At 42.4% G+C, this 433,443-nt stretch overlaps 1 protein-coding gene and 1 pseudogene across 3 annotated transcripts; one reads left to right on the top strand and one right to left on the bottom strand.

The window, feature by feature from the left end:
* Positions 1–149,603: 149,603 nt before the first annotated feature.
* On the bottom strand, positions 149,604–427,272 carry CHCHD3 (coiled-coil-helix-coiled-coil-helix domain containing 3). 3 transcript variants are annotated; one of them, XM_032304109.1, is made up of 10 exons: positions 427,003–427,272; positions 414,821–414,890; positions 369,330–369,411; positions 326,284–326,401; positions 246,353–246,367; positions 245,239–245,322; positions 203,238–203,308; positions 161,119–161,254; positions 152,825–152,891; positions 150,248–150,351 (listed from the first exon to the last, which is right to left on the bottom strand). In XM_032304109.1, the coding sequence occupies exons 1-9, from the start codon at positions 427,081–427,083 to the stop codon at positions 152,868–152,870; spliced, it is 681 nt and encodes a 226-aa protein (XP_032160000.1). In that variant the 5' UTR covers positions 427,084–427,272; the 3' UTR covers positions 150,248–150,351; positions 152,825–152,867. The 3 variants fall into 3 exon arrangements, with proteins under 3 accessions (XP_032159999.1, XP_032160001.1, XP_032160000.1); XM_032304108.1 differs by lacking the exon at positions 152,825–152,891 and having other exon boundaries at positions 149,604–150,351; positions 427,003–427,271; XM_032304110.1 differs by lacking the exons at positions 152,825–152,891; positions 246,353–246,367 and having other exon boundaries at positions 149,604–150,351; positions 427,003–427,269.
* On the top strand, positions 286,984–297,987 carry LOC116569490 (annotated as a pseudogene).
* Positions 427,273–433,443: the final 6,171 nt, after the last annotated feature.

The following is a 433,443-nucleotide window of genomic DNA, read 5'->3' as shown; positions in this document are numbered from 1 at the left end:
GGAGTTAGCGATCGGGCTGGGCGCAGTTTAGGTCTCCAGCTCCTTCTTCACAGGGACATCACGGGGACACATGTCACTTCTAAACTGAGAAAAGATCGGGAGGAGGGAACGTCTGAGAGGTGGTAAAACTTTCATTAAGCAGAAAGCAAACCTGAACCCTCATATATTTGGAATCATCTGTCTTCAACGTTTAGAAGAAGCCCATCACAAGAAACAAGCTGATATGTGGAAGTTAGCCAAATAAAATCAAGAACGTGTCCTGGAAAGAGATTCACCCAGTCCCCTGAGCCTTCCTCCACACCTGCGGTTATGTGTAATAAAAATTGGCATTTCGGAGTGGGGATTCTGAATCATGATCCTAAGTGCTTTCTGAATCACAAAATCAAGAATAAATGCTGTTCAGTGTTCAAACAGCTTAAGGAAGGAAAACGGACCAAAGCCTTTGAACAAGGAGTTTAACAAGGCTAACCAAAACAAGAATGTTGTTGAAGATTGACTTATTCATTTGAGAGAGAGAGACAGCATATGTGGGAGGGGCAGAGGGAGAAGAAGAGGGAATCTCAAGCAGACTCTGTGTTCAGCACCAAGCCCAAGGCGGGGCTCAGTGTTACAATCCTGAGATCACGACCTGAGCCGAAACCGAGCCAGTCACTCAACTGACTGTGCCATCCAGCTGTCCCTAAAACAAGAATTTTTGATAATTTTCAGTTAACCAAAACAACCAGTGCCCCAAGCTTTCCAGTTCCCAGAGGTTGGCTTGCACAAGTCCGCAGGAGATGAGCCCTCAGAGCAGGTAAGATACTTCACAGCTTAAAATTCTGGAGAAGTTGCCCCAACGGTTTCAAAGCATCTCGGATGAAGCTGCCTCTCTGCCCCCTCCACCAATTCTTGATCTAGTCCTGCTTCCTCCGGGGACTCCCCTCCCCTCACCAGCAGCAGCACCAACCACAGCAGAACAGCAGCTGGAAATCTGCCCTGAGCAGATGAAGAATCAAGGGAAATTTTTATAGATGGAGAGATGGAGAGCTGTGAAGTACAGAAGCCGGGCTAAGGGGATTGCAGTCTTATCTTTTTGACAAAAGAGCCTCAACGGGCCCCCTCACACACAGGGAGAGCAACAATCACTGTAATGGAAAAGTTCCCTGAGCCTCTGACTTCTTCCAGCCAAGAAGTTCCAATCAGGACCCTTTGCTGCCGTTAACGATGGTGTTTCCTGCATTTGCCCAAAGAGGCTCGGGAGCGCTGTGCTCCGGAAAGAGGAAGGTGAGCAGCATTGCATTATCACCATCATCACTATCCATCGCATCATCATCATCCTCTTCCTCCACCTCCTCCTATGCGGTTTGACAGGCGGCTTAGGAGAGACCCCTTGCTAGGAGCTGCAACAAGTTGCACAGATGCAAGCCCCCCACCCCCACCCCAGAGGCGTGCAGTACAAGGCAGAATGAATATTCATCCGTTCACATTTATCAAAATGTTAATTCGAAGGTTATTTGGTCCCTATTCTGTATCAGGGTACAGGTGGAATGAGTGAGTCAGCCTCCCGGCGCTCAAGGAACACTCATCCTAATGGCAAAGGAGAAACCAACTGCAAGCATTAGAACATAAAGTGCCATAAGACAATGTTGGCCCAGGATCCTCATTACCCCAGAAAGTAATAAGGTAATCATCCTCCGCCTTCTGTCGTCCAGCCCCGGTGCCGATTCACCACCAGGACTGCCCTGGCACCCTGCTCACTGGCATGGAAATCTGTCCCTCTGCAGCTGCCCTCCCCGGGGGTGGGGGGGCTGTGATAGCCTGAACACAGGTCTCCCGGCTCCCACCCTTGGCTCTCATGATCCATTCTGATCCTCCCAGAAGTGCAAACCTAGAGGGACCACCCACCGCCCTGACTAAAGACCCTCCTGTCCACACGCCCACGGTCAGGGGTGGACCCCGCCTGGCTCAGCAGCCCGCATCCGACACTCTTGACATCCGACACACTTGTCACCCTGTGGCGCTCAGTGCTCCCTGGGAGACCCAGGCACCCCACACCTTGAGGCCTTGTTCCCACGTTGTCCCTTCTGCTCCCTTGGCGATCTGCCAGAATCCCTGTCCTCCCCGAAGGCCCAGCTCAGAGCCCACGTGAGGAATCTCCTAACACCTTCCTCCTCGTGCCAGGTAGGATTCAGCACACTGATTACGGGGCTTTGAAAGTTTGTCATAATTATTTATTCGAATGACTATCTTCCTTCCCAGACTCTGAATTCCTTGAGGGCAGAGCCAGTCTCCCCAGGGTCTGGTCAGGGCCTGACATGGGGTGGAGAGTCTCAGTACTGGTCAGCAGAAGAAAGGGCGGATGGCAAATTGCCTGTTTCGAAACTGAGCCAGGGACTCCACTCAAAGTAAAGGACACTCTGTAGTGTGATTGTAAGCCTTACCATAGACAACCCCCATCCTTCTTTATAGGTGCCTACAAACACGTGGCTCATGGGGGATGTCCTGGAGTGAGCAGGAACTTGTCCTTCTTGTGGCCGTTGGCACACACAGGTGAAGGCTAGATGGGGTCGGAGTGTGGTTGGCAGCCATCCCTAATGAGCTCTGACTACGGGGCACCTACTGCCTTCTGCCCATTTTGCTTGTATTGACTTCATTAGATGAATAGACATTACCCTTGTTGGATGGGTGAGCAAACAGCCTCTCTGGGGTTAAGTTGCCCATGGCCACACCAGCTATGCTAATCACGAGAGCCGGGATTCGAACCTATGACTCTCTGAGTCCATGCTGAGTTCTTCCCAGCACTCTGTGCTGCCTCCCATGAGCAGCCAACAGAGGGGCAGCTTGGCGAACGCTGCCTCTGCATCCCGTAGGGTCAACCCTCCAGGAGCACTGGTTGTTATTCACCTTATATGGTGAGAAGAGAGATGCCCATTCCCTCCCCCCCCCATTTCTGCAGACTAACAGACGGGCGCTAATTCGGTAAGTGCAAATTGTCTGGCTTCGGTTCTATCCACCATCTGTCTGCTTGAACTAGTGGAACCAGGGTGAGTTGTAATCATGCCCGGCTCTCTTCACAAGGTCCTTCCAGCCTTTCCAATGAGTTTATCCTTTTCCTATTTTAAGAAAGAGCTTCACATAGCAGGGCACTTATGGAACACGTCCAAGTACCAGAGTAGAAAGTGATATTATGAAGCCAAAGCAATCACACAGACAAAACCCTTAAACTAGGAGCCAGAGGCCCCAGGCCGGCTCCACTCCTCCCCGGGAATTGCGGGGCATCGAGACACAAGTCACTTCCACCCTTGGGGACTCCATGTCTCCACCAGGACACTGGTGTTTGGAGTTTTCAAGAAGAGGAAGTGGGGCTTTGGTATTTGGGGGGCAGGCCTGCCCCTGCTGCTCGTGGTACTAGTGGTACTTTGGAGGGACTGTCCGTAACCTTCCCAACCTCACCCTCCAGAAGCAGCTCTCCAAACCCCACATCGAATATTCTCCCTGCTTCCCCACCCCTGCTAAAAATAAAAGGCTGCATTTCATCGTATTCATCCCACAGCTAGGATACAGCTGCTTGAAGCTCCACGTCCCTGCTCTCTGCAACAAGCTCCCCCAACCTCCGGCCCCCAGCATGTTTTAAAAACGAAAGCATGCACACACACGATAATAGGGTCATGAGGCTAAGAGAAGCAATTTATGCAACCCACAGCACACCATTTATACCCTGGGCATCATTCATTCTAATGCAAAGAAATACTTTCCACCCATTTACGGAAGGCTGTCCTCTCCAGCCAGCTCCGCCCCTCCTGGAGGGTGTGTCCCTGGGCACATAAGTGCCCTTATGGCAAGGGGTAGGTTTTCCCTTCAGCGTGGTGACACTAGCTCCTAGAGGGCAGAGGTTTGCCTTTGCTGCCTTTGCTGCCTTGGGAAGCAGGAAGGCAGGAGGATGCTGGGCCCACAGGAGGGTCCCTGCCTGTCCCGGCGGAGGGAGGCTTCTCTGTGTGCCCAGGCACCAGGACCGCCTCTTCCTTCCTCCCATCCGCCACTCCTCTTCCGGACCCCAGTCACACATCCACCATTCCCCCATCCCCGAGACTGGCAAATGAGCCAATCCCACTGCCAGCAGCCAAGTTAATTTTAAAAAGTCTCTCTGACAAAACTAAGAGGGAAAGTTGGCTGTTTAATTTGGTGGTTTTCTTTAGCAACACCGAAATGTCTAACATCTAAATGTGTGGTGTTTGCGAACTTAAATATGTCGCCTCTGGACCAGCCATTCCTCAAGGAACATCTGCTCTCCAGAAGATCAGAAGTGAGAAACCACAAAGTTGCATTACTTATCTTTCCCTAAAGAAACGAAAGGTGTTTTTCTCCCCCACAAACTCACAGCTATTTCTCCACTCCACATCAAAACTCCAGCCTTTGGCAAACATGCCTTCGTGCTTCCAAATCCGAGCTCGGGCACAGAACTTTGGCTTCAAAAGTGACAGAACAGTGCGGACCCCGTGCCCATTCCTGAGCTCCCCCTGCCCTTGCTTGCAGCTTCTGAACGTCGCCTATGAGCGACCCCAGGGCGGGAAGGCTACTGTACTGAGCCCACACAGGAACAGACACCTGAAAGTGGGGCCCGATCCCAGAAGATGAGCTCCACGCACGTCTCCCCATATGGAGAGCCTGGCCCAGAATTTGGAAAATTGTGAAAATTGCATCTGAGTCTGGCTGACACTTTGGCATGGAAGGAGACCGGTACCAAGAGAGGAGAGCAGAATACCTGTGGTGGGAAAGAGGTCCCGAGACCCAGGGGGAAACAGCCATGGGCCTCAGGCTCCTCAGTGATCCTCTGTCAGCTGGAAGGAAAGGCAGCTGTATGTTACAGGTAACCCAAACTCACAGAGAGTCTCGCGCACGGGTTTGTTTGTTCACGTAAAAGATGCCTGGGGGGGAAGAGTCAGAGGCTCCAGGAAGCCAAGACTAAGGCTTCTGTCTTTGTGCTCTACCATCTTCAAGATCACCTCAAGGTCACTTCATGACATCTGTCTTCGGGATCACGGGTATGCGAAATGGCTGGGCTCCTGCCATCCCACTGCATGCTAGGTAGCAGGGAGGAAGAAAAACAGGAGCAAAATGCCCCCATGTTAGCACTGCAAGCCAAGGCAGCTCCATCTCAGCAACCTTCCCCAAGGTCATTTCTGCTGACATCTTACCGCCAGGATTCAGGCATGTGGCTACACTTAACTGCATGGGACACTGGGAAATGGCACGCTTTAGTTGAGTGCTCTGTGATCTTGGAAAATCCTGGGCCTCTTCCACTGAGGACAGAGGGGACACTGGATATGAAGGGACAACTGGCAGTCTCTGTCACAGGGACACAGCTTTCCATCCATCCAAAGCATGCCTACCCTGACTACACATCAAGGCAGCTCAACCTTGGCACTGCCGACATTTTGAACCAGATGATTCTTTTCTGTGGGGGGCTGTCTTTTGCATTAGAAGGTATTTGGCAGCATGTCTTGACCCCTCCCCACTAGATGCCTACAGCAGCACCACCAGCTCCCTGCTGTTGTGACAACCCAAACTGTCTCTACACACTGCCAAATGTCCCCTGGGGGACAAAACCACCCCTGCGTGAGAACCACTGGTGTATATCAAAAGGGCATTACGATGAGATTATACCCATGATTTTCACACAGAAAGGCAATGAATTTTACACTTGTTCACTTAAGGGTAACACTAAAAGAAGAAATGTAATTAATATGTATGCTTTATTGAATAGCACCTGGAGAGATTTTAAGAGTCAAGTGTACCCTCTGATGCTCTAGAAGTTCCAAAGAGTAAACTCGTAGCACGGAGAGGAAACTGACCTACTAGCGCTTCCTCTCGCCCATCCAGAGTTGGGAATCGCAGAGATGATGTCCTCTGGCATCAGGTAACACCCCACTTCCCTCCCAGGGTCTTCCAAGAGGCCCTCTGCCTGGGCCCCCCTCCTTCTGCTTAACCCACAGCTGACTCCTCAGCCTACCAGGTTCTGCTTACACAGCATTGGCTCAACTCGACCAGGACTCTACGTCAGCCTGCCCTCCCACTGACTGGTTCCCCTTCTGGATCCTTCCTACCACAATTCCATAAGCATACACTAATCTATTCGCTCTTATTATCACTCTCCCCATTAGACTGTAAATGCCACTGAGACAGGGACCACATCGCTTCATTCACCTGTGTTCATCTGTACTTGGCATGGTAAAGTGCCATTAAATACTAGAACGAAAGAATGAATGAATGAACAAATGAACAAATATGGTAATGGAGGTAAGAGAGCGTGCATGTGCAGGGGAGGAGTGCGTGAGGGGGTGGGTAAGGGAGTGATGGAGGCATCTGGAATACAGAGCAGGACAAAGGCTTCCCTGGAGCACAGAACAACCAATGAGTAGCAAAAGGGAGTTTCTTTCACAAACTTAGTATTTCCAGTCTGTAATTGGCACTTATTGGGTATCTATACCTGGAATAGACAAACCAGTGAAGCATGGCCACAGGACCTACAATATAATATAGAAGATAACACATACATACTATACTTACTTATAGAAAAGGTAAAATATGCCAAACATGTATTTTAAAGTAAAAAAAAAAAGAAAGAAAGAAAAGAAAAAGAAAAAGAGGGGTCAGGTTATCTTCTATCTATAGGGAAGAAGCTTCAAAGGGCAGCTTTGGAAGGAGGTTTTGCAGGATGGATAGGAGTTGGATAGCTGGGAGCTAGGTAGACCTTCCCGGAGGGAGAAATTGCTTGAAAACAGGCTGTGAATAAGAATGCCTAGGCTTTTCCTGAGAAGGTAGTTCAGTCCAGCACTGCCCAGCAGAAATGTGAATCACACAGGTAATGTTAAATTCTCTAATAACCATATTCAAAAGTAAGAAGAAACAGGTGAAATTAACTTTAATAGATACTTTATCTAATCTAGCATATCCAAATATTACCATTACAACATATGATCGATCTGAACAATTATTAATGAGATCTTTTATATTCTGTCTTCCTAGGTATTAAGAACCAGGTGTGTATTTGACACAGCTCATCTCAGTTCAAACTGGTCCCATTTCAAGTGCTCCTAGTCGCATGTGGCCACAGGTCTGGTTCACGTAGGCAGGTGGACTGGGTAGGCTCACCCTGGAGAGATAATGCAATGTGGCAGACAGTGGGTCAAGTTCCCAGAGGCATACTTAGTACTGTTTTCCTACCGTAAGTCACCGAAAGAAAGCTCCAAGGTGGGTGGTTCAAAAGACTGTAGGAGACAGGGAAAGGCACAGGTTATACATGTGAGGCACACAGAGACAGCACCAAAGCAAGGCTGGAGGGCACAGCTATGTGTCCCCAGCAGCCACAACTGCATGCAAGGACCTGCATGCCTGGTCACACCAACTTGGCCAAGAAGAAATTTCCGAGGGACGTGAGACTAGCCAGTCTGTTCGGCTCTCCTCCATGGAGGAGATGCCAATACCAGGGAGATGCTGTGCCAAGGTACTAGAGAGACTCCCACCTACCCACTGAGCAGCAGAGAAAAGCAACCTGCAGAGAAAGGAAGCCAGTGTGCAGGGAGAGACTGAGTAAGGGGTTGGGAGGCAGCGCCTGTGTCCCACCACTTCCAAGTTTCAGCTCTCCAGACTCTTCTGAGCCTCCCCTGAAATACTGCCCTTGGGATGTCCTTTACTTTTAATCTAAAATCAATCTGTCTCTCTCTCCACTCCCCCTTTCTCTTCCCTCTCTGTTTCTTCTCTTAGAATGCTGATTGCTGTTCACTGCAACTCAAGATTGAGAAGTCCTATGAAATACTATTAGTACAGGGCTTTATAACATGCAATGTTTGTTTGTTTCTTTGTGTTTCTTCCCGACCTGCAGAGAGGCATCAGGAGGAAGAGAAGAGGATCCACGTGAGAGGTGAGCTTGCCGGGGTCTGACAACTGATTGAAAGGGAAGTGGCTGTTGGAAATGGCTGAGGCTTTGAGCCTGGATGACTGGAAAACTGATAGTGTCCTTCACACAGATGGGAGGGGAGTGCAAGAGGGAGCAGGTCTCTAAGGGAAAATGATGTCGCCTTATGCACAGACATGAGTTCTCGGCCTCTCTGCCCTGGCGGGGACTGTGGGCACATGGGGCAGCCTGAGTCCCTGGCTGAGTGTGGGACACAGCAACCGGGCTTCTCCTGCCATCCACAGACTGCCAAGAGTACTTTGGTCTGGACGGTCCCACAAAGACCCTGGATTATAGGGTTTCAGCTCCTGATGTGCTACTAGTTTTGGATAAAACAGTCATTTCCAGTGGTTGCTTTCATATCTGTCTTCTGACACTTTCTTCTCCACACCTCTCCCACTGGTGCCTGCCCCTTATTCCCTGTGCCAATCTGCCCCTCCCTAGTCTTTCTCCCCTTCTTTTCATGTCCCCAGTTGGGAGACTCTATTTTAGCTAGAGGGAGAAAAACTAATATACTCTGCCCATATCAGCTTCTAGCAACGTGTGCACAAATGCTCAGGCAGGCACACACACGTACATATGCACACACATTGATTTTCTCTCTCTCTCATTCTCTCTATAGCAGCCCGATTTCGTAACACTGTTCCCCCAGAGTGAAACTTTCAAAGCTTTTCAGCCACTCCCCCGAAAGTAATGGCAAATAACAAGGAGGTGCAAGTGACTCAGTCATGATCTGCTTTTGGTTCAGGTCATGATCCTGGGGTCCTGGGGTGGAGCGCCACATTGGGTTCTTTGCTCAGTGGGAAGCCTGCTTCTCCCTCTGCCTGCCACTCCCCCTGCTTGGGCTCTCTCTTTCTAGCAAATAAATGAATAAATAAAAATCTTAAATATACATATACAGGGAGATTCCCTTGGCTCTCCAGACTGAGGCAGCATTCTCGACCTGACAATGACAGCCACTGCACACCCAGTGTGTCCACACCATGCACCAGGCACCATATTCAGGAATGCACATGGCCTCTTCACTGCCCTGCAAAGCGCTGCTGCTGCTTTTGCACTTGCTGGCTATCAGAAAGAGGGGAGAAAAGGTACTCCTCCAAAGCCTACCCTGTCTTGGCCTCTGCTCTTTACGGATCTTTGTGGGATCAATCTTAGAAGCTTCTGGAAAGGAAATTTCACAATGAAGGAAACTGAGTCACCTTGGGGTGAAGGGCTCGAGGCCCTATTTTCCAAGAGCCTTCAACCCCCACAGCGTAAGGAGCTCTGGGTCCTCTTCTCCGGCCCCGTGGTCCTCAAGCATTTCTGCTCGCTTGTCCCATTTATAAAACTTCTTTGAGCATCCGCCCCCGGCATATGCATATTTATTTACTTATAAATTATAATCATGTAAAACTACATATACATTCTGCACCTTATAAATAGACACACTCATTATAATAGATAGAATAGACACACTCAAGAAATAGAAATTTACAAGGAAGATAAAGCATAAATAGAGCTGGCCGTTCCACCACGTTCTTTCCACACCCAGTGGCTCGTCCTGTGCTGTTCCTGGGCGCACGCCCGCTTGAAGACTCACTGCGCGGCCCCATCAGCCTTCTCGCGGTGTCATCCCTGAGGTCAGCAGCGCTGCTGCTCACCAGTATTCTCAGCCCCTTTCCCCTCCAGATACATGGGAAGACGGCACTCCCAGCCCTTAAAGGCAGGAGTGACAGCGTGAGCCACATGACCGATAAATGGCTCACTTCCCCTTGGGAGCATGAAGAACCGTGATTCTCCACGTCCTCTCCTCTCCTGCCACAACAGAGCCTGAAGCCGCCTGTTAAAATGGGGTGGCACAAGATGGACATCCAGGGTCCCTTGAGGGGCTCCCATGGGGAGATGCTGTGGAGCCATGTTGGATTTGAGGCTCAGCAGTTGGCTCGTTACTACAGCACAAACTAACTCATCCTGACTAATACCTTGAACCAATTGCCTTCACGATCGTGGGTTTGTCTCTGAGGAGGGGTGTCTCCCAACTCACATGGCCGAAAGGGTGCTCCTTGGCCGCGACAGCCAGCCAGGGTGCCGTGGAAGGGGACTAGCAGGGCATGGGGTGCAGGATGGGGTCAGGGTACAAGAGTCTGATACGCAAACCTGGAGACCGGGTAGGCAGCACGTGGGTAGCCTTGCCCAGGAATCGACGGGCAGTTTCCACTCTGATCCAAAAGGTATCCCTGAACTCTGAGCAGGAGACCTCCAAGCCGCAGAATGAAAAATGACTCTGTATGCCTGGTTTCTGTATGTCCTGTGCCTTCCTAACAGGGAGGAGTTCGATTTCAGGCCAGATACGTAAATCCTCCTCTAGGCTACTCTTCCAGCTCCTAAGGCAGTGGATCTCTCTCTTTAAGAAATTTTCAGGGGAACTGAGCTGGGAGAGTACCTATTTTACTGAAGCGACCCCTCCATGGAATCTAAAACATTAATAGCCCATTTCCCACCTGCCTCCCACGTTGGCTGATGCAAGGACCGCTACTGAATTATAGCATGGGATCCCAAGTGCTTAAGGAGAGGAGACTACAAATTTGGAATTCTCTTTTAAACTTGACATATGGCTTAATATATCGCTCCAGCAACCCTAACAGAGATGAAGTAACGGTAATGTATACCGGATAGAATTTGTGTTTTTCTGCAAGTCTTGGGCTGGCTGGGCAACTCTGCCGCACAGTATTGTTTCCAGTTCATTCTATCCTCCCCCGCCACCTTTACCACTGAGCTTCCATTTCATGGTCTAAGGTACGACCCCCAGGTCCACTCTCCGGACCACAGGAATCAGGGAAGCAAGGCGCACCCTTCCTCTCAGGGGCATTACCGGAAGTTGCACACTTCACTTCTGCTCAGATACGACCAGGATTTAGTCGCATGGCTGAACTTAGCGGCCAGAAAGGGTGGGAAAAAATGTTGTCTCTAGGGACGTGCTATTATGAAAGGAAGAAGAGGAGGAAAGGGGTTAGCAGACAGCCAGCGGCTCTGGCGGGCAGGTGCGCTCAGTGGCCGTCTTTGGGAAGCCTCGCCTCCCACTTGCACCCTGGGTGCCCTGCACGGCTGGTCACAGAGCTCACCCAGGGCACCGGAAACACCCGCTTACTCTGCCCCGTGTCCCACCAGGTGAAGCCCAACAAACACAGATGCGGAGTTCACCCCGTTTACACTCGTATCCCGTGCTGGCACTTAGTAGGTGTTAAAGAAATACCTATGGACCAAGCGAATGAACCAGTGATTATGTGAAAAAACCATAATGACTAACCCATGGCTCTCCTCTGCCTGTCCCTCCCTACAGCCTTCTGGTTTTTGCCAAACTTTCTGCCTTCTGCTCTGGGCCATTTACCCTCTGGCCAGACCTCGGGTTTGCTGTTTTGGGCTTTTGTGACGCAATATTGTGAGGGAAGGAGATGGGGAAGAGAAAGAAGCAGCCGAAGGCTCAAGGGGCGGGGCCCGTTGTTGAGGGACTGTATGTGTGAGAGAAAAAGCTAGGAAAGAAAAGGAGATGGAAGAAGCATTACTTGAAGACAGGATGGCAAAATCAGAAATGCAGGAAGAGGCCACAAATAATTTGGGGAGTAAAATTTGTTAGACTCTGTTTCTGTGACCCAGACTCTGCCTGGTAACCAGGCAAGCTGTGGCTCAGCGCGAGGATGACTCAGAACACCAGGAAAATGTCAGAGATGCGTGCATCCCAGAAAACCTTCACGAAGATTCTGCCCGCTTTGAATCCTCGCAAAAATCAACAACCTGACAAAGGGTTGGAGTAAATGGCAGTGGCCTTCAAATACGCTCAGGTAAGTTTCCTGGCCTAGAAATCATGGTGTCCTCCGTAGAGCCCCCTGAGATATTTACGCTTTTAATTCCTTTTTTTATAAAACAACAATTTTGGTAGAAGACAGCGTGATTATACCCGATGTATGAAATATAATATTGCAACCAAGCAAACACGTCCAAAAAGATTAGTTGTCAAACAGAAGAACACTATTTCTAAATTTTTCTGTTAAAGCTCGTTTGCCAAGGGCTCGTCTTTACTGCTGTCGTCTGTGCTTGCGGCTTCAGAAGCCATAGCAAAAACTGAAGGAAAAGTACATAGGAGAAAACTGAAAATAGAGAAAATTCTACGCGTGAACGAAATGTTTTCTCTAAGTTTGGAGAGTGTCTCTGGACTGTAAGCGCCACGTGGGAAGTGGCCACAACTGTGTTATTCATTGCTCTGTTTCAGTTCCTAAGCCAGGGGCTGAAGCTGACGCATTCTAGAAGGACACGTGAGCAGCTCTTTCCTTTTAGCTATGGAACCTCTCGCCCCAACAGGAACGTAATTTGAAAACAACTGGACAACAGGCGCACCCCTGGTGCCGGTTTCTCTTGAGAAGTTCTTTTTCTTGATAAACACTCTCCAGACTACAGGACCCCATTAGCTCCTGTAGGTTCTAAAGATTGGATTCACTCAGTGTGAATGAGATGTCCCTGAATACGTGGCCGGCTTCTAAGGAGAAGTTGAGTTGGGGGAAGTCTTTGTCCAAGATCTTAAAACACTGAGGTAACAACAAAACATAAGAAATAATATTGTTTATTTGCGAAGTCCAGCAAACTTGGGTTTTTAATTTTCCTTATTTTATTTTACTCATTTTCTTCCTTTATGCTTAGTAATTTATGTTTTTTTTTAAAGATTTTATTTATTTATTTATTTATTTGACAGAGATCACAAGTAGGCAGAGAGGCAGGCAGACAGAGAGGAAGAGAAGCAGGCTCCCCACTGAGCAGAGAGCCCGATGTGGGGCTGGATCCCAGGACCCTGGGATCACGACCTGAGCCGAAGGCAGAGGCTTTAACCCACCGAGCCACCCAGTCACCCCAGTAATTTATGTTTTTATTTAAGATTTATTTATTTATTTATTTATTTATTTATTTATTTGAGAGAGACAGAGATAGAGAACATGGTGGGGGTGGGGGCACTGGTGAGGAGGGGCAGAGGGAGAGGGAGAAAGAGAAGCAGGTTCCCCACGGAGCACAGAGCCCAATGCAGGGCTTGATCCCACAACCCATGAGATCATGAACTGAGCTGAAATCAATTGCCAGACGCCCAACTGACTGAACCACCCCGGGGGGTTCCATTAGTAATTTATTTTTAATTACATAAGTAGTCCATTAATGATGCTTTACGATGATTAAAATCCAAACAATAAAAACTAAAGTCCCCTTGATTACCACCTCACACACAGCCCCCTCCTGCAAGGTAACGTCTCTCTGGTTTGTACCCTCCCTGACTTTCCTTTGTACTTTTACCTATAAAGGCACATGTACACAGAGGCATTTATGGTTTTATCTTGTTCTTGTTTCTCTTTCTATAGCTGGTATACTATGGGACCTCTCGCTCTGTGACTTGTTTTTTTCTTTTGGAATAGGCCATAATGTCCTTACCACATTTGTCCACATAAATCTACCTTATGCTTTTCACCATTCACAGTATATTCTGTAATACAAGCATATTATACAAGATAGCTTACTTACCTGGTTCCCTACTCCTGGTCTGTAACCTGTCAATCCACCTACATTGCTGGAAATTGGCATCTTATTTATGCTTCACTGTATACATATGAGAGGGGTTACTCCAAGAAAGACAGCGAGAAATGGAATTGCTGGGCCACAGGGCATACACACTGACAAATAACTCTCCGAAGTGGCTGCACAAGCTTACTTTGCCACATCCACCATAGAACACAGCCCATCTCCCTAAACACCTGCCACCATCCTCAAACTGTAAGAGGATGGCTTACCCAACTGACAAAAACAGTCTCCCACTGTTGCCTCATTTTGCCCCACCATGTTCTGAAGGCAGGAAGTCAGCTCCATGGCTGTTATTTAAGACAGCCCTCCTCTGTCTGCTTTATTCCTTGCCCCTGCTACACAGAGAGACACAACTTAGGCAGGTGGCAGGGGCAGACACTGCTGGCCGTCCACCAGATCTCTTCTTCCAGGCACATGGTTAGACCACAGTGTGTCCTAGACATGAACTCCTAAGTGGGATGATGTGTACCACTACTTCCCATGAGGCTTGTACAACTTTTCCATGTGCTACATTCCATCTCCACTGGCTTGATCCAAAAAAGCATGGTGAGCCTAGTTCACCGTTTCAGATGGCGGAACTGCACAAGAAAAGACGGCCGGGTCCTTCAATAACTATTTGGAAAAGGGATATCCACCAATCCCAAGACTTGTTTTGGATTTAGTGTGAATAAGAAACAAACTTCTAGTATGTTTGAGCATTTGGGGGTTTGTTACAACAGCCATCAGTATAGTACACTAATACAATGTCGTAAGGATTAACCCATTAAAATGATCACACATGCTAAAAAAAAAAAAATGGGGAACAGATATTTAGTAATATCTCCTGGGGCACACCATTCCATCCTGGAAAATCTCTAAATAATTAGGAGCTAGTTGAAGACAATAAACGCTGGACGTTTCACAGTCTGGCTAGCAAAGGGATTTCATCCATTTTCTGGTTCCTGCTGCAGCCTGAGAAGGACCACTTCCTGGGGAGACTCTGGCTGGTGGTCAGCACTGGCCTAAATTTTCACTTGGAAGTTCTCGGTCAGCTATCAGGGTCAATTACTACAGAGAGTCTGGACACTGCGGAATTGCTTCATCAGAGGTCAAAGACTACCCAGAATGCCACTTGTTATTAGAATGATAACCTAGGGGGAACCTGGGTGGCTCAATGGGTTAAGTCTCTGCTTTTAGCTCAGGTCATGATCCCAGTGTCCTGGGATGGAGTCCCGCATCCGGCTCTCTGCTCAGCAGGGAGCCTGCTTCCTCCTCTCTCTCTCTCTCTACCTGTCTCTCTGCCTACTTATGATCTCTGTCTGTCAAATAAATAAATAAAATCTTTAAAAAAAAAAAAAAAGAATGATAACCTAGGAGCTTGGGGCCAGGGGTGAAGCTCCCACATGGTTTACCAAGTTACCTGTTGAGGTTGACTGTCTATGGAGAAGACAAATTGCCTTACGTAACATCCTCCCTACCCAACAACTCCTGGGAAGCAAAGCCGGCCCAACAGGTGGCTGCCAATACTATTTGTGCGGCTATGAGAGGAAACCAGTCCATCCCTCCTGGAGACTTGTCTCCCACCCAGCCCCTTCCCCATTCTATGTCAGAACAGAGATGAAAGAATTCATATCCTGGTTTCATTCCAATAACAGCAATACTGGGAGAAACGAAAGAGACTTTGAAGGAGGCTCACTTATGAGTCAGTTGTAAAAGTTAGAAAGGGTCAAGAAACTGGACTGCCCAGCTCCTTCTACCAAAGCAGCCGTGTTCAAACAATCGAATCAAGCAGGAAAAGAGAAGCAAACCTGGCTGAAGGCAGGGAGGGAGCCCTAGAGCCCCCTCATCCATTGAATTTCTCCCTGGGATCCTTGGAATCACAGAGCTCAGTTTGAAAAGCCCTTCTCTGTAGTTCCTTCCAGATGGCCTATCAAAGGCTCTAGTGGGAAGCAACCCCAGAGCATGCAGCAGTGCCCCAAAGATGGTGGCATTTCTGGATATGGGAATTTTAACGGTCCATAAAGACATGAGGGAAGAAACTTTATTGCATTTTGCCTACTGTATTCCAAGTACCTGGCTCATCGTGGAGCACAGAATAGGCATTTACTATCCAGGGAATGAGAGAACAAAGGAAGTTTGAGCTTCACATTGCAATCAGCAACACTCCTAGCATATAGGCCACATAGAATTTTACAGTTTGCAAAGCACTTTCAGAACCCGCTGTGACATAGTCAAGACAGTGATGATCATCCTGTCTGAAACAGTTTCAGAGAGGTTAGGTAACATGCTTAATGTCACACAGATAGTCAAGGGCAGTTGCAGGAGTGGAACCACATCCTTGACTCCACGTACCAGTGCCATTTCTAGTACCCTCACCACTGAGATTCTCAGATGCTCCTGCCTTAATGGCTGTAACCATTTGTGGGGTTGGCAGTGTAATCTTTATTGGGATGACAGCAATATGCAAAGCCTATGAAGACCCCAGTTCATGACCATAAGCACAAGCGTTTTGATTAGCTGTCATCGTGGTAAGTTTTGTCTGTACACTGAGGAGGGCAGTCCTTGCTCTAGCAGTGCAGATTAGAGACCCCACACCAAAAAAATTGTACCATATTTTATTGTATTCCCCATTTCTCTGGGTGACATCTTTTCACACTATTTTCAAGGATCTTACAGAGCATCTGTTCCATCCAACCACCAGAAAGAACACCACGGAAGGTGGAAACAGGTTGGAGGCAGAAATGGGGTGTGTGAAGTCTAATCAGTTAGAGACCTGAGATCCCCTGTCTGCTCATCCTAAAGTTTCATGCCAAGGATCTCCAGAAACATGAAGAGTATGGGATGAAAAGTTGATTTCATGACCTGGAAACCAACTCAAACTCCAAGTCCTCCTTCCCATGGGAAGTTGCATCTGGGAGTTAAACAGTCTTGGTAAGGAAGCATGAGTCTGGAAACTGTAATTCCTTGGTCTGGTCTAAGTCATGAATTTGGTCCACAACTTACAGGTTGCTGGTTTGGTGTTAAGTCACTTAAAAGCTAAACCTCAGTCCCCACCTGTAAATTGTCAAGGGATACCCTATTTAGGTTCACCATAACCTGCCAACTTGTCTTAGAATCACCTTCACCACAAACCCTCAGAAATTCACCTACCTCTGTATCAGTCCCTAAATAAGCATGAGCAATAAGTATGTACAGAGATGCCAGTGTAAAAGAGAACAAACAGCCCAAGTCAGGGGACTTTATTCTATTTCTACGTTGCCCAATTTATTCTCCTTGTATAACATAGATAAAATAACTCCTTCCCATGAATAGCCAAGGCTATGAATGCATTTTCACATGCAGAAAACTGAACCCTAACAAGAAAGCAGTATATTTGGTCTTTCCTTCTTTTGTTCTTCAAATTCCTCCTCTACTTAATTTTTCCACCTCGAACATGAAGGCTAGGCAATTTACAAGATAGACCAACGATGGGCTGTAGACCCATTATTTAAGCCCAAGAGAGATGGGGGTTTGCTGAATCAAGCCTCCCTGGATTGAAGATTAAATGGCTACATAATAAAAGACACCCTCCCCCCATCGCAGCACAATACTAAAATCTGAAGGAGCAGAGTTACGATGATTGGGAGGACCCCTAACTTTGCTTTTTGACTTCTTCACAACCACCTCCCTGCCAATGTACATAATCTGAGCATATCTCCAATAAAACTGGCTAATTGTACCATATTTTATTGTATTCCCCATTTCTCTGGGTGACATCTTTTCACACTATTTTCAAGGATCTTACAGAGCATCTGTTCCATCCAACCACCAGAAAGAACACCACGGAAGGTGGAAACAGGTTGGAGGCAGAAATGGGGTGTGTGAAGTCTAATCAGTTAGAGACCTGAGATCCCCTGTCTGCTCATTAATAAGTCGCAACTGGCATGTGTGTGCCTTATGCCCAGCAGTATGCTAGGTGCTGTGGAATATATAGAAGCAAAGTACTTTGTCATACCAGATAGCAAAAGGCTCACATCTCATTGAGGAGGCCAGACAAAAACAGAAAATAATAGAAACAGCACACTGGATCAATAGCAGATATCTACATGTGTTATATACTCAATACCAGCGTCTCTTCTAGGTAATGGGATAGAGACAAAAATCCCTGCTCTCGTGGGGTTTACCCTAAAGCAGAAAATATAATTCAGGGTTTGATTATGGAGGTCAGAAAATGAAAGTCATCTGTCATTAAGAGAAGAGATCTGAGCGGGCTGAGGTAGAAGCTTCAGGTAGGCCTCCTTCCCCCACAGGCCTCTCTCTTCAGCTTACCCAAACTGAATCCACCACCTCTTCTATTAGAGACCCCTATTCTGTGAAACCAGTCACCGTCTCTAACCACCCAACCTTAATATCAAGCAACCTGGAGGTATACCAGATGGTCCTAGTGCCCTCCTCCTTCCTTTCACTCCCCGGAAGCAATCGATCAGTATGTCATGTAGATTTTTATCTCCTAATTGCCTCCAAAATCGGTTCCCTCCTTCATATTCCCACTGCTGCAAACTAAATTGAGCCTTCATCATTTCTTACCCTTCATAAGAAGGTAAGTAGTGGACACTTTCATAGACAGTCCAGAGTCCCCTTCCAGGAAGGCCTTGTTGCCTCTGCTCTGGCAATGCTCTGGGTGCCCTGTCCGCCTGGAGTTAACCCCCTCAGGAGTTGCTTCCGCTGCAGAGGAGGCTGTCTTATCTACGCCTCATCTATCCCAGCCCCATCCAAGACCACTCTGAAGGGCTGTCTGAGCTCCAGAGCTCCCCATGGGATCCGCAGACATTTTTCTCTGCCCACTCCCACTTCTGTCCCTCCTCTTCCACGGGTGTCCGTACTAAGGACCCTCCTCAATAAAGAGCCTGCTTGCCGGAATCCACCCTGTGATACCCAGATAATTGCAGTGGCTTCGACTACCTTCTCTGCTTCCACTTAACGCTTCACCAATCCCATCTCTGAGTATCTACAGAAAGTGATATTTATGATTTCTTAAAATTTAACTTTTCCCTTTATCAAAGCGCTACAAAGTTTCTGACATCAAATGTTACTCAAGACTTAGAATGAAAAATGGCATCTCCTTTCCCACCCATCATCATCATCTTCTGGTATTCACTTTTATATTCCTGAATAATCTGTTCGCGTTTCTATTTTGGATGTTTTTGATTTTTAGATATTTATTGATGTTCTACCATGGAAGATGAGAGTTTAGGTCTTTTACACACACACACACACACACACACACACACACACACACACTTTCCCCCTCTTCATTTTCCCAAGATTGTTATGTCACTATTTTCATTGTTTTTGTCCTTTTCATTCTGTAGAATCATTCACAGCTGATCCTTGTGGTGTACTGATTATGTTTTTTTTTTTTTTCCCGTATGGGTTTTTTTTTGTTTTCCCTGGAATAAATAATTGCTGTGTTTTCTTATTTGCTTGGTTTTTATGTACCGCTCACTAATACCCCTCCAAACTTTCTACCAGAATGTCTCTTTTCAATATATTTAAACACATCTGGAAATCAATCCACTCAATACTTTTCTTCTTGGAGACTTCCTTCCTGAAACTCTCCCTTCTTTTTCCAAAATAGATTGAAGTGCTCTAATCCTGCTCAGTTACCCTCGTCCTTGTGGAATGTATTTTATAGTAGCTTTCCAATAAAGGGAATACAGGAGATGATTTGTTAAGACTCGCACTTCTGAAAATTTATTCTTAGTTCAGAGCTCTGCAGAGAAATAGAACTAATAGGAGTTTGTTAATTATGAGATATAAGCTCACAAAATAATAGTGGCTGAGAAATCCCATGATCTGTCATCAGCAAGCAGAAGCCCCAGGGAAGTTGGTAGCATAATTCCAGTCCAAATTTGAAGATCCAAGAACGAAGAATGCAGATGTCCAAGGGCAGAAGATGGACGTCCCAGCTCAAGAAAGAGAGCAAATTCAGCCACCTTCTACCATTTTTTTTTCTGTTCAAGCCCTCAAGAGACTGAATGATGCCCACCAGTATTAGTGAGGAAGATCATCTATGCTCAGTTTGTAGATTCAAATGTGAATTTCATCTGAGACACCTTTAAAGACACACCCAGAAACAACACTTTGCTAGCTATCTGGGTGTCCCTTATCCCACTCAAACTGACACATAAAACTAACCATTACGTATCCTTATCCTCATACCTCATACACAGAGGTAGTTTGGCTGGGTATGGAATTCTAGGTTCAAAAACAATTTCCTTCAGAATTCCGAAGTCATGGCTCCAGAGTCTAACATTGATGAGAAGACCCATACCATCCTGACTCCTGCTCTTTAATATTCTCTCCTCACTCCCTCCCCTCTTCTCTCCCTCTGTCTCTCTCAGCTTTTGGGCTCTTTGTCTATAGCATTTTGAAAATTCATTATATTCTATCATAGGATATCTTAGTTCGGGCTGCCATAAATAATACTTTAGACTTGGTGACGCAAACAATAAAAATGTATTTTCTCACAGTTCTTAAGCCTGGAAGTCCAAGATCAAGATTTCTGGTGAGACTTCTCTTCCTGGCTTACAGATGGCCACCTTCTCACTGTGTCCTCACATGGCCTTCTTTCTGTGTGCATGTGGTGGGGAGAGCCTGAACTCTCTGGTGTTTCTTCTCATAAGGATCTAATCTTATCAGAATAGAGCCCCATCCTTACCACATCACTTAACTTCAATTACCTGCTAAAAGCTTGTATTTGAATACATTCACAATGGGGTTTAGGGCTTCAACCTATGAATGGTGGGGAGGACACAATTCAGTCCACAGCACACAACTGATACCAGAGGACCTCAAAGGAAACCATTACCTCTTATTTCTGGTTCTTTCTACAACCCAGTTTTCTTCCCAATAGCACTTCAGCTTTCTCTGTACTGGTAAGTCATTTGTCACAGCCCACTGCTTTCCAGCTTCCACAGATTTGTAGACGTCTTCTGCCTTTTGTCATCTCCTCTCCTGTACTTTAATTTGTCCTTTTTTTTTTCTTCTAATTCTTCATAGCCATTGCAGTGGGGTTTCATCCAGGGATTAGAGTGTTTATTCTGTAAGCATACCTGGTATTTCTTGAGAGTGACATATCTGAACTGCAACTTTTATTATGACTCTTCCCTGACTAAATTCCTTCAGTTTCTCCCCCACAACACTCAGTAAGGATTTTTAACTGATGTGCTCATAGTGGCAGAAGAGAATTAATGTGTGCACCACCAAGTTTCAGGGATACAGAATAAAGAAGTCAACCACTTATATGCAATTTCTTTGAAATCTCACACTTTGTTTTTTAAATGTATTTGAATTCTATCTCTTCCATAATAGATCTATTTATTTTAATATATGAGTATTATTTTAAACTATTGGCATTTAAATTGTTTCATTTTACTTTACTTCTCCAATCTTCAAGTAAAATTGATGCTTTTGGGAAGACATCATGTTTATCTCACTGTTTTGAGTATCCCAATTTAAGAGGTTCAGCCATATTCTTATTGTGTCCTCAACATTGAGCACAGTATTTGGCTCTTAGAAGATACTTAACAAGTGTTTGATGAATGAACTGAACTGGAAGGTCTTGAACGGAGGGTATTGTTTAGATGGGGAGTGGGGAGAGAGGCATATGGCAGGTCAGGTAGACCATTTGCCTAGGCCAAGTTCTAGAAGAAGGAATGAACATAGTGAGTATGTTCTGGATGGTACCATAGGCTGGGAGGTTTTCCAATGTCTTATGTCTGATATTTGCCCTGAGATCCAAGTATAGCTCTGTCCCTAGATAAGCCATGGTTTGACTCTAACATTTGACCACTGACCCTCCCCTAGCCATGTTGTCACCTTCTCCTCGCTCACTCTTCATTATAGCTCCTGGCAAGATCAAATCCATGCTACATGTCCAAGCCAATCTCAGAAACTCCATCTTGGAAACAGGGCTGGTCTCATACTGAGGAGCACAGGCAGATGCTTCAACTTTGAGTGCTGCAGGGACAGTCCCCTAACCTCAATGAATGTCCCAATGTATTCAGAAATTCTTCCCTGTAATCACTATCCTCTCACTGTACAAAGGGCCCTGAGAGGCCTGCCCCTGGAAGTCTTTAATATCCCAGAGTGAACAGATAGAAAAGCAGCCCCCTATCTCCTTGGAGTAAGAGAATATATTAGAGACCACAGGAGGAAAGAAATTCCTACTGGAGTTAATACAGAGGTTTTTCAAATTTCCAGTATAGCCAGGAGCCAGATCTAGTGGTATTGGGGGGAGGGAGGGAGTGCTAACCATCTTCTAGGATGATAAGGCAGTTATTTACAGTCCTTTTGGTTCTCTTCTCTGAGCCTTGTATTTTGGCCTCATAATTTTATGTGCAAAGAACTCCAGAGCATCTTCTCACCTTTTTCTCCTTTCTGCCACTTTTTCCTTTCTTCATGCCTTCCCTAGCTGGCAATGGAATTAGTGGACTAATCTACTGGGGGAAAACATCCCAGGTTTCTTGGGTAAAATTTCTGGAATTAAAACTCTTGGTTGACAAGGAAGTCATATTTTAATGGAAATATTTAGAAGTAATAATAATAGAGAATGCACATTAGCTCATTCAATCCTTATAATCCTGGAAGGTTGGATCTCTATTGTTCCCATGTCACAAATCAGGAACCAGAAGCCCAGAAGTCACGCAGCTAGTAAATACTGGAGCTAAGTGTGAACCTAGACTGTCTGGTTCCACAATTAGGCTGGTGGGTGAGAAAAGTATCTTTTTTTTTTCTTTTTTTTTCTTTTTTTTTTTTTTTTTTTGCCTCTACCCATATTTGGACCTCAGCTATCTCTATAACAAGACATATTAACAAGAGAAAGGTATATGAGTTGACTTAATATAAATTTTATGTGACACAGCAGCATTCATAAGGAAATTGGATACCCAAAGAAGCAGTTATCCCTGAGTACTTTTATGCAAGGTTCCATAAAGCATGTAAAATCATAGGAAAACATGATAGGACAAAAAGGGTAAGAGCCAAGGGTAGTCAACTTCCCCCCAGTTGACTTGACATCCCTTGGTCTTCAGAGATAAGGATGCTCCTTTTCCTCTGGATGTAAGGAGGGCACCTCTCACATGAAGCCTATGTTTCAGGGAAGGTCAGAGCCCTTCCCGCACCTGCCATTTCTCAAATTTCTTCAGCTTGAAATATTGGCTATGACAACACACCACATTTGGGGGTGGTGTGCCTGAACCCCATAAAGCTCTTACCCATTATACTACCCCCTAAAGTGGAAAAGCACATCTAGCTCAACAGCTCCCAGACTCTAACTTTTCACATGCCAAGAAAATTTCAAAATAATATGGGGGAGGGTAGATCAACACAGGATTGCCAACTTCATGTTTTGCCAAATAAGCACATTAAAAATAAATCTTATGATCACTATCAGTTCATTTTTAAAATGACTTGTGAACACCACAAAATGGGAAGAGATGATCTCAGAATAAAAGCAGACTTCTAAACCAAATAAATTTAGACTTGTGCAAAATGGTACATCTGCCCTGTTTTCTCCATTTTGCTGAAGACCAGCGAAAACTATTACAGCATTTGGAGCCAGGGATCAGTTCACCTGGTGCATTTTCTCAGGACCCAGAGCTGAATCTCTGGTCTTCTTGGTACGGGGGCGTTGAGGAGGGACCCAGACTCTCGGCTTCAATCCTGGGAACATTACAAGGTAGGCAGGTCTGTGTCTGGTCCCATTCAAGGGTCCCTCCATCCTAACCAGACCTTCCCCACTCCCTTCCACGCAGAGGACAGCCAGTGTGTGGAGCAGGTGGGTGAGGAGATGGAGAGAAAGCAAACCAATGGAGCTGGTGTTCTGAGGGGGCTGTGGAGATGAGAGGTCTGAAAAATGAAACAGGCAGTTAATTGCCCGAGACAGAGGAGAACAAACACGATTTGCTCAAGGTGACTGGGAAAGGGTGGAGCTCGGTGTTCTCACTCATGTGCTTATTATTCCTTCCACCGTTTGAGGCGGCCATCCACGAGTGTTTGCTCAGCAACCGAATTGCTGAGGTAAAGGTGAGGTTTGGGTCCTGACGATTTTACCTGCTAGGTATTTTTCATGGTCTTCCAGCTGCTTCCCTGGCTCAAGCCTCATCATCTCTTTAGTCAACCATGGCAACAGACACACAGACAGCAGCAGCACGGATACACACACACACACACACACACACACACACACACACATACTCACTCACCCATGCCATCCCATACCACAAGTGACCTTGTACTCAATACTCCAGAAATATAGACTTCCCTTTCAGTAATCCCAGGACAAATAACTCTCGGTCTTTCTTCAGGCTGTTCTATCTGCGTTGTCCTCCCCTGTTCCATATAAACCTCTTCACCCTGTGAGGCCTCATCGAGGTCTCAGTGTCTCGGGGAGCCCCCGCCCTCACACCCAGGCTGGGTCGCATGGGTGTGCACGCTTACCTCAATCATGGCGGTCATCGGGCTACACTGAAATCATGTTTCCCCTCACTTCCCCCTCAGGGGCTAAGGTCACGTCATACTCACTTTTGCATTCTCAATGACAAACAGGGCAGGCTGTGGAGCAGGAATTTAAAACAGCCTTTTTGAACCACAGATTTGTATATCTAGAACCAGATGATCCCTGTCCCAAGAGCTGGCAGGTTAGCTGAGAACTGATATGCCCTCCAGTATGAGGACAAGACAGAGTGTTGGACTTAAGATAACCAAGAGTTAGAACACATGGTACAGCGTGTTACCAGCAGCAGAAAAAGAAGAAAACAGTGGGAGCTGTCATTGTTAAGAAAGTTTCCACAGATGACTGCGGAAGAAGGAATGCCCAGAAAACTCTGCAGCACCAGGGCTGGCTCTTTCTGCCCACTGTGCTGCCCCTTGCCCCAGGCCTCCACCAGCCACCCGCCAACTCCCATATCCTCCCCCAGCTCAGGAGAATGCCAAACTGACCCACTGCAACAGTATCAGAAGCCTCCAGCATGTCCATCTGACAGCGTGAGAATGTTCTGAGTGCCAGGTGATTGAGCTTGAAATAGAGAAACGAAAGTCTTTGATCGACTGTTGCTGGCAACTTTTAAAGAGAAGAACGGCATGCATTTATCTGCAGGCATCAAGGATGGGATGCAACTCTGCCAGGAGGCTCAGGGATGAAGGAGAGGGCTCCATGGTTCTGTTAGGAGCAGTCTGTCCCCGGAACCAAGGGTGCAGAGCTTGGCGAGTGGGCGTCCCCTCTGAGGTGCCCTGATGTGCACTGTGGGGCACGAGGAGGAGCAGCCACCATCTCTTGCAATAAGGACAGAGAATGAGAACAGCAAATCTCCACTGTGCAAAGCCTCACATCTAAGACCCGGGTTGGCTCAGCTTTGCACAATAACTCCAAGCAAACTGCGGCTTCACAGCCGGAAAGCTGGGGTAGCCCTTCAGAATCAGAGCTGCGAGCCAAAAGGTTTCTGTGAGTGCAGGACTCCCAGCTCCATGGGGTGGAAGAGATCCCCCTTGCAGTCTGATGGTCCAGGCTTCTGGGGAACGGGTTGTCATGGAATGTGTGCCTTTTAGAGACCCTCCCAACGGGTCACACCCAGGGAGATAGAAATGTGCAGCCAGAGGCTATGGTCCCACGCCCTCAACTCCATCCCAGTGTCCTTGTGCAAAGACCCAAGTCCCTGGTGCACCTGGGCATTCCTGGGTTCATTTCAAGCCTGAGCGGGTCCGGCCTTGCATGAAGGCCACCACATCGCTCCTCCCCCGCGCCCCAGTCAGGTGGCCCTCTCTGAGCAGAGCACAGACTTCTCCGCCGAGCAACGGCCCGGGACTCATCCCCTTCCCATGTGCAACTGACCTCCAGCACCTGACCATTCCCCTCTCTGTCAGGGCCACCCAGGCCGGTGCTCACCTGTGGGATTTGAATAAGGCTGCCAGAAGAAAGGAGGCAGGGGACAGTGAGGTGGGAAGAATTCTGCCCCGTCCTGCTGTCCAGTGACCCCAACACACACCTCCTCCCTCCCAGGCAGCCACTGCCTCAAGCCCTCTTGGTATCGTTTGCTGCAGAATTAAACAGTCCTTTGTGGAAATGCCCCGAATGACAGGGATGAGTGAGAGAGAATGCCGAGATCGAAGGTTCTACAAGTCCATTCCCAGAGAGCCTTTTGATCATGCTTTATTTTCTCAGCCCTTAGCTCCCCCGCCGTCCTCTCCCTCTCCCTCCCTCCCTCGCTCGCCCGCTCCCTCCTTTTCTCCCCCTCCCCTGCTCCACTCTCTCCTCCCCTGCTCTCAGGCCAAGGCTACATCTGTATGCACCGTCCTTCCTCGGTCCCTCAGTCCCTCGGGTGTAAAAAGGATGAATTACCTCCTTGATCTCAACGTGATGGCCCCTGTCCAAGCACCCCTCACCTGCTGGGTACATAATTGAAGTGTGGTGTCTGAGTCCGCAGCTGTCACGGAGGAATTGACCAAGAGACAAGAACAGGGCCCCCGCATGCAAACCGGGCTCTCCTTGGCTGCCCTGAGCACACATGAAGGCAATTTTCCACACGCTGCACAAGGGGAAGGCCACACGAAGTTCTGAGACACAGGAAGGGCCCTTTGGCTGGGAGTAAAAAATTAGTACAGATGCCCCCAGACTTGCTTTCAGCTGCCCCTCATGCTCTGCCCCTGCTCCTGCCCAAGAAGATTCTAGAAGGCTGACAGAGGCCAGGCTTGGCAGAACAACCACTGGTCTGTCCTGTACCTCATTTCCTCACCCCTACTATGTTGTCATGGCTTGGGCAGCAAATACATAAAAAAAGCAAATAAGAAGAAATAATGAAAGGACTCCCCAAAACCAAGAGTGTCAGACCTTCCCACATATCCCCTGCCTCTGCCTTCCCCCCTGCTATGAACTGAGCACTGGGGCTCTCCTTCCGCCCACCCACTCTAGCCTCTGCTCAGATCCTGAACCAAGCCCAGTGGAGATGGGAAGCTAATGGGTAGCTCAGTCTCTTTGCTTCCCCTTTCAAGTTTCCCACTTCGGTCCCTACTCCTAAATCCAGAAATGGATACCAGGCAGGGGTTCACTTGGCCTCCTTCAGTCCTGATAAAAGATGAAGTCTGCCCGGAGCTCCACGGCCCACTGGACACTGCTTGAGTGGCCAGGGCCCAACCCTGACCAAGACTGCATCTGGGGTCTCTGCGCCCCACCCCCACCCCCCAATTTGGATCCTCCATCCAGCCAGGCACGGCCAGATCCACTGCCCTGCTGCTCCGTGGTGTCATAAGCAGATCACACTTGTCATGGCGAGCCTAGGTCTAGGACTAAACAAGACTATCAGCATAAAACTCAAAGGTGAAACTGGGCATTAGTACCCATGGTTACGGAGCTATCACAGCTCCTCTCTCTTTTACCCCGAGAATGTGGAAGGAAAATAAAGGAAGGAATGGTGTTAGGAAAGCATCTTGAGCTAAAAGGGAGCATGAGATGCTCTGGTGTGTATGTTCCTGGAATGTCTCAGCCCCTGGGAACAAATGCTCATTGACATCCAGTCCATAAATAGAAATGGCTCTAGATCTGCCTATCTGACCAGCAAGACATCTCATCTTTACTAAGCCTCCAAGGATTCCTGAGGTGTCAGGAACTGAGTCTACGCATCTCATACTCACCAGTTCTGACAGGCACCCTTTTCCTAGGTTTTATGGAGGTGGCATCCCCAGGCAGCAGCTTTGTTGCACCCTGGTCCTCATCAAAGTTCGCCTCTGGGGATGACGAGGTTAGAACTGAGTACGGCACATGACCCAGCCCTGGGGACCCTGGACATCACCCAGGAATGGTGAAACCAACAGAGGGCCTCTGTGGGGAGATCCAACCTCCAATCCAGGTCTTGCTCAGAGTAAGACCTTTTGTCCTTGCTTTCTATAGCATGGTACCCTTGCCTCAGTTTCCATTTTCACCCAAAGATGAAGATCAAACCTCATGCTCTTGGGTCTTTTCCTCTCTAGTCCCATTTTCCTGAAGACAACTCCCAACCCGCAACCTCCCCCACCACTCACCGTCATGACCACATGCACAGCAACCTCATTTTCTTATACAAGAAAAAGCGAGAACTTAGGTAAAGCAAAGTAAAAGGTTTGCCCTTCAGCCTCTTCCTCCATCTCTACTACTCCCCAAAGGCCCTACCCCAATCACCCACAGGAAAATGTCCCTTAAATGATTGTTTATCTTTTCAGGCTTTACATCTACCCCGAGTCAACAACATCTCCTGGTTTTCCAGCTGCTTCACACAACTGAAGGAATCATTCAGGGAGTCTTGCAGAATAAGGGACCAACCTTCTCAAAAATGATATTAAAGTTTTCATCTTTAGCTAGGAAAAAAAATGCATGCAATTTTCAAATGACAAATCCGCTTGCTTCTACACACTGAATTGCAAAAGTCTCAGGGCCAGGGCACCCAGTTTTGTATGACATTTGTGAATTTCCAGACCAATGACCAGAGTTATGGGGTAGAAAGGGCACCACAGAGGAGATGTGATCTTCAGCCCCCGCTCCGCCTCTAATTAGCTTTGGGAAGGATTTGGCTTAGTTTTTTCATCTGTGATTTGAAAGGATTTGGCTGAATTTCTAACGACTGCCAAGCTCTGATGTTCCAGCCCTGCACTGTCTTTCATGATTAGTAATTATGACCTACAAGGGCCTTGACACCGTATCTGAAGCATATATGGGAGACCTCTGGCATTGTTTCCCAAACCAGCAACATACTCAGTTTTTAAAGAGGATCACAGAAAGTTGTCAGTGAGATAACAAATATTCATGGAGCATCTACCGAATGCCAGACCATATGCTAGGTGCTGGGGGAACAATGGTGAGCAAAGAAGACACGGTCCTAATGGAACTAACAAGTCAAAGAAGTTATGGGCCTCAGAGATCTTTCAATTGGTAGAAGAGACTTACACACACAAAAAAATACATCTCACCATAGGTTATAGACCGAATTATGTCTCCCTCTCCACAAGTGCATATATTGAAGTCCTAACGCCCAGTGTAATGATATTTGAGATAGGGCCTTGAAGAGGTAACTGGGATTAAATGAGGTGGTAAGGGTAAAGCCCTAATTTCTGTCCTTATAAGACAAGGAAGAGAGATAGAGCTTTCCTTCTGTGCTCACACACAGAGGGAAGGTCACGCAAAGACACAGCAAGAAGGTAGCCATCTGCAAGCCCAAAAAGGAGGCCTCACCAGAAAATGAATTTTCTGGCACCTTGACCATGGGTTTCTAGCCTCCAGAACTGTGAAAACACAAATCTCTGTTGTTTAAGCCACCCAGTCTATGGCATTTTGTTATGGCAAAACAGATACGTTACGGCAAAACCTATACCATATAACATCAAATCCAGGATATCAGTGACTTTGTGACACACCATTATTCTACGCGCCACTAAAAGAAAGAAAGAAAGACTGCCATTTAAAAATAATGCTTTATTATCACTGGAAGCATTTAGACTTACTGGAAGACTCTCTCAGAATCATTTAGACAGATTTTTTTGTTGTTGTTGCTTTAGTGCAGTCAAAAAGGGAAATAAATACAAGCAAAATAAATCGGTTACAGAATTTCTAAATCTCATTATTCAGAGCCCGACTCCTCTGAAATCCCTTTTCAAGTCAGAGTAGAAAACGGCACCATGGATGGATGATGGATGAGAGAGCATTTCCTAACAGTATGCTCCACTAATGTCCCCAAGACCCTTTGAAGCCATTGACACCCATTATGCAAGATGGATGTTGAGCTTTCCTGCTTGCCCTGGGATACCCAGTTCTTCAACACTGATGTCAGCAACAGTGTCACACAGCTTCACCTACTAGTGGGAGTCTTTCTTTCTTAGGTCCCCGTATGGGTTTGCGGCAGCTGCCGTAACAAAATACCACGGACCAAATTGCTTAAACCACAGGCATTTATTTTCTCACAGTTCTGGAAACTAAAGATCCAAGCTCAAGGCACAGCAAAGTTGGTTTCTACTGAGGCCCCCTCCCCTTGGCTTGCAGATCACCCTCTTCTCACTGTGGTCTCATATGCCCTTTCCCGCATGCTAGCACTCTCCTGGGATCTTCTCCTTTTCTCCCAAGGACAGAAGTCCTATTGGACTAAAGTTTCAACAAACGGATATTGGAGGGACACGGTTCAGTCCTTAACCATCGTGTAAAGCATTTGCTTGTTACACTGCAAGAATATATTAAATTAATACTATATTTCCAGGATAAAAATTTGCTTTGCTAATATCAAATTGACAACCTGCTGTTCTGCTCTCCTTGCCTTTCTGCATAAACCTTTTGTTTCAGTGCCAAATCAGAGTGTGATCTTTCTGAAGATATCTTAAGTACAAATTAAACTCAGAACAAGGAATGTCAATAATGCTCCTCGCTCCTTTGGACTGATGACAGTATAAACAACCATGACCAAGTCCGTGTTTGCTCAGACAATGTTAACAGCATCAAGACTGCAGCCTGACCCACAAAACTGCAAGACAGTGTTCAGAGTAAGACACATCCAATTTCAGAAATGTTAAATGTGAACAAAAGTGTATGTGCACGCGTTAGATGAAATACGGTAAAACTAATTTAATTAGGATATCCATAAAGTTCTTGTGCAGCTTGGGTTTTTAATAAATTCACTTCCATATCATATATAAACAATTTGCAAAATGCAACAGAGAAGGAATTTACTTGAGATTTCAATGAACTTTTTAATGATTCATTTGTTCTAATTTCTTTCTTTAATTTTCTAGGTAATAAACCCTACGCTATATGGAATGGATATATCCAAATGTATCTAAAACCATGTTAGATATGTTGAAAGGCAACATTTCTGTAATTAAATATAGTAAATTATGATGAAATTCCCTCCCTGTTTCAAATTGCAGATTGTTTATATTGTGTACAGAAGTAAATTTATTATAATTCCAAACTGTGTAAAGACTTTGGGGCTACCTTATATAGTACCAGGCGATGGATTACAGGGTGTTCTGAGGAGAAACAGAGTTGTCCTGAGAAAGTACTTCTTAAGTTGAGCCCAGGCAGTTGAGCTGGGTGTCAGCAGGGGAGAAAGGAGTAGTCCTAGGAAAAGGAGCAGCATGCCAAGAAGTTTAGGGGCTGGAGAGAGTGACTGAGAAGGCAGCTGACAGACTTGGAGTCAAGAGCCCAGGGGAGGAAGGCCATCCTGGACCACAGGATGGGGAAGCTGGCCGGTGTCCACTGGGTCCTGCTTTGTTGATGCCATGTCTAGACACATCACAGAGTATCAACGGGTCATTTGTTGCTTTACTTTTTTATCATGGTGACAGTTAGAAATAAACTCAGTGGGGATGCCTGGGTAGCTCAGTGGGTTAAGTGTCTGCCTTTGGATCAAGCTCTCTGTGGGCTCCCTGCTCAGCTGGGAAGCCTGCTTCTCCCTCTCCCTCCGCCCTTGTCCCTCTGCTCCTGCGCGCACGCGCTCTCTCTCTCTCTGTCCATCAAATAAAAAAATAAAATCTTTTTTTAAAAAAGGGAATAATCTCAATGTTTCATCAATAAGGGATTCGTTAAATAAATCACGGTCCACCCAAACAAAAATCTTTAGAGTCTTACAAAAAAAGAAGGTAGAACTCTTTATCTATTGATACACAGTGATCTCCAAGGTATATTAAGTGCCACATGCAACACAGTGAGTATAATCTGTGTTTTTAAAAAGAGAAGAAAAAAATGGTTTATACTTGTTTATAGGGGCAAGACTATTTGGGGGAAGATACATAAGAAGCTTGAAACGTTAGTTACCTCCAGAGAAGCATGTTGGGCCTCAGATGCTGAGTCATGGGAGGAAGAATTATCACAGTCTACTTTTTGGGATCACTTAAGCCTTAATCTTGCAAATGTAGTGTCCATTAAGAGAACGAGGAGAAGAGAAAAAGATCAAGAAGACGAGGAAGGAGAAACACGATGTTTCAAGTGCATTAGGGGCTGCGGCTCTGTTTTGGCAAGGCATACGTGCGAACAAATAATGATGAAAGTCCTGCACGTCCCTTCAGGTTTCTCCAGGAATCTATCAATCTGGCATTATTTCCTAGCCATTTCACCTGGGGGTGTCCTTTGAGAAAGAGTATAAACTCTTCAAGGTCAAGAACTCAAATGTGCAGATGCAGAATCCCCACAATGCCTAACAGTGTGCCAGACACAGCAAAGGCTTTTGGACTTCCAGCAGCCAGACTCACTACTTGATCTCCCAACACACAAAATGGCATCAGGAGTCGGCCCCAACCCAAACGCAGCATACACAAGCTCAGAAGCTTCTCTCCTACTTACACCAGTCTTGTCTCAGGGTCAGAAAAACACACCCTTATGCTGTTGTGGTTAAAAATACTCTCACAGGCGCCAAGAGGAAGGGTCTATAAACTAAGGATTCAGTCTATTAGCGAGTTGTGGCATCAATTTCGTGGGACCAACTAGCCTTTAAAAAACAAAAAGAATGGGGAAAAAAAAAAAAAAAGCCACAGTGTATCACGGACTAGTAAATACCGATTTGTGAAACTTTTTCATTTCAAATACATATGTGGATAATAGGTCATGAGAGGTAAAGTATATTTCTTACTGGGGCACGCTTCCAGAAGTGTTTGAAAACCAGTGGTCTAGGCGAGGAAGTAAGAACAAGTATGCCAAAGTCAAACGAAGTTCATGATCCGAACGCCACCTCTTCAACATCTGGTCCCCTAGAAGGCCGCTCAACCTCCTCTCGTGGGTGAAATGTAGGTAGTAACAGTGCATCATGAGATTACTGTAAGGTACTTAGCACAATGATAAATATCCAGAAATTATCATCACTTGACAATATTATTATTGCTACCAAGAAATACTCCTTTCATCTTGTCAAGCCTTCCCGGCCAACCAGCAGACCACAGACTCCGGCTGGGATTGGAGTGTGAGATGACCTAGGCTCTGAGGAAGCACCACCTTCCCGGTGGCCTGAGAAAGTTCTAGCACCAAGCAGCTCCTCCTCAGCTTCGGCCCCTCAGCCACCCAGGCGACAGTTGGCTCCACAGCTTCTTGCCTGTGGACCATCAGAGGGGCTGGGTCACTGGAAAGGCATATCTCAATTCAGCAGAGAACACGACTTTGCTCTGATAGGACATTTGTTATCCTGGCCCCTTTTCAGCCTCAGGACCAGGGAAACAGATGGTCCCTGGCCACTGTAATTCCTTCATGGTAGATTTAAAGAGGAAGATGATGAAGAAAAAGACAGCAGTTGATTTGTGGTTTGCAAGAATATATGATTCACATGTCCCTGTCCAACATTAACTGTCAATGAATCAATGTCCAAGAATCAAAGGAAGTGCTTTATACTGGGGCTTTGGATGATAAGGCTCCCTTTCTTGTGGCTCCCAGTGTCAGCCTTTGAGCAATGGGGAGGGTTTGTTCCAAATCACCGCCTCTGGTAAAATCCCAGAGCCCGCTTCCCTAATGCTCTCTTACTTCCCAAACCATCTGTCAGCCTTGTGTGCCCATGGGGGGCCCAGGTAAGAACACATGGGCATAGAAGCCCAGAGCCTGAGGATGCCAGGGAAACCAGTAGATGCTTCTATGGAGTTAGGACCACACCTGCTGCCGATGGGAGGAGTGGTGTTATGTGTGGTGTGGCTTGCAGAGCTGAGTGTGGGCCCCAGTGGTGACCCACCTGTTGCTAAGGATGCCATTAAGGGCCCACACCATGACTAGGTACCAGATCTTCGGTATTTGCTTCCTCTGCTCTCACTTCATGGTCCCAGCTCTGCGAGAAGACTAGCAGAGGGGAGGGGAACATAGAAAAGGGATTTCCCTTGTGCCCTAGTCTCATGAGTGAAACAGACTCGTCGAAGGAGGGGTTTGGTCGGTCCGGTCCATTAGTGGTATCTTCCCATGCCCTGGCCCTCGGGAGTCCGTAGCTCTTCCTGGGAGAAAAGCACAGAGGGGCCTGACAGAGGGGAGATTACTGTGTTCTGTGAAGCTTGTCACCTTAATGGCCTGATGAAAGGAGGGTGACAGAGATAGATCAGGGTAATACCAGAGCTTACTTACTGGATTGCCATTATTATTAACAGCCTTAATTAGTCTATCATATACTGTACCTCCGCAGCAAGTGCCCGTTAGAAATGGAAATCAGGCAACTGGGAAGACAGGGAGCAGGAACACAAGGGTCCATGGCTCCTCGGGTCTGTCTACCAGGAATGCTTCTCTGACCTTGGAATTCGCCGCACTGACTGAAGTGCGACGCCTAGACTTGAGCTGCTAACCACGCCTGAGCTTCTAGAGCCCACTCTCTTCTCATTCCGGTTCTCACCTCTCTGACCAATAACGGCAGGTCCTACTCCTTTATTCCCTTGTTGATCATTCCATCCTACAGGCGCGCAGTATGCTACATGTTCCCCAGGCGCTTATATTCCCGAGGTTTGCACTGACTCCCTCGTCGCGGTAACCCTGTGGGGTTGGTGGGACAGGTATGTCTACCCTCATCTGACGGCCAGGGGAACACTGAGACACAGTGACTGAATAAAATAAAAGTAAGGTGAGGATCCAATTCTCAAAGCTAATCGCCAGCCCTACAATCACATACACACATTTATACTCACGTACACACGCACACACATACGCACACTCACATACCCTCAGACATGCACCCACATACCAAGACTGTCCTTCTGATCAGACGTGCTTTCCTTTTCCAACAATATCAAATAATTCCTAATTATTGAGATGAGTGACTCAGAGATCCTTCCCCTTATTCAACTGTCACCCAGGCTCCAGGGACATAAAATATAGAATTCGGCAGTTTCCCATGAGGCCTGGGCCAAGGTCTGAGCGACACTACCGAGAACTGTTCCTCAAACTTGCTTCTGCCTTCCCTCTCTCAACCGTGACACTGCAGGACGCTCTCACTGATTCCTAAGGAGGACCCTCCTCCACACAATCCTTTTCCTATCTTTTGGGGAATTAAAGCAAAATCACTCACGCTCTCAGCCTCCATGTCCATCCCTCCTCAACCCTGCTCAAGAAGAGGAAATACTCCTCTGTCTTCTAGTGGATAAGACCCCTGTGCATGGAAATGGTTTTGCTTCCCAAATCCTCAGTCTAATCATGAGAAAACATCAGCCATACCCAAACTGAGGAAGATTCTTAAAAAAAAAAAAAAAAAAAAAAAAAAAGTGACTTATACTACTCTCTGAAGTGACAAGAGCATGAAAAATAAGACTGAAAATTGGCCACAGATTGGAGGAGACGAGGGAGACATGACAACCAAAATGTCATACGGGATCCTAGACCAGAAAAGTCCTGTAGCAGAAAAACTAGTACAATCTGAATAAAGGTTAATTTGGTTAACAGTCTTGTACCTATGTTCATTTCCCCAAGGTGGCAACGCACTGTGGGGATGTAGGAGGCCGACAGGACAGGAAGCTGGATAAAAGGTACATGGGGACTCGCCGTGCTATCTTGTAAATCTGAGATTATTCTACACCAAAATGTTTAGTAAAGAAAAGACGGTCCCAGGGGTGCCTGGGTGGCTCAGTTGGTTAAGTGTGTGCCTTCAGCTCGGGTCATGATCCCGGAGTCCTAAGATCAAGCCTCGCATCGGGCTCTCTGCTTATCGGGGAGTCGCTTCTCCCTTTCCCTCTCCCTCTGTGCTCCTCCTCCTCTCTCTCTCTCTCTCTCTCTCTCTCTCTCAAATAAATAAATAAATAAAATCTTTAAATCTTTATATCTTTAAAAGGAAAAAGAAAAAAGAAAAGACAGTCCCAGACTCTATTACCACTAAGCAACATGTTACATGTTCACTCAGCCCCGTGTCACTAACAAGGTCACGTACGCTAAGAGCATTCTAGAACACAGGCATCTGAGCCTTACCTGGTGAGTTGCTCATGGAGGGATGGAGGGTATGTGCTCCAGGAATGCGTGCGCTGGTATGGCTTACTGGGAGCAGCCATGCCAAGGCCTGAATTTTCAACTAATCTGTGAGACTTACAACCTTCCAAATCAATGACATGTTAATAAATAGTTCATACACACACACACACACACACACACACACACGCAGATACAGCAGAAAAAGCTTTATTCTAAGATCTGTGCACAAATGAGTTCACATGTTCCTTTTTAGTGTGTTATATTTGGCACACAATGCATTTTGGAGTTGTGTTTTTCTATTACAGCTACGAAGATCATTTTTTAATAAAATTCAAATTGCTTCTACAGAGAGGGGCCTGGGGTCCCAAAGAGCTGTTTGAGAATCGGCGGGGGCCATCCTTTGGTCTTATGGACGTATGTCCTGACAGGTTTACCCAAGGTCGTACAGCAAGTTGGAATGAGAACCCAAGTCTCCTGGCTCCCTGTCCTGGGCTCTCCTGTACCACACACAGGTTAAGGGCAGGCCCCATGACAGAGTTCTGAATCCACAGCCTGGCACATGACAGCAAAAGGGAGAAAGCCAAGCTGAGTGAGGTGGCCAAGAGCATATGGTTCCACGGCTCATACAGATGGGGCTGTGTCCGGAAGAGCAGAGTGGACAGCTCTGAAGAGGCGGTGTTGGGCAGATGGCTTCCTGAAGAGGTCCGCACAGTCAGCAGGTATCTGTCCATGGGGGCAGGCTGTGAGGCCCCTGGTGAGCGAAGGCCCACCTGGGAGAGCACAGCAGACAATGCCAGGAGCCCCCCCCCCAAGCAGCATGAGGGATGGGGATGGGCTTTTGTTATGTGACCAAGTTATGGGCTGCGGTATTATCTCAGCAAAGAGAAAAGGGGAAAGCGTCCATGGCCGGATTTGCAGGGAAAATCAGAGGCCGTGGGAGGGTGACCTTGAGGCTGTAACAGGATAATGAGAGACAGGCAGCCATGGGGGAACTACTGAACTTCTATAGAAGACTGAGACATTCCTCGATAAATATTTCAATGAATCCAAACAAATCCTCAAAGACAGACAGGCCTGATAGAATAGACGAAGCCATTCAAAACCCACAGCCACCAAAGCTTGAATGACTCTGTTCCTGGGGCCTCAAGCCCCTCCTGGCAGGCAAGTCAGCAAGGCCTCAGGGCTTCCTGCTCTGAGTGGCCAGCCTAACGGAGAGACAGACCTACAGACAGGGAATGAAGCTGGAGGCAACACGTGGTGCTTAAAGACTGCTGGGCCTCAGAGCCCCGATCTGGAGTTTCTGCCGCTTTTTAGCTGAGTGGTCTCAGTTCAGTCTCCTGCAGTCCCCAAAATCTGTTTCCTCCTCTTTTGAGAAAAGTAATCACTTTCCAATTCTAACCTATAACACTCCCTGTTTAAAACCCTCCAGTGGCTCCCCATTCAATTAAAATAAAATCCAAACTCCTGAGCTCGGAGGGCAAGTGCCCGTAGAATCTGCCCGCTCTCTGTCTTCCTGCATCTTCTACCACTGCCTCCTTCTACTCACTCTCCAGCCTGTCCACATCCCCCAAACAGCACCTCACCACCGGCTGGGCCAGGAGCAGAGCAGGAGCTCCCCGACCTTCCCATGGCCACCCCTTCTTGCCATGCATACTTTCTCCGAGAAAAATGCCCTGAGCATCATGCAATTTCATTTCTAGATAAACGTTCTCCACATCTATCTTGGTTGTTTTTTCCTTTTACTGCCTGCCTCCCCCTACCTTGTCTGTCTTGCTCAGGGCCCTATTTGCAGCACCTAGAACAGTGCCTGGAATACAGTAGGTGCTCAGTACATTGTTACTGCATGGATGAGTGAGTGGATTCTTCCCTCCCCTCATGTGTCTCTGACCTCAGATTTTTCTACATCAAGGACATTCCCAAGATACATCTTAGCATCTGTTTGTCAAGGAGAGTCTTTGAGGAAAAAAGCACTTTGCTCAGAGAATCTCAGGCAAGGTATTTCTGCTCATGTGCTCTTCCTAACCCAAGACAGCTCAGCACCACGGTCTATAAGCTGTCCTGAGCCCATGCTTCTTCCCTCTTGAGACACTCCCATTTGGTGCATCTGGTTTCCAAGCCCAAGGATGATATCTTTCCTGTCCTTCAGTAAACTCTAACACTCAGATGGCTCTTCTGCCTTAGGAATTCAGGACTTAGAAGGATATCGAAAGTACTACCCAAGGCAAAAGGACTTTCAGAATTTCCCACCTTGAAGAGAGGACCTCAGCATCACAGACACATTTTTGCTTTCATCTACTTGGTGCAGCCACCATGAGCAAGTTTCACATGCAAATTGCCCAAGTTCCAAGCCCCTGGGATTTATGATCTAGGGCACACGGCACCACCATCTTTCCTCAGATCATTGAGAATGAGCGAAAGACACTCCCTGGGAAGAATAACAAAGTAGGGGGACCCGCCTCACCAGATTTCAAGATTCATTATACAGAGCCATACCCTTGACACAGAAGTGGCATTTCTGGTCCCTGGGGAAAGCAGGGAGGTACAATAAAAGGCACCAAGACAAGTGAAAATCCAACGCCAGGAAGCAGAAAAGAAGGTAAATATATAAATCCTACTCTCTACCCACATGAAAATCAAGTCCAAGTGGATTGAGGACTTACATATAAAGGGCAAACATTAAAACATTTAGAAAATAATATAGGTGAGTTTTTCTTTAAACCCGAGGTATAAAAATGTTTCTTTAGAAACAGAAGGTTGATAAACATTGACTGCTCTAAAATCAAGGACTTCTGTTCAATAAAGAAGTTTTTAGTTATCAAAAGAGAGCATTAAATAAGTGACATGACAAGTGGGAGAAAACATCTGAAATGTATTTAATCAGTGAAGAACACCAAGGTAATTCTTACAAGTCAATTTAGGAAAAGATAATAATCCAACAGAGAAGGAGATGAACAGAAATGTCACCAAAGAGGAAACATGAAAACAGAAGCCCCTATGAAAAGATGATCAACCTCGTTAGTGATCAGGAGACTATAAATTAGAAGCACAATAAATACCATATAATACCCACCAGATTGGCAAAGAAATTAAAAACCTGAGAGTAACAGGTGGTAGTGAGGATGTGAGGCAACGGAAACTATTTCGGAGGAGGAAGAGTTAATGCATTCATTCTGAAAAACAATATGAAAATATCTTGAAAGTTAAAAATGCACCCACCATCAGCCAGGGATAACGTATACATCCCAGAGAAATTCCTTCACATGTGTGCCGGAAAAGTGTAAGGCATTTACAAGCACAATATCAAAACCAAAAGCCTGAAACAACCCAAATGTCCATTAGCAAGAGAACGAATATGTAAATGTTGGCGTAGAGACACAAATGGAATATTAAGTAGCCATGAAAAATGAGAGTCCACCATCTGCGCATAGCCATAAGGCTAATCCTAAGAACAAAATGTTGGGCACCTGAGTGGCTCAGTCAGCTAAGCATCTGCCTTCAGCTCTGGTTATGATCGCAGAGTCCTGGGATCGAGTCCCACATCGGGGTCCCTGCTAGGCAGGAAGCCTGCTTCTCCCTCTGCCCTTCCTCCTCCTAATGTGCTCGTGCTCTCTCAAATAAATAATAAATCTTTTTAAATTGTTGTATAAAAAGCAAGTCTCCAAGGATATAATCAATATATCTTTTTTTAAACTCCAAAGCAAGCAGACTGAAACATATTGTTTAATGATTCACACAGATAAAGAGAGACTATGTTTGAAAAGTCCAGGGAATGGTAAACATAAAATTGAAAATAGTGCTTATCTTTGCAGGAACCCAGGGCTGAGCAGTCTAGGGGAAGAAGGCAGGTAACATCCCGGGAAGCAGTAAAACTCTGCTTCTTAATTTGGGCAATAACTACCAGTATGCTTGTATGTATTACTTTATTATGTGGACACCAATTTCTGTATGTATTAAATACTATATAACAAAAAAAAAAATACCAGTATTAGGAAAGAATACGAGGAAAAACCATGCGTAGCCCAAAATCTCTTAATCTCCCTTAAAATACATTCATTTGTCCTTTTGGGAACATGTCAAAACCGATCAAGAGCTGATGAATTTGAGCTGTACAATCACGGTGGTTCAGTCCTTCAACAAACATTAGGGATCCCCTGCATTGTGCCTGACCCAGGGACTCATCCCTGAGCAAGACAAGCTTGGTCACTGCCCTTGCTCTTCTGGAACTAAGGGTCCAGTGGCCAGTCTGAGGGGTGAGCACTCACGATGCCCCCATTTCTCTTCCCCACAGAGCTGACCGTCTTCTGAGAAGAGGCAGCTCATAAGCAAGGAAGACCTGACTTGGGAGGGGGTCTTTAAACACCATCTCCTGCGGGGTCTAGAATCTGCCTCCCAAATACTGTGTGTGACCAGATTTTCTTTGGCCACCAGCCTGTCTCCAAAGTAATTAAATCCTGGAGGCCTTTCCATAAAGCTTATGGATGCCATTTGCTGGGAAGGCAGCAGTTTGATTTGGAGGCTGGCACACAGTTGAAATGTGAATGTGAATGGCTTGGAGCTATGGGTTTGTTTTGTTTTGTTTTTTTCCAAGTGTTGGTGTGTGTCTTGTGTCTCTGCCCCATCCCACTCAATTACCTGGTGTGTTTCAGCTGCTCACCCCTAAACACCTGCTTGCCCTGGATGCCTCAGCCTCCCGGTCCCTGCTTTGCCACTGCTGGAGTCTCAGGGTGACTGTTTTCCTAGTGCTGTCTTAAGGAACTTTCCACGTTCAATATGGTGGCCACACATGCCATGTGTCTCTTGTGCACTTGAAATGGAGCAAGAAACAGAATTTATAATTTTATTTGATTTTAATTAATTCAAATTTGAAGAGCCACATATAGCCAATGGCTATGTATTAATACATTAGATAGCAAAGTTCTAGAAAAACACTTAACTAAAACAAAACATTTTTTTAATTTAAAAGGATGAGGATTGTTGGAAGAAGACCAGCACCACGGGAGGCACCCAGAAGGTTCAGAGCCCAGTTGAGGGGCTTTGTACCAGCAGAGCATCACTGGGTTGAGAATGGGGGTTTCCTACCCGAAACCAGGGGAAAAACTCAGACCCATCTACCAAAAAGTCATCTTCCTTTCTAGGTACGAAGAGACAGGAGGTTAAAAACATATGTAAAGAAAGCCATCACTCTGTTCATGATAACCCAAATGTTGGAAATAATAGCAGAGCTGTTGACTAAAGACTGGTATACCCATACAATGGAATATTACATAAACATTAAAAAATCACGATGTAAAAATTTTTAATAAAATATTTGAAAAAGCTTGGGGCAGCTGGGTGGCTCAGTCAGTTAAGCATCTGTCTTCAGCTCAGGTCATGATCTCAGGGTCCCGGGATCAAGCCCCAAATTGGGCTCCCTGCTCAGGGGCGAGCCTGCTTCTCCCTCTCCCGCTGCCCCTCCCCCTCCCCCTGCCTGTGCCTGTTCTCTCTCTCTCTCTCTCAAATGAATAAGTAAAATCTTTAAAAAAAAAAAATAAGTGAAAAAGCAGAACATAACTACACATACTCAATGATCAAAATTTAATGGAGGAAAATATACTTTATATGCATAGAAAAAAGCTTATAATAAAATATAATAAAATATCAAGAGGACTCATTTCTGAGTGGCAAAATTATGAATGTTTTTACTTCCTTTTTATATTTTTCCAAATTTCTGCAATGGCCATTTATTATTTCATGCTAAAAAAAAAATCTTTCTCAAAGCGTGCTTTAAAGAGCTCTTAATAATGTGGAAAATGCACTTTACAGATAAGTCAAAAAAAAAAAAAAGATACGATGTAGATACAACATAGCGCACATAGTCCTACCCCAACTATATAAACCATGTAGAGTGACAAGGCTGAAAGAGCTTCAACATTCTGGTGAACTTGGACATTTTTTCTACCACATTACTCTTTCCTGTAGCCATTTTTATGTGTGTCATTTTCTGCAATAGGAGGTAAAAGTCTAATCCATCTGGGTGAGCCTCTGACCCCAAACATTAAAACAAGCATCTTGGGGTCTTTCCACCTAACCCTGGACAGACTTGAGTGACGTCCCCTCTGCATACCTCTGGGAAACACTGCGGGCAGTTTGCGGTCCCTGGACCTTCCCTCATGGCCCCGTGGCCCTCTCCCCGCCACAGTGGATGGCTCCCCACTCACCCTTCGAGGCTGACCTTTCCTCCTCCATCCCCTCCCACTACATTACCACGGAGATTCATTGAAGGCAATCGATACATATGAAAAACAATTGATTTTCTTCCCCCGTCCCCACCTCCTCTCTCTGAATGATTTTGTCTGCGACACATACCGGGAATCACACCAGAAGGAAAGTGCTGCGGCTCCCCTATTGGGACATAGTCCTCCTCCTCTCCCCTCCCCGCCCCCCCTTCCTCCTTCCGCACTTGATTTCAAGATCGGTGGCAGTGCTCTTTATCAACTTGGCAGATGCTACTGCCTTTTCCGGGCTCCCGCAGTCTGCTGCTGCCCCCCTGCTAAGGTCCCCATGCCAGCCTGCCTCCCTGAGCCACGGAGACTCGGGCTGCAGCTGCACTCCGCTGTCCCGGAAGGACTGGGAACTCCAGCAGCTGGCTCACCAGCCTGGATCGTGCACCCAGAGCCTAAAGAAGGGAGAATTCTCAGATAGATTCACGACTCAATGAAGAACCTCCTTCGTCTCAAAACAGAGCAGCTCAGAGCTTTAAATGGATCCAAGTCTAGTGGGAACCCCACCAAAGCGCTTCACGAGGGAGCCTACTTCCCTCCTGCAGACAGAACCTTGGCATTTACAGGCTTACCCTTCGCTGTGTGGACCCAGGAAGTCCAGTCCGTCATCCAATGGGATTTGCAATTTTATTGCGGCGGGAGTTTGAAGGGTTTGTGCTATTTAGCTGATAGGGCTAAGCAAAACTGACGGTGCACCTGGGAAGAAACACTCATCTGGGAAGACAAACTGAGGCACTACGAGATCAAAGTACGGGTCTGACATGCCCTGAAAGGGGCTGGTTTCAATGTCACATGGGAGCACTCAGCCTGGTTAGAACAGAAGTTGATGTGGATTTATTAAAACATGACAGTTCCTTGGTCTAGTGGGCTGGTTAACCAAGTCTCAGTGGCTAGCCTCCCATCAATTTGCAAAACACAGACACACAGTTCATTCACACCCTTACACTGCACTGCCTGCTCTCATCCATCATGGTATGCGGTGGGCTTCAAATTTCTCCCACTGGGTCCTAATTGCCTGCTCCCCAAACACCAAAATCGGAATCTTCTAGGTGATCCTGCTCCTGGCGGACACCGGCAAGTGTCTATTGACTGACACGTAACCGCTGTGGCCAAATGGGCCCATCCTCATCCCATTAACTTTCCTCTCTTCCTTCGAATTCTATCCACCTCAATCCATGCCCACGCTGCTCCTCTTAACTCTTTTTCCCTAAAATGTTCTGTGGTGCCATGGGTCTGCCTATGACACAGATGAGCGCTAGTTACATCTCGAGAAAGGAGGCCACGCCACGCTGGGCCCAAGGCACAATTCCCTGCTGCCAGAAGCAGACCCAGATGACTCTGCAAAGAGCCCCTTATGACCTGCAGGAACAGTACACACCCCCTTTGAATGGTGCAAACACTTCCTTCTGTGCATATACACTTGCTTCTAAAACTCCGTCAAGCTTGGCTCAGCCATCAGGTGGTAAGCAGCAGAAAACTGGACAGATGGATGAGGCGGCAGGCCCAGGTGTCTGGAGGAGGGTTGAGTCAAGAAGTAGGAAGAAGACGCATGGCTTGGGGAAAAGCAGGAAGAAGCCAGTGAGAGTCATTCTGTGAGACTCCTTTCAGGGCACCAGGCAAAACCTTGCCAGGCCTCTGGCGGATGATCTGAATTCCACCTACAAAGTCAGTCCTGTAGGCCAAGGTTTAAACCTGTTAAGAAAAGGGCTTGGTAACCCTTTTAAAAGGGATCAGTGTCTTCTTCAGTTATGGAAGTGTCTCTGTGTCCAGGAGGCTGGTTTTGTTCTAGAACGGGAAGGTAGTGGGCACCCAGGACAAGGACAGCGGCTGAAAGACAAGGCGGGTGGGAGGAGCCCAGTCGCACCGAGAACATAGCCCAGGCCACACTCCAGGCCACTATTTCTCCTGAGTCCAGGTCAACCTCTTCCCCTCTGTTTGGTTTCCGTCTGATCTCTTTTTCCCTCCTTGCCTGGTCACGGTGGCTACAGGTTTCTCAGTGTGTCCTCATCAGCTAACCTGGGCCCATGCCCCAAGGACTTCTCAGGACAGTTTTCAAGCGGGCCCTCCTTTCGTGGCCCCGGATGCAGCAGGCAGGCCTTCCTCCCTCCTCCACCCTCCCCCACTCCCTCGGTCCCCCCCTTCTCCCCGCCCCCCTTCTTCTTTCCGTTGATACTTATTAGGCACCTGTTTACGTGCTAGGCCCTGGGAGAATACAGATAACTGATACACAACTAAACATCCTTTTTCCTCTCGTTCAAAATACATTTCTCAAGCGAAGCCCAAGCTTTGAGACCAGCAAACACGTGACTTTTCATTCGGCTGCATCCCTTGACCCTGCTCTGCCTCTCCTCAGTGGATCTTGAGCAATTAAATGAGCTCAATGCTTTGGTTTCTCTATTGATAGAACAGGGGACAGTAGTAAAATAGAAAATTTGTTTTTTTCCCACACAACCTTGAAGAGAAGCATCTTCATTCGTCTACAGCGCGGTGATTTGTATCCCTTCAAGAACGCACAGAAAACGAAGTGGTATTATTAAATACCAGTGAAAGATAGTTCAAAATTCGGAGAATGTCCTTCTATTTTGTATATAAATGCTTTGGCAAATTTACCCTAGAGACTGTGTTATAATAATATTTCCTTTTAAAGTAAACAGAATCCGTGATTCTAGTTTAAAGCAATACACATTTTAGGTCTCTGTGTGATTTTTGTTTCCTCTAAATCATAATTTTCAAAGGAGCTTTCAATAAGGATTCCCAGAAAAATGTCTCCTGTGTTCCTAGTACATCCACTGTCCGATAATTATGGTATCATCCAAAGCACGGGCTATGCCGAGGAGGTATAGATTATTTTCTTTGAGTGGCAGCATGTTGTACAAAAAAGAGGGTTAGAATAAAAGCCCTGAGACCCAGGGTCTGATACCAATATTGCTATTTACTAATCCCATGTCTCTTTTAGTTAACATTCTTTTGGTCACCAGCAACAGAAGTCAACTATAAATGATCTTTATATCTTTTAAGAAGAACTCACAGCAAGGACATTGGAGTATCTTGTGAAACTGAACAGAGAGCTGAACAAGACACATAAAGAGAAGACACGAGTGGCTGCAGTCACGTCGCATCAGGAGAATATGGAATTCCTTCCCCCTGTGCTGTAGCCCTCATGGACTTGACCTCAAGAACCCTTCAGGCCCTGTTTTCAAAGCCATCCTCTTAAGAAAGAGACTAATAAGTCCAGTGTTAGACCAGGACTGAGGCTACCTGTCTCTGAGGTCTAACCCTGGAGGGATCCACCAGAGAAGGACAACAGCCCAGACATGGCTCTGGGGACCTCCCCCTGGACTGCAGCCATTCCTAGGAAAGAGGGGCTGGGAGTCACTCCCAGAGGCCTCTGCAGGGTCTTTAGGCATGTGACCAATTTCCCGGGCCTCAGTTCCTTTTGTAAAGTTAGAAGTTGGACTCTATTATTCCTAAAATCCCTTCTATTTTTTTATCCTATAGTGTGGTGGTGGCCCTAGTGTTTCTTGAAAATAGTACTGGGCTTCTTTAGACTACTTTCAGCGTTTCCAAAAATGCAACAGAAAAAAAATATTTTGTAAGATAAGCCTGCCCAGACACACTGAAAAACTTACGTTTCAATTTATGGCCCAGAAGTACTTTAACACAGTAAGAGAACAATGGTCTTATACAATTCACAAGCTCTGATTGACAGTTAATATAAATTACTGTAAGATAGGTAAATAATCATTCTATAATTAATGTAACTTGATTGAAAAAAAAATGTATGGTTCCTTAAAAGCAAAAAGCATTGGCACTCTTAAGCTATGTTGTCAGAGTAAGCCTAATTTCTTTTGGGGGGAAGTTGGAATAAATTTTCTCATCCACAGCTAAAAGAGAACTTTGTAAAATAAGGAACTTGTAGCTACCCCTAGCCAGCCCGAAGAAGAAAAGCCCATATACACTTTGGGGTCAATGCCAATATCCAAAGTGAGCAAGAAGACAAACTCACCAGGAGGTCTCTGAAGGAAAAACATCACGTTTTATCTCAGAGAACCTGTCATAAAAGCACTTACCCTCTTTTAAGGAACTCCAAAGGAGAACTTGAAACCAAATTGACTCATGATTGCTTTTTCTTAGTGTGTGTACATTCACAATTACAACGCATTAAAACAACACGTAACCCTAATGGATTCCCACATCCTAAATATTCTGGTTCTCTTTTTCTAGAAAATCACATCTTCACTTGAGAAACTAAACAACAGAAAATCAGTTGATCTCCGCAGAGCACCAAGTTGGATGTCAGGAAACCTGGCTCCTGACTAGATTCTTGCCCTTTCCCTCTGAGCCCCAGCTTCCACCTCTGTGGACTGAGATGCTCAGTATGAGGCTCCCTAAGATTCTTGCCCAAATTTTCTGTTATTAAAATGGCACATACTGCCATCAAATGCACTAGGTGATTAATAGGCTCTATGCCTCTTAGTCCCCAACAAGAACATACATTTTCATTTGAGCTTTATAAAAAGAGGAGACTGGTGCACAGGGAGTCCAGGCTAGGGAGGAACAGGGCCAGACAGAGGTCTATGTCTAGAAAGACATGCTCAGCCTTGCTCAGTGGGGCACTGGGTGTTTCCTCTCACATCACTCCTCTCTGATTCCTTCAGCACAATCTGAGAAGAAGCTTGCATGTGCACTTCTTTTCATCTTCTCCCTGACATCACCCCTAATCACCTCAGTTACTTGTCTCTAAATTGCCGGCAATTTGTCTTCATCTTTCTGGAACTGAAGAACAGAAGAGATGATGGCAATATGTCTTCCAGGTGCAGTTTCCTTGGAGCCCCCTGAACAAGGAAGCACGCTTTCTTCAGGAAGTCTGCAGGGAGTTCCCTAGAGCAGAGGATCGGGTCTGTCTGGACAGTGGTAGGTAGGAAGGTAGGAAACCACAGGACTCAAAACTAGTAAGAGCCCAAGGAGGAGTAAGTGGCTAACAAAGGAAGGAGTAGGGGAGACAGAACTCAAGCCAAAGGTTAAAGAAACTGGAATTTGCTCACCTAAACATAATAAAACTGATTAAGTTTTGTAGATAATTCTCCATAGGATTCTCACATTTTTCATGTCTTATAAGTAGGGTGCAGACTGTCCTTTGTTCCAGACTACCTTTTCAAAAATGTTTATATAGCCAACATCCCTGGAAAACAGAGATGGGGGTCTCACTCCAGAGCAAAGGGCAGGCATATTTACTGTCTGTTATAAAAGATTTGGGTTCCCTAAGTTCCAGGTTCTTCATCTACCATGAAACTTGCTGTGTGTACAGGTGTCATCTGGCCACTTTTATTCCCACCTTGTGGGAAACGGGGCTCAGGAAGCCAACACAGATATGTTGACAACGTGGCTACTGCTTTAGCTGTAGTAATGCCTTACATCTTTCATCCAGGAATCTCATGTCTTCTGCCAACTTGAAACAATAACAGGCTAACTTAGTAGGTTGCAGATAGAGTACAATATTAGGCTCTCTGCAATTCTTCACATTAATAGGCTTGAGAACAAGTTTCAATAAAAAGAATAGTGTATCTTCAAAGAGGGGTCAGCGAATTATTTTCCCCTGCCTGAGAACCTAAGAATATTTCTCAAGCATAGGAAAGAATCCAGGCTTTTAAATTGTGAAATTTGCTAATACTTGTATGTCTTGCCTGGGGCAATTTTGGGCTCCCCTCTTCTAGAATATTTTAGAGGATACCCTAGATATCCATCCATGTGACATACAGCAGGCCTAGACACACCTGAATACAGAGGCACAGGCAGGCACTGACATGCTCTTCATGATGCTAGTAATGGCCTAAAAAGCAACTCTGCCCATGCACAGGTCCTCAGCCTGGTCTTTCTCCACATGAAATATCTACAACATGTGACTCTTTCTTCAGTGAATAAGCTCAAAGTTGGTCAACCATAGTGTAAAGTCTCCATGATTCTAATGACTCGGGACCCATAAGCCAGTGTTCAGGACCTAGTCCTAAAACAAGCCTTTTACAGAGGGTGTCCGCCCACTGAAGACTTTTGGCATGCTTGGGGAAGCTCCTAGTGCATTCAGAAGGTCACCGGTGGAGGGAGATATATCCAGAAGCTTAGAGGGCTCTTATCCTCCTCACTTTATTCTCCTTTTTTCTGTCCTGCACCAAAGGTCCTCCATGGCGATGGCTTGGTGAGTGACTAGTAAGAATCTGGACAGCCCTAATAATGCATTGATTCCCAGATGCCAGCAGACAATGAAGGGGATGATAAGGATAGCACAGAGCCCTGAGCACCATGGAAGGTCTAATATGTTCACTTCCTTGCTAAACACAGAACTTCCAATGACCACAACCTTATACACATCCTTTCTGATAAAGAACTCAAAGCTTTCACATGAACTTTCCTAGACACATCTATGCCATTGGCAATACCTTACCTTTGCATGGGATGTTTCTTCTTTTAAAGCATGGTTATCTCATTTGATTCAAATGAAACCCTACTGTCACAGCAAATATTATTAAACCCATCTTACAGATGAATTCATTGAAGCTTATAGAGGTTAAAAGTGATACCTGGGGTCACAGGGTGGCTGTATGGCAGAGCTGAAACTGGAACCCACCTACCTGATTCTAGGTCCGTGACCCTTTCTGCTATGCCATGCAGGAAGGAGATGCATGCTACAGCCAGAGAAGAGATGCTATTCCTATTCTATAAAAAGGAAAGAATCAACTGACTTGCCAAAGGTCACACATTGTTTGAGGTGCAGTGAAACCAGAACTAGATACAAGGTCTCTGGAGTCTATGGTCCCAGCTCTTTCCCAGTGGCCACTTGTCTTGCCAGGAAGGATGAAGATAAATCTTTAAAAGGAAACCATCTGTGACAGGCTGAGCATGTGGCTGAGCTGAGCACTAAGGACCCCGCATCTGGACATCAGGGACCCATAGAGGGTTATTTGTCCTTGGTCTCTTGCAATGTGTTTCCCATCTTTGCTAAACGGTGGAGGCAAAGGCATGGAGGCAAAGGCATGGCTTTGGCATCAGACCAACTGCAATCTAAGTCTTCTCCCTGCTATTTGCTCTCTTTGAGACCTGGACCCAACGACTTAACATTTTCTGTCCTCAGGATCCTCTTCTGTTAGATGGGATAGTAATAATGATCATCTCATAGAGAGACTGTAAAGAAAAGGCAACTGGGTACATAGAGCAATCAGGAAGTTGGCGCTAATCATATCAACCATGAGGTGGGGAGCTGGCAGACGGCAAGAGGTTCCAAGAGGAAAGGAGAGGGAAGGCAAATAGAATTGGTGACCCAGACAAAAAAGCTTGCCCTGAGTCCTGAACTATAATGTCCAGAATAGTCTGTTGGAGTGGGGCACAGCAACGTCACACTCAGCCCTCTGGCCAGTCCTTTCTCCTGACTTGCCAGACATATCTGGCTCAGCTACTAGGAAATCTGTAGCTCTGGGAGGTACCCACAAGTCAACCTGTTCTCTCCTCTGCCTTTGCCCCTCGGGTAGGTTTCAGATTTGTGGCACTGCCATAGGGCTCCAAGCCTGTGCCAGCCCCTATCACTAGGAAGAAGCTGCATTATCTTTGTGAGTTGAAGGCTGTGGGCTGAGTGCAGGAGAGTCAGGAGGCAGCGAGATGAGCCTTGTGCACTGCAAACCCTGCTCATCAAGGTCCAAGACATTAAAGCATCCAACCATGTCAAAAAGGCGAGGGGGGAGTGTTTTTACAGACATAAAAATAGGGTCTTGATCTTTTCTCAGATCACTCCAGCTCCTTCCTCTAATGCACCATCTCCATAATATTAGGAGACAAAAAGGCGATAGAAAATATTGGTTGTTGGATCTTTTTGCTAGAAAAGCCTGCCTTGGAGCTGACTAGTTTTTATTATTTGCAAGATGAGCCCAGTCCTTAGACAGAGATATAAGACTTAGAGGGTGGAGTGACTTGTCCATGGTTACCTAGCAAGACTTAAAAGAACTAGACTTAGAACCCAAGCATCCGGATACAAACCCGGTATTCTTTCTACCACAGCCCCATCTCCTCTGGGAAGCCCTCCTTCATAAAACTAAGATGTGAAAACTGGCTTCTGAAGACATATACTGCCACCTCTGCCCTGCCCTTATGAAAAAGCAAAATGAGCCATAATGAATGTTTGCCCATCCTCCAACCTTAGAAGGAAAGCTTGAGAGAACAAGAACCACTCTTTAACTATTCAGCCCAGCCCCCACAACTGCGTGAGCCATTATAAATAGAAGCTTGACCACCCACATTTTTAAGGTCTTACACAGAAATTGGACCGCATCTAAAGGAAGTCACTCATATGCATAAGTAAAGGGCAGTAAAGTCAAGTTGAGGAGACCTGAGTAAAGGAAATCTGTCTGGCTCTTAAGTTACATGACTCTATAATCCTTGGGATCAAGACAAGTTGGCCTGGAGAACAGAAGACCAAAGGAGGTATAAGACTTTTAACTGCCTTCAAGTTTAAAGAATTACGGACAGAGATGACCAGGCAAAGACGAACCTAAAGGAAATAGGTTTCTCTATGTAAGGACAGTTCCGAACAGACATCACTGAGAACTTCCAGACTATAAAAACAGGAAGTCAAGAAAGAACACAGGGCAGGGAAATCCGTTGCTTTGACCTCAAAGACTTTCTTTCTTTCAACCCAAGGGTTCCAAGAAGCGTTGGTCCCATGAGGACAGCGTTGATGTTAGGAGGGGAATAAATGATTACTGCTTAGGCTCCCCATGCAGCTGACTCTGCAGTCCTGCTCAAATGACCACATTGGGACCATGTCACCCCTGACCAAGCTCCTCTATATCCTCCTCGGGTGACGTAAAAACACGGTCAGAGAGAGCGTCTCCTCCTTTGAGCACAATGTTGCTGGAGGAGAACACAAGCTCGGATCTCCTTCCCATCATGACTTGTGAGTGGGAGTGGGTGGTCTATACCAATAAGAGGCAGGGTCTCGGCAGAAGGTGGGGCACCCCACGGTGGTCTGTTTCCAACATGGAAAGGAGGACTTGTATGCAGAGGAGCTGGTGGGGGGGTGGGGGGAGGGTGGAAAAAACTCTGGCAACAGAGTCTCGTCTTCTTTTTCCCTCTTCTCTCCCTCTCTCCCTGCTCCGTGTCCACACTAATGAAAATCAGCCTGCACAGCTTCTTCTGCAGCCCAAGAATTCGTTCAGAGCAATTTGGAGCCAATTGAATGAACAGGAATAAACGAGCAGATATTGCAGTTTATGGCTGGCTGCTCTAAGGCCCCAGGCAGTGATTAGAGGCCCCTGGTCCTTTTTATGCCCACAGCAAGAAGACGGGTGAAATCTGGTCCAGTTAAGAGTTCTAAACAGGAGGGGCAGTGATGAGGAATAGGATGGGTAATTATACTCTGGGTTAATACTGGGGTGGTGGCCATGCCACCCAGACCCGAGAAATAATTAAGTGATTGAGTAAAAGATTGAAACAGTGGGAGGCAGTGATTGCTTTGTTAGGCCCATGGATATACAGAGATGAAGTATCCTTGTGGGAGGGAAAGCCAGTTGCCACTCCTGGTGGACCCTGCCTGCTGTTGGACTCTGTCCCAACACTGATTCACTCTTCCTAAGCAGAAGGGAAAACAAGTGTGTCACACACACACACACACACACACACACACAAACACACACTTCCCTGGAATGTCACCTACCCTCTATCTCCCCTCCTCCACCCCCATTGCTGGGAAGCAAGCAGTGACACTGAGTTTTTTGTGTGTCCTCCCCTGCAGAAAGGATGGGTCTGATCTCTCCATGACCTTTCTTGTGGTCAAGGACACAGATTTCTAAGATGGCTCTCCGGTGGCATGGGAACATTTGTGGCTTTGGGAAAGACATTTTCTCTAGGCAAAGGAAATAGCTCCTTTGGGGACTGAAATCTACAACCTTGAACTCAGGAACCAGAGAAACAGTTGAGAAGACCACCATGACCTTGACTGAGCACCTGCACTTTAGTAGAGCATCTAGGAGAAGACCCCGGGATCAGCACAAAGAAGCAATCCATCTTCATTAGGATACCCTACGTCCTTGGGCATTTTGCTTCCCATCACTATTCTGAGAATAAAACCAAAAACCATGTTTTCTCTAAAACCCCCACCACACACAGACTTTTTTCTGCTTTGTAGTACTAGCACTGAACCTATAAAAATGAAGAAGATGTGGTTCCTGCCCTCAAGAAATTAAAGTCTTCTAAGGGAGATAGGAATGCAAACATCCTGTTGGAGGAAGGTGGGGGATATTATGTGAATAAAGAAGAGAGGCACCTAATCCAACTATGGGCCACGTAAAGGTCTCATCGTGTCATGTCAGCTAAGTCTTGAAAGACAAGGGGCAGGAATTAGCCAAAAAAAGAATAACCACTGCATTGCTCTAGGCAGAGAAAATAACACAAGCAAAATCAGAGAAGCAAGAAATTGTGTGACTCAACTGGAGAATTACCATTGGCCGAGTATTATTAAAATCTAAGGTAAGATGCTGATAAATAAGCAAGGTGAAGCCAGAAGTTCCCAAACACTATGCTAGAAAGCAGAGACTTTATCTAACAAGTAATCGGTGCCATCAAAGGGTTTCAAAGTCTGTATGGGGGTGGGGAGGTGGATAAACCCAGGTTTAAATGTTTGCAGGATGAGCCTGAGGGAGGAAGACCAGGGGGCAAAGAGACCAGTCAGGAGGCTACAGGAAAAATGCAGTCTGGAGGAGACATGGTGTTCTGACCCAGGACAGCTTGCCTTTAGGGGGAAGAGGGGGGAAGGATTTGGGAGATCCTCAGAGGAGGAAGCTGGTGTTCACTTGGATGCAGGTCATGAAGTAGGCACAAAAACAACGGCTGCCCCATTTATGGCCTGGATGAGGCTGGAGTCAGGGAGAGGACCAGAAGGAGACAAAGACAAGGGAGAGACCAGGATGTGTTCCATTTGACCATGAGAAGCCCAAGGGCTTGGGACACATCCTAGTGGAGAAATTCCCAGGAAACATAAGGTCTAAATCCCCACTCGCTGTCACTATGCAGCTTGGTCCCTTCGAGGGAAACACTGAGCCTCTCTGTGCTTCAGTTTCCCTATCTGTAAACCGCAATACCTTCTTTCTACAGCTCACCTTCTGGAACACACTGGGAAGACCAAACGTGGAAAGGTCACAAACGAAGCTGTTAAATAAATATGAGGAATTTATTTCAGTCTCTGCGTTAGACGCCCTTGGGTTTCCTGTTACAGCAAAATGATTTCAAACAATGAACTTATTTTGTAATAGGTCTGCTCTTCGTGACTTTTGAAATGTGTCTGAAAGCTATGCAGGTTTGACAAGGGTGTCTGCTTGCCTTTAACTCTTTTCCCCTTTTGATGCCGCGGAGGAACATGGAGGCATGTCCCAGCAACTGTGCCCTCGGAGGGACCCCAGAGACCCTCAGTCCAACGCCCTCCCCTCACTTCACAGATGAGGACGCCATGGCCGGAGAGAGGAAGGGACTCGCTGGAAGAACACGGGTGGTTAGCAGCAAAGCTAGGATCCCCAGACAGATCATCCAAACTTCGCTGACATCTTCTGAAACCCTACTTGGCAGGGACGGTAGCTGTGGTCATGCCGTGGCCAAGGCCACCCCAGCTCAGCCCACTGGGCCTTCTGTGGGCCTCTGCTCCCCCAAAGGAAGAAGGAGCCATGGGGTAATACTTGCAAAGCTCTCAGAAGTCCCAGAGAGTTAAAAAAATATATATATATAGAAGACCCATATGAATGAGTCTCTCCCACTTCATTCCAAGCTTAGAACATTCTCTGGGGTTAAATAATACAAGACTAACAGGGATAGAACCAGTGACTGAGAGGAACTCGAAGATACGAACTTTGAGTCGGTTAACAGCCCCCGGGGGCAGGGTGGAGGCAAAAGGAAGCCGGAGGAGCCCAGAGACCTGATAAGGAGCTTCCAGGTGGGCAGGGCTGCAGGCTGGGGGTGGGGCAGGAAACCAAGGCAGAGACCCTCCCCCGCCCCAGTGTGAGCCAGGGCAGGACGGCCAGAGGCGACCTAGTAAGGCAGGTGGAGGACAGGGTATACCCAAGACCCTCACCTTAATGTGAGAATCTGGATCCTTCCATCCCCTCCATGTAGGAGGTTCCCCAGGACCGAGCCAGCTCCCGGGAGATGGTCCCCCTGGAGGGGACTGCAGGGCGACATCAGAAGGGGAAGTGGCATGTACCCCTCGGCCCCTCACAGATCCACATACACACGCTCATATTTTTAAGGATCTGAGAAACGAAACAGCTTTGTGTATCATGGGACTTTCTCAGATCCCATTTTGCTTGGCTTACATCATTCTCCCAAGCTATCTGACCACAGAACCCTGTCCTCACAGGCATCACCCTGGCGGACCCAACTGGAAACCACACCCTGACACTCTTCTCCTTTGTCTTCCTGTGGTCTCCCCCAGCCCCTGAAATGACGCCACATGTGCCTCTGTTACAGTGGGGTCTTAAGAAGAACTTAAAGTCACTTCAACCTGTTTTCTTAAACACACAGGCCACCCCAATGACTCAACGTGAAAAGCTTAGTTTTCTGGGGAAGATTCAGACCAAAATTCAGTTTAATTCAACATAGCAGCTACTTCCGGAAGACCACGTCCTTAACACGGTCGCAGCTGCAAGACGATGAGGAAAGCAGAGCAAGACGATGAGGAAAGCAGAGCCCCGGGCTAGACTGGAACCCGGGGGCAGACAAGGCTCCAAACCCAAACTGCTGGCTCCGGTGTCAAGGTCGGTGCTACAGCTGGGACACCAGGGCCCAGAAGAAGGGGTCTCAGAGAAGAAAGAGTGGTCAAGAAGCCTTCTTGCGGGGCGGGGTCGGGGGAAGGCGTAAAGGGGCAGAGGAGAGAGGGTGACCGTCCAGGTGCGGACAGTACCGGTGAGGGTGGAGAAGCCGGGTGGCTCAGTGGGGGTTCCGTGTTGGGGTGCACGGAGGTGACCTGGTCAAGGAGGCCGCTCGCGCACAGAGATCCTGGACCCACTGGTGACTGAGGGGTAGTCGAGTCCCCTGACCTCAGGCACGGTAGCGTGGCAAGGACAACCATTTCTGTGAATTACGCCAAAACGGAAGACCCAGCTGCTTATGGACAGAGGAACAAACCTTCTTCCTGCTCTTGGGAGTGTGTGGTTCTAAGGCAGTTTCAGGAAGGAGAATTACTCAGTTGAAAGCAATTAGGACACATTCACAAGAGAAGACAGGGACCAGGCAGCCAGGACAATCCCCTACAAACCAAATGGCTTCTCAGAATCTGTTCCCTGAAGGAAATCATCCCTGCTGATTTACCCCTCAAGGCCCAGTTTCGCTCCCCTGAGCATTCTCCCTCCCAAGTTTGTCACCTCAAGGTGGGGCGGGGAGAGGGCATGGCGGGAACCAGCCACTCCCTCTAACAAGCCACTTCTCACGCAGCTTAGCCACAAGCACTCTGCTGACCACTTCCCAGCAGCCCAGGCCAGGTGGCATGAGGGGCTCTCTCCTGGCCTCACACTATCCCTCATGTCCCATTTCTCCTCTTCATGGGACAATGGCTCCCTTATTAGTCGGCCTCCTCCCTGTCCACCAGCCTTTATTACAGTAACTATGGAGTCAGCCTCTGACAAGAAGGAAAAGAGCAATTAGAGGCTTTTGTCTCTGCTGGGCAGCCTGGCTGACATCACTCTCCCTTCCCCCGTGTCTCAGTCCCACGGTTAACCCCCTTCTCTCCCTGCTGCCTGCTGGTCAGAAAGTCAAGCCAGGGACACACAGAGAAATGAGCGGCAGCCCCCATGTCCAGAGGGGCAGGGCCCTTGGGGACCCTGTGAGAGAAGGGAAATGTGCTGGGCAGCCCAGAACCTACAAAGGGGCCCAGATACTCACTGCGCTCCCTGGGTAGCTCACCACCTCTCCCAGGCCAGGCCCAGTTTCATGGCCATCCCCTCGTCCTGGGAGAGACTGTGGGGCTGGGGTCAGGGGCCATAGCTTCTCCTGGCTGCCTGGTTCCCACAGCGCAGCCTTTACTGGATGAACCCAGCCCAGGCCAGGCCCGGCTGCATGCTGAGACAGAGGTAAAGTGGAAAACCCAAGAGTCGGCTCTTCCCCTGGCTTCAAAATAACCACCAGATCTTAGAAGAAGTCATCAATCTGCAAGCTATTACAGGGTAGCTACCGTGTGTTAGGGAGTGAGGAGAGAGAGCATAACACAAGACACACTTGGCCCTTGTCCCTGTCCTCATAGAGGAGATGGACATCAAGTCAGTCACTGCTCCCAAGGAGAGGCCAGGAGAGCCTCCAGTAGGCATGAGGTATGAAAAGGCCCCAGGCTGGGAAAGCAGGTAGCCTGATTGCGGAAATCTCAGAGCCCATCGTGGCTAGAACGTAGCAGATGAGGCCAGAGATGAAGGCACAGTGGCTGAGCCGCCCAAGCCTGTCTGCCCCAGCAACCCCCCACTTCCCACAGGCTGCTGGAGAAGCCCCCTGTGGGCTATTCCAGGAAGCTGTCAGCTAGCTTCTGCTAAAACACCATGAACGAAGCTCACTGTGGCCCACTTGTGAACAGCTGCCCTTGGCGGAAACTTCTTTCTTAAAAATGCAGTGAAATCTGCATCAGGTGCTGACCAGGAAAGACATAAGGTTTTAGATTCAGACAGATGAGGTTTAGATCCTAGCTTAGCCCCTGGCCTGCATTAGGAGGACAGCCAAGTCACAGTAACCTCTCTGAACCTTTGTTTCCTCATCCGTGGAATGGGGGGATACTGTTTCCCTTACCGAGGTATGGTGTGAAATGAGGAGTGTACAGGGACTTGCCCAGAGCTCAACAAGCATCAAACATCTTTTCTTAGCCACGGGTCCTTTCTTCCTCTGAAATGCGCAGCATTCATTCACATGGATGAGGCTTCAGAGTGCTTAAGCTTCCCTAAATCTCATCATGCCTATTTCCTTGGACCATTCCTCACAACCCGTGGTTTCTAAGCCCTTTACCATCTGTTTGCAAGGAGGAAGTGAAGAAAGCTGTCAATGCCCATGAGCAGAGAGCTTGGGCTAACTCCATCCCTAAATGTCAGCTGCATGGGGGCGGGGACTGTCCGTCTCATTCACCACTCTGTCCCCAGCACCGAGAAAAAATGCCCAGTACACAGTAAGCGCTCGATATATGCTGACGAGTGAATGACTAAAGTCTGGGCCTGACACTGCCAGTAGAGCAGTCTAACTTGTTCTCCATTTTTCAAGAGTCGGTGTCATTCCCTTGACTCATCCCAGGCTAAGAGACAACACGAACCCCAAGACTTTCACATGCGAGCCGCCGCTTTGTCAAGCCGCCTTCATCCTATCTTCCTCTAGTTCGTTTCTGAAAGAAAGGCAGGCCTTTGATTTATCCCTCCTACCTTTTTTATCTTGTTAGATTCAGTCCATTGTGCCGGCCTGCCCAGACTTTTTTTCTGAAATTTCACTCTGTCATCCAACATATTAGCTCTCCCATCTAGCTTTACTCCATCAATCAATGTGTTAAGCCTGCCTACTATGTCTTCATGTATCTCAGGATAAAATGTCAGAGAAGGCAGATGCATCCTACGGTTCTTTAGGGAAGTGGACAAGCCTACCATGACTCAGCGCTCGGGACTTCCCCGTTGGCATCAGTTCGTCAGTAGACATATCTTGCAGACAATTGTTCAAACGGTAAGGAAACCACTATTTACCACGTTACCCCATTTTGTTCGCAATGATACTGCAAGAGGCACTGTCGAGTCCCCGGCTCAAATAAAACTCCCTGTTCTATTTACAGCTACTGTATGCTAGTTGAGCTGACTGGGTGCCATCTTGTTTGGCCCTTACAACAAGGTCACAGGTACCTTCTGTGCAGGACAAGGCAGTGGCTAAGCAAGCCAGACTGCCCGGGTATGAGTCCTAACTTGGCTGCTGCTGGCCAGGTGACACTGGACAGTGGATCTGTTAGAATAGACCATCTACTATGCTAGATGCCTCCAAAATGTCAGTGGTTTGATTCTAGAAAAATGTGCTTCTTGTCCCTGTCACAGCCAATCCCATGAGTGGCCTTCCACAGGATGGCGTGGGAACCCAGGCTCCTGACATATAGTGGTTCTTCTTCAGACGTGCCCCCCCACTCCCCACCAGCCCCGGGGTCTTCTCCAATCGGCCCAAGTGCAAAGACAGGTGCGGAATTCCAAAGCAGTCACAGTTCTCCTGTACAATCCTCTGCCCACACTCTATTGGCCAGAATGAGTCACATGACCCATCTCAATGTACAAGAATCTGGGAAATGTCCCAGGTACACATTACAGGTGGCAAATAGTCTGACCTACTTCCTCATTGATGTCATTGACCTGACAATGTTTCCTGCCTCGTCGTGTCATATTAGTCAAGGTTCTCAGATACAGAGAGAGAGACAGAGATACATGCATAAATCTAAAGACAGAGATACTTTAAGGAATTGCTTGTGTGAGTATGGGGACTGGTAGGTCCGAAATCTGCTGCACAGACTGGCAGACTGGAAATTCTGGCAGAAGTTGGTGTCATAGACTTGAGTCCAAGGGCAGTATAGAGGCAGAAGACCTTCCTCCATGGAGATCTCAGTCTTTCTTCTATGGTTACACCTTCAACTGATTGGAAGGGGCCCACCTATATTATGGAGAGTAATCTGCTTTTCTCAAAGTCTACTGATTGAAATGTTAATCTCATCTAAAAAATACCTTCGCAGCAACAACTAGACAGGTGTTCGACCAAACAAGGCACCATAGCCTAGCCAAGTTGACACATAAAATTGGAGGTCACAATTGGCAGTCACAAGGACACCATGAGAACTAAATGAAGCACACCCGAAAGCTACATACAACTTCTTAAACCAGTTCGTGATATATAATAGGTGCTCAGTAAAGAGTTGCAATTATTATTGCCTCATTTTACAGATAAAAGAATTAGAACTTAAACACGTAAAGTAACTTGACCAAGACCAGTGCAGTCAGACTCCAAAGCCAACTTCCTTCCCACTCCTCCCCACAGCTCCTTGGGGCCACTTAGTATGAGCAGCTGTAGCTTCTGGATAGAAGTGAGGACAACGTGTCTTTGAAAGCATTCTGAAAAGCCCCATCGTAAGTCTGGGGGACACGATGACTAGAGGGCAGGACAGAGGCAGGCAGAGTGCCTGACGTGCGACCAAGTCACGTGTGCTCATAAACACTTGCAAACTGAAATACAAGCACACCTGTGAAAAGATCATGCAGCTGTGAGACCAGAAGTGGAGCTAGTTCCTAGCTGGAGATGCCCAGAGTAATGCTTTTCTTACCTGTGCTCACAGACACCTCCATGATTACCAGTGTCCATCCAGGTCAGTGTGACCTGAGCATGAATGCTCTAACTGGCACGGCCGGGCCTGCTCACACTCTGCCATGGGCAGGAGGCTATCCTTTGAGCATTGGTCAAGAGTCACCTGTTCAGGGGATGGTGAACCTGAGCCTGAGACTCCAGATTCAGCTCCCAGGCCAGTCACAACACAAGCTCTCAGAAACTCAGCTACCCAGTGGTCTATAAGTACATGTGGGTAATTTCAGTGTGCAACACCCAGCAAAAGAGTGTGACTGGGGCACATCCATGTTCTCTAGAAGGGAGAAACCCGTGTTGGCGCAGCAGGGCAGATGCACAGATAGCAGAGAAGTACAATGGGAGTTTGATGCCGATGCTGTTCCCGGGTTCCTGCTCTTCCACGCAGTCCTTGGCTGCCCTACTGAGTTTGTGTCTAAGCTGAGTCATCAGCACCACTTCTCAGTGCTCCCTCCAACTAAACAGAGCCCTGGACCACAAATGGTAAGTCCTGGATCCTGGTCATCAAGTCATCAATGGTGCTGGGGACATAAAACACTGACTCATCTTGAGTCTCAGTTTTTCACTCTGCAACATGGGTCTAATTTCCAGGAGCCCAACCAGCCACACACGACGCAGTTTCAACGTGTCTTTGAAAGCCTTCTGAAAAGCACTGAGTGCTGCACAAATGTGAGGCGTTATCACTGGCTTACTGTGTTGAGGACGGAGACTCAAGGCAGTTCCCACAGAGCAGGCCTCTCTCCCACCATCCCTCCTGGTACAGACCTTGGAGTGATGCTTGCGGACAGGGGTCCTACAGTGCTGTCTGCTCACGGCCATGGCGCCCAAGGCTGTCAATGCAGATTGCATCTGCCTCCATCCTGGTCACCAGGGAGTTCAGGTACCTGAAAGGAAATTGAGGAACAAGGCTCCAATCTATGCATGCCGGGCTAGGCAAAGTGATGCCGTTCCCCCAGTGATGCCCGCGTGCTAACCACAGAACCTATGAATAGGTCAGCTTACAAGGCAAAAAGACTTTGCAAATGTGATTCAGGTTAGGGCCCTTGAGCTGGGGAGAGTAGCCTAGATCACCCAGGTGGATTCGGTCTAACCATCAAGTCCTTAAAGGTGGAGAACCTTTCCAGGCTGTGGTCCAAGAGATGCGACAACATTGACTTTGTTGGGATGGAGGAAGAGCCGAGAGCAAGCGATGCAGGAAGGCTGCCTCTAGGAGCAGAAGGCAAGGAAGCAGATCTTCCCCTAGAGGCGCTGGTTAGGAACGCAGCCCTGCCTGCACCAGGATCTCAGCCGGGCCCTGGCAAGTCCCAAGTCAGGCTAGTCACTTGAAAAACATAAACAACACATTGGTGTCCTCGTAAGCAGCTAAGTGTGCTCTGATCTGTTAGAGCAGCACTAGGGAGCTAGTGCTCACGCCTAGAAGAAGATGGAAGCAGCAGCCCATGGGACCTGCAGTGAAGGTGGGAATAGAAAGCCACAGGCCCCGACTCCCTGGACCCGCTCTTCGCCCCTCCTCTCTTCTTTAAGTAATCACCACCAGGCTTGAGCTCAGGGAACCACAGGAAAGTCGTTTCCAGACCAGAATTCAGAATTTAAGTCCGTTTCTGTACTGGACCTACCTTCATGATCTCAGTGTGTTTCTGGGTTTTTTGTGTGTACAATAGATAGGAGACTACGAATGCCTTCCCTCTCTCCGTCCCCATCCTAGGAAGGGAGAACCTGGCTTCCCGCCCGCTCCCTCCAGCCAGCACCCACCCAGGGGCAGTCCCACACCACGGCCTCTCCCCTATGCCCCCTTCCCGCCCCAGCCAGGGCCGCAGCCATCCTGTCCAGCTTAGTCATCTCCTTACGGCGATGAGCGCCATCATTAGGAGCCGTTCATTAGCAGCGGCTTGCACGCAGCTGAAGTTGATTGCTGGAATCCAATTTAGCAGCCCACTCTGGGCTCTGCTCCATAAGCATTTGGGTTTAGCATGTACAGGCAGTTTGACGCTGTCTTGATGGCCTTTTAAGCGGCTGAGAAAATTGCTGGCATGGCAGTTCGGTAGCAGGCAGGCTCCTGGCGGGGGTGGGGGGCTGCGGGGACGGGGGAGGGACCAAGGGGGCATTTCAGCCTGTGTCTGTAAAAGGCAGCTAAGTGTTTGGGAATCGTCCATTTAAAGGGCAGACAGAACAGACAGAACCGCCAGAGTGCCTGAGGGTCTCCACCCAGGGAGATCTCGCCGCCGAGCCTCCTTCCCACGGAGACAGCCCTGCCCTCAGCCAAAATACTCAGCACCCCACGCCCGCGAACGCACCTCACTGTCCACAACGTGCTCTCCCACGTTATCGCGTTTTCATGGTGAGCCCCAACCAACCGTCAGGCTAACACCTGAGGACGTCATAACCCCGTCCTGCAGACCCAAAGCCAAGGCTCAGGGGTGGCTGCCTGAGATGGGCGCAGAGACGCTGGCGCCTGCGAGGGCGCGGGGCTCGACACGCAGCAATCACCGCAGTCCCCGTGTGGGGGTGGCCACCGGCTTCCCGACTCCATTTCCTGATGCCCCCAATGACTCAGCGAGCCTCACCTCGTGGCCTTCAACACAGAGGGCAACCCTTGACCCCATCTCCTTCTCTGGGGGCTGCTGGACGGTGAGTGGGAAGGTCAAGGGCTGCCAGCTCCTTGAGGGACGGAGAGAGTTCCCAGAGCACAGTGAGGGATCTGCCGGGGATCCCTGAACCTCTGGCTCTCCAACCAGAACAGGCCTGGTTCGCAGCATTTGCCCATTTACCGGGTTAGAATACTCGAACTATGCGGATTTCAAGATGTCACCGAAGGCACACGTGGAAGGGGCGTTCGCCCTGGGCTCCGAGGGCATGAGCAGCTCAACCACACCAGTGCGGGCAGGCTGTGACGTTGTTCTGAGTTTGTGCCCCTTCTGCAAGTGAACAAACCGAGGTCCGGGGTAGTTCTGAGACGGATAATGCCTTTGCCTCCAGCAATGAGCCACGGAACGCCCAGGGGGCCATGCCTCTCTTCTGAGGAAAGACACGCTGCTGAGATCTGAAGGAGACAAGCACAGGCCAGAGCCCGGGGCCTCTTCTCCGCCTGCGGCCCACACGCCGGGTCCCATGCGAGCACTGAGGAGAGGCTGAGGAGAGGAGCGGCAGGTGAGGGCAGGCCAGCTGCTTCCGGAAGCAGCAGGGGAGGAAAGAGGAGAGCTCTTCTTTCTGGCCCAGTCTCATTGTAGTTCAGGAGGCTGAATGGCCTGGGAAGACTCTCCTTTTCCTCCCCACCTGGCTCTTTTCTCTCCTCTCCTTGTCAGAGACCTCAGAAAATCACTGCCTTGAAAGCTTTCTCCTGAGGCTTCGTGGGCATCTGAGCTGCTTCTCTTCTCTCCTCCCCTCGTGCTGGGCTTCTCACCTCTCACCAGAGGCCAGGGCAGCTGTAGACGGATGAACGGGAGCCCAGCGCCCTGGGTCACACGCTCGGCCCACCTCCGCGCTCAACCACATTTGCAGTGGAGCGTTCTTCGAGTGAGCTCAGACCCACGCCCCACAGTGTCCCGTCAGCGTCTAGTCTCACCGGGCTGGGTCTGCAAGCAAGCGGCAGCCCCCTGGGGCAACTCTCAAACACATGGGACAGGAGCAGTCTCCCAATTCTGGGTATTCAGATCTGCCTGGGAGGCCCTGACAGCCTAGAACCAACCCTGTGGCCTTCCTTCTCTCTGCTGCCTCCTCCTGATTCTGGGATCACCTCCCAGAGAAACTACAGGTCCCCCACTCCGTGTCTCGGACACTGTTTTCTGATATAAACACAAACCCTCTGCAGTGGGTACAATTAATACCCCCATTTTACCGAGGAGAAATGAGTGGACTGAGGCTATGCCTGCCTGACTCCGGCTAGACAGGTCACCCAACCTGCCTGTCCATAAGGACAGTGGCCCTCGGGGATGCAACCGCAGCCCGCCTTCCCTGAGCTGGCAGGGGCCAGAGCTCAGGCCTGGCTGCAGAAGAGGTGCCCCGACCACAGAGAACGCCCAGCGCGCAGTGCCTGTCTCCGTTCAACCTTGAACGCTTCTCTGGGAAAGGAGAACCCCTCAATGTTGGACCTCACTTTTGTTTTGTTTTTGTTAATATGCATGACATATACACAAACGCATACACAGAGGTAAGTGTCTAAATATACATCAACAAATGTGTGTGTGTGAAGGTTGGAAAGAAATTCGCCAGAGGTTAACAGCGTTCTTAGATAACATCTCTGTTGAGTGTGCGCTTCACTGTGTTTTCTCCTTTTTTCCATAATGAAATGTTATTGTGGAAAGAGGCAAAAACGTGATTCCTTTTAAAAGGAAGAAAGACTAAAATAAGTGAAAGAAAGAAAGACAAATGGAGGGTGGGGGAGGGAAGAAGGAAAGAAAGAAGAGGAAGGATCGATCAGGCCTCTTCGGAGGAATTCATCCTTACCAAAACCCAGACAGAAAACAGCAGGAGCCCTAGGAGGTGGGAAAAACCCCATTCCTGCCCGCAAGCTTGTCTCTTCCCAAAACCCAGCAGCGCAGGGGAGCCAGGGACAGGAGACAGGAGAGGTGAGTACAAGGCAGGGAAGCTTGAAAGGTGGGACCAAAGCCCCTGACACAGGATGCTCTGGGGTGGAGGAGGGGCTGGAGAAGGCGGGGGGGGGGGGGGGGGGGGGGCGCGGGGGAGGGCACTCCCTGTGGTGACAGAAGGGCGACAGGTTTGAATGAGACGCCGCTAAAGGGCTCTGGAGCTAATGGGCAAGATCTCAGCCTTCATTTCACGCACAGCAGTAGACAACAGCACAGCCGCAGACAACGTCCCTTGTCATCCTATCTGGGGTTTTCCGTTCTCTTTTTTTTTTTTTTTTTAAAGGTTTTATTTATTTATTCGACAGAGAGAGATCACAAGTAGGCAGAGAGGCAGGCAGAGAGAGAGAGAGAGAGGTAAGCAGGCTCCCTGCTGAGCAGAGAGCCCGATGCGGGACTCGATCCCAGGACCCTGAGATCATGACCTGAGCCGAAGGCAGCGGTTTAACCCACTGAGCCACCCAGGCGCCCCGGTTTTCCGTTCTCTTGATGTGTTGAGAAGAGAACCATTTGTTCAAGGCGGTCAATCGCCCTTTGTTTTCTAATTCCACACGTTTGAATTGAGCACCTTTGTCCCAGTCATCAGGCTGCCAACCCCTGAGTTTAGGGACTGTGATGGCCTTACATACACTTGTCCTCCCACGAGCTGTTACCACAGGGACTGGCAGACACCCAGTAAACGGAACGAATGAGCAAATTCTAACCCCCGTCCCACCCCATGCCAGAAAATGTTACTGGGCTGGATGGAAAAAAAAACTTAGAAGATCTGAGGTTTTGTCCCTGACCTCCCAGCCACCCATCTCATGACCTTTGGGAGGTCAGCGAGGTACCTTGTGATTCAATTTCCCCCAAATCAGAAGAGCTTACCCTTAAAGAAAATAGAGCCATGAAATAACGCATCATCTATTACAAACTTTCTGCTCCTTGGGGTAAAGAATGGGCATCAACGGAGGGCATAAATCAGTCTTATCCTCAAATCCTAGAGCCCCAGGAAGCCCGAGAGGGTCAGCCATGGAGTCCACAGGGCTCTCTTCAGACTACTGAGGCTATGGTGGGGGGGTGGGGGGGCGGGGAGGATCGCCCGGCTGGGTGTGGCTCCGTCTGCCTTCTCTTCAATGGCCTCTCCTCTGGGATCTTGCTGCCTTAATGGAGGCTGCATTAGCTAATCTAGTGATTCAATTAGTTCTAAATGCTCCTGGCCTGAGAAGGAGGGAAGGCAAGGTGGGGATTTGCTGGCTCCTATTTGCCGGAAAGGGTTTCCCAAGACAATGGAGCTGCAATTTGAATTCCCAAGTCTCCCACTTCCCTCTCCATTCAAGAGCCCAGGGTCATCAACCCAAATGAGATCATGCATGTGAAAGCATTTTGTAAACTATTTTTATTACTCATTCCCTCTTGGGGTAGGCACCCTCCCACCACCATGCCTTCTCCAACCAACCTCTCTCCCAGAGGTAAGGGGGCTGCCCAGTGACAGAGGGACCAGCGAGGCCACAGGCCTAACCTTGAGGAATCCCAGGCCAGTGGTTTTTCTGACTCGGCAGAATGGAAAAGACATTTAGATACTCTGCAGAGAAGATCCAGTCTTTCTCCAGTGACCGCTCTGCTCAGTCCTGGGCCACTCTGCTCTTCTCATGTGGGGACACACGCAGACTGCCTCTACCATATCCTACTTGTTCTAGGGGCCTTGTGGCCTCAGAGAGACCTAACTCAGAACCATCCTAGGTGTCAGCTCCTAAGGGGCACATCTCAGTCCCTGGAAGGAAGGGACAGAAACAGGGAAATGGGAGAGGAGGGAGGACAGCAGAAGAGAAGGCAGATGACACAGAGGTGAGTCTCTACCGCCTGGAGGTCCTTCCTCTCGCCACAGGAAGAGTGGCTTTTTCTAAAGCCGTGGAATTGCTGCTGACTCCTGGAAGCTGCTGGGATTGAATGGGGACTTGCTACCTCTTTGATCCCAAGGCCTGTGTAAAATAGGACTCTGAGATTGGAATAGTGGTTCCGACTTCGGCTGCACATTGGAGTCACCTGGGAAGCCTTAGAAAGTTCCATGTCTCAGCGCCTTGCACATAGACTATAGGTGAATCGGTCTGGCTGTGCAGTCTGAACATGCAATTATTTTCCTTTCTCTATGCAGTGGCGTGCCGGGAAACCAGCTCTCAAAACAAAGAAGTTCTCATTTGTAGCATCTGCCAATGTCCACAGTGTCAAAACCCTCACTATGGCGTATTTCCAGCAACCAGTAGTGTAGTGATGGGCTCCCGCACACCACAGTCTCCCCGGAATTCCAAGTTGCTAAGAAAGTGGAGAACCACTAGAGCGGGCACAGGAACCCTCTGGGACTGGGAAGTCCCCCATCCCCAGAGCAGGGGTGAGAAGGTGGGGTCTGGTTGTAACTCACACACAGACACCCCTGGCCACCCCACCTTTCTCCACCTGCCCTGGTGGCCATCTGCTCATCCCCTTCTCCCCACAAAAGGCACTCTGCAGTGGTTCGTAGAGATAAAGGACAAAGAAGGAAAGAAAGTCCCAGTGGTTTCCAAGCACTGTCAGAGCCACTTTCAGGAAGAAACCTCCCCATTGTTCACCTCCCATCTTTTCTGTCAGGAAAATGTCTTCAATACTGAAAGCAGTCAGCCAGACATTGGAGAGGTCAATTTTAGCATACTGTCCACTTTCCCTGACTGTAAGACCAAGGACTTTGCCCAGAAGACATTCGGAACCTTTGCTGGAGCCAGGGTGGGAGAAGGGGGCAGAGACAAAGGGGCTAAGAGACAGAAGGAAGACATCTATCTGCTTCTCCTGGCAAGGGCAGGGCCTGGGTTGTTTCAGTTCAGCCCACCTACATCTAGGCCCTCCTTTCTCCTTTCCTCTGAGGATGATCATCTTGAATTCAGCCAAACTCAACAATATTTGTTAAATATAGTAAGAATTTGAGTTCTGGGCCATTTTGAGAATTTCTTTTTTTTTTTTTTTAAGTGGCTATACTGTCCTTTCAGGTTAATAGACGAGTCAAGACTCAAGGAAGAAACAAGCCTGCAAACTCCAAGTCCTGAGCCAACTCACTAAGGGCTGGAATGGGTTCTGCATGTGAGCACTGGTGGAACCAAGAGTATGTTTTACAAAGGGATGTGTTTCTACCTCATCAATTTCCGGGAAGGAATCTAGAAGACTGAGGTCCAGAAAAGGGCAACTGGAGGTCTTCATGGAGGGGAGACTTTCCAAGATCCCTAAAGCCATCTGTGTCATGGGTAACCACTAGCCCAGGTCTACTGGGCCCTTGGGAATGAAGAGAACTCCACCGTCTCAGGCAGTGACAAAATGGCAGATGGGCTTGGGTCTGGGCAGACATCCTAGACAGGCCATCATGTAGACTTGCCAAGCCATGAACAATCACTAGGGCAACATCCACTCAAAGGGCACATCTTTTTCTCATTTGCTCAGAATCATCAAACTGGCCAGCAAGAACCCCAGAATGAGTCCAGCCTGCCAATACCACAGGGTCAAGCTTTGCCTCACCTGCCTTCTCTCAGATCTGAGGCCTGAGTTCCAGTGCCCACTCCGTACAGAATAAGCTCCATCAGCTTGGGCAAGTTGGTCTACTTCTGAGATTCAAGGGGGCCCTAAAGGGGAGGGGAGCACACTTCTGGTCATAAATCAAAGAATCATTTAGTGCCCTTAGCATTGGGGTCTTTGGTCATTGCTGTCTGGGCCTTCTCTTAGGTTTAGACCAACATTTTACATTTCCGAAGCCCACATTAACCTGGTAGCAGTTAAATGCCTGGGGGAGTCACCATGACATACGAAATGAGACATAGAGGCTCTCTGTGTAGGTAGTTATGAGTTGGTTATATTCCTAGCGGTTAAAATAGGCTATCAGCCTGGCCCCCGAGCCACAGAATTGACCAATATCAAAGCATCATGGGAGCTTAGAGACGATCAGGTCACCTAGTTCTACATATGATGGGCCCAAGACTAAAGACACGAAGGATCCAGGCCAGGCCACATAGCTCCTTCGAGGCGGACCTCCATCTCGATGTGTCAACGCAAGAGAGAGCACAGCATGGGCAACCCCCACCATTCCTGAGCCCACGCTCTGGGCCTGAGAGGCTATAAGAGGAAGAAACGGCTGAATTGCAGAAGCAATATAGAAAGTGACAGTAACAATGATCCCGTTTGGTGGCAGATGGGGGGGTGGGGAGAGGAAAAACAGATTTTAGAATTAGGAGAGAGGGCCCAATCAGTCAGGGGTGAGGAGAGAATCATGAATGACGAATGGGACACAGAACCACAGAGGAAGACGAAATGAACAAAGTATGAAAACAACCCTGCTCTGGCCACACTTGGCAGGGCAGCCTTGAACTGGCCTGTGGCATGCAGGTGGAGGGGAGGGAAGCTTGGCGAGGGCTGGGTGGCGGTGGGCATGGCGCCCCGTGTGAGGCCGGCATGCAGCAGAGACACTGCCAGGTGCCGCGCTTTCCAGAAGGCGTAGGGCAACTGGACACTATGGCTTGCTCTGCCTGGTGGGGTGGTGGGGGGAGCTTTCCAGAAGGCGTAGGGTGACTGGACACTAAGCTGGGTGGAGGAGCCAGTCTCTTCCCCAGTAGCCAGGATGGGGCAGTGTCTACGCTTCCTCACCCTCTGCCAGGCCTCTGATGGCCACAGTGACATCGTTCTTGCCTCCTTGGGTTCCAGTGCTAGATCAGGAACCCAGTGCAAAACCTGGGGCTTCCCTGTGCTCCATTCCCACGCAGAAGCATACACACACACATAGACACGCCGTGCGCCGGAAGGTCCAGACTGCCTGGGAATGAGGTCCTCGTGATTCTTTAGTAATGTGGACCTCCACCCTTCCTGCCCTGCCCATCCCTGCGTCCTCACTACCCCGACCTGAGGAGAGGCCTTCCCTTAGTGGAATCCTACTTCAGGGAAGCGGGAGGTCGCAAACAGGGAAGGCAGGTGTCCATGTTGGGGCTGACACTACTCAGAACGTGGCAAGTCTCCTCAATCCCTGCGTTCTGGGAGAGGGCCTCTGACCCAAGACGGGGTTCCTTCGAGCTCCACAGCTTTTAGGACAAAGGTAAAATGTGATAAAAACTGGTATTCCAGGGGCGCCTGGGAGGTTCAGTAGGTTAAGCCTCTGCCTTTGGCTCAGGTCATGATCTCAGGGTCCTGGGATTGAGCCCGGCATCAGGCTCTCTGCTCAGCAGAGAACCTGCTTTCTTTTCTCTCTCTGCCTGCCTCTCTGCCTACTTGTGATCTCTGTCTATCAAATAAATAAGTAAAATCTTTAAAACAAAACAAAACAAAACAAAAACCTGGTGTTCCAGCCCGGGAGGCCTGACAGACAAAACCAGCTGGGCCTCCCTCCTCTGCTCAACGACAGATCCTGTTCCCTCTCCCGACGAGGGGGGGTGGGGGCAGGTGTGGCCATAAGACACAGAGAGCTCAAAGGACTGGGTGACATCACACAGCCAGCCTTGAGACCACGCTGGCTGCCATTAGCGTTACCCAAATCAGCACTCCATCTCCCAGAAAGAGACTTAGCAGAATTTAAAAAGGGAGATCCAAGCTAGGGCTGATCTTTCTGACTTGTCACACTGAGGGGCAAGCCAGAGGTCAGAGGACTGTCACCTCCCTCGAAGGAGGAGCCAGACCTGACCAAAGGCTTCCACACTGGCTGACCATCAGCATAACAGGTGGACAGGTGAACCCAAACACCCACACACTCTCTCCTGCTTGGCCTCTCCAAGTCCTGATGAAGAGAAACGAGGATTTACAAGGGAATCTGAAGGACTATAGAAGCCCAAGCAAGAGGATTACCCCATCCGGGGACATGCTGCAGACACAGATGCCCGGGCTCTGGGCTGCCCAGATTCCGGCTCAGCAGGTGTGGGGGCGGGCCCAGCAATGTGCATTTCTGGCAAACTCTCCCTGTGGTCTCTGACAGGGCTCGTCTCTGGGCCGCCCTTTGGAAAACCCCAGCGAGAGTATTATTTACAGAAATTGCAGAAGGCGAGCTTGTCAGGAAGGAAAAGGAAGCGTGAGACAGCATTTAATCATTTGTCCCAGCACCCGCGTGATTTGATTGTAATAATAATGATGCTTCTGTTTCCAAGTCACTTTGCAGCTCATCTGACTTGATCTTCCCAGCCACCTGGAGACAAGATCCCAAACACGTTCATCATCTGGGGCCTTCCAAGAGGAAGCAGGCCCTGAAGGTTCAGTAGTTGCCTGGGGCCACATAGCTAGCAAAATAGCAACGGGGACTTGAGACCCAGGACCAGTCCATCTCTCCCCTGACTTCTCCAGGATCCTCCCCGGACAGCTGAGTGGGCACCCAGACACAAAGGGAAGCGATTTTATAAAAAGAATATCCCGCTTGTCCTCAGAGGCCACAACCAGTATTGTCCCTGACACCCCGTGGGCCTGACCCCTGAGTGCTGGCGGGGTGCAGCTGCCCCCCACCGGGGCACCCTGAGTTGCCTCTGCCCTGTGATTTCTGTTGTGACCCTGAGGTATCCAGCCACCCCCCACCACCCCAGAGAGCCCAAGCAGCATCAGAGTCAGCAGGATGTGGGGTAAGGGAAGAGCGCCCCAGGAATACAGCATCTGAGTGTAAGTCCACCACTGCAGCCTAATCCTGAGGTGACCTTGACCAAGGACTGAACTTCTTCCAGCATCACCTTCTCCTTTGGTTGGATGGGTATTAGAACACAAACCTCTTGGATGTATCGGAAAGAGTGAATGTGATCGTGATTGAAAACCCCCAACAGACACAAGCGGCATGACCTCCCTCCCCCCGCCCCCCTGCCGACTCTTCTGGAGATACACAGTGGGGGATGTCTTGGCGTTTCCCTAAAAGAGGGGCTGGTGTTGCCCTAAAGGAAAGAGGCAGGGGGCCTCTATGCTGGACCAGCTGATCTGCACGGGGACCTCTGTCTCAGAAAAAAGTTTTCTCCCCATTTACCCCATGACTCCTGACCCCATGACCACCACCACCAAACAGGATAATGGGGGATGCATACAGCAAGATGCTGGCTCAGCAGAGGCCCCATATATAAAAATTATTCTTGAAAGCTACAATGGAGTTTGCACTGTCCAGGCCAAAATGAAATATGAAGATGGGGCAGCAGAGGGTGACGGGGTAACACCGGGGAGCGGTGATTGAATACAGCCCATGAGTTACATTCAATACTTATTGAAGTATAAAGATGAGGTTATGCACCGGCAGGTTATTTCTCCTCCGGTCTTCCAGATATTGTCTCCAGAACCATTCTTATGCGATGCCCTTTTATGGGATGCCCACTCCCTCCCTCTCGGGGGCTGAAATAAGTTTGATGCTTCCCCACGAATCAGAAGCTCCTTATATCTCTTGGTCCAGTTCTGATGGATCTGCCCAAGTGGGGACACACAGCAGGAAAAGGGTAGAGACCGGGGTAGGGCTTAGGTGAGGCGGGAACCCCTGACGCCCCTGCCTATCCCCTCCTTGGCTCTGGGACCCCAGGCAAGCCAGCCACCACCCCTCGTTCTCAGTTTCCTCATCTACAAATCAAGATACGACTGCTTGCTCCATTTAAGTGACGGGGAATCAGCAGGCGAAAGTTTCTCAGTTGAGCTGATAGAGCTAATGTTAATTGAGGCTCCTGGAAAAAAACAAATTGGTCCCATGATGGTTAATTCGGTGGCTCTAAAAAGAGGCAACCATAAAGGCAGGGGCAGGGCCTAGAAGGGTTTTCCAAGAGGAAACTTCTTTTTGACTGAGGGCGCTAGGCAGGGGGCAGCGGGGGTTGGTGGGGGGTGGGGGGGGGTTGTCCCTGCCCAGTGACAGATCAGAGGTGAAGATCATTAATTTTGGAGGATTTGTTTGTTCAAAAATGAGAAGTCTTTTGCCTACTGAAGAACTCTTAATAGGTGTTGTCTTTCCTAAATTATCATATTAACCACAGGTAATTAACAAGCGTATCCTTTATGCCACAGGATACTGACAAAACCACTGAACGCATCTCGCTGCCTATAAATCACCCAGCCGTCCTTCAAGGCAGCTGTTTAATTACTCCCACATTTGAGAGGAGCAATATTGAGGCTCTCTCTAAATTTGGTTGCCAGTGAAAATGAAGTCAGCAACATTTCAGTTCTTTATCATCATTGTTCCGACCTAAGATGTTGCTGCCTTGCTACTTACAAAGGGGGAAAACTGGAAAGAAACCAAACGTCCAGCACCAGGGGAATTGCTCGGCTAAACGAACGGAGGGGTCCGGGCAGAACGGGGTGTCATGCAGCCACTAACCAGCAGTACTGACGTCAGGTCGATACATGGAAAACACGCATTCTAAATCACGTTAAGTGGAAAATCATCACAAAATACTGTGTACACAGTGTCTACACCTACAAGAAAAAGCATACAATTATTGACCAATCACGGACAAGAATTTAGAGGGATGTCAAGTGTTGTGTTTAATGCTTGTTTTCTACTCTAAGCGGATGGAGTTCGCTGTTTAAGACGAGACACGGTTGGTGGTGGTGACTGGCCAGGCAGCTCCACCCCAGCCAGCAGCTCTGGTGTTCCTGTCGCCGGGGACAAAAGTGGCTCGTCCCCATTCTCCAGTCTCAGGCCCCTGCCCCTCTCCCTCAGAAATGCGCTGGATCTTGGCAGCGCTCGTGATGTCTGAGGGGCATTCTGGGGGTAGAAGTCAGTTGAAAGTGTTTCTTATGCCTCGTGGCTCATGAAATTGGTAGGAGAGGAGTCTGACACCCAGCAGTAGTGTCTGTCCATGCATAGTCTCTTTGATTCTCTGGGTCAGGCCACTGGAATATGTGAGGGGAAGAGAAAGAGATATAGAACCCAAGGCCTCAGCCAGCCCTGGGGCCCTGGGACCCAAGCTGCGATGCTCGGGGATCTTTCCACAATATTTAATTTTTAAAGGAGGAAACAGCTCAATCCCCAGCCCAGCAAGGTTGGGAATTCATGACTTCAGCTGGACTGGTGCGTGGTGTGGTGCTGGACAGGTGGTCCTCAGCAGGGCACACAGAGAATTGGAGGGTGGTGCCTTCTCCGTGCCCCCCAACCCCGGGGCTCAGGAGAGGTCGCTTTCTCCTCTCCCACGCACACCCTAGCTCACTGGCCCTAACTATTGCTTGCTATCCCCTACTTCCAGTTTTGAAATTTTATTTCTGGTTCCCACTAACATATTTAAGCAGAGCTGGGGATGGAGTCCTGAAGGGACCCAAATCCCTGCATTGTGCTCTCTTCTTTCTCTTATGGTGCCTGTAAGAAGCATTTAAACCAGAGCGCTGTGCTGAGCTCTTGAAACCAGAAGCACCAGACACACAGTTATACAGAGGAAGGCCCAGTAATGATCTGCACATTGCCTGAATCTGGAAAGTGATGCCTGTGGAGAGGTTGGTGGAAAACCACGCTGATATACATTCCCTGTGTATGAACGGGAGCCAGGAAAGTAAAAGCGTGCTGAAAGCAACCTGTGGGATACAGTAACAGCGATATCGAAAGCAACCTGTGGGATACAGTAACAGCGATATCCTACTTTTACAGATAAAGGAGTGCATGCTCAGAGAAGCCAAATAACTTCTCCAAGGTCACACAGCTGGTAGGTAATGAAGCCAGGATGTAAAGCCAGGCATACTCCAGACTCCATGCTTTCCAACAAAGTACATTCTGCCTTTTCGATGACCATTGCAGGAGGGAGTAAAGGGTGAATGAAGGACAAGTAAGAAAGAACAATTAAAACAAATTCAAAGACTAGTCAGGTGGAATATTGAAGTGTCAAATCAGCACAAAATTTAGAAATTATTTTGTAATACCTTTTACTCTGGTTCTGTGTCCATAAAACCAGCATCTAAACGACCATTTGGTTTTCCAAAAGGACCTATTTACTTGGGGAGGAATGCTGGAGAAATCACCCGCAGGTTCTCCAGCCAGAATCAATCATCCACTTTATTTCCTGGTTGGCAATGCGGCCTCCTGGGGCTTTTAGGAGAGTGATGCATGTGCCCCACCTCTGACCAGGTAGAACCTCAGGTATAAACCAGGTAAGTAACCATCAGGGCACCTGCCCGCAGAATAGGAACCAGAGACTGTCCCAAGGTACAGGTGGGCAAACAGCTAGCCAATGAGTCCCTTAAATGGCTCATGGAGGAAAGAGATGACATGGGCTTTCTGTGCTTGGGAAGGAGGGTAAGGGGGAGGGCATTATTCAGTTCTTCCCAGACCACCTTTTTATTCCCCGCCTCTTTGTCTCCAACTTTACCTCCATCTTCACTTGAAACCCCACTGAGAATTCATTCTACATCATCTTGATGCTGCAATTCCAGCCATAGATCTTCCAGATCACTCCTTCCCGCCATGCAAATAGTTCCCTCAACTCCACCCCCAAGGGAGTCATGCAAAGAAATATGATGTGGACAATACAAAGGAGGATACATGTCTACAGTCACCGACAAGAAAAATACAACAAATAAAAAATAGAATGCAAAAGAGAGAGTGGGGAGGGAGGGGGAGAGAGGAGAAAACACAAAGAAAGCATGTTCAGCATAATGGAACCTCATTTGTGTAACACTTCTAATTACACATGTATATATGCCCAGAGGGAGGCATGGAAGCTGTGGTTGCCTGGGATGGCCGGGGGATTTCAGAGTGATTTTTCCCTTCTTTTTATACTTCTCTGTATCATTTGAATGTTCTATAATGAACGTGCATTACCTCTCCAAACAGAAAATAGATAAAAACCCATAAATTTAAACTAAAACTCGCCCTCCTTGGCAAAGCCTTCCCAGATTGGCCCAGCGAGAACCAACAACTTGCAAAATTGCTGGGAAATGGTTATTTCCCATTCCATCAAAGCCGTTTCTTTTTCACTCTCTTCCCACAAACCACTTACACTCTTAGAAATCTAAGGGGCTCAAGGCCAGCTCAGAGAGGAAATAGCCCTTCATGCACCAGCCTATACCTCTTTTCTAGGTGCCTCTGGGAGCTGTCCTCATCTTGAGTTGCTTAGATCCAAAGCACAGACTTTCTTCGGAGTGCTAACTTACTCTAAGGAGGAATGTAACATATGTATGTTTTCTAGAAGTTTATAAATTTTAATTAAATGAATAGTATATATTTTAATTAGTTTCCTTGTCCTCTTAGCAGTTTCAGGAGTGACCACAGACCCTGTCCTTCCCTATTAACTTGACCAAGGAAAAGCAACAATCTTCTCAATCTGGATCTGCTATCTCTAGACAATGACATCTCTTTTCATCAAAGCTGAGCTTGACTAGAGCTCTGAACTCCTATCTCTCTCCTCTGGGCCTTTTGTCTCTGAACCAGACTTCTCAAAATGTCCATACTTATATCCCTATATCTACTTGTTACTTCAGATTTTCTTTCTCAAAAGTCCTCCTCCTGACCCATGGTTTCTCTGCATTCCACTCAACTTACAAAAGGATATAACAATTAGAAATGTCTTCCATTATGTGTAGGAAAAACAAACAAACAAACAAACAAACAAACCTGACTTACAATGGTTTAAACAAATAGGGTTTTATATTTCTCAAACAACAAAAAGTTGAAGGTAGGTAGTTGACATTGACTCAGCAACTTAATGATTCCAGGGCAAGTGGTCTCTGTAATTGTATTGACCATTGCTTTCATGGGCCCAAAATGGCTGCCCCAGCTCCAGACATCACATCTATAGTCAAGGCCAGAAGATAGAGAGAGACATGGCAGTGTTCAACCATGCCATCCCTTCTATGAGGAAAGCAAAAGCTTTCCCAGAGCTCTCAGAACAAACTCCATTTATGCCTTTTTGGTCAGATTGTATCATATGGCCATTCATGGATGGAAGAAGACTGAGAAAGCAAATATTTAGCTTCTCTAGCCTTGAAAAGTAGCATATCGGGAGGATGCACAGGGATGGCAAACCACCAATCTCCCTCATGGGGGCCAAACCCTTTTCCTTGAGAAGGTAGCAAACAGAGTAATAACAGGAAACCTTAATTAAGGTTTAATTAAGCATTAATTCTGCACCAGGCCTTTGGCTACGTACTTTCTTTACATTTGTCATCTTGGGAAATCCTCCCAACAATCTCAAGATGCAGGTATCACTTGTATCTCCATAGTATAGATGAGAAACTGGAGGCTTACAAAGGGTAGAGGACTGGCCCAAGGTCACACAATCTGTAAGTGTTATAGCTGGGATTTAGACCCTGCTTAGCCAGGAGCGAACAAAATCTTTCCAGGAAGGGCCTAATAATGAATATTTAGAGTCTGTGGGTCCTACCGTCTGTTGCCACTACTCAACTTTGCTCCCACAGTGCAAAAGCCACCATAGCCCGTAGGTAGACAAACCAGCTGTATTCCGACGAAACTTTATGTACAGACACTAAAATTAGAATTTCATATCATTTTCACCTGTCACAAAATATTATTTCTCTTTGCTTTCTTTTCCCCAACTATTTAAAAATGTAAAAACCCATGCTTAGCCCACAGGACCATAATTTGCCAATCCCTGCTGTTCACCAGGGTTGTAAACATTTTGGTTGCTAAGTATCTGGAGGTTTTAAGGTATGTGCTCACCCCTGCCCCCTGCTTGACCCTGCTGCTTTGGCTTAGAGCTTTCCATTCTGTGCTTTGGCTCCTGCACCTGTGTCCCTGGATCCAGTAGGACCACCAAACAGGGGTCACCTCGGCCACATTTCACTAGAGCCTCAGTTCACACCCTTAACTACTGGTGTTGCCACTGAGGTGGCTGATCACAGGAGATCCTGGCCCATCAGACTTAGAGCAAGTACCGGGGCAATCATAGGGTGGTTGGCTTTGTCTAGTTCTAGAGCTTTGGGGCAATCTTTTTCAATCATTAACAGTAGCCACTCCACAAACTCTTGGGAAAGGAGAAAAATAGGAATGAAAGTCCAGACTGCTTTTCTTTGCTTGTCTAAATAATAGTAGATGTCTCTTTGTAACTGGGTACTTAAGAATGTGTAGAAGGAGAGAGAGGAGCAGTGTGACATCTAATGGCTCTGCTTCCTCCTTCCTCTCTATGGGGCCCTTGATGGCCCTCACAGAAAACACCCAGGAATTTCCATGAAGCTTTACAATTACCCTTCATGGAAGGGGCATTTGTCCACAAAAGCTACTGCTAATTTGAATTGCTTAGCAAAGGGTTCTCTTCTCTTTGTGGCCCAAATGGCAGTGATAGGCCTGCTTGCTGAAGATTTCCAGAAGGTTCCACCATCCAAGAAGATCCCTGGCTGTAAGTGCCTCCCTCTTTCTATCCCTAAAAGCACTGATGCATAATTCCCTTACAGTTATTAAAGAAAGAATTATTTATGACACTTGTTAAAGAATGGTAAGGTGAGGGGTGCCTGAGTGGCTCAGTCAGTTAAGCATCAGTCGTTGGCTTAGGTCATGATCTCAGGATTCTGGGACTGAGCCCTAGGTCAGGCTCCCTGCTTAGTGCAGAACCTGCTTCTCCCTCTATCTCTGCCCCCTACATCCCCCACACTCATTTCCACTCTCTCTCTCACAAGTAAATAAATAAAATCTTGGGGAAGAAGCAAGATGGCAGATGAGTAGATCTAAATATCACCAGGTCCCAGGAGTTCAGCTTGATAGCTACCAAACCATTCCAAACACCTACAAACTCAATAGGAGATCAAAGAGGAGAAGAGCAGCAATTCTAGGAACAGAAAATTGACCACTTTCTGGAAGGTAGGACGTGTGGAGAAGTGAATTCGAGGCAACATTTGACAGACCATGGGGGGAGGGGCCAGCTCCTGGCAAGCGGTAGAGCCCTGGAGCACAAAATCGGAACTTTTGGAAGTCTGCTCCACTGAGGAACATCGCTCCAGAGGCTAGGCAGGGGGTGGAACACTTGTGGGGACAGTGTGGTCTCAGGTCCCTCGGGGTCACAAAAAGACCAGGGGTGCCTGAGTGTGGCAGAGCCCCCAGGTATCAGAGTGAAGAAGTCAACTGCAGAGACGAGGCAAGGAGTGAGCTCTCAGCTTGGGGTTATCTTAAACCATGATCTAAGGCACAGTCGGGCCACTGCTCTTCAAGCAGGGACCCCACAAGCAGATCTGAGGAGACTCACCTTCCTCCCCCGAGGGGAGTGGCATGGGATTGTGCAGCAGGAATCTACTAGGTTTGGAGACTCCATCCGTGCACCAGAGACAAACACTTGGTCACAGACCGGGTGAGCACAGAGCATGGCTGGAGACCAGGGAGATGTGAGGGATTGAGTGCTTTTCTCTGAGGGTGCAGTGAGGAGGAGGGCCATGGGCTCTCGGCTCCTCTGGGCTGGATATTGGGAGGCTACCATCTTCATTTCTGTCCTCCAGAGCTCTGCAGATTCAGCGAACAAAAGCTTCCAAGAGCAAACTGGAGCAGATGAATTAGCCCGACCCCTGGCAAGGGTGGTGCAATTCTGCCTCAGGCAAAGACATTTGAGAATCAATGCAACAGGCTCCTTCCCCAGAAGATCAAGGAGAACATCCAGCCAAGACATAATTCACCAATCAATGAGAACAGCAGAACTCAGCAACACATAGAATTCATAGCTTTTTTGCCATGATCCTTTAGTCTTGCAAAGTTAAATTATTTTTAATTTTATTTTTTTCTTATTCTATTTTTAAAAAAATATTCTTCTTTCCTATTTTAATGTTTTTTAACTATTTTATCTTATCAATACCTTTCTAAAAATCTTTTTTAATTTTCACTTTTATAGTCATATTTTATCCCTTCATTGTATTTAACCTTATTTTTTGTTTACATATAGGTTCTTTTCTTTAAAATTTTGGGATACAATTTCTTCTAATAGATCAAAATATACCCTAAATCTAACACATGACTTTGTTCTAGTCTCCAACCTGATCACAATCTTTCCTCTATTTTCTTTTTTCTATTTTCAACCAACTTCTTATCAATTCCTTTTTTTAGAATATTTTTGAATTTTCATCTTTACAGTCATAGTCCATCACTTCATCGTATTTACTCTTATTTTTGTATATATATAAGTTTTTCTTTCTTTAAAATTTTAGGAAGTAGTTTCTTCTAACAGACCAAAATGTACCCAGAATCAAGTGTGTGTGTCTGTTTTATTCACCAGTCTAATGTGTGTGTGTGTGTGTGTGTGTGTGTGTGTGTGTTTCTTTTTGTCCCTCTTTATTCTCCTCCCAGTTTCAGGTCTCTTCTGATTTAGTTCGTGTATATTTTTCTGGGGACATTGCTACCCTTTTAGTATTTTATTCTCTCATTCATCTATTCTTATCTGAATAAAATGACAAGGTGGAAAAACTCACCACACACACACACACACACACACACACACACACACAAAAGAGCAAGAGCCAGTACCATAGGCTAGAGACCTAATCAATATGGACATTGGTAATATATCAGAACTAGAGTTCAGAATGACAATTGTCAAGGTGCTAGCATGCTTTAAAAAAGCATGGATGATATTAGCAAATCCCTTTCTAGAGAAATAATAATCTCCTCTTGGAGAAATAAAAGAACTAAAATCTAATCAAGCTGACATCAGAAAAGCTATTAATGAGGTGCAATAAAAAATGGAGGCTCTTACTGCTAGGATAAATGAGGCAGAAGGAGAATGAGTGATATAGAAGACCAAACAATGGAGAATAAAGAAGTGAGCAAAAGAAAGACAAACGACTACTGGACCACGAGGAGAAAATTCATGAGATAAGTGATACCATAAGATGAAACAATATTAAAATAATTGGGATCCCAGAAGAAGAAGAAAGAGAGAGGGGCAGAAGGCATATTGGAGCAAGTAATAGCAGAGAATTTCCCTAATTTGGCAAAGATAACAAACATCAAAACCCAGGAGGCACAGAAAACCCCCCTCAAAATCAATAAAAATAGGTCCACACCTCGTCATCTAATAGCAAAACTTACAAGTCTCTGTGACAGAAAATCCTGAAAGCAGCTTGGGACAAGAGGTCTATAATATACAATGGTAGAAATACTAGACTGACAGAAGACCTAACCACAGGGACCTGGCATGATATATTTAGAGCACTAAATGAGAAAAACATGCAACCAAGAATACTATATCCAGCTAGACTATCATTGAAAATAGAAGCAGAGTAAAAAGCTTCCAGGACAAACAAAACTAAAAGATTTTGCAAACACCAAACCAGGCCTACAGGAAATATTGAAAGGGGTCCTCTAAGCAAAGAGAGAGCCTAAAAGTAACATCCAGAAAGGAAGAGAGACAATATACAGTAACAGTCACCTTACAGGCAATACAATGGCACTAAATTCATATCTTTTAATATTACCCTGAATGTAAATAGGCTAAATATCCCAATCAAAAGACATAGGGTATCAGAATGGATTTAAAAAAAAAAAAAAAAGGACCCATTGATATGCTTTCTACAAGACACTTGTTTTAGACCCAAAGACACCTTGAGATTTAAAGTGAGGGGGTGGAGGGGTGCCTGGGTGGCTCAGTGGGTTGGGCCTCTGCCTTTGGCTCAGGTCATGATCTCAGGGTCCTAGGATTGAGCCCTGCATCGGGCTCTATGCTCAGTAGAGAGACTGCTTCCTCCTCTATCTTTCTGCCTGCCTCTCTGCCTACTTGTGATCTCTGTCTGTCAAATAAATAAATAAAATCTTTTAAAAAAATAAAATAAAGTGAGGGGATGGAAAACAATCTACCATGCTGATGGACATCAAAAGAAAGCTGGGTTGGCAATCTTTATATCAGATAAATTAGATTTTAAGCCAAAGACTATAGTAAGAGATGAGTAAGGACAATATATCACACTTAAAGGGTCTGTCCAACAAGAAGATCTAACAATTTTAAATATCTACACCTTTAACATGGGAGCAGGTAATTATATAAACCAGTTAATAACAAAATCAAAGAAACACATTGACAATTATAGATACAATAATAGTAGTAGTAGTAGTAGTAGTAGTAGTAGTAGTAGTAGGGGATTTTAACAACCCCCTCACCGAAATGGACAGATCATCTAAGCAAAAGATCAACAAGGAAATAAAGGCTTTGAATGACATACTGGACCAGATGGACATCACAGATATAATTAGAACATTCCATCCCAAAACAACAAAATACACATTCTCTAGTGCACATGGAACATTCTCCAGAATAGATCACATCCCAGGTCACAAATCAGACCTCAACTGGTACCAAAAGATTGGGATCATTCCCTGCATATATTCAGACCACAGTGTTTTGAAACTAGAACTCAACCACAAGAGGAAAGCTGGAAAGAACTCCAATACATGGAGGCTAAAGAGCATCCTACTAAAGCATGAATGGGTCGGGGCACCTGGGTGGCTCGGTAAGTTAAAGCCTCTGCCTTTGGCTCATGTCATGATCCCAGGGTCCTGAAATCGAGCCTCACATCGGGCTCTCTGCTCAGTGGGGAGCCTGCTTCCCCCTCTCTCTCTGCCTGCCTCTCTGCTTCCTTGTGATCTGTCTGTCAAATAAATAAATAAATAATCTTTTAAAAAAATGAGTGGGTCAACCAGGAAATTAAAGAAGAATTGAAAAAATTCATGGTAACAAACGAAAATAAAAATGTAACTGTTCAAAATCTGCGGGACACAGCAAAGGCAGTCCTGAGAGGAAAATATATAGCAATACAAGCCTTTCTCAAGAAACAAGAAAGGTCTCAGGTCCACAACATAACCCTATGCCTAAAGGATCTGGAGAAAGAACAGCAAAGAAAGCCTAAACCCAGCAGGAGAAGAGAAATAACAAAGACCAGAGCAGAAATCAATGAAATAGAAACCAAGAAAGCAACTAATTTCTGTACATTGATTTTGTATCTTGCCACATTACTGAATTGCTGTATGAGTTCTAGTACTTTGGGGGTGGAGTCTTTTGGGTTTTCCATATAAAGTATAATGTCATCTGCAAAGAGAGAGAGTTTGGCTTCTTCTTTGCTAATTTGAATAACTTTTATTTCTCTTTGTTGTCTGATTGCTGTTGCTAGGACTTCTAATACTATGTTGAACAAGTATGATGAGAGTGGGCATCCTTGTCGTGTTCCTGATCTCAAAGGGAAGGCTGTCAGCTTCTTCCCATTGAGGATAATATTCACTGTGGGTTTTTCATAGATAGATTTTATGAAGTTGAGGAATGTTCCTTCTATCCCTATACTTTGAAGCACTTTATACAGGAATGGATGCTGAATCTTGTCAAATGCTTTTTCTGCATCAATTGAGAAGACCATGTGGTTCTTCTCTCTTCTCTTATTGATTTGTTCTATCACATTGATTGATTTGTGAATGTTGAACTACCCTTGCAACCCAGGGATAAGTCCCATCTGGTAATGGTGGATAATCTTTTTAAAGTACTGTTGGATCCTATTAGTTAGGATCTTGTTGAGAATCTTAGCATCCATATTAGTCAGGGATATTGGTCTGAAATTCTCCTTTTTGTTGGGGTCTTTGCCTGGTTTGGGGATCAGGGTAATGCTGGCTTCATAAAAAGAGTCTGGAAGTTTTTCTTCTGCTGCAATTTTTTGAAACATCTTCAGGAGAATAGGTATTATTTCTTCTTTGAAAGTTTGGTAGAATTCCCCAGGGAATCCATCAGGTCCTGGACTCTTGTTTTTTGGGAAGTTTTTGATCACTGTTTCAATCTTGTTACTAGATATTGGTCTATTCAGGTTGTCAATTTCTTCCTGATTCAGTTTTGGAAATATATAGTTTTCCAGGAATGCATCCATTTCATCTATGTTGCTTAACTTTGGGCATATAACTGTTGATAATAATTTATATAAACCAAAAGAACAGAAAAACAAATCAACAAATCTAGGAGCTGGTTCTTTGAAATAATTAATAAGATTGATAAACCCCTGGCCAGACTTATCAAAAAGAAAAGAGAAAGGACCCAAATTAATAAAATCATGAGCAAAAGAGGAGAGATCACAACCAACACCAAAAAAAAAAAAAAAATTATAAGAACATATTATGAGCAACTATACGCCAGAAAATTTGACAATTTGGAAGAAATGGATGCATTCCTAGAGATGTATAAATTACCAAAACTAAATCAGGAAGAAATAGAAAACCTGAAAAGATCCATAACCAATAAGGAGATTGAAGCAGTCATCAAAAATCTCCCAATAAACAAGAGCCCAGGGCTAGACAGCTTCCCAGGGGAATTCTACCAAACATTTAAGGAAGAATTAATACCTATTTTTCTGAAACTGTTCCAAAAAATAGAAATGGAAGGAAAATTTCCAAACTCATTTTATGAGGCCAGCATTACCTTGATCCCAAAACCAGACAAAGACCCCATCAAAAAGGAAAATACATACCAATATTCCTGATGAACATGGATGCAAAAATTCTAACCAAAATACTAGCCAGTAAGATCCAACAGCACATTAAAAGGATTATTCACCACGACCAAGTGGGATTTATTGCTGGGCTGCAAGGTTGGTTCAACATCCGCAAATCAATCAATGCGATACCATACCTTAATAAAAGAAAGAACAAGAACCATATGATACTCTCAATAGATGCTGAAAAAGTATTTGACAAAGTATAGCATCCTTTCTTGATCAAAAGTCTTCAAAATGTAGGGATACAGGGTACATAATACCTCAATATCATCAAAGCCATCTATGAAAAACCCACAGCAAATATCATCCTCAATGGGGAAAAACTGAGAGCTTTTCCACTAAGGTCAGGAACACGGCAGGCATGTCCGCTATCACCACTGTTATTCGGCATAGTATATAAGTCTTAGCCTCAGCAATCAGACAACAAAAAGCCATAAAAGGCACCAGAATTGGCAAAGAAGACGTCAAACTCTCACTCCTTGCAGATGATATGATATTGTATGTGGAAAACCCGAAAGATTCCACTCCAAAACTGCTAGAACCCATACAGGAATTCAGTAAAGTGTCAGGATATAAAATCAATGCACAGAAATCAGTCGCATTTCTATACACTAACAGCAAGACAGAAGAAAGAGAAATTAAGGAGTTGATCCCATTTACAATTGCACCCACAACTGTAAAATACCTAGGAATAAACCTAACCAAAGAGGCAAAGAATCTGTACTCAGAAAACTATAAAGTACTCATGAAAGAAATGAGGAAGACACAAAGAAATGGAAAAGTATTCCATGCTCATGGATTGGAAGGACAAATATTGTGAAAATGTCTATGCTACCTAAAGCAATTAACATATTTAATGCAATCCTTATCAAAATACTATCAATGTTTTTCAAAGAAATGGAACAAATAATCCTAAAATTTATATGAAACCAGAAAAGACCCTGAATAGGCAGAGGAATATTGAAAAAGAAAACCAAAATTGGTGGCATCACAATTCCAGATTTCAAGCTCTATTACAAAGCTGTAATCATCAAGACAATATGGTACTGGCACAAAAACAGACACATAGATCAATGGAACAAAATAGTTCAGAAACGGACCCTCAACTCTACGGTCAACTAGTGTTCAACAAAGCAGGAAAGGATGTCCAATGGAAAAAAGACAGTCTCTTCAACAAATGGTGTTGGGAAAATCGGGCAGCCACATGCAGAAGAATGAAACTGGACCATTTCCTTACACCACACACACAAATAGACTCCAATGGATGAAAGACCTCAATGTGAGACAGGAATCCATCAAAATCCTTGAGAAGAACACAGGCAGCAACCTCTTCGACCTCAGTAACAGCAACTTCTTCCTAGAAATATCACCAAAGGCAAGGAAAGAAAGGGCAAACATGAACTATTGGGACTTCATCAAGATCAAAAACTTTTGCACACAGCAAAGGAAAGTCAACAAAACCAAAAGACAACCTACAGAATGGGAGAAGACATTCGCAAATGACATATCAGATAAAGGGCTAGTATCCAAAATCTATAAAGAACTTATCAAACTCAACACCCAAAGAACAAATAATCCAATCAAGAAATGGGCAGAGGACATGAATAGACATTTTGGCAAGAAGACATCCAAATGACCAACAGACACATGAAAAAGTGCTCAACATCACTCGGCATCAGGGAAGTACAAATCAAACTCACAGTGAGTTACCACCTCACACCAGTCAGAATGGCTAAAATTAACAAGTCAGGAAATGACAGATGTTGGCAAGGACGCCCACCATTGGTGGGAATGCAAGCTGGCACAGCCACTCTGGAAAACCAGAATGGAGGTTCCTCAAAAAGTTGAAAATAGAGCTACCCTATGACCCAGAAATTGCACTACTGAGTATTTACCCTAAAGATACAAATGTAGTGATCCAAAGGGGCACATGCACCCGAATGTTTATAGCAGCAGTGTCCACAATAGCCAAACTATGGAAAGAACCTAGATGTCCATCAACAGATGAATGGATAAAGAAGATGTGGTATACATACACCATGGAATACTATGCAGCCATCAAAAGAAATAAAATCTTGCCATTTGCAAGATTTGCAATGATGTGGATGGAACTAGAGGCTATTATGCTAAGCAAAATAAGTCAATCAGAGAAAGACAATTACCATATGATCTCTTTGGTATGAGGAATTTGCGAGTCAGGGCAGGGGTCGTGGGGAGTAGGGAGGGAAAGTGGGATCGGAAGGGACACAAAGCATAAGAGAGTCTTAATCTCACAAAACATACCAAGGGTTGCTGGGGGGTGAAGGCGGGAAGGATAGGGTGGCTGGGTTATGGACATTGGGGTGGATACGTGCTACGGTGAGTGCTATGAAATATGTAAGCTTAATGTTTCACAGACCTGTACCCCTGGAGCAAATAATACATTATATGTTAATTAAATGAATGAATGAATAAAATCTTTTTTTAAAAAAGGAATAGATGGGGCGCCTGGGTGGTTCAACGGGTTAAAGCCTCTGCCTTCGGCTCAGGTCATGATCCCAGGGTCCTGGGATCAAGCCCTGCATCAGGCTCTCTTCTCAGCAGGGAGCCTGCTTCCCTTCCTATCTCTCTGTCTGCCTCTCTGCCTACCTGTAATCTCTGTCTGCCAAATAAATAAATAAAATCTTAAAAAAAAAAAAAAAGGAATAGTAATGTCAACTATCACAGTGTAATATGCACGGGGACTAGTGCAAGGGGGTTTCACATTGAGGAGAGAGATTGGGCTCATCTCCAAACACAATAAGGAAAATTGAAAATTTATAGCCAAAGAGCAGAGCGTGGGGTCAGTGGATGGAAATGACTGAGAGGAAACAGCATCACTAAGGGGGAATTCTGGCTAAAGTGACCAACAGGATTCTTGCTGAAGGCACTGGACATCTTCTGCGGGGCTGTGGGGGACAGTGGAGAATGAGGAATCCATTCAGATTTTAGGATGATCGGATATGGTGGGGAGTAGTTCTAGCTAAACCAATTTAGCCAGATTCTTTCTAAAATTGGACAATAAAATTAGAGAAGCCTGATTAGAGTTTGTTTGAGGAGAAAATCTTTCTCAGGGCGGTTCCTAGAATAGTGTTGTTGTTGTTTTAATTTAACACTCTCCTGCGCGGTCAGTGAACATTTTAAGGCTCCCCTGAGTGATTCTAGTGCCTTGTTTCCCTCCTCTGTAAAAACAATGGCACCCAGGTGGGCTGCACAGGATTGCTTAGAGGAGTAAACCAGACCATGTCCATGACACCTACTGTCACCATGCACATAGGGGTGCACCATCAGTGCGGCCCTCCTTCCTGCTCTGAAGTCTACCACCGTGTCATCAAGGCAGGGCTGACACTCCTTGAGCACTTCAGATTGGCTTCTGTCCATGGCTCCTGGCCCTGCAGCCAGGAGGGGATGGGCAAGCATGCAGACCCACCATGTGGCCAGACTCTCTACCAGGTAAATATTTATCGAGAACCGCTGGCCCTTGGACAATCATGTGAGGGAATGGCTGCTTCAGTCAAAGTCTTTGGGGAGTACCAGGGAACGGGCCCTGAGCTCCTGACGGGCTCTAGCTTGGCTCACACCACTCCTGGAGGGAAAGGGCTCCTCTCAACGAGACAGACTTCAGTGACCCTGACTCCCTTTGAAGAAGGTGCTGGTCTCAGGCTTGAGGGCTGTTTTGGTCCTGAGCTCATTGGTAGCAGATTTGTGAGGAGGAGGATAGAAACGAAAGCAAAAGAATTCAGAGAGACAGACCAAGGAGTCTACCCCTTCCTCTGGGCAGATGGAGTCTTGACGCTGAGGAAGAACATGAACCACCAAGTAGAGGTTTAGACTTTGTCAGCTCCCAGCCGTCTCTCCCCTGCCTCCTCGGGACCCAGAGTTGTCGCGACGGCATCAGTGCCTTGAAGGGGCACTTGAAGGGGGGCGCCAGCTCTGAGGCTCAAGATGGGACGGCCTGAGAAGGATTTCTATCCTCTCGGCCTCAGAGACAGACTTATCTAGAAGCCTCGACAGCTTCGACAGCTTCGGTTCTGGGGCTCACGCCCCCGCCAGGGCCCCGGGGGCTGTGGGGCTGTCTGCAGACAGCACTGAGGAGGCTGCGGTCTGTGGCACTCAGGTCATTCTTTAAGGTCGTCAGCTTCCTTCTCTCAAAGGACACAGCCTCACCACAAGCCCCCTGCAGAGGTAAACAGGGCAGAAGTCCTTGTCTCCATTCTCCCCCAAGGCCTCAGGCTATGAATACTGGTCCTTGAAGGGAGTTTCCAGCCTCTGCACTTAACCCCTCAGTGCCCAGCTTGGGCTCCCACATGCTTTCCAACACAGCTTTCTGCCACCCTGGTGTGTGTGTGTTTGGTGCTAAGGCTTCTTTTGTGTGTATGTGTGTGTGTATGTGTGTGTGTGTGTGTGTGTGAGTGTGTTTGTGTGTGGGGGGGTATGGGTTTGCATGTGTTTGATGAGATGGGTAAGAAGTTAGAATAGGTTTTTATCACTCTTTTGAGCATTAAAAAGACGAGGCCTGGTCACTCTCTGAAAGTGGCCCACTGACAAGCATCAGCAAGAGTCTACGAGAAGTTTCTGAGGTTGCTATGGATTGAAACATGTCCCCCCCTCCCCCCAAATTCACATGTTCACGTCTTCACCGCCAGCACCTCCAAACCTGACCTTATTCAGAAGTAGGGTCATTGCAGACGTTATGAGTTAAGGTGAGGTCCTACTGGACTGCGCTCAGCCCTCATGTGATATGGCGAATGTCATCATAAAAAAAGAACACCATGTGAAGAGACGGAGACATGTAGAGAGACGAGAGGTAAAGAGACAGAGGGAAAACACAACCATCTACATGCCAGGAGACCTCGGAAGGTACCGGAAAACAGGAGAGGCCTGGATCAGAGGGACTTTCCTAGCACCTTGAGAGAGCACATCCCTACTGAAAGCTTGATCTCTTGGGGATCTCCAGCACCATGAGACAAGGTATTTTAGCTGTTCTAAGCTTCCCAGGTGGTGGTACTTTGTTAGGACAGCCCCAAGAAGTTAACACGCAGGTCAGTGGACAAGGGGAGTGTGGCCAATACAACAGGTCAGAGGCCCTTCCCTTGGGCAGCCCTAGGACAGGGCACTGTGTTTCTCAGGCTGTACCTCAAGTGTCAAAGTCATCTCCATGATAGCAACCCAAGAGGCCCTTGGCATTCAAGGACTCAGCATTCATGGTTTTAACTATTCCTGAAGGATCCCATAATTTATGACACATGACGGGCTGGCATTAGTCATTTTGCCAAGGCACAAAGTTGAATCACACACTCTGAGCCCACTGCATGGACAGGGCACTTGGCAGTGGCTTTGTTCTCTTCCATTTGTCACCCGTAGGCAGGAACACAGGGGAGGTGACAAAGCCTGTGCTGCTTTGTGGGAAAAATGTATCTGAGGAGGAAGGCGGCAGCTAGCATGGGGGGGAAAGAGGAGAAGTCTAATCATGTGACAGTCTGAGCCAGAAAGGAGCTTTTATAAATTACCTGAGGTCCATTTTTATAGAATCCTCATGGATCTAAAAGAGGCAGGAGATTTTTCAATTATATTTTATTGCCTTGCGGGGGTAGCAGTCTTAGGACTTAGTATCACTCTCAAACTTGGTAGTTCACGGAGGTGTGAGGCCATATCCTTGAAGAGTCAGGGGTCGGCCATATAGCAACAAGATTCCACTGTATTTCCCAAACCTCCTTTTTCCTTTAGGTACCAGGCTTTCTAGAGACCATATGGCTGCTATCTCCTTAAACCGCTGGCAAAGTAAAGGTCACTCGTGTGGTATAATTTGGAGGGAATTTTGGAGGGAGTATAATTTGGAAGGAAGAAGAGCCCTGCACTAAAATCACCCATTCCACAGTGCCTTTCCCAACCACAACACACACCTGAGGCCTGAAATTCTGCCATTATAGACTCATTCCTTCCAGTGAAGGCATTGCCTCAACTTTTAGGAACACCCATGGTTGGAAAAGGACAATCTTAAATTACTGATAATCACGTACTCCGCGGTATCAATGGGCTTATCAGACTCTAAAACCAGCCTGGCCACAGCTCTTAGTAGGGGAAGTGGGAAGAACCCCATGGGCCCCGGCATCCTGGCAGGTGGGTGCTAGAGTCTTCTAGACTTGCCGAGATCAGCTCTAATGCTACCCTCACATGTGAGGACAGGGTCAGACGAAGGCCCATCTTGTCTGATCTGGAAGGGTCTGATCTGCTTTCTGTAACTGAGGTGATACAGATACATCAGAAGAGGGAATTCCTCCAGTGACATCCAATCTTTAGAGCAGTGACTTTGTTTTCCATTTTTTCTTCTTTCTTTCAAATAAGGTCTGAAAACCACACAAATCAGCTATAAAGTAATCATGCATTGTAGAGGGAAACAACTTATCATCAGATCTCTAAGTCGTGACTTCCAAGATCATACTCATGGATAATGGGTCTCTAGAGCTCTCCCTTTGATGCCCCTCAGTTCTCCCTTGGTTTCCCTTCTTCTTTTAGAGTCCCATCCTTCCCAAGCATCTCTGGAAAGCTTTTAAGATAACTCAAAAAAAAAAAAAAAAAAAAAAAAAAAGCAATGTCAGTAAAGGCCACTGCACTGTTCAGCTAACAGATAACCACAACACTGTTTCTCAAGATAGCTACAAAGAACATTTTTGAAACATGCTTGGGTTTGTGAAAATAAGATGGATTAAGTTCAACACGAAATAGACAGCCAGGGTGTAGAGTGTGAGCAAAGTTACAGAGCCTGTTGATACAGCACAACAGCAAAGGCAGCATACCCTCACATTTCAGGTGATTTTGTCTGCCTGTATATTCAAGGAGGTTTTCTTTCATTAGACATTTGTGATGGACTCCAGAGCCTGCATGCTTTTCCAGAATCACAGTCAAAACTCATTAGATTCATCCTGCAACATGGGACTCGTCAACCAAGGGACATTTGTTACAAAATGTGTATTATAGCAGTGGGCACTGGCCAAGAACTTAAATGAAGTTTAAGAACTTAAATGAAAGCTAAAGAAGGGGGTTCCCTTATTATGTCCACTTTATAGGAAGGAAAGCTGGAACTAAAAGAGGACTGGTCATAAGTTAAGGAGCTGCTGTAAGACACAGATTTAACTGAGTCCAACATATGTAGAAACCCTAAGGAGACTAAAGGAATGGAACTGGCCTTTGAGGGGGGTTGGGAAACCAACATTATTGTGTAAGTAGGATGTGTTGAGAAGGTAGAAGACCTTGGAAGCTGAGTTCCCATGTCTGTCCCCCAAAATAGGGTGTTCAGAAATAAGTTTTCTGAAACAAAAGTGAAGGACAACTCTGTTCTTGAGGAGGATAGGCTTGCTAGTAATCTATGGACAGAGGTCTAGAGGCATTCTCGCTGGTTTGGAAAGTTGATACTCCCTGGGACAAACCCTCCACCATCCCATCTTTATACAGGGTCTCCTAGCAGGGTGTGCTGGTCCTCAGTCCTCTTAGAGAAACACACAGCAACATCCTTGAAGGTCAGTGGTTCCTGGCTTGTGCATGCCTGTTGGCTCCTTGCTAAGGGGCAGGCAGGGTGCTGAGGGGGCTGAAGCCTTCAAGGTGCTGAAGGCCTTGTGGACTTGGTGACAGTGTGAGCATTACAAAGTTGAACTGACCCAGAGAGGGAGTAGTGGGAGCTTACCTATCTAAGCTTGTGTTGTCATGTCTTTCTCTACTAAGCTGTATTCCAAAAGGATAAACTTGAGTATGTGGCTAATGAGAATTTAGGAGACAAGTGACCCCAAAAGTCTCCATAAGGTCTAAGACTCCTCAAGATGCACTCAGGTCCACCGGGTCCAAGGTGCCCTAAGAGGACATCCCAGTTCTCACAACTCCTCCCTCTCAGGCCAAATTGGCCAGGACTCCAAGCACTAAAAACACCCCCTTGTATATAATTCAAAATTAAAATAGCACTATACCATAGGGAAAGAAAGACCAACCTGGCTGAGATATTTTTCCAGGATAACTCCTTTGTACAATCAAATATCTCTATCTTTTGGAAGTCTGTGTGTGTGTGTATGTGTATGTGTGTCCGCACCACATGTGTACATATCTGTGCACATTCTCAGTCCATCTCATGGATTACCCGGGACTAAAAGCTGTCCTCCCAGCAAGTGAGGCTTGGCTGTCTGGTTGTGTTCTCTCTCCTGGAGCTCCCAGGTAGGCTCAAGAGTCACGCAAACTGCTGTGATGCTTTGGCACCCAGTCCATTTACTCAAGCGAGAAAAATTCCCCAGGTCTAGCTGTTCCCTCAGACCCAAAGAAGTTAGAGAAATCCTGTTGTTGTCCTTAGCTTGCTAAGACCAGAGACGTAACTGAGGGCTCAGAGACAGCCACCTTCAGGGGTCATGTGGTTAAAGCCAGTCCTGCTTTGGGGTCCCACTCACAACTCCAGCACTCTGGCCCATCCCAGCCTTCTATCAACATAGAGGGGTCTACTTCCCCATGGCCAACTTGACTCAAGGTCATTAACCCACCAATAACTTGCCTCAGGAGAAGACAGTTTCCCATGATCTATGGAGCTACCTTAGTTCTTAAGTGAAGGAGGCTCTCCCCCAAGATGGCCATAAAGCATGCATTAAGAGTCTGAGAACCTTCACTAAGCTACCCCTTACCCTGCATGGCATATGCAGATGTATGAAACTCGACTTTGTGGATTCTCCCTCCCTTCCTCCCTACTTTAAGGAAGACATATGGAGTCTGGCAAGAACCCTTTAGTCCCACTCCTTTAGCCCTGAAGGCCCTGGTCTTTGACATACTGTCCACACGTCTCCCTAACAGCATCTAATTTCTCCTGTAACCCCCTGAGGAGGGCCCTGGGAGAGATGCTTGGTTTGGCACGTGAGTGCTGGAACATCCTCAACTAATATTAATGAAACTCTCTATCTTCCTCTGTCAGAAATCTTTACACACACATGCACACTCACATTCTTTTCTCTTTCACACACACACACATCTCTATACCCCATTCCAGTGGGAGCATTCATTTTCCCTATAATGCTCTCCCATTGTGAGTGGTGATGGGCAATAGAGATGATGTAATAATAATTTTATCGGATCAATATATCATTTAGAAAATAAAAGCTCTCCCCTTCATCGGGTGATGACCAAGAGGGGAAATGCCTGCGTCTGGTCAGTAATTTATGTCTGTCAAGCAGAATGGATGAGATCTCCCACTCAATGCTCTTGTGTCTTTGTGTTTTACTGTATCCCCTATGTTTTCAGCAATGCCCATAAAATATCTCTCTGAAGGGCTCTCCTTTGAGCAGGAAGCAGCACCCTCCCGGGGCAGGGGTGGAGGGGTCTCAGATCTCAGGCAGTAGGGAAGCCAGCTTTGCCCATGGCTTTCAGTTTCTCTGCATAGTGGATGATAAGGTCAGTTTCATTTAGGCTAGTGTTTGCCAGGACATCTCCTTGCCTTGCTCAGCAAGCACATATTAGGAGCTCCATTTTACAGATGGGAAAACAAAAGACCAAGAGGGTAAATATTTCCCTCCAGTCTGTGGGGGCAAAAAAAAGTCTTCATCTTCAACTGTAAAAAAGCATTGCCCATGTGTCTCTATGGCTTGGTGGGTGGGATCAGAGCAGGAGAACATGAGCAGGGAACTGTGTCTCTTCATGGTGATGGCTGGTTCAAGGCAGGACGATAACAGCTGGGGTCTTTCTCCCTTCCCAAAGCCCTTTCTGATCCTGCAGTCTCCTCCTGACCCATGGGCTACCTGCCTCTTCTCTCTGACAGCTCAGGACTAGGTTCTATCAGTGGCAGATACCTTGGAGCTGGCCATAAGTGACCCTTACACACCCAGTGTCCTAAGCCCGAGTCTGCAAGGATGTGTTCTTCACTTTAGTTCATGCCAGCTCCCTGCATAACAGAATTAAAATGGGGGGAGAGGAGGCATGGGGGAGAAATACAGGACAGTATGCTGTAAAACATTTGCTCAGTGGCTTATTGAAAAGAACAGAGAGAGAAAAAAAAAAGAGAGAAGGATGAAAACCACAATTTAGTGTCTACCAGGCACTACATCCGACCATAAAAATATGGGGGAAAAGCCCAAAAGAATTGTACTGAAACATTACTGATACTAAGAAGCTGCCTTTCTCATATGTATACAGGATCCCTACTCCTCTGCCGTTTTAACTTCAGCAGAGGTTTGAACCCAAAGTGCACTCTTGTGGCAAACTTTCACATGGGAGCAAGGGTATCCATTCTTCTACCCACTCATTCACTCAGCTTTTTGGGGTGGAGACCGGATGGACCACATGTTTCACGTACTCAGGACCAAATCTTACAACTGAACAACACATTTATTAGTGAATCGCTTGTTGGCTCCTTTTATTTTAGTATTTAGTGCAAACTACTTTTTGTTCAACAATTTTTTGAGCACTTCCTAGGTGCCAGGCACTATCCCCAGTACAAGGGGTTCAAGAACAAATAAAATCAAGTCCTTGCCCTCCAGGGAACTAACGCCCAGACACAGAGCACAGGGGGCAAATTTACCATCAGCTCCATGGACCCCAATCAACTCAACTATTTGAGAATGAAAATTTTTTTTTAAAAAAAGGGTTGGGATTGTATTTGTTGGTTTTGGTTTTATTTTGAAAAGGGTATTCAAGCTTAGAAGGACAAGTCACTCAGATTTTAAAAAAAAAAAAAAAGACAAACTCAAATCCTATATCAGCTTGCATATACCTTCTTCAACATAAACACCCATGATCAGCTCTAACCTCTTATTACTACACATCTATGGCCATTTTCAGGACCTCCTCAAGGCTGGTCAGAGCCGTGTAAGAACAAAATGTCTGGTCCCTTTAGAAGCCTTCACTCTGGAAGGCCAAGGGTACAAGCTGGGAGAACAGGCAGCCATTGGAGTTGGATTCACAGATTCCATGTTAGCCAAGGCTCCCTTTAGTCATTCAAAACATATTTTAGCTCCAATTGTTTGTTTACCTGCCTGTTCTCAGGACTCAGTATCGTTACCTGTAGACTCTCAATGTCACCCAGTAGACTCAATGGTTTTTACAGTTCTCACTTTTCTTACAATAACATGCATACAGTAACACATCAAATCTTGCAAGAGTGCCCTTTTGTGCAAAGGGGAGGTGAAGACAATGCATGGCTTATGCCAAGTGGCGTAGATGTCACATCGGTGGATTGAGGGAACATTCACAAATCTGAGCAATAGGAGGAGGAGGGTGCCCGGTCCCCCAGGCTCCCATCATTCCCAAAGAGGTGGCCAAAGCCAGGCCTGGCCAGACCAGACACTCGGCGAGCAGGAATGAGCTCCAGGGACACTCACATTTGTCGTTCTCCAGCTTTAGATGACCTGACCCCTCCATTCACCCTCATCTCCTCTCCCAGATACAATGTCTAAAACCGATCCATTTCCAGCTCTTTGGGTGACCATTACCTTTTTTTTTTTTTTTTTTGTAATGCTATCAAACTTTAATAAGAGCAACTATAGCATCGATTAAATAACAGCAGTTAAACTAAAAGGAGATAAATCAAAATTATTTCTACAAAGAGGAAACACAGGGAATGGTCTGGCTGTGGTCAGTGGAATTAAATCTGCCTCAGGCCCCAGATCCCCTAGCTCCCACAACTTAAGTCTCCTCTCCCCTGGGGGGGGGCGGGTGCAGGCGAGTGGGGGGTGATACTCCCAGCCCCGTGGGCTGCGCAAGGAACAGCAGCAGCAAAGGCCCACGTGAGACAGGCTAGAACTGAAACTCAACTTTAGCCAATATTGGCTGCAAGCCAGTATTCTTCTCCCAGCTCACTGAGCTTTCTCTCTGCTGACAGAGCTGCTGTCCAACTTCCCCCAACATTTTCTCATAGAAGAGAATCTGATTTTGATACAAGGAAGTGGTTCTTTCCGATTCTCTGTCCGAGTCTTCAGCCATCTTCCCGCAGAGGTGGCCCTTCTGCTTTGTGTGGTTCATGTTTCCATGCACTTTGAGACCATTCTTCTCGATTTCCAAGCACGAGAGTTCCTTTTCAATGTGTTTTCCCTGAGTTGGCATTACATGTTCGTGTTATACTTCAGGATTCGGCTGGAACTTCCAAATCTCACTTTCAAACTCACGTTCAAGCTAGAGTTCTCGGACTGCAGAGATGCTGGGGCTGTCTGGAGGCCTTTTATTTGTCCTGGAAATTCTTCATTCAATTGTCTTCACCTACTTTGGGGGAAATATTTTGTTTTTTGTTTTCCTTCGTGTCGTTTAAAGGATGTGTCTAAATTATTAGGTCCCTGAGTCTCTTCAAATCAACCAGCACTGGAGCACCTGAGTGGCTCAGTGGGTTAAAGCCTCTGCCTTCGGCTCAGGTCATGGTCCCGGGGTCCTGGGATCGAGTCCTACATCGGGCTCTCTGCTCAGCAGGGAGCCTGCTTCCTCCTCTCTCTCTACCTGCCTCTCTGCCTACTTGTGATCTCTGTCTGTCAAATAAATAGATAAAATCTTTAAAAAAAAAGAAAAAAGATCAACCAGCACTAAGGCACCCGGTGAATTCCACTGTCCGCTGCCCTCTTCCCTCTCATTCCAAGTGGCCACCATCCATGTAGAGATCTGCTCTAGACAGAGCAAGCAAACCTATGACGTCCAGCATGGGTTCGGCTCTCTTTCTCATCTGTGACTTGTTTCAACCATGCATTTGTGTTTTCGTGCCTTTTTTCTGCTCCTTTGGTGCACGGACCCTTGGGTTCCATCCCTCAGTTTCTCGGGCACCGAGTTCTAGACTCCCCTGAAGATTAGTGTTTCCATTTAATTCCTCTGTCATCTTCTGAAGCTGTTCTCCACTGTTGGGAGATGCTTTTATGGTGTGTTTCCATTTTTGTTTTTGCCTCTGTCTCTTGGGATTGGAGGGACGTGGACACATCTTCAAGTGATGGTATCCGTCTTTGAAGGTGAACTTGGTCCGTGAAGTCAAATTTAGAGGGCTTGCTTTTTTTTTTTCTTTTTAAAATCAAAAAGCCATTTTAAAAAATTTTTTTTGACATTCAATTTAATGAACATCTCATGTGTTATTAGTTTCAGTAGTAGATTTTAGTGATTCATCAGTTGCATAGAACACCCAGTACTCATTACAAGGGCCCTCCTTACGGCCCATTGCCCAGTTACCCCACCCCCTCAGCTCCCCCCCAAGTCTCCCTCAGTTGGTTTCCTAGAGTTAAGAGCCTCTTGTGGTTTGTCTCCCTCTCTATTTTCATCTTATTTTATTTTTCCTTCCCCCTCCCTTATGTTCATCTGTTTTGTTTCTTAAATTCCATGTATGAGTGAAATCATATAATATTTGTCTTTCTCTGACTTATTTCACTCAACATAATACTCTCTAGCTCCATCCATGTCCTTGCAAATATCAAGATTCCATTTTTTTTAAAGATTTTATTTATTTATTTGACAGAGAGAGATCACAAGTAGACAGAGAGGCAGAGAGAGAGAGGAGGAAGTAGGCTCCCTGCTGAGCAGAGAGCCTGATGTGGGACTCGATCCCAGGACCCTGAGATCATGACCTGAGCCGAAGGCAGCGGCTTAACCCACTGAGCCACCCAGGTGCCCTCCATTTTTTTTTTTTTTTTTTGATGGCTGAGTAGCACAACAGGACCGTCCCCCAGAAGACCAGCAAATTTAATTTTTGAATGATTAGCACTGTGGAGAAAGTGGACAGGTCGGCTGGGGTAGGAGCACGTTTCCCAGCTCGAACTCCAGGCAGGCAGAAGCTAGGTGAGCACAGAAGAGAATCTCGCACTGGCTGGGAGGCTGGTGTGGCTCCTTGGGTCTCTTGTAGCCATCAATTTTGAGTTTAGCTCTCAGGAAAGTGACCCCATGCTGCGGGCTCTGTTATGTGTCCACCCTTTCTTCTGGCAGCATGCTGGGCCCCTCTGAACCCGGTGAGTCCACCAGCCTGGGCCAGTCACACTACATCATTGAGAGACCTCGCTTTCTGTCCTTTTCCAAGCAAGTCAGCCCCATTCTCAAGTGCAGACCAGTTCTGAGTCTTAGTAAGTGCTGCTGAACACAGCATCTGTAGCTGCAGAGGACTGACCCCACCACAGGAGCCTAGGGGGCTTCACAGGTTGTCATTAGCCCAGTCTACTCTGTGGCTCTTCAATACACGCTCATGGGTGCCGAAGTAGACCAGCTCCTTGCTATAAAAACCACCATTGCGGGACACACTGGGATTTCACAGGGAAACCCACCAGAGACCTGGGCCTGTCTCCAGCACACAGACATCATCAGCACACTGCACAACAACTCCAGGTCTGGCCAGGAGGACATTTCTGGGGCACCCAGCGGGTCCTTCCCGGCTCCAAAGAGCACGGCAGCTCAGCCTCGGACTGCCAGTATCCTGTAGGCCACAACTGACCCCATCCTACCCCATACCGAGATGGAGTGCTCCATCTCAGATGCAAACAGGTGCCCAGCAGCCAGGAGAGATCACAGGTGGAGATGGGGAAGAGCCAGGCCTGCCAGGTTCTGTAAAAGAAGCCTCCCTGACTTTGCTCTCTTGAGTGCACAAACAGAAAGTGATGTTACCCACTCAGTGCATCTAGGGAAGCAGAAAGAGCCCACAATGGCCAGGGGCCGGCCTAGGGCTCAGCCACTCTAGGCCCCACGGGGCTCTACACCAAACCCAAACGATCAAGGTCGTGTCCTACTGGCAGTCACCGTCTTATCCCAAACGGTGTGGATGATTCCACTTCTTGGTTTGTCAATTTTAAACAATATCTGTTGTTTTCCTTCTGCAAAAATAGAAGGATTTAAACCCGTTTCAACTGCCTGCCTCTAAGACCGAGCTTCATGCTTGTGGTTTCCTATTTTTTTTTAAGAATACATTTGGTAACTCTCATAACATTAAATAACATATACACTGTGCTTCCTTTATTGTTCCATCAACTTGAGTCAGTATTTTGATTCTCTTTCATGTAAAGATGGTAATATTTATGCCCCTACACTTCTTTCTCCCTTCCGTCTTCAACCTACTCCCAGACATATTTTTATATTGAATTGAAAAGGTTAGCATTTACATTCTGCAACCACAAGCCCGTCTTCTAAGCTTCCACAGGGTGACTCCAAATGTTTTCTTTTAATGGTGTTTACATTACTATCACTATAGACATATTGCTCACGGCCCAAATCCAGTAAGGCTCCTGAACCCGTTTCTCTTCTACAACCCTGAGATTATGATCCCCAGGCCACTGAAGGAAGAATGGTCACAGCATAAAACGCAATGAATTTTTTTTTTTTTTCTGGTATTCCAGCAATTGCTTAAAACTGTGATGCAAATTTTCTTGTTATTTGGATAATGACTTTCTGGTATAGCTTCTTGTTTTTCCAGAAGTTTCTAAATACATTCTTTTTTTCCATGAACAAAGGGCATTTTTCAGGTCCTCACCATTTTCCATCTTCCCAAGGATATCATCTACCACAAGGAGATGCCTTTTTGCTCAGACACTCTTCCTGACAGAGCACACTGTTCTTCTGTTCCAGTCTGGACTGGTGACCCTCAAGATCAGTTGTCCCAAAGACGTGCTGCCTTCGTTGGTAGTTTGGGGTCCACTTGACAATTCTTCTTTACTTGGCGGCTCTCTCGTCCCCTGGATCCCATGTCTTTCTCTTCCTTTGTTTACCTCCCCATGCTGCTGGGATACACACTCAAATAATTTCCTAAGAAGGGTATATGAAAACTAAATGTCCTTATTTTGCCCTTATACTTGGTAATTTGGGCTGGATTTAAAAAAAATTAAGTTAGGCCTTATTCTTTCCAAATCTTAGAGACATTATTGTCTTCCAACACTGAGAGTTACAGATGAGAAGTCTGTTGCCAGTTCAAATTTCGTTCCATGGAAGGGACTCATTTGATCTCTCTGGGAGATTTTAGGATCTACCGATTATCCTTGGTGATTTAAGATTTTGCAAAGTGTTGCAAAATGAGTGTTGAGTTGTTTTGCTGTTGTGGCTTTCATTTATTTTGCTGGATACTCAGAGCTCCTTAGAATTAAGGTCCTCTTCAGCCCAGAGAAATTTTCTTTTGCTGTTTCTTTACTAATTTCTCTTTTCTCCATTCTCTTTTTTGTTTTTTAAGATTTTATTTATTTATTTGACAGACAGAGATCACAAATAGGCAGAGAGGCAGGCAGAAAGAGAGGAGGAAGCCGGCTCCCTGCTGAGCAGAGAGCCCAATGTGGGGCTCTCAGGACCCTGAGACCATGACCCAAGCTGAAGGCAGAGGCTTTACCCCACTGAGCCACCCAGGCGTCTGAATCTTTTTCCTTTTATGTTTGACCTCAGGATGAGCTCTCATGTTTCTTGCCTTTTCTGCAGTATTTCTCTTCTCTTAAAATTTCTGTTCTCCATTTTGAGAGGTCCCCTTGACTTTTTATCCCAAGCTTGTTTTGAATTTATTTTGATAAGTGAGATTTTATAATCTCTAAGAACCATCTCGTATTGGCTTTCTCTTCCTTTTTTTTTATATTACATCTTGTCATGTTTTATGGATATAATATACTCTTGAATGTGAGTGTATAAATACGATTTTTTTCTGAATTAACTCAATTGCCACTGGGGTCAGTCTATTTATCTCTGTCTGTCTCTTTCAGATTCTTGTCTAATTCTTGACTAATTCTTTTGCTCTCTGGTTGTCACTCCATAGTTTAAAAGAACCAGGCAGCTAATGTGGTTTTCTTCTGTTTTGTGCTACAACACAAGAGATCCATTTTATTACCAGGTCTCTATCCTAGAAGTTTGATTAACTCTCTCTGTGGCATGAAAGGTTGCCTGGTTGCATGCTGGCTGTCAGGTTTGGTGTTAGGGTGAATGGATGCAGAGCTGACTTGAAAGTCAAGCTACAGACTCTGGAAAAATCTGCATTAGATGTTTCAGTCTTCTCCAGAGGGCTGGCTTAAAATTACAGATATACCTCTTGTATGTGGTCTTGGAGAAGACACACCAGGTGACCTGTGCAAACATATACTAACTTAACCATCCCTCCTCCATAAGCCTCATTTCTTACTCCAGGTTTTCACTGCACCTGCTAAGTCTGAGCCTAGAACCTTTCTTGGTTTCTAACAGGTTTTTAGGCTCCCACATCCTACTGCAGCCTCCTTCTACTGTAGGTTGGTCCTTCTTTGACTGTTGCATGCATCACAAATCCGATTCATTCCATCTTCCAGAAGAGTGTTGAGCTTTCTTGCTCTGTGGTGATCTTCCTCTCCACTCTTTTGCCATAATAAACATTATTTCTACCTTGATTCCAGTGAAATCTAAGTGACAAAGATGAAAGCATGAGCTCAAGCTACCATCTTGAACCAGAAGTTCTCATTAAAAATTTGTTGGAATTCTACTGTGAATTTGAACCATGAATGCTATTCTACTCTGTGCCAAACATTGTGTTTGACCTTACCAGGCTGCCAGGATAAGAAGTGTTTGAGGCGTGCCCAGCTGGCTCAGTCAGTAGAGCAAGTAACTCTTGACCTCAGGGTCATGGGTTCAAGCCCCGCTTTGGAGGTGGAGCCTACTTAAAAAAAGTATTTGACTAAAAATTACACTTGAGTCCATTTTTTAAAGTTACAGAGGAAATTCAAGGCAGACTTGAGAGAACTGTTTCAAAGGTTCAAGGGCAGAAAGGCCAGGGTTGGCAGCTTCTGGTCTTTCCCCTGATGGCAGCTGCTGGAGCACACAAGGCTTGGAGGTCACTCCAGCTCCTGCCAGCTGGACACGGTGGTTGTCAGTCAAGAGCAAGAGGCCACTCATGGGGGCTCTGATCCTGGGCTCCACACCAGCAACTTTTTCTCTGTGTCAGCTCAGCTGCCAACATTTGCACACACCTGCTTCCCCTGGCAGGGCCCGGAGAGGTTCACAAGCTCAGAAGATAAGACAGAGGGAAGGCCAGATCTCTGGACTTAGCTCTGGTGCGCTGGTCCACCACTGATCTGTGAGCAGCAGGAGGCACAGAGCTTCTCCAGATTATTTGTCAGGGGTCTAGTTGCCAAAACCAGAAATAGACTTGCGCTAACTTAAGCAAAAAAAAAAAAAAAAAAAAAAAAAAAGTCATCATAAGGGTCTGGGAGTAACTATAGAAACCCAGTAGCCTTAAAAAAGGTATAGAACAAAGGCTTCAGAGACTATCTTGAAAAGGATTTGCTCTCCTTGTCTCCCTCTAGGTCTGTTTCTTGTTTCTATCTTTCTGCAGACTGGCCTTCTCCTCAGTCTACATGGCAGAAGTTTTGGCTATCTACAGATTGGAGGTTCACAGACCCTGGGCCAGCCATTCAGAGAGACTAACTGACTTTCCCTTAGACTGACAGTTGGCAAACTTCTTCTGTAAAGGCCAGATAAAAAGTATTTTTAGCTTTGTGGGCCACAGAGTTTCTGTACAGCTACCTGACTCTATCATTGTTATGCAAAAAAACAGTCCTAGTTAATATTTAATAAATGGGCATATGACTGTGTTCTAATAAATCTTTATTTACAAAAACAGGCAGACTGGAGGCAAGATTTGGTCAGTTTGCTGACCCCTGCCTTAGGCACAACCCCAAATTTTCAGAAGAATCTGAATGGTTCAGCATAGGTTAGTCGTCAGTCCCTTAGTCGGGAACCAGATACTCGGGAAACACACCAGAAGCATGACATCAGGAAGCCAAAGCCTGGAGGTGAGGCACGCTGTTCTCAGAGAAGAGAGTCTGAGGAGACACCCCAATAAGTGTCCACTATATCACTTCTCATCGTAGCAGCCATAAATTGGGCGCCTTAGCTCTTGCATCCTCTGACTTCAAGATAATCTCATGGAATTGAGTAGCAAGAAACTTCTTGCGGTCACTTGAGATCCTCAGAAACAAAGTCCCAGCTAGAATGCGACACTTTGAAATTTCCCACCTTCAAAAAAAGAATAAAGGGTGGGAGGCAATTAGCTCCCTAAACAACCTCTAGTTCATAACTCAGGAAGCTTGTTCAAAACTTATATTGTTTCTTAAGTAGACTTGTAGGGGAAATCTTTACATTCAAACCCAAGCCTCTGAAATTGAACCAGAGTCATATTGAGCTGCGGTGGCTTAGAGATCCCACTGCTCCTTGCCCCTCACCTCCAGGGCTTGCGAGTATGTCATGGTGTGATTAAGGGTTGAATGATATGCCCAGCGTGGCCATCACAGTCTGCGTCCTCGACTCCCATGGCAGCCCTGTAGCTTATGGGCATGTCATAAAAATTCTATGGTGGCTATTGGTAGACATAGAAAATGGTACAGCCGCTGTGGAAAGCTAGATGGTAGTTCCTCAAAAATGTAAAAGAAGAATTCCCATGTGATGTAGCAATTTCACTTCTGGGTATAGACCCCAAAGAACTAAAAGCAGGTCTTGTACACCCATGTTTATGGCACATTATTCACAGTGCCCAGAGTGGGGAAGTAACTCAAGGGCTCATGAACCAACAAAGAGATGAACAAGATGTGGTATAAACTAAATAGAGTATTATTCGCCCTTAAAAAGTTGGGCAATGCTGATGCACACTACAACGAGCTTGACCCCGGAGGACATTACACTGAGTGAAATAAGCCAGTTACCAAAAAACAAACACTGTATGAGTCTACTTATAAAAGGCGCCTGGGGTCGTCACGTTGGTAGAGATGGAAAGTAAGATGGGGCTACCAGGAGCAGTGGGGAGTTGTCTCACGGGCACGCTTTCTGCCAGATAGAGAGTTCCCAAGACTAGCGTACAACAACGTGAATGTACCTATCACTAATGTACACTTAGAAATTGTTAAGATAGTAAATTTTATCTCATGCATATTTTACTACGATTTAAAAAAAAGTCTGTGGTAGAATAAGCCTGGGTCTTCATGGGCCCCAAAATGTAAAGACAGTGTATAGACAAGATCCACTGCCCCAAAGGCTTTCCTGGAATGAGTTTCAACCTCTCCTAATCATGTGTCTTTGAAAATAAGAGTTTTGGTTTTTTTCTCTTCTTGTCAACAGAAACCGGGGAGCAAAAAACACCCTGCTCCTCCTCTGGGAACTTGTCCAGCTGGCCTTCCCAGAATCTTCTGGGGCCCAAGAAGTGGGATGTGGGCTCTCACATGGTTGCTGTTCACAGGACAGCAGCTCAACTGACAACCAGCCCCCATGTGATCCCCTGCAGAAGCATGGTACCCTCTGTGGGCAACCGCCAGGGCCTCTGAGGGAGAGGGGCAGCCCATATAACCCCCAGAGCCTCTCATGACCCCAAAGGAAGAGTCAGAAGTTTCTTCTTTAGGTGCTGACACTCTGCCATTCTCCTATGGCCCTCCTTGCCTCTAGTCTTGGCCCCTCTGAGAACTCCTCCAGATAGTGTCCTAGTGACTTTTGAACACACATCTAAGTAGGTGACTGCCATGCACTGGCCTTCACCGGCTGCCTACCACTCTCAGAACCAAATTCTCTATCATGATACTCAGCATCCATGCCCTGATCCCGCCCATCTCTGTAGCCACATTCCCCACAGCTCCCTATCTTCATGCTTCTGATCCCAGGGCATCCCTGCATTTCCCCTACTGTGCTCCTTTGAAATCCCAGCCAGTAAGTAGAATCCATTTTTTTTCCCCCCACAGAATTCAGACTCTTTGCCTATGCTCAATGTGGCAGAGTGGCCTGTCCACTCTATGTCCTATTCACTCTCCTCTGGAAGCCTCCAGTTTGTCCACAGCCTTTATACAGGACACCCACAACTGACCAGACATTCCAGGGGTGAACCAAACGGCACTGAGACTAGCCCAGAGGATCCGGGAATGACTTTGCAGTTTTGAGACATCATAACAGGACACAATCCAATCAAAGATCATGGGTCAAAATTACAGAAGAGAAATTTTAGGATGAACTGCCAAGCAAGGGCTTTGCACAGCACTAGGCTAAGCTTCAGGAGAAGGTCATTTCCTTTCCTTCCCTCTGATGGGAGGTCAGAAGCATACCTGGCTGGGATGGGGTGGATGTAACCCGGAAGTAGATGAGCGAGGAACGCCCAGGGGCTCCTTTCCCCCTGCAATTTATATGGCCCCTTTGCTGGAGACTCTCCAAAGCTTTCTCTTAATGTTTATTGCTGAAAATGGGATTGTTCTTTCAGTTTTGGGTGATGGGATAAAATCAGTAAAAATTAACCATCTTTCATTCTGGTCAAATTCCTAGGCTAGTAAGGCCTTGTTGCCACGAGATGAGATCAGAAACTCTAACAACCCAAGGGAAGGATGAAGTAGCTAGTCCTTCCCCAGAACCTTTGTGGAAGCTGGAATAAAAGAGTCCTTGCCAGAGACCAACTTCAGTGGTCAATGATTTGAGAAATAAAACAAGCTACAACTCCCTAGTCCTACAAGGCTTTTCCTTCTGGCAGACTGCTCACAGCACTAAACTTCTCTGAGCTTCGATCTCTTCTGTTAAGTGGAACTAACACTGTCAGCTGTAAACAGGAAAAGACTGCAACGTGCAAAGCAGGCTGCACATAGTGACGTGTGCTCACCTCCTACTCTATGAAGCTGTATCTAGAACAAATAAGGCTGATACAAAATTCTAAGAGCTTAATGTCAATGAAAGAAACAGTCCAGGGTAGACAGTGTGATTATTCAGAGAATGAAGAAAGAAGTGAGCCACCCCCGATGGGCAGAGAGTAAGGAGAATGGGGCTGGAGTGGCCGCTGAAACCCAGTCATCCGTGTTTTCTGCCACGTTACTTCCAACCGCTGAGGTCTGGAAACAATGTAAGGGTCTGTCGATGGATGAAGACCAAAGAAACTTGGGGTGTGTGTGTGTCTGTATAGACACACAATGGAGTATTATTCTGCCTTACAGAGTAGGGAGTCCCACTACTTGAAACATATAGGAACCTGGAGGACATTCTACTTAGTGAAATAAGCCACTTACAGAAAGAAAAATATTGCACCATCTCCCTTGTTCGTGGAATCCGAAAATACACGGAAGCAGAGAGTAGAATGGCAGATACTGGGGCAGGGAAGTGGGAGAGAGGGAGACGTTAGCCAAGGGCGCAAAGGTGCAGGTCTATAGGATGACTGAGTCTTGAGATCTAATGTGCAAGCATGAGGACTACTGCTCATAATTCTGTAATGAGCACTGAACGTCCCATAAGATAATATGTCTTGGGGGCTCTCACCGGCACACATGACGTCTACATGAAACAGCCAGACCGAAGTCAGCATTTCACTTAGTATGTGTACCAAAACACCATGTTTTATACCTTCAAAACAATTTTTTAATATTTCATTAAAAATAAAAATACATACCCATCTATATTTAAAAAACACACAAGAACTGAACCATGTTAGTGATCACAGGCCCCCGTGCTGCTGGGCTTTCAGTCACCAACTCTCGGAGATTGCCACCATCTCAGACCCCCCGATACAATGGCCACCCCCAGACTGTGGGCCCCTCCATCCATAGTCACTGGGGGGAATGAAAGACGCAAGGGCCACAACTCTTCCTATGAAGCACGGGCGCATGGCTGAGGTTGGAATTCGTTCCCTTTTACCCAGATCGGGCCGTACTGGGGTCCATGCTCAGCAGGGAGATGCTGAATCAAGCTGTCAGTTCCCAGAGATAGAGTTTCCTTCCCCAGGGCCTTGGGGACTCAGGCAATTGCCAAACTCCATGGCCCCCTCTTCCCCTTAAGTGTGATAGATGGGCCCAGTTTTCCTGGCGGTTTAAACACTTTGCATTGATTTGTGTATTAGTTTGTATATTGTTTTGAGAGGCCAATTTCAAGACAAGCTTTGCCCATCGTCCATCAAAGCTCACTGGTGCTTTATCTTCATTCTGAATTGGCTGCTCATCAGAGGCCGGGCAGGCCGCTGCCAAAAGATCCTTCTGTCCTGCACCTCCATCCATCACAGCACTGGGAACACTCTGCCTCGGGTCCTCCAAGACTCAGGGAGACCCATGGTCGCTGGGGTCAGCGGTCCACACTCAGTCACTCTGCTTCTTGGAGAAGATCTGAGCAACCGGTCTTTGGAACTCTTAACATTTCCAGACATGAGAATGTTCTAGGAACACTCGCAAGCATTTCACACAATGGAAACTGAGTCAAGCATCACGGACTAGAAACCAGCTTAAACTCCCACTGCATTTTACCAGTGTTTTGGAAGGGACAGAGTGGAAACAATCACCCAGTGCAGGGTACTTCTCCTTTTATTTGCCAAGCATCTCTCCCTAGGGCTGCTTTGGGGGTACAGCTTTGGTGGAGGGACATGAGAATTACACACAAGACCAGTCACCCTGCTGGCAGCATCTTAATGCCTCAAGGAGACTGGCCCCTCCCCTTCATCCATGCTGCAGCAGAGGCCAGTCCCTTGTCCTCCAGGAATAGATGGGTGACCCCCTGGGTGGGTAGGTGGGGTCCCCTCCCACGGACAGTTCAGTCTCCCAGCCCTGGCTGCCGTAGAGAGACAAAACCTGCAAGTTGCCCCCCTCCGCAGCCCCCAGCACAGGCACACTACTTCCCCTGATGGCTGTCGGCAGTTCCACATCCTGGAATGAGGGGCCTTGCACATGAATGCATCTGTGCCAGCCAGAGCAGGCAGTGAATATCAGTGGCTTGAATAGCATTACCTTCTCCCTCTCTGTCTCTCTTTTTCCTACTGTCCTTTTATTCTCAAGGTCCGAGCTCCCCACAACAGCTCCACCCTCCAGCATCAAAGGTGACCCAAGCTGGGTCTCCTCACCCGGCAATTTTGATTCTCCAGAGGGCATCGGAACACAGTGATCAGCAAAACAGAGCAACCGGCTCTCACAGCTGGGCCTTGGCTGGGTGACTTCAGCTCACCCAGGAAACCTCGTCCTGGAGTCGCTGCCAGGGAGCCTGAGATGTCCTAACAGCAGGGACATGGCTGATCCACTCAAAGGGTCACTGTGAAGCCCAGGGGTGTGCTGCAGAGGAGGAAAAGGGGCCGACTCTAATACAAATGGTAAGAAAAAAAACGAGTGACCTTCAGTCCATTTCTGACCCTTCATGCCCCCATCTGCAGGACCCCTCCGCCCCGCCTCTCCCCTTTGCTAAGGAGAACCAAGTTCTGGACTTTTCCTTTCTCTTCCCCTCCAAACTTAATCTAGTCAAAATAGACATGGCTCTCCCATACATGAAAAGATGCTCAGCTTCATTCAGAATACAAGAAATACAAATTAAAACTACCATGAAGGTCGACTTATCACCACTAAGGTGGCAAAAAGCCAAAAGCTCAGTGACCCACGGTGCAGGCCAAGCCGTGGGGACACAGGCAATCTCATTCACTAATGGCAGGAATGGGTTATAAATTGATATATTAGGATATTTTTACTGTATCTTTCTGTAATAGAATTAAAAAATACATGTTCGGTCTTTGTTCCTGGTTTCTGGCACAGAGCTCCTAGAATGCTTGGAATTTCCTACATGCTAAGAGTGTTTTTTCCTACTCATAGGGAGACCCTGTAAACCATACCTGAGTTTATGCTAATAGGGTGACTCGGGAATGGGCCTGGTCATCAAAATCACCAAGCTTGTTGGAAGCTCCCACTCCCCACCATATACCTGGCGCTTCCACTGGATGGTCCCTGACTTGCCTCCTTTGTAATAAGCCAGTCATAGTAGTAGAGCACTTTCCTAAGTTCTAGGAGTTATTCTAGAGAACCACTGAACGGGGAGGGGGGAGGGGGGAGGGTTGCCACGAGAGTCCTTGAATGTACAGTCAGCAGGCATCTAAAGTGAGATCAGTCTGGTGGAACTGAGCACTTAAGCCTGTGGAGTCTGCTGCCAACTCCAGGTAAATAGTGTCAGACTTGAACTGAATTGTTGGATACCCGGTTGGTGTCAGGGAATCAGGGAACTGGTGTTGGAAAAGATATCACACATTCAGCATCAGAAGGAAGACATCAGTCTTTCAAAATTACCCATGCGTGTATCTTTGACCTATCCAGAAACTATTTCTAGAAATTACCTTACTGGTCCCCTAGCCAGCATGCACAATGCTGTAAGCACCACCTTGTACATTTGGGCATAGCTTAGAATAGCAAGAGAATGGAAGCAACCAGGGGTGCCTGGGTGGCTCAGTGGGGCAAGCCTCTGCCTTTGGTTCAGGTCATGATCTCAGGGTCCTAGGATCAAGTCCTGCAGTGGGCTCTCTGTTCAGCAGGGAGTCTGCTTCCCCCTCCCTCTCCCTCTCTCTCTCCCTCTCTCTCTCTGCCTGCCTCTCTGACTACTTGTGATCTCTTTCTGTCAAATAAATAAATAAATAAAATCTTAAAAAGAAGAAGAAGAGGAAGAAGAAGAAAAAGAACAGAAAGAGCTGAACTACCATCTATATGGGAACGTGCTAAGCTGCTGAAATGCATAAGGGAATTCTATATAGTGATAAGAACAAAACCAAAAGAGATTGAAAAACTTGATTAACACAAAAAAATCTTCAGGGTATCTTTTAACTGGAGGAAAAAAGGCAATGGTAGGACAGCGTTGGTAGCATGTTATGTCTTGAGTTAATGAAAAAGGGATAAAGAATAGAGGTTTCAGTTGGCTAGTACGTACTTTTTTCCCAATCTCTGAAAAGATAAGCATGCATTAACACCAACGGTGATCTGCTTGAGTAGGAAGATCGAACTGGGCAGATGACACACAAGGAAGGGGAGGGGAGATTTCTGCTGAGGGGGAGCAAGGCGACAGTGATTCCTGTTCTGCTCATCACAGGCCAGGCCAACAAGGAACTTCAGGGAGCCTCTCCCACCCTCTCTTCACTTTAAAATTTAAAATGTGGAAATCATGACCCAAAGACATTCCCTCGCCCACCCAGCTCTCAGATCTGGTAGAGGACTGGGACAAGAATCCCAGGCACTCACACCAGTTCAATGCTCTTTCAGGGACCAGGCTAGACCGCGTGCTCCCCTGGAGGAGGGGAGGCGCACAGCAGGACGCGGGCCACATCTTCGCAGACACCAGAAACTCACAGAGCTTTGGCACACGCTCACTGTTTATTAAGAGTATTCCGAATGAATGAATGTTGCATTATACTTCTTATGAGCCCTGACTCTCGAGCTAAGCTTATTAAGTCATCCTAGCCTGAGAGTGACGATTTTTATGCCCCAATGACGACAGAGTCACGTTTTCCCAAGCACTTCGGTGGAGGAAACATGTCTGGTGAGGGGGACCTTTTAACACCCCTTAAGTGAAATGCCACACACAGCTGCCCACATTGTAACTTCTTACAGAATCAGCCTATATACAAAATAAGAAAAGAATGATGAGGTTAATATACTTAACACAGCACTTGGGAGAAGAGAAGTTATTAATCTGCATATAGATTGTTCAACCAAACAAATGCCCCTGGGGCGTGTCCTCTGAACCGGGCAGGCTGGAGTGCTGACTCTGTGTGTTGCATCATGAAGACCCGTCTTCTGGGCCAAACTTACTAAACTCCAAATACCGTCGCAAGGTAGGTGGCAGGTGCGCCTCTCTTCAAAACCTGTGATACAGGTCTCATTAGCATCATCCTCGAACTGACTACTACCCCACCCAGAAAAGATGGGGCACCCACTGCAGCCAGAGGCAAAAACTCAGAACCCTCCCAGACAACACTGCGCACCTGCCGTGATGTGTGACGGACTCAGATTGTGACTGAACAGGCTGGGAGCATTCAGAGGGAGATAAGCTAAGTAAGACCATAAACACCTTGGGAAGGCAGATTGAGTAAAGCTACCCATGATGGATGAACATTTGCTAAATCAAAGAGATCTGGGGCTTGGGAAGAGAGCCCCACTGGAGAGCTTTTGGCCACAAATTAGAGGTACGTTTGGCTCCTTAGACCCAGCTGGGCTGGCTGCTGCAAAGGCAGCAAGGTTATCCCAGCCCCCAGAGGGAGAAGGGGTAAGTGAGATGGATGGAGATCAAATCCTATTATAACCAACTCCATTACAAAGAAAATTTCACCTTAACAAAAATATATCCAAGCCGGAGGCATCAGCCCATAATAATCGTATATTGTTCAAATAACCCATGGTGAAGCATGCCGTTCTTCAGTCCTTCTGGGTAATAGTCTCTAGTTACAACAACACCCCAGCACATCCCCACTTACCACATGATGAATTATTTGTGGTACATGACAATACCTGCCTTCCCTGCCAACCCTCTGACTGTGGGAGGTGACTTTTGAGATGCTCTATTGGAGGCTGACGTTTTGAAAAACTGCAAGGAATTTGTCTTTATAAGAATCTTTGCCTCATCCCAGTTTCCCATCAAACCAGTCACCTGCATCTAATACCATTAGCAAGATTCTTTAAAATGTTAGGTGATCACCTCTACATAAGCAGAAAAAAAAATATTTGATAAAACTCAATATCCATTTGTGGTTTAAAAAAAAAAATCATAGAAAAATAAGACCAGTCACTTCCTTAATCTAATAAACAACATCTGTCAGGAACCTATAGTAAACATCCTACTTAACGCTGAAATGTTAAAATCATTCCCTTAAAAGTCTGGAACGAGATTAAATGCCTTTTATATCAGAGATTGGCAGAACCTAAAAGGCCGGGAAAACGCTTGTGGAGACAAGGATTTGGAATAATAGGAACTCTCCTGTAGTGCTGGTGGGAGTATAAATTCATATGACCCCTTGAAGAGCATTCTGGCAATAACAAATTGAAGATATACATATTCTTTGATCCAGCAACGCCATGTGCTCAAGAAGGTATGACTAAGAATGTGTATTGTAGCTTTACTTTTAATAGAAAAGGGGTTCGACACAACATATATGTCCTTCAAAAAAAAAATATATATATATACACACACACACACAGTGATATTCTTACAATGGAAAAGTACATAGTTAAAATGAACCAGCTAGAGGCTCCAGGTATCATCATGGGTACATCACACACACACACACACAGGCACAAAAAGCAAGCTTCAGAAAGCTAGACCAAATTGTACCTTTATATAAAGTTTTCATTTTAAAAGTATGTGAGGACAAGGGCTCAGTACGGGGGACCAAGGGCAGTAGACTCAGCCTCTCCAACAGACATTTGTCCTTGAAACAGAGTGATCTGGGGGACACTCCAGTCCTGGAGTTAAGAAATAGGTTCCTACCCTGTGTCAGGGATGTCACCAGTGTCTCAGTTCAGACTGCTACAGCACATATCACTGAATGGCGGCTTAAACAACAAACCTTTATTTCCTATAGTCCTGGAGGCTGGCTGGGGGCCAGCCGATGGTTGGGTTCTTAGTGAAGGCCCTGCTTCCCATTTTATATGCATCCTCTTCTCATTGTGTCCTCACGTGGCAGAGAGAGAAGGCTAGCTCTCCTTCTTCACTTATAAGGACATTAATCCATCATGGCTGCTTTCCTCTCATGATCCGATCACCTCCCAGAGTCCCCACCTCCCAACAGCATCACTGTAGGGCTTCACCATAAGAATTTGCCGAGAGCACGGGCATTCAGTCCATAGCAATGAGTGAGCACCCTTGACCACTTGGGAATGACCAGAAATCTACTATTCACCAGAAAAATAGCAGTATGGAGGGAAACTCAAAAACATCCTCTTTTCTACTTTTCTTTCCCTCTTTCCCCATTTCCACTTTCTGGTTTCTGATCCCCTTACACTAACTGTTTGATATGTATCTGTGAGACATCCAGAAGGCTACCCCAGAATAGTTCCCCTCCCGTCTCTCTAATCAATAGAAACATTATGAGTTTCTTCAAAATTGTGAAGTCCTGGTTGATTGGGTCACATTATCTCATAGCACTCATTAGCAATTTAGGGCTTTAAGGAAATTAAGATGATCCAGTTCCACTTGCTTTCTCTCTGCATTTCACGGGGGTGACAAGGTACACCCAAGGTCACACAAGGACTTAATGAAAGAGCAAGACCCCAGCTTGGGTCTCCTGTCTTCTAGGATGATGTTTCCACTACACCACAGAAGCCTCTGAAACGTGTTTATTATGTAAAATCCACAAAACATCAGCTGGAGTCCTCTCGTCCCCGTGGGGGTTCCAAAAATATCAGATCATGGTCTTTGCCACTTTCAAGTTCACATAGGATCATTTTCAGAATGCCCTCCTCTGTGAGGTCGGAGTCATGTTCTCCATCACAGACTGAGATGGCACCCAAGCACACACAGTTGTGCATGCAAAATGATGGTCTCCACATTTAGACAATGCCTCATCATTTTGAATGTCACTGGGCTTGGAACAACTTGAAAGACAAGAAAGGAAGGAGACTGATGTTGAAATCTCAGTGAAGTATGCTGATAAAAGACATTCTCCTGCTAAACAAAGTGAAAGTAAATGTTTCCATCCCCTCCCTCGCTGGCTGATACCCAATTATCACTAAGACTCTGGTAGCAAAAATTGTTTTAACAAGGGAAGGAATGAGATCTAGATGGAGGAAAATGTCTACAAACATTCTAAACTCAATTGCTTTCAGGGTGATCTTGATTTCTGAAGAACAGTGAGAAATATAATGCTGATGTAGGAAGTTAGTAGTCCACCTGGACGGACAGAACTTTCATATTGATCAATGCTACAAAGCTGGGAGAAATCTCCAACTTCTAACCCCCTAAAACTTACAATCTAATGAGATACAGAATGAACACTTGGGACAAATTTAGGACATCTATAGAGAAACATATAGATAAATAGTACTTAATTTAAAGACAATACCATCTTCTTCTGGCATTAGAGAAAAACAAAAAGGATGATCCAGGTGAGATGGGGTAAATCAAGGACTTCCAGAAGAAATGTGAGGTTTGTGCCATGAGATTTGGAAGGAAAGCAAGACTTGATGGGGAGAAGACAAGGAAAGCAGACATCCAAGGCAGGTGAATGGCTTCTGAATATTCCCAGAAGAGAGGTTATGGTGATAGTGGTAAGTCTTTACAGCAGCAAGATAAAGCTATTTTATACTCACTCATTTTTCTATAGACAGTAACCTCAGGAAAGAGATAAGGCAGGGATCCTCTCCACTGGAGAGGAAGGAGATGGATCTTCTCCATCCTCTCCCTCATTCTCCATAGGGGAAGAAGGACCTAGTATACACAGATGGAAAAATACCTCCAAACATCTACTTAACAATAGATCACCCCCTAGTTTTTCTGCATGCAAAGATCAGCAGGTTATAATTGTTCATTTGAAGTTAAACTGGGCTGGACACTTATTCCTTTCCCCTGCAGTCTGATTTCAGAAGCTTCCAGCTGGAATCACGCTACATCTCCGCACAAAATCACCCACCCTTTAAAGAGTGTTAGGTTCAGATTTGCTTAACTTTTATCCCTAATTAAGAAGGCCAGAGGAATACTTGGTAAATACTTTGGATTTAATTAAGTCTGATTGCATTACAAAATGGAATCAATGTATTCAACTTTTAACATTTTGAAATTCCAGAGTGATCCCATGCTCTCCATTGGCCACAAATGATAGCCCTTTGCACGTGAAGTACACAAACTGTTCTTACCAGCTGATTAGTGGCTCAATGGCACACAAACCACAAAATCAACCAGTTCTCAGGCACTGCAAAATGAGTTCTGCTTTATGCCATAGCTTCCTTTCACTGGAGCACTGTGTCATCCTTTACCCCTACACACATGCAAGGGTCCTGGGCTCTCTTCTTTTCTTCACTGGCATTTCTCCCTTGTCAAGGGTTCTCAACCATGGCTGAACTTTGGAATCATTTGGGAGCTTTAAAAAACCCAATGGCTGGGTGACATGCCCAGATATAGTTGATTTGGAGAATGGCCTGGTGTCACATTTTTTAAAGCTTCCCAGATAATTCTGACCCACTAAGGTCAAGAATGACCGCAACTAAGTGATCTTATCCAGTGCCTAGACTTTAAATCCTAGTGATAGGCTATAGCTGCAAATTTAATCTCCTGTCTTTGGCTCTCCCCTGAGTTCCAAGAATCATTCATTCAAACTGATTACAGGACATGCCCACTTGGGTATCTAAAAGGTGTTGCAAACTTCACAAGTTGCAAGAACTCTCAATCTCTCCCCACCTCCATTGTTTCTCTTCCAATAGTTCTCATTGTAGTAAGTAGCTCAAGCCTGAAGCCTAGAAGCCTTTCTAATTTTCTCCCTTTTCCTCATATGCTGCATCAAATTCGCCAGCAAAATCCTATTTTTTCTACAACCAAAGTGTATCTCATAACTGTCATGGTAGGTAGCTTCCAAGATGCTCCCCAGTGATTCTCATTTCCTGGTATTCATACCCTTGTACAGTCCCTTCCCACATTGTAGTTGGGTCGGTCTCTATGGCTCATAGCATATGGCAGAATTGATGGTATTTTACTTTAGAGATTAGGTTATGAAGAGACTATGACTTCCATCTTGTTCTCCCCACCATCACCCCCACTCTGAGGGAATTAAGCTTCAAGCTGCCATGTTATGAATAGCCCTTGCAGAGGACCATGTGATAGGGAAGAGAAACTTCTGACCAATAGTCAGAAAAGGAATGGAATCTTCCAACAACCATACACGTGAGCTTGAAAAGTGGATTCTCCAGCCCAGTCAAGATTTGAGACGACTGTAGACCCAGACAACAGCTTGAACTTCATAAGAGACCCTAAGCCAGAAATACCCAGGTAAATTGATCCTAGATCCCTAACCATCAAAAACTCTATAATATAATAGGTGTGTTAATTGTTTTAAGTTGCTAAATTTGAGGGTAGTTACTCAATAAGTGACTCTATACTCATCCATATTTTTGCTTCTCATGGCTATCATGCTCTTCCAACCTACCTCCATTTCTTCTTTGCTATGAAGTACTTCCATAGTGTCCTAGCAGGTCTCTATTTCCCATTTCTGCTCTCCAACAATTTGTACCCTCATTTATATTCTTTCAATAAAATTAGCTTACATCTCTCCCCTGTTCAACACCCTTCAATGACTTCCCATTCTACTTAGAATAAGACCCAGTTCCCCACAATAGTCCTTCCCAATCTGATTCCAATCTCTATCTCCAACTTATTCTTGTGCCTCTCTTCCCATCTCTTATCATGTCCCAGTCACATTATTCCTTCATTTTATAGGAAGACCCTTGCTTTTCTTTTAAGGTTAGAGAAGCTGAAGGAAAGAGGGACATTTTTAATATCAGGGGAATAAGATCCTGGTAACATTGCTCCAAACAGAAATTACTTTTTTGCTACATCTCTGACAAGTATTTGTCAAGCTTGAAGGCTATGCAATACAGTGTGGGAAAAGATGAGATGCTTTTGCTTCTGGCAATATGTTGGACTAAATGAGGAGAGAATATCCTCCCAGTATAGAACATCTAAAAATGCTGAATAAAATGAAAAACATATTTCAAAGTATGGCTGAGCTAGCAAGAAAAGAAGGAAACCAATCAGAGGAATTAAAAATAAGGAAGTTCAACTCAGTGGGGGTAAGTAATCTACAGAGGCATTTTTCTTGTGGATTTCTGTGTATTTCCTAGTGATCTGGAGTCACACACACATGAGAATGGAGAAAACATCCTGGGTCCCAAGCTGAATGAGACTTTATCAGTTGAGACTCCTAGAGAGTAACACCTCAATGGTCACATAGAGATTTGTCTGGTTTAGCCTTGACCCTTAAGCCAGGAAAGTGGCAGGTGGAAAAAAGTCTCCCCTAATATTTCCTACCACAAACTAATATTTATTAGGGTTAGGAGCTATAATTCATGCCACCTGTGAAGCCAGAAGGAAGAAAAAGTGCCAAACTTAAAAGTAGTCCCAGATTGACAGTGTTCCAAACACTCAACAAAAGAAAAACAAATTCTTTCTGAAGGAAGGGACCCTCAACTCGGGCATCTTGATGTGCTCATGAATGAAGAGCAAAATCACAAGACACATGGGAGTACAAACAAGTATGACTAAGAGTCAATAGAAATAATAAATTACAGAATCAGACCTGTTGAACCTGCAGGTATTGGGTTATCTGAGATTTTTAACATAAAGAAATAAGAGGGAATTCACAGCAATACAAAGGAGCAAAAGATTATCAAAGTTGAACAAACCTATTTTAAGGAACCAAATACAACTTCATGAAATAAAAATTATAATATATGAAATTTAAAATTCATGGTTAAACAGCAGATTAGACTCAGGAAAAATATACCTAGTAGATTGGAGGAAATAGCTGAAAAATTATCTAGAAGGCATCAGCAAAAAAGAAAAAGAAAAAATTAAGACATCTGAATGAAAGAACGAAAAGATACAACCAAAGTATAATTGGGATTACAGAAGATGTAACTAGAAAGAAAAAGAAAAAAAATTTGAAAAGTTAATGGTTTAGAATTTTCCAAAGTTGATGCCACTTCTCAGCTTCAGGGAACCCAATAAATTCCAAGCAGGACACATCATAATAAAACTATAGAAATCAATCTGAAAACTGAACAAAATAGAAAAAAATCTTGTACTTATAGAGCTTACATTTAGTGAGGGGAAGCTGACAACTGGCAATTAGCAAAACAGACAAACAAACAAACAAAAAAACCCAAACCAAACCAAACAACCCAGATCATTTGGACAGTGACATGTGTGATACAAAGAATTTATATAGGATTATGTGAGAGCCTAGGACTTGGGAGCTACATCAGACCTGGTGAACATGAAAGGGAATATGTAAACTGAGATCTGAATGACAGAAGGGAGTAAATCCCATAAGGCCATGGGATTACAGCACTCCAGCCAGAGGGAAGAGTTAATGTGTAAGTTCCACATTTGTCTGACCCAACTTCTCTGAGCCTCAGTTTACTCACCTCTAAGTTGGGGACAATATTTTCCTCATATCTGTTGTGAGGCTTGAATGAAATTTTGTATGTAAAGTACTTGAAAATCTTAGAATCATAATATACATGATAATTTTATGAAGGCAGCCTAGCTTCCCATGCAGAACACAGACTTTCAACCACCCAGAGCAGCATTCTTGGCCTGACGATTCATCTGTGAACATTCTGAGATCCAGCGTCCTCATTTGTTAAATGAGAATGATGCAGTTGCCCAAAAGATTACAGGGTAAAACATTCTCACAGAGCCTAGTGCTGACCCTACAAAAAGGACTCTATAATTATTAGCATACTTCCTGTCCCTCTACTAAAATGTTACCTTTCCTGTAAAAGCTCAAGAGGCCTCCTCTAACCTCCACACTCGGACTCTAGTCAGAAGTTCTTTCTCTACTCTTCTCTTCCACTGCACTTTATCTGTAAGTCTCTCCCAAGTCTCTCCTTTTTTGTTTTGTTTTTTGTTTTGTTTTGCATTTCTCCCAGTGGTCTGTGAGTCACTCCACACACTCTCTTCTATCCATCTTTTCTCCCTCATACTACCTAACCTATGGTCTTACACATCATAGGTATTTAATAAAATGTAATGAGTACAAGAATAAACATACAAGTTATAATTGGAATATCTCCCCCACCACCAAAGCAACTATTTCACAAGGCAGCCAACTGCATGACTAAAGTTGTTTAAAGCTTCTCTCCCATATCAAGTAAAAATCCGCTGGTGGAGATTTTACGTTAATGGTCACCAGTGAATCACATCTCTGGGATCCATATACTGATACTGTCTCCCCCTACCTTGACCTTGGGCTTGTCCCTACAACTCACTGTGGCCAATGGGACAGATATAATGCACGTCTTTGCCTGATAAGTCTTTGTACCTTGGGCTCACCCTCTTGGATCACTGCTATTACCATTTGAGGAAATCCAATTTTGCCTCCTTGAAGATGCAAGACCATGTGGTCTGAGGGACTCAGCTGAACCCAGAGCCTAGTCAATGCACAATCAGACTATAGTTGTATCAGCCTGGCAAAACCAGCAGAAGAGTCACCCAAACAACTCACAACACTGAGAGAAATAATAAATCAGTGTATTAAACTAATACATTTTAGGGTGGTTTGTTACACAGAAACAGAAATCTCAAATATGTCCCCTTTGAGTTCTACCCTCCATCTATAAAAGCAAGAATGGTTCTTCTTCTACAGGTCAGTCCTTCAAATAGCTGAATACCCTTCTGAACACTTCTATACTGTAGGCTATTAAATCAGTTATAACAGTTTTGACCTTTTGGAGGCTTTCTAAATTCAAATTCTATATATCAATTTATCTGGATCTCTACATCATTCATACTCTACATACATGTATATGGATCTCTACATCATTAAATTCAATGGTCCAGTTTCTGTCTTTGGCAAATCTAACCTACTTGATCACTCTTTCCTCCTGGGGATACTTTCTTTTCTTGGCCTCACAAAAATCCCTCTCTCTTGGTTTCCATCCTATCCCATTGGTTGCTGCTTCTCTGTCCTTGCTGGGTTTGTGGAGTTCTTCCCTTCATCTATCTTGGCTCCCTAAAGCCATCTATAGGCTGAACAACTGCCAACACTATTTCTCCCCTGAATCCCAGACTCACATAACCCATTGCCTGCTGAAGATTTCTAACTACAGACTGGGCATCTTAAAATGTAATCTATCCAAAAGAGATCATCTGGCTTTCTGCCCCTACTGGTCCCCAAATTTCTCCCCATCTCCATAAATAGTGACTCTATTCTCAATTTTCCTGACTGGTTAGTCCAAAACCCTTGGAATCATGGGCTCTCCTCTCACATTCCACATGCAATTTATCAGAAAATCCTTACAACCCTGTCTTTAAAGTTTCTACAATGTCTAACCATTTTCACCACTGCCCCTACCCACACCCTAGTCCAAACCATCTCGTCCCTAACCCAGACTGTTTGAATACTCTCCTAATTGGTCTTCCAGCTTCCACCCCTAAAGTCCACAGCAGACTGTTCTGCATACGGCAACCAAAGGAGTCACTTAAGATGTAAGTACATAAGACGTTCATACCTCTCTCTGCTCAGAATCTTCCCAGGTCACCCAGAGCAAAATCCTAAGTCATTACCATGACCAGAATGCTCTATATAATCTGGCCTTAGCTACCTCTTGACCTTACTTCTTACCCTTTTCATCTTCACTCATTCCACTACAGCTACAACTGGCCTTCCTGCTCTTGAACAAACCCTCCAAGCATACCCCTGCCTCAGAGTGGGCCTGTGCTCTTCCCACTGCCTGAAAACACCATTCTCCTGAATCTTAATTGGTGCTCTCCTTCATTTTACACAAGTTCTGCTCAAAGTTCACCTTATCTGAGAAGATGCCTCTCTGAGGCCAGCAATAACCCTCTAACACAAGCTTCTTGATACCTATCCTTACCCCATCTGACATGTCAGCCTTCCTACCCCCCTCTTGTATGCAAGCTCCATGAGAGCAGAGGCTTTGTTCTTTTTCCCTGCTATATCCCCAGTGCTGGAACCAAGCCCAGCCCAGCTGAGGTGTCAATATTAGTTGATAAATGAATTCACTACCCCTTCCAGCATTGGTCCATCTGCAAAATGAATGTGTGTGTCAATTATATATTTGTCCAAGAAACAGACTTCTTTATGTGGTCAAAAGGGTACAACCAAAAATAATGTCTGGGATGAGCAACGGAGGTCGTATCTTAAAGAGAAATGAGGCTAGCTCGAGATTGTGGATGACCAGCTAGAATCCGGTTTGTTCACTAAAGGCAATGACACATCATTGGAATTTCTTGAGTGTAAAATGACAGAAATTGTCTCATAAATAACTTCCACCGGGTATATTTTTTAAAAGAATCCTCCTTAGATCAATGTGGAAGCAACTTGACATTTTCCTTTTTTATTAACTGGCTTTTAGAACGTGCTGACAAGTATGGTTCATTTTGAATGGTCCTAAGTAATTCTCTGGACCAGGGCAGAGACTGCTGGGTCCTTTGTAAACAGGTGCACGTGGCTGGAAATAAAGAGATTTACGCATCTGAGGCTTAAGACCACATTTTGTACGCACAACACATGCATTTCTTATCTAACACCTGTGCACAACTATATATAGCATACACAGAATCTTGTTTTCATATCATACAGATATGAAAGCCAGAGCTCTCTTCTGAGCCAGGGAGTCTGAGAAAAAAGCTGAGGGAACAGACTGGAAGCTCTGCCACGCACACCAGACTCTAATGAACTCACGTGTGCAATAAATACACGGCTCAACAGCTGCCTGCCTCGATAGCTCGGTGGCCCAGGAGCAGCCCAGATGATGCAAGTCCTTTGGGCAGGAGAAGGACAGGGGTGTACAGGCCATTCTGAGGACTGCTCCCCAGCTTCTTCAGAAGGGAAACAGCGGTGGCTGGAGCAGAGGCTCAGAAGCCTGTCCTAAGTCCCTCCAGCCCCTCCAGACACCTACAATTGGCAGCCACTCCAGAGCCAGAAGGGGCCTCTAGAGGGAAAAGCAGAAGGAGAGCTTCCTGTGCTGCGGCCCGCCCCGCAGGCCCTCAGTGGCCACTCCACCTGAACGCGCTCTGAAACGGAAACCAAAGTTGGTTCCTTAATGCAACTGGGCATGTTGTTTACATTTAGTTGTTCCCTGTCTCTATTCTTGCCTCTGATTTTCCATACCTCCCTTCCAGAATCACTGAATGCCTCATCCCTTGACACTACCATGAGATCCAGACATTTAAAAACATATACATTTTATATATATGTGTATGTGTGTGTTATACATGTGAAATATATACACAAATACATAATGCATAATATATTATATACATATATACTATATGGTAATACACACACACACATATGTATATATATATAACAACTTAGGCTTCTGCAGGCCCATTTGGGTTCTTTCTCTACTCCTAGTCACTTTTCATTTCAGGGCCCACATGGGTTGATAAAACTGATTTTGTTCTCTCCATCAGTGTATCTTCAAAATCACTCATGAAGGAACAGCACGACTCTTCATGGGCAAAATATATACTTTACTCATTCATACTTTTCAGGGTAAAAATATCATCCCAGTTACAACCCTTGAGGCCAAAAGTAGCACTCTTAAGAAAGTGACTCATCCCTGACAGTACAGGTGAATAAATGACAAGTGTGCCTCTCTGGTCATGAGACAACTTACCTAGTTAACTCATCATCTTTAGAATGGGGCATTTTCCCAAATGGAATATGAGTCACTTGGGCAAGAGAAGAGTTTTTAAGTTCACAGACGTAACATTTCCTCTGCTGTGTTTGTCTCCATTAGTGAAGTTTGTTTATTAACATCCAGCGACTTAAGAGATTAGTCCCTACATAATGGCACTCCTCATTTCTATTCACTCTCTCCTCTCTTTGGTGAAGTTCCTAGTTGAGTTTTAGCTCAGATCTTTCTTTAGCATGTCTTCTGGGAATCTGGAGATTTTATAGGTGGTTAAGCAACTGATATACTTAAACTTTGAGGCAAATAAATGCTCAGGATGGATGCAATGTTTAGTCACCACCACACTGATAATTAAGTCAATTACATCATTTCACAGGATCATGGAAGCTTGTACACTCAGGGGCTACAGTGAGCATGGAGAAATTTAGAGTCAGCATTTCATAATAGCAAAAGCACTTTCCAAACATTTGTTCATCTTATCATAATCTTCTCAAGACCGGCTAGACTGAGCCATATGTCTTAGCCATATTCCATCCCCAAGCCTTATCATAATGCCTAGAACATCATAAATATTTAATAGACTTTGTTGAACGAACGAATGCATTCCCTGAGCCATTCAGTGGAGATTCAAACTTAGAGATGAAGAAGAAGCTGGTAAGTATCAGAGTGGACACAAGGGCAAGTCCTTGGCTAGTAAAAAGCTTTCCAGGCTCCTAGGAAATCATTACCTTTTGGTTGGGGGGAGGGTGGTAATACTAAGCAATTCTTTTGGGGGGATTGCTAAGGAACAAGAAAAATGACCTATTGTTTGGTTTACAAAGAGTTAAATGACCCAGTTGGAAGACCTTAGGGATTATCAATAAGACACAGCATAGTGTGTGAAAATGGAGCCAGACCCAGCCTCACTGCTGTTCTTTACCGCCCTGCCTAGCAATGCCCAGCATTGCTGCTGTGAGCTACATTCAATCAGGAAAGTGTGATGGTTATTTCTATGTGTTGACTTGACTAGGCTATGGCACCCATTGTTTAGTCAAACATCAGTCTAGGTATTGCTGTGAAGCTATTTTTAAATATGGTTAATATTTAATTCAGTTGACTCTGAGCAAAGCAAGTAGACCTCAACCAATCAGTTGAGATTCCCACTTTTTTTTTTTTTTTCTTTAAGTAGGCTCCACGCCCAGCATGGAGCTCAATGTGGGGGGCTTGAAATCACAACCCTGAGATGAAGAGTCAGACCTTAACCAACTGAGCCCGGGAGGTGCCCCTAAGATTCCCTTTCTAAAGAAGGGATTCTCCCCCACACGACAACATAGAAAATGAGCCTGCTGAGAAATTCAGATTCAAGACTACAGCCTCGATCTTCCCTGAGTTTCCAGCTTGCTGGCCTGTCTACAGTTTTCAGACTTGCCAGACCCCACAACCCCACAAGCCAGTTCCTTAAATAAACCTCACAATCTCTCACTCCATGCATGTGTATGTGTGTTTGTATGACTGGTTCTATTTCTGTGAACCTGGATTAGTCTAGGAAGTCAAGCGCCCACATGGTCCCTGACAGAGACCCTTATCCGCCCTGAATCCATCTCCATCCGCCTATAAACTACGTGAATACCTGCTTGCAAGATGCCAAATGGGCCAAGATCCAGCAATAGCAATGACATGCTCAAGGTCATGACCCGTTCATAACAATCTTTCATTTGTTTGTCTGTTTCAGGTTTTTATTTAAATTCTAGTTAGTTAACATAGAGTGTAATACTGGTTTCAGAATAAGAATTCAGTGATTCATCACTTAACAGTCCATAGCCATCTTAGGATCCTGTTCTTCTTCTGACTCATCACCTAAAGTTTGTTCTTCTCCTTCCTGTTACCAACCCACCTTTCCACCCCAATCCACCCAGATGCTATGCCCACTGAACCTTAGGAATCAGAGTCCCCCTCCAGCAAGGATGCACGATAGTAGTCTGGGCCATGATTACACTGTAACCTTGTATATTTACGTGGGATTTCTCTCCATCCTGGCAGTGGGAAGTGTTTCAGTGACAGCTAGCTAGCTCAGTTTGTGTCTGCACTTGAAGCTCACATGGCCCAACATGCAGTGAGCTTGGCCCATAGCCCAGTGTCACTGCTGTGACATCTGTGCCTCTAAGAGCCAGTGTCTCTAGCACTTTTTTTCTTGAAATTTTCTTAGGTTCAACCTGTCTGACTTCCTGCAGTCAGTAAGCTTAGTCACATAGCCACCATTAAAAACATTTAGATGATAAAGGATTCTACTCTCCTGCATAATGACCAACTATAAGGTTTGGGGGTCTGGGGGTGTTCTTGAGATTACCCTGAGGTTCTATAATGTACTAGGGACTTCCAAAACTCATTGCAAGCTGTTACATTCCATTACAGTTTATTATAGCTAAAGGATGCAGCTGCAAATCAGCCAAGGGAAAAGACGCCTAGGGCAGAGTCCAGGAAAGTTCCACACGTAGAGCTCCCGTGGAGTTGCAGACCATGCTAACTCATCCCAGACATGATACAGGACATATGCACAGGGCATTTTCAACCAAGGGAGCTAATTTGAGCTTTGGTGTGTAGAATCTGCATGGGGGTTCCATGGTTGACTGCCCACATGGCTCTCTTTGGGAGGCAGGGTGGGTACTGCATGGCCCAAAGTCCCTATCATAAATCACATCATCCGTGGGGCTCATGGTCCCCAGGCAAAGAAAGCCAATCTTATCAAGTGGGATATTCCAAGGGCCTAAAGATCACTACCAGGAGCTGAGAACCAAAGCTAAATCTTTCTATTAGTTAACTTAATTTCTTCACTATAGACCCATCCCATGGTGTGTCAGGGCGAGCAACTTGACCCTGCAGTATTCTATAGACATCTACCATATTCTTAATGCTGACTAGTACTTCCAAAAACAAAAGCTTCTTGCCTCAGGGGTCCAGGAGGACTGGGGATGACCTCTCACTCATCACACCCACCGTGGCCATTAAACGAGACGGCAGGTCAGCGTGAGGCCCACCAGGGGGTGCTTTGGTTTGTCCCTCAGCCCCTCTTCTTGGCACCCTCATACAGGGGTCAGCCCTGGCTCTGGGGACACCCCGAACCCTTCCTGCCCCAGGGAACTATCCAACTCCCTCTTTCCCGCTTACTGCAACCCCAGCTCAACCAACAGTGGCATATTCGTTTACTTTGAAAATGCTTCTTCTTTCAACTGCCTAGTTGACCACAACCGTCAAATAATTCACCAGATCTGCAAAATCTAGATTACTGACATCAAGTGGTGAGACTGCTTAAGCTTTACAAATGAAGATCCTGGAACTCCCTGGGAGGCTCAAGCCATGCACCCGTTTTCCCATGTTGCAAGGCGGAGGATGCAGACTAAGGGAACCCAGCTGTGGGCAGAGGACCTGACCGACGTGAGAAAAGCCAAAACTGATGACTGGCAGGGCTGATGAGGGAGGATGTGAGGAGGCAGGTGGGTGAGCTGCGGCGAGGGAAAGGGGGCGCTCGACTAGACCGATCACAGGTGCAGGGCTGAACCAACAGGTACAAACACGACAGCCTGACCCATCCCGAGGACAGATGCTGGGCATCCCTGACAAGGAGGGAAGGCTTGCTCCTCCGGCCCCAACTAGGCATCAGCCCAGCATCCTCCAGCAAACTTCTTTCTGCCTCAGGAATGAGGCCTTTGGGTCAGGTCACCTTCCTGGGTCCCTCGATCCATCTCACAACTAACTAAATAGGACATGTCCCTTGATCTGCCTCCCAGGGCCCTGGTAGGGATGTAGAAAAATCTGCCTTGCTAAATGGAACTAAGGTGTTACAACTAATAATGCGGTCAGGTAATGCTTTCTCTTTAACACGGGCTCCAATGCCACCACTCAAGAGAAACCAGTGGCAGAAAAGAGGTTTTCACTTTCATAGGTAATTGGTTTAGCCTGACACCAACCCTATCCACAAAGGCAAAGAGACTCAAAGAAAACTGGCAGGCTCAGTATCTCGATGCCATCTAACAGCACTCTAAGATTATATGATGTAAAATAAAGAGATTCTGTAAGTAATCTGGATTTGCTATGGTTAAGGATCTGATTCTAGAAGCCTGGACAAGGCAGCTCACCCCTCCCTACCCCAGCTGCAGCCCTCCGCGGCAAGTTCCTTCCTCCCTCTGCGGACCCACTGAACCCTCCTTGAGCAGACCCGGCACTGTGGCCCCCGTCTGGCATTATCCTGTGAAGTCTGGGTAGGGCTGAGCAAGGATCTCACTTTCTATATCTCTGAGTCCCCTGGTGCTTAGAAGGTCAAAAGGGAATTGCTGGCACCCACCTAGCTACACTAGCCCTGATTCTGATTCCTGAGCTACAGGAAAAGAGGAAAGTGGGGAGTCTTGTTCTCACTTTCTGACTACGTCAGACCCAGTTCTACTCTCTTCAAGGAGAGTGGGACGTAGGGAAAGGCCAGGTGCAGAGCCCCAGAGACAGAATGTAAACCATCACAGTCTGCCCAGACCACATCTTGAGGATTAAGATCTCATCCTCCCCCGTAGTGACGGGGCCAGTGGATCAGAGCCACCTCTCCCCGGAGGGACCGTGGCAGCTGAGCTCAACAATGACTCCTCTCCCTCTCCTCTCCCACCAGCTATCGTGAAGGCAGAAACAACGAGCCAGGGGCCAGGAGGATGTTCCCCAGGGTTGCAAGGTACTCTCCCCAGATGACGACTTTTCAAATGCTCCTTCTTCTTAATCATCAAAGCAAAAATGAGCCCAGTTAACTGAGGTCTGTTCCTGGTTCCTTTAATCCAGGGGTCATGAACGCAACGTTCTTTCTCAGTCCCACATCGGGGGGCCAGAAACCAAGGCCAGACCTGGTTTTGGTGAAGACTTGCCATCCACATGTTCATTTCAAGTCCATCACCAATTTTGGGGGGACCTGAAGCCATCTAACCTCTTCCCCTCCCATTATTTCTCCCTCAAATGGGAGTGCACTAACTCTGCGGAGATGTTCCACAGAGGAATGAGGTGACACATACCAGAAGGAGACAGGAACACCTGCCGACGCGGCAAGCACTATTTTTATGTCCTACCTGAGAGCAACAGTCTTTCCACTGAGTCTGCTGTGCTGGCTTTTCTGCCCATAATATTTGTGGTCGAATCATGCCTGTATTTAAACCAAACACAGTATTTAAGCCACCAGAAATAAGAAAACAAAGAGGAAAATTCCATCACATATTTTTGGGGGATTTTTTTTTAGTCTATTCATCCAGATGGCGATAATTAGTGGGATCGCTTGTCTGCACCTGTTATTCCACCTATAGGAATGTGTTGGGAACTTTCTGGTTGAGTCTACCAAGTGACGCTGTGGACCAGCTCTAGGAATCACCCTTCAGGTCTGCAGTGGAATCGAGAATAGAGCTGTTAGTGCCATGGGGACATAAAAAGCCAACGACAACTTGGCCTGAAAGCCTCAGAGACTCATACTTCTGGCTTCAATCAAGCTGCTTGCACAGCCTGAACACAAGCACCCGGTCCTAGCCAGAGCAGCCGAGTCCGGCATGTGGGCTTTCTTAAATATCTCCATACCAGGGACTTCGTCTGGACCGCCTGAACTGAATTCTTTGAAGTCATGCCTGAAAAGACACCTATATTAAACACGCATGTGATTCTGACACTTGCTTGAGTTTGGAGTCTTCTGGACTGGAACACCTCAAGACTTTGAATGGAGACCTTGGCTCTGTTCCAGGTGTGGAGCGAACTTTCTGTCCTTGCTCTGCAACTCTAGGCAGCTCACTTTCCTCTGGGCCTTTCTCTCAAATAAGGATGTTGGACTTGACTAAGTGAATTCCTGCTTATATTCTAGAAGCCCTAGGATTTCCTTGGAGGTTCCAGAAGCTTCTAAGGTAAAGGGGTTAGGAAGAGAATAGTTTGGGCTTGGGGTTCCCTGCCTTGAGATTTCATCATGGAGGCTGCTAAAAGTCAATTTACAATGGCCTGACATTAAGCAAGATCAAATGTGAACACCTGCCTGGGATACAGGAAACACACAGCCCTGGAAGTAGTTCAATGTGGCTTAAATGGGCACGGCTTTTTAGAAATCACATTCTTAAAATGATAATCCCAGAGGGAGTAAATGATTTGTACTATGGGACCTTAAGAGTATCACTTCATTTCTGGGAGTCCCGATCTCCTCATCCTTCAAAGTAAGGGGGACGCTAGTGGTTTCAAAGGATTAGGGGGTCTAAAATTTTCCCACTGCAATGCTTAGGATGGTCTGCATCAAATCCACACCACCGCCCGCCCCCCCTCCCCATGCCATGAGCTACCTGTGCTAGAAGCGAGGGGAGTCGGCTGATCCCCTGGGAACAGGTGCACAGCCTCGACCTCGTTGCCATCTGCTACAACTGAGTTGTGCCCCCCTCATTCATATGTTGAACTCCTAACCCCAATGTGACTGTATTTGGAAGGAATTAAGGTTGGATGAGCTCATCAGCGTAGGGTTCTAGTCTGACAGGGCTGGCGGCCTTACAGGAAGAGGCACCAGAGAGTCTCTGTCTCCACATGGGTACTGAGCAAAGGCTCTGTGAGGACTTGGTGAGCAGGTGGCTGTCTGCAAGCCAGAAAGGGAGCCCTCACCAGACCCCAATGCTGCGGGCACCCTGATCTCAGACTTCCAGCCTCCAGAACTGTGAGAGAATAACTGTGTTTATGCCACCCAGTCCATGGTATTTTGTCACAGCATCCTGAGCTGGGACACCACCACACCACAATGTTGGCTTCCTTGGCCACGGCCCACTGAGGTAGCCATGCAGCTATGTGCAGGTGTCACCGTCTGCCTTATGGCAGCTCCTTCATCATAAAAAAGTCACTTGCTCTTATTCAGAGGGTGACTCTTTCCTCCCACACTAAAATGAAGCCCTTGCAGGGCAGAAGTTTGACACTTTCTCTTTTGTCTGCAGAACTGTTCATGAGGTCAGCATTATCGGACATTTTAGCAGATGGAGAAATGGAGACTCTGAAGTTGGCAGCTCATGCCCAGCCCTACCAGATAGAGAGAGAACCACTGGCAGGAGCTGCACTTCCAATTTCTACCACTGAGTGTTTGCTAGTGTGCTATTTCCCTTTGGGGTCCCAGCTTCATGAGGACCTGCTGACAGAGTGAGAGTGGGGAGGGAAGGGGTGGCCTCTTGGTGCTCTGGCTACTTCTTACCCCCAGGACAGGTGCAGCAGCAGTTCTTGCGGCCCAGCAGCTAGGTATCCTTGAACAGGGGGACTTCCAACACAAATGGGTTCCCATGGTGGGCCAGGGTGGGCTTGGCACAGCAGAACAGGTGCTTCTGTGTCTCTTTCCAGGAAGTCCTAGAGAGTGAGGATGCTGTTTTTCAGGTTTGAAAGGCCTGTGGGTTCTGGAGCACTAGGCACAAGCCAAGTTGATAAAACACAACACTAACAAGGTTACAATTTTGGGGTTTGTTCCTATACTAATAAACACCTTCAAACTACTTGTCTAGAGCATTGAGATTTAACTAAGCACTTTCATAAACAATGTCATTTATTCTTTACAGCAACCCTGGGAGGCAGATCTTATCCCCAGTTTGCAGGCAAGGAAATAGCCCCAGCTGTGATTAACCAAAGTCATGTAGTTTTTGAGTAGCAATGCCTAGACATGAAGCCCTGTGTTCTACTGCACACTCACTATTGTTCTATTCTATTCTCACTATGTTCTGTTTCACCCCAGGTTTGCTCTACCCAGAAATGGGTAACAGCTCTAGGCTGCTCCTCAACTCAACCACAGGTACTCTTGTGCTATTTGCTCTGGGGTATGATGTGAATAGGTGAAAAATTGGATGGACTTAATATAAAGTGGTGTTTCTCACATGGAGTTGCAGGGAATCCTAACTCCCAGCAAGAAGTTAAAATGTACATTTAAAAAACAAGTGTGGGACTGTTACATAGTCAAGTTTCAGCAATACTTGGTAGAGCCTGTCATTCCTGGGAAATTATGTAAACCATTAAAGGCTCTGAGAAGTCCTTCAATGAGGAAGATGGTATCAATTTAATTCAGCATCTGACAACACAACAAATTTTTCCATCAACATCCTGGTTCAGAGAAAAAGTGATGCAGGACATAGAACTATCAGTAGCTAAGAGTACAGTGGGCATTTGTTCACTATGACAGAAATAAAGGATTATTGAATTAAAAGGAATTAAAACTAGTATCATCATCAAATAAGTATGTTTAGCTCCTCTTTTAAAACTTGTCACTAGAAATATGTGTGCTAAATCTCTTTAAAGGATTAAATCATGTCATTGTTCATGTCCAAGTGTATTTTCACTTAAAGGATTAATAAACAAAACATCAACAACTTTTGTTCTTATTTTATCTCACTTTCCTGCATTTTCCAAGTTTACAAATAGGTATCATTTATAAACTAGCCAAAACAAATGATTTAAAATAATCTGCTACCCAGCAGTTAAAGACTTAGAATCAAGAGTGGACCATGGAGGACCAAGGGAACAGAAGAGGAAATCTCAATGTGTAGTCTACCAGATAGAGATATAACATACCGGAAGGTATTGAAAACTGTGGGTTCAAGAATGATTCTGTAGGTATGGAAATGTAGGTTTGAGATATGTAGATTTCCCAACCCAAGACATGCAGATTTCCCAAGTCTGACTTACGTGCATCCCCGTGTGGCCAGAAGGAAGGAAGGCCAAGGTTGGGGAGCTTGAAGGACATGTGACACAGAGCAAGACTCAGCTCACAATGTGAGAAATGGGGAGCAAGACAGCAGCATGGTCTGACACTCAGCAGCCCTTCCAGGGTAGACAGGGCAAGGCTGTGTGCAGGATCAGCTGGAAACAGGCAAAACAGCAGTGGTTGTGATAATGGGAGCTCATAGTTAACCCTTCCCCTGTGCTGGGCACTGTTCAGAGAGCTTTATGACTGACTCACTTAATCCTCACGACAACCATCCCCATTACACAGTTAGAGAAACAGAGGCAAAACCAGCTAGAGAGCTTGCTCACATTCACAGAGTTAGTCAGTGTCTGCCCCAGCAGCTCCCTCTCCTGAGAGATGGTCAAGGTATATCTGACCCATGTGCTCTGAAAATGGAGAAAGAGAAAGGTGCAGACCTCTATTTCTGATGGAGGAGACTGGCTATGGAAGCTCAATGCAGGACCCAGAGTGACCTGCCCTGCCTGGGAGGACAATAGGGAAAACCAAAGTTGGCGGGGGGAGGGGGCAAGTGGTAAGGACCCAGCCAGAGCTGGGTCAAGTCATTCAAGTTTCCCAGGCAGATGAGGCCAGGCAAGGACTTAACTCCCAGGGGCACAAAGGTAGTTTGCAACTCAGCAGGGCTTTAGTTCCTTGTAGCCTGGCCCTTGTTCAGTGTTCCTTCCACTTCTTATCTCGTGTCAACTGTAGTTGGGGCAGGTCCATGACAGGCAGCAACCACGGTCTGGGGGCACATCAGCTAGATTGATTGCTCTGGGTTTGGGAGTCAGGCTTTAAAATGCTTTAGCTTTGAAGGGGCCCTTCTCCCTCCCCAACACAAGGAGGTACCAGCCCTAACACTGGCCCCTTCAAGCTAAAGCACTTTAAAGACTGATAAGCCAAAATGCAAATAAACCATCTGGTTTGGTTAACCCAGAGCTGAGGTTTAGATGAGCTCATTAGATCATTAGTGACTTAGCTGAGAGGGAGGAGAACTCCTTGAAGAACTAGGGCAGAGCAGGGTGGGTACCCACAGTACGAGGCCTACCCTGGGTGGCCGCAGCATAGAGCAGCAGAGACACGGGGCACTGGGAGGAAGGGGAGGTGCAGAGATGAGAAAGACACCAAGATGCACCCCCATACACACTTGCATGCACACAGCCTTTCAGCAGCCCTGGTAGGCTTGCTCTAAGATTCTCCTTTATCCCAACATTCTCTTCCATACCTTCTTCCCCAATTGGATTCCCTTCCCTAATACCACTCCCCTCCACTCTCCTTCTTCCCCCATTACTGCTTCCACCATCCTCCCTGAAGGATAGATATATGGGCCTGAAAAGCAGGGCTCACGGTTACCTTGATCCATGAGAAGATGCGGGTAAAATACTTAGAACGGGGTCTGGGACTATGCCTTAGTGGTTTCCCCAAGCAGGATTCTGCCAAGGACACAAACTTTGAGGCACAACTTAACATTTCATATTTTTAAAGAATCCCAAGTGACTCCCAGTGTAATGCTGCTCCCAAATTAACCACCAGGAGAGGAGTGGGTGGTGCAAAAGAGATGCTGTCAGTTAAAATCCAAAGCTGGTCCCTCAGTCTGTTGGCTCTTTAGCTGCATACTCTCCATGCTCATCTTTCCCCAGATGGCATCTCAGCACCACTTTGCTTGCTGCTAGATGCCCTGAGAGGTGTTATGGGCCAGGGCATGATCCAGCACAGGCTAAAGGTGGCAGAGTTATTCTCATCTTTCAAAACAACTATATCTATAAAAGAATGAAATTGGACCCCTTCCTCACTCCATATACAAAAATCAATGCAAAATTTTTCCCAGACCTAAATGTAAAAACTAAAACTATAAAACTCTTAGAAGAAAACACAGGTGGGATGCTTGAGTGGCTCAGTAGTTTAAGTGCCCAACTCCTGATTTCAGCTCAGGTCATGATCGTAGAGTCGTGAGATGGAGCCCTGCACTGGACTCCATGCTCAGCAGGGTATCTGCTTCTCTCCCTCTCCCCAGACCCCTCCCACTGCTCATGCATGCCCTCTTTCTCGCTCTCTAAAATAAATCAATAAATATTTTTTAAAAAGAAAACATAGGAGTAAATTTTTGTAACTTCATTTAGGCAACAGTTTCTTAGATATGATGCCAAAACCACAAGAAACAAAAAGAAACAAACACATTGGACTTCATAAAGATTAACAGTTTTGTGCTGCAAATGATACCATCAAGTAAGTGAAAATACAACCCACAGAATGGGAGCAAATATGGGCAAACCATTTATCTGATAAGGAATTTGTTTCCAAAACACATAAAGAAATCATACAACAGTGAAAAGTAACCCAAGTTTAAAACTGGGCAAATAGGGGCACCTGGGTGGCTCAGTGGGTTAAGCCGCTGCCTTCGGCTCAGGTCATGATCTCAGGGTCCTAGGATTGAGTCCCGCATCGGGCTCTCTGCTCAGCAAGGAGCCTGCTTCCCTCTCTCTCTGCCTGCCTGTCTACTGTGATCTCTCTCTGTCAAATAAATAAATAAAATCTTAAAAAAAAAAATGGGCAAATAACCGGAACAGACATTTCTCCAAAGAAGATAAACAAGTGGTTAGTAAACACACAAAAAGATGTTCAACATCATTTGCCATCAGGGAAATGTATATCAAAAACATAATGTAACACCACTTCACAACTAGGATGGCTATGACCAAAAAGATAGACAAGGCAATAAGTAATGATGAGGCTATGGAGAAATTAGAAACCTCAGATGCTTCTGGTGGGAATGTAAAATGGTGGGGCCACTTTGGAAAGTTTGGCAGTCCCTCAAAATATTAAGCATAGGTAGGTACCATAGGACCCTACAATTCCACTCCTAAGTGTACACTCAAGAGAAATGAAAACAAAAGTCCATACAAAAACTTGTACACCAATGCTCACAGCAGTATTACTCCTAATAGTCAAAAAGTGGAAACACTAATCTCCATCACCAAAATGTGGTCTATTCATACAACGGAATATTATTTGAACATAAGAAGAAATGAAGTTGTGGCCCATGCTACAGCAGGGGTGAAACTTGCAAACTCAGCAAATTGTGCTGAAAGAAGCCACACACTGGAGGATTCCATTTTTACAAAATGTCTAGAACAAGGCACGAGAGAGAGAGAGAGAGAGAGAGAGAGGAAGTAGATTCATGATTGCCAGAGACTGAGGATTGGTGTGTGAAATGGGGAATGATTGCTAAAGCCCTTAAGTTTTCTTTCCAGTGTGATGAAAATGCTTCAAAATTAGACTGTGGGGATGGTTGCACAACCTTGCGATTATGCTAAAAGATGCTGAAATGTATACTTGAAAAGGGGGAGCTGTATGGCATATAGATGATATTGTAATAAGCTGTTCCTATTTTTTTAAAGATTAAAAAAATGGTGTGTCCCCATTATGAAACCAAACAGGCCGACTTAAATGTCCAATTTTGCTTTTGACTGGAATTCCCCCAGTTTGGCAATACTGATGTCATATTTTGACGATAAGTTGATTCATAGACCTAGATAACTTCACTCAAACATCTGGGTGTTTACAGTCTGCAAGGTCTTGTGCTAACATAGTGAAAACAATGCCTGGGATCAGGATGAAGATACAGTGGGTAGCAAAGGCTGTCTGCTGGGTAGGAGCCTCTGGGCCAAGAAGAAAGCCAGGACATGTGGCCTCTCACTTCACTGACAGGAGCAGGGGATACTATGTTGCCTCTGAGCCCCCCAGTTCAGACGTGGGGAGAGCTGCTCAAGTCGAGAGAAAAGCCAGACCACTTGAGCGGGCAGAGGGCCTCTCTCATCTATCCAATGTTGACTCTCTGAGCTCCCAACTGGCTTCTAGAATGCTCCAACTTTCCCTCTTCCTAGACAGGAGTCACCTCCATCTCAACAGAGGCCCACCTCCCCACCTCCCCACCTTCCCCAGAGCTCATGGCAGCTTGGTGGTCTCTCCTGCCATGACGGAGGTCTTACATGTCAACATCTGTTAATGAGCTGGGAGAAGCAGGGAAAACAGTGTGTGATGAAATTCACAGATGCTACTAATTTGGGAGGTGCAGGAAACACCAGTCCTCAGAGAGAAAGCAAACAATCTGTGGAGGGAGAGGTTAGAAACCCAAGGCAAATGATCACCAAGTGAGGCACGTTGGAAACCAGTGTCTGTTAACCAACACTGCTGGCAGAGAGAAGGAACAGAAGCTGTTCCTTGAGGCTCAGGAGGCACAACTGTTGACTTCAGCTCCTGATGATAATCTACAGCAAACGAAACAAGCATGTGCCAATGGGAAAGGCTGTGCAATGTGGAGCCATTAGCTCAGCCAGTCCAAGCAGAGCATGCCAACTCTTCTAGCAAAGACTTTGCTCTATAGAATGATATTTTTTCAAAGATATTTCCATGTCCGCTGGCATTCTCTTGGGTGGCATTAGCAGAAACATTGGAGAGCAAAGATTTATCAGGACCGACACAAAGCTCTACAAATGTTGCCTAGTGTGAGTTTATAGATTAGATCTGGTCAGCTGAGCAGGGCAGCACACAGGTGCCGTAATATGAAGAAAAGCTGGCCAGGGCTGAGGGTGAGGAGTGGGCAGAAGCAAGAAAGGCAGATCTCCGGCAGGTCTAGCTGGGGCCCGGCAGGGAGGCGGTGTGGGAAGAAGCACAGATATTTGCTGATGAGTTGGGGGTGGAGGAAGAACCAGGTGTTATGGACTGAACTGGGTCCCCCAAATTCATACGCTGAAGCCCTCCCCACAACGTGATGGTAACTGAAGACGGGGCCTTTGGGAAGTAATGAGGGTTAGATGAGGTCATGAGGGTGGGATCCTCATGATGGGATTAGTGGCCAGAGAGAAGAAAGCAGGCATCTTCAAGCCAGAAAGAATTTCTTCACTGGGCAACAAATCAGTCGGAGCCAGGATCTTGAACTTCCTAGTCTCCAGAACTGTGAGCAGTAAATGTCTCTTGTTTAAGCCACCCAGGCAAAGGTATTTGGTTATGGTAGCTCAAGCCAACTAAGACACCATGTGTCCAGTCAGGCAAATGGAGCTTCTCACATTATGGCAAGGGACTCAGGAAACATTAACTTACAACAACTGCCGAAAAAACCCTGTATCCCTCATGCACTCACCAAATATTTAAGAATCAACTGCTCTCCAGACACCGATAACACAGCATGGTGTCAAAAACAGGGCCTTGCTCTCATAGGGTTTCTATTCTACAGACTTCACCATATGGCTAATAGTTCATGAAAGACATTTCTGTGTGCCCTTGAGCTAAAGCCCTTCAAACAGTGTTTTCCTAAGACTTACACTGATGCAAGGACATACTTTAGAATATACCAACTCTTTTATACCTCTCGATAAACACTTATTGGAAGCCAGACACCGTATGAAGAACCTCAGATGTTTAACTGTGACTACATCAGCCCCCTTGGGGGCAATATTCTTACCCCTATTTTACAGACTACGAAACAGACTCAAAGAGGTTTAAGTTGAGCTCCCAGAGTTCGCCCAGCCTTCTGGTTAACAGAGCCAAAACTCAAGATAAGTTCTGTGACTCTGTAATCTCTGTCATAACTGTGTCGTCATGATACATGGTGCTATGGTTAGGTATGTAGCACTCAGCACGCTTTCTGTATATAAGCACCTTCCGCTAGGCAGGAACTATTACTCTGAAGGCCAGAAATTTCCTCTCATCTCTCAGTTGGCAAACTTGAGCATGAGGAGGGTCTCTGGGGAACTGTGCATTCCCTGACCCCACTGTCAGAGGATCTGATCTGTAGGGCTCAGGAGATGCCCAGGAAATCCATAACCTAAACTCCCCAAGAGTGTGTGTGTGTGTGTGTGTGTGTGCGTGTCTTAGATGCGTAAAAGTCACACTCTATATTATCCTATAGAGCAAATGTTTTTGCCTACATTATTTAACAAACGAATGGGAGCAATTCCAATTCTTATAAATTTCAGAAAGCAAAAACGGTTTAATTGGAATTCTTTCTTAAACATCTTTAAGACATAATTCACCCATCATAAAACTTGCCCATTTAATGGACACAATTCAATGGTTTTTAGTATATTCAGAGTTGTACATCTGTTACCACCAAAAAGAAACCCTGTACCTTGTAGCAGTCATTCCCCATCCCCCCTAACACTTACCCTGGCACCCACTATTTACTCTTTCGTGTCTGTGGATTTGCTTCTTCTGGACATTTCATATAAATGGATTCACACAACACATGTTGCTTTGTGACTGGCTTCTTTTGCTTAGGGTGCTTTCAGGCAGGGCTCATCTGTACCAACGCAGGCATCAGAACTTCATTTCCTTTCCTACCAAAGAATAATTCCCTCTTCGGATATGCCGCATTTCGTTTCTTCATTCATCAGGTGGGTGGAGAGCTGGGTTGTTTACACTTTTTGACTTTTATAAATAAAGCTGCTATGAGCATTCATGTACAAGTTTTTGTGGGGGCCTAGGTCTTCAGTTCTCTTGGGTCTATGCTTAGGGGCGGAATTGCTGGCTCATACAGAAACTATGTTTAACCCTCTGAAGAATGTCCAGACTCTCCCAGAGCAGCTGCACCATTTCACATTCCCAGTAGCATATGAGAGTTCTCATTTCTCCACATCCTCACCAACACTTGCTAGTGTCCTTTTTGATCACAGCCATCCTAGGGGATGGGAAGTGGTATCTCACCGTGGTTTTGATTTGCGTTTCCCTAATGATTCGTGAGACTGAAGGTCTTTTCATGCAGTTATTGCCCATTTGTAAATCTTCTCCGGATCTTCTGCCCATTTCCCATGTGATTCTGATGTAACTGGGGAATTCATTTCACGCTGTTCCATTCTAGAGATTACAAGTCTAACCTTGAGCAAGCATTTGGTAAGAAAGAGGCTGAGGTGACTGAATGTGAGGATATCATTAGAATACCAACCCCTGCTTTAAAAAACAAAAACAAAAACAACAACAACAACAACAACAAAAAACCAAGGCTAGCCTGAAGTTGGTGTTCTCATGAGTGAAGCACAGGAAATGGGAGAGGAAGGCTGCATCTGTGTTAAATGCAGATGGAGCAGGTTTTCGGCCCAAGTAACAGCAAAACCAGTTCAACCACATGAATGACTAGGACAAATGTATCACTTCTCCTAATGAGAAGTCTAATGGTAGGCCCGTCTTAGGTGACGCATAGACTCTTCCCACATTTTATCTCTGCTATCCGCCGAGTCTCAGTCTTTGTCCTCAGGCCTGTTGCTCCGTGATCACAGGTGGGCACCCAAGCTCCAGTCTTGTGCACTCACAAAGCAACATCCAAAGCCAACAGCGGACATAAAACCCAGCATCACTATTGTCCCTGTTAGCCTTCCGGAAGCACCCAGAAAACTCCCACACCTCATTGGCCAGAATTAGATCACATGTCCACTCCTAAGCCAATCACTGGCAAGGAAAATGGAATTGCTATAATTGGCTTAGGTTATTCAAGATTCTTCCTTGCAGCTGGGAAGGCAAGGCAAGTTTCCCCTGAAAACACCTGGCCACTTGAAACTGAACAAACTCAAAATACTTTCAGGTAGGTCACAGTGAACATCATTAAGTCTGCGTGAGATTATGGGAAAAAAGCACGGAAGAGACCTTGCTCTTCTTATACTACCCTCTACAGATTTATAGAGATTTTCCCAAAGGATGTTAGAAACCAGCCATAATCTTTTTAGTACCTAGAATGCTCACTCTAAGGACATTATTTATATGACTTCAAGCTGCCTATAAACCAGGCAGTGGCCCAAGTTCTCCTGACTCTGAAGGACTGTGAGGGCTAAATGGATAGTGCTTGAAGGCAGGCAAGAGTTGGTGGATGGGAGGGTGGCGGGAAGTGAGTCTATGGACCTCTAGACTTCAGACCCATGAGGTAGGTGGTGCAGGTATCAAAATAAACCCTGAGGAAGAGCCAGTTCAGGAGAGGTGAAGAACTGTAAAAAATTAGCTATTTTGGACAACTTGAGATGGTGGTAAAAATTGTCCAGGAAATGATGTGTAGTGTTCTCAGAATTTGATTTCTTCTCTTGATGTTGTTTATTTTTAATCTTCTAGCAATAGGAAAAGGGCAGAGTGAGGGCAAGTGCAAAGCTCGAGTTGGTGATATTTCACAAAGCCCTATGCACCTGCTCTGTGCCTGCATTATTGAGTAGCTCTGGCTTTCAAGTCAGTGACCAGTCACCACTAAACATGGCTTGAGACTTCCAAACCAAGTCACTGTTCTTTGGAAGTCTTCTTGCCTCAGGAAACCTTGGGAAACCAGTAGCAATGTGGCAGTAGGAGTTTTATTTAGAATGGCTGGGCTCTGTGCCCTGCACCCTCCTGGCCCAGCCAGGCCCTGCAGAGCGGATGCACCTGGGACACCCTCCGGAGGCAGAAGCAGCAGGCAGGCACGTAGCCTGGCTTTTTCTCCATCAATCGCTTCCTGGGTGGCAGGCCAAGGGAGGGAAAACGATGAAGTTAAGCAGATGTCTTGGAGCTCAGGGAGGGTAAAAAAGGAAGTTGGGAATTTGTCTCACAAACCCCGGCAAGCAAAACTAGCATCAGCCACAGGCAGGAGGTTTTCTGTGATTTTTCCTCTGCTTCAAACCTCGGTAACTTTGCACAGGCTGGAAAATCCTGCACTAGGGCAACCAGTACATAAGAGGAAGTGGATGTAAAGAGTGGAGCTATGTTTATCGAAGGCTTATATTGTACAAGGCACTGGACTAGAGGCCGTGTGTTGGGGGTCCATTATGGCAGTCTACACTAACCAGGGGTGCCCTGAAGGTCTTGGTAGCAGGAAGAGGCATGTGCATAAAAGGGACCATGTAGCAATTAAGAGCAACTTCTGGGGAGAACGGGACTGGGTTGAGTTTACTAGCTGTGACCTTTGGCAAGTCACTTAACCCCTCCAAGCCTCAGTTTCTTTATCTGTAAAATGGGAATAATAAAAATACCTACTTTATAGGATTACTGCAGTAAGAGAGGATGCATATAAAATGATCAATACCGTGCTTGGCTCAAAATACCCCACAACAAGCATCAGTTACTAACTGGTAGGTATTGTCAAGGGAGCAGAAATGGCTTTGTTGTTGGGATAGTCTTAAACCTGTTTAAATTTATTTCTGAAACCCTTTTTATTGTGAAGTATAAGACACAGAAGTACATAAATGTGTAGCCCAATGAATTATCATAAATTAAATAGATCCATTCACCACCCAGGCAAATACAGAGTATTACCAGGGCCCTCAAAGACCCATTTGTGTCCCTTCTCATCAGTACCCCCTCCAATCCCGAGTGGTAACTACTATTCATTTATGCTAACACTTCATTTTTCTTTATAGTTTTACCACATAAGCGTCCATCCCAAAACGCTATCCTGTATTTTGCCTTTTTAAGAAGTTTATATGAATGGAACCATACAGTATGTATTAATACTTTTCTTCCTCAAGTTTGTGAGAATCTCCCATTTTTATATGTAGCCATAATTCATTCATCTGTATTAATGTTTAATATTCCATATGCCTCCCTATATATTTTTAATACAAGGCACATTTGGTTGTTTCCACATTTGGCTAGTATGAATACCCCTGGATGTTCTCTGGGATGTACTTAGGCATGGTAATTGCTGGGTATGTGTATGGGTATTGCATGGGTATGTGCTACAGAATGGATATGTGTCCTCCAAAAATCAAATGTTGAGACCTAATCCCCAGTGTGACAATATTTGGAAGTGGGACCTTGGGGAAGGTGACTGGGCTACGGGGCTGGGTCACCCATGAATGAGATTAGTACCCTTATAAAAGAAACTTCATGGAGCTCCCTTGACTCTTTCACCACATCAGGATCCCGGGAGAAAATGGCCATCTAAGAACCTGGGTTGGCCTGCACCAGACGCCAAATCTGCCAGTACTTTGATCTGGGATTCTCAGCCTCCAGAACACTGAGAAATAAATTTGTGTTGTTATAAGCCACCCAGTTGTCTATGCTAGTTTTGTTGTAACTAAGGCAGTATGTTCAGCTTTAACCGATAATGCCAAATCATGTCTCAACGTGGTTTACCAATTTACAGTCTTACCAGCAACGTATTAGAAGCTGGTTGTTTCACATCCTTGTCAACACTCCATATTTTCCATCTTTTTAATTTTTGCCATTCTGGTGGTAAATGGCGGCATCTCATTGTGAATTTAATTTGCATTCCCCTAATTAGTAATGTTGTTGAGTACATTTCATATGCTTATTGGCCATTTAGATATTTACTTCCTGTGAAGTGCTTATTTCAGTCTCTTGCTCATTTTTCTGTTCAGTTGCCTTTTTCTTACTGATTTGTAGTTCTTTATATAGTCTGGATATGAGCCTTTTGTTGGCTCATGCTTCACAAGTATCTTGTCTTTTAAGGCCTGCCTTTTCACTCTCTTCATGGTGTCTTGATGAACAGAAATTCTTAAAGCGATCCAATTTATCAACCTTTTCCCTTATGGTGTTTTTTTTTTTTTTATGGTATCCTATTTTAGAAATTTTTCCTTAGCTGAGGTCACAAAGCTATTCTTCTATATTGTATGCTAGAAGTGTATTTTGCTTATTGACTTAAATGACACTCCAACTAAAATGGACTTGAGCATGGAACAAAGTAGGGTCCAGTCTCCTTGCTCCGTGTGGATATTAAACTGACGCAGCACTGTATACTTTTTCTTGAGATCTGACATAGAACATTATCATAGTTTCAGGTATATAACATGATTCAACATTTGCATATATTGTGAAAAGATCACCACACACATTTTTTTCTTGTGATGCTAACTTTTAAAATCTACTCTTTCTACTCTTGGTAATGTTCAAATATACAGTACAGTATTATTAACTATAGCCCCCACACCACACCTTACATTCCCAAGATTTATTTCAGAGCTGGGAATTTGTACCTTCACCACCTTCACCCATCCCTTCCCCTTTAGCTCTTGGAACCGCCAATCTCTCTGTTGCCATGAGCCTGGGTTTAAGATTCCATATATACGAGAGTTCATACTGCATTTGTCTTTCTCTGATTAGTATAATGCCCTCAAGGGCCATCGATGTTGTTGCAAATAGCAGGATGTCCTTTCTTATGGTTGAGTAATAACCCATTGTGTGTATCTACATAGATCTCTTCTTATCCATTCATCTGTTGATGGACACAGGTTGCTTCCCTATCCTGGCTGTGATGTGAAAAACTGCAGTAAATGCTGCTGCAATGAACATGGGTGCATATATCTTTTTGAGTTAGTTCTGTAAGTGGAATTTCTAGATCATATGGCCGTTCTATTTTTAGTGTTTTGAGGACCTCCGTACTATTCTCAATAGTGGCTGCATTGACTTATATCCCCACCAACAGTTCGCAAGGGGGGCTCCCTTTTCCCCACATCTTTGCCAACGCTTGTCTTTTTGATAATAATCATTCTAAGAGGTCAGTGGTGACACATGCTTTTAAGGACCAGTCTGTCCCCTCCGGCCTGCAGTATTACCATGGTTATACAGCAGCCATTTGTCTATGCATTGTTCTGTTTGTGGATGCCCTATGCTGTTCCACTAGTCTGTCCAAGGTCATTCTCTCTTCATTAGCGTAACTTGATAATGACTCTAGTGCAGCATGTCCTCTCATCTAGGTCTTCAAGAAGTCTTTAGCTATTCCATTTTTATTTTTTCAGTAAATCTCTTTACCTTTGGCTACTTTAGAATTCTTTTTGATTTCAGAATATTTTCAAACCTATAGAAAAGTTTCAAGAAGAGGACAAATAACTTTTTATCCTGAACCTTTGAGAGGGAGTTGCTGAGTTGTGTTCCATCATCCCAATAATCCAACCAAGAACAGTCCCTTACATAACCACAGGATCATCCAAAAAATAAAAAAGTCACCATATTACTATCATCTAACCCATAGTCTAGTCCAGATCTGCTAGGGATCCCAACAATGTCTTTTACGGGGAGCTCTGATGGCTCAGTCAGCTAAAAGCATCTGCCTTTGGCTCAAGTCACAACCCTGGGGTCCTGAGATCCAGTCTTGCACCAGGTTCCCCCAATCGGCGGGGAGTCTACTTCTCCTTGGACCCCTTCTCATGCTCTCTCCCTCAAATAAATAAAATCTTGGAATAAACCAACAATATCTTTTATAGCAAAACGATACTGCCTAGGATCACATACTGGATTTAGTTACTGTTGTCTCTTTTGTCTCCTTCAATTTGGAATAGTTCTTCAGTTTTTTCCTTGGTTCAGAGTTCTGATGCTTTGGAAGGTTACAAGTCTTTCATACATTGTCCCCCACTTTGGGTTTGTCTGATATTTCCTTATGATTAGATTAGGTTCTGCATTTTTGGTAGGAATATCAGAGGTGATGCCGTTGTGTTTTCACTGCATCCCATCAGATCTTGATTTGCCTCATTCCTGGAATTGGAATGTTGGTGTTGGTTATGTTTGTTTTTGTTTTTGTTTTTTTTTACTATAAGGTTACTCTTTTTGTAATTCATAAATTGGGCACCAATCTGAGACCATGTTTCTTAAAAAACTTCCACCCTGTTAATGTCCATTGATGTTTCTTGGGTGAATTATTACTGTGATTGTTGTCTAGTGATGATTTTGTAATTCTGTCATTCCTTTTCCATTTATTAGTTTGGATTCTATCCTAAGAAAGAAGCATTTCCTTTTCCTTATCTACTCATCCAACATTTATGTTGTCAGTATGAACCCTACATATCTATGTTATTCCGTGGATTACTATCAGTATTTACTTTGATGCTTAAACAGTCCCAGATGTGAACAATGATATCCCTTTCAATGTGGCTCTGTCCTTTTGATATGTAACTGTCTTGTATTTTCTCTGTCCCAGCTCTGGAGTTAGTCATTTCTTCAGCAAGTTATGGTTCCTTTTAGCCCACTGAACGGTATTTAGAAAACAAGATCTGGGCACCTGTAATGCCCATTGCCATTAGGATGCTGTTGCTTCTTGGTCCTCCCAGAGACAGCGCTAAGGGATATATATGTATGTATGTATGTATGTGTGTATATATATGAATATACATATATACACATATATATATGTGCTTAGTTTATAAAATGGTATGAATATATACATGTAAACAGGCACACACATTTATATCTGCACTTATTTTGGTATTTATATTTAAAACCACAATCGCAACAGTATCTCCAATTCTAAAACAACACCACAGAGTTCATCTTACTTTTCTTCTCTTCTATATTTGTTTTTAATTCCTTCCTTTGACAGTTAAGAAGCTGGCTCCCATCATCTTCACTGTAATTTAGTTCCTTGCTCAGTGTCCTCTAGATGTATCCACTTTCCCATTGCTATGGCCACCATCCTTCTCCTACCAACACAGCCACCCTCCTCCAAGCACTCAGGCTCTGACAACACGCTATAAAGTTCCTCTTCCAGGAATGCACACCCTTTCCCACTGTGTTCAGGCATCCCCATCGGGGCCACCATCACCCCAACCTCCAGCATGGAGGCCTACCTTGTGAGATCCCACCTAATGGCTTTTGGGTTGAATTATTCAGGAAGAAAGAGAAGGCAGAGAGAAAGGAAGGCACTCAGCTACTTTAATTATCACTAGTGAACATGAACTTGGGATACTCCTTGTGGCTCATCAGAAAATAGAAGCCATCAGGAAAGAAATGACCTAACCATCTCATGACCAAACCCATAGCCTGCCTGCATCTATATTGATGAACTTGACCTTCCCGCCTATCACAAAGGACAAACTGTGCCTAAGACCTCTTGGCCTGCTTGCTCGGAAACTTTTCACTGAATTTCTCCTCCCCTGGTTATTTCCATTGACATACAAAACAGGCTAAAATAGCCCCAGTCTTAAAAAGAAGCCTCCCTAGAACCTCACAGCTCTTCCACCTACCTCTCCGCCTTTTAGTAAAACTTCTCAGAAGTACTGCCTCTCCTGTCTCCACTTCTCAAACCCAGTCTGGACTCAACCGCACTGTGACCAGGCTTTCATTATCAGAGTCACCAAAACTGCTTGTCAAGTAGCCTTCATGTCGCTGAATCCATTGACTAAATCTGTCTTCCTTTTGTTCGATCTATCAGAAGCATTTAACACAGCTGGGCATTCCCTTCTTCTTGAAACACTTTCTTCTCTTGGCCTCCAAGTCAGCCTTGATCTGTCCCCCACCCCAATGGCCATTGTCCCATTCCTCTCCGCTCACCTCTCTCCTGAGAGCCATAGGGCTAAGTTGTCCGTTCACTCCCTGGGTAAGCACAGTCAGTGCCAAGGCCACATTGTTTGCCTCAGTCATGGCCACATTGATGACTCAATCTTCTATCTACCCCCAGCGTTTACCTAATAGCCTACTCAGCATTTCTACTAGGAACTGTAATTTATATATTAAACAAGATCAAAACTGAACCCCTGATTCCTGCTCCCACCTCACCCCGATCTTCCTAGTGTTATATCTCAGCCCCAATAAATGGTACCACTACTGAGTTAGCTGCTTAGGGAAATCTTGGGCTTTTTATACTTTTCCTCTCTTTCTCTCTCCCCACCTGCCTCCATCTAATACAATAGTCAGTCTTACTGGGTCTACTTTTATCTATAGATGTCCTAAATCTGATGACTGATCACCTTTTCCATGGCTAGCACCCTAGTCAGCAGCTCTGGCTTACAACGTTAATGTGATAGCTTCCTACTGTTCTCTTTCCCACCTTACCCAAACTTCAGATAATTCTTCACACAGCAGTCATGGTCATCTTTTAGAAATGTAAATTAGATAAAGCGATGAACCATTCTGCCCACCCCCGCCCCCCAAGCACCAAATCTTTCAATGGCTTTTTTTTTTTTTAAAGACTTATTTGACAAGAGAAAGATCACAAGTAGGCAGAGAGGCAGGCAGAGAGAGAGAGAGAGAGAGAGAGAGAAGCAGACTCCCCGTTGAGCAAAGAGCCCAATGCAGGGCTCGATTCCAGGACCTGAGATCATGACCTGAGCCGAAGGCAGCGGTTTAACCCACTGAGCCACCCAGGCGCCCCTCTTTCAATAGTTTTTAATCACACTCCGAATAAAGCTTAATTCTTACCATGGAGAAAGAGGTCCCTCCTCCTTGGACCCTGCCTGCCTCTCTGAACTCCTCTCCCAATACTGTAATCTGCCTTTTTTTTACTCCACTCAAGCCACAAGGACCTCTTTGCTGTTCCTTAACGCACCAAACTTACTCTTACCTCAGGACCTCTGTGCTTACTAGATTCTCCCCATCCTGGAATGCATTTCTCATTTACCTCCACCCTGGACAAGCCCCACTGCTTCTCCCTGGACTCTCCAGTCCTCGCCCTGCTTTACTATTTGCATACTCATTGACTATTCCCTGACATCATGTTTATATTTGCATACTCATTGACTATTCCCTGACATCATGTTTATATTTGCATACTTATTGACTATTCCCTGACATCATGTTTATATTTGCATACTCATTGACTATTCCCTGACATCATGCTTACTGTTCACTCCACTCCCACCCCACTCAGTGTAAACTCTGAGAGGCTGGGGCTGGTCTATTGTGTTGACCAGTGTATCCCTGACCCCTGGGACAGTGCCTGGGGCACAAGGTAAACTCTGCTGCATCAAGGTGTGGGTGATTCAGGCAATGTGGCCTGGTCTGTGGCTGAAAGCCACCCCTCCCGGGTACTGGCGCAAAGGAGCGGAAGTTGTAAGTGGTTATACAAACTTGGGACAGTAACTTCTGCTGTTCTGAAAAAGCATCTCCACAGGGATCCATAACTCATTTTCTGCTTCTGTACAATAACGCCTTTCTAACTTTACAGATAAATTCATTTCCAGTGGAGGAAAATCACCTTCTGCCTTCGTTACTGAGATTGCCAAGTTCTGTGTTAGGCACCCGAGAGTGAGGAGTGGGAGCTCTTTTATTTTGGGTTCACATTTAACATGTGGCTCCTGCAGAGGCATTTTAAGAACACCGAGGTTGCTCAAAATTAACTCCCGCCAGCAGGTGAGCCGACACTGTCTTCACCCTTGGCTAAGGCCGAGTTGCCGGTGCCGGCTCTGCAGCGTCTTCTAAGCCTGAAATACAGTCGTTACCACTTCAGCTCTGTGCTGAATAGTATTTTCAACGACTTTGAAGACAAATATGAGGCGAGGGTGCACACTACCTCAGGGAGACGCAAAGCAAAACTAAAATTTGCAGACTGAACCGGTCGCTGGTTTGATGCTGATGGAGGAGAGAAACCTGTGGCTATGAGATGGAAGAAAATGTCTTTCTCTTGTCTCTCAGACTGCACGGGCAGCTAACAAGCAGGTGGTCCCAGGCGCTTGGCCCTCAACCCCTATTTTACATATTTGCCAAGGATGGGGACACAGAGTGAGCACAGGTTGTGCTGAGGCTACTGCCAAGACCTAGCAGCAAGCCTGGCCCGGGAACACACCTGGCAGAGAAGGGCACTGTGGAAGGCTCCCCAGCCCGGGCAGGGGGTTACCCTGGGGTGGGGAGGTTACCTGCGCCAGGACCATGTCTGGGAAGGAGAGCTGAGGCCAGAGCGGAGGGGTACCCTGCCACTTGGCCAGGGACCTCTGGCTGCCACATTTGCATTTAAAAGCTATTACAGAAATGTAGTTTACTTTGAAGACAAGGTTATATCCCAGGCACACTGCTCTCTGAGCAAAGCGACAGTGACCAGGAGAGGAAGAGGGGAGACTATGTAGGGAACAAACAGGTGAGGGAAGTCGAAGTTTTCTGCACAGGAAACTCTTTGATGTGTATGGAGGCCACGCCTCGTCGCACTCACCTCAAGAGGTTGAAGCATTTCATTAAATTGAGGTATAGCTATTTCCCACTTAGGGTTGACTTGGTTTGAGGGAATTTCGGGGACTGAAAACAGTTTCAGTTTTCAGTTTCTAACTTCCTTAATTGAAAGGCCATAAATATGGTGACCATATGTTTTGAATCTAAACTGGGTTTAATACTGGACTGTTCCACAAATACAGGGCATATTATCATGGTCTAAAGAAGGCTGTGGGTCTGGGGTGTCTGGCTGGCTCAGCTGCTAGAGCGTGTGACTCTTGATCTTTGGGGTCATGAGTTCGAGAGCCACACTGGGCGTCGGGCTAACTTCAAACAGTACGGCGGCTGCGGGTGTATCTGGAAGGTTCAAGTCAACTGACAGGAAAAGTGGAAGATTCTTTGATTTGGATGATGACTTTACTAAAGCTAAGGGAGAAGGAGCATTGTCCTGCCAGTGATACTGAAGCTGAAAAAACCTGGACAGAGAGAGAGAGAGAGAGCATACAACATGAAATATAAAACACATACATACACTAGAGAAGGTACAATGAAAAACCTAAGAAGGGACTCGCCCTGATCAGCAAGTGCAGGGAAACCAGAAGAAGAGTCAAAGATTCTGTATAGGAGATAATGTCCTCAGCACCCCTGCAGGAATCCCTCCCAGGAGCCGGCCCTGAAAGGCCAAGTGTGGGATGAGAGAAGTTTAAACAGAAAGCAGCAGCTAGAAGCGGAGAAACAGATGGGAAAGCCAAAGAGGGGGAAAGCAAAGAAATGGACGAAGACCTGGGGGAGAAGGGGAACAGAGCAGTGACAGAAAACAAAAACAAACTCACTCATTCAACGTACTCGCTTTTCAAGAATATTAACTCAGAACAGACTCCTGGTTTTCAGTTCACTTGGTCTGAATCACAATAAGATTCTTCTTAATCGGCTCTAATTCTTACATCTTAAAAGGGTCAGATCCTACTGCTCACTGAAATGGGGGAAGAGAATTATCCTGTGGGTTTCTGGCAAAAGCAATTATACATGTGGGCTGAAAGATATCAAGCTAAGAACCACAGGTTCCTAGCTTGTAAGCCAGAGAAGCTAAGGCCATCTGGCTGCTTGTTCAGTTCTAAGCAGAATACAACTAAGAGCTACTACAGAGTCTCATTGGTTGACCAGCAGGCCACAAGCAGCTGGCTTTGAGCCGTCCACATTTGCTATTAATTATGATTAGCCAATAATTTTTTAAACCACCCCATGTGAGCGAGTCTTCTGTAATAAATTACTGATTTTTCAAAGAGAGGACTTTGTACTGGTCTGATCCAGCTGTCTTCTAGAAGTTCCCCAGACATTTGCTTAGGGCGACCAGCTTTCACAATACTGGATTCTTCTGGGTTTCAAGAGCTAACCTATTGTGGTTCAAGGTCTGCTCGACTTCATGGAGAAACCAATTGGAGCACGTCACTCTCATGAGACTCCTAAATCACAAGTCTTCCCCGGCACTTGTCCTAAAGTCATCGGTGACCTGAACAGAGCTGGGATGTGGTCAACAGGGAGGTCTCCAAAGGTGGAGAAAAGGCACCACCTCATCCTTTTATTTCCCCAAGTGCCGTCTTTCCCCGTACCCATCACGTTGATCAGAATGATAGATTAGTAACCTGACAAACCACCCCCGCCCCGTCTCATGTATCTAACCAGCTTGAAATGCCTGATGCTACAGTGCTGCATTTCTCTGCCAGCGACAAGACTGGCAGCCTGGGATGTGCCAAGTTCTTGGCTCTCAATTGCAAAACAAAACAGTCTAGGAGGGAATTTGCGAGTTAGATGATTTGCAAACACTACCGCAAGTCACCGCGTAAACACTTGTTTTTGTGTACCTATTATTTCTGCCAGGCAGTTACCTGGATGCATTCCTGACAGTGGCCAAATGTGCAGCTCAAGTTACCTTCCTCCTTCATTCCCACTTCAGTGAGCTCAGCTTATTTTGCACCATTAAAAAACAAAGATAAAAACAAAAAAAAAAACCTTCATGAAACAGTAATCACAGAGCCTCTTGGTTAATTACAGAAGGAGAGTTACCAAGGTCACTCAGAATCAACATCAGGTCTACAGGTGTGTCCAGAATGGTCCAGGAAGATGCCATTTGAATGGAGCCAACTTGGGAATTAGGAGGAATTAAGAAGCCACACTTACATATACAGGGGTTGGTTGAAATTTCCAAGCACAAATTCATCCTGATTCCTCTAAAGTAAAGGGGGAAGTGTGGGCAAGGTGGATAGTTTTTCCATGACCCCAACTCCAAATTCCATTCTATGGGATGATCACACGAACCGACGACAACATATACTGGGCCTGACTGAATGGATGTGGAAAGCATTTTGACTCTTCGCCAGAAACCTACGGCAGCTTCTTCAATTTTTCATCAACTGACAGTTGAAGAATCAGTATAGATCAGTATAGTGACTTCCTAGTCCCAAAGTTGGTAAGAAGCAGAACACAAACTGAATACAGATACTCCTTATTCCAGAGGTTGTATTCTTAATCATTTTACTAAATTCTCTTTCTCTCTGTCAAGATAAAAGTGGCATAAAACTTCTACATAACGAAAGATATTTAAAGGACATCACAGAGCACTGGCATTTTCTTCTCCATGTATATCTCAGAAAGAACTTTCCATTCATCTTCAGTGTGAATGCTAACTTCCAACTTACCAAACCCAGGGTTGAAGCACCAATCCTCTGGTAGAAAAACAAGTTATAATCAAGAAAATTCAGTAAAACTGGAAAGAGGAAAATCTGCAAGAGTTGATTTTTTTTTTTTTTTTTTTAACATTTTCATAGTTTTGCAGGGTCACACATTCCTAACCAAGCTTATCTAATCTAGTTCTTGCCCCAGGCAGGGTGACTTAAGTCATCCCAAAGACAGGAAGGTTCATGCAATTTGTAAAGATCTTTCTGAATCCTACCTAGCTGGGAGGCAAGTTGTAAGCATCTCATGCCTGTCTGAGGCTCTGCGAAGTGCTTTGGAGCTTTTTAGTGGAAAGGTACGGCACAGATGCAAATTAATAACAATATAAATCAACTCAATTCCCACATGCATAACCATCTAATCCAACGAAAGGAATACACGAGGCCCCAGGCTGCAATGCCAGTCTTCTTCGGAAAATATATTTATTATTGATAGTGAGTGCAGTAAAGATGTCAGTATTCATGATCGAGAAGAGGTTGTATAAGCCAAGGTTGCCTTTATGTTGATAAAAAATGCCTTATTTCACTTGTAATCATAAACATTATTCCAGTAAAAGAGGTACATTTTTCTCTCCTTTTTGTCTTACTTATATGATCACCATAATAAGTTAAAATGAAGTAGCTCTTATGTAGTCAGGGGAGAAAAGAAGAAAGAGAAAATCAACACACCAGAGCTCAGAAGACTGCACCGAGCCCTGCTGGGCTGCGATGGGAGGTTTGGTGCCCTCTCCCCAACCCCGTTCCAATTACCTTAGCCCCCATCCCAACCCCCAACCCCAGCTCTGCTGGAATGAAGATTCACCCAACCCTGGAGCTTGGTGAGAAGAGAAAGTTGAATAGAAAGTCAGATAGGTGGAGAGGGCTGCCTTTCTCTTTTAATCATCGTGAACAGGGCTGACTAACACTGCAGTGTGTCCTTGCTGGCTGATACCTGATCTAGGCCTTGGCTTTTCAAACTGCAGCTGATCAAATTGGGATACGCTTCGGCTGCATCTGCTCTTTGGTGCTTCTCTTTAATCGTCTTCTCCTTAAATGGGTTACTTTCTTACTAGGAAAAAAAAAATGTTCCGCCTCTGGAATTAACGTTGAGGAGTTCTGCTTGTTCTAAAAGTTGACTTTATCCTCCTTTCTCAAGCATGCTCTGCAAGAGAAATAGAAAACATGAGTTTTACCAGCAGAAGGAGGGATCCCCCAAACGGCAATAACTATTTAGTACTATTTATGTTACTTTTCCAAGATCTGCTCAAAAACACGTAAAAACTACATGCTTCTTGGTCTCAAAATATTATTACCTTTAATGAACACCATTGCTTAATCATGCATAATCTCTAAATGACCCCGCCCCCACCCCTGCCACCATTACCAAGCTGAACTCAAGAGTGAGCATGGCCTGGATCAGAGCGGGGTGTGGACAGGTGTGCTGTCTCACTACCAGGGGCATCTGGAAAGTGTTAGTATTTCTGGTGGCCACAGGGACTGGGTGAATCTCCTGCAAGGCAGCAGGGGTGGGGGTGACGGGTGGAGAGTGGTGGGTCGGGGGGAGTTAAACCCCCAAGACTCCGAGAGGGCAAGAATCTCTCCCAGAAACCTCTGCCCACTCCAGGCAGAACACAGACATTCGTGAGCCTATAACGCCGGACGGAGCTACAAAGATAAGTATCTATTCTGAAACTGCGAAAATGGTCCCTACATCCTATTTAGTTCTTTATTTTTGTGACCGGGGGAAGGGGGTGGTAAATAGGAAGAGTTCTCAACCATCACGTTAAAACTCTGTAACTAGCCGGGGCAGTGGATATACTCTTTCCATTCTCAGGAATCTTTAAAAAAAAAGACAAAAGTGATGCTTTTCCCTTTAGTTTTGAAATTATCCAGGAAGAGGAGACTAGGTTGCCTGCAGTTCACCTGTTCACACCTTCTTCCTTACAGACCTTCCAGCCACTCACATACCCAGCTCTTAACTGAGCTCCTACTAGGTAAGCTCTGCACGGAGGGATGTGCTTTGGGGAAACCAATACACAAGCCCGTGGAAAATTAAGGCATAATATAATGTAAGAATTCGCTATTTTAAAATATATACTTGCTAAATATATGCTAAAATTAATCTTACTGAATAAATAACATACACACCCAGTACAAAAGTCAAGATAAACAAAAGAATATGGAGGAAAAAGTAATTTTTTTCCTCGCACCTGTTCCCCAGGTTCTTTGGTACCCTTGCAGAGAAGGTGAAAGTTCACAAGAGGAGCGGCTCTAACTCGCTCAGAGGAGCAGAGCTCTCTAGAACTGGAGTGGTTAGAGGAGGCTTCTAAAAGGACCTTTCAGACTATTCTCCGAGTCTTTCAGACAGAAGGAAGGCCCAGGAGCAGGCTGGGGAGGGGTGAGGGCAGGAAGCAGCCACAAGGATTCAGAGGTAGGAGCAAGCCCAGTACGTAAGGAGGGCGGAGGAGAAACACCCGCCTAGCCAGAGGAAAGGGTGACACCAAGGACCTAAAGAGCGCCCAACTTAAGGGGGTAGGAGACGAAGAAATGAAAACAAGATGGGATTGGGAGGGAGACAAACCATAAGTGACTCTTAATCTCACAAAACAAACTGAGGGTTGCTGGGGGGAGGGGGTAGGGAGAGGGTGGTGGGGTTATGGACATTGGGGAGGGTATGTGCTATGGTGAGTGCTGTGAAGTGTGTAAACCGGGTGATTCACAGACCTGTACCCCTGGGGATAAAAATATATTATATGTTTATAAAAAATTTAAAAAAATAAAATAAAGAGTGCCCCCAAAAGGGCCCAGAGTAAAAGCCCGTTGGCTTTCTGGAAAAAAAAAAAAAAAACCTGTTGGCCTCTGGAAAAAACCTGGGAATCCAACACATGTCTTCAAATAGGAAAAAATCATTTAGGAGGGTTACTCTGACCTCCCTGGCATAACGGGTCCAACAGATAAGAGTCTGAAGGCAAGAAGACCAGGGCAGAGGCAGATTAGGAATTAAGGGTGGGAATGAGAAATAGAGCCATAAAAGACACAGCTAGAAAAACAGAAGTGGTGAGACTTAAGGTATGATGATCCTCAGTGAAAGGGAGAACAATGAGAGAAAGAGAAAACTCAGGGGGAGGAGCCAGCCTGGGAATGAGGGAAAGGACTTAAATTGGGGGTTTCTAAGAAATCCCAGGTGGAAATGTCTAGAAGGAAGTTACAGCCTTGGGAAAAGATGTCAACATTTAAAGATGAAGATTTAAAGCCAAAGAAGAAGAAAAATGATCAAAATAGGACAGAAAGAGTGGAATGCCAACTAAGAGAGCATGTTGGGTTACAAAAGCACAGGACAGGTAGATTATCCTAACTTAGCCATGATTATAGGCTATGTCCATAGGGCACAAAAGACCAGATACAAAAGCAGGCCAACTAGTTTAGAGAGAACACATACAGAAATGGTCACAAAAGATGATAATTAGAAAAGCCAGGTGCATCGAGAGAAAACAGGAAAGACAAAGCAGAAAAGCAGAAGACTTTGCTCAGCAGAACTGTCTTACAGAACAAACACCATGATATGAGACTACTCTCAAAACCATCATCCATATATGCTCTGTATTTATTGGAAAAAATAAAAATTGAGCACCTACGATGTAAGAGTCAGATCAGACCATGTCCCAGTATCATAGTGTCTCATTTATCCTCTTGTGGCTTGATCTGTGTGAGACAACAACCGTGGGTCCAATTATTTGGACAGGAAATGATGAAGTCCAGATATACAGATAATCTTATCACAACATTATATGTTAATACAAAATAGAATCAGTATAAAGTAGATTTATACTCGGCCCATCTAAAGGCGTTCAGTTATTAAAGAAAATCATAACCTTACAAGTGACGCCACTTTGCATTTTGACAGTTAGATACCCACTACTTTCTCCAACATACCAATGGGAACTTTAAGCTATTGTCTACCTGGTCAAGATTACAGGGCTGTGCCTCATTTTATAGTTTAGGTCCTATGGTTATGACAGCTATGTGACAATGTGTAATTCTTTTCAAATGGTGCAAAATAATCTGTAGTGACCACAATATAATTAAAGCAATAAAGTGTTTTTTGAGAGTCCAGGGAATCTTTTTACTATTCTTCTTTCTGTAACCCCATCCGAATATATAAGGGTATATTTCCCAGCCAGATCATATAATGTTAAGAGTACCAGACTCTCTTTAATCTTCCAGAGAGACAAGCTAGGCCCTGGCCAGTCTGAAGATCAGTAGGCCAGTCTAACGAAAAGACTAACAGGACACTTTTGAGCAAATATAAAATACAGAGAAGTCACTGTATTCATAGAACAGCCTGCTACATGTATTAAAATTCTGATTTTCAGAGATAGCACAACAGCTCGGCTAATGCACGGGTGGCTCCTTGAAGACACAGAAACAAGGGAAGGCTTCAGGGCAGCCAGTCTATACCCCTGTTATAAACTGCACTCCATTGCCACCAAAGGGTGGCAGAGGTGATACAAATCCTCCTCACTTCAGTCAAAGACATTAATAAATACAATGTCAAGTTGAATCCCCCCCCCCGCCCAAAAGACTGGCAAGACACTCTGCTCTTACTATTCTAACTATGCAATAAAACATGCTTAAAACCCAGGCCCACTGACCTCTGGCTGGAGGGATCCTGTGGACTTGAAAGGTCTGTGTCATTTAGTGTCACCTTATAGGTGGTTCTCCTACGGTCTCTGTATCGGTTCTGTAAGTAGCTGCTTTTGGGCTGAATTTCAACACTGCATAAATTTAACACTGCATAAATTAACATAGGAAATTCCCCAAAGAATCAGGGAGAAGATTTGCAAGTTATAAAAAATTGCTTCCTTCATTTAAGGAACTGCTAACACTTAATCTTAATGTGGAGAAAGAAATTCCTTGCATTTGCTCATCATTCACATATAGGGGCCTGCAGAAACCCCTTTTACGAACAGCTGGGTAAATTACCAAAAGGAGAGCACGGCTCAGGCATCCGCACTGCTCTCTCCTCGAGTCTCTCTGATTCCGGCCACCGAGGAAGGAACAATTGGCGGCTCACACCGTCAGAGCAGGGCCTCTGGAGACCACAGATTGCCTGCCATTTCCATTTATTAAAATGATCTTCACTGTTTTCCTCAAATATTTTTGTTACACAGTAATCTCATCAACTCATTTTTGAATTACGGCTTTCTTGAAGTAGTTGACTCTGATAGCCACGAGTCAGCTACTAGATGTCTCAATGTCTTTAATATATACATATAGTGTATATATATATTGTGTGTATATATATATGTAAAGATACTATTCAGAGTGCTTGTTTCTGAGCTCCTCCAGCATCTTGCCAAGATCTCAAAAGCCCCAATAAAGCTGAGTATGTAAGCAGGAGGATTTTTGGGGAAGAACTGAAATGGGAATATGTCTGGGTACACCTGACTTTTTCCCAAGGAGGGACAGGAAAAGTAGGGAGAATAGAAGACAAGGGAGTGATGAAGACACAATGAGGAGACGGTAAGACAGAAGCAAAAGTAACCAATAAATTCAATTTAAGAGGAGCACAAAGAGAGGTTGGCCTGTGCACCAAGCACTACACCAGACCACCTGAAAATCTGAATAGCTTACTTGCCGTGTCCTCACTTGGGCCCTCCCTGGCCAGCCAGGGCTGTTCTCTATTTGCCCTGCTTAATGCCTGGACCTGGTTTCATACCTTCCCTGACAAATGCTCTGTGTAATATTCAAATTAAGTTACAAGTAATTAACTGTTTACACAACTTGCTGCATTAATGGACCAAACACAAACACACTGCAGCTCTAACTCTAAGCACTAGAAAAGAAATGCCCATTAAGAAGGAGTCTATTACCATCGTAATATTTCTTCTATTAAACACGAATTTTAAAAAAAGAGAAAATGTCATAGAGCGACTATTACTCCCAGAAAATGGTTTTGAGGATTCCCTGTGACAGAAGAGAATGATAATGCACATAAAGTTTGGAATTTGGTTTGCTTTGATGGGACTCCAAGTCCAAAGGGCCACCCTACCGAAGGACGGGCAATCTGTGGCATACCCATGTATTATCCAGAGTATGAGCAGCCCAGCTGGGCCATTAATAAACGTCATTAAGTGATGAGGATAAAGAAGCCTCTGAACACAACAAAAACATGCTCCCACAGGTCTTCCCAGAATATTAACCTTCTTGATTTATCTCTGTGCTCCCTGAAGGTGGACGTCTGTGGACATCAGAAGCAAATGCGTAAAGAGGGGGCCCCTGGGGTGGGAGGGTGGAAGCAGGGTGACTGGAGCAGCAGAGCCAAGGGAGGGTTAGTGCCGATGGTGAGCCGGCCCGGGGACCGTGCTACCTTGGTTCAGTGCCTCCTTCCTCCCTCCTGGCCACGAAAACCAGATGTGGCTCCTCACCCAAGGGTACCTAGTTTCAAAGGAGGCAGCAGGAGGGGAAGAAAATACTTCTTTCTGAGGGGCTCCCACCCTCTGTCCAAGACCTCTTCCGATTTGTTCTTGAGGCTGAACTAGGAACTAGTTCCCAGGGTGGGTCTGATGAGACCTCTGCCAGATGGCTCAGGCCCGAGAAGCTGTGACAGGTATTGGCAGGTTCCCAACTCCCGAAAGAGGGAAAACACAGACTTAGCAGGGCCTCTGAAAGGTCGAAGACCTCTAATCCAGATTAGGCCAATGGGCTCTGGAGTATGTCTGTCAAACTCTTGTGCACAGTTACTTGGGGAATTTGCTTAAAGTTCAGATGTCCAGGTCCAACCTCAGACCTTCTGAACCATAATATCCAGGGATGGGGCCAGATGTGTGCATTTTAAATATCCTCCTCGGCTGATTCTGATGTCTCCTCAACCTGGAGACCTGATATTACAGAAAACAGCACACTCGGTTTGGCATCAGGAATGGGCTATTCTGGTCTGGACTCTGTCCTATAATTTGTGAGTGCAAATATTTCCAGGTGAGAAGATGGGGTTAGGTCACATGACCTCTGAGGTCTGTCTAGCGCTAACAGCCCATGACTCTACTCAATCATTTGGACGTAATTATAACTCATCTGAAAACAATGATAAAATACAACTTGCTTTGGCTCTGGGTTTTTCTTTCAAGAACGTTGATTTCGAAAGCAACAGAGAATCCTATGCTTTTTAGACCTTCTTCATGCTCAGAAAACAGGGAGTTATTTGAGCCCTGGTCTAACACAAACCCAGGTCACAGGGGAGATACAAAGCACTGTCCTTAAGAAGGCTTATGCTTCCTGCCATGGGAAATGCTTCCATATGCCCTGATCTTAATTCAGGATTTCTATTTTGGGAGATAACCCAAGGACTGGAAGTGTCATTTCCATTTTGGAAAGGAAGAACTGGGTGCACTAGCATTGGGCTGAAGTAACTTCGTATTAAGATCTAGCCTCATGTACTGGGGTCTTGACCTCATGCTCTCCACTACCACGGGGTGCCTTTCCGATCTCCCCAATGATGCCAGCAGGAAGCATAGGCCTAAGGTAGGCCCTACCTCGCTTACAAGACGTCCTCATTTCCATCCTTCCTTCAGTTGATCTGCTTACTTGGCCACTGACCCCCTGCCCATTTGATGATTTAAACTTCTGCATTGGTTTCTCTTCTCCTGTCTGGCCTCCACCATCTGACTCCAGGCTGCACACCAACTTCTGTCCTTTGGCATCTCCTGGGTCTGATCCTTGTTTTAGTCCCAGGCTTTCCTTGGCTCTTCTGACCTGGCTTCCTGCTCTGTCTCCACACTCCCTTACCACTCACGATCCACGTGGATAGGTGAAAGCCACTGCAGAGCAGGGGAGCCTAGGGCTGGCTAGAGGTAGGCAGCCTACATTTTCTGGTGGAGTGTTTTAGCCTGGCAGGCTACGTTTGCCAGGCGATGCTGAGACAGCTTTTTCCAGTACACTGCCTTTGGAGAAACTGTTTTTACCTCCTCCTAGTTCATTCTGCCACTTTGGCTTCCCTGGGGCTGTCAGGAGCATCAGCTTCAAGGAAAGAATATATAGCTGTCGGAGGCCAGGCAACATGCAGGAAAACCAGAACTACACATTTAAGGCCGACAGAAAAATCTAAGAGGCAGAGCCACAAGGGCTGGAGGTCCCCAAGGCAGGGGTGCTGCCTATACTAAACAGACACGTCTCTTGACTGAAATGCACTCCTGGACGTGTGTTCCTGTGCACACAAACTCTTGCTCTCCATGCATGTTAGTAGAATTAATCCCACATCATCACAGCTGAAAGGCCCTCAAAGATCACCTAGTTCAAAGCCATAATTCAGCAAAGAAGAAACCGAAGCCTAGGTCACCATGACTAGCCTGGAATGTTACCTACAGTATTTCCCATAAACTCTACCTTCCAGGGGACACAGAATGTTTGCCCAGAGTCCAGCTTCTGTATCATTCTGTCAGCAGCAGGCTTGGGGAAAGAGCTGGAATGCTTCGAACTGCCCCCTAAGCATGTGACTCGCCACCCCCCCAACAGCCCCACCCCACCCCAAGCAGCCAGATGTTGCAAGAAAGTATCAGAGCAGTGGGGGTGTCCAGGGAAACAGAGCAATACAGATCTGAGAGGGGACCTTTCTCTATCCTCTCCCCACCGTCTGATGAAAGAAAACTTGGGTACCTTTTTGGTCCGCTAGCAGCAAATATCCCAAGCTTCCCATTTCTTTCCCACCTTCTGTGGTCCCCTGTAAGGGCAGGTGAACCAAGACTGAATAGGAATCAGGTTATCAGGGTAAGAACAGGTAATTCAATCGTGGGGGAGTTTATAGAAAGCCAAGAAGCTAAGCAGATAGGAGAAATAAAAGACACAGCCTATCAATCGATGTCCTGTTCCACTTTTGAAAGCCGTACCTCATATAGCTAGCCAATAGTTTTTAATCTTAGAAACAATAATTACAGCAATTTATTATCTCTTTGCCCTTATGAAGAACATATACTGGAAGTAACAGCCAAAATGTCTCACATCAACCCAGGAGGAACTGTATAAGAAGAGCTGAAAGAAGACTGATGTGGGTAAATGGATGGAGAAAGGAAAAACAGAGCTAAGGAATATCCGGATATTTTCTGATCAGTAAAATGTATTAGTCTATAGAACGTGCCTCAAGGGAACTGGTGAAAGCCCAATCTTGTGAATTACTTAAAAGTGGAGTGGATTTGGTCCTTGGAATTATTCCAAGGGGAAAACTCTTGCACTGTGCCGGAAATGGGCAATATGACCTAATGGGTTGTTGCCATGTTGACTATTTTCCACATTAGCATGTCTGGGTGGTTCTTTGGATTTAACAAGGGAACACAGAGGGGGAGCTGACCCGTCGGGATCACTATATTGCAGAAGACCCTTCTGGCAAGGGGTGGAATCGGGGGTCACAAGGTTAGAAAACTTCACGCTGAGAAACAGGGAAATGTGGTATGAGAAGAAAGTGCTCAGGAGATGCTGATATCAAGCCCCTGTGGCCATTGTGCTGTGGCCTTAAAATAGGGCACCTTTTGGCTGGGCGGCACCTTTGTCCACGGCCCACCTATCTGTTTGTTACCTTCAGTCTCCAATACTTCATTTGATATTCATATTTTTCTCTTCACTTCATCAACATCGTTGACATTTTCTCTCAACACCTTATTTCTGTATTAGTGGATAATGGCTGTCCCTTCTCACACCCAACTCAAAAACCAAACACCATTTTTCATTGTTTTTGTTTTTATGGTAAGGTGTATCTTGGTTTAGTTGTTACATTTACAGTCATGACTCTTCCTGGGTTTCAAGTCTCTCAACTGTAAAACCGTGAGAAGAAAACCGTCTCTATTTACATCTCAGGTTGTCATAAAAACAAGCAAGAGAATGGATGTGAAATCACCTGGAAATCTAAAGTACTATAGAAATATAAGGTATCATTGCTTCTTGTTTTCTTGCCCTTTATAATGTTGCCCATCTTAGGATAATAATACTTTGTGGACAGCTATCTTTGTATTTTTACCTGGTGTTATATGCTCCCTGAATATAAGAGTTGTGAAAACAACAGATACCTCAAAACACACTTGCTGGAAAGGATATTAAATTACGTTGCAGAGTGGGGGAAGGGATCTCTTTTGGACTCACTAGAAATAACTTGGTGCTTTGAGATGATCTGTTTAGTGGTTTCAACATGAAATAACACAACGGAAGAAAGAGGGAAAAAATAAGATTTACTGAATACTTTATATAAATGTAATCCCCATAACAGTGGGGATAATATCACCCCAATTCACAGACAAGAAAAATCAATGCCCAAGGTCACAGAGTTGGTAAAAGACAAAGCTTTAATACAAACCCAGATCTGCCCAATGTGAACTCCCTACAGCACTGTGTGGCATATATGTTGTCACAAAATAAGTTTGTTTTATTCTATAAAATATATGCCATTGATCCCAAGAGGCAAGGTGCAAACAATTCAACACAACCCAGATAGGCAGGGGGGAGTCGAAACTCCATCCACCCTCGCAGGTACCACTTTGGTAATGTTACAAATCACACCCTGCAAATAGGCATGTTAGTTAGATGCTAGCGAAGAAACATACACTTTGTCACAGCCATTCTTTGCACTAACTACTACCCCCACCTTGATGTGGCACTAATATCAAGTTAGGAAAATCCATGGGTCAACCTGCAGGTCCCAGGCGCTTCAGTTAGTATCACTATTAAAGGTTGGGGCTTGTTAAGAGCATATAAGAAACTGTCTTTGACAAATAAAATGTAGTAACTTAACATTAGCAACATTACTTCTAACAAAAACCTTTAAAGAAAAGAATCCTGGGCATGCTACTAGGAGTTACACAGTTGGAGCTACAAGCAAGGAACAGAAGCCTCAAGTCACTAGGCTTTTAAGGAAAATACAGGCTTTTAATAAATCTTGATTATATTTTTTTCTACTAATGCTGATGTTACTTTCCAGCTATCCAGACAATACCAACCCTCCCATAAATATCAGAAATTTACAGAGTGTTAGAAATTTACACTAAGTGGTTTTATTGTAACTACAGCAAACTAGACTGCAGAAAGGCATGCTGTGTAACTCAAACACTAGATTTAGTTGGGTCAGAAGGTCAACTGTAGGGAGTTTGTGAGCAGAAAGAATCAAGGTTTCTAATAATTTCTGTCTGTCAGAACAACCTACATCCAACTGTTAAATCAGTTAAATGATAGGCAATTACGTGACCTGCCAGAATTGATAATCTGCTTCAGAGTTTAACATTAGCTTTCTAAAACACATGAATTACAGAAAACAGATGTCCTGTGAACACTGAATTATTCTGGAATGGAGGGGGCAGGTCAAAAGAAGAGTATGGCTGAGGTACCTAAAAGCGATGGAAAGTGTGGCCAAAATCCCATCTCTGACCTCCCTTTCCCTGCCCAATCTGGTGGGCTCTCCCAACCGGTAGAAGATTGAATGGTGCTTGAAAGGTGGCTTCTTGTTTTAGTTTTTTGTTTTCTGTGTTCCTAAGACAGGCTCTCTGCATGACTACTTGCTGCTTATAGACCCAAAGCTGCCGGCCCCTTACCTTGCATCCTTTCTTTTTGCCGGCTTTGAGTACTGGCCCAGAAATCCGGGGCAATGACCTTGAGGTCACAGTTATTATAAAGGACAAAGGCTCAAAGCAACTGGAAAAAATATTGTTTTAGTAGGAATCTTCTTTCCTACAAGTGAATGAGCTAAACATAACGTGAATATGGGTTCTTCCCACAACCGCCAAGATGGAAGTCGATTACTAACTAATGGACTCGTTATGGCAATTCTTGATTTCAACGACAAGTTTGGTTTATAAAGCGCTTCCATACACATTAACCTATTCAGTCCTTATCACTGCCCTATGATGCTGGACTCACTTCCTTCTGGTGCCCCATTTAACCTGGCCGGCACACCCACCTGTTTGGCCTGATTGACACAGCGCATGTACTGGTCAGCCAGAGCGGAGCAGCTGAGGGTCTGCTGGGTGTTCTGGCGGTAACACTGGAGAATTTTGGCCTGCAGATCAGCACAGACAGGATGAAATTCATACCGCCTGAAAACAAGAACAGGAACCAGTGAGACAAACGGTCTTCGACGGTCTTCGATCAGAATGAAGATTAAGGCTACAGAGTATATGAAACATTAAATAAGATACATATGTTACAAGTGCAGGAAGAAAGTTTCTAAAAATGATTTCTATGACATTAGTTCCAGTAATCAATACCACCATGAACCTCTCCCGACACTGTAACATTCCCAACCAAACCTATACCTCAATCAGCTGAATGATGCCAATACTCTTCAGCCCAGTCAGCCAAATCAGAAACTTGAGAGCCCTAACTTCTCCCTTCCATGCCCATATCCAGACGGTTGCAAAGTTCGAGATAATACAGTCTGATCCTCTTTCTCTATATTCACTATCATGACATTAATTAAAAATCACTCGTATTCTGGAATTAGCCAATTTCCTTTAAACTAATCTGTCTCTTAGCTTTTACCCCTCTCCTCCTGCCTTCCAGAAGGTTCTTGCTAACACATATGTATAAATGAGACCGTATATCTCTCTACTACTTTCTAAATAAAATGCAAGGTCAACAGGCAAACCCTTCTGGATCAGGTTTCCATCTGCTCTTTAGCCTTCATTCCCCGCATGACTGTGGCCTGACCAAACCACTTTCAGGGTTTGATCCACACACGTCCCTTCATGTCTTTGCCCATGCTGCTCTTGATCTTGGACATGCTCTGCACCCAGACTCCCACCCATTCCTATATATCTGGAAAATAACTACTCGTCTTTTAATATTTGGGTTAAGTACTGAAGTGTGTAACCTTCTCTAGACAGCTTCACTAGCTGTCCATTGAGGTCGAGTCTACTACTCCCTTTTTGATGACCCCAATGACCCTGGATTAGCTTCTTCTACCACTTTTTTCACCTTCTACTTAATACTGACTACACCATAGTCTGGTGTAATTTACTAGCTTATACCTACTAGGAGGCAAATGCCAAAGTAAGGACTGTCTTATCTTCTTTGTGACTTCACCTATGGATATGGATACCTCTTATAGAAGTCACGCAATAAACTACTGAGAATACAAATGGGTGGAGAAAAAACATTTTTAAATTTTCTGAGCTAAAATTTCACTAATTATACTTACAAATCTCAGATTTTAGTTAGATTTGCTTTCAGTGAATATGCAGTAGCAAACATAAATGTCTCCGAAAATCTTAAAATACACACTTGAAAAATGATAACAAAATCAACCAAATGAATTATACCAATGAAAAGGAAATATTCTTATTAAGATGGTAGAGGAACTTGAATTATAAGGACTAAAAATACATGGAAAAATACATAATATTATCACTTTTAATCTAGGAATTCATATTTTTTCAAATTAGTTTTGTTTAGTAAAAAGGCTTCCAGTCTTTCGTATCAGTTTTTTTGCAATTTAAATTTTTTATTTCTATCATAATCTTGAAATAGCATTATTTTATATTAAATGGGTTCTTTAAAAAACCTCTAGAGAATACAGGGGGAATATTTCTCATCACTAAGGAAAACCCCTGGGTGACGATTTATCTCATTACTTTTATCCAACATACTAAACTAATATGTATTTTGCTCGTACAGAAAACTGAAATGCAAACCGTGTTACTGGTCCCTGAGGGAATTTACTTCTTCCTAACATCTGAGGAAAGCAGACATACAGGGGGAAAAAAAAAATAATCCCACAAATTTTACACAACACTGCTTTTACTTTTTCATTCATTACCTTACTGCTCTGCCAAATACGTGAGAACAGAATTTATATCCAAATCCCTGGAGTTTCCATTCTCTCTAAGATTTCAAAGTTTGTATGTCTATGAATTCTTTTTGGACATGGATTTCCCTAATCCCCTACCATGAACATCAGCATCTGAAGGGAGTCGGCTGTGCTTTGGAACGCAGAAGCACAGACACCACAAACTGACTGGTTATAGCAAGACACATCTGGATAGATATTAAATAAAATATAATTAAGCATTAGGTCAACTGAATCCAGAAAATACATGACTAACGCCTAAGATTGTTCATGGGAAAACAGGGTTATGTTCTTTCCTAGGGCTGAGGATCACGATTCTTCTATCCTATCTTAGGTTTAAAAGCAAAGGAAGGAGGATGGGGAAGGAAGCTGAGAACAATCCGCACCTTCTCTTCAGATCTTCCCCATTAACATGCAAGAAAAGATTGTAACGAATTGAGCTTCCACATGCTACACATCATAAAGAAGAGGGTGGTTTTTTTTTTCTTTTAAAAAACTATTTGCGATGGAATAATTCATCCAATACTATGAACTCCTTAGAAAGTGGTAATTTAAGTTGTATATAAACATTTATCGAGTTGAGCTGTTAGTCATGTAAGTTAATGTCCATGAGTTATTTATGATCTGAAATGTGTCAAAATATACTTTTATCACCACAAATCAATACTGCTCACTTCCAGGGTCCTTGATTTCCTGTCTGGTTGTCTGGTCTATGAGACACACACACACACACACACACACACACACACACACACCCCTGCTGAAATCCTTTTTGTATACATTTCAATGTGTATTGACGATTAGATAGTAGAAAGGGGGGAAACGGGTGGAAATCAGCATAATTGTCTCCCAGTTGCTGGAGTAGACTCTGGTACATTCTTCTTGGATTAATCTGTAAGGGCAAAGCTCTGCCTCTGTATTGATCGGCAATGCTTGTTATGCTGCTCTAATGCACTGTTTTCACTCTGGGAAAATGCTAAATGAGATTACTGTCCACCATTAGAAGCCCATAAAACACAAGCCATGGCACCTTCCATTCAGGAAAAGGTTTAAAGGCATTTCCAATATGCATTATGGTAAGCCCTCCATACAGCCACCCAGTCAGCAATTGATTTCTATTGACTGATTTCCTTCCTGCTGATGGAAAAAGCCACTACTAGGCAAAAATAACAAAAGGGCAGAATTTCAAGATATCAAAGAAGGAAAATTAAATCTTAGCTGCAAGAGACACTTAAACAATTTAACTTCTTTGCAGGAAAGTAAGATTAAAAAAGGCAATGGTGAATGAGAAATGTTAAGACAAAGACGAAATATAAGTCTGGAGAACTCGAAACGGTAATAGAGAAGAGATAAACAGTAATCCAAAAATATTCTTGGCAAAAAGGAATTTGTGGAATCAAGTCGATACTTGAAAAATATATTGATCGCAAACAACAGAAAGCCCAGTTTTGCTGTCATTTGAAATGACTGGGGAGTCTGATGGGTCCCACCACATAGCCTTATGCCCCTCTTCACTTTCCTTTTCCTTTCTGGACTCTCCACTCTGTTCCTTCCTCCTCCCTCACTCCCACAAGCACTAGCAGCTGCCTCTGCCCTTCCTACCCCACCCCACAGGGGCACTGAGGACCAAAGGGGTTGATGACGGTATTTGGCGAGGGAAATGGAAAGCCAAAGACTTGAACAGAGAATAAAATCACTCCTGGCAAGGCATTCTGTAGCTAGTGAAACCATCTTTGCTAATGTTTAAGCCTAAATATTCGCTTAAAAGGCAGCGAAGAAAATAGATCCAACTATTTTGCTCATTATACGGACAGGGCCACCGCAGAAACTTTGGGGGTGGGGGGAAAAACCCAGAAAAGAATACAGAAGTACATTTGGGCTGTTTCTAATTTTTCGGTGCTTAAAATAACACGGTGATGGATATAAATTGTTACTGTTGTCTCTGATTCTTTCCTGGGGATAATTTCTTATAAGTTGAATTAAGGGTCAAAGACAAATAAAAACATTTTGGCAAAACGGAAGCCGAGATAAGCAGTCTTCAGCTCTCCTCTTCAGACTCGGTGACACTCTGACACTTGGCCATCTGTTTTCGAGCTCTCTGCAGGTTTCACGGCTGCTTCCCCCACTTTCATGTCTGAGAAACTTCTTTTGATGTGGGTCTGAGCTTTATATTTCGAGGAAACTACTTACCCATCTTTTTAGTTCTTCTAATATAAACGGCAAGGATAACAAGGTAAACTTCAGAGAAGGAAAAAAAAAACACGGCGACCGCTCTCCACGTGCCATGTCCACCAGAAGGCTAAAGGAGTCATGCAATGACAACCAGCAGCCACAAATTCCGAAGGCTCTCGGGAACACAGAAATCATTCATCGGGAGTACAGGTGCCCAAAAAAGAATCCTTTCCCTGTATCTGGACCAGTAAGTACAGAGTGGTGTGGGGAGGTGGGGGTGGGGGTGGGGAAGGGAAGCGGAGGGAGAGACGGGGGGGGGGGGGGGGGGTGGGGAAGAGAGGGAGAGAGGAGGCAGGCAAGGAAGGAATGGCTAGATGGACAGATAGAAGAATGGCTGGTGCTAAGAGAATTCTGATTCTTTTAACAGGCTGTGACAATACATCCTTCATGGGATCTGGTGATCTCATAAAATGGTATCTACCACATTAAAAATAGGCACACAACACAGCCATGGAGTCAAATCTTTAGCTCTAATTCCTATGGCACAATGCAAAAACTCTAATTTTATTCTGTATTAAACATTTCATTAGATGTTAAGCCCGGGAGTCAGGATTTCTGCTTTTAATGACACAAAACTAAAGCTCTCAAGCCCACTGCCAATAGTTAAAACTATGTAAGAATCCACTCACTTATCATTTATAATAAAGCTATCATAAAATGCAATATCAAGGAAGAAATTCAACTCAAATGTTATTACCTATTCAACTTTTTCCATTTTTCATTTTACCTTAAATTACAATATCCTAATAATAGTTTCCAGACTAAAACGTAAACAGCCTCTTTTTAACAGTGCAAAATCTGAAAAACAATTCAACTTCAAGCTTTTCTGGCATTCCTAATAACTGCTAACCACCCTTAGTAATGATGCTTCTACCTGAGATCTAATCAAATTTCCACAGTTACATTAAGAGGCCAAACATCTCCAAAAGCTGCTTGCCTTCTTAGTTTCAACTTGTCTCCATATTGCTATAAAATCTGAGAAAATAAAGTGAAATAAAAGCAGAGGACTTTTTTTTTAAACATTTATTTTCTTAAAATGATGAACGTGAGCTATGATGCTGTCTATCATCTCAACACAAAAACATGCCAAAAGGCCTCCCCCGTTTTCAGAGAAGGGACTGCCGACCTTGACGACACCTGGTCCGGCACTTGACTCAATGAACCAATCAAGCTGGAGAGTGGATCGTTACCCATAATGAGTGCCATACCATTCAACCAGCAGATGCAACTGGGTGTTGGGAAGGAAAATCTCAGCTTCGGCTAGAGATACAATAGAGTTTATAGAATTCTATCCTCTACTCCAAAGCTTGAAAGAGCAGTATCTATCTGAAAATACTTTAATATTTAATTTTTAATTTAGTCTATGATTGACTTTGGAGAAAGAGGTCAGTATTACAACTCAGTAATCTGGATCCACAGGAGGAAGGTGACCGATCTGCAAGGATGGAGGGAAAACAAGGCCAGTCCTACTCCAGGTAGTAGCATCCCAAGGAAAGCGCCTAATACCGGGAAAAATACACAGGAAGGACCTCTGGTCACCTTTCTGAGATAAACTGGGATAATACGGTGTTCTCCATACACAGAGTCACCGTTTAGACCAACAGGCCTCACATACCCCAAGCAGATGAACACAAACAACCAGAATATAAGGTGAGTGAAAAGCTTTCCGATTTTGCAATGTATTTTTTCTGCCTTCTTCAGGAATACAGAGTGCTTGGAAATGACGGGGACATTAGGGCAAACGTAGGAGGAGAGTGGGAACCGAACACGTGACCATGTGAAAGCTGGTGGAGCTGGAGCTCAGTGGACAGTGATAAACTCTGACGTTTATCCTGCCAACGAGACCAGGCCCTGAGTGAGGTCCTACATGGACTCACCCCATAAGGGTCTGGATTTAGAAAAATGCGGCCATGTTCTGCTGCATCTCCAAAGAATAAGGGCCCAAACCATTTTTTGTTTAACAAATATTTTCTTAAAATCTGGTAACCTAGAAAGACTAATGGCTAATGGCCACTTTATGTTAAAAAAAAAATTCTAAGAAAATTTCTCCAAGTAATAATGTCTTGGACAGGTAACAGTCATTTGGTTGAAAAGATCTGTGAAGTCAGGCATCAGATATGAGGCAGAGAAAAACAATCAGTTGGCTAATTTCAATTTTCTACCACATCATGGTACCCTTGACACATTTGGGCTACGTGCAGCAGACGTATTCTCTAAAAAGAGAGGTAAAATACTTCTTTCTTACGTAAAAGATGCATAGAATAAGAGGCAATTAATTATACAGAGTTTAGGGACACAGAACATAAATGATGCCAACATTAACTCAACCTGGAAGGACCCCAAATTCACTTCCGATCACACTTTCTTTGAACAACTCAGGACTCAGAAGATGTTGCCTTCTCGAACTCACACAATCTTCTCATGAGGCGAAACGCTTGAGCTAACATATTGCACTGAGCGAGGCTTAACTTAAGAGGAGTATAAGCCATTCTTCCTTTTCCCCCTTTCTTTCTTAACGATGCTTGGAATATTGTTACTGCTTAATAAATGCCAAGTACTAATGCGGTAATAAAAACAGGGACTGGTGGGTTAACAATGCAGCTCCTGGCGTTAGCAGCTGAGCCCGCAGCCAGCTGCGCAAGTGTCCTCACCAGAAACATTGCTCCTGCGTCCACGCAGGAGGAACAAAACAGAATGGCAGTTCACAGACGCGGCCCTTGTTTGTAAGAACTGTTACTATCTACAGAGGCATTTTCCGTTCCTTCAAAAGACCCACAAGCCGTGGAAGGCAGAGGTGTCCAGGGCCCAGTGTTAAATGTGAATCTCCAAAGGATACATCACTGTGTGAGTGAGAACAAGCCATTCTTACACACCAAATTATTTTTAATTGAAATATCTCAATAAGGCTTCAAGGTGAAGAAACGCATTATTATTAACAGTTTAAGTACAACTAAAGAAAAGAATAGGCATCTACTGTCTCCTGACTTGGTAAAGGAACTGTATAATCAAACAACTTAAGAAATGTTAATCCTGAGCATACAACATCCTTGCATTTCTTTTATTTTAAATATGTGTATACCTATATATAATACATTGAACTTATGCCAACACAAATTAATTTATTTTGCCCCTCCCCCCGACTTTGTGAGTGATTTCTAGTCCCCCTATCCTGGGACTTTGGCATGTTCACTAAAATTGGTCTAAGAATTGGTCTCATTCTTTCATCCATTCTGTTACTCCAACAACAGATATTATTAAGCATTTGCTACCTGCCATTCACGATGATAGGCTCTGAATAAGATATGATCTTTGCCTTCGGAGAGCTCACAGTCTAATTAGGGAGTGGGGAGAGAGAAAAGTGCTCATGCCATCTTATAAGGAGATTGAGAGGTAAAACAGTTGTAAACATAGCACTAAGCAAATCTGGGAGATCTGGCTTTGGATAGAAAAGAAATGGAATATACAGTGTTTTAGACAAGAGGACATCTATCACTAGTGAACAGGAAGCAAAAACTGGCTTTAGGATTTTCTCGAAGCAACTTCGAGCCCGCTGAAGATCTGTCCAGTGTATCTAGACTATAGAGACAGATTGAGAGATGGAGAGGAGAGACCTCCTTTGACCTTGGGGATCTGAATACACCCATAATCTGGTGACTCCAGGCCTTCCGAACTCCTCTACTTCCCCCTGGAGAAAAGCTTCGTATTTCTGTTCATGACATTTGCCAACACAGGCCTGGTTTGGAGAGGCAGAAGTAGTTGTATAGAGCTTGTAAATTCTCTGAGTCAAGCAGGAATCCTCAAGGAAATAATCAGAAGCCAGGACACAGCTTTAGAGCTGCCAACAGTAAACAAATGTTGAGAAAAGTTCCCAGTTGCTACGTGAGTAGGAGAGCTCCGGTGGTAACTCTCCATTGATGCTAAAATGACTCTTAGCCTTCGTTGCTACCCTTGTTTGAGAATGACTTTCGGAATCACTCTATTGCTTTATTACTTGATATGGCCAAGGAGAATAAAACTGGGTAATTTGGCCCTGGATCAATGCCCAAATTTAGAGGTAGGAAGGAGGAACTGGGATAAGATGGGGAAGGTAGAAAGATACTGGGAAGGAGGAGAACATACCAGTAGGGAAGGCATTTTGGGCCAGAAGAGAAAACTCCGAGGGTCTGGCCGAGCATCCCAAGCAGCCCATGGGAAAGGAAAAGGCCAACAGGACTGCACATTCTCGGCCAGGGAAGTAAACTGTGCGTTTGTTTTCCAAGACAACTGTCACTGCAATTTCTGGAAGGGATATCACACTTCTCCTCATCGCCTGTTCTTCCCGTAGAAAGTCCTCAAGCTCAGAAGAGGAAGAACTGGATAGAGCCAGTGTGGCGGTCCCCAGCACAGCCAAAAGGCGGCACCAGTGCTGACAGGCTTTGCTGATGGAGTAGAAGACTCTCCAGGCAAATGTAGTGAAACGCTGAATACAACCTCCCAGAGATAATCCTTCCATATTTGAAGACATATACTTCACAGGCCTTATTATATCATTTTCATCAACAAGACCTAACTATTATAATATCATAGAGTCACAGAATCCTCAGCGTAGTATGGTACCAGCAGTCTGCACAGAAATATGGTTGGGCATACACATTCGAGTTAAGCTCCTATTTTTAGTCTCTTAACCATTTTTCAAAAACAATTACCCTTTGGAATGGATTTCTTATGCTCTTCACCTGAGGGGATGCTTGTGGGGGAAGGACGGGGAGACAACGGTGACATCCCATTGGAGTCACCCAAGCATAAAAACACACCCCACTCTCCCCACCTCTTCCCTGCTGTGGTCCCATGTGAGAGAGTGCTCTTCCTACTAAGAGAAGTCAAGAATAGCTTTATTTCTTAAATTTCAAAACTGTCCCAGAGCTCAGTACGGACTGTGGCGCACCCTAGAACACCTCGGTAGAGACCAAACGTTCCGTCTGTAGTGGCACAGTGAGCTGCGTCGCCGGAGGCTGCGTCGCCGGAGGCTGCGTCGCCGCAGGTGAGACTCCTTCCTCCGCTACGCTGGGAAAGCAAGAGCCAACTCCCAGACACACCCAGGAAGGCCTGTGGCTGGCTCCCTTAACTAAGAGCTGCGAATGTTATGTATTTTAGTGACAAGTGAAGGAAAAAAAAATCACCCATACTGATTTCGCCCTCAAAGTGTTGCAGTGCTAGAAACAAGGAGTGTATGTGTGTGTGGGGGAATCACAGGTGGGAAGGAGACAGGGCGAAGCCTGTTGCTGGTTCTCCCTGCCGTGCGGAGGACTTGAACTTGAATGGGAGGACATGAAGGGAAGAGTGCGTAAGCACTGCCAGTGGATGCCGGAAGCCCCTGAATGGGGCACCAGGCCACACCAGCAGACCTCCAGGCACACAGGGCGGCCAGGCAGGGAAAGTCACATGGGCATCACAGGGATGGCTGCCGCATCCACACCATGAAGGGATGCTATGGGATGTGCAGAAACCAAAGGAGTAAGAAAAACACAGGCTCCTTAAAGACACACCCTCGCAGAAGTCACGGGTAAGAAAAGCACTGCACTGTTCTGAGGGGGAAAGGGTCTCTCCCGGGTGGGGGTGGCATGGGAGTGCACGGAAAAGGAGACGGGATAACAGAAGGCCCTTGAATGAAGGATGGGACTGCAAGGGGACAGAGGACATTTGAGAGTGGGCGTATGTGAGCCCCGGTCCAAGCTCGGTGGAGCCAGCAGACACGTTCAGGGGACCGGGGCTGGAGGCGGGGCTTGTAGAGGCAAGAGGTGATGCTGGAAAGGAAGGGGCCGGGTCTGGGAGAGAATGCCCGTAACAGACAGCATGCTTAGGGTCTACTCCGCGGCTGACGGCAAGCCACCAGCCTTGCCAAACGAGGCGGTGAAGTTATAAAGGTGACATCATGAAAAGCTTGACCTGTTATGAATAAACCAGATGGATGGCAGAGGGACCTGACTAGTCCGGCAGGCCAGAAGAGCGCTCCCTAGGTACAAAAATAGGCCATCAGGGCAGCCCCGGAAAGCAGGAATGGATGTGCTAGCATACAGGACATGGAGGTCAGGGGAGGAAAGAAGGAGCGACACACACAGCTTAGGCCCAGGGATTTACAGAATGGAAGTGCTCAGAGATGCCAGCAACCCCAGGTGGACAGGTATGGAGCTGGAGCTGAGCCCGGGGCAGGGCTGTGAGCACACGGGAGATCCCCAAGCAAGACACAGGGGTTGCTGAGGCAGAAGGCAGGATGTGCTGTGGGAGCAGCAGCCTCGGTGAGGGAGAGGCAGGGTAAGGAGTGGGAAAGCCCCAGAGCTGAGTGGAGGGAAGAACTGCGCAACAGACTGCCCCAGGCAGGGGAGCTGGGGAGGGCTGAGTCTCGACAGAGGAAGACGGTCGGCAAGAAGGCGGCTGATAAAGGGCCATAGTATCTGATCCCTCGCAATTTGGAGAAACAATTTCAGGAACAGGCAGTAAGAGAAATGGAGGGAGCTACTTTAATGGGGGTACAGCTGGCAATGGGAAAAGGGGAAAAATAGGAAATGGGAAGATGACATCTGGCTGGAGATGTGGAGGTCGCAGGTGACATGGAAGGATTTCGGTAGGGTCTTCAAGAATAGGAAAGGCTTAGGCAGTTAAGGGAGGGACAGAAACGAGCTCCAGGTGGAAAAGGTGAAGGACATAAAGCCAGTGAAGTCACTGATAAACTTTTTATGGAATTTAGGTACAGATCAGAAAGCCAAACACTTTCAACAGACACATTCCAGGAGCAAAGGAATTCCCAACAAGGACAGTCATGAGTGAAGGTGTGCTCAGAAGTCAGGAAATCGGGAAGGCTTTGTAACAAAGGAGAGTCTTCCACAGTCCTTTAAAGGCAGGCAAGAAAGGCAGAACGGAGGGCCCAGTCCCTGCAGACGTGGTGCGATCACAGAGAAACAGATTTCCTGGTTAAAGCAAGAAGTCCACCATCAAGAATGCAAAAAATGGGGTTGGTGAGGTGCAGGAGAAGTCAGCAGTGTGCTGAGAAGCCTCAAAAGCTTGTGGAGGCACATGACAAAACAGAGATCTTGTGAGAGCACAGGAGACGGAATCTCCCTCTCGAGGCATCACCAGGTGCGGGTGGAGAAGAGCAGAGATGGGCCTGCAAACCCGGCACGCAGGGGTGTCTGGGAAGACCAAAGCAACACCTGACACTGACAAGGCACCGGCCAGAGACCCTCCTGTGACCCCCCCATTCCCCCCACTGGCCTTCCCCCCACCAGCACTTTCTTTTATACATAAAGGAAACACACTGGAGGCAGGGATCTGGGTGTGCATTTTCTGGTGGGTCTTGTCCTCATGCTCACTGTGTCTTGTACAGTCACTCTGAGCCCCTGCTTGCTCTCCAAGACAGACATAGACTGAAACTAATGGTTAAGGGTTCACAGAAGATGGAAAAAGCCTGGCATAAAGTACATTTGAAAAGGAGGAGTTTATAGGTATTAGTCAACGACAGTTACTTACTCTCTGTAAGTGCACCACGTACTCAAGTTCAATTTAAAACCACGTAACATGTATATGCTGGCACATGCATAGGTAACAGGCGTTGCTTCAGAGGAGAGGACTTGGACAGCAGGTCATGGACTTGAGGAGGAGTTCTACTTTTGCATGTGGTATTTAAATCTTCTATCACAGGCATATGTCGCTTATCAAGAAAGAATTCATTTTGAAGACTGCAATGCGATATTATCTACAGATACTTTGTATGCCCTGAAAACTAGGTACAAGAAAGGTTGCTTTCCCATTTCTGTGAATCTGTAGCACTTAATAGACCGTGCTGAGACACCAGGTAAGAAATCCCTCATGCCAACTCTACACAGAGACAAAAATGTGAGCTGGGCAATGATTCACAAAGCCTTCACACGTCATAGCCCGTCTGCCTTAGTATCTCGGCAACCTTGTGAGAAAGGAGGACAGAGAAACCACCCGATTATTTTGAGTCACGGGGTAAGCCGTTAGGAGTAAAACCAAGGGCGGGAAGCCTGAAAGCTGCATCCATCCATGAAATCCTTGTCGGTCAGAGGCTGGTCGCCTCCGTCTCCTCTTCCCTGCGCTCTCCCCACCTTACCCCCTCTCTTAATTGTGCGTGATCCCCAAAGCTCAGGTCTTCACCCCTGTGGTTCTGTGGTTCCAGGTGGAGTTATCCTTCCCTCTCTGGGGACCTCCTATTGCTTTCTGTGTGACAGAATGGGTTTTCTAGTTGCTGTCCATCAGTAAGTAGCTGTGCAATCTTTGGCTTCTTTGGGCATCAGATCTTTATAAAATACACAGACAGAAATCTTCCCCACCTGAGGCTAGGGACTAGATCCGGAAGTCCTCTTATATTCCCTCTAACTCAAAGGCCTTTAGACTAAGCATCACCTGGATATGTCCAATTTATTTGATTTCCAGTTCCTTATGCAAACAAGATTTTCCTTCCATTTTTCACCAAAAGCAACACTGTTAGCTCATCAGTAGGGATTACATTTTTGCTCTTTTGTGCTCTTAATACTTTATATTCAAGAAGTCACTGAGACTGTTAGTTCTTCCTTTGAAAAGTCTTTCACTTTCAACCATTGCTTGGTTTGCCTTAACAGTGCCCTAGGCTAAGCTAACAGGTTACGCACGGCCTGCTCTTAATACTGCCCTCCGAACAGTCTCTCTGCCCTCCGTGGCCTTCTCTTCAAGATCATCAACATCAATTCTACCAACTGCACACCCTGCAGAATGCCAACCTTTTGTAGGAGGCAATCACGATTCTTCCCTCCCGTAACTAATTTTACTTTTAAAATATTCCTCATATCCTTGGCCTCCTCAACAAACTACTATTTGTGGTGTTGGGACAAAAAGAACACACTGAAACTTCTACTAAGCCACTATTTACCTATTCTGGCTTCAACCTGAAGGACAGATGGTGACAGATGCAAGGTTGTTCTCAAACACAATCTAAATAGCTAGAAAGAACCCAGCTACACATATTCCTGATGTCTACTTCCCAAGCCCTGTTATAAAATCTGACAATCATACTCTCAATTGATTTTATTTTTCACTGTGGCTAAGGGCACTACTTACCATAGTGGTAAGTTTCCATAGGAACTGAATCCATTTCAAAAGGGTTGGAACATAGAGGCTTAAAAAAAAAAAAAAAAAAGAAAAAAAGCTCAAACATGACTCTGTACACAGTGGCTTGCATCTTTGAAACTCGGTTTTATAAATATTAACCTCTTAATCGCCTGGAAATAAGTACCAGAAGGGAGAAGGAAAAAAAAAAGTCTTTTTTGTATTTGGGAAATGGATGTTTAATACAACTGGTAGGGAAAAGAAAGAACTTGGAAGGTAAGTTGCTGATAATCCATTTCACCTCTAACATTAAGCACAATTAATCACACATGGTAACAGGACTGACCAAGTTTTGGAATCAAAGTACATTATACATTCAAGTAACTAGTATTTCCCTACTTAATCCCCCAAACATGAAGGATACACCTCCGGCATTTTATAGCTAATGAAAGTGGAAAGTTTATATGGGATGTATAATCACATTGAACTAGACACATGCCTGTGAAACACCAACACAATTACTCCTTTATTTAAAAATTCTAACACGTTTCTCTTTTTGGTTCTGATTAACTAAAGTATTCAGTACTGATGCCACAAGAAGGCATTAAATTCTAACATATCCTATAACCTCAACCCCTTGTGTTACGTAAATGGATTTAAGCATTTTTTAGAGGGCAGACAAGATTTAGCAAATTGGTTTAACATTCTAGGTGGCTGCTGAGACGGAAATTAACAAGACCATCCGTGAAGGACAGAAAACAAGAGCCTGCTATGCAAATTCTCCCAATGATGATGATGAACTTCAGACATGAGTATTTCAGAGGTGGAATCTCCATGATTCCTATATAAAGGGATAATGATGTATTACTGCAGGACTGAACAATGCATTTCTCCATTCACGTCCTGGACGGGATTCACCATGTTGAGCTCCATTAGTTTTACATCTCCCTAAGGGTTCCAATTCAGCACGATTAATCTAAGCCATTACACACAGCCCCCATCTATGAACGTCTGCCTTACGAATGTCCCTTAACACAGCTCTCCAGTTGAGTGTTGCTGGGGAAAAATCACATAAACCAGGGAAACTTGAATCATTATGGATTCAGAAGCAAACACTAAATTCTGCCTACCACATTTTTATGTTTCTGTGATAAATTTACTCTCACCCTTTTTACAATGATTATTTTATCCCACCTCCAACCTTCACCCCCCCCCCTCCCACCACACCAAAAAAAATCATCTCACCCCTTTCCGTCCTCTTTCACACTTGGACATTTGTCTACGTTTTGCTGAAAAAAACAGAAACTAAGAGAGAATTCCTTTACCTTCACTATAAACACTTCACACTATAAACACCAGATCTGCACCTTTTCTAGTGTTATTCCGGAGGAAGAGTCCCTTCTTTTGTAAAAAGAAAGGCACGTGGATCCCACTCTTACCTTCTCCCTACCCTATTTTCTAGTGGGATTTCTTTCTCCTTCTATCTTCAATCTTTTTCTCAACTGTATGACCGCCACTAGCATTCCCACAGTCTCTCCAACAGGACTTTCTGGGTTGATGGAAACGTTCTGTACCTATGCAGCCCCACACCGTGGTGACAGCCACATGAGGCTACTGAGCACCTGAAAGGAGACTAATGCAAAGGGAATGCATTTTAAATTTTACTTAATTTTAAGGAACTTATATCTAAAGAGTTTAAATCTAAACAATGGCTGTCCCATTGTCGAAAGCACAGCTCTGGGAGATACTGTGTTTACAACCACCACCTCCCCTGCCTCAATTTCCATCCCTTTGCTTTTATTCACAGTAAGGTGGCCAAATCCATGAATTCTTCACATACATCATCTAGGAACAATCAGCACATTGTTCCCACTCTTTAAGACTGCTGGAAAAGGGGCACCTGGGTGGCTCCATGGGTTGGGCCTCTGCCTTCAGCTCAGGTCGTGATCTCGGGGTACTGGGATCGAGTCCCACATCGGGCTCTCTGCTCAGCTAGGGTCCTGCTTCCTCCTCTCCTTCTGTTTGCCTCTCTGCCTACTTGTGATCTCTTTCTCTCTCTCTCTCTGTGTGTCAAATAAATAAATAAATAAATCTTAAAAAAAAAAAAAAAAAAGACTGCTGGAAAGATGGGTAATGTTTAAGCTCTCACTGCAATGCCCGGCCCAGAATAAGCTTTTAATAAATACACATATTATCATTAATATTGTATTGTCTAATAAGCTTCAGTAAGTTATTCTGGGAACTTACTAGTTAGCACCTTATTTCCAAAGTTAAATGAAGCTCCACTTTCAAACAACCAACTTAAAAAACCGGTTCTTGCATCTAACCCACGTGGGAGCTGCTGACTGTTCATAGGACGTGAAGGTACCCACCAAGTGTTCAGGTAGAGGCAAAATAAGGCTCCTGCATGTATTTGGATAAAGGGATTAAAAAGCTGCACTCATGTTAAAATCAAACCTCCAGCATGGGGTACATAATTAACATAAACCTATGTATCTTTTCCTTTCGCAGTGAAGTTCTCACGGGGAGCAACAGTCCTCCCTTTGAATAAAGGGAATTGTATTTGAAGTAATTACACTTGGCACAGATTTACCCACTGCCGGTGGCAGGACTGCTACCTGTGACTAGGCAGTGAGGGGAACTCGGTGGCTTTGGTGGCAAACTGCTTTAATTTGCTTCCCTAGTAGCAAAAACCTGTCTAAAACAAGTTGGGCATTTCAAGAATAATCAACACCACACAGCTAAAGTTCTATTACTGTTCAGCCAGTATTCAAACAGGCCTGAAACTGGTTTTTTCAGCCTCTTTCCGTGGGTTTCCGGCATCTCTAGTGTCATAAATGTCATTCTGAAAAGCCAAGCCGGCAGTCCTCAGCGGGAAACCTAGAAGTGCCAGTGTTAATTAAAAATGTTGGATAACTTTTCAGTTTATTCATGCTGTGAGATCTGGTCCCCCGCCCCACCCTCAAAAACTTGAACCGCCAAAGGAGACTCAAGAGCAGGGAGAAATCGGAGAGTACTAACTGGGATTTCATATCCAAATAGTTGGACATTGACAGCCAGTGACAGCACTGACTCTGATGGTGCTGGGCGCAGTTCACAAGATGGAAGTGGGGGAAAGGATGGCCGGGAGGATTCTCTTCTAACACTGGATGCAAAGAGAACCCTGATCAGAAATTAGAAATGGTTTTTCCTGTGCCTGAATGAGTAGCCCTCGAAAAGGATAGACCAGATACCCAGGGATCCCTATGCACACCAAAAAACAAACAAAAAAAACAAAACAGCACAGAAATCGGTTGCACAAGACTAACTTTTGATGTAAAAAGCTTATAAAATTTAGAGTTTTGCTATGTATGTATCATTTCATATCACAGTAAGAAGTATATAATGGCTGTGGCTATACAGTAGGTCACGAAGGAGAAATTCTAGATTTCTCTGCCTAGTTTGATCAATGTCAGCTGTCAAAACTGCCTGATTATGGCCAGGAACTCCAGCGGGAGTCAGGACTGAAGAATCCTGAAAGAGGAGGGTCTTGAGCACTGCCCAGGATCCTAACTGGAGTTTCAGGTCTGAATAGCTGGTGTTGTTATGCAAAGTGAATAAATTAATTAGATAATTTATCACAATCACATAGTGAAATGAAGTGCTAAGGCTTTATGAAAACTTTATTATTATTATTATTATTTTTTTGTAAGTAGGCTGCATGCCCAGTGCGGGGCTTGAACTCATGACCCTGAGATCAAGATGTGAGCTGAAATCAAGAGTTAGACGCTTAACCAACTGGCCACTCAGATCCTCCCAAAAACTTTTCAATACGATGATAAATCAAGTATAACATTAATTTCTTTTTAAAAAAGTATTTATTTTTATTAACATATAAATGCATTATACGTTAATACATATAATAATAATAATACCGCTGGGGGTACAGGTCTGTGTATAATATTAATTTCTGCCAAGTAGATTTTTACCACTCTGATATCTCCAACATTAGCTGTAAGTGCCCGTATTTAGACTGATGGATGAATCGCTTAACAGATGGAGCCTTACTACTCTCAGTGTTTAGGAAAGAGGTCATTTGATTCAAGTCTTACTTCCCTACTTGAAAACGAAGGCTTCTGCCCAGGAGACGCTATTTCAGAAATGCACTGAAGGTTAATATCTTTGCATGTATTACAAATGCTAATCAAAGTGGAATGTTAATATATTCTCCTATTCATTACAAAGAAAATGGCAGATATGACTGCACATTAAGGACTTTCTACGAACAGTTGCTTCTCCCCTGCTTATTTCTTAGGTCCCTGAAAATGCCAGTCACGGTTTCACTGGTGCTCAGGTAGCTGAAACGAGGCAGAAGAAATGGGCTCTCCTATGAGAAGCAACATCAGGACAAGAGGTAAGAAAATCAAGAGTCTTGTTTTGTGATATTTCATTCACTAAACCCACCGGTAGGAGAAAAGGTGAAAAGAGAACGAAGGGGGAAAAAAGGTTTTTTTGGAGAAAAGATATTAGAAATTGCAGCTTTTCTTGCTCCCTCCCTTTCCCCCCCCTTCCTATTTCTACTTGAGGCACCGTCAGGCAGGGAGTGAACAGATTTTCATATATGCTTCTAAAGCAGGGGCAGCGAATATATAGGAAACATGCCAACTCCCTCAGCGCTCGCGCCAGGGCCGGATGTCACTCATCAACTGTGACAGTCCAGGCTGAGCCTCGTCACGGCCACATAACCCTTCTCAACAACATGCTGCCGAGAGGTTATTACAGTCGGCTCGAGTTGGTGCCTGGAACCAAATTTATTTGTGCTCCCTTGCTCTAAAGTTTGCCCCAGTGTCCTAGCTTTGGCACGGGGTCTGACCCTCTCCGTTCCACACTCTCCTAGGTCCTACAGTGAGGGCTGAGAGTCTGTGGTGTCAAAATTCACACGAGGCCTAGCTTCTGAAAGTAAGCAAGACACCAGATAATACCACTTCCCAACTCATTCCATATCCCTCTAAAATGTCAGCAAAACGAGGAAAAGTCATCTGGGCTTAGTCTCTTTCTTTCCTTCCTGGAGAAAAAGAATAGGCCCTATTAATGTTGAAGCTGGATCTTACGTGTGCTTCTCCCCAGCTACCACCGTGCTTCCTGCTTTACAATGGGGGCCCTGCTTCATCGCTCCGGGCCATTCCAGAAACGGAAACCTTCCGGGCTTCCAGAAGCTGTTAGCTGCAGCCTGCCTGGGCCAGGCCCACATTCTGCTCCCGAGGATAATTCCTACATGCTTCTGCCTGTATCCTCTCATTCCACAGCTTCAGAGAGGATCGTCTTCCACACGTGCACAAAGGATCGACCTGGTTGAGCAAGTCAACAGAAGATCAGAGAATGGCAAAATCTCGCCAGAAGTTCATTAGATAAATGGCCCATAAAGGTCCCAGAAATAATTTATCAAAATGGAGGTAGGTTCTAATGGCTGGGAATGTGGCTGCCTGAAAAATGGACAGAGGTTGGAAGAGACACAGCGGATGTCTCTGTCTTTATGTGGGAACTGAAGGAAAGGTGGCCATTTCTCCTGTGCATCTGTTTGCCCCTTGCTCCCCACAGCTGCTGGCTCTACAGAAAATGCTGGTGCAGGAGACGGCCAAAGAAAGGGCAGCACTTATCTGCTTCAGAGAGAACTGAAAAGATTTACGCATTTTTTCTGGGGTCCCAAGCTTTTTTTTTCTTTTTGGCATTACCCATAATGTATCTGTCCATGGGATAAACAGAGACGCCTTCCCCCACAATTATATTTGCTTAAAGGAAAACACAGCTGCCTTTCTTGCATATTAAGACGCAACTGGAACTAGAAAGACCAAACAAAGATTTCAAAGGGAAGGAAAGTTTTTACAGCATAAAAGACACTCCACCATACCAAAGTGCATTGAAACTAAAAAACCGAGGCAGAGTAATGACTATTCTCCTTGGGGACAAAAGTCCTATTGAGCAAGAAGCTATAGGTGCCATTTTCCAGAAGAGCCACCTGCTACTACTTGGAGCTATTGGTGATATTCAGGAGCCCGAATTTCAGAGTCCTTCCATCTATGGGGTTTGTGTGGGAGAGTGTGCACGCACGTGCGCCCTGAGGCAAAACCAATAGGTAATTACTCGATGCTGTCACTGTGGGATAACTGAACCATCAAGCCGACTACTTAATGATCCCCTCTTAGACGACCAGCATCACACCACACGCTCCTGTTAAGAGGAAACCTTTGGAAAACATGCTAATCCAAGCGAAAGCAAGGAAGATACTGTATTGCTAAGAGGGCCCACCCCATCAGAAGAACAGAATGGAGCAAGAAGATAATGAACCTAATTAGTCAGTCATTACTTGCTATACTTACAACTGCTGCCACAGTGCTGTTCTATGTGATAGCGTTTTCAAGCAGCAACCCTTCCACAAATCAAAGCAAGAGCCAAACCAGTTTCTTTTATGCCCCGGTTTTATGGAGAAGTAACTGACACACATCACCCTGTGAGTTTAAGGCGTACGGCATGACGGTCTGATTTACGTACGGTGTGAAGTGATGGCCATGAGAATTTTGGCTGACATCCACCTTTTCATACAGAGACAGAGTGAGGAAAGAAGGAAAGAAGGGGCAAAATATTTTCTCCTTGTGATGAGGACTCCTAGGATCTACCCTCCGAACCACCGTAACCGTATCACACGGCAGTGTCCGCTGTCGTCATCATGTTGTATTTATCTATCTTGTAACTTGGAAGTTGGTACCTTCGGTCACCTTCCTCTAGTCTCCCCTTCCCCTACCCCTGCTAACCACAGGTCTCATCTGTTCTTCTACAAATGTGGGTGTTTGTTTGGATTCCAAATATATGTGAGATCATTCAATATTTTGTCTTTCTCTGACTTATCTCCCTCAGCACGAGGCTGAAAGGATTCATCCGTGTTGCCACAAATGGTAGGATTTCCTCTTTTTATGGCTGAGTTATATATATTTATATGCACATACACACATACCACAACTTCTTTATACATTCATCTATCGGTGGACACTTGGGCTGCTTCCACGTTCTTTCTTTTGAAATATTCCCAGAAGTGGAATTGCTGGATCATATGGTGGTTCTGTTTTTAATTTTTCAAGGAATCTCCATACTGTAGTGAATGCACCATTTTACAATCCCCCCCGAGGGCTAAGGGTTTCCTTCCCTCCACATCCTCACCAGCCTTTGTAATCTCTTATTATTGTGGCGATGGCCATTCTAACAGGCCTGACATGATACTTCGTTGTGGTTCCAACTGGTGTGTCCCCGATGAGGCTGAGCCTTGTTTATCTTCTTTGAAGAAATGTCCGTTCAGGTCCTTTGCTCATTTTTTAATTGGGTTACTTGGGTGTTTTTTGCTATTCACTATGTGAGTTCTTTATATAGTTTGGATATTAATCCCTGATTAGATGTATCATTCCAATTTTTTTCTCCCCAATTCCATGGATTGTCTTTTTCACTTTGTTGAAGGTTTCTTTTGCCGTGCACAAGCTTTTTAGTTTGATGGAGGCCCACTTGGGTTTTTTATTTTGTTGTTTGTTCTTTAGGTATCTCTTTAAAAAAATCATTATCAAAACCTCTGTCAAAGAGATTTGTTCCTATGTTTTCTTCTAGGATTTTCATACATTAAGTCTTTCTAATCAGTTCGATTTAATTTTTCTGAGTGGCATAAGATATGGGTCCAGTTTCATTCTTTAACATGTGAATATTCCATTATACCAGCGCCATTTATTAAAGAGACTGTCCTTTCTTCACTTGGTATTCTTGGCTCTCTTACCAAATATTAGATGGCTATATACAATGTGGTTTATTTCTGGGCTACCAATTCTGTTCCATTGGTCTATTTGTCTGTCTTCATGCCAGTATCATCCTGCTTTGATGCCAGAGAGTTTCTTATACAGCCTGCCTGACAACAGAAGTTAACACTGAACCTTGGCTGTGATTTATCTTAGTAAATGTGTCCATGATGATGTGGTAAGACCGCTTCCCATGACCGTGGGGGCTGGCTGTCTAAGCGTGCAAAGCAGCAGACCACTAGGGTCAATGGGACTTGACCATCAGTAAATTCTAATTGAGCCAGAAAAAGAAACAGCTCTCCTAGCCTTCTCTTAAAGCATATAGTTTTCTCCTCTATGCCTTGGTTCCCCCAGTGCCTTGATCAGAAAATGTCTATAATCAAGTTTAATACAGACTTGTAGAGCACACAATAGAGACCTCAGGGGAAAGCAAGTTGGCTTTCCTAAGGTAACTTCTTATATATTTAATTGGGTTCCTTGGCAGAAAGCTACCTGACTTGAGATGTGATGTTTCCAAGTTTAACTAGAAAATGTTAATAAGACATACTTTAGTTATGGAAAATAAATAAATCTATCTTCATTCACAGGGGTGAAAAATAGTCCTCAACATAGCAAAGGTCAGGAAGTTTTTCAAACATCTTCTTTAACAAAAATTCAGAAATCTGAACTGAAGGAATTTCCAATTAATGACAAATTTTCAACTAACAAATACTCCACTATATGTTCAATAGTGGAGTATTGCTATCATCTTAACTACCCTACTGATACCATCAAGAGGAATGCTTACCTTCTCTCTGGCATGTGCTAGAGAAGAACAGCAATTAGCTAGGGTCCAAAAAAAATTAGCCCTGAATTAACAGCCTGTAATAACACCAACAACTAGACAAAGCAAACCATTTAGCTGGACAGAGAGATGTCACATAGCCCCAGTACTCTAATTTGCTGAAGGAACTTATTTCACCAGTAGTTACCAAGTGCAGTGCCTGTGCCAGGGGCTGGAGGAAAGCTATGAACAGAATAAAACACAATTCCTGCCCTCAAGAAGGTTTCACTTTACTTCAACTGGGAATGAGACTCACACACTGTAACTAGATTAGACAACCTTGGCAATGGACCCTTCAAACTCCCGAGAGTCTATAATTCTTACTCAGCTTTTTACACAAGGGTTTCCTTTCAGGTCAATTCAAGGTCCCTTCTCGAGTAGAAGGGCAGAAGTTGAAAAGCAGGAAAAAATTTTATAAGAGCTAAAATCAACTTAGTAAATAACAATATGGGTATTAATTGAACACCTGCTATCAAGGTGGCTAAGACACTGCTCACATGCTAAGGGGTCTTACTTTCCAGGGGAGACAGGAGCTCGGGCAACTACGATACAGACTGGATTGTAATGAGGGCTTGAGTTGCACAAACACAGGGGGAGCAATTAATTGTGCTATTTTTTGGGAGGTGGGGTGGGCAGGAAGGGTCAAGAAGTCTTCAGAAACACTAACATGTAAGACAGCTGTTGACAGAGGAGCTTCCCAGCAGGAGATGGAGAAGGTGTGCTGTGCTCGGGGCAGTGTGGGCAAAGCAGCAGAAGCAGGAAGGCACATTCTCTCTTTAATGAATAACCAACCCCAAGGTCCATGAAAGACGGAAGGATGAGGTTGAGGTCATGTCAAAGGTTATGTTTATACCGTGTTTTAATATGGTATATTGGGTGTTTGGGGTGTTTGTCCCCACTTCCATATAATGATTTATTAGATACTGTCAATTAATTCAGCTTTAAAGCAGAAACTTATCTCACCGTCGATCCTATGGATCAGACTGATGAATGAGTATCTTGAGACCGCAAGGAAAGCTGCTGAAAAACTATTATCAGTGGCCACTACTGACCGCTGCAAATCAGGATGATCGCAATGCTGCATGTCCAAATAAAATTTGGGTGCTGAGGCTGATAGAAGGCTGTAGCCACCACCATTAGCCTTTACTTTCAAACACTGTGTTCACGGAAGTAAGTGTCTTTGTTTTCTTGAGAATTAGCAAAGATTATATCAATAAGCTTAAAAGTACAATTATGCTTTTTTTTTTTTAAAAGATTATTTATTTATTTATTTATTTGACAGACAGAGATCACAAGTAGGCAGAGAGGCAGGCAGAGAGAGATGAAGAAGCAGGCTCCCTGCTGAGCAGAGAGCCCGACGCGGGGCTCGATCCCAGGACCCTGGGACTATGACCTGAGCCGAAGGCAGAGGCCCCAACCCACTGAGCCACCCAGGCGCCCCATGTTTTTTTTTTTAATAGCATATTAGCATTTGGAAGAGTTATGACTGCACCTGAGATTTCATTTTAAAACTGAATCCTGCTCACTGCTCAACAGCGCCCCCAACCCTGGAAAAAAAGTTTGAAAGCTACCAAAGGGACAGAGAGGAGAAGGGAGTGAGCTATTCTTTAAAAGGCTTCTGGCTCCAGGTTTACTCTATATGTGGATCTACATTTTATTTTTTTCACAGAAACATGCTAGATTAGCTTTTGAAATCCGTAATGTAGTTTAGACACAAGCGCATAAGCAAATACACTATTTCCCCCCTTTCGCTTCTTTCCCTTCCCACATTCCCCAACCTCATCTTTCACTCTTAACTACAAACATAAAGGGGTTAAATAGGCCTTTGAGGACTAACCTAGACAGTTAACCACAAATTAAGTCCTTCTCATTTTTGGAAAAAATTATGGTCCAAATCCCAAGCAAGTGACGACAGAAGAAACTTTAGGAAGAATTTTGTTCATTCATTATACACTACCAACCTATAATTGCCCACAATCTCAAATTAATATAAAAATCCTAAAGGTAAGACAAGTTATTAGATGAAAACTATACTATAAGCAATAGAGGCATTTCTCTAAGCACGGCCTCCCATATGCATTCCTAACTAAATTATGTACATCCTGGCACGTTAAAATATAATTATTACTTTGAGTAGTGTTGTTAACTGTTGGCTAATGATTTGACAGAAAACATATGTCCTTAAACACATGTTTTTAGAGACATGGTATATTCTCAATTGCAAATTTATATGTCCAGGGATTATCACCAAGGGAAACATATATTGAATTATGTTATGGATGTCAATTAAAAACACAAAATTCACTCAACAGAAACTTGAACTATTGATGACTATACTAATTAGCTAAATACTAACAGCTTGGGTGTGCCCAAAACAAGGATGGTCTTCATTTAATTCCTGTAGAGCATCTCTGTGATTATCACCTTTCACAGATGTAGAAATACAAGCATGGAGGTGCGGAAGGAGGAGGGAAAACTTGATCGAACAACTCTGTTCCATTAAGTGAAAGATATGCATAAAGATTATACCCAGTAAAATTTCACTGACATGGATATTCACTATTTCATTATTGCTATCCTGCCATTATGGAATGGGAGGAAAAACTAAGAGAAGACCTGGAGTGGTGGGATGGGCACAACACCCAGGAAGAACCACAAACAAGAGAAAATGAGCATATGTTCTTAGTAGTTGCTACAGCAAAATCTGTAACATTATTAAACATTCTCTTTTTGTTAAAGCTACTTCTTAGACACTATATCATACAAAAGGGAAATTTATTTTATGGCATGAGGTAAAAAGAGATGTATCATTAATAAGAACAGATCAGCTTTCTGAAGAACATGGCCAAAAGCCTAGCACTTAGATCTTTTTCAGATCTAGCCTTAATGCACTCTCTGGAGCAATGATCCTATTTTCTTTCCGTCATCAAATTCTGAGTGTGTATTTTTCACCTGTCTTGTCGTCAGTTAGGAAAGGTGAAGATGTGTATACATTCTGGTTTTCAATTCTCCTATTAAATCAGCTTCTCAGTGCTTCAGTTTCCAAATGCTCCCAAAGAGGTATGGATTGACATTTCTGCCAAAGGACAATTTTTTGCTCTGTAGTTTTTCCCCAGAGTTAATGGAAAAAGTTCTACCACTAATCTTTTCAATTCACCTCTAGGGAATTACAAACCAGCAGCAAAAACTCTAAAGGTTGTGCCAAAATGTAATATTTTTAAATTACACAAGTCAAAAAAACTGAAAATTTTCACAAAATGGGGTTTCCTTTTCTTAAAGAGAGAGAGACACACACTTGGGGAGGTCAGATTTAGATTCACACTGTAATAATACCTCTCAAGTTAGCTCTGCCAATTCTGCCAATATAGAAATTGATCCTGTAGAGCGCTGAGTGCCTACTATACGCCCGGAATTTTACCTATATTGTTCATCACCGTTTATAACAACCCAGTGAGTTATTATAGCATATACATTTTCTACATCAGCAAAGAACAGCACAATGCCACATAGTGGGAAGGACCACTCATGATGCAAACCGCCCATGTTACAGAAACAAAAGTACCACTTCCTAAAGATTTATATACAAATCTGTTTCGCTGCAGTAGATACTTGTTTGGTTTTTTGTTTTGTTTTGTTTTTACTTGTCATAAAAACCAAATAATTTGAAACACAACCCGAGTGCCTGTCAATAGGGGATGGGCTCCATGAATTCTGATGGCTCAACACCATGGAATGATAAGCAGCTTTAAAAGAAGGAGTTGGAATTACAGGTGTTGACTGAGGAGGATACATGCATAACAAATGGAAGTTAAAGAAAATATATATGGCACAATATTTTTTTCAAACTCAAACAAAATCTATTTTTTACTAACATTTCGATGGACAGAGCTGAATGTGGAAGGATGACAATCAAACTGCAATTTCACATGATTTGCTTTTAGGGGTTAACCTGGGAGAGAGGAAAAAATTTCATTTGCCTTGTTACCAAAAAAACAACATTACTACACCTTGGTAATTTTTAAAAATCCAATAGCATTTATTAATTTCATATTCTTTTCACTACACTGAGCCTCTAGGAAGGCTATCAAAAGGCAAAGGTTGATCACAAAATGCAATGGGAAGGAAAAAGTTTTTAAAATATTCACTTAATACTAGGATCTTACTAGGTAGACTAGCAATATAGGAGCTAATTTTCTGTATCTCAGGTGCATGCAAGCACAGTTAAGCATTAGGCCAAAAATCATACACCAAGACAGACCATATCTGAATACATAAACCATATAAAATTTGTTTTTAACACATTCTCTGCAACAACATGAAGAATTTGGTATCATATGAATTCTCAGGATGCCATTCAAAGAGTTCATGGCTAGGAATATTTTTAAAAGTTCACCATTCTATCACTTCAGTTAAAAGATGATCGCACAACATGGTCTGCAGGGACAGTGCTAAAATAAGGAACCAGCCTATTCGCTTTGGTGTTCCTTTATCTGAAATGTTCTTCCTCTGCTACAATGCTCTAGGAGTTTCCCACACAGCATCCCATGAACCAAATCTTTCTTGAATTCTCTCTTCCCTATTTTTTCAATCACAGCTGCTCTCTCTTCCTTTGTCCCAATCTCTCAAAGCCCTGAGCCCTGCTAAAAGATCATTAATATGATGGCTTAATATGTGCTTATTTTTGGATATTAATAATGTTAAAATAATAGTAACTAAAAGGGTATGATAAGCTGCAATTATAATAAATACATGTATATGCACCAAACATTACACTTGTATATTCGATAGAAGATGTCTGGAAACAATGACCAACTCAAAAGGCATAATTCCACAGTGAGAATCATGGACACCAGAGATGGGAGACGGAAAAATATTTTCAAATAGGTAGAACTTTTTTGCTGAATCCTCAAACCTTTACCCCCCAGAGTTAATAACTGATGGCCTCCTATTTCATCACATCTCCCTCCACATTCATCCCAACCACATCCAGCATCAGGTTCCTTCTTGATGGAAAGCTACTCTCCCTACCTTACAAAAATCTCAAAGTGAAAAGACCCAGCCTATACCAGTCATCTCTCCCTGTAATCCAGCTTCCCTTTCTTATTCCTAGAGCGTTTCATTTGTACCTTCATATTAGCAATTACCATACTTTAATCACTTTTGTATTAACCTATCTCCCCCATGTATTCTTCAAGTGTTCTGAAGTCAGGGATCATGCCCTCTTCATCTCTCTATTTCCTGTTCATAAAAACCACCCGGAATGTACGTGATAGGAGATACTCAAAAATTTTTCTTGAACAAATGTTATAGTTATGGTTTCTTTATGAGGTTTTGACACCTCAATAGCAGAGCTCATGGTCTCAACAGGTAGAAGACCTCTGAGGGCAGGAAATCAAACTTGTACTTCCGTATTTCCAGTGCCCACAGAGCATCGAAGACCCTCAATGGGTAGTTCCATTGATTTTAATGATGATTTAAATTCTCCAAAGCAAAAATTGTCACATTAGTAATCTTTCAAAATAAATAGATGTCACTGAGCTCTGTGCTGGAGGAAGAATCCAAACAGTGGGGACAGTGTCTCAGAATACATGCACAGAAAGGAACTCTAGGACATGGGCATCCAGGATACTGATCTGCTGGCAAAATCCAGTATCTCAAATTCACAGATTTCAAAAACACCCCCAAACCAACACTCTCCTAACCGAGCCCAAACCATGGATTATTTAAGTAGTGACAACACGTTTGATTCCTGCTGCCTGTCAACTACCCAGGATATGTGAAAGCCGCAGTGTACACCCAGCAATGTTATTTTCTTCTTTACATTAGCGTCTTTTGTATTGGAGAAAACACGATCATGAAAAGAAAAGAAGCGGCTAATTATGAGCAGTGCCCAATGAGCTGTGATGGGAGGTGTTGGGAATGTGTATCAGGGAAGACTGATGCGGAAAACAGCAGCATCTGGGCGTGCAGCTTGCAAAGTAATGAGACAGTGAGGATGCGCTGGCCCTGGGCTTTGATCGCTTCATCTTGTTCAAGAGCTCTGCTGGGGCAACAAAGGTGAGAGGCACTGACCTCCCTCCCACAGCTTGCACGGGCACAAAAAAGTAGTTAATGGATCAAGGATGGAGGCCCTTCTCTCTTCTGCTTCTCGCCAACACACCCCTTTTTCAGAACCGATAGGAAGTGTCATGTCTGAACATGTCTACAGTAATTGGCAATTCATTTTTCATCCGGAAAGCAGAAACAGGTGGACGCTACCTTCAAAATCCCCACCATCAACCACACAGAATGTGCCTCTCACGCAGGCAGCTTTGTTGAGATCTCTACCAGTGGCAGGCTGGTGGCCTTCAGAGTCTCCAGTAGGTGCGTATGTCTCACAAATAGGCATGTGTGTAATCTCAGCAGCACAAGGGAACAAAATGAAGAACAAATGGCAGTACATTAAAAAAAAAAAAAAAAAAATCCCACCACCCAACAGCAGCCCTTAATCTTTCTTGTGTTAATACTGTAATTGGCAAATAGCGGACTTCTTTGTACTTAAGATCCCTACAAAGAAGCATGTTTAACACACTGAAAAAGGACACGGGCGCCCTTGCAACGGAGTACAAAGCCAGATGTATCACAGCACAGTATTTCCTGCCAGATTCATCCAGAAACAGTAGCGGAGGTGACTCCTGAGAGGAGCCAAGAGCAAGAGCTCCCCGTAATGAGCGCATCTATCAATTTTCAAGGGACGCAGTTGATTACCAGCATTGAGACGTACACACTCACAAAAGGAACACGGCAATTTAACTGTTGGCCACTAAATGAGAAAGCACAGAAAACAGCTTAAGGCAGCCATGTGAGCAAGCTGGGGATGCTTGGCGACACTTGAACATGGGAACATGTGTGCTTTCGTTTCAACATGTAGGGAAGGGCCAAGATGCAAGCTTTTACAAGTTCTGAAGCATTTTGCCAGGACGTAATACATAGTATGAACAAACTGCTGCCTAAGATTATTATATTAAAAAAGTACCAGTGTTACGGTATAAGTGTTTCATTTATAAATACGGACTTCAAAATCCCTTCACCAAAGACAACTTTCAAAATGTAACCAGGTCTATCTACATGACTCAAGGCTAATGAGAAAGAGAGAACGTACTAGGCAAATGTAACTTAATAAGGAGGAAAAAAGGCTGATTCTTAAGAAAATAAATAAATAAAGCAAGGTTTACTCCTGTCATCTTGAAAGCACTGAAATATACTGGATGAAAAAATATGATTATGGATACAATTAGTAATCAGAAATTTCTGAAGACTGATTAAATTGAAGAAACTTATTTTACCTCCGACAAATTATAATTAGAAGTTGGGCACTCCTAATATTTTGGGCACTTTTTGCCCTAGTTAAAATTAATTATCAATGAATTTAGGGTGTTTTAAATATAATTAGCATTTTTTTTAACAGAAGAAAAATTGAATTTAATAGGCTGTGTATGGGGAAGCCATACCAACATAGAAATTACAAAGACAGTCTGGCAGAGTGAGGTATATATGTCATTGTGAACTAAGGAGAGGTGGGTAGGGGTCTGGGTCTTCAAAGAAAAGAAATGCAATCTTCAGGAAGAACAAAACAGTAACTGTTCAGTAAACAGGTGTTTTCTGGGCCACTTAGAAACAGTGGGATATAGAGGACTTTCATGGACTAGGCTATGTTCTTCTCCCTGTGCACCAGACCCAGTTCACATGATAAAGTAGTTACTTCTGGTGATAGCTCTCTTCCTCAGGCAGACCTTCTATCAAAACTCTTTTTAGACAGCTGTCAGGGGAGGTAAAGAGCTTTCCCTGAATCTGCTGGGTCTTGATTGCTTTTTTAAAATTTTTAATTTTTATTTTATATATATTTTTAAAGATTTCATTTTTTTTCAGTGTTTCAAAATTCATTGTTGATGCACCACACCCAGTGCTCCATGCAGTATGTGCCTTCCATAATACCCACCACCAGGCTCACCCTACCCTCCACCCCCCATCCAAAACCCTCAGTTTGTTTCTCAGAGTCCACAGTCTCTCATGCTTCGTCTCCCACTCTGATTTCCCCCAACTCACTTCTCCATCTCCCGTGTTATTCCTTATGCTCCACAAGTAAGTAAAACCATATGATGATTGACTCTCTGCTTGACTTATTTCACTCAGCATAATCTCTTCCAGTCCCACCCAACTTGATATAAAAGTTGGGTATTCATCCTTTCTGATGGAGGCATAATACTCCATTGTATATATGGACCACATCTTCTTTACCCATTCATCTGTTGAAGGGCATCTTGGTTCTTTCCACAGTTTGGTGACTGTGGCCATTGCTGCTATGAACACTGGGGTATACAGAGGGCTCTTTTTTTCCACTACATCTGTATCTTTGGGATAAATACCCAGCAGTACAATTGCAAGGTCATAGGATAGCTCTGTTTTTAATTTCTCAAGGAATCTCCACACTGTTTTCCAAAGTGGCTGCACCAACTTGCATTCCCACCAACAGTGTAAGAGGGTTCCCCTTTCTCCACACCCTCTCCAACACCTGTTTACTGTCTTGTTCATTTTGGCCATTCTAATTGGTGTTTAAGGTGGTATCTCATTGTGGTTTTCATTTGACTGTCCCCAATGGCTGATGACGATGAACATTTTTTCATGTGTCTGTTAGACATTTGTATGTCTTCGTTGGAGAAGTGTCTGTTCATGTCTTCTGCCCATTTTTTGACATGATTATCTGTTTTGTGTGTGTTGAGTTTGAGGAATTCCTTATAGATCTTGGATATCAGCCCTTTGTCTGTAGTGTCATTTGCGAATATCTTCTCTCATTGTGTGGGTTGCCTCTTTGTTTTGTTGACTGTTTCCTTTGCTCTGCAGAAGCTTTTGATCTTGATGAAGCCCCAAAAGTTCATTTTTGCTTTTGTTTACTTTGCCTTTGGAGACATGTTTTGAAAGAAGTTGCTGTGGCCGATGTGGAAAAGGTTACTGCCTATGTTCTCCTCTAGGATTTTGATAGATTCCTGACCTCACATACAGCAATTCATTAATGTGGCAGGATATAAAATCAATGTACAGAAATCAGTTGCTTTCTTATACACTAACAATGAAAAAAAAAGAAAGAGAAAATAGAGAATCAATTCCATTTACTAAAGCACCAAGAACCATAAGATCCCTGGTTAGGAATAAACCTAAGCAAAGAGGTAAAGGATCTGTACTTGAGGAACTACAGAACACTCAAGAAAGAAATTGAAGAAGACCCAAAAAGATAGAAGAGCATTCCATGCTCATGGATCAGAAGAACAAACATTGTTAAAATCTATACTGCCTAGAGCATTCTATAATTTCAACATCATCCTGATCCAAATTCCATTGGCATTTTTCAAAGAGCTGGAACAAACAATCCTAAAATTTGTATGGAACCAGAAGAGACCCTGAATTGCTAAGGAAATGTTGAAAAAGAAAAACAAATCTGGGGGTATCACTTTGGCTGATTTCAAGCTTTACTACAAAGCTGTGATCACCAAGACAGCATGGTACTGGCACAAAAACAGACACAGAGACCAGTGGAACAGAGTAGAGAGCCCAGATATGGACCTGCAACTCTATGGTCAACTAATCTTTTGACAAAACAGGAAATAATATACAGTGGAAAAAGACAGTCTCTTCAATAAATGGTGCTGGGAAAACTGGACAGCTATGTGTAGAAGAATGAAAATCGACCATTCTCTTACACTATACACAAAGATACTCAAAATAATTAGCATTCTTTGTAAAAAGCACCAGTGCCTCAGAAGGTTTGTGTCTCTTTCCAATCAAATTGCCCTCTCTCCCCATTCATTAACTGTTCTGATGTCTGTCAGTACAGACTAATTTCTCCTATTTTTGAACTTCATCTGTAGAATCAAATAAGTGGAAGCACATAGTATTATTCTGTGTTTGGCTTCTTTTTGCTTAACAAGTTTCTCAGATTCATCCATGTTATTACATGTATCAATTTGAGGGGTTTGTTGTTGTTGTTGTTGTTGTTTTAAACTCCTGAAGAGGATTCTATTCTACTGTGTGAATATACCACAATTGGTTTATCCATTCTCTGGACCATTTGAGCTGTTTCTAGTTTTTGACTACTATGAAAAGCCTGATACAAATATATGTGTACAATTACTTTTGTGGATGTCTGTTTTCTTTCCTCTGGGATAAATACCTAAAACTAGAATTGCTGAGTCATAGAGCAAATGTATGTTTAAATTTATAAGAAACTGACGAACTTTTCCCAAAGTTTTAGAACTCCACTAGCAAAGGATGAAAATTCTGGCTTCTCCACATCCTTTCAAACAATTAGTAGTCAGTCCTTACAGTTTCTAGCATTCCAACATTTTAAATTCCTAATTTAAAATTTTCCTAATAACTAAAGATGTTATTAGCACTTTTCATGGCTAATGACCATCCTTATATCTTCCTTTGAAGTATCTGTTCAAATCTTTTCTCCATTTTAAAAAATTTTCTTAATGGTGTCCTTCAATGAACACAAGTTTTAAATTATGCTAAGGACCAAGTTATCAACTTTTGTATTTTGTTTGCTTATATCTTAAGAAAATTTGAAAAAGCCAGCAATGAGAATCCTTAATAAACTGAAACCATGAGACATTTCATGATAAATTATAATTTCAAATGAACTATGGAAATGTGTATTTAAGCACAATTGAAAACACCTAGAAGGTGTTTTCAATCTTACTACCATGGTTTTATCTCATGCATGGTGAAAGGGCAACCTCAGGCAGCCCTAATTATCTGGTTAGAGGCAGGAAGGCCTGATAGTGTTTGGAGCAGGCTTACCAAACTGTGGAGCAATAAAACATAATTGGATCTTACAATATGGCTGAACCTATACAACTTCCCAGAGACCATCCTGACAGCTATCGTTTTTATGTGCAGATAATAGCTGTGATGCAATTTTTAACCATGCTCATGTCTTTAAGATGGTTAACTCTTTAACCTTGACAAAAGGAGAGAAGGAAAAATCTACGTCCCAGAACTCTTCCTGAACATTTTAAAATGTGGCAGGTCAGTCAGACAATAATTAACTCTAATTGACCCTCCTTACAAGCTTCTCTCCTTTCTACCTACAGCTGAGTGGCACTCAAAAAGCATAAGAACTTTTTCTCATCTTTAAAAACATCAAAGGAAAATCAAAAATTATTTTCTACTGGATCTTTAAAATGTAAAGGAACTTTAGGCAGAACGAGCAAGAGGAAAAAACTTCCTAGTCCCAGTTAGAAATAGCCTTTGGGAACTCTGGGCTGCACGTTTAGTTAATGACTCAAATAAGCAAGGATCAGTAAAGAAATTCCAAAATCCCATGCACTCTAGAACCCCAAATTTCTCATTTTAAATACTATGGTACAAGGCAAGAAACAAGCTATCATTCGGGCAGACTCTCCATTTATCTAACAGTGTGCAATTAATATTTCATATAACCATGTAGGGTATGCTAGATTCTTAATGGACTGTATTGATTAAGGATGAAAGTTCAATGCTAATGTACTTTTAGGGGAAAACAGAACAATTTGTTATTTCACATGGAACAAATCAGGAATTCAGGAGCTCACGGTCACAAACCTAAGGGCCACAAGAAGACTGATCAGGATCATTTCCATACAACATCCATAAAGAGATAAAGTAAATAGAATGCCCAGAGCAAACCAAACCAACCCTCACTACCATAGCTGGGACAGAGATAAGAAAGAGTTCCAGGTCCTGGATAGGATGGGGCTAATTGGACTGGACCTTTATCAGCTTCTGTCACCACTCAAGATTCCTTTACCTACTTACGCTGACGTGAGGAGGAAGTGGCTGCGGTAACCTTCTCTTGACCTTGTCACCAACTGCAGATGTTCATGTGATGGCTGCAGTCTATGTCCTTTTTTGTGAAACAGACCATACTGCCTTTGGTTTACACTCTTGCACCTGCCCTTTGGGGCCCTTATATTCCAACCAACGTTGCCACCCTGCCACCCCTTTCTGTACTCACCTCTGGATTGAGGGGAAGGCTGCGAAGGGAAGTTTAGGAAGCAGAGAAAAAGTACAAACAAAAAGCTAACTCCCACATCGTGTTTCTTGCCATTTACTTCTGTTCCCTCAGATGGTAGCGCAAAGACTAAATATAGATATCCAAACCAAGGAACAAGAAGAAACTAACTTAGATCTGATTAGAAGGGCTCCGATCTTAAAGCAGTTTCAAAAAAAGCATTAATCACCCAAGGTTTCTTCAACAATCTAACCAATTTTAAATGCCTATTATATGAAACATTGTCAAACACTGGTGTGCTCCCAAGCAGATCTCACTTTACTTGGGACTCGTCTGTGGCTGGAGCTGGGTAGGATGTGGGGGATGGAAAGAGAGACAGACTCATACACGGACAGGTGCCAGACTACCCAGCACATAACCCTGAGGAAGAATCGAAAGGCTGCCAACAGCATCCAGAACATACTTAAAATGGCGGCCAGTGTCTTAGAACTGAGTGAAACAACCATTTACAACCATTTTTAGATGAGGCTCAATGACAACTTTCTTTTCTTTTTCAACTTCTAAAACCTTCTCAGCTTGGATGCCCTAAAGAGAGTGGTGGTTATAATTTACATTCTACAGATGGAAGAGACAAGCCAGAGAGGTAATAAATAACCTGCCCGAGGAATTAGTTGTTCTAAATAACCAAGGCGATGTTTCAGCCAAATGTATAATTGCCATTAGCTTTATATACAAAGTATATCCTTCAGCTCATAAACATTGTTTCTCAATTTCAGAATTCAAATCCTCCGCCAGCAACACACTGACAAACTCTACAGGGCTTGAGATACCCTGCCAGTTGACAGAGGTGACTGTTTTTTAGAAAAACAATAAATAACCTTAAACTTCTAAATATGCTATCGAAACCAAGTTTATACACAAAGGGTACAGGTATTTATTTACTTTATCTAGAATTTTGCCTCTTCTTCGGTTACTAAATCTCTTACTATGAATAATCAAGATGTTACTTGGCTCCGAGGACCTTAGGGGATAAAATGTCACCACTGCAGCTGCTATGCTTCCTGCTCTCAGCCTTTCAAATTAAAAAAAGGGGAAGGAGGGCCCAGTACAAATGCAGAATTTAATTAGTTAGTAAAAGCCCAAATCCTTGCTCAAAGCCCTGTTCTTCCTGCAATATCGCATTCTTTTCTTCTTGTGTAAACTTTTCATTATGAAGGAGACATCTTTATAATACAATAACTCTAGTTATAATGTAACTGCTGGTAACATAACTCCTGCATTAGAAAAGACAGCATGTTCAAGTAATGTTGTTTTAATACAATTTGTGTTCAGCAGAAACCAAGTCAACTTGGTCATTTAGAATTTGATCAATGTGAATTAGTGTCTTACTGAGAGAAACCATTTGATCATTTAGAAATTGATCAATGAGAATCAGAGATAAAACATTTATCATGTATATTTGGCCTATCAGAGCCATTCACGCAGCACTAAAGTAGGTTATAAGCAGACATCAATATGTGTTAGAGACGATGTGCAGGGTACCTTTCAGCTGCGGATACAAATACATGTACAACAGTATATAATTTTAATCCTTTTGATAAGGCAAGTTATTCAAAAAGGCAGCTGGAGTCACCGAAAAATTGCTGGAGCTCCACTTTGGAGAAACCAGAAAGAGAAGCACAGCAGAACTGAACAGCGCAAACTTTTGAATTAAGTTTTAATTAAAAGGAAAAGGTAAGTAACATAAATTTAGTTGGCCACACTTCTGGAAAAGTTTTGAGACTATTAATCAGAGTAAACTTTGTACCTGCAGTACAATGAGTTCTATTAATCTAATATTTCCAAACCGAAGTCACATTGACATTCCAGCGCACCGGCTTATGCATCTAACAGAATTATAAATTTGCCAGTCAAAACCTTATTTAATTATTTTACAGCCAATTAAGCAGGATCTTTAAACACTGTTGCTTAAAACTGTCCATGATCCCGTGTGTAATTACGGAGAACACGAGAAACACCTGCTGATACCAGTGGCGTGTCATCCTCAGCTTCACGAACTCATCTGCAGTAGAGTTGTTAAAACCAGCCACCCAGAAGAGAAACAAAACACAGGACTGCCGGTGAAAAGGAGCAGATCTGCCACCCCAAGACACATCTGGCCTAAGGATTATTTTTGGTTGATGATTTTTTACTTAACCGCCAACACATGAGCAGCTCTCCAAACCAAACAGAAGTGACCCTTTCGAGGGAGACGCTGACATGTCTAAAGGCATCCTGCACGGGCCGGGGCGGCTCTCCTGCGGTATCAGGAGAGGGCACGACCCACCTTCAGAAACTCTCATCAGCGGGGAAGACAACGACTGGAATCTGCGTAACAGCCGCACCCTTGCTTACTGCGCTCCCATAAGTGATTCCGCATCTCCCACATCTGTCTTTTGCTGAAGGTGCCCTTTAAGGTTGATGGTTCCGGCCCTTTCAGAGAGTTACTCACTTTCTCCAGGTCTCTCTCATGTATACACGTTACTACACTCTGAGCTGTTTTCTCCTGTTAATTGGTTTTATATCAGTTTAATTATTCAATCAGCCAAAGAACCTAGACCAAGTTTAGGATAACTTTTCCACCCCTACATCGGCCAAAGTGAAAAACCTAATAAAACCAAAAATATTTTAAGTTAAAGCATTTTACACTGAACGAAACTTTGAATATATGGGAATACTTATAAAATCCACTTTATCTCTAAGAGTTTTGCATAGCATTCCTCAGATACTCTAAAATCACCTAAACTTCTTCCACAGGGTAACTAATCTTTTAATTCCTTGTAAAGATAACCCAGGCTTCTTCCATGAGCCCAAATTTATAAGTCAGGTTTCAACAACTTCGTTCAAGGATAAAAGTGAAAACCCTTATAAAGTCGGGCACACAAAGGAGTATTACGAATATTCACATACAATCTCATAAAACTGTAGTCCTTCACAAGTGCCTCGTCTTTCACCAAAACTGGTGACAAGCTGAAATGTTACACGTCTAACGAGAGGATCCCCAAAAATATTTTGAACAGACCTACGTCGCTTCCCACATTCACACTTTCTCCTTTATGGAAGGTGGAACCGGGCTACGTTGTTATCTCCGACGGCATGGGAAAGAATTATCAATTGTCTTCAAAATGCTTTTCATTTGTTTGATACTGCACTGTCTTCATGAGGTTTCCCTTGCTTTCAGAATATTCTACATTTCTTTGATATGTGCTTAATATTGATTTTTATATTAAATAAAAACTTGTATGTACAAAACACCCTGGTAATAACGCTTCCTTTTTGCATAGGTGGGGCCCAGGCTCTAATCCCCCCAGGAGATGCAGTTCTGAGAGGGACCCAGAGATAGAGGTCCTCTCCCTCCTCTAGCCTCATGGCTTCATCCCCTGTCTTTGGCTGGGCTGGGATAAGAACCCAGAGGATAAGAACTCTTTCTGTTGCTTTTGTTTGTTTGTTTCCAGAGGGGGGTTTAACATCATGTAGATTTTATCTGGAAACAAATACAGAAATCTCTCTTCTGCTGCAAAGTTGTATAACTTGAGTTGGACATAATAATAAAATAACATTACCACAATAAGTATATTAGATATATATAGTATATACAGAACAATAAAAACAATAAAATCAAATATTCACTAGGCATTTATCTTATGCTAGACCTATGCTAAGTACCATCAATGTGCCATTTAATATAGTATTTTTTTAAATTAATTACCTATCAGGTGGAGAATAAGGATTAACACGGGGCATAATTCTCAGTATGCTGAGCTAACGTGACATGGCCCCAGCATCATCAAACTAAGAACTAACACTATAAATTGCTCTATTTAACAGATAATAACAAGGAGTGATAAAAAGCAGTTGGAACCGTTAACAGTGACTGGTTCTAGTCGGACTGGGAAAAGCAAAGGTTCTCTCTTAAATAAAAGCTAGATATAAAAAAAAAATTGCTGGATTTGCTGAGTGATTTGGATTTTATAGCTAAAATGTTAAAGCTATTGTGGGGTAAGAGCTCTTGTAGGAAAATAAACAGCATACATTCTTAATTCCCAAACTGCTTAATTCCTACTGAAAAAAATGTAAATAGTATTTTTAATAACTTATTAGGGATACAATTGTATCCCTATGACAATTATCCCATGACAGTAGAACTTAGAATTTTTCAAAAGCGACTTTAAAATTCTGTCTTCGTCCTGCTCTCTGATGGACTCCGAGGTCCACACTGGTAAGATCCTACCTGTTTCTTCATGGCTGTATATTCAGAACTCAGAGGGCATGTCACAGAGGAGCTCTCTGAATAAATGGCGTGTTGATTAAATAGGGGGAAAAATTCCATTAAATCTAAAGTGTTTTAATGGTTTCCTGCCAAAACTATAAACTGAAGGGCTGAAGTGTGAGTTAATATTTAAGCATCCCTAAAATAATTCCATTAAGCTATCCTGGCAGGATGGATCCTTGCGACTGGTGTTTATCATGTGTGGCTTCAAATGCTCTTAGCTTTCTTTCTCTTTACAATGATTTTGTGTGAACCCCTATTAGGTGTATAATACTGCCCTTGAAATTGTAATTTAAAAAGCTGCCATCTCCTGTAACCAAGATGCACCCACATGAAACCTTCCATCAGATAAAATTAACTAAATCCTCCTCGAAGTCCCTCCGAGCTGTTGTCTGAGGGGGACCACTGAGATCAGCTCTGTCATGAAATGAAAAGGAGATAGTATACTGCCTTGTAAAAGATTAAAGCCGTCATGGTTACCTGGGATGGCCAAATCTGTAAGGAGAAACAAAGTTCCACTGAGCGATTTCAGGGCCTTCAAAGATGCGAAGCACCTCTGAGAGCCAAGGCGCTATCACTTTCTAGGTGTGAAGCCAACAAACTTACTGCAAATCAAAAATACAGTGTCTAGGAAGCCTGGTCTAGCAGATAGTGCCAAAAAAAAAATAATAAATAATAATAATATAATTAAAGTCACTGTCTTGAAAAGCTAGCTCTTAAAATTCCCCCACAGAATATAAAAACCTGGAATTCTGTTTGTACTACACTTAGCCGAATTACAAAGTCTGAGGGCACAGTCCCTAAGACTGTCCTCACCCTGACATCATGTGCCAGTTCAAGGAGTTCCCTAAGGCACTCTAACCTTTAATGATTCACCAAAAGGACTCACAGAACTCATAGAAAGCTATTAAACTCACAAGTACGGCTTATTATGGGAAATGATAAGGAGAATCAGCCAAATGAAGAGATATATAGGGACAGAGTCTGGGAGAGCTTCAGATGCAAAGTTTCCACTGTCCTCAAGATGTTCTACTCTCCCGGCAGCAACCTGTAACAATATATGCACAGAGTATTATCAACGGGACAAGCCTACCCAAATTCCAGTGCCCAGGGTTTCACTGGGGCCTCATTATATGGGCTTGACTAACTGCCCATGTTGCTCAGCTCAATTCAGTCGCCGGCACCACCTCCCCAGAGGCTGGGCTGATACCACATGGCCCAAAGGGCCCATCACGACTAACGAGACCCTTCCATCGCTTGGGAAATTCCAAGGGCCGAGAGGTTACCTCTCCTAGAAGATGAGTATAAAGGCCAGACCTCCCTTTGGGAAAGGCCAAATTCTCTACTATAGGAGGTGAGAGTAGAATTAATAAAGAGAAATATCTTCTAAAGGTAAAGAGAGATGAAGCTGCCGAGGCTCTGATTAAAACGAAGTCTAGCGGCGCCCGGGTGGCTCACTTGTTAAGTGTCTGCCTTTGGCTCAGGTCATGATCTCAGGGTCCTCGGCTCGAGCCCCATATCAGACTCTCTGCTCAGCGGGGGTCTGTTTCTCCCTCTCACTCTCCTTCTCTGCTCTCTCTCTCTGTTCTCCCTCTCTGTCGCAAATAAATAAAATCTTTAAAAATAAATAAATAAAACAAAGTCTAACCTATAGCTCCATGTTGTCTTGGAGAGCATAAGCCAGCAGGACACTTGGCTTTGTGTCCCATGTACCCTCTCACTTGCCAGCAGGCTAGCCTAGGTTGAAGGATATGGCAGGTGCATGGGGCTTTCAGAAGAATGATTCTTTTCATCTCAAACCAGACTTAACTCTATAAAAATCCAGCCTCCACCAATTTTCCAATCTGTTAAACCTCTATTTCTGGTCCCTGCCACCCCCTGGCCTCTCTATCCAGGTGTTATGGGCTGAATTGGACTTTCCCCTCCCAAATTCGGATGTTGAAGACCTAATGACGGGTGTCAGAAAGTGTATTTGGACGAAGGGCTCCAAAGAGATAATTACATTAAAATGAAGTCATCATGGTGAGCCCTAATCCAATGTGATTCATAAGAAAAGGAGATTAAAACACAGATGCAGAGGGGCTGACACTGTGAAGACACAGAGAGAAGACGGCCGCCCACAAGCCAAGCGGAGAGGCCTCAGGAGAAGCCGACCCCGCTGGCTTGCTGATCACAGACTGCTGGCCTCTAGAACTGCGAGTGGTTTCTGTTAGACCACTCGATCTGCGGGACTCTGTCAGGCAGCCCTAGCCAACAAATGCACTGGTATTTGCCAACTCCTATCTAATCTTTCAATGGCTTGTTTGTACCCATCTCTTCCTTTTCTCTGTTGCTTACAGAGTCCTCTCAGCAGTCCACCGCTGTTTCTCACGCCTCCGATCGAGACTCACACCCGCTGTCAGATTAATATTACTCAAGGTCAGAAATCAGGGCATTTACCTGGTCAAAGACCTTCCAAAAACTTCTTACTAAATGAAGACCAACTTCCTAGTTAATGATGATCCCTACCGACCTTTTCAACTCTGTCTTGCACAAGTCCCTCTGAATCAAACCACTGATCTGAACTGATTGCTCACCCACCAATTAGTGTAATTTTCCTTCTGAATACTTTCCTTTCCATCCACTGAGTACTCCTCTTCTAGCCTCAACTACATTAGTACCTTCTTTATGAGAACTTCACAGATCATCCTAGTCAGAATTGATCTCCTTCGATTTACCTTAAAATTGTTATCTGAAGAGCTGTTCTCTTACAATGAAGAAATACCCAGGGTGCCAAGTCAAAAATTCTCATGAGAAAAGAAAAAAAAGTTAATGAATGCTACTTTATCATTAGGGAGAAAAGATAAAAAGGTAACTAAAAAATGCATATGTTAAGTACCTTTTAAAATCAAGTCCATACCCAATTTTATACCTAAATACTTAAGATAGCACATTAACCTTTAAGAATGAGATCTGTGGCCCATCCTCAGAAGGACTTTCCCTATTGTCCCTAAAAAGAGAATTCACTAACAAAGACTAGAGGTCTGTTTAACTACAACTCAAACAATCTTTAAATTAAAAAAAACCACACACACATTTTTTTAAAAAAAACATCAACATTAAAAGAACACTAATATCCATTACCATACAAATTGTACTACAGCAGAAAGTAATAACATTACACCTTAGGGTTTAATCATTTTATCAAATGCTTATAAACATGCACCAGGAAGGAGGTCAGAGCCCAGTGTGATCTTTCAACTAAACCTGTCACAACACCTTTTTTTGCTTCGCTAATTTGCACATGTGCTACTAACAGCGGTTACACAATAGAACTATTTATACTCTCAGGAAAATTCTGAATGATGTCTTCTTACCTATCGTGAGAACTGGCAGCAAAGGGAAAGTACAGGGCTATAGGTCATGGACACTTTGATCCATCAATTACAGAACATTCATTTAAACATTCCAAGGATTAACAGAAGCAGCAATTTAACATCACCTTCATAATCAAATGCAAGGTAAAGTCTGTGATTTAAATGCTTTCAAGGTACATATGAAGAAATGAAAACAGCTTAAACATGAGAAAAGTAGTACTCAAATTTGGACATGCCCATCATTTTATTACATAAAATTGAATGGTCTCTGTTTCTGTTATTAATAGCAATTTCACATCACCTTCATAATCAAGGGCAGCCTATCTTAGGTAGTATGATTCCAAATGAAAATTCTATTACCGTTGTTTTCAATTTTCTCTTACTTCATAAAATTAAGTTGCAATAAGCTTTCAACAAAGGCTCTTTCCTTGTGTTTGAATTCTGCCAACAGCAGATAACATGAATACACCTTGTCCTTCCAAATACATTTCCAAGTATTCCAGAGGGCTAAGCAACAAATTATCTTCTGTGCAAAAAGTGATAAAGTTGTACTTGCATCTTGTCAAGAACAGTAACTGTAACAGTGTTCAAAACTTACTTGAACTTTGCTTCCACCTCTTCAGCAGCTTTCTGATACTGTTCAGTGGTGACTTTGTAGAACTCTGAGCTCTGTGGACAAAGATTGATAGTATAGTTTTCATTGTCCAAGAGGACAAAACGTGTGCAGGACTTAAAATTACAAACAATACGTAAAATCTCTGTTCAGCCATTCAAGCAAAAGGACAAAGACTTCTTGCATAAGTGGCATAGATACTTTTAAAAATGCATGGAAAGGTATCCATTTAAATAATAGTGTACCTGCTGGCATACAAGTTATAATTAAAATAAACTTTCAGAGTTAAAATGCATCATTATTTGATCCCATGAGAAAATTCTTAACATATTTCGCCTATTATTCCAATGTTCTATCTAGGCTATTCAAGGTTGGTTTTGTTGTTGTTGTTGTTTTGTTTTTATAAGCACAGTACTTTTGCCCTCAAGACGGATTCTTTATGGAGGAGAATGAGTTCTATCTAGTGCCTCCCTATGACCACAAGAGCATCAACATTTATAACAAATTTGTCACTAAGAACAGAGGAAGGACTTAGGTGATTTCCACACCAAAAAAGGAAAAACGTTCCCACTATTACATAAATGAACACACAAGCAACATAAATCAAGTTGCAATAGGAAAGTAATGCCTTTCCTGATGCAGGAAAATTTAAAACTGTCTGTTCTGGCTGGCTCCTTTGAAACCTGTTTTGCTGTAGGAGGTGGCCTAAATGACCCCGGCACCTTTAGACTCAATGAAATATCCTGCAAAATGTGTCCCAGTACAAAAGAACACTACACAATACAGTGGTCTATTGTGCACCTTCAATCCCTAATCACTCAGGTTTCACATGCATGACTTGAAGTAGTTTATTTTTTAATAAATCATTGTTGGTTGGGGAGAAAATGAAAATGAAATCCTCTTCACACCAGTGACCCCTTTGCATTTAACAATCTGGGTTGCCCAATGACAGTCACATCCAGGTTTGCTGGATGTAGATAAAATCAATAGGTATGTGATTAGACAGCAGACTCAGGGTGGCTGGAGCAGTGGACAGGTCACCATTTGAGATGATGAATGGCTCTCTATCAACCTAGAGTCCCCTACGATGCTAACATTTACTATAATCTTATTTGGGCTGCGATTTATCTTTCTTGCACCTGATCAATAAAGATGAACAGAACAGTTGTTAAGGATCGATTGTAATTTTTTATCATTTTCAAGCACGAAGGTGCATTTCTGACATGAAGACAATATTCCAAGCGTACTGCTTCTGCAGTTTTTAAAATTACAATTTGAGTGACCAACTTCGTCAGTCTGTATGTGGAGAGGTTTTAATTCAACTGTAGGTCTCGTGCTACCCAAAAGGCCATTTGTCTTCCCAGATATTTCAACTTGAAGTTGTGTCACACCTTCCTTCCAGTTTTACTTAGAAGATTTTTTCTTTCTGTTAAAATACACACCAGTCACAACATGCTCTTTTGCAATGTTTGCTTTAAGCTTTTTCATGAACCCTTTTAACCAAAAGGGCAGTAAAAAAGCTAGTTAATCCACAGTAACACTGATGAGAAACTCCCCCCTACTACTATGATAAACTCTCAAGTGGGCACTGTGTTACTGAATCACCTATTAGAATTCTGGTGAAGCAGTAACATCTTGATTAATACTTTCAATTATTTTAAGCACTGAAACTGTAATGTCCAGACAAAGCCAGGACCAGGTTGAAAGATCTGCTTTCTGGTTCTGTTTTGTAGCCTTGAGCAAGTCCATCAGACTCCCTCGGCTTCCATTCCACTGTTCCTAACCTATAAAATAGGGATGATATCAGCCCTGCCTATCTCTGCCAAAGCAGCTACAGAAATCCAACAAGATGGGCACCATAGCTGTGAAACCTGTTAAGTGTTTTTGCAGAGTAAGATCAACACTGTACGAATACCCAGTATTTATTCATTCTCCTGCTGGCAAGCATATTGAGAATAAAATAATTTTGGAGGAAAAAACCAATTTCGGCAAAACTAATTCTGGGTACAAATTCAAAATGATCTAAGGCAAACAGTAAGCTTTCTAACAAGAATGATGCCCTACTATAGATTAGTGAGCTCCCCTCGGTTTTGTAACGCCAAATGCAGGTAAAATTATTACTAATTTTGTCAACGTTTCCCTAGGATGTTAAACACACACACACACACACACACACACACACACACACACAGAGAGAGAGAGAGAGAGAGAATGTACCTGTGCTGTCGCAATCTCAGCTTTTAACTTTACAGGTTAAAGTTTCAGGCTTTATTTATGCCCCTAACTTCCACCTCAGTGCCCAGATTCCCCTCACTGTATAAATCTTTCTAACAAAGAAAAAGCCCCAGGAGGCAACACCATATAACAACTAAGGGAATAAACACAAATATGGCCAAGATCTATACATAGACAGTGTTTAATTCACTTAAGTATTTACTTATTCATTCAACAAAATTAGATACTTATTACCCCAATAATGGTCACCTTGGGGAAACAGATCATCAAGAAGTTTTCCGTCCGATATAAGAGAAAAGAAAAACACTAGTAAGGAAAGGTCACAAATAATTGAGTTAAAAGTTGTAGATAGTGTTACTGGAGTTCAGAAAGAGTACAGATCAATTTTGGTTTCAGAAGATACTTGTAAAAAGTGAACCACCATAAAAAAAACAAAAACAAAACAGAACAAAAAAACCCCAACACTCTCAACATGCTTGCCGGCAGGAGTATGAATAAGTACTGGGTATTCATACAGTGGAGAACTCCACAGTGATGAAAAAGAATGAATTAGCCATACACGTGGAGGAAAAAAAAACCAAAAAACAAAAGCAAGTTCTAGATATGATATCATAGAGTGTAATTTACGTCAAGTTTGGAAAAGTGCAAAATAATGAAACAGGATTATTAAATGGTAAATTCCATTGATTATCTCCAAGTGGTAGCAGTTTGGTGGTAGTGGTAGGAGATGAGGGGCAGAATAACACAAATAAAGAAAACAGGCAGCTTCACTACCTTCCTACATTTCTTCAAATGAAGTGTTCTAAAAGGTGTACACAGCTATTTATTACACTAGTTATATTTTGTATTATATACAAAAATTGTATTACTCTCCTCCCTCTCTCCAAAGGAGCTAATTAACAACAACAGATTATTTAATATAGCCAGAACAGAAAAATATGTGTAGGGGCATACATGCTGAAGACGTTGGCTACGTCAAGATTTGGTAACGCTAAGCTAAAGCAGAATGTCCACACATTACCAAATAAAAGTACTTTTTCAATTTCTATTGTGAAATAATTTTGGATTTATGGAAAAGGGGCAAAAATAGTGCCAAGTTTCTAGGGCACCTGCCTGACTCAGTCGGTTAAGTGTCCAACTCTTGACTTCAGCTCAGGTCGTGATACCAGGGTTGTGAGATAGAGCCCCGTGGTGGGCTCCATGCTCAGCTCTGAGTAGGCTTGAGATTCTCTCCCTCTTTCTCTGCCCCTCTCCCTGCTCATACTCTCTCTCAAATAAATAAATAAAGTTTCCAAAACAAACAAACAAAAAAAGTGAATAGTTTCAGTCTATCTTTACCCTCCTTCCTCTCAAGTCATCTTAGATAATCATAGTACAATCATCAAAACGAGTAAGTTAACAATTCTACAATACATTACTAGTAAATAGTAGTGACTAAATTGCAGACTTCATTTGGATTTCTCCAGTTTCTCTAAAATGTTCTTTTTCTATTTCAGGACCCAATCCTGCCTGTCGTACTGCATTTAGTTGTCACAGCTCCTCAGTCTCCTCTTGTCTGTGACAGTTCCTCAGCCTCCCCTCGTCTTTCATGACACCTTGACACTCCTGAGGAACACCCGTTGGAAATTTTGTAGAATGACTGGTACTTTGGGCTTGTCTGATGTTTTCTCGTAATTAGACTACATTATTAAGCATTATGGAGACACATACCATGCAACCAATGGGTCCTTCTCCAAACTGGACCCCAAACTACTCCCAGACTCTGGCTTCACAGCTGCCTACCAATGCTACAATGTTTCTACTCTGAATTGGTACTCACAGGTGGGAAACACACCCTAATTTTCTGCGAGGCTATCTGTGTTATCTCTGGTGTCTTGAGATGGTAGTAGGTTCATATAAGGCCCTTTTCTTGTTTATCAATTATAAATTACTGTTACTTTAAAGTCATTAATGTAACTAAGTTAGTTGTAATTTGGTCAACCCCATAGCCTGTAGTAGTGCACTTCCATCAATTGTATTTTCATCTGATCCTTTTTTAATAGCCAAATCTTGAGGCCTATATGGTCTGTGCTTCAAAGAAGTAACATCCACACTCCAATTTCCAAAGAAAGTAAAGAATATATATAACTATATATCTAAAATGGCCATACAAAAAATGTATGTATGTACCTATATATATATATGTACCTACATCTCCCCTCCAAACTTTGTTAAAATACTTTCTAAGCCCTCATACTGTATGGGGAATGGGAGAAACCATCCGGTGAGATGACCCTCAAAAGAGAACCAAAAAGAAGAGGCAGAGAATGCTGCCCCAAATCTGACATTGTGGTAAAAGGAACATTGCTTTGTACATGGCCATACAGTTTTCTATAATGGTAAGTCCCTTTTACAACCTAAAAATAATTTTTTTTTAAAGATTTATTTATTTGAGAGACAGAGCGAAAGTGAGCAGGGGCAGGAAAGGGAGAGAGAGACACACAATCTCAAGCAGACTCCCCACTGAGCACAGAGCCCAACACAGGGCTCAATCCCAGGACCCTGAGGTCACGACGTGAGTTGAAATCCAGAGTCGCTAGGTCACTTAACTGCCTGAGTCACCCAGGTGCCCCTACGACCTAAAATTTAAAAATATCTTTCATTCACTTTGCAGTTTTCTGCTCTATTAACAGCAGGTAAAATATTTGACATGATTTGTCCAGTGGTTACATGAATTTGTGGCAGGTAAAGCTTATTTAAATCAAATATTAAAAGTCTATTATTTTCTTACTTTGAAAGAAGATTTTATTGTTTGACATGACCACTAAAATGTCTTCCACCAAGATTTCCTTTGAGAAGGTAGACCTTACCAATTCAAAGTAGAGTAATACTATCGTTTCAATGTTTTAGCACTATCAAAAATCTGATAAAGGCTTATCTTTTTTTTTCTTTTGTCAAAGATTTAGTGAAACAAGAGTTCCTAGGAGGTGAACTATCTCCAAAATAACAATACTAGATATGGGAGATGTGTCTGTTCCCTATATTAGAGGACAAGACACCACTGGAAATGACAGGCGTTTCCATTTTCTATATTAAAACATTTTCCAATCTAAGGCACTAGATACTAATTACTAAAAACACAGGCAAGAGACTGAGTTGGCAAGACTGAATGCTCCACTGTACACAATTCTTTAATGTATTTAAGAGACGAATATATTGTTCACAGTACCCTATACTTCGGTGAGCGATTTCACAGCAGAGCGGTGGTAAGAGCCTGTGCTTTCCTTCAGAGCCACACTAGAAATGACAGCTCTGTCCCAGTAAAACAACACATGTGACTCTACCCCAACAGTTCCCCTCACATCCGTAAGATGGGGAGAGTAACAGAAGTGGCCTACTGAAAATCTCTGGGAGATTAAATATGGTCATTCGTGTAAAGTGCTTTGAAAAGTACCTGGGGCTATATATATTATGGTAAGCATTATAGGAATGTTACCTATTATCATTATAAATTATTTGAAGAGTAAAAAAAAAGAAAAGAAAGAAAAGTATGTAGTGTTAGGTAACTTTTTTTCAAAAGCCATTTTTAATAAAAATTTAATCTTTAAAAAACAAAAATCTTTTCTTCCATTAAACCAATCATCACTGAACTTTGCTTATACAGCTTATCAGTTCTCTTTTTCTGTTCCTTAAGATAAACGGGAAATGTGAAGACCGTGGCTGGGCAGTACCAAGAACATTAATGGCTATGGAAAAAAACTATTTTATATATATATATATATATATATATATATATTTATATATATCTCTATATATTTATATATATATATATATAGAGAGAGAGAGAGAGAGATGGTGATAATAACCAGCCCACATCTAAAAAAAAAAAAAAATCAAACCAATAATTTTTGACATTCTCACCAATGAAATCCAGTGACCCAAATTAAAATGTTAAAAGTACTTTTTAATGCCAGGACCTCCTAGGGCCTTAATTCTTACTACACATTGTGAATCTCCAAGATGAACAATACTGATTTCCCATGGAACCTGTTCATTTTGGAGCATCCTGAGAGAACGGGATCCCTCAAATGTCCCTGAGAAACACTGGATTAAGGACAAGCTGACAACCGCTATTTCAATCCTATACTTCTGTGCATGCAACTTTTCTCTTCTCAGAGTAACATTCCCTTACAGGTTACTTTTAAAACTAGTGTTCTATACAGTAGAAATTGGCAATATTGGAAAACAATGCCAATATGGATGGAAATAGGGATGGCATCCCTTTCCTGAAGTGCTGATTAAAAAAAAAAAAAAAAAAAAAAAAAAGAGCCTGCTATTATCCTGAATTTTAAAGAGTCAATTGAGGGGCGCCTGGGTGGCTCAGTTGGTTAAGCATCTCCCTTTGGCTCAGGTCATGATCCCAGGGTCTTGTTCCCTGCTCAGCAGGGAGACTGTCTGTCCCTCTCCCTCTGCCTCTCCCCCAACCCCTGCCTGTGGTCTCTCTCTCTCAATTAAAAAAAAAAAAAGAAAAGAAGTTGAGATGAAGTCCTTAAAAAAACCTATTGCTGTACCTCTCCCCTGTTCCCTCAGAGCACTGTGGTGGACTGCAAAACTGGCCACTGTTGTTTCCTCTTTTCTGTGTATATGCTTCTGGGTGACACAACCTTGTAAGTTTCCCCCAACATGACTGGGTGGCGTTTCTCCACCCCTTCAATCCGGGCTGTGCTTCTGACTTGCTCCGGCCAACAGAATGTGACAGGAGCCACGACGTGCCACTTGCAAACAGGAGCCTCTCTCTTGGAACCCTGACTAGCGCCACATCAAGCAGCCCAGGCTGAAGAAGGGGAGACTTTAAGTCACTCCACCTGAGGCTGCCCTAGGCCCGCCCAACTTCAACCAACTCAGCGTGCATCAGGCCAGCCAAATCCAGAAGGAGCACCCAGCTGGTGACCTGCAGATTCATGAGGTAAATTAATGGGGGGTGTTTTAAGCTGCGAAGTTTGGGCTAGTTGGTTATACAGTAAAAGCTAACTGGTTTATGCCCTTCGTCTGTGTTCTCATGGCGCCACGTTTACCAAAGCACTTAGCACCCAGTACCAACCATGTGTTCCGTGTGGTCTCTCACGAGCCCGAACGATCCCAAGACGCAAGTGTCTCATCCCACTCACTGCTACCCTTACAGCACTTGGCACAGTACGTGATGCACGAAACTTACTGAAATCACGTCAGAGTGTCACCATCCATTCTAAACTTCAGTCCAAAGTGGACTTTTATTTAAAAGAGGCTGGCAGAGAGGTAAGTCCAAAGTAAATGAAATACTAAAACATGGACAAAATGGAAGACTACCACGTTTGTTACACGTCTCTTACACACAATGACCAACACCGCAGCCTGCTATGCCACAACAACAACAGAAAAAGGATGAGGACCTCACCTAGGATCACGTTCAAGTACGAAGAGAGCGCCGTTAACAGTTCACGGTACGCACGGCAGCTGACACAGAGGTAAGGGGCTTGTTTTCCTCACTTCAGGAGAAGTCTGGGTGCTGGACACCCAGAGCTGATGTCGGTGCCGGGGATACGATCCAATACCGAGGCCCTCTCCTCTGTATTCCTTCAAAGCCAGCCTCAGCATGGGCTGTGTCCCGAGTGGCCGGCTAGCTGGTCTAGCTAGTCTAGCTACTGCGGCTCCGTTCTCGTGCCCATGATCTCAGGAAGGAAGAGGAGCTCCCTCCAGAGATCCGCGCTTCCAGCTCGGTGGCCAGAACCACAGACCATGCCCAGCCCTGGATGCAAGTGTTTTCGTTTTCTCACTTCTACAGCAAGAGAAAAGCCAGAGTTTGGAATTGGTGTTTATTGAGGCAATTTATCATACCGGCCACAGAGAACTGAACCGACAGCACAAAATGATGCGCAAAACAGTGTGGTTGATTTTAGATACAAGGATTCCAGTATTTCTTTCCAGCCACCCTTAAAATCCGAATTTGGGGTCTGGCGGGGGGTGGGGGCGGGATTTACCCATCTGGTATTCTAATATCCAAGAACCAAGTTTTTAGACAGTATAGGAAGGAAATGGGAATCCACAAGAGCGGGCATCATTCCCAATTGGGGGGGGGCTGGCCGTGGCCCATGTTTTTCAATGTGTGATACTGCCATTTTCCATTTTCAGAAAGTCTCCCTTTAAAAGTATATTTTAAAATGCACGTGCACAGACACACATTATTGCTACATTTGAAAAGTGTCTGTTTGCAAGTTCTAAATTAGATCAAAAGAAAACATGCACACATAGTATTCCGGCAGTATTTTCTCAGGTTCTGAATCTTATTTCTGTTCTAACTAATGCTCATACCTGCGGTAGACAGGAAACGAACAAATCAAAAAGGTCACAAGAAAACAAAAAAAATTTGTTAACTAGCTCTTGCCAGTTCTTCTACAAAATGCTTCTGATGATGATTTGGGCACAAGTATATAATGCATCACACTGAGGTATAATTTAAATTCTGGTAACCTTACAGGATTTCTCAGAGGCGAGTATCACCCCTCCTCACCGTCCATTCAAAGATTAAGGCAACTCTGCAGACATTTAGCGACAGTGAATGGGAGAAGCCCCAGGTCTGACCTTAGGTGTGAGCAGACTGGCTGAAGATACGGCTCTATTCTTTCAAAGATGATCTATAATTACCACTATTGTAGGTCTCTATCCCTCCACCACCCACCCAAACACGAGTGTTACTGCTTCCACTTCTTGTTTCAACACTTGTCCAGGAACTATGTTACAGGATGTGATAGCTAGATGAAGATTAAGTACGTTTCCCCCAAGATGAAACTAAGCATTTGGGGGCGTGACTTAATGCTGCAAATGCAGTGTGGTTACAGTTCCAGGCACAGAAGCCCTAGAAGTCACCCAGTGAATGGCTTCAGGTGGCCAAAGAGAGTTCATGCTTCCTCAACCCAACCTGTATTTTTATAGACGTACACAGAAGCAAAAGACTGAATGCAATATACCTAAATTTTTAGCACAACAAATTTAAGAACTATAGAAGTTTTAGAAATAAAAAAAAAAAAAACACTAATGGTCTAAATTTAGTTTATCTAGTGGTTTCGGTATTTCTCCTGACAAACGTTCTATCAGAAAGCCTAATGGCTGGTTTGAATTCTGCCTTCTCTGTGTTCCTGTAGATGCTGGAGTCCGTTACAGGTGGGAAGAAGAGTAGGGAAAGGAATTTGATCATAATCAGTGAGAAAAGCGACCCTTGAATAAAGGACTTGGCATCTTCAAGACTCTTTCAATACTGGCACTTCTTAAACCCTGTGGCCTTGAGTCCACTGTCTCTACTCTCTCCTTTTATCCCTTTCCCTCCCGCTAACCTCCTGCTCCAGAAAATGCCTTTTAAATAAATACATGGCCTATTTAAATAGCTTGCAAACTGCCAACATTGGTTCAAATGCATGGTGTATCAGATTCAGTATTCTGTTTCTAAGAGGTACACCAAGGAATCGATTTGGTTATTTAAACTGGGTCTCACTTTTTAACATCTAAAAATGAGGACCTTATCTTTTGGGGTGATTGTATCAATGGGACATTGTAAGTTCAGCACTTGGCACAGAGCCTGGCTTTTCCTTATTCTCCACCAGAATACCACTCCCACCAACAACCCTTAGCCCCCTAGCGAATCCCATCAGAGCCCAGTCTCATGAAATTACCTACACGACTCTCCAACCTGAAAACTGAGCTTCAAGTGGAAGGAGTTAATGCTGGTTTTAAGCCTGAAGGGCTATCATGAGTAGGCCTGTGTTTCTGCTAATAACCTTTCGGGTACATATATATCTTAATTATTCTCTACCTTATTTTTTTTTCCAAATTCGTAACACTAGTGATCAATAATAAATTACTAATTTAGCAGTTTCTAACAAATCAGTTCTGATTATTAAGTACTATGTAAAGGCAAATGAAGATTCCCTGCAAAAAAGCCTTTGAGAAATTAATCCCACCATTTTCCCCTCCTATTTAGATAATAAACCCCCTTTAAGCTAGATATATGATCAACCAAACTACAATTTCCAGGTTGCTTCTAATTAGGCCGGGCTGTAAGCAGAATTATATGGGAATTCCAAGTAGGCTGCTTAAAGAGAGCCAACCTCAGCTGGCAAAGAATCTTTTCAGCCCTTTTGTGCCTTTTCTCTTTTTTCCAGTCTGCGAGGTAGATGTGATGGCTGGAGCTCCAGCAGCCATCCTGCAATACAAACTGACCTTCAAGAGGGAAAACCCTGGACCAGGAAGCTGGAGCAAAGCAATAGGTGCCCGGGGCTCTTATGACATTGAAGTCAACATGTCAGCCCTCGACTGCCCACCTCTCGACTTATTAAATAGGAAGAAAATAAACTTAAAACTGAAGCTACCATCTTCATGATACCAGAGTCACAATAATCCAGAATAGACCTTCCTTAAACCCTGCCAAGTTTGCTTTTTGTGCACCCCATGAACGACTTCAAATAAAGTAAAGAGGTACCAGGGGCACCTCTGTCCTTTGCAGTGATGCTCTGCTTCCACTTGTCAGGAATCTGTTTCCGTCTGCCTCTCTCTCCTTTTCTGACAAAGGACAGGAAGAACTGTCAAATTTTAAAGCCATGTTTACCTGGATTATCAAATATTACCGACTTAAAGAAGCCATATTTCACGAAAACACCACTGTCTCCTAGGCACCTTGGCCAAGTTAATGAGTTAATGAGTCATTCTCCTTCCGTCTTCACTGCTGCTCATGTAAAGCAACAGAGCTATTCAGGGCCGCTTCTGGCATTCTGAGTTTTATCCCAGGCACTTTAGAAACTTCACTAATTAAGAGTCTCAGGTTTTTCTTTCCTGATTTAGTTTTCTAATTAGAATAGAAACTGTAGATTCACTGACAGCCTTGCAAGTACATGAGCTATACTATGTATATAGGAGTTATCTTAGCTCGTGCCTCAGTTTCTTCATCTGGGCAATTTAAATAAACAACTGCACCATTCACTTGGCACTCTACAATTCCCTCATCTGTTCTTTTCTTCATTCTACAAATACTGAAGGTCCGTGCCAGACACGAGGCCAGGAATCTGGAGTATAATGGAGAGTAAACAGGGGGCTGGCCCAGCTTCTCGGGAGCGTATGACATACGGGAGGAGACAAGACACAAATTCACAAATCACACCGATAAATGTATAATTACAGGGAACTACAGTGCCACAGGATCACCATATAGAACTTCTTTTATTTCTAGGAAGTAGTTTTTCTAATGAGTCTCTAAAGCCCTATTTTTTCCCCTAAAAGAGCTAACTAGCTATCACCCCTCATCAGCAGTTCTTCAGTTAGTTATTTCCTTTTCATTTCTCTCGCTATTTTTGTCAGATGATTCAAGGTTCAGAGCAGAATTCTCTCCACCTGTAAAACTTTCTTCTAACCCCTTTAGAAATAAGGAAAATCTACTTGTACTGATATGATATGGAGGTCCACATAGCAGGAAAAAACAGAAAGTTGTAAAATAATTTGAACAGTGTATTTTCTAAACTAGTGGTGTATATTCATGTACACACACAAATCTTGAAATATTCTGGAAGGACTATTTGCCACCCCTGCCAAGAGGACACGAGGAGGAGATACTTTTCCTTATTTAATAGTCTTCTGTAACAACTTAAAATTTTTCCGTGGGATTGTTTCATCTTATAATAAAATTAACCATGCTGCAATTTCCAACAGGCATTATACCTAAATTTATATCATACCAGAAAAGGAACTGATGTAGATACTTTCGGCAAAGTGACTCCCTGACGCCTTCTTGCCTTTAACCATGCTTACAGAGAGACTTCCCATTTACCCTACACAGAAGCTATGCATTTTTCTATTATCCTTTTCTATAATAATGTCGATAAAAGGTCTGAAAATCTTCTACTATTTGTAGTTCTTCTGAGAGAAAACCATAACCCCTTTCCAACTCATCCTTTAGTCTTCTATATTACACACCTACCACTCACCTTTTAGACTTCTGAATTATACACCTGAGACCTTCCTACTTCCAACATGGTTGTGTGTTTCATTGTTTCTTCAACAACGGCGAGACAAGGCGATTTCACAGTTCTCAGACGAGTTATCATGAGACTTTACCATGATGTCTTGCAAGCCTCCACAAAGAGGCTTTTTAAAATTACCACGTGTTTCCAGCACAGGAACCTCCAGTCCTCTTGCCGACTGGGGAGCAGGACACGGTCCGCTCGCCAGGTTGTAAGTCCTGTGAAGGGCTCACAGAGGGAAGGCTACAGGCACACTGAACAGCATACCCACTGGACAACTCTCTCTAGAAGGCGCCAACACATCTCAGGTACATGCTCGATTTTACCCTAACTGGCCTCACTACTGCCTCCTGTGGAAAGGAACTCTAGAAACCGAACTCTCCTGTACCTGTTCAGCACATGCACTGGCGCGCACGCATGCTCAGTGTCCTCCTGAAAACCATGGGCTGAGAAGAAAGCTGGAAACATTAACCCTTGTGGCAGAGAAGCAGGCAAACACGAGTTCCTTCACCATCAACTCTGCTGTGTTCTTTACTCATTCACAATTTTGTATTTGTGGTCTGAAGAATGGACAAGACACGCTCCCTGTGATGTAACTGCTGTCCGCATTTCACCTTCTCTTCTAGCCCGCTGACAGGCCAACCTACAATTCATACAAAAGGGCTTATTTTTCTATAACAAGCCAAGCCCCCAGGGGTGGGCCCTGCAGATGGGAGGGTGAAAACCTCTTTAAAGGCTAGTGGAGAGAGAAACAGAAACTCACTCGCTACACTAAGCACAGCTGTAACTGCCTTTGGTTCCCTAAGCCTTTTCGGCCTCCAAGAGTTCCTCATCACAGTGAGAATGCCACGGGAGGAGGGAGGCAAGCATCCAACCCCGTGCTCCTAAGGTCCAAGCTACCCATCGCAAATAGGATTATACTGATCATACAATCGTAGAACAGAACACAAATTTTAAAGATTCTCACACAGATCAGAAGACCTTCTGAGATTATTTCCTTGAATCCCGGTTGAGAAACTCTGAGCTAACCCATTTACTACCCTTTGGCTTATTATAAGGTGACTTCCTCCGAGGGACTCCTAACCAAACAGGTGGGGGGCAACGCTAATGCTTCCCAAGGCAAAAGAGAAGCATGGAGACTCAAGACTAAATCCCCAGGAGGAAGGAGAAGGGTCAGGAAACCAAGGGGTCCTGACACAACAGGCTGGAGAGGCCAAAACCGAGCCTGCCATCTTCCCACTTTCGCCTAGAACCTGAATTTTTAAAATATGATAGAGACCAACACCAGTAACTCACTATGATCCAGAAAATCTCTTTAAGAAAAACTTTCCTGAAAACTAAGCAAACCTTCGAGGCTGCTCTCACAGACATGACAGTGTTGGCCTCTGCTCCTCCGGCACCAGCTGACCATCAACCCCAAAGTGAATATAATCTTTGCTAGAGGTCATACCCTTCCAACACTACATGAAAATCAGCAGTTTATATAAAAGGGAGAGTGCCGCACACATGTTCAGAATCCCAGGCTGAGCACATCTTAAGCAAGAGAAGATTCCTCAGCGGAGTTATGCCTAAAACCTTACATGAGAGTGCCCCCGAGACGCACATATGGCAAAGCACCCCACAGCTTCAAAGGTTAATTTCATCATCATGCTTTAGAAAGCTGCCTGTCACCTTTGAGATCTACTCACGAAGGAGCTAAGGTGCTCCCTCTGATGTGACATCTCATACCTGTATTCAATAGTCGGGGTGTGGTGCAGGTAAGGGGCAGAGGATTACTATCCACAGCCATTTCTCATTTGTGGATCTACTTTTGTCACTGGCATTGTACGCTATCAGAAGCCTAGTTTAAAAACTAGGTAAAACCCAACCAAAGCCAACATTTCAAAAATAATTTTATTATTTTCTAAAAAAATTTTTCACCTAGGAGAAAATGCCATTCTTTCAAGATCTCCTCATTGAAAAAAAGGTCTAGAGTACAGGTATTTGCCACATACATTCCCCTGAAAGTGGCATCTGATAGGGTACAGGAAAATTTGTGAGATGAGATTGGTTAAATCATTTCACTTTATTCTTATGAAGTTGGCTGGGTTTTTGGTTTGCTTTTTGTTTTGTTTATACAGATGTGGGATGCTGACAAGCATATGAAGTCATGGGCTCCCCTCATCATTTGCTAGTGCAAGTATAAACCAGTACAATTTATAGCAACATGTCTCAAAGGACTTTGACTCAGCTTCGTTTCTAGAAGTATCTGAAGAAATCATGGGTATGTATAAAAATCTAGCTAATTTTTTTTTCATCCCAGAACTTATAATAGTGAAAAATGAAAAGCAACTTAAACATCCAACCAGAGAGGACAGCTCAGATAAATAACAGATCACCCACATAATGGAAAGGTAGGAGCTGTTTCAACTTGCTTCAATCCTGAAGATGGAAAAAGGAGAAGAAATATTTAAATATTTGGTCCTTGGTGAATAGGTTGAAGAGTAAAGACAGTCTTACAATTTCTTACAATGTTTCTGTAGTACCAGCTCTCTTCCAGAGTGAGAAAATGAAAATAAAAAGCTAGCATTTTCATAAGCTACACAGTATGTAACCATCCATGAGGCCAAAATGCAGATGAGATGGTATGAGTTAATTTTAAAAGAGAGGGGAAACCTATTTTAAATGATAAAGGTTAAAACCCTATTTATTCCTGGTGTCCCTGAAATTCTTCTGCCATTTGTTAAGTGGGTGAACGTTCACTTCTTGAATAAGAAATATTTACTGGCAACCATCTCCTAGGAGCAAAGTGCTAGTAGCTGAGGGAAATATTTTTCTTCCTTTTTTTAAAAAAAAAAGATAGTTACATGATTCCAATGCTTTATAATCTACACGGATGCGGTATTCATTATGAAAAAGTCCCTGGAAAGAGCAGAGGGTCTGGGCATCCCACCTTGGCAAGGAAAACACAATCCCATCACAGCAACAGCTAAAAACTGCAGGATCTGGACCCCCACCCATGCCCAAGAGCACATATGTGATATAAATGATTATTTGTATCAACAGATATTATCATGAAAACCAGCTAAAGCAGCAGCAAAGTGAGAGGCTCCACCTTCATTTTACCTACCAGGAATGGTATGCTTAACTAAAGTTACTGGCTTGACATCCCAAAGGCAATAAGTATTAGAACCAAATCAGCCCCGGTCTGATGCTCTAAGTACAGGGCTGTAACTCAAGTCTTGAGATTTAAAAATATTGTAGCAGGGAGCCTGCTTCTCCCTCTGTCTCTGCCTGCCATTCTGTCTGCCTGTGCTCGCTCTCTCCCCCCTCCCCCGATAAATAAATAAAATCTTAAAAAAAAAAATATTATAGCCTCTTTCACACAAAGCAATAGATGCTCTTCTGTAAGTACTCGACAAACTCGTGATTTTCCTTGACCACAGAGGTATTGTCTTCCTTTAAGGCACGTAAGAATGAGCCGCGGTCACCCAAGGAGAATAAGATCCCACGCACATGGAACACCTATCTCGAGTTCTAATTTCCTCTCATCGATTCCGAGCCCAGACTCAGCTGTTAATAGTAACAGTGACATGGTTCTCTCAAGGGCTGGCAACACACACAAAGCTTCGCAGGTGAATAGAAAACTCAGTCTTAATTTAAGGGTTAAAATCCTGGTATGAAATGGAGAAAGATTTCGAAAGTGGCGAAGGGATCACCTATCCATTTCAAAGACATGTTTATCTTTTTGTATTTTCAAAGGAAAGGCCTTTTGAAAGATCTGGCAGAGGAATATGCATGTGAATAGGAGCGCATTGAAAAGTCTTAGCTTTCAGGTATAATGGCTTTGCCTCAGAAAGGCCTGCGCAGGATTCCTCCATCTCCAAGGCACATTTCATATGCTGCCAAGTACACAAGGGCTCTGCGGTATCGCTCAGGTCCAGCTTTTATCTGATGACTCATTAACATTTTCCTTCATTATGGGGCCCGAATCCTACTACTCCTTAAAACTTTGACTCCTCAGCTGCAGAGATGCATTCATTCATGTGGGACTAAAACAGGCCAGAATGTGTCTTATTTTAAAAAAAAAAAAAAAAAAGCAAGCAAGCGGAGGAGAGTGGAAGGAGGGAAGAGGGGAAGAAGAGATAATTCTGGAAGACCCAGCAAGCAAATTGGATAGCTCTTCTAGAAATATTCATGAAAATCTGTTCTTGAAAACTGCTGGTATTCAGTAGCCAATCTTTTCCACATGACTTTACTGAGAAGTGTTCTTAGAAAGATCACACAAAGGGGTGATAACAAAATGCATGTCATCGAATGATCTTTTGGTCTGGCATGGAGTCTCTCCTCTGAGCTTCAGCGTGGCTCGCAACTGCTTCCAAGGCCTATCTCAGTCGCTCTGTCTTAATCACACTGTGCCTTCTGCCTCCTGCAAGTCCTTCCAGGCACCACAAGCGAGAAAGCAGCCATCCACCGGGGGACAAAGCATTCTGTATTCTGTGAGTGTCCATAAAGGCGGACCCTGGGGGTTTAGAGCGTTGAGGTCTACAAAAGCACTTAAAAGAACAGCATATTCACCCACAGGAGAGAAGTTCTGGTGAAACCCCTGTGATCTGAACACATCTCAAGGGAAAGAGACTGCTTCTTTACTTTTGAAAAAGGTCTTTATTAAAAAGACAAATGTGAACTATAAATGTAATCTTGAGTAAGCAGTGTGAGCTGGGCCCTAGAATCACTGCCCTTCTTAGGACACAGAAATTACAGAAGCAAAGGAAGTCTGCGATGACCAGACTGAATTTGAATCACGGCTTACGGCTCAGTGTGACCCAAATATAACCAAATCCATCAGCAGCCAGATGTAAATGGCCTTGTGCTAGGCTGATTCTCTGCCTGGTGAAAGCCCTCTCTCCAACTAGAAGGCAAGTTATTAAGAACCTGGTTGTCATCTTAGATTGGATAGATCATTTGTTTCCCCGAATTCTTTTGCTCATCATTTACTCATTACACGCCTCCTCCTGATGTAAGTAGACATTTATTAGCTTCTGCATTTATTGCATTGGCAAACAGAAACATTCTGCAGCATTTCCTGGGGGGTTCACTCATTTATCTATTGGATAAGAGACTGAAGTTTTCTACAGGGCAGAAAAATTAAAATATCAGTCAGGTTGACAGCCAGGAAAATGAGGGTCTCTCTGCAGCAAGAAGCTTTCTTGAGCTTTCAGTGTAGTGAGAAGCTACAATGTTATTTTGCTGAACTACAGCGTCATATACAACTAGAACTGTGGGCTTAACTGGTGAACTAATACTCCAAATGAATGATACACATGGTCCTCAGTAAAGCATGGGAGATGCAAAGTTAATTGCTATTTTAAACAGAAAATGTAACAAAATCCTATCAAAGATCCATTTCCATAAAGCGCCTGCAAGAGAACACTTCCTTACTAAAGAAAATAGAGCAAGAATCCCAGGATTTAAAGCCGTAAGGGACCTTCCAGGTTATGGAATCCTTTTCCAAGAACCTTCTTTAGGCCACCCCTGACATGTGATTTTTCTCATTCTGCCTAAAACAATGGTGGCAACAGGGAAATTGTCATGCACCCCCACCCCCCCACCCCCACCACCAAAGCAGCTTATTTGAGAGCTGTAGGCCTCTGGTTGACAGGGGGCTCACCTCCTAAAGATGGCCTGAATGAATCACGTGACCTTGGGCAAGTCTCTCAACCTCTCTGGGTCTCAGGGTCCTTGTTTTAAAAATTAAGTTATCCTTATGTTGAAAGAATCAGAGGTGAAAGAGGGAAAGTCAGTTAGAGGTGCAATGGCCTCATGCCAGCCAAAAGACTCTGATTCAGTGGGGAGTGGGATCCCGCACTGTCTTGTGGGGTGCTGTCACACCATAAGCAAAGCCACCACGCTGGTCTCGAACTCTCTATGCTGAGATACAGCCATTCCAATCAGGACATGGGAGCTCACTCAGAGTACGGTAGCCTTCAACTCATGAGCCATTCTTTCTTCATTCTTTTTTCTTCTTTTCTTTTTGGCTTCACTTTCCCTGAACCAACTTTTGTTATACACCTTTCATCTTGACAAAAAGCAGAAACTGTAACACAATGGAAAATTCCATTGAGGCCTGCAGCTGCTAACACAACCCCTGAAGCAGCTGGCTTCTGCCGGCCATGCCCCCATCTTCCTGGTTCTCTGATACCAGCTTTCTGGGGTTTGGCTTTCTGCTGAACAATATTCTGCATGAATAGCCCAGTATTGTGCCAGCACTGATGACACACAGAAAATGGGTTTTTAGTGTTCTGCCTACTTAAGAGTTTGTATGTCAGAGAATATTAGCCCTCCTGATATAACATTGCTTAAAATATTGCTCAAGTCCCACTGAATCATTTTAGGGATAAGAAAGAATATAAATGCTCATAAGACTATTATCTTTACAAATCTTGTAAAAGTAACATCTTGTAGGCAAGTGTTCATATAGTCATTTTTCCTAAGTAACTCTTAAGTCAGACAAGGAAAGCAACCTGGATAACGAGCCTGCTGTGTGCACTAGTAATTACACTGCGGCACTGAGGAGTGGTTCCACTGGTGCCGTGGAACCTCACTTTACCAAACGGAAGAGAGTCTCACCCGTTACTACGAAAGCCTTAGGTGAACTCACTGGCAGGAACTGATGCAGACACGTAACTGATACCTTCATTAAGAGCCCCCTTACATGTTCGACCATGGCTTAGAAGCCTATGGAACATAGCAATGTAACTTCCCAACGGTCAATTCATGTCCTCCCTCCAGAAAGAGTTAATGTCAACATAAAGCTAGAGGATACTTCATTAAAAATAAAAAATTACACCTGCGGTAAAATGACCTGGATGCTAGAGTCTCCCTTATTTGGTATCAAGAGCGTGGATAAAAGAGGTTCTTTGTGGGTGGGTGGGTGGGGGGAATCCACAGTTTAACAATTCCTACATATTCCATTACATGATACAGGATAATAAGTAAGATTTTTCAATTTAGTTTCAGCATTTATTTTATTCAAGAAGAAGTCTCCCTGAAGATGTCTTTAACTCATAAATTCCTTACAAAAACAGTAATTCAAAGGGATACATGCATCCCCTCCCCCGTGTTTCTTGCAGCATTATTTACAACAGCCAAGACAGGGAAGCAGCTCAAGTGTCTATGACTGAGGAACAGATAAAGAAGGTGTGGGGTATCTATCCACAATGGGTTATTACTCAGCTGTGAAACAGAAGGAAGTCTTACCATCTGCAAAAACGTGGATGGACCTAGAGAGTATAATGCTAAGTGAAATGGCAGAGAAAGACAAATACCATGATTTCATTCATTTGTGGAATTCAAGAAACAAAACAAAGAAAAAAAAAACATACAAACCAAGAAACAGACTCTGAACTACAGAGAACAAACTGATGGTTACCAGAGGGGAGGTGGGCAGGGGGATGAGGGAAACAGGTGACGGGGATTAAATAGTTCACGGATCACGATGAGCACCGAGTAACCGTATGGAACGTTGCATCGCTGCCTTGTACAACTGGAACTAATGCAAGACTGTATGTTAAATAAACTAGACGGGAATCAAAATAAAATTAAAATAAAATAAAGATAAATTCTTTCAAATGCTTTGCTGCATGTAAGGAACTACAGGAGGGACACAGAGATCAACACCACACGAGCTCTGTTCTCAGCTAATGAATCTGCCAGAGTTTACATAAATAGTAATATTTAACATCCACTAAAAAAAACTCTATGTGCCAGGCACTGTATGTGCTTTATACTGTTATCTAATTTAAACCATACAACAATACCATTAGGTTGGTATTATAGTCTCTACTTCCCCGAGGAGGAAAGGGAGGCCCAAAGAAGCTGAATGATTAGCAGATTGTGTGAGACTGTCAGTGGCACGATCAGAAAAGAATCCAAGCAGGCTGGCTCCAGGGATGATATTCTTAACAGCTCTACTGGAATGATCTCCAAATAGCTATAAAAAAAAAAAAAACCTGAAGTGCCGTACGTAAAGAGATCACATCTGGACAGAAGGATCTGAAAGCTTCATGCAGGAGGCCGCGTTTAGTCTCTAATTAAATTCCATTTCTTGCCTCAATCTACTACTAGATCTTTAAGTTATTATATTAAAAAATTCCTAATTATATATTTCACTTAGCTTTAAAATGGGAGGAGGAGTGAGAAGACAATTATAATTATAAACAAATGCAGATACAGGTGCGAAGTGGCTGTGATGCTTTTGTGGCTATCCAGACACTTGTTTTTAAATCTCTGTACCACAAACTGAAGGCAAACAAAAACAAAAACAAAAACAAACAAAAAAACCCACAGAAAAAATAATCACAGGGAAACTGGTTAACAAGCCAATGAACATGTAACTTTCCTGACACAGAGATTATAAAGGTCAAAACTTATTTTCACTCTATACAAATTAAACTCCTAAGCCATATATTACGTGGCCTTGAACTAAATTTTGACTAGCCAGACTTTTCTAATAGAAAATGCTCTTAATAATCTCTTGCTTTTTTTCTTGTCCAAATTCTCATTCCCTCTGTGAGGATGGAGAACCCCCTCCCTGTATAAATATTACAAGTCCTATACTATCCCATACCATCCAAAATACCCTGCACCATCCAATTCCTATGAAGCCGTCCTCTCCAAAGAGTCAACTATCCGTTCACGTCCCAAGGTCTGGTTCATGTCCTTCTTCCTTCTGGGTCTCTCAGGGAGCTCCTTCTGCCTCATGAGTCTAAAATTTTCCCAGGCTGACAAACTGTATAGTCAGCCCAGACCCTGTCCCCAACGACATACTTGCTAGTCCAAATATTCTGCTGACAAGTCAACTGGCTATCACAAAGGCACCCCAAAATTAAGTGGATAAAAACACAAGTTGTGATCTCTGCTCCACAGTGATCTCCTTGTTTCATGACCCAATGTATCCCTCCCTGGTCTTTCAAGTTCAGTCAATTGTTCTTCCTTTTACCCAGATGATGAAGCCACAAACACAGGAATCCCCCTTCTTTCCACGTGTTACCTCCAGTGCATCATACCTTGTGTTTTCATTCCCTACTTTCAGGCCAGACTTGCCTCCTTTCTTCTTTTTTAACAGGCAGGGAATGGGTTTGGATTTTATTCTAAGAGCACTAGGGAAGCAGCCAAGGTTTTTTAAGCAAAGAAATGATATACTCTAACTCAAGTTCTTAGATCACGGTCGCTCCTGGTTGGTGGGGCAGATAATAGAGTTAAGATGACAAGGGATGGCCAGAGTTGAGGTGAGAAATGGTGGAGGCTTGGTCTTTGTTGGTAGTAGAACTAGAAAGCAGACAAAACTGAGCTTTATTTTGAAAGAAGATAAACAGAACTTTCTCATATTCAAAAGGAGAAAGGACAGCATGTGAGGAAAACTAAGATTCAATATGTGTCATGGGTTTTTAGTTTCAACCCTTGAACAGATAACGGGGTCACATCCTGAAAAGAAAGGAACCTGGAGGAAGCCTGGTATCCAGAACACCTCAGACCTCTATGTCTGCTATTCTAAGAGGTAGGAGGGAGGGGGAAGGTGGGCATGTGTGTGATTTTACTTGCCCCCCTCCCCAACATACTTGACCTTTATTTTTTATTTTTAAGACTTTATTAGAGCCTGACAGAGGGCTCGATCCCAGGACCCTGAGATCATGACCTGAGCAGAAGGCAGAGGCTTAACCGACCGAGCCACCCAGGCGCCCCTACACTTCACCTTCTCTATAGACTGTGTTCTCTCTCTTAACTGCTTCATTCTCAGAGCGCACCACCTGAAACAGGTGTCCTCAAACACCTGTGCAACCTGTTTTTTCTCGCAGTATCCACATTGTTATTAACTGTACTTTATTTATGGTCTCATTTTCTGGCTTTTTCGTCCTCTTACCATCTCCCACTCACTGCACTATGGGCTCCACGAGGGCAAGTAGTAAGTCTTTCATATACATTCCTGCTTCCTGCGTGCCTAGGCGCAGATCCTGGCAGGGAACTGCAACTCAATAAACATCTGCCCAATTATCGGCAAGAATTTCTGGGGAGAGGGGAAAAAAAAAAATACGCCTAAAAGGTTGACAAACTGTTCCCACACAAGGCCAGAGAGTAAATATTTTAAGTTCAAGGGCTATGCAGTCTCTCACAACTACTCTACTTTGTTGGAGCATGAGATCAGCCAGAGAATATGCAAACAAAAGAGTGTGGCTGTGTACCAGTAAAACTATATTTACAGACATCGAATTGTGAATTTAATAAAATTTGTGGGTCATGAAATTATTCTTTTGATTCCTTCTCAACCATTTAAAAATCGAATAAGCATCCTTAACATGTGGGCCATAGTTTGCTGATCCCTGGTCTATCCAGAATTCACACATCCACCGTCAAGGAAGCAGAGAGTGAGGAAATGTTGGGTGAGGTGTCTGGTGTAACTTCCGCCGAGGAATTTACACTGTCAAACAATCCCTGTATTCACAGATCTGCTAACCTCCCAATAGCCTACCGGTTTCTCGAGAAAAAGAAACCAGGTCCACAAATCTTGTCACCTAATACTTAATGTCTGTTGACTGAAAGAAGAGGAAAAAGAGCAAAAATGAGCAACTCTGAAACAAAGACAGAGCTTATTTTCTCTTGATTCTGGTACTACCGGGTCATGTTGAGAAAGACATCAATTTCAGAAGATGACTGGCCATAAGATCAACCTCAATTTCCAAGTAGAATACTGATTTAAAGACACTTAAAAAAAATGTATGAAGTTCTAAGAACACTCATTATTATCCTGTAGGTCATCCTGCTCAGAACAAACACTATTTTCCAATATGATGCCAGGCTATATTTCTATTAATTACAAAATCGTGCTCTAACCGTATAGCTCTATCATTAAAAATGTGCATTTTCCACAGTCAAAAATGGAGAGACAGACCATTAAAATGAATTTTAATTTATCAGATAAAAAAAGCTATCATACAAATATGCCTTTAAATACCTACCAAATTACACCAAATGGAAAGCAGCATCACATGACTGAGTGCCTTGACTATGATGGTCCGGCCACGCTAAGGTGGGGCAGGAACACGTGTCCCCAAGCTCCGCAGTGGACACTCTAATGTTGACAGTTGTGCCCAACCGTGGCAGCCTCAGCACACTGTCCATGACAGAGAAACCAGCTGGGAGTCCCATCTTTTTGTGTGTTGGTTTAAGGATGGGAAAGAGATAAGAGGGCAGGAGGGCATTAGGAATTCCCTTAAGGAGAGGGTGACAAAATGGAGACTTGGTATAAAAAAGGCAGGTGCAGGGGCGCCTGGGTGGCTCCGTGGGTTAAGCCTCTGCCTTCAGCTCAGGTCATGATCCCAGGGTCCTGGGATCGAGTCCCACATCGGGCTCTCTGCTCGTCAGGGAGCCTGCTTCCTCCTCTTCTCTCTCTGCCTGCCTCTCTGCCTACTTGTGATCTCTGCCTATCAAATAAATGAAGAAAATCTTTAAAAAAAAAAAAAAAACAGGCAGGTGCAAAGAATAGCTATCCAGCCTTTTCTGTTTTGATAGGATCAAGGAAAGCCAGAAAGGGAACACAGAGGTGATGAAAACAAGCTAACCATTTCCCATCCATAGACATGGTTAGAGGAGGAATGTTTACCCAGCTAAGCATACAACATCTGTGTAATCTACATAAGTGTTCAGCTTTGCTGAGGGACACTGAGTCAAAGAGGCCTGCTGAGGCTCCTCCGCGTCTGATTCAATCCCATCGCAGCTCTGGCCTCCCGGGAGTCCGTGCCGTCCAGAGATGGAAAATGTGGGCTTACACTGCCTGGGGTCGAATCCAGACTCAATTGCTTACTATCGCTGCGCCTGAATAAGGGACACACTGTGAGTCTGTCTCTCTCTCTCTCTCCTCCTAGGGAAAGTGAGGATACCGTCCTGGACATGAACGCATGTGAAGTGTGTAGCCCATGAAGGCAAATGGTCAGCTCACAGTAAATGCTGCAGTTCTTCCTTACAAAGAGCTAGGCGGGATTACTGGTGTTGACCTGGCTTTGGGGGAGGGGGATAGGAGCTCGGAGAAAGGAACATGAGGTCACAGGGAGTCTTGCAGGGACATTTCCCCTTGATGAGGAATTAGTATTCACTTACCAGATCCCCAGGATCTACTTACTATTCCTCTAGGAGAACAAGGATTAGGATCACTCTGAAATCACTGTGCCATTTGAACTCAACGCAGAACTGATCTGCTACACAGTACAGACCAAAATAAGCAATGTCTGCCAGGCTTGGCCAAACAGATACTGTACTTGAAAAGCAAACCTGCCACTTTCTGAAAAGATAGTGAAGAATACACTAGAGCAATAAATGGCATGTAATCAAGTCAAGAGATGGGGGCAATGGGTGTTCAACAGGACCTTCCAGAAGGCCCTTCTCCCACATGCATGGCTCAGGCCTGGTGTTCAGGCCTCTCTGCTCAAGTGGCCCCGAATCCAGGGCCTCCTGGTATAAAATAGCATCTGCACCCACTCCCTCCGACATACACATACACTGTCATTTTCTCTTCCCTTATTACGAGTTCTTTTTCGTCACAGAACTCATTACCACTTGACATAAAATATACTTGTTGTATACTGTCAATATTAACAGAGTGTTAACTCTAGCAGTAATTTCTGTCAATTTTCCTCTCTGGTATATCCCTGGAGCCTGTTCTAAATAAATATTAAATGAATGATCCAGCCAGGTGAAGAGCTCCTGGTGACAAAGCAAAAAAATAAAAAGAAACTGAGCAAAAGTTCTGAACAGTCAGTAATGGAGTACTAAATTGCTTGTTTGAAAAAAAAAATGAATATTGCCAGCTAAAGCAATAATGACTTTCAAGTTTATGAAAATCCAGCAAGCTATCTAAAAGCATTCTAAATCACAGATGGGACTAAGAAAATGGAGGTCAGTCACATACTCCTGAAATCAACAAAAATGAATGAGGAGTATACGAGGTAGGTTTATGAGAATGCGTATTTTGGAATGTTTATTTCACTTGTTAACTGAAATCAGCACACATTTTTCTCTCCCCTATAATGTCCGCAGATAAAGAAAGTGCCATGAAGTATGTTAAGTCGATATTTCTGTTCCTTAAAATACTTACCGTGAACATATAGTATTCTATTGCCATTACTGATTTTAGGATAAATGAATAACGAAAACTATAAGGCATAAAGAGTATCTACCTGTATCTGTTCTTCTATGTGGATAAACTTTAAGAGCAGCAATTTTCTCAAAAGAAAAATGATTTTCTTCAGATAATGGGAAGATCCAGAAAGCACATCGTATAAAATAAGCTATAGGAAATTTTTTAAACTGCAGTGTGGGTGTTCAAGGTGGCGACTTAGCAGGTATTTTACCATATTTGGTACCACAGAGAAAATGAGAAAGAAAAAACAGTTTATAACAGTTGCTTACGCCTTTATCTTTAAATTATAGCATATTCAAATGAAAAAAGCCATTCACCCACAATTGAGAAACCAGGTTTAATCCTTATAATGCCCATAATTTATATTGTAACAACTGCATATTTTAGTCATTAAAATATACTTGGATTCAAGGGATTGAAAATACAAGATCTGCATATATAAAAGATAATTTAAGGGGCCTAACCAGTATTAGTTGTTTCTGCTTTGTTGTTTGAGGCAGAAGCAGTAAAGACAACAGCAAGGTGTCAGAAAGAGAGAAAAATGAGTTTACATTATATGAGAACAATAGAGGTTCCTACAGACAGAGCTTTTGGAAGGGTTACTGTTTAGTGATTTCATTTTTTAGATGAAGTATTTAGTAATTTAAGTTTGTGCAAATTCTCTAATCAGAATGACTTTGGAGAAATCTGGTCAAAAAAGGCACATTGTTAAGAAAGTTAACACAGCCTACTGTGGTGTGTTTTTTTGTGTTTCTGTTTTTGTTCTTGTTTTTCCTGAGTAGGCCAACAATATGTTGAGACTATTAGTTTTATAATTAAAAGGACTTCAGTGATTTTGTTCTTTGGTGAGTACTTTTTAACAGACTCTTGCATAAATGCACAAAAAGATGAGACATGCCAGAATTAAACTTGACCTAGTACACTTTCCTTAGAAAGGAAATATACAATATTGGTATCAATATTCCACTGCCATTTCCCTGACGCCATGACTCCCAACAGAAATGTTCTCTGTCTCTGAGGAACACAATCCAAAATAAAAGCCTCATTTAAAAAAAAGAAAGAAGACCCTTGTAACCAGAAATACCCTGATCCATGAAATCCATCATTAAAGAACAGTCCATGTCAATGAATCACCCCTCCCAGTTTTTATTTTACCATGTATCTCCTTGCTTGGCTCTTGCCCCAAGCCAAACCTATGACTTCATGTCTTCATCCACGCTTTCTCCTCCTGGTCATCCATTCCATTTTAACAGGTAATACAGAAAGTGAAAAAATAACTCTTTCTGTACCACTTACTTGTTAAATGAAAACTCTGCAGGACTGACCCAAAAATCACAATGAAAAGCAAATCCTTATTCTTCATTGATATCCCAAATCTGAGACTTCCAATGAAAGACGAAAATAGGGGTGCCTGGGTGGCTCAGTGGGCTAAGCCTCTGCCTTCAGCTCAGGTCATGATCCCAGGGTCCTGGGATCGAGCCCTGCATCGGGCTCTCTGCTCAGTGGGGAGCCTGCTTTCCCCTCTCTCTCTCTGCCTCCTGCTGCCTACTTGTGATCTCTCTCTCTGTCAAATAAATAAATAAGATCTTTAAAAAGAAAAAAAGATGAAAATAAAAAACAAACATTCAAGTAAAACACATGTGCTCACAGCACATTACTAAAGAGGCACCTGTGTAGTTTTTCTCCCAAATTTTACAGTCTCCTCCATCTCTGTGCTCTCCACACCCGAGCTACTTCCTTAAAGCTGCTTTCCCTAAACTCTGCAACTGCTCCTCTCCGGAACCTAGTCTCTTCATCTTTACATGTCTGTCCCTAGTCTCGAGGGAGCTGTACTCCAAGATCCCAGTAACTCGGGGTTTAACAAACAAACCAGTTGTACCCAGAGTAGTGGAAGTTCAACAAGCTCCATTCTGCTGCTGCTGTTGTTAATTTCCCACCACTGGCTGGCCTGATGGTCATAAATGAACAAAGAGTCTAACCAGCCTTTGTGCAAAAGATGGAGGATGAAACCAAGACCTGGGCTTCAAAACACCAAAGTGCCCAGATTTGGTATCTCCCCCTTCCCTCCCTCCCTCTGACACAGAGCCTGTCAAATTTGAAGGGATACACATACAAGAGAAGTATCTATTCTGTCAAATAAAATGAAGTATTTACAGAGCTCTGAAAACGTAAAAGATTAGGTAGCGCTAATTGTAGTTTTTTAAAATGATTTCTGTATCACAAAACAGTTACACAGTAGAGCTAATCATTCTGTTTCTTTTGGCAAAATTCAATATAACATTTCAACATAACAAAATAATGGAAAAATACTGTTTCCTAGAGTTTTGTCTTTTTTTTCCCCACCCAAGTTACCTCAAACTATATGGAATTATCATCTTCCTAGATGCTGGAGACCAAAGATGAGTAATAGCAGCTATCCTAATTTAATATTCATATAAATTCATATGTAATATTGTTTCATCTCTACACCCTCAAGAAGTAGGTTATGAAAGCCACATTACAGATGAGGATCTAGGGGTGAAAGAGGGTACGTGGTGTTTCCAAGGACAAATACTCAATAAGTAGGTCTGACACCACTTGTCTTTGATGTCATTACGTTTACCTTGGGGTCCTTTGGGGGAGAGGTCCTGAGCCTTTGAGGCACACCAGAATCATCAAAGCCCATCTCCCTAACTTGCTGAGGTCAGGGGTCATGAAATATCTCAGGTAATTATGAAATAACTGAGAGACGAGCATTTGGGAATTATTGCTTTAAAGCAGTGGGGGTATGTGGAAATTAGCAACTGAAACAAATCAGCAAGTTAGCTATCCTTTCCTCTGTTAGAACCAATTGGGTGTGAGTTCTACTGGAAATTTCTTTCATTCAGCACAGCAATTAATTAAAAAACAACTGCATGCCTACTTTGTGCCATGTTATCAATAAAGCTAGTGAAAGTTTGAGTTTCATTCAATGTAAGGAACAGTACTCACGTAATTCAAGATTTTTCAGACACATTTGCAGTATTTGGGATGGTCACCCCAACACAAATCAGTTCTAGGAACCCACATAAATATTCACTTACTTACTTAGAATGTATTCGATCAGATATTAATAATGACTAGGTAAACACTGCCAGCACTCCCTTCCCCAATTACATAAAACCAATCCCCAAACCTCCAGGTTTCTGTTTCCTTGCCTGAAAAAGTATACTACTGTAGCAGATGAATGCTGAAGTTCCAAGGAGCAGTAAACTTTTATGTCTATAAAATATTCCACTTCATTAATTCAGAATCCAGGTGGTTGTATTAATAATGGTTGTAATTGTCAGTTAGCATAGGCTTCAAATATCAGCAATCTTGTTTTGTTGCCTGGCAAGGCTTGAAATCCAGAATTTCATCATAAATCACTGTTTCCATTTGGCTACTCCTAAAGTAATACTCATTCAAAAACTCTCTTTTGTGTAATTACTCTTAACTAGCTATAGTGTAACTGATATTTCTGTAAACAAGTTACTTGAACCTCTATTTAGACTAAAGCACTTTTATATCTTTCTGGCATTATTCTTTTGGGCACCGAGTTCAGGGTCAAATCCAAATGATACACAATATAATTTTTTAATGTACCTAACAGAGAAATGGCAATCTCTGTCTTTAATTGCAAGCTATTGAATTTTAACAAACAGTTCTAGGAATGTCTGCCCAATTTCTATAAATTAAGCAACTATAACGTGAAAGAACAGACAGTCCACAATTTATTATGTATTATTTTTCTCAAACTACAGTAATAATCATTGTAGTTCTAGTGACATTTTTATTTGAATGGTAGTGAGATCAGCAGAAAAACAGACCTCAACACGTGCACTGCCTACTCAAGGAGATAACCTGAGGGTCTCAACTCTCTGCCTTAAACTACCCTTCTCCTGCCTGTATTTGCGAGAAGTCACATCATGTAAGAATCCGTCTGGGCAAGGCAGAACTACACTGGAATTAAGTTCTAGAAACACAGACAATGATGAGAGGTAACAGGCGAGGAGGAGCAAGGAGAGATGAGTGGTGAACTGTGCCTGATTCAGTCACTCTGTGTATCGTGGGGACCTACCATGCATGCTACCCGGGCACACAGTAGGTGCTCAACATCCCCTAAAAGGAGGATGTATAACACAGGGCAGAGGAATGTGCGGAGAGACAGCAAGTCTGCAGGTCTGGTGGGCAATGCTGAAGTGGCAGATGGAGACCATCACAAGAGATGAAATGAAGAAACGGCTTCCAGGTACTTGATGGAGGGTGATTTCTGAGATTACTTTTTTTTTTTTTTGAAGATTTTATTTATTTATTTGACAGAGAAAGACATAGCGAGAGAGAGAACACAAGCAGGGGGAGTGGGAGAGGAAGAAGCAGGCTTTCCGCCAAGCAAGGAGCCTGATGCGGGGCTCAATCCCAGGACCCTGAGATCATGACCTGAGCCAAAGGCAGACGCTTAATGACTGAGCCACCCAGGCGCCCCATTTTCTGAGATTTATAAATTACTCGGGTTAATTCTGAGGCAGAGTCTAGGGAAGCCACTGAGTTGCAAGGTCACGTAGCTCTAGGATAGGACAACTAACTGTGGCCTTAAGTTAGAGGAAGGAAATTGACAGTAAACTCCTATTTATGTGACCATAATCGAAATGTACAAGAAGTTAATGCCTCAAGAGTCCATATGTATACAATCTCATCAGCAGGCAAGGAAGAAGGCGGGGCTACTGTGGATACAGTGACTCCGGGTCCCCTCACCAAAGGTGCTCTAGAAAGAAAGAATTCTGCAGAGTGGGCGGTGGCAAAGGAAGACAGTGAGGGCGAACGTGCAAGCCGGACAGGGATCACATCCCATTCTCCCCTTGCTGCTATCACACTAAGTCCCAACATTACCTTGGCTGATCTGGCTTGGTGTGGAACTTTGATTTCTGGAGGTTTCTCCCCATTGTACTTCTCAGACCCCATTCTTTCTCTCCACCTCCCCGGAGGAGTAAGTCCTGATCCAGACTCTTATCTCTCCTATAATGCAGCCTGTGCACTTCACAGATGAACTGTATCCATCATCTGGCCCATGCCCTCTAATGAAACTGGTGTAATTTCTCTTTACTGTGGAACACGATCCACAATTATGCCTGCCTACTGGTGCTGAGTTTAAGAAAGAAGCCAAGTACAGAAGATACCAAGGGAAACCCAGCTGAGAACATATACCTGAACTCTAGAGGCTCCAAAAGTGTCAGGCCCACTTTCACCAAAAATCTTCTTAAAGTGGGGGGCAGGGGAGTGGAACTACATGGATAAATGCCAGGCCAGAAAGCAAAGGTCACAAGGAAGGAAAGGCTGTTAGTGAGGAGAGAGACAGGGACCTAGCTGCACCAGCTGAGAAACTCAGGGCAAGTTACTTGAGGTCTCTGAGCCTCACCAACAAAACCAACAACAAAGGTTGGGTGACGCTGCTGAGGACAGAGGCACAGACACTATATTTCTTGGCCAACAGCCTCAAATAGCTAGGGTGTCCACAGTGCAAAGTCCAAAAGGGCATTTTCACCCAAAGCCAAGTTTGGGGATAATCCGTGAAGTTGAGGACTCCATTGAGGACAGGGCTTGTCAATGAAATTGTTTGCCTTTCCCTTCAAAGTCACGTAAAAGTAATAGCTAAGAACACTGTTTAGGCAATATGATTTAATTTCCTTTCAAAGTTTGCTCAGAAAGTGGTATCTACACTGATGGTTGATTTTATGTAGGTAAGATACGCAGTTGCGGTACTATCAGTAGCTAGCATGACTGGAGCAGAAGGACCCTCACCCAGGCTTCCGCAGAAATCCTGCAGGCTAAGGTGTAACCTGACGTTAGGTGGACACTAAGCGACCTGGAAGATGAATATCCAAATCATGGGGACCGTTGTTGAGACTAAAGCCTTTTACCTCCTGAAAACTTGTCTACTTTATTCAAGAAGGGTTCACAAAGCACCCACTATGTGTCAGGCACTGTGCCAGGGGTTGGGCATACAGCACTGAACAGACAAGGTTCCTGGCCTTACAGATCTAAATGAGAACTACTAACAGTTTGAGGGCACAGTACTGTGTCCACCTTTTCTCCCCGGATCTCTCGTTTTTAACGGTCTCTGAGAGCGAATGAAATTACAGAGCCCAAGACTACTGACCTTCATTCAGCTTAACTCACTGGATACAAAGACTGCGTTTTCTGACCTAGGCAAGCAAACCCTACAGCTTCCTCATCAAATAATAGCCAATCCTATTAACTCTTACTCAAGGGTCACAGAAAACTCCAGGCTCTGAAGGAAAGAAAGGTGTTAATACATCTTTAGCTTTTTTTGTTAATACACCTCTAGCTTTAGATCTTGGTAAACACTTGGGGGAAGATTTTTAAAGGCCTGCAATGATCATTAAATATTCATCTAATTTGATTACCATCCTACTTCATTTTATGAAAGAGAAGAAAAATTCCTATTTGGACCCTCGATCCTTGGTGACATCAGCCCCCACTGCCTGATTCTTCAGCCAAGGACATAAGAGTCCTAGGTTAAAGAGTATGAACATGGGTCCTGAGATGGAAGGGCCCCAGGGAAACCTCACTACCCATGGCTCTCAACTCTGCAGAGCTTGGAATAATGCAAGCCGAAATAAGGACTGTGAATGTAAATATAACACTGAAAATTACAGGCAGAGTTTTCTAGAGATTCTTAGAAAGACTAAAGATTATAAAGAGAAAAGTGTGAACAACTCCCACTCCAGAGGACCTTAAGAATTCTCAGGCCTCTTTCTCATCTGTCTCCTCTTTCGCAACACAGCACAAAGGCAGGTCATTCTGGGATGGCTGCAGGTCCTCAGAAACCTTCACATTAGGAACTCTACTAATGGAACTCTATGGCTTCTTGACCTCAACGTCCTAGGAAGGACCCGAAGCTCCAGGAACGGGCATTGCGCAGGGCACAGCAGACCTCAGATGGCGTGCGAGGATAAGCTAGTGTTTCTTGAAAGAAAGATTCCGTGGCTTGAGTGTAATGCTGAAACATGGCGTGCAGTAGCATCATTCTGGAAGCTCTGAAGGTATATAAACTCTGAGAAGGCCCTACAGTAAAGAAATCTGTTCGGCTTAGTTAAACTTAACATTCCTCAAAATTATTTGGCCATGGAACCCATCCCACTTTCTGACAAACATATTAATTTTTACAAGTTATCTAGTGCCTAACTATGTGCCAAGCACTATTGTGATGATCCAAGGGGAACTGTTTCTGGGCTTCATGGAGCTTAGGTATTTAATACTTATTTTCAAAGGCCACTATTTAAGGCAATCAGTTCACTGGGTCTTTATCTGAGCATTTCATCATCTGATGGATCCCTCTAACCCACTAAATTCCCCTCTAAATCCCATAGTCTCCAGCTCTCTGAGACAGAAGGAGCAGCTACTCCTCACAAAACATTTCTGCTCTGGAAAATAATAGTCTGCTGTAGCCCCCACGGAGCCACTGTGGCAATTCAAAGCTCTGTACCAGATGCCAAAGGGGGTCTGTGCTATTTGTATTTGTCACTATACCTACACACCCTTGCCTGGCTCACTGGAGGAGCTGAACAAATGTGTTCCAGAATGAACGGTAAATGACAAGGACTCCCTCTAGCCCCTAAAAATTCCAATAAGAATGACCAAGATCAAAACCCTATCATAGTCCGTGTAGCCAAATTGGATTTGGGTTCTCTTTATTGAATGCCGCTCTCACTGTGCCAACCTGCTTTATACGCCAAGTTCAGCTGTGGGCACTTCTTCTTTGACGATGTTATGAGCTAATATTATTTGCAAATGTTTTAATGACCAAATACATCTTTCTAACTGAAGCTAAAGTGCTGAAATGTAATCCCTTGTAGAGGCACAGCTGGCTTGCGGACTGAACATAAAAATGGGATTCAAGAGCATTTTCTAACACCAGCCCTGCAATTTCCTTTAAAAAAATTAATATTCGTGTATTTTAATTTCTTAGTAAAACAGGGAAATAAACATTGGCTGGTCTGCCTAAATGGAGTGTATTTGAAATTTATAAATAAACAAGCTATCGAGAAGCAAAACAATCACTAATTATGAAACTGGATGCAAAGAAGGTTCAGAGATCCAGCCCATTTTCAATCACATTGGCCCGGAAAAACACAGAATTACTTCCTATCTTCAACATTCCTACCAATAGCAAGAAAAGCTTCCAAAGAAAGGAAAGGGAGTATTAATTGTTTTACAAATAAAACAGTCTTGCTGAGCCTCCCCACACAAAATAAACAGAATCTTTAAAAGTGAAATTAATTTTCCCTGGATTTCGTAACACTTTATTTCTCACCTTGTCTTTACACATTCAAGTGGCAAACCGTTTTTAAAACCTGTCATGATAAACAGAATTTAATTATTTGATGGTATACGGTCTTTCAGGAGGTAAAGGGAATGGGAAGAGTTGAGAAAGTATGCAACCCGCATTGTTGGCGTCTTAGCACTTAGGATCATTACAAGAGCTCACAAAAAGGCAGTAATACTGGGCTTTAAAGCTGAACTCTGTATTATCTCTTTCTCAGAGCCCTGGGGCTATCACTGCAAAGCACAGTGGTCCATTCTAAGCTCTGAATAGAGAAAAGGAAGAGATCATTAAATTATAATTTCCATGCACAATTGGTACAAGTATTTCCTACCAACAGGATTAATATGAAGGCAAGATCCCAGAATAAAGCTGCTCAGCAGAGAGGATGGCAGTTTAGTGTCTTGTAAATTTGATTTCACTGAAAGCCCTGACACATCATAATGGTGAAATCCTATTTACTGTAGCAAGCAGGATGGATAATGCTATTTAATACCTGGTGTACTGTGTGCTATCAGCTCATAGCTTTGTACTCCATGTTCTCATCTTACCTTCAGGTTAATACTTCTTGACAGTCTACATGGTAAATAGAGCCCCAAATTAAGTGCTGATCCCATGATTTGCAAATCTTTCCTCTAAAGTTCAGCACAGAAAAACTGGCTCCAGTTAAAGGGATAATTTTCATGGGACGCACTTTTAACAGGCTCACCCCAGGAAAGAATGTAAGTTGCATATCCCTAAAGCCAGACTGAAAAAGCATTTCAAGGTTACCCAAACCACATTTCCCATTAGGAAATTCAGAGAGGTTAACAGAAAAGCCAATGTGTTTGAAAGACTTGTTGAATAATGAATTAAGGATAAGGACCCCATATCCACAACATTGCGTGGTTCGTTCCCTTCCCCCTCAGGAGAACAAAACAGAAGTGGGGAAAAGAAGTCTGTTCCTGCTTGCTGCCTTTGGAATATCTGCAATAATGAGCTTCCTTTAGGGAGGCAGTGAAGAGTGTATAAAGGTCCAAGTCTTTGAACCTACATTATAAATAAATACATCCATTATATGAGCAAAGATAGGATGATACTGGCCCTTATTAATTTCTCTACCTAACAATGACGATCGAAGCACATTTCTGTGAGCTATCATTACTTGTTAATGAGGAAAAATAAGAGCAACTCAAGGGCCATGCTAGCAAACTGCTTCCTAAAACCCCTATCGTGTATAATGGCGTTACAATTAAAAGTATCACTGATCTCTATCGTCTTCAGTGTTCAACTCCTGGACCAGAGAACTTTATTTCTGCAACTCTGGGTGACTTCAGACCACAGGGAATCGGCCTTGATTTCAAGATGAATGAGGAAACCAGTACAAAAATTCAGAGTGTCAGTGGAATAATAAATATCTCTAGGTTGACAATTGCAAACTAGTCATCTACCACAAAGTTATGCTTTTAACGACTGTGTTAAATTTGCTATGTCACACTGTATGGCCAGAGCACACACCCTGGTCTGAGATGTATGAGTTACCCATAGGACCTAAAATCATTGATGACCATACAGAAGGCACTCAAAGGGGGGAAATATCAAAGGGTTTTTTTTTAATCCAATAAATGTATTAAATTATCTTCCCACCCCAGAAAAGACTCCTTATGTTTTAGTATCTTAGATGTCAGTGAACTGTGATTTATCCTGCATTAATCCCATCAAAAGGCTGACCAAGCCTCACTCAGTGAAGTATTTTTGTAATGACAGACTTCATCTGGTAGTAAAAATACATAATAATTTCTTCCCAAAAGCAGCACACTGGGCTGACAATAATCTGTTCTGTTGTCGTTTCTTTTTATTATCGTTGTCGGCATTACTTTGCCCCAAGCTCTGCAGAGAGAAATAGAGAAACCAAGGTACTAATTGACAAAGAAGTCAAGCAATCAAAAAAGCCAATTAATCATACAGATGAGCCCAACGCTTTATGATGCAATGGAAGATATGCCACCCACTATAAGTAAAAGGCTTTTAAAAATTGCTCATTTGGTGTAAGTAAGCACGACCTCAGAATTTAATTAGTAACTCTCTCCACAGGTGACGAACTAGTAAAGTACTTTTCTTCTTAATGACAATTTATTTTTCACCATTCTCTTTGCACTGCTTTCTTCTGCCCAGCTTGTACAATTCCCTCTCCTTAATTGTATGGGATTGACTGCAGCGTGTATGCAAATACCTACTGAAATCCAGAGGAGCCTATAAACTGAAAGCAATACAGATCCCACTACCCTGTTGATCTGAACATTGTGACTATATGTAAGGCCTCTTATCTCCCTCAGCTCAAGTCACCAAGGCTTTTATAGCTCTCTTCACACTGTGCCAAACCCCGCCACTCTTATGAACGCCAAGAGAAAAGAGGAGAGCATATCAATTCAAGTTCATAATTGGGAAGTTAGACGCAAAGACACACTAATCACCAAAGAACTCGTATCTGCAAGATGTCTTGGGGAGAAGGGGGTCCTTCATCCTCGAAGATCCCTGGGAGAATCTGGACTCTGGCCTCTTCAATCATGGCCTGGTCTTGCTTCTCACTTCCCTCCCAAAGGGCTAACAGACTACTACACATTCCCTAAAGAACACAAATGCAATCCAGACTGTAATGAAATAACCATGGAAGCATTTATCAAAAGTAAGAGAAACTTTCTTTCTTTCTAGAGGTGGAATAATAGGCCTATCTGCTAGCAACACTAGGAACAAATGAACGAATGGCTCAAAGGCGTTTGTGAATTGCTTCAATGACTACGGCTTTCTTACTTCAAAATAGAAGCAGCACAACTAGACCTTAAAATAGCTCTTAATGGGGCGCATGGTGGCTCAGTGGGTTAAGCCTCTGTCTTCGGCTCAGGTCATGATCTCAGGGAATCTGGGATTGAGCCCTGCATTGGGCTCTCTGCTCAGCAGGGAGCCTGCTTCCTCCTCTCTCTCTGCCTGCCTCTGCCTGCTTGTCATCTCTCTCTGTCAAATAAATAAATAAAATCTTTTTTAAAAAAAATTAAAATAAAATAAAATAGCTCTTAGCGGTATGCTGTAGCTGCTAGGTATTAAGACTTTATTTACTCCCTTTTTGACCAAATGTTCACAGGAAGTACCAAATCCTGGGGAGAAGATTCTGCATTTCGAATGCTTAACAATCTTGTAGACTATGAGGTAGCATTAATCCCATTTTAACATCGGGACCTAAAAAGTTATATTAGAAGCCAAAAAGAATTAGCTTACCACCCAAAGAGCGAACATGCAACCAGCAGGATTTAACTCTTGAGCGCAGAACTAACAACTATTAAAGCTAGTACTGGCTAATGGCTCAAAAAGCTCAGGTGTTGGACCTGCCTCCGAACGAAATGTTTTTGTCAGATATTTTTGGGCAAGTTACTTGAAGCCTTAAGGCGTTCATCTAAATAATAGGACCGACAACTTCATAGGGCTGTCTGTGTGAATCAAATGACATAACCCATGCCAAGTGTCTAGCTCATGTAAATGCACAATAAATGTTATTGTGAGTTACTATCGCAATGATGATGATGCTACAAATAATATCAAGACAAACATGATTCTCATAGGATAGATATATAGTATTAATTTAAATGATGAGTTAAGAAGATACCAGGTACTTTGTGGCTAGTCAAAAACTATACATTAACTACTTAAGACACAATTTTATGGTATTAAGTTTAGTAAATCTAGGATTTATTCACTTAACTCCTCTGTGAGTCAGGGTAAATACAGAGATGAGAAAATGACATTTACCCTCAAGGAATTTATGCGATAAACACAGAGAACAAATCACAGTTATCATAGATGTGGCACCACAAAGAGAGGTATATAAAACACTGTAGAGCACTCCCTTAGAGATTTGTGGAAAGCTTCCTAAAAACATTTAAGAACCTTGTCTCTGAAGGCTGCTCTTGTCTTCCTCTCATCAAATCACCAATCAGGAATTAATATCCTCCAAGTCTCCTACATCAACAACCAGGAGTTAATACTCAAGTCTCTTTCAGTTAGGCCACACATCTCACTGTGGCCTCATGATATGTAATTAAAATACAGAAATTCACTTCACATCTATGTCAATGTCACTTGATAAAGCCGGCAACCTTTGCAATGAAATAAGGACTTGAAAAACTTTTCAAATGGCTTTGACTTTCTTTCTCAGTCAAGAGTCACTGCTTTTGGAATACTGGTCCTAAGAAGGGTGAACTGGTGTCCAGTTAAATCATACTTATTCCTCCTCATAAGGGGGTGACAGGAGAAAGTCCTCTCAGACACGTTAACTAACCAGTATGAACACATGCGAGAGAAAGCTCCATTCACACATAGGAATTACCTAATTGATGGAATGTATTGAAATAGATCAAAGAGGCAAGCTGCGCTGTGCTACAGAACCAAATGTGCTCCACGTGCTCGGGCGACTTGGGTTCACAGTCTCAAAAGAAATTCGTATCAAGTCAATGAAAATGATCAGTTCAAGTAATAAGACTATGAGTCATCTAAAAGTGATCGTGTACATAATGACGGTGTTGATCTAGTTGATGGGGATCACTTTTGGAATGATTCTGTGAGATTCTGTCAATGTTCCCTCTCCAATAATGATACATCACCTGGTGTCTGGTTTATGGCTTCATTGTTTCATTTGGTTTAAATAAAGACATGTACTTAAACCACTATTAAACCATAGGCAACTTCAATTTCTTATAGTACACATTAGGTGATTCTACAAGTTATCATAATATTATAATTTTTTAATTTTTTTTTACATCATGCACTATTGGATTCAGCACTTTTATACTTCTAACATGAATTGTATGTAGAATTCCTAATAGAAATGGTGAGACACTGCACTTTTCACGGTCATCACAATACAAGGGGAACTCTTTTTGCAATCTTCTGCATTAAGCCTGCAAAATGCTTCATCACTGAACACCTACATCTCTCACATATTCCTGGAAGAAATCCAATTGAAGGAAATTAATGTAGCTACTTCAGGAATGGCAGTAATAAACAAACATGATTTTACAGAAATGGAGAGAAGACAGCAGGAAGTTGAGCAATACTAAAGTAATTTCACGATTCTTAGTGTTTTGTACACAATGGAAAGTAAGCAGATATTCTTTAATGGCAACAGCTTTTGTTAAGCATTTTCCAGTTTTCAAAGAGCTTTTATATACCTCGTCTTATCTGGTCCCCCCAATAACTCATAAACGTGAGCAAGGAATGGAGTATTACCCGCACTTCATAGATAAAGAAGCAGAGATCAGGTGACTTGTCAAATAACGGATGAGAGCACCATGCCTCCTGACTTCTAGTCCAGCCTGCAGTTATTAGGTAGTAACAAATAGTACGCTGATTCTTCCACCGTAGGATTTTTCCAAGCTCACTGGTACTGCTCAGTTTTCAGTTAAAATTCCTAAATAACTACTTTCCAGCCATATCTTCAAAAGGAAAAAATATATATTTCACCTACATAAAAAGATGCCAACTGCAATGATTTGACATCATCACCATGACTCCATCTGATCCACCAACCCTTGTGCTAACTTGAGGGCAAAAACAACAGCTAGCTGCTCAACAGATCGGCTTCTTCTGCCAAGAGTGAATCCTCTCAGTATTTCACATTAATCACTGAATTACCACCATCAGATTGGTGGATTTATGAGAAACAGATGAGTATTTTTCATTGTCTTTTCTCGTACCCGACAGTGATCAATGACAAATCAAAAAGGTACCTAGCGCAGTAATACCTGATGGCAAAGAAAATGGCCACTGGGTGGGGACAGAACAGGTGCTGGGTAAATCCCCTCAAAAAATGATCAGTCGTTCATTTTATTCAGCTGACATTTATTGCAGGTACAGCGTTCTGGAAGGGTCGAGGTAGACTAAGAGTTGACTGAGTGGTTACTCTGTGTGGGACACTACTGCAGGTGCTTTAAGAAAATGAGTCCTTTAACAAATCTGTGAGGTAAGTACAATTCTATCTTCATTTTACAGCTGAAGAAGCTGAAATCTGAAGTAACAGGCTACAAAAACTCAGCAGGTGAATGTCCGTCCAGCGCCTTCAACCCAAGTCAGAGGCTGTGCTCTAAACGAGGGTTCTGCAGACTAGAACTCCTGAGTCAAATCCAGCCTGCTCTCGAAGGCCCTAAGAGTGGTTTCAGGTTTTTAAATGGGGGGCGGGGGGGAGTGGCGGCAGGATAGGAATCAAGAGAGGAGTATCTCATGACATACGGAAATCACATGAAATTCAAGCTTCAGTGTCCATAAACTGGAATGCAGTCACACTTGTTCACTGACACACGGGGGTTGTGGCTGCTGTCACACCACAATGGCAGAGCTGAGCAGTTGTACTGAGAGCAGAGTAGCCATGACAGAAACCATACATGGGCAGCAAAGTCCGAAGTAACTCCTATCTGGCCCTTGACAGAAAAATCTGCTTACTCTTGCCATAAGCCATTCCACTCTATGCTTATTTATCATCTCTACCTGGATGTCTTTTTTTTTTTTTTTTAAGATTTTATTTATTTATTTGAGGGAGAATGAGTGAGAGAGAACCTGAGAAAGGAGAAGATCAGAGGGAGAGGCAGACTCCCCAAGGAGCTGGGAGCCTGATGTGGGACTCGATCCCAGAAGTCCGGGATCATGACCTGAGCCGAAGGCAGTTGCTCAACCAACTGAGCCACACAGGCACCCCTCTACCTGGATGTCTTAACAAATATCCCAAACTTGAAGTATTTAAAATCAAATTCCTGATTTTCTCCACCACTCGTATCCAGATCTGTATCTGAATAGTCTTCCCCATGGAAAATCCATCCTTCTAGGTACAGAAGCCATAGATCTAGATATCCTTGAGTTCTCCCACTCATGTTCAAATCCACCAACAAACTTGATCAGCTCTGTCTTTGAAACATCCAACCCCATGCTTCATTCCCTCCATGGCTAGCAGCCAGACCCAAGCTATCAGTAGCCCTTTTCTGAATTACCGCCATTACCTCTTACTAGGTCTCTCTTGCTTCAGACAATCGCCAGCAAGCCCTTCCCCACACTCACAAACCCTTTAGCCGTTCTAACATGCTAACACAGAGCCCTGCTGCGGGGCTCTGGCGCTGGCTGGCTTCCCATTACTGCAGACCTTTTCCCAAACACTGTCTATCAGACGGGCCCTTCCTCTCCACCAGACCCCACACCTACACTCCAAGGCCCTGGGACTCCTTTTTCTTGGCTTTATGGCAACCTGCTGTCCACTACATATACTTCAGCTCCCAGAGGACAAAAGTTTCATTCATTTTCCTCATTAGCACGTCTCTGGCACTAGCCCAGGGCCTGACGTATATTAGGAGCTTAAGTAGACATCTGTTCGACGAAGGAAGAAATGATCCCTGCACGCAAGCAGCACGCACACCAGTGACACACAGGCACGGGTGAGCATATTGTGTAAATAACTGTACTGAATGGGACTTAATACTCTATTTCTTATTTTATCTACTTTCTTAGGAAATTTATTATCTTACTCTAAACAAACCAAATTTTAGAGGTTTCCATCCAAGGGAAGAAAGACCCAGCTTTGTATGGCCCCAGTGTGAAATGATTCTGGACAAATCTGTTACTGGACAGGGGCACTGATGAGGTGGCTCAAACTCCCATTCTGAAACCCACAGTCTCCTCCTGCTTTAGCCTTAATCCCTGCCTTAGAATCTCTGTCAAACTCTAGGGCCTCCCACAGGTACTGCCTCAACTCCTCCTCCTAACTCCTCTTCCTCAGTCCTACTGTTCAACTCCTGCCCACTGTTTGGCCATAGATGCAGTGAAACTGCGATTATGCAAGACAACATAGCCCCTAAAACACGTCCATTTCTACAAACCCGTTCAAGTGTCATCAACGTTAGGGAGAGTCGAGAGCAGCACTCTACTGTCTGACCTGGGGGCAGCGCAGTTTCTAAAAGTTTATGGACAAAATACCTGGGGGAGGGGCAGAGCCATAAATGCCTCCTTGACCCAATAACGAGACCACACCCTGAAACAACCAAAGAAGGAATGACATCCCCTGTGAGAATGATCTACCTGCCTGCCTGGCTTCTTCACTTCCTTTCAACTAGGAGAAGCAGCTATAGTTCTAATTATCGATGCTTAAATAACTCTATGGGAAAGTTGCAGATGTGGTTCTAGAAGAGAATCAATGACAAGAAATAGTCATACCCTCTCCTCCAGTCTAGCCAGCTGTTCTTTGTAGAATGCATCCTGCTTCTTTATCACTCGATCTTTCTCTTCCAGCTGCTTAGCCTAAAAAAAGAAATGAAGAATATACTATATCAAGAAAAAGCAGCAACAGCAAAGCAAAAGTCAAGTATAAATTGCATTAGAAATAAGTACACAAAGCCGAAGATTTTTGCAATCTATTAGGTCTCTGCCATAGAACAATATTAATAAGATGATGATTGCTGTATTTAAATGTAAAGAAGGAGTCTGCATTGTGCTTTTTTTTTTTTACTGTGACAGCTGTGCCCTACTTTGTCAGAAAGTGTCAGAATACAACACAGACAGTTTTATTTAACTTCTTTTGAAGAGTAATTTCAAGGATTAATATTTTATACAATAAAACAGATTTATTCCAAGCGTAAACCACATGGCTATTAATCTTTTTTCTTTTTTATGGACAACAAAAATGCCTATATGACATTTCCTATATAAACCTTATGTTTGAGAACCCTTAAACCCCTTGAAACCTGCACCTAAGTCCATGTATTAGTCTATTTTCTTTTTTATGAAGCAGTAGTCTTTGGAGCAAGGAGCAAAAACCACTGTAAGTGTTTTTTCAATAATTTAAAGTTAATAGTAAGAAATAAAAATAGTTAATTATAAAACTCAGTCATCCCATTTCTAAGATTTTTTTTCAAAATTAAAAAGGTAGTACAATTATTTTGATACATGAAAAATAATGACAAGGATAGTTCCTTATGGATGTTTTTCAAGGTTAATAAAAAATGCATTTTTTCAAATTGTTGTTTGTATCTTCATCATTACATTGAAGTGATCCTTATCTCTGAGAACAGACCTCCCACTCTCACCCCAAGTTAGAAAAGTTTTTAAAACATTTTGGCTTCAGTAAACGTTGAATACACACTTGATGAGAAATCTTAAGATACTCAGCAAGTGTGTATGTTGGCATTCCCGCCCTTCTGCCATGTATCCCATGTTTTTGCAGGGTGATCAAGGGTCACATGGTTCAACCTTGTGTGAGGGGGACTTCCACTATCTGCTTAGTTAAGTGTCCCCACTTGGCACATTTATAGGTCATTGCTTTGCTACTTACTTTGTCTTCAATGTCCTGCAGCATGTTAAAAACAAACAACAGTTATTTAACAACAGAACTAGTATTTTTTTCCTAATGTCGCAAAGAAATCTGATAGATGATATCTAAGATGCAAACCAAAGAAGGCAATAGGGAAAAAAAAAAATCAGAGAACTTGCTTAACTTAAGACACAGTTAAATGACACTGTGCTGCTACAATTTGAATAGAAGATTTCAATGAAAAGCTCATGCTCCTTGAAAGCATGTGAATACATTTAAAAAGATACATTAAGATTATATTAAAATATATTCATATATAAGTACAAAATAATCTATGGCTCCTTGGTACAACATAGTAAAGACCTGACTAGCCTACCAGGAATATAAAAGAAAAAGTAAACAGGGAAAGGATTTTTTAAAAAGCTAAGTGTGAAGAAAATAAGCATGACTATATGATCTACAGAGAAAGGAGATTTTTAAACTGAACTCATAAACACCCAAAACAGAAATAAAGGAAATGTAAAAGAATTTATTTAAGAAAAATTCCATTAAAGATTTTTTTTAAAGAAATCATTAGACCAAATGAAAAAGCAAATGACAAAAAGAGGAAAAGAAATCACAATGGGGAACAGTGAGAGTTAAAGTTACTAAAATACAGAACACTTTAAAAGAGCCCTCTACCCCTCCCCTAAAAAAGCCAAAAGAAAAATACACAAATGACATACACTGGTAATTCACACACAAAAAGACAAATAATAAACACATGGGGAAAAAAAGCCAACCCTAAGAGAAATCCAAGAATGACAATGAAATACCATTATTCATCTACTGAACTGACAATAATATAAAACAGTAATAATAATGGAACGGATACAGAAAAATAATAACTTCAGAGTACAGCAAATATACATTCTAACATACTGGATGTAATTTGGTATAACCACTTTTTAAATGAATTTGACAAAATGTAATATTTTTAAAATGTACATATTCACTGAGATCTATACCCTATTTTTAGGACTTTTCTTAAGTAATTATGACAATATATAAAAATGTTCAAGATAGGGTTGTTTAGAATTGCAAAGATACCAAAATAAAAATGAATTTAATGGTTAAATAAAAATATCCTCAAAATATACTAAGTTAAAAAAGGAACAGATTATAAACAAAAAGGACAGTACAATCTCTTTCTTTGTAGGGAAAGAAAAAACCAGAAGGATACTCAACAAAATGTCAACAAAAGTTATAGTAGAATGGTAGGTTTATGGGTGATTTTTAGTTATTCCTGCTTCTTTATATTTTCCAAATTAAAAAACACACACACACACACACACACAAATACTTTGTAGTCAAAGGACACAGGAGGGAATTTTCTGAGGTAAGAGAACTAGTCTGCTTGTTGATGGTGGTGGTGGTTACACCACTGCTTGCATTTGTCAAAACTCATAGAACTATGTATCACAAAGAATGAATTTAACTATGTAAATAAAATGTATACAAATTAAGTACACTAAAATTCACGAAAATAAGTACATATAAATATATGGATGAATTTGTATATATATCTTTGTTATTTTTAATCTGCTTATCACCTGGCCAATTGTATTCTAGGCATTTAACCCTAGGAAATATTAAGAAAAGCACACAAGGGTTTAGATCTACGAAAATATTAAAAAATGTTACTTAAAACAACAAACAAGCGGGAACAATAGAAGTTTGTATAAAAAAGATTTGGTCCAATAGGATATTGATTATAAAGATTACAGTCCAAACATAATGCCAAACATTTAGAGCCATTAAAAAAAATATTGTTCTAATAGAGTAATTTTTTAAGTCAAAATTTTATTTGGCGGTGGGGGGAACAGGTCATAAAATAGTATGTACAGGAAATTCCTAATTTTGGTTAAGGAACAGGGAGAGTTGAGTGCACCTTGTTATACAGATTTAGAAAAGCGTTATCTATTATGCCAAGATGTTAACAGTGGATATGATACGCTTAGTGGGATACTTTTTCTTATTTGGACTACTATACTTTCTAAATTTTCTAGAACGAATTACGACTTCTGTAATCAGAAAAATATTTCTTAAAACATTATCACATACATGCATCCCTGATGATGAGATGGAAACATAATATGAGATAGAAGCTCAGAGAGTGAGGTATTTAGCAATTATATTAACAACCAAATTGTTTTAACAACTTGAACAATAATTTATAGCATGGAAATGACCTTACCTACAAAATCCTTAATGTACCAGCACTTGATTCTCTCAAAGTATGACATTACCCACATTTCAGTTCTTAAAACACTTGCACTAAATGTTCCTTTTGTTCACATATAGTGCACAGTGAGACATTTTTTAAAATGCGAAGAAAAAGTAGTATGTATTCTATTATGGTCCTTTAGAAAACACTCAAGAACTCAATACTACAAACATATTGCTCGAGCCTACTGAGGACGACATGCACCAAAAAATTTAATTTTGAGGAGCAACATAAATAAAGGATATATAGTGATATCCTCATTCACTTGTCAAAGATGTAATCTTTGAAAAAACTTAAAGCAACGTGTGAAAAGGTCAGGTGTGCACACCATAAAGGAACTACCTCCAACGACCCTAAACCACCAAGCTACTGGCTAACATCACAAATCTTTCCCTAGACAGCCAACAGAATCAATAGTTTGAGGTCCACTGGGGAGAATAACAAAGCAAGAAACATGGCCACAGCACCTGAACCGCACATTGCTTTGAAACAGTTAATGTGATGCTGGGAGGGAAAGTCACACAATATGAATCCTGAAACTTAAATAAGCCCGGAATACATTGACTAAGCTAATAGCTGCCAAGGATGGAGAGTCACACTCAACTCATGAAAAAGCAGTAAACCAAGTGCAAGGAAATAAAACTTCTACGAAGACCTCTCTAACAGGGAGAACATTGTTGTAAATGGACAAAAACAGAGGATTACAACATTACTTATTGTTATAGAACCATTTCTTAGGGGGAAAAAAATGAATATAAGAAATTTCCCCTCATCTCTTGTTTACTATTCATCCTGCTGCAAGAAATGTGCACTGATTAGTTTTCAGATCCTGTTAGATTTGGGATAACATGACTGGGCTTGAAAACATGACAGAACTTAAGTGGATCATTATGGAAAACTAGAGCACCCCATATGCAAAAAGGACATAAAGAAAACAAGGAAATCCAGTTTTCTTTAAGAAACCCAACACAGAAATATTTCAATGTTTTAACTCCGTGTTGGTAGCTAGATTCCAAATGAAGTGCCCCTGTTTTAACTTCCTTAAGACTTACTTCTTTGCAGAAAGGATTTGAAGGCACTTATGACAAAGAATATATAAGAAGGTCAACAGAAGTAAAAACCGGGATTACGGACACGACATATTGTGCTGGTAGGAACTTTACCTTCCCACATACATTCCTAGGTAACTCTTCATAGCGAAAGCTTCTTGGCATAGCAGCTCAGCCTTCTTAGGCCCAGTTGCTTCTGAAGACTGAGGTGTGGCACAGGGTACCTGGAGAATCCCGTGACATCACAATCACCTAGCTCAGAGGTTGTACTGTTACCTTGGACATCAAGTACAAGGCATGTTAAGAAAAGATTCTGGGCTACTTGGAAAGCTTGTACATTTTAAATGACAGAGTTCCTTGAAATGCCAGTGTTCGATTTGAATAGCTCAAGGGAGAAAACAAAGCAGGTACCTGCTCAGTTTTCCATGGGAGGATACTATGACACCAGAGATTACTAGGGTTGAGAAAAGGCAACAACTACAAATCAACCTAAATAGGAAATCCCTATAATGGTATTTCCTATCATTCTAAATCTTATAACAAACCTGAAACACACACATAATGGATGGAGAGAGATTTAGTCCTTCACAATGATACGGATAATCTGCAGCAAAGATCAATCTCTATGTTAAACTCACATAAGCAAATAAGACCAGGGAAAAGCGCTTTATTTCTCTTCAGAACTACACAGAACACAAAATATATAGGAACCTAAGAAAAGTATATGCTGACATAAAACAGAGAACTGAGGGCTCCAGTGGGGCTGAGTCATAAACTTGTAGGGTAATAATCTATTCAGAAGCTGGAGAACATGATCACTGTGAATACCAATTAGCCATAACAAAATAAAGTAGCCATGTATTCAATCAGCTCAATACTAGACTTCTGTTATAAATGAGAAATTACACAGGGTTCACTGAGCCTTTATCAAGTGACATTAGTAAGCAAAGAATCATACTTAAAAGCACTGTTTTCCGAGCCACATTAGGTGACCGTCATCTAGGTGAATGTAAATGATGCCCATCCTATTATCCACCGTAGCACACCGTTCAGGGATGACTTAAGAGGCATAAGGTACGAGCAAACTCCGGCTTCAAATGTGAAACTACGCTTACATGCGCAAACACGGTGAGGCCTGGCATAAGCTGAATATTAGACGAAGACTTAGCAACAGAATTCCTAAATCTGGGACTCCCACCCAAGCCTCCAGGACTTGATCAGTCCATTCCTTCCCAAGAAGAGCTTCGGGAATGCTCTTCTTCATTTCACCTTCCTTCACGCTGATGACATACTAGAAACAGCCTGTTGAGTACGTCCTCTGTCACTTGGGGGCATATCTATTGATTTTCTTTACTTTTTACTAAAAAGTAAAGCAAACAATGAGTGAAGAGAGGACATTAGGTACATAAATTTAGAAAGAAAGCAACCTAGTATTGCTTTGCTTTAAATTTTCCCACAAGTTCTCTCCTAACATTTGAGAAGAACACAGGTATTTGACAAAAGAAGTAAAATTAAGTGCTAGATGAAATAAAAAATGGTTTTGCAAGCTTTCTTCTACAGCTTTAGAGAGGAAAAATAATTTTTTAATGGCACATTCACTTCTCCAGCTTTCTAGTTTAATTTGGAACTTACTATCACTATGACAGATAGTAGAAACTCCACCTGATGGGGAGTTGGGAGACCCATTCCAACTCTGCTAAACCACATGTGACCACACACTGAACCACCCCAGCCCCTACCCATGGTCTAAAACCCTTTTGTAATATTACTTCCTTCATGTAGCTATTGCCAAGTAATAACCCCGCTGCCTCTTCTACTTCTGTACCTAATAAAACTTTTGAATAGGTCTCTTATGTAACCTCCTTTTTTGTTTTTTTAAAGATTTTATTTTTAAGTAATCTCTACAACCCAACGCAGGGCTCGAACTCACAACCCTGAGATCAAGAGTTGCACGCTCCACTGACTGAGTCAGCCAGGCACCCTATGTGGCACCTGACTTTGACTTTGCCTTGTATCATACCTGTTTATCTACCCACAGCCCCTCTCTCACCTGTAAACTCTGAGACAGGAAAAGCGATTTACTCCTCTCTATGGATCTCTGACTCAACCTCGGTCTGTGGCTTCCACAGCGGAAACACTCGGGGCATGCCAGCCCAAATGAAAAAAAGTACACTGAGGTAAAGAGTCTAGACACAACTTCTGGGGAGCCCATCTGTCACAGAATCTGTGATTTAGTTCAAAATACACAGTGTGACATTATGTGTCCATGTTCCTTAGGTTATGCTCTGAACAGGTGCTGCCACCATGGCCCTCGAAGACACATAATGTGCGAGCCACCAGCAAGTGTTTTCACCGGAAGCTCAAAACTGGAAGCTAAAAACGTAGAGGGGGCTACTCCAAGGGTGTCACTCGGGCGTGCCTTGATCAATAATGATGTTTTGCTACTTAGCACAATGGCTGTTGGAAATGAGATTTTATTAGTGAAAATGGTTCATTAACTAGCATGATAGATGTTAGATACAGGTTCCTTCTAGTTAGTAAAATGAAAACTGAGAAAGATAGAAAGGTCAGCTACCGTAAAGATACTCCTGCATCTGCTAGGTAAACTGTTTTGAGACTACTCGAGGTTATGACCACAAAGCTTACAGCTCTAACTCTAAGGATGGTAACCTCTGGCTTGATCACCTAACAGGCTTCTATCCAGACACTGGTCCAGGACAGCGGGTCTCACCTTTGGTACTACTGACCTTTGGGGCAAGACCATTCTGTGTTGTGGAGAGTCGCCCTCTGCCCTGCAGAATGCTGAGGGGCATAGCCAGCCTCTGTGATGCCAACCGTACCCCCCAACCCTGAGCTATGGCAACCAAAAATGTGTCCAGGCATTGCCAAGACTGCCCCCAGTGAAACTACTGGTGTAAAGGGATTGTTGGCTGTCTGAGGCCGGGTATAGGCAGCCTTGTTTACCCCAAGTAACCCTCTTCCTGAAAAACAAACATACATACAAATAAACACTTAAAAGAATAGACTATTGGGGCATCACAGAAGTTTACTGAATGGGTTATAGGAATCATTCCGTACCTGCCTGTTAATAAAGTTTTCTTCAATAAACGTCTGTTTGTATTACAGAATCGAGCTGGAGTCTGGCTCACACTGGCAGGGTTGCATTGCACAGGTGTAACGCAGAACAGCTCACATACATGTAATGTATCACACCCCAGTGAGGGAGGACACTGGGAACGTTAGTTCTTTATTTTTGAACTAAGTGTCAGAAGCATAAAACAGGTATGGCAGGTCTATCATCTTCCCCCTCTCCTTACACAAACGGAATCAATGCCTAGACAACCTTGGATTTTGAATCCATGTGCCCGATGTTCAGTTCAGGCAGAAAGGACATTCATTTAACACGAATGAGTACTACTTGTTTAATATCTGTCCTGCCTGGGTAATGACAGCCCTGGACCTGATGTTAAATATTTTATGTATCATTCCTGAGAGAAGGCATATAATGCTTCCATTATAACTTACAACATTCAAAGGTACAAAGCCACATGAGATTTCAACACGAAACTGGTTCACCCACTTAAAGAAAGAACAGCCATCACCATATCCAGCACAGAAGAAACATTAAATAAATGCAGAATCAAAAGTGAAATGAACTGTTAGGGGTTCAGAGTTCTCAAAGCAGCAGCTTTATCTTCTCTGAAATGAAGACTCGCTTTAGCCACTACATGTTCATGGAAGACACAAGAGAATGTAAACATGCATCAAGTCTAAAAGACCATCGGTAACAAAAACAAGGTTCCAGAAGACCAAGTTCTATAAAGAAACGAGAATACTGTGTCACAGAATCATTAGTAAGCTCAGAAACCTTCAGGATAAGAAGGATCTCTGAAAGAGGGAAAAGTGGTTTGTAAAAAAGGGACGCGTTCAATGAAACTGCCGTGTGTGGGCGCCTGGGTGGCTCAGTGGGTTAAGCCGCTGCCTTCGGCTCAGGTCATGATCTCAGAGTCCTGGGATCGAGTCCCGCATCGGGCTCTCTGCTCAGCGGGGAGCCTGCTTCCTTCTCTCTCTCTGCCTGCCTCTCCATCTACTTGTGATTTCTCTCTGTCAAATAAATAAATAAAATCTTTAAAAAAAAAAAAAAAAAAAGAAACTGCCTTGTGATTATGTGGACTCAGAGCAGGTAGGGGCTTTTACTATCAGACTCGGCTGCAGAGTAGATGGGCTTATAAACCACTGAATGTTGCCATTACATATAACAGCATAGGAGTCTTAACTCCAGACCACAGCTGACTTGGTACGGAGCAGAAAGGAACATCAAGCCCTTCCAATTGCAGCTGAAGGTGCAATTACACTAAAATGTCTCTCTTCTTATTCCATATTGCAGGGAATAATACTTCCATTTCCGGGCACTTACGTATAATCTTGTTTTACCATAGAGATTAAAAATCTCAGAAGCACTCTAACACAGAGATGCTAGCTCAACCCCATTACTTGTGCCAAGACATTTGGTGTCACTGATCTGACATGTAAGCTGGACAACAACACAGAGACAATTACTGCACAACTTCTGAGTTCCTTTTCTTTGTATTAACCTGTGTTTGTTCAATTTAAACTTAGATGTAATGTGTACACGATTAGGACCAACTGGCTGGAGTCAACCTCTCCTCTTAGAATCTATTTTGTATTCCCAGTTGGAAAAACAAACAAACAAATAAAACAAAACAAAACAAAACCCACAAAGATCATCCAGCTCATGTATCAGGAAGTAAGCAAGGCTCCAAGCTCCTTGCTGACTAAGGGAATCCTTTAAGGTCAGGGCCAGAGTTGGCTCCGGGACCGACCTCTTGATGGCAGTGCACTCCCCATCACTCCCTGACTGTATTTCTTTTCATTTTGGCTTGACATTAAGGGAAGACAATGTAAAAGTGACTAACCAAAAATCTGTAGTTATTTTCAACAGTATTCAGCATAAAGAGATTTTCAAGATTTGCTTTAACAGCTAATGTAGGCTATTCTAAAGATTTTTTTTTATTTATTTGACAGAAATCACAAATAGGCAGAGGGGCAGGCAGGGGGTGGGGGAAGCAGGCTCCCCGCTGGAGAGCCTGATGCGGGGCTCGATGCCAGGAGTCTCTGATCATGACCCGAGTCGAAGGCAGAGGTTTTAACCCACTGAGCCACCCAGGTGCCCCACTGTAGGATATTCTAAAAATGTGTTCGAAACTGCCAATATGCCACATCAGTTCAGGTCTGCTGGGATGCGGATGCTGAGACAGCATTAGAAGTCCAGAGATGTACTGGAGTAAGGGTAAAGGAGAGAGGGAACAGCACTGGGGGAGAGAATACCAGACGATGCTCCAGATCTGACACTTGGGATGTGAGCCCAGGACAGCAGAAGACAACAGCGTAGCTCTGAGAAAACCCAGCCAGGACGACCAGGAGCCTTGGAGCAGAGACTGTCCAGTAGAGGAATCCTGTGTCAGGGGAGACAGCCCAGCTCAGAGCCCCTGCCGTGTGCTACCAGCCCGGTGGGGGCGTGACCTGGGGACGTACCCTGCAGTGGGTTTGGGGCTTGCGGCCATTTGAGGCTTACAGCCAAGTGCACCCTTCACAGAGCTTCTCTGCTAGAGACACCCCAAGGGCACACGCCACGGATGCCACAGAACACACGTAAGGGCAACAAACTCTGAGCAGGTCTTAAACTTCAGCTTCCGGTTCAAGCAGAACATAAACCAGCAAACCAGAGAAGGGTTCTATCTGTTTGAACTTATCCGTCCTCCCTGGAATGGCTCCGGCTCGGTCAGGTCAGGCCAGGCTGGGTAATTCCAACTGGACCTGCGGAACACAATTTGATCCAGAAATCCCGTGTAGCAGGAAAAGCAACAAAACAGTCATTGGACAGTTAAAACTTTCAGTCCAGTTTGGCTGCTCACTCATGATCGTGGGCAAATTCCTTAACCTTTCAGGGCCAGCTTCCTTTTTTGTAAAGTTAAGGGGGGGGGGGGGCTAGATAATATTCAATATCCCTGTAACATTCACATTTTATGCAGTACATCTACCACAACATTTCTCCTATTATTCTGTTTGAATCTACTTGAAAGTTAGGCCAGAGGAAATTCAATGAATGTGTGTGTTCTGCTGCCAAATTGCTAGGATGCTACAAACACACATTCAAAAACATTTGGAAATGACGGTGCGTATGTGACACCTGGTTGCCAGGGGCAGACGCTGCATGGCGGCAGCGGCGCTCCCTCCCTGCCTGACTTGGCATCAGTCGTGGGTCTGTGGCTACCAGAGGAGTGACAGGGCTCTCTGTCCCAGCAAAATTCACAGGGCTGCTTCTTGAACCTGCTGCACTACCTGTAAGATTCAAACGGGTGAGACAGACAGAAAAATGGACCACTTTCTAAAACAAGTTCAACACACTGGTGCTAAGCAAATCACACTATTGTTTTCTACGGAAATATGAACAAGTTCAGAAAATACCAGGACATCTTTATCTCACATATAGGCTTTAAAGAGGGCAGTGCAGTGTCCTTGCATCCCAGGAACATTCAGTGTATGTAAATCCAACTGCTCACAGAAGAGGGGAGAGAGAAATTTAAGTAGAGCGCAGGATTCTACCCACTCCACCGGGAAGTCTGAATCCGCTGTACTCCCGGCCTCTCTCATTCCCTGCCCAGTAAATGGAATTCTAGTGGTTCAAGAGAATACCGTTTTCATTCACAAATCCTTAAACAAAAGCCAACATTTCATCTAGTGCTCAACTGAAGAAGCCTAATGACCTAATAACAGGAAGAAAAATAGCATGGCTGGACTCCTAAGAATAAATCGGAACAAAAGAAACCTTTGCCTCATACACGGATTTTGGTTTTTGGGTTGTTTTATGTTGTTGTTGATTTGTTTTGTTTTAGTTTTACTGACTTGTAATTGACAAATAATATTCACATGCTGATTTTAAAGCTAAATTCTTAAGTGAGATGTGACCCCATGTATCCCAAGAAAAACTGGAATTGGCAAAGTAGTAGAAGGATAAAAATTTTTCTAAAACATTCCTCAGCAACGGTCACGGAAATGAAAGAATGAAGGAGAACCTGGCCCTTCATGACATCCCATTTTCCCCCAAACCTGAAAGGGAGGAGGATTTTAAAAATCTGTAGCCTCCGTATGCCTCCAGCTTAACTGATGGGCTAAAGGAGACACGAGATCATGGGAACAATGAATGATTAAACTCAAGCTTGAAGAAAGCAAAAATGGAAAGACGTCTCAGAGAGGAGGAATGAAGAGAATGCACCCAAACCATGAATCATCCAAATGGAAAGCAACAGAGTACACCAGAGAGAATGTAAATAAGCCACTTCTATTCACGGATCAAGCTGGTTGAAGAGGGATGAGAAGGCGGCCGGTATCTGCTTCTGGGGGTGGGGAGGGGGTTCCACCGAATCAGACGTCTTCTCATTCATTCCCTGAGCGTGGCCAGCTTAGACCTAGCACGGTCCTCATCCCTATTTGTACACTGGGGTGGAAGGACCATAATGAAGCAGAGAACTCTGGATTCTCAAATCCTAGAATCCCTTGGCACACGGGGGAGTGCCTTTCATCAAAGGTTTGCTGAACAAGGGACTCAGGAATGGACATAACCAAAACATTAGCTCAATTCTTAATATTTTTGATCACTATTAAGGACCTAAAACTACATCATCACTTTAGAAAGCTTCACTCCACAGCAATGTGAAGTAAGGAGTATAGTTTTACACTTACGTTTTGTTTTATAAAAGATGCATGTATTTATTTTGAGAGAAAGAGAGAGTGCACAAGCAGGGGAATGTGTGCAGGGCTTGAACTCATGACCCCGTGATCATGACCTAAGCCAAAATCAAGAGTCAGATACAATCAACTAAGACACCGTGGCCCCACCTTTTTTTTTTTTTTTGCATTTAAGTAAACAGTTACAGACAAGAGACTTGCCTGAAATTCACAGCTGGAATAGCTGTCACGTGAAAACAGAATTTCTGACTCTTCCCACAACAGCTCAGAGGGCAGACACTTCTCTAAGTTGGGACCGAAGAATAAAAAGCAACCTCATGATTTTGACTTGGTTTTGCCTGCTGGGAAGACAGAATATTATTAACTATTTGACATGATCCCCTGCCTGCCTTATAGTTGTGCCTATCTTATTGCATGTTATCTTTCTGGCTTAAAAACCATCCTCCTGTGAGTGTAATTTTCATTCATCCATCATTTGATCGAGGCCAGAAAGCTCCTAGCAACTGTTCAGACTGAGAAGCTGAGTGATCTGATTCCAGCCCCAAGGAAAGTGACCCCCACCCTCCTGCCTCTTAAACCAAATGCAAGTAAAAAAGACGATCTTAATGACAAACTGAACGGCACTGGCTGCTATATTCGGCAGCTATCAGAAATACTCCGATAAAAAGAGGAAGGATCATATACATCTGAAGCAGGAACGTGCCTTAGAAACCAAGGTCTTCAGACGCAGAAGATCTAACTGTGCGACAGCTCTATGCACATGAGACCGTAAACCTACTTAGTCATGGGTTAAGAACGGAATACAGGTTATCTTGACTCACATTTTAAAGTTGACACATTAAACAACACCTCAAAAAAAAAAAAAAAAAAGCCTGCCTGTGAGTAAGAAAAAAGAATGCAAAAATAAAAGCTCTTACTGTTCCCAACGTAACATCCTTGCTCCCTCCCCTAACCCCACGACAATGCACATGCATTGCATGCATTTGCATGTGGGAGCATCTACAGAGCTTCTAAGTGGTGTTTATGATCTGGGATGAGCACTGCGGAAGTGGACAAAGATACTACAGACCACAAATTACAAGAGCTGCGAGAAAATAAAGTCACGGAAAGTAACAGGTATAGATGATAAGCATGAATACCACCACGTAGAGGTCATTTAGTATGGTAAAAGAAATATTGTGCTGAAAGCTCTGGCTTGGTTCTCTAAAATTTTACATTATTAGCCAGCTATTCTGTTTTTTTTTAAATGTTGAATGTTTTGTGATTCTTGACATTTGTCACCTAGCACAGAATATTCAGGCCCTGGCAAAGAATTAGTGCTTTTTTTTTTTTTTCCCCCAAATGAACTAAAAAGGCAGCCTGTTTGCTCTGAAAAAATGGCGCCCACCTGCTATTAATCTGAAGCTGAAAACAAGCTGTATAATGACATTTAGCAAGTTAACATTCCCCCCACTTTCCTCAAAGAAGAGCACAAGTGACATTTCATAATCTTCTCAAAAATTTTACAAAAAGTTCTGAGATGTGGATTTATATTTTGCTAATAATAAACCGCAGATGACATACGAGATTATTAAAACCAGATACTGTGCCCCTGCCGGGTGACAAGCCTGGTTTAAGCACTGGAGGAATTCCCTCCCAAGTCCCCCCATCTTCTTCCTTTGTTCTTTTTGTCTGGTGTCAGATGAACACAAGCAGTAATGATGACATGATCAAGGAAGAGCTGACAACTGGCTGAATATTTGTAAAAAGACGGCTGAACTGATCTTCGCAGCAAGCTCTATTTTGTCCTCCTGGAGCTGCTTTCTGTCTGCTGAGGTAGTCTGTATCCTCAAGAGCTGAAATGTACCATAAAGCTGTTAATTTATGTATTCTCCAAATAGTTCCTGGAACACTTTGGAGAACTTTTCCAATGTGGTTGGTAGGAAAACCTGGCCACCAACTTACTCAGCTCTAACTAAGCATAAAACCAGGATCTGAGCAGACTACACAATTCAAGACAGTCCATAAATGACTCTGGGGCACTTGTGAACATGTCTCTTCCTGGGCTTTCAAACCCTATTTACCTGCAAACATGCTAAGTTAAATGCTAAGGTAATCTACCTATCTGAACAACAAAATCAACTTACCTATTCATTTATTCAACAAGCACTCAATGGAAACCTATTTTATGAAGATCCTCCAACGCTGTGCTAGACATGGTAGAACAATAGCCAAATCCATCTCAATGACCATACATCACAACCCTAAAGCTCCAATTTGCACAGAGCTGCAAAACCACCAACCATCCCTTCTTTTCCGTGAGGGCTGTGTCCTTCAGGGATTTACAAACTGGGGTGGAGGGCAGTGCACGGGTTGTACAAACAAACAGCCATCATAAAAGATAATATATGATAAGGGCAGTGAGTACTGCAAAGAAAATAAAGGATTCGATCAGCTGGGCTGAGCTTGAAAGCTCGATGAGTGGGATTTAGATGGGCAGAGATGGAGTCAAAGGCCACTGCAAGAAAGGGGACAGTAATCAAAGGTACAGAGGAGAGAAGACAAGAGGCCTGGGCATGTACAGCAGCTGAAGAGGGAATTACAGTAGGAGGGTCAGAACGTAAGTGGAAACTAACCCGCAGGAAGACGGAACTGTCAGGCTAAGAGGTCCAGACTTCAGCCTGTAGGCCATGGGGAGCCTCTAAAGGTTTTTGAGTGTGATGAAAACAGTATTTTAGGAAGATTAATCCTAGTGTATGGGATGGATTAGAAAGAGGGGAGAATGCCAGTGGGGAAACCATTATGGGGGCTGTTGAAAGGATCCAGGTGTGAGATAATAGAGGCCTACATGTGCTGAATGGCAGTTATGTTTCCACCAGCACGTTCTAAATCCCATCTAAAGTAAATAATATAAGTTCTAATGAGAGGACAGTGCACTACTGAAAGAACAAACCATTCTCCAAAACACAGGGAGGTGACGTGCAAGGATTAACACAGAGTGTGTACCGTTAGCCACGCCACAGAAAATCTCCACATAGAAAGAGACAGTGAAACCATGTCATCTGGAGATAGGCCACTGAAACATTTGATGTCAAACACACCATTCTAAAATAAAATTAACTGGAGAGGAAGATATAATTAATGAAAGAGAACGGAAACTGGGACATGTCATCATGAGCTCTTAGACATTATTTTCTTTAAACACCAGTGACAGTCAGAGGTTGAAATTCTGGTGTTGAAGAGAATTATGCCATCACAAGGAAAAATACAACTGGGAGCTTTCTCCATGTCTAGCTCTACACAAGTACCAATGCCCTCCCACAAAAAAGCTCAAATTTGCTACAGTCTAACACTAAATTTTAATTTTAATAAAACCTACCACCTTGAAGAGATCATGATGGTTCTAGATAAATTTTAAAATATCCTAATTTTAATATTTCCTCAGATTTTTCACTGACATGTTGTTTAGTATGCCACTTTTAAAATGTGACTCAAGGAAACCTGTATTCCATTCTTAACTTGTGATTTAACTAGCTTTTAGGTAGGCATCCTTGTCTCAGGACCTTGGTTTCTAAGGTATGGTTGAAAAGTCAGAACTCTAGACCCTCTGCCAATGAGTTTCAATAGACAGTTAAGAGGCCCCGATAAGTGAGTCAGAAGCACAAGCCTTTATCCTATGCACTGGGTCCAGATCATGTTGGCTCCTTTAGGCTTCCATAGACAATTCAACAAAACAGAAGATAAACCCAAGGGGACAGATCCCTGAACTCAAGAGTCTGGAGAAAGCCACTTTTAATAACAAAGATTAATAAAAACTCCTAGTTGTACAGCACTTAGAGGTCTTAAAATTCTTTCATATTTATTACATCATTTAATTCTCAAAACAATGCTAAGACTAAATTAAATTTTCCAAACTATGCCTACAGTGCTCATAGCATAAAAATAGTAAAATAAGCCCTGGGAAAATTATCACCCCAATACTACAGTCGAGCACACTGAGGGTCACAGAAGTGAGAAGAAATGGCCAAGACACATGGCCAATAAATGGTCAAGATGTCTTCTATCCACGACTCTCACAAGTGCCTTTACCACCTTCTCTACAAAGCCACACCCAGGTTCTGGTGACCATTCCCTTTTATGAACTCCCACGGCACTTGCAGCCTGAGGCACCAATTCATTCAGTAATGGTTACGAAAAAACGTCTGTGTGTGAGGCATTGTACAGAGTGCTGTTGCTCAGGACTATATTAGTCAGATTTCTGCAGAGAAACAGAACCAAGAGGATACATGGAGAGACAGGTATCAGAGGAGACTTATTATAGGAACTGGCTTGCGTGGTATGGAAGCCAAGAAGTCCGACAATCTGCCGTCTGCGAACTGGAGACCCAATTCAGCCTGAATCTGCAAGTCTAAGAACCAGAGGAGCTGACAGCGTAACAATCAGACTGAGGCCAAAGGTATGAGAACCAGGTGGTGTAAGAACGGGGGTGGGGTCACTGGTCTAAGTCCTGGAGTCCAAGGGCCCAAGAACCAGCAGCTACAATGTTCACCAGCAGGAGAAATGGACATCTAGATGAAGAAGAGAGAGAATTCACCCTTCCTTGGCTTTTTTTGTTGCATTCACCTCAACAGACTGGATGATGCCTGCCCACCTGGGGGAGAGCAGATCTCCTTACGCGGTGTACTGAATCAAGTACGTTCATCTCTTCCAAAGACGCCCTCGCAGACACACTCAGAAGTGATGTTTTACCAGTTGGTTATCTGGGTATCCTTTAGACCGGTCAAGCAGACACATAAAATTAATCACCAGAGACTGGAATGAGAATGAAAATTAATCAGATCGTTTTTCCTATGAAAAAACTGCTTCAAGAAATAATGTAAGCACGCAAATAACTACTAAACTGGAAGTAAAGGATTGTGAACCCCTCAAGGCCAGGCAAGATGTCTTTTGATCGGTGCATGAACAGAGCCTAGCAGGTACCTAAGAGAAGAAGGTCTGCTGGATGAGTGACGAGATCTCCTTACTCACCTGCCCGCACTGTTCAGGTTCCTGACAGATACAGAGTGGCTTAACTAAATGCACACTCCTCGCTCCTCAACTTCCTTATTTTTAATAACTACTGGGATTTCAAGGAGTGTATTTTTGAGACAGAAAGGTGAGTTAAAAAAAAAAAAAGTGTATTTCTGAAATTCCCCTTTCTAGATCTCTCTCCCAATTTAATATTGTGATTTTGCCACATGTGATTCTCTCCATCTCTCTTGTTCCAAGACATAGGCCTAAGCAGGCAGCTTACTATTTCCATTTCCTCCTGATCCAACCTGCCCCCTCTATTCTATCACACAGAACAGAGCAATGCATTCTGATCAGCGAAGAGCCAGCAATTACGTGCTTCCAAGACTCCTTCCAGAATGGAAAACAGAGGCACGTCACTGCCTCTCTCTCCCATGCCCGTGGCAGACATCACTAGGCCATCACAGCCCTTGACTCAGAGTCTGGAAGGGGTTGTAGAACCTCCTGAACACAGGGCTCTAGGCAGGCAGTACTAATCGAATGGACTTAGCTGACAGTTTGCCAGAGTACCAGCCTGGCTGTCACAGAGGCTTTCAGTGAAAGAAAAAGCAGAAGAAAAAAGTTACAGAAAACCAAGAAGAATAAAGGAGAATAATTAAGGGGCAGGAGATGCAATCACAGATTAGACCCAAAAGAAGCACAGACCATTCTGAACCATAAACAACCAGGAGGGAAAGGGCATGGAGAGAGTGGACAGAAAAGCTGGAGGAGACAGGAGCTCCACCATCACAGAGCAGGGATCCACCAGTCCCAGGAGCATCCCACTCCCTGAAAGAACACATCTAAGTAGCAACAGGTGGAAAGAAAGCAGCTCACACTCTGGGGGTCAGGGACTGATAGGGATAATATGGGAAGAGCCCAGCCCAGGAAATGTTCAGAAGATGACTTGCCACCCCTCATCCAAACAAAACTAGGGGCCACCCCGGAGCATCAGGGAAGCACCTGTTAGAGTCACCTTTACATAGAGCAGCCGAGATGACTTAAACAGCCCCTGCTTAAATGGTGGGCCCGGCAACCATCAGATCGCAAATGGATCATAGCAGACACTGACAACAGATCCATAAAAAGGCCCAAGGAGCCCAAAGGTGTGGAAAGCTCAAATTATTTTCATTTTCCTTCTTCCCATAAAAGCCCTATGAGAAACCAAAAGTTTGATGTCAAGGTGCATAAAGTGACATGGGAAAATAAAAATCACATGTACTATATACAGAACTTATCTTGGCTCAGTCTACTTGCCACTTCCAGATGAACCCCTTGCTCTCCTACCCACTGACTTAGTGCCTTTGGACTAACCTCACAGGACTGATTCTTGGCTCTCCAAACCCATCTATTCTAAGCCACTTCCTCAAGCAGGTTAAGTGTTTAAAACTATATACAGCATGGGGTGGCTCAGTTTCTTAAGCATCTGCCTTCGGCTCAGGTCGTGATCCCAGGGTCCGGAGATCGAGACCCACATCAGGCTCCCTGCTCAGCGGGAAGCCTGCTCTGCTCCTCCCTCTCCCACTCTTCTGCTTGTGTGCTTTCTCTCGCTGTGTCTCTGTCAGATAGATAAAGAAAATCTTTGAAAATAAAATAAAATAAAACTGTATACAGCAGAACATTTTCAGCACGAGTGAGTTTTTACCTATACACCCAATCTGACAAAAGAACTGAATATACATACAATTTGAGTAAACTAATAATCAAACATGAATGTGTCCTCACATGTCCTTTTTTTTTTTTTTTTAAAAGATTATTTATTTATTTGACAGAGATCACAAGTAGGCAGAGAGGCAGGCAGAGAGAGAGGGGGAAGCAGGCTCCCCGCTGAGCAGAGAGCCCAATGCGGGGCTCGATCCCAGGACCCTGAGATCATGACCTGAGCCGAAGGCAGAGGCTTAACCCACTGAGCCACCCAGGCGCCCCTCCCATGTCCTTTTTATTCCCTTTTTCCTCTCAGTTACTACTCACATTTTTATCTTCAGCTGCTTCTTTGGTAACACATTAAAAATCAAATACATCAACCTAACTAGAAACCTGTTGTATCCTTAACTCTTCCTCATCCCGTACAGGCAACTAATCACAAAATTCTATCAATTAATATTTCATGTACCACCTTTAGGATTTATTTTTTAAAGATTTTATTTATTTATTTGAGAGCATGAGTGAGAGAGCACCAGAGTAGGGGGAGGGTAGAGGGAGAAGCAGACACCCTGCTGAGCAGGGAGCCTGGTTCGGGGCTCGACCCTAGGACCCTGGGACCATGACCTGAGCCAAAGGTAGACACTTAACCGACTACGCCACCCAGGTGCCCCCATGCTTAGGATTTTTGTGATATTAATTTACCACCATTTAAGACCTACTGCTACTGACTTGGTATTTTTCTTTAAACTAGCTCACTTTTAAAGGTTCAATAATTGTAAGAGAAAACTTTATATAACTACCATAATTAGAAAACCAGATTCAGCTGTCATATATAGAAGATAATAGGGAAAACACACTGAAAACAATTTCTGGTTAGAAATTATTGCCCAGCCCAAGATTCTGAGCTGAGACATGCTCCTGTTTCTTTGTCAAAAAGGCAGATAAACGGGGCGCCTGGGTGGCTCAGTGGGTTAAAGCCTCTGCCTTCGGCTCAGGTCATGATCTCAGGGTCCTGGGATTGAGTCCCGCATCGGGCTCTCTGCTCAGCAGATAGCCTGCTTCCTCCTCTCTCTCTCTCTCTCTGCCTGCCTCTCTGCCTACTTGTAAAATAACTAAAATATTAAAAAAAAAAAAAAAAAGGCAGATAAACTATGCTGGGTGGTTAAAGACAAAGTAGACGTTCACAGACGTTGGCAGTGAACTACGCAGGGGTTAATTACATAAAATCCACAGCCAGAACTCCTGAGTAGGAATTTCAATTCCTCCACCTATTAGCTATGTGATATAAGGCAAGTTACTTTAATCTCTCGGTGCATTAGTTTCCTCATCTATAAAATGGGAATGTTAATAGTACCTTCCTTATAAGGTAGCTATGAAGTTAAATGGATTAGTATTTGCAAAACACTGAAATCTTCACTGTATGTTTGTTCAACATAGAGTATAACTACCACACATGATGACACAGCTCAGTTCTACTGAAGAGTGCATGAGCATGGCAACAACTCGCAAGTCACAATGAACAACAGCCTATCGTGTGATGAAAATTCCAGAGCATGGATCAATCAAGATACTAGATATGTCAAGGACATATACCAAAAGAGGCCTGAGAATGAGTATGTAGTGAAGGAAATGAGCTCTGCCTTTCCTCTGCCTGGACTAGACCAGGGATTTGTCCACTCCCCAAGTTCAACAAACTCTGGTCGATGTAGTAGACATGTCAAGGATGACAAAACTCTGCTTCAAGGACCTAGAAATCTAAAGAGGGAGAGAGATGATTTTTAAAAATCACAACAGGGGCGCCTGGGTGGCTCAGTGGGTTAAAGCCTCTGCCTTTGGCTCGGGTCATGATCTCAGGGTCCTGGGATCGAGCCCCGCATCAGGCTCTCTGCTCGGCGGGGAGCCTACTTCCCTCTCTCTCTCTGCTTGCCTCTCTGCCTACTTGTGATCTCTGTCAAATAAATAAATAACTCTTAAAAAAAAAAAAAAGAATCTGCATCTTTAAAAATCACAACATAATACGATGATAAAGGTAATGGCATGGAAATCAGAGAAAGGGAAAATGATGCCAATGGAGTCAGAAAAGGCTTTGCCAACGAGGTCAACATTGAGGTGGGTCCTAGACGCTGAGTAGCTGTTCATCCACCATACAAGAGAAAGGGCCGTCCAGGCTCAGAATGCAGGAAGCCTAAAGGTGGAAAAGCAGACTGCGTTCAAGGACTGGCACCACATGTGAGTACCTGAACTGCTTATTCTACGTTGTCTAAGCCCCCAAACCCCAAATACACAAGACTTTGAATGGGGGGAGGTGTCTATGACACAGTGCTTTCTTGCTATATCGTGCCCAGGCTGAACAAGTGTGAAGAATCAGCAGCTGAGGGATACCCCAGTGGTCTGAGGCTGGTAGCACAGGGAGGGGAGAGAGTCTATAAAGACAGGTGGAAAGATAATTGAGAACGATGTGGCATCACTATGACCCGCTTGGAAGCAACTACAAAACAAGAGCACACTGATGAGCAGCAAACCAAGCCAAATGGGTGTTGATGAGCAATGGATTTAGAATGATATCTGGATGAAAATCAGGGATATAAAGAGCCAAAGGCTCTCTAACTTCTGATTAATTAGGACATAGAAGCCAACCAAAGAAAGGGGTTCTGCATGTCTGTTTTCTTGAACCTGCGGAAATGACATCACAACCTCAACGACTGAGACCTGGGCATACAACTGTGTTCATCCAAGGTGTTCCTGAAATTAGTACAATTATGTATAGATTCAATAGGAAACAGATTTCTCCACAGAACAGGTAAAGAAAAAAAAATGGTTAAACTTAAAAAAAAGTACGACCTATTTGTTGTGATAGTCACAACAGATTTGATTTCAACAAAGTACAAACATACTTTCCTTTTCCAGTCAACAGCCTTCAAAGCTCTCAACCACGGAGCCTAAAAGTGGAAGAAATGGGTGCAGCTATGGCAAACCAGCACACCCTATCTGACAGATGTGTGTGAGTAAGTGTGTGCTGGGTGAAGAGAACAGGAACCCTCAAATGCTCTACACTTTCTCGTCAGATTACTTAAACACATCAATTTAGAAACAATGGGAGGAAAAGTTTACTAATGAAGCTAAAACAGAGAAGAAAAAGATAAATTCAACAAGGACACTCTGAAGTCCTATAGATACCACAAGCTTGGAGGGCATCCATTGGGAGAGAGCAGCAAGGAACCAAAGCGGAGGTAAATAGGTGTGACTATGGGTAAGACAGAGGTAATAAGCATGGAAGCAATTCTGACAAAGCTTTACTCTGATCAAGCCTTGTTAGCGGGCAAAAGCATGGGCCGGGAAGCCTGAGAAAGTGCTGGAACTGGCATGGTGAGGGCAGATGGGGATAATTTCTATTGCTCCCTCTTTCTCTTTCCTCTGGTGTTTACTTTTAGACTCTTTGTCATAATCTTTCCCGCCCTTATTTATCCATCTTTGCACTTATCAAGAATTTCCTTTTCCTCGTGGCTCTGTTCTTGGCTTATTTCTTCTTCCTCACTTTTGTTCTTGCCCTTAAGTGGGCAAAAATGTATGTGATGCCTTAGTTTTTTGTTGTTTCCAAGTTCAAAAGAGGTCAAGTTGAGTATGTCACACATCTGACTCTCAAAATCCAGAAGCATTAGTTTCACCCCCCCATGCACTACTTCTTATGGCTGGATTTCTTTTTTTTTTTTTTCCCCCTCCACACAATTAGTAAGAAAAAAAATTCAGAGAAAAAAAAAAATTCCCCATTCCTGATTTAACAAATACATTCTGAGGTCTCTTCATCTTTGCTTATATGTCTCTCTCCCCGATCTTTCCATTACTTCTCTAATTTTTAACTTTGTGAGCATGGAGAACAAAGAGTAAGAAGACACAGTATTATTGACACATGTAAAACTGTGATGCTTTGTGTGAGTTTTAAAAAAACTAATTTTTCAAAGAAAGCAAAATGTTTTTCTCTGGTAAGTCGAAGTTAGCATTGCCATTCTGGACTCTCATATATATGGGGGGAAGGCCAATGAATTCCTGAGCCCCCTCATGAATTCTCGATTCCCTTCTCGATTGAATCTTCTTTCTTCTACTCTTCATCCTAACCAGTTTATGGCTGCCTGGGTCTACCATTCAAGTGCTCTTCCGGAGAATTAGAAAGAATAACTAAATCACTCAGTGGGAAAAGATATAAACTGATAAAAGTGAAACTTTGTTGAGCAGTCTCTTTTTTCCCTAAATGCATTGCTTCTTATCACCATTCCTTATATTCCTGAGAATGAAAAGAACGTTGTAGGAAATTATTTACAATAAACTCTAAGTATGTAATTTCTTTTGAATGCATTCAAATAGTATGGGCTGCATCCAAGTTTGATTCTGCTGTTGTTTAAAAAGAAGAGTAAAATCAATATATATAACTGCAGAGCCCTGTACTTGGTTGGCGAGTTTATTATTCTGAATCTGGACAGAATCTAAAAGTGTTCTATACAATCCCAACAGGGACGATTAACCAATAGACTCTCCTTCTACCAGAACTAGTTCCTGTCTTTAAATGAAATTCCTCCTGCTGAAACTGAATCCTTAAAAAAAAAAATTAATCCCATACTCAGATGTAGCTAGAAAAGAGCCCGTCATAATCCTCCATGTCGTACTTCTACACATACTACCAGAAGGTAATCCCCTCAAACTTCTCCTCTTTTAACTAAATATCTGTGTTATGCAGCTACATATTTTTTTATCCAGCTCTTCAACTGCAATGTGGATCTTTTCTGTATGTTATTCAAATTCTACACCCCTCTCAGGTTATTTAAATTCTGTGAACCTTGATTTCTTCATCTAAGAAATAAAGCTAGTGACACCTGACTTTTTCCTCTCTTTTAAGAATCAAATTAAACCATATGTGTAAAGGCATTTTTAAGAAGTTAAAAACAACATACTCATTCTAAGTAGGTATGTGAGCAAGCATATGAGAAAGGAGGACCAGAATGAAGAAAAGACATTAAGGATAACACAGTTAAAATTTAAGTCAAGCTTTGTCTATATTTCCTGCACTCACTAAAGCTTATTCACTCTGTGACAACTTCCAGTTTTGAATCTAATAAGGACTAGCATAGCAAATGATAACAAGTTAAGATCTTACCTACTGCTGCATTCAGAAAGATCTACTGCAAAAATCTTGAGCTGGCTGCTGGATGGGCGATGGTGTAGTTAGGGAGACAAAGACACTGAAGTTCAAATCTAGCATTTACTAGCTTTAGGATCTTGGAAAAATTACACAGGCTATCTAAGTCTTAGATTCTCCATCACCAAAATGAGGACAATAATCAGAGTTCTGGCACAGTGTGGCATATATTTGGGAAACAATACAGTCAGGACCAGTAAATGATACACAAATAGAAAAGCTACCTACGTATTTTATACATTAAGTTGTAATAAAGCATCTAAATACAAATTCTTTGCCAGTTGTCTGAAATAAGAATGAGTCCTTTTCTTTGAGTATGGCTCTGCTGAGTTCCCTACCCTGTTTATAATAGACTATCATTAATTTGAGCTGGTTTTCCTAAAGATGAGTGAGGACCAAAAGACCCTCACAGAGCAACCAGCATGCAGGATCCCTCTTGATTTTCATCCCCCAATCCTTCCCACAGTTCTCTCACTCATACCCACACCTAATTCAATAGCCAGTTTTCAGTAAATCACATTTATGAGTCTTTCCAAAGCATTCACCTTATTTTTCATATAATAGCAAGAGATGACATGACATTTAACTAATTTATGCAATAACAACACCTAACATAAACAGGCTTGCAAACAAACATGACCAACTTTTGGTAAGCATCCAACTTAACTGATCAGGTAATGCACAGGAATGTCAGAAAGTCTACTAGCGATGAGCACCAATGAACCATGGAGATGACTGACTCTATTTCATGAGGGAATGGAATGGAAGTTGTTTAACCTACCAGGTGGATTCTGGGGAGGTCAAAGGGTTCCACTACAGCTGAATCATCACCACCACTTTTGCTTTCACGCTAATCCCATATACCTGGGTTTGCTCCTGGAAGATCCCACATAAATTGTTTACCCTTCTTTGACCACATGATCGCTAAGACAATTGATCTGACTCCCTCCAGAAAGCTACAAAACAAACTTTCAAGTTGACCAAATCCAGTCACAAGATTTCAAGATTAGTCTGAAGTGATTCTAGCTTGCAGGAGGCAGAGACAGGGAAAGATCCAGCAATATTAAACACAAAGCATACCACTAAAAAACAAAACAAAACAACAAAAATCCCCCAAAACACTCTTTGGCTAACCTTATAATGAAAGCATTTTCTGCACAGTAAGATGTGTGTGGCCTCCGTGTACACCACTGGATGAGCGGAGATGTCTTGCTCCAGCTTCAACAAATTGTGTTCTAAATGCAACCCATTTAAACCGGGTGTTTCTCAAAGACTTATAGCTACAATCTGATATGCTATTATATGATACACAAGTATGAGGAGCAGGACAAGTAATCCTACTCTACTAATAAAGTATCAAAGATTGTGACCGACTGACTTCTTACACAAACCACAGATGACCAACGATTATCCCCGTGATAAGCTGCTCTCATCCCTTGGGTTTCTGGGTTGTTTTCCAAGTGAGAGTGCTATAGGTGGCACCCTAGAAATGCATACCATCATCACCCCTTTATCTATCCCTTTATTTATAATGTGGGTAATCTATGCAGCACCACAGCACATATGAACAAAGAGAGAGAACTATTGTTCTACCACTGAGGTCAGTAAACTGGAGCCCAAGGGCCAAATCTTGCCTACCACTTGTCTTGGAAATAAAGTTTTATCGAAACATAGCCCCATCCATTCACTTACATATTTGTTCATGGATGCTTTAGTGCTGCAATGACAGAGTTACATAGTTGCAAGAGAAACTGTCTGGCCTGCAAAGCTTAAAATATTTACTATCTGGCCCTTTACAGATAGTTTGCTGACCCTGGCTCTAACAGAAATATGGTACCTTAACCAAAAGGCCTAGAAAACCTAGTCTTCTGACACTTTGGGAGAGAAAATGAATAGCTATATAAAGAAGATGCTTACCTAACATGCAAGTCCTCTCCAAAAGCAAGCAGATGACTTAGATACAGAACTAGTTTTCTGAATGACCAAACACATACACTGAAGATCAAGTTCTCTCAACTTATTATTCTTAAATACAAGACTATGAGTCACAGAGAGGATAGTTCCTGAACTTGTGTTTTATTTATCGTTTATTTGTTTATTGTTTGTTCGTTGCCATAAAAAAGAGAAGCAAAAATGATGATGGAGTTCCAGGATGGTGATGGCATGCTCTTGTGTGTTTTAGAAGAAAGATATTCTGTGCTCAATATGTCTACCCAACAAACGGCTCCTCCAACCCAAGTTCAAATTCACTTAGAATTACAGGCTTGCTATCTTCCAAAATAAGAACATAATCGTTGTTCACTTAATTGTTTCATTTTATGCATCAATATTTTCTTAATGTTCTCAGGTTTTAAATTTTAAAAAGCTATTTACAGATGGCTTCTTTTAAATATCTGGCACTGTAGTTTTCCACGAAAATGGCTTTTTAAACTATACATCCCAATACAGCTCACTTCTTTGTTGAATGAGAGTATGAAAAATAATCTAGACTTCATTTCTTTTTTGTAACAACACTTACTGGCTGAGTGAGAACCACAGTAACAGGTACTGCTTGGGTTACAATGGGAACCACATGTCATATCCTCATATGGGCCCCCGGGAGAGAGGCTGTTCCCGACCTACCACTGACAGTTTCCTCTTGACAAGTCACCACCACAGAGAAGCAAAATTCATTGAATGCCATTAAATGTGGAACAAGGGGAAGGAAAAAGTCACATGAACAATATTTTAGTGTTAATATGATGATATTGAAAGACCCGTGGATCCCCTTACCCAAGAATCCAACACTGCCACTGGATGCAAACAGCAAGAGGTTTATTGGGACGCAGGTACCGGCGGGTGGTCGGCAGCTCCAGCTAACCGAGCACACCGACTGAGGGGAAAGCGGGGTTTATATAGACAGGTACACACAAGTTTTGGGGGGGGACGGCGCTGATTGATTGATCCTTTGAACAGGCATACTTGGCGTCAGTGGATTGAGTCAGGGGACCCCCGCGCGAAAAAGCAGACAAAGCAATCTTACAGAAGCAGAACTGGCCGGTTAGCCCACGCATGCGAAAAAAAGCACAACCAGGATATTGAAGGCCTGGTTACTTATCAAGCCAAGGCCACTTTCCCTCTAATGAGGCACTAACATAAAGACAATTGGGAGTCTCCTGGTGAAATGTTACATTCCTGCCATAAATCTCAAGGACATTTGCAAACCAAGAGAGACTCCTGCCTTGCAGGACTGTGATCTCTGCAAGTTAACTATTTATCGTTTTATGGCAGTCAGGAGTGCCTGAGGAATGCTACACATATGGAGGGGAGCAGATGAAAAGGGGGGGGGGTGCAAGGCGCCAGCTTTTGCTTTGTCCTCAGCCATCCTCCTGCTCCCTCATCATTCCCCCTGAACAATTTTGACCCTTTAAATCTTTAAGGTGGTTGAAGGTGGAAGGTCTCATCTTCTGTAACTTCTTCGTGCTGAATAGGGGCGTAGAGCTGTCCCTACCTGCTCGGGTCAATATTGATCAGGGTAGGAACGTATATGGGAGTTACGAAAGGTGGAGGCAGCTGAATCCAGCGCTGACAGTGAAGAGGCGTCCTCGCGTGCGATAAGGATCGTCTGTCGTGGTGTAGTCATTGTAGCAATGGAGTCTCGGCACCAAGTAGAGAAACATGGAACAAAGCAACATATTAAGGTTAATAAGGCGATAAGAATGAGAAGCCCGAAAAGGAGATTTGGCCATAGCCCTCCTCCAAGCCAGGAACTTAACCATTCACTGAGAGAGAGAGAAGGATCTTGTAGGGCCTTAATCTGGGCATTCATATCCTTTATTAGTCCTGTGATAGTCTGGGATGTACACACAACATTCTGTCTTGATAATTGCACATGTGCCACCCTGGGCTGCTGTCAGGACATCTAAAGCCATCCTATTTATCTCTTAAGGTAGGGGACTCTCCAGGGCAGGGGTCTTTCAATATCTGAGTAAATTATGACTCCAATTTTGAAAAGATTTGAGGGTCTATATATACATACAAGCAAAAAAGCTAAACTCTACTCATAATGATACTCTAATTTTATAAAACTCTTCTCTACCAAAGAATTCAAACCAATTATATATTCCTGAAATATACTTACACCACTACTTTCCTCCAGGCTCTGAAATTTCATTTAAGAAATGTAATAAAAGCAAGTAAATTCCAAGTACAAGGACAAGTTTCAGTACTCACCCCTTGAAACTGTTCTTTTGCAAAGTAATAAGATTAATCATCTACAAGCCTCTGTATATTAGGCCCATCGTAAAAATAAAATAAATAAGCCTAATACTTTCTTGAAGGACGTGTCAAAAATCTCAATTTACAAATAAATAAACTGAAATTAAGAAGAGCTTGAGATCTTTAAATAAAAAACCAGAAAAACATAACACACACTGACGATAAACACAAAAAAAGTTTACATTAGTCATCTTCCAAAGACTATATTCAAAGGCAATTGTTTGAAATTCTGAGTGTATTTTTCCATTAGAAAATGGCCCAAAGGCAGCGGTAAAGCCTAAAGGGGACTTCTTACCACAAGTCTCAGAGGCTGATGGCACTGGGTTAGTGAGATGTCTAATTTCCCTACAGAACATAGGGAATTTGCAGAGAATTGTAGAGTTTTAAAGGATTTGAGAAGTCCATTCTTTCAAGCATCATCTCTGTTGATAGGAAGAAACAAAGGCTCAGCAACAGTAAATGACCATCAGTGGACCCAGAGCCAGAAAGAGTCAACACAAGAGCCAAGAAGCACTGCCTCCATTCCTGCCATCTTTTTCTGGGTACACACAACTGAGGTTGACTGGATAAGCGTTCTTAAGCTCACAAAGAGAATGCAGAAAGGATAGGGAAAAACCTGTTATCAACTTGGCAGGCAAGAGTCAGGCCGGAGGGAAAAGAAGAAACAGCTTAAGGCGAGTGCGGGGAGACGGGAATGAATGTGCTTGTAGAGCACAATGCCAGTTATCCTAAGAAGGAAGAAAGGAGTTGACTGACCAAATCACTCCTGACTCAGAATCTATTTGCAGGCCTTGAATGTGACCTTTCCCAACAAAACTACTAATATTAGCACTAAGTACCTCAGCTAAGTAATCAACAGTCTCTGGTTCATGTCCCCCAAAGCCTAAACACCAAAGAAAATACTACAAACTTCAGAAAACTGCCCAACACATCACTGAAGTGCCACTCCCTGATTTGAGTCCATGCCAGGTCTGTACCCCACACCCTGCTTACACACTAAAAGAAGTCTCCGTACCGTAACCCGGCTTCTCTTTGGAGGAGATGGAGATGGCAAACATACCAGCAGGTACTTTGATACATTTCAACTTTGATCAAATGTCCATGTGAAAGGCATAAGCCTTATTTTTTCACTTGAGCATAACATTATTTTGAGTATTTAAGTCCGGCTTCTAAGTTGCTTGACCAATTTCTAGGAAGTTTTATTCACTTAAACAGGTTTCTAGCTACAACTGAGACTGTCAGCATTACTGTAGGTCTACTTACAAAGTGCTACTCTGTATTTTACGTACAGGGCAACCCTACCAGCAAAGTAACTACTTACTTTTTTAAATCCCTTGGCCAATAACAAGGAAACATCATTTCAAGCAGTCATGCTTTATCAAACCCTCACCATCCATAATGTGCTGAATGTTCTTGGATAAACAAATTAAGTATATCTTAAACAGAATCTACATGTAAACCTTCATGTGAAAACTTACGTATTCCCACACAAGGCAGAATTTACAATGGTCAAGAAGGAAAACCAAACTCAAAGAGCCATTTAGAATATGGATTCAAATTGGAATAATGTCTTGCTAAAATGAGATCAAAACATGTACCTTTCAAACACATGTCACAATAGACAATGTCACAACGTCATAACAGACATTCAAAGATCAAATGCATCAATAGAATCTTCAATAAATGTTTCCTTATCAAAAAATTTGTATTAATAATCTTTTTCAAAACCTTGATATTCTAGTTAGTTTTAAATGCCTGTGTGTTTCACCATAGTTGGAATGTGATTATCCATTTATAGACAGATTTGTATGTGACTGGACACTCCAAACCTGGTTTTTCCATATGGATAGATAGATAAGATTAGACACAGATAGAAATAAATATGTAACATATTCAGAGAGAAAAAAAATTTAAATTATTCCATTTACGCAGTGGCCAGATTTCTGGCAAGTGCAACCAGTTAGAACATAGTATTGACTGTGAATAAGATTTATTTTTTTAATTCTTAGCAACGGGGTGTCAGGGTCTGTAAACCTCACTATACATGAGTTTTATGTGCCTTCAGATCTTCATGCATAAAACTGCATGTAAAATCAGATAAAAATCAGAACCCAAGTTCTACAATCAAATAAACACACTTTTTGGAATATAACTTATCAGTGGGAGATAGACCCCACTCAATAACCAGAAATATTTTTGGCCTTTAGACTTTGAAAGATTTGTTTAAACACTTTTGCCACCTAAAGATAAAAAAGAAACAGACATATGGGAAGTGTAATTTGACTTAAGGAATGAGCAAGAATAATGAAGCCCAAAAATACACAGTTGAAGTGTTTAAGTATTCATTAGTTCTATGCAATAAATAAATGGGTACTAGACTTCTGAAGAACACCTCAATCCTTTTCAGACAACTCATCAAAACCGTAAGAATAGCATTTGGCTTACAAACCTTAGACTAAATATAACCAGAAGACTGGAACCTTGACCACAGTTGGAGAAATAAGGAATGAGAACAAAAGAACTGTTGGCCCTTCTTAACAAAAGAAGTGTTAAGCTGACTGACCAGGGTGAGATTATGTGATGATAATGAGACTAGGAAAAAGAGACTTGGTTTTAGTGAAATATGGAATACATCATATGGAAATTCTGGAGGCTAAGAATGATCAGACAAGCAGCCTACTGAGTGGGAAGGATTTGGTCTAATATTACCCAACGATGGTCTCACAATAACATGACATAAAGACATGAATCACAGGATGAAGTAAAAAGCAGGGTGTTTAAAAATAGCTCAATTGTTTTTAATTTATAAATCTGTCACTGTCTCACAGTCATTTAAGGGCAATTCATTATTCCTGGTTTTAAATATAGGGAAGGACTAACCTCTCCTCATTTGACCTGCTAATACTCCAAATTCAGACAACCAACAACTGAGAGGTCATGGTGTAAAAGGGACAGACCGGCTGTGATCAGAGTGAGGGACTGAAATCCTTTTTTTTTAAATTCTTCTTCTTTTTTTCTAACCTCTTTAAAAAGAAAGAAAAAAAAAAAAGGAAAAAAGGCCAAGCAAGTGTGGAATATACAAAATTCACAGGACACCAGAGTTCAAACTACGGAGTACGTATTTTTAAATGAGGATCTCTAAAGGACTCCCAGCTTGGTTTAAATAGAAGCAAGCAATATTCCAATACAAACACGTTCTTTGAGATGTGCTATCTCTGGGATATGCAATGCAAAGCATATGAAATACCAAATGTCCAGCTCGCTTGCTCGCTCTCTCTCTCTCTCTCTCACACACACACACACACACACACACAGCATGAATTCATGCCCAGCCACCTGAGTGCCACATGCCTTGAGAGAGATCTAAAGCTGCGACAAATTAAACTAGATCCTATTTCTTTAAGGCCCAGAACTGAAAAGAACTGAACACTAGTGGTGAACCTGTATCCCTTTGATCTTCATTGTAACAAAAAAGCAAGATGACATGCTCAAATGAAAAATGATTTATAATGGATGAAAGAAGGGCTATTCTTTCTTTGAATTTATCTGTTCGGAAGGGAAGAGGGTGGGGGAGTTTGAGGGAGAAAAATAAATTCTGGAAACACAAAACAACCCTTACAAGATAATAATATCAATAATGCAGTGGAGCAGGGAGCCAGGAGAAAGAAAGGATGTGAGGAAAATCACTTCAGTCTCCATTAGAAAGGGGAGAGATTCTAATCTAACAAATGGGTGGAAGACAATTTCTCATTTAAGTAAGATAAATTTTAAAAGAACCTGATTATGCTGCAATGTTGCAAGTATAAAACACGGTACCTCATGGATTAACCCTGTACTACAGTGACTCTGGAATTCATTTCAAAATGACTAGATTTTATTACTGCTTTCCAGCAACAACTTACTACTTTATAAGATATAAATATTGGGAGTAATTAATTTGTTTGGTTGCTACCCCTAAATATTAAAATTTAACTTAATTAAATGCATTGTTCACAGGGGACACAGTTCCCCGAGCTAGCCCCTCAGTATGGTAATGTGAAGTTTTAACTGAGTTTATATTATTTATACAGATTTTTTAAAAAATCTGTGGTTGGTATTTTTCACCTATGAACAACCTATCAGCACCCAGCCATACTAATGCCACACTAATGAACTGTTTTATTGTCAATACTTTTTTTGTTTTAAGCCAGAGTATAACTCAACCAAGATCAATGGTTTAGTCAGCTGAATCATGACTTATTTTTGTAAGAATTGGTGTATACAGGAGCGGAGCAGAAGTTCTAGAGGAGAACCTTTGGAGTTAGCTGTAGTTGTAGCTCTTACAACCTGAAGAAGTCATTTAGTTATTTAATATGTATGTAGACTCAGACCTGTGCAATGTTCTGCAAAGATCCATGACACTCCTAAGTCATGATACAAGGTGCTGAAGTAACAGAGGATCGCTGCCCCCGTCCACTAAGAGCTCATATCCACTGGGGAAGTGGAGCAGAAACACAGAATCAGAATAACAAACTTCACAGTGGATGGAGAAATGTTAACAAAAATGGTTCCAAAAGAAGAGGCTCAAGAAAGAGTTAAGGTGGAAAAAGATGGATATTCACGAGCAAAGGCATTAAAGCACGGAGGGATGGTAGCCTGGAAATGCATGGCAGGCTCAGCGACCTGGTTCATGGCAGTGGCATTGAAGCTGCCCTTGGAAATATGGCCAATAATTAGCTAAAAATAACAAAAATAAATTTAAAAAAAAGTAAAAAAAGGAAATATGGCCAAAGATGAGGTAGTAAAACCGAGCACGGGCAGACTATGAAGATGCGCCTTGGTACCCTGCTGAAGCTCCAACTTGACCTGGAGACCATGGCGGGCCACTGCAGGACATCCTGCCTGGGACTAACACATCAGAGGTCCACCTGTGATAAACCAAACCACTCCAGAGGCGGTGTGCAACACTGAGGCAAGCAGTGGGGATATGCTTGAAGGGATACAGGCTATATGTCACGAAGGCCCAGATAAGGTCTGTGCCAGAAGGTTTGGATTCCAGGGGGGTTTTTTGGTTGTTTTTTTTAAAGATTTTATTTATTTATTTGACACAGAGAGAGAGATCACAGGTAGGCAGAGAGGCAGGCAGAGAGAAAGGCGGAAGCAGGCTCCCTGCCAAGCAGAGAGCCTGATGCGGGACTTGATCCCAGGACCCTGAGATCACAACCTGAGCCGAAGGCAGAGGCTTAACCCACTGAGCAACACAGGCATCCCTGGATTCCAGAGTTTTCAGGAAGTGGAATCAGCAGGGTATGGAAAAGGAGGCATGGCAAGGACAACTGGATTTCTGATCCAGAGGGTGGTCTCGCTCACTGAGAAAGAGAACAGCAGTCTCCGACGCAGTCTGCCACGGAGAAGAGAAGACTCGGCTCAACGCTCCATGTCGAAAACTACAGCCTAAGAATCTAGACTCTGAAGTTGTTGGTTTATAGCTGATGGCTCGAGCCCTGGGTGTTGGATGAGACTAAATGGAGTACAGAGGCTGGAAAGAAGTACTCACGGGAACCTGAGGAGCAAAGGAGATGATGAACACGAGCGCATCCCGTAGGGTGCACCTTCGACACAGAGGTGCTTTTCTTTTAATGACTTATCAGTGCCCACCCTCCTTATCAGATAATCTCTGAAGACTTTTTATGAACAATTCTATATATTATGGGATATGGAGCTAATGACTAGAATCTAACAGATGACAGAACTTTAGGCAGTGCAGCTTATTAATACCTATCTTCACACAGATTACATAAGCCCACGCCCCCAAATTAGAACATACAGTGAAGGGCTCCTTATAACCATGACAATGATGGAAGTCAGTCTGGTCCCCCAAAATGTAGTATAACAGTAGTTTCATGGAAAATCATAAATGATTGCTGATGCTTCTGACCCCTTGCCCAGCTGCCTTTATTAACCACAATGAAGTGAAATGGAAAATCTCCTTTACCCTGAATATGCACACCAAGTCTCTGGAAACTTGTTTTTTTTTGTGGGGGTGGGGGTGGGGGTGGGGGACAGAGACAACAGAGGGAGTAAGAGAGAATCCCAAGCAGGTTCCTTACCCTATGCAGAGCCCAACACGGGGCTGGATCTCACAACCCTAATCTCATGACCTGAGCCAAAATCAAGAGTCAGATGCTTAACCAAATGAGAAATTAACCAGATGAGCCAGCCAGGCACCCCTCCACTCATTTCTAACGCCTCGGAGCTAACCCTGTTTTTACTGTTCCTACTCAGGTAGGTATAAAAAAAATCTACACATCTGTAAATGTAGAAAAAGCTGGTAATTTGACCAAATATGTATTAAACTTCAGCCCCTCCAAGATTACAACACTGACCCTTGCCCAAGCATTTATAATAGTATCGAACAGCTGCTGCCCAAGTGCATGGAAACAACTGGTTTAAAATCGCTTGAATTTCTAAAACAAGTGTTATTTTTCAAAATATAAAAGACACTGTTCAAATAGCTCTATCACTTATGTATGCATTAAGCTGTTTAAAACTGACAATCTTTAATAATAGGATCTTCTCTGAATTAGATGTCCATTTCCAATGCCAGTCAGAATGGATTTCAGAAGCCCCAGAAGAATTCAACCCTAAAGACGACTCAAAGGTAGGTTTCAGTAAGCAAAAACTAGTCTGACAGAACTCAAATCTGTTGGATACATTTAAGACTTCATTCTAACTTTTTTTTTTTTAAAGATTTTATTTATTTATTTGACAGACAGAGATCACAAGTAGGCAGAGAGGCAGGCAGAGAGAGAGGAGGAAGCAGGCTCTCTGCAGAGGAGAGAGCCCGAAGTGGGGCTCGATCCCAAGACCCTGGGATCACGGCCTGAGCCGAAGGCAGAGGCTTTAACCCACTGAGCCACCCAGGCGCCCCTCATTCTAACTTTTTTAAAAGGTCCCATCTTTCCCAAGAAGTTTCTTACACTACCCCTAAAATCAAAGATATCCATATCCCGAAGGATCTTCTGAACGTATTTAAGTGTTCAGATAGTAAGTCTATTGATTGATACAGGTGAAGCAACTGCAGCCTCTTTCTCTCTTGGAAGCACAGAACCTACAGAAGATTCCCTCAGAAAGACTAGGCTAAGGTCTTTCGCTGGAGGCCTGATGAGGAGGGTATCCTGTTACAGGAGGAGGATGGACCCAGGCAAGAAGAAGACCTGGAACGTGAAGAGAATGAAATCAAGGATAAAGGGTAAAAACTAAAAGAAGTCCAGGAGACCTGGCTGAAAGTTCAAGTTGGGACCATGAAGGGACAAGTCAGTCAGGTAAGAGGTATCAACATCTGATTAGCAACAAAGATGCACCGGACTGGCCATTCCATCGTGTCTCACCTGACCCTGTTCACCTGAGGTTGCCTCAGACCTGCCCTGAAGAAAAAACTGACCTGGCATTCACACAGTAGAATACAGAATCTCCGTGAATCCTGTAACTGAGATAATGGAGCCCATTAGGTTGCAAACTTCTCTCCCTCCAATTTAAATTTCCTCACATGATCTTCTGAAGAGGATTTCTCTTCCCTTTTCAAAGACCCTCATCTCTAAACTTGGATATATCCCCCCCGCCAAAACTCCCTTAAGATTGTGTTCTATCAACTTACTACCACCTTTTTGCATTTTTTATCTTTCTCTTGCCACTGGATTCCTGCCCTAAGCTCTCAAACACATTAATCTCTCTTTAAAGGAAACCTCTCCATGCAAACTGATACAGCTACTATGGAAAACAATGCGGAGACTCCTCAAAAAATTAAAGATAGAACTACCATATGACCCAGTAATTCCGCTACTTGGTATTTACCCAAAGAAAACAAAAATATTAATTCAAAAAGATATATGCTCCTCTATTTTATTGCAGCATTGTGTACAATAGCCATGATATGCAATGCAAGTGTCCTTCCACTGATGAATGGATAGAGAAGATGTGGTACACACACACACACACACACACACACACACACACACAAATGGACTATTACTCAGCCATAAAAAAGAATGAAATCTTGGGGAGCTTGGGTGGCTCAGTGGGTTAAAGCCTCTGCCTTCGGCTCAGGTCATGATCTCAGGGTCCTGGGGTAGAGCCCTGCATTGGGCTCTCTGCTCGGTGAGAAGCCTGCTTCCTCCTCTCTCTCTGCCTGCCTCTCTGCCTACTTGTGATCTCTGTCTGTCAAATAAATAAATAAAATCTTAAAAAAAAAATGAAATCTTGCCATTTGCAGCAATATGGATGGATTTAGAGGGTATAAATACTAAGTGAAATGAATCAGTCAGAGAAAGACAAATGTCATATGATTTCACTCACGTGTGAATTTATTTGTTCATAAAACAAATGAACAAAGAAAAAAGAGACAAACCTAAAACAGACTCTGTAACTATAGAGAACAAGCTGGTGGTTGTCAGAGGGCAGCTGGGGGGGCTGGAGATGAGCGAAAGAGAGAAAGGGGAAAGAGAGTACACGCATCCTGATGAGCGCTGAGCAACGCACAGAATTGTTGAATCACATATTGTACACCTGAAACTAATACAACACTGTGTGTTAACTATACTTGAATTAAAAAATGAGCTAAAAACAATGAAGAAAAATTATTTAAAAGAAGGGGGGTTAATGAAGGAAAAAAAATAAGGGAAAACTCCCAAAACACTGCTGCTTCTTCAAGGTATGTATTCTTCACCACAGTTCTTTCACAGGTTAAAGTCCTGACAGAAAAGTAACTTCCTCAGCTTTTTCCTTTTTTCCCTTCTTTAACTATTTGAAAGCTGGCTCTGATTCCACTGCTTGAGGTATGCACATTATTAGGTAAGCTAACCACTGATCAATAATTGCCTAAGTCAACAGCCTCCGATCAGCGCTCATCCTGCTGGCCCTCTCTGGGAACCATTTCTTGAAGCTCTCTCCTCTGCTCACAGCCAATACTCCTCCTTCTCTCCTTGCAGATGGCTCCTATGTCATCTCCTCCACAACTCTTCCTCCACCTGATTAAAGGCGGGTATCTGCCAAAATGCTACCTTTGCCCTCTTTTGTCTTCTGTCCACATTCTCTTCTTTGGAGATCTCCCCACTCCCAATCTCTACCGCTGTGAGAAAGATTCTCAGACCTCTCTCCATCCCTGGCCACCCTCCCCAGTTCCAAAACTGCCTCTAATTTATTTAATGAATATATCCACATGGATGTCTTGGAGGTACTTCAAACACAGCAACCTGAAACATAACTGGTCATTAACCAAATCTCAAGCCATCACCATCCAATTAGACAGTAAGAAACATGACACAGAAATAGGCACAGGAAGTCTTTCTTCTTATAGTGACAGGTAGATGTTTAAGGGTTGGGAGAGTGCCTTCCTCAGCTTCATATACAAAGTCAGAGAACCTATAGTTTTGAACACCACGAACATGAGAGAGTATTTCCTCCATGACTGCTCTAAGGACCACAGTACTTAAGGTCTGCCCTAAGGAAATAAGAAAGTAAGAGAAAGCCTCTCCATCCAGTCACATGGATCCTTACCTCATCAGATGGCCTTAGGATTGCCTATTTGCTGCTTCAGTAATACACCAAAATGACAGAAACCTTAAACTGACATAGTGATTCCTGCCAGTCTTTGAAATCAGAGTAATCTTTATGGTATGGTGTAGCTCACTTCTCCTTTTGGACCTTCCACTTCTAAACTCAGCAAGGCCTACCATATATAATCTCCCCCCTTGAATGCCAATGTACAGTCTCCTAATAGAAATAGCTTCGCCTTGCTGGAAAGACTACCCCACATTCCTATCCTAAAAGATTTCATCCCTTTTATCTCTCCTTTAATCTGCCCTCGACATGGCCACAAGACTGGCCGTTTGGCTACTCTGTGCCTTCTAACCTGTCGGCCATTAACAGGCCGCCTTACCCAGCCCGTAAGTTCCAATGACATTCGTGTACTCAACATCCAGAAGCAGGTTCTGCTATCTACGGGTTCTCCCATCTCTGGATCTTTTTGTTCCAGCTGTCCTCTCTGTTTGGATGCCAAAAACCTTTCAAACCCCTAACCCCTCCTTTTTAAAGTTCCAGCTCAGATACTCACTCTTCTAAGAAATTTTGGCAGGCTCTCTCCTCATTCATCCCTATAGCCCAACCTTATCTCTAGAGCCTGAATTCTACCTCGGCCCTTTAGTACTCTGTGTTTCTACCTGTGCCTATGTTGATCTTCCGAACTAGAATTTTAGGCCAAGAGAGTGTGAGTCATCTTTGTAATGCCCAGAGCACTAATGATACATTCAGCACATAGAGAGCAATATATTAATGTGGGAAAACTACTAGACATGGAGTCACAAGAGCTGGTTCAAGCCACAACTTGGTCACTTATGTGGAAGTAGTGATTTCCATCAAGTCACATAACTTTTGTTTTTCAGCGCCCCCCCCCCCAATAAAATGTAAAACAGTAACTCCTTAATTTGAGGATATTCAAAGGCACAAGAGGAAGAACAGCCAGGAAAGTTCTTTGGAAAATCAGTATAAAGCAAACAAATATAAGACAGTATTACTAGAATGTTTTAAAACACACTGTGTGTTGATAAAGATGGACTCTTTCTACAAAAGAAATGCTGCTATAAATGATTAAGTGCTGGCTACAGAAACTCGAAGAGACAAAAACATCAGAGGTTTGCTCACTGGTAACACTTGATCTCTTTAAGATTATTACATTGGTTTATTATACTGGAGTGTAATATGCTAATCAAAGTATTAAAACTCGATTTTAAAATGCAGCAGTTTGTAGCCTTCTGTAACTTCAGGCATTAATTTGGGTAAACAGTCATTATACTACACTCATATGCCTAACTCCTCAGTTATACTTTTGACATAAATGTCAATTACATGAAAGAGCTTTTGAAAAAGAATCTGTATCATTTTTTCTTAGGATTCAGTTAACAACTTACCTTCTCACTGACCAATGTAAATGAGCTTGTAAATTTCAAGTTCTATGAGAGGGGTCTCTAAATGCCAGCCCAACCCCCAACACGCACACGTTTAACACCATGTCTGCGTTACTTCTGAAAAGAAGAAACCCACTGTGCAGCAGGCGGTGTGAAATATAAGGCAGCTTTACAATGCATTATGAAAGCAAGAAAACAGCCAGCTGTGAGTTAGAAATAGAACAAAATTTTGAGTTGCAAACCCAAGGGACCTTCAGGTAACATTGAAAGTATTCCTTAATGATGAATAGCTGATTTCATTTCAGACCCACTAGGAACACTGTAGGATATATTTAACATTTTAATTTTTGGTTTCAAAAAGCAATAAACCTGTTGGTCAGACAGAAGCGTGGCGGTCACAGCGGCCGATCTATCCATCAGTCCAACATAGCTGGGCTCCACCAGCAGACCCTGACACCAATTAGGAAACTGAAATAGCGAACTGCTGCTACCAGGTTACAGTTTTGCCAATTAGAGCACATCCTGGGTGAGAGCTACCAATGAACACTGACTGGAACCCAGGGTCAGGAAGGAGAGGTGAAAAGCACCTCATGCAATGAATGCAACATGAAAAAGAAAGATTGCGGGAGGGACAGAGAAAAAGAAGCAAGACAGTCTAAAATCAAACAGTACATTTTATTGTTCACTTGTCAAAGACATGCAGGCACTAAGACAAAGCAAAAGCAAGGCGCTTCCCTTGGTCTCTGTCCTGGAAGGAACTGCTTATTGGCCAACCCAACTCGGGAGCCCATCGCTGTGGTACGTGAGCACTGAACCTGCCATCTCCAACTGTTTCCTTTTAGTCAGGATTCACAAGTTAAGCCAGCTCATGCAGGGTCTGAACGTCAAAGCCAGCCCACTGATAGACACGTATCAAAGTGCTGGAAGGACAGTATTTCAGATCAGGCTCATTACTGGCACACGAACCTTTTCTGCTAAAATTTCTCTTTTTTACATCCTACAAAATTTTAAGGACCTCCTTTCAATTTTTCCACCTGAGTGTCTCTTCTAAGCCACAGCTTATAGCCCTGGCTTACCAAAACGTCATCAAATCTAAGGACCTCAAAATCTTCCCCCGAGTCCTTTCATCTAGTCACCGTTTCCTGCCTCAGAATACCTTCTCTTAATCCCATTTAATCTTCTGGCTTTGAGGGACTCCCAACTGATCCTTTCTGCTCTGTGTCATCTGAAAAAGCAAAAGGCAAAAAAAGCAAGGCTGACACGAAAACCTTCCAGAGTGTGGAAGTTTGGGACTACAGCTGTCAATTTCAGAATCACACAGAAACCTAGGTCTGGATCACTTCCACAAATGTGGAGCACATTCTGGCCTGAGTCAGATGAAAATGATAGACAAAAATTTCCTACACATGAAAAGAACTTTAAAAAGCATTTTTAAAAAGCATTTTTCAAATGCTAAAGTGCTATTATTCATTTATCAACTGAGTCACAGTTGTAACAACCTATTTTCCACAGGATCTGATGTCAGCCTCATTGTGGTGACTCAAATTCAACTCTGGTGGCTCTCTGTTCTGCTGCCATGAGTTTTGTGAGAACAAGACCAAGTGATTCTAATGGTGTACACTCAGCCTGCTTTCTACATATTTATCTGCAGAGGAGGGTGTATTTCAATGATGGACATGGAAAGCATCAGTCAGAATTTATCATAAGTAGCTTCTAAATTGTTCTAGGGCCCTAAAAACATAAAAGATATCTTTACTCTAGAGAGGAGGTTGTCAACTTTGGCTGCCAGTTTGAATCATCTGGAAGCTTTGAAACATGTTGCATCCTAGGTCCTACCCTGCAGAAATGTTCTTTTTTTTTTTTTTTTTTTTAAAAGCCCCAGTTGGACTTGGTCCATATCTGGATCTGCTGGTCCTTCCCTCCAAAAAGATACCAGAGGTCAAAACACCAAAATACAGCACAGCTAAGACAAAGATCCCAAGTATTTCAAAGGTTTATTACACACACGGGCACAGACATGGCTAGCGGAGTCTGGGAGCAAGGGGGCCACAGGTAAAAGGGCTCCTACTCCAAAAGTAGGTGCAAGGAGCCGAATGAGGTCGGCTGCTGGGGATACCCATGTAGAACTGAATCCCACCAGGGGGATTTCTTAACGAATGCTGGGGGAGGACGAACTTCTGGTGGTCCATTCAGGTTGCGGGGAGGGAGGTATCAAAAGGGAGGAGACGGTACCCTGCTCGGTCTTGCTGGGAGTAGCAGGAGTGAGTTAAGTGGCAGCATCTGACAATTTCCACCCTAGTAGATGCTTCAGGGTTGGACAAAATGTCATTATGCTGGTAGTGACTTATCCTACCCAACCCTATTTCTCTAGCGTAGCCAAGCAGAGAACCACTTCTCAAATTTTAATGCGCACATTCACCTGGGGATCCTGTTAAAATGTAGATTCTGCCTCAGCAGATCTGGGCTGGGTCAGAGAGTCTGCACTTTCAACAAGCTTCCAAGTGATAGCAATGCTGCTGTTCCATGGCCTGCACAGCCCTGTTCTTCAGAACAGTCTCCCCCTGAGTTACAGGCCTCTCCCAAGTGGAAATCTGGTGGTGGCCTTTGGCGGACCCATTCTGGGTTACTTTGGAACATCTGCAGGTACTGGCAAAACTAACCACCCTGAGAATGGGGCCCAGATGAGTGGAGAATTACTACAGTCATCTTACTCCAGAGTGCTGCCCCTCAAATATTTCCTGCATTTGTTAAATAAGCAGATAAATGTATATCTGCTTATTTTCCAACTGTCTTCTCACTAGAACGGCTACTCAGAGCAGCAGCATGTGTGTCAAGCTTCCCACTGTAACCCTAGAGGCTTCCAGCATGGCACAGGTACCCAAATTTGCTGGCTCAAGGAGGGACGGCATGAGAGGACGTGGGCACCGCATGTCACGCTGGTGTTCGGTTACCCCAGTCTGTGCTACCAGTTCATTCTAGGCAAAGAGAAGTGGGGCAACAACCTCAGTCTTGCCTTCTGGCCAATACTTAGGTAGGTCTGCCTGGCAAAGGGTGCAACATAACAAAGACAAGAGACTACCCTGCATCTTCTCAATTCTACTTTTTTAAGATTTATTTGAGAGAGAGGATAAGCAGGGCCAGGGTAGAGGGAGAGGGGGAGAGACTCTCAAGCAGACTCCCTGCTGTTATGCCTGAGTATAACCCTCAATCTCAAATCCACACGACGCCCCCAAAGGACCATGATGAAATGGCAAAGGAGAAACTCTTGAGCCTCAGGAAAGATATTAATCCATCCTCAGAATTCAATCACTCACAAACGCCTACTACCAAAACTACTTAAGGTCCCACAAAATTAGAAAACTAACAAAATTAGAAGTGCAAGTACCTGAGGCAGCATATAAGCAAGTGAGACATAAAACCAGTGAGACTCAGATTTCACTGACGAGCCTGGACCTCAGAAGGCCAGCACTGATTCTCAATGATTTTCCAATTGTAGGTTGCTACCTATTAGAGGACTGTGAAAATGTTTTAGTGGATTACGACCCACTGTCTTTAAAAATGGAAACAGAATAAAACGGAAAATATGAGGGCAGAAAGTAGAATTTCTTGTGTTTATTAATATATCTATGCGCATTACATCATAACTTAAAATGTATTATTGGAGGTCATGTATTATTGGAGGTCACGACTTTAAAAAATTTTAAGTACCCATCTACACCAAGGAGGGCCATATTTCATACAGGGTCACAACTAAATAAGTAATGTTCACAAACTTAGAAGGCACATTTATACTAGAGACTCAATGGCGTACGTAGTAGCTCAAAGCACGGGTCAAAGTGATTACCTAGTGGTAAAAGGTGAATTACTTAACTTCTCTAAGCCTCAGTTATTCCAATCATAGGAACAGTAATACTACCACCTCATGCTATAACAATCAAATTAGATACACGTGGAATTCTGGGCACAGAGCCTGGCAAAAGCAAGTGCTTGATAAAATATTACGCTTTATTATCACTACTTAAATGCAAGTCCGCTATGTCCTTTTACATTATTTCAGTGGTAAAATACTAAAGAACAGGGGTTCAGGTGACTCATGCAAGCAAGACGGGGATGGCTACCTACGTAAAAACTGAGGAAATCGTCTAATTCTGCAAGAACGTACTTGGAATAAAGAGCTCACCATTGCCAAAGGGCAAGATGGAAGAGGCATAAACTCAAAGAAATGCCACGAAGTGAAGACACAGTGAAGAAAGAGAGCACAGGTCGATAAAAGCCCACGTAACTTCTCCCACCAGGACACCTGCATCTTGCTCTCCCTTTAAACCATCACCAGTAGCTCTGACCCCGGCCCACAAAAGTACGAAGGACCTTAAGCTCGCCCTGAGTGCCAGCCTTCTTCCAACTGTGAGGAGCCACATGCTGTGTTCTCAAGAACCAATTATTAATTAGAAGCCCTGGAGGGCTGGACGGTGCTTGTTATTATTAAATCCAATATCAAAAAGGGATGGGGATAATTACTATATTTGCTTTTCCAACTGGTCTTGATGAAATACGCTGAAGTTATTCTTGACATAAGTGTCACCACTGGTAAAGCGCTCAATTTGCTGGCGTCTCATCAATGGTACACTCGAAACTCCTATTGCTTGCTGTTAAACTAACAGTTTATATTAGGCTAAACACAGTTTGGTAGCCATTGTCAAGAAAATTGGAGTTGCTCAGGCATGGCAGCAGTTACTGATGTTATTTGTTTGGAAGCCTTGTGATTTAGTGAATCACTAGCAATTGTTAAGCAAGTAATTAAACTATAAAGCCAAGACCTGTGATTTTCAGTCTTTTCAAAGCAATAATCATCAAAATTCCAAGTACCATTTAACCGACTCCCTTCTAAACGCGCCGGCAACGTTTATGTTGTCATTCATCCAGTTGCATAGTTTATAAAAACTAGATTATGGCCTTTATAGAAATTATATACTGCTCAACGACTTCACTAAACATGAGAGCTTTAAAAGAAAAACTCACAGAAATTATTTAATGAGAACTGGACATAAGAAGTTTTGGATTTCCTCACACATATGGCTATCTTAGGTTTAGGAATACTTCAGAAGTCCTATTTTTAGGACTGAAATACTAAAATAACCAGACTATTGTTCTTATGACCTTTTCCAAACATAAGAATGCATTATATAAATTTCACAATTTTTCTAAGTGCCTTTAAAATTACAAGCAATTTAGTCTATGATTCATGTACCATACTGACTGCATGCAATTTTTTTTTACTCCGCATCTCAATTATGTCTTAATATTATGGGGGCTGAAATGCATTAAATAAATCATATTTCACAGACTCCCGGTAAAGTAATAATACTTACATGCATTTTAGAAGAAATTGGCCTGCATTATAAATGTCTTCATAATGTCATTACCTGCCTTTCCATGCTAAGTGAAATATTAGGCAGCAGTGCCTACCTACTTTGAACCACTGATGAAAGCTTTTAGCAAATCTTGTGCTTTATTCTATGGCTGGCAATCAGCTCTGTTAGTTAATATAATCCAATGTTTACAAACAGCAATTTATCCAATATATAAAGCAACTTTGTAATTAGTGAAACATTGTTACTGATTAAGATTTAATCTAGTGGCGAGCATTTCTGTTACATAGAGACTAGCGTGTCTTTAATCAGTCAAAGGACACTGCCTTTTCAAAGCACCTTACTACTGTAAAGTGTTTTACTTATAAAGCATACAGCCATTAAGAATATTAATTCATTAAAAATCTGTATTACTTAAAAACAATACATCAGTGGTGTTATAAAATGGTAAGGGGAAAAAATCCTAGCAAATACCTTCAACAATTTAAGAAAATGTATAGTATCTGAGAGACCTGCCAACACAGCTCTTCTCCATCCAACTGTTAAATAATCTCTAGTTTACATCCCTGCCTAACAACTTATAAGGCACTTTAATGTACATTATCTCCGATGATATTCCCAATCATTCTGTGAAGTATCGTGGCTATTAATCATCTCCATTTAACAGATGGAAATACTGAGGCTCATGGACATTACATGACTTGCGCAAGGACATAAAGCTAATAATGGCAGGGATTCACACTCTTTCCTCCATGCTACACTGCAGGCTTGGTACATCTATTTCCAGAGCCTGAGTAAACAATCTGAGTAACCCATCAAGAAGAGACAGAAATATAGACTAGAGATTATACACGATTTGGAAACGGGCTGTTCCTAAAGGTCATTTGGAATTTGGTTTGTGGAGATCAATGCATTCAGTCCCAAACCATCCTAGACAAGTCCTTATTTAGTCTATAACATTTCTGAACCACATTAACATAAAAACTTTGTGATCCTAGGTAACCTAACTGTCACTCTATACTATCGTCTCTAAGGAAACATGCATGTTGCATGGAAATAAGAATGCCAGAAAGCTGTCCCCACATGCCACCGTCCAGAGCAGCAGGGCTCCTCCACCATCTTCTCACACATGTATCCCCATGAGTTCCCCCCGCCATCAGTAAAGGACTAGGAAAGGAGCTCTCCAGGCAGAAAGTTGAGATCTCTGAGCCTGGGGGAGAAGAAGGCAGAAGTGCCCAGAGAGGAGCCGGAGCTGTGAGGACCGGACCGCCACTGTTCCCCCAAGGCATGGGGTGTGGTGAACATTGAGTGTGTGAGAGCTGGGGTTGTGGTGAGCTGCAGGGTGTTGAGTAGCAGCAGGCCATCCCAGACAGATCCATTCTGGGTCTCTCAAAAAAGAAACTAAGTATTTGCTATGATGGTGGAGGGAATACAATAACCAAGCATACCAGCCCTTAATGAGATGAGTACTCACAAGAAGAAGACGGCTTTGCATGGTTTCAAATACTGAGAACTGTCGGTCACTCACTTAAACACTAAAGAGGCCTTTGAACAAACAGGAAGGTTTGCGGAGGAGGAATGAAGAGGGTATATACTCAAGCGTCAAAGTCACGAGTCTGGGGGGAGGAAAAAAACCTTGAAATCTTGTAAGAAATTAAAAAAAAAAATCCTGAAAAACATAGAAGAACAAGTGAGTGTGTGGCATTCCCATTTATATTAATTGTCATCATAATTTCTTCAGTGGTTCAAACTGATTTAATTCAAATTTCTTTTCCCCAGAGTCCATCCACTAATAAACAGTCCCTACGGACATATTCTCTTTTGAGGAAAACTATTAAACACATGGCTCTGTAAATGTATCACATGGGAAATTACCTCCTCCAAGGAGCTCGCTACCTAAAAGGTGTGAGTGATAAGAGGCAAAAACATATCACATCTGTCACTCCCATTAGCATTATTAGTGCTAATGAGAAAGTACATGAACAAGAATACACACCTCTTAGTTCGAATGTGTTACCAACAGGGGCTGGATTTGTCGCAGCTCCCGGGATCGAATGTTAGCGCGGCACGCTGAAGGACCGCACCAGTCGATGCTCGTGGTGGCTCTGCGGCACAACGTCAGCTATTTAATTACAGTTTTCAGAGCATTTAACACCTCCTGGCACACAGAAGCTGGGTGTGTGTGTGCCTGTGTGTTATGCAGACGGTTCAGGGTTTCAGGTATAACTCAATTATCTGGCGTCCCTGGGAAATCAAGTGCTCCGTGGAAGTGCATGTCTACGTAACTGAGGCTTCTGTCTTCATGCAGTCTAAATCCCTGATTAAATCTTGGCCATCTGTAAAGGAGATCTTTCCTCAGAGTCTTTCATCTCCCTGTCTCTCTCTAGGCATCAGGACAGAAAGAGGTGAAGTGCTTCTGAGTTTTGTGTTATGGATGAACTAAGGCCATCATTAGGGACAGTCATCGCCAAAGTACTTCAACACAGTTGCTACTTTTTATATTTCATCTCTTCTTCCAACGTCGGGCTTTTAGCAGTCATTTCTCCCAGGATCACGGTGATGGCTTCTAATTTACGGACTCCATGATTCACTCCAGGCTTGGAGTCTGCGGCATCTTCCATAGTGGGGGAAATAACTAAATGTGTTAAGAAATACATCTAAGCCTCTCCGTCTGGCGGCAGCCTTTGGCTCACAGCTAAGCCAACGGGGGCACTTGGAAGCACATCCAGGAGCTGTGGCAGAAGCAGCAGTCCGACATGATGTGTCTTCTTCTCGGGGTGCACCATGGGCAGCACTGACAGCTATCTGCGCTCCACCACCCAACCCTCCTATCCTGGCCCAGTAAACCACACAGACTCCAGTATAAGGCCAAGCAAAGTTATGTCATCTATCAGATTCCTGTACAGTGTGAGTGTGGCAGCCGCAAACGCCCAGTTCCTAGGGGTGCGACCTATGGCAAGCCTGTCCATCATGGGCTTAACCAGCTCAAAGTCTGCTCGAAGCCTCAGTCGGCTGCAGAGGAGCAAGCTGGATGCCCCTGTGAGGCTCCGAGAGTCTTGAATTCTTATTGGGTTGGCCGAGATTCCACATACAAGTTCTTTGAGGTCATCCTCCTGGATCCAATCCACGAAGCTATTAGAGGAAATCCTGACACCCAGTGGATCACGGAACCAGTCTGCCCGCACGGGGAGAAGTGAAGACTGACACGTGCAGGTCACAAGCGTGGTGGCCTTGGAAAGGTTCACAAGTTCCACCACAGTATTGGTGGCCCTCGCCGCAGGCATGGAGAAGATGCAGTACCCTCAGCTCCACCGTTATTGCTACTACAGTAATGTTTGCATATTTCCTACCTAATAAACAGTTTAGGTTAAAAAAGAAAGAAAGAAAGAAATATATTGACTAAGCATCAATAAGTCTAGGACCAGGGGCATACGGAAGAAAAGCACATGGTTTTATTATTCTTATTAGCACTCAGAAAGGGAAAGAGAAAGGTATTGTTGCATTTACCCTGTCAGTTTCCATTTTTAGAAGACAGCAGGGGAACTCTTAGACCCGAGACTCCACATCTAAGATCCAAATTCCAACACAACTAAAGAACCCAATTTCTCAGTGGCCAACATTCTCTCAGAATAATTTAAAGCTGATGCTTCCCAATCACAGGTGCCTTATTTTTAGGCACACCTATTTTCATCCATTCTTACATGATTCTTCCTGCTAAAGGCATTATCATCTGCGTGTTCAAATGAATGAAAAAGATTATAGTAGGGCAGCAATTCGTTGAATTCTGTCCACAAATATGTGACTATACCCAACATAAAAAGGGGTAGCCAATGTCTCTACTGAACAATGGTCCTCAGGTACACAGTCATCCTTGAAGACCATAGTTAAAAGAAGGCACTAGATTTCTTACAACTGCATGGCGGTGCTCTCTGGCTGCAGTTACTGCCTAGGAAGCCACATCTCTACACCACTCCGGAGGCCGTCCTCAGCCATGCTCCACTAAGACTCTCCCTGCTGCTCAGCCTAACCACACTTCAGCTCTCAACAATGCTTTTCCTTATCTTCTCCCAAACATCCCCTCTGAGACCATCAGCCACTCCCCAGGAACAGCCCCTCCCAGACGACAGCACTTTCTGCAGACTCTGCTCCCCTACACAGATTTGCGACTTAAGATTCCATCACTTCAACCACAGCCTCCTTATTTTGTCTTTTGATCCTCCTTAACAAACTCTAACTCAAACTTCCACCTTCTCTAGCCAATGGCCCATTGCCTGGGTCTGCTGGGTTCTCTATGTGGCTGGAGACCACAAAAATGAGCAATTCAATCTTGTTCTTCTTAATGCCATCATCTCCCCTGCTTTTCCAGCAAACTGCTGGGACAGATGCACGGTCCAGCCAGGGCAGGAATGTAGTCAGGGAGTCAGGAGATGTTTAGGAAAAGCGCGGGACAAGGCGGGAGAGCACTGGCGCTTGGCTTCCCATGGACGATGGTGGAATCTGTATGCAGAACGCCCAATCCTTATTAACATGGCCAAACACAAGGACAGGGGCAGTCACCTACAAGAATGTCATAGGGGTACGGTGATGAGAAGGACAGATTTACAAAGCACCTTCACACATCTCATCTCTCTGAATTTCCAGAACAAAACTTTGAAGAACCCATGGTCATTTGAAAGATGGGGAGACAGAAAGACTGGATTGTGGCCCAAAACATACATTTAATGAGCAGAAGAGCTAGGGAGTAAATCACCCTGAGCTACGCCTTCCATAAGTGTCCTCTGAGGATCCCCGTAACAATTCTAGGCCTGTATTTGTTGACAGGGACCATCCAGGAGGTACAAACTTCTTTCTAAGGAGGTCAAGAGACACGTGGGGTGGGGAACGCAGGAAGTCCCACAAGGCAGGAAAAGAGGAGAACGTTACTCCATTTATTTAAAAAAAAAAAAAAAAATCTTTACAGTGACTAGTTTCTCATCCGTGATATAGATGAGAACATGGATTGAAATAAATTATTTATGATGTATAACAGTTTAATGGAGTATAAAATAGACTCTCTTTTTCACAGTTAGTAAAAGTTCTGGGGTTCTTAATGTTGCCACATCCAGACTGAGCCTGTATCCTACTCATCCAGACTTTTGACAGAAGCATCAATTTTCTAAATTGTTCTCTAACAACTACAAGAAAGAAAATCACTCTCGGTGCTAATAATTGCAATTCTCTGAAGATACTAAAGAACCCACTGTAATTTCACATCATTGAATCCTGTGGCTTTATACATCAGAAGAATTTCCAGACAGTTTCTCCTGTGTGTTTTTAATATTAAAAGAAGACATCTATATGAAGTACACGGAAGAGCTGAAAATGATATGATGCGATCTAGACTGGTATGCTGTAGGACAGCATCCATAAAACATGAAGAAAGAAAATATATCACACAACCGTCCTCTGAAAAAGCAAACAAGTACTTCTCTTTGTCCATAATGAGAAAAGGAAGAGGGAGCTAAATGAAGTTCACAGGTGAACCTCCATAAATAACAAACTGATGTGATTTATTAATAGCAAAATCCACATTACACGTGCTGTCCACCACCAGGCATCTGATTGGCTGTTCAGGGTCACAAAACACCCAGCCATGCAAGAGTAATAAACGGTTTCATGGCAAATAGAGAGAAGAGACTCCGGCAAACAATGAAAGAAGAAAAGAGAAAGAATAAGGAATAAGAGTGAAGAGATCCTTTAAAGGACAAACTGCCAGGTATTTCAAGTTACATCAAGAGCCCAAAAATCTGTTTACGTATACGTCCCAAATACTGCATCAAGGTATTTCACTGCACAAAGAATAACCAAGGGTCTTGATTATTGTGAAAATATTTAATGAAAACAGACTAATGTTCACCGAACAGATGAATCCAATCAGTAAAGAAATTTTAAAAATTAATGATCATGACCAGGGAACTGCCTTGATAAATTTTTTTTTAAGGTTTAAATCTACAGTAATATAAATAATGTGGTATTGGTTCAAGAATTGGCAAAGACAGCAACTGAGCAGAATTCAAGACCAGAAATAGCCTTAACTGCGGGGCGCCTGGGTGGCTCACTCAGTTAAGCCTCTGCCTTTAGCTCAGGTCATGATCCCGGGGTCCTGGGCTCGAGCCCCACATCAGGCTCCCTCCTTGGAGGGGAGCCTACTTCTCCCTCTCCCTTTGCCTGCTGCGCCCCCTGCTTGTGCTTTGTGTGTATGTGTGTGTGTGTGTCAAATGAATAAATAAAATCTTTAGAAAGAAAGGGCCTCAATTGGGCATCTGCCTTCGGCTAGGGTCATGATCCTGGGGTCCTGGATTGAGCCCTGCGTTGGGCTCCCTGCTCAGCGGGGGCCTGCTTCTCCCCCTCCTCCCTGATTGTGCTCACTCTCTCTCTCTTTCAAATAAATAAATAGAAATAAAAATAAAATTCTACCTTAGAAATTGGTATAAAATAACCAAGATATTTCTAAGGAGAATGGACACATTACTTATTTAAAAACTTGATTCTAGCAAAACTGTCTAGAAAAACTTCATGTGATACCATATTCCAAAATGAATACAAGAGTAAATTAAAATTTCATTGTAAAAAATTGAAAGCATGAAAGAAGAAATAAAACTAAATCTTGCAGATGGACACATCGTTCTAATCATATACTTACTATAAAAAGAGAAGACGGGGTACCAGGTGGTGGGTATTATAGAGGGCACGGATTGCATGGAGCACTGGGTGTGGTGCAAAAATAATAAATACTGTTATGATGAAAATAAATAAAATATAAATTTAAAAAAGAGAGAGAAGACGGACAGATTAGGCAATCTAAAAATTGAAAAAAATATTTCAAAAAAATACTGGAAAATGAAAAAAGGTTACGAATGGGCAATTCAAATTAGCAGTGTCTGTGTGTGTGTGTGTGTGTGTGTGTGAGAGAGAGAGAGAGAGAGAGAGAGAAAGAGAACATTCAATATACCCTTTCAGCCAACAAATTTACCTCAGACATTTATCAAAAAACAGAAAACAAATCATGGATGTCTGCAAAGATTTAGCTCAAGGGTATATTCTCCCTAGCTTTGTTGGTAAAATTTTTAAAAATGCAAACAATACAGGCATCCAAAAATAAGGAACTGGTCAAATATCCAATTGTACATCCATGAAAAGATAACCACAAAAAAGTAATAATGCAAAAAAAAAAAAGTATGCAATGTATTTCTGTATTACAGAAGATTTTATTCTATTTTTTAAAAGCTTTTCCTTTCTCTCTAAGATTTTATTGATCTATTTGAGACAGAGAGAGCACAAGAGTGGGGAAGGGCAGAGGGAGAAGGAGAAGCAGATTCTCTGCAGAGCAGGGAGCCCAACACAAGGCTCAATCCTAGGGCCCTGAGATCACGACCTGAGCCAAAGGCAGACACTTAACTAACTGAGCCACCCAGGTGCCCTAAGATTTTAAAACAGTAATACAGTATCAGCCCTAATCTGTACCTTCCTGTATGTGTGTATATGGATGTCTGTATATACAACAGTAAAAAACAGGAATCATAAAATATTAACAGTAGTCATCACGAGCGGTGCGATTAGGGATGTTTTGTTGTTGTTGTTGTTGTTTTTAATATTACCAATACAAATTTTTCTACAATAAACATTTGGTTTTAGTTTTATTTTAATATAATCATCTATATGTTCCATAATTGTCTTCCAAAATGGAACCTTACCCTAAACTCACTCTGTTGTTCTCACTTCTTATCAGTACTCAAAGAACTTCTTCACTGGCTTTATAGGCAGTTACTATAACTGAATTCTCTTAGCTTATAAAATTCTCTTAGCTTATAAAAATTTGTCAGTTTATATATATATAAAAACTGTATATATATATATAAACTGTATATAAAGCCTATATATATATGTATACGTATATGTTTATGTCTGTGTGTGTATATACATACACACACACACACACACATATATATGCTGCAAATTTACTTTCTCCTTTCCGTGATTTCCCTTCTATTTTTTTCTCTTCTCTTAACAGTACTGGTCGGTCCCTTCAAGACACCCTATGCTGCTCCTGACATCAATGGGGATGATTCTTTTAAATCACCACTTAGAACCATGAAGTTTTCTTGAATTTTTGTTGTTTCTTTTTTTAAATCAACTTTTAAAAAGGTTCATCTTAAGATGGTGTTGCCTAAAACTAAAAGAATTAATTAAATATGCATACAAATGTAAAAATAACCTTAAATAATACTTTTCAAATAAGATCTAGTATTCCAGCCTATTTTTTGTGGCAAAGGAATATAACACAATAGATTAAATTTCATTAGTGATGAGGGTAGCTTGGGTGCCTCATGGTGGCTCAGTCAGTTGAGCATCTGACTCTTGGTTTTGCCTCAGATTGTGATCTCAGGGTCCTGGGACTGAACCCCCAAACCCATCGGGCTCCACACTCAGGGGAGAGTCTGCTTGAAGACTCATTTTCTCTCTCTCTCTCTCTCTCCCCCCACCGTTTCCGCCCCCCCTCCCCGCTTGCATGGTAACGCATGTACAAGCGCTCTTGTAAATAAATCCTTAAAAAAGTATAGTGTGTATATTTAGACACACACACACACACACACACACACACACACACACCAATGGGGCTGTCAAGCATCAAAATGAATTCCTGTATTTCACTGTAAGTTAAAATAGTACATGTGATTGAATGAGAGTGATGTCAATGAAACAAAAAAAGGGGGGAACCAAAAGAAAACACGCAAGAGCAAGCTGCAAAGATGTTCACAAGAAGAGTAAGCAATCGTTTGTGTAATACTCACGGAAGCAAATTCAACTTGCCAAAATAAAATTTGTTTTAAAAGAACTTCTAAAAAGAATAATTAAGCTAGTTAGATAAATACTTAAGATCCAATAAAATGCACAACACTGACAGTAGCTTACAAAAAGTGCTCATAAGATTTTCTGAATTAAATTGATGAAAACCACAATCTACATCAAGAAGTTATGGGGCACCTGGGTAGCTCTGTCGGTAAGCGTCTGCCTTTGGCTCAGGTCATGATCCCAGGGTCCTAGGATTGAGCCCTGCATGGTGGGGGGCGGGGGGGGGGGTCCCTGCTCAGCGGGAAGCCTGCTTCTCTCTCTCCCACTCCCCCTGCTTGTGTTCTCTCTCTCGCTGTTTCTCTCTCTCTCTTTCCCTGTCAAATAAATAAATCTTTTTTTTAAAAAAAAAAAAGGAAAAGAAAAGAAAAAGAAACACTAGTTAGCAACTGTACTAATAAACACTGCAGATTCTATGATGCATAACCTTCAGAGAGAAGACTTTAAAAAGTCACATACACATTTTAATGGAAAATGATAAACAGAACCATCTATATGCACCCCATGTCTAAAGAGCCATTAGGAGTTATAAAATGGATAAAAGTAGATATTATCCAACATTAAAAAGTTATGCTGAAACATTTGGTCTTAATAAAGATATGTTCAGTTAACCACAGAAGAAAAATTTAACTAAAAACTTTAGTTGGCCTTTTTGGGGAAAGAAAACAATGAGAAATTCAAGAGTACCTCAATACCTTTGGAATGTACCCAATTTGGTGTTTAAAAAAAAAAAAAAAAAAAAGTACCAAACAGGGCCCGGAACAGCGTAGGTACTCAGTAAGTATTTTTTTAATAAAAATCAGACCATTTAGACTCTTATGATTGGGACATCACTTAGAATTCTTCTTGTGTTCTTGCTCAGTTTGGCTGAGAGGCTAAGCTGAGCTAAATTGGACCCCCATGTTATTGGAGGCATCACTCAACTGGAAATGGCAAATGCTAAGTTTATTGTTAGAGGTCACTGACCGTTAGTTAACTCCAAGAATTTCTATCCAAAAAGGACTGGTCCCATATTCCAATTTTAGAAATATTCAGGCAGAGTAAACACTTGTATACATAAAACTAAGGTCTAAAGTGATAGGACTCTATGTTAGTGCAAACTTGTGTCATTATTACCGAGCTTATAGCCTAATACATATGATATTTTAAAAAGAATTAATGAGCAAATTAATATTACAATCTGTTCAGATAATGTCTTTAATGAGAAGAAATGTCTAAGTTGTATAGTTTTTGTTTTTTTAATGTTCAAATCCACAATAACCTTTACACCGTCTTAAAACATTTGCCAAGCCACTGTTTTTTGGGGTGGTTTTTTTTTTCATTTTTTTTTTTTTTTTTCAGTATTCCAAAATTCATTGTTTATATATCACACCCAATGCTCCATGCAATACATGCCCTCCTTAGTTTTATCAGGTTTCTCTTCTACAAAAAAATGTACATGAATCAACATTCTTCTTGCTAAACAAGCATAAACTTTTACTCATTCTCAAGACATGAGCTAATGAGTATTTATTTACAAGACAGACCACTCTGTCAAAATACTAGAAAATCTAATGAAGATTGTTGCTTTTTAGGTAAACTTAATGTTTAAAGGCATGCTGACATGCTTCTAAGTATAGCTAATCACTACAATTAGTGCCTAAATTTATTATGTAGCATCATAGTTGAAGGCATAATTTTAATAATCAAAAATTAAATGGAACAAACAATGTAGTACAAATAACCAGAAACAAAAGGCATTTTATCTCACTATCTAAGCACGACTATTTGGCCTTTGTGCTAATTTATTTCCCTTCTTGACTGCTTTCCAAGGCAAATTCAATAACATCTTCACTTTATTTTAAACCTTTACCCAAGAAGTTGAGGGAAAGAAAAGAAAAATGAACAAATTTTAAAAACCTCTGATGGCATTAAGAACGCAAAATGAAGAGTTTCTAAAACCACAACCTTAAAAAATTGAGGTACCATTTAAATTCAAAAGAAATATGAAAATGAGAACCACAGATTTTTAAGTTTAAATAAAGACCGTTAAATCTTTTTTTTTTTTTTTTAAGATTTTATTTATTTGACAGACAGAGATCACTCGTAGGCAGAGAGGCAGGCAGAGAGAGGAGGAAGCAGGTTCCCTGCTGAGCAGAGAGTCCAGTGCTGCTGGATCCCAGGACCCTGAGATCATAACCTGAGCCAAAAGCAGAGGCTTTAACCCACTGAGCCACCCAGGCACCCCAAGACCGTTAAGTTTTATGTTTAATAAGATAATAGAAAGATTCAAATGTTTAGTGTAATTGGTGAATACCTTTATTTATTTATTTATTATTTTTCTTTTTTTTAGAAAGAGCGAGTGAGAGAGCGCGTGTGCTTGCAGCCACACGTGTGAGGGGTAGGGGCACAGAGTGAGAGGGGGACACTCAAGGTGGAGCCTGATTCGGGGCTTAATCTCACAACCCTGAGCTCATGACCTGAGATAAAATCAAGAAGTGGACGTGTAAATGATTAGCCACCCAAGTGTCCCTATCTCAATTTATTTCTGAAAGTTATACTTTCTAAGCAAAGTAAATTGACAGTGCAATAAGTGCATCATTTATCTGATGGTGTTATATTAGTAGCACTGCATTTGATAATATGATACATGATGATTATGTTTAAGATAAGCACAAAAACCTGGCTGTCAATTTTCAAGTACTAAACTCTAGAAGAAAAAAATCTATCAGGTACCCAATTTATATAATTAAACATTGAGTAAAGTTTGATTCCCTCCTGTGTATGTCAGTTTCATTACCATATTTCAAATATGATATACAAATTATCAGTAAATCTCCAAAAGGACTATTATTGTAAAATAAAAATATGACAATGGTACCACAGGCAGCCACAAAACACAGCCATTAGGAGAAAAATGTAGGGGCAAATACAAAAATAAGTGAATAAATAAATACATGAATTCCGTGATATCATTATCAAATAATGAACCTAGTTGTTTTTTTTTTAAACAAACATAAACATCATACTGAGAGTTTCTATTTTGGAACTTCCTTTTTTAGTCAGCCATCCAAAAACTCAAAAAAACTGGTCACATTACCTTATAGTCACTCTCTGTCTCTAATTGAAAATGTTGTTACAGTTCCATCACCCAAGAGCCTTGACTCTAAATGACTTCAGCCTGCTCCCCAAATATTAAATCTATTCTCAGCTGATGAAGATTTATCACCTTGGAGGGCAGGCAAAAGGGAGGTGCTTTTAAAGGCAATTCCCAGAAGAAAGAGAAGAAAAGGAAAAGAAAAAAAAGGAGAGAGAGGGAGAAAGGGGGGAGGACAGAAGGGGAGGAAAGAGTGAACCAGGGCAGTTCCAACAGAATTAGTAAGACAGCTTCAGGGAGGCTCCTACAGAAGGAAGAACACTTACTGTGTGATTTTAGTTTAAACGATTCATACCAGTCCTACTTCTGCAGCCATGATCTGATGATGGTGGAGACTCTTCTGTGCTTACATGACCAACAATGATACCTCATTCAGGAAGAAAAATGTTCTGTGGGAAATCAACCACTAATGTTCAAATAACACATGTCTACTCAACATAATATATAAACGGCGTTTTTAGTTTAAGATTTCCTTCCTCCGCTACACAACTAACTGACAATTGACTTTCTCACAGCTAAAACTTTAAAATGACAAAACAAATTTTGAAGACATTCTCTGTAATTAAAAACGGCTGCTTAGATGCTGAGAGAGAATTTTTCAAGGATAATCTTGCTTTTTGCTTTTCTGTTCAAAGATTCAAATGCGAGAGAAATGTATTGAAATCAAGTAATTAGAATTCCATTTGGTCCATCACCCCTTTTCAAATGTCTAGATTTTACTGACAACTTTTTATCACCATAATATCTAGGAAAATAATAGTGTTTGGTGTTTTCAAATGAATATATGTAATCAAAAAGTCAATATGATTTATAATCGCAAAGGAGCTGTCAAAAAATGTTAAATACCTAAATACTTTTTAAAATTGGCTTCACATCAGAAAGCTCAAATATTAGTTTTGAAGACCATATAATTTTGGTAGATTGATAACTCCTCTTATATCCATCTCACCTTTACCCATGATAAGGCCTCTGATGTTTAGCAGGGCTCCTGATCAATGGGCATGGGGGTAGGGACAGGCGCATTTCCTAGCTTCCTCTGATGTTGGGTGGGAACCAGTAAGTAAGTTCTGACCAGAAGAATATGAAGGGAAGTAGTATGTGTATCTTTTAGGACTCACCCCAGTATATCCCTACTTGCCCTTTTCCCCTGATACTCTCCTGTTGTACATATCAAAAACATGAAAATAAGCTTTCTTAGACAATTTGGATGAAGACTAACCATAAACATATACTACTACTATTACTTTAAACTTTAAAGTTGCAAGTTCCATCTTTTAATAAGCCTGTATTTACTTGCCTAAGTAATATAACAGGTAAGTGTTACAGAATGCAAAAATACATGCAATAACCTCCAGAAATGGATAATACCTTTTCCCAGTGCAGTCAAATGATGTTAAATCTAAAGTAGTCTCAAAAAAAAAAAAAAAAGGTCTAGAACAATGAATAAATGACCTAAAGAGTATCGCTATTTCTTTTTTTTTTTTTTTTTTTTTTTTAAAGATTTTATTTATTCATTAGACACAGAGAGATCACAAGTAGGCAGAGAGGCAGGCAGAGAGAGAGAGAGAGGAGGAAGCGGGCTCTCCGCGGAGCAGAGAACCCGATGCGGGACTCGATCCCAGGACCCTGAGATCATGACCTGAGCCGAAGGCAGCGGCTTAACCCACTGAGCCACCCAGGCGCCCAAGAGTATCGCTGTTTCAAGGAAATTTTTAAAAATCAGTTTTAAGACATTTGAAAATCAAATTATTTGATTCCAAAGCACCAAAAAAGATACTGAAACAATACAATCTCTCTAAAAAGAGGTAAAATTTTAATATGGTGAGACTACGAAAATCACCCCAGAGAAGCAGAGAATACTCACAACAACATTCAATAAAAGGAGTTAAAAGACAAAAAACAAATAAATAAATTTTTTAAAAAGGAGTTAAAAGACAGAGACAATCTCGGGTACCTGGGATTGAGCCTGGCTCTCTGCTCAGCGGGGAAGCCTGCTTTCCCCCCAACCCCTGCCTGCCTCTCTGCCTACTTGTGATCTCTCTGTCAAATAAATAAATAAAATCTTTAAGGAAAAATTAAAAAAAGACAGAGACAAGTTAGAAATCCTGAGCCTCCCAACTGTCAGCTGTATATACTTGGCAATATATGCATTCTTCCTGGAGAATCTCAATTTTGCCTTGAGAAATGGTGTAATATGTGCCCAGTCTATTTCACAGCGTTGTTGTAGAAATTAACTATGAAAAAAATACATATAAATATATCCCCCCAAAAAGAAGATCCTTTGCAAACATAAAGAACTATTATTCAAATAGCTATGTATACATGCTAAAGTACACAGTCGTTTTCATTTATAAAAAGAAGCATTTGTTTTTTTAAAAAAATAAGTCATTGTAAATGCATTCATATTTAAAAATCTAATAAAGAGCTCCTCTCACCTGCACTTGACATTTCAGGAAAAGATGGCTTAATTTGCTTCTCTGAAGATTCCCCCCACCCCCCACAACTAAATAAATAACAAGGCTAATATTTACCAGTATTATGTAAAAATGACACACAACCAACAAAACGGATCTCATCTTGTATGATGAGAAAAACACTGATTCCATGATTGATCACAAAAGGGAATGTGAAAGACAACCAAGGGACAGTCCAAACACAGATCAGAGAAGGCCTATGGTGGGATTCAGAGAGCTAAGAAACCCTACAATTGTCTAAATTAAGATTTTTTATTTAAAATTTTGTTTTCTTAATTAACTATTTCAGAATGCCTAAAAAAAAATAATTCCCAGATAAGTCTGTTAAATGCTGTCAATTGTGTTACACTGTATAATATGTTGCTATGTGGTTTCTCGATTTTATCAAAATTACATCTGAGAGAATGAAAACCATTTGTCTACATTTAAAATTCCTCATCTCTACAACTCAATATTTTTCCTTGATGCATTCTAAATGCCCTAGTAGAAATTATTTTGAAAAGAAACCATTAAAGGTATGCTAATGACTCTGAATTGTGACAGATGCTGTGGAAACAGGCCTGTTGGCTGAGGCACAGTACCATTAACTATCTATCATAAAGTACTCTGGACTTGCTCATTTATTACTGCTGCGTTGCTCAAGGGGGGAGAAAAACAGCAAGAGTTTCTCTTTCTGAGGCAAAAATCATAAGCCACTCACTTATTCTAATGTCATGATCCCCACTGTTTGTCTGCATGATAATTAGGAAAATCAGAAGTAGTGAAATATTGCTTTAACAACGTGATTGGAATTAAACTATTAAAAAGGCCAAGGGGAAAGTTCCATGTGCTTACTGACTGGTGAGTCTCCGACATGAGACATCCACTGCAGGCAAAGCGTGTCCTATTTCCTGGGAATGAATCAAGGACTGGAATTCCAAGCCTCGCACGGAGGCATGGGGGAAAGAAGGGAAGAATTATAAAGAGAATGGAGACACATCATAACCCTGAGAATCTTCTGCCTACAACCCATGAAGAGTATTTGTTGATCACCCATTTCGAGAAGAAACACCGATCCAGCCACTGCGGGAATTCAGAAGCAGACCACTGGGTTTTTACAAAGTGACTGCAGGCATGCCAGCTCACTGGAGCCTACCACGGAAGCTCTAAAGAAAATATCAATCTAGAAGGGAGGGTATGGACTCAAGACCTCAAGATCATTGGCTGAAGGGCCCAGAAGTCAGGTCTTCTCTCTGCAAGGCCAAGGCTCTCTTCTTAAAGACCAAGGAAGAAAGAACTGAGGGAGGGACAAGTGGTAGGAAGGGTGGGGATAGTTTCTTTAAATCTCTACAAAAATAGGAAGAATATGACTGCTGCATAACCTGTTTATAACAGAGATGTTACAAGCACATTACATGGAAGACACCTAAAAATATATATGGGCGTGCAGGCCTTGGCACACCAATGCATGGCCTTGCTAGGCTTACACAAAAGCCATTCTTGACCGCGGGGCCACCAGACACCAACAAGAGGGGGAGGATGCCTTGGTTCTCTCTCTCTTCCAACAGTTGCTCACCATGAGAGCTGGACATTTAAAATCCTGTGTTAAAAATGCACTTGCCCATGTCCCACTCTCTAAATCCCAGTCCACTGGGGCATTTATGTTTTTTACCAGCTTGACAGTGGACCCTGGTGACCACCCAGGCTTGGAAAACTTCACCCTAGAATCACAGCACTTCTTCTGCACCCCACACACACCTGGCAGAGGACAGAGAGGCCAGCGCAAAATTCCCAGCTCTGGAAGCCAGCTACAGATTTTACAAGAGTAAGTAAAGGACAGGGAGTGTAGCGAAGAATTAAACGATAAACAATCCTGTCCAGGAAGGTAGTATCAGGCCTAAGGGATTTTTAACTACATAAAGGAAAGCACTCAGGATAGCCTTAAAAGGATGGATGAGAAGCTCACTTTCAGAGAAAACACAATAAGCCCGTGCCATATAGTGTTTGCTGAGCACACGTATTTGACAAAAGGTGTTATGATACCCTAAGCTCTAAAGTTTGTATTAACAATTTGCCACTGAAGTCCAAACTACACACTGTAGTAAAACCAAATGCTCATTATCCACAAAAAGATCCTAAGTGTCCACCTTTTCATGGGAGTCGGCCCCCAGGCACTCAAGAACGTGATAACAAGGGACATGGCAATAAAACACTGGACCTTTAGAGACCTTTGAAGTGTTCTCAAGAGGGCTTGTCTTATAGCCGTCTATAAAGCATAAGTCAATGTGTCCATTATTTACTTATTCTAGAATGGTGTGGTAATGAATTCAGTATTATATTCAATACCTGAGTTCATTATACCAATCGCTGCCTACTCTGGCCAGTAAAAAGGACTGTTTAAACGGCAAGTGCTTCATTTCTATGAAAAAGCCCATGAATTGATGTCATCTGGACTCTTCATCAAGGAAATCTATCAGTGACACCTAGTCTATAAAAGAACCTTACAGAATCTTCTGTCCTACATAACTTTTAGCAACCTTAATGAAGTGATTATAACCTTCTCAAGTGTTCTCAGTTTAAAACAGCACCGGGGGTATTCAGGTCTAATGAAGACCCCAAAGATACCAATCACAGCATGAAGGAACAGGGTCCTGTCACCTACTAGCCTTACGGGTGGTGCCCCCTCTCACCTGTCGCTAGTTTCCTATGGCCTCTTAGATGAACGCACCCAGGAGCGTCACTCATGGTCATGAGTGTCCTGTTAGGTCACTCCACCTAACAGGACAGACCTGCCATGTGATTGGCCACAGCAGCCCCGAAGGGGCCCAAACTGCCATGACACCCAAGATTTGGACTGTTAGACAACTCAAAAGGAGCCCCTGCACAGCTGAGTCTCCCTGGCCCAACTCCACCTGTTCGGATTTTCTGACAGCTTTCCTGGAGGTTCCAACAAGCCTGCTCAACTACTGATACCCACTGTGGACAGGAAGAATTCCATTCAGGCTACTCTACATGTTCTGAGAGCAAGGGCCAGGCTCAGTCTTCTGTTCCCCCGGCCCCTGACACAGCAGCTACACAGAGGAGGTACCCAAAACCCACTGGCTGTGTTGCTATTCAGCTGAATAGCATTTGGGGCAGCATGATATTAGCTCTGCCATATTACACAGCTCCAGCTATGACCCTAACATTTTTTGGCTAGCCCTGTAGTTTAGGAGAATATAAAGGAGACTGCCAGGGCCCAGAGAACCCACATCTTTGCAGAGGCAGGGTCAGGGGTTAGCATGAGGCAATCATCCAGAGACAAATTATTGAGAAATGGTTGAGAGGTGAGAGGAAGTGACAGTGCCAACATGGTGCCACTTTAGCTCTCACCTGTGTCACATTTTGCATCTCAACAAAACAGGGACTCTAGTGTGCTCGGAGACTAGAGGAGCCCACACCTGCAGGCCCAACAGCATATGGGGTACATCTCCCAACGGTCCATGAAGTTGGCTAAGCAGCAAGTCCTTAAAAGACTGAGGTCCCCAAGGAAGAAGGATTTCTGCCTCCAGACTACCGCATCAACTCCTCTCTGGGTCTCCAGTCTGCCCCCCCACCCCCCGCCCTCAAGACGTTTGATCTGCCAGGCCTACAAATGCACGTACCTACTGCTTAAAAATCAACTGGACATATCCACACACCCTTCCCCCCCATACAGACTTATCATTAAGCCCATATATTTATATAGTATGGTGCAGTTTGGGGGGTATTTTTTTTTTAATTTTCTTAAATTCCAAAGAAAAATAAAAAATTATTTCTTAAATTCCAGTGTAGTTTACAGTCATATATTCATTTCAGGTGTACAGCACAGTGAGTCAACAATTCTGTACATCACTCAGTGCTTTTCCCGGTAAGTGTACTCTTAATCCCCTTCACCTGTTTCACTCGTTCCCCCGCCCACCTCCCATCTGGTAACCATCTGCTTGTTCTCTACAGTTAAGAGTTTGTTTTTTTGGTTTGCTCTTTTTTCTTTCCTTTTTCATTTGTTTTCTTTCTTAAATTCCACATATGAGTGAAATCATATGGTATTTGTCTTTCTCTGACTCATTTTGCTCAGCATCACACTCTCTATGAATCTCTACATTCACCCATGTTGTTGCCAATGGCGAGATTTCATTCCTTTTTATGGTTAAATAATATTCTGTTACACGTATAAAGTAAATACCCAGTAGTGCGATTACTGGCTTATGAGGTAGTTCCAGTTTCAATTTTTTGAGGGACCTCCATACTGTTTTCCAGAGTATGCATTTGCATTCCCAGCAGTGCGTGAGGGCTCCTTTATCTCCACACTCTCGCCAACACTTGCTGTTTCTTGAGTTTTTTATTTTAGCCCCTCTGACAGGTTGAGGGGATATCTCATCATGGCTTTGATTTGCATTTCCCTGATGATGACGGATGCTGAGCATCTTTTCATGTGTTTCTTGGCCATCTGTAGGTCGTCTTTGGAGAAATGTCTGTTTATGTCTTCTGCTCATTTTTTAACTGGATATTTTTTAGTGTTGAGTTGTATAAGTTGTTAATATATATTCTGGATACTAACCCTTTCTCAGATATGTCCTTTGCAGATATCTTCTCCCATTCAGTAGGTTGTTTTTTAGTTTTGTTGGTTGTTTCCTTTCCTGTGCAGAAGCTTTTTTATTTTGATGTAGGCCCCATAGCTTATTTTTGCTTTTCTTTCCCTTGCCTCAGGAGACTTATCTAGAAAGATGCTGCTATAGCTGATGTCAGAGAAATTACTGCCTCTGTTCTCTTCCAGGATTTTTATGGCTCCTGGTCTCACATTTAGGTTCTTGATCCATTTTGTTTTTGTGTATAAGAAAGTGGTCCAGATTCATTCTTTGGCATGTTGCTGACCAGTTTCCCAATGTCATTTGTTGAAGAGACTGTCTTTCTCCCATTGCATACCCCTGCCTCCTTTGTCAAAGATCAATGTAACTGTGGGTTTACTTCTGGGCTTTCTATTCCATTCCATTGATCTATGTGTCTGTTTTTGTGCCAGTACCATAATGTTTTGATTACTGTAGTCTTATAATATAACTTAAAATCTGGAATTATGATACCTACTGTTTTTGGTTTCCTTTTTCAAGACTGCATTGGGTATTGGGGGTCTTTTGTGGTTCCATGCAAATTTTAAGATCATTTGTTCCAGTTCTGTGAAAAATGCTGTTGGTATTTTTTTTAAGTAAGATCTTATTTATTTATCTGAGTGAGAGAGAGACAGAGCATGAGCGGGGGGAGGGACAGAGAGAGGGCAAGAGGGAGAAGCAGACACCCTGTTGAGCAGGGAGCCCAACGTGTGGTTCCATCGCAGGACCCCAAGATCACAACCTGAACCCTGAGATCATGACCTAAGCCAAAGGCAGACACTTAACTGACAGAGCCCCTCAGGTGCCCCTGCTGTTGGTATTTTGATAAGGACTGCATTAAACCTGTAGATTACTTTGGGTAGTATGAACATTTTAATATTTTTTTCTTCTAATCCATGAGCATGGCATATCTTTCCATTTGTGTTACTTTCATCCACATTTTAGTTTCCAGAGTACAGGTTTTTTACCTCTTTGGTTAATAGATATTTTAAGTGTGATACAGTTTTTAAAAATGTTTTCAAAATTTTATTGTCATCTGGCTCAATTATCAAAATTGCTCCAACTCAAACATAAAAGTAAAAACACCCTGAATAATTACAAAGCACTCCAGGTATAAGGTACCCACATGCACAAATGATCAAGAGACTGAATTAGAGCCTGAGAGACTGAGTGAACTATTTTTACTCCTTTAAGGGTTAATCCCTCTCTCTCCTTAATCTGCACCTATTTCTGGCATCAGCATTAAGCATGGTAGGTACCAATTACCCCTACTAAAACATAAAGTGCACTAGGCGAGCGATTTCTCTTTTTGTCTGTTTTGATATCTCCTCAGCAAATAAACTACAGTGCCTAGCGTGTAGTAGGCTCTCAGTTAATAATTCCGGAATGACAAGAAATGCAAATAAAATGCACACACCCACAGACAGATGGACATATGAGGAAAAGAAAATGCTCCTTCTTGCTCAACCAATGAGCACTGGCTATGATAGGCAAGTTATGTTTTAAATTACAGGAGCTTTATTATAATTCTACCTGAATATAATAAAATGTCATTATGAACATGCAATGAAGACTATCCGTGATCATTATTCAATGGCCATATTTCTGCCTCTTTGTTTCAAGGTAGGAAGAGAGAAGCCAGTGACATTTACTCCCTACCAAAGCTGTCGTAACAGTGGCCTTGAAGAATCTATCCCAAATGTCCTGTGTGTGTCTGGCTTGTACAAAAGGGGAGCTGCCCCATCTCAGTAGGGCTTCTTACCCCAAGCCAGCCCAAATTTATAGAAAGACTCCTGGCCTTCTTCCTTCTGGCTCTCTGGCCCATGATCACCACTGAAGAAGATGAAAAACGGCCCAGAAAAGGGAAATGGATACAGGTGCTGATCTCACCGCCACTTTATCCCTAAGAGCCCTAGGCCTCTTTCTTTAAAAATAGAAGGAGGTTAGGTGGGGTTTTTCTACGGTCTCTTTAAGTTGTAAATAGAAGTTCAGTGATCATGCAAGAAAATTATGCCTCTATCTGCATCAAGGCTGACCGGCCACTAAGACACGGCAAAGGAAGGAGCTGGAGCCCCATATAGCAGGTTCTGGGCAAAACTGTGCTGTGGGCTGCAGCTCGGAATCGACACAGCTCTCACATCACAAGGCATGCCTTCCAGAGCACACCTCTCTAGACTCCTTTGCTCCAGTGCAGGGCAGAAGATAAGAGGCCCGCCTGGCATGCGGCACAAGGGCTATTACTAGGAACAGCAGCAGGCTACCTGTCAAAGAGCCCCAGAGGACAAATTAATTACTTGGGTGAATTCAGTATTGCACACTTAGAAGCCTAGTTTGTTGACAGACTCCGAAGTTTACAGAGACTTAGGAATCAACTAAGAGGCTAAATTACTGCTTTAAAATAAGAATTACATCTGCCAAAAAGAACAGGCATGTGGGACCTGCAACCAAGACATGCTCTTTCTTCAGGTCATCTATGTGGAAACTAGAAAGTTATTCAATCAGCTTTATGACCCAGAAGTGTGCTGGCATGAGGCTACGACAGCTTGTTGGAAGTTATCTCCACAAAAGGCAGACATCCACCAGCACCAGACGACTAAATGTAGACCCAGACCCCTGCCCGGGGGGGAAGGACACAGCATTATTTCTCTTTTTAAGTCTTCTCTTTCCTTCTATCTATGTAACTCTTTTAAAAGTGGCTAAAGGGATCTATTTTTTATCATGTATAATAAATACTTATTCAATTCAGGGAATCAGATAAACATAGAAGTGAGAAGGGGCCATATATGTGCATATGAGCAGAAGAATATATATATCTATATATATCTATATATAGATATAGCAGAAGAATATATATATTCTATATATAATAAATAGATATGTATATGTAAGAATATATATTCTTACATATTTTACACATTTTACACATACACACATTTTGTTGTTGTGGTTATAGGAGGGAGAGCAGAGGAGGGGCAGAGGGAGAGAGAGAAAATCTTAAGTAGGTTCCACACCCACTGCAAAGCCAGACACAGGGCTCGATCTCACAATCCTGAGATTATGACCTGAGCTGAAACCAAGAACTGGATTCTTAACTGACTGAGCCCCCAGGCACCCCAACAGAGAAGTGTATTAAAAACAGACAAAGTTAAAAATATATATATAATGTATAACAAGCTGTCGGTGTAGATACAAAGATTATGAAAAACATGCTGATTTTTTTTCTGTATTAATCATATTGTAAACATGCCCCATGATCCTAAATAATCTTTTAAAACTTCAGTTTAAAGACTAAAAAATAAAAAATTGACACATTCTTTCTTTAGACATGTTAATATATTCCATCTGTGACAAGCAAGTCTTACTCTGGAGTCACTCAGAATATGTTTTCAACTTTATTATAAGACAACTAACTATTTCTCCCTTATTCTAAGTTATTGTACTGCAGTCTAAAAGCATAGAAAAGACCTCCCAAATCGAAAGTGCCCTGTCCGGTTAGAAATTTTAGGCTTTATCAAGTCTCAACAGTGACAAGGTGGCAATCTGACCAACTAGGACCTCATGACCAGAGCTGGGAGAGGATATCAACTGGCATCCTTTTCCCAGCAACAGATGTACCTATCAATGATGGTCTTGCCAAATTAAACACCCAAGCACTTTTCCCCCTTTATTTCCTTTTTTAAAAGGTATTATTTATTTATTTATTTAGCTGAGAGAGTGAGCACAAGCCGGGGTGCGGGGCAGAGGCAGGGGGAGAAGCAAATGCCCCAATATGGGGCTCGATCCCAGGAACCTGGGATCATGACCTGAGCCACAGGCAGATGCTTAACCGACTGAGCCACCCAGGCGCCCCATCCCCCCTTACTTCTATCTTCAGAGAGAGGGAAATAAGAATTTCAGGCCTAAGAGAGAAGAGGGTGAAGCCATGACACATCAGTGAAGAGTATATTTCGGAGAGGTATAACCGAGCAGTAGCATTAAATCACATCACTATCCCACCTACATGCAGGACAAGCTCTAAACCCCTAATTAAGTTATGCTCACATTGACAAAAACTTCAACCTCCTGCAATTACATACTACAAAGCAAAAGAAAAGCTCCCAACACCTTGTATCAAACCGTGGACCTCATAAGAACAGTCCCTAGTGCACAGCCGGCTATTACTTGCTTGGGTCCCATTTTCAGGGACATGGGGACAGAAATGTCTTTTATACAGATTCTCCAGGATGACAGACATTAACAGAAATGCATGGATGGATTTACAGCGGGCATGGATCAATTTCTAGTTATTTTACAATTACTGATTGGGGAACTCCAACAGACTTTTTGCTACCTGCCAGACAAAAAGCTAACCCCGCCCCTTCAGAAATCTGGAGAAAAAGCCGAAGAAACTTGAAAACTGATGTAATTCTGGAAACAGAACATGCCAAGACAAGATTATATCCAACTCAAAGCTGAGAATCAAGTAACAAATGTATCTCCAGAAGAGAGCTCGAGAAGCTTGCAGTCTTGGCAAGTCGCGGGTACAGCAGCAACCTTTGTTGCAATTGGAATTGACGGGAGGCTTTTTCACTTCAAGTAAAAGATTTCTGTCAGGGTGAACATATTTTAATCCACCACATGCATTTGTACCGTGTCATTTACAAGGACAAAACCAGACTCCTTCAAGAGCCTGCTTTTGTTGTGTCACTCCACAGGCCAAGTATACCTGCTCCAAGGGTTCACAGAAGAAAAAAAAAAAAAAAAGATTGTGTGTGTGTGTGTGTGTGTGTGTGTGTGTGTACACACACATATAAAGAGAGGAGAGGGGAGGAGAGGGTGGGGGAAGCAATATGATAATATACACGCAGAGCATATGTACAGCTATACATACATCTTGGAAATGGTGATCAACAAGATGGAGACACACGGTTACAATATGCTGCACACTGAAGGGGGATGTAATTTAGATCTTGTTCTTTTTGATGCCTTCAGGGGTGGAGCTCAGAAATTTTTTTTTTTTTTTTTTTTTTTTTTACAATATACTGAGTTCTGTAAGGAGTTAAAATAAAAATTGGAAGCATTTTAAATCGGAATATTCTTCTGTCACCTGTGCATAACCGGGAACAATGGGAACATTCTAGAGATTCCGCAGTCCACGTGCTGCAAATTTAACAAGGCAAGAAGAGGAGGGGTTAAGAAAGAAAAATTATGACACAAACGGATAAGGTAGTGATACAGTGCGCATACTTAAAATTAAGTTGGGGGGCACCTGGGTGGCTCAGCTGGTGAAACGTCTGCCTTCGGCTTAAGTCATGATCCCAGGGTCCGGCTTAAGTCATGATCCCAGGGTCCTGGGATGGAGCCCCACCTCCAGCTCTGCTCAGCAAGGGGTCTGTTTCTCTCCCTCTCCCTCTGCCCCTGTCCCTCCCTGCTGTTCATGCTTCTCTCTCCCGCTCTCTCTAAAATAAATAACTAAAATCTTTGAAATAAAAAATAGCACAGGATTTTTAGTGAGTTGAAATAAGTGGGAAATGAATGGAAAATAAAGCAAGCATTTAAAAAGATGAATCTTTTTTTGGACTTAGGAGTAGCAAAGGGGGTTAGTCCACTATAATACAGAAATATATGGCATTTAATAGTCATTTTGTAAAGGTATAAAATCGACCAATTCAGTCTTCTATTTTTTTTTAAGATCTTACTTACTTGAAATACAGAGAGCAAGAAAGAGAAAGAGAGCATGAGCAGGGGGTAGAGGCAGAGGGAGAGGGAGAGGCCGACTCCCTGCTGGGCGGGGAGCCCAATGTGGGACTCGATCCCAGACCCTGAGATCACAACCTGAGCCGAAGGCAGTTGCTTAACTAACTGAGCCACGCAGGTGCCCCAATTCTGTTTTTTAATTCGATTGTATTTATATTTTAACTGATACCAATTTAAGTTTATTTTGCTAACAAAGGCCTGGGTTTTCATTCTAAGTACACAAGCACATATTAAGCAGAAAGACCCCATCCTCTTACAACCAAGAAAAGGACCCCTCTCATTTTGACCCTCTCAGTACAGTGACTGCTAACAGCCATTTTTACCTGTGCTTGTGACTAAACCACTTCTACCAATCAGAGTAAGCATTCAATAACAAAAATCCAATTTAACCAAGAAAATAGAGGCTTTCAACTTTAACTATTTTCCCTTTTTAAAATGGGGTTTTTTAATAACTAAAGAGAATTAAAATAGACGTGACTCTTGGAATTGGTAACCTATTCATAAAGCAAAATTACTTTATGAAAAGTCAATCTGTAAGTACATAGAACTTTGCATTCTCTTAGAACTCCTGTATTTATATATTTATTCATCAAGGTAACAGACTTGAAAGCAAAGTGCACTAAAGACCTTGTCCTCATTTTAAACAGATAGAAACAAAGAGCACAAAGGAAAAAAGCAATTTGTCTAAAATTACATGAAGGAGTGCCTGGGGGAGAAGACTGGGAGGTGGGGGTAAGAGAGGGGGAGAAGTCTATTTCAGATAAAATCGTTCAAAAAATTTTGTAGCAAAATAAGAGTTTACAAAGAGTTTTTAATGATACAACTTGGATCCCTGCCACGTTTCAAAGACACAGAATCAATACAGATGCTGGTGAAAGCATTTAAATTGTTTTCATTTTGGTTCATGAAAATACCCAAAACAATTGAATCCTTACTCATAATACAGAATATTAATCTGTATGTCTGACCTATCATTTTCTTGTCCATTCCACTTCCGCCTTTGTAAAACTCTAACTATATCAGCAAGAACTCATAAATTGAAATTAACACAGTATTCGTCTTGATTCTACTGTTTGCAAACCATGCTTAAAATGTCTTGAGACATGACAACTAAGTGCAATATATGATCCTGGAATCTATCCTATTGCAGGAGGAGAAATACCATGAACATTATTGGAACCTGGATTAAAGATTGAATTATTGCATCAATGCTCAATTTCTTGACTTTGACAACCGTACTTGGTTACGTAAGAAACACACACTAATTTTTAAAGGGTAGAAGTATTAAAAAAATAAATAAGTAGGGGCGCCTGGGTGGCTCAGTGGGTTAAGCCGCTGCCTTCGGCTCAGGTCATCATCTCAGGGTCCTGGGATCGAGTCCCGCATCGGGCTCTCTGCTCAGCAGGGAGCCTGCTTCCTTCTCTCTCTCTCTCTCTGCCTGCCTCTCAGTGTACTTGTAATTTCTCTCTGTCAAATAAATAAATAAAATCTTTTTTAAAAAAATAAATAAATAAAAAATAAAGGGTAGAAGTATTAAGAGGCAAATTGGCATGATGTCTGCAACTCATGCTAAACGGTTCAGAGAAGGTGTGTGTGTGTGTGTGTGTGTGTGTGTGCGTGCCCGCGCCCGCGCACGTGCACGTATGTGCCTAGATAGAATGATAAAGCATGCGTGCTAGATGAATCTGAGCAAGTTCTTTGTCCTCGTAACATTTCTTTTTTTTTTTTTTTTTAAAGATTTGATTTATTTATTTCACAGAGAGAGACAGCAAGAGAGGGAACACAAGCAGGGGAAGCAGGAGAGGGAGAAAGAGGCTTCCTGCCAAGCAGGAAGCCTGACGTGGGGCTCGATCCCAGACCCTGGGATCATGACCTGGGCCGAAGGCAGATGATTAACTCACTGAGCCACCCAGGCACCCTTCCTCATAACATTTCTGAAAGCTAAAAATTCAAAATAAAAACTTTAAGAAACTAATTATGAAATTAAAATTTCTTACTGTGTCTGAAAAATGCCTTTACCGTGTGCAAAAAAATAAAGTATACGTGCAGACACACAAGTATATCATCTAGCCCTGTTTATATGCAAGTTTTAAATTTATAGTAGACTTACAATAAAAATTAGTTACTAGAGCTTCCCTATCCTTTTACCATAGCGATGAGGACAAGAGCTTATATTTATGAAGTAGACAAATTTTTCTATTACATTAATTAATCTGCTGTCAGTTAGAAATATTCTTGGATGAAATGCAATTGAAAAATAAATTAATGGTTACGTAACTTTATCCCCAATTTGTTGCTTTTTAAAAAAAATTTAACTAATTTCCAAAATGGTCAACGACATATTTTTTAAACTACTGAGTTTGACTTTCTAAGAAAAACCTGTGGAATATCTTCACTTTAAAGGTCTCATAAAATTCAATGAAAACACAAAACACAAAACTGACTGAATCCACTTTAAGAGTAAAGTGGACATTGTAAATATGTTACATTTACTCATAATATTAAATCTACTTCCGCAAACCTATCTCTATTCTCAACAAGAACCCTGCTGGATTAACACATCTTTACTATCCAAAGTAGAAAAAGAATAGGATCTTCTGAGACGCCTGGATAGACCCGTTGCTTAAGTGACTGCCTTTGGCTCAAGTCATGATCCCAGGGTCCTGGGACTGAGTCCTGCACGGGGCTCCTTGCTCGGTAGGGAGCCTGTTTCTCCCTTTGCCTCTGCTGCTCCCCCTGCTTGTGCTCTGTCACTCTCTCTCTCAGACAAATGAATAAAATCTTAAAAAAAGAAAAAAAAGAATCAAATCTTCTCTTACCTCCCCCTGTAAATAAAGAGTTTACCTTGCACATTAAAAAATGAAAATTTCTGCCATTATCTACTGGTGGTCTTCTGAGGTCAAGGAAATGGGTAACTGCTCCAAACCAGGTTGTTCTGAATGTATATCAATCACCTCTCCCAAAATACAAAAGAGGGGAGCATATTTTTTCAATAAGTACATTCATAAAAGTATACCAATTTCATTTAACCAGTGTCCTTTGCAACATGAAATTCACAGGTGAGAAAGTTTCTGGAATACTGAAATTTACAACCTAACCTGCCAGAACTTTTTCAACTCAAAATAATTTAGAAGGAAACTTTAGTTTTAATATGTATTATTCCATTCTATGTCCTTAAACAGATTCTTCTTAATCCCTGCCAGTGTTATAATTATGAATATATTATTTTATTAAGCAATACCACACAAAGCCTGCTAGACTAGCTAGGGCTGCCTGCCCCCATGTTTCTTCTCTGTGAGTATAATATGCCCATCCTGCTGTGACCTTTTTACCTCCTGTATGTGCTCACCATGCATTACTTTTTGATGCCTTTTTTATTTATCTCCTTTGTCCATTTGCCTGCCCTAACAGTCCCTTTACTCTTTCTAACACAGCTGGCACAGACTAGTACAGCTTAAAAACTTAATAATAACAAAATTCGCTACCACAGGTAGTGGGGACCTAATTTGTAGCTCACTCCCTGTCCATCTTCAAGTTCAGTTTCTACAAATACCTGTTTCACCAGCTGTTACAGGAATGACAGAAGTCCTACCCATTTCAAACAATTATTAACACCAAATAAGACACTGGACTTGGAAACTCTTGGTTAAATGAAAATTGCTAAAAATAAGTATCAACTATTTCCATTGTGATGCTGGTTGACAAAGCTCACGAGGAATATAGCATTACATAAAAACGTTAGGTGATTTCTCTTGGATTTGGAGCTATATCGTTCCAGGCAATCAACTGGCTGTGTCTCTGAGAATCAGACTAAAGAAACTGTAAAAGGATTAGTGTTTGGTGCCTAAGCAGAAAATGTATATAAGTAGGCCTTATAATCTCCAATAGAACTTGCCCTATGACACTGACTGTTCTTTCTTATCAAGAGAATATCAGGCACAATTTGGAATTAGATTTATACTCAGTGTTTTAAACAGGCAGAGGACAGTTAAATATGGGACTTTGTAGCCATCTGTCATAAAAGATGGAAGAATGGAAGAGAAGTTAGGTAGAAAACTCCTCTAAACTTTTAATCTCATCAACAAATTTCTATGACAATGAAGACATCTGATGAGTTTACCACAAGTAATCATAAATTATTGGTGCTGATCATTCCATTACATTTTTTTGAAAAAAGCTTGGTGCTGTCTAAGTAAATCATATTCTGCCCGGGGCTATGTAGCTTACCTCGAATTATTTCAGAATCATCTAAAATGACTCATTTTTCTATTAAAATGATGAATGGACTAAATGAGGTATGTAATAAATACTGCAGGTTTGTAAACAGATTCCTGCTCTCTAGAGAATGGCGGCCTTACTTCATTTGGTAATTCTGCCCCCCGGTATTTTCAGGAGAAGTCATCCTTAAAATACAGTTAGTAAAGAGTGGAGAGAGTCACGCTGAAACAAAACGTTGAATGTCTCTCTGGTTAAGGGAATAACTCTAGGCTACATGAAAATAAACCCTCCTACCCCCAGAAGCAGGGCACGGTGTAAAACATCAAGAAACTCAGAAAGAACATAACTCAGTCCCATTTAGGGATCATAACTAAGCAATAAAACCAGGGGTACATAAAAGAAATAAGTGTAGATACAGAACTATTCAGGAATGTCCAACATTGTGAAAAATTTAATGTCCAAAAAACAAAAATGAAGCAGATCTCATTGCACATGGTATGTCACATAGTAAACGTTACTGCTGTTCAATTTACTGCTGAATTCACAGAGTCACGGGTCCACCCACGAGAGGTTGAAAGCAATTCTCCAAGGCTATGTCAGAACTGACAGTTGTGAGATTTGTCATGAAGACAAACAAAAAAAATGGCTGGTGGACAAAAAAGGAGCCCGTGTACCTTACAGTCTCATTCACAATGTAATGTACAAGACTCTTCTTTGGGATTTGTAAGGATTGACAGACTTCATGATACTTTAACTTTTAATGTGTTGAAGGTTAAAACAAACACTGAGGTCCATATTTCTTAGCCTCTTCAGTAGGAAATGAGATTATGATGTCAGTTCGATAAAATTCTAAGGCCCTAATGACAGTTCATTTCGGCCCAGGCAGTGAAGCAAATAAGTTAACAATAAATGCTAGGTCATTATGAAGAGATGGAATTATAACCAACCCTTTGCACCTTAGTTACCTATGGATTTTTACTCAGTGCTCTCCATACCTCACCTTGACACCCATAATGACCCAACTGATGGGATGTCAATAAGCTATTTATGGCAGGGCTACCACATGAGGACACCACTCGAGAGGAGTTGCCCTGAGCCAACCAGTTTGCAAACAACTTGATGCATTTTTTAAGTACATTTCGAATGGAAATATGCCAGCACATTCTACGCAGAGCTGCTCCACATAGGGGTCTTTTAATATAACTAGTTGTTGGTAAGGACATCGATAGCATTGTACTGAACTGTGCTATTTCTTCTCTAATCACTTTGTCAACAAGGTCACACAGCCTGAGAATACTTCCTTGGGAAAAAAAAGCAACAGAAGCAAATTGCCGTCACCCGTACACTGTGTTCACTGGACAGATTCGTCATCCCTGATGGTGAGACTCCGTCTCTACTGCAGGGAAAGCATTCAGCCATTCTCTGCTCCACGCCCCACGGTATCTGTTCAGCATGGTATCGTGTTTCTCTAAGGCTATTTGGTAACATTGAGATCCCAGGTATTTCTGTAAAGCTGGATGAGAAGGGAGTATGTGTACATTGGAGAAATATGTTTATCTGGTTAAGCTTTCAGTATATACTGAAATCTGTCATGCCAATCCTATTCTTTCTCTGGGCTCTTAACATAATGGCTAAGCTGGCAAACAGAGACAAAATGTGCTTCTCCTCTTCCACTGCAGGAGCACTGGAAATATCCTTTCCCTGGGATATTTCATTAACAATCTCTTCATACTACTATGTGCCCTCCCGCTGAGAATAATAATACCACTTTAACACACACAGGAAGTAAGGACCATACATGATAACAAAGAACCGAGAGAGAAGATGGCATCTGAATGCTTTGTTCTGGAAAGGTAAGTGCCTGCTGAATCCAAACACACAAGAGGCAAAATGCTGCAGTTCCGCGCACACCGGTCCTGAGGAAAAGAATGAGACTTGGAGACGGATCCCAGGTCCCATTCTTACCAGTAACACTGAGGAAAATATCTTATACCTACAGGGCTTAGATCGCCCAAACATGAAGTAGAAATTCTACATTTAAACAATCTTCAAAAGCAAAAGCTCAAAATCATTAACTTCATTTCTGGCATTAAAAGCAAATTAATACACCATACATGTCAAAACATTTGGGGCTTGGTGTCTTTTGAAAGAAAACCAGCACACGGTTTATATAACCAGAGGGAGCGTATTAATAGAGATTAAAATCAGAGCGCTAAATTGCACCCCAAAAAACAAGTTTTTGTTAAAGTATATTTTAAGTGCCCAATACAAGAACCCAGGAGAGCTGCTGCTCCATGAAACTTGACTCACCTGGTTAATTTTAATGACACTGAAAGCCCCGAGTGATCAGTCTTATTGTTCTTTTACAGAGAATTTTTGAGGAAGGACCATGTTGATCATTTCAAAATGACAACCCCAACTGCATCCTTTGCCCTTGGCCAGAACCTCACTTCTATTTGGGCAGCACTGGTATTCTTATCTACTTCTTTGAATTTACTCATTTTCCTCCATCCCCCAAATTTCAAAACCTTTCTCTCTTTTACCATGAAATTTCAACTGTCACAGTTTGAAGCACAAACAAAACACAGAACTGAAAAGCACACAGCACAAAATTAATCAATTCTTCTTCTTGATTGCTTCACTGGTGCATTTCAGACAAAAAGGAAACAGGGGATAAAAAGTGACATTTTGGTGAAACAGTCACTTAAATTTAGAAAAACTAAATTCATGCATTCACCTACCCTATTTTTTTTTTCAGTGTTATTTTTTTCTAAGCACTACGAGGTTCTACAGATTCAAAGAAACAGGATATAAGTAGAAAAAAAGTTCAAGGTAAGAATGACCTTCCCACAAATCCTACACTTGATAGGAGACTCTATGAGGAAAAGCAACGAGATGTGGTTCATCTTTGCACCTCCAGCAACTAACAGCACCTAGCACATAGTAGGTGTTTAATAAATTTGCAAAGGAGGGGAATGTGGAAAGGGACCAAAATACATAATGATCTAATGATCTCACCTAAAGTCAAACAAAATAATTACTGCAATATCTGAGGCCAGAATTGTCCCAATTCTACACTGAAGTCACACTTCACAATATACACTTAACCCAGAATGTTTTTAATTGATTGCTACTTTCTCTATTTAAAATAAGAGGGTTTCTAATAACAGAAACCTTGTGGCTTTGACACATCTTTCAACCTTTCAAATCTAATATCCTAGTAATACCATCACCTAATTACCTCTTCTATCTCTTCTTTTCTCCATTCCTCCCCACTAGCACTGTCCTAGTTCAAGTACCACTTGTTCTCTACTGGACTAATGTGAAGACTGCTAACTTGTCCATTTCCATTCACTTTCTCTTCTATTCTATCCTTCACACGTCACTAGGGTGAGATATCAAAATGTCCATCTACCGAAGCACTAAAATGTTGCCCAATGGGTGAAGGAAACTATTTCACAATTAGATGTATAAATATTTAAATATTTCCTTAGGTAAATGCAGGTTCTTCTAAAGTTGAGGCTAAAAAGGAAAAAAGAAAATACAAAAAATGACCAATGTCAAATCAGCAAAATTTACTAAGATAAAGGAAGAGTAAATCAAATTTTAATCAGCATTTTATGAAGAAATCAAATGTCATTGCAAAGTTAAAAAAGATACAATTTTACTTTTTTTAAAAAACTAATGACACAGCAAGTGTTAGATTTATATGTACGAGATCTTAAAGATTCACAGAATGTCAAGTTGCATGAACTTCACAGGTTGCCTCGTGCCATGTAATCTTCATTCTTTACAGCGGTGTTTCCCTGTTCTTAAGAAGCACTCCTTTAATGTGAATTTTACTTAGCATTTCCATGTAGGTAAGATTATCAGTGAACTCCCTCTCCGGGACTTCTAGGCAAAATCAGTTGACTAAAATTATCGTTCCAGCATGTGGGAAGTTGGGTGAGGGTCTGCTATGGTCTTCTCAAATCTAGAGCAGCACTTGTAGCTTCTCCAGCTAAAGCAATTCTTCCTAAGGGGAAAGTCCAATCAGATTCTATATTAAAGCATCAGCAACTGGGCTCTCGTGAGCCCCTGCAAAGCTAGCTGCTACAACTGTGGGCGGAGAAGCCTGGACTCCCAGGCGCAGAGAAAGCGATCTAACTGTCGACTGTGAGTGGGCGGAGGAAAATGGGGACTGGGGTGGAGTATTTTATTTCACAATACCAACAACACATTGGCTTTGTTTCCTTTTTCCTAGTTCTCCTGAAAGAGAGCTTTCCAATTCCTTCCAATGGGTGTGAACCCCAACCTTTACAGTCTTACAGGCTGCGACATCTAAACAAAGAGGAACAAATCGATGTCTGACCATCACTCAGACAGTCCCACATATTAGGTTTAAGAATGGCAGTAACGGGGGCCCAACCTCGCAACAGAAACATGCTGACGTTCTCAGGGTGACTTCCACATGAATCACGGGTTCTGGGGTTGCCCACTTCCCAGCTGAGGATCAAGGGGCTGAGGGACAACATTAGACTTAAATCACAGTCCATACCGCACGCTCTACAAGATGGTCTGGAAACCTAGACTGGACACGTGTTGGGGAAGAAAAAAATGAACTTCATACTCTCTAAATATTACACGTGCAGGAATGCTTATTTCCTTAGAATTTTTTCTAATCGTTGACTGTGGCAAAATATACATAAAATTTGCCATCTTAACCATTTAGAAGAGAGAAGTTCAGGCAAAGTACATTAACACTGTTGTTATACAACCAATCTCCAGAATAGTTTTCATCTTGCAAAACTGAAACTCCAAACCTGTTAAAAAAGTGCTCCATTTCTCCCTCCCGCAGCCAGGGCAACCACCCCCCATGTTCTGTCTCTATAGATCTGACTAGTCTAGAGACTTCATCTAAGTGGATTCCGACAGTATTTGTCTTTTTGTGACTAGACTATTTCACTTACCAAAATGTCTTCAAGGCTCATTTATGTGGTAGCATGCGTCAGTTTCTTTCTTTTTTAAGGCTGAATAACATTCAATTGTAAGTATATAAATTCCATTATAAGTAAGTAACATTCCATTTTGCTTATGCATTCATCTGTTGATACACACTCGGGCTGCTTCCACCTTTTGGCTATTGTGAAATATGCTGCTACGAACATGGGCATACAAATATCTCTTTGAGACTCTGCTTTCAAATCTTTTGGGTAAATACCCAGAAGTGGGATGGCTGAATCATACAGTAATTCTATTTTTAGTTTTTTTGAGAAAGCACCATAATGGTTTCCATAGTGGCTGTGCCATTTTACATTCCCACCAACCGCATCCTTGTCAATACTTGTTAATGTCTTTTTCTCTGATGGTAGCCATCCTAATGATTATGAGGTGGTTCCTTAGTAATTTTTATATTTTCCAAATTTCCTATACTATCCCTGTATTATCTTATTAGAAGAAAATTCAGTGAAATACATTCAATCATTAAAAGTGATCATACAAACATATATTTATTATAAAGATCTTTACCTTATAGTCTAATTGTTTTTAATATGCAGGTTATTTTAAGAGTTATATGAGGCTATGTATACTATCACCTATGTTTGGGGAAATACATATAAACACATTAATATAAATGTTTTATACAGATTTAGTGGAATGTGGAAAGGAATATAAAAGTAATAAAGCAGAATGTTAACAGTGATTATCTCTGGATAGCAGTAATTTAAGTGATCTTCATATTTTTCCTATTTACTTTCTGCTCTTTCCCAACGAATGCTTTCTTTAACAAATAGTAACAATACAGGGGGTTAACCTTATAAGTAAGTGGGGAATCATCAGTGTACCTAAATTACTGTGGGGAGTCATTTTGCTTAGGCCATGAACTACCACTCAAGCCAAGAACACTCTAAGAACACTCAAGCCAAAAGAAATCAACTATAATCCTGTCATATAAATTCTACTTTTATTCCCTAAATTCTATGAGGGCTCCATCTGGCTAATATTATGATAGGTGCTAAAATCTGGAAGATGCTGTTACTCGCCATCTATATCCTACAACCCCAGAATCAAGAAAGGAGAGACCTTCAAAACAGCTGTCCCCAGACACTTCTTTCTTGGTCCATCACTTTTGTTCTGGCTTCACTGTCTACCCATTCATGCTGGACCCTGGATTAGTCTTTGGAGAAATGGATTCACTACACATCGGCTTCCTTTTATTTTCTCTACTGTCACATGACCTCTCCAAGAAAGGACCAAGGGAAAAAATACAAGAGAATATAAATTAACCCTTTTCTTATCAATTTGTAAACAATTCTCAATTGCCTACTGAGACAGGGACAACCCCCTCAGTCCTCCATTCAAAGTTCTCCCTTATATCATCTCATTTTACCTCTCCACTGAGTTCCCAACGATACTCCAAAGAACACTAACGGTTCTGATAAGTGACATGTGGGTTTCTAGAAGGCTGAAGTGGGAGGTAAGCAGTCAGGACCCTAGACTTCAACCAGAGCAGCCCTACTTTTACCTAACAATGGAAAATAGTCTAACTTACGATGCACAAAGAAGACAGAACCCTTACTCAGCCATTAAAAACTACATTTCAGAAGAACATTCACCAATTAAAGAAAATGTTCATGATGTTAAATGCTATATGCAGCATTGCTCAAATTCTTATGTATTCTCATACCTACAAATTCTAAACACATTCTAAGTATGTAACAAACCTAGGAATAAACATTTTCGAGAGGAAACACATCCCAGTGTAAATCATTGTTATGTAAGAATGAGAGATTTCTGGGTACCTTTTAAATTTTCTCCCTTCTATTAATAATCATGTATAAACATGTTTATTAATCTTTGCTTTTAAAAATTTTTTTCAAATAGTTCTTTAAAAAAAAAAAAAAAAAAAGGGATCCCCTTTCTTTAAAAAGATTGTTCCCAGAAGACTTTGCTCTGCATTTTTCCCTTTCTAAAGCACAAAGAAGTGATTGACCAAACCTTACTCACCTTTGCCGGAGACGTCCCAGACTAACATCTGGTGGCAGCACACAGGGAGACAAACAAGATGCTGCCTGTCCCAGAGGTTTCAACGATGAAATCAAAATCAAGGGGGTGGCAGGGAGAGCAAACAAGCAATATCCCTTCAGGCAAGATGCGCGTGCCACTGTCTCCCTGTTGATCTTTACTGCAATAATTCTCAAGTCACCTGCCTTAAAAAGTCCTTCACAGTTAATCTCAGCAAATTGTCAACAACTTGTAAAAGGCAAAAAACCAAGGAAATTTAAGCAAAGAGAAAGAACATGCACTTGTCAACACTAAAAGCTGGCAAGGAGTGCTCAGCTTTTCCCAAACATCAGCGATCTCCTTGTAGACAAGACGTTTCTACTAAATCTTTAATACCCACCAGGTGCTTTGCCTTGGCTCGTTCTTCTTCACTTGATATCCGCTCTCGAAGAATAGCTCTGGTTAACTGCTCATTAGCAAAAGCCCTCTCTCGTTCTAGTTCTTTGCCTTGCTTTAGTCTGAAAAGACAAATTATTTTGTGGATTGTTATTTAATGAAATACTTAAATAATAAAAAGAGAAGTAGCCAAAATCACCTTGACCTATAATTTACTAAAAGCGGGTATATTTTCTAGTAAGTCCCCATGCAGTCTCTACCCAAGCATTTAAACTAGCGGAGTTCAAATCCAAGAATAGTTATTTGTAAGACTGTTAAACTAGATCTGCAAAGTTCTTCTTATGTAAAATTGAAATGTGGCACCTAAAAATTCCATTCCTGGTGCCTCTGTCTGTCCTCTGGTGACACAAGCAGTAAGTCTAATTAACAAGTCATCTACAAGGCAAATATTTTGAAAGTAACCGTCATCTTCCCTTCAAAATTGACCCATTCAACTGTTTGTTGAATACACACCAGCCCATGCCTAAGACCCTGATGACACAGTGCTGCACAAGAAGGATGGGTCCCTGTCCTCATGGATCTTAAATTACAGCAAGGAACTAAAAACATAATTAAGATGTCTTCCCCCTCCAGATGAATTACTCTCGTTTTCCAAGGATCCTCATATGCAAAAATGGCCAGACCTTTGAACAGCAGGGATCCTCACTTCTGGAATGACTCTAATTTGTCCCTTAGCCCCAGACCAAATGTAACACTGTGAACATAGTCTAGAAAAACAAGACAGTGGAACTTCACCTCCCAAGATCTGTATACAATACTAATTCTATTAATGAGGCATCTGATAGCACTGGGTTTGTCGGTAACCTCATCACACAATTACAACATATTAAGTTACAATCCACTTAAAGCCCCTCATTGTGCATGAAAAAGATAAATTACTTTGGCACCAATTTTCACCATAATGCCTGGCACATAAAGGCATTCTGTAATCACTGAATGAGAGTACATTTTAGTCTAATCTTATGGACAAAGATTTTCTGATTGCCTTTTCTTCTCTTGAGAGAATAAACCCCTCTATACCATCATATCCCCAAAGGTATAAGCGATGATTTAAAAAGAAAAGGTAAAATCGTTATGTTGGTATAAGTGAAATTCCAAGTGAAATCTACTTTGTAAGTGGGAATGATGAGCACCAAACTGAATTCAATACTAGTCTATCAAATTTTAGTTTTAAAAAGATTTTTGAAAAGAACTAAATAAAAACTTGTTACCATTTTTAAGCTGCCACATCATCCAGATACTCTGAAATTCTCAGGTATCAATTACAATCAAATTTCATTATCATCAATTATAATTAAAAATATAACCAGAGGGGTGCCTGGGTGGCTCAGTCCCTTGAGCATCTGACTCTCAGGTCATGATCTCATGGGTCCTGGGATCGAGTCCTGGGCTCCCTGGTCAGAGGGGGTCCGCTTAAAGACTCTCCCAATGTGCTCCACCCGCATTCTCTCTCTCTCTCTCTCTCTCAAATAAATAAATAAAATCAGAAATTACCTTTAAAATATACTCCTAAAAACGGAACCTGTTTTTATGTCTTGAATAAAGATGAAGAACAGAAATACATTAAAACCTATACTCTGAAATTCTCTAATGCAAAAAGTAACCTCTAGAAGCTTTTCCTTAAGCAGTAAGTACAATTACACTTACACAAACCAAATTTCTCCATTATTATTTCCCAGTTCAGCAGCATCAATGCTATCAGTACAATAACTCAGCGGACGTGCATAATCATAAAAGAATACGGATAATTAGACGTCTCGTCATTTGTGGAGAGCAGCAGTTCTAAAAGCATCCACAGACCTCAGTAGCGGCGGCATCCATGGGACCGTGTTAGAAATGCAAACACTCGGACACCACCCACATCTACTGAATTAGAAACTGTGGGGGTAGTGCCCCACAAACTGCCTCTTAGTAAGTCCTCCAGGTGATTCTAATGCATACTGAAGTGAGAGCCACAGCCCTCAATTACCAAAATATACTTCGACCCACGTAAGTCCTGGAGATCTATAAAAGGAGAGTAACAACAAAAATGAAGTGGTTCACATAAGGATGATGTGCTGGTAACTGCTGAGGTTACTGTATCAGATTACAAAACAGTGCAGTTAAAGCACTGCACTAGCATATCACCTACCAGTAAAAGATATTACCTAGGTTACAAGTCAGGTGGAAACTAAACTAAAATGATAAAAATTACTATCATTGCATAGATCACCTACTACACGTCAAGAACTGTGCTGAGGACTTTACATACATATGTAAACTGTTTTAAAAATAGCATTATAGGGCGCCTGGGTGGCTCAGTGGGTTAAGCCGCTGCCTTCGGCTCAGGTCATGATCTCAGGGTCCTGGGATCGAGTCCCACATCGGGCTCTTTGCTCAGCAGGGAGCCTGCTTCCCTCTCTCTCTCTCTGCCTGCCTCTCTGACTACTTGTGATTTCTCTCTGTCAAATAAATAAATAAAATCTTTTTTAAAAAATGGCATTATTAATTCATTCACATAAAATGGATTCCATACAAGTAGATTTTCTCATATCTACCACATGTGGTATATCATAGTTTAAAATACTACTTAAATAATAATAACTATTTTTCTAATTTAGTTTACTTGCATAGGGTATCAATTTTAATTACAAAGAGAGTAAAAAGGAGCTCAACTTAAAAAGTTTTGGCAAGTTAATGAAAAAGAAGCAAAAACTTGGGCACAAAAGCCTTCAATGTTATAATAAAAGTAAAGATTATCAGTTTGTAATACCTGGTACAGAGGCACAAACTTTGGAGTTGGGAGTCCTGGGTCCAAATCAAGGTTCTAGTACATACTAGCTGAGTCAATACTTGAGTTAACTTCCCTGGGTCTTGTTATTCTGAGTAAAATGAACCACTATAATACCTACCTTACCAGGTCCTATACACACAAAACACTTAGTCTGAAGCACTCAACACTTAACACGGTTACATAATAGTAATAATAATAGTGCCCACTGTGGGGTCAGGAATACAGAAAAAGCAGTGGTTTTCTGGAAAGAAGAAGAAACTCTCCCCGTTCACCATGACTAGGTATGCTTTATCTTTTCCATCCTCCTTTTTTTCCAAATTTTCACTGATAAGAAGTTCTGCTTTGAAGACATGAACAGACATTTCTGCAAAGACATCCAAATGGCCAACAGACACATGAAAAAGCGCTCAATATCACTAGGCATCAGGGAAATACAAATCAAACCCACAGTGAGATACCACCTCACACCAGTCAGAAAAGCTAAAATTAACCAGTCGGGAAATGACAGATGTTGGCGAGGATGCAGAGGAAAGGGAACCCTCTTACATTGCTGGTTGGAATGCAAGCTGATGCAGCCACTCTGGAAAACAGGATGGAGGTTCCTCAAAAAGTTGAAAACAGAGCTACTCTACAACCCAGCAATTGCACTATTGAGTATTTACCCTAAAGACACAAATGTGGTAATCCAAAGGGACATGTGCATCCTAATGTTTATAGCAGCAATGTTCACAATAGCCAAACTATGGAAAGAGGCTAGATGATGTCCATCAACAGACGAATGGATGAAGAAGATCTGGTCTATATATACAATGGAACATTATGCAAGTCATCAAACAAAAAATGAAAGCTTGTCATCTGCAACACCATGAATGGAACTAGAGGGTATTATGCCAAGCGAAATAAGACAATCAGAGAAAGACCATTATTATCATACGATCTCACTGATATGTGGAATTTGAGAAACAAGACATGGGATCACAGGGGAAGGGAGGGAAATACGAAACAAGATGAAACCACAGAGGGAGACAAACCACAAGAGATTCTTAATCTCAGGAAACAAACTGAGGGTTTCTGGAGGGGAGGGGAATGGGAGGGATGGGGTACCTGGGTGATGGACATTGGGGAGGCTATGTGCTATGGTGAGTGCTGTGAATTGTGTAGGACTGATGAATCACAGACCTGTACCCCTGAAACAAGTATATATTATAGGTTAATAAAAAAAGGAAGATCTGCTTTATTTTTATTATCTTCAAGGGCTTCCAAACTTAAAAACTGACAATGACTTGCAGCCCTATCCCTTCATATGCTCCCTTGCTTCTTTCGCACTTGCCTAAACACACACACACACACCCGTACATATATATGTCTGTGTCTGTATATATAATGTCATAGGTAATAAATTCTTATTACCTATCAGTAACTTTACTGTGCAATCTAATAAACCTGTTTTTTCAGCTTTAAAATATGATGGTTGAACTATATAATCTTAAAGTACCTTGCAGGTAAAAGTTTTACAAACATGAAACATTAAATACATTATTCTCCATCCCATAAAACTCTTGAGAAGTTGGTAGCAGAAGATAAATGAAACAAAGGAATACTACCTCCAAATTTGATCATTTCCACTCAGTGGGCACTTATATTTCTCATCTCATCCTTAGAGTTTCCCACTACTTAATAAAAACTATGAACTAGGTAAGAATAAATGGGATTAACAAATTCATTCAATATATAAATGACTGGGTGAAAGACTTATTCTGATTACTGAGAACAAAATGGTGAGCACAAGAGACACAGTTGCTACCCTCAGGAAGCTTAAACCCTGATGGACTTTTTTTTTTTTTTTCTTTAAGTGAGGTTGCTCTGAAACGATATGGATGGGAGCCATTATCTGAATTGAAATCTGAGGATATTAACTGAGCAACCTGGAGAAGGAGAACGTGTTTTAGGGGAGACATCAGTCGGGTCCTGAGGTACTGAGAAAGGCTTCTCTTTAGAGCTCAGTGTGTCCCGGCTGTTTCAGACACCAAAGGCTGAGAGACCCAGAGTCACTGAGGGAACACTGTTAACACACACATACACACACAAACACACACACACACACACACAATTATCAAACTGTTGTATTCCTAATTTCCCCATATCTCTCCTCCATGAGATTCACTTACAGCAATACATTTCTTCTAATTAGTTTCCTCTTTCACTGATTCATGTAGATCACTTTCCAAATGTATTGCAAAACACACACACACACACACACACACACACACACACACACATACACACTGCCTGTATGTTCAGAAGCTCCCAAGTCTTTTCAGAGCTTCTTCTCCGGGGCCCTTGGTTTGATTGTTCCATCGAGCTATTCTGCTCAACGGCCATCTATGAAAGGTTGATGGCTGTGCGATCATCTCATTTTTCTCTCTGAGCCAAGTGAGATGACCCAGCTTTCTGGGCCTGAGTGCTACTGGCCCAATGGTGGAGCCACACATCAGAGCCGGGTTGTTCTGGAAACACTCCACAAGGCAAGCCAGTGAAGTGCTCATTGACAAGAGAAGGCAGCAGTTTACTGCTTTGAAGGTCCCTGTTAGGTGAAAAGGAGGCATGAGATAATACGGGTCTTTGATTATTAACCCGGGTTGCCAAAGCTTCAAGAATTATCTCGAAATAAAACTAAACAAACCAAGCATCCTAGAGAATATATTCCCTTTATTTATTGGCATTCCCCCACTTATTATTTCAGATCTCCTGGTCTAATATTATTCTACATTAAGCCCCTGATTTAAGTTTCATTTAAATCTCCTTCTTTTAAATACCCATCTCTCCTCATTTAAATTCTCTAGAGTTTTAAGCAAAGAAGTAGGAGTTTAGTGTAAACTTTTCTTATTTGCATTAAGTAATTGGATAGCTTGCCTAAGCTTAATGAAACAAATACCAGGCAGCTCTGCCCTTATACCTCAAGCCCTAGCAACTTAGCTGTTTTTCTCGGTATATTCTCAGTCAGGTGAGAGATTTAAGATACACCAGCAAAATGAATTTCTAAAAACCAGCCAAATCTCCTATAATGAATTATTACAACATGTCCTTTTAAATGGAAAAAAAAAGAGAAACCCTCATATACATTCAGCTTTCACAGATATCTAAAATCTGGTCCTACATGTTTCCGTTTCTATATAAAAACCAGCCAATATTATTTGATTCCAAATAACTTAAAGATTTCAAGAAAGTGGGAAGGGCATTTTAAAGACAGCGTTAGCTATGCATTTTTTTAATGTAATCAACCTCCTTATCCTCCAGGAAGGAGCATTTCTATCCTCCTTCTTTCTCAAGAAAAACCCTGAAATGTGCAAAAGCACCTGGGAGACATAAAATGACCTGATCTGATTTCCAAAGCTGTGCTTCTTAAACCTCCTAAGGAGTCAACCCCTCGACAGGAATTCGATCCCACTGCATTACTCACCTCTGTGGTCACAGAAGGACGGTTTGTAGATCTGATATTATTCATAATTATTTTTTAAAAGCTCATTTTTTATTTGACTCCACTATAACAAATCAGAGTTTGCCAAACTCAAAATTATTACCAGCCCTTTCCCAAAAGTGGCTTGGCTTTCAGGGGCCCTAACTGTTTCTCTGAACCTGGACACTGCTCACGTGACCATACACAAACACTCAGATTTATCTTCATACAGGCTGACACACAAGTAATTCTATACAATTCTAGCTTAGAAAATTACTTTATAATTTAATGTATAAGGCCATTATATTACTGAGGAAAGATGACAAGAACCTCAGATAATGGGGGAGAATAAACTGGAAATGAAGATTGTTAGAGATACAGTGATTTGATGAAATGATTTATCTACAACTGAACTGTGACCATTTTACAGAGACAGTATCTGCAAAGTATTGCAATGCACTTGACTCGGAAGACTATTTCAAACACTGGAAGAGAAAAATGAGCGACTACAACCTCAAAGGTCATTTCCAGTGCTAATGATGAATTTTATTTTAATGCATCATACTTTGTCAGAACATGCTGAACCAGCATTCAAAATACTGTTTACTGTTCATTTTTTAAACAGAAAAGCTGAGCTGGGTAATTCAACAAACTAATTATTAGACTATTAAGAATAATGATGGAACAAGTATACAATTTTTTAATAGTAAGACTTTATAAAAATAAAAGAATATAGGAAGCTTAATACTTCTCCACTCAAATTATTTCAAATATTGGAAGCAATGTTTGTGCATTGAGGTTCCAAAATACACACACACAGAGGAATATACATTAATACAGCCATGTTACAGTCATATATAATAGCTACGTGTCTGTAAGTAACATTTATATGTATCTATATGTAATATATTGATATACAACAGATAAAGAGTTAGTATTTAATAATGCTGACATTTGGGCCAGGCATAGGTCTAGGCACTTGTCAGGTGTTAACTCACAACCCTATGGAACTGATTACTATATTCTGGATTAGGAAGTGGAGACAAAGAGAAGTTATGTAAAACCAAAGCATTTGTAAGTTAAATAGCGCCTGGCTTTGGCAGGCATTCAATAAATATTTTTGAAAGACAGAATACAGAGCATGAGCATAGTTTAATATTATAGAACATAGGTATTCTTTATATAATGGTAATTTTGCAATAAAGGGCACTGTCTTGGAAAGCTGAAGTACTGCAATCTAGCAAAGCATATAATAAACCAGTATTACTTAACCAGCATTACGACCTGGCTTTGAATATAACTAAGAGGACATTTATTTTGGTCATCTGGTGGCTCAGTGGGTTAAAGCCTCTGCCTTCAGCTCAGGTCATGGTCCCAGGGTCCTGGGATCGAGCCCTGCATCGGGCTCTCTGCTCAGCGGGGAGCCTGCTTCCTCCTCTCTCTCTGCCTGCCTCTCTGCCTGCTTGTGATCTCTGTCAAATAAATAAATAAAATCTTTAAAAAAAAATAATAAATATCATTTAAAATGTCATTCAGAATTTAACAATCAAGATTTCCTTCCTTTGCACAAACATATTTTTTAAGTGATTTTAGCTTACATTCAAAGGTAGTCATAGTCCAGACATTTTCCTGCAAAGCTTCAAAATGATGCTGGAGGGAAAACTCAGCCTGTAACAGAACGCCCACAACTTCTATTGGGGATTACCCAGAGCCATAATCCTAACCCGCCCCCAAACCCCAACCTCAGAGGACTGCCTCCCATCCCATATCACATATTATTTTGTAGATAGAGTTCCTTTTTCAATTCTCTTTTAGGGAAAAAGATCTACCTGTCCAACTTTTCTAATACCATTTTCTTACTGAATACATTCTCTACTGAGTGAAAAGTATATTTATATTTGAAAAGAATTCTGATTTTTTTTTTAAGAATTCTGATTTTAGGGACGCCTGGGTGGCTCAGTTGGTTGGACGGCTGCCTTCGGCTCAGGTCATGGTCTCAGAGTCCCGGGATCGAGTCCCGCATCAGGCTCCCAGCTCCATGGGGAGTCTGCTTCTCCCTCTGACCTTCTCCTCGCTCATGCTCTCTCACTGTCTCTCTCTCAAATAAATAAATAAAATATTTTAAAAAAAAAAAGAATTCTGATTTTATTTTCAAATTAATGTCACCATATCCATGGCTCATGCACCTCCTTGTCCCTTGGAAATTCACAATTAAACTCCGCAGGAGGAACTTACAGGACAACCTGAAGCACCTTTGCCTTCCCTCTCCTAGAAGGACCTACAGTCACTTCTTTATCTGGCTTAAGCTGACTATTCAGAGGCATCTTAAACCAAAATAATCAACTTTTTATTTTATACATCAGTTGTTACAATATTCAAAATACAACTGGACAATGGTCAGAGTGGAGATACAGAGACACCATTAAATTGTGGATATCAGTAGGGCTTGAAAACCAACTGTTTCATAGAAGGAAGAGGAGGAAATAACCCTGCATGACCTGAAAGTATCTATACCTTTGTTACTTGACTAGAAAGAATCTACACCCCAGCCTGTAACATTCCTTTTGAGGTTGCTGGGCAGGTTTATGTACTGAGATGCTGGAGGAAGATAACCACAGGGTCAGCTGGAGGAGAAAGGGTCTAGGGCACAAATGTAGGCATCGCCGGAGCAAATCCCCGTCATCAGCCCCCGTGGGACACAACTTGGACAGGGACCAGTGACAATGTGAGCCCGCATCCTCCTGTAGACGGAAAACTATGACCTCCCTGGGTCAGTGACCTAAGATACAGGGGAGGCTCTCGTAAAGAAGACTCAGCTATGAAGAAATGACAGCATTCTCACTATTTTTAAGTATACGAAACACGCATCAAGTCTTTTACAATGACTTGCTTCTTCTTCATAAAAGACACAACTCACCAGGATACACTTTTTTTTTTTTTTAAGATTTTATTTATTTATCTGACAGAGAGAGAGATCACAAGCAGGCAGAGAGGCAGGCAGAGAAAGATGGGGAAGCAGGTTCCCTGGCAAGCAGAGAGCCCGATGCGGGGCTCGATCCCAGGACCCTGAGACCATGACCGGAGCGGAAGACAGAGGCTTAACCCACTGAGCCACCCAGGCACCCAAGATACACTTTTTGAAATTATGTCCTTGTCAAGTTGGTTAAGTTTGGGGAAACTTCTGACCAGAGACAAAGGGAGAGAGAGAGAGAGAGAGATTACCGTTCTCCATTCTAAGACTTGCAGAGGAAAAAGAATCAATACCTGTTTTCTATTTCAAAGAACTTTCAAGCTTCAACCAAACTGCAACCTCTCACCCTCCACCGGCATTATGCCTCTGGAATGTACAGACACACACCTCACTAACTCAATCCATCTCTTTTATGGGAGACGCTTTAATGTTAGAGCTTAGTGGATTCCTCTATCAAGCCCAGAGTAAACATTTTTAAGGAAAGAATGATGACACAAAGTTCTTTATTTTTCTGTTTTAAGTCAAGTAGCCTTTGAATTTCTGGTTTTGACTCATATACTGAGCTGTTAATTTGACTGACACATAAAGGTTAATGACTCTTGTTTTCTAAGCTGTGCTTGTCATCATATAATCGTGTTTCTTTATTCTCGTTAGTCCTTAGAACCCTGAATCGTACCTTTCCTCCTATTTTGTTTGTACACTTTTGCCAACCCATTAATTTTTAATTCACTTATTAAGGTTCAAAAAGATTACTTTTAAGTGTACGTCATATACTACACAGCTCCTGAGGGGGTGGGTGTGTCTGCATGTTAACACAACCTGGCAGCCCTGATCTTTAAAGGGGCAATGTGGCCAGCCACAATTATTAAGAGTACAGTAACTAATACATTTACCTTTATTTCCTCCGTTTTATATTATGTTTACGATTAATTTTACTTTATCTTTTTTCCCCTTCCTTCCTTTACTATATATTCTCTGCCCCTCTCAAAAAGCTCTAGTATATTTTTCTATGCAGTTAGTGGTCATTCCTTTCCCCTCACAGATACATCATCCCCCTGCTATTGTTTAAAAACACAATTCCTACTATTTTCTCAACCACTACCCTCTGCCAACTCAGTAAGATGAAATCATTTGAATACACGGACTTTTCCCCAGAATCCAACTCCTAGTGCTATTGAATTCCTACAATTCTTGAGCTCTCTCTTCAAGGCTTTCTCACCAATTTCAAGGATCCATATGAACAGTACCTTTATTAGACGTCCCTGTGTACCATTCGGGCATACAATGCAAAGACTGCTCCTCAGGGGTGTTTCCTCTCCTCTCCACCTTTCCCTGTACTGAGATCTGCTGTAATGAATTTGTTATTTGGTTAGAATTCTCTTAAGTATTTTCCTAAGATGGTCTACTACATCAGACACTTGTCTCGGACTCTCAGCTTCACACCCCTCTCCTAACCTCAGCTTTTGTGATGTGAGAGCCATCTAAGCCACACTTCTGCTCCGCAGCTGGGTCCCTCTTTCACTCTGCCGAAAGAGGGTGCCAGCAGGAGACTGCAAGGCTGGGGAGAGAAAAAAGGCACTCTCCTGTTTGCTGTCTACTTCTTTCAGCATCACTCGGGCCTCACTATTTAATCCAGTTCGCCCACACTTGCAAAGATCAACCTAACTGCATCCCACGCTGGAGGCTTCAGCCCTACCAGGATGCTCCTCAAAACCGGAGTCCCCCACACACTGGCCTCTCCTCCAAGCTCAGAGACAAACAGCAGTGCCACCAGCCAGGAGGCACCTCGTCCCCTGAGGCTGAGCAGCAGTTCACAGAACTCCTCCTGCAGGTTCAGTGTTTTATTCAACTGCGGCTGCTTCCCGCCAGGGCTACCTCTGGGACACCTGCAAGCTGTGCTGTCCAACACAGTCAACAGGAGCCACAGAAATGGGACCACTGCAAACTGAGATGTGCTGTCACAATAAAGGACACACTTCTGTCCTTTTTTAATACTTAGTAGAAAACAAGAATGTGTTGTCACTAATAAATTCAATGCTAAAATGATGGTATTTTGGATATACTGGGGGAAATAACATATCTTAGAATTCTTTTCACCTATTTCTTTGTACGTTTTTGACCTACTAGACCGATTTTATTAATAGAAATGTAATGTGAGCCATCGATGTAAACAGCACTGCCTTAGGGCTCTTCTGTGTTGTGGGCTTCCTCCTGCCTTTTCAGCCCTTACATACTTCATTAACAATTCTTATACTAAATTCTCTCTGTAGAAGCAACTGATGAGTTTTGGCTCCTCGATGGATGCTGGCTGCTAGCCAAAATAATATTTCAAGAATAATAAACTCTCAATACCCTCACATGCCCATAGGTCCTTTTTTCACCTGACAGGCACATGAGAGCTCAATACAGAATTTGGGAGTTTCAGCCTTGTTTTTCTCAGGAATCCTGACAGTCTTCCCACCTTCCAGCCTACAGGCTGGCAGAACCACACTGATCCCATCTCCTTGATAAATGAGTGGTTCCTTCTGCCAGGCAGCTTATAGGATCTTCTCTTTATCCCTAGAGTTGAAAACTGTTAGGGTCCATGAGTCGGTGCGCGTCTGCTCTCATCAACCCTCCGAAACAGCAAGGCCCTGCCCTGTGCAGACTCCAGTCTATCTTCAGCTCAGGGAAATGGTTTATTCCATTCACTGTTTCTCTATCTCTTCCGTTTATCTCCATCTACGATTTAATCTTTCATCAATTATAACGTGATGGTGTTACCTTCCCCATCGTTCAGTATCTACAAAACCAAGATGCACCTTCAAATCGACGTATCTTATAATCAAGTAGCAACAGCTGCCAATGCCACAAACATCAAAAGCACCAGTGAAACACTCCAACAGTTCTTGCTGGAAGCATCTTTGTGGAGTGCTCCTCTCATCTGTCTTTCTGCCTGGCTGCAGCGCCCAGCAAGTACCTTCTTTTCATCTGCCCACTTCCCAGGGCGTAGGCCCAGATGCTAGGCTGTGTTTAGCAGTGGTACCTGTTCCACGGTGGGGGACCAGGCAGTCTCCGCCCTTGGGACCAGGTGGCAGATCACCAGCTGAGTTTTCAGGCGCCACCCCCTCACCACGACCCCCACCCCCACCCCGGTCAAAGGAACCAGGACAAAGTCTCTCATTCCCATCTCTCTCCCAGACCAGCTGACGGGCATTCACACAGATGGGGGCGCACTCTGGTGATCCTTGTGCTCTGCCCAACTAGCCCACTGGCTCCCACCCGTCCATCACACACTCCTCTAACCAGCAGCAGCTGGGAATGAGGCTGAAATTGAGACGGGAGGATGGTGGACATGCTTTAGATGCTTTTAAGCCTCCAACTCCCTAATATCGTCTCCACTTTTGACATTACTCTTCTATTTTTTATTCTTTTTTACGCTAATGGGTTTGTTAAAGCATTTTAGGGCAAAGTTTAACTGATTAAAACACTGGATGAGGGATGTCTGGGTGGCTCAGTTGGTTATGCCGCTGCCTTCAGCTCTGGTCATGAATCCAGGGTCCTGGGATCGAGCCCCACATAGGGCTCCTTGTTCAGCGGGGAGCCTGCTTCTCTCTCTGCCTCTGCCTGCCACTCTGCCTGCTTGTGCGTTCTCTCTCTGACAAATAAATAAATAAAATCTTAAAAACACAAACAAACAGGGGCGCCTGGGTGGCTCAGTGGGTTGAAGCCTCTGCCTTCAGCTCAAGTCATATCTCAGGGTCCTGGGATTGAGCCCCACACCGGCATGGAGGGGAGCCTGCTTCCTCCTCTCTCTCTGCCTGCCTCTCTGCTTGCTTGTGATCTCTCTCTAATAAATAAATAAAATCTTTAAAAAACAAAAAAACAAACAAAAAGCTCCAGATGAAACAATCCAGGGTACTGTAAATTAATTCTTATAAAAATAATCTCCCTATATCGCCTTTTCGCTGCATTTTCCTAAAAAGAAACCTCGGGGTATAACACATCTCCCTTGTACTATAAACACTACGAAGTTTTCATACATATAATATATAATATGTAATATATGCATGAAAACTATTAACACCTACACAATCAGATAAGAGCAATTTCACATAAGGACAGAACAGCATGGCCCAGTTCTGCAGCTCATAATAATCAAGCATAATTGAAGGACAGGTCTTAGGGCATCAAGGAATAGACAGAATGCCTATATCGCAGAGTGCTGCTTTGATTAAATGTTGCACAGCAGTTAAGTTCAAGATTAAATTCCCTGGCAAGCACCTATTCTATAATCCTGGTGAAGTGTGCAGCCAGTTGCCGCAAAGGTCAGCCTGAGAGAAGAGTGACGTCCTCTTTGGAGAGCTGAAGAGCCTAATGAAGTTGTAGGTGAAACGGAAAGACAACCCCCCACAACCCTCCACCAAAGGAGTAGATGCTGCAAGACCAATTCTGTTCTCAGAAAACTAATGGAAATCCACTACAACAAAAGGATGCATGGCCTCTTAAGAACCAAATTTTACAAAAACGAAATCTTGCCATTTGCAAAGACGTAGATCGAAGTAGAGGGTATTATGCTACTCGAACTAAGTCAATCAGAGAAAGACAATTATATGATCTCTCTGATACGAGGAATTTGGAAGGCAGGGTGGGGGGTTGTGGGGGGTAGGGAGGGAAAAAAACAAAACAAGTCGGGATCAGGAGGGAGACAAACCATAAGAGACTTTTAATCTCAGGAAACAAACTGAGGGTTGCTGCGGGGTAGAGGTGGGGAAGGGACAGGGTGTTTGGGTTATGGACAATGGGCAGGGTACGTGCCACGGTGAGTGCAGTGAATTGTGTAAGACTGAAACAAATAATACACTATGTGTTAATTTAAAAAAATCAAAGTTTACATTATTGAGCACGGTCACAACTGTTATTATTAGCTAGTTAAACACAAACCTTAGAAAAGAATATCCATCGGTCTCACATGCGCATAAAGATGGCCCTGTATTTTTCATCTCGACTGCTCTATAACCTCAAAAGAAATACCAAGAGCTGAAGAGGCCTTGTCCCTTAGACCAAGCTCATCCTTCTGTTACAAGTTACCTTGGTCTGCCCAGCGAGTACAACAGACAACATCAGCACCCACCAGGCCATCCCCACAGTGCCTTCTCCCTAGGTAACAGCAACCAGTTTGCATGGCTCTCTGACACTATTCACCCGCTAAAAATTCACTCCTGGGCAGAGGTTTTATTTCTAGCATTCCCTATGAAATCTTGCTAAAGAAAAAACAAATAATAAAAACACATTGATCTAAAAGCCACACTAAGCAGTACACTGGATTTCATTTAATTTTCACCTTTAAACAGAACATGAGAGAGCAGAAAAGACGTATCACAAGAGCCAAAAATGTGAAATTCTGTAGGACTTCGCCTACTCTCATTCTAGGGTTCATGTTCATTTCCTTCGCTTGATAGTCTCCATCTCTGATTCTAAAGTAAAAAAATCACAGACATACTTTAAGAAATAAAAATTATTACCATTCAGAATTCACATCAAAGATAACAATGAAAGAAACAAATGGAGCCACCCGAAATGAAAATTCATTGAAAAATACTTTTTTTTTTCCCCCCAAATTCGATCTGTGGCCCCTAGCTTAGGAACAAGGACTCAACCTGCAGGAGCCGGAGCAGGACACCAAGGCCTTGCTGGTAAGGAGTCTACCAGAACACAACTCCAACTCACTCCAACAAAAGGCATTCAGACCCATGTGGTCCTTTTACTCTCTGGTCCATTTCATTTATTATTGTGAGTTCTGAAGATTTTCACATACAACTTATGCCATTTAAATGGAAAAATGTGCATAATATTCAACTAATAATATTATAATAGGTACCATTTAGGGAGTACCTCCTTGTGCCAGGTATTTTAACGGGTGCTTTATGTACATTATTTTATTTAATCCTCACAAAAATCCCACAGAGTAGTAGTTATTCACCTTTCAGAGCTAAAGAAACTGAAGCGGAGAGAAGTTAAATACACTGTTCAAATCACGTTAAGAAAGGACGTGGTAAGATTTCTATTCTAGCTTTCTGACTTTAAAAACCATGTGCTCGTTACTATACTACATGATCTTGCCTATGCGAAATCAAAATGCTTAGAACCCCCCCAAGTAAAATGTTCAGTGTTCCGATTCAATTATTTTAACATACACATCTAGTCTTTCTTCCCTCCCAAACAAAGCCCTCCATCTTTTGTCATTTTGGCCATAATGCAACTGTGAAAGCAAACACAGGCGGCAGTGTTACATGGCAACAAGTGGCTAACAGAGGATCCAGAATGTGCTTCCACTCCTCCCCCTACTCATGGACACCCGAGGTTCAGAAATCCTGCTACAGCACTTTTCCAAAGGTATCATCTGTATATGAAGAAGCATAAACTGAAGAGTACAGCCACGTTGATTACGACTACAAAATACTATGGATGTTGGGTCTTTCTCTCAGAGTCAGAGTTACCAAGACTGCAGAGGTAATACATTAACATTTCAGTTAACATAAACAGCCATGCGGTCCCCTTCATTGATCTGCAACATAATTCTAAGTGAGAAAAGGAACTACAGTGTTGCAATGAGAAGGGAGTGTGCGCATCAGGCTTTTGAGCCAGACCACTTACTCCTGGGCCGCCTATCCAGAAGAAAAACACTGTGGGTGGTAAGCAAAGCAAGGGGAAGGAACTACAAGATTAAGTACAGTTACAAACATCCTGGGCACACTGCCTACCTGTTATATACAAATGCTTAATAACGGAAAAACTTCAAAATGATTAGGTAAACCACATCTACTTGCACAAATAAAACTATTTCCACGATGTTAACAACCATTTCTAAATTCCAGCTATATTATTGGCTTGAGGAACTAAGGCTTTTTAATTATGCAATATTAGTCACTGACACAGTGCTCCAATCCCACGCAGCACGAACCATGTTAGCTAAACTAACAAAATGAATAATTTAACTCTCAGCCAGCAGGAATTCACTATGCCACCTTCATTATTTACTTCACAATACCCATTTCTGTTCTTTTTGAAATAACAGCTGTAGGTGTTCAAGATGAGCCCATGGGCTACTTACAAGGTTTCTGATCCACTATCACAGGAAAATTAATTCATACCCCGTTCAAAAATATTTAAGTAATCAAGGATGTTTTAAAATCAACCTACACTCTCTTACTGAGCTCCCTCATTAAATTCTAACCCATTAAATGTCAATAACCCTAACGTATAATATAATCAGTGTAATCATACTTCAGATAAAGCTCATAAAATGTGGTATTGCCACCGCACAAAAAACAATGTATCTCATCAACTGTGTATTTTCAAACCTTTTACTACTTGGCTTTTCCTTATTGCACCAGGAAAAGGATTTCATTTCTTTTTCTTTCTCTCTCTCTTTTTTCTTTCTCTCTTTCTTTTTTTTTTTTTTTTTTTTTTTTTTAAGGAGGAACAATTTTAGACACAAAATGCCTCTATCATTTTCCTTCATGGAAGAATTTTATGGCTTCTCACTGTAACTAACAGGGCTGTGAAAAGCAGCAAGAAACCAGATGCGTTCATAGCAATCCAGAACAAATTTGGTCACAGAGACCAAGGCTTGAACTCGATCACTCTCTTACACTTGCCGAGTATCAGAAGTGTCCCAGTTACCCCACAGTTCACAGGAAGCCCATCTAGCTTCGAGTCTACAGTGATGATAGCCTTCACGGAGATTTGAAAAATGGTCCCTGAATTAGATACTTCAGTTTTATAAGCAGCTAGAACTGTACTAACTCATATTCAAGTCCTAGTTAGAATAATTTTAAAGATAAATAAATACTGTCAAGGAAGAAAAATTTCAGGGAGAACTATAAATTTCATTAAGATATATAGCAGATGTTACATGGAAGATGAGTATTCATTCCATCTGGCTTCCACTGCCATCCGTTTTATCTTTACAGTGATTTCCAAATATCCCAACTCAAAATGCTTACATTGTACAAAAATGTAAGTGCAACACGTTTGTGGTGCAAACAGTTTGTCATTTTTTTTGCTTAGTTCAACATGACTAAGTTTGTTAATATATTTTGACAGACCTGCATAACATCCTAAAATGTTTTGAACAATGCAGTTTAGGCCGCAATGCAATATTAATGAGTGAATAATGTTCTTGAATATAAGGTTTAATATTTAATGACTCCGAGTGCTGCCTGGATTTGATGCAGAAGAAAAATGTGGTTTGGAATCACTGCATTTATCAGGGGACCTGAGAAAAAGGACTACGGACTCCAGGCAAACCTTTAACCTAAACTTTGAGCTGGGGTCTCAGGTGTGAAATTGATGCTTCACCAACTGAATTTCTAGCGCTTATCAGTATTCACAACATCACACCGTTTATCAAGTGTCATTCATCAGAATTTTTAAATTACTAGGAGCTCACAAGTCTGTGCCAAGAGGTCGAAAAAGGAGGGTTATCATAAAGGGAACAGTGGGCAGTCCACATTCAAATACATTTAAGAATCAAACCTGCCAATTGCATCAACATATCAATTTGATTATTCCTCTTTTTAAAAATGTGTGAAACTATAAAGTATTAACTTCAGATCAAGTAACTTACCTGCTTATCTTCTGTAAAGGCTAAGTGCCTAATCTTAAGGATCACACAGTGAAGTTAGTTCAGTGTGTCAATCTAATGCACACATTACTGGCCTTGACTTACTTGGAAACAATCCTATGTCTTAAAACTAAGCATATGAAGAGCAACAAGATCGAGATTTATCGAAAGCAGTGAAGTGATACCCCAAACCACAGAACTGTGAAGAAAGGGCAGCAAAGTACTAACTGGAATGTTAATATTATCGTGCTTTTAAAATGAAACACTGGATGCCTGGGTGGCTCGATCGTTAAGCGTCTTCCTTCAGCTCAGGTGATGATCCCAGGATCCTGGGATCGAGCCCCACATCGGGATCCCTGCTCAGCGCGCTTCCCCTGCTTATGCTCCCTCTCTCGCTGTGTCTCTCTCTATCAAATAAATAAATAAAATCTTTTAAAATTAATTAATTGATTAGAAGGAATTTTATAAAATAAAATAAAGCACTATTCAAAGGATGAAAAGAAGGCCCAGTTTCCAATATTTATCTGCATTCACAGTTCACAAGAGCCATGTCAGTAATCACTAAAACATTAGAATCAGAACATCTGAATTTAAACCTCTACTCTGCCATACTGAATTTATCAGCAAAACCTCACTGAGTTGGTGTTTTTTCTTACAAGAAGTTGGAAATAACCTTATGTCAAATGATTGTTGTAGAATCAAATTAAATGACAATGTTAAGCACTAGGTCATACTCAAAGCATTACACCAATGTGAGTAAACACAGAAAAATCTATGAAACATTTCCTGAGCAATTACAATGAACCAGAAAGGGCCTGCAAGAAACCTTTCCTGGTTTATCACTGTGGTTGTTAGAAGAGAAAGAGCAGACAACAGCAATTTCTATGCTGCTTCATTTACCTTCTAGAAAAAAAAAAAAGGGAGAAAATAAACAAAAATATAACAAGAATGGAGAGAAAAAGAGACGAAAAGCACAAAATGGCAGAAATAATTCTAAATATATAAGGATCATAATAGGTGTAATTTGGACTGAACTTGCTAGTTAAGTCACATATTGATAGACTGGATTGTAAAAATCCACCTACATACTGTTTGTAGGAGATACAGCAAAATTATTAAAATACAGGAAGACTGAAAATGTAATTAGTGAACTCTTACCAAAAGCTGGTGCAGCTATATTGACAAAATAATCTTTAAGTGTCATTACAGATAAAGATGACTACATGATGATAACAAGATTCAAAAGGAACAGATATAATGTTCAACCTATAATAACATAGCTTCAAACTTTATAAAGCAAAAACTGTCAGAAATACAGACAAAACTGACAAATCCGCTATCATAGATTTAACACAGCTCTTAACAAAAACTAGCAGATGACACAGTATAAAAGAAGTATAGTAAGTATAGTAAGACTATAGATTTGAACACCATTTTTATCTAATGTACATGTATAGAACCCTATTCCCAACAGTTAGAGAATGCATATTCTTTCCAAGTGTACAATGAACAGTTTCATATATTAACCATAAAAAAGCAGCGGAATGAACATATATATGGCTGAAATGTTTTCTAACATTTAGACTGAACTTGCTAGTTAAGTCACACTGATGTCATTTTTTGATAGTTTACAAAGTACCTTCTCAATTTGGAAAAAGGAAAAATTATCAAGTGATGATGCTCTACTATTCAACTTGATATACCATGTTTTAACCATTAAAGTACATACTGAGCATGTATTATGTGCTTAGAATACTGTACCCCCAAAAAAAGAACAGTGTACAAAACATACTAAAAAATCAGTGACTCTAACATCAACAATGATGTCATTCCTTTGTTATATCATAACATTTATATAATGCTATTAAGTTAATTCTATTCTGTTTTTACCAGATCAGCAATTGTAACAACAATTATTTCAAAAAGAGACAAACAGAAACAAAAATGCCTTAAAATGTCTATTATAGAAAACTTGAAAAGTTTGCCAATGACAGGTAATAGACTTCATTGACTATAAAATCTTAATTACCACCATAATCAGTGAGAGTCAATTTTTTTTCTGTTAAACCATTTTAAAAAATTGATGTTACAAACTCAATGAAAATTAATTAATTCCTAAGCACTGGTCCTGATGCTCCTGCAGGTAATGATAGTGTCTCTTTAAGGGAACATAGATTCAGTAATTAGACTTCCCTCAAGTGTGAATAACTGAGAAAAAAAGCAGAGAAATACTCACTTGGCACTTTTTTCCCACCTTAATCCAAGAATCTATGTTAAATTACAGTAGCTTTTATGAATATTCTCTTTTAAAAAGTACTTAAGAGCAGCTCAGTATGCTTAGAAAAATGGCAGGAAGAATGCACAAGAAATTGTTAATGATGGTTACCACTGGGGAAAAAGAAGGGGTATTGGGCTGAGTTTTTTTCAATTTTGCGATGTTGCCATTGTTATGTAAATGCACTGTTTAAATAAGACATTAGAGTAATACTGACTAAAAGAAATACAATGAAAGTTACAAATGTAATTTAAAAACTGCTAAAGGCCACATTAAAAAGGTAAAAAGAGCCAGGTCAAATTAATTTGAACAATGTATTTTATTTAGCTGAATACATTCAAAATAATTATTTCCACAAAATAATCAATACAATTAAAGAGATTTTTTTTTTATAAATTAAAGAGTTGTTTCATCTTCTTTTTTCACACTGAGTCTCTGAAATCTGTATTTTATACTTAGAGCAAATCTTAATTCAGAGCAACCACACGCCAAGTACTTAATAATTACTTGTGGCCATAGGACACCACAGGACTACACTGAGTCTATCTTATGTGCAAGTATATCTATGTGCAAGTTAAGTATTCTTCTTCCTAGTATTTCAAAGCAATAAGGAGGCGCCCACTAAAAGCTCTCTCTCTCATCAGTTCTCAGCTCATGGCATATTACTGTTTCACTACTTTCTCTAAATAAATAAATTTTTTTTTTTTTTTTTAAGTAAAAGGGCCAATACACAAGAATCAACCATTTGGCATCATTATCAATTTTAACATTTATATTAACTTAAAGGGTTATTTTCTTCAAACTAGGAGTTGATTATTTTCAACCACTTGTTAATCTGATAAGAAAAAAAAAATGCTCTATCTGTTCTCACACTTAACCCTTTTCGAACTAGGCATGGCATACCCTTGAAGAAACATAATCAATGGCTCGTGCAAAAGAAAACAAAGCTCATCTAGCTTCACTTAGCTTGTTTTTCTTGCATTTTCACCAACAAAGAGATTTTCTATACTCCTTAGAAATAATGAAGGCAAGGAATGAGAAAGGGCTCACGCAGAAGACAGCAGGCACGTTTTTCTCTCTACAACTAGGGAATAATTCTCTGAAATGCATGGACAGATGGACGGACAGACAAGATAGACAATCACATATATGGAATATATGTTCTGTGATTCTGTGTGAGTCACTGTGCTAATCTAAGAACTTTACATGGAATGTCCCATTTAGTCTCGCAAAGAAGCCCTGAAGATATCCCAATGTGGGTGTTGTTATTGTCCTCCATCTTACATAGGAGGAAACTGACCTCTGAAGAAGTTATGTAATTTACTATGTGGTCTCTGAACTAGTAACCCGTAAAGTTGGAATTCAAACCCAAGCAGTCTGACCCCTGAGGCCACACCCCTAACCATCACACTCTTCAGAGCGACGAAAGTTCTTGGTAAAAAAGTATTTTGTATGGAAAGTTTAACATGTGCCAGGCAATTTATATATATTATCTCATTTATCCTTCACTTAAAAACGAGCTTATCAGGGCACCTGGGCGGCTCAATGGGTTAAGCAACTGCCTTCGGCTAAGGTCATGATCCCAGAGTCCTGGAATCGAGCCCCACATCCAGCTCTTAACTCAGTGGCATCGGGATCTCAGCTCAGCAGCAAGTCTGCTTCTCCCTCTCTCTCTGTGATCTCTCTCACTTTCACTCTCTCTCAAATAATTAAATAAATGAAATCTTTTTTTAAAAAATGCTTATCAGGTAGGTATTGTTACAACCTAATTTCACAACTAAGGGAACTGAAAAGGCAAATCAGCTAGTCAAGATCCCAGACGGGTAGGAGGCAAAGCTAAAAGATCAGATCTCCGTCTGGTAACCTTCAGCCCATTCCTGCCCCTCCCATAATATAGGTGAATTTGTAATTACTACAATGGAAGAAACCCATGTAATTAGACTTTCCTATGACTAAATAATTTTATTTGTAGTACTTAACAGTTCAAAAAGAGCGTTCTTTACACAGAGAGATAACCTGCATGAAGGTTAAGTACTACAAAAGAAGACCACTCATTACAAAACTATTAGAGGCTGTAACACTGCTTCAATTTCTAATTCACTTTTAGCTTGCTTTAATATAATTAACTTAGAATGGGAGTACTATTTAAATAGGGACACATTTTCAAATTTTTCCTTTTCAAATATCTACAGAACCCATATTAAAACTGCTCTTCAATTTAATGTCACACAATAATGACGCCTCCCGAAATCCTCATATACAATAATACATTCATATAGGCTGCGAATGTTACAATGATATTAAGTTACCATTCATTTAAGTAGAAATTAAACAAGAATAAAATTGAAAATAAGTGACATTATTATAAGGCTTCATTACAGATTCCATGGCGAAATAAAATGGGTTAGTCATTGAAAAATAAAACTTTTATTTCAATTTCTAGGAGATGCTATGTGTATGTATTTACATATTTGTTATTTATATATTTTATATATTATATACATTTTATGTATATAAATGTATGTACATTAATGCATGTATGTATATATAAAAGAGAGCATGGAAATAATGTGAAAAGATGTAAGTAACCAATAAGGTCAATTAGGATATGTGAAAAAATAAATCCCAAAGGTATTAAAGATCTATGTATTAAAATCAATCAAGATGAACCTCGGGAAACAGTTTGTAAGGTAAGATGAATGTTTCAAAGACAACATGCAGCACCATTTGTGGAAGTCTGCTAGAACCTGAAACTCCCACTATTGCCAATTCTTAAAAATTTCTTTAGGACACATGTTTCTAGGGCTAAAGAAGTACAGAGTTGGCAAACATGCTCTTAAAAATACCTGGAAAACTGTATGCTTTAAAAATGGGCTTCAAATGGTAAATTACCCTCTCTGGGTTCAGGTCAGCTCTATGGGAAGGACACAGGAGACCATTTCTTTTTTAAAGCAAAGTTTAAAATAACAAATATAACTATCGAGCTTTTATTTTTAACTGTGTGAGGCACATAAAACTGGCTAAATATCTCATATGACTCAAAAATGTGGTAATGAAGAAATGATAATTCTGTCACTGTCCATCATATGTGACAGTGAAAAAGTACTATGTGACTGTAAAGACCAATTTTACTTTCTTCCTGTGACAATGCACCACCATTTATAGTTAGTTGTCAAGTTCAAATTAACATAGTCTTCTGTTTTACATTTGCCAAGGCTCAGAGCTTCAACTCAAGATCCTGCCGATGTTAATCTGCCACCTTTGAGTGGCTACCATTTGGCTCATTTGTTTTACTACTACCAACATACCTGCTTAGATAAAAACAAAAAAATAGGAACATATAACATCATCTTTACCAATCAATAAATCCTGACCCTAACCCTTTTTAAACTTCAAGCTATAATCATTGGAGTCTTGATAAAAATAACTTCCATTAGAAAAATCAACACTCAGGGGGCACCTGGGTGACTCAGTCGTTAAGCATCTGCCTTCGGCTCAGATCGTGAATCCAGGGTCCTGGGATGAAGCCCGACATCAGGCTCCCTGCTCAGTGGGGAGTCTGCTTCTTCCTTTCCCTCTGCCCTCCCCGTGCTCGTGCTCTCTCTCTCTCAAATAAATAAAATCTTAAAAAAAAAAAAAAAAAAGCAACACTTAAAATTTTAGACCTAAAAGGTATCTTAAAGATTTAATATGAGAATTTCCTGCTGAGGGAAAACTTAAAAAGTAGAGTCGATTTTTACTTGTATATATCAGTCTACCCCTCTGTTATGGACTGAAGTGTGTCTCCTCCAAAATTCATTATTTTGGAGACCTAACCTCTAGTATCTTAGGACATGACAGTATTTGGAGACAGGTCCTTTAAAGAGGTAACTGAGGTTAAATGCAGTCATAAATGTGGGGCCCCAATCCAATATGACTGGTGTCCTTAGAAGAAGACGACACAGGAAGGATGCTCTCCAACTTGGAGTGGGGGAGGTGTGGGGGAGGAAGCTAGATGAAGACCAGAGAGCAGTCAGCCGTCAGCAAGCCGAGACGACAGGACTCAGGAGAAATCAGATCCGACAACACTTTAGTTTGGACTTCCGGCCTCCAGAACTATGAAAAAATAAATTTCTATTGTTTCAGCTACCCAGTCCATGGCATTTTCTCAAGGCAGCCACAGCAAGCTAACACACCATCTCCTGAGAAGAATACCAGAGCGGCTTCAGAGTCCTAGAAAATAAGACTGATCGTACTACACAAGCAGGCCATGAAAGCAAAAGGAGAGTTTCAAAAAAGCAAGCTTATAAGTAAAGATAAGACTCAAATGGAACCGAGTCTTAAAACAGTATCTGGCAGAGAGGTCAGGTTAACTGACCTCTTGGTAGGACACGAATTATGATATATGCCCAAAAAGAGAAGGAGAACAGCAATTTAAACACTGGCATACTTAAGTAGCAGATGAAAGTAACAGGAGTAAAAAAGCAGTGTGAAGGGGGAACAGTCTCTAGACCTAGGTTAGGAAAGGGAAAAGAGAAAAGAAACTTCTTTAAACTAGCACAATACTTTACAATGAAGAAGATTTTCAAATATAGAAACTTTTTATTTTGGTTCAGTGATCTATGGAGTCTCATCACCACGATACAGCAAAAGGAAGAAAGGCTGTTTGGATCCTGCTGGTGAAACGTCTGCATCACATCTCCACTGTCATATCTGTGATAAGAAGGGAGTTTATTCAAGAGATTAATAGCTACAGTAGGAGTAGCTATGGTAATAACTGTCATTACTTTTATTATTAAAAATAGCATTATTATAAAAGTTTACAGGGCCAACAAAACTGTAATATATTATTTGATCTTCAAAACACCAGGAGGCAAGTAGGATTATACTCTTTCAAAGCTGTTTCCATGTTTTTAGATAGGAGTTAATTCTGTGATTCAGCCACATTCCAACAGTTAATAAGTGGGCACAGAAAGACCAGAACCCCGGTTTTCGGATTCTCAGTTCTTGTGTACAAACACACACCCTGAAATATCTTCCATTTCTACTCCATTTCTGTGTCTACTATATTCACCCGCACGGGTGCTGTAAGGGTGAGGTTTGGGGACACCCTCAGTTCCCCCTTGTTCCAGGCTGAAACTGAATGCCTAGCTCCTCTTCTGCATCTTTTATTAGTCCGGAATCAAGAGATGTTCCATCAAAAATATTTACTTACGTGTTTTGGAAAAAGATAAACACTTAAGAAAATAACTGCACTAATTACAAATTTAAAATTAGGTAATTATAGAAAATCAAGATACAAAAAAAAGACAAAAGTGTAAGCAATGCAATTTCTTTAAGCCTAGATTTCAGTCATCCACTTGCCATAGGTTTTTTCATTTCAACCTTCAGATTTATTTGATTTTCCTTTCATTTTTTTGTAGCAAGCAAAAAGCAAACACTGCGTTATCCTTTAAAAGATGAAAGTGTGGCCAAATTAAACATTCAATAAATATTTATTTAGTACTAACTATGTGCAGGGCATGTCTCAAAGCTGGTTTACTTCTTCTATTGACACCTGATCTTAGGACACATTCACACATTCGTCAATATAACATGGTGTTGTTGGGTCAGCCAAATCACATGTAGGCCAGATCCACTGTGGCAATTTGAGAAATGCCAAGTTCACTCCAGGCTACTGGGGTCTGCCTGCCAAATACTATCTCTTACGACTATGAGTACACTATCTCTCATGAGCTATACACAGGGCTCTGTGACAGGTTTTTATATCTAGAGAGAACTAACAAGGGGTTAAAGTAAGTAGTAAAGTGAGTAGTAAGGTGCCTGGGTGGCTCAGTCGGTTAAGCGTCAATCTTCGGCTAAAGTCATGATCCCCAATCCCAGGGTCCTAGGATGGAGCCTGCTTTGGCTTCGCTGTTCAGAGGGGAGCCTGCTTCTCCCTCTCCCTCTGCCCTTCTCCTTGTCTCCCTGGCTCATGCTTGCTCTGTCTCTCTAATAAATAAATAAAATCTTAAAAAAAAAACAAAACTAAGTAATAGTTTAAACTATTAAAAAACTAAGAGTTTTTTAGTCTATACTGACATAACAATAACCCAGAATCATCTGGCAAGTATTTAGTAGGTGCCTAAACTCTCACAGCACCCCTTCAATAATAGCAAGACCAACAAAAAGACTATTCCATCCCATTAAGAACCACCCATGTAAAGTGAATGAAAACACTAGAAAACAAATGGAGATGATAAGGTGTGATCATATGGGCATAAGGTAACACTGGTCTTACCACTATATTCCCAAAATCTGCAACAGTGAGGAAAAGAGCACGAGCTCATCGGTAGTGAGTTAACTAGCACAATTTCTTGAAGGTATGTTGGCAATAATATTTTACATAATTTTTTTCTTAAAGATTTTATTTAGGAGAGACAGAGACAGAAATAGTAACAGATAGCAAGAGAGAGCACAGCGGGGAGGAGAGGGAGAAGCAGGCTCCCCACTGAGCAGAGAACTGGACACAGGGCTCCATCCCAGGACCCTGAGATCACGACCTGAGCTGAAAGCAGATGCTTAGCTGAGTGAGCCAACCAAAAATTATTTTGCATAATTTTTGACCTAGTAATTCCACTTGTAAAAATTTAACTCAAGGAAGAAATACTGGATAATACTATAATAGGAAAGGAAATAACCCTGGATATGTGTAAATTTAATAACAAAGATAGATCAGTATTCACAGTAATGAAACATTTTGAACTATTTACTTGGAAGGCCAAATGTCTAATGGTGAACTACCATGAAATTATCCAATGAGAACACATTCACAATACATCCTAACAACAAAAATAAAACAACAGTGACCATACGACACCACCTCTGTTACTTTCCCCCATGTACCAAAATATTTACAATGGTTTTTGTAGAAGCAGTGGGATTATGGCTATTTTCATTTTTTTCTTTATTTTGTTGAGCTGCTTTTCCCTCATTTTGGATACAGCGCACATTACTTTGGCAATGAGAATAAACACTTCTTATCACTAACGTGTGCCTTTGACTTTGCTTTTCTCCATAGATGTCTCAGGCGTTAGGAAGACGGTACGGGTGAGGGGATGAAAGCCCACGGGAAAGCAGACCAGGCTACAAGAAAGAACCAACTATGGGACAAAGGGAAATCAACAAGCAGAGACAGACTCTAGAGGGGTTTAGCCACGGGCTGGTGCTCAGAAGCCAAGTCCCCTTATCAAATGCCTGAGGGGCCACCGGAAGTGGGCAGAGACGGTGGCTCCATCATGGCCGCTGCTGTTGCCTCCAGATGCCCTCAGCACTTAACAACTCACAGGGAGGGCAAACTCACCAATCTGGACCTCCTTGGGGACCCTGAACTACATCCCTGCTGAGCTCTCTCCCCATCGTGCTACAATACACGTCTCCAGTCTTCTGATTCTCTTGGCTTCTTGATTAATTTATTTGCCCTTTCAAAATGTCCTCTAATTCATTACAGCCTTCCTGGAATTGCTGTCTGGCTTCCCAACATGTGCTATCAGATGTCCCATAAACAACAGAACTATTATATTAAAACCGTGAATTAGATCCGAGCATCCTATTTCTCCCCAAGCCTATTAACTTGATGTTCTACAGGTTGAATCTCATTTAATTTGCCATTTACAGGATAACCTTTCCAGGTGTATCTTTCAAGTCCTTCCTGCTGTTCTGGATACCTCTTAATATCTGTATGTTGGGGAAAAATCATCGGAATGAGATAAGAAAATTAATCCTGTTTTTCTCCTAATGGGGAAAACTGGCGGAGATGAGCATACTGCACAATCACTTCAAGACTGGACAACACCATGAAGAGGGCTGCCTTCCTGACTGAACAATGAATGGCCGCTCACAGAGAAAAGCAATGAATATTTCTGTCTCTGAAATGACAAGATTGAGTGATCAAAAGGGTCAGGTAAGGCAATTTCCTATTCTTCGGCATTCTGCCATTAGTTACAGAGTCAGATAGCGGTCGTTATGCGTAGAATTGTTTCCAAACGGTCCCAGAGTTGGTAGATTATACTACCAATGTTTTGGGGGGCTGGCGGGGGGCGGGGGGGGAATTCAAAATGAGAATCTTCTGTCTTCTGCACACATGCAGAAAAGAAAGAAAATCTTACGGGGGATGGGGGAGGTGGTGGCAGGGTACCACAATTCTATGACACAGCAAGGCCAGTCCTATTTTCAATAAAAGTAAATTAAAAAATCACTTTGCCACTTTTATAACCTCTCAGTCCTATACTGTGTAAGAATGATATATATTAAATACATAAAGATAACAGCAGTCTGCCATGAAAAATGCCTGAGACAAATTTAAATGACCACCATAATAAAGAATTTGATCTTTTTTTTTGTATTCTCCCAAGGCTTATGTCAGTAAACTAGAATAAACATGTTATTAAAAGAGAATCAATAGAAGGCTTTAAAATATACAGTACCACAAAAGGTCAAGCCCCAGTATCGATTTTAATATAACATTTTTTGTGCAGCTTCCCAAAGGGTTCTTTTCTAATATTGTTCTTCATTTTTCTCTCACTTTGCTCCCTGACTGGTGAATTTGTTGTTCTTGTCTGCAAAAAGCTGTCTAAAGCTGACTCTGCTGTGTGTGTGTCATTCCTATGACAAGCTGCTGAAAATGAAAAAACAAAAAACCAAAAAGTGAACCAAGAGAAAAAAAACACTTGAAGGTAGTGGGAGGGTGGACACGAGAGAGCACGAAGCACAAGACAATACTCAAATGCCAAAGCAGACAGGAACGCTGAAACTTGGAACAGTTAGCCACCGTGGGCCACCCTGGGCTTTTGTCTCTCCAGGGGGCCTCATGGGGACACTGATTCCTAGGAGCAGGAAGGCTGGGAAAAGCGGAGAAGAGAGGATCTCTCAGGATTCAACAAAAAAACTCTCACCAAACCAGGCAAAGGGACACAGATTTTCAAAACACAAATCCATGGGATCCCAGCCTCCATTTGAAGGGAGGAAAAGGGACACCTCTGACAAAATGCACAGGGACTAATAAAGGGTCTGTGGCAGGAGCTTCAGACTTGCTGACTTCAACCCAACACTCAAGGCTCACAGACTTAGGTAAAACACACTTGGGGTCAGTCACACAAGTCATACGAGTACGATACATACAAGTATCAGTCACACAAGTGTATTTCACATAGTTCAAATTTTGAGTAGGTTTTTCGCTGCCAATAAAAACGGTCCAGAGCTCAAACCGCATTCTCCTAAGGCAGGTCCTTCACTTCCAGGCAATGAGGACAAAGCGACGGTCTCGGGACAGGGGGAAAAGCAGATCATTGTTTGTTAAAAACGAAGTCTCCACGTCAACCACGGAGAGCCGACAAAGCCTCCGAGGGGGGAAGACACAAACCACAGTTGTTTCCTATGATCCAAAAACTGCTGAAGGGGAACAGCTGGGAAAGAGGCACGTCAGGGAAGAGCAGGATCGAATCCTTCTGCTGCCTTCTGTCGGTTCGAAGGGCGAGGCACTCCGCCTCTTGGAGCGCTCTATGGCTGTAGGACAAATCCGTGGAGGGCAGAGCCACCCTCCCCCAGATCCCAGGGAAATTTGGGGTGCAGGCACCCCCAGGCTGCCACACAGGTGACACAGGCCTGGTCAGAAGGCTCGCAGGGCACACAGAGCTGAGGCTCACAAATGCCCGGCACAGCACCTGGGGAACGGGAGTTACTGCTGTCATTAAGTCTCCTGCCTCTTTTCCCTTATGGACAAATTCTATCCTGTTCTCATCTACTTAGCCATACCCATAAAATGTTATTTTAATTTGGTAATGCATTCTTGTTGACACTTGCTACATGACAATGAGCTCTGGCCTCACAGACCTTTGTATTCCGGTGGAAGAGACAGTCATCAGCGGCCAAAGCGCTACGAAGAAAAGAGAATAACCACCGTGAGGGGACAAGACAGAAGATTTAGATAAAACAAGCAATGAAAGCCTCTGGGTCGGGCTGAAAAGAACATCGACCAGTAGGAGGGAGCCAGCCAGGCGAAAGCGGCACAGACAGGTCTGCAGCTGACATCCTTGTGAGAGGGCGGGAGGAGATCATGCACGAGCATATGAATATATAAACAGAATCAGAGGACTACAAGGTCATGGAAAGGTCTGGACTTTATGCTAAATCTAATGAAAGGCCATTACAGAATTTTAATCAAATAAATTCCCATGATTCAAAATACTTTTTAGGGGCACCTGAATGGCTTAGTGGGTAGGGCGTCCGATGCTTGATCTCAGGGTCATGAGTTCGAGCCCCATGTTGGGCAGAAAGATTACATTTAAAAAAACAAGTAAGTGTTGGGCACCTGGGTGGCTCAGTTAGTTGGGCGACTGCCTTCGGCTCGGGTCATGATCCCAGTGTCCCGGGATCAAGTCCCGCATCAGGCTCTCTGCTTGCTCCGGAAGCCTGCTTCTCCCTGCCTCTCTCTCTTTCTGTCAAACAAATAAATAAATAAATAATCTATAAATAAATAAATAATCTATAAATAAATAAATAAAGAGATAAATCGATCGATCGATAGATAAATGTTTAAAGCACACTAATACTGCTTTGTGAAGAGTAGAATCTGGGGACAAGAGTGGTTCCCTGGAATAGACTTTGTAATAACTGCAACTGAGAAATGATAATGGCTTAGACCAGGGTATCGAAACCTTAGCACAGACAGAATTTGGACTGAACAAGTCTTTCTTGTGGGTGTTCTGTGCATCCTAGCAGCATCCCTGGCCACCACCCACTCACTAGATGCCAGGAGCACCCTCCAAGTTGGGACAACTGTCTAGGTCTCAGCCATGGCCAAATGCCCCATGGGGAGATGGGGGGAGGGGGGATACCCCCCAGCTGAGAACCACCAGCCTGGACAAAGTAGGGACAGAAATGGTGAGAGGTAAATGGATTTGCAGTCCATTTTAAAAGCAGAGACAGGGATGTGCTGGCTTTGGCAGCACATATACTAAAAGCAGAAACAGGGCTAATTAATTATAAGGGGGAAAGGAGAGACATAAAGGCAAGAAGAATGGAGCAAGAATAATCAGTAATCAAAATTCTGATTATTACCCTCAATTTTTCTCAGGCTAACACACAAGTTTTCAGTAGTTTCAGGAAAGTGCTTTCTGTGTCAAACTTATTTGCGGCTGCACAAATAGGAAGTTACAGAAATTCACTTGGACAATAGCTTGGGCTCTTTTATCTTTAAGGCTATAAAAACTGAATTGTATAGTTGACAGGTAGATTCATAAAGAAATACACAATCCCCAACATTTTACAGCAGAATTTACTGAAATATTAATTCTCATGTACTATTTGACTATATTTTGACAGTTTCATTTCAAAATACAGTCATGTGAATTAAAAAAACAAAAATACAAAAAAAAATCCCTTCACTTTGTGAATTCTTTTCAAAACTAAATTCCATAATCAAGGCAAAACAGAATGTACTGAAATCTGAAAAAAACATAAAATTTCAGCAAATCACATCAAAAGGGCCTCAGAGAGAACATTCAGACTAATATATAATAGGTAACATCACTGTTGGGCCAGAAAATAAGATAGCCTCTGAGACACAGTCAAGTAGAGTGGCGATGAGTATGACTTCAGATTCGATTGTTTATGTTCATATCCCAACCTGTTTTCTGAACATGAGACTGGCGAGTGCAGCTCTGCATGTCTTGGACGCCGCCCCTGCGATGGGAATGTGCCAGCAGCACCTCCACCACCCCGCTGCAGGGGGGTTACATGACCAGTATGTACAAAGGATTTGCACCAGCGCTTGGGACAAAAGCAGCATTCAAAACTGTTAGCTATTACCACTGCGTGGTAATTATTACTTATTATTATCTATTATTACTGTTAGTATTACTCTTCCTAGGTGAAGTTGTCTTATATGGTGTATATGATCAGATCTGAAGTCTGTAAGACTCGTATACACTGTACATGAGAAGAGGACCACAATATAAGACTGGAGGGAGGGAAAGCAAGTTATACGACATTATTACTTCCATCTCATTTTGCTTATAACACACACCACAAACAAACATGATTAAGAATACATTTCCGGGGCACCTGGGTGGCTCAGTGGGTTAAAGCTTCTGCCTTTGCCTCAGGTCATGATCTCAGGGTCCTGGAATCGAGCCCCGCATCGGGCTCTCTGCTCAGCGGGGAGCCTGCTTGCCCTCTCTCTCTGCCTCCCTCTCTGCCTACTTGTGATCTCTGTCAAATAAGTAAATAAAAATATTTTTAAAAAAAAAGAATACATTTCCCATTGGGTATAAAAGCGTGAACAGCTTTGCAGGGGGGAGAGCGGAGGCAGGAGGGGAGAGGGAAAGAGGACTAAGTTTTTATGCTTCTGTAATATCAGACTTTCTTCAATACATATTTCTTTCGTAATTTTTTTAAACTAATAAACATCCATGCTTTCAGTAGTTTGAGGAATGACTTTCTAAGTCAAACCTACCAGGTTCTGTAGCAATCATGAAAATTACAGAAACTCTGTTGGATAATGGTTTTTAAAAGGCAAAGAATTATACGATTTGAAGAGAAACCAGAGTATGGGTAATGGTTTTTAAATTAATTGACATTTTCTATATTAAATTAGTGGTTTCAGTAGCCTTTTTTTGGTTTTGTTTTGATTTCGTTTGGTTTTAATCTATCATCCTACTGTAATTGTAGCAAAATTGTAATTTATGAGTTTTTACAGGATTTCTCTTTTAATCTGATCAGCACTCACAAAATGGCACCAGGAAATAAGGAATTTAAGCAATCTATTCAAAGAAGTTGTGAAGGAACTCAAATTTAAATCATTACTTGAAACATTAATGGTTAATAAACTATTTTTATACTTAATATTTTATGTCAAAAAATCACACTACAACCATCTTAATGGGATAACCTTAAAAAAAAAATCCATTTGAAATGGTTTAAGCATGCCGGGGCTACATAGTGGATGTGTGAGGAAGCAGCTGTAAGTAAACAGTATATAATAAACTGTTCCATACATTACACTGCTCATTATTCAATGGAGGAATTCTATATTCTAGTTCCAAAGGCCCATCATCCTAACAGCTCATTTTCTAACTGATTTAAAACTGGAGAAGTTTGTAAACTAAATGTTTACAATGATTTTTCATTGTATTCATTTTTACAATGAATGTAACAAAATTTTACAATGAATGTAAAAAAATTCATTTTTACAATGACATTACTTTGGTCATTATAAAAAACACAGATGAATAATAACAAATACTACAAACCAAAAACCCAATACATGAAGTGACACAACCAATACAAAATAAAAGAGTTGCCCCAAGTCTTTAAAAAACAAAACACCTACGGATGAATACAAAAGGAGAAATGCAAAATGATTTCCATTCCACAGTCATCTATTAAAGTAAAGCCTGTGCCTCTTTAGTCCTTCTTTTTTTTTCTTTTCTTTTTCTTTTTTTTTTTTCTTTTTTTTTTAAGAGAGAGCACAAGTAGGTAGAGAGGCAGGTAGAGAGAGAGGGGGAAGCAGGCTCCCCGCCAAGCAGAGAGCCCGATGTGGGGCTCGATCCCAGGACCCTGAGATCATGACCTGAGCCGAAGGCAGAGGCTTAACTCACTGAGCCACCCAGGTGCCCCTCTTTAGTCCTTCTTTTAACAATGCTCAGAACACTGCTGAGCACACAAGTGCCTCAGTGACTATAAGCTGACACTCACCTCTCAAGTTCAGGTGGCAGAGTACCATTGGCTTCCACACGACTTGCCACCACACTGAGCAATTAAGAGAAATATCATAAGCTAACAGGAAATTCAAACTGCCACCATCACTTAAAATATGTACACAAACAAGCATTACATATTAACTTGTAGCCTACATAAATAAATAATATTAACTTTAAACACAAATTCTCCAAAGATTTTGGTCCTAAAATAAAGGAGGTAAGTGGTAATCATTCTGAGCAGGTGCCCAGATCTACTAAACAGGAGCACACGGCAGGGGTCATTTTCAAGTTATCTTTTATTTACTACGTTTTAGACATGAAAATCCAAGTAAATGCTTGCTATTCATTCCCACCGTGATAAATGAAAAACTTTACAGGAAGGACTCCCTGTCCACACAGAAAGGTAGTACATAGGATGCAGAAGTGCACGGACTCCGTAAGCGTGGGTTCAAATCCCTACTCATCACTTACTAGATACAAGCTTGGGCAAGTCCCTTAACCTCTCAGTTTTCTGGTTTAACAGAGGCAGGGAGGATGAATGACTCAAAATACATAGAGTGCTCAGAATAGTGCCGAACGCATAACAAATACAAGGCAACATCACCTAAGATTTTTTTAATTTTCTCATTTTAGTTGAGCAAATAGGTCCTATACTCGGAAATGGTCTTCACAATAGATAATATGTGATCCAGTGCACATATTCTATGTGGCTGGCATCTATAAACTGTGAACAAAGTTTCCAAAGACAAACCCTATCCGCTTCTGGATGAGTGGGATGCAAAAGAATATGGATTTTCTCAAAAAAATATTTAACAGAAACTTAACATGAGGTACTTGCTTCTTAACAGTTTTCTCCAGCCTGGAAAGGAATGGGGAGGGGTTATTACTTAAACATCAAAATGTGCCAACGTTTGGAAATATTATAACGCTGAGAAAAAATTTACATCCGATTTACATCTATGTTGCCCACATCGCTTGTCAACTCACGGCTCTACCGGCAAAGCTGTTAAGGTCAGGATAGGAAAGAGGGGGCCCTCTCCATATATTTTTCCACTGTTTCCAAAGTGAACTGCCATAGAAGGATCTCAGATTCTTCTACACACTCTTCCTAACACAGCATTCGTTACCAGCAGGATCAGCAGATGGCTTCCAGAAGGGCGAGGACTGAGGGCTGAGCCAGGGTAAAGCCCAGCCTACGTGGACCACCATCATAAATATGGACTTCTGGACTCAAGGAAATGGACATCAGGCCACTGCCCACTCACCTTCTAAAACAGAATCAAAACTGCAGCCATCCAACAAATGCTGTGTGGACAAGTATCCTCCTCACACACCAAGCGTCCAAATTTGAGAGAAAATTATCCTGACCACAGGTTTCTCACACGAAGTCCTAATAGCATTAGGGCCTATGAAGGTGATTCCCCGGTTCTCTCGGAAGGGAAAGGAGTAGGGAAAAGGCTGACAGAGCTCTACAATCCTAATCCTAGCCCTAACCAGATGGCACTTGAGTCAGCTTTCTTCTGGAGTCCCTTTGAATACACGGGCTTCCTCTGAATAAATGTTTTACAAGATGATGTGAGACAGTATGATTCTATCACCTCAGCAATAGATGGGGTAGGGCTAAGGGGCGGTCCAGTTCACGTCCCGTTCTGCTGCTGACTGAGGAACTTCACATACGTCTATTTCAGTCATCTGTTCCTATAAGGGGGTGATAAACTACGAACGCCATTGTCAGTGTTATGGGAGGAATGATAAATGGTTTAGAGAGCTTATTACAAGCTCCTCTCTTCTGCACGTACTGGTAAAGCAGACTGTACGTACTGGTAACGCAGAAACTTCAACAGAAACTACTAGAACCACAGAACACTCAGAAACCAATTCTAGAAACTTCCCATGTAGAAACCAACTTTAGCACAAATTACTTCAAACTCTAGGCTTCATGAGAGAAAACGCTGTAATTACTGTCAAAAGAACTGTGAACAAGAAGCGGTTGAACATCACTGCAGCTATTACAATCAATAAAAAAGTTACAGATCTCCACGGCATGCTTGACTGATTCTGCTTTTCCAGGTTTAATATTCCCACCATGGAGAAATGGCCTCTTAAACAGAATTTGGGGTAGGATCCTACAACAACACGGCATCGATAGGAAAGAAAATTGGCTTTGGAAAAAGAAGAGATGTAAATAAAACAGACTGGATAATCCAGTGTCCTATAACAACTGGATATAGAAAGCAGTCATCTCGATTAAAAATTGAAAAGTGCCATTTGAAGAGAAAAAGATGAGAGTGACAGATGGCGAAAGATTCCCATACCCAGTACATACACAGCACTTCTAATCATCTTCCAAGGAAAAAGTAACGGGTGGCTAAGACGTGGTCTTCCTCCTGCACGGAGAACAGGTTCGTTCTTTATCTACTTTCCAGCAAATGTAATAGAAAAGGGATAGGTATAAAATAACAGCAATGCAGTATGCATTTTAAAAAAGGCTTCAATAAGAAAACAATTCTATTACATAGGGATTTTTATACTACAGAAGGAGCTCTTAAATGTGAGTGCAGATAAAGGAATAATTTGCAGACAATGCCAACAAGCCATCCGCTATCCTTCCTGGAGCCAGACTTGGGGACATATGCCCACATCACAGCAGAGTGGTACATGTCACATCTGGACATCAGATGAAAAGTGATGACTCAAATTTCTTTCATCACCTTATTTGCAAATATTTCTCAGTCAGAAGTGAGATTCATTTGCCTGTGACAGTTGAGTGCCTTGAGAAAATACTGATCAACTGATCTTTTAAAAGTCACTTTAGGGGCACCTAAGTATCTGCCTTCAGCTCAGGTCATGATCTCCAGGGTCCTGGGATCAAGCCCCACATCAGGCTCCCTGCTGAGCGGGGAGCCTGCTTCTCCTTCTCCCACTCCCCCTGCTTGGTTCCCTCTCTCACTGTGTCTCTGCCAAATAAATAAATAAAATCTTAAAAAAAAAAAGTCACTTTAAAACTACACTTTTATAATACACCATTGATAAATATCAGTTATAAACAGCACTTGTTCCCTGAAAACTGTTGATTTTTTAAATTGTTATGCACCTAGATTACACGCAGGTTGAAGATATGCAATTTCATACATGTGTGATCTGTGTTTACAACTGGAAAGTGATATTCAACACTACACTAATTTAAAGCAAAAGTTTTTAAGTATCTATAGTCTCTAGTTACTGTCTTTTTAAAGGTACAATCTGTTTTTATTTTTAACAAAATATAGCATATACATGTATATGTTATAAAACAGACCGTTCTTGCTAGAAGATTCTCAGGATTTTCCAGCTCCACTGATTCAGCCGAGCAAATGTTTGTGAGTGCTCACTATGTGCAAGGCACCACATCAGGTAAAGGGCTTCAGACTTACATATTTTCAGTGTGACACGAAGCCACTAATTCCCTGTTTTTCTCCAGTGGATTCTTTACTCCTTCCTTTCCTAGCCTTTTCTTCCAAAGGCAGAAAACAACTAATAATAAAACTGAAATGAATTATGAGTTTAAACAGAAGATACCATCAGTGTGAATCTCACTTTTACTGTAAGAAAGTATAGGCACAAATAAGCTTTAAGCCCTTATTTGATGACATAAGCCCTTACCCGATGCTATAAATTGTAAAAATCAATGAACTGTGTTATACTCTAACTTACCCAGATACTGACAAAATTTATGACTAATTTATTAAACCAAAATAATTATTTTAAGTCTCACAAATCTCACAAATTTAAGGTAATTTTCCAAGTCATTAAAAATGGGGTAAAATTTCAACTGACGTTCATCGAAAAACAGCAAGCAAGTCATCTTGGCTGATGTAGTTAGTTACAACATCACAGAGCTATTCCCTTTCTTCTTGGTGTCTTGAAGAAAGGTTATTAAAACTGAAACATTTTCACTCGCCTTTATAGGTAAAGGGGTGAAATTCAAATGCCAACGGCCAGAGGTCAGAAGTAGTCACATTTTTCTTGCTGTCAGAGATTGACTCTTGAGGTAGGGTGCAAAAGACCACATTTTCAAAGTCTATACTCAAACTGTAGCATACTGTGTCCCTGCCATACTGACCTGCTACCATTCCAACACAGTGTGGTCAGCTGTAATCCAAAATAGGCAACACAGAATAACAGCAAAAACAGACTGCTGACAGGGGCATTTAATTTACTCTTGACTCCCAATACACCAAAGAACTATTCCATCCATGAGATGTTGTGGTAAGCAAAACTAGGATTCCAAATTAGACCCATCAATTTTAGCGTGTGTAGTAATATTACGTCAGTGATTTGGGGGTATCAGTTTGTCAACTAAGCAAATCACTGCAGATTTTCATAAGACAGAATCAGATCTAAAGTAACCTGAATTGAGATTCCATGTGTAAATGTTTTCTTAGATATGGAAGAAGAAAGAAAGAAAGAAGCAGAGCAAGCAAAGAAAGCAAAGAAAGGGTACACTATATAATCATAGAGCTTACAACCAGCTGCATGGTCACTGGTCTTAGAAGAGCCCTTCTCCTAATAAAGCAACTTTTATTTTTTTTTAAGATTTTTATTTATTTATTTGACAGAGATCACAAGTAGGCAGAGAGGCAGGCAGAGAGAGGGGGGAAACAGGCTCCCGTCTGAGCAGAGAGCCTGATGCGGGGCTCGATCCCAAGACCCGAGATCATGACCTGAGCCAAAGGCAGAGGCTTAACCCACTGAGCCGACCAGGGACCACATAAAACAACTTTTAACGAGGCTACATCTGCATGTGAGACTGAGTGGAGAGTTAAAGGAAAGGAGTTCAGGTACATTTTCAATGGCCTACTGAAATATCTTCTGTCTGAACGATTCCTAGACAGGATCTACATACGTGCGGCATTGTCAGGCACCGTCAAAGGCCTTCCGCACCAGGTGCAACATGAGAGAGACACGCGGGAAGTCCCTTCTGAGCTGGCACACCCGCACATTGGGGGTGTGTGGGCTCTAACGGCAGGATATGGATCCAGGACCACCGTCTTGCATGTTTTCCCCGCCTGAAAGCATCTCACTACTGCTGTCTGCCACTCGGCAGTCCTGCACAGTTGCCGCAGCCAGTGCGCGACATCAAAATTTGCACAACTGGTGTTGGCAGCCTGGAAAAATCGCAGGAATGACAGCGGAACCATCTTTTATAGAACGCTGTGGTGCCAAGGTTTCAATGGCACAGAACAAGAACATCAAACCCTAAGTCCAAGAGTCATCCAGAAGAATCTGACCCAAAGTGAGCAACGCTGGGTTTCCCACTAGCAGCACTAGTAACATAGTGAGCCAGAAAATTCTTTGTCTGGGGTGAGGACGTGGTTACCTTACACATTACAGGCCGTTCAGCAGCACTCCTAGCCTGGATCTGCTAGATGCCAGTGACACCGAGCAAGTTGTGACAGCCAAAACTGTTTGCAGACATGGTCTCATGTCCCCTGGGGTCCGAAGCATCCCCCCTGAGACCCAGAACACTGCCTTAACCTATTTATTTTGCTTACATTTTCCTTTTTCATGGATACACAAGTGATAGGTTTTTAAAAATTCAAATGAAATCCTAATGAGGTCTTTCAATAAGATTTCTAAGAGATAAGCTATTATTGCTATAATTTGCAGCAATTTTTTTCTTAGTGGTATACCAAATGCTTCCTAAAATCAATAGTATCTTCAATTCAATGAAATTTAGCCACCCACCATCCTTTCCCCTTTGTTGTAAAACCTTCATCCTGATTTCCTTTTATGGAATTACTTCTTCCCCACCGTGTACAGTTTCAGCAGTACCCAGTTCTTCACTAGCTAGTGGGTCTCTCGTCTTCCTTTTGATTCTTTTGAGCTACCCTATATGCTTCTCAAAATGTTCTTGCTTCCTAAGTTAGCCAGAGTTAAGTTTCAGTCTTTCAACCAAAAACCCAACTGAAACAAAGGTCCTTCTTTAAGCTAGCCTGATAGAAGACATTTTAGATTTCTCTGCCAGAGAGTTCACCAGCTTAGTAAAAATGTTACTGTTCCCTTACCAAAAATGTTACTGTTCCCTTACCATTCCCTACATAGGCAGAGTGAATGGGGTACAGATGACACCGAAATTGTTTAACACAGTATGATGGGTCCTGTGGATTCATTGTACTCTTCTCTGTTTTTCAGTGTGCTTTAAAATGTCCATAATAAAAAGGTTATACAATGATAATAAATATTCTATAAGAAAAAAAATATATGATTTCCAAAGTCCTTTTTGCACAAATTTGGCTCCTTACATATATGTGTGTCTATGTGCCAATCTTAAATGCTTGAGAACTCACCTACCATTATGTGGGCACCTGAGAGCAAGGTAAGACTAGTAATCAGCATGTATACAAGTAACAGAACAATGGCCTAAGGAACCATTCTCTAAAATGGCATACAAAGCTTTATTCAACTAAGGCTACAGATATAATAATGTATCAAATGCTTCTTGACTCCAAAAACTTGCTTTTAAAAGGCTATACGTAGGGGAGCCTGGGTGACTCAGTCGATTAAGCATCTGTCTTTGGCTCAGGTCCTCATCCCAGGGTCCTGAGATGGATTACTGCATCGGGCTCCCTGCTCAGCAGGCAGCCTGCTTCTCCCTCTGCCCCTTCCCCATTTGTGCTCTCTCATCTTCTCTCTCTCATACAAATAAGTAAAATCTTTTTAATAAATAAATAAAAATAAAAGACTACACAGGAAACTTTCTTCATGTGGAGCTCCTGGGTAGCTCAGTCAGTTAAGCATCTGACTCTTGATTACGGCTCATGTCATAACATCAGGGTGGTGAGATCAAGTCCCACATGATCTCTCGCTCCCTCAAGATTCTCTCACTCCCTCTCCCTCTGTTCACCGCCCCCTCCCCGCCCCTGAGTGCTCTCTCTCAAAAAATAATTTAAGATTTTTTTTTTTTAATTTGACAGAGATCGCAAGTAGGCAGAGAGGCAGGCAGGAGGGGGGGCGGGAAGAGGGGGAGCAGGCTCCCCAAAGAGCAGAGAGCCCAATGCAGGCCTTGATCCCAGGATCCTAAGATCATGACCTGAACTGAAAGCAGAGGCTTTAACCCACTGAGCCACCCAGACACCCAAGAGTTTTTTTTAAATGCTTTTTCTAAATTTTCTTCTCCAGTAGAAAGAGAAGAAGAAAAAAAAACTATTGATTCTACTAAGAACTATCATATAGACACATACTTTTTGCCAAGATTTGACAGCTGGAAGTTTTCATGAAGAAGCCTTCAAACAAAATTTTTTTATATAAGAAAAAATAATAAAAAGGTTGTACTACCCTCTGTTCTCCTTAAAGGTGACAGAAAATAAATTCCTTATCAATAGTCATTTGTCCAGTTTGCAGAGAGGCTGCCAACCCCAGTCCACATGAGATATGAAATTGGATCTCACTGGCACCTTTTATTCATCTCATGTGCCCTTTACCCTTCCACAGACCACAGCAGATCAAATGGGAGTTGAATAACAAAGGGGGGGAAAAACCCATAAAACAAAAACCAAACACTGCAGTAAGGCGTTACTATAACCAAAAACCTGTACTGTATGGGGAGGAAGGAACACAAAAATCCTATGTGAAGTACAATAAGCAAAGTAAATATGAGAGTCTAACCAAAAAAGCCTTATTAAAATAAAATTCAATTAAAAATAATAAAATTTCAAAGACAAGAAATTCTACCATAACGTATCGATTTTCTTTAGTTCTTAATGAAAATGGTCTGAAATTTTTTGAATATTTAAATTTCACTCTCTAATTATATACTCCATCAACCTAACCCAATTAAATAATTATAAAGTGCTGCGTAAGAAACTACTGAAATACACACAGACCCTTTTATCAGTACTAATTACATCTTGATTTTTTAAAACCCTAAGCCATGAGCCTTCCCTATTTCCTGACAAAATGGTGGTCTTAATCTAATACTTATATCCTTTTCCAGACATTTCAAGCAAATTAGAGATAGCTTAGCACTCTGTCAAAGGGAAAGAAATATTAATGAACATTTTCAAATCCCTCAGTTTAGAAATAAAATCTTGAAGGCCCAGGTTATATTATACGTTGAAGGTCCTGTGGTCAGTGAGGACTAGACTCCATTTAGCTCTCACAAACAAACTAGTTAAGCAGCCCAAAATAAAAACAAATACATACTCAGCATCTACACGTGGTAGGCATGTGCCTAGTATTCACAGCAGAAAGACATTCACATGATTATATAATAAAATCTGTGCTAAATGCAAATTTCAGAAATAGCACAGATGGGAAGCACTTGACTCTATCTTGGATTAAAATGTATTCACATACTTTTATGAATAAGGATATACTTTAAATCTTTAAAAGTAGTATTTTTTACTAAAAGAAAATATTATCATGCTGTTTTGAACATTGCTTTTCTCCAATTTATGGCCTTTCCACATCCTTCTGAATCAGCACATAAGGATCTACTTGACTGTGTAGTATTCCACTGCAGGCATGTACCATGATTCATCCACCCAGTCCCCTTAATGGGCATGTGGATTGCTTCCAGTTTTCTACTATAACAAGAACACTTCAGTGAACATTCTTTCAGCTGTTAGTAGTATTAGTAATGACAATAATTGCATAGATGTACAAAAGACTAAAATGTTCAAGAATGGGACAGAATTACGGAGGATTTTAAATTTCCAATTTTACATATTTCCCCAACGTCTTCAGCTTTTTAAAGTGAGTACATTACTAATTAGAGTTAATTAGTGTTAATATAGACACTATGTCAAATATGACATTCATCATTAGCAACAATATTGTAAGCTCTAACACCCATTGTAGACCATACAATTTTCAATCATAAATGCGTTTGTTGGAAGAAACTCGCCTAAGAAATGCCTGGAGAATCCCCAAGAACTACTTCTCACTGAGTAGGAAACTTCTCAGCAATCATGTAGCTAAGAAGCACACAAGAGATACAGTGGTCACACTCAAGTGTGGGAAGAGGGTAACACTGGGCTTTTACAAGCACAATCCAAAACTGAAAATGGCCACATTCTCATGCTCAACAATCCCGAAGTGCAGCCAAACACAAATAATGAGTCTTTTTACAATCATTCCTCTCCAAAAATGTTTTGTTATTATGACAAGAGGGCAGCAAAATCACTCTCACATACCACAAAACTCACCGTTTCTGGTTTTCAGACTCTTTCCTGGCTTGCTCCAATGCCAGCTCCTCAGCCACTCTTCTCTTCAATTCTTCATCAGAAACTAGGATCAATAATGAGTAGAAGGAGAGAAAATTAGCATTATCTTAAAAAACAAAAGCAAGAAAACACTCCAGAAGATAAAGCTGAGGCTAGATCTTAATGGACAAAGTTGTGCCCATTAAGTTCTGCCCATCTGGTCAGTGTCTCCTTGGAACTACCTAAACACTGTAGAAAAGACCAATTAGTGCACTTCAGGAGTAATTTAATCGAAAGTTCCCTGGAGACCTAGAAATTTCCACACCTGCCAAAATGTATAATAAACCCAAGGAGGTGCTTACTGCCCACTGGGGACTGAGCCATTAAGTATAAATTCTTTAAAATGATGTCGTATCATTAAAGTCTGACAATCATGTATAAGGGGAGGAGAGGCTTAAGAGAGGGACTTCAGAGAGGAAAATGACACCAAAACATTCTCATTTGATAATTAAACACTTCAATTTTTTTTTTTTAAGTAGGCTCCACGCCCAGTGTGGGGCCCAATATGGAGCTTGAACTCACAATGCTAAGATCAAGACCTGAACCCACTGAACCACCCAGGTGCCCCATATAATTAAACACTTTAAAAAAACATTTATGACAGTAAATCATTTGTAGTTATATTCATCTTCCCACGACTTATAAAAAAGGCATTTATGATTTATGAACATTGTAAAGCCATATTTTTTGGAAAATATGTCATTCAACGTCAAGTGCCAACAATTGCAGAGAGACACAGAAAAGTGCTGAGAAGACAGCTGGAGCTTTCTAAATACCTGGTAACTTGATTTGAAACATCTGGTCTTTCCAAATGGAAGATGTTGTATGGTATGTTTTATTAAGATTCTTACAGCTATGATAGCAAATAAAATAGACAAATTTTATATATTGCTAAGACCCATCCATAAGAAATAAGCAAAGACTATTTCTGCTTTACCAGGAACGCACTACCTAAAATCATGACCAAGAAAGCACCAGAAAAACTTGGAAGGATCTAAGAGTACACAGAGGACTTAAGAAGTACTTCAAATGGTGGAGCCTGTTAGGTGGAAAACCAGGCAGACACTTTATGTGATGATCTCCATGTTGTAACTGCCTTGCCTCAGGGCATATACAAAAACTGAATTACAATGGAATATGAAAAACCTTAAAAATTTAGCTGACACTGGGCAATAACAATGAAGATATGGAAAAGGTCATAAGGACCGGTTCTCCTAGGTATGGATTATCAGAAAACAAAAACAACACCAAAGAACACCATCAAGGTGAAAAGACAACCCACAGAATGGGAGAAAATACTGGCAAATCCTATAGCTGACAGAAGACTTGTATCCAGAATACACAAACAAAAAGACAACAAAATTAAAAATGGGCAAAGAACAGAAACAGGCATTTCTCTAAAAAAGATAAGCACACAAAACACGGCTCAACAGCATTCATCATCAGGGAAACACAAATCAAAACTAGGATGATATACCAGTTCAAACCCAATATCATCAAAAAGACAAGCGTTGGGGCGCCTGGGTGGCTCAGTGGATTAAGCCGCTGCCTTCGGCTCAGGTCATGATCTCAGTGTCCTGGGATCGAGCCCCGCATCGGGCTCTTTGCTCAGCGGGAGCCTGCTTCTCTCTCTCTCTGCCTGACTCTCCGCCTACTTGTGATTTCTCTCTCTGTCAAATAAATAAATAAAATCTTTAAAAAAAAAAAAAAAAAAAAAAGACAAGCGTTAACAAGCGTCAGTGAGAATGTGAAGAAATTGGAACCTTGATACATTGCTGACAGGAATGTAAAGTGATGTGGCCACCATAGAGAACACTTTGGCAGTTCCTCAAAATGCTAAACACAGCTGCCACGTGATCTAGCAATTCCACACTTAGGTACTGTATATACTCAAAAGAATTAAAAATATTTATGGTAGCATTATTTGCAATATACCAAAAATGAAAACAACCTAAATGCCCATCACTGATGAATAGATAAACAAAATGTATATCCATCTCAAAAAAGCTGTAAAGAGAAAAAAGAAAATAATATAAAAACAGAAAAATGGGGCGCCTGGGTGGCTCAGTGGGTTAAGCCGCTGCCTTCAGCTCAGGTCATGATCTCGGGGTCCTGGGATCGAGTCCCACATCGGGCTCTCTGCTCAGCAGGGAGCCTGCTTCCCTCTCTCTCCCTCTCTGCCTGCCTCTCCGTCTGCTTGTGATCTCTCTCTGTCAAATAAACAAATAAAATCTTTAAAAAAAAAAAAAAAAGAAAAATTAAAAAATGGACAAGGAATCAGAGAAAGGAATCAATACCATTGGAGGTCTAATCCAAACTTGGCCATCAACAATCTGGAGGACCTGAGAGGGAAGTTACTAGCCTCTCTGTACAGTTTTCCTCAAAAGCCTGTTTGTTCTCAACTGGATGTTCTCCAGGGTCCCTCTGATCTATATACTACACCACTGTTTGGCTTCTCTCCTACTTCACAGTCTGTAACATGAGAAAGATACAAGTCTTGGCTTTGAAAAGGTCACAGAAAATCAAGAACAAAACAAGAAGAGAGAATTTTGTCTGCGTTCAGGCAAATCTCAAAAGACTTTTTCAGTATTCAAGGTTTAAAATAATACCAACATCAGCAGAGACACTACAGATGGCAACAGCTCAGCCAAAAGTCCGAACAGTCTTTGTTTTTCCATCAGCAAGACTTTGGATCAATCAGGTAACCTACCTGAGTTTTGATTTTTCTCATCCAAAACCAGGACCCACTGGGTTATATGGGGGTCAGTTGGCTATGAAGTTCTAGACTATGTACTCCACAAGGTGAGAATTTTCACATTTCTAGCTACTTCTCATAAACAAGCAAAACAACATCGCACATTTTTTCAAGCTGTTCACAGCTGGTAGCTCTAATTAGTAGCAAAACCTGAAACAAATATTAACCCAACTACTACGACACAAACTGTACTCTTGAGTTTCCCATACCAGTTAGAATCTACGGAGAAAAAGGCTGACATGCACAATCACACAGCTTCCCCCCACCCCCACCAACCCCAGGACTTTTTCAAATTATCACGGCAACACTTTTCTCAGGCAAAATTCAGTCGAAGTCTCGGTCACAATTCAAGTGCATTTCATTCAAACAGTTAGAACTAGGCTTCAGGGAAACCTCAGCATACAAGGTCTGAGGATGCAGCAATGGGATAGGTTTTCCAAGTGAGCCAGTAAGTCTCCAGGTCTTCGTGGTGCATTTTAGGCTGTTTATACAGGAGCTCCCTACTACGGGAAAAGCCAAAGTCCGCAGAGAGCTTTTTAAGAATGATGTGATAAACCTAAAATGGAACAGGAAGGACTCCATTACCAAATGGCGACCAGCTGGGAGGCTGGGAAGGAAGCCACGCAGGAGAGACTGCAGAGAAGGGAAGTGTAGCTTTAAGGCTTATCCTCTTTCTCTGTACCATCCTGCCTATCCTGTGAGCCCCTCCACCCACCGTGGGTGAGGGGGAGAAAAGGCTGGAGGTCACTGGAGGTGTCACCTAGGTAGGCCACAAGGGAGAGGGGTATGGACTGAGAAAGCACCACAAAGGGATGCAAGGGGCCAGAAACTCCGGAGGCCACTGAGGAAGACGTGCCCAAGGGACCCACTGGTTGACATCACTTTCGGTCGGTAAAGAGATCAAAGCACAGCTGTCTTTCTAACACCCCAGCTATTTCTGGAAAAGAAAAAAGAAAAAAGAAAAAATTACAATATTGGGTCTCACGTCCAAGGTCACAGCTGAAAAAGTAATTACCTTAGCTACAAGGGAGAATTTAAAATAACAAAAGATAAAACATGACCTAGCATAAAGAGTTTAAAATCTAAAATAGCAAATCAAAGCCAAAGCAGGGAAATAAACCAGTACAGTAATGGGTTTTGAGCAAATCTAAGTTTCATGTTATTTGTTTTTAAATCAATAGAATACAGAAAGCAACAATATATTATTTCTTCTGATGGGTCTTGTCCAAAGCACAGAAGGGAAAAAGATATACCATGTGGAGACCACTATTTAAAATGGCCCTTCTGAAAACACTCGTTTCAGCTCCCAGGATCTGAACATTTTCTCAAATAAAACTGTTATTAAATTAAAAGGTCAGTGTCTCAGGATGGGCTACTTTAAGAGAAGCTCAGGAAAGGCCAACCTTGCCTATTAGCACAGGGAGTTTCCAAGCAGATCTTTAGGGATTGGCAAAGTTTGTGAAATGAAAAAAAGTAAAAAAGAGAACTGTTCAAGCCACATAAATCAGATTTGCCATGGAAATCTGCAAACCTATTTCAAGCTCAGTAAGTATGTTTCCACAGCTTTGACATACATACAACACTTTGCTTTTAAAATGTGTTAAGACAAAAGGGTATTTTCTTCACATACTTGAACCCTATACTTTAAAAAAAAAAAATCTCCTCAAAAACCACTTCATTGTCTTTCTCAATGGCAAATGTATCTTAACGTATACAAATGCTAGCATTTTCTCAATTAGTTGTAGATGACCCAACACTGACCACAGAACATGTGAAAAAAAAACGCCCAGTGTTTCAACTGCATGGTTATAGCAAGTTTGGCCCTAAACTTTTTTTTTTTTAAGATTTTATTTATTTCTCAGAGAGAGAGAGCACAAGCAGGCAGAATGGCAGGCAGCAGAGAGAGAAGCAGGCTCCCTGTGAGCAAGGAGCCGGATGTAGGACTTGAACCCAGGGCCCTGGGATCATGACCTGAGCCGAAGGCAGCTGCTTAACCAACTGAGCCACCCAGGTGTCCCCCTAAATCCTTTCTTTAAAACTATTACTTTTTTGTAGATTTTATTTATTTGAGAAAGACAGACAGAGCACAAAGGGAGAGGTAGAGGGAGCAGCAGACTCCTCACTGAGCAGAGAGCCCAATGTGGAACTCGATCCCAGGTCCCTGAGATCATGACCTGAGCCAAAGCCACTTTATCCAACTGAGCCACCCAGGTGCCCCTTTAAAACATTACTGAATATAATAAATATTTGTATGGTTAAAAGCAGTTCATGATTCCTAACAAATTTGTGTTTGTTTTTAGTAAACACCCTTCTAAACAAATGTTTTGGTTAGTACACTAATTCTTTACTACCTAACAAAATCTTTTACTCCTCTTGGCCACATTCTAAATTTCTAAGAATTTAAATCCTTTAGAGATTCTAAGAATCTGAATTTCTCAGATTCAGTTCTCAGGGTTCAGGATTAAATAAGAAACTCCTACTTATTACAGAGCCTAGTATTCCTAGGAATAAAATACCATGCTCTTAATTCTCAGAGAAAGTGTAGCATAAATTCCATTTGCTTCACCGGCCTTCTATGTTATACGACTTGTGTCCAAATTGCATTTTCAGAAACTTCTTAAACTAGGGCAAGACAAGGAAGGAAGAAGTGAGAAAAGAGATTCACAATATCCAAGATAGTTCCTTGAATGGAGAACAGACCCCAAACGATGGAAGAACTTCATGAATGCCTCATCATCTATGAAAAAACAAAAAATTGAAACTGAAGCTATGATTCAAGATTTATACAGATTCCCTGAACCTCCGGGGACATATCAATGTCCTTTGTAACATGGACATGACTAGGACTTTCCCTTCCCTTCATTTCCCTTGCAACATCCTTACACTGTAATTCCCTCCCCAATTACAGTATTTCTTAAACAATCTCCAAAAGTTACTTAATAAAAATGATGGCTTGCCTCTTAGGAAAATGTCAGGTCCTCTGGGATCTTTTTCTTTACTCCAGTTCTCTTTCCGGTTTTACCATTTGCTGATACATGTCATTCCAGATTTATAATGCTTATTATTTTCAGATGCCAGTTTAAAAACACTGAAGGGAAACTACAAAGATCTGCTCTAAGAGGGATATACGTGTAGGTAACTGCATAACACGAGCAGCAGATGTTACAAAAAGACTGAGGCTCTGCCAGGATTGAGACAGCTGAGCCCCAGCTTATACCATGAGACACAGCCAAATTAAATTTTCAGCTCCATAGAAATACCCATTAATCTGATAATTTCAATAAATTCATTAATACAAAAAGAGCACTGATTGTTTTAAGTAGAATAATGGGAGCATCCATGCAATCAATGAAATACAGCACAGAGTGTATTGGAACTCAATGACTCACAGCATGGGTTGCAGGATAAATCCTGTCCCCCCTCCTTATCTTATAAAAGGTACAGGGTTTGACTGGGAAAAGAGTCAAAAGATCACAAGGATAAATCTCTGAGGTTAAAAAGAAACATGTAACAGTTTGCCATTACCCATTTGTGGCACCATTTACTTGGCAGACAAATAAACCTGATTTAAACACACACACACACACACACACACACACACACAACACACAACACAGGGGAGTATACTAAGTGTGATGTTCAGTTGACAGTTACATTCATTATCACCCAAGGATAATGTATCTTAAGACTGCCTTCAAACAAATGCCGTCTGTCGAGATACCTGGCTGAGTAATTGAGGCCACGTATACGACACAGTTAATGACAGTGTTAGAATGAAAATCCGTAAATGCACATTCATAAATAAATATTGAATCAGAAGGCACAGTGGTATAGAGTGTGGCCACCTAAACATTAGCAGCATCAAGTTAATGGCTTATTTCGTTGTATTACTGCTGCTCCATCGGGATTTATATACATTTGTAAATTTCTAATTTCAACGGCACAATATGCAAATAAAGTCGACTTTATTGTTTCCTCCATAACCAGCACTCGCGGCGACCGGTTCCATGTTCCATTCTATGGGAAAACACACATCAATACTACGCCACTGAAGCAGAAGAGCACCAGAGAAGCTCATCAGTCACATGCTACAGATTCCACATTTTTAAGTAGATAATTCATAAAACCGGTATTGAGAACCAGGTACATCTAGTATTTCATGTCTCAATATCCTGAATAATAGTTGCAAGACCTCACAAAGCCTCAAGGAAAGTAAGATCCATAATTTAAATTAAAAAATAATAATTACCTCTGGATATTGCTTTTTGATGCATAGCTTAATTTTTTGTGTTTCATAAATGGATGTGTTTTGTTCACGGGGGGATAAAACTATAAATTAAACAGTGTTAATTCTCCAACCCCAAATAAAGAACCAAGACCACCCAAACCTGTTTCCATTTCGTTTCGGTAGTCCTGAGCGTGGCCATACTCAAACATTTCTTGGAAAGACCTGTGAAATGCAAAGAGGACCGAGCTGGAAACGAAGGGAGTTCCCCTTTAATCTAGGCTTTGCCACAATTGGTTTTTGTGATTTTGCTCAAAATCACACCATTGCTCTAGGCCATGGATGGACAGTTCATCTGTAAACTTGAAGGCCCAAACGAGAAAATCTCTAAAAGCCAAGAGCCCTTCCCCTGAAAACACGGGTTAGATGGGAACCTCATGGAACTGAATTCATGCTTAAGCCTCCACTTCCCCTAAAAGCCCACTAAAATGAAGGTAAAGGAATAAAAAAGAGTACATCACTGGCAACATACATGGTCAGTTGCTTGAAGTGACACTCCTCATTTGGAGAAACTATCGGATACTCACCCAGCAAACTACCAAAAACAGCCTCTAAGCTTCACAGACAATGCAAAACTAAAAGAGGGAGAAGCAACGTTGTGCAGGTTATGACAGATGTTCAAAAAGGATGTACTAATTGTTTGATCTGTAGAATCAAACATCGTCGTTACATAAAATAAGTCATCAACTTTTGAGGTTGGGAAGATTTAGAACAAACATATACAATGTAAAAGCACATACAATGAAAGTAAAAAGTATACCAGCTCCTCAAAAAAGAAATTCAAGATAAGCTCCCCTTCCCCCAGCCCACCCCACCCCCACACCACTGCCACCATCACCAGGTTTCAGCTCCTGGACCCTCCTTTCAGAAAATCTGGAACCAGGGTGCCTGGATGGCTCAGGGGGTTGAACCTCCAATCTCTCTCTTTTTTTTTTTTAAGATTTTATTTATTTGAACATAGAGATCACAAATTGGCAGGCAGAGAGAGAGGAGGAAGCGGTCTCCCTGCTGAGCAGAGAGCCCCATGCAGGGCTCAATCCCAGGACCCTGGGATCACGACCCCAGCCCAAGGCAGAGGCTTTAACCCACTTAGCCTCCCAGGCGCCCCGAGCCTCCAATCTTGATTTCAGTTCAGGTCATGATCTCAAGGTTGTGGAGTTAAGTCCCATGTCAGGCTTTGCACTCACAGCGGAGAATCTTTCTCTCCCTCTGCCCATCCCCACAATCCCCACCACCCCCAACTCGCATGCCCTCTCTCTTCTATCTCGCTCTCAAATAAATAAATAGATCTTTATTTTTAAAAATCTGGAACCACCACTACGGACAGTATAATATTTATAAAGGAGAGATGGATGGGTATTCATTATGAACTTCCTGTACTAGCCATAGTTTTCAATGCTTAAGCTCTTCTATGGCCAACCATATGAACTTATTTTTGTTTATTTTCTTCCAAATCAAGTAACCCCTAGGAATAACACAAACTAGGGAAATCCATCAATTCACTAGATAGGAAATGCACACTGACTTAATCCTATGCTAGGCCTTCTAACAGATGAAGGTATATGGTCCCAACCATCAGAGATTGTAGCCTGAGTTAGTAAAATTGTGCTCTTGAGGTTTACCAAGAGGTTTACCAAGAGTTTACTCATGGAGTGCTTCACGAAGGAGGTGGGACATGAGCAAGGACCTACATTAGGAATGGAAAAGAGGGGCGCCTGGGTGGCTCTGTGGGTTAAAGCTTCTGCCTTCGGCTCAGGTCATGATCCCAGGGTTCTGGGATCAAGCTCCGAATCAGGCTCTCTGCTCAGGAGGGAGCCTGCTTTACTCCTCTCTGTCTGCCTGCCACTCTGCCTACTTGTGATCTCTGTCTGTCAAATAAATAAATAAAATCTTAAAAAAAAAAAAAAAAAGAAAGAAAGAAAAGGAAAAGGAACCCCCAAAAAGCACGTTTGTAGGAAGAAAAAAAATAGAAGCGTAAATTACGCCTAATCATGAGGAGGCCTGGAAACAAGCAGAAACTGGGATACAAAATGTTTAGAAATAGGGCACCAAGAACAGCTATTACAATATGGAAATAATGCAGGGCACCTGGATGGCTCAGGTGGTTAAGCATCTGCCTTCAGCTCAGGTCATGATCTCAGGGATGGGGTCCTAGGTCAGGCTCCCCGCACAGCAGGGAGTCTGCTTCTCCCTCTGCCCCTCCCCCTCCACTCATGTTCTGTCTCTCACTTTCTCTTTGTCTCTCTCTCAAATAAATAAAATCTTTAAAAAATCATACAGAAATAATGCAATCAAACAGGGTGTTATAGGAAATTTATTCTGGCACAGGTTTGCAGATAAACAGGCTGGGGAAAGCATATGGCAATGAATGAGAGGTTCTCACAGTGTAGCCTCATCCCCCCAGGCCCACCTCTCTCCCTTCCCATGGAGCTGCAGCACCAGGAACTTCAGCCCCAGCCCAGACCCATAAATCAAATACCGTGGGGGGAAGGGGCAGCACTCCATGTGTTAACAAGCCCTCCAGGCAATCCTGATGGTCACTCAAATTTGAGACAGTGGCATGGGATGATGAACACCGACCTGAGCTTAGGATACTGGCAGTAAAGACATCGTGGAAGATACAAGAGCTTTCGTGGAGAAACTGATCCTCCATGACTGACAGAAGGAGAAAGAAGTCAAAGGTGCACCCAGATGCCAAGAAATTAATACCCATGATGGTCAATTAAGAAGGAGAGGCTGTTTGGGCAACAAGGATAATGAGTTCCATTCCAGACATAGCCAATTGAAAGTAATGGTAGAATCACCACATGGAATTGTAGGCAATTAGATATTTGAACCTGAAATTCAGATTTGATTTGCGACTTGGCAGGAAATGCTGACTTGGGAATGACTATTACAGAGCTGAGCTTAGTGAATTCTGGAAAAGAAAAAAATGCATGAAGGGAAAAAAGTATAAGGATTAGGCCTTAAAAATACATCAGAAGAAGGAGGGGAGTGAAAGAACAAACACCATTAGGAGCAAAGAAGAAATGGAACGGAAAGGAAGAAATGAACCAAGATACCATGTGCACAAATGATAGAGATTTCATCTCCTGCGCCAATTCCAATCAACTGGCAGTAGCTGCTTGGGGTGCTGGTGTGGAAGGACTCCACGGCCAATTCCAGGTTCCGTGAATTACAGCCTCCGCTGGGCACCGGAGAAGATCTAGCAGCACAGCTAACAACTACCTATTATCCCATGGAGTGCATGGAAATCGGATAGTGTGGGCATCAGGAATCAGTGGGAAGAGAGCAATGGAGGGCAGCAGTGATAGGCCTCACCAACAAATTTAGAAATAAAACGAGAACTAGGTGGAAAATTTATAAATAAAAGATGATTTTCACAAAAAGTGCCAATCTGTGCACGTTTTAAGGGCGGCCATAATGAATAATCGACAACAAAACTGTAAGAGGCTGATGAATGCTAGTTGTTGTTTCTGGAGAGTAGCTGTGGAGAACACAATGTATACATTACTCGTTAGGATATGGTAGTTTAAGGTACAGGAATGAAGCCCAACTATAATTTATATATTATATTCCAGTCCACTTTCCTCATTACCACCCTGTTGCAAAGTTCACAGTGCAATTTTTAAAGTATATTTTGTAACAGTGAGACGGAGTGGACAAGCCCACTTCATGTGCTAAAAAGCTTTAACCAAGACTAATGTCCTTCCCTAAATAATTTGCTTTGGTAAATATAAAGTCAAATACCACTCCAACACTTAGACTCATAAATCAATCCTCCCTCTTCCTATTGTTATGAACTAGTGTGTGCTTTTTAGCAAGAAAAATTGTATTTTATCCAAAAATCCTTTAATCACTAATAAAATAAGTGATTAAGTAACAAATAAACAAAATAATGGGATATTTAGTTCTTTAAATTCTGACCAACATTATTTTCTCAGGAGTCTTTAAATTATCTTTGTATGTAATCAAAGCCCAAGAAAAGACTTGAAAGCCTGAAAATAAAATCTACCCTCTAATCCACCTAACTGTCCACAGCTCTGGGAAATCAATGGACCCCAATCTCAAGACTTTTCTTCCCTCGAATGAAAATAAAATGTCTGGCCTAATTATGGCCCTTTTGAGAAGGAAGAAAACTACAGAGTCCTATTTTAGATACTGACCCACTACTAGCCAGTAGAAATAGTAAGGGACCACAGACAGACCTCTGGGTTCCACTGCCTGCATTTACAGCCCATCAAGTGGAAGGTGCCAAAAGGGCCTATTTAACACACAAGCTAACCACTTCAGAACAATGGCCTCTCCTGGGAAGTTTTTAAAAAAGCAATTCAGATTTAACACCCATGCTTAATTCATATTTTATTTATGGTACTTCAAATATATTAAAACTGTGAGAAAGCAGAATACACATCAGTACTATATTTTTCATTAAGCTGTAGTGCAATATCCTGAGCTTTGTTTTTTTTAATTTAATTCACACTGTGATAATTAGATCAGCCTCTTTTTTGAAGAAAAAATGTATCGATAGCCGTGCTATTTTGTCCTTCATCTAAAGTAACAAATCTCTACTTACTGTAAAGAAAACAGAATTTCAATGTAGTCATCATCTCTAGTAAGGGAAAAATGTGGAAGCTGTGAATCGGCTGGTCACAGCTGCTTATACCATCTTTAAGACACAAGACTTCGGGGATGCCTGGGTGGCTCAGTCGGTTAAGCCTCCAGCTCTTGATTTCGGCTCAGGTCATGATCTCAGGGCAGTGGGATGGAGCCCCATGTTGGGCTCCACATTGGGTACAGGGCCTACTTAAGATTCTCTCCCTTTCTTCCTCTCTCTCCCTCTCCAAAAAAAAGAGGGGGGGGATTTCAATACCAAAGGTCTTGTTCTGTCTTTAAATCCAAGAATGTATTTAACCTTTTTCTCTAGGAGTAAAATAAATCACCCATAGTAAAGTTAGGCTGAGCAGAAGATAATAGTAAAACATTTATTGTGATTATGTATTTATCATGATTATATATTCCTAACAATCCACAAATTTCCTCAATATCAGTGTTATACAGAGAAAGACGGTAAAACACTTTTCTCTTTCAGTAACATTTCACTTTTATATCTTACACCGTGCGCTATGTAGGTTTCAGGATGTAAACTTTTAGAATACCCAGGGCTGTCCAAGGTAGTAATGAAAACAGCTGCTTTCTTTGAGACCAGTGGTTTTCACCCTTACCCGATACAATGCTGCTTTCTTTCAGCAAACATTTTGTAATATGCCCTTTACTACCCTGAAAACAGACAATAATTTGACACAAAAATTTTTAATCACTGTAACACCCTAGGTGTTCTATTAGGAAAAAAAAAAAAAAAAAGAAACTAATGTGTAATAAAATAATGGCTTTTCGCTACATAAACGCTCAAACCTAACCACACTAGAAGATGTATCAGCCTGAATCTTGAGCTTATATATTAAGTCACCACAAAGGCAACTGCTTTCACTATTGCTACCCAGCAGCTACATTCTCAGAAAATTCAGTATATCTTAAAACCATGCAGAACAGACAGTCAGCTTTTATATTAAGCTCTGGGCTGAGTAAGCAGGTTTTCAATTGCATGAATTTCTACTGGGACATTCAGAAAATTGAGGCCATAGGACAATTCTTCAAGGGACAGAACTCTCTCAGGCACTATAAGACCTCTAGATCCATGCCCATACCACTAAACACCAGGAGCTCCCCAAAGAATTTCTAAAATACCCACCTGGGAGTCCTGTGAATTGTGTAAGACTGATGATTCACAGACCTGTACCCCTGAAGCAAGTAATACATTATATGTTAACAAAAATAAAATTTAAAAAAGATCTAGAGGGGCGCTTGGGTGGTTCAGTGGGTTAAAGCCTCTGCCTTTGGCTCAGGTCATGATCCCAGGATCCTGGGATTGAGCCCCACATCAGGCTCTCTGCTCAGCGGGGAGCCTGCTTTCCCCTCTGTCTCTGCCTGCTGCTCTGCCTACTTGTGATCTCTGTCTATCAAATAAATAAATAAAATCTTAAAAAAAAAAAAAAAGATCTAGAACATTCCATTGTCTCCAAAAACTCTCCTGGGCTCCTTTCCAATCAGTTCTTATTTTGCCTCCCCCATCCCCTACTCCCCAGAGCAACACCCACTGTTGTCTTTTATTATCATAGAAAAGATGTTTTGCCTATTCATGTACTTCATGTAAATGGCATCACACAATAAAAAATAAAATAAAATAAATAAAATGCCCATCTGGAAGCAGTGCTGCCCCACCACTGAGCATCATTGTTTGAGACTGAGCTAGAATATTCACTCTGTTACAAGAAGAACATGGGAAACCTAGCTACTTTGTGGTGTGTATGACCACCACTGATAGTCGCAAATAATGCACTGATAGTAATATGAAGTTTCCAAACACAGATAAAAATTTGCAGGGGGCTGCAAAATTTTTTTTAATGCTTTGCTCCAAGGTGCGCAAGCATTAGTACCTTCCTCTCTCTTCAAACTCAATAAAATCACATTTGCCCAGTCCCATTCTTACACAACGCCTTGATTTTACTTAATGTATCCCAAACCACTTTTTGTCAATCATTGACTAGTCTAATTTTTTTCTCCCGATGCCTCAAGATAGGTCCTCAAACGATGAGGGCTCCATCAGGAATTCAATGGAAATGGAAAGGCCGGTATAAATGGCAGCCGAGAGACTCCAGCTCATTTGTTAGACCTCAGGAATACACACAGATACAAAATGACACCCATCTACCCACCAACTGTTCTAATGTTCTCATTATTAAAAACTCACAGACATTTTCAGGTTAATGTCTTTAAGAGAACAATTTCCCAAACATAGCACGCTTCCCATCCATAGTGTCCGCCTCTGATGATTCTTGGCCAATTAAAACTCTATGTTTCATAGGTGACAATATCAGTTGGCCAATTAAAACTCTATGTTTCATAAATGACAATATCAGAATTAACACCAAACAAAGTTCAATAGGCCATATCATTTTTGTATTCCAGGAAAATGAGAAAAGGATTTAAAGTTACTCACTCTAAACTGACTAATAATAATTCACAGAGAGACTTCCTTGAAATTAAGGAAGTGAAGGTTTAGTAAGGAATAATTTCTCTATAAATACCAAAAATAAATTAGCTTTCACTATAGCATATAATAGAAAACTGTCTAGCATAAATTATAGGAAGGCAGCAAGAATGAGTACAATCCAAATATGTAAGATACTTTAAGAAAAATGTATTTATGTCATTTTTAAGTACCTTCAGCAATTGGATCCAATCTTTTAAAACACGTTATCAGGTAAAGGTCCCTAGAACTGTTCTAACAAAACCAATAATTAGAATACCAACTTACTGTCTGTAAATAGCAATTTCTAATGTACATGACAATTTCATAAAATAATTTGCTAAGTAATTTGAGAATTCCCCGCAAGGAATTTTCTTACCAAACCCTCCCTCTCTTCCAGCCCGTCCCCCACCCTGCTACGCTAAGTAAACATAAAGCTTCTCTAATTTCGTGACAAGTTGTCATTTAAATGAATCCAAATTAATTTTACTGCATCTTTTAACATTTTTTTAAGTGGCTTTAACATATTTTATCCGTAATACAGTTTATAAAGGATTTAACAGTAAAAAATAAGATATATATGTAATATAAAAATATCTTTAATAGTATAAAATGTTCAGATTTAAATTTATATGCATCTGAAGCATGACTATGAAATAATGAAAATAGTATAAAATGTCACACATGAAAGATCTCCATTTCGCAATCACAACCATTGTGCTTGTGTGTGTGTGTGTGTGTGTGTGTGTGTACATCATAGGATTGTAAAACAGAGAAACACATCTTATTTCATTTCTCTGAAATGGAAAAACAGAGCTCAATGAGAAGCACAGCAAAAGTATTTAAAGAACCAGGTTTAAAGACATCTGTGTTCTGTTCCTGACTTTATCCTCTGTGACTTACATTCTTATCTATAAATTTCCAATGAGGTTTCTCTTCAAAACGAAATGAAATAAACTGAGAAGGTTTTTTAAGGACAATGATGAACATCATTACAAATCAGAATGAAACTCTGTTCAACTGAAGAGCCACCAGCACTGGATTTTTAAAATCCTGACTACTGTATAATATTTCATTGAGCCAACACTGTATATTTCCCAAGAGATCACAAATTTTTCATCATACAGAAAAGATCATGTAATTTAAAAAAAAGAAAGAAAGAAAGAAAGAAACTGAAGGGTGCTGGACCGGCACTGCAAGGGCGGAGGTGGGGGGGGGAGACTGTAAAATGGCTGATGGGATTAAGGAACGCACTTGAGATAAGCGCCAGGTGTTGTATTCAGTGACATACCACTAAACTGTACACCTGAAACTAATATCACACGGCATTAAGTGGAATTTAAACAAAAACCTGAAAAAGGAAAAAATTGTGCTGTGCCTCTCATGAGAATTCAGGATCTGGCCTAAAGTTGAGGCCCAATTACATAAGTATTTCAGCTTTTGATCTCCAAGGTTCATGTATTTATTGTAAATGAATCTGATCTGACAGTAACAAGAATGAATTTTAATCTCTTTCATTGTCTTTGAATACTGCTAAAATCATGGATTATGACAGATGATCAGGAGACTAAAGGGTAAAGTAAAACTGATGTTGAGCAAGCCTTGCCTAAAAACTCATTTTCATGGCCCATTTAAATACTGTTAGAAATAGGAAGGTCAGTAGCAAAGAGAAAGATTTAGACAACAAGGAAGAGCAACCTGTATTTTACATATAAAGCAATAAGAAATGGGAAGCAAGCTCAATACCCAAAAATGGGGGAAATGGACCAACAGTAATACAGAAGAGCCATATTATGAAATATGGTGCTAATATTAACATGCTTTGTTAAAGAATATTAATCCATTTAAAGAGTCTCACAATTAAGCAAAAAGGACAAGATACTAAACTGATCACATTGTTCAGTCACATTATTTGATCATGTTGTTTTGTACACTGTATGTCCAGTACTGAAAAAAGCATAAGGAAACCATCACAAAGAAATACATATAAATATATAGTCTTGAATGATATATATAAAGTGATAATAATGATATCTTTGAATTTGGGAGGAATGGAGGAATGTAAGAATCATTTTTCTCATTCTTTATACTTAATTGGACTTTTTTACAAAATGCATTTTTACTTTCCTAATTTCATTTAAGAAATTATTTTTTAAAAACTTGAACAGACAATTCCAGTTTTCAAATATACAAAATATATCAGGTTAGCAGAACAGACATTCAAATCTCACTAATACCAAAAAGGAGTCAGCTGGGATTAAAGAGTCTGAAATTGAGCACCACAAGATCTGAGAAAAGAAAATTGGTTTTTGTTTTTCCCTTTTACCCCAGCCATCCTGCCTACACCTCATTATAATAGACTATGTATTCTTTTTTTTTTTTTAAGATTTTTTTTTAATTTATTTATTTGACAGAGAGAGATCACAAGTAGGCAGAGACGCAGACAGAAAGAGAGAGGAGGAAGCAGGCTCCCAGCTGAGCAGACAGCCCAATGTGGGACTGGGTCCCAGCACCCTGAGATCATGACCTGAGCCAAAGGCAGAGGTTTAACCCACTGAGCCACCCAGGCGCCCTAGACTATGTATTCTTAAAAGGCAAATCACTCAAAGAAAGTACGATTATATACCACTACTGTAATGTCTGGGGGAGCGGAAGTTACAGCATGGTTCCTAACTGTGCTACCTAGAAGCACACCACATGAGCGCTACTTGTTGAAGAGTTCCTCTGTATTGAAAATTATGAGATCCAAAGTGTCAGAAAAAGAATATTTGATAGCCATATTAAATACAGGAAGAAAATGGGGGACAGGGAGCCTCAGAGAGCCAAAATATTCTCTTCACACTTCATTGTTTCAAGTAGCATTTAATTTTTTGTCTTCCGTTTAGATTTTTCCAATTGATACCACCAATGGTCCTAGTATGATGAATGATAACATGTTATCAAGGACAGCTGATGAAAAATTCTTGGTCACTGACTTAAGTAATCAACTGAGGTTAAGCTAAGTCAGATAAAAGGAATGAAAGATAACCACTGATACAATTTTCTACATCATGCAACAAATAACCCAAACATAATGATAGTAAAGCTCTATGGAGATCCATTTCTTACACACCGCAGTCACTGCTACAGAGTCACTACATTTGGGGATGTTCTAGAAAATCACTCGATAAATTGTCCATTTTGGCTGTGAGACAGAGAGTCCTATTTATTTTATTCCACAGAGGCATAGGCTAAAAGAAAATATAACTTTGACTATAAATTTACACTATTATATCTATCATTATATTCTCTGCTGCCACTAGCAAAATAAAACATTTAATGTTCTTTGCTTGCTGATTAGATTTATACTTAGTAGGAAATACATATCAGAATTTAGCCTTGCTTCCTTAAAATGGAATCTGACAACTTCTCGCTGGGGTTTCGTGGCCTGAAGCGTCTCTGGTGAAAGCTATTATTCAATGTACCAAACTCTCATTTTTAAAAAGTTGCTTAGTACATGTACACATTACAATCACTGGCTAAGACAAAAAGGTTTTAAATATCTATTTGTAGGAACTATATCTCAATAACAAATATCAAAACCATCGCTTTTTGCAAAGCTTTCAAGACAGAGTAGCAATGATAAATGACAGGACACTGTAACAGATACTATAGCTTTATCATGAATTTACTCTTCATCTTCTTTATTTGGGCTTAAAGGAAAATCAAACTAAATTATTCATTCCTCACAGTAGCAGAGGAATCCTCAGATAATGTTTACGGAGTTTGAATGTAAACTGAAAATATCAAGTCTTTTCAACTTTTCACCCATACTACTAAATCAGGAATAACTAAAATCCAAACAGGAATTCAGACATGTGACAAAGTGCAGTCTTTGTAACCAAAATGTCCCAACATTACTCAGCTCTATTCGGAGAAGAGCCTGTGCCTCAGGGATGCCCAAATTCTCAGCACTTAAAATCCTGGCTACATCCTTTTCCAGTCTCACCTGGAAATCCAAAGAAAATTATGAACTTCAACTAACACACCAAAGGGTGCCACGAGGGGCAATTTCTGGTTGGGCATGTGGCTGATCAGAGTAAAGACTACATTTTCCAGCCTTGCTCACAGCTGGGTAGCCTCGTGGCTAATAGTTTGTACGTGGACATGGTGTGTGAAGCTTCTCATTCCCCACCGCAGAGGCTGGAGGACAGCTGGGACCTTCTGGATCATACAGATAACAGAAACACTCTAGAGATACAACGCGGTAATACAGAAGGAACTTGAGTCCCAACACGAAGGAATCTTCAAATTACCCAAAGTATTATGTGAGAGAAAAATAAAATTCTAATTTTTTAAGCCATTGTTACTTAGGGTCTCCATTAGACAGTGGAACCTATCTTCTACCTTATGTATTCTCATAAACATGGCAAAAATTCAAAGTTCTAATCTACCCTTTCTCAGACCTAGAAGAATCAAAGACAGTCTCAAAAACAGGCACACACGGGATGGGAATGGGAAGAGAAGGGAGAGAGAGGGGGGAGTGGGGAAGAGAAGAAAAGCTTCAACACCTGTTCTGCTGCGCATCATAGAAAACAGCTAGACGGGGCGCCTGGGTGGCTCAGTGGGTTAAGCCTCTGCCTTCAGCTCAGGTCATGATCTCAGGGTCCTGGGATCGAGCCCCACATCGGGCTCTCTGCTCAGTGGGGAGCCTGCATCTGCATCCCCCTCTCTCTCTGCCTGCCTCTCTGCCTACTTGTGATCTCTCTCTCTCTCCATCAAATAAATAAATAAAATCTTAAAAAAAAAAAAAAAAAGAAGAGGAAGAAGAAGAAGAAAAGAAAAGAGCTGGAAGTCTTGAAGGCAGAAGCCTAGGCTTTGTCCTAGGAAAATCTCCCCATCCAGATGTGCGTAAGAAGAAGAAACTGGAAAACAACACAGGTGTTCTGTCCATTCCAGGGTCAGTCATTTAAGCAAGATATTCAATCTCTTTAGAAGAGCCTCCGTTTCATATTTCTAGAATGAGGGGCATGGATTAGATCATCTAACGTCCCTTTCACTTAACCTAATTCTGAACCTATGCTTTTCTACCCATGATATCACAGCAGAGCAGCTGAGAAAGTCAGCTCTGGAATCTGACTGCACAGAACTATAACCACCCGCCTCTACCATTTGTTTTATGTCTTTAGCTTCCCTGTGACACAGTTTCCTCGCCTGTAAAGATAAGTATCACAAAAGTAACCACATCACAGGATTTTTGTGGGAATTATATCTCCTCCTAATGTAATATCAGTACCTCATCAGATTACATTTTATCTCTCATAAGCCTACTTTACCTAAAGACATGTACATGTAGTCCTCAAATTCAAGTAACCAGCAATTTACAGATTACTCATGGAAATGACCAATTACTTTTTCTACCCTGGCATTTCTTCAAGGCTTCATCTTGCCATTTGCCTCCTGTTCCAGAGGAGTCTAACATACCGCCTGTCCACTAATCATCCACTAACTTTCCACCACCTTCCTGGAAAGTTAAACCCTTCTGAAAAAAATGTTGCGCCTACCCGAAGTTTGTTGAGTATCTACTTGAAGCAATGCTCTCAAATATTTTCCTTCTCTCTTCTGAAGCAGCACTCCACATAGCAGCAAGGGTCCAAAACAAATCCTCCTAAGTCCTCCTATTTTATAGATTTTTTTTTTTTTTTTTTTGCAAATTTACCAAGCAGCATTTGAAATAAAAGGATTGATTATGTTGCAAGTTCATTTTCCCCATCGCCGCTCCCCCCAATCATACCAAAAAACTCAAACGTGATCATTCTATCCTAGGTGTGCCATCTAGGAACCCCACTTGCACTAATCTGTGTTGGCTGCTAACTTTCAGGAATTCCTAAAGCCGAAAACAAACAACTGCACCACTTCAATGCTCCCTTTGATATGCTAACAGTTCCTAAGAGGACTTAACTATCAGCTACAAAATAAACATCCGTTTAGGTCTAAAACAGTCTGCATGGGCCTAAGTTAGGTAAAATATTAATACATTAAAGCTGCTGGTAATGTTTTTTAGCATTAATGTTAAAATTCTATAAGAAAATAATTATTTTAAGCATGCAGTGACTGATTTGTTGCATTCTTAATAAATGCAAATTATATCCAGAGGCCCTTTTTTTTCCAGTACAACATGTCCAATTTCATAAAAGATGTAAATGGAGAACCATAATCCACTTAAACATATTCAATTAACAGAAAGCTTTGTTGAAACACATCTATTTTTTCCCCTTTTTAAAGAGCAATACTTAATACTTTGACAATCCCAAAAATGCTTCCCTTACATTGCACTTATATTTCTGCATTTCCCTAGGATTCTTTCAAATGGTGGAGCACCTATGATTACTGTTTTGAAACCTCTTTCCCACACGGGACAGACAAACACCAAGAGAACGCCCTCTGAGGGAGCCTTAAATGACTTGCTGCCTCCTGACAGCCGTCCTTACCCCCAGAAACAAGCAAGGATCTTGGCATCCCTACTGGGTGATACTGATCATTACAGTCAACTCTGCAATAACAGAGGGACCAAGTAGGGCCAGTATACTGCAGAAGTCATTCCAAGCTGGCTCTTGTCTGTGCCAATGTGCGCACATTTCCACAAAGTCACTCCCAGGTGCAGAAACTAGGGAGACGCTTCCCTTTCCTTCCCAAAGCTCTTCTTCCTGCTACACATTCCACCAGCCGAATGCTTGGCTCAGAGCTTCTAGAAACACAAGTCCTCTTAATAACAGAATCTTGAGAAACTCCTTTGTAATTTTTTAAAGAATCTGTAATGTATGCTATTTGATAAAGTAATTTTAAGTTTAAAACATTTCATTTATTTATTTCAAGTAGGTTCCACTCCTGGCATAGAGCCCAACACATGTCCTGAACTCATGACCCTGAGATGGAAGACAAGAGCTGAGATCCCGAGTCGGACATTTAACCTACTGTGCCACCCAGGTGCCCCTAAAACATTTGATTTTAAATTACTAATTTCTGAGATCATGACAAAGTTTATCAATAATCTTTCTATAGTGTTTATAGTATATCACAGAATTCAACTTGTTCCAGTCTTTAGGGAAAAAAATAAAATAAAATCAAAGACCATATATTTGGGGACCAATAATATTTTTAAGTATAGTATCAAAAACAGACCAAAAAAATGCTTCCATGACCTAATGATCAAAAATCTTACATTTTGCATTAAGTTGTTTAAAATGGTTAAAGTAAATTAGTGATTTAATTTTAGACCCTTTGTGTTTTATTTCTAAATGATAAGAGAGATTTCAGGGTGCTATCTGTAAATGCAAATAAACTTGAGGGAGGATAGCTTTTATTCCCAATAAATTAAAAGAAAAACTGAATGTAATAATCACCATATTTTTCTCTCTTTAACTTTAGTATTAAAATAATAGACACACCTCATATATGAGAATTTGTATCAAATGAATACAGCTTACAGATCTAGCAACAAGCATCCTGAAGCTAATTTTCAAAACTATCATCATTTTGATGATGTTCATTAACCTGCTTTTCATCTCCAGTGTCCCATATGTTTCTAGACTTTAACCAATAATCCATTATGGGCATAAATCAAATACTACGTGTCCATGAATAAAAATTTTAAACTACTTAAACGTCTACTCCCCAAGACAGGTGGGAGTATGTGTAATAAAGCAACTGTGTGATAAAGCAAACAAGGAACTGAAGCCGATTTGCCTGATCTCCACTAACAATCACAAAACTCATTAGACAGGCAAAGAAAATATTTAAATAACTGTTTTACTGGTTGATTTGTTCACAGAAATTAAAATATCCTCCATTAGGGCTTTTAACAGCAATGTGTTCTCCAGAACAGTCATTCAAGTCCCCAGTTGGGAAACAGCGTTTTAGAATGGTACAAAATCCTAACATAAGCGGACACGGATTCCTTCAAACTCTCCCTGTAACTGTATAAATGCTTGTGTTGTAGTGCTCCAGAAATGTCCGAATGGCAAACAAATAGCAAAATAAAAATTAATGGGGGCACAGGGTAGGTACACACACACACACACACAAGTCTTTTATAAAAACTAAAAGAAAAAAAAATGTACTCTCTTTATGCCAAATTTCAAGATTTGTCCTTGCATAATCAGGACTTAATGGCATTCTCCAGCCCTATAGTAAGCAAAAGTCTGTTATAAAAACTCAGGCCAAAAGCTGTTACAAAGTGCTACAGACAAATAACAAATTGAAGGCTGGGAAGAATACAGGAAGAGAACGTGTGTGGCAGAGAGAAGTCTGGCAGATATTTCTGCAGGGCCAACCTGGGGAAGGAAGCACGCACAGGTGTGCAAGCCCCTTCCGTGGGAGGGGCAGGAGGCTGAGGAGAAGGGCTCTGCCAGTGAGCCCCACCATGCCACACCTGGGACCCATGAAGCTGGCCAGGGCCAAGCAGAGCCACAAACTTGTTGCATCTTGGAGGGCGGCAGTCCCGGTGAGCTGTGAATGAGCTTTTCCCCTCTACCTGAAGTTCTTCCTGACACACCATCCAAGTTACTTCCTATCTCTGAAGCTACCCCTAAGTCACACCAAGGAGGGGCCCTAACCCGGGCCTTAACTATTAAGAAGAAAGAGCCTACTTATTCACCGCCTAAGGGAAGAAATAAAATGTTTTTGAGTGGTTATCTCCTATTTAACTAACAAAAGAACAGGGAGAATTAGACTTCAGGTAAGTACAGGAGCAACTATAATACACTCAAGCTGTCGGGTCTGACAGCTGATGAAGAGGTTCAGACTTTCCAGGTGGCAAGCGACAAAGAAGCCTTTTCAGGCTTCCCTAACGCGGGGCAGAGCAATGCCATGTCAATGCTCTTTACCTTTGCCCCCCCCCGGGTCCTTCCTGTCTGTGCCCTACGCACCAGTCATGACTGATGCGGACCTGAAACGCTCTCGCACGGTCAGTCACCCTTATTAAAACAAATTGCCCAAAAGGAACTGAAATACAGAAGACTAATGCTTCTTAATGAAGAAAACACCAAACCCCAGTACAATCGTTTTACCTTTTGGGGTCAGGAGGATAGAGAATGGACCAGAATCTGAGAAACAAATAATTTACAAGTATAGGTTCTGTTTTAAATTAAAATAAACATTAATGTTTACCCTCAAGAATTTGACAACATATGGATGCCTTAGTTATTCTTTTTTATGAAGCTTTAATCGCTAGCATATATTTTTGGTCTTGCAGTTAATTTTTTCAACCTTTATTAAGTACCTAATATGTGCCAAGACCAACAGGTAACATAACGTATACTGGCGCGAAGGACAGTATGGTCTGATAGAGTTCTTATCCTAGGGATTCTGAGGTTTTCATAAACTTGGATAGAAAAAAAATGCATCTTTACTTTCACTAACCTCTAAAATAAACATGAGCATTTCCTCTGATTATGAATGACAGCCTAAAATCAAGTAGTATTAGAGTGAGTATCTGTGATTTTTTTCACCAGAAGAAATCATAGTTTCTTAATATATTGTAATAGTTCCAGACATCTCAAAATATCATTCACACTCATTACTACTTTGAAGTAACAGTAGAAGACCAGACCCTTTCATTTAGTGTGCTTATAATCAGTAACCATATTTCTATATTACAAAATTGGGTCCTTTAGTATTTGAAAATGTTATTTTAGTTGGTCTCATTTGTAATGCTATATATTCTATGTATTTATAAAAACAGTATTCTGAGAATGACTCCATATACTTCACCAGATACCAAAGGAGACCATGACACAGAACAGTGAAGACCTTCTCTTGCAGAAGAATGCACAGTTTGTAGTCAAGGCCTAAGCTTAAATCCAGATGTAACTGCCTGTGGCCTAAGCAAGGCATCTAACCTCCTAGGGCCTCAGCTCCTTCATTTGCAAATATTTCTCAGAGTCGTTGGACAGCGATAATGTATGAAAGACGATGAATCAAATTTTAGATGATGCCAAATTATGGTAAAGATACCAAAGTTAATAGCCTATATCGGTCAACATGACTTCTCTAAAAGATGTAACCAAAAAAAGTTTCAGAGTAAAGACAAAGGTAAAAGAGAGTATTTCACAGTTTTATAATCCTAATTCTATAAACTATCTTGTCCTCGGGTTCTTTTAAAAAGATAATCCAGGAAAATCAGAATGAAAAGATATGAACCAAACTTAGAGCCACGGCTCATTATTTTACGTAATCATCTAAATTCTTGGCACTTAAAAAAAGATATCTTAACTGAGTTGAATAACAAGAGAAATATTAAGTTATGTTCAAGATGCAAATGTGGTTTATCCTCAAGCAAAAATCAGTCTCATCACTTAATCCTTACCACAGAGTAGAGCACATTTATAAATTATGTTGGAATACTTTTCTGTTTAAATATGATTCATACATTTTAACAATCATAGATCTAATGACAGGTGGAAAAAACCACCTATGATGTCTGAATATAAAATAGTAAGCAAACTGGCTAAATTATGGAAATATTATCTCAACTAATGCAAGCCCAAAAAAGAAATCTTTAATCTTTAGAGACTGGAGGTTCAAACGAAAGGAAGAAAGATGTAGATAATCCAAAAAGTCAAACACAGTTGCTTTAGTTTTGGATCCAATAAGAGACACTCAGAATCAATTAAACAGCCATGAGCTGTGGGTATAAATTCAGGAGGAAAAAAAAAAAAAGAAAAGAATGCAATTTGTAACCACCAGTATTCTAACACTGCGCTGGGAAAATAATATATACACAGACCTTTAAATGACCACAAAGCAACAATAATTTTAATCTATCACTGAGAACAACATAAAACAATAAAATAACTATGCGAAACTGAGTGTGGTAAGATCATCCACAGGGACGATCTAGGAAGGCTTCTTGGAAAAGGCAGGATTTTACTGATTTTAAAGACGAATAGGGCCTAATGGGGAGAGGAGGACAAGGAAGGTAAGGGTAAAGAGGCAGGAGGGGCACAGGGATCAGAAGGGCCAGTTCAGAAAGGAGAAAGAGGTTGGGGCGCCTGGTGTCTCAGGCGTTGAGAACACTGAGCATTCTCTTGTTTCGGTTCAGGTCATGATGTTAGGTCATGATCTCGGGGTCCTGAGATCGAGCCCCGCAACAGGCTGTGTGCTCAGCCGGGAGTTGGCCTGTGGTTCTCTCCCTCCTTCTGCCTCTGCCCCTCTCCCTGCTAATGTATGTGTGCCCACTCTCTCTCTCATATAATCTTAAAAAAAAAAATAAATAAAATAAAATAATTTAAAAGTAACAAGAGATCTCCTTTCTGAATTAAATCAGCAAAATACCTACTCATATATCATTGGGAATTTACTACCGAAGGGTAAGCGTAAGAACTGTCCCCCTAAAAATAATTTAAAACCTCTCAGACACGATAATGATGAAGTATGTAGGAAACAGCAACAATATAAAAACATATGTGCAAATACTCCCCAAGCAAGCCTCGAAATACACAGAAATTCACAAATCGAGAAAGGGTTTCAGATTTCTTAAGGCATGGAAACAGGGTAAGGACATTTTGTAAGTTTCTGCCAACAAAGTGAAAATTTTTAAAAATATGTATTTTCTCTAAAGCCATACAGAATGTGTTAATTTAAAGTACTGGACACCTGGTATTTCAGCAAAATTTTTAAATTTTATAACTTTTTATTTTGATGTCATTTCAAACTTGGAGAAAAATTGCAAAAAATCTACATGGACCCTTCACCTAGATTTCCCAATTAACATTTACTCTCTCTACACACACACACACACACACGCTTCTGAAACACATGACAGTAAGTTGCAGACATGATGGCCTTCACCCTAAATATTCCAGTGATTTCTGAAACACAAGGACAATCTGTTTCATAACTACAGTTCAATGATCCAAATTAAGAAGTTAACAGCCATACAATACTAAATCTTATTTCATTTGCGAGCTGTCCAAACATGTCCAAAAAATGTCTGATTCAGATCCAATCCTGGATCACACACTTAGCGACATACTTCAGACACATGATTTTTGTTAATTTTTTAAAGATTAATTTAAACTTAGTATATCTAGAGGAAATGGTGCCCAGTAATCTTACCTGATGTAATTTTTCAGTTCTATTTACATGCACTATTATGGTGGCCTTACATGTTTAAAAAATAAAAGAAAGACAGAGGCTCATTTACACTATTTAAGTGTATTAAGCACAGTAAATGCTTTCTCACCAATAATGAGGCTCACAAGACTAAGCTATACTCTGGTTGGCTTTGTTTATTCCCATTTCCCATTTAACCATCAGCATCTTGAGAGCAAAAGCCTCACACTCATCTTTGTATTCCCCATAATGTATACTAAACTTTGATGCCTGGAAGACGTTTCAACAGGACAGGCAGAGAGACCAAGGCTATCTTTTCAGGTTAAACTCTCCATTAAGTTTCTCCATGAAAGAAAACCACAGTGCACATTAAAATGATCAGAGAATGACTGTCTAAAAGTGAAACATTACCCTTAACTTCAGCGTTAATTATTTAGGACCCCCCCCCCAAAAAAAAAACCATTCCACATTTCACACCTCGGCTATTAACCTCAAGACTGTGAGGCCTGGGTCCAGGTCCCTTCCAGAAGCTCGTACGCTGCTGCCGTATTAGTGACAGCTTCTGCCTGTTGTTGTAAGCGGGATGGCAGTCACAACAGAGTTCATGACACTGTTTGTGTAGGATCGAGGGAGCAGTGGCATCGAAACACGCAGAACAAGTGTCGGCAGCTCGAGAGAAAACGGCCGAGTCGAAAGAAAAGCGCTCTTGTTAAGAAATGCAACATCTTAATGGCACAGAGGGTGAGGGCCAGCGGAAATACACTGGCGAGAACAACTCAGAGTCACAGAGGGAGTCACACCTGGACTCAACACGTTTCAAAAGGTTCTGTGCTCATGAGCAACTCATTTCACTTCAATTTTCCTTTTTAACCCATGTTCTTCCAATAAACAAAAACCGAACGTCCTAATGGAAAAGAAAGCATGTTATGGGGTTAATTGTCAAGTTTCTTTCCTGGTGGAACATAAAATAATGGTGCATCATCCAATTAACGGGATCCTTCAGTTTCTTCGATTCAAGAAATCACAGTACTGCAAGCACAGTGGAGAAGGCTAGGCTATGTTCTTGAAGATCTCCTTCAGAAACAGACCACGGCCAAGCTGGAAACCCCAACGACAGTGCACCTGCCAGCTTACAACATCTCCAGGAACTGACGAGGCTCCGGCAGGCCAGCAGAGCTCTGCAAAATTAAAACAGCCACTTCCTGAGGCTGCATTTCAGGAGGCAGCAGTATCCCTAGCCCCATGATAACACACTTCCAGCTCATAACAGGGCCAGCAAACCCCCCAGGGTGGCAGGGGGAGGCGGACCACACACATGACACACATATCCCTGAGAAACGAAAACAAAGATGGTATGTTAAACTGAGATCCACCAACCTTGACAGTATCCTTCTAATGACTATTGTTCCCTAATTCTCTAGGGTGACTTTTTTAAACCTAGAAGATGCCAACAGCACTTCTGTTATTGTTGGCCAAGTTACTCTGAGCATCATATCCAAATAATAAAATACAAATATTTTTAAAGTAGGAGATCCTTTAAAATACATACTCTCATGTCTTGATCATTATTACATACTTTTATCTAATTTTTAAGTTTTATGTATATGTATGAATGAATTTTGTTTTTTGTTTTTAAGGGGTTTTTGTTTCAAGTTTTTACTTAAATTCCAGTTAGTTAACATATAGTGTAATTTTTTTTTAAAGATTCTATCCATTTACCTGACAGAGAAAGAGATCACAAGTAGGCAGAGAATCAGGCAGAGAGAAGGGGGAAGCAGGCTCCCCACTGAGCAGAGAGCCCGATGTGGGGCTCGATCGCAGGGCCCTGAGACCATGACCTGAGCCAAAGGCAGAGGTCCAACCCACTGAGCCACCCAGGCACCCCAACATATAGCATAATATTAGTTTCAGGGATAGAATTTAGTGATTCATCACTAACATCTAATACCAAGTGCTTATCGCAAGTACTCTCCTTAATATGAATGAATTTTTAGATACATTTCAGTCTGGGAAGAAACTTCGAAAAGAGAATTTTCATATATAAACCTTCGCAAACATACACATACAAGCTCATAATTACAATGTAACTATTTCCAATTATGTAACTATAACTCCAGTGGAGATATACACAGCTGCAAACTCAATAATTTGTTCAAAAAATGTTTCCCCTGGGTAACAGTGTCCCACAAACACAAATGAAAATGGTCCCTATAGATGCAAGGACTCTCAAAGGTGAGAGTCCATTCCACCACTTGACAGATAAGAACACTAGAGCCCAGAGAAATAAAGAAACCTTTCCAATGTAAACAACAACAACAACAAAAAGGCTAGTTGGTAATAAAGTTGAGATAAAAGTCAGCTCTTCTCATTTTCAACCAGCAATCCAATAACACATTAATTTAACTAGTCTCTACTTATTAGATAATATTTTGGGTATTAGGTTCTTCTGAGGTAATTAGATTTGGGGCTCAACCCCAGGACTCTGGGATCATGATCTGAGCCGAAAGCAGACACTTAGCCAACCGAGCCACCCAAGTGTCCCAGTACCCAATTTTATAGGTGACCAAACCACTGTGACTGGCCCACAGAGATTCAGGACTGACTGATCCCAAAGCCCGAGCAACACAGCTCTGACGGGCTCTGAGAGTCCCGGAGAAATGGCCTGACATGGCATGAAATTAGTTCCATGTACATGTGCGAAATCCTCCCTCCCAGTGTAATGGGGAGAAACACCATACCTAATACTCTTGAAATAGAGGAAAACAAAAACAAAAAGCCACCACCATCACACTGGGAAAAGTGAATAAACAGAAGCCACCAAAATTATTAAAACTATTATAAGAGTAAATATATTTATATACATATAAGTATAGAGTAAAACCACTTCACTGTTCAGTCATGCTAGGCCTAAGCACAACAGCGAATGGCAGAACATCTGCCTTTGACAAGAGCTTATACTGCAAGGAGCCTTCAGTAACTACTAATTAAAATGTATTAAGGGGCGCCTGGGTGACTCACTCAGTTAATCATCTGACCCTTGATCTCAGCTCAGACCTTGATCTCAGGGTCGTGAGCTCAAGCCCCACATTGGGCTCCACCCTGGGCGTGAAGCCTGCCTAAATAAAATAAATAAATAAGAAAAATAAAATAAAATGTTTAAATAGCCATGCAAATGTATCTGTGGTTGACATGTTATTTCCACAGGTGATGAATATCCACACACGTTTGTATGTGCACGTGTGCACACACACACACCCACACACACACACACGAGGTTTTGTTTATTTGAACCAGAACTACAGAGACAATACCAGACCACAAATGGTGGAATCCAAAGTGAAGAATTATAAGCCCTTCTATGAGCCAAAAAGAAACCTTGTCCAAAGGAGCCAAACCTGACCACAGACTACAGGAAGGTGCCAACACCTCAGCGGTGCCAGAGCTCAATGTAAATTCATCACTGGAAAGTAAAATGGCATCTGGGTTTCAGAGTTAACCCAAAATCCATTAAAAGCCTGAAGAATTACTCTAAGAACACTATTTTCAACTGCATCTGTTATTTCTTTAGGAAAATGCATTCCGAGGGCCTTTGCCCAATAACAGGGGCTTGCCCAACAAACAGAGCCTTTAGCACGCAGCTCCTGCCACTCTTGGGCCTCACAGATGAGAGAAAGCTGAGGTTCAGAGAGGACGAACACACTGCCCCCAGGTCAGACACACGGTAAGGCGCAGAGCTGAAGTCCAGGCTCAGGATGTCAGGACCTCAACATCTATCAGTATTCACGTTCCTTCCGTCAAACCACAGGTGCTTGGCAGTTTTTAAATAGCCATCTGAGCAACCTCTTGGGTCACGCACAGGAAGGCCAGGGTTGGGGGGCCTATTTGGAATTAGGGGGTAAAATCTCCCACCAAATCCTGAGGACTCTGGCTCCCTCTGGCCTAGTAAGTCCTCCCACTCACCCTTGGAAAGGACCTACTGATCCAACCTGGTTGCAACCCAGGGTAGACCTCACCTAGTTTCAGGTAAGTGAGGAGAAATCAAATGTGATGCTTTTGCTGTTACAGAGTCTCTGAAGAACCCTATTAACAATCAGCTCCATGGCGAAGAACCACTCACTGCCGCTATTCATGTTAAATCAGGGTCAAGTAGACCATATCAGCCTTCCCCAAAACAGTAATCTGAAACATCCCATTTTTTTCAGAGAGTTGGCAATCATATGGTAAGGAAAACTGCACACATCATAATGGTAAATGTCTTGAATGATTACATTTGGTGATAGAGCATCAGGAAATAACTGCTTTATTTAAGTTATTTGATAATGATTCCATTGAAAATTTCTTGTGGGTAGACAGCATGATGAATACCCTTTGGCAATGATCTTGTTCATCTTCCAAGAGGGCTAGATTTTGCATGAATGAGCACACCGGAACAGGTGCTCCCTGCTGTTTCATCAACACAGAAACTACTGGTTCCCACAATGAGGGAGGAAAAAGAAAACCACATTCAACAACTTATCTAAGGGCACATGTTTCATTAATATGTGTGGTTTCATAAATGCTTTAGTATAAAACAGACTGTAAAAAATAAAGTACCCGTTAATGAGAGAGACAAGACTGACAGGCTAATAAACACACCATATGTACCTCTCTTCATTCTGAAGGTGACAGAAAATGCCATTCCTTCTACCTTTCTACAAATGCTGTATTTCTTTTTATTAAGACAAAGCAATGCATTGGCAAGAATGCACTGAAGACAAACTTCTTCAAAAACTTGAAAAATAAAAATATACTGTTCAACTATATCCAACAATGCCATTTCACTGATACTAAAATAACTCACAAGAGAATGAGGTCTCTGCATCGGCTCCCCAGAAGATTCTCCTTGTACCCCCTTGCATCTCTGAAGGGGTACTAAATTCCCAAAGCTCTACTTCACTTACATTCTACTGAGTTCCAAGCCAAAATTTTAAAACAGAGTAAGAAATATCAAAACACAAGTCCTTAAGTGAATATTGTAAACATTGGGAACAGGAAAAAATATGCATTGAAAATACTCTTTTAAAAATCTGACAAGATTTGAAAGCTTTATTGAAATAGTTTCTATATCATAAAGTTCACCCATCTAAAAAATAAAATAAAATAAAACTCACCCATCTAAAGTATACAGGGTCAGTGGCTGTTAGCAGGCTCACAGAGTTCTGCATCCATCAGCAGGCATCACCATTCTCGCCACCTGCACCCCCACAAGCCCTAGGCAACCACTAATTTACTTTCCTTCTCTAGAGATGTGCTTACACGGGACATTTTTCATAAGAATGGGATCATGTGTGTTTTGGGTTTTTTTGTAACTGGCTTCTCTCACTGAACACAATGTTTCTGAGGTAAAAGTATTTTGAAGAAGTTGGGGATGCTCATGGGCCCTTCCATTCTTAAGCACCCTCTACAGGTGAGGCAGATGCCAGACAGGTTACAGTAGGACCCGGGGGGGGGGGGGGGCTTTCAGGTGTGAATTCTGCCTTCCAGGAGCTTACTGAAGAGTAAAGAAAAAAAGCTATTGATAAATAACTTATTACTTTTATGGAAATGGTGACTGCCAAGGGAAAAATACAAAGTATCACGTGTTCAGAGGAAGGCCAGGTAAATAGGAACAAGAGAAGTTCTGATAAGGTGAACTTCAAATAGACTTGATCATATATACACAGAGAACAGTCAAAATCAGGTACAGAAACACAAGAATGGAGTCATTTCCTACAGAAGTAAATCCACACTCCCTAGTTTGATTTATTCCATCTATAATTACTCCTTGTACCCTAATCTCCCACTCAGTGCCTGCATTCCAAATAAATATAACTAAATTCCTAGACATCATTAAGCCTTTTATGATTCTAACTGCTATAACCACCATTTCTTCTCCCAAGAAGAGAGAATTGGGCCCCCTTCTCTTTCCATCATTCCCCATCATCGATTCCATTATGTCTGATAGGTAGCAAACTCCTATTCATCCTTCAATACTGAGCTCAAGTACCACCACCTCTTTCATGTCTATCCTGACCTCCCCAGGCAGAGCCAGTCCTTAAGTCTTGACGCTACATGTGTATCTGCATTAAAGCCCACACTGCACTGCTCCACCTGATTCAGCCGTGGAAGCCCAGCACTCAGTACAGTGTCTGACACACAGCCAGGAATCAACAGATGCTTGTTGGGACAAGGGAACAGAACACCAAGTGAAAGGCAAAGAGTAGACAGAAAGACTGGCAGGGTCACCCTGAAGTGCGTGAAGGGTGGCAGTGAAGTCAGAGGCCTGAATGCTGTGTTAACAGAGGGACATTTATCGATGACCTGCTTATTTCAGCACCTGTACGTTATCTCACTGAGTCTCCATGGCGACCGTGTGAAATTAGTCTCTCCGTTTTATCCTGGAGGACACGGAGATAAGACAAGATCACACAACTATTAAGTGGCAAAAGTTCTTTGAACACTAAACATACACTGTGCACATGCGCATGCGCACACATAAACACATGCACAAACCCTTCTATTCAGGGGTAGTTCAGCTACAACCTTTCCATTTCCTATTTGAAGAAACGGGTTCCCTTCCTCTGGAGTCCCGTTCGCACTGGAATCACCATCGCACCGCGTCACTGCAGGGAAAGAGGTGGTGATGTTGGTCAGCCTCTGCAGCCTCCCTCCTGGGTCTGGTTAGCCTGGTGCAGACCGTTACCTCCCGGGCACATCAGAAATAATGCTGCAGACCTGGGCAATATAGAGGCCTCTGGGAAGGTTCACCTACAAGAATTTTAGTTGGAGGGGCGCCTGGGTGGCTCAGTGGGGTAAGCCGCTGCCTTCGGCTCAGGTCATGATCTCAGGGTCCTGGGATCGAGCCCCACATCAGGCTCTCTCCTCAGCGGGGAGCCTGCTTCCCTTCCTCTCTCTGCCTGCCTTTCTGCCTGCTTGTGATCTCTGTCTGTCAAATAAATAAATAAATAATCTTTTAAAAAAAAAAAAAAGGAATTTTACTTGGATGGAGAAGAGGGTAGTTCGCAATTAAATGATAACACAGCCTTAAAAAGTTTCAGTTCAAAGTCCTGTAAGCAATAATGGGCAGTAAAAATAAGCAATTTTTTAAAAATCACTGTTTTTAAATTTTACTGTCATTTTTGCAGACATCATTTTGCAAAAAGGTGAACATGAATCATGAAACAACGGCTATGTCAATAGACATATAATGTTTAATAAGAGAAAAAAATTAGAGGAACTAATTTATCATTTGCATGTTTATCAGGCTTGATAAAAATTATTTTTTAATTATACAGTCCCTGTTTTCTCAAAGATTTTTTATTAAAAAACTAATAAAGTATGTCAAAGGTTAAGGAACAGTCACAGAAAGAGGATTATAACCGCCCATAATCTTATAATAATCACTCTAAGAAGTTTCTAAGAAAGTACTAAAGGAACCTTTTCAGAAAAATTTTATAAAGATGTCACAAAGGCAGTTTATGGGCTCAATCTCGTGAAACTCCCAGAGAAATCACCATGTTACTTTAAAAAATTAAACAAACACCCTGTGCCCAATGGGTGTCCAGGCTTTCCCACAAAATTAAACCAAAGCTCCTTGGGTAACCCCATTCTTCCTGTCTGAGGAAAAGAAAACAGAGTGGATCAGCGCTATGATGTCTGCAAGTGTGCACATACACAGTGAGGAAGGGAAATGAATTGAGAGCTTTGGAAGTGTTTTTGCTAAAACAATTTGTTTAAATAATTGTAAAGACAACATTCAGAATCCATAACTTTGCTGGTTGCATTAATAAAACAAAACAAATGTTTTGGAGGAGTTGAAAATCTCAAACACTGCTTTATATTTTTTTTTACTTAAATCAAATCTATCCTGATTATGGTAATTGATTTTCTTATAGTTCTTCAGGTCCATCCTCAAAAATGACACACGGCAATCCATATTTACCTTATTTTTTAAAGTAATGAGATGACTGTTACGTCAGTAACAAAGACTAATTGCATCTGAACAATTTAGCATAACTACCGAATAAAATGTAGGGCAAAGCCAATCTGATATAATTATATGCATTTTCATTACCACAGTACATGGCAATAAGGTGAAAAAGGGATGCCTCGAGTCGAGGCCCATATGAGCTCAGCCAAATCCTTGGAAGTTTTTATCACTGTTAGTTACTGCTTAGCTATGTGCGCGCGCGCGCGCGTGTGTGTGTGTGTGTGTGTGTGTGTAGACACACACACAGGCGAGCCAGCTCTTTGGTCTCACAGTCTCCTCTACACTGGTCTGAGAGGACACAAGCAGCGGGTCTTCCTTCTAATCCCTAAAACCTCAACGTTCCTGAGCTTCCAGGCACCAAAACCCTCAGGTTTCAAAGAGCTGGACCCAAGGACTTGCAGTCAATGAGAGAAGAGAGACCAGCCTTTCGGGAAGACAAGCGTGATTAACAGTTGAGTCGGAAATGGAGATCCGGCATGGGAACAGCCGCCCAGCTGTTCAGAAATGGAGCTCTTCTTTCAAAGCTCCCAGAGTTTGACAACAGAAGACAGCAGAGGGTCCCCCTGGAAGAGGTTGCCAGGGCTGAGTAGTTGCTTTGCAAAGTCAAAGGCCTGATCTAAACAACCTAAAAACTCTTATCCTAAAATTCCAGGGCAAAGGGACGAATGTCAGATTAGCTTTGACCTAACAGAGAAGGGAAGTGAGAAGGGTACCAAGAACTAAGAGCGGAGGGTCCTAGAGGAGAAAAATCCCAATCTTCTTCAGCCTGCCCCAAAACTTGGCAGAATCTATGCAGATTATTTTCGTTCCTAAATTAAAAACCAGGAGTAGAACATGAAAACTTCACATCAACATTTCCAAAACAGGGTCCTACTCCCCAAACTGAGCTTTTCACAGGATGGTGCTCAAGAAAGTGATCTCTTACAACTGAGTTTCACTGGGTTTTCTACAGTTAAGACCAAAAACTGGCAATGCATTGTATGGCCACTATCCTGGCCCTGGTGAAGACCCTCATACCCAAACCCACGGAACAAGTTTAAAAGAAGGATCCCTTTTCTGCCTTGCGTCTAGCTGACACGTGCACGTGTACATACCAGGCTTCATGACCTGACTGGCTTTAGCTCATTCATTCCCTAAGCATGTATCATAATTAGTCACCGCGGTTGAGGGTACACAAGATGAGGAACAAGCACTCCCTGACCTCCAAGGCTCACAGTCTAGTAGGAAAGACTGACAACTAAACCAGTAGCTAAAATATAATGAAGCATATACTATAACGAGATCAGTACTGTAGACTTAGTGATACAAGAACAGGAGATTCTTCAAAAAGGTATCAATGTGGGAAGTCAGCCCCGAGATGATGGGAAAATGAATCTCCTCAGCTCTCTGAGGCTTTTTTTTTTTTTAAGATTTTATTTATTTATTTGACAGAGAGAAATCACAAGTAGACAGAGAGGCAGGCAGAGAGAGAGAGGGAAGCAGGCTCCCTGCTGAGCAGAGAGCCTGACGCAGGACTCGATCCCAGGACCCTGAGATCATGACCCGAGCCAAAGGCAGCGGCTTAACCCACTGAGCCACCCAGGCACCCCTGAGGCTTTTTTTAATCCCAGTTTTGCTAATCTTCTCACCTCAACGGGTTGATGCTTACCTATAACGAAGACAGACCCCAACTGCTTTTCGCCTCAGCAGACAGGTCGCCAACAAGGCAAAGGAAAGTACTGAAAGAAATGCCACAGAAGGAGGTCCCGAGAGCACCCGCAGGTGAAGACAAGCCATGGCACCTGAGGGACAGGGCTGAGTAAATGGGCAAGCACACCACTAGGGGACCAGTGCTGGGACAGGGGAAGCACACGCAGGAGCTGGGGGCCATCCAGGAGGGACATCTAACCCACACCTGGAGTCAGGAAATACTTCCTGGAGTCCGTGATTTCCAGGCAGCCACATGAACAGGAGGGAGGGTTGGCCAGACAGAAGGCAAGTAGGTGAGGTGGGGCTGGGGCCGGGGAAGACAGCTGGAGGAACAGTGCTCACACAGAGGTTCACACATAGTCAAAAACCCAAAAGGGCCATGTTCAAGGACACTCAAGAACTTCGGCAGGAGTAGACAAGAGTTTGACTGAGACAAGTGGGCCTGGGAGAAGGAGGAGATAAAGCAGCAGGGAGATTGTGCAGGACGTGCTGGCTACGTAAAAGAAATGGAGGTCATCCTAGAGGAAGTGAAGTCTCAAGCACTAAACAGGGGAATGGCAAGGCTGGTTCTACACTTTAACAGTTAGAAGAGACTGGGAACCGAAGGCCAGGACCCCAAGCAAGAGAGTGCTAGAACATGGCAGGAGAGAGAAGATGGTAGCCGCTGAGTCAATGACACAGGGACGGGAGAAACTGTAGAACCTGAAACCTGCTCATCAAATACGGAGCGAGGCTTGCGGGTATCCCCTGCAGGACCACAACCACAAGGGACACAGACAAAAAAAATAATAATAATAAGGAAAGAGCAAGGGAGCGTGAAGCAAGGAGCAGAGCAGCGGCACTGGCACGTGGGACAGAGTCCACGGATCCTGCCAACCAAGTCCCCACGCGGGGGCTTTCCGCAGCCTCTACCTGCCCAACACACAATCCACAGGATGTTCTAACTACCTCAGGCCTTTAAGTAAGGAGAGAGTTACATTACTGCCCTGTGAAGTAATTCCAAGCACCAGTCATCTGCGGCTGGCTAATTAAAGCCCAGATTCCAATTACGCACTCAGGGGACCCAGGGCCCGCGGAACCAGAACCTCGTCTGAAGCGTGCCGCGGCAATTCCGTGGAAAAAGTCTGAAGAGTCTCACTATAATGATCCACCCGGGTTCCCGAAGCTTCTCAAGAAACACTCAAGCAAGGCGACAGCTGTCAACAAAGCATCAAGTGGGCCTGGGGGCAGAACAGGTTGAAAGGGAACGTGAAAGCACTTATTGTTCCGTGGTAGCCCTGATGTGGCCTAATACAGAGTACTGCACGTGTAATTCCGAAGAAACCAGGGAGCCAGGAAAGGGTAGAGGGAAGAAATGAGATGCCGGGTCAGACCTTACTTTTTAAAATGTTTTTTTACACGGAAAACATCATCATCAACAACAACAACCTACTATTTGGTGGACAGCTAGAGGGTCCACAGATTGATTTTGAATACCTCAGCTTTCGGCAGAAAAATGTACACTGGAAGCGCTCTTGGGCAATTTATTTTACGAGATCAGGGTCACCCAGATGATGCTCTCAAAGTCTATCAAATCCCAAGAAAGGCAAAGATACCGCTAGTCAAGTGTTTATTTTACAACTGGCATATTAAATCTAAATCAGAGATAGTATTTTTATGTGCTGCGTGTCCTACACATTATAATCCATTAGGGCTGCTTTTATAAACAATTGTCTGGTATTTTACTTTATAACTCTTGAAGCATGATTATAAAATTTATACTTTAGAGTGGTTCTCTCTTTGTGGTTTATGATACATTGTTGGTACTAGGCATGATTTACTTGATTGTTATGCCCAATAACAAGACTTGCTCTATGAGAAAACACAATCCACTGTCCCACGATTCACTTCAGTGTCAAAATCCACGGCAGCAGTAAGGGGGGGCGCTTCTTCAATACGGCTTTGCTCCTTCCTTCCCTGTGGTCACTGACATTCCTTCCTCCCAGCTCCTGAGTACTGCAACCCCATGGCATTCCTGTATTTCTAATCTGCGGTATGCAGTGCACCTAAGAAAACAGTTTCTTCTTTCTAGTAAAGGAGGAACAGGTAAGGAATTTCTGGCCCACCTGACTTCATACTCCTTGGAAACACTAATGCAATTATGCTACACAGATCACAGGGCACCGGCCTCCGAAGACATCATAAAAAGCAGCTCAGTCGGGGCGCCTGGGTGGCTCAGTGGGTTGGGCCGCTGCCTTCGGCTCGGGTCGTGATCTCGGGGTCCTGTGATCGGGTCCCGCATCGGGCTCTCTGCTCGGCGGAGAGCCTGCTTCCCTCTCTCTCTCTCTGCCTGCCTCTCCATCTACTTGTGATTTCTCTCTGTCAAATAAATAAATAAATAAAAATCTTTAAAAAAAAAAAAAAAAAAAAGCAGCTCAGTCAGTAGTCAACCAGTTAACCCAGAAATCAGAGGGCAGAAGTCCTAAGTCACAGAAAACTATGGGAAGGTGTGACTCACAGCATTTCAGAACCTACTAAGCATCTCTAATCCCTTTCCTCTACAGCTGGAGCTTTTTCTTTTCTGCATGACGCCCATGTCACCATCCACACTGCCAATGATTTTTTTATGCCATTTTTAAGATGGAACCATTGCTCTCAATTTTAAAATAAAATGGGTTTAAATTTATGCTGGTTTCTCAAAAATAAATATAACAAAAGAGTGACAAATCAAGGGACACCAAGGAAGGTGCCCTAGACCAACGGGAACAAGGACTGAAGTTCAAGTCCAGCCAGGAAGGCCACTAACCAGCCCAGTGGCCTCAGGACCAGACCCAGCCACGTGCTTCCTCGCCTCGGTCCCTTCCATCTCCACCGCACGAGGTGGCCGTCCCCGTCTCTAACTTCCAACACATCCTCTACTTTACCCAAGAACCCACTGGCATCATTTCATCTGCCCTGCTCGGAAATCATCTGTTGTGTCCTACACTGCCTCAAGCAGCTAAGGGCAACTTTGTTTTTTGGGTTTTTTAATTTTTTTTTTTTTTTTTTTTGCCATAGGGCGGATTAAGGACAAATAAAAATGCTTACAAGGCTGCTTGCTTTTTCATGAAAACGAAAATGATTTTATTTAGCAGTCTAGTAGAAAACATATATTCTTACAATTTAGATTTGTTAAATATAAAAATATCAATGGGAAAATCAGCACTGCATTTTTTAGCCATAAAAGCGTTATTAATATCTGAGTGTATTTGAAAAGTAGCAACGAATGCAACTTTCTATACTGGCATCCTAAAATTAAATGGGAGTGCTCAGTAGCCACTAGGCCCTACAGGATAAAAGGGAACTCCTTAACTTCCCCCGTCTTCCTTCCCTGACCCTTCACGTACCCTGCATCTAAAGTACTCAGGTCTGTGTACTGACACTCTTGAACACCTTCAACACCAACACCCCCACCCCGTGACCTGTCTGCCCAAGCTCTTGACCTTCTCTGAGTTCCTAAAACACTTTCTATACTTCTTACATATTCTATCTCTCTTACAAATTCGCCAACTCAAAAATATTAACTGAGCAGGTGAAGGGTACTAAAAGAGTACTTATCTATTACAGTATAATGTTAAGTAGGTTTTGACCAAAGTAACAATTCCTTGAAGCCAAAGACTGCTGCCATGCTAGTACTTGCTGATGGATGGAATTAACAAAACGAGATCAACCACCCATTAAACATAGACTGTGGATTTATTTTTTTAAGAGCAGAATATACTGCCTACAGAATTTGATTTAAAACCTTGAAGTTGGGATGCCTTGGTGGTTCAGTTGTGAAGTGGCTGCCTTTGGCTCAGGTCATGATCCCACCACCCTCATATCGAGTCCCACATCAGGCTCCTTGTTCAGCAGGGAGTCTGCTTCTCTCTCTGCCCCTCTGCCTACTTGTGCTCACCCTCATGCATGTGCGCGCGCGCACGCTCTCTCTCTCTCTCTCTCTGACAAATGGATAAGTAAAATCTTTATAAATAAATAAAACCTGCAAGTCAATAGTATACACATAACTTCCTTTTAGGAACTGTCAGACAAATTATCTACTATGGCACAAAAAGTGCAGAGTTGAGAAACTGACATCAAAAGAGTTTTGTATGTGAAAAGTTAGAAACCTAGACATTCCGCTCTTGCAACTCAAGTCAAAAGAACACGCACAACTTGTTTACTGTGATCTCTCCCTACTGTGTTATATCTAAATAGGCCTTAAAGAGCTGTTTAAAAATAAGTAAGAGGGCCAGATTCTAGGAGAAAAACACATAGAACATATAGATGAATCTGTTTCCCTAAATTGGTTGTTTAGTTTGGGCTGTTCTATTTCCAGCTTAAATTGGTTTCCTGCAATTTGTTAAGGCTGCCAAATACTTAGTGATCTCAGTGATGTACTTAACACAAATCGGCAAATCTTTCTTATTTTTTAAAATGACAAGAAATGTACAGAGAAACTTGCACAGGGAGGATAATGATAAAAGGGAGTTCATTTGTCTTTTTCTCCAGATGCTTCATTTTCATCTGGTTGCTAGGGGCTTGGGAAACTGACAAATAGTGTCCTAATATCATTTCCTGCCTGGTTTTTCCCTATCGATTTGGGGACAGAGTTTCCTCAACATCAGGTATGGTCAAGCATGAGAGGTCTGACCTCCCCATAAGCCAGAAAAATTGAAGGATCGGGGTGGAAGTGAAGAAAATCAATACCCAACACTGGTTTTTAAAATCAAAAGATGCAAGCTGTTAATGAAAAGACCGATATATAACTAGTACAACAGTATCTCCTTAAGACAGCCTAAAAAAAATTCCCTGGTGTAAAAGCAAACCAACAGTTGGGATAACACATTAACACAGCGAAGAGTCTGAGGCAGCGAGGACACAGTTAAGTTCTTTAGAGCACATTCATTTATTAAAGTGGCATTACAATCTGCCGTGTGTCACATATTATATTATTTTGCCTGAACAGCTTTACATGCAAATACTTATTGCAACGACTCATTGATCTGGTTCAAGGTTTGGCAAAAAAAAAAGTTTCAGTAAAATCTTTGGAGGAACTCACTTTCTTATAACATAAATTATATTCTCGAAACTATATATATCACAAAACTTAGTTCCTATATACAGAAATCTCAAGGCTCTCAGTCCATCAAACACGCTGCCCTATATCCATAGCCTAGGGGTGGTACGAATTAGACTCGTATGAGGAAGAAGGCATTTTAGTGAATATTAAAAATTCAACTCACATTTAATATATAATTTACTTGACACTGAAAAATGTAGAAAAGGCTGGTGACATTTTTATCAATATATTTTTATAGACTTGAAAAATTATTTCATAACACATCTAAGTTATAAATCTTAAGAAATCTATTACTGAGTATTAACCGAAACCCCCAAATGAGACAAATGCAGAAAAAAACGTAAACTTTGAGGCTTTCTACTTTTATAAACACTTTTTCTATAATTTTAAGAAGAATAAATCTCTGTTAATTTGCACAATCATAGCCTAATTGCATTCTTAATCTAAAGGCAAGATCATTTTAAAACTGCATACCAGATCTTGGCTCTTCTCTCGAGTTGGGTTGGAAGAGGTTAGGGAGATGTTCTACTCAGAGGGCTGCATCGTGTACCACATCATGGTACAGACAGAAAAGGCAAGTATTTGGGTGGGACGTGAGGGTACAGGTGTTCCCCGGCTACTCGAGAGTCCAGGGAATCAATATCTCCAAAACACCCACAACACACAGGTCAGGAAGCTTTCTATAGACTGCGGGGAAGACAGTACACCCCAGGGACATATTCCCAGAAGGGTCCATTTACCCACGGTCCTGAGGGAGGAGCTGGGATGTGGGAAAGGCAGGCAACAAGATTCAGTAACACACAGTGCCATCAAGCTCCATGACCTCCATCACATCATTAAAATCATCTGATGAAGGTCCCAAAGCCATGCCCTGATGTATTCCAGACCGGACTGTGCAAAAGAACTTTCTGCACGATGTACCGGCACTGTCCAACAAGGCAGCCACCAGCTGCGTCTGGTTACTGAGCACTAAAATGGGACAAGTGCAACTGAGGAGCTAAAATGTCAGTTTTACTTTATTTTAATTAATTTTAATTTAACTCTTCACAGCCACATGTGAGTAGCAGTTACCATCTGGAGTTCAGTTCAAGCCTGACCACCAAAACATGAGGTGGCGTTCCAAGAGTGCTCAGTGCCCAGGGTGATCAGGGACCAGCATCCATCGGTCGTGTCAAACCTAGAACTGGGAAGGGACAGATCCCTTAGCACAACCAGGGTGCACCACAATGTCCAGTCATGCCCCGCAGGCCAGACCAGGCGCATTCACAGACAGCCTTTCCACTCATTCCCACTCTCTCCAAGTATCAGTTCAAGAAACCAACGCGAGAAGGAAAATACCTCTCCTACCACACATTACTCAACAAGAACCAAGAAGCAACAACTGCTTACAGAAAGAAGGTGGTTTCTATACTCCCAACAGCATGTCACTAGAAGGGCACTCTTTCCCTCCATCTAGATTCTGTCACTTTCCTTCCATAAAAATTAGCAAAGTGTCCTACAACTTATAATAAAACAGAGTGGCTCAGAGTCAAAGACAGCTGAATTCAACCATCGCCTCAACTGCCTACTAGCTCTGTGACTTTGGGCAAGAAAATTAATCATGTCAAGTTTCCGTTTCCTTCTATGTAAAACAGTCCAATAACTGTCCCTTCTTCATAGGGTTATAAGATCAAATGAGATAAGACATATAAAGGATTTAGCAGAGTGCCAGGCACACCAATAACATTATTTAAGTATTATTTATCACTATTCCTTCATTATTTCTTCACTGTCATCACCATTATCATCCTCTCTCCCCAACACAGTAGGCAGAAAAGGAATCTACCTACAACGAATCATATTTTAGATCAAACTCCAACTTAAAAAAATATCTATACACCAAAAGTTATTCTGTCTAGGTCTCTCTTATGCTTCTTGCCTTTTTTTTTTTTTAAGATTTTATTTATTTATTTGACAGACAGATCACAAGTAGCAGAGAGACAGGCAGAGAGAGAGGAGGAAGCAGGCTCCCTGCTGAGCAGAGAGCCCAATGCAGGGCTTGATCCCAGGACCCTGGGATCATGACCTGAGCCGAAGGCAGAGGCTTAACCCACTGAGCCACCTAGGCAACCCTATGCTTCTGTCTTTCTTATATATTTAGTTGTTTCTGCCCAAAAACCCTAAACTTTTTGAAAGGAAAGATTTTTTTTTTTTCTGTTTCTGTGTCCTCTCAAAACACAGACCCTGATTATTTGCACAATAGTGGATATTCAATAAATATCACCTGAATTAAATTTATAGAATTATATTCCAGAATGATCATGAGTAGCTATTTTTAAAATGTATAATGGGGATGCCTGGATGGCTTAGTTGGTTAAGCATCCGACTCTCAACTTCGGCTCAGGTCACAATCTCAAGGTTGTGAGATCAAGCCCCATGTCAGGTTCCATGCTGGGCGTGGAGCCTGGTTGAGATTCTCTCCCTCTGTGCCTCCATTGCCCCACTCACATGTGCACCTGCTCTCTCTCTCTAAAAAAAAAAAAAAAAATTATATATATATATGGCATCTGCCCTAAAGTAACTCAACACTAAGCACTAGGAACTATCCTAGGAGCTGGGAATTCTGCTGTGAACAAACAGACAAGGGACAAGGTCCCTGGAGCTTATCTTCTGGTGGAGATGGCAGCCACTGTGCACAAGTAAAAGAAGGGTGGTAGGAGATGATAAATGATGAGATGAAAACCAGAGTCCAGTCATGGTGTGCCTCCATGGAAGCGAGGGAAAGTTGTTCAAATTATGGTCCATGTACCACGGAGAGCCACCACTGGGATGTGACACGGACTGATTAATTATTTTTTTTCTCCAAGATTGCTAAGGCCCAATTTCCAAGATCACATGGCAAAGTGTAAGGGGATGAGAGAGGAAAAGGGAGCCAGTTACGAGGCTCCTAAGAAGGCAAGGTGCAAGCCGCTGCTTGTCTGTGTCAGGACTGCAGCCACAAGACAGATGTGAAAGGGTCATACTCAGATGTGTGCTGCAGACAGACAGACAGACCTCGCTTATGGCCTAAGGTAAGGAGGAAGGAAAGGACAGGGCCCAGATTTGGCGCTTGACCACCTGTGCCATTTACTGAGAAAGACACGGAAAAGCAAGTCTTTAACAGAAAGGCTTGTTTTGGAGATGTTACGTTGAGGATCTGAAAGCGGAGATTTCAAGTAGGCAGTTGTCTACATTTTGTTTCAGGGAGAGGTCAGGGCCAGCGATACAACTGTGGGAATCCCACACAGCTGCACCACCATTCAAAAGCCACACAAGTGGATGTGATTCCTTAGTGGCATTCAGCAGAGACAACTGGGCTGAAGATGCCAGTAAGGTGGGAGGAAAACCAACAGTGTGGTCCAGAAGCCAAAGAAAGGATTTCCAGCAAGGAGGGAGTGGTCACTTTCTAACGTTATAAACAGTGAACCCCTCTTAATGCTCCCACTGAAAAAGGAGTTTTGTAAGTGCAAGAACTACTTCTTATTCATGACTTATTACTCGACTATTTCTTATTCATCTCTTAGCCTCTGCTTTAAACATATCAGAAGCTCAATTCATGGTTACAAGTCATGATTAGTAAGGTCACAACTGTCCCCAAGTGAATGGCATTTGGGCAGCATCCCATCTTTCTCAATGTATTTCAGTCTGGAGACAGATCTTCCACACAACACCCTTCCTAATAAACACAGAAACTACTTAGACCAAGATTAATCATCTCGATTATTTTCTCATTACCATTTCTCCAATAAACAGCATGTCCATCCATCAAACTGGGCAGCAACAAGAACAGGACCAGACACATAGCAGGTGCTCAATAAATACTTGTTGGACAAATAAATGGATGGGGTAGAGGAGAGCAAAGGATAGGGAGATCGTTTCTTATCCCACAGGATCCACAGATAAAATGAGGCTTAATAATTCTCTATAAATGTCATTTAACATCTTATTTTCATCAATAATTAAGACGGAGGAGAAATAAACTGTTCATAAACTTAGAAGAAATCTATTAGAAAATTAAAGCACTGGAGATAGTTTGCAATTTGCAAATAGTAAATCAATTGTTTCTGAGTTCATTTTAGTATAAATATTTGCTCCTAAGTCTCTAATATTCCCACAAGTAATCCATTTCACAAAAGATATGACATAACCTGCCAAAGCTTAATAGAGGGTTCAGAAGCTGGATGAGGAAAAAAATCCTCCCAAGAGTGCTTAACAGTGAATTCATTCTCCTTTTCTTACAAAATGTTTTCAAAGAAACCTTAGTACTGATTTCTAATAATTCCGTATAAAAAGCCAGAAAACAATAGAGAGAAAGAAGTGCGAAAGAATTGACTATCAACTAAACTTTTATCTCTCAATTTTCCTACTAAAAATTCTAAAATTAAAATTTTGAAATACCAGAGGCACCATACGCACCAGAATGCCGCTGAGACTTCGAACCAGATGGGGAGGTTTCCTTCATGCGATCAATCACATTTTCCGAAAGCTGAAAAGGCAACATCAAAACAAAATCAATTACAAAAAAACAAGAAAGAAAATGGTACCCCAGCATCCAAGTAATGCAGTCATCCACATCAGTATGTGTAACAAAAGGCCTAAAGAAATCTAATAGCTCTGAAACTGGAAGCAAGGAAGAGCAGTGTGAAGATTTCAAGACGCACCCCACAGCACTATTCCTTTATTTCTTCTAAGGCTGTTAATTGCTCATTATAAATAACTCCCCTCCTCATTTTGTACAGTGCATTAAACTATAATCTTTGAGAAAACATAAGCCAAGAAAACTCCTTCGACTTTCCTCCCCTAATCCTACAAATTAATTTTGCAAGCAACAGGTCTTAGCTTCTTCCTTCCCTCCAGTCCCAGAGGAAATGGTATCCGTCCCTCGCTCCTGTTCAAGCTAATCACAAACAATTGCTCTTTCAACAGATTTTATTATGCACCACATCTGTGCCAGGAACTAGGCTAGACTTGGGGTATTTCATAGTCATCAAGTTGCTTAAAGTAGAGTAGAAGAAACAATCGTCAGGCAGTGGAACGTAATGGGAAGGGCACCACCTAAGTCAGCGGGCCTGGAACGGAAGTATACAGAAAGCATAAGGGACAGGACATCTAGCCAGGCTTTGGGCGTGGCGCTGGGAAAGATACACAGGTGTTAGGAAGAGAAGCCGTAGCATAACAGCACTCCAGGAAGAGGGAAACACACGGCCGTATAGATGAGAAACTGGGCTTGCCACCACCAGACACCAAGCACAGATAACAAGTAGGCAGTTTGCAATAAGGCAGAGGCTCTGAGAGTTCTCAGCCCCCAAGTTAGTATCATACCATTCTTTTTACTTCCTTTATTGCACTTGCCACTGTGTGAGGCATTCTTGTGTGTCTGCCTTTTAACACTCAAAAGGAAGCTCCGCGTGCAAGCTAGCATTTGGCTGTCCTATTATGTCCCCGGAGCCTCAATAAGCTGGTTAACTGGAGGAGGGGCTAAATAAATGACTGAAACAACGCTGAATGAACGGGAAGAAAGGCTGAAGCAGGAAGCTGAGGAGGGGGAGACGGAAATAGTGAGAGAGGGCGCAAAGGGAAATACGGTTTTAGATTCCGAAGACACCTAGTAAACCTTTTAAGTGAAACCGTCTAAACGGATTCTGAGGGCAACTGGGCACTTCTGGAGGATTTTAAGCAGGGCGGTGACAAGATCGGACTTACTTTTTAGAAAGATCACTCTAGCTACAGTGTAGAGAGCAGATTGGAGGGGGACAAGAACAGAAGCAGGAGGACCCCTGAAGCAGGAGGACCCCTGAAGGAAGCTAAAGGACCAACTAAGAAGCTATTAGACATATGGCCACACAAAGATTCGTGCAGGAGTGTTCAGAGCAGCATTATTCATAAGATAGCAGGAGTGAAACCAAGCAAATGTCCGTCTACTGGTGAAGAGATAAACAGAACATCGTGTGTCCATACAATGGAATAAAAATCAGCGCTAAAAGAAGTGAGGTTCTGATAAATGCTACAGTATGGATAGACCTAAACAACAATGAAGGGGGAAAAGCCAGACACAAAAGGCCACATATTGTATAATTCCATTTATATGAAATGCCCAGAAAAGGCAACTCTGCATTGATAGAGAGTAGAGAGGTAGATGCCTAAGGCTAGAATAGGAATGGGGATTAACTATAAAATGGGCATCTTACTGGTTTAACTATAATCTTATTGGATTAACTATAAAATGAGATCTTATTGGTTTGATGGGAATGTTTTAAAACCAGATTGTGCTGATGTTTGTACAATTCAGTAAATTTATTAAAAAGTTTTGTATGCAGAAACAGGTGAATTTTATAATATGTAAATTATACAATAAAGCTGTTACTAAAAAAAAACTATTATGGTACTCCAAAGGGAACACATTCAAAAGATACTTAGGATTCAAAATAGCTAACATTCACCAATTCCTTATTATGTGCCAGACATTACACTAAACAAAACGCTTTCCTCATTTAATCCCTAACAATCATAGGAAATAGATAGTTTTACTATCGCCACTGTATAGGTGAGAAGCTGAAACACAGCTAGATAATATATCTGCTCTGGATTTTACTTTTGATCAATAATGGAGCCAGGATTCAAACCCAAGAAGTCTGAGTCTCAAGGTTCCATTCAGGTATCCTGTTTTACAGGCAGACTCGGGGTCTGATCAGATGTGGAAGTGAAGTCATCAGGACATTTAGGTTTCTGGGCCACGTAAATGGGCGATCCTTCTCCGCCACCCAGAGACCTTCCACTTCCACTTCCTTGATTCACTACTATCTATCTAGCTTATACCCCAACACAGCGGTGTTCTTGTAAAAGTCACCAGTGACCTGGGGCGCCTGGGTGGCTCAGTGGGTTAAGCCACTGCCTTCGGCTCAGGTCATGATCTCGGGGTCCTGGGATCGAGTCCCGCATCGGGCTCTCTGCTCGGCAGGGAGCCTGCTTCCCTCTCTCTCTCTCTCTGCCTGCCTCCCTGCCTACTTGTGATTTCTCTCTGTCAAATAAATAAATAAAATCTTTAAAAAAAAAAAAAAAAGTCACCAGTGACCAAATAACCTTTTGTATTTATATAAATAACTTTTATACTTATAAAACACCTAAGTTACATGGCTTCCCTTTAGTATCTAACACCTTTGCTCACTGTCCTCTTGTAGAAACCCGTCCACTGGCTCTTCTGACCTCCCACTACCCTGACTGCCCTCGGACTCTGGCCGTATCTTCTCTCTTGCAGGCTTCCCCTTCCCTGCCTACGCTTCAACGCCAGAGGGCCCCACATTGGCTTCCTTGCCTTTATTCTCTTCTCACTCTAAGTGCTCCTGTTGATCGTCTTATCCACTCCCTTGACCTGTAACTGCAGTTCATCAATTAACGCATTCTAAATCCTTTATCTCCAGCCCAAGACCTGTGTGTCCCAAAAGCTAGACCTATACACTGAACTGCCTGACGGACACCTCCTCTTGGACAGACCACAAACGCCTCAAGACCAACATGTCCTAAACTGCATTCATGTTTGCCAAAATCTCTTCTTCCTCTTGCCTTCCTTCACTCATTAATGACGCCACCTCCATGCAGCTTTCCAAATCAGAACAAAGGACTTGGCTTCGACTCTTTGTTCTCCCTCATTCTCTTTGCTGTAAATTCCTCAACCCCTAAATATTCAAAGAACACATTTCTTCTCTCATCCCCCTTCCCCTGGCCTAATTCATGGTACCCTCAATAATCCTCCTAAAATACAAATCTGATTATGGTAACTCGCTGCTTCAAAATCCTTCATACCTTCTGTTGACAGAGAAGTCCAAATTCTCCTGCAGAGCTTTCAAGACTTCCTCATCATTTGGTCATGGCCTAACTCTCCAACCTCAATTTCCACAGCCCTTTGCCTAACTACTTCATACCTCGTTCTCTACCCATACCGGCTACTTTTTGGATGCTGTCTCTTTGCTTTTACCCATGGCCGTACTGCCTTTTCCCCTGGCCCCGTGGGAGGGAAGCACCTTTCATAACCCAGTTCAAACATCCTAACACCTTCTCTGCCCAAATCACCTCCCCACTCCATTCCAACTCTGCCAACCCAAGGCTACCCTTATTCGTGCCCCCCCACACCTTGCACCAATCTCCCAACATGGCACTCCACGACAGAACAAGTATTTGCCTTTCCACAAAACCGTGAGCTCCTGAATATTACTCAATCATTCACTAAATGTTTACCAGGCCAAGTACTAATCAAGGCCCTTGTGATAACAAGAGTGAACAAAACAGTTTGTACCTGAGCAGTTACTAACATCTCAGGACCAAAACCAGAATGCAGGGGATACGGTTAATGGAAAGACTACAGCTCAAAAGCTGGGGTCTTTGGAGGAAAATCCCAAGACTCCTCTAGGAAGAGAAATGGAAGTTAGAAAGGACAATGTCAAGGAACTTTCTATTTGAAGATGCCAGGGTCAGCTGCTTCTTTCCTAACAACTGACAGCCACTGACACTGCTGCTTAAACTCATCTGCAAAGCTGAGATACATCTTAGGGAAAAACCCTTTAAGACTGACCACAATCCTCTCAAATTTATAGATGAGGAAAAAGTCCTGAGTAACATCCACTTACTGGTAGCATCAGGATAAGAAGCAACCCCCAATCTCTAGTCCAGTGCTTTCTCTGTTAAACAATACACCCCTACAATCCTATGTGAAAATAAATCCACTTCCTCTTAAGGAGATAAAATGAGGCTTACTGAAGTTTTAGAATCTTTAATAGCTTCTCGGCCTTTTGGCTAAGATCAAGTATAAAGTTTTAGAATCTTAAAGCGATTTTAAAGCTCATTCAATATATAATATAATATACTACATATCATATGTATTCATAGGCCATTTTATAGTACTCTATACAGGAAAACTGTACCATAGAATTAATATATTTTAATAATAATAGTATAATTTAAAATAACTTATGTAATTAAGATATTTGTGCTATGTTATGGGCTATTCATAGGTCTGGCTAAAAGGAGAATGGATCGAGTAAAGTTAGGGAAGCTGAGATTTAACACGGTCTTTGTGTTTTTTCACATAGGGCAGGATTAGCTTAGCTGTGCTATTTTAATTCATATCAGTTTTGATATATAGAAAATTCAATAGATCAACAAGATATTCCTTCAGAAGCACAGAATCCTACCATGTTAAGATTGGAAGGAATCTTAGCAATTATCTATTCTAATCTCTTTGTTTTAAAGAGGAAAATAAGGAATAAAGAAGTTCAGTGACTTGCCTGATGGTATAGCCACTTAGTAGTAATAAACTGTGCAATTAAAAAAATACAGTACTCTATAATACACTACACATATTATATACTGTGTATCGTATACTACCATATATGCCGTGGATTATACAATTATATACAACATATTGTATATGTTACATACTTAATATAATTTATTATATTGTTAATATTGTTCATAATTAATATTAATATTGCTTATTGTATGTTACATAGTTAATATGTTTATAATTTGTCATGTTTGCAAAGTTAATTTCACATATATATGTATATAATTTTGATTTTAATTTCTATTTCTATAGTTCAGGCCAAAGTCAAAGAATTACAACTACACTAAATATATATTCTACCCAATCAGAAAGTGAACGTGTTTGCTAAAAATCAAGTGTTAGCCATAAGTTTTCATCTGTATTGGAGACTGGCTACCCTTTCTTCTGAATACCACTTCATCTACTTTTCATCAAAATTCACTTATTGCCAGGGCACCTGCGTGGCTCAGTGGGTTAACCCTCTGCCTTTGGCTCAGGTCATGATCTCAGGGTCCTGGGATCCAGCCCTACATCGGGCTCTCTGCTCAGCAGGGAGCCTGCTTCCTCCTCTCTCTGCCTGCTTCTCTGCCTACTTGTGATCTCTGTCAAATAAATTTTTTTAAAAATCTTAAAAAAAAAAAATTCACATATTGCCATTACTTATGGCTACTTTCAAAATGAACGCTACAAAACTCCTTCCGGTGACTAAAGCAGCCTCGAATATCATTTCTTTTTTTTTTTTTTTTTTTTTTAAAGATTTTATTTATTTATTTGAGAGAGAGACAGTGAGAGAGAGCATGAGCGAGCAGAAGGTCAGAGAGCAAAGCAGACTCCACATGGAGCTGGGAGCCCAATGTGGGACTCGATCCCGGGACTCCGGGACCATGACCCGAGCCGAAGGCAGGCATCCAACCAACTGAGCCACCCAGGCGTCCCTCGAATATCATTTCTTAAGAGCAAAATCCAAGGCTAACCTGAACGGAGGAAGTGCCCTGGCCACCCCCTAGCTACACAGTCCTAAGGAAGTCATCTCCATCAGCCTCATTTTCCTTGTTTGAAACTGAAGAACACCTAAGCCCAAGTTATAGGGAGGATTGCAGGTGCATTATAAACTCTAACATGCCACACACACATTTGGTAAAGATACTACCAATACAGCGCCAGTCAGGGGGACCTCGACTGATCAGTTCATCTCAGTCCGTCCACCAACGGACGAGTTTGTGCCGAGCCCCTTCGCTACACAGTACGTGAAGACCTGGGCTACAGTTATTGCCAGAAACAGCTACCTACGTCCCAGCAGGATTATATAAAGTGCTCCTTTATCCCTATCTCCGCATTTATCCTTACCTACGAATGCTCTTTGGCTACAGAGTCTCTTTCAGCCTAATCACTAATTGTTTCCTTTCACTTTTGTGGCTTACCTGATGCCTCAAAACTTGCTACTTAATATTAAATTCTATTAGCAATTCAAAACATTTTCCAACGTGGTCTTTGATTATATTTCAGTACATTTATCAGCACGCCATCTGAAGGAGCACAATTCATCTTTTGAGTTGATAAACATACTGCAGGGCTGTGTGGAGAGTCAACCTCCCTCTTTTGTCCTTACAATCTTCCTAAGTGGATCCGCAGGCCCTTGCAAAGGCCCATCTATGGCAGCCGACAGTAGTAACTCTGCTTACTTCAAGTATGATTCACCCCATCCCCAGTACGTTCCCAGCCAAGGTGCTACAAGGCAAGGGCCATGCTGTGTTACCCTCTTTATCTCCAGTTAATACCAGATGAGCTGACCTTCTGGCTGCAGAAATGAGTTCAGACCGGCACACTCACCTGATCTCCTCTGTGAACTGGGGTACTCATGAAGCAGCTGACAAGATTTAGACATGCTGGTCGGGGTTACATACACAATCTGTAGCTTCAGAACAACTCTTCCTTGTGATGTGAACTGACCCAAAGAAGGGTCAGGGGTAGAACATAAGCTTCTGCAAGGACTGGATAAGCAGCCCTCCGCAGAAGCAGCTTCTTCAGGAAACATCTTTCCTTAAACAGGGTACTTCTGTTAGAAAAGCTTTTGTCCTATTTAAAGATCTGTAGCAACTATACCTGGTTTCTAGACCTCTCTGCACTCCCCATCAAGGCAAATACCATGTGTAAAAAGTATTTGCAGCAAAGAATGGTAAAATATCTCTCTCTCTCTCTCTCTCTCTCTCTCACACACACACACACACACACACACACACACACACACACAAAACACTCTGGAATTATGCCCTAAGGTCCATGGACTCGGGGATGTATAGATTGGTTCTTCAGCTGAATGCAAAATAGTCTGCTTATTACATTGTTCTGGGCAGAGTCCACAGTTTAGAGATTTACAATCATCTGCAAACTAAAAGAAACACTGTTCTACTCTAACAGATAACTAAGAGAAGATGGCCAGGGCCTGCTAACATCACAGACTTCAGTCCACTGACTTTGATTATCTGCCCTAATCTCTACTGCTGCTAAAGGAAAGCTTAAGGAAATGGGGCTTATTAAGTTCTAGGCTGTACCACTCACCATACCAACATGTGCTGTGGTCTTCCCACTCAAATCTTCCCACTCCCCTTGGCTGGTCTTACCTAAAATGAGCACAAACATATCACCCACCACTCTAGAATCCAGTATTCTCAGAAACAGGAGGCTGCATAAGAGGGACAAAGAGGTGAAAGTATTTCCACGTCCAAGGAACAGAGAAAAAGGAGAAGAGAACTCCTTCCAAGCTGCCCTTCTAAGAGGTAAATTCTGGAACCGTATGAGACAGAAACAAATCACACACCCATCTTCATATTTTTCTCTTCCAGATAGGCCTTAATCAAACTGACTAAAGGACTCAGACTCATTTTCTCACTTGGTCTTCCTTCCGTGTAGCATAGGTCATCTTCTGTGGGGTGTGAAATAGGAGTCCTGTGTTCTGGTTTGCTTTTTTTTAACGACCATTTTAAGACATAGGCTCCAAAAACTGCCATTATTATTAGGAAGATATTACTCCTAAATACTTACTTAAGGGCATGGCAGGGAAAGGACAGATGGATTTCTATAATTAACTTCTAGCTTATGTATGTAATTTGCCACTTTGCAAATGAACTTAGTAGAAATGAACTTCTACTGTCTGTCTAAAATCTTAGGATGCTTTAAAAAGAAAAGTCCTAGAAAGCTTAACATGATACTCTCTCCGAGAAAGTCACAGAATCTTAACTGGAAAGGGACCAATCATCTACCAGCTGGCTTAATTACCTCAACAACATCCCTCAGTATTCCCAATGACTGACTGGATTTGTTGCTTCTGTTAATATACACTCTCCAGAATCCTCGACAACATCTCAAATTAAATAATCTTTTCATTTAGGGTCTCTCAACTGCCAATACTTTCCCAAAGCCTTAGGTGTGTTCCATTTGAGTATCCGCACTACCACATGTATGGTACCTATGAATTTGTGCTTGCAACTTCAAGGCCAGTTGCAGAGATTCATTTATGCCTGGAAAGCACGATAAATATTACTTTGAAAATGATACTCATTGAAGTTGACATTTGCTCTGGAAGAGTTCACTCACAGCTTTGATGTTTCAGATAAACCAGCGAAAAACTGAGTGGTAAGTATACCTTCCAAACAGGCACAGCAGGTGCTCAGAAAAATCCTATTAAGCACATGTAATGTGAGTAATGAAAATGCCTGGTCTTTCTATCCCTAGAAATTATTTTAGACTTGGAGAGGAAGGCAAGACAAGAGGGTGGCCTTTCATCCAAACCATGAGTCGTTTCAGATTTGAAGTTGGATCCAGGCATAAGAATATGGGTGATTTTATTTATGCAAGTGGAGGGAAAGCTATCAATTGCTAAGGAAAAAGGAAATAAACAAAACGCTATAAATACCATGAAAATAACACCTGGTGGGTAAGAATAAACTCTAAACTTAAAATTGTAAGTAGGTCCTTTAATTGCTAGCCCTTGAGGACATTTTCATCAAGAAAAATCTGGGAAAACATTATCTATTAATAAACACAGCCTAGTTACTGAAAGCCTTATGTTGCTTACTAAATGTTACTCTTCCTATATTAAGATAAATGAAGATGAAATTACTATTCTTATCAGTGGAATGCAGAACTGGTTTTCCAGTGGTGACTGAGTCCGTGAATTGCTGCTCCACACTCTGAGTGATGACATCAATATCAGACAATTGGGGAAATCTGGAATGTTTTCTTCAGCTAAGTTGAACGAACCTATCTGCAGTTCAACACCGAAGTTTGGGCCTCATCAGCACCATGTCTTAATCACCTAAGCCAGAAACAGTGGCTCACTTGTGATACCAATATTGTTGCTTATCCTTCCCCATGCCTCAGAGGGAAACAAGAGGACTGGTTAGAGCTAAGAAAAATACAAAGATCAGCTGAAAAAATACACAAAATGCCTGAAAAAAATCACACAGGTGATCAGCTGCAGAACACAGGACTCCTATTTCACACCCCACATCTTTAGATATGCCTATGGGAGCACAATATGCTCTTATTTTTATTTAATTATTTTAAGTTCAATGTAAGTTTATAAATCCATTCCTCTGAACAACTCTAATAATAGCTACTACTCATATAAGTACTAAACCCTGTCAGAACACTAAATGCTTGCACACATTATGTCAAATTTCTCAAAAGTAGTGCTTGATACGTATGTAACACAAGCAGGCTACAGTATCTAGACACTGAACAAAGAAACACAATGAAGAGTGACTTGGGCCACAGAGCCTGGTGGAAGCCAGAGCTAGGACTAAACCAGGTGGCCAGGTTCCAAAGCAAGTGCTCTGGCCACTAGACTAACTATATAGCATCTCCAGAGAATCTTCAAATATTGGATGTGAAGGAACCTTATCGCAACAGCAGCTTTTTATTAAAAATCTACAACGAGGAGCGCCTGGGTGGCTCAGTGGGTTAAAGCACCTGCCTTTCGCTCAGGTCATGATCCCAGGGTCCTGGAATCGAGCCCCGCCATCAGGCTCTCTGCTCGGCAGGGAGCCTGTTCCCGCCGCCCCCGCCACCCGCCTCTCTGCCTGCTTGTGATCGCTCTGTGTCAAATAAATTTTTTAAAATCTTGGAAAAAAAAAAATCTACAACATGTTACATGCTTTAGCTACCTTACCTCATCTTCTTACCAAATATAAAGAAGCGATTTGTCCAAAGCTGCAGACAGTAAACGTTTAATCTGCGACTTAAACGGAGGTCTGTTTAACTCCAAGCTAATGCTCTTTTGTCCAGGACCTCGAAGAACTTGCTGGGTCCAGGATGACCCACTCAGTACTCAATAATTCAAGAGTGTGTCATCTTTAGAGGAAACTGCAATTGGCTGAGTATGGCTACGAGAAATGTAGAGTGCTGCCAGACTCACAGAACTGCAGAACTGGAAAAGATCAGGGATCTTAGCGATCCTGAGCGCTCAAGCCCCATCATTTTGCAGATGAGAAAACTGAACCACAGTGATGCAAATTAACCTTGAAAAAGAAGGACATGAAGCAAGTAGGAGAACACTGCAAGGGCATTCCAGGTGAAGGGTGTATCCTGAAGAAAAGTAAAGCGCAGAGGTCAAAAGAAGCATGGTGTGTGCCTGAATTATAATAATAAAAATAAAAGGTACTCTGAGAGAAAAGACAAAAATAAAGAATACTTCTGTCAAGCTGAGTGGCCAAAAGACACAGCTTCTTTTACACAAAAGGTTTAGAAAGTTTTTTAAACAGTGTCTCCGTTTTGGTCTAAGATCTACCCAATCGTCATTTATCCTATTTATTACCTAGTACTTGATACGAATGTCCGTGCTGTGACCAAATTTTAATTTTGTTTGCTTTCATCACTGTGTCTGTTTTAGGGCAAACAACGTGGATTTATACACTGTTCTGGCCAGTGTCTTCTCATCCAAAATTCCTTTTGGTCTCCCTTACTTTTCTCTTTCACCTTCAGGTACGGAACAGTCAAAACCTAAGGCAAGGTTAAACAAATTTCTGCATGCAACTCAGAGTTTATAGTAGTTTTTATTTTACTCCAGAGAGTACAAACTAAACCACGACAATGTAATGCAGCCTCACTCTATTACAAAATGTGGTGCTATCATTAATTAATATGATATAAAGAAATGGTGGTCACACACCAAAAATTGAGTTCCACAGTCTGAGTTTCTATTAAGGAAACTTTAATAAATTCTTCTCAAGGTAACAGGTGCAGAGTAAAAGTTTTTAAACATTTTAAGTATTGAGAAAGTTTTATTTCCTGATAACAGACACTAGAAATTATTTACACATTTCATTTACTTATGGTGGTTGTCTAATAACAGAGGAGGAAAAATTTTCAAAAGGTTCTAAAACATTCAGAAGTGAAACTGCTTTACTTCCTAGGTTCAAGCATACTTTCAAAAATGAGCGGCTCCAAATTCAGGTGCAGCGAAGAACGCCTTAATGGAGTTAGCGCTGGTGTACTAAAAACCCTAGGGAAAAATCAAGTTTTCAGTTTATGTGTCAAGCACACGCGGGGGACGTTAAAACTTTCTCTGCAAGGTCTAGCTGAGAACTGACTGTACAACTCGCCAGCGGTCTGAAATATGCAAGCCTGCCTCGGGCCCTCTCGGGCTGGCAGACACTTGTCACCCAGCCACTGGGCCTAGTCCAAAACTCAGACGGCAGGCCACAGACAAGGGAAAGTGGAGGTATCAAGTGAAAGAAAGCAAAGAAGCCAGAAGTCACCCTAAGCAGAAGTCGATGGGGTGTGTGAGCGTGTGGCCATGGGTGGTATCAGAGCGAAAGCACGAAACGGACGAGAGCAGATGCAGGTTTTCTCAGAACGCCCATTCACCTCGAGAGGTAGCGAGGCCAGTGCAAAATGAGGGCGGGGGCTCCTGAAACCAGGAGGAGTAAGGCAAGCCCCATTCACAGAAGGTAAGGCTGGGGCTTCCCGTAAGGTCCCACAAGGAGGGAGCAATGCAGTCCCCCCCGGACTGCGAGCCCCTGGAGAGCCTAATTCGACGTGGAATGCACTCCCCCCCCCCCCCCCAGCACAGTGCTCAGCACTTGGCACACGACTAGGAGATCTCTCTGAATGAATGTCCCAAGTCTTGAAACTTCAAGCTTCTTTGCAGAGAACTCGGCTTCGGGCCGGACAACCCTGGGGGCCGGGACGGGGGGGAACCAGGCTGAGCGGGTCCGGGGAAGGTCGGAGGTTTGGGGTCCGAGTCCGGGTGCTGGCCCTCTGCCCGCCCACTGTCACTCACCCGGATGCCCTTCACCACCGTGATGTTCTCATTCTCGTCTGCCTCGAAGGTGACCCGGCGGGTGCTGGAGGTCCCGCCCATGGCTCCTGCTTCTGCCCCCCGCAGAGACCTAGCCCGGACGCACGAGCACTTCAGGCCCCACGCGCACACACGCGCGTGGACACGCCCGAACCTTTTCCTCGCACGGCGGGAGCAAGGCCACGACCCCAAGAAGCAAGGAGAAGGCGCCGGTCCTCCGCTCCCGCCTCCTCCGGTCACGCTCCACAACAAAAATGCCTCCGGTTGGTCGGAGATACGAACGACCCGCCCCTACTCGGTAGGGGCGCTCGGATTGGTTGGCCTGGACCCGGATGCTATGGCAACAGGTGCTGTTTGACAAGGCTTCCGCAGCCGCTGGAAGTATTGGGAATTGTAGTCTTCTTCAAGCGGTGGTGGCTGGGACGTTCTCGCCTCAGATCCAGAGGGCAAGGGGAGCATGGCATTCTGGGAGATGTGGTCTTTCCTATCCCGAAGGTTTCTCACCCAGCGACTTTCAGAGAAGTTCGTTTCTCTCACAAAACATACTCTGAAAATATTGTTCTAGAAACTTAGGTTGGTGATTTAAAATATACAGGGTCTCTTCTAAAGCAACTCCTTGTTTAATGAGGGAGGTACACTCTCTTAATGAAGCCATACCTAGATTTCTGACAATAAAAAGCGGAGACAAAATTTAACAATTTTTTTAGTCTTAGCCTTAAAAAAATAAAAACAAAAATAAAAGAGTTGACTTATGGCCTTATCTCATGAGGACTACGTACTATGTAGTTTTGTTTTTACTTTTACAGTGTTTTTAGTTTTACTGATTCTACTTTGTACAGTGAAAGTTTAAATACTGTGGTTTTCAAATCTGCATTCATGAAAACACAATCAGTTATTTGCACCAAGCATGCAAATCATTCATTTTCTTGTGTCTCCTTCCACTTAAGTTACACAAGCTAGTTAAGCCATAACACAATGAGGCAAAGAAAAGTTAAGTGATTGATAGAAATGGAATAAATTAATGGAGGAATTAAAATTATACCAAAGTTGAGATAATCTATTTTAGAAAGTTTCTAGTTTAGAATTTCACCTCTACAAGACCAGTAATTTTTAAGTAATCTACACACACATTTAAAATTATTACTGGGGTACCTAGTACCTTAGCTACCCATCTGATTCTTGATCTCAGCTCAGGGCTTGATCTCAGGGTCTTGAGTTTGAGCCTGGCCTTGGGCTCTACACCCAGTGTGGAGCCCACTTTTTAAAAAAATTATATTTTATGGGGCACCTGGGTGGCTCAGTGGGTTAAGCCTCTGCTTTCCACTCAGGTCATGATCTCAGGGTCCTGGGATCAAGTCCCACATCCAGCTCTCTGCTTGGCATGGAGCCCGCCTCCTCTCTCTTTCTGCCTACTTGTGATCTCTCTCTGTCAAATAAATAAATAAAATCTTTTTAAAAATAAATAATTAAAAATAAAAATTATATATAAAAATATATAATACATATTTATATATACTTATTTATATTTTTATATATTATATATTTTATATATATATACATACATATATATATGTATATATATATATATATATGACATGTAAGTTTAGTCATGTAACTTTAGTCTTACAGAGGCCGATTTGGAAGTTAGGCTAATGATAATACTCTCCTTGAATCCCTTTCAACATTAAAAGCAACCAGCCACAACACAGCATGGCATCCTCTTAATACACAGGCATTCACAAACTGCAATAACACTTTTTTAAAGTATTATTTATTTAATCTCTACATCCAACATGGAGTTTACTCACAATCCCTAGATCAAGGACTGCATGCTCCTCCAACTGAGCCAGCCAGGCACCCCTTAAATTGTGATAATGTTTTTGAGTTTCAATTATGTGCTGATTTATTAATGTAGGAATCTTTAGGGCCCAGGCTGTGTCTTTCATCTCTGTGTACATATTGGAGGTTCTACATAAAACTGATGCTCAATAAATTCTTATCAAAATAACTAATTATAAGAGTTCTAGGAGAAAGTAAAGATATGAAAGAACCACAAGTTATCTTGAATATATTTATGTCCTTAAACTATTAAATGAGTTCTTTCAACAAAATAAAGGTGATGAGGTCTAAGTGTGAGAAGTAGTGCATTGCCATCACTTTTTATGGTATAGAAACATGTAAGCAGGCTTATTAGGCAATATAAAAAATGCTTCAGAATTCATAATGCTTTCCAAACAACATTACCAAAAAAATAAACGAAAAAAATTTTTTGAACTGAAAAAAAAAGATACATCCTATGCCTACTATAACAATATTGGCCTATCTGTATCACTCTCAAGGCCAAGAATGCCCACAGTCCCTTCTAAAAAACATTTCTTGAGCCACGCAGAACCTGTGGTCTCCCTTGCTCTCTGGCCACAGCTTATTGGTGATCATCTAACTCAAGGCAGCATTCAATTAACCAGAGACCTATGAACTAGAACACAAAGATTTACCCAACCAAAAACAATAGCAAACACTTGAGCCACTCAGATTCTATATGTCTTTTACCTTTTCTTTATCTCTCTATTGCAGTCTCAAATTTAAACTTGAACATTCAGAGCATAAGAAAAGAAAACAAAGAGAGAAGCTCTGATACTGAGTCAGAACCATGAGGCATCATAAACTAAAGAGAGGTGAGAGCAGAAACCCTAAGAATAAGAAGCATCCAGATTGGAAAAGAAGTAAAACGATCTCTATTCACAGATGGCTTGATCTTATAAATACACAAATGCCAAGAAATCCACTAAAAAACTATTAGAACTGGGGCACCTGGGTGGCTCAGTGGGTTAAGCTGCTGCCTTCGGCTCAGATCATGATCTCAGGGTCCTGGGATCGAGCCCCGCATCGGGCTCTCTGCTCAGCAGGGAGCCTGCTTCCTCCTCTCTCTCTACCTGCCTCTCTGCCTGCTTATGATCTCTCTCTGTCAAATAAATAAATAAAATCTTAAAAAAAATTTTTTAAAACTATTAGAACTAATTTTTAAAATTCAGCAAGGGTGCAGGATACAAGATCAACTTACAAAAATCAACTGTATTTCTATACACTAACAATTAACAAGAATGAAATTAAGAAAACAATTGTGTTTATAACAGCAACACATCAACTCAAGTCCCGTGAACTGTTGGATAAACGAAATGTAGAGTATCCAGGCACTGGAATATTATTCAGCAATAAAAAGGAATGAAGTACTGACATATGCCACAATATGGATGAACCTCAAGAACGTTCCATCAAGTGAGAGAACTCAGTCATAGAAGATCACTTTGTTATGACTCCATTTGAATGAAATGTTCAGAATAGGGAAATTCATAGGAAAAAAAAAAAAGCAAATTAGGCTGCCAAGGATTAGGAGGAGGTAGGAAGTAACTTGTAGTTGGAACAAGGTTTCTTTTTGCAGGGGGACAGCAGGGAGGATGGTGATAAAAATGTTCTAAAATTGGATTATGGTGATGTTTGCAGAACTCTTTACATAGACTCTCATCCACTCCGAATGGGTGGACTTATAATGCAAGCTGCATGCATACCAATGAAGAATTTATAGCTATCCAAATTAAAAACACAAAAAACAACAGCTGTTGACACGGAGGAGGAGAAAAGAAATCCCTCTTGCCCTGCTGGTAGGAATGCAAACTGATGCAGCTGCTCTGGAGAACAGTATGGAGGTTCTTCATGAAGTTAAAAATAGAACTACCTAATGATCCAACAATTGCACCACAACATATTTACCCAAAGGATAAAAAAAAAAAAATACAGATTTGAAGGTTTACTTGCACCCAGTGTGTATTGCAGCATTATCAACAATAGTCAAACTATGGAAAGAGTCCAAATGTCCATCAACTGATGAATGGGTAAAGAAGATGTGCTATAAATACACAATGGAGTATTACTCAGCCATCAAAAAGAATGAAATCTTGCCATTTGCAACAACATGGATGGAGCTAGAGTGTATTATGCTAAGGGAAGTAAGTCAGAGAAAGATAATTATCATATGATCTCACTCATATGTGGAATTTAAGAAACAAAACAGACAAACATATGGGATAAGGGAAAAGGAAAAAAAGAGAGAGGGAATCAAACCATAGGAAACTCTTAAAGACAGAGAACAAGCTGAAGGGTGACGGAGGGAGGTGGATGGGGGATGGGTATTAAGGAGGGCACTTGTGATGAGCACTGGGTTGTTTATGTCAGTAATGAGTCACTGAATTCTACTCCTGAAACCCAAATTGCATCATATGTTAAATAACTAAAACTTAAATAAATGGAAAAAAAGAATAAATACAACTTCTTAAACTTAGACCCAAGGAAATCCATATATAAGAAACTGTCTCCAAGGGGCACATGGGTGGCTCAGCCGGTTAAGCCACTGCCTTTGGCTCAGGTCATGATCCCAGGGTCCTGGGATCGAGCCCTGCATCGGGCTCTCTGCTCAGTGGGGAGCCTGCTTCCCTTCCTCTCTGCTTGACTCTCTGCCTACTTGTGATCTCTCTGTGTCAAATAAAGAAAATCTTTAAAAAAAAAAAAACTGTCTCCAAGACAATTATCATATGATGTCACTGATATGAGGAGTTTGAGAAACAATACAGAGGATCATAGGGGAAGGGAGGGAAATATGAAACAAGACAAAACCAGACAGGGAGACAAACCATAAGAGACTCTTAACCTCAGGAAATAAACTGAGGGTTGCTGGAGTGGAACTGTGTGGGAGGGATGGGGTGGCTGGTTATGGACATTGGGGAAGGTATGTTCTATGGTGAGTGCTATGAATTGTGTGAGACTGATGATTCACAGACCTGTACCCCTGAAACACATAATACTTTATATGTTAATTAAAAAATAAGAAACTGTCTCCTATGTAGTTTTGTTTGTCATTTACTAGGAATTTAAATTATTTAACTATTTTTAATTTGCATAAAGAATAATCTGCAGAACACAAATTTCCAGAATATGTAAAATATGTGTTTTCAACTATAGGCATGGGTTCTGGAATGTTTAAGTGTATCTAATTTGGGCACCTGGGTGGCTCAGTCTGTTAAGTGTCTGTCTTCGGCTCAGGTCACGGTCTCAGGGTCCTGGGATCCAGTCCCACATGGGGCTCCCTGCTCAGTGGGGAGCCTGCTTCTCCTTCTCTCTCTCCCTGCCACTCGCCCTGTTTGTGCTTGCTCTCTCGCTCTGTCTCTGTTAAATAAATAAATAAAATCTTTTTTTAAAAATTTTTTAAATAAATATATCTAGGGGCGTCTGGGTGGCTCAGTGGGTCAAGCCTCTGCCTTCAGCTCAGGTCATCATCTCAGGGTCCTGGGATCAGACCCCACATCAGGCTCTCTGCTCAGTAGCAAGTCTGCTTCTCCCTCTCTCTCTTCCTGCCTTTCTGCCTCCTTGTGATCGCTCTCTCTTTCTGTCAAAGAAATAAATAAAATCTTTTTTTTAATGTATCTAATATCTTAAAGGCTGTATTTTCACTTTTCTTTTTTACCATTAAAAAATTCTAAAAAGAAAAAATTGTTTTAAAAGATTATCTTATATAAATGTAAAAAGAAGAAAGACATTAACAGTAAAATTGAAATAACTTACCATTCCACAAGTTAGAGATAACTAGTGTAAAAATATGTTTTATTTCTGTATGCAGACATAAATTTTAATAAAATTTGAGTTCTACTGTTAAAAAAAAGAATTTATAGCTATCAACCCTTATCGAAATATATTTATCATTCAATAAAATCTCAAATAGGTTTTTTAAAGAAAAAGTAAGGGAAAAAAGAAACTCTGAGAAGCTTTGAGGTACTGAAAAATAAGCCAATCGAAAGAGAGACTAGAATAAATCAGATCTTCCTTAGTCCTACTAATTGCATGAGGGGGAAAGACCCACAACTCCTGAAGCTTCGAGAGTTCCCTAGACTTCAGGAAGGCTTTCATACTGCGGGTTTTTACAAGGACTGAAGCTTTCAAGGCTCCTACTCTTCCTAAAGCCCAAGTGTTCCATGTTTTTTAGGTTCTGGGGTACAGCCAGCCTTACCAAAGAATCTTTGTAATCATACAACTCCTACCTAAATATCTACAACCATAATACAACATATTTTCTTCAGTCTTCACACAGGAGACCAGCAGAGATACACCCATACCAAGCAGGGAACCGAACAATACTTTGATTCTTCATAACTCTTAGCTTGGCCATCAAGCAATATTACCTTCCCACTTCCTTATCCTGAGCAGCCTCTTTTACATTCGTACCAGGTCAAAACTTTGGAACGAATGCTGCAAAGAAATAAATCAAACAAATAAATAAATGCTTTTGCTGTCAAAATTCCAGTCATCCCAAATTCCCCCTATCCCTTGAGGTGGGAGGGGGGAGGCAGGGGATACACTAGACTTCCAAATCATTCA

This window comes from Mustela erminea, chromosome 11, assembly GCF_009829155.1.
Source record: "Mustela erminea isolate mMusErm1 chromosome 11, mMusErm1.Pri, whole genome shotgun sequence".
NCBI lineage: Eukaryota > Metazoa > Chordata > Mammalia > Carnivora > Mustelidae > Mustela > Mustela erminea.
The sequence above is the reverse complement of the archived record's forward strand: the minus strand, read 5'-3'. Positions and strand labels throughout refer to the sequence as shown.

What these genes read in the sequence shown, in the direction of transcription:
- CHCHD3 (XM_032304109.1), bottom strand. Translation starts at nt 427,083, where the DNA reads ATGGGCGGGACCTCCAGCACCCGCCGGGTCACCTTCGAGGCAGACGAG. An exon ending in GAAGTCTCAGCGGCATTCTG is followed by an intron (nt 369,412 to 414,820) that starts GTGCGTATGGTG and finishes TATTGATCCTAG; the next exon opens with TTTCTGATGAAGAATTGAAG. An exon ending in GAGGTGGAAGCAAAGTTCAA is followed by an intron (nt 161,255 to 203,237) that starts GTAAGTTTTGAA and finishes TCTTGTTTTCAG; the next exon opens with GCGGTATGAATTTCATCCTG.